At 34.2% G+C, this 509995-nt stretch overlaps 103 protein-coding genes, 8 long non-coding RNA genes, 2 other non-coding genes and 5 pseudogenes across 162 annotated transcripts in view; 51 read left to right on the top strand and 67 right to left on the bottom strand.

Moving 5' to 3' along the window:
- Positions 1 to 15067: 15067 nt before the first annotated feature.
- LOC106429294 (ethylene-responsive transcription factor 13-like) lies at positions 15068 to 16103 on the bottom strand. The gene has a single exon (XM_013870040.3). The coding sequence runs from the start codon at positions 15927 to 15929 to the stop codon at positions 15231 to 15233; it is 699 nt and encodes a 232-aa protein (XP_013725494.2). The 5' UTR covers positions 15930 to 16103; the 3' UTR covers positions 15068 to 15230.
- Positions 16104 to 18170: 2067 nt separating this feature from the next.
- On the bottom strand, positions 18171 to 21642 carry LOC106429201 (serine/threonine-protein kinase D6PKL1). Of its 2 annotated transcripts, none has more exons than XM_013869941.3 (3): positions 21392 to 21642; positions 19973 to 21032; positions 18171 to 19258 (listed from the first exon to the last, which is right to left on the bottom strand). In XM_013869941.3, exons 2-3 carry the CDS (start codon positions 21004 to 21006, stop codon positions 18358 to 18360), a joined length of 1935 nt encoding a protein of 644 aa, XP_013725395.2. In that variant the 5' UTR covers positions 21007 to 21032; positions 21392 to 21642; the 3' UTR covers positions 18171 to 18357. The 2 variants fall into 2 exon arrangements, with proteins under 2 accessions (XP_013725395.2, XP_013725394.2); XM_013869940.3 differs by having other exon boundaries at positions 21396 to 21641.
- A 16152-nt stretch (positions 21643 to 37794) lies between these two features.
- On the top strand, positions 37795 to 42932 carry LOC106391886 (annotated as a pseudogene).
- Positions 39198 to 40688, bottom strand: LOC106391887 (flavanone 3-dioxygenase 3-like). The gene is made up of 3 exons (XM_013832618.3): positions 40437 to 40688; positions 39920 to 40167; positions 39198 to 39768 (listed from the first exon to the last, which is right to left on the bottom strand). Exons 1-3 carry the CDS (start codon positions 40686 to 40688, stop codon positions 39198 to 39200), a joined length of 1071 nt encoding a protein of 356 aa, XP_013688072.2.
- A 211-nt stretch (positions 42933 to 43143) lies between the features above and the next one.
- Positions 43144 to 45809, bottom strand: LOC106391795 (ELMO domain-containing protein A). 3 transcript variants are annotated; one of them, XM_048778799.1, is made up of 11 exons: positions 45557 to 45809; positions 45320 to 45454; positions 45180 to 45181; positions 44986 to 45095; positions 44800 to 44868; positions 44525 to 44640; positions 44383 to 44437; positions 44125 to 44245; positions 43956 to 44003; positions 43765 to 43859; positions 43144 to 43636 (listed from the first exon to the last, which is right to left on the bottom strand). In XM_048778799.1, exons 2-11 carry the CDS (start codon positions 45397 to 45399, stop codon positions 43535 to 43537), a joined length of 798 nt encoding a protein of 265 aa, XP_048634756.1. In that variant the 5' UTR covers positions 45400 to 45454; positions 45557 to 45809; the 3' UTR covers positions 43144 to 43534. The 3 variants fall into 3 exon arrangements, with proteins under 3 accessions (XP_048634756.1, XP_013687955.2, XP_013687956.2); XM_013832501.3 differs by lacking the exon at positions 45180 to 45181 and having other exon boundaries at positions 45315 to 45454; XM_013832502.3 differs by lacking the exon at positions 45180 to 45181 and having other exon boundaries at positions 45315 to 45454; positions 45529 to 45808.
- A 3397-nt stretch (positions 45810 to 49206) lies between these two features.
- LOC106394180 (F-box protein At5g65850-like) lies at positions 49207 to 49668 on the bottom strand. Its single transcript, XM_013834773.2, has one exon. The coding sequence runs from the start codon at positions 49666 to 49668 to the stop codon at positions 49207 to 49209; it is 462 nt and encodes a 153-aa protein (XP_013690227.2).
- A 4165-nt stretch (positions 49669 to 53833) lies between these two features.
- Positions 53834 to 55656, top strand: LOC106391796 (probable WRKY transcription factor 12). Its single transcript, XM_013832504.3, has 4 exons — positions 53834 to 54163; positions 54280 to 54368; positions 54656 to 54817; positions 55312 to 55656. The coding sequence occupies exons 1-4, from the start codon at positions 53930 to 53932 to the stop codon at positions 55472 to 55474; spliced, it is 648 nt and encodes a 215-aa protein (XP_013687958.1). The 5' UTR covers positions 53834 to 53929; the 3' UTR covers positions 55475 to 55656.
- A 3120-nt stretch (positions 55657 to 58776) lies between these two features.
- On the top strand, positions 58777 to 60066 carry LOC106394505 (cyclin-U4-1). Its single transcript, XM_013835065.3, has 2 exons — positions 58777 to 59314; positions 59566 to 60066. Exons 1-2 carry the CDS (start codon positions 58974 to 58976, stop codon positions 59828 to 59830), a joined length of 606 nt encoding a protein of 201 aa, XP_013690519.1. The 5' UTR covers positions 58777 to 58973; the 3' UTR covers positions 59831 to 60066.
- Positions 60067 to 61616: 1550 nt separating this feature from the next.
- On the bottom strand, positions 61617 to 62323 carry BNAA04G25820D (FCS-Like Zinc finger 3). The gene is made up of 2 exons (XM_013869950.3): positions 62073 to 62323; positions 61617 to 61977 (listed from the first exon to the last, which is right to left on the bottom strand). Exons 1-2 carry the CDS (start codon positions 62180 to 62182, stop codon positions 61803 to 61805), a joined length of 285 nt encoding a protein of 94 aa, XP_013725404.1. The 5' UTR covers positions 62183 to 62323; the 3' UTR covers positions 61617 to 61802.
- Positions 62324 to 65769: 3446 nt separating this feature from the next.
- On the top strand, positions 65770 to 66911 carry LOC106394504 (10 kDa chaperonin 2, chloroplastic-like). The gene is made up of 6 exons (XM_013835064.3): positions 65770 to 66015; positions 66100 to 66158; positions 66226 to 66276; positions 66386 to 66502; positions 66607 to 66636; positions 66728 to 66911. The coding sequence occupies exons 1-6, from the start codon at positions 65922 to 65924 to the stop codon at positions 66794 to 66796; spliced, it is 420 nt and encodes a 139-aa protein (XP_013690518.1). The 5' UTR covers positions 65770 to 65921; the 3' UTR covers positions 66797 to 66911.
- Positions 66912 to 67230: 319 nt separating this feature from the next.
- On the top strand, positions 67231 to 69574 carry LOC106429302 (ras-related protein RABH1b). Its single transcript, XM_048778798.1, has 6 exons — positions 67231 to 67508; positions 68318 to 68388; positions 68465 to 68553; positions 68709 to 68820; positions 68894 to 68984; positions 69152 to 69574. Exons 1-6 carry the CDS (start codon positions 67392 to 67394, stop codon positions 69296 to 69298), a joined length of 627 nt encoding a protein of 208 aa, XP_048634755.1. The 5' UTR covers positions 67231 to 67391; the 3' UTR covers positions 69299 to 69574.
- A 1231-nt stretch (positions 69575 to 70805) lies between these two features.
- LOC125608378 lies at positions 70806 to 72809 on the bottom strand. The gene has a single exon (XM_048778797.1). It carries the CDS (start codon positions 71660 to 71662, stop codon positions 70919 to 70921), a length of 744 nt encoding a protein of 247 aa, XP_048634754.1. The 5' UTR covers positions 71663 to 72809; the 3' UTR covers positions 70806 to 70918.
- Positions 72810 to 73307: 498 nt separating this feature from the next.
- On the top strand, positions 73308 to 77192 carry LOC106429300 (phragmoplastin DRP1D). Its single transcript, XM_013870047.3, has 15 exons — positions 73308 to 73690; positions 73783 to 73846; positions 74103 to 74210; positions 74299 to 74400; positions 74501 to 74551; positions 74637 to 74698; positions 74819 to 74909; positions 74987 to 75051; positions 75144 to 75338; positions 75429 to 75548; positions 75626 to 75696; positions 75801 to 76026; positions 76249 to 76299; positions 76368 to 76748; positions 76836 to 77192. The coding sequence occupies exons 1-15, from the start codon at positions 73550 to 73552 to the stop codon at positions 76962 to 76964; spliced, it is 1857 nt and encodes a 618-aa protein (XP_013725501.2). The 5' UTR covers positions 73308 to 73549; the 3' UTR covers positions 76965 to 77192.
- A 3527-nt stretch (positions 77193 to 80719) lies between these two features.
- On the top strand, positions 80720 to 81782 carry LOC106429275 (RING-H2 finger protein ATL57-like). Its single transcript, XM_013870018.2, has one exon. The coding sequence runs from the start codon at positions 81234 to 81236 to the stop codon at positions 81642 to 81644; it is 411 nt and encodes a 136-aa protein (XP_013725472.1). The 5' UTR covers positions 80720 to 81233; the 3' UTR covers positions 81645 to 81782.
- Positions 81783 to 85152: 3370 nt separating this feature from the next.
- LOC106429305 (ribose-phosphate pyrophosphokinase 5, chloroplastic) lies at positions 85153 to 87771 on the bottom strand. Of its 2 annotated transcripts, none has more exons than XM_013870052.3 (9): positions 87519 to 87771; positions 87270 to 87443; positions 86840 to 87088; positions 86313 to 86456; positions 86066 to 86233; positions 85923 to 85992; positions 85755 to 85836; positions 85507 to 85666; positions 85153 to 85418 (listed from the first exon to the last, which is right to left on the bottom strand). In XM_013870052.3, exons 1-9 carry the CDS (start codon positions 87624 to 87626, stop codon positions 85380 to 85382), a joined length of 1194 nt encoding a protein of 397 aa, XP_013725506.1. In that variant the 5' UTR covers positions 87627 to 87771; the 3' UTR covers positions 85153 to 85379. The 2 variants fall into 2 exon arrangements, with proteins under 2 accessions (XP_013725506.1, XP_013725507.1); XM_013870053.3 differs by having other exon boundaries at positions 87270 to 87440; positions 87519 to 87695.
- A 722-nt stretch (positions 87772 to 88493) lies between these two features.
- On the bottom strand, positions 88494 to 90827 carry LOC106429304 (protoheme IX farnesyltransferase, mitochondrial). Its single transcript, XM_013870050.3, has 7 exons — positions 90343 to 90827; positions 90130 to 90262; positions 89835 to 89972; positions 89613 to 89746; positions 89405 to 89530; positions 89172 to 89275; positions 88494 to 89104 (listed from the first exon to the last, which is right to left on the bottom strand). The coding sequence occupies exons 1-7, from the start codon at positions 90639 to 90641 to the stop codon at positions 88764 to 88766; spliced, it is 1275 nt and encodes a 424-aa protein (XP_013725504.2). The 5' UTR covers positions 90642 to 90827; the 3' UTR covers positions 88494 to 88763.
- Positions 90828 to 91578: 751 nt separating this feature from the next.
- On the bottom strand, positions 91579 to 93991 carry LOC106429210 (protein BCCIP homolog). The gene is made up of 7 exons (XM_013869953.3): positions 93801 to 93991; positions 93510 to 93666; positions 93352 to 93428; positions 92253 to 92753; positions 92091 to 92183; positions 91958 to 92014; positions 91579 to 91867 (listed from the first exon to the last, which is right to left on the bottom strand). The coding sequence occupies exons 2-7, from the start codon at positions 93664 to 93666 to the stop codon at positions 91775 to 91777; spliced, it is 978 nt and encodes a 325-aa protein (XP_013725407.1). The 5' UTR covers positions 93801 to 93991; the 3' UTR covers positions 91579 to 91774.
- Positions 93992 to 94787: 796 nt separating this feature from the next.
- LOC106429220 (beta-glucosidase 27) lies at positions 94788 to 98439 on the bottom strand. Of its 3 annotated transcripts, none has more exons than XM_013869966.3 (15): positions 98405 to 98439; positions 98169 to 98260; positions 97938 to 98028; positions 97466 to 97535; positions 97307 to 97362; positions 97141 to 97216; positions 96945 to 97022; positions 96763 to 96850; positions 96434 to 96689; positions 96163 to 96278; positions 95880 to 96097; positions 95650 to 95684; positions 95463 to 95565; positions 95268 to 95376; positions 94788 to 95178 (listed from the first exon to the last, which is right to left on the bottom strand). In XM_013869966.3, exons 2-15 carry the CDS (start codon positions 98174 to 98176, stop codon positions 94950 to 94952), a joined length of 1533 nt encoding a protein of 510 aa, XP_013725420.1. In that variant the 5' UTR covers positions 98177 to 98260; positions 98405 to 98439; the 3' UTR covers positions 94788 to 94949. The 3 variants fall into 3 exon arrangements, with proteins under 3 accessions (XP_013725420.1, XP_022574279.1, XP_048634750.1); XM_022718558.2 differs by lacking the exon at positions 98405 to 98439 and adding an exon at positions 98371 to 98389; XM_048778793.1 differs by lacking the exon at positions 98405 to 98439 and having other exon boundaries at positions 98169 to 98397.
- Positions 98440 to 101113: 2674 nt separating this feature from the next.
- LOC125608376 (beta-glucosidase 32-like) lies at positions 101114 to 111663 on the bottom strand. The gene is made up of 13 exons (XM_048778792.1): positions 110087 to 111663; positions 109877 to 109946; positions 109643 to 109698; positions 109358 to 109433; positions 109170 to 109247; positions 108983 to 109070; positions 108627 to 108882; positions 108423 to 108541; positions 108111 to 108328; positions 107952 to 107989; positions 107749 to 107851; positions 107535 to 107643; positions 101114 to 107432 (listed from the first exon to the last, which is right to left on the bottom strand). Exons 1-13 carry the CDS (start codon positions 110234 to 110236, stop codon positions 107192 to 107194), a joined length of 1602 nt encoding a protein of 533 aa, XP_048634749.1. The 5' UTR covers positions 110237 to 111663; the 3' UTR covers positions 101114 to 107191.
- A 1012-nt stretch (positions 111664 to 112675) lies between these two features.
- On the bottom strand, positions 112676 to 114589 carry LOC106429227 (beta-glucosidase 28-like). The gene is made up of 7 exons (XM_048778246.1): positions 114506 to 114589; positions 114318 to 114433; positions 114008 to 114225; positions 113539 to 113558; positions 113341 to 113443; positions 113137 to 113245; positions 112676 to 113018 (listed from the first exon to the last, which is right to left on the bottom strand). The coding sequence occupies exons 1-7, from the start codon at positions 114587 to 114589 to the stop codon at positions 112676 to 112678; spliced, it is 993 nt and encodes a 330-aa protein (XP_048634203.1).
- A 1209-nt stretch (positions 114590 to 115798) lies between these two features.
- On the bottom strand, positions 115799 to 119376 carry LOC106429289 (beta-glucosidase 15). Its single transcript, XM_048778794.1, has 12 exons — positions 119116 to 119376; positions 118966 to 119035; positions 118654 to 118712; positions 118475 to 118550; positions 118307 to 118384; positions 117589 to 117676; positions 117181 to 117436; positions 116681 to 117014; positions 116563 to 116594; positions 116357 to 116459; positions 116164 to 116260; positions 115799 to 116081 (listed from the first exon to the last, which is right to left on the bottom strand). The coding sequence occupies exons 1-12, from the start codon at positions 119263 to 119265 to the stop codon at positions 115901 to 115903; spliced, it is 1524 nt and encodes a 507-aa protein (XP_048634751.1). The 5' UTR covers positions 119266 to 119376; the 3' UTR covers positions 115799 to 115900.
- Positions 119377 to 120066: 690 nt separating this feature from the next.
- Positions 120067 to 123688, bottom strand: LOC125608377 (annotated as a pseudogene).
- On the bottom strand, positions 120067 to 125665 carry LOC106429258. Its single transcript, XM_048778795.1, has one exon. It carries the CDS (start codon positions 125514 to 125516, stop codon positions 124293 to 124295), a length of 1224 nt encoding a protein of 407 aa, XP_048634752.1. The 5' UTR covers positions 125517 to 125665; the 3' UTR covers positions 120067 to 124292.
- Positions 125666 to 125944: 279 nt separating this feature from the next.
- LOC106429267 lies at positions 125945 to 127074 on the top strand. The gene has a single exon (XM_013870009.3). The coding sequence runs from the start codon at positions 126167 to 126169 to the stop codon at positions 126932 to 126934; it is 768 nt and encodes a 255-aa protein (XP_013725463.1). The 5' UTR covers positions 125945 to 126166; the 3' UTR covers positions 126935 to 127074.
- Positions 127075 to 127632: 558 nt separating this feature from the next.
- On the top strand, positions 127633 to 128776 carry BNAA04G25690D. The gene has a single exon (XM_013870012.3). The coding sequence runs from the start codon at positions 127842 to 127844 to the stop codon at positions 128583 to 128585; it is 744 nt and encodes a 247-aa protein (XP_013725466.1). The 5' UTR covers positions 127633 to 127841; the 3' UTR covers positions 128586 to 128776.
- A 19-nt stretch (positions 128777 to 128795) lies between these two features.
- LOC106429260 lies at positions 128796 to 131309 on the top strand. The gene has a single exon (XM_013870001.3). The coding sequence runs from the start codon at positions 129604 to 129606 to the stop codon at positions 130336 to 130338; it is 735 nt and encodes a 244-aa protein (XP_013725455.2). The 5' UTR covers positions 128796 to 129603; the 3' UTR covers positions 130339 to 131309.
- Positions 131310 to 133267: 1958 nt separating this feature from the next.
- Positions 133268 to 134109, top strand: BNAA04G25670D. Its single transcript, XM_013870032.3, has 2 exons — positions 133268 to 133411; positions 133552 to 134109. The coding sequence occupies exons 1-2, from the start codon at positions 133352 to 133354 to the stop codon at positions 133888 to 133890; spliced, it is 399 nt and encodes a 132-aa protein (XP_013725486.1). The 5' UTR covers positions 133268 to 133351; the 3' UTR covers positions 133891 to 134109.
- Positions 134031 to 138563, bottom strand: LOC106429286 (citrate synthase 4, mitochondrial-like). Its single transcript, XM_022718556.2, has 20 exons — positions 138451 to 138563; positions 138138 to 138207; positions 137980 to 138042; positions 137566 to 137607; positions 137354 to 137419; positions 137194 to 137259; positions 136960 to 137073; positions 136798 to 136861; positions 136620 to 136702; positions 136455 to 136504; positions 136298 to 136375; positions 136024 to 136152; positions 135853 to 135895; positions 135660 to 135746; positions 135391 to 135492; positions 135002 to 135109; positions 134865 to 134915; positions 134617 to 134690; positions 134492 to 134543; positions 134031 to 134389 (listed from the first exon to the last, which is right to left on the bottom strand). Exons 2-20 carry the CDS (start codon positions 138186 to 138188, stop codon positions 134285 to 134287), a joined length of 1428 nt encoding a protein of 475 aa, XP_022574277.2. The 5' UTR covers positions 138189 to 138207; positions 138451 to 138563; the 3' UTR covers positions 134031 to 134284.
- Positions 138564 to 139701: 1138 nt separating this feature from the next.
- Positions 139702 to 141875, bottom strand: LOC106429230 (VQ motif-containing protein 18-like). Its single transcript, XM_013869973.3, has one exon. The coding sequence runs from the start codon at positions 140889 to 140891 to the stop codon at positions 140334 to 140336; it is 558 nt and encodes a 185-aa protein (XP_013725427.1). The 5' UTR covers positions 140892 to 141875; the 3' UTR covers positions 139702 to 140333.
- A 5224-nt stretch (positions 141876 to 147099) lies between these two features.
- TRNAS-GCU lies at positions 147100 to 147181 on the top strand. The gene has a single exon. It is a non-coding gene; the product is annotated as a tRNA-Ser (tRNA).
- Positions 147182 to 148397: 1216 nt separating this feature from the next.
- Positions 148398 to 151845, top strand: LOC106429272 (major facilitator superfamily domain-containing protein 12). The gene is made up of 12 exons (XM_013870014.3): positions 148398 to 149100; positions 149179 to 149248; positions 149481 to 149677; positions 149763 to 149838; positions 149938 to 150021; positions 150120 to 150199; positions 150310 to 150436; positions 150523 to 150582; positions 150711 to 150761; positions 151017 to 151175; positions 151262 to 151394; positions 151477 to 151845. The coding sequence occupies exons 1-12, from the start codon at positions 148931 to 148933 to the stop codon at positions 151653 to 151655; spliced, it is 1386 nt and encodes a 461-aa protein (XP_013725468.1). The 5' UTR covers positions 148398 to 148930; the 3' UTR covers positions 151656 to 151845.
- A 155-nt stretch (positions 151846 to 152000) lies between these two features.
- LOC106429215 lies at positions 152001 to 154140 on the bottom strand. Its single transcript, XM_013869961.3, has 2 exons — positions 153857 to 154140; positions 152001 to 153676 (listed from the first exon to the last, which is right to left on the bottom strand). Exons 1-2 carry the CDS (start codon positions 153975 to 153977, stop codon positions 152139 to 152141), a joined length of 1659 nt encoding a protein of 552 aa, XP_013725415.2. The 5' UTR covers positions 153978 to 154140; the 3' UTR covers positions 152001 to 152138.
- Positions 154141 to 157761: 3621 nt separating this feature from the next.
- LOC106429315 lies at positions 157762 to 160056 on the bottom strand. The gene is made up of 7 exons (XM_013870066.3): positions 159742 to 160056; positions 159584 to 159670; positions 159257 to 159505; positions 159014 to 159178; positions 158877 to 158930; positions 158628 to 158774; positions 157762 to 158351 (listed from the first exon to the last, which is right to left on the bottom strand). The coding sequence occupies exons 1-7, from the start codon at positions 159901 to 159903 to the stop codon at positions 157971 to 157973; spliced, it is 1245 nt and encodes a 414-aa protein (XP_013725520.2). The 5' UTR covers positions 159904 to 160056; the 3' UTR covers positions 157762 to 157970.
- A 1985-nt stretch (positions 160057 to 162041) lies between these two features.
- On the bottom strand, positions 162042 to 165730 carry LOC106429257 (protein ENDOSPERM DEFECTIVE 1). The gene is made up of 6 exons (XM_022718918.2): positions 163199 to 165730; positions 162993 to 163112; positions 162770 to 162886; positions 162633 to 162683; positions 162441 to 162548; positions 162042 to 162350 (listed from the first exon to the last, which is right to left on the bottom strand). The coding sequence occupies exons 1-6, from the start codon at positions 163880 to 163882 to the stop codon at positions 162291 to 162293; spliced, it is 1140 nt and encodes a 379-aa protein (XP_022574639.2). The 5' UTR covers positions 163883 to 165730; the 3' UTR covers positions 162042 to 162290.
- A 146-nt stretch (positions 165731 to 165876) lies between these two features.
- On the top strand, positions 165877 to 167256 carry LOC106429273 (B3 domain-containing protein At5g18000). The gene is made up of 4 exons (XM_013870015.3): positions 165877 to 166100; positions 166289 to 166571; positions 166658 to 166809; positions 166903 to 167256. Exons 1-4 carry the CDS (start codon positions 166002 to 166004, stop codon positions 167140 to 167142), a joined length of 774 nt encoding a protein of 257 aa, XP_013725469.1. The 5' UTR covers positions 165877 to 166001; the 3' UTR covers positions 167143 to 167256.
- Positions 167239 to 170321, bottom strand: LOC106429264 (methylenetetrahydrofolate reductase 2). Its single transcript, XM_013870005.3, has 9 exons — positions 169788 to 170321; positions 169145 to 169227; positions 168893 to 169066; positions 168644 to 168817; positions 168474 to 168574; positions 168268 to 168379; positions 168115 to 168195; positions 167869 to 168046; positions 167239 to 167794 (listed from the first exon to the last, which is right to left on the bottom strand). The coding sequence occupies exons 1-9, from the start codon at positions 170248 to 170250 to the stop codon at positions 167373 to 167375; spliced, it is 1788 nt and encodes a 595-aa protein (XP_013725459.1). The 5' UTR covers positions 170251 to 170321; the 3' UTR covers positions 167239 to 167372.
- An 816-nt stretch (positions 170322 to 171137) lies between these two features.
- LOC106429206 (60S ribosomal protein L7-3-like) lies at positions 171138 to 172817 on the top strand. 2 transcript variants are annotated; one of them, XM_013869949.3, is made up of 5 exons: positions 171138 to 171288; positions 171543 to 171722; positions 171797 to 171894; positions 171979 to 172036; positions 172287 to 172817. In XM_013869949.3, the coding sequence occupies exons 2-5, from the start codon at positions 171549 to 171551 to the stop codon at positions 172683 to 172685; spliced, it is 729 nt and encodes a 242-aa protein (XP_013725403.2). In that variant the 5' UTR covers positions 171138 to 171288; positions 171543 to 171548; the 3' UTR covers positions 172686 to 172817. The 2 variants fall into 2 exon arrangements, with proteins under 2 accessions (XP_013725403.2, XP_048634746.1); XM_048778789.1 differs by having other exon boundaries at positions 171274 to 171371.
- A 201-nt stretch (positions 172818 to 173018) lies between these two features.
- Positions 173019 to 176831, top strand: LOC106429261 (MLO-like protein 15). The gene is made up of 14 exons (XM_013870002.3): positions 173019 to 173909; positions 173999 to 174056; positions 174203 to 174420; positions 174577 to 174693; positions 174802 to 174862; positions 175023 to 175117; positions 175224 to 175298; positions 175394 to 175482; positions 175553 to 175602; positions 175699 to 175739; positions 175825 to 176034; positions 176112 to 176179; positions 176257 to 176317; positions 176407 to 176831. The coding sequence occupies exons 1-14, from the start codon at positions 173793 to 173795 to the stop codon at positions 176653 to 176655; spliced, it is 1509 nt and encodes a 502-aa protein (XP_013725456.2). The 5' UTR covers positions 173019 to 173792; the 3' UTR covers positions 176656 to 176831.
- A 1187-nt stretch (positions 176832 to 178018) lies between these two features.
- Positions 178019 to 178833, bottom strand: LOC106429244 (ARGOS-like protein). The gene has a single exon (XM_013869984.3). It carries the CDS (start codon positions 178553 to 178555, stop codon positions 178151 to 178153), a length of 405 nt encoding a protein of 134 aa, XP_013725438.2. The 5' UTR covers positions 178556 to 178833; the 3' UTR covers positions 178019 to 178150.
- Positions 178834 to 181966: 3133 nt separating this feature from the next.
- On the bottom strand, positions 181967 to 186333 carry LOC106429233 (annotated as a pseudogene).
- Positions 186334 to 186552: 219 nt separating this feature from the next.
- On the bottom strand, positions 186553 to 188840 carry LOC106429285. 4 transcript variants are annotated; one of them, XM_048778785.1, is made up of 3 exons: positions 188690 to 188840; positions 186838 to 187768; positions 186553 to 186749 (listed from the first exon to the last, which is right to left on the bottom strand). In XM_048778785.1, exons 2-3 carry the CDS (start codon positions 187764 to 187766, stop codon positions 186740 to 186742), a joined length of 939 nt encoding a protein of 312 aa, XP_048634742.1. In that variant the 5' UTR covers positions 187767 to 187768; positions 188690 to 188840; the 3' UTR covers positions 186553 to 186739. The 4 variants fall into 4 exon arrangements, with proteins under 4 accessions (XP_048634742.1, XP_048634744.1, XP_048634745.1 ...); XM_048778787.1 differs by having other exon boundaries at positions 186553 to 186745; positions 186837 to 187768; positions 188690 to 188837; XM_048778788.1 differs by having other exon boundaries at positions 186553 to 186745; positions 186837 to 187768; positions 188616 to 188706.
- Positions 188841 to 188972: 132 nt separating this feature from the next.
- Positions 188973 to 190650, bottom strand: LOC106429213 (6,7-dimethyl-8-ribityllumazine synthase, chloroplastic). The gene is made up of 8 exons (XM_013869958.3): positions 190443 to 190650; positions 190267 to 190373; positions 190086 to 190181; positions 189912 to 190007; positions 189735 to 189813; positions 189485 to 189531; positions 189341 to 189400; positions 188973 to 189208 (listed from the first exon to the last, which is right to left on the bottom strand). Exons 1-8 carry the CDS (start codon positions 190591 to 190593, stop codon positions 189170 to 189172), a joined length of 675 nt encoding a protein of 224 aa, XP_013725412.2. The 5' UTR covers positions 190594 to 190650; the 3' UTR covers positions 188973 to 189169.
- A 492-nt stretch (positions 190651 to 191142) lies between these two features.
- LOC111215184 (4-hydroxy-tetrahydrodipicolinate reductase 1, chloroplastic-like) lies at positions 191143 to 193077 on the top strand. The gene is made up of 8 exons (XM_022718534.2): positions 191143 to 191271; positions 191348 to 191558; positions 191627 to 191864; positions 191927 to 192135; positions 192210 to 192311; positions 192394 to 192503; positions 192584 to 192671; positions 192760 to 193077. Exons 1-8 carry the CDS (start codon positions 191255 to 191257, stop codon positions 192826 to 192828), a joined length of 1044 nt encoding a protein of 347 aa, XP_022574255.2. The 5' UTR covers positions 191143 to 191254; the 3' UTR covers positions 192829 to 193077.
- Positions 193078 to 197213: 4136 nt separating this feature from the next.
- On the top strand, positions 197214 to 199423 carry LOC106429203 (outer envelope pore protein 37, chloroplastic-like). Its single transcript, XM_013869944.3, has 6 exons — positions 197214 to 197716; positions 198114 to 198200; positions 198280 to 198465; positions 198597 to 198691; positions 198808 to 198928; positions 199145 to 199423. Exons 1-6 carry the CDS (start codon positions 197315 to 197317, stop codon positions 199274 to 199276), a joined length of 1023 nt encoding a protein of 340 aa, XP_013725398.2. The 5' UTR covers positions 197214 to 197314; the 3' UTR covers positions 199277 to 199423.
- Positions 199424 to 199560: 137 nt separating this feature from the next.
- LOC106429246 (probable thiol methyltransferase 2) lies at positions 199561 to 201158 on the top strand. The gene is made up of 8 exons (XM_013869986.3): positions 199561 to 199808; positions 199906 to 200036; positions 200115 to 200201; positions 200316 to 200416; positions 200491 to 200590; positions 200664 to 200710; positions 200813 to 200891; positions 200969 to 201158. The coding sequence occupies exons 1-8, from the start codon at positions 199730 to 199732 to the stop codon at positions 201026 to 201028; spliced, it is 684 nt and encodes a 227-aa protein (XP_013725440.2). The 5' UTR covers positions 199561 to 199729; the 3' UTR covers positions 201029 to 201158.
- A 1577-nt stretch (positions 201159 to 202735) lies between these two features.
- Positions 202736 to 205285, top strand: LOC106391815 (probable thiocyanate methyltransferase 2). The gene is made up of 8 exons (XM_013832528.3): positions 202736 to 203009; positions 203317 to 203447; positions 203591 to 203677; positions 203755 to 203855; positions 203930 to 204029; positions 204112 to 204158; positions 204305 to 204383; positions 205087 to 205285. Exons 1-8 carry the CDS (start codon positions 202913 to 202915, stop codon positions 205123 to 205125), a joined length of 681 nt encoding a protein of 226 aa, XP_013687982.2. The 5' UTR covers positions 202736 to 202912; the 3' UTR covers positions 205126 to 205285.
- Positions 205286 to 205703: 418 nt separating this feature from the next.
- LOC106429313 (polygalacturonase-like) lies at positions 205704 to 207177 on the bottom strand. The gene is made up of 4 exons (XM_013870063.3): positions 206731 to 207177; positions 206320 to 206609; positions 206006 to 206234; positions 205704 to 205922 (listed from the first exon to the last, which is right to left on the bottom strand). Exons 1-4 carry the CDS (start codon positions 207175 to 207177, stop codon positions 205704 to 205706), a joined length of 1185 nt encoding a protein of 394 aa, XP_013725517.2.
- Positions 207178 to 209284: 2107 nt separating this feature from the next.
- LOC106429268 (polygalacturonase-like) lies at positions 209285 to 211231 on the bottom strand. The gene is made up of 4 exons (XM_022718916.2): positions 210508 to 211231; positions 210135 to 210424; positions 209796 to 210024; positions 209285 to 209705 (listed from the first exon to the last, which is right to left on the bottom strand). Exons 1-4 carry the CDS (start codon positions 210949 to 210951, stop codon positions 209487 to 209489), a joined length of 1182 nt encoding a protein of 393 aa, XP_022574637.1. The 5' UTR covers positions 210952 to 211231; the 3' UTR covers positions 209285 to 209486.
- Positions 211232 to 220315: 9084 nt separating this feature from the next.
- Positions 220316 to 222383, top strand: LOC106429251 (polygalacturonase-like). Its single transcript, XM_022718553.2, has 4 exons — positions 220316 to 220846; positions 221106 to 221395; positions 221620 to 221848; positions 221944 to 222383. Exons 1-4 carry the CDS (start codon positions 220415 to 220417, stop codon positions 222157 to 222159), a joined length of 1167 nt encoding a protein of 388 aa, XP_022574274.2. The 5' UTR covers positions 220316 to 220414; the 3' UTR covers positions 222160 to 222383.
- Positions 222384 to 222576: 193 nt separating this feature from the next.
- Positions 222577 to 228585, top strand: LOC106429282 (probable polygalacturonase At2g43860). The gene is made up of 4 exons (XM_013870026.3): positions 222577 to 224304; positions 224394 to 224683; positions 224757 to 224982; positions 225067 to 228585. The coding sequence occupies exons 1-4, from the start codon at positions 223837 to 223839 to the stop codon at positions 225313 to 225315; spliced, it is 1233 nt and encodes a 410-aa protein (XP_013725480.2). The 5' UTR covers positions 222577 to 223836; the 3' UTR covers positions 225316 to 228585.
- LOC106394184 (probable polygalacturonase At2g43860) lies at positions 226755 to 228239 on the top strand. Its single transcript, XM_048778245.1, has 4 exons — positions 226755 to 227222; positions 227312 to 227601; positions 227680 to 227905; positions 227991 to 228239. Exons 1-4 carry the CDS (start codon positions 226755 to 226757, stop codon positions 228237 to 228239), a joined length of 1233 nt encoding a protein of 410 aa, XP_048634202.1.
- Positions 228586 to 228745: 160 nt separating the features above from the next.
- Positions 228746 to 230704, bottom strand: LOC106429292 (molybdopterin synthase catalytic subunit-like). Its single transcript, XM_013870038.3, has 2 exons — positions 230588 to 230704; positions 228746 to 229581 (listed from the first exon to the last, which is right to left on the bottom strand). The coding sequence occupies exon 2, from the start codon at positions 229541 to 229543 to the stop codon at positions 228956 to 228958; it is 588 nt and encodes a 195-aa protein (XP_013725492.2). The 5' UTR covers positions 229544 to 229581; positions 230588 to 230704; the 3' UTR covers positions 228746 to 228955.
- On the top strand, positions 230495 to 233466 carry LOC106429290 (cysteine synthase, chloroplastic/chromoplastic-like). The gene is made up of 10 exons (XM_013870037.3): positions 230495 to 231102; positions 231200 to 231309; positions 231396 to 231453; positions 231532 to 231795; positions 231863 to 232000; positions 232083 to 232134; positions 232205 to 232284; positions 232416 to 232475; positions 232568 to 232648; positions 233210 to 233466. Exons 1-10 carry the CDS (start codon positions 230869 to 230871, stop codon positions 233300 to 233302), a joined length of 1170 nt encoding a protein of 389 aa, XP_013725491.2. The 5' UTR covers positions 230495 to 230868; the 3' UTR covers positions 233303 to 233466.
- Positions 233467 to 233646: 180 nt separating this feature from the next.
- LOC106429274 (jacalin-related lectin 24) lies at positions 233647 to 234445 on the top strand. Its single transcript, XM_013870017.3, has 2 exons — positions 233647 to 233921; positions 234017 to 234445. The coding sequence occupies exons 1-2, from the start codon at positions 233727 to 233729 to the stop codon at positions 234326 to 234328; spliced, it is 507 nt and encodes a 168-aa protein (XP_013725471.2). The 5' UTR covers positions 233647 to 233726; the 3' UTR covers positions 234329 to 234445.
- A 2038-nt stretch (positions 234446 to 236483) lies between these two features.
- On the bottom strand, positions 236484 to 237552 carry LOC106429249 (protein FAM136A-like). Its single transcript, XM_048778784.1, has 3 exons — positions 237265 to 237552; positions 236962 to 237099; positions 236484 to 236817 (listed from the first exon to the last, which is right to left on the bottom strand). Exons 1-3 carry the CDS (start codon positions 237388 to 237390, stop codon positions 236635 to 236637), a joined length of 447 nt encoding a protein of 148 aa, XP_048634741.1. The 5' UTR covers positions 237391 to 237552; the 3' UTR covers positions 236484 to 236634.
- A 3158-nt stretch (positions 237553 to 240710) lies between these two features.
- LOC106429276 (probable L-type lectin-domain containing receptor kinase V.3) lies at positions 240711 to 243198 on the bottom strand. Its single transcript, XM_013870019.3, has one exon. It carries the CDS (start codon positions 243005 to 243007, stop codon positions 240992 to 240994), a length of 2016 nt encoding a protein of 671 aa, XP_013725473.2. The 5' UTR covers positions 243008 to 243198; the 3' UTR covers positions 240711 to 240991.
- Positions 243199 to 243385: 187 nt separating this feature from the next.
- Positions 243386 to 246246, bottom strand: LOC106429209 (protein IQ-DOMAIN 14). 2 transcript variants are annotated; one of them, XM_013869951.3, is made up of 5 exons: positions 245975 to 246246; positions 245468 to 245539; positions 245238 to 245331; positions 244453 to 245145; positions 243386 to 244366 (listed from the first exon to the last, which is right to left on the bottom strand). In XM_013869951.3, exons 3-5 carry the CDS (start codon positions 245310 to 245312, stop codon positions 243545 to 243547), a joined length of 1590 nt encoding a protein of 529 aa, XP_013725405.2. In that variant the 5' UTR covers positions 245313 to 245331; positions 245468 to 245539; positions 245975 to 246246; the 3' UTR covers positions 243386 to 243544. The 2 variants fall into 2 exon arrangements, with proteins under 2 accessions (XP_013725405.2, XP_013725406.2); XM_013869952.3 differs by having other exon boundaries at positions 244453 to 245142; positions 245975 to 246242.
- Positions 246247 to 247406: 1160 nt separating this feature from the next.
- Positions 247407 to 248246, top strand: LOC106429235 (AAA-ATPase At5g17760-like). Its single transcript, XM_048778244.1, has 3 exons — positions 247407 to 247527; positions 247612 to 247712; positions 247830 to 248246. The coding sequence occupies exons 1-3, from the start codon at positions 247407 to 247409 to the stop codon at positions 248244 to 248246; spliced, it is 639 nt and encodes a 212-aa protein (XP_048634201.1).
- Positions 248247 to 250315: 2069 nt separating this feature from the next.
- Positions 250316 to 252135, bottom strand: LOC106429279 (AAA-ATPase At5g17740-like). Its single transcript, XM_013870022.3, has 2 exons — positions 250998 to 252135; positions 250316 to 250853 (listed from the first exon to the last, which is right to left on the bottom strand). The coding sequence occupies exons 1-2, from the start codon at positions 251784 to 251786 to the stop codon at positions 250425 to 250427; spliced, it is 1218 nt and encodes a 405-aa protein (XP_013725476.2). The 5' UTR covers positions 251787 to 252135; the 3' UTR covers positions 250316 to 250424.
- A 130-nt stretch (positions 252136 to 252265) lies between these two features.
- Positions 252266 to 255982, bottom strand: LOC106429277 (glucan endo-1,3-beta-glucosidase-like). 3 transcript variants are annotated; one of them, XM_022712419.2, is made up of 3 exons: positions 255162 to 255194; positions 252471 to 252711; positions 252266 to 252385 (listed from the first exon to the last, which is right to left on the bottom strand). In XM_022712419.2, exons 1-3 carry the CDS (start codon positions 255177 to 255179, stop codon positions 252351 to 252353), a joined length of 294 nt encoding a protein of 97 aa, XP_022568140.2. In that variant the 5' UTR covers positions 255180 to 255194; the 3' UTR covers positions 252266 to 252350. The 3 variants fall into 3 exon arrangements, with proteins under 3 accessions (XP_022568140.2, XP_013725475.2, XP_013725474.2); XM_013870021.3 differs by lacking the exon at positions 255162 to 255194 and adding an exon at positions 252808 to 252962; XM_013870020.3 differs by lacking the exons at positions 252266 to 252385; positions 252471 to 252711 and adding exons at positions 254586 to 254729; positions 254814 to 255054 and having other exon boundaries at positions 255162 to 255982.
- A 3674-nt stretch (positions 255983 to 259656) lies between these two features.
- LOC106429299 (signal recognition particle 14 kDa protein) lies at positions 259657 to 261480 on the top strand. Its single transcript, XM_013870045.3, has 5 exons — positions 259657 to 259712; positions 259880 to 259972; positions 260651 to 260744; positions 260848 to 260957; positions 261173 to 261480. The coding sequence occupies exons 2-5, from the start codon at positions 259970 to 259972 to the stop codon at positions 261332 to 261334; spliced, it is 369 nt and encodes a 122-aa protein (XP_013725499.1). The 5' UTR covers positions 259657 to 259712; positions 259880 to 259969; the 3' UTR covers positions 261335 to 261480.
- Positions 259677 to 276559, top strand: LOC106429298 (signal recognition particle 14 kDa protein-like). Of its 3 annotated transcripts, none has more exons than XM_048778782.1 (5): positions 259677 to 259712; positions 259896 to 259972; positions 275442 to 275535; positions 275609 to 275718; positions 275946 to 276559. In XM_048778782.1, exons 2-5 carry the CDS (start codon positions 259970 to 259972, stop codon positions 276108 to 276110), a joined length of 372 nt encoding a protein of 123 aa, XP_048634739.1. In that variant the 5' UTR covers positions 259677 to 259712; positions 259896 to 259969; the 3' UTR covers positions 276111 to 276559. The 3 variants fall into 3 exon arrangements, with proteins under 3 accessions (XP_048634739.1, XP_048634738.1, XP_013725498.1); XM_048778781.1 differs by having other exon boundaries at positions 259684 to 259712; positions 259880 to 259972; XM_013870044.3 differs by lacking the exons at positions 259677 to 259712; positions 259896 to 259972 and adding exons at positions 274842 to 274921; positions 275221 to 275300.
- Positions 261763 to 264972, top strand: LOC125608375. Its single transcript, XM_048778778.1, has 9 exons — positions 261763 to 262269; positions 262364 to 262637; positions 263174 to 263288; positions 263358 to 263482; positions 263571 to 263652; positions 263756 to 263867; positions 263931 to 264094; positions 264162 to 264282; positions 264396 to 264972. The coding sequence occupies exons 1-9, from the start codon at positions 261784 to 261786 to the stop codon at positions 264702 to 264704; spliced, it is 1788 nt and encodes a 595-aa protein (XP_048634735.1). The 5' UTR covers positions 261763 to 261783; the 3' UTR covers positions 264705 to 264972.
- On the bottom strand, positions 273289 to 274660 carry LOC111211382. The gene is made up of 6 exons (XM_048778779.1): positions 274470 to 274660; positions 274323 to 274376; positions 273926 to 274206; positions 273779 to 273845; positions 273618 to 273686; positions 273289 to 273523 (listed from the first exon to the last, which is right to left on the bottom strand). Exons 1-6 carry the CDS (start codon positions 274620 to 274622, stop codon positions 273392 to 273394), a joined length of 756 nt encoding a protein of 251 aa, XP_048634736.1. The 5' UTR covers positions 274623 to 274660; the 3' UTR covers positions 273289 to 273391.
- Positions 276168 to 278214, bottom strand: LOC106429297. Its single transcript, XM_022712423.2, has 4 exons — positions 278096 to 278214; positions 277745 to 278010; positions 276634 to 276888; positions 276168 to 276558 (listed from the first exon to the last, which is right to left on the bottom strand). The coding sequence occupies exons 2-4, from the start codon at positions 277973 to 277975 to the stop codon at positions 276286 to 276288; spliced, it is 759 nt and encodes a 252-aa protein (XP_022568144.2). The 5' UTR covers positions 277976 to 278010; positions 278096 to 278214; the 3' UTR covers positions 276168 to 276285.
- A 528-nt stretch (positions 278215 to 278742) lies between these two features.
- Positions 278743 to 282168, bottom strand: LOC106429296 (F-box/LRR-repeat protein At3g26922-like). Its single transcript, XM_013870042.3, has 5 exons — positions 280890 to 282168; positions 280440 to 280522; positions 279485 to 280328; positions 279268 to 279396; positions 278743 to 279149 (listed from the first exon to the last, which is right to left on the bottom strand). The coding sequence occupies exons 2-5, from the start codon at positions 280493 to 280495 to the stop codon at positions 278847 to 278849; spliced, it is 1332 nt and encodes a 443-aa protein (XP_013725496.2). The 5' UTR covers positions 280496 to 280522; positions 280890 to 282168; the 3' UTR covers positions 278743 to 278846.
- Positions 282169 to 283984: 1816 nt separating this feature from the next.
- LOC106429255 (endochitinase At2g43610-like) lies at positions 283985 to 285413 on the top strand. Its single transcript, XM_013869996.3, has 2 exons — positions 283985 to 284488; positions 284837 to 285413. The coding sequence occupies exons 1-2, from the start codon at positions 284038 to 284040 to the stop codon at positions 285229 to 285231; spliced, it is 846 nt and encodes a 281-aa protein (XP_013725450.2). The 5' UTR covers positions 283985 to 284037; the 3' UTR covers positions 285232 to 285413.
- A 479-nt stretch (positions 285414 to 285892) lies between these two features.
- Positions 285893 to 287456, top strand: LOC106429247 (endochitinase At2g43590). Its single transcript, XM_013869988.3, has 2 exons — positions 285893 to 286433; positions 286904 to 287456. The coding sequence occupies exons 1-2, from the start codon at positions 286055 to 286057 to the stop codon at positions 287305 to 287307; spliced, it is 783 nt and encodes a 260-aa protein (XP_013725442.2). The 5' UTR covers positions 285893 to 286054; the 3' UTR covers positions 287308 to 287456.
- Positions 287457 to 290609: 3153 nt separating this feature from the next.
- Positions 290610 to 295347, bottom strand: LOC106423999 (PR5-like receptor kinase). Of its 2 annotated transcripts, none has more exons than XM_048778775.1 (5): positions 295061 to 295347; positions 294285 to 294978; positions 292173 to 292219; positions 292044 to 292076; positions 290610 to 291946 (listed from the first exon to the last, which is right to left on the bottom strand). In XM_048778775.1, the coding sequence occupies exons 1-5, from the start codon at positions 295134 to 295136 to the stop codon at positions 290778 to 290780; spliced, it is 2019 nt and encodes a 672-aa protein (XP_048634732.1). In that variant the 5' UTR covers positions 295137 to 295347; the 3' UTR covers positions 290610 to 290777. The 2 variants fall into 2 exon arrangements, with proteins under 2 accessions (XP_048634732.1, XP_048634733.1); XM_048778776.1 differs by having other exon boundaries at positions 292173 to 292210; positions 295061 to 295346.
- Positions 295348 to 300784: 5437 nt separating this feature from the next.
- LOC106424086 (peptidyl-prolyl cis-trans isomerase FKBP16-3, chloroplastic-like) lies at positions 300785 to 302652 on the top strand. The gene is made up of 6 exons (XM_013864830.3): positions 300785 to 301026; positions 301352 to 301584; positions 301704 to 301787; positions 301982 to 302031; positions 302131 to 302254; positions 302351 to 302652. Exons 1-6 carry the CDS (start codon positions 300987 to 300989, stop codon positions 302468 to 302470), a joined length of 651 nt encoding a protein of 216 aa, XP_013720284.2. The 5' UTR covers positions 300785 to 300986; the 3' UTR covers positions 302471 to 302652.
- Positions 302653 to 303413: 761 nt separating this feature from the next.
- Positions 303414 to 304159, bottom strand: LOC106423952 (defensin-like protein 197). The gene is made up of 2 exons (XM_013864695.3): positions 303922 to 304159; positions 303414 to 303847 (listed from the first exon to the last, which is right to left on the bottom strand). The coding sequence occupies exons 1-2, from the start codon at positions 304067 to 304069 to the stop codon at positions 303636 to 303638; spliced, it is 360 nt and encodes a 119-aa protein (XP_013720149.2). The 5' UTR covers positions 304070 to 304159; the 3' UTR covers positions 303414 to 303635.
- Positions 304160 to 305357: 1198 nt separating this feature from the next.
- BNAA04G25180D lies at positions 305358 to 305984 on the bottom strand. Its single transcript, XM_013864682.3, has one exon. The coding sequence runs from the start codon at positions 305980 to 305982 to the stop codon at positions 305488 to 305490; it is 495 nt and encodes a 164-aa protein (XP_013720136.1). The 5' UTR covers positions 305983 to 305984; the 3' UTR covers positions 305358 to 305487.
- A 185-nt stretch (positions 305985 to 306169) lies between these two features.
- On the bottom strand, positions 306170 to 306797 carry LOC106423941 (defensin-like protein 2). The gene is made up of 2 exons (XM_013864683.3): positions 306726 to 306797; positions 306170 to 306571 (listed from the first exon to the last, which is right to left on the bottom strand). Exons 1-2 carry the CDS (start codon positions 306790 to 306792, stop codon positions 306336 to 306338), a joined length of 303 nt encoding a protein of 100 aa, XP_013720137.1. The 5' UTR covers positions 306793 to 306797; the 3' UTR covers positions 306170 to 306335.
- An 839-nt stretch (positions 306798 to 307636) lies between these two features.
- On the bottom strand, positions 307637 to 308294 carry LOC106423942 (defensin-like protein 2). Its single transcript, XM_048778774.1, has 2 exons — positions 308212 to 308294; positions 307637 to 308050 (listed from the first exon to the last, which is right to left on the bottom strand). Exons 1-2 carry the CDS (start codon positions 308276 to 308278, stop codon positions 307818 to 307820), a joined length of 300 nt encoding a protein of 99 aa, XP_048634731.1. The 5' UTR covers positions 308279 to 308294; the 3' UTR covers positions 307637 to 307817.
- A 1486-nt stretch (positions 308295 to 309780) lies between these two features.
- Positions 309781 to 310460, bottom strand: LOC106423943 (defensin-like protein 4). Its single transcript, XM_022707595.2, has 2 exons — positions 310329 to 310460; positions 309781 to 310169 (listed from the first exon to the last, which is right to left on the bottom strand). The coding sequence occupies exons 1-2, from the start codon at positions 310387 to 310389 to the stop codon at positions 309943 to 309945; spliced, it is 288 nt and encodes a 95-aa protein (XP_022563316.2). The 5' UTR covers positions 310390 to 310460; the 3' UTR covers positions 309781 to 309942.
- Positions 310461 to 314124: 3664 nt separating this feature from the next.
- Positions 314125 to 315454, bottom strand: LOC125608374. Its single transcript, XR_007339306.1, has 2 exons — positions 314584 to 315454; positions 314125 to 314442 (listed from the first exon to the last, which is right to left on the bottom strand). It is a non-coding gene; the product is annotated as an uncharacterized LOC125608374 (long non-coding RNA).
- Positions 315455 to 317280: 1826 nt separating this feature from the next.
- LOC106424026 (protein NLP8-like) lies at positions 317281 to 321623 on the bottom strand. 3 transcript variants are annotated; one of them, XM_022707508.2, is made up of 7 exons: positions 320513 to 320630; positions 320001 to 320417; positions 319716 to 319754; positions 318639 to 319217; positions 318445 to 318565; positions 318063 to 318353; positions 317281 to 317988 (listed from the first exon to the last, which is right to left on the bottom strand). In XM_022707508.2, the coding sequence occupies exons 2-7, from the start codon at positions 320349 to 320351 to the stop codon at positions 317444 to 317446; spliced, it is 1926 nt and encodes a 641-aa protein (XP_022563229.2). In that variant the 5' UTR covers positions 320352 to 320417; positions 320513 to 320630; the 3' UTR covers positions 317281 to 317443. The 3 variants fall into 3 exon arrangements, with proteins under 3 accessions (XP_022563229.2, XP_048634729.1, XP_013720216.2); XM_048778772.1 differs by having other exon boundaries at positions 319947 to 321623; XM_013864762.3 differs by having other exon boundaries at positions 320001 to 321622.
- Positions 321624 to 325149: 3526 nt separating this feature from the next.
- LOC125608373 lies at positions 325150 to 329061 on the top strand. 3 transcript variants are annotated; one of them, XM_048778771.1, is made up of 12 exons: positions 325150 to 325305; positions 325523 to 325658; positions 325758 to 325856; positions 326095 to 326198; positions 326269 to 326924; positions 327007 to 327129; positions 327206 to 327294; positions 327392 to 327592; positions 327663 to 328148; positions 328217 to 328300; positions 328370 to 328641; positions 328767 to 329061. In XM_048778771.1, exons 2-11 carry the CDS (start codon positions 325533 to 325535, stop codon positions 328514 to 328516), a joined length of 2115 nt encoding a protein of 704 aa, XP_048634728.1. In that variant the 5' UTR covers positions 325150 to 325305; positions 325523 to 325532; the 3' UTR covers positions 328517 to 328641; positions 328767 to 329061. The 3 variants fall into 3 exon arrangements, with proteins under 3 accessions (XP_048634728.1, XP_048634727.1, XP_048634725.1); XM_048778770.1 differs by having other exon boundaries at positions 325523 to 325673; positions 328376 to 328641; XM_048778768.1 differs by having other exon boundaries at positions 325523 to 325673.
- A 37-nt stretch (positions 329062 to 329098) lies between these two features.
- Positions 329099 to 331000, bottom strand: LOC106395614 (probable peroxidase 26). The gene is made up of 4 exons (XM_013836018.3): positions 330688 to 331000; positions 330420 to 330599; positions 330163 to 330322; positions 329099 to 329553 (listed from the first exon to the last, which is right to left on the bottom strand). The coding sequence occupies exons 1-4, from the start codon at positions 330931 to 330933 to the stop codon at positions 329132 to 329134; spliced, it is 1008 nt and encodes a 335-aa protein (XP_013691472.2). The 5' UTR covers positions 330934 to 331000; the 3' UTR covers positions 329099 to 329131.
- A 2361-nt stretch (positions 331001 to 333361) lies between these two features.
- On the top strand, positions 333362 to 334291 carry LOC125608372 (60S ribosomal protein L38-like). Its single transcript, XM_048778767.1, has 3 exons — positions 333362 to 333499; positions 333671 to 333854; positions 334132 to 334291. The coding sequence occupies exons 1-3, from the start codon at positions 333497 to 333499 to the stop codon at positions 334152 to 334154; spliced, it is 210 nt and encodes a 69-aa protein (XP_048634724.1). The 5' UTR covers positions 333362 to 333496; the 3' UTR covers positions 334155 to 334291.
- Positions 334292 to 335632: 1341 nt separating this feature from the next.
- On the top strand, positions 335633 to 338416 carry LOC125608371 (hydroxyacylglutathione hydrolase 1, mitochondrial). The gene is made up of 8 exons (XM_048778766.1): positions 335633 to 335889; positions 336536 to 336718; positions 336794 to 336997; positions 337097 to 337220; positions 337435 to 337535; positions 337772 to 337846; positions 337911 to 338009; positions 338092 to 338416. The coding sequence occupies exons 1-8, from the start codon at positions 335830 to 335832 to the stop codon at positions 338236 to 338238; spliced, it is 993 nt and encodes a 330-aa protein (XP_048634723.1). The 5' UTR covers positions 335633 to 335829; the 3' UTR covers positions 338239 to 338416.
- Positions 338417 to 340529: 2113 nt separating this feature from the next.
- LOC125608370 lies at positions 340530 to 340871 on the top strand (annotated as a pseudogene).
- A 497-nt stretch (positions 340872 to 341368) lies between these two features.
- LOC106394198 (F-box/LRR-repeat protein At2g43260) lies at positions 341369 to 342244 on the top strand. Its single transcript, XM_048778243.1, has 3 exons — positions 341369 to 341501; positions 341872 to 342021; positions 342102 to 342244. The coding sequence occupies exons 1-3, from the start codon at positions 341369 to 341371 to the stop codon at positions 342242 to 342244; spliced, it is 426 nt and encodes a 141-aa protein (XP_048634200.1).
- A 33-nt stretch (positions 342245 to 342277) lies between these two features.
- On the top strand, positions 342278 to 343284 carry LOC125608244. Its single transcript, XM_048778242.1, has 3 exons — positions 342278 to 342571; positions 342708 to 342756; positions 342850 to 343284. Exons 1-3 carry the CDS (start codon positions 342278 to 342280, stop codon positions 343080 to 343082), a joined length of 576 nt encoding a protein of 191 aa, XP_048634199.1. The 3' UTR covers positions 343083 to 343284.
- Positions 343285 to 343688: 404 nt separating this feature from the next.
- Positions 343689 to 345249, top strand: BNAC04G48900D. The gene has a single exon (XM_013836195.3). The coding sequence runs from the start codon at positions 344036 to 344038 to the stop codon at positions 344375 to 344377; it is 342 nt and encodes a 113-aa protein (XP_013691649.2). The 5' UTR covers positions 343689 to 344035; the 3' UTR covers positions 344378 to 345249.
- A 5673-nt stretch (positions 345250 to 350922) lies between these two features.
- Positions 350923 to 351873, bottom strand: LOC106365184. Its single transcript, XM_013804632.3, has 2 exons — positions 351350 to 351873; positions 350923 to 351263 (listed from the first exon to the last, which is right to left on the bottom strand). Exons 1-2 carry the CDS (start codon positions 351789 to 351791, stop codon positions 351184 to 351186), a joined length of 522 nt encoding a protein of 173 aa, XP_013660086.2. The 5' UTR covers positions 351792 to 351873; the 3' UTR covers positions 350923 to 351183.
- An 11378-nt stretch (positions 351874 to 363251) lies between these two features.
- LOC106368700 (inositol transporter 1) lies at positions 363252 to 366208 on the bottom strand. Its single transcript, XM_013808720.3, has 5 exons — positions 365777 to 366208; positions 365565 to 365635; positions 365157 to 365492; positions 364787 to 365080; positions 363252 to 364236 (listed from the first exon to the last, which is right to left on the bottom strand). Exons 1-5 carry the CDS (start codon positions 365922 to 365924, stop codon positions 363559 to 363561), a joined length of 1527 nt encoding a protein of 508 aa, XP_013664174.2. The 5' UTR covers positions 365925 to 366208; the 3' UTR covers positions 363252 to 363558.
- Positions 366209 to 366940: 732 nt separating this feature from the next.
- On the top strand, positions 366941 to 369466 carry LOC106368698. Of its 3 annotated transcripts, none has more exons than XM_013808717.3 (8): positions 366941 to 367201; positions 367421 to 367595; positions 367813 to 367875; positions 367975 to 368041; positions 368122 to 368222; positions 368389 to 368433; positions 368514 to 368993; positions 369083 to 369466. In XM_013808717.3, exons 2-8 carry the CDS (start codon positions 367467 to 367469, stop codon positions 369251 to 369253), a joined length of 1056 nt encoding a protein of 351 aa, XP_013664171.2. In that variant the 5' UTR covers positions 366941 to 367201; positions 367421 to 367466; the 3' UTR covers positions 369254 to 369466. The 3 variants fall into 3 exon arrangements, with proteins under 3 accessions (XP_013664171.2, XP_013664172.2, XP_048634721.1); XM_013808718.3 differs by having other exon boundaries at positions 366950 to 367149; XM_048778764.1 differs by having other exon boundaries at positions 366957 to 367201; positions 367415 to 367595.
- Positions 369467 to 369717: 251 nt separating this feature from the next.
- BNAA04G25010D lies at positions 369718 to 370395 on the bottom strand. Its single transcript, XM_013808719.3, has one exon. The coding sequence runs from the start codon at positions 370201 to 370203 to the stop codon at positions 369814 to 369816; it is 390 nt and encodes a 129-aa protein (XP_013664173.1). The 5' UTR covers positions 370204 to 370395; the 3' UTR covers positions 369718 to 369813.
- A 68-nt stretch (positions 370396 to 370463) lies between these two features.
- On the top strand, positions 370464 to 370535 carry TRNAT-UGU. Its single transcript has one exon. It is a non-coding gene; the product is annotated as a tRNA-Thr (tRNA).
- Positions 370536 to 375137: 4602 nt separating this feature from the next.
- On the top strand, positions 375138 to 376136 carry LOC106368697 (calmodulin-like protein 5). Its single transcript, XM_013808716.3, has one exon. It carries the CDS (start codon positions 375288 to 375290, stop codon positions 375918 to 375920), a length of 633 nt encoding a protein of 210 aa, XP_013664170.2. The 5' UTR covers positions 375138 to 375287; the 3' UTR covers positions 375921 to 376136.
- A 1816-nt stretch (positions 376137 to 377952) lies between these two features.
- On the top strand, positions 377953 to 378529 carry LOC111214696. Its single transcript, XR_002664048.2, has 2 exons — positions 377953 to 378206; positions 378295 to 378529. It is a non-coding gene; the product is annotated as an uncharacterized LOC111214696 (long non-coding RNA).
- Positions 378530 to 378704: 175 nt separating this feature from the next.
- LOC106368696 (protein FAR1-RELATED SEQUENCE 5-like) lies at positions 378705 to 382957 on the bottom strand. Of its 4 annotated transcripts, XM_048778763.1 has the most exons (4): positions 382940 to 382957; positions 379575 to 379621; positions 379122 to 379468; positions 378705 to 379055 (listed from the first exon to the last, which is right to left on the bottom strand). In XM_048778763.1, coding segments are annotated over exons 2-4 (585 nt in total). In that variant the 5' UTR covers positions 379576 to 379621; positions 382940 to 382957; the 3' UTR covers positions 378705 to 378818. The 4 variants fall into 4 exon arrangements, with proteins under 4 accessions (XP_048634720.1, XP_013664169.1, XP_048634719.1 ...); XM_013808715.3 differs by lacking the exon at positions 382940 to 382957 and having other exon boundaries at positions 379575 to 379811; XM_048778762.1 differs by lacking the exon at positions 382940 to 382957 and having other exon boundaries at positions 379122 to 379497; positions 379575 to 379662.
- LOC125608369 lies at positions 381029 to 382840 on the top strand. Its single transcript, XR_007339305.1, has 2 exons — positions 381029 to 382485; positions 382589 to 382840. It is a non-coding gene; the product is annotated as an uncharacterized LOC125608369 (long non-coding RNA).
- Positions 382813 to 387471, bottom strand: LOC106368695 (wax ester synthase/diacylglycerol acyltransferase 3). Of its 4 annotated transcripts, none has more exons than XM_048778760.1 (8): positions 387223 to 387471; positions 386485 to 387072; positions 386056 to 386122; positions 385546 to 385643; positions 385260 to 385469; positions 385046 to 385183; positions 383271 to 383352; positions 382813 to 383192 (listed from the first exon to the last, which is right to left on the bottom strand). In XM_048778760.1, exons 1-8 carry the CDS (start codon positions 387430 to 387432, stop codon positions 382954 to 382956), a joined length of 1632 nt encoding a protein of 543 aa, XP_048634717.1. In that variant the 5' UTR covers positions 387433 to 387471; the 3' UTR covers positions 382813 to 382953. The 4 variants fall into 4 exon arrangements, with proteins under 4 accessions (XP_048634717.1, XP_048634718.1, XP_013664165.1 ...); XM_048778761.1 differs by having other exon boundaries at positions 385546 to 385640; XM_013808711.3 differs by lacking the exons at positions 382813 to 383192; positions 383271 to 383352 and adding an exon at positions 384533 to 384913.
- Positions 387472 to 391203: 3732 nt separating this feature from the next.
- LOC111205544 lies at positions 391204 to 397346 on the top strand. Its single transcript, XR_007339304.1, has 3 exons — positions 391204 to 393343; positions 393429 to 397010; positions 397098 to 397346. It is a non-coding gene; the product is annotated as an uncharacterized LOC111205544 (long non-coding RNA).
- A 759-nt stretch (positions 397347 to 398105) lies between these two features.
- On the top strand, positions 398106 to 400566 carry LOC106391853. The gene is made up of 2 exons (XR_001278626.3): positions 398106 to 400233; positions 400317 to 400566. It is a non-coding gene; the product is annotated as an uncharacterized LOC106391853 (long non-coding RNA).
- Positions 400567 to 401221: 655 nt separating this feature from the next.
- On the bottom strand, positions 401222 to 403649 carry LOC125608368. The gene has a single exon (XM_048778758.1). The coding sequence runs from the start codon at positions 403254 to 403256 to the stop codon at positions 401406 to 401408; it is 1851 nt and encodes a 616-aa protein (XP_048634715.1). The 5' UTR covers positions 403257 to 403649; the 3' UTR covers positions 401222 to 401405.
- A 1220-nt stretch (positions 403650 to 404869) lies between these two features.
- On the top strand, positions 404870 to 408498 carry LOC106388314 (CMP-sialic acid transporter 2). The gene is made up of 14 exons (XM_048778759.1): positions 404870 to 405119; positions 405316 to 405481; positions 405577 to 405693; positions 405946 to 406002; positions 406264 to 406341; positions 406481 to 406585; positions 406700 to 406822; positions 406917 to 406994; positions 407193 to 407262; positions 407355 to 407462; positions 407579 to 407712; positions 407802 to 407881; positions 407983 to 408028; positions 408134 to 408498. Exons 2-14 carry the CDS (start codon positions 405326 to 405328, stop codon positions 408182 to 408184), a joined length of 1203 nt encoding a protein of 400 aa, XP_048634716.1. The 5' UTR covers positions 404870 to 405119; positions 405316 to 405325; the 3' UTR covers positions 408185 to 408498.
- A 439-nt stretch (positions 408499 to 408937) lies between these two features.
- LOC106394899 (PTI1-like tyrosine-protein kinase 3) lies at positions 408938 to 411461 on the bottom strand. Its single transcript, XM_013835444.3, has 7 exons — positions 411195 to 411461; positions 410570 to 410759; positions 410081 to 410458; positions 409746 to 410019; positions 409535 to 409667; positions 409372 to 409458; positions 408938 to 409290 (listed from the first exon to the last, which is right to left on the bottom strand). Exons 1-7 carry the CDS (start codon positions 411228 to 411230, stop codon positions 409156 to 409158), a joined length of 1233 nt encoding a protein of 410 aa, XP_013690898.2. The 5' UTR covers positions 411231 to 411461; the 3' UTR covers positions 408938 to 409155.
- A 225-nt stretch (positions 411462 to 411686) lies between these two features.
- Positions 411687 to 413913, bottom strand: LOC125608367. The gene has a single exon (XM_048778757.1). The coding sequence runs from the start codon at positions 413818 to 413820 to the stop codon at positions 412126 to 412128; it is 1695 nt and encodes a 564-aa protein (XP_048634714.1). The 5' UTR covers positions 413821 to 413913; the 3' UTR covers positions 411687 to 412125.
- Positions 413914 to 414968: 1055 nt separating this feature from the next.
- On the bottom strand, positions 414969 to 417714 carry LOC106391855 (plant UBX domain-containing protein 11). 2 transcript variants are annotated; one of them, XM_013832579.3, is made up of 10 exons: positions 417554 to 417714; positions 417275 to 417362; positions 417154 to 417209; positions 416994 to 417075; positions 416689 to 416754; positions 416535 to 416602; positions 416236 to 416457; positions 415747 to 416176; positions 415432 to 415674; positions 414969 to 415356 (listed from the first exon to the last, which is right to left on the bottom strand). In XM_013832579.3, the coding sequence occupies exons 2-10, from the start codon at positions 417360 to 417362 to the stop codon at positions 415124 to 415126; spliced, it is 1488 nt and encodes a 495-aa protein (XP_013688033.2). In that variant the 5' UTR covers positions 417554 to 417714; the 3' UTR covers positions 414969 to 415123. The 2 variants fall into 2 exon arrangements, with proteins under 2 accessions (XP_013688033.2, XP_013688034.2); XM_013832580.3 differs by having other exon boundaries at positions 417154 to 417206; positions 417554 to 417709.
- Positions 417715 to 418142: 428 nt separating this feature from the next.
- Positions 418143 to 423728, bottom strand: LOC125575122 (clathrin interactor EPSIN 2-like). 2 transcript variants are annotated; one of them, XM_048778755.1, is made up of 14 exons: positions 423500 to 423728; positions 423090 to 423194; positions 422932 to 422983; positions 422613 to 422692; positions 422458 to 422536; positions 422280 to 422363; positions 422021 to 422166; positions 421422 to 421733; positions 421179 to 421220; positions 420976 to 421074; positions 420671 to 420903; positions 420257 to 420483; positions 419046 to 420138; positions 418143 to 418966 (listed from the first exon to the last, which is right to left on the bottom strand). In XM_048778755.1, exons 2-14 carry the CDS (start codon positions 423122 to 423124, stop codon positions 418419 to 418421), a joined length of 3030 nt encoding a protein of 1009 aa, XP_048634712.1. In that variant the 5' UTR covers positions 423125 to 423194; positions 423500 to 423728; the 3' UTR covers positions 418143 to 418418. The 2 variants fall into 2 exon arrangements, with proteins under 2 accessions (XP_048634712.1, XP_048634713.1); XM_048778756.1 differs by having other exon boundaries at positions 423310 to 423542.
- Positions 423729 to 425628: 1900 nt separating this feature from the next.
- Positions 425629 to 429595, bottom strand: LOC106391857 (extensin-2-like). The gene is made up of 2 exons (XM_048778754.1): positions 428175 to 429595; positions 425629 to 427842 (listed from the first exon to the last, which is right to left on the bottom strand). Exons 1-2 carry the CDS (start codon positions 429448 to 429450, stop codon positions 425666 to 425668), a joined length of 3453 nt encoding a protein of 1150 aa, XP_048634711.1. The 5' UTR covers positions 429451 to 429595; the 3' UTR covers positions 425629 to 425665.
- A 14208-nt stretch (positions 429596 to 443803) lies between these two features.
- Positions 443804 to 450024, top strand: LOC106394838 (transcription factor bHLH129). Of its 2 annotated transcripts, none has more exons than XR_007339303.1 (6): positions 443804 to 446317; positions 447832 to 448139; positions 448643 to 448774; positions 448900 to 448960; positions 449063 to 449131; positions 449774 to 449872. XR_007339303.1 is itself a non-coding variant. In XM_013835397.3 (6 exons), exons 1-6 carry the CDS (start codon positions 446023 to 446025, stop codon positions 449825 to 449827), a joined length of 924 nt encoding a protein of 307 aa, XP_013690851.2. In that variant the 5' UTR covers positions 445132 to 446022; the 3' UTR covers positions 449828 to 450024. The 2 variants fall into 2 exon arrangements, 1 of the variants encoding a protein (XP_013690851.2); XM_013835397.3 differs by having other exon boundaries at positions 445132 to 446317; positions 448895 to 448960; positions 449774 to 450024.
- A 5259-nt stretch (positions 450025 to 455283) lies between these two features.
- On the top strand, positions 455284 to 462966 carry LOC106394135. Its single transcript, XM_048778753.1, has 7 exons — positions 455284 to 455659; positions 456025 to 456111; positions 456210 to 456392; positions 460879 to 461046; positions 461148 to 461201; positions 462270 to 462413; positions 462513 to 462966. Exons 1-7 carry the CDS (start codon positions 455591 to 455593, stop codon positions 462954 to 462956), a joined length of 1149 nt encoding a protein of 382 aa, XP_048634710.1. The 5' UTR covers positions 455284 to 455590; the 3' UTR covers positions 462957 to 462966.
- Positions 458220 to 460749, bottom strand: LOC106407218. Of its 8 annotated transcripts, none has more exons than XR_007339302.1 (7): positions 460231 to 460745; positions 459646 to 459790; positions 459208 to 459568; positions 459048 to 459132; positions 458652 to 458957; positions 458500 to 458577; positions 458220 to 458420 (listed from the first exon to the last, which is right to left on the bottom strand). It is a non-coding gene; the product is annotated as an uncharacterized LOC106407218 (long non-coding RNA). The 8 variants fall into 8 exon arrangements; XR_001281677.3 differs by having other exon boundaries at positions 458500 to 458590; positions 458696 to 458957; positions 460231 to 460743; XR_001281675.3 differs by having other exon boundaries at positions 458500 to 458957; positions 460231 to 460749.
- A 216-nt stretch (positions 462967 to 463182) lies between the features above and the next one.
- Positions 463183 to 463848, bottom strand: LOC125608366. Its single transcript, XR_007339299.1, has 2 exons — positions 463632 to 463848; positions 463183 to 463420 (listed from the first exon to the last, which is right to left on the bottom strand). It is a non-coding gene; the product is annotated as an uncharacterized LOC125608366 (long non-coding RNA).
- A 4642-nt stretch (positions 463849 to 468490) lies between these two features.
- Positions 468491 to 469415, bottom strand: LOC106351605. 2 transcript variants are annotated; one of them, XM_048778747.1, is made up of 5 exons: positions 469332 to 469415; positions 469174 to 469249; positions 468992 to 469081; positions 468816 to 468905; positions 468491 to 468713 (listed from the first exon to the last, which is right to left on the bottom strand). In XM_048778747.1, the coding sequence occupies exons 1-5, from the start codon at positions 469362 to 469364 to the stop codon at positions 468706 to 468708; spliced, it is 297 nt and encodes a 98-aa protein (XP_048634704.1). In that variant the 5' UTR covers positions 469365 to 469415; the 3' UTR covers positions 468491 to 468705. The 2 variants fall into 2 exon arrangements, with proteins under 2 accessions (XP_048634704.1, XP_013646840.2); XM_013791386.3 differs by having other exon boundaries at positions 468491 to 468718; positions 469332 to 469414.
- Positions 469416 to 471104: 1689 nt separating this feature from the next.
- Positions 471105 to 472014, bottom strand: LOC125574799. Its single transcript, XM_022718457.2, has 5 exons — positions 471881 to 472014; positions 471738 to 471810; positions 471597 to 471662; positions 471461 to 471513; positions 471105 to 471372 (listed from the first exon to the last, which is right to left on the bottom strand). Exons 1-5 carry the CDS (start codon positions 471911 to 471913, stop codon positions 471292 to 471294), a joined length of 306 nt encoding a protein of 101 aa, XP_022574178.1. The 5' UTR covers positions 471914 to 472014; the 3' UTR covers positions 471105 to 471291.
- Positions 472015 to 472806: 792 nt separating this feature from the next.
- On the bottom strand, positions 472807 to 475900 carry LOC106351616. Of its 6 annotated transcripts, none has more exons than XM_048778748.1 (5): positions 475769 to 475832; positions 473436 to 473502; positions 473296 to 473361; positions 473133 to 473185; positions 472807 to 473061 (listed from the first exon to the last, which is right to left on the bottom strand). In XM_048778748.1, exons 1-5 carry the CDS (start codon positions 475799 to 475801, stop codon positions 472981 to 472983), a joined length of 300 nt encoding a protein of 99 aa, XP_048634705.1. In that variant the 5' UTR covers positions 475802 to 475832; the 3' UTR covers positions 472807 to 472980. The 6 variants fall into 6 exon arrangements, with proteins under 6 accessions (XP_048634705.1, XP_013646857.2, XP_048634709.1 ...); XM_013791403.3 differs by lacking the exon at positions 475769 to 475832 and adding an exon at positions 473596 to 473712; XM_048778749.1 differs by lacking the exons at positions 472807 to 473061; positions 473133 to 473185; positions 473296 to 473361; positions 473436 to 473502 and adding exons at positions 474826 to 475141; positions 475246 to 475334; positions 475431 to 475517; positions 475607 to 475676 and having other exon boundaries at positions 475769 to 475900.
- Positions 475901 to 475970: 70 nt separating this feature from the next.
- LOC125608365 lies at positions 475971 to 476740 on the top strand. The gene is made up of 2 exons (XR_007339298.1): positions 475971 to 476542; positions 476648 to 476740. It is a non-coding gene; the product is annotated as an uncharacterized LOC125608365 (long non-coding RNA).
- A 284-nt stretch (positions 476741 to 477024) lies between these two features.
- LOC106381468 (prolyl 4-hydroxylase 1) lies at positions 477025 to 479730 on the bottom strand. Of its 2 annotated transcripts, XM_013821372.3 has the most exons (12): positions 479436 to 479730; positions 479146 to 479193; positions 478958 to 479014; positions 478738 to 478790; positions 478605 to 478670; positions 478262 to 478336; positions 478080 to 478154; positions 477927 to 477997; positions 477782 to 477833; positions 477545 to 477634; positions 477348 to 477440; positions 477025 to 477258 (listed from the first exon to the last, which is right to left on the bottom strand). In XM_013821372.3, exons 1-12 carry the CDS (start codon positions 479500 to 479502, stop codon positions 477151 to 477153), a joined length of 855 nt encoding a protein of 284 aa, XP_013676826.2. In that variant the 5' UTR covers positions 479503 to 479730; the 3' UTR covers positions 477025 to 477150. The 2 variants fall into 2 exon arrangements, with proteins under 2 accessions (XP_013676826.2, XP_022574177.2); XM_022718456.2 differs by lacking the exons at positions 477025 to 477258; positions 477348 to 477440; positions 477545 to 477634 and having other exon boundaries at positions 477778 to 477838; positions 479436 to 479724.
- A 1479-nt stretch (positions 479731 to 481209) lies between these two features.
- On the top strand, positions 481210 to 483888 carry LOC106381477 (annotated as a pseudogene).
- Positions 483889 to 484224: 336 nt separating this feature from the next.
- Positions 484225 to 485022, bottom strand: LOC106381495 (transcription factor IBH1-like). The gene has a single exon (XM_013821396.3). It carries the CDS (start codon positions 484964 to 484966, stop codon positions 484490 to 484492), a length of 477 nt encoding a protein of 158 aa, XP_013676850.2. The 5' UTR covers positions 484967 to 485022; the 3' UTR covers positions 484225 to 484489.
- A 4870-nt stretch (positions 485023 to 489892) lies between these two features.
- Positions 489893 to 492403, bottom strand: LOC106351635 (probable pectinesterase/pectinesterase inhibitor 16). The gene is made up of 2 exons (XM_013791411.3): positions 491320 to 492403; positions 489893 to 490763 (listed from the first exon to the last, which is right to left on the bottom strand). Exons 1-2 carry the CDS (start codon positions 492197 to 492199, stop codon positions 490093 to 490095), a joined length of 1551 nt encoding a protein of 516 aa, XP_013646865.2. The 5' UTR covers positions 492200 to 492403; the 3' UTR covers positions 489893 to 490092.
- A 7020-nt stretch (positions 492404 to 499423) lies between these two features.
- Positions 499424 to 509995, bottom strand: part of LOC106351654 (polyamine oxidase 2) — a 12593-nt gene continuing 2021 nt past the window's right edge. Inside the window, exons 1-8 of one of the 3 annotated variants that reach the window (XM_022718455.2) lie at positions 503043 to 503522; positions 502480 to 502580; positions 502309 to 502397; positions 502121 to 502234; positions 501940 to 502027; positions 501614 to 501802; positions 501440 to 501537; positions 499424 to 500312 (exon numbers count right to left, since the gene is read on the bottom strand). In XM_022718455.2, coding sequence (XP_022574176.1) covers positions 499574 to 500312; positions 501440 to 501537; positions 501614 to 501802; positions 501940 to 502027; positions 502121 to 502234; positions 502309 to 502397; positions 502480 to 502580; positions 503043 to 503082 — 1458 coding nt within the window. In that variant the 5' untranslated portion in view covers positions 503083 to 503522 and the 3' untranslated portion in view covers positions 499424 to 499573. Of the gene's footprint in view, positions 500313 to 501439; positions 501538 to 501613; positions 501803 to 501939; positions 502028 to 502120; positions 502235 to 502308; positions 502398 to 502479; positions 502596 to 503042; positions 503523 to 509995 lie in introns of those variants that run through there. The other 2 variants (XM_013791426.3, XM_048778745.1) reach the window with 2 other exon arrangements.
- The window catches only part of LOC106351676 (transcription factor PIF4-like), a 5231-nt gene continuing 1180 nt past the window's right edge, over positions 505945 to 509995 (bottom strand). Inside the window, exons 2-7 of one of the 3 annotated variants that reach the window (XM_048778743.1) lie at positions 507908 to 507981; positions 507203 to 507824; positions 507002 to 507082; positions 506753 to 506818; positions 506347 to 506643; positions 505945 to 506219 (exon numbers count right to left, since the gene is read on the bottom strand). In XM_048778743.1, the coding sequence (XP_048634700.1) occupies positions 506130 to 506219; positions 506347 to 506643; positions 506753 to 506818; positions 507002 to 507082; positions 507203 to 507824; positions 507908 to 507972 (1221 nt within the window). In that variant the 5' untranslated portion in view covers positions 507973 to 507981 and the 3' untranslated portion in view covers positions 505945 to 506129. Of the gene's footprint in view, positions 506220 to 506346; positions 506644 to 506752; positions 506819 to 507001; positions 507083 to 507202; positions 507825 to 507906 lie in introns of those variants that run through there. The other 2 variants (XM_048778744.1, XM_048778742.1) reach the window with 2 other exon arrangements.

The raw sequence follows: 509995 nt of genomic DNA, 5'->3' as shown, positions 1-509995 counted from the left end.
TTTTATAGTGGTTAGTCCAATGATTTAGGGATTATTTACAGTTTTGCTAAATTATTGATAAAAATTAGAACGATGTCCATGTACCATGAAAAGTAGTTTATCATACATTAATAAAATTTAATGTGGTTTTAAATTTTAAAACAATTTAAAGATTATAGGCTTCATATATAGAGCATTTACCGAAAACTCACTATTTTCGTAGGGGGGTACACATAGATTTTGAGAAAGATTCAAAAAATTTGAGAATACTGTTTTAATACATATTTGAATCATGTAATAAAATATGATGAAGTTCAAAGAGGTTTGGAACCTTTGTTGTCTCCGTTTCTCTAAGGAATAGCAATTTTATAGTGGTTAGTCCAATGATTTAGGGAGTATTTACAGTTTTGCTAAATTAATTGATAAAAATTAGAACGATGTCCATGTACAATGAAAAGTAGTTTATCATAAATTAATACAAATGTATAATGTGGTTATAAATTTTAAAATGAATTAAAAGATTATAGGCTTCATATATAGGACATTTACCGAAAACTCACTATTTTCGTACGGGGTACATATAGATTTTGAGAAAATTTCAAAAAATTTGACAATACTGTTTTAATGCATAGTTGAATCATGTAATAACATATGATGAAGTTCAAAGAGGTTTGGAACCTTTGTTGTCTCCGTTTCTCTAGGGAATAGCAATTTTATAGTGGTTAGTCCATGATTTAGGGAGTATTTGCAGTTTTGCTAAATTAATTGATAAAAAATTAGAACGATGTCCATGTACAATGAAAAGTAGTTTATCATACATTAATGCAAAGTTATAATGTGGTTTTAAATTTTAAAACAAATTTAAAGATTATAGGCTTCATATATAGAGCATTTACCGAAAACTCACTATTTTCGTAGGGGTAACACATAGATTTTGAGAAAAATTCAAAAAATTTGAGAATACTTTTTAATACATATTTGAATCATGTAATAAAATATGATGAAGTTCAAAGAGTTTGGAACCTTTGTTGTCTCCGTTTCTCTAGGGAATAGCAATTTTATAGTGGTTAGTCCAATGATTTAGGAGTATTTACAGTTTTGCTAAATTAATTGATAAAATTAGAACGATGTCCATGTACAATGAAAGTAGTTTATCATAATTAATACAAATGTATAATGTGGTTATAAATTTTAAAACGAATTAAAGATTATAGGCTTCATATATAGAGCATTTACCGAAAACTCACTATTTTCGTAGGGGGGTACACATAGATTTTGAGAAAAATCAAAAAATTTGACAATACTGTTTTAATGCATAGTTGAATCATGTAATAACATATGATGAAGTTCAAAGAGGTTTGGAACCTTTGTTGTCTCCGTTTCTCTAGGGAATAGCATTTTATAGTGGTTAGTCCAATGATTTAGGGAGTATTTGCAGTTTTGCTAAATTAATTGATAAAAAATTAGAACGATGTCCATGTACAATGAAAAGTAGTTTATCATACATTAATACAAAGTTATAATGTGGTTTTAAATTTAAAACAATTTAAAGATTATAGGCTTCATATATAGAGCATTTACCGAAAACTCACTATTTTCGTAGGGGGGTACACATAGATTTTGAGAAAAATTCAAAAAAATTGAGAATACTGTTTTAATACATATTGAATCATGTAATAAAATATGATGATTCAAAGAGGTTTGGAACCTTTGTTGTCTCCGTTTCTCTAAGGAATAGCAATTTTATAGTGGTTAGTCCAATGATTTAGGGAGTATTTACAGTTTTGCTAAATTAATTGATAAAAAATTAGAACGATGTCCATGTACCATGAAAAGAGTTTATCATACATTAATACAAAGTATAATGTGGTTTTAATTTTAAAACAATTTAAAGATTATAGGCTTCATATATAGAGCATTTACCGAAAACTCACTATTTTCGTAGGGGGTACACATAGATTTTGAGAAAATTCAAAAAATTTGAGAATACTGTTTTAATACATATTTGAATCATGTAATAAAATATGATGAAGTTCAAAGAGGTTTGGAACCTTTGTTGTCTCCGTTTCTCTAAGGAATAGCAATTTTATAGTGGTTAGTCCAATGATTTAGGGAGTATTTACAGTTTTGCTAATTATTAATAAAAAATTAGAACGATGTCCATGTACCATGAAAAGAAGTTTATCATAAATTAACAAATGTATAATGTGGTTATAAATTTTAAAACGAATTAAAAGATTATAGGCTTCATATATAGAGCATTTACCGAAAACTCACTATTTTCGTAGGGGTACACATAGATTTTGAGAAAATTTCAAAAATTTGACAATACTGTTTTAATACATAGTTGAATCATGTAATAACATATGATGAAGTTCAAAGAGGTTTGGAACCTTTGTTGTCTCCGTTTCTCTAGGGAATAGCAATTTTATAGTGGTTAGTCCAATGATTTAGGGAGTATTTGCAGTTTTGCTAAATTAATTGATAAAAATTAGAACGATGTCCATGTACCATGAAAAAGTTTATCATACATTAATACAAAGTTATAATGTGGTTTTAAATTTTAAAACAATTTAAAGATTATAGGCTTCATATATAGAGCATTTACCGAAAACTCACTATTTTCGTAGGGGGTACACATAGATTTTGAGAAAAATTCAAAAATTTGAGAATACTGTTTTAATACATATTTGAATCATGTAATAACATATGATGAAGTTCAAAGAGGTTTGGAACCTTTGTTGTCTCCGTTTCTCTAGGGAATAGCAATTTTATAGTGGTTAGTCCAATGATTTAGGGAGTATTTGCAGTTTTGCTAAATTAATTGATAAAAAATTAGAACGATGTCCATGTACCATGAAAAGAGTTTATCATACATTAATACAAATGTATAATGTGTTTTAAATTTTAAACAAATTTAAAGATTATAGGCTTCATATATAGAGCATTTACCGAAAACTCACTATTTTCGTAGGGGGTACACATAGATTTTGAGAAAAATTCAAAAAATTGAGAATACTGTTTTAATACATATTTGAATCATGTAATAAAATATGATGAAGTTCAAAGAGGTTTGGAACCTTTGTTGTCTCCGTTTCTCTAGGGAATAGCAATTTTATAGTGGTTAGTCCAATGATTTAGGGTATTACAGTTTTGCTAAATTAATTGATAAAAATTAGAACGATGTCCATGTACCAAAAAGAAGTTTATCATAATTAATACAAATGTATAATGTGGTTTAAATTTTAAAACGAATTAAAGATTATAGGCTTCATATATAGAGCATTTACCGAAAACTCACTATTTTCGTAGGGGGGGTACATAGATTTTGAGAAAAAATCAAAAAATTTGACAATACTGTTTTAATACATAGTTGAATCATGTTATAACATATGATGAAGTTCAAAGAGGTTTGGAACCTTTGTTGTCTCCGTTTCTCTAGGGAATAGCAATTTTATAGTGGTTAGTCCAATGATTTAGGGAGTACTTGCAGTTTTGCTAAATTAATGGATAAAAATTAGAACGATGTCCATGTACCATGAAAAGAGTTTATCATACATTAATACAAATGTATAATGTGGTTATAAATTTTAAAACGAATTAAAGATTATAGGCTTCATATATAGCATTTACCGAAAACTCACTATTTTCGTAGGGGGTTACACATAGATTTTGAGAAAAATTCAAAAATTTGACAATACTGTTTTAATACATATTTGAATCATGTAATAACATATGATGAAGTTCAAAGAGGTTTGGAACCTTTGTTGTCTCCGTTTCTCTAGGAATAGCAATTTTATAGTGGTTAGTCAATGATTTAGGGAGTATTTGCAGTTTTGCTAAATTAATTGATAAAAAATTAGAACGATGTCCATGTACCATGAAAAAAGTTTATCATACATTAATACAAAGGTATAATGTGGTTTTAAATTTTAAAACAAATTTAAAGATTATAGGCTTCATATATAGAGCATTTACCGAAAACTCACTATTTTCGTAGGGGGGTACACATAGATTTTGAGAAAAATTCAAAATTTGAGAATACTGTTTTAATACATATTTGAATCATGTAATAACATATGATGAAGTTCAAAGAGGTTTGGAACCTTTGTTGTCTCCGTTTCTCTAGGGAATAGCAATTTTATAGTGGTTAGTCCAATGATTTAGGGAGTATTTGCAGTTTTGCTAAATTAATTGATAAAAAATTAGAACGATGTCCATGTACCATGAAAAGAAGTTTATCATACATTAATACAAATTAAATGTGGTTTAAAATTTTAAAACAAATTAAAGATTATAGGCTTCATATATAGAGCATTTACCGAAAACTCACTATTTTCGTAGGGGGGTACACATAGATTTTGAGAAAATTCAAAAAATTGACAATACTGTTTTAATACATAGTTGAATCATGTAATAACATATGAAGAAGTTCAAAGAGGTTTGGAACCTTTGTTGTCTCCGTTTCTCTAGGGAATAGCAATTTTATAGTGGTTAGTCCAATGATTTAGGGAGTATTTGCAGTTTTGCTAAATTAATTGATAAAAATTAGAACGATGTCCATGTACCATGAAAAGAAGTTTATCATAAATTAATACAAAGGTATAATGTGGTTTTAAATTTTAAAACGAATTAAAAGATTATAGGCTTCATATATAGAGCATTTACCGAAAACACACTATTTTCGTAGGGGGGGTACATAGATTTTGAGAAAAAATCAAAAAATTTGACAATACTGTTTTAATGCATAGTTGAATCATGTAATAACATATGATGAAGTTCAAAGAGGTTTGGAACCTTTGTTGTCTCCGTTTCTCTAGGGAATAGCAATTTATAGTGGTTAGTCCAATGATTTAGGGAGTATTTGCAGTTTTGCTAAATTAATGGATAAAAAATTAGAACGATGTCCATGTACCATGAAAGAAGTTTATCATACATTAATACAAAGTATAATGTGGTTTTAAATTTTAAAACAAATTAAAGATTATAGGCTTCATATATAGAGCATTTACCGAAAACTCACTATTTTCGTAGGGGGTACACATAGATTTTGAGAAAATTCAAAAAATTTGAGAATACTGTTTTAATACATATTTGAATCATGTAATAAAATATGATGAAGTTCAAAGAGGTTTGGAACCTTTGTTGTCTCCGTTTCTCTAAGGAATAGCAATTTTATAGTGGTTAGTCCAATGATTTAGGGAGTATTTACAGTTTTGCTAAATTAATTGATAAAAAATTAGAACGATGTCCATGTACCATGAAAAGTAGTTTATCATAAATTAATACAAATGTATAATGTGGTTATAAATTTTAAAACGAATTAAAAGATTATAGGCTTCATATATAGAGCATTTACCGAAAACTCACTATTTTCGTAGGGGGGTACATATAGATTTTGAGAAAAAATCAAAAAATTTGACAATACTGTTTTAATGCATAGTTGAATCATGTAATAACATATGATGAAGTTCAAAGAGGTTTGGAACCTTTGTTGTCTCCGTTTCTCTAGGGAATAGCAATTTTATAGTGGTTAGTCCAATGATTTAGGGAGTATTTGCAGTTTTGCTAAATTAATGGATAAAAAATTAGAACGATGTCCATGTACCATGAAAAGAAGTTTATCATACATTAATACAAAGGTATAATGTGGTTTAAATTTTAAAACAAATTTAAAGATTATAGGCTTCATATATAGAGCATTTACCGAAAACTCACTATTTTCGTAGGGGGGTACACATAGATTTTGAGAAAAATTCAAAAAATTTGACAATACTGTTTTAATACATAGTTGAATCATGTAATAACATATGATGAAGTTCAAAGAGGTTTGGAACCTTTGTTGTCTCCGTTTCTCTAGGGAATAGCAATTTTATAGTGGTTAGTCCAATGATTTAGGGAGTATTTGCAGTTTTGCTAAATTAATTGATAAAAAATTAGAACGATGTCCATGTACCATGAAAAGAAGTTTATCATACATTAATACAAAGTTATAATGTGGTTTTAAATTTTAAAACAAATTTAAAGATTATAGGCTTCATATATAGAGCATTTACCGAAAACTCACTATTTTCGTAGGGGGTACACATAGATTTTGAGAAAATTCAAAAAATTTGAGAATACTGTTTTAATACATATTTGAATCATGTAATAAAATATGATGAAGTTCAAAGAGGTTTGGAACCTTTGTTGTCTCCGTTTCTCTAGGAATAGCAATTTTATAGTGGTTAGTCCAATGATTTAGGGAGTATTTACAGTTTTGCTAAATTAATTGATAAAAAATTAGAACGATGTCCATGTACCATGAAAAGAAGTTTATCATAAATTAATACAAATGTATAATGTGGTTATAAATTTTAAAACGAATTAAAAGATTATAGGCTTCATATATAGAGCATTTACCGAAAACTCACTATTTTCGTAGGGGGGTACACATAGATTTTGAGAAAAATCAAAAAATTGAGAATACTGTTTTAATACATATTGAATCATGTAATAACATATGATGAAGTTCAAAGAGGTTTGGAACCTTTGTTGTCTCCGTTTCTCTAGGGAATAGCAATTTTATAGTGGTTAGTCCAATGATTTAGGGAGTATTTGCAGTTTTGCTAAATTAATGGATAAAAAATTAGAACGATGTCCATGTACCATGAAAAGAAGTTTATCATACATTAATACAAAGGTATAATGTGGTTTTAAATTTTAAAACAAATTTAAAGATTATAGGCTTCATATATAGAGCATTTACCGAAAACTCACTATTTTCGTAGGGGGTACACATAGATTTTGAGAAAAATTCAAAAAATTTGACAATACTGTTTTAATGCATAGTTGAATCATGTAATAACATATGATGAAGTTCAAAGAGGTTTGGAACCTTTGTTGTCTCCGTTTCTCTAGTTTATTGTGGTTAGTCCAATGATTTAGGGAGTATTTGCAGTTTTGTTAAATTAATGGATAAAAAATTAGAACGATGTCCATGTACCATGAAATGAAGTTTATCATACATTAATACAAAAGTATAATGTGGTTTTAAATTTTTAAAAAAAAATTAAAGATTATAGGCTTCATATATAGAGCATTTACCGAAAACTCACTATTTTCGTAGGGGGGTACACATAGATTTTGAGAAAAATTCAAAAAATTTGACAATACTGTTTTAATGCATAATTGAATCATGTAATAACATATGATGAAGTTCAAAGAGGTTTGGAACCTTTGTTGTCTCCGTTTCTCTAGGGAATAGCAATTTTATAGTGGTTAGTCCAATGATTTAGGGAGTATTTGCAGTTTTGCTAAATTAATGGATAAAAAATTAGAACGATGTCCATGTACCATGAAAAGAAGTTTATCATATTTAATACAAATGTATAATGTGGTTATAAATTTTAAAACGAATTAAAAGATTATAGGCTTCATATATAGAGCATTTACCGAAAACTCACTATTTTCGTAGGGGGTACACATAGATTTTGAAAAAAATTCAAAAAATTTGACAATACTGTTTTAATACATATTGAATCATGTAATAACATATGATGAAGTTCAAAGAGGTTTGGAACCTTTGTTGTCTCCGTTTCTCTAGGGAATAGCAATTTTATAGTGGTTAGTCCAATGATTTAGGGAGTATTTGCAGTTTTGCTAAATTAATGGATAAAAAATTAGAACGATGTCCATGTACCATGAAAAGAATTTATCATACATTAATACAAAGGTATAATGTGGTTTTAAATTTTAAAACAAATTTAAAGATTATAGGCTTCATATATAGAGCATTTACCGAAAACTCACTATTTTCGTAGGGGGGTACACATAGATTTTGAGAAAAATTCAAAAAATTTGACAACACTGTTTTAATACATATTTGAATCATGTAATAATATATGATGAAGTTCAAAGAGGTTTGGAACCTTTGTTGTCTCCGTTTCTCTAGGGAATAGCAATTTTATAGTGGTTAGTCCAATGATTTAGAGAGTATTTGCAGTTTTGCTAAATTAATGGATAAAAAATTAGAACGATGTCCATGTACCATGAAAAGAAGTTTATCATACATTAATACAAAGGTATAATGTGGTTTTAAATTTTAAAACAAATTTAAAGATTATAGGCTTCATATATAGAGCATTTACCGAAAACTCACTATTTTCGTAGGGGTTACACATAGATTTTGAGAAAAATTCAAAAAATTTGACAATACTGTTTTAATGCATAGTTGAATCATGTAATAACATATGATGAAGTTCAAAGAGGTTTGGAACCTTTGTTGTCTCCGTTTCTCTAGTTTATTGTGGTTAGTCCAATGATTTAGGGAGTATTTGCAGTTTTGTTAAATTAATGGATAAAAAATTAGAACGATGTCCATGTACCATGAAATGAAGTTTATCATACATTAATACAAAAGTATAATGTGGTTTTAAATTTTTTAAAAAATTTAAAGATTATAGGCTTCATATATAGAGCATTTACCGAAAACTCACTATTTTCGTAGGGGGGTACACATAGATTTTGAGAAAAATTCAAAAAATTTGACAATACTGTTTTAATACATAGTTGAATCATGTAATAACATATGATGAATTTCAAAGAGGTTTGGAACCTTTGTTGTCTCCGTTTCTCTAGGGAATAGCAATTTTATAGTGGTTAGTCCAATGATTTAGGGAGTATTTGCAGTTTTGCTAAATTAATGGATAAAAAATTAGAACGATGTCCATGTACCATGAAAAGAAGTTTATCATACATTAATACAAAGGTATAATGTGGTTTTAAATTTTAAAACAAATTTAAAGATTATAGGCTTCATATATAGAGCATTTACCGAAAACTCACTATTTTCGTAGGGGGGTACACATAGATTTTGAAAAAAATTCAAAAATTTGACAATACTGTTTTAATGCATAGTTGAATCATGTAATAACATATGATGAAGTTCAAAGAGGTTTGGAACCTTTGTTGTCTCCGTTTCTCTAGGGAATAGCAATTTTATAGTGGTTAGTCCAATGATTTAGGGAGTATTTGCAGTTTTGCTAAATTAATGGATAAAAAATTAGAACGATGTCCATGTACCATAAAAGAAGTTTATCATACATTAATACAAATGTATAATGTGGTTTTAAATTTTAAAACAAATTTAAAGATTATAGGCTTCATATATAGAGCATTTACCGAAAACTCACTATTTTCGTAGGGGGGTACACATAGATTTTGAGAAAAATTCAAAAAATTTGACAATACTGTTTTAATACATATTTGAATCATGTAATAAAATATGATGAAGTTCAAAGAGGTTTGGAACCTTTGTTGTCTCCGTTTCTCTAGGGAATAGCAATTTTATAGTGGTTAGTCCAATGATTTAGGGAGTATTTGCAGTTTTGCTAAATTAATGGATAAAAAATTAGAACGATGTCCATGTACCATGAAAAAAAATTTATCATACATTAATACAAAGGTATAATGTGGTTTTAAATTTTAAAACAAATTTAAAGATTATAGGCTTCATATATAGAGCATTTACCGAAAACTCACTATTTTCGTAGGGGTTAACACATAGATTTTGAGAAAAATTCAAAAAATTTGACAATATTGTTTTAATGCATAGTTGAATTATGTAATAACATATGATAAAGTTCAAAGAGGTTTTGAACCTTTGTTGTCTGTTTCTCTAGGGAATAGCAATTTTATAGTGTTAGTCCAATGATTTAGGAAGTATTTACAGTTTTGCTAAATTAATGGATAAAAAATTAGAACGATGTCCATGTACAATGAAAAGAAGTTTATCATACATTAATACAAAGTTATAATGTTGTTTTAAAGTTTAAAACAAATTTAAAGATTATAGGCTTCATATATAGAACATTTACCGAAAACTCACTATTTTCGTAGGTACACATAGATTTTGAGAAAAAATCAAAAAAATTGACAATACTGTTTTAATACATATATGAATCATTTAATAATATATGATGAAGTTCAAAGAGGTTTGGAACCTTTGTTGTCTCTGTTTCTCTAGGGAATAGCAATTTTATAGTGGTTAGTCCAATGATTTAGAGAGTATTTGCACTTTTGCTAAATTAATGGATAAAAAATTAGAACGATGTCCATGTACCATGAAAAGAAGTTTATCATAAATTAATACAAATGTATAATAGGCTTCATATATAGAGCATTTACCGAAAACTCACTATTTTCATAGGGGGGTACACATAGATTTTGAGAAAAATTCAAAAAATTTGACAATACTGTTTTAATACATATTTTAATCATGTAATAAAATAAGATGAAGTTCAAAGAGGTTTGGAACCTTTGTTGTCTCCGTTTCTCTAAGGAATAGCAATTTTATAGTCGTTAGTCCAATGATTTAGGGAGTATTTGCAGTTTTTCTAAATTAATGGATAAAAAATTAGAACGATGTCCATGTACCATGAAATGAAGTTTATCATACATTAATACAAAAGTATAATGTGGTTTTAAATTTTTTAAAAAATTTAAAGATTATAGGCTTCATATATAGAGCATTTACCGAAAACTCACTATTTTCGTAGGGGGGTACACATAGATTTTGAGAAAAATTCAAAAAATTTGACAATACTGTTTTAATGCATAGTTGAATCATGTAATAACATATGATAAATTTCAAAGAGGTTTGGAACCTTTGTTGTCTCCGTTTCTCTAGGGAATAGCAATTTTATAGTGGTTAGTCCAATGATTTAGGGAGTATTTGCAGTTTTGCTAAATTAATTGATAAAAAAATAGAACGATGTCCACGTACAATGAAAAGTAGTTTATCATACGTTAATACAAAGTTATAATGTGGTTTTAAATTTTAAAAAAAAATTAAAGATTATAGGCTTCATATATAGAGCATTTACCGAAAACTCACTATTTTCGTAGGGGGGTACACATAGATTTTGAGAAAAATTCAAAAAATTTGACAATACTGTTTTAATGCATAGTTGAATCATGTAATAACATATGATAAATTTCAAAGAGGTTTGGAACCTTTGTTGTCTCCGTTTCTCTAGGGAATAGCAATTTTATAGTGGTTAGTCCAATGATTTAGGGAGTATTTGCAGTTTTGCTAAATTAATTGATAAAAATTAGAACGATGTCCATGTACCATGAAAAGAAGTTTATCATAAATTAATACAAAGGTATAATGTGGTTTTAAATTTTAAAACGAATTAAAAGATTATAGGCTTCATATATAGAGCATTTACCGAAAACACATTATTTTCGTAGGGGGGGGTACATATAGATTTTGAGAAAAAATCAAAAAATTTGACAATACTGTTTTAATGCATAGTTGAATCATGTAATAACATATGATGAAGTTCAAAGAGGTTTGGAACCTTTGTTGTCTCCGTTTCTCTAGGGAATATCAATTTTATAGTGGTTAGTCCAATGATATAGGGAGTATTTGTAGTTTTGCTAAATTAATGGATAAAAAATTAGAACGATGTCCATGTACCATGAAAAAATGTTTATCATACATTAATAGAAAGGTATAATGTGGTTTTAAATTTTAAAACAAATTTAAAGATTATAGGCTTCATATATAGAGCATTTACCGAACACTCACTATTTTCGTAGGGGTTACCTCTACAAAAATATTGAGTTTTTCTGTAAATGTTTATATACTTAAGCCTATGTTTTGTAGTGTTGTTTTAAAATTTCTAAATACATTCGACATTTGCATTAATGTATATTAAATTATATTTCATGGTACATGGTATTGTTTTAATTTTTATCAATTAGTTTAGTGAAACTTCATAATATTCTCTAAATTGGTGGACTAGCCACTATAAATCGATATTCTCTAGAGAAACGGAGACAAGAAAGGGTTCAAACTTCTTTGACCTTCATCATATGTTAGTGCATGATGCAGCTATGCATTAAAAGAGTATTTTCATATTTTTGAATATTTCTCAAAATCTATGAGCTATCCCTACGAAAATATTGAGTTTTCGGGTAATGCTCTATTTACTGAAGTCTATGATCTTTAGTGTTGTTTTAAAATTTCTAAACATATTCTGCATTTGTATTAATGTATATTAAACTCTCTTTCATGGTACATGAGAATCGTTTTAATTTTCTATCAATTAATTTAATATAACTTTATAATACTCCCTAAACTGGTGGACTAACATACTCCCTCCGTTTCAAAAAAATCTATATTTTAGAAAACAATTTTTTTTCTCAAAAAGATATATGTTTTACATTTTCAATGCATAAATTAATTGCAAATTATAAACTTCAAAAATATAATGGTATTTATAAAGATTTTATTGGTTAAAAGTTGTAGGGAATAGTTGATAACAGAAAATAATGCATTGATAACTAAAATCTGATATGTTTTGCTTAATAAGTGTGAAAAACCTAAAATATACTTCTTTCTGAAACGCAGGAAATACAATTTAATTTAATATGAATACTTATAAAATAGCTTAAAGAGAGTACTAGAAACTAAACAGAATCAATGATAATATGTCAAATAAAAAAAATGTATCACTGAAGTTGAATTCTAAAACAATTATTTATCATTATACATATTATTAAATAAAAAACTTACAAAATATTCGTGTGGTATTGTATGATGTAAACAATTGTCAAACATAAATCAAATAAAAAATGTATCGCTGAAGTTGAATTCTCTAACAATTATTTATCATTATGCATATTATTAAAGAAAAACTTGCAAATATTCTTGGTATTGGTATGATGTAAACAGAATTGTCAAACATACAGTTTCATACAATGGTGTTGTCAAAAAAAAAAAAGTTTCATACGATACAAAGGTTCATTATGTTACAAGTGTAGTTTAATGTGATACAATTAAATTCGTTATATTGAAACTCTAATAAAAGAAAACAGATAAAATCATAAAATTGTTGGTTTGTATTACTAGAGCTTAACCCGTATGTCTGTGTGGATTTGATTTTTGCTTTTTTTGTTTTATAAATTTTTTAGTGATATTTTTAAACATATAGATTATTTAGATATTTTTAGGTCCCTACAAACTTACCCGGACTGGAAGAATCCAACTCGAATCCGGTCCAAAAATTTATAAGATCCGAACATAGTTTAATTTTAAAAGCCAAAAACGCGATACTCGTAAAACCCAATCTGTATCTGAACGTATAATTGAATGCCCATGTCTAGCTGGTTATGTAAGTAAATAAAAACAATTTTGTTAACCGGTTTGAACTTTTGTCTCTAATGGAACAATTTCGTTTAAGCACGTGAAATTATTATGGTTAATATGTAAAACAAATGACATCAAAATACTATGATAAGTACAATTAATGAAATAGTTTGGAAAAATGAAAGAAAAATGTAAAAGATGTAATAAACCACTTAAATGAAAACAATAAATGAACCGGTTAGAATTAGTTAAAAAAAGAATAAAAATTTGTAAAAACCCATTTAAAATAGAAAAGTATATTATTATGTAATTCAGTGTTAGTAGAATATATTACTAATTAAATCAATATTAAAAATGAGAAATTGTTTGAAATAATTGGATATTATTTTTCAAAAAAAATATTTAATCAAAAATATCATAACATTGTGATTTAGTGTTTAATATTTATAAATAATTTGTTGTCCATAATAAACTTGAATTATATCATTTAAAGGTAAATTTGAAAATGATATCAAAATTGAGTTAAAATTATAATTTCCTTAAAAAAAATATTTGAACCAAATATAAATATGAGTATTCAACTGAAAAGACTAATCTTATATATTAAAACAGAAGTCACAACCTTAATTCATGTGTGATTTTTTTTAAAAATGGACCTAATGGACCTATTCATAGAAATTCATACTATATTTTAATTCAGACTAATAATAAATATAATTTTTAAAATATTTTGATCATAGTATCTTTTGATATCTTTTCATTTTAAATATAAATATATTTAATTTAAAATTCTAACAAATCTGTTTAAAAAGATTTTTAAAAGATCTTCATTTTCGAAATTATATTTAAATATTTTCACTAATTTCGAAATTAGTTTAAAATATTATTATACATTAATATATTCAGTTATATAAAATGAAAAATAAAAAATCTATAATATTTTAGTTATTATATAATCATAATCAATCATATTAAATTAAAATTATTATATTGAGCTAAATATAATAAAATTGTATTAAATTTATATATTTATATATTTTATTTTTGTAATTATAAAATATTATGTTCAAAAATAAAATCTAATATGTTGGTAAGATGGGTTAACATTATCAAACTATATAATACATGTATAAAAATTAACATGTATTTCTTTAAAGTTAATAATATAAAATCTTTGTAACTACTTTAATCATAATATATTTTCATTTTAAATATAATATATATTTATATATTATATTTTAAAAATTCTAATAAATCTGTGTAATATTTAAACAATAACTTAATGTATTTTAAGTTATCGTTTAGAAATGAAAATAAATAAATTATAACCTATTTTGTCTATTTTTATAGTCATGATCATGTTAAAATATAATTATTATACTAAAATAAGTATGATAAAATTATATTCAATTGATAAATTTGTAAATTTTATTTTCATAAATATAAACTATTTATATAAAATATAATATGATGATAGAACGACTTAAAATTAACAAACTATATAATACATGTCTAAAAATTAGCATATCTTACACTTTTATATATATAATAATAAATTATCTAAAATGAATAAGCATAAAAATATTGGTAAAAAGAAATCCAGTTTTGAAATACGGGTCAGAATTTAGCATAAATTAAATACAAAATATTTTTTAAATATATTTTCTCATGAATATATTAATTTGCTTAATAACTAAATGCAAATACAATAAGATAAATATATAATAAGAAGTGGCAAATACATAAGGTTTAAACAACTAATTAATTATAACATGTAAATTATAAAATTATTGTATTTGAAATAGTTATATAAATATTTAAGTATATGATTAATATTAAAAATATATACCACTTATGTTCTAAAACAATAATTTATGTATAGAAAAGTGAAAACAAACACCCGTGCGGTTGCACGGGTCAAAATCTAGTTAGTGTTATTGTAGAATCGAATTAGGGAAAGGTAAGAAAAGGTCCATATTGATTTTCCATCACATTACATAATACATATGATCAAAACCTCTCTTGATCGTATAATCGACCAATAAATCAGTTACACACAAATGAATTTTTACTCAGTGATAATCTTTTATTTAATTAAAATCATTAACAATTATCAAAAATACAAATAAGAAGATTGATCCATCAAATAACTACCATCCGAATATAACTGATCCACCGTGAAGCCCAACTCGGGCACAACGAAGCTAGACTCCCCTTCCTCCACGTGTCCCACACTCTTCTGCTCCGGCGACGAGTAATCCGAAACAGACGGCTCCGGCGAGCGACGGCGAGGCCTGATCCTAACCGGCTCGTACTCGCAACTCCCGATCAAATGCGGAAAGTTCAGCTTCGCTTTCGATCCCTTGAGCTGAAACGCCGCTCGATCGTAAGCCACCGCCGCGTCCTCCGGCGTCTCGTAGGTCCCGAGCCAAACTCTAGCTCCGTTCTTCTTCGGATCCCTTATCTCCGCCGCGAACTTCCCCCACGGCCTCCTCCTCACTCCCCTGTACTGCATTCCCTTCTGCCTCGCCGGGGCTCGCGATCCGCTCGCCGCAGTCGCCGTCGGTTGTTTCACTTCCTCCGCAACCACCGGGGGAGGGACGGCGGGGGTCCAGCCGGAGCTGAAGGCGTCGCGGAGAGTGTTGTAGATCGCCATGTCCTGCGAGTCGTCGACGCTTAACGGCAGATCGCTCCAGCTGTCGTTTAAGATGACGTTGCTGAAGCTCGGGTTCCGGTAGAAAACGGGCGGGTTAACGCCGTTAGTAACGGAATCAGCTGAGCTTGTTAAGTCGCTGTAATCAGAACCTGACATTTGCTGATTTGATGATTTTAGTCTTAATCTCTTAATTAATGGACTTGTGAGTGCTTCTGAATCAGAGAGAGAAGGTTTTAGAGAGTGAAAGCTGCTGAGGAATGAAGTGGAAAGCACACTTGCGGAGAAGATTTATAAAGGTACGGATCTATGAGAGCTTGAGAAGGTCCATGGAAGGTTCTTAGAGTTTTGATACGACGTCGTACCTTTGGGATATAGAGAGAGGTTTAAGCTCTCGGAAGCTTCGTTTTTTCCCCTCGTTGTTTAAAATAGAACGTGACAAAATTTTTAGTTATTGATTTTGTTTTTTTTTTTTTTTTGATAAAGTATTGATTTTGTTTTGACTTTTAGTCTTTGTCTTTTTCAACACTTTTCTTTTCTTTTTGTATTAATAATCATTTTTATAACGATCATCTTGCTCGTGGATTTTTGTTTCTTTGTTTAATACTCGTGTTCATTGATTACTAGGATCCCGAATTGTAACAAAACGATAAACTATAACACATATTCGAAAATGGTAAGAAATTGGTTTTGTGTAAAAGTGTTATTTCTCTTTCTATCATTTATCTTTTTTGGCAAAATTTTATCCTTTATCTTTTTCCTTCTAGAATCGTTCTACTTCTGTAATTATTAAATAAAAACTAAAAATTAAATTCATGAATATCTTGGAATGTAAATGAAACAGTGGTTTGCTTCTTTTTTTTTTTTTTTTTTGGACAACGAAACAGTGGTTTGCTTGAAATGTAAACTAAATAGTAATTTTTAGTCGATCATCTTTTTAACTTGTCAATATCAAATCTTAACCTTTTGAATATTCAACATTACATATTAGAAAAAAAGGTTATGCATATATTAGAAATACTTACAACGCGCAACACAATAGTGGAAGTCAACAAAAGTAATAGAAACTAACTAAGATTCGTTAAAACAAAGACGGGTCTATTCAAGATTTTCTCAGGTATGGAATTTATTTTGTAATTAATTATCTGAAGGAATAAAGCATAAGCTCCCTGGGTTTTAAAATTAATCATTTCCCAGAGAAAAACTATTAAGAACAACACAATTTTCACGTGCAACAAACGTTGTAGAATACTAATATTAATTCTGACATGGAAAGGGGATGTCGTAATCGTAGGTCAAAGACACGGTTTGGCAAGTGTGACTTGTGTTTTACTCACTCTATTCGTTGTACCATCCCTATACAAACAAAAGAAAAGCATTTAAATAACTTCTACTTGAGTATTCTTTAGTGTTTTACCTAATAAAAAACAGTTAAAAACGTTGGTTGGAAGCTGACATGATAGATTCTGTTATCTAAATTATGATTCCAGGATGGGCCAAAGGCCCATCAATTGATACCCCTCAAGAAAAGCCCGTTAAAATTTCTGTTCAATCAAGATCAAGGAGAGTAGAATGGGACCAACGTTTAACGCAACAACTTGGAGTCTTATAGACAATTTGGAGTCTTATGAGTTACGAGGCAAGACAACAGTTCACTCCACATGGCTGCTCGGGACAGGAGAGGGACACACCATAAAAACAAAACAAAACAATCTATTAATATGTGTGGAAATATGTTTAGAATTGAGTCCTTTCGATACAAAACTTGATAAAAAGAACATAGTTGAATAAACTCTGTGACTATTTACGTACTATTTCAGTTTTTGGGATTTAAACTACTATAGCATAATGGATTGTTTTAATGGTTATTGAAGGTTTTTCCACATATTATAGAGCAAACTTTATTGAAGTGGCATCTTACAAAATAAATTTAACCAAAGATTTTAAAATATATATATATATATATATGAATAACTTTTATCTTGTAGACAAAATCGTGACTGAAGTCCGTTGTGATGCGGAAAAGCAATTCAGTTGTTAAAAAACGCAAAATAAAATCATTCTAGTATTAGTGTATTTGCAAATTCTAACTTAGTTTATATGTGGAATTCATCATTAATTTCTGTTAAAATTGCATTTATCAAATCATATTTTTGATGGTTTAGACATATTTTTCAAAAATTTATTTTGTTTTTATATTCTATCAACTTCTCTATTATTATCTGATAGATTCTAATAAAATAAATAAATAAAAAGTATCAGACGAGAAAAAAGATCATTAGTGATTAGTTTTAGATCATAGAATAGCTTTTGCTTTTGGACCACCAAAACATCCATGGCAGTGACATAACAAGCTATTTGGGTCAAAAGAAAAAGGGACTCAGACAAACGCATCAGTAGTAGTACCAAAGGAAATGATTCCAGACTTGGAGCTTTCCATATCCTTACAAAAGTTTTTGGTTTACATGGAAGAAAGATTAAAGGAGGGACCATGTCCACTCTTGATCCATTGAAGCCTTGAGACGTTGTTACATATATAAGAAGACTAAATTGCTAATTAAGTGACCAAACACAAAACAACAAAGCTTCAGAAAAACTCAAAATCTAGAAATTTACCACCAGCTTTTGTATCTCCTCCTGCTCCGGATGCTGCTGATACTGGTGGTGGTCCAATCATTCTCTTGCTGTTACTACCAAACCCAACGGGATCAATCGGTCCATACTTCGGAGGCGGTTCAACCTCCATCTGCCTCGGCACTTCAGGAGGAGTACCACACCTTATCAACGCCCAGTTCACTCCTTCAAAAAACGGATGCTGCTTAATCTCCGTCGCTCCTCTCTTCGTCCCCAACCTATTCTTCGGATCTTTCACCAGCAAAGCCTGAACCAAGTCCCTCCCCGCGTAGCTAGTCGCCGGCGACTCAGGGAACTGCAACTGCTCTCCCACCACATTAAACAGAGTAGCTCTGTTTCCCGATCCTTTAAACGGCGTCTTCCCATAAAGAAGCTCATGAACAAAGATCCCAAAAGTCCACCAGTCAACCGCGCTTCCATGTCCTTCTCCCTTGATGATCTCCGGAGCTAAGTACTCGTGCGTTCCGACAAAGGACATGGACCTCGTGTTAGGCTCGGCCACCAGCTCAGGGAGGGAGCCTGAGTGTGGTCTGAAGACATCCGTCTGAGTTTTACTACGCGTCTTGTTGTTCTTTTTGCTTTTGTTAGAGAAGATGCTCCGCGGTGAGAAGCATGATGTGGTGGGCTCCATCATGCAAGATGGTTGGACGCAGAAGGCGCCGCGTTTGGATGGATCAGAGTCGAATGTTTTGATCAGGGTTGGGGAAACTGCGCATCTCAGGGAGAGGTCGAAGTCTGAAAGCATTATGTGACCGTCGTCTCGGACCAGAACGTTCTCGGGTTTTAAGTCTCTGTAGACAACACCGAGCATGTGGAGATACTCGAGTGCTAGCAACACCTCTGCAGCGTAAAATCTGCCAAAGATACAACAATGTGAAATATATAAGAAAGTGAGATCAGTCTTCACTAGAGTTGGGCTAAATATCCGGTTCTTCGGATCCGAACAGTACTTAACTCAAAAAACTAGTACCGAATCTGAATCGAAAATATAAAATCTGAATCGAAAATATAAAATACCCGAACAGATCCGAAATTTTAATATCCGAAGAACCCGAACCGAATGCAATCCGAACAATATATCCAAAAATATCGAACCACAGTTATGAAATTAAATATATTACCTATTTTAGATTTAAAATCTATAAAATACATTAAAACATCTAAAAAATGATTCAAATGTAGCCACAAGTAATTATATAAAAAATAGCCAAAAGTAGAAATATCCAAAATACATACCTCTTTTCAATCCAAATATTAAAATCGAACCAAGTTTCATGTTAATTTTAGGTATTTAATCTTACATTATTCAACTTAATATGTTGTATATTATTTTAATTTTTAGATTTTGAGAATTAAAGGTATATTTTAATTTTTGAAAATTTTACCTAATTTAGATGGGTATCGAACCGAATCGGCAAGGATCCAAACCAAACCCAAACTTAAATTTTTAAATATTCAAACGAGGCTTAAAATCTCTATTTCTGAAAACCCGAAATCCGAATAAACCCGAACCAAGCCCAAACGCCCAGAATGAAACTAAGCTTTTGAGAACACTGAAACCAACATACCTCGCAGCATACTCAGAGAAATGCTTCCCAGGCTGACGCTGCCTCAAAGCATGCAGATCACCACCAGGACAGTACTCCATCACCAAACACGAGAACCTATCCGTCTCGAAATGAGCATACAACGTCGGCAAAAACGGATGATCCAACAGCTGCAGAATCTCCCTCTCGGTTTGAGCCCTACTCAGCTTCTTCCTATCCTCAAGAGAAGCTTTATCCATCACTTTAACCGCAAAAACACACCGAGTCCCGCTCAACTCCGCTAGATACACGCTCCCTATGTCCCCGCACCCTAACCGCCTCAGCAGCTTGAAGTGACTCATCCCTAGAACCCCGTCTCGTGCCCGTACAGCCGTTATTGCATTCCACCTCGGATCATTCCCTTTGTGCGGCTTGTTGAGACTTCCCGTGAAGCTGCTCCAGCTGCTCTCTTCACTGAGCCCGCTACTGTCGCTTGCACTCGTCTTGGCGCTTTCGAACATGTAGCTCTTGTCCATGCTGAACACTACATCGCTCCTCTGAGTAGAGGAAGAGCTGTTGGCGATGCTCATGGCTCTGGCGCTGCTGTTGTGTGGACTAGAATCCCAAACGCATTCCTTGTCTGAGTGATCTGTGTTCTGCGACGCACGAGGCATAGAGAATGGAGACGGTGACGTGGCAGTTGTGATGAGATCCATGTCGTCTGGCTCTGGAGGGTGGCTAACGCCACGGAAGGAGCTGGAACCAGGTTCCTCAGACATATCATCATCAGCAGCAGCAACGATCTCTTCAATCTCCAGGAGAGGATAGTTTGTTGACCTTACCACAGGCTCAAACTCTTGAAAGTCGTTATGGTTACCACCAAACTCTTCTCTGTGCACGTTGAGTACTAAGCCGAGTTCTCTCCCTAGTGTTGTTGTAGTTGGATTGATCGGTCTTCCTCCTGTGTTGTTGTACTCAAAATGCATAGAAGCATCTCTACTTTCAAAGTTTGGGTGTTGTCTTCTTGAGAAAGGACCTTTACTAGGAAGTCTCTTAAGCTCAGAAACTCTTTCCATATCCAGCGTTCATGCGATTTTTATACCTTTAAAAAAGACCAAAAATGTTAACTAAATTAATCTTTGAGATCTATCAACATAAACATTAGAAAGATACAAAAAAAATCTCTACTAGGACTATGTTCTGAATATTGTCAGAGAAATATATATAACTAAGCGCACACACACAAGTAACACGTGATCTAGTAACAACCCTCAGGACTAGTTCTGTTTCAAGACAAAGAAGTAAGGACACAAAAGTGAACACGTGATCTGGTAATAACAAAGAAGTGAACACGAGTGTGTTTGTGTATGTGTTTCGATCTGTAATTTTCAGAAACCTTGTGACGAGAATCTAAATTAAAAAAAGAAAGTAAGAGTGGTGAAGAGATTTTAGAATCGTTACCAACCGGAAACAAGACACGAAGATCGCCGAGAATCGTGAGATCGAGTACAATGCAGCCGTAGCCGGGAGAGATTTATCACCGGGAAATTGATTTGAAGCAGAGAGAGAGAGAGAATGAAAGAAGAAGAAAGCCACCTCAAGCTCGAGAATTGAGGGGTCGGAAGCTGTTAAAGTCTCTTGCTTTATTATGTGTGGGCGCTATCTATCTTAGCTAGCTAGCTTGCTGCTGCTACTGACGACGGTAACGGAGAAATATTAATTTTTTTTTAATTAAAGAAAAAGAAAAGGAGAGTGAGAGCGGGGCCCAGTCATTAAAGTGGGACCGACATGTGTTCCTTCTTCAACCTACAATTTGGTTTTAGACGTTTCTTTTGTTCTGGTTTTTTTGATCAGAGTGTTTTTCTATGGTTTAAATCACAAGTCTATATGTTAATTATTGGGATTTTCAGCTAATATCACTTGTTTTTCTTCACTAATATTTTGAATAAAACAGTTTTAAATACATTAGAGAATCTTGATCATTACTAGTTTACTACAATGAAACATATATTTAGTACTTGTTCAGAGGTATATAGTATACACAAATTTTACTTTCTCAGACGTATGAAACAATTCCTTTTGTTGTGTAATAAAATAAAGAAGGAAAATTGAATAGTGCAGAAAAAAAGAATCCTTGTGGACAAATCTGCTAGGTTTTAGTTCTCAACAAAAAATTTGGTAAGTTCCTTTTCCTTATTCAACCTACAATTTGGTTGGAGACGTTTATTTTGTTATGGTTTGATCAGGAGTTTTGTTTTTTTTGGTGAGAGATTCCCTTTTTACTATGGTTAACTCTAGATATAATTATAACTCTAGGTTTTTCCAACTATAATCACTTGGTTTAGTTTCACTAATCTGGGAAGAAAACACTTTTTATACATACAAAATATTGATCATTACTACAATCAAACATATAGTGGGAGTTTGTTCGAACAAAGGGTAATATAGCATTTGTGAATAGTACAAACACACATTTTACTTTGTGAGAGGTATGAAACTATTCCTTATGTTGTGTAATAAAAATATAGAAAAAAAATTCAATAGTGAAAGAAAGAGGCAAAGCATCAAACCCTTGTGGATTTGGTGAAAACGCTTTATTGACCCACCATCGCATTATGATTGCCTTTTTCTTATTTTTCTCACCATTTCCCATCACTTTCCCCTTTTCTTTTTTCTTTTCTTTTCTGCCCTATGTAAAATATTTGTCTTTATTTGAATCTTTTTACGAACATTTGTTCATAGAATTTTGAATGGTGACCTAGAAGAACAATCCAAGAGAAAAAAATGGAGTAAGTGCAACACAGAATGTGATCAACAAATATAGTTATTAACTCTAGAGTAATGAGACAGTTTTCTTTTTTTGAACTAAGAGTGATGAGATAGTTATGATAAGTAAACATGGAAGCTATAACTTTTAGAATTAGTGAGAATTAAAGTTGGAAATTTCGCATGAGATAAATAATATTGAAATCCAAACTAAAATTTAATAAAAAGATTTCATTAATCATATCTCTTCAAGTCCATTAAATTGTAGCTGAATCTACTATCTTAGTGCAGGTGGTGGCCATATTAGTAGTGTGTTGTTTATAATAATGGAACAGTTGTTGAGTTTCAATAGACATATTTGAAAGCAATGATTAGTGGACATTGTTTTGTGAGTTAAACAAAAAGAATAGTATAGTATTACTGTCTTAATCTCAGCAAATAATAATAGTATATAGTTAATTTTTTAAACACCTCGACGCTCTAATCATGTCTGCAAAGTAATAAAAGCTGCGACGATAACTATATAACAAATCGCAAAAATAATTAACACTGCTAATAACGTATTAATTGTTTTTTATTATATCATATAATCTGGAAAGCTTAGAGAAAGAACAAAAGTTATAACCAAACAGAGATAGTTGTCGGCTAGAGACGTCAGAGACGAAACTAACCTTCAAAGTGAGACGTTGAAAGGCTATTAGAAGTGTAAGACAATGTTTTGTCGGAGGGTAAAATCGATAATACGAATCAGATAGGTTGCGCGTGGATTGAGGAGATCTATGTCTGGTTCAGTTCTATCTTTACCTCTCTAACCAAACGCTCCAAAACACATGCCGTGTCGCGTCCTTTTATTTACTTTTTTTTTTTTTGTAATCGTTAGGACAAATTTCAATGTCCTTCGAATATGTAATAGGATCAAATGTTGTATTTCTGTCTGGAAATCGTGTATCTGAAACTGTTCATATAGTAAAAGTTTCACATGAGTTTATTCGAAATGTGATTAATTATTTGCATAGTTGGGACTTTAAAGAAAAAAGATAGCTGTTGTGAAATTTCGTTCTAACACACCAGTTTAAAAATCATCTATCATTGGCATAACTGATAACTCTATATTAACTCCATTTTATATGAGTAATATTCATTTTATACAAATCGACAGATTAGTTAGCAAAGGAAGAAGCAGCAGAATGAACTAATACATTCGAGTACTTAGTTATGTTAAGTTTGAGATATAAAATATGTGTTTTCCTAAAGACTCATCAATCTTATATACATCTTTTTATAGGTTTCTTGAGCTGATACAATGTGAATATGTTGTTGAAGGTTCTATAAAAAACATGTACGTTAGCTAACTTTCAAGTAAACAAAAAAAAAGTCACACTTGTATGAAATTTAGTGATCGATCTTAGAAACTTTTAGTCTTCAACCATTCCCCAAGAGTCTTTGGTAATGATGTTTTCTTCTAGTTAGTTATGTGAAATTAATGGGTGTGAATGTGTGGTACTATGTTATCTTTATAGGTGGGGCTTGAATCTGAGCCTTCTCGTTTCTTGTAAAGCACTTAGAAGAAAAGAAAGAGGGTTTGAAACTTTGAACTCAAAAGAATAGACTTATCGAAACCATACAAAAGGGGAAAAAACAACACGTTTCTTAAACTGTGGACTCTTCTGATTCCATTCTCATCACGTTGTGTGCTTTATTCTTTACTCACACATCATTATTTCTCATATTCATTTAAGTTGAACAAGCCTAAATAACCTGATGGGTCATTGGTCTAATTGGAATAAGCTTACAAATTGCAAACTTTACCCATTTGTGCAAGCGCAGACATTTTGTCCTGAACTAGTTACACGTAAAAGTAAAATGATTTTAACTAATTAGATCTAAACTACTCAAAAAATATTATCAGATCAGCTAGTTTCACTACGATTTGATATGGGTTCAAGGGTCTAAACTCTGTGCAACAAAGACGGCATCCACAGAGGTTTGATCGAGTATTTTCATTTTATGTACCGGTCTGAGCATTTTCCCGACGAGCTATGTCTTTCTCTATTTCGTTGCTATGTTAACTACGTTTTTTTGAGCTAGAATCTCTTTTTGCATAGACATTGCCTACGCATATGTCATAACAATTTGCAAATATATTTTAAAAGTGAATCTAATGCCAAAAATAAATACAATGTATTGAATCTTATACGCACTGATAATTAAAAAAAATGTACAAGATGGAAGTTGTAATTGAGACGGCAAAAATCAATTCCAATCTAACAATGTTGACAAGAATTCGAGATGGAGGAAGCTTAGCTTCCACATGAAACGGCATGGGTCCTCTACCAGCTTACAACACTAAGAGTAGAGTTTTACATAATTATGTCTATGGTTTTGAACTTTTGAATAGAAGCTGAGATGTTATTGATAATTTAGACATAGCTTCCAATTTGTCCATCATCGTCTCTGTGTCTTGAGTTGGTAAGCCGTGTCTCAGAGAGATTGTCACGGTATTTAAACACATGGCAGTGATTAGGATGTATTCTACCAATTCTTTCTCTTCTTCTTTTCCAGTGTAGTCTATCAACTCAAACTTCTCCAGACTCGAATACAAACATTCGGGATAGTAATGATGGCTCATTGTGCTCCATAAAGCAGAGGCAATAGGGGGTTGATCTCTGAGAAGCAACAATACTACGCTTGTAACAATATATATATTTACATTAAAAACATTTATCCTCTACCATTCATAGCTAAGTCCGACTTCGTATTCAAACTATATTTTATCAAATTAAGAAAATTCTAAATTTGCCATTTAAAAAAAAAACTTAGGGTAGCTTTTTGGTTAACTAAGGTCAGGTGAAGAGATGAATGATTTATCTATTATAACTACTAGTCGAATAGAATTCTCTCTCGGGCCCGAAAATCGAGAAGCCGACAAACATCATCTCTCTCGACGCCGGTGAGGCCTCTGGCCGCCGGCGTCGGGCCCTAAACTCTATCTCCTGCTACTCATCGTCTTCAGATCGCTCACCACCATGTTCTAATCGTTTCCGCCGCTCGTGGCTTCGTTTCAGAGTCTGGGGCTCCGGATCCGTGACCTTCTTGGGGTCTCCCTGCTTCTCCATCATGCCGGTCAGCTTCAGTCACCCCCAAACCTTTAGATCTACGCCTCGACAGTGTCGTCGGCCGTTTCCACCTTCTCTACCACATCTAGTGCCCGGTCGCGGTAATCTATACCCTTGTGTATGTGGGGTTCCACTGTTTTCCAAGGATTCAGTACCGATATCGTGCTACCTGATAAGGTCGAGCCACTCCCGAACTTCTCCCACCAGATCCAGCTTGACAAACGCAGAAGTTGACGGTCCTCTCCGGGATTCCGAGGAGATCCACTGTGCCGCTCTTCCTCTCTGTTTGTTTGTAGGACCCATCTTCTCCGGTGGTCCAAGCTCGCCGCTTGCTGAAGCGCACCATCCCTGGCTAGACGGCCGCGTATCCATCGCCGCCGGAGTTTCCATCCCTGACGTCTGTATCCACTCGTTCCCGTCTCTCAATCAATCGTCTTGGGTTGGGCCAAGGGTGATCACTAATTGGGCCTGGACTGCTAATCTCCCTTATTGTTATAGCCCACAAACCAGTTACACAGAACCAGGAAATACGGTACTGCTTTTGAAGGTACCGACTGTACTGATTTTATTGAAAAATGTGGTTTTGGTATTGACTTGTTTGATAAGGATTTCCGGTGGGTTCACGGGGGCCCTACTTTTGCGTATAATAGCATATTATCTTGTTAAGAAGAGTTTATCGGTGGATTCACCGAGACCGTTTCCATTTCACTCTTGCTCGTCTTTTGAAGAGAGGACTTTTCCACCATACCTTCTTCCCATGGAAGAAGATGTTTTCTTGGCTTCGCTGCCGAGCTTCGGCTTCAGCTTTATCACCGGTTTGTTATCTTGCGTAGCGGTCTGTACGGGGCCAGAAGATGCAACCGAGATTACCATGTGTTGTCTCGCAGGTGAGGGTTGGCCCTCAACGTCACATTATGTGACTAAGTTTCAGCTGTCCGGCTCTGTCGGGTATGCCCCATCGACGCATCCAAGCTTTGTCTTGAATTCGCTGTCATCTTCCTTTGAAGATTTATCTTTCTTAATTTGGTCTGTTATTGTATTTTATGCTTTTTATCAAAGAGGATGGATAATTCCCTCTAGTATTTGTATTCAAGAAAGTTGATGAATGAAAGTTAGTTGTGTTTCAAAAAAAAAAAAAAAAAAAAGGTCAGGTGAAGAGGGTATACGTACATAATCAACTGTGAGAAACTTGAGTTTCGGAGTATTTTGAAGCAAAGGAACAAGTGAATCCATCCAGTCAGAGTCACACGGAAGTATCTTACACTTTGTAAGCCGAGAGAATTTGATGGTGCTACAATACATGATCTGCGATGGTGAATAAAACAGCATAATTAATATGTAGATGCAACATATATATATATGTTGATAACCAAGGAACGAAAAAGAGAGAGACAGTTACCATTTGATCGGTGTTCAAACAAAGCTCAAGAGACAAGACTGAGGAAAGAGATTGTAACATTCCGAGTTGTGATATATAGAAAGGCTTAAGAGAATTGATTTGGCAACCTATGTCACCAAAATTGACTTACTTTTTCCGGAACACATCCTGAAAGAACTCCAGAGTTAAGCGTGCTTGGGCTGGAGTAGTGGAAGGATGGGTGACCTATCGGGAAGTGATTCGCGATAGCGTGCGAGCGAGGCCAAAGCATGGAAAAAGGTCGGGTGGTGATTGCAGGGTCAGTAAACAATGATTTCGAGCCTTTGGAAAATTAACGGACCGACCGTCAGACGGGATGGGGCCCACGGGCCGAGAGAGCGGGCGTGGGTGGCCCATTAGCCGTGGGCGGGTCGGGGCGTTACAAATGGTATCAGAGCTGGTTAGCCATCTCAGTTCTGACCTGAGAGGCGTCGTGAGACCTGTCGTGGGCCGCAACGAGGACGTTGCGTTCTTTGAGAGGGGGTAAATTGTAACATCCCGAGTTGTGATATATAGAAAGGCTTAAGAGAATTGATTTGGCTACCTATGTCACCAAAGTTGACTTACCTTTTCCGGAACACATCATGAAAGAACTCCAGAGTTAAGCGTGCTTGGGCTGGAGTAGTGGAAGGATGGATGACCTATCGGGAAGTGATTTGCGATAGCGTGCGAGTGAGACCAAAGCATGGGAAAAGGTCGGGTGGTGATTGCAGGGTCAGTAAACAATGATTTCGAGCCTTTGGAAAATTAACGGACCGACCGTCAGACGGTATGGGGCCCACGGGCCGAAAGAACGGGCGTGGGTGGTCCATTAGCCGTGGGCGGGTCGGGGCGTTACAGAGATGTTACGAAGTTGATAATATTAGGGAAATAGTCATCACTCATCAACATTGATACGTGCAGCCTCGAGACAAGGCATATTCTCTATAGACCAAGAGTCTCCTGAATAGTCAGTGATGTCAAAGCTTTTTAGTGCTGCAGTATTCAGAACCGTATATAAGCAAGTCTTCGGGTAAAGTATCATGTCGTCACAAACCTTCTCTTCAACTCTCCCACTACTAATTGTTGACATCTTCACGAGCTGGGCAAAAAAAATACCCTAAGAGAATGACTTGGTTTATTCATTATTTTTCCCCTCTGTTAATTTATTTCAAATTGTATTTATGTTTTCGGAGTATTTCGAAATACCATTCTGTTGAGGAATATAAAAATCAGAGTATTTTCTTAATTATATGGAAATACCATTCGTTTGAAAACACAAAGCCCAAGAGGAATATATAAAAGCTACAGTATCATGGATAAAGATGGCTATGTAATTTGGTTTGTAATTGTATAGTGGAAAATTCTCAATTCAGTGGTTTGATTGAGTTTTTAACTTTTTATTAATAATCCTACATCATGAATTCAGGTTTTAAGTTTTGGATAAAGCAATTTATAAACAATTATTCAGATTAGTGAAGAAAAAGATATATAGATATTAACATTATTAAGATTAATAAAAAATATGTACGAGTGAATATATTGTAAGATACTAAACATGTGTGTTCATCTTCTTGTTTCTTGCCGGTAAAGGGAAGATGTTTTGGTTGCCGAAGTCTAATTGGTGATAACCCTAAATGTAACCTAGATGCTTCTTTAACAAGTAACCATGAAAATTGTGGCGTTTTTGGCTGTTACGAGATGACCGAGAAACTGTTTTATGGACAGTGTTGTCGGGTTTTTGAATATGAACGATGTCAAACATAAAGGCTGGTCCAATACACAACCTCCTACGACTCCGTAAGAGTCCCACAAGATAGTTAGATAGATTTATGTAAAAATGGATCAAAAAAAAATCATCTTAAGCCAAACAATTTTGATCCAAATATATTATTCTGATCCAAATGAAATACTCCGACTCTACTGAGTCCATTAGAATTTATACAGAGATTCGTTTTTGCTTTTAAATTTTGGGCCCAGTCCGCAGAGTTTAATTTTTCTAATCCGAACAGAATATATATATATATATATAAGGTCATGACACTCATAAGTTATAATAGCTGGCTATTTCGTATACATGTATGAAACCAGCACAAGGTATTTGTGTTTATATATAAATCTTTGAGAATTTGCAACCTTAAAAGAATTTTAAAAGTGGTGGTGAAAGCTCAAAAATAGAAGAAGCGGTGGATGCATGGCGCAACTAGATTAATAATATTAATATGTGCTAACGAGAGACTTCTGGTCGTAGCTTATGACTTAAAAAGTATAAACTACTATTTAAATATGCATATTTGCACCGCTCGTCTAATATTATCACAGTACTGTATATGCTAAAATTCACGACAAAAATATTTTTTTTTAAGTTATTGAGAATTTTGCTGTTTTAATTATTGGTCATTTAAATCAGGGTTCAAATCATTCCAACTTTCACATATTTTGAAGATTTAGTATAGAATTCGCCATGAATTTCCAGTTATATATAAAAGAAATTGTCTTTGCGCTTAGTAGTTTTAGTCAAAAGATAGTATTTTGGAACTTTGATCCTGAGTGTACTTTTTTGGAAGAATTCAAGTCTTTATACTATGATTTCAGTGATTTTGGCTATTATACAATGTTTTTAGTGGCAGAAAGCATAGATTTCTATGTATTTCAGAGACTTAAGCTGGAATCGGCGTTAAATTCTTTCGATTACAAAAAAAATGGCGTTAAATTCTTTGATCGTACTCTTCTCTGTCCGTCAATCGGAAAAAGTGCGATATCAACTTGACTTTTTTATCAGGTAAAGTAAATATTTCCATATAATATTGACATGGACAATGGTTTTCTCAAAACTGCCATGAGTCTTCCTGTTTTGGAAATATTCCCAAACAAAGCAAAATAAATAGAATCTATATGGTGTCAAAGACATTAAATACTTACTTTTTGCATCCTTGAGTTCTGTCTACAAAACGACAAAAAAGTTGCTGTCAGTTACGTCTCCCCTCTGAACCGTCTTGATAGTTTCTTTGTATGCATTGACAATATAATATGCGACGTAAACTAATATCTACTCTTCTTCACGTAACTAGTTCAGCCGTAAAGTTCAAAAAAGTAATAATAACTAGTTGAGCCGTTTCTGTGTTAAAAGAAAACTAGTTCAGCCGTTAGGATGAGTCTTAATACTAAACTGAATTCTAAATGTTTTGGTTCATAAACTGATACAAACTCCAAATATTTATACACATACAGTATTCCGAAATAGATAAACGATTGAAAAATTTCCGATGATATTTTCCAATCAAATTCTTTATTCGAGTTTATTCATTTATAAAATAAATGAATAAAAGCGAAAGTTGCAAAATTTCTTGTCCAGTTTCGTGTGTAGAAACCATGTAATATACCATGCAAGTATCCAATTAAATAATTACAAATGGTCAAGTGGCCTGTAATATATAAAACATATGCAAAAAGCCCTTTTGTCAAAAAAAATAAAATATAAACCATATGCAAATGGAATAAATATCTTTAAATATTTTGTTTGACCTTCATTCTAAAAAGTATCAGCTCTACTGGTTGGATGACGCATATAAGTGCCAAGCCGCATTCATGATTTATATTTGTATATATGATGTTAATTATATAATATGAGCAGATTTCGGACAACTTGTGTACTTTACACCGTTGAAACAGATATAGATTCATGCACGCCTGCTGTTTTCCTTACGCTTATATATCTTGTTAAGTAATGATCAGGACTCTATATATATTTTTGCATGTCGGTACGTACTTAGACATTGCTCATGCTCAGATGCATATATACATTCAAGTCCGAGCTGGAGATTTCGCATGTTCGCTTCAACAAACTTCATTCCTTTTTAAGTTTCTTTCTCTTTTACTTTTATACGATCTTTTGTCTTACGTACGTCTATATGATTTTCTGTTCTATCCATGATTTTTATGGAATAATTTTTGTTTTTTAAGACGGAGTGTAAATTAAAATGCAAGGATTTTATGATGGGTTTTAAACCTTTTTCATAATTTAGAACTTGAGATTGTAATTTTCTCTTTTCCTCATCATCCTGCATGTTTTAGTTTATCAATCGGCTAATATTTTTATAGTATACGCCGGAAAACTGATTGTGAGGATGAAATTTAACATGCATGCAGCTAATTTTTTGTTTGGAAGTTTTTGTTACTACACGTTGAGTGAGTTAATAAAGTTGCATTTTCATGCAATTTACATATTTGATAGACCAAGTGATCAGAGCTTATTGAGAATAAGGTAAGCCAACATTATGTATAAATCTTCTATGCTATTTATATTTTGTTTATCACATTTTATCATTGATCTTCTTTTAGTTAAATAGAAAGAGAGATCTAAATTATGTTTGAACTTCTATGCTATTTATATTTCATCTTCTGTTTTGCCTTGTTTTTGGCAAAACTTTATTTTTCTCACTGAAAAATGGTATTGGCATTTGCAGTTTAAGTCATGACCTTTTTGCGAAGTTTATTTCTTATTTATATATTATATGGATTTCATGGAAGCTAGTATTAACTTCTTTTGAAAACATCAAGCTTCACATTTTTGAGGAGAAATGTTACATTTTGTATATATTTTGCTGTAATTAATAGAATTCGTTTTCAACGAAAATCTGTACATGTGTTGATTTTCTTCATCATTGAGAAATTATAAATTCTACCTATGAATAATGAAGAATGCAATCTATGCATCACAGCCATTAATATATATTTTACCGGAATACCCAGTTAATACAGTAGTGTTTGTTTAATTTAATGAGTACAATACTATTCTTATATACTAACATTTATAAATTAAATGTATACAAGCATTCAGTAAAGTATATATAATTAGTTATATCGTTTGATTATCTCCACGTAAATAGACAAGTTTAAGAGAATTATTCAATTGTATATGTAATACATAACTATTTTCAAATTGTATTTTCATGCTTAATTAGTAAAAACTGTTATGTGTACTTGAATTTTTAAATGAAGTTAAAAATATTCCAAATAATTTTATAACTATTTTCAAATTGTATTTTTTATGCTTAGTAAAAACTGTTACGTGTACTTGAATTTTAAATGAAGTTAAAAATATTCAAAATAATTTTACATGTACTCGAATTTAGGGAGAAAATGTGAGTATATATATGAGTTTGAGAAAAAAATATAAAACCAGGAGTCTTATGTTGATTGTAACAAATTTCATATTAATTTTAATGTCTATAAAATTCAGATTGATATTTGATATGAAAGTTATAAAGTGTAACTCTTAAACATTCTTCATCATTTCATCTGTAATTCATATTCATAATAGGCTTTTGTGAATTTTTGCCATATTTTTACGACTTTTAAGTACCTAAGCTGTTACTTTTGAGATATATTTATTTATTGATTCTGTGTAAAAGTTTTAGATATTTTGAATTATTTGCCTATTGGTATTTTATGAAATTTGTTAATACATTTTAATTTTTACAATAACACAAAGTCGACGCGTATCAATACATCACATTTGTGAACGTCTTTGTGAACGGACAAAAGAATAGTAAAAGATGCACTACTACCCAGACCCAGCCTCAAAAAACCTTACATGTTAATCCTACCCCGCCCTCTACTAACCCTGAAACAAAAAATGGCACAGTCCCAGCTCCGAAACAAACCTTAGTAGAAAAGCTTCGTGCCTCTGCTGACATGTCTCTGAAGCGGCTCGCTCCCGCAACTCTAGCTCCCTCTGGTCGGCCTCGTGTGGTCATCCCCGACTCTGTTTTCAAAAAAGGAGCAGAGATTCATCAAGACTTCATCATATGTTACTTCAATGGAAAGTCTCCTCCATTTAATCAAATACAAAGTGTATTTAATTATATGTGGGGAAAAGGCAAGCGGCTTGAAATACACAATAACCCATTGAATCGTAATGTTATAGTGAGGATTCAGAGTGCTTACCTTAGGCAGAAGATTCTGGAGAAAAATATATGGTATGTAGGTGATTCAATGTTCCACACTGCTCAGTGGAATTCAAACCACTCAATGTCCACGCCCCCACTAAAAGCAATTCAAATCTGGGCTCACCTAACAGGCGTGCCTCTGGATCTTCGGTATGATGAAGGGCTGAGCTTAGTTGCTGGATTGGTTGGTGAACCAAAGGAGACTGATGAGTTCACGAAAAATATGGTCAGTTTAACAGTGTCTCATGTGAAAGTTGAAGTTGATTTAACTTTACCTCTGCCGCCTGTTGTTGAATTCGAAAGGGAGAGTGGAGAAGTGGTGGAAGTGCAAGTCCATTATCCTTGGGTGCCTCCAACATGTTCGCATTGTCATGAACTTGGTCACATCCTGCGTAACTGCCTCACCTATACTCCTCCTGTCTCAGAAAAAGAAAAAGAAAAAGGGAAAGAGAAAGCCTCAACCTCAAAACACAATGAAACCCCTAAGCCATATAAAACCACTAAAAATACCAATCCTCCACCCTCTGACTTCACTCCCTCTAAGGCCTCTAGGAATAATCAGAAACGATACCAAGCTGTCTCAAAGACTCCTTCTGAGAAAACTCAAATCACTGTTCCTGTCCCCCAAGAACCTCCAGAAATTGTCCCTTCTTTACCATCTTCATCCCTATTTCAACAATCACCTTCTCCTCCCCCTGATCCCTCAAATTCTCATGCTGCCTCAAACATTTTTTCCTCTCCTGATCCTACCCCTAGACCATCATTAAAGCGTTCCCGCTCCTCACCCATTCTTTCCCCTCCCGAGTCTGCCTCAGCCAACCCGTTCTCTGAGCTCCAAACTCTTACCTTCTCTGGCCTTCCCCCTCTAACCTTAACTTTCCCAACCCCTTTTCCTGTTGCCACTGACCTTAGCTCCCAAAAAACCTTACCCTCTTTTGATTCTAGAGGACCTCTTCTCCCTGAGGATCCTCCCCCTAATCCTTCCCTATGAGTGTTAAACTCTTTTTTTGGAACGTCCGTGGCCTAAATGACCCGGATAAGCACACCCCTTTTGTAGATTGGTTAAATGTTCAAAAGCCCCTTTTTGGTGCCCTGCTAGAAACTCATATTAAAGAACCATCCCTTAGTCCTATTCTTGCTAAGATTTGCCCTCGTTGGAAGTTCTTATCGAACCATCTCTCTGATCCTGATGGTCGTATTGTCCTAATCTGGAAAGATCCTCTCATTGTTCAACCCTTATCCCAGTCTAGACAGCACCTAACCTGTGTGATAACTATCCCCAATCTCCCACCGTTATACTATACTGCTGTCTACGCCTCCAATCTAAGTGAAGAAAGAGCAGACCTTTGGAATGAACTTCTCCAAAATCAGTCCACTTATGATCTGGAAAGCAGAAACTGGGTTGTAGGAGGAGATCTGAATCAGATTCTCTTCCCTGTTGAACACTCCCACCCGGCTGTTGATTTTACAGACAATCTCATGTATCAAGCTCAAGACTGCTTCCTTCAAGCTGGTCTATTCGATCTTCGCTATCTAGGGCCTTGTCACACCTGGACAAACAATCAGCCTGATAGCCCTATAGCGAAGAAACTTGATCGTCTCCTAGTAAACAACAACACCCTTTCTGCTTATCCTCATGCTGTAGCTTCGTTCCTTCCCCAAGACTTCTCGGACCACACCCCATGCCTTCTAAATCTCGCCCTATCCCTCCCTAAAACCGGTACCTACCCATACAAATTCCAAAATTACCTTACCAAACACCCGGGGTTCGCTCAGTTGATCAAAGACGCATGGATTCATGCTGGAAGCGTGTGTCAAACGATCTCTCAGTTGTGTTGGAAGCTGAAACAAATAAAGAGTGAATTAAAGACAATAAACAGAGAGAACTACTCAAAAATTCAAGAGAGAGTCACTGAAACTCACAGTTTACTACAACTTGTGCAGGTACAGGCATTGCAAGACCCGAGCTCCACAAACTTCCAAGCGGAGAGAGACCTACACCAAAAATGGAACTTCCTAAGAGAGATTGAAGAGCTCTATTTTAGACAGAAATCGAGAATAAATTGGCTGAGGGAGGGAGATCTAAATACCACTTACTTTCACAGGATTTGTCTGGTCCGGTCAAGTTACAATGCAATCAGAGCTTTCCTCACAAGCTCAGGAGTATGGATTACTGATCCTGTGGAAATGAGTGATCATGCAGTATCCCACTTTCGCTCTGTGTTAGGCCCAGTCTACTTGCCTCCAGTCATAGCCTCCTCTCCGGAATGGTTTGGAAACTTGCTCAATCATGCGGTTACCCCTGAGCAGTGCACCCAAATGATGATGATCCCAACTCCTGCAGAGATAAAAAAGATGATGTTCAGACTCAATGCAAATAAGGCGCCAGGGCCAGATGGTTTAACCTCGGGGTTCTTTAAGGCAGCGTGGGACTCTGTTGGTGTTGATGTAGTAAATGCAGTTACTCACTTCTTTAACTCGGGATTCCTGCCTTTTTCAGCAAATGCTACAATCCTCTCCATGGTCCCCAAGTTTCCTGGAGCGTCACAAGTAACAGAGTTCAGACCTATCTCTTGTTTAAATACTATCTACAAGGTTATCTCACGGCTGATGGTGAAAAGATTAAAGCCTATGCTACCCAGTCTCATCCTGCCATGTCAAACCGCATTTGTTGAAGGGAGACTGCTCCTGGAGAACACTATCCTAGCTAGTGAGCTCATCAACGGCTATCACAAGAACAAAGGCGCAAAAAAGATTACCATCAAAGTCGACATTGCAAAGGCGTTTGATACTCTTTCCTGGGACTTCCTCTTCTCATGTCTTCAGGGCTTGGGCGTTCCGCAGAAGTTTCTGCACTGGCTTAGTTCCTGCATCTGCACAACAAATTTTATGGTGGGTTACAATGGAACGGTTAATGGCTATTTCAAAGGATCGAGGGGTTTAAGGCAAGGAGATCCCTTATCCCCTTACCTTTTTGTCATTGCCATGAACTGTTTATCTCATATGCTCAATGCGGTTGCTTCCCAATCAAAACTCAAGTATCACTCAAACTGTAAAAAAATCAAACTCACGCACCTGTCTTTTGCTGATGATCTTCTGATCTTCATAGAGGGTAACATAGAATCAGTTCAGTGTGTACTCCAAGTCTTGAAAGAATTTGAGTCTCGATCGGGATTGGCTGTAAGTATGCAAAAGACAAGCTTTTATGCATCAGGTTTATCTGAAGATGAAATAAATAGGATACAAGCATCAACGGGTATGGCTTGTGGGAACTTGCCTTTCAGATATCTTGGCGTGCCAATGAATTCGAGAAAGCTGTCCTTGGCAAGTAGTGAGCCTCTACTGCATCAGATAAAAGCTCGGTTCTCCTCCTGGTCAACAAAAACTTTATCATTTGCGGGAAGATTATTGCTCATCAAAACTGTTATATCAGGAATTACCAATTTTTGGTGCTCCTCTTTCGTTCTTCCTAAAGCTTGTGTGGCAAAAATCAACTCGATGTGCAGTATCTTCTTATGGAGGGGGAACTTAGATGCGCAGAACACTGCAAGGGTCGCTTGGGCCACAGTAACCAAACCGAAGGAGGAAGGTGGATTAGGTGTGAAGGATCTCCTGTTATGGAACAAAGCGTGCTGCCTGCGCTTGGTTTGGCTTCTCTTCTTCAGACCAGAATCGGTGTGGGTCTCCTGGTTCAAGGAAGTTATTCTTAAAGGATCAGTGTCAAACTACTGGACTACAAATCCCTCTCAGAGTTTCTCTTGGCTGACAAATAAACTATTGAAACTTAGAGATGTTGCTTACCCTCTTATCAAGTTGCACATTCGCAATGGTCAAAGCTGTAGGTTCTGGATTGATAATTGGAGTCCTTTTGGAAAGCTTCAGGACTACCTGGTAGGTGGGAGATCACGGCTTGGGATCCCAAACAGTGCGACTTTGGCCTCACTACATCGCAATGGAGCCTGGCTTCTTCCTGCCGCGAGAACAGAGCACCAACTTCAAGTCCTCTCCTTCATCACTACAATTCAGTTCACAGGTGAAGAGGATGACTATGAGTGGCATATCTTGGGGAGGCTTTCCAACAAATATAGTACTGGGGATGTTTATAGTCACCTGCGAGGAAATGGTGAGGCTGAAGAGTGGACCAAAGCAATCTGGACCTCACGGAGCATTCCAAGGCAGAGCTTTCATGGATGGTTGGTGGCGCTCAATAGGCTCCCGACGCGAGATAGGCTAAATAGCTGGGGCTTACAGGTTCCTTCTCTTTGCCTTCTCTGTAATAACTGTGATGAATCCAGGGATCATCTTTATTGGGACTGCCCATTCTCTTTTGCACTATGGACTCTAGTAGCTAATAGATGCCGAACTACTCCGCTGCGAAGTTGGGTCTCCTCGCTACATCAGATGTCGACCCTACCTCCTCCGTCAACTGCTCGATCTCTAACTCTCCTTGGATGGCAAGCTACACTATACTGGATTTGGAACGAGCGAAATAAACGGTTGCATCAATCTCAATTTCGATCGGTGGATTCTCTGTTCTCCATCATTGATCACCAATTGAGGAACAAAATCAATAGCTTCAGAGAGAACAACCCTAGACGCTCCTCAGCGATGTTACAACTATGGTTTCGTTGATCTATCACATGCTCCACATCGTCTCTCCTCCCACCATTGATCGTCTCTCTGCATGTCTCTCTGTTCTTCTACCCGACAAATCTGTCGGCTCACCATCTCCATCTTACTAAAGGGCTCAATCTTTTGGGCTTCCTACTGGGCAAATATCTAAGGTTAATGGGTTCTAAAATATGAGTTTATATTGGGCTGTTGGGCTACTTCTACTAGAGCATTAGTGCTTTTGTAAAACGTTTTTATTTTTTCTGCAATTTTAATATGAAGCCAGTTACAAAAGATGCATGACATTTGCGATATACATATCGAGGTACATGACAATGCTAACATCAAAATCTGTATATTAAGAAAATTTCGCGTTGACAAAAAGAAATCCTGTACGAATATCTCTTATTGAAACTCATGATTTCCGTCGACGATATATATATAAATATTTTCACAGTATCCTGTTTGACAATGACGTTGTAAATTCTACCTTCCATACAATATTGTAAATTAAAATTTTGGTCAATGTAATTTAAGTTTTTTCGACAAAATGAATTTACGGTTACGATACGACTGCTATTTCGTCTAAAATTTACAAATGGTTAAAAATTAATATAGTAATGGTAAATAAATATAAAAAGACAAAGTGATTAGATAATATTGAAAAATAGAAAAACAAACGGTACAAGAGAGAAAAACCACAGAAATCGCCGTCGGAATCGAGAGGCGGAGACCGTAGTTAGATAGCTCAAACTCGCAACGTTAATTAGTTGCTCTGCTTTGGCATGAATCCATCTTTGTAGATTTCATGTAAGTATCGATCTCGTGCGATCTGCTTTTCTCCTATATACTGAGAATTTCGATATATTTTTTTGTTGAAAATTGCTCATATAACAACTTGATTCCTGTGTTATCCCAAATACTTTGAAATTTGATAGAAAAGTTGAGTTAATTGAATAAGTGTTTGTCATGTTTCGTAGAAGCCTCTGCGTACATGACATGAATCAAAAATTTGAAAACCTTTGATCCTAATCTTGGCTCAACTTTTATGGACTGCTTGTGCTTCTGACCGTATATAGCAGCAAGAAATAGAGATACTCTTACCACATATATATGTATTTTCAGATCATTAGAAAGTAATTGATCATTTAAGTTTCAGTATTTTCCAAAACATTAGCTTCATTTTCTTTTAGAGGAGAAGAAATATTTGATTATGACATTGATTATGATTTCTTATGTGATACAATAAACAACGGATCATATGTTTACGTGCATAAAAATGTACTTGGTATGTTAATTATGTGATAATTTGGAGATACAACAGGGATGCACCTTAAGGACTACAAGATTCATGTGAACTAAGCTTGATTCAAAAGATGAGCAATGAACATTTCCTTCTTGAATTCTGCTGTTTGGTGCCATCATCTTCAGGAGTTGCTCTTCTTAAGTGTATCAATAAATCTTTGCTGTACACAGTCATTGCTTGAGATGTAGTCAAGAAAATCGTTGAAACTAAACTCCCCATAGGCTGGTGCATTGTTTCCAACGAGCTCAGGTGCTGGACTTATCCTCTTGTGCAGAGGTAGACTATGAAGACTTGCAAATGATAGCCGCTTGTAGTCTTTGTTCACTGTTACACGATGGATCACACTCTTGTATATGCCATTGCTCATCACTTCTACTTGATCTCCCAGCTGAACTATCAAAGCTCCTTCAATATACGGCACACTGATCCAGTTTTTGTTGGAGTCCATTATCTGGAGTCCCTGGCTACTTTGAAGTAAGATGGTCAGCGAGCCGAAGTCCGAGTGTGGTGGCATTCCCAAGGTGATTTCAGGTTCAGGACATGCTGGATAACAGTTCACTGCCATGACTTGTGAGCCTTCTTCAGTTTGTTCTTGTAAGTAATCTTTCTCTAGTCCTAGGCTTTCTGAGATAGCTTCTATTAATTGCTTATGTAGCACATGCGTTGCCTCTGCATACTTGCCTACCTTATCCCTAGAAAAAAGTACAATCAGTTTTCACTTAGATTTTTTTTATCTCATATCGGCTGATCCGGTCTATTTTTTACAATTCTTTCCAAAACGCTATGTTTTTCATATATATTGAGATAATGATGTTGGAGTTATATAGATAAGTTTCTACTTACTTGTAGCATGGAGGATTTGATGGCCACATATCGATCCACTTTGATAGAGGATAAGAGTAATGTTTAATGAAATCTCTCCAGTAATGAACTCTGTCTGTTGAATGGTTGAGGCTTGTGCCATATCTTACTGGCTTATGAACATCTGCAGACACTAGAAGCATCTTCTCTTCCACAGGTAAGTCAAAGAATTGTGTTGCTGCATCTAAGGCATCTCTAACCACTGATGGTGGTATCCCATGGTTTATAACCTGTAGAGAAATAAAAGTTAGGGCTTATATCTTTTTTGTGTAAGAATAAGTAAGAAAAACATGCATGCATGCAATTGGTTTTCTCATTTAAGACTTAGATTGAAGATTTTGTCTTTTCTTTTCTATCTTTCATGATTAAGAACTTTGTTCCTTATGACATACATGCAAGAAGACAACAACCGTCTTTCTAAGTCATATAACGTGTAAGAACATCAAACTTGCTGAATTTGTGATAACGCATATATAACTTATTTACATGTAACAATTACCTGAAAGAAACCAAATTCCTTGCAGGCCATGTTGATCTCTTGGATAACGCTGGACCTAAGCAAAGGTTCGTGTAAAAGAGAGAGATCAATGATAGGAAGTGTTATCTCTCTGGTCCCTAAGCTTGAACCAAGAGCTGGCCTTTGCGATGGCGGAAGAACGTAACGGCCAGGCACTTGAGGGGCACCTGAATTGGTAAGTGTCATTGCACTTTCAAAAGAATCATCAAGCAAACTCTTCATTGTTTCCTCCATGTTCAGTTTTCTTAGAGTAAAAAAAATGTTATTACTCTTGACTTACTAAAGAGTATGCAACATGCATAGCGTATATTTATACATGTATTTTATACGGTTAACATCTTCTAGAAGATAATTTTATTTAATTTTCCACTGAAAGTAACATTTTATTCTTTTCTTTTTCCTCATTTGCTTACGATTTTGGAAACCCACCTGCTGCTTCTCTCATCATTTTTACATTAAATGAAGTGAGAGATGTCCAATGCTGGATGTCAATTTTAAAGTGAATTGCATGTAGAGATATGTATCTATAATATGACGACTTAGATTGCATCTTTTTGCTTTTTTTAAAAAAAATTGTTTAATACGTATGAGTCATATGGTGGCGTATAGGCACACAATAACCGGTTTTTCTTTGCATGACCAGCTTAACAATTCGTTTTGCATGTGGTATGTCTTCACTGAATTTACCGCCTTTCATAAATGTTTGGGATATTTTGGTTTCTACTATTTTTAAGATATGTGTGTGTGTGTGTGTTGACGTCATTGATGAGGGTGAATATCGGTCGAGATACATGGACCAACACTAAATAAGGATGATGTAGACTACATCATGTAGTATAATATTAGATTGATATATAGGTAACTAAACTAAGGTTTTAGGTACATGCATGCCGAAATGTATCTGTACAAGATCTATGAGTTGGTTTTTCCTCAGGTCGAAGAAAGTAGCTAAAACATACGTAAGTTGAGTTCCTGCTGTAGCGTTGGAGGAGAGAGAGAGAGAGAGAGAGTAGTGACAGCATTCCTCTCATTTGATTCAAAACTCTATTAAGTGCTTACGCAGTTTATTCTTTTAAGTCGGCTAGAAAAGCCTAGTTATGTGCCGTTGAGGGCCGTTCATAATCCAAGTTCTGTGCCATTCATAGGAGTACGTCAATGCATGGTTGTCTCCTAATCATCTTTAGAGCGTAAGGTAAATATAGGTTTTTACTTACACAAAAAATGATTAAAACTTTATGTGGAGTTCTCATGCCATGGCCATGGTAGCATTGATTTTTTTGTGGACTCTCCTGTCACTAAATATGATTGGAAAATTAGAAATTATAACCTTGTACATTATCACATTCATGTCCTTAGTCAATCACAACTTCAATCTAATATAACACATGATAAAAAGATGTGCAAAACACAAAACAGAAGGCATTAGCAATGAAATCTGACCCTAATTAAGAATGTCCTATAGGGACCTTTTACCCATTCCTTGAAGCTTAACTTCTCATTAGTCGTTCGCACGCCACTTTTAATATAAATACTTAAACATATCTCTCGAAGTTCAACCCAAAACATGACAAGGAATGGTTTGTCCAAGATGGCTGCAGCCACTGTTCTTCTAGTGATCATGTCCATCGTCCCAGCTGCGGTCGCTGTGACATACTCGGTCGGAGACTTTAATGGATGGACAAGTGGTGTGGACTACACAGTTTGGCTTACCGGTGACATTCTAGGTATTTTTCTGAGATAACTTACTGCACACGGAAACGCTGACTTATTGAGGTTTGCTAATGCTATCTTTGAATTGATAACGGTTTGAAACAGAGTTCAAGTACGGTCCGGCACACTCGGTGGATATGACCAACAAAGCCGGATGCGATGGCTGTGATAGCTCCGTATCCACCGAGAATCACTCCGACGGAGACACCAAAATCGAACTCAAGACTGTCGGAAGGAACTAAGTATATATTTCATCTGTCCAACACCTGGCCACTGCATCAGTGGCATGAAGCTAGCCGTTACGGTCATCGCCTCCGCCTCCTCTCCAGTCACCCCTCTGCCACCGTCACCTGTTGTTCCTCCTCCGAGTCCCACCCCTACGCCGCCGTCTCCTGTTATACCTCCTCCCACCCCTCCCCCGCCGTCTCCTGAGACCCCAGACTTGCCGCGGTCTGATGGAACACAACAAGCCGATTCAGGGTCAACCACGGGACTAATGAGCTACGTGGTGGCCGGGGCTTTCATGTATGCATAATGGACTAATGGTGCTTTTGCTTTTGCTTGAAACGGAGTCAGTGTGTGAGCCAACTCGTCTCTTTTTCTAAGGATTTTGTACCACTTATCCTCATCATTTATTTAAGCAGTGGAAGTGTGGAACCATCATTATCATCAGTACAGGCCGATCATAAGTTGCAAGTGCACTGCATGTTTTCATCTCTTTACATCTAAATCAATTTGCGTTAAAAATAAATCAATTTGGTCGTTTAACTTCTCTGTTTCCCGGTTATTATAATACAGAATACTCGGCCGTTCGTCGTCTACATGTTTGTTGTGTAGATTAATTGAATTCATTCATAGATTAGGCTAAAAAAGCTAATGAAAAACCTGTTAAATCGTCTCTTAATTAAATAGTAGTAAAATTACCACAAGATAGATTATTTTTTAGCAAACTTCGTTTTAGATAGATAAACACTACATAAAACAATCAAAGCTCATATCTAAGCAACTTTTGATAAACCAACGGGTTAACACACCAAATATATGAAGAAGTTTAGCCCAACTGATTTGATATCCCCCACACACAACATTACCCAATCAAAGATCAATCAACAATCAGTTACTAAAAACCCTCAAACGTTGTTACAAACTCACTTTCCAAACCCACAACCAAATTGAGATTTTATCCCACAACCTCCTTCTCTATCCCCCTCTTCCTTGTTTTAATATAACAACAACAACTCAGTTTTAGAGCTGTTTTTCATATAGCCAACCAACAAACAGTAGAAGAAAAAGATCAAAGAAGAGGCAGCAGCGAGCAACCTTTTGTGTTATTAAAGCGGGAGTGTTGAGGTTAGAAAACTCTTAAAAGGCTATTGAGAGAGGAGGGCGTAGGAAGGCAAGTCTTCAAGATGCATTATGTCTTCCAGCATCAGCTCTCTCTCCAGCTGTCTCCTTGTTGATTTCATCACCGTCTGTGTCATATTCACAACATTCAACAATTACATGACATGACCAAACACAACGTCTCTGTTTTATAACTTTTACACTTTCTGCTACCGATACTAATATAGAATGGGTGGTCAGAGAAGTGGCTACTTACGTTAAACTCCATGTATGAGGCGCGCATTGAAAGCCATTGCTGATCCATTAGCTTGAATGCAATGCAATATAGAAGGTCAAAGGCAGACTCGTTCTCTGCTCAAAGGCAAACGCAACCACCCAAAAATCCAGTTAAAACACCATGTGTGCAATCAAGGCATTTCAATTTGATGAAGTGGAACCGAAACTTACCAGAAAGGAACTTCAGAAAAGTTGCCCCAACAACTGTTCGAGGTTTTACTGTAAATATTTTCAAAGGATATTATTGTTAGTGAACCTCTCTGATTATCTCAAAACGGTACTCACGCAAATAGTGTTTATCCCAATCACGGTAGGTAAGTGGATTATTGTGGCCACATACCTGCTTCAAGGTCAAGCATCTGAATGAGCATGAATGTTAGGTTGATACCAGCAACAGCAAAAGGGTATTCCCATACGGACCTATCCCCAACCTGCTTCCTCAAAAGGTCCTGGAAGGATTTCTGCAGCATATAGACACGCAGCGTTATAAAACTAAGTGAGGAAGCTGTGAAATTAGCCCATCACATGGAGAATATATTATATGTTATGGTACACATTAATACTTATAAATGATATTGTACATGGGAAGTAGTTCTACCTGAAAGTTTCTGGCGAAGTACAGCAAGTTTTCAAGAGATATGAAGCCACCACCCCTGAAAGATGCTGCACCGTAAGTCAAAGAGGATGGAAACAAGAAATGTAAATGTCAACAAAAGTGGCGAGGAAAGTCAGTATTGCACCTAAAATCAGTAGACGGATCTTTGCCCTGCCAACCCATCTCTTTCCACTGCTCAGATATCAATCCATGAAGCTCTTCTTCAGGAAAGGCAAGTTTCCACAGATCCTTCAGAGCTTCCTAAGACCATTTGAAGAAGCAAAAAAAAAAGTAATTAACAGAGCTGTTACATCTGGACTTATGATGCCAGTATGCAATAGGAAACCAAGTGATGGCTCAAGTCCACTGTCTTTAAATGAGAAATTCTAACAGCTTAAGAACCCTCAGGTAAAGCTGTACCTGATGCAGAGGTATTGTACTGTCATAAGCTACATCAATACGGTTCTGCAAACTCTGCAAGCTTTCCTCCTGCAAGTTTCCAACAACAGTGTAGAAGCTATTAGCAACTTGGACACACAAAAACACTTAACAGTATTTCAATATAATGAGCAACAAAAAAACAAAGTGGAGAAAAAATGAGTAAACCTGAGCAGGTGTAAGATCAAAGGTGGAATTAGTATCACTATCTCTTCGCTGAGCACAAACACATGAAAGACCTCGGCCTAACCAAGCTGCTGATCCAGGCACACCCTCAGCTATAAACAAAAACAATAAAACCTCAACAACAGATGAATATACTAGCTGCTCATCTCTTAGCTTACTCTAAATCTCTAATACACATCTAATACTAAGGTTTAATAATGCATTACTACTCTACTAAACTGTATTAGACGAAAAATTAGGCATAACTACTCTCATCCGTAACTACTAAGACGCGTTCATCTCTAAGAAACGCTTTAGTGATCAGATTTTACCAGACGACGAATTGTAAACGCTTCCACGTTCGAGCCCCTGAGAAATACGCCTAACGGCAACGAACGAGCCTTCTCTATCATCCATCTCTCAACGCTCCTTTCGATTCTACCTCGCAATCTCCACCTCTTGTATCATCATCCTGCGAACAATCATCAAAATGCAGAACCAAATCAGCAATAGGATTCGGAAATCTCATAACATGATCAAATATACATAAACGCCACGCGAATCGTTCAATCACCGTCGAGAAGGAGGATTCAAATCAATCGAATCGAAGTTCCGATCAACAATCTCGAAAAACTAGTTATAGAATCCTCAAGGAAACGAGAGAGAGAGAGAGAGAGAGAATCTTGAGCACGAGGAGGAAGCAAGAAAGCGAGTAATGGTTTCAAGATCTATTGAGTGATGAGTTTATCGGCGGTTGAGAGCTAATCGGACGGCGTAATCAAACGGAAGAAAGAGAGAATAAATTTTCGGGGGAGAAATAAAAATAAAAATAAAGGGAGATATTTATAGTAAGCAATGGGCTGGGCTGGGCTGGGGAACAGGTGGCAGTTAGGCTGGAGGGCCCCGCGCGTGTACTCCAGTCGCCATCAGCTTCAAAATCAGGCTCGTCACACGGCTGGCTCGTGGTCACGCCGCATTGGTTAATGCACCCACCCAAAGTCAAACGTCAACGACTTTCTTCTTTTTTATTTAACTAAATTTGTTTTCTTTTTAAATATGCAGTCAGTCTCCAGAAAATTGTATCCCAAGTCTACGGCTACCACTATTCAGTGCCGTGCGAAGAGTTTTATGGACCTAAGACAAATTTTAAAAATAAACTTATTTACAACTATAATAAAAATAATTTTGCAATATGATATATCACTTTCACCAAATACACAAGTTTAACACAGTAAAAGAATAAGTTTATGCTATATTATGTCACAAGTTTAACACTGTAAAAGAATAAGTTTATGCTATATTATGTCATACAAGAAAAAAACACATGAATTCAAAAGGTTAGTTAGTCTACTATGTGGAAATGTTTTTTTTATAAAACAAGTTTAAACTATTAGATTAGAAACTATTTTAAATTTTGGAGCCCTAAAAAGTTTATATTAATCGGAGGCCTAAGGCGAATGCCTTTTTCAATACAGTGTAGGCACGCCTCTGCCACTATTACTTGGTTTAATTTTCTTTTTTTTACTGTAATTGTTGGCAGTTTTCTTTTACCAATTACACAATCTTTGTATAAAGAACTTAACTGGATTTTCGAACTCTGGGTAAAAGAATTATTACATTACACAAGATGAAAGGTGATTGATTGTACACAAAGTTGCTAGAAAAATATTTTCTTGTGTCGTCAACTTAAATAATACATAGTTCTTGTTGAACAAATGTGTTGATGTTGTTGCAACAAATTTCTAATACTGCAAAATTTAATTTAAAATCATGTATACATATTTTTATACAAATCATGTATTTCGGAATTTAAAATCAAAATAGTGAAAATGCCATCACGGCGACAAATGCAAGAGGCGTGCATGGGCCATATGTTTTGATGGATGAAGTTTAATTAAAGTCGACCTTTGTGTAATTACTCTGTTTGTTTTTTTGGTCCACCAGATTTATACATAATCATGAACATGTGACATGTCTACAACTACAAGGAGATCTTTGAAAATCTAAATAACTTCGAGAAGATGTTATAATCAACAAAAAAAGTATTCAGAAGTTATTGATGTTGTGTTCTATATATTTCTAAAGCTTTGTGGTACGTGTAATCTTCATGTAACGCTATCAACTTATCAAGACTGTCCAACACCATCATTTACTCTTCTTCACGACATTCTTTTCTCTATCTACCTAAATAAATATGTGTATTCAATAGGTCTACTTCGGTTGTAAACATATTTTATACACAATAAATATATTTTGATGATACTTTTACAAGTGAGATCCGGCGTCGATCTTAGCAAATATAAAACTAGGTGGAGCGGGACTCAACTGATCAAATCATGTGGAAATCAGAATTTACAAATGTTATTACGAAGTTATGGTTGGTTAAAGATGTTCATAGATCCCAAAGAACATAAAAATATTGTATACCTACAAAAAGCGATATCATATCCTTTCATGCTTGTAAAGGACCAAGAACATAAAAGAAATTCTACACCTTTACTTGAACTCAAAGTAATGGCTGCATGCTTTTCTATGTATGGGCATTATCAAGTTTATATAGAAAAGGGGTGGTAATTATATATATATATATATATATATATATATATATATATATATCACTTACCTTTATAAAGGTTTTTGCCTTCTGGCTTCTATCAGAATCTCATGAAAATATTCGAACATATATTGTTAAATTAACCCTCATGCCTCATCAATGACTTTTAACCATTTTCTCAGTGCCACTGCTGCGGGTTATTAGTTGAGAAATAGTTCACATGTTATTTAGTTCACCTATATATTATTTAAAAAAAAAACTAATTTCAGACCTAAAAGTGGAAATTAAAGACTAAATCTAGTGATATAACATGTGACAGACGAAACTAATAAATGGGTTGTCAACGGAATATACAACTATTATTATTTGTTCCAGTATATTATTTATATTATCGTCACTATATTTTTGAAACAATAAAAAAATATGGAACTGGTAACCTATGGAGAGAACGGGTACAACCGTTGCACCAGTTGGAATATACATCTTCTTCTGATTCTCCAAGCTGGTTTACCTTATAATGATTTGGTCAAGGCTCTTAGTTCGTGGCCTTCATGTATGTTTCATCCGCTGTCGTCAACTGAATATTTTAAGCTCATGTCATGTATTTTCCAGTTTAATGTTTTAATTCTGTAACTTTACTTTTGCTTTACGCAAAAAGAAAAGAAAGAAAGAAAACCTACTTTCCAAAGACCTTTGTCTGGTCACATGCTTCATCTGCCAATGCATCATTCCAAGTTTCCAATATATATTTTTCTTGAAGAAATATCTGAAAACTAAACCATCAATCCGAAAAATTCGTCTTAGTGTTTAGGTTTTCAATGTCTTGAACTCCTCCATTATGCACGTTTAGTTTAATTTTCTTTTTTTTTCACAACCACTATGCACATATGTATATGAATTAGCTTTAACACACAAAAAGTATAAACATCGTTTTAAAAGTGAGACTGGGAAAGTCATTATTAGACCTTTTGAGCTATAAAAATACTATAAGAAAGAAATATATATTTAAAAAACTCCTCGTGGTCCATTAGCTTTGTCGGCTAAGACGTCGATTACCAGTAACCTTTCTAGCCAATCCACTTGAGTTCCAACAAAAGAAAAAGAGAGATAAGATGCTATATATTGATATCTATCAGTTTATCATATCTCCTTCTTGGATCATACTTTGGGCTGAGATATTGAATATTATGAGCTTGCACTTGTAAAATAGCCCACAAAATTATCATCTATGACTCTATATATGTTTCATCGTGTACGTGATGAAATATGAGTCTTGTCACTTGTGCCTTGGACTTGGATGGTATTCAGATGAAGGTATCCATCTTGTAGTCTTTACATCAATGTATAACTCATCACCAACGCACAAGTGACATGAAGAGAAAAGTATCAAAGGCTATAACTTATACTAGTTTGGACCAAGAGCTAGATAACAATAATAAACACCTCCGTTTGGATCAAGCTTCTTAATAACTGAATCATCATCTAAAGCCCTTCCTTCAACTTCTTTATTTTGTACCTTTCTCGATCATCTCTTAACAAGTGTTGACTTATGATACGACACTCGAAGAATGTAGCTCAATATTCTTTTCTACACAAACCAAAACGGCACAAAACGCTAGAGAAAGGCAACACACAAAACGAAAACGATACACTTGCCTCACTTGAAATGCTTAAAGAAGCTTCACATTCTCAACGTAGTTGAGAGTGAGACGGATGTCGACATCTTTATCCTGAAAGGCTTCAATTCCTTGGACTCCAACTTTTGTAATCCTCTTACTCTCGACATTGTAGTATATGACATAGGAATGCACGTCTCGGTTGCACGCGGACAGTACGATCTCATTTGTACCAACCATTCCATCAATACACATGGTCTCTATAACCACATCTTTCCACAAAAGAGGTAACACGTAAACATGCGTGGACCATTCATGTTTTGCAGCGTCTCGTAGAACCCACAGCTCAAAACTTTTACTTCCTCCATAAACACAGCAAAAATCTTCCGACATGAGCAAACCTAATTTGCCATTGTAGTTGACAAGAGTTTGTGATGCTGGCTTTGCTTTACTGGAGATTCCAGAGAACTTCACGCAGCTGAACTTCTCAGTCCTCAAATCAAAACAAACGACCATAGAATACGAGTCAGCCGTGCCTGATACGTTACAGTAGTGGACAAGAAAATTCCAATTTCAAACTCTAAAATAAAATAAAATAAAACAGTGGAGAAAATTGAGTATTAGATCAAAGGTAGAATGCGTGTCACTATCTCTTCACTGAGCACAAACACAGGAAAATACCACGCCCTAACCAAGCTGCTGATCCAAGTCACACACTCAGCTATAAGAAAGCAAACAAACTTCAAGAGATGAATACTAGCCCTGCTCATCTCTTAGCTGTTGCTCACAGATTCAGTGTCACTTTAATATGTGAAAGCAAGCTACTCTCACCATCTCAACTCATATTCTACAAAACTACACACAAACACAAAAGCTGGTTCGTGAAGCTTGAGCACGACGGCGACGAAGACGAAGAGTTTTTCGAAGATACAAGTATTGGTTTCAAAATCTACCGAGTGACGCCTGAAGCTATCGGACGAACGAAAGAAGTAAATATTCCGAATTAATTTCGGGAAAAATAAAAAATGAGTTATTACAGTAAGGGATGGGCTGGGCTGGGCTGGGCTGGGAAACAGATGGACGTGAAATGTCTTTTTGATCAATGTGGGTCATTAAGCCCATATGATCATATTTTGGACCATTTCAGAAACAAAAACCTTTGATTTATGCATTATGGAAACCTTAGTATCCATAACCTACTACTAATCCCACGGTACTATAAAGGTATTATGATATCCACTAATTATATCCCACAGTAAGAGGAACTATCAAAATTATTTAGATTAGATTCCGGAATCCGCAATTGATTCACGTTTGATCCCTTCTTAATCCAATCCCCTAACCAACCAAAAAAAATATTTTGATATTATGTGAGTATCTAAAAGTGGTAATGGAAAAAAAAAAAGTGGTAATGAATGTTTACTTTTTCGTAGTTAATATGACTTAGAATCTAGAAAAAAAATATCGAATAACACATCATAACAATGGGGATTGGGATCAAACTTGTATAGAAAGAGTGGCTGATCGTGTGAATGTATACTTATTGTTGGGTAATAACATATCTAAAGGCCCATCGGAAAGATATGAGTTTTCCATCTCCATTTGAATTTTCAAAGAAGTAGAAAAACAAAGTCTGAAAATGGAGGCCCGGGGTAGACAAAGTGGGCGCCTACAAGAGAGACAAAGAGGGATGACTTGAGAAATCTCACCATCATTAAATTTGGAAAATTCCTTACACGGATTTGATTGAAACGTGTAATCATTGTTGCATGGAATTCATATCCCCTATCATATAATATAAGCTTTAATATTCCCCTCTTTGTCTCTTTACTCAACCTATGACCTTACAATTAATTGATGTCTTTCATCTTTTAGTTTCTCCATTTCATTTGTATTTTGATCCTTCCTTATCTAGTATTTCTATTTGCATATACATACGCGCGATAACTATGTTTCCAGTTTTCATATGAGATTGAGAAAGTGTTGTTATATATAGAAGTTGTAATTTCTTTTTGTGAAAATCCCCTTATTATTAAAAAGGAAGCAAAAACACAGAGTAACCTTAAAATAGTAGTATATTTACAGGCGTGCCATTATGGCGACGTGTCAGACAGATAGAGCTTCTCAGATCCCTTTTGAAAACAGCTACACTCACCCTAGCAATTTACTATTATTGCTATTGGACAGACATTTGATATTCACATCGCTCGAATTCTTAAAATTCTCGAGGCTCTTTTAGGCAATGCTGTATATACTTCATATAACTTTATATGATATAGTTTGATTTAGTAAATTGGAATAATCGCTGACCAATAATCTCCTATCTCCTTTTTATATTAGTTGAACTATGTTACACACATCATCTACTATATCAATTGTGCTTAATCAAACTATGTCTGTTTCACGCTCATCAGTTTCTATGATCATTTCCACGAATTTAAAACACAAAAAGTAATATACGCTTATTAAATTGAATCATAAACAAATATATGAACAGTTTAAGTTGAGATGTTTTTCTCAATTATGATTATAAATATTCTCTTTAAAATTGGAGAAAGCTCTTTTTTTAATATTCAAATGTTATTATGATCATTTGTATTTACAGGTACAAACAAAATGATTTAATTTCAAAATGATTTCCGTAGCCATTTCAAAAATTAGTCAGCGTGTTATTTTTGTGGACACCCTTTATTATGCAACTTGAATTTTTTTTAAAGAAAACTAATTTTTCTTTTTGATTTTAGACAACTATGAAATAAGGCCCAACAAAATTAAATTATTCTATACATCAAAATTCACCAAATATAAACAAACAATTTTAAGAATTAATGTCTATTACATAAAGTCCACTATATTTCATTTCTATAAAATATATGCTTTTAAGTTCTATATAGTTCACTTTATATTATACCAACCATTCAAAATACAGTTTCATAATTTTAATACATCATTTTTATAGATCATTTTAATATCAACCTCACTCCGCGCAGGGCGCGGATCCAATCCTAGTAACTAATTAAAGGCTAGACGATATGTGCATTTTTTGCGGTTAAACTAATATATGAATTAGCTTCTTTTTTAATATATGAATTAGCTGTTGGAACGTAAAACATAATAAGGTTTTAAATAAATGTATTCCTTAGCTTTTGAAACTTAACTTGGCCATCTTGGTGTCGGTAAGAATAAAACCAATGGTATTCTAAATTCTAATGGCTGTTTAAGAAAGTGTTCCTTATTAAGTTACTAGTTAATTACGGAGTATATTGAACCAGTAAAGTAAATATAAAATTTTGATTAATCCACTTTAATCATGTTCTATGATATTGTCATAAAGAAGCTTAAAACTGTTATATTATATGCTTTTTATTAGTCATTGTTGCTTTGTGTTGCTATTGTGGAGGAAGTTGCCCTGCTCTTTTCCTGTGGTGTTTTTGTTATTGTTGTGTGTAGTTATCAACTTCACGATACTATTCAAAAGTATAGCATTTGTATGTTTAATATATGTCATATGTTTTAAATTTTGACTTATAAGATACATAGGTAGACATGATTAAACTAGAAACATTTGGTTGGCTAAATGGATCAATTATTTAATCAACTCAATCTAGTGGGTCGAACTATATAATTATGAGAGAAGATTGTTGTCCGCTCAACAATTAAAGTGTTTTTAACTTTTTATAACCCGATTAATTAACATCTAACGATTAGAACAATGTATATGCATTTTAAAAACAACAGAAGATCTTCTGTTGAAGATAAAGGAGCGACATCATAGTAAGTCAAGAAAGATAAATCAATGGTATTAATTTATAAACAAGTTTATGTTGAACAAAAATAAAACAAGTTTATGAATGTGGATTTGACATGATTCAGGAAGAGGTAACTTTTTTGGGTGTCGTTTCCATCATCAGCTTTAGGAAACATCTTGAGATGGAGGAAGCTTTGATGTACCTCCACCACACTCAATTGCTTCCTCTCTCTCTCTCTCTCTCTCTCTCTCTCTCTCTCTCTCTCTCTCTCTCTCTCTCTCTCTCTCTCTCTCTCTCTCTCTCTCTCTCTCTCTCTCTCTCTCTCTCTCTCTCTCTCTCTCTCTCTCTCTCTCTCTCTCTCTCTCACACATTATTGTCATGCCAAATGAAAATGTCCCAAACTTCTCCATTAAATTAAGATAAATATTACTTCAGCTAATTTCTTAAAATTTTGATTCCTTAGGTTGCTTCAGAATCAGACCAAAGTCCAAACCTTTTTTTGGCCTCATTATGGGCATTAGGTTCAGTTAATGATGCAAGTTACTTGCTTAAATAAATGAAAGTAAAGTCGTTAACTATTTGTCAATTTAAGTTGAAGGATTTAAGATAACATTCCACACATCATTATCAACTTATTGTACAATCGGTGCAGGAAAAAACCAAGATATAAATTCAGATATTAATATATGTTCTAGTAAATATAGCCGAATAAATTTTTGTTTTGTTCGCGATATGATTATAGAACTTATAGACACTTCACATGAAGTTGACTGCTAAAGACACGAACGGTTCAGTTCAAAAAGAAAAATGACAGGAATGCTTCAAATGATTCGTTTAGAGGGTTTTTGACACGTGCGGGGACGTACACACGAAACCCTACCACTCTATATGAAAGCAAGAGAGGATAAACGATCAAAGTAATATTTATATCTAATTATTAATAAAAAGTATAGACAAAATTAGTTTGATACACTATTTAAAAATTGATACACATTAGTCAACAAAAGGGGAGATTGAGATTTAATAAAATGGAAGGAGGAAGAAGAGTAGTGGTCAATAACTACGATCTACAACAAGTGACATCGTCGGCGACGATCCAAGAAAATATGAACTTCCTCGTTCCATTTGAAGAAACCAACGTCTTAACTTTCTTCTCTTCTTCTTCTTCCTCTTCCCTCCCCTCTCCTTCTTTCCCCATTCACAACTCTTCTTCTACTACTAATACTACTCATGCACCTCTAGGGTTTTCGAATAATCTTCAGGTGTAGCTATATATGATCTATCTTTGTATTATGCATAGCATGTGATTATCTTGTTTTTATAGTTTTTAAGTATTGGTTGTATCTTAATCTGAAGGGGTTTAATATGGGTTTTGTAGGTTGGAGGACCCTTGGGATCAAAGGTGGTCAATGATGATCACGAGAATATTGGAGGTGGAATCAACAATGATGTCCATTCTAATTCTTGGTAATTAAACTGATTTAAGTTGAAGATGAATCCACTCCTTTCTTCTTCTTTTGGCATAAACTAATGGCTAATGAAGAAAGTTATTATTGTTACCATAATTTTCCCAATAAATTGATTTTCTTTCTCTCGGGTGTTTTGGATGTGGCCAAAACACTGGAAATGAATGATTTGAGATCTCATAGAGCGAAGATAGACTTATGTACAAATAAGAACCTTATGACATAAGATATATATTAAACCTAAGATATTAAAGTTTCTGATACATTATAGAGTGATTGCATTTGCAGGTGGAGATCCAGTGGAGAGATGAAGAACAAAGTTAAGATAAGGAGGAAACTAAGAGAGCCAAGATTCTGTTTCCAGACAAAAAGCGATGTCGATGTTCTTGACGATGGATACAAATGGCGTAAATACGGTCAGAAAGTCGTGAAGAACAGCCTTCACCCAAGGTAATTCATCTAAGTACACCACCATTTTATGTTTGTTTAATGGACCTTATTATTAGTCTAAGTTAACATACCAATAGTTCTGATGCCATATGTTATATATAATGATTCTCGTATAATCACATTGATTGATGACTGTTGTTTCGTAAAAGCTTAGAATGTATCATAATATTCTCTATTTAGACTGTTGCCAAACGCTAGCTCAAGGACTAGACATGACTGCTTATACATAATGTATACATTTTCTACAAATTAAGATTATTTTTTTTTACGTATTTTGCAATTTTAGTATGTATCGTACGTCCCTCGAGGGCTGTCATCATTAAGAATGCAAACAATATCTTCTGTTTTTGTCTCTTTTATTGTGCAATGTCTACACATTTTCCAACTAAATTCCACATGTTTGTTTCTTGAGTTCTTTTTCTTTTTTTCACATATGGTTTACTGGATCCAACTATTATGTACTAATAAATGGAAAAAAAATTATATATATACAGGAGTTATTACAGATGCACACACAACAACTGTAGGGTGAAGAAGAGAGTGGAGCGACTGTCGGAAGATTGTAGAATGGTGATTACTACTTACGAAGGTCGTCACAACCACATTCCCTCTGATGACTCCACCTCTCCTGACCACGATTGTCTCTCTTCCTTTTAATCTCTCTCCCTGAATATATATAGACAGAATATATATATATATGCACATATAGATGTGTGATATGTTGCACGTGTTTATTATTTGGGTCAAATTGCATGTGTGTGTTTCAAGAATATATCATCAGATGTTTTATATTCTTGACTTTCCGTTTATGATATACATATATACACTCTTAGTGGATATTAGTTATGAGTTTGGTTCATCATGACACTACCAATGCATAGATTGTAGAAGATTTAAATGAGCCAAAGTATATAAAAAGAGTGCATCAGTTTATTAGTTAGTAACAACACTCAAGGCAACGTAGCTACAAACTAGCTCATGGTCAATATATTACACACATATAATGTTAAGTAGGGTTATATTTAGCTAGTTAAGAAATCATCTGTCTTCCTAATGATCAGATGAAGATGTTATAAGTATAGATGATAGACTCATGCAGCGGGAGCGTAATCATATACTACATCATCGTCATCATCACCTTCGTTCATGAAAGATATTGCAACTGCAGTTTGGCCGTTGTAATGGAGAACCAATCAAATTCTATTATTGCAAACATTTCTCTTTTATACACTACTCATTTAAAACTTGTTGAAAAGAAGGCTAAAGAAAGAAAACTTGATTTACTATAAAGTAGAGATTGTTACTTGACTATATTTATAGATGTAAGCTAATAGCAAACGGTGAACTCATTAAAACTGAGTCAGGGCATGTGACTCGCTGCTTATAATGTGTGCCTGACACAAGAGGAGTGTGAAAAACTGAGTAAGCCACCTATTTTTGTGCCCTGACACATCCGTCACTTTTTATATATTTATTGGTCCACCTCTTATTACACAATTTGTTAACACTTATTATTTCATTATGACATAATTTTCTTTCACGGAATAATAAACTTTTTTGAAGTAAAGATCGAGAAACCCCTAAAGAGTTTTACTTTATTTTGGATTTTAGCCAAAATGCATTATAGGGTATTGATTCCCTCTACCAATAGCAACATCATAAGCATCATGCATGGAACCTTGAGGGACAAAAACAAAGATTATGATCTGTCTAGATTTGTTTTGTGTTTTGTCTTCATCTCAAGTGTACATGGTAAATATTTGTTTTTTTTTCTTGACTCAGTTTTACAATATTTACTTTGAAACTGGGCTTTTGATAAGGCAGTGGGATGCTCACAAAAGGGTCCATGTTAGGTCCATTATCCCCTCAAAAGATGACGGTGAAGCGACGAAATAATGAGATGAGCTATAGTAAAAGATTAAGAACATCTCGGATGATTTACTCTATTTTTTACCTTAAATTAGAGTAAGAGTTTGAGTTTGTTCTAATGATAAACAAAAAAAAACAAAGTTGCTCTATATTTGGAGTAACCTATTTTCACTCTATTATAAAGTGAGAAATAGAATACTATTGAAACATTTTTACTCTAAACTTTATTTTAGAACGAAAAAGTGAGTGGGTTTGGATGCCATAACATTGTCTTAAGCTTAGATGAGGTTTTTCTTTTTTTGATCGTGACATGGCACCAAACATTGGTTAAATATTAGATTCTCACAATCTTGGGCAAGCCAACAAGATGTTTTTAGACGTTTTGGTCTTTTAGCCTCCACCCTCTACTAACCACAACCACCGGTTAACTTTTTTTTCTGAATGATTTTAATCATCACGATCTTTTTGAAGATATTTATAGAACAATATCGTATGCAACCTAAAAAAGAAATGGATATATAATAATCTAGGCTGACGGCAAATAAAATGAATTGGTTTCACTGAGAATAAACTTACAGTTTACACACGCATTCAGAAATTTGTATAGGCTACCAACTAATGTGGTCCACCGATCTTCACATAATTCTAAACATTATGCATGGACAAGACTATACCTATACTATACACCAATATATTAAATGTTCTCTGAAGCGCAATATTATGAACTATATATTTTCTCATACTATTAGTATATGAACTAGGAAAAGGAGTTTTTGATGGATGGGGAGGGTCACATGGAGGAGCACATGGAAAGTGGCTACGAAAAAGATACGAGAAGCGAGAGACACGTTACGCAGCTGTTGTTGATCCCCAAAATGCTACGGAAAACTATATACAAATATTATTTCTATTTCTACAATTCATATTATACAACGTATGTATAAAAAGAAATCTTTATTCTTAGTTTTTCTAACGAGACATGCTTTACTCTTTCATCACTCCAATCTCAATCAGTTAACATCTAACCTACCTGTCATGTTTTAATTAATCGTTTCTCTCGTCACTTCAGGTACTAATCAAGTTATACGGTCAGTACTCGCATCATTATAAGATAACCAAGTAGCATAAAATAATGGTCACATAATATACGTCTAAACCATGTGTACACTAATCAAATCTTGTCTGCTTCAGTTTGTAGTTCATGAATGTAGCTAGGAACTATACTATAATGCTATTTGGAAGATAAATTTACTAACGAACTAAAAAATGCATTAGTTTGAACGTAAGCTAGCAATTCAAATGATCAAATCACTCAATGGTCACACATATCGTCCTGTAAAGATCAAATCTTTTCGTTTAACGTTTTCTTTAACGTGAAATTTCTTTTCATTGTTCTTGCTCTTTAACTTTTGGGTCTGCTTTGTCTAAGAACTTTGCCTAAGTGCGTCCAAATTAGCTGTACATCTTGGCATGTTAGATTTAGATCGATCTATAGTTTATTCATATCTACATTTCTCTAGCAATCTTAAATATATATATTGGGCTATAAAGAAGGATTAAATGTTATGTTTACCAGATGGGAATTGATTCGCATTATTAGCAACACATGCACTTCGTAGGATCACTATCGTCATGACTTTCTAGTTTAAATAAATCTCCCCACATGTAATGTAACATGATGAGTATGGGATCCCATCTCCCCCATTACAAAACCGAAATTAAAATTCACATATAATCACACATTTTCCTTATAAACTCACATTTTTAACGTATAATTTTCCCAAAATCACATCAATATTCGTTATTGCGTACATATCAAAAGACACGATAGATTTGATATATCGTGTTTAATGCATTAGTTTAATGTTTCCCTCTTGTTAAAACTTAAGTTTTCAAATTCAATACTAATCATTAATCCAACTTATGAAATAAAAAAGCACCACTTTCCTTTTTATGTTCCATATTCTAATGAGTTGCTTATTTATATATTTTGAAATATTTATGTTTTTTCGGTTCCACCGCCGACGGTGATATAACAAGAATTAATGATTCATAACAAATTCAAAAGAGTCACATTCCTGAAAATTTAAAATTGTTTATATAAACAAGCAAATAGAAAATCAAGAAAATACTTATTAAATAAATAAAAATACAAAAAATACAAAATAACTACCCAATATAACGACCACCTTAATCACACCGTCACACGCCATTAACAACAGAGCAGAGCAGAGCAAAGAAAGTAACTTTCTCTTCCTCTCTCTATCCCAAACACACACATACAAAAATGGCTGAGCTTGAGAGTCCTGGAGTAATGCCAAAGCTAATAGCCTTCTTATCTTCACTGCTAGAACGAGTTGCCGAGTCCAACGATCTGACCCGGCGAGTCACGACTCAGTCGCAGAGTGTTTCCGTGTTCCACGGGCTGAGCCGGCCGACCATTACGATCCAGAGCTACCTCGAGAGGATTTTCAAATACGCCAATTGCAGTCCTTCTTGCTTCGTCGTGGCTTACGTTTATCTCGACCGTTTCACTCAGAGACAGCCTTCTCTTCCTATCAACTCCTTTAACGTTCATCGTCTCCTCATTACCAGTGTCATGGTCTCCGCTAAATTCCTCGATGATCTGTAAGTTTCTACGTTTCATTAATCGAAATCGAGGCCTATGAATCGAGGGTCGAGCTCAGGATTCACTATCACAGCTTAAAATTTCAGTTAATGATCAGCCAATGCTCTGTTTCTGAAATGCTCTGTTTTTATCTGCTCTGTTTTTATCTGCTCTGTTTTTCTCTGTTTGTTCCTCTGAAACATAAAGATCCAATTTTTAAATTGATTTGGTTAGTTATTCACTAAAACTGTAACGTTGGTACCTTAAACAGGTACTACAACAATGCGTATTACGCGAAAGTGGGAGGGATAAGCACGAAAGAGATGAATCTTCTAGAGCTGGATTTCTTATTCGGGTTAGGTTTCGATTTAAACGTGAAGCCAAACACGTTCCACGCTTACTTCTCTTATCTTCAAAAGGAAATGACTCTTGTTCAACCCCTCTCTCTCGTTGTTGTCCCACCAAGATCTGTCATTACCTTCAACGACGAAGAAGCTTCTCACCAGAAACAACAACAGCAGCAACTCGCTGTTTAATTCACACATGATTCCAAAAAAAAAAAAAAAATCCAAATGTTTTTTTTTGGTTCTCTGTTCTTAATCAGTCTGGTCCTTGTTTTTAATGAAATGTGTAGTTGTAGATGATGTAGAGATTAGTCGGCAGGGACTCTTATCTTGTCTTAATCATATCCTGATTAAGAAATTTTTTGATCATTTCTCTCTATATATTATATCATATATGTTTAATGTGGACATGTGATAGTTCATCTTTACAGACTGGCTTGGCAACATAAGTTTAAATGTCACTAGTAACTCTAAAACTCAAATAACCAAAAATATCTATGTTATGATTATTTATGTTTTGTTTTTGTCTGATATTTAGATTTTGCCCATGCTAGATCAGAGACATGGGTTATTATTTTAGTAACAATAGTAACTAGGAGGTACAATGATTGTGATTTGTGAAGAAAATTTGTTGTTTTCTTGTTCTACAGAGGGAACAAAAGAACATGTGCAGAGCAGAGACAGACTGTAATGATAAAGAAATCCACAGTCAATAGACAATTTGAAAGAGGCTTAAGTGACTGTGACTTGTGTAAGGAGTTTATACAAATAATGTATATTAACAAAATAAACCACAAAGTCTTAAAAGTTTATAGGTTTTGACACCAATCTTTTCATAGTTCATACATACAACTCAAGAACACAAAACAAAGAGAGGTGAAAAACAGAGAAGATGGAATTTGAGACTGATTTTTAGAAAGTGGGTGTTGTACTAGTACTTCTAAGAGGAGATATTCTTGTTTTCTTGGAATGAAGAACACACTATATCATGAATAAGTGCATCCATTGCAAATCCATAGGTCAAGGCAAGAGGAGTCAATGAAACCTGTAGCTCAAGGTAGAAAGGGAGTCCTTCTGTGAGCAATGTTATTATTTATTAATTAAACAGAAGTGAAAAAGCTATCGAGTTTAAGAAGATGAAAATGCCATAAGAAATCCAACTTTTTGATCTCATTATAGGTGATAAACCGGCTTAGTTTTATGATAACCACTAACCATAAGGCGTCAGTAAGACACTACGAATATCCATTAAGTGAGACTCTGCCTTTCTTGTACTTTAAGTAATCTAGAAGCAGATTCACACTACTTTGACAAGTTTGATGTGTATAGTAATGGGCTTGGCCCACTAACATTAACCCATATAACTTTAGGCTAATTCAAACTTCTAACAGTGTAGCTAAGTTTCTTTTTAACATGGTAATAGATTCAATTCATGGCAAGAACTAAACAATGGGAAGCCTATGTGCGCTCTTACTATGGGCTCTAAGTGGTCAGAAATTATGACTCGGCCCATCTTTATCATGTTCTACAGTTCTAACCCATCTTTTCATTTTACATTGTCATTGACGCTGCTAAAGAAAATTGAAACTACACATGAGTATATAGATTACAAGTATCTGACGACACAGTTATTTTTGATTATGAACTTTCTTCGGTCTTCCATAAAAGGTGGGAAGTGTCGGTGACATGCGTACATGGGCCCTTTTAAAAGCCCATTTTAGCTGTCATGTTAAAGAACCGCCGGAGCTCTAGCTCTTAGTTACGTCGGAAAATGTATCACCGAAATCGAAGGATCTGTATTCAGAATTTGTATTCTCTTTGTGGATTACTACAAGAATATTAACCGAGTGAAATTATAAGACAAAGAAATTGAATTTAGAACATAGTATGCTCTGTTTCTTGTCGGAATTGGAACATTTCTTGTCGGAATTGGAACATCGAACAAAATTTAAACCCCCAGAGAACAAAAAAAAAAAACTATCAAACACAGCCCAATCTCTCTCTATCTCCCAAACTCCACATTCATTTACATAAAAACCAGATCTACACTTTCTCAGGTTCCGACATCGGAACAAAGATAAGATAGAAACAGAGCAAAACATTGCATATATAGAAAAAAAAACTATCTGCTTTTTGATCTTCTTATGTAATAAAAACACGTCTACTACGCCACCACGAGAGTTCCTGTCCGTACGGTTTTCCCGGCGGCTGATTCTTTTGCTGCTTCGGAAGATTTTTTACGGAGAGATCTAGCGGAGAGTCTCCAGCTTCTCTCCTTGGCTTCATCGGACTCGATCTGTTCTTCTCTACACTCTTTGCTACAAAACGCCTTGTCTCCTCTGTTAAAAAAAAAAATATCAAGAATATCAATAAAGGCAATCACTTTTCAAAATCAGATCCAGGAAATTGATTTTATTATGATCGGATTAAGTACCTGTACATGAAGATGTCGGAGTTGAGACCAATGTGTTTGCGGCAAAGAGAGCAAGATTCGAGAAAGTGCGGCTCTTCACTGCCGAAGAAGCTGTTGTAATGCGACGCCATTGCTAATACCAATGTTTTAAAAGAAGAAAGCTTTTGGAGTTAAGATTCAGCTCAGAGAGGAAGAGGAAGAAGGAGGAGGAAGATGATTGATTTGGTGTGAATATATAAAGCCGAGCTCGGACTTTCTCTGCTTGACTTTAGTGAATCACCTGTGGTGCAGACCAGTATAGTTACTGTGGTCTATATTAAATTTGCACCGTTCGTTCGTTCCTTAGTCCAATCTCGAAAGATCTATACGTTAAAGTTCAGTTTATTTTTATTATCGTCTTTATTATTTTGTCTGCACCAGTTACATTTTTATTTTCTATTTAATTTATACTTACGAATTTTCTAGTAAAAATACTTTATTTTTTTTTATATTCCATGGCACAAAAGTCTACATTATTTTTGTGTAACGTAGAGCAATAGAGAACATATAAAATTAGTTGAATTTTATTTTTTTGCATTACAATAATTTGGGTGGATCTAGTTGGTCGAGGGGAATCAAACAAGTCTTGCGTTTGTGAGATTCGTTGGCCATAACAATAACATGCGTAACGCATGATTGATGGCTTTTCCGTAAATATAAAATTAACATTAAATGATAGTTTTGGTAAAAAAAGAACATTAAATGATACTACTAGTTTCCAAAATTTATATTTTTCTATTAATAATCTTTTTACTAAATATTTTTGTGGTTTTAAACTGGTCCCCGTGTGTAGTTTCTGAGCTCTTGGGATGCATCTCCCCTGGACAATGTTTCATTCCATGGGTGGAAATTTATAGATCGCCTCTCATTTGTTTAAAGCTTTGCTTTGTTATAGTGTGAACACTTGGACAGTAACGTTCTTTTATTACTATAGTATAAGTGAATAAATATATTCATGTATTTTTGAGACAACACATCTTGGTACACGTGCTGGAGCTCCAGGTAAAAAAGTTCGGAATCTTTTGGCTGAAAATCTGTAAAGTCTTGACACAATCGCAGTTCAAATAAAAAGTCAAGAAGTTCTAGAAACATGTACGTTAAATTTAGAGATGAAAGACATGCATAGGCTTTATACTTGTCTTTGTAATAAACGAGCAATAGCGTGACCGACCTTCGTTGAATATAAGTATACCTTTGATAGCGCCACACTCACATTCACATTCCTGTTTATATTGTAGTTAATTTCGTATAAACAATACGTTTAACATATTTAAATTTCATAAAATATCAGTACCGATCGACTTGGGAGTAACTTGTTGTATATGTCTTTTGATTCATATAACAAAATCTTTCCAAATCAAATTCCAAATAACACAGCAGTAGAATTTGACTTTAAAATTCAATATATGGTAGGTAAAGATCACTTGCTTAGTTATATACTATTTTTTATAAAGATCACGTCAAGCACTCAACGTTTCTGAGTAAGCAATGACTCACGATACGAACGGCAAACCAATATAATAAACTTTATAAACAATTTACGAATATATAAACAACCAAAGTGTATTAATACAAACAAAAGAGATACTCGATACGCCTTGGAGTCGGGAGATGGGTCCTCCCACTAGAGTTGGGAAAATATCAAACGAGGAGCTGACTAGACAAACTGTTATTATTATTGGGATCCACCATCACCTCTATTAAGCCCAATAATCAAAACGTCATTCTCTCTCGGACCCATGACACCTGCCCGTGTACCCCGTTTGCCCTACCTTTTTTCTTGTACATACCCACCTGCCCCTGTCACGTGTGGTGAATCTCACTCGTGTGCCAGCAAAGCTGGGTATTTGTGATACGTGTCGGTTTATTAGAGGTATTAAGGTTGCATGGGAATTAAATTCTCTTGTTTTGATTCTACGGTTAGGATTTGATCTGCGAGAACCGTTGGTTGTAGCCGTTGATTTGTTATAGTAGACGATGCCAATCAGATGGTCAAATAGCTTAGCTATATTTGGAGATGTATTAAATTTTGTATTTAAGATATTAGAATGCTCAGTGATTGATTTTTAATTAGTTTGTAGATTATTAATTTTATATAATTTTTAATTTATATTTTAGTTAATAAACTCTACCAAAATCTTTAAAATTAAGTGTTTTGAATTTATCTTAACTAATAAAATCTACAAAAGACTGTATTATTAAAAGTCTCATCAAATATTTTACTTGAAATATTTTTAATAAATAATAAATTTAAATTGTATTTTAAGATTATAAGTCAAAACAGTTATTTAAAATAAAAAAATTATACATTTTAATAAAAACAAATTTTCGGCAAAACAAATTTTAGTAATAAACATTTGAAATTACAAAGTCAATATTCAAAACTTCCGAAAAATAAATTAGTACATAAGCAGGTATATGCACCATATATTATTAATAAAAATCAATTTATATCCCTGATTAAATATATATATTTTCAGATTCCAGATATTGAAAAGGCGGGTAAATAACTATTAATACAGCCAAAAGCAATTGATTTTTTATCACTTGCTATGAGTGACTCCATGCCTCATCAAAGCTTGGAAGAATCCACTTATCCACAGCCCGGGATTGTGGCTAGATGAGCTTATGCATATACATGAGGTTTTCTGTTCGGATGGCATGTCCATGAGAAAGCATCGCTTCATTTCACTATCCCACTTGCAATCGTTGCAGTGCCGAGTTTAGAAGATGCTGAACACTACTTTTTGGTGTCCATAGGTATGTAATATCTTCTCACATTGCGCATACGCAAAGCCAATCAGTCCATGTGCTGATGATCTATATAATCTCCTGCAGTCTCTTGCTATTCGCTCTTCCCACTCTTATATGAGCCGCAGGAATACCCGATCAAGGTTTTGTTGCTGTTGTTGCATTCCATGGTAATGTGGCTTGGCTTTTACTGCTCAATACGGAGAGGAGAAGGTGTTGAAGAGCAACTTTAAGATCGGTTATATTGAGAAGAGCTATCTGATGGGTTTAGTTGTAGTAGAGATAGTGTCTCAGTTCTTGGATCCGTATTTTCTAGGTGATAGATTTGCACTTATGCCTTTAACGTTGATTTCAACATATACCGTGCCGTCGGTAATATTTACTCTTGGATTTGGCAGCTTAGAGGGTCCTCACATGACATGCCTTTAACTCTTTTTTTCTCATCCTGAACTTTTTTTGTTTTGTTTCATATTTGAAGTCTTTCAAGTAGGCCTGACATTTTTTGTGTGAAACTGCAGAGAACCGGGATTTTTGGTTAGTTCGTTTACGAATTTGGTTTGATTCAGTAGATCTTTTTAAAATGTTTTGTTTTGGTTCTGTTCGGCAATTGGTTATTTCGATTTTCTTAAACACAAAATTATAACCAAACTATATCAAAAACTCTAACCGAACTAACTAAATCCCAAACCGGACTAACCAAATTTCAAACTAAAATAATCAAACATATCCAAATTTTCAACAAAAATAAACTAAAATCTAATCGAAATAAAAAAAATTGGTAAAATTTATAAAAACCGAACAACCAAATACTTAACCAATTTTTTTTTTGGTTAATCCAGTAAAATTTATGTTGAATTGAACTGGCCAAAACCAAACTACCCGAACCGGATAAACTTTATTTCTCTGAAAATGGATCTTATTAGCTAGGCCCAAAATGAAAACTTGGAAACAACCAATGAGCTTTTTAAACATTAGCCCAATTCAAAAACATAAGAACCAACGAGAAACCTCTAGCCGAAGTCGCAGAGGAAGAAGATCTGCTTGCTTGTGCAAACAAAAAAAAAAAAACCTTATCTTGCAATGGCTTCTTCAACTTTCGTCTCTCTGCCAAAACCCTTCTTTGCTTTTCCGGTTAAAACCAGTTCCCCTCCCCTAGCTAACCATAAGCTTCTCGGTACTGACACAAATCTGAGAAACTTGTAAAGTTTCAAGCTTTCAGTGTTTTTTTTGTCCGTCTGATGATTTGTTTCTCTTACAGGAAGTCGAAGAGGCTGTCTGAGTGTCAAAGCGATTTCCACTAAATGGGAACCGACAAAGGTACTGTCTTTTTTCCGTTTACTTTTGTCCAAAAGTTTATTCATTTTGTTGATAATGTCAATCGCAGGTTGTTCCTCAAGCAGACAGGGTTCTTGTTCGCCTTGAAGAGCTTGCACAGGTCTGTTAGAACTCTTTTGTGATTCTGATTAATGAGAAGACATTGTAGTTGGTTAGCTCTGTTATCACAATTCGATTGCCAATAATCATTGATTATTTTGTTGATGCAGACAACCTCAGGTGGAGTGTTGTTGCCTAAAGCAGCTGTTAAGTTTGAGAGATACTTAACCGGAGAGGTTGTCTCTGTTGGTTCTGAGGTTGGACAACAAGTTGGCCCTGGAAAGAAGGTTAGGTTCTTTCTTTAACTCTTTCAAGTCATAACCATCATCCATTGTTGGTTAACTAGTGTGAAATGTTAATTCATTTGTTTCACCTTTTGCGTTTTTAACAGGTTCTGTTCTCTGACGTGAGCGCTTATGAGGTTAGTTAGTTATGGTTTGCCTTCTTCACAGTGAAGATTCAACCATAGTTTTTGGAAGTAGTGTAACATCTTTGAATTCATTGTTGTACAGGTCGATTTGGGGACGGGTGCTAGGCATTGCTTTTGTAAAGAGAGCGACTTGTTGGCCCTCGTGGAGTGAAGAGATCTTGTCAGAGATAATATCCCTTCAAGATTTTTACTTGTTTCCTGTAATCTCAGATACTATAATCTTGTTTTGTGACAGTTTTTTCAATTTAATATCATTTTGAAGACAATCATAAGCATTCGAGGCAAATTATAATGAAATTGAAACTATTTAGAGAGTTCAAGAATGCTCCCAAAACAGAACTAAACAAAGAGAGAATTGAACAACCTTGGTAGGAGTCTAGGAGAAGCTTTGAGAGAGGTTTAGCTAGACTTTGGATGATTGTAAACGTATTCAACAGTCTCCAAACTATCAAACGTAGGGGAAGGCACGTTCTTATCACGTGGCAAGCCTATGGGCCCCCTTACTAACGAAGCCCATAACGTTTCGAAATTTTTAACAATCCGAGTCTAATATCTTATAATATTGCAAATTATCCCCAATAAGTTTCTAATTGCACATAAACGACCCCTTCTCTCTTCGAATAAACATTCTCAGCGACGGCATCTCTCTCTCTCTCTCAATCTCCGGCTTATATTGGGAAGTTAACGCCCTCCTCCGCGACGTATCTCAGATCCGTCTCAGGCTAGTTTCGATCTCGAGGTTTTCAATGGCTCCGGTCTCGGCGCTCGCCAAGTATAAGCTGGTGTTTCTGGGAGATCAATCCGTCGGGAAGACGAGTATCATCACTCGATTCATGTACGACAAGTTCGACAACACTTATCAGGTTAATCTGATTTTTTTCCTCCTCCTCCTCCGATCTAGCGTTAGGATCTCGCCGATGCACGACGTTAGCTTAGTTTTGAGATCCGATTCTGTGTGCTCTGATTTGTAGATCGTTGGCAATGTAGCAATCAGTAGTAGTGAGGATCATGTGTGTTATCTCCGTTAGCTTCTAATGGAATTGAACTTAGCTCGCGTTGATCTTGTGATCAGTGCTTATCTAATCGAAGTAGTTCTCAATTGATGAATGATAAAATAAGAAAGTCTCTGATCATTGATTTGTAGATCAGATCATGTGTGATATTGATTTGTAGATCGTTTGTTAATGTATGAGACGTAACAATGAGTAGTAAGGATCATGTTTGTGATTCTCCTTTAGCTTCTCATTGTTCGTGATTGCTCACTGTTGATCGTTTGTTGTTCGTACTGGAGGATATAGTCGCGTAGAAGATCGTAGAATTGCAATGGAATTGAACTGGTTCGCGTTGATCTTGTTATCATTGATTTGTAGATTGGTGTTTATGTATCAATTAGTCGTAAGGATCATGTTTGCGGTTCTCCTTTAGCTTCTCGTTGCTCGTGATTTTGGTGTTGTGATTGCTCACTGTTGATTGTTTGTTGTTCACACTTGAGAATGTAGTTCTTAGTTGATGAATGAAAAAGTATATGATCTTGATTTGTAAAATGTGATCATTACGTTTAAGCACGTAATAGTAAGTATCTTGAAGATCAATATTACTTGATTATTTTCATTATTACCCAAATGATCTCCCCTTTTTCTCAGTAGTTTATGTTGTTTTTTTTTAACTTCAGGCCACAATTGGTATTGATTTTCTGTCAAAGACAATGTACCTTGAAGATCGAACTGTCAGACTGCAGTTGTGGTAAGATCTGTAACATCATTTCAGGTTTCGAATAAACTAGCAGATGATTAACATTGAGAGATGATTCATATGACAGGGATACAGCTGGGCAAGAGAGGTTTAGGAGTCTTATTCCGAGCTATATCAGGGACTCTTCTGTTGCTGTTATTGTCTATGATGTTGCAAGTATGTGGACCTTCTCTGCTTTCTAATCTTTTCAAAATACATGCATACTTTCCCATGTTTTAGATACAGTAATCTTTTGAGTAACTGCGTTTTGATTTCTTCCTTATCTTGATCCATTCAATTTTTTTTTTTTTTTTTTTTGCGTTGACATATAGGCAGGCAATCGTTTCTAAACACTGCTAAGTGGATCGATGAGGTTAGGACAGAGCGTGGTAGTGATGTCATTGTTGTGCTCGTGGGAAATAAAACCGACCTTGTGGACAAAAGGTTAGGACAGAGCGTTTACTGTTTGTTACTGCTGATGGCGCCTTACTAATAATAAAAAGGGTTGTTTTCTCAGGCAAGTGTCAATAGAGGAAGCAGAAGCCAAGGCTCGTGAGCTTAATGTAATGTTCATCGAAACCAGTGCCAAAGCTGGCTTCAACATAAAGGTAACAAAGGATCTTCTCTTTACTTATTTCTGAGTTCTCCTTGGAACACAACAAAGTTGCTGCTCAAAAGTTCTCTAAACACGAACGTTGTTTAGAACCATCTCTACCAACCTGCTAATTAGTAGTAAAAGACTACATATACATCCTTTTCACTTGTATATTGCTAGGCTCTTTTCCGCAAGATAGCAGCAGCTTTGCCCGGAATGGAAACACTTTCTTCAACAAAGCAAGAGGATATGGTTGATGTGAATCTCAAGTCTTCCAATGCCAATGCATCTTCGGCTCAGCAGCAATCAGGAGGATGCTCTTGTTAAAAAAAAAAAGAATTGGCAACAAACATTATAGAGAACAAAAGAACATACTCAGAAAAAGCCCTCGCATGATCTGATCCGCTATTATCTTCTTCTATGTGTAAAATTTTTGCCTTCTTCTTCATCAGATTGTTTTTAAAGAGAGTATCCTTGCTTTAGTTTATTGGTTTGTCCCTAACTCTAAATTGTTGTTGTCTTTTGGAGTTTTAAAGCTATTCAGTACTTTTTTAAATATTGTGATTTATCCGTTCCAAAATTGAATCATATAACTTTGAGCTATCTATACTATTAAATCAGAATCTATCATAGGATTTTCTCTTTATTTTTTCAATTTATTTACAATAACATGCCATAGTTTTTTTATTTTTAAAAAAATAATTTCGCCAACTATATATTTGGCCATTTAGATGTCAGGAATTTGTGATAAGTGATAACCAATCAGTTTTAGAATTCTCTTATACATAGTAACTGAATTTGCATCATTATTAAACTTGATTTAATGCCAATTAATAATGAAGCAAGTTTAATAATGATGCAAATTCAGTTACTATGTATAAGAGAATTAATAATGCTTCATTTACAAAACTATAAAATGGTTTTATAATTATATCAAGAAGATTGAATAAATATTTTGCATTTGATTTATATTGATTCATATATAATAATGTACGGCGAAAGTGATATCTTATCAAAAATATTAAATGTTGCCTAGTTCATCTACAATGGCATGTGTTATGTATATTATGATCACTGATTTCATTGTGTGTAAAATATGGACGTATTTATCATATTTTGTTATTCATTTTAGTTGCTTACACGCTCTTATTTCCTAATAAACTTTTCGGTTGATGACTAAACCGGTTTAATATGATAAAGATTTTGTTATAATTTTAGCAGTAGATAATCAAATGTCATGTTATTGCTTCTTATACATTTAAGTCAACATGACATTAGTACGCAGAATGGAGATTTGTATTTCTTTGTTTCACCTAAAAGGTACGTATTGATTGTAGTTATGATCGAATTGAATATCAATTTTTTTTTACTAACAAATCAACATTGATCATTGATTTGAAAAACCTGCAAAATATACAATATTTGTCAATTCTTACATGAACTAGTCTTAGGTGGAATATTGATTTAGAAATTCAATTGAGTTTAAAGGAATTGGAGTTTCTGTTAAAGTTTTGTGTCATTTAATCATAGATTATATAAATTTTTATCAAAATAAATTGTGCTATTATATTAAGTATTTGTAATCATTCTTCTGAAATCCTCGAAATTCTAGTGTTATTCAATATAGTGATTGCATGATTCCATTAAATATTTGTGTTATTTGATTTTTAGTGGATTGTTTAATGGAAAATTTACTAAAAAATGTAGAAAACCATTCTTTTGCCTTTGTTTAGGATTTGAAGATAAAGAGAAAAACAGAAAAACATTTACCAGTTTATTATACAATGAGAACTTTTTTCATTATAAATAAAAATATATATGCCACTTCTCTATATGCTGCTATAGTAAAGCCACCATATAACTTACGTTGAATATTGTGAGTGACATTTTAGGTAATTTCGTATAGAACGGTCAAATTATAACCAAATAAAGAAAGAAACAAAAAAGTCAACGGCGGTTATCAGCTCTACCTAAATCGGCCAGCTTCTTAGACCGGTTCGCGCTAAAAGACGTCGCCGTTGAAATGTGTTGCTTAACCGGAGATTTTGGATAACCGGTATATCCAAAAGAACAGTTAGGTCTAGCTCTCACTAGCGGACTCAAGCACAAACCCATCGTCGTCGTCGCAGTCTTTCTTCTTCCCGGAGTTCCCGTCGCTGGTGTTCTTCTCGCTCTCCCCGGCGAATCTTCAAAAGATTCCAGCTCGTTCGCTGGAGACATGCCTTTGCAGTAGCTATGCCTAGGTTGATGCTGGTGATGATTTGATTCAGAGGCGATCAAGTCCTCAATGTAACACGTAGTAGTTTTCGACCGTGGGGAGAGGACCTTGGAGAACCATGACCGGTCTGTTCCAAATAAGGTAGAGAACCGAGATAAACCGGTCTGTTTCTTCTTAACCGATCGGTTGGTTTCAAAGACTTTTTCCCATGACGATGATCCTTCACCGCCGTAAGATTCGGAGGCTTCTCCTGCTCCTCCTCCTTGGGCGTTGGAGTTTCTAGCAGCAGCGTAAGGAGAAACAGAGCGAGGGAAAACCAGAGGAGGAGGAGGAGGAGAAGTTCTTGAATGGACATGATGATGATGATGATCGTTGTCTTCAGAGGCGGCGAGAGAGAAGAGGCGTTCACGGAGACAAGAAGCGCAGACGCCGATAGTGCTGCTGGAGTCAACTGTATGTCTCTTACACCTCATCGGAAAATTTTGAAAATATAAAAGACTCTGGCTGTGAGAGAGAGTCTTCGGATTCTGATAATTATAAGAAAACTAAGAACAAGATCCGTTGAGTCCTATGTGTATATATTTTCTTCCGACTCCAAGTTTCACTTTAGAAGAGCAGAGAGAAGATGTACAGAGAAGAAAATCTCCGGAATAAATGGAAATTTCAGATTTGGTTTTAAGAAATGTAAAATACACTTTTATGTTTGCTCAAAAGAAAAAGAGAGAGTAAAATACACTTTTATATAATAAAGGTTTGACACGTTAGCATTTGGTTAGGATAAATTGAACCAATGTCGTTGTAAAGATGACTATACTTATGATTAATTATAATCTCATCCATATTTAATTAACGTCATTATAGTTTTTTTTTTGTATAGTGGGAAGATGAATATTTCATAGTTTTTTTTATGATTCGTATTGCCGTTGACATTCGTTTTCTTATCATTGTCAAAACAAACATCATTTCATCACATATGGGCTTATGTTATGATTAGCTTAGTAGTTTTTACTTAAAAATTCACTAAACGTACTCTTAATTTGACTCATTAAAACCATATTAAATTGGATTAGAGAAAGAGTATTTGGGACGTCGTATTATGAAGAAATGCATAGAAAATTCCATGGAAAACTACCAAATTGAAGTTTCCTTATATTCTGAATAACAACACGTTTTAAATTTGTACAAGTATGGTTTGTTATTAAGTGCCTTGTCTAATTGTGATATTCTTCAGTCTATGTGCGTTGATATTTGAAATATTCAATGATAAAATTATGCCATATACTGTATAAGTATATGAAAGTGAATTCAAAGATACGGTATGAATCAAATCCACATCTACATGGAAACATTAGAAAAGCCTACTTCCCTTTGAACTATTTTTTAAAACAAATCATGAAAATAAATACTTCGTGGTGAATGGTTCTTCAATGTATAATGTATATACATTCAATTAAAAGGAAAGACAAGTATGTGACGGCAACAAAAAAAGATTGGACGCTCGTGGATGGTGGAAGCCGACAAGTGTTAGGTGTTACGAGTCGTCGTCGTCTTGTATAAAACCCACACGCTTGTTAGTCCGTTTCTTCTTGGGTTAGAGTTAGACCACGTGAACGCCCTTCTCTCTTGCTTCTTACTGGGGCCACAGTGGCATTGCAAAATATTTGTATCATCACGCTAGGTGAGAAGTAGATGGGACAAGTGTGACATTAGTTTTATTGAAAATTGAAGATATGGTGTGCCTATGTTGTAATTCTTTTTTTATTTTGTAAACTGCCTATGTTGTAATATTTGCTAGATACGTATCTTGAATAATTTTAATTATAAAAAATATTAGAGAGATGTGTAAAAGGTTTGATATAAACATGTATACTTTATACTTATAAAGAATTAGCAATACTTGGAATTTTAAACAACATATTTTTTTTGAACACAAGGAATTTTCAACAACATAAAACTTGAAACTACTACCAAAATCACGAGTATTTTGTTTGAATAATTGTGAATATAGAATATAAAAATCATATCCAAAGTACTTAATATTAGCCATATATATAATTTGGTAATAGATAACGTAATAATTATGAGATAAGATTTCAGTTACTTTTTTTTTTGAAAAGACAAAAATCATATAACTATATGGCAAAATATCAATTAATTAAGTATTTTGACTCTTTGTAAAACAATAAATAATAGATTTGACTCAATTTTCAAAGTTTAATACTTTTTATTAATTAGATTGGACTGGTTGGTTAATCACATTGTAAACGCCCGCTCTCTATTTCACCACTTGGTCTCTCAAAGTCCATGCTCGTGGCGTAATCTCTCTTCTTCGTATCGGAATCATCGAGATAAAAGTGAAGATGGCGACGATGGAGAGCTTGATCGGTTTGGTTAACAGGATACAAAGAGCATGCACTGCACTCGGCGACTATGGCGGCGGAAACAACGCTCTCTCTTCTCTCTGGGAAGCTCTTCCTTCTGTAGCCGTCGTCGGTGGCCAGGTTCTCATCTCATCGGACATAACTCTCACATGACTTATTAGGCTTTTTATCTTACACCTTGTCTTTAACGTTGTTTTATGTTATGAATGTAGAGTTCTGGAAAGTCTTCTGTCCTCGAGAGCATTGTCGGAAGAGATTTTCTCCCTAGAGGATCTGGTTTGTATTACTTAACCTAAAAACTTTCGATTGATATAGTTAAGACCGGCCTTGGACATAGCTAGGTCAAACATTGATCACTCCTAAAATTTTAAGAACTAATATATATATATAGTGTGTGTGTGTGTGTATATATATATTAATTCTTAAATTGTTTAAAAAAAATTATACTAAATTGTTTATGATCCCAAAATTTTAGGAATAGTCTTTATAGTAAACAAATGGTTAAGAGGTTAAGAGATAACTTGTTCCGCAGGTATTGTTACGAGGAGGCCGTTGGTGTTACAGCTACATAAGACTGAACATGGAACATATGAATACGCTGAGTTTCTACACCTTACCAATAAGAGATTCACCAACTTCTGTATGTAAATGAACGAATGTGTGCTTGTGTTTGGCTATAGCGAATACATCACATGTTGGTTAATATTGAAAACTATGTCATATGGCAGCTTTGGTTCGTAAGGAGATTCAAGATGAGACTGATAGAATCACTGGGAAGAACAAACAGATCTCTCCTGTTCCTATTCACCTCAGTATCTTCTCTCCCAATGGTTGGTTGTTTTGTTGCAGTTCCTATGATGTTCTTGTTTTTCAGACAAGTTTTAAGATCCAGCTAACATCAGTTCTCTTGTTGTGTTCTTTTGAAAACAGTTGTGGATCTTACTCTCATTGACTTACCTGGTTTGACTAAAGTTGCTGTTGGTATGTTTTTTTATCTGGCTCTGCTTATTTTGTTGATGTAGTTACTTGTTAGTTGTTAACATTGTCACTTTTTTTTTGTTTCCAGAAGGACAGCCAGAAACTATAGCTGAAGATATTGAGTCCATGGTTCGCTCATACGTTGCAAAGGTGAGTATTGCTAGTAGTTCTTACACTCTTCTTGTCTTGGTGATTCTGTTAAATTAATATACTCTAGTCACATTTCTTGTAATTTGTTAGTTTTGATTATGTTACTTATTTTTTCAACAGCCTAACTGTCTTATACTAGCAATATCTCCTGCTAACCAAGACATAGCCACATCAGATGCGATAAAACTCGCCAAAGAAGTGGATCCAACAGGTTTGTTTGTTTGTTATGTGTTATGTTTTTCTCTAAAAAAAATGATAATAATTTTCTTAGTTATCTCATTGTTCTAGGTGGTAGAACGTTTGGAGTTTTGACAAAGTTAGACTTGATGGACAAGGGAACTAATGCATTGGATGTAAGTGTCTTCTAACAAGCCTTGATCATTTTTTGTTTTCTTGTGTCTTACATAGTAATTATGATTGACACCATAATGGATATTTTCATAAGGTTATCGAAGGAAGATCATACAGGATGCAATATCCTTGGGCTGGGATAGTGAACCGTTCACAAGCAGATATTAACAAGAATGTTGATATGATGGTCGCTAGAAGGAAAGAGCGAGAATATTTTGAAACTAGTCCTGACTATGGTCACTTAGCTAATAAAATGGGCTCAGAATATCTCGCAAAGATGCTCTCTAAGGTTCTTATTCAATCTAACCCTAATACATAAGAATGAGCTTATGTTATTATGTGTTAGTTATGATGGTCTTTGTGTTTTATTTTCTTCCAGCTCTTAGAATCTGTTATAAGGGCACGTATTCCAAACATCATAGCCTTGATAAACAGAAGCATCGAGGAACTTGAAAGAGAGCTAGACCAATTGGGTAGGCCTATCGCAATTGATGCTGGAGTGAGTACATATATTTCTATGAACATCTTCCCCCTTGCAATAGATAGTTGACAAATGCTAACATGTGTTGCTCTCAGGCTAAACTATACAACATCTTGGGAATGTGTCGTGCATTTGAAAAGATATTCAAAGAACATTTAGATGGCGGGTAACACAACACATCACTATTGAATCTCTTCTTGATTTCACCTGACTTTCTTGTAACGGTGGTTTAACAACTCTTACTAAACTTTGATCAATAATGAATCTTAGGCGTCCTGGAGGTGCACGTATATATGGAATCTTTGACTACCAACTTCCAGGAGCCATTAGAAAGCTTCCTTTTGATCGTCATCTTTCGTTGGAAAGTGTTAAGAGGATTGTCTCACAATCTGATGGCTATCAACCTCATTTGATAGCTCCAGAAATGGGTTATCGTCGTCTCATTGAAGGATCCCTATATCTTTTTAGAGGTCCAGCTGAAGCTTCTGTGAATGCTGTACGTTCCTTCATACCTCTATTTTACCAGTGTATCTAAGGCCGGTCTTGGACATAAGCAATTGAAATATTAGCTTATGGTCTCCAAAATTTTAAAATAGGTTCCTAATTTTTTTTTATATTTAAAATCCGTATTAAATTGTTTATAGTCCCAAAAATCTCAAGACCGGCTCTGGATATATTTATATATATAATAAGACCCTAACGATTATGAGTGTAACAGGTTCATAGTGTCTTAAAAGAGCTTGTCAGAAAATCAATAGCCGAAACTGAGGTGAGTTTGGTTGTTTTCTTTGATAGTAAGTGAAAAATGTTTTTGATTCATGTTGGTAAACAATACAGGAGCTTAAACGGTTTCCTTCACTACAAACTGAGCTAGCTGCTGCAGCAAACTCATCTCTAGAGAAGTTCCGTGAAGAAAGCATGAAGTCGGTTCTTAGGTTAGTCGACATGGAAGCTTCATATCTAACTGTAGATTTCTTTCGTAAGCTTCATGAAATGGACACACAAGGAAGCCAAAACACATCTCTTTCATCACCAACCACAGTAGAACAGAACGGTGAAAGACAGTTCAGAACGATAGCTTCAAATGTAGCTGGTTACATCAAAATGGTGGCAGATACACTTGCTAACACCATTCCTAAGGCCGTTGTTCATTGCCAAGTCAGACAGGCGAAACTCGCCTTGCTCAATTATTTCTACACGCAGATGAGTCAGCGTCAGGTATATATGTACCTTACTCCGGTTAATTCAGTTCGGTTTTGGTTTGGTTCGGTTATAATTTGAGGATTGTATCATGTCTTTTGGCAGGGGAAATACTTGGGGCAGCTGCTAGATGAGAACCCTGCATTGATGGAAAGGAGGCTACAGTGTGCAAAGAGGCTAGAGCTATACAAGAATGCTAGAGATGAGATTGATGCAGCAGTTTGGCTTGGATGAAGCTAAGTGTCTATGTGATAGTGTCGTATAATTAAGGTTTCATATGTTAAAGATAAGATTCATAACCAACTAAGTCTTATGTACCAAAGAAGAAGCAACATGATTCGTTGCCTTGCCTCCAGAGTTATTTAGTACTTGATTATAGTTATAGATTATAAGTTTATAACTATCACCTTTAGTTATAAATTTGGATTGTGGATTTGGTAATACAGAAACTCTTTACTGGAATCCATCTTATCGAGGGAATCTGATTCCTGAGATTTGCTTCAGAAATACACAAGTAGAGCACGGTCTAGACCTGATGATGATACACAACTTGTATTTGCTTGGATGTTATAAATTTGTGAGACTAATGGTCATTGGTCAAAAACCATCCAATAATTTGCTTCTTTTCGGTCAACACTTTTCAAAGTTATATATTTATTAGCTGGGCCCAAATATGAACAGACTTGGTCTGATCGTTCTAGCTAGTCGTATCTCTCTGGTAAGGCTAAATAATTGACGTTTTATGTGATGAGAAAGACTGAAGGAGACATTAGTTTGTTACTTTGTTTTGAAGGTAGTAAGTAGGAAAATAAACTGAGCTGAGCGGGTCTCTAGAGATGAGTTTGCTGCAGCAGCTAGCTCAGTTTGTAATGCAACAAACAATCTCTTCTTTATTAAAACTCGCTTTAACCACGTACTTCTTTATTAAAACTCGCATTGTTACGTAGTTCGTGAAAATAAAATACAACAGATAATGTTCAGTTTAAAATAAATATTTTTGTCTTTACTGACGTTCACATAGACTTGACAACTCAAGCGGAAAATCCTTGATGATGAAGTAGAAGCCATGACGATGAATCAAACAATAATGGAAAAGAGAGATCTAGCTTTGTACACATGGAGCTATTTGGATAACACAATAGAAGCCACCTATAACGAATAACGCAATGCCTTGGAGTCTTTCTGCTATTAAGATTGATAGTTACTGGAGGGATATAGACAAGAATTACCTATATATGATTCTGAGAATGCTCCTGCACAACTGTGTCTTGAAATAAATGGTCACAAACCATCAAATTTCTTATCTATATGCTTCTTTTTGTGGCAAGCACTTGCCTGTTTGTTTAAATTTATAATTAATAGCCGGGCCCAAATTTGAGTAGACTTGGCCTGGTTGTACTTGCTTGAGCTAGTCATATCTCATAACCTATCTCACTGAAAACGTTCTCTGTGCAGAAAAAGACTTTAGTTTGTTACTTTGTTTTGGAGGTAGTAAGTAGTAAGTAGGAAAATAGACTACGTTAAATGTGTTGGTGGGTTTCTTATTTATATTATTTTTGAGGAGGGTTTGTTGCACCAGATTTTTATTATTAAATACTAGAAAACTAGCTTTGTAAATTAATATATTAATTAATCTAAGCTAACCTAAGCTTCACTCGATGAAAAAAAGAAGCTAGGCTTCTCTCTCTCTAGTATAGCCATCATTTACTAAAACATGGATTCAACTATAATATAACCTAATCCCTTATATATTAATTGAGGAACATTTGAAAAGATGTAACCTCAATTTTGTATTAATTAAAAGAGACCCCAATGCATAGGTGACACTCAATTAGGTAGTCAATTACATTCAATTGAAAAATAAGTAGGTCCACATTCGATTTTTATATGTTGTTAGATACATAAGTTGGTCAAACTATATGATATAATGATATGATATGATATTTTCTTTCCTTAAATAAAACCTACGGAATTACCATAAATGACTAATATATATATGACAATTAATGAATTTAATAATAAAGATTTGATAACAATGTATATCTCCTCCATCATTATTAAAATAAATTAAACAATCAAATTAGCTATAAAAATAAAATTTAAATTTTTTCGTATATGTTATATTTTGAATTTTTAAAAACGACAATAAATGACTAAAACTATTAAAATTATTATGTTAAAAATTAATGATCAATGGTTTAACATTTTTATTATAAGAAGATACACATGATTTTAAAACCATATGAGTAAAAAATATCATTTAATAATAAAATATATATATATATATATATATATATTAAACACTATATACCATAAGATTACATAAATATTTTAATATTAAAACTTTCAATGAATTTTCAAGAACATTTATAAATTATAAACTTACTAAAGATTTCAGATTGAAAATTTTGTTATCGATGATTTAAATATTTTGTTATAAAACAATATGAACGATCATAGAACCGTATGATTATAAATTCTTATTTAATAAATAACTATACAAAATATACTATTTCTAGAAAAATAGGTTGGTCCTTCTTAACTTATATTACACTTTTTATTAAACTAACTATCGAATTGATAAATAACGTACCAAAAAATGTTTTGCACTTTCCTTAAATAAAAGCTACGAAATTACCTAATATGATTAACGTATATGTGAAAATTAATTATAACGAATAATAAATATTTGATAACAATTTTTGTATCTTAGTTCATTTTTTAATTTTATATTATTAAAATATATTTAAAAATCACATTAAATATATAATACAAACATTTTTAATTTTTCTTATATGTTATATTTTGAATTTTTAAAACGTCTATAAATTATTAGAAACTTGAAGATCCCCACTCTGAAAATTTTGTGATCAATAGATTATTTTTTTGTCATAATAAGTTACAAATGATCATAAAATTGTATTAATATGAACTTTTATTTAATATTATAAGAAGATACACATTATTTTAAAACCATATGAGTAAAAAATATCATTTAATAATAAAACATATATATTTATATATATATATATATATATAGATTATACTATATACCATAAGATTACATAAATATTTTAATATTAAAACTTTCAATGAATTTTCAAAAACATTTATAAATTATAAACTTATTAAAGATTTCACATTGAAAATTTTGTTATCGATGATTTAAATATTCAGTTATAAAATGATATGAATGATCATAGAACTGTATGATTATAAATTCTCATTTAATAAATGACTATATAAAATATACTATTCTTAGTAAAATAGGTTGGTCCATCTTGACTTACATTATATTTTTTATTAAACTAACTATCGAATTGATAAATAATCTACCAAATTTTTTTTTGCACTTTCCTTAATTAGAAGCTACGAAATTACCTAATATGATTAACGTATATATGAAAATTAATTATTATGAATAATAAATATTTGATAACAATTTTGGTATGTTAGTTCTTTTTTTTTTAATTTTATATTATTGAAAGATATTAAAAAATCACATTAAATATATAATAAAAACATTTATATTTTTTCTTATATGTTATATTTGAATTTTTCAAAACGTCTATATATTATTAGAAATTTGAATATTCCCACTCTGAAAATTTTGTGATCAATAGATTATTTTTTTGTTATAATAAATTACAAATGATCATAAAATATAACGCATATAAATTTTTATTTAATAAATATTCAAACTAAATAATATATATATAAATATATATATATATATATATATATATATATATATATATATATATATATATATATATATATAAACATTAATGATTTAAAGCAACAAGATTGGCTGATCAATTTAGTCGTCCAGTTGAAATCTTTCAAAAGTATGTGAAAGACTAAAGTCAAAGTAAATATGGATTTAGAATAGCAGTTATATTTTACTAACCAAATACCGAAAAAACCAAACCGAACCGAAACTAACCTGATATCCGGATTGAACACCCGTAATCCAAATGAAGCTAAACTATTGTTTCATTTTCCAAAATATAATAAAAATAATAACTTAATCCCGCGCAAGGCGCGGGTCTTATCCTAGTGATATAGTATTTGTTAAGTCAAATTCAATAAGCTAGCATTCCTTCAAAATCGACGAATTTTATAGTACAATTTGGGTTTAAGCATTTTAATGTAATATTTTATTTTTTTTATTTTAAAATCAAATAATTTTATAGCAGATTCAAGTTTCACTCCAACTCTACATTATATTGGTGTGAAAATAGAATAATTAGTAAAAAAATAAAATCATTACTTTAATCCCAATAATTGAAAAAAGCAAAAGTTATAAAGTTGCAAATGCTTCTACGTGCATGAAAAATACACAGCAGATTAGATATTCACCGTTGATTCCATCCTAAGTTTTAAATCGAGACCGTCCATTTTATCAATAACCCCCTTATATATACATCTACACACACAGCTTCGTTTTGTGCTAAAATCTTCATAACATTTTCTTGAGAAAACTTCAAAATTTTCTCAAGAATGTTTGCTGAGTCTGTGATTAGTTTCTCTCAGTTGATCGCAAAAACCGTCATTATCGTCTCCCTCTCCATCTTTTATCTCCGTCTCTTCCTTAGACTCGCTTCCTTCCTCGTGAGCCGCCCTTGGCGCCGTTACCGTACATTCACCGTTCGCCGCTGCCGGAGATGGAGGAAGAAAACGTCGGAACCTTACTGTTCCATTTGTCTCCAAGATGCGGCGGAGGGAGAGAAGATGAGGCGGTTAACGGCGTGCGGCCACTGTTTCCACGCCGAGTGCATCGATCCTTGGCTGGAGAAACGGTCCACGTGTCCTCAGTGCAGAGCTCAGATCCCGCCGGTGCCGCCGGAGTATCCTCTGGTTGCGTTATTTGTCCCTCCCGGCGTGATAGAGTTGTTTACCAAGGAACCTTAGCTCTTTCGTTATCATTATTCTTTATAATTAATTAAAACTTAAACTGAGTTTTAATACAGAAGTACATGATTACGTAATCAGTAACCAATGTAATCTTTGTACTTGTCGCACTCATAAAAGAAAAAAAAGTTTTTCGAATTTGGACCATATATTATCGGTTGGCGACAAAACTAAAATTGCATATGAAAGAAGAATTTAAAGTGCAGAAACAAACAAAAATATACAGTTTCTTATAAGATTTGTTTCCTATTTTCTTGGACTTAGGGTCTGACTGGTTCAAACGCAGCAGTTGCGGTTGCGGCTGCGGGCGTTTGCGGATGCGGGTGGTTGCGGTTTCTAGCGGTTTTAAGAGATTTGTACGACTGGTTCTGCGGTTAGAAATTGGTGCGTTTGCGGGATACTTACGACTGGTTAACTACCAAATACAGCAGCGGTTAAATAATAAATTAACAATATTTACATTTTATATAATTATAAAAATATCAAAAATCATAATATTATAATAAATATGTAAATTATATTTTCAAAGTTATAGTTTTAAATTTTTCAAAATTATAGAAAATATTTTTATTTTAAAATTTTATAATATTAATTAAAATATAATAGATATATTTTAGTATTTTTATAATTCCATTTTAAAAATTTTATTTTTATTTTTATTTTTGTATTTATATGGTTTTAAAAAAAAAAGAAAAAAAAATTATCCTCCCGCAACCGCCCGCAACCGCAAACGCTAGCTGGAACCAGCTTTTGATTTTAAGAGGTTTGGAGCGGTTTGAAGCGATTTGTAGCGGTTTGTATGATTGTTTCGAAACGCTGTCAACCGCTACCAATCGCAAAAGCTGCGTTTGCGGGTGGTAGCGGGAAAACCAATCAAGCTCTTAGTCTAAGTATTTCAAATTCATTAGAATAAAAAACAGCTACTTTGCAAATGTATTAATCAACAACAACTCTTTTGAATTATAGGTCTTTTTGTATGTATAGCTTGAATTATTTCAAATAATAAATACTGAGCTTACTTTTGAGCCTAAATTTTTTATCATAATAACCTAACCTTAACTTTAAGTTGAACTCCTTCCAAATTTGAACTTCAAATATCCAAAATCTTCTAAATATGCTCATACATCACGTTTGAGCACCACCATGCATAAAACAACGGCACATTCAATCACACACTGTGTCACAACGGACACTACAAACACACAGTCAAAAGCTTTCTTTCTCCAAGGTCCATTTCATAAGACCATGTACCTCCTGTGTAACAATTAAACATAAATGTATGTTTCATGTTTCTCCAATCACATCAAAGGCAATTATTTTCCTTCTTTTTATGACAAATTTCTTTCTTGTTTTTTTATATAAAAAATCAACTTTAATTACCTAACACATCATTTCAATTTTAGATAAATTTATTCTTCTTTTTCATACTCAGTTAACACTCGCACATCAAAGTATACAAGTTTCCTTTTTAACAATTTTATAGCTCAGTTTCCTTTATTAGTTTTTATATTATTTTATGTACCATTTTGCAAACTTATAAAGAAACATTTCAAACAACTGCATCTTCAAAACTTCTAAGTTTATATCTTAAAGATATATATATATATATATATACATATTTTACAACACCAGGATTTACTGTAGAACCGCCAAGTGAATGTATACAGCCTGAAATTAGGAATTTAAGCTCCAAATAATGTTATTATGTGGTCCGCGGAGAAGCATCTACATTTATGAAGAAATTAGTTTGATTTGTTATGGGTATCTAAAAACAATTTTTAGTGTATAAATTTACATGTTTCGCTGGATAATAGCAGTATAAGTATACGCGTACACTCTAGATGATATAAGTTTTCAAAATTAGCATCTAACTAATCTAGTTTTACATAATATCAATGCGATATCTATTTAGTATTTGATACCCCAAAATCCACCAAACTTCGTCACCCAATAAAGTTAGAGAAGCAGTGTTAACTAGTGCTCATTAATGTTCTTGTTTACAGGTAAACACCTCTGATAATTTTGTTTTCTTCGCCACTTTACGATTTTCTTACCTACCAATTACCATTATCTAACCCACCATCGAATAAAGTTGGCAAGTCTTCTACAAGTGGCTTTAATCTTTCAAATAGTGGTTTACCGAACAATAAACATTTATATAAGATCAAAGTTGCAATAGTCTAATTAATAATCTCTGTACTTTCGTAACATATATAAATTGGGGAGTTTTTAACTTTCTATATATAGCTATACAGACTGATTATATAAATGCTTTAGTCTTGGATGCATGTTACCTTTTGGCATATAATTCTTAAGTCTTTGACAATTTGCGTTACAATTACTCTAATTTAGTAGTTTGGATTTATGCATTATATAAATGTAGTAGTTTGGACTTACGAATTCTATATAGCTTTATGAGAACCTATCACTCTAATTTCCGTTCAAGTGTCCATTTATCGCACCCTTTAGTCATGGCTAAAGCTGACGTCGCATGTAGTCTGTAGAGCAGGAAGAAACGGTGTCAGTATTACTAGAAAACCTCTTTTTAATGACAAAACTAGGTTTGATTATTATTTTTTTGGTGTATAAATGTATAAAATTTTATTATTAAAATACTGCTTTGAAAAATAAAAACCAATTGCAAAGGAAAAGTCATTTGTTATTATGAAAATGTACACTTAAATGATTCATATTAATGACCCATATTAATTAATCAATTTGGTAAACGACTATTTTCGAATTTCGTTTTAAACATCCACACTCAAAGTCTTAATATTTACACGCACAAAAGAAAGTTGTGAGGCTGAGTCGATTCTTTACCATTCTTGCATCAGACAACCATCCCCAATGGCTCAATGTCTCCCTGATAAATCCAGAAAATATAGTTAAGACTCATCGTCTCCCCTAAGAAAACTAATTTTGAAGCAATGTTTTCTTTTTTTTCCTACTTACAGAGCAATCATCATGAACACGCTGTATGGTCTCCGTAAAAAGAATATTATAATGAATAATTTGGACTTCATGTTTCATGCTTAAGTATTTAAATATTAAATCTATGTATTAAAAGAAAACTTATCCCATTCCATACTTTTGTTGATGTTTTTTGGTTTTTGGGTATAAATCATTTATAACTCATGGTATTTATTTTATCAAAAAAAAAAAAAAAAACTCATGGTATTTAGAAAACAAATATTGAGTACTAAATCAACTTGGTTGTCTTCTTCATTTCCACTCAATTGGATGATGACGTTTTCGACTTTTTGGAGTTTGTAGGTAGATATCTAAAATTTGAAAAAAAAATAGACTTGAATAGATAATTTTATTATCATGATTATCTTGAACACGTGATAGTTTTTCGGAATCTTGGTTGGAACTTTGGTTAGGCGTAGAGTTTGTTATCTTGATTTTCTGCTTAAGTAGGATGATAGTGAACTAGTTTGTATACCTCATTCAATATATTCATGTAACACAAGTGTAGAGATAGCAAAACGCACTCGCGGCTCTCAAATGGGCAAGTGTTACTCTTAATTGATGACTGAGTTAGAGAAAATGTAGATCCATATGACTGGATTTAAAAGTGAGAAAAGGCAAGGAAAATAGAAAATGTGATCTTACAAGTTGGTTCCTCTAATCATTCACACACATGTCTGACATTTACAAGCGCAAAAAAAAGGAAGTTGTTCACTATCAGAAACCCATTCACACACGAGTCTTGAACATTGTTGCATCAGTCAATCAATCAATCCCCAATGTCGAAAATGGCTCAATGTCTCCCTGATACATCCAAATAATTATAGTTTAGGACTCAATGTCTTCCCTAAGAAATCTCATTTTGAAGCAACGTGTGTCTTGTTTTACTTACAGAGCAATCATCATGAACACGCCATATGGTCTCCGCAAGAAGGTTTGCTACTGAGAGAACGGTAAGCTGTGGAAAGTAGTTTTGCTCCGACAGTGGAATCGTGTTGGTTATTATCACCTCTTGAAACAGACCGCTCGATAGTCTACTGATTGCAGGAGGGCTGTTTCCATATACCAAGCATCACTATATAAGCTTCTCTGTCTCTTTATACTTCCAACAACTTGAAAAATATTTTCACATGGGCTAACCTAAAAACGGCATGAGTGGTACATGCGTAGACTTCTCTTGCTCCTTCTTGGTGTAACAGAGCTGCACCTTTGCTTATGGTTCCTAATTTGTTACAACAACACAAGTGTCTAAGCATAATGGATAATGTTTTTGAGATATATACGCAGTTAGAGACTTGCATAACTCACCCGCTGTGTCAATCATGTCATCCACCATTATAGCTACTTTCCCTTTAACGTCCCCAATTAAGTTCATCACCTACATGAAACGGATTGTTACATATCAAAGCCAGCCTCGGTTAAAATGTATTTCCCACTCCGTTCTTCTTTACCTCTGCAACATTGTGCCCATGACGTCTTTTGTCAACTATTGCTAAAGGAGCATCGGATAGCTTCTTGGCAAAAGCGCGAGCCCTTGCGACTCCACCAACATCAGGCGAAACAACCACTAAGTCATCAGAGGATATGCCTTTGCTTGCCAGGTAATCAAGTATCACAGGCTGTTTATAAAATATTGATCGTAAGAAAATCCATTTTCACAAAAAGTAATCAATGCTTTAAGGGAAGAACCTGCTTTACCTGGCCATAAACATGGTCAACAGGAATATCAAAGTAGCCCATAGACTGTCCAGAGTGAAGGTCACAGGCAAGAACACGGTCTGCACCAGACTCTGTTATCAGATTAGCGACAAGCTTGGCAGCAATAGATTCACGTCCCTGAGTCTGCAAGAATATGCACAACAGAAGGTTCATATGAAAAAAACTCTGTTAGCCATCAACTAAAAACTAATTGGAGCCACAAGAATGAGACAATAGACAAACTCAAATCAGCTTCATGCAGAGAACTAAGCTATACCAATTTGATTACTTTTGGAAACAGGCCAGTATGCTTATAAACAAGGATGCAGTGTTTGAAAGAAGATTGATTCCAAGGCAGATTCTCATTAATTTCAATCAAGGACTTGCCTTTCTATCAGGAATGAGACAATAGACAAACTCAAATCAGCTTCATGCAGAGAACTAAGCTAGCAATTTGGTTACTTTCTGAAACAGACCAGTATGCCTATAGATTCCAATAGTTTCAAGATAACAACGAAAGGACTTGCCTTTCTATCAGCTCGAGCATAGCCAAAGTAAGGAATCACAGCAGTGATGGTCTTGGCAGATGCTCTACGGCAAGCGTCAATCATAACGAGCAGTTCCATAAGGTTTTCATTAGCAGGTGGGCACGTAGGCTGCACAAGAAACACATCGCATCCCCTAACACTCTCTTGCAGCTGAACATAGATCTCCCCATCAGCAAACCGCTTAATCTTGATTTTCCCCAGCTCCAGTCCCAAATAGCATGAAATCTCCTGCACAATCGCCAAGATCCATGTAGTTACAACATAACCAGTTTCTTCCTAATCAATTAATAAGCAATTTGAACAAAATCTCCAGCTTCAAGCAACTATCCCAAAGTAGATACCAGTTTCTTGCAATTCAATCAGTTTCTTCCTATTCACAGCGATTCAAGCTCAGATTAAGCAAAGGAACCTGAGCCAAGGAAGGATTAGCAGTGCCGGAGAAGATACGGAGCCGCGTGGTGTTATTCTTAATCGCATCCTCCAACCGCGTCCTCGAGAGAAGAGCGCTCGCGGGAGCGGTGTCGCCTGTAAGCAGATACAGATCGTCGGAGTTCCCGCCGTACGAATCCACCGCCTTACACTTCTACAGAACAAGATTCTCATCAGATGCGAGCGCAAAAGACTGTAGAGAGAGAGAGAGAGAGTGAGAGAGACTTACGAGAGGAAATCGAACGGAAGCAGGACCGCGATGAATCAGAGGAGAAGATCGCCGGAGATCCGCCGCCGGTAAACTAGGTGAAGGTCGCGCGTGGAGAAGAAACGCCATTTTGTGATTCGATTGAGAGATTTTTTTAGGGCTGTCAACAACAGTAAAGAAGAGAGTCTGTTTTATACCCGCGAGATACGAAAAATTGACCCTTTTGTATTGTTTTTAACTAAACCGGTAACTGAATAACTAACCGGTAACGGCAAAAATAACTAACCGTAGCGTTATATATTTAACCAAACACTTCTTAGATATTGAATCTGATATATAAAGTTTGTTATGAGAGAATAATGGGTAAAGTTTTGAACATTCATCTATAGCTGCAGCCAAATGCCTTTCATTCTTCAATTGTTTGTAAGTTGATGCAGCATTTCTTTGAATCATCAAGTGATGGAGATATGTAAATATGCATACGAAATATGAACTAAGCTTGGGACTAGACAAGTCTGTTATTGATTAGAACAAAAAAATTTAAACCGGAGCTTCTAGTTCTAGTGGTAAAAAGCTTACAACTGTGAGTACCGTTACCTGAGTTTGAATTCCGGCTACTGGAGAATTAACATTTCGGCATCGCCAGGGACAGAGGACCGACACGTAGCAACACATGACTAGTCTGGATTACTTCTGTGGGTCAGGATAACTCTGTATAATTAAAAAAAAAAAAAAACAAAAACATTTCCATAATCAACTGTTTCTAGCTTCATGCCATTGGACTTTACAATCTGATGAATGTTCTTCCACATCTAGCAATAAAGAGCTCTGCAGGCCCACGCTCAGGCCCAATACTCAGTATCATAACATTGATTCGGTCGAACCGTGTGGAACATAGACAGCCTCCATGGAAATAGAAAATGTAGCTTAACCTCATCATTTATCCATAGATTTAGACAGATAAAGAGCCCAAGAGCAGTAGCAACAGGGACCACCTATCAAGAATGTACCACCAGCTTTCATTTAAACAATATACCAAATGTTTGAGCAAACACAATAAACTCGATAAAGCATTTGAAGCCTTTGATGTCAATAAACATTGAAACATTCAACTAAAAATAAAATATACTGTGGAGCCAAAATTCATAATCCTCTAGTATGCGTTCTCCCCACGTTCTTATTACCAAAGATGTAACTCAAAAAACAATCTCACAATATTCTTCACTTTGTGATGTGTGTCCTCTCAATAACTCGAGAGCTTTTGCTTTATGGAGAATAGAAGGAAGGAGCCGGGAGGAAAGGAAACGGTGCAGCAGAAGCGTAAGCTACAGGAGCCTGAGCAGCACGTTTCTTTCTTCTCTGAGTTTTTACTTCACTTGATGCAGAGTTTGATAAACCGGCTGCTTCTAGGAGTGGTTGTTTGTCCTCATCATAGACGCGGTGTATAAGCAGACCAGACATGAAAACAGGTAGGAAGAGAAGACTGGCGTGGAACATCTTCCTTGCTTTCTCCATGGTTCCGTGTCTGTAGAATGAAAACGCGGTAGCAGCAATTGCCATTGTGAGAAGCGTTGATTCAAGACAGAACCAGCTTGATGTCAAACCCCCTGTGCTCACAAAAATGGAAGCTTAGTCAACATACAGAGATGAATCCACAAGGAAGAAAGGACTCACAGTCATAGGCAATGAAACCGAGAGGGACCATGTAAAAGCAGTTCCTAAGAGCCACTGCTGCTATTCTCTTCCCTGATGGATCAAACAGCGACAGCATCTTGTAACTGAAACAACAAGGGGCACAATATCAAAACTGAGATTATGCAGCTGAGCTGACCACTTTCAAGAACAACACTATAGGTAAAGGAGACATTCTATCTAGTATAAAACCCATATGGTTCATAATATATCACCCTCCAGCTGCATAATCATCGCGGCAGAGATGTGCAAGGGCCATGAAATGAGGAATCTGCCAAAAATAAAGAGCAGCTGGAAGAATCATCGAATTGTATGAGATCTCGCCAGAAGCTGCAGCCCACCTGAACAAACCCACAAAAACATAAATAAATTTGCAAAAAAAAAAGCAGACATGAACAAAGTGAAACGAAGAGGAAAGGATACCCAAGTAAGGGTGGGATGGCACCAACAACAGCCCCAACCCAAGTATTCACAGGGTGAAGCTGCTTCAACGGAGTGTAAACAAACGCGTAAAGCACAAGATTAGCAGACGCAAGTCCAGCCGCCATCATATTAGTCTGCAATAACCTTGTCGCAGAAGCAAAAAAATTACACTCACAATCTCTATATCCCACATACATAACCCCCAAAGAAACAAGCAGTCACCTTGGTAGCCAACAAACAAGCACCAGACGCGCCAGCTATAGTAGCCCACGCAACAGCATGTGGAACACTCATACGCCCTGAAGGCAACGGCCTTCTCATCGTCCTCTTCATCTTAGCATCATTACTTATCTCAAAAATCTGAAATTTCAAAAAGAAAAAAAAATCAACGATGATGTTTTAATCCGCACCATAACTAAAATCTTTACATATATCTATCCGTTTTTATATAAACGGTTAGAACCAGTGTTACCATTAGTAGCCTAAAGTTGATAGCTTTTTATCTTTTAACTCAAACCTGATTCAAGGAGTTAGCAGAAGCAGCGATCATCATGGTACCAGCACACGTGTAACAAAGCCCCGCTAAGTCAACCGCACCGTTCCCCGTGCCGAGGATGTAGCCAGTGCCAGATGTCGCAACCACGAGCATGCTGCAACGGATCAAAACGAAAGATACCATTTTTATAGAGAATTTCAATCAAAGTTTCAAACTTTTACCATTACCATATACCTGAGCCGAGCTTTGGAGAGCTCCCAGTAGCAGCGACCGTAGTGTTGACCTAACCCCGCCGCAGCCGCGATTCTCGACGTGGCGGCGACGGCGCTTGAGGAGAGGACTCGATTGGGATCGGATCCGGCGCCGGAGATCGCTAGCTTAGCAGTTGGTTCCGATGAGAGCGGAGGCTGGGGGAAGGTGTTGACGGCGCATAGTTCGCGGGACCAAGGGATCAGTCTAGGGTTCGGCGACGAAGAAGAAGAGGACAGAGAGATTCTCGAGGAGAAGCGAGAGACGGCGGATCTTCGCCACATCGTTAGGAGCGAAGGTTTCGGTAGCCCGAATCAGTAGGCGTTTAGAGGGCACGACGACGGATACGTGTTCATCAGATGAGCAAAGATTGATTTGCTTTTCAGATATTTCGAGCCACGGCGGCTCTTCACTTCCACAAAGAGATGGAAATGAAGGAGCTAATTGTAATATTTTACATTGTTTAGGATTATTTGAATATTATCACAGAATCAAAGGGTTTGTTCTATAAATAAATAAATTGTAGTATCAATGGCTGGGCTCTGGTCCAGTTATGGATGGGCTTTGGCCCAGCTTTCAGTTACCACAAAAAGGTAAGAATTAAACTCACATAATCTTCTTTCTAATAATATCTCCAATCCATCAATATAATTTTCTTCAAAACAAAAAACAAATAAATGTAGATTTCATTTCACTCTAAAATAAGATAGCATTATAACATGAGTTCTTATAACATTGGAAATATAAAACTACTATTTTCTCTATACAGACGAATAACATTAGATTCTGTTTCATATTAAATATTATTTTAACTTTTTTTTCTTGTTATAAAAAGAATGTCATTTTAAAATTTCTATGTAACTTTCAACTCAATAATAATTAAAAATGTATTGATTTTTTTAAAAAAATTATTTATCTAAAATACTAATATATTTAATAAAAACTTAAATAAATTTCAATCATTTTTTAATATTTTTAAAAATATATTGATTTAAAAAAAAATTATTTATCTAAAATACTATTGGTTGAATATGTATAATTAATAAAAACTTAAATGCATTTAAATTATTTTCTTAATATGTGTAAAATATCAAAATGACATTTTTTATGAAATGGAAAGAGTAAATAAAACTCATTCTTCTAATTGTTTTTTTAACAAATTATAGAAAGTGAACTGGAGATGGTATAAAACATTAATAGAGAGTTTCACAAGACATAAGATTGCTGGATAATGGAGATGGTATAAAACATTAATGATTCAGACACATGAAACTTAGAGTTCCCAATGACATAAGATTGCTGGATAAAACAACAAAACATTAGAACTATGCTGGAAAAAACCACTATCAAAACTGGCGGTTAATCAATAAACAAACAACCAACTTAAAGATTCCTCAAGAAGATGACCAATGTTCATTCAATCAATGAGAGAATTCAGCATCTGTCTGAACTCAGGAATCCTTTTTGCTTCCACAGCCATCACTAGTCCCATCAGCTGATAATTCTTCATCTGCAACCATTAAAACCAAAATGATTGCATATCTTCAGAAAACATTTGAAAATCAGAAACAATGTGCATAGTCTGAAGAGAGAAACTTACTTCATGAGAAGTCACAAGCTGTGAGCGCATAGGGTACGTGAAAGACCAAGAACTCAACTGCAAAAATACAAAATCATTTCAACAAAAAGTTCATGTAATCTCGAGAAAGGTAACGTGAGAGAGAATACGTTACCTGGAGAAAGAGTTCATCTTCTGGCTTAAGGAATACTGTTTCCTCCTCCTCTTCTTCACCACGACGAGGCTTCCTCTGCTTGGGATTCTTCAGCTATACATCAAACATCACATCAATAGAGATTCAAAAAACAACTCCTTACAGTTACAACACAAAACTCACCTTGTAAATCTTGGTGACAAGCAGATACCACTTGAACCGGAACGAGCCACGAAGCTCCTCGGTAGGCTCGTCTTCCGTAGCCCACGATACTTCATCAAACAACCCATCGTACAGCGGAGGAAGAAGCTGCGGAGGAAGGTTCATCACTCTCTGAGACACCAAGATACCAACATCATGTGCCTTCTTCTCCAACATCACTCCAAGATCTTTAGCTACACTCTTCTCCGAACAGACTTGAAGAAGAAACTCTTTCAACTCTCTAAAGCACTTGTGCTCCTTGTATCTCGCCAAGTTAAGAGCAGAGACGACAGCGAACACAGACTCGTCCTCATCATCTGCTACTTTCACTACGGTTCCTACTGTTGTCTGCTCCAGTACCAGATCAACAAAGCTGCTCAAGTCCCACTCCTTGTCATCTAGATAGTTCTTTAAAAGAATCTTGACTCCGTTGAAGTCTGTTGGCTTAGGATCAAAGAACTCAAAATCTGCTTGTACATCTCCCTTCAAAAATATCAAAAAAATTAAAAATGATAAACAAAGGGGGTTTCAATGATTCCATCTACAAATATCAAAACCACTATTCTAAAAATTACTATAATAATAAATAATTCATTATTTATAAATTACAAAAATTAATATACTGTAGTATAAAAGTCTTATGAATATAGAACAATATGAATATTATTATTATTTGTAAATCATCATATTTAACCTATTATTTTATACTCACTCAGTTCCGAAAAGATCCATGTTTTAAAAAAAAATTGTTTACATTTTCAATCTATTAATTAATGGTAAATTGTAAACTTCAAAAACCATAGTTGTGTTTATTGAAATTTTATTGGTTAAAAATTATGGTGAATAATTAGTTACAAAAAAATAATTTATCGGTATAATAAAAAATTTCATGTTTTCTTAATTTATCTAAAAAATCTAAAGCATATACATCTTATTGAAACGTAGAGATTATAATTTACCATATTGTTATAGTTGGTAAAACGCCTAGGCCTACTAACTAAATAACCCTCGTTCTAGGCTCTAACTAGGCTTAAGCTTAGAGATAAGGATCAAAACAGAGGAGTCTGAATAATCTTATTACCTGAGAGTCTTCTTCATCAGAGGAGTCTGAAAGCTGTTCTTTTTGCTCCTTTTTCGACAAAGTTGGGAGCTTTTGATCTAACAAAACAAGAATGATTCGTTATTACAATGTTTCTGAACAGAAACTTCTCAGTTTTAATGATTACTACTACTACTCACCAAAAGACATCAGCTCTTCAGAACGTGGAGAGTCATCTTCTTGTTGATGACGATGCAGTTTACGCCTTGAAGCTAAAGCAAGTGACCGCATAAACGGTGAAAATGCTAAAGGTTGGTGCTTTATGAACCTTCTTCCTCCTGATGGTCTCCGAGGCATCTATTCAAAGTAACAGCTAACAAACTTTCAGACCAATTCAATTGAGACATATGAAACATAGACACATATAAGAACCTGTCCTGCTCGATGAATTGAGTTCAAGGAAACGAGAGATAGAGAGAGAGAGATCTGACCTGGAAACGCTTGCTGATATAGCAGAGAGAGGAGGATAGGAAGCTAAAAGCACTTCAAGTTTCGACCCTCTGATCAAACACGAACACGACCTAGAAGCTCTCTGTTTGTGAAAAACCCCCAAAACCTTGTTCGACTTCGATGTCTATGAGGAAAGTGTGTGAAGAAACTAACGACGTCGTTTTACTCAAAAGGAAACCCTAGGCTACATAAAAAGGCCCGTTAAAATATTCATTCGTAAGGGCCCATATAGATTAATGGGAACTTACAAGCCCAGTTGTTATTTCTTCATTGGTTATTGTATTATCTAGGCCTCGGAGTTTTTAACGAACTTGAAGTATCGGCCTTAACTAACGGAAAAAACCGAAACCCAATCCGAACTGTTTTACAAAAATATCCGAATAGAACTTATGAAGTTATTACTTTAGACTTTGATTATAATCCAAACCGAAATCCAAATTAGGATCCGAAGATATCCGAAATTAGTTAAATATGTTAATGTTTTTATATATATTAAGGTGATTTAAATATTTTAGAGTATTCAAAATATTTTTGTAGTTTGTTTTATTTGTTATTTTGAATATTTTTAATTAATTTAGATAATTTAACTAATTTTTTAATTAGATTTGTAAATAATTTATATATTCTGAAATTTTTTTGGTCAATTTTCGAGGTTTTTAAAAATATTTTTTTTTACGATTTTAAACATTAGTTAAATCCGATCCGAACCGTATCCGATCAGATAATTAGTAAAAATCAAATGGTACTTATGAGCATAACACCGAAAATCCAAAAATCTGAATCATTCGGACCGAAACTGAACGGACCACCGAAAGCCCATGCCTAGTATTATCTCCATGTCTTAAATCAAGTATTGTTATGTATTTTGAGAAACTATTAAGAAATATACACAATTACTTTAATTAATATTTTTTTGAGAACTTTTGATTAGATAATATGGATAGAGATGCACTTATGTGTGGATAGAATTTTATAAAATTTCTGAAATTTTGTTTTATTTTGAATTTTTGAATATATATTTTTGGACAGGAGAAAAACTCTTCTCCTGGGGTACAAAACTAAAAGAAAACTTAATTATATGTAGTAAGCAAATGACCATATCAACCTTATTACATTACACTTGTTAAACTTCAAAACTCTGATATCTTAACCCTTTTCACTTGTGGTTTCTTGATCTTATCATCATCTTTTTCCTTCAGGAATTCCTTGAACCACATAGCTGACATTTTTGGATAACGCTTAAGCCCATTCTCGTAGTCTACGTAGAACAATCCATACCGTATTTCATATCCACAGTTCCATTCGCAGTTATCCAACAACGACCACGCAAAATATCCATCCACTTGGACTCCATCCTCGCTACAAAACATTTCATATCATCCGTATCAAATTAATATCCGTTGAATAAAAAAACCTTTTCTTTTGTGAAAAATAAAAATTGAGCTTACTATATGGCTTGGTGAACGTTGCTAATATGTTTCTTGTGATAATCAGTCCTCTTCATATCCATCAACTCGTACAGTTTTGGCTTCTTCTCTTCGTATGCATCACAATGTCCTGGTCAAATAGCAATAATAGTTGTGAAAAAATATATATTAATTGGGGAAAATTTGAAGCATATTGGTCGTGTTTTATATTATTACCATTTTCGGTGATTATAAATTTAGGGTTTCCATATTTATTCTTGGCGTAATTCAAAACTTTTCGTAGTCCTTGTGGATACATCAAGTTCCACTCTACCCCACCCTAAAATCGTAAAAACAAAATAAATCAATGGTAGATATAAATTAATGAGCATGTATTAACAATGCAAAGTCATTATAAACTAACCTGTGCACCGATGGCCTTGCCCGCCTTATTTTGTTCTACAAACATAGAAAAGCTTGTGAGTAAAAAAGAACAAAAACCTAAATGATATTGAAAATATCACAATGAATGTTCAAAATTTCGTCAGATTGTAATAACGACATTTTATAAGAGATTAGTGCTTAGGGTTATTAGAATATTTTTTAGTACTGATCGTAATTAACTATGCTAATTTTCTTAAATTGACTACATACTTTTCCATTCAACATGTTGGTCTGATCTCCAGAACGGCTTGTCTGGATCCACTTCATCAACGTTTTTAGCGTAAACAGAGCTGTAATAGTTTATTCCAATAAAGTCAAAAGATCCTTTTAACTTTCTTGATTGGCTTTCGGTAAAAGACGGTAATCTCTTTCCTACTATCTTCTTCATCACTTCAGGATAATCTCCATACACCGTAGGATTCATGTGCCTGTTTATACACTTTCTTTATAAGAAAATGAATTTTGATAATGATTATGAATTACTCGATCATACCATCCAAACATAAACTCCATAGCTCGCTCGGCTGCTTCTACATCTTCGTCACAAGTTACATCATATGGCTCGTACCATAAAGGACAATGCGCCATACCGATCTTACCATCTTTACACTGAACACAAGTATGCATTAGTTAATTGTAATGTTATATATATTAATACATAGCTAAAGTACTAACTTTGTTGTATACTATATGTTGATCAGTAACATTTTGACCGTGTGATTAATGGTTTGGTCCTTATGTTTATCAAGACTAGTGGTTCTTACATTATGGCAATTTCTGAAGGCTTCAACGGCTTCTGCATGAGAAAGAAGAAGATTGTGACTAACGATATAAGCCTCATGACCAGATTTTCCGGCTGTGGCTGCATCATTCATGTATTTTGAGGCACGTCCTGGTGCTTTTCTTCCGGCATCATAGCCACCTACGCTATAGACCCATGGTTCGTTTATCGTCAACCATAGCTTCACTCGGTCTCCAAATTCCTCAAAGCATATGTTAGCAAAATCTCGGAAATCCATTCTGCATAATATAAACATCCATATACATATTATATTTCATAAAAAAAAAACTTTTGTTTAAATGTTTAGCTTACGTAATGTTTTCACTTAGAAAACCGCCATATTCTTCTTCTAGAGCTTGAGGAGTATCCCAATGAAACAAAGTCGCGAGAGGTGTGATTCCTGTTGATGTTTCAAGATGTCAGAAGAGTTGGATTAACTAATTTTATGATTCGACTAATGGTATACGAGTGAAAGATTATATACGTATATATACCATTGGCTAGTAGTTCGTCAATGAGCTCATTGTAGAATCTAATTCCTTCCTTGTTTACTCCCTTGCTTAGTTTGCCATCTTGTAATTTAAAATATGAGAAATGTTTTAGAGATATACATATGTGATGATGTTTTGCACTTATCATTAGAAATTAATGAAGAGATTACAAGCAAATAGTTTTTTTTTTTTCGCTTACGAGGTAATATCCGGACCCAGGAGATGGAGAATCTGAAAGAATCCATGTTGATATCCTTCATTCTTTGAATATCCTCCTGTCATTGCATATAAGTCATGTTTTTTTAATTACATTAGTGTAACACCTAAGTGCATGAAAATGATGGCTACCGAATATGCATACCGACCTTGTAACGATGATAAAAATCGATTGTCTCGTCCGCATTAGAGTGGCAATTTCTTTCTGAAAAAGAAGAAAAACATTTTTCAGATGGTTTTTAATAGACTGATTGAGATTGACGCACCATTTATAAATTTAAGGGATATGGATGATATATATACAAAACCTGGATACTTGCGAGCAAAAGTATCCCATATACTTTCGCCTCGGGAACCTTCTTTCACAGCTCCTTCATACTAATTTCGAAAAGAAAAAAAGAAGTCGAGTCGATCATTGTGGACCATGCACATATTCAGATCATATGTTTCTATATAGGTATGCAAATATTGCATTTTATCCAGAATCATTTTTCAAGTTTTATTTATATTTTTGAATGTATAATTTACATAAATTTACTGGTTTTCTTTGTTAAAAATATATATTTAAAATTTTTACAAAAATATATATGCATATATATATATATATTAAAATTTTAAATTAGTAAAATATTTTATATTTTTATATCCGAATTTATTTATTTGTCCAAGTTTATTTATTTTATTCACTATTGCATGGAGTATATATGTAATTTGAGAGGGTCCTACAAATATTTCGCTGATTGTCAATTTGTCATGGTCGTATCTGTACAGTGTACTTACTTGGTAAGCCGATGAAGCAGTTCCAAACAGGAAACCTTGGGGGAAATCAGCTCGTCCGAATGATTTCTTTTTGTCAAAACTTCTCTTTCCTCTGTTAACGAGTTGTATAAAAACAAACAGTTAGAAAATTGTAAAAGATGCATGCTGATACATGACATGATAACGCAAACACACACACATATATACAAACATTATAATACATATATCTTTTCTCTCAAAGAATTCACTTACTGTGTCATTATTTACAACAGAAGACCTCCCTCAAGAGAATGATTTCACTTAAAGTTGGAACTTCTTAACTCGCAAAAGCCAGACCTTTAAATCTGCGCACACACATACATGCATATATTTTATACCTATATAATATGTGGTGATACCTAGCTAATTTACTAGATTATGGCTTCGTATCTAATAACATGTTAAGCTTACGAACATGGCTCAGAGAATTGTTGAAACAGAAAACATACCAATATTGAAGATTTTTGTCGATGGAATGAATTATGTGATCCGGGCAGCTATTTATACAGAGAATGGAGGTGAAAGAAGAACGAAAATGTTTATTATGCACTGTATTTTATTTCAACGTCAACGTTTACTATGCTTTGTTTGTGACGTTAATGTTTCAGAAGGTTCGTACTAGGAGTAATAAATTCCTTTTTGTAAGGTTCGTACAATCTTGGCCAATCTCTCTTGATTTTTGTAAAATTCCTTTTACTATTCTTCGTTATGTAAACCCAGCAGGGGATTTTTTTTGTTGGTAAAATCCAGTAGAAGATTTTGTAATTGAACTTGAACACACATATAATTTTAGTTAAAAAGAAAACAAGTAAAACGATTTTTTTTTTCTGAGAACAATAAAACGCATTGATGGAAACACGTTTTACACTTTGTAGAGTTACCTCTATGATTTAAACATGTGTTCACGTAATTTATTTGTGTATGTTCCATTTTGTATGTGTTATATTTATACCTATGCCATATAAGTTTTTGATCTATAATTTTAAGATTTACATTATTTTTAACATGATATAGATGATTATGTTCCTGAAAACATTATATATATGATTATATTCCTAAAAACATGATATATATACTATTATTTGCTAAATATTTTTTCGTAACGGAGCTCTAACGTTAAAAATTAGAGTGATTAATATCGTTTATACCTTTAATGAATAAAATATATAAATTAGATAAAAATAAAAAAAAAATTAAATTTTTAGTTGATAAGATAAGTGATTAAAATTAATAATAATAATAAGAACTGTCCAAAATCTAAAATATATATTTTAAGAGAAAACATAATTCTTATATATACTATGTGGCTATTTGAAAAATATCTTTTAATAAAAAGGTTAAAAATTAAAAAAAAAAACAGAAACACATAACTAAATATTAATGAAGTAAAATTCTTAATTTTGTATAACTGAAAACAGAATATTGAGTGATTTTTAAGATTTTATTAATAATAAATATAGTATACAAAGAGATTTTTTTTTAAAGTTATTACATATATTTAATTTTCTGATCGTTGAAATAATCAGCATGTAATAATCAAGATGAGCTATAATGAATATGTTACTTTATATCTATGATTTTGCTTGACGCTAAGTTTCAACGTTCAAATCACTTATCGATCTTACTACAGCTCCATACTTTTAAACTTGCATATCTATGATTATTCACGTATTTAGTGTTTAAACTTCATGTATATTTATTTCATAAGGTTGATAGATCTAACTTTCTAAATTCTAATTAGACTATTATGTTTTCTAAATAGAAAATCCTCACTTCTTTTTCTCAATGAAACCACCACTCCATCTACACATTTAATTTTGAGATATCTCTTATACATTAAAGCAGAAGCATTGTAATAAATGTATTCACACTATAATAGACACGTGGCAACCTCACAATAATTTGATAATAAGTATGCTAACGCGTTCACACTATATTCATAAATGTGTTCACATTATGTATTTTGTGTTTTTTTTTAATATAAAACTCACATACATGGTTCTAATAAAACTCTGGATTTTTTGGTTCGAATAAAAATAGATAACGAATCAAAAGCCAAACTGTATATATATATATATATATATATATATATATATATTATTTTTATTGTTTACGGATAAAGTTGAGCAAAATATTCATAAATTTTGATTCGATTTGTTATCAGTTTTGATTTGAACCAAAAAATCTGGATATTCGTAACTCTACGAAACAAATCAAATACTAATATTTTTAGGAACATATATCTAATTCGATCTGTTATATGCATATATATATATATATATATATATAAAGAATTATATATATATGTGTGTTATATATTATACTTTATATCAGTTTTACAATATTTTTATGAATAAAATTTATTATATTAGGTACTAGAATTTAAAAGTTAAATAATGTTTTATTTTTGTAATAAAATGTTATTATTAAAATTTTCAATTCTTTTTAAAATTTTATTTTATTTATGGATAAATAGGAAATTCTTTAAAATTCTAAAATATTTTGGATATCCGAGTCACTGAATATCTAGGTGGCTAAAGATCGAATCGACACGAATGCTTCCAAATACCTAGATATTCGATATGTGTCTACCCCTATTTACGGATACAATTTTATTTTCTTTATATGAAAAATGACTAATGTCAAGGCCTTTTTATTTTAAATTAATTTTAATTTTATCTTTCATGTACTATTTTCAATAAAAATATCATTTAATAATAATTAACAATATCTTTATATATTTGTCAACTATTTTTATATACTTTTTACATACACATACATGTGCACCTTGATCTGAGCACCTGGTAACTAAGTATTCACCACAACTGAATCATCTAATTTTTTTGAAAGTTGAATTATTTTTTCTTAATGCTTCTTTCACTACTGACCAAATTGTAGTGAAATGATTTGTTTTAATAATTTTCTTTTTTTCTTAAATTATTATCTGTTTAGAAACTATAATATGAAACTATTGGTTCGACATGACGACTATCTAAAATTCATAACATGAAAATAAATAAATAATATTAATTTTTGTTTTTACTGAAAAAAATAAAAAAAATCAAACATTTTAACGAAATAAACTAAAATGAATAATAATTTATAATAATAGTTATATTTTAGAAGATTAAATTAAAAAAAAAACTTAAAACCGAATCAAAATCAAGATTAAACAGATTTAATGTCTTTTTATTAAAAATAACAAAACTCATAATCACATCCCGCTCAAGGCGCGGGTTATTACCTAGTTAATCTTTATAAACTTTGTCTAGAGCCCGTCACAAAACTGGACTTTATAAGCAAATAGAGGGAGGGTTAGACTTTTATATAAAAGAGATACTGCACTAATGTGCCTGTTTGGTCGAACAGAATGGTTGAACCAAACGTTTGCTAAAATGAACATTTGAAGTGACACAGATTAAAATGACCGTTTGGTTGAATTGCATACAAAAGTTCAGTTATTTAAGTGTTAATAAGCAAAGTTGAATGTTTAAGTTAAACAAAAACTTAAGCAATTAGATTTTTTAAAACTAGTCAATTTGTTGACCAAGAAAAAAGTACCGATTTCCCTCTTCTTTATTATAATGTACTCGGTGGAAGGAAGTTTTTCTTTTTCAAACCACATGCTTAGACTAGTCTTGGTCTTTTTTCTTTCTTTTTTTTTATTATAAGAACACGATTTTTTATTTGCAGTATCAAATGATTTATAATAAGATTTACCCGCATAACAAAATATATAATAGGCAGCTTATATATATATATATATAAATACGACGGATTTTTTTTTAAAAAAAATATGACGGATTATTCTGTTACTTGACATGAAAAAACACAAACAAGACTCTACTTAACCCATCATTAAAATCTAGGATAGTTTTCATTAATCTAAAATTCAAATTATTTAAATTAACTCCAAAAAAACTCCAAATTTATTGTAAAAAACTACATTTATGTTGAATTATAAATCAAAAGGCCGGATTTTCTATATATTAAGGCTCTGAATGGTAATTAACTGCCTTGTACCGTACCGCCGTCAATAATATCAAAAATTTCTACATACCTATATTTACTATTTGAATCGCAACGCACTTATCTCCAGTTTTATTTGAACCTAAAACTTTATTTAAAATAGAAGAGTATTAATATTTTATATTATATAAGGAATCTAATATTTAACTAGGATCCAAACTAAACAAAATATTAAGTCTAGCGATAGACTTTTTATTGTGGTTATTATCTCCAGTATTGTTCACGCTGGCGTAGTAAATGAACCAACTCACATTTAACAAATGTTTAGTTTTGTTCGTACGTATCTGTTTATCGGGATGTTTAAAGCTTTGGCCCATTTTGTTCACTAGACTTTGAACCAGCTTTTGATCAAAATTTCCAACGGATACTATATAATAGTCTTACTATAGCAAAATGACTGTTCAATACAAGGGTAATATAACTGATTAGTTAATGTTTTTTTGAGAAATTATTAGTTAATGCTTGCTAATCACAAAGAGTGCAAAATTTTTTTTTAGTAACACCTTTTGGTAATCCAACTTGATTAAACGCTTAGAATTCTAGATAAATATTCGATGACTGATATTTATTCATTATTGATTAACAAAAAGGTCATTTTGAAATTTTTTGTTACATAAATAGTGTTATTTTATAATTCCTATCCATGCTATAATTTTAATATTAATTACCAAATTCATTGATCTAGTAAATAATTTTATTTATCTTAAATAATATTGCTTAGATAGATGTAATAAATAAAAATAAAAATTTATTTTATTTATTTTTTAATCTGTATGAAAAATTGTCAAAATGACTATTATTGTGAAATAGATGGAGTATTTTTCAAATCTTAGATTTTAACCGCTTGCTAATTTTATGAGTTTGATTAATTGTAATGGTTGCATGTTGCTGCGGTCATACATATTTCATACCATAACAGTAACCACTTTGTACGATTTCGTGATGTTTAAGAAGTATCTGATCAGAACTCTTTTTTCCCCTTAAATATATATGGTGCCATGGTAGCAGATAGTAGCTGGTAGTTTGATTCTCAGTCTCTGTTTTTCTTTACTCATTTACTTTTGTATTGAAGAAGAAACCAAACAAATCAATCACTATAAATTTTATCTTAACTTTTTCTTTTTGTAACTTATTTTATCTTAACTTTATTCTGTACACTATTTTAACGTTTGATTACTGTAGATGACTTTCATATTATCGCATCTCTTCATCTTTTTCTTGCGGAGAATATTTTGGGTACTAATACTAGAGTACATTAAAAAAACTACACAAGGATCAACCTAACTAAAAATCAAGAACAGTTCCGGCGACTCTGCCTTCGTCACGGCCAGATTATGGACACTATGGTTCTTGACACCTCCCTTAGAAAAGTTTGTTTTGTTGTGGCCTTGAGTTTCTTAAGATTGTTGTTTATAATGTCATATTTTGTGTTCGTTTTTTAAGTTTCTGAACAAGAATTTTACCAGGATTTGGTTGGTTACCGAAGCAGTATCCCCCGGTGGCATCATTGGGATGCTAAGCAGATCTCCAGAGCATTTCACCTTTTGCACTGTTTGTCTGCTACTAATAAAATCATAAAGTTTTTGTTGAAAAGTAAAATCAAAAGTATTTCACCTTTTTATTTGCTTTTCGGCGGCTACAAACGGCCCAATACCGGTAAAAGAAAGTTATAAATTGAACTGGTGAAACAATCTGCAACAATAGTTTGACTTCCTGGCTGGCTCTTAAATCTTAAATCAGTTTTCTCAAGTTTTAATGTTAAATTAAGAGTTTTCCTGCGCAATAATTTATATATATTAATATTAATTTTTAAAAAAGTTTAAATTTTGAGATTATTGTTTTTATAGTTTAATTTTACTGGTTCAGAAAAATCCATAAATACAATCTTGTTTTTTTATTTGGTTTATTTGTTTCTCTGTTTAGTTTTATTCAAATTTTAATAAAATTAAAATTATACTTTTATTTCTATTATAATGTATTTAATTATTATTTAATTTAATTATTTCTTTATTCTTTAGTCTTAAATATAGAATTTTTTTTATAAATATTTATTTTGTGTTGGTTTTAGTTAAAATACGTTAAATTGGTAAAAAATAATATGCTAATTAATCTAAGGAACCGATGAATTTAAGTTGTTAATGTACATTTACAATTAATTTTGATTATATATATATATGTATGATATATAAGTTGATGTAAAAAATAGTTGTAAATATATTTACTTTTTTATGAATGTGATATGTATTTTATTTTAATGGTAATATATCAATTTATTAGATATTTGAATTTTTTTGCCAAAAATAAAAAAATATATAAAAAGTTTACTTTAATGATGATATAAAATTTACTAGCCATTACCAAATTTTACCAAAAATAGTATTATTTATTAAAAGAATTTACATGTCGTATTTAGGTATGTGCCATGTTATATTTAAATGGATGTCATGTTATCATTTTTTAGTAAGAATGAATATAAAAGTGACACATGTATAAATCACTTTGCAAATAATATCTAAGAAATACTTCACATCAGTTCTTCTATTTTAGCATGACCAAAAACAAATTATTATATAAGGAAAATCGAAAAACACATACTCTAACGCTGTAATTTATCAATATTTCTGAGTCAATATTTATCAATATTTCTGAGTCAATATTTATCAATATTTCGAGTCTCCATGTTTAAAAATTTATCAAATATTAGAGTCACGAGTTTTATTTTATTTTATCTATATTTAGAAAATTAATTTATGTTATTTGCCTAACGTTCTTACCAGCTAGAAAATTAAGATAACTAGATCCATGACTTGGCAACAGCTGTGTGAATGTATGCATAAATTAACTTAACATATCTCTAAGTATTCACGTTGCTTGAGTTTGAATATGAATTTTCTTGGAGCCTTTTTATTTTAATTTTTCTGCGCATGTATTACTTGACTATAGAGGGGGGGAGGGGGACATGCACATGCTGAGATAGATAGAGGTCAAGCAGTCAAAATATAACCGCGCATTCGAAAAGTAAGATTTTATTGAGAGGTGTATTATGTTAAAATAGAGAGGCTTTACTAATTACGGAATCTAAGCAGTACTAATCTTTAGACTATTCTCCTTAGCTTAACAATAGGAAAAAAATGAACACACAAGGACTAGTTATTAAAATTATCATGCTCTCACCAACTTCTTTTTAAACTGACATGTGGTCTTTCAACTACTTTTATTACAGAATTGAATGTTATAAGGGCCCGTGTTATAAATGAGGTCAGGTACCATGACGTAAGCTTTGTAACAAAAACTACTTAAGCTAACGAATTATGAGAATGGGGAAATGTAATTTAACGGTCAATGAACTTTACTGTAAACAAAGTATAAAAACACCACTGATCAAACGTTGATTTTACGTTGCCTATTTCCACCTATCGATGTGGACTGGCAAGTTGGCAACCAGCATAGAGCCATTCAACGTGGAACATGGCTGTGGAAAATAGAAACGAACATCCTTATCATTTAGCTGACACGGAAAAGTATTAGTGTAGTTCTATTGATTTGAATGGTCCTCGTACAGTAATTAAATATTCGTGGAAACTTTGCGTTACACACTGCAAACACCACCTACATATGTACAATTTCATTTGACTCCAGACTTATGAACACAACAACATCATGAATACTAACACTTATTATAATTGACCATGCCTTGACTTGAAGTTTCAATAGCAGGAATAGACTTTTGTAACCATACTTTTCATCACATCATGCTGCTTATTAGTTATTTTGTTTATTTTCTAACAATTAGCTAGGTACATTTTACTCTATGAAGTTTAACCACCATGGTGTGACTATTGAATCGCTTCGAATAATTTACCAGTAAGGGACTTACCTTGATGTTTCAGAGTGTCATGTCTTCACTATGGACTATAATTTTTGAGTCTTAATCGTATTCCTATTAGAGAAAAAGTTTAACCATTTCGTATGTATCAAAGTTAGACATCTTTTTATATACTAGACATTATTTGTCTAAATTTCCAACGTAAAATTTTTTTTTGCACTCACAACACTAATATTATATCTAGTCATGTTCTTCTTTTGATTTCTTCTTTTTACTCTTTCAGACTGTGGAAAAGGAGATAGAAAGAGTGAGTGATCTTGTAATCGGTATATACTTCATAGTGGATACTATAGATCCCTGAACCACCCCAGACGCATCGGTTGCGACCTGGATGAACAAGTTTTGTGTCTCAGATATTTGTGAACCATTGAGTAGTATGGGACATGATTTAAGAACAAATCCTTAACATAAAAACTAAATGAAACTTTTTAACGATAGAAATTTAGCATTTTCTTCTTTATTCAATAAATCAAAACCTAATGCCATCAAATCAATAGATGAAAAAGCTTCAATATCGGTTTGATTTTAGTAAAAATCTAGAAAAAATCTGAACCGGATTATAAGATTAAAATAACCTAATTTTAAGTTACTTTAGAAAAAGCCAAAATACAACATATTTAGTTTTAGTGCTGATTACATTATTTGGGCCACCTACTTCTTCTTATATAGCAGGAAGCTGGAAACCCGCATTTGATCGAAGCCCACACCTGAGATCACATTTAATTGAAGCCCATATTTAAACTAAAAGTTATTGCTTTATTTAAAGGGTGTTTTTCTCATAACAATTTAGTTATTTTATTTGATCTTGTCACTTTTTTTTTATTTCATAGAAATATATTATTTCGTATCTTTTTTTTGTTCCTCTTTGTCTTTGTGTGTTTTAGACTTTTAGTTACTCGTACCAATTTTTTTTATAGTAAAATGTGAGACTTACCGACAATGAAATATATATGAATCTTGTTTGTCTTAATTTTTTTTTTGTAACAGATTGTTTGTCTTAATTTTTTCTCTGAGTATTACTCTTTGTATAAATAAATTAAATATGTTTGTAAATCAAAATCACAACTCTTACTGGTAATATAACCAATGTAGTTGACTAGATCAATCAAACTATCAAATTGAAAGAAAAAGCTTGTGGAACCTATTAAAATACAAGGTCTGTTTTTATTATAATAGTATATATACTTCATGTACAAAGATCAGTATTTACTGTTCTAGGGGTACTGCTGCAAAAATTACAAATGAACCTTGTACAAAACATGATTGCGTGCGTATCAACTATGCATCTATTTTCTATCATTTCCCATAGATAAGGACTCGGTTATATCGTCTGCAGCGCAGACAACCATTTCTTGATACTCTTGTACATGTCCAACGGTGTCGATTGCTCCCTTTTCTCGAGAAACTTTTTGAACCACTTGGCTGAATCTTTGGCATATCTTTTCAGATCATCTGCATAGTCAACGTAGTAAAGGCCAAACCTCATCGTGTATCCGCGTTCCCATTCGAAATTATCCAACAACGACCATGTGGAATAGCCTCTAACATCACACCCGTCCACACTGCATTTTGGGGAAAATATCTTAAATTATTTAGTTACCTTCCACTTAAGATTATTAGTCATGGTCTTATTCGACTTTTTAATAGTTATGTAGTTATCTTACGTGATAGCTTTATGGAGTTCTTGAAGATGTTGCTCGTGGTATTCGATTCTCTTTATGTCCTTTAATAGTTGTTCACGTGGCTTAGTCCCAACATCGTAGTCATCATAACCTGTAATTTACAGAACTCATTGTTAAGCTGAATAAATAAAATTAAAGGAATATTTTCAATTAGGTAATTTGTAAGCTAGCTGAGATTAATTCTTGAAACGCTTACCGTTTTCAGTTATGTAGATGGTTGGATTGTTGTATTTATTTTTAATATGATTTAGAAGCTTTCGTATGCCCTCGGGATATACATAGATAAATCCTAATTCATCCTGAAATTGAAGAAGCAAAGAATAAACTCTCTGTTAAGCTTTGTTATGAACATTGTAATTCAGGCATGCCAATATATTTTTCAGATATTGTTGTTCGTACCGATTCTGAAGAAATGTAATCGCCGCTTCGATTTTTCACTAATAATGAAGGAAAAAAAATAAAGCATTATCAGTTTTGATAAATATTTAGGGTAATTAGTATATTAAAACGCTCCAACTAGAAAAGTACTAAGCCTTTTTGAATGTTCAAGGTTCTTACCTTTGTACTCCACGTGTTGATCCGTCGTGAAACGAAGTCGCGAAGGGTCGCTGCGAACTTGCCGTGTGACATATCGAGCACTGTAGTAGTTTATTCCAATAAAATCAAACGAGTCTTTTATCATTTCAGATTGTTTTTGGGTGAAAGAAGGCAATCTATTTCCAGCGTTCTTTCGAAGTGTTTTTGGATAATCTCCAAAGATTAGAGGATCAAGATGCCTACATAAATCACAAAAGAAACAAAGATAAGCGGATTAATTCTTACACTAACCTATATTAGTTTTTAATGAATCTTGTAAATGAGAACACTTACCAACCAAGATAGTAATCAAGAGCTCGTTCGACTGCTTCTTTATCGGCATCGGAATCAACGTCATAAGGTTCGACCCAAAAAGGTGATAACACTATGCCTATCTTACCATCTTGTGAGATCTGTTTGCAAAAAAAATATATTATCACAACGAATTTTAAGGTTAATATATATGTCACGACCCTTTAGTATATTGAGATAGTATACCTTGTCACAATTTCTAAACTCGTCAACGGCTGCAGCATGAGCTAGAAGAAGATGATGAGAGACTAAATAAGGTTCGATGCTCGAATCACCAGCTACACATAAGCTGTTTACCCATTTTGAGCAACGTCCCATTGCTTTATTACCCTTGTCATAACCCGCAACACTATAAATATATGGCTCGTTAAACGTTATCCACATATCCACTTTGTCACCGAATTCTTGGAAGCACACTCTTGCAAAGTTCCGGAAATCATCACTGTTTTTGCAAACGTCAACAAAAAATAAACGCAAAATTTGATTTATACGTTGTTGATTTTATGGTAAGTAATGGAAGAATATATATATATATAGCGTACATTATTCGTGGGCTTAAGAATCCACCGTACTCATCATCTAGAGCTTGGGGGATATCCCAATGGTAGATAGTTACAAAAGGTTTTATGCCTGTGAATATGATTGAATATGTTATGATCAGAAATAAGAGATTTTTTGGAGTATATTATTTAATATATGTACACACTCGTTTGAGCATATGGTTCTCACCGTTCATGATAATTTCATCAATGAGATTTTTGTAGAATTGAATTCCTTCTTTGTTTATCCCGCCGCTTAGTTTTCCACCTGAATATTCAAATTTTGAAAGATCAACAAATGATATATGTGCATGCACACAAGAATATTATGAAGTTATTAAGCGTAAGTAAAGTCAAAAAGTTTAAAGTAATACTCACTTGGTAATATTCTTGACCAAGAGATGGAAAATCTAAAAGTGTCCATATTCATTTCCTTGATCAACTTAATGTCATCCTGCTCGCACGGTACGTGCATGGTAAATATTAGTTAAACGTAAAAAAGGACATGATGTTCACAAATCAAGGTGTAGGCCAATTTATATGTTCCACCTACTTTTTCAAGAATTCACATAATTAAAACACGTTTTAAATGTTTTTTTTTGTGGCTATAAAGTATAAACATACTAAAATAATAGTTACTCACAAAGAAAAAAAAAATCATACCTTATATCGATGGTAAAAATCAACGGCTATATCTCCATTTTCCATATTCGTCCTTTCTGTAAAATTTTATCGTGTTACTTACTATTTATGAAAGCCAAAATATTTCACAGTTTATCAACGTGTTAATGAAGACATATCTATAATTAGTTCTCTCAAGAGATCCCATAAAAATTGTTAATATTGATTAATTAATAGCACAGTGAAAAAAATAAAGGAGTTAGATTAAATGTAGACCTGGATATGCATGTGTGAAGTTGTCCCAAATGCTCGGTGTCCTCCCTCCTTCTGCGACTGCACCTTCATACTGCATCATATGAACATAAATTTATCATGAAATATTAGTTTCACTTGTTTCTAAAAATTATTAGGCAGTAGAAAAACAAGCTATATTGTTCAACGTCATAAAATTGTTTAAGCAACACAATTACATAAAAACCACCTAACCTGATAAGCTGAAGAACCAACACCAAAACTAAAACCAGGAGGAAAACTGTAACGATCAAGTTGTTTTGTCGAAAATCTAAGGGATCTTCCCTTTGAAATAGCGCATGAGACTAGTAAGAGTGTCACTACAAGTGCAAGCTTAATTGCCATTTTACTTAGCCTAGTAAAGAGACTTATCAAATGAATACTCAGAAAGTAATTGGGGCTTAATGGTATTCTGAGAAATACAAAGCCATGTAGAGAGCTTATATAGAGAGAAAGCTAGGGCATAAATGTGGCGACACAGAGTGGGAAATATTAAACTATGACATTAAATAATCTTTACCGAGTAAACCAGTCCGCTTTCTTTGACTTGTTTATATAAATAAATCACCATGTGACTAAATGATTTTTTTCTATTACCGGCGCTTTAATGTGACTAGATTTTTTACCATTATTAAGTAGGTAGATAGCATACATGGCGCAAGGTGTCAAATAATATGAAAATAATTAATGAAACGAAGATCTTAATTTTCTGGTATTAATGAAACCAAGATTATCATCACATGTTAGTCCTTAACATTTTTTAAAAAAATAATCCTTTTCCTTTCAACAACCACTTTTTTTTTTGTTTAGTCCGGGGTATCGCAGATTTATAGAAAAATCAAGATTAACTTTTAAGGAAAAGTGCAGTATGTGAATGGTATATAAGTAGACTCTAAAGCATGAGTTTATATTCGCGGAGTATCCAGACACATCATAAAATAGTTCTCTATGGTAGAATTCGAACTCGCCATGTAGATGCAAGAAGGAACACGTCTTTATTATTGGATCATATGATGTTCCGGGCTTTCAACGACTATTTTGGTGTCTTCGAAATAATCGTCCGGGTCATATCAAATGAATTGCTCACACCAGAAGAAACCACTGTTATGAAGTTTATTTTCATGTTTTCATGCGGTGATCCGTCCACCGGTTATATACTATTCACAATATACTACGTAAAATGGTAAAATCGGAAATAATAATTTTTTTTTGAATTTACCATAGATTTAAAAAATCATATTTAGTTTGAAAGCAAATTCACTTATCTACAAAATATTATTTTGACGTTTAAAAATCCCATTTTATAGTTTCCAACAAAAAAAATCGTTTAATATATTTTTATACCCGGAAAATTATGTAACCACATATCGTGAAAATTTACCACTTTGCACTTTGCATGTCTTTTGGAGTAACTGCTTCTATGAACCTGCTGTTTAAACTTTAAACTGTACTAATATTAAACGTGGATACATTAGCACTTAGCAGCTTTGATCAGGCCAAATCGCATGCTCATCTATTAATTTATCTTTAATCAATGCGGGGAAACGCTGACAACTTGATTTTCTGACGGATAGAATATCTCATGCGTAATTTTGCTACGATTTTAGGGTAAAGTTTGTTTTGTTTAACAGAAAAAAAATGAATTAATTATCTTTAGTTCACACTTCAATGTCATTACTCAGCCACTGAAAAGGGGAAAATCCTCAGTAGCCAAAAAAAATTTCTTTGACCAAATTTTAGTTTTTGTTCATCGTAAACGACTAATGGCTTCTCTTATTTTTTTGTATCTGGCCTCGGCAGATAGATCCAGTGGTGACAATGGACCGGTGGGGTTAGTTTTTGTCCCATCGTGTAATTAGATTATTTAACTTTTTGTTGTTAAATGTGTAACTGGACAAAATTAAGAGACATGTTATGAAAGTTTTTGCCAGCGCTAGTAATTGAATCTAAAAATCTCTCTCATGCCCGCATCAGCTAATATTAAGATACGTTCCGTCGTCAACAATCAAAACTAATAATGATAATATAGATATTAGGGAAACTAATTAAGAATAATCAACAACACATGGTTTTTCCATTTTTTATTTCTTTTTAATTGTCCCTTACACCAACTTCTTTCAAGTTTTTCTTAGGTGTTGAAAGTGAGACTAATAAATAGCAAATGAAACTTTTTACATAAAGTTCAAAGCATAACTAAAATTTTAGTGTATCAATAATTTAGTGAATTTGCGAATTTATTAGAAATGTTATATACCATATAGAACATATTAAATTTAAATAATATAAAACTGAATAATTTAGAAACTTGTAGTCTAAGGCTATATATATGTATTCTCAAACTGTAACCAAATATAATATCTACATTAAGTTACTCAACTATCATAACCGATGAGAGAAACAGAGAAAATAGGAGAGACTGTTCTCAAACAAAAGAAGTTTATTTAAAACTGAAGCTGTCATGATATTTGTACTCTATTTGTAATGTGTTGACTGGTGAAATCATTTTATAATTAATTTTTGGTTGTGTTATTTAATGATTATAATAAATAAGTTGAGAAACTCTTGTCAGAGTATCTTCCGGTAACGATGCTCTAAAATGCCGACTAAAAAAATACACACAAAAAATGAACTCAACCATTTTTCTTACACCGGCAATTTTCATTGATTACTAAAAAAATCTAATCCATATGCATATCTCATCCATTGAAGAATTTTTACCCGGCCCACGAAACGTATTTCTAGACTCCAAAAGAAGTATAAGAACCCAACAACAAATCCAACCGATTATAAGGAAACTCCAAAGTGCAACGATTCTTCTCTTCTCGATGAATTCGTCATGAGATAGATAATCGAGCGAACGGATGCCTCGAAACCTTTTGCATCATTATCAAGAGTCTCATTATTACGTGACACATCCCATACTTCTTCCTTCTTTATTTCTTCACTCTTTACGTCAAGTCTATTGAGAAATCGTTTAAACCAGTTAACAGAATCTTTGGGATACCGTTCGAGATTGTTGTCGTAATCAACATAGTACAGACCGAATCTAGTATTGTATCCATGCTCCCACTCAAAATTGTCTAGCAAAGACCATGCGTAATATCCTCTGACGTCACATCCATCCTCTCTGTTGTAACAATAAGAAACACATTCAGATCATGTATAAAAGGCCAATTTTTTTGTTTGCATTTTGTTTTGAAACCAATCGGACACGTTTTATAAAACTATATGGACTGAAATTTTACATTATGGCTTTGTAGAGTTGTTGGAGATGGTCCTCGTGATACTTTATCCTAAAAGTGTCATTGAGAATGTCCCCTCGTGACTTTCTACCGTCGTCGTAGTCATTAATTCCTAGAAAAAAAAAATTATTGCAAACAAAAGTTAACAACCTGAAATTTCTTTATTGTTTATTAGAAGGAAAAAAAAATCTAAACAAAAATACTCACCGTTCTCTTTTATGTAGACTGTAGGGTTATTGTATTTATCTTTGATGTAGTTAAGAACTTTTCGTAAACCTTCTGGTACTGAGTGGAGTATGCCTCGATCTTCCTGTGTAACAAAAGATAGAACATTAATATTCTTAGAATCTTAGTTAATATGTAAATTTTTAATTCGCTTTATTAACAGTTTTACAAAGTACGTACCTCTGGTCCTATGTTTGTTACTGTTAATTAACATAGACGTAAATATTAGTTTAGGAATTTTTTTTTTTTTTTTTTTTTTTTGCTAAACTGTAAATATCATATATGAAAATAGATTCTACAAAAAGTATTATCTTGGTTCTGAACCATCTTGGCAAAAAAAGAGAAAAACAAGATGGGTCAACATTTAACTAGAGACTAAGGGCTTATCAAATCCACATTGCCATAAGATCTTTGAATCTCTTATACTCCCTTCTAGCAGAGATAACATTTCTCAGCTCTTTGTCAATGCTCCTGAAGACCGCGGTCGCCGGGAGAGAGATCTTGTTATGGATCAAGTTATTTCGCTGCTTCCACAACTGAAACACCACAGTTTGAGTTGCTAATTTCCTAAGCAGAGTTGCTAGTTTAGGAATTTTTGGTTTCACTAAAAAATATCATCATTGGATATCAAAATAAGCATTCTTACTACCTCTCCATTCTGGCTGTTGATCAGTCTTGAATCGAGGTCGTGCAGGGTCAACGTAAGGAAGAAGAGCAATGTAGCGTCCAGTATAATAGTTTACTCCAATAAAATCCGATGAGTTTTTTAACATTTTGGATTGTTCTGCAGTGAAAGATGGTAATCTATTTCCGAGTTGCTTCTTCAGTATTTCTGGATAATCTCCGTGGATAACTGGATCAAAGTGCCTAAAATACATTTTGAATAAAACAATAAATAAATATCTTATGGTTATAACATTGACTGTTTTGCATTTGATGTAAACTCTATAACAACTTACCAATCTAGTTCAATGGCAAGAGCTCTTTTAACAGCTTCGTTATCTTCAAGAGAAGTAGAGTAAGGCTCAAACCACAACGGTGATAACACTATCCCAATCTGACCGTCTTGTGAAGTCTAAAAAAAGATTCTAAAGATTTCTAAAAAAATATTTATACCCTCCAAAATCTCAAATCCGGCTTGTATTACTTTCAACTTTGCACATGCATGTGCAATCAAAATTTCCAAATAATCCAACTCATAGTACCACAAATAATCATCGCTGAGAACCATGAAATTATCAAAAAAGACATGAAAAAATTATGTTGTAGAGTAAAATCAATCAAGTTATTTTATTCAAAAAACAATCGGGTTCATTGTATACATAACTAAACATGTAAGAGCATCTCCAAAAGATACTCTATAACTTCAAATATGAAGTTTTTTGCACTCTAAAAAGAAACTTCAAAACTTCAAATTTGAAGTTTTGAGGAGTGAAACTCTATATTTGAAGTTTCACTACTCAAAACTTCAAATTTGAAGTTTCATATTTTTATTTGCATTTTGGTCCCTAATCACACATCACTTTTATGATTCATAAACAATTTCTTGTTTTTGTTTTAATCTTTAAAAAATATTTCTCATAAATATTTTAAATTTTGTTTACAGATTTTTAATTTTACACATAAAATTAAATAAACTTTAAAATAAGATTTAAATATTTTAAGCTAGATTTAGACAACAATAATATACAAAAAAAACTTAACAAAAAGATTTTAAAAAATTACATGAATACATAACTATTACACAAATTTAAATATAACAACAACACAAATAGTCAGGTAAGTTTGATCCGGAACCTTCAAATTTTCAAATATTGTTAAATTTTTTGTGTAACTGAAGATGGTTGATGTTGTTGTTTTTGATGTTTTTTTCGTACAATTCTTTTTTGTTCATACCGAATATATTCACGAGTATTAATATCATCGAAAAAATTAGTCTTTTAGCAATCTTTTATGTTTCTCTTTTACTTTCTTGTTATGATCTAATGTATTTACAAGTATCAATATTATTCGATTTCAATATCTTTTAACTCGTAATCTACAAAGTAAAAATGAGGAGAGTCATTTTTACTTCGAAATGCAATAATAGATCATATATGCATTACGAAAATCATGTTATGAAATAATATGCTATTTTGTTTGAAGTTTATAATTAATTAAGTTATTTTTCTTTAAATATTTATATTAAATATAATATTTTATTAATTAATATTGTTGTAATATGTTTATATATGTGCTAGTTATTGCTAGTTATTTACAAAAATTTTATGAATTCAAATTAGTTATGACAAATTTAAGGACCATATTATAAAATATAAATAGTTTTGAAATTGAGTTTGAATTTTTGCTTTTGGAGAAGAACACATTTAAACTTCAAATATAGAATTTTGAAAACTTCAAAATAGAGTTTATTTTTGGAGATGCTCTAAACCCGTTGCTGTGTCCAAAAAAAAACATTGCTCATTATTTCCAACTGAGAAAAATGATAATAACTCTCTCAAAGTAACATCGACATTAATAAAGCGGAATACTATAGTTTCCATCAATTGCTTTTCTTTGGATTCAACAACTCTTTAAACCACTTAGCCGATTTCTTGGGGTATCTCTTACATCCATCTTTGAAATCCACATAAACCAACCCGAACCGGACGGTGTATCCCATTGCCCATTCGAAGTTGTCCAACAAAGACCACGCAAAAAATCCCTTGACGTTGGCTCCCACCCTATAATATCATTTAACAAAAGCATTTGCCAACACCGTTACATAAATGTATATGTTTGTTAACATAGCATAAAAATACTTACGAGATTGCGTCTTGAACCATCTCGAGATGTCGAGCGTAGTAATCGATTCTATCGCCGTCTTTGAGGAATATTTTGTCCGTACTAAATTCATCTCTCCCTACAATAAATATATCATCCAGAAACTAGAACTCATTGTCGAATATTCATAAATGTATATATCAATCAAAAGAAAGCTCATGGCCTTGTGAATTACCGTTTTCGGTTATGTACATGACCGGGTCTTTGAACTTGTATTTTGCATAGAGGACAAGATCACGAATACCCTTTGGATATATCAAAAGCCAATCTGATGCAGCCTATAAAAATAAAATAAAAACACATATATAAGGTTTTAGTCTCTTACCGTGTAGTTTTAACCTAAAAATTGCAAGATTTTAGAAGATTAATCTAGACAAGTACCTTTGGACCAATGGGAACACCTTCTCTTTCACCTAATAACATTTTTTTGTCACGCATAAATATTCGATTAATTTGTTTTAAAATGGTAAAAAAGATGTTGGATGAAGCAAAAACGAACCTGTGACACTGGCACAAGGATCAGAGAACATTGTAACCTGTTCGGTGGAGCAGGGGACATCCTTTGCGTAAGTGGAAGAGTAATAATTGATGCCAATGAAATCATATGAGCCCTTAAGCATCTTAGATTGTTTCGCAGTGAAAGTAGGCAACCGACCGCCTTTTACGTTGTTGACCATGTCGATAGGGTATTTACCGGTCACGAGTGGCTCCATGAAGTAGTCAAATGTGAAAGCCATGGCTCGTGCCGCAGCTAACCTATCTTCCGCAGATTCTGTATAGGGCAAGTTCCAACCCGCGTTCAAAGCGATACCAACTTGACCCTTTTGAGATGCCTGTTGAACAACATTCAAGAGCAAGTTTGTTAAGATCCGCAGATGAATAAACTTTAGATTCAGTGATTCATAGTAAGGTTTATTTGTAGCCTAAGATTGCTATAAACATGATCAATTTCAGTAACTTTACTCGCAAGAAACAGAGTAGAATCTTGTTTTTTCTCACCTTGTATTTTTTCCTGTAGACCTCGACGGCGGCTCCGTGAGCAAGAATGAGGTTGTGGCCGACGATATAAGGCTCGGTGGCTCCATCTCCAGCGGTGCAATTAGGGTTTGTGAATTTGGAGCATCTACCTGGAGCCATTACACCTGCAACATAACCTTGTTGCACCACTGTCAATGGCTCGTTCAATGTCATCCAGTGCTTCACTCTATCTCCAAAATTCTTAAAGCAAATATCCGCATAATCTCGGAAATCGTTTCTGTTTCATCCACCAAAAAAAACAAAAAAGTCAATAAAGTCGGATAGTTTTGATAGTAGTATATTTGAATGTTAATTGTAATGGCTAGTTGAACTAGTCAATTTTGTTTCTATTACTAATGCTAAATAAAACTGAAGGTTTTGAGGACTTACACAATCTCTGAGCCACGGAATCCACCGTAAGCATCTTCAAGACCTTGTGGTGTGTCCCAATGGAACATGGTGGCAAAAGGTTTAATTCCTATAGACAGTAAGATAATATTTGCATTAGTTTCTGCTTGTATTGCGTTTATAACTAAATGGGACATCTAAAAAAACTAAAAAGGATACTTATATTTGAAGGGTGGAAGATGTTATTACTTATTAGTCGCTATCTCACTAGATTGTTTTTAAAAGTCAAAAGATTTATGACTTATGAGTCTATGACTTATTCAGTGGGCAACATGTAATGTTTCATTTAACACTTTACCAAAAAGACATGTAACGTTTCCAAATGTTTACGTGAAAACGTGAACGCCACACATAACTTGTTTGGAAGGCAGCCAAAATTGAAAGGGTGCCACGCATTAAATGATTGTTTTTGAACTTTGAAGATTTAATTTTAAGAGAAAAATGCATTATCACAAGAAGCCATTAGATGAAATATATATGTAAAGTATAATACTTGGATTTTCTTCGAAGTAATAGAATTTCACATATACATAAGTCTAAGTTTGAAAAAATTGTTTACTAACATTGTTTGCTAACATTGTTTACTATAAATAAGTCCAAGTTTGAAAAACATTGTTTACTATAAAATCTCAACTTAAAATAATGTGAAACCCAGAGCGTTACTTTAGCTTATTTGTCGAATTGTATGTTGTCTTTTTACCTTTGGACAAAAGCTCATTGATCAAGTTGTTGTAATAGTCAATACCAGCTTGGTTTATTCCTCCTTTTAGATTCCCACCTAAGTAAGAAACAACACGTCAACATTATTGACACTTAAAATTAATCAAATCCCATGTGAACCCCTTCAAAGAGAAGAAGAAGAACTTACGAGGCAATATTCTCGACCACGAGATTGAGAATCTGTAAGCATTGAAGCCAATCTGATGCAATAAAGCCACATCTTCCTGTAATCCAATGTTTTAGTGTATGATATAATCAAAGATTGTGGCTGGTTTTGAGGCCAATGAAAAGTCAGAACAGACAATTTAATTACAGAAAGATAATTACCTTGTAAAGATGGTAAGAGTTATCTGCAACAGACCCATTGCTACCATCCTTTATCTTTTCTGGAGAATAATAAATAAAAACATTATTTGAGTTTATCAACTATACTATACTCCCATTGAAGAATCAAAAGCAGAGTAGTTGAAACAAATTTTGTTTTTCAAGAATAATTCATTTTGGTATTCAATCTCAGAGTGGTCAATCAATCTTTTAATAAGAGCAGATTCACACATATATGTAAACTTTTATTTTTTGGATCAACTACACATATAACTATTCTTTAGATCCTAAGTGAGATTTAGATCAAAACAAAACCTGGGTATTTTTCAGAGAAGGTATCCCAGATACTTGGTCCTCTACCATCTTCATGAGCACCTCCTTCAACCTGAGAGTGTTAAACAAAACCCATAAACCTTTAATTCAAGAAATAAATCATGGTAATTAGAAGAACCAAAAAATAAATACCTGGTAAGCAGATGTTGCAGACCCAAAAATGAAATCTTCTGGAAAATCACTTCTTCTTAATTTAGGCGTTGAAGAATTGTTCAGGGCAAGAACTCCATTGAAGGCCAAGACAATGAGCACTATTAGTAAAGAAAAATATTTTCCTCTCATTCTAACTTTTCTTTTGATTGTTAATTTTCCTTTGAGGAGATGAATGAGTGGGACTTTTTATATACGGAAGCGAATTGTTTAGCACAGATGAGAGAGAGAGAGAGAAATTTGTTTTCTTTTATGGCATCAAGTTAGTAAATAAAATTTCAACTAACCCTATCTAGTTATCTTTCAAATAAGGAAAATAAGCAAAACATTAGTTGAAAAAAAACTTACTCCATCCGTTTCATTTTGAAAAAAATCTTGTTTCTTCCGTTTCATTGTAACTCTTGTTTTAGACTGGTACACATAAATTAACAAAATATTTAGTTTTGTATATTTTGTAAATAAAAATATCATTGTATATAGACAGAACTATATTTTAATCAATATAAAGTTAAACCGAAGATTAAAATTAATAAATTTTGTCTTGAAAATTTAAAAACAATATTTAGTAACAAAATTTTTTTTTACAATGACGCTTAATATGAAACAAAAGAATATTTATTTGCATTTTTTTATTTAACCGGCATTGATTATCTAAAATTTTACTTATAGTTGAGTCATTTTATAAAAAAAAAATATAAAAAGCAATGCACCATCTTGCACGTTTTTCAGACAATTACGGGAAGTGCTAATTTCTAAAGGGAACGTGAAGACGTGTAAGAACTGATGGGACGTCTTTTTTTTTTTGTGCAACCAATGTTTTTCATTCATATCTTAACTGATTACATGGATAAAAGCAACGTCAAACAAGTGATGTGCAGTCTTTTTAGGGAAATCAAAAGCAAAGCAATGTAAAGATAGAGACACAAACTTAAACAAGTTTGATAAGATGTCCAAATTGGTTTCAAAGGTGCCACCCGCGAGTAACCATATGAAGAAATTACTGCGTTCTTTGAATCTTTCAGACTTGAAAATAGTCACCGTATGTCGTGACGTTGAGTGCTCCAAAACCTCGGGTCTCATTGGAATGAGTCTCGTTGTATCTTTCGGTCCCAAACGAACCATTACACAAGATAACAAGCGGTAAGGAAAGCAACAATATTCATTGGCTTTGGAGCCAAGAGAAGAGTACCTCTCATGGAGAGGAGTTTTGATGGTAAGATTCTCTCCTAACAGTAGGAGGACATGTGGAAAAGATCTCTCATGGTCCTTAGCATGAGGAAATTTGATTAGTCTTTTTAGTAAAGAAAAGACTAAAGGACTGCAGTCTTCAAGCTTTGAAAAGCTCCACTTTTGAAACAATCTTGCAACAATCTTTTCACTTGTTAGAGCTGATGGTGTATAAGGACTTCGGCTTGAACTTTGTGGGTTAATACCAGTGATTGCACCAAAGAGATAATGAAGTAATTCTAATCCCAAATTGCAAAGCTCGGTTGCTGGTCTCTTCATCTCTAATTCCATAATTGTTCTTGACCAAGAAGAGCACGAGACTGATGGATCTATGGGATGTAATAGTTGTTGGGCGCATATGGCACTGACGGGAAGACACGGCTGTGTTAAATTCGACAAGGAGGAACAGACAGCCTTTATAATAGTATCATGAGATAAGAACTTGACGAGATTTGATGAGCAACTGAGAGTTGAGTTCAAGCAGAAACTTCGGATTCCAACATTACCGTGTCGGATCCAGAGAGTATTCACGGAACCCACGTAGATCCGTTGGTCATCAAATCCTAACAAGCTGGGCATGAGAGAGCAAATACCAGGAGGTGTATGTCTGAAAGACGTTTGCGGTGAGAAGATGTTGGTCGGTATATCTTCTAGCAGGGGTTTCCTCACCGGACTGAAAGGGACTTGATGCTCTGAGCTATAGATCTTAACAGATCTGTCGAGCGGTAAAAGAAGAACATCAGAATGGAGTTCTCGCTCGCACCAAGTCCAGTCAGAATAGATCTTCCCTGAAGGGAGAAGGGTCATCGCCCGAGGAGACAACGAAGGTGACGTTAGTCGCAGATTCTTCAGATCCGGCCATCGGATATTACAGGAAGAGCGAAATGGAGGAAGTAAAGCGCAGGTCTCATGAAACGGATCTGATGTCAGTACAGTCATGAGAGATGGAGGAGGGTTACATGTGAGAGCCAGGAGCCAAAGGACATGGAAACGGCACCGACTCCATCTCTTGCAGCTAGCGACGGCGGAAAAGGTTAAGAAGCCCAACAACATAAGAAACTCGTGAACAATCCAGGTGAAACGATGAACTGCGGAGGAGAGACGGCGGCTGGGCGAGGCAACGATGAACTGACGAAGAAGAACGGGAGCGGGAGATATGTCTGGAGGGTCTGGAGGGTCTGGTGGTTCCAGAGGTTCAAACGGAGAGAGAGAACCAATCAAAGGAAACTTACACGGTGGAGGATCGGGAGGGGGTCTGAAACGCGCCGGGGGAGGAGCTATGCCCATCGAAGTCATGGAGGATGAGAGGAGCAACTTCAGGGAGAGGAAGGTTGATCGACGATGCTGAAGCGTTGAAGATCCATGGAGGCGGCTCACCTCGGGAAGCGGGCCTGGGAGGTTTTGAATTTCAGATCCGACGTTTTCTTGTGGATATCGATTACTTTTTTTTTTAAATTAACTCACTGATGGGACGTCTATTTTCGGTTTCTTGTGCTAAAACTAGAAGCTTGTATAACGGCTATTTATTTCAAATCTTGTTAGATAAAGACATTATATACTTTTAATCTTTATTATGTAAAGACTACAGAGTATTATTAATCACAGGTTGGTGTGGTCTGGAACGCGTTGGGAATAGTCTGTCGGTCAAAAAACGACTACTCTAAAATCTGTTCCGATATAGTATTTGATTAATTAATGAGTTTCTTAATTAATTAAGACTTTCTCTGATTTCCTTGTGATGAAACAAGTCCATGTTTTGGTTTAGGGGGTCTTTTTAGTTGTGTAATTTATAGTTTTTTCGCGACTTCTTAAAGAAGTTATTTAAATTAATGACAAGAAAATAAATGATTTGAATCTAAACTTTTTTTTTCTGTAAACAAAAAATGATAGTAGAAAAAATTAAAAACTCATATAAGAGTCATATAAAAACAGAAAGATTAGTAGTACACAAACAGAAAGATTAGTAGCACAAAAACAGAAAAGACTATGGTAAAGATAGCTGATTATTCAAAATTATTGTTTTATCCATCGATTTATCAATTTTGATGATTTGTTTCTAAATATGTCAAGTTCTGAAAAAATAACATAGCCATAGCATGCTGGGCCAACAAACTGAAGCGGCCTAAATATGATCTAAAGGCCGAAACTAAAGTTAAAAAAAAAGATTAATATCTCGCAAATAGGCTTTTATGTATCAAGTTGGATCGATCTTTTTTAGCCTGCGGGTATTAGGCCTTTTTTTTTTTGATCAAAACATTAACAAATACTATGTTGCTCAGACCGAACTCATCGCCTTGAGCTAAAGCTTGCAGTCCTATCCTAAAATGCTCCACTGTTTCAGACCCCGGAATAAAAGGAACCGCCCGGTTTGTAATCTTTTGACGAAAGCTTTCAACTCTTTAACACTCTTTTAGCATATTAGTGATGGGCCTAACTCACACCCAAAAGCTACCTCAAGAGTGGAGGTTTACCCATACACTTATATATTGCCCAAGGACCATCATCCCACACGATGTGGGACTCTAATAGCCTCTCTCGAGATGTGGATGGGAAACGGTCCAATCGGAAACAGCCCAAGTCCAACATCTCGGACATACCACAGCAAGATGGACCATTTGTACAGGCTACATAAGTAGGAAACTGTTTATATGAGAAATCATCTGCTGGGCTTTTACCATGGGCTCTGATACCATATTAGTGATGGGCCTAACTCACACCCAAAAGCTAGCTCAAAAGTGGAGGTTTACCCATACACTTATATATTGCCCAAGGACCATCATCCCACACGATGTGGGACTCTAATATAGCATTACTACTACTCTCACTATCATCTCCATTACCGTATACGGGAATCACCTCAGTGTCAGTCACTTTTCCATCGCAAACCGGACATTCTTTAACGTTCAGATAAATAAGAGGCAGCTGATAGAAACATTCCCAGCAGAACAAGTGACCACATCAAGTCAAAACCGGATCTTGAGCATTCTCTAAACATATGTTACAGTCAAAGTAATCACCAGGAACAGTAGAGTTTGTTCTCTCCATGTTCAATGCCTTTGCTATTAAGTAAGTCTTGTTGTCACGGTTTTCGACGTTTCTCTCTCTAGAACTCTCGTGTATAATTAATTCCTGCGGTAGAGTCTCTAGGCACCGAGGCTCGTGGTGGTGCTGGTGTTGTTGTTTCTCGTTGTCTGATTCTTGAAACTATTGCTTCGAGCTGTCTTATGCGTTCTTCGATCAGCGAGTGAGTAGTCTCGAGCTCGTTTGAAGATGGGTCTTGATTTAAATCAAGTTCCGTTGTCTCTACTTGAACACTGGTACATATCATCAATTTTCATTTTGATTGTTTTTTTTCGGCTAAATTTTATTCAATAAAGATTATGAAAGTTTCATTGTTGTCCACATTTCCTTTGAGAATCTACATATTTGATCAATTTTCTGTAATTTTAAGTCCATAGTTTTCCAAAACTTGCTTCTTTATATGTCTTAATGTAAGTAAAATAATGATGTAGAAAGCGCAAAATAAAATATTACATATTTACCAAACATTGTAATAACTAACAAAAAATCTTCATTGGGTTTGTATAGCAATTATTGTCCTAAGACTTCCATTGCTTTATGCATAATCTGATAGCAAACTGTATTTCATTCACTACTAATAAATATCACATAGGCTGCTATATTGAGAAACATGTCTTCAATCGACAATATGGATAATGCTAGCAGGAAAAGATTAAACAATTTTGTTTGTTATCTGAAGTGTTCAAGTACACTACCATTTTTTGACATCAAGTGTTCAAATACATTACTGTAAGTCTTGTGTTACAAAAAACATTACTATAATAAGTCCCTGAAACATGGCAATCAGACAGAACACTGAGTAATTTTGTAACAAACGCAAAAAGACAAAATCCAAAGATAAATCTGCATACTCATAAAAAACCAAGTCCGGAGAACAACGTTGAAAGCAAGGAAGGATCAAATCCAGCAAACACTGAAGGGTCAACAGATGGGAAAACAGACGGGTCAAACCCTAGATAACCAAACGATGAAGAAGAACCGGATCCACCTCCCAGTCCAAATGGTTGGCCAACAAATGAGAAACCCGACGGGTCAAACCCTAGATAACCGGAAGACGAAGAAGAACCGGATCCACCTCCCAGTCCAAATGGTTGGTTAACAGATTGGAAAACCGATGGGTCAAACCCTAGATAACCAAAAGATGAAGAAGAACCGGATCCACCTCCCAGTCCAAATGGTTGGCCAACAGATGAGAAAACCGACGGGTCAAACCCTATACCGGAAGATGAAGAAGAACCGGATCCACCTCCCAGTCCAAATGGTCCGAGCAAATCAAGAAGCTGAGAAACTTGGCTTGGGCTTTGTGGCGTATTGGTTACAAGATTATTAATCATCTCATTAATCATAGGTCTAATGATAGGACTCATTGTTGGAGTCCCCAACGGATAAGGATTATTAAAAACTGGACTAGGAACATTAACAAACGGCGTCGTGGCGATAGAGTGCGGTTGCATCGGCCGGTTTGGACCATGTTGGACCATATTTGTTGGACTAGGTAGTTTCTTTCTAGCACACAACAAATGAGCATCGAATCCACCACACTCTTTACAGCTATAGAGCCACGAGTTAGAGCCGAGTCCTTGGCACACACTGCAGCGGAAGCTAGCGGCCGCAGCTGATCTTGATCCGGATCCGGACCCGCCCGGAGACGGCATGGAAAACGTTAAATAAAGTTGGTGGTGAGGGTGAGATTGGTGCGTGACACGAGAAGGCATGTTGGCACAAACCGTGTGAAGATCTATACCGCAGTCTCCACAGTGGTAAGCGAATCCGTCACCGTTTTTGCCGCATGCGTCACAGCGGAATGTCCCTTCTTGGTATTTTGGAGAGGAGATGAGAGACAGGAGATGGTTTTTGTCGAAAGGGTGTCTGATCTTTTGAGGTAATTCGGAACATTTTAGGTGGATGTGGAAGTTGCATGGCTTACATGTGTATGAAGGAAGATTGAGAAGCTTTAACTTGCAAACCACGCAAGAAGAAGAAGAAGAGTTGGCTTGAGGATTGAGAGATGAGTTGAACAATGGATGTGGATGGCTGAAATGTCGAATTGAGTCTTCTGGTTTTGGCCTTCCCATTGTTTTTGCTGCACAACTTGTTCAGAGAGGGTATTAAAATGTTATTATAGTTTGGTATGAACACAAATCAATGGCTTGGGGACTTGTTGGAACATTTTGTTTTGTGATACGCAATTTTTCTACCGTGTGATGTTGATTCTAAGCTTTCAGTCGACGACTTTAAAGTCAACGGTTAGATTGTTTGATCAAGTCGTTACCCACTTGGATTATAGTGAAACTTCAACTATTGAGAAACTCTAGTGCTTTGTCACAACTTCTTAACAATCACCCAAGTTGGAGATTTCAAATCATAATTAAATGATGTTAGTAGTAATATCATTATATTCATGTTAATTTGTATTAGTTATCACACAAAAATATAAGAACTAATTATTATATCAAATAAAACAATTATTATATTTACATTGAAAAGGGCTACGTAATAATTTTTATATGATAGTGGGAGTATTTAGTTAATTGTTAAGCGGTCTAAATTATGCAATTCTAATGTCAACTTTCTTCTTGTATATTAAAATCACAACTAGGTGAATACGAATAATAAAAAACTCAGAATTATTTAGCCCAAAATAGAAATCGCAAGCCCTCTACATACATTGCTATTTATAGTTGTTAAACGTTTCTTCCACGTAAAAATACCAAATCCAGGCACAATGACTTCAAAGAAACCGGTTAACCGACCCTCGGTGAGGCACCCGAGTCACAACCATCCGCTACGCCTCTTCAAATCCCAAGAAGAAGATGAGATCATCTGCTCTGGATGCGAGCTTGACCTAATCGGACAAGCCTTCAAATGTACAAAGAAAGACTGCGATTACTTCTTGCACAAGTCATGTTTCGACCTACCTCGTGAAACCAAACACAAGTCTCACTCAGACCACCCTTTGACCCTGCTTCATTCCCCACCGTATGGTCACTCTTACACGTGCGACGCATGCGGCCAATATGGATCCGGATTCACTTACAACTGTTCAGAGTGCCAGTACGATGTACATGTTGGATGTGCCTTTATCCCCGAAACTGTGAAGCGCGAAGATCACGACCACCCCCTCACTTTAGTCTACAACACACCATGCAAAGGTCGCGAGGACGGTGCAATGTTCATATGTGATGTTTGTGAAGAAGATATGTCGGAGAATCTTTGGGTTTATTACTGCAAAGAATGTGATTATGGGACACATGTGCATTCTTGCGCGGTTTATGAAGATCATCAGCCAAAGAAAGGAGGAGGAGGAGGAGAAGAAGGAAGAGGAGGAGGAGGAGGAGGAGGAGAATCGAGCTCTGCCGCTGCAAGGATGAAGTCGTTGATGAAAGCTCAAGATGAGATGGCGGCGTTGCAGCTCGAGGCACGTATTAGGAAGAACACTAATGATGCTATACTTGAGTTATGGGATGAACCAAAGCGGAGATATTATTGGTGATCGAAACTATGAATGATCTATTTGATGCATTGATGAAGATTGTAATTGTTTTTTTTTTTTTTTGGGAATTTCGTTTGTTCGTGTGACTTACTGCAACAATTATTTTCAATGAAACTTTGTTATGCAAAATAAAAAGAAAAAGTAATAAATAAATGCATGATAAAATTCTGATCCACTTGGGTTATTTGAAATTTTAAAATGTTTGCTTTTAAAAGGCAAGTAGTATATGCTATCTTTGTTATGTATTCACTAATAATAATAACGAATGTTTCAATTCATCAGCAATAGCATTAGTTGTATTGATAAATCGTTAAATAGACATATTCGAGTAACATGCGTTGGTCTTGCAGGTTACATGCATCTCAAGTCTCAAATAAGATTTAGGGTTTAAAGCTTATGATTTTCACTAGAAATTACTATATAGTGACTCATGTTGATGTTTTTTTATCGCAATTTCTAATTTCTTTTTTCCGAAGTCATAGTCACTTATATTCAGATGACTTGGAAGATGATAGACATTAGAGACCAAGCCTAGTTAGTTAACATCACATCTTTATCTATGTCAACTCTTATATTGTATACATTTCCAACTTGATAATTCAATATCTAGAATCTGTAATTACAATTGGCTATCAATTATATAAGCACAAGATGACTAGTCCTGTAATGGATGCGTTCTAAATGAATAGTTCCACCTCTTGACTTTTGACACCCAAATGAGAATTACTCTTATGTAACATATACAGATGGTATAATAATGATAAACTAAGACATGGTTAATAAGAATACCAATCTCATAATTATAGAAATCAAAGTCCACTTCAATATTTGGTATTTATAATACTTCCAAAGAGATTCTCCCACAAGCCACAAAACAACCAAAACCTTAGACACATATCAAGAACATATGGGTTCAGGAAAAACTAGGGCTAATCCGACTAACCGTCCAACGGTGAGACACCCTAGTCACGATCATCCTTTACGGGTCTTCAAATCCCAAGAAGGAGATGAGATCATTTGCTCTGGATGCGAGCTCGAACTAATTGGGCAAGCTTACAAGTGTACAAAGTCAGAGTGCAATTACTTCTTGCACAAGTCATGTTTCGACCTTCCAGGTGAAACCCTTCACAAGTCTCACCCTAATCACCCTTTGACTCTGGTCCATTCTCCACCGTACGATCAGTCCATCTTCTCGTGCGATGCGTGCGGTGAGCATGGATCTGGTTTCACATACCATTGCTCTAAGTGCCAGTACGATGTTCATGTTGGATGTGCGTTTGTCCCTGTGACCGTGCAGCGTGAAGACCACGAACACCCTCTCACGCTACTTTACAACACGCCATGCAAAGGTCGCGAGGATGGTGTGACGTTCATATGTGATGTTTGTGAAGAAGATATGCAAGAGCATCTATGGGTGTATTATTGCAAAGAATGTGACTATGGGACACATGTACGTTCATGCGCCACATATGAAGATACTGCTCCAAAGAAAGGAGAAGAAAAAGGAGAAACAAGCTCGGCGGCATCAGAGGTGAAGTCGGAAATGGATGCTAAAATGGAGATGGCGATGATGCAGGTCCAGTTAGATGCTATTGATGCAGCAGGTAGTTACGTCGGTTCATGGGAACCAAGGAGGAAATATTATTGGTGAATTGATTATTGAGTGTTTAATTGCTCTCTTTTGTGAATTTTGGTTAGGAAGAAAAAGTGTATCAAACTCTGATTTCGTTCTTTCTTTGTATGTTTGTGACTTTCTTTCAATGTGGCTTGTTTGTAAGATTTTATCTTTTTTTTTTTGTTATTAAGATTTAAAAAAACTGTGAGCTGTATGATTATATATTTGCCAATCAAATATCTTTGATCATTATAGTTCGTAATTTTATGTTTATACAATGTAAACAATCCAGAATATGGATACTAGAAACGTTTGCACAATCTTCAAATGATTACTTGCTCTATTAAATATTATATGATGTTATATTTTTGTTTTTGGATTTTTGTTTGGTCAGTTGGTAAATTCTATCTACTTGCAAGTACAAAGACTAACACCCACCAACATCATATGAATCTGAACACCTTTGAAAACATTTCTTCCCTAAACTTATCAAATTTGTTAAGCACGAAAGTAAGTAAAAAAATTCAACTGCTTTCTCAAAAAAAAATCAACTGTTGGAACTATACAGTATACACAATCAATGAGTCGCTAATTAACCTCAGCGTAGTTAATTGACCTCACATATCTAATTAACTATGTCAACTCACATATTGTCTACATCTGCCGCTTGATAAATCAATATTTCAGAATCTTTAACTACAAATGGCTATTTAATCAAATTATAAAAGAACAATAAAACTAATAATCCCGTGATGGATGGGTTCAAAGAGAATAGTTCCACCTCTTGACTTTGAATTCCCAGTGAGAACTAATCTTATATACATATATAGAAATCGTATATAAATCATATTAGCGCGTAGTGACATTTTTTCCCAATATAGTTAATATATATGCTACAACTTGGTTAATAGTCAAACCAAAACGCATCACTACTCCCATCCTGAAGAAGACTCACAATCACAAGTCATCTTACTATCTTCACTATAAATGCTTTGAAACCCCTTAGCTTAATAAGAATCACAAAAACAAACAAAATAAAATCATTTTACCTACAATGGCTTCAAGAAAACCATCGGTGAGGCACCCTAGCCACAACCATCCATTGCGCGGTCACAAAGCCCTAGCTGAAGAAGAGACCATCTGCTCCGGCTGCGACCTAGACCTAATAGGTGCAGCTTTCAAATGCACAAAGTCAGAATGTGATTACTTCTTGCACAAGTCATGTGTCGATCTTCCACGTGAGACACGCCACAAGTCTCACCCTGATCACCCTCTGACCCTGCTTTATTCGCCACCGTACGAGTCCTCAACTTACGAGTGCAGCGCGTGCAGTGAGTATGGATCAGGGTTCGTTTACAACTGCTCTATCTGCCAGTTTGATTTACATGTCGGGTGCATATCTATGCCTGAGTCCGTGGAGCGTGAAGGACATGAGCATCCGCTAACGTTGCTTTACTGTTCTCCTTACACGAACGGTTTGATCGTCAAGTGTGACGTATGTCAAGAGACGGTTCCGGATCATCTATGGTCTTATTACTGCAAGGAATGTGACTACGGCACGCATTTACATTCTTGTGAAGTAGAAGAAGTGGTGGAGCCAAAGAGAGGAGGAGGAAAGGCGAGTACAAGTGGTAATAAAGGAGGAGGAAGAGGCTCGGCTGCTTCGGAGTTAGCTGCAATGCTTGAAGCTCAAAGGGAGATGGATAGGATGCAGATTGAGTTGCATATGGAGATGCAGAGAGCTAAGATTGCGAAGAAAGCGAGAAAAGCTTGTCTCAAGTTGATATAAAAATATGATAAAGTTGAAAACGTTTATGTTTCTCTCGAGCTTTCTTGGATTCTTGGAGCTCTGAAACTATATGATTGTTGTTTTTCTTGTGTTTTGGTTCTTGTTTTTCATTGATTTGTTTTATTTGCTAATTTCATGTTATTTTCTTTTGAATAATTATTAATAATCTGAAATAAAAAGATCTTTAACTAAAGCCGTTTGGTTTTATTTATTCTAATCATTATAGGTCACCATCTAAATTTTTTTATAAAATGAAAATGTTTGAAGAAAAGTAATTAGTCAAAACTTAATATTATAATATGCAAGTAAATAGGATATTCCAAGGGGTTGATTAGATGGCATTGACCTTCACAAACTAACTACATTCCCTCTGTATAATCTAAAACCAATTATAAGAAAAAAGGTTTTGTCTCATTTTCAAACAAATAAAAAATCCTCTAATTTGTCTTTTATACAGTTTATTAAATGACATCATAAATACGAGAAGAAAAAAACCACCGAGTCAAAACCCACGTCAGCGATCTAACGTAATGAAAGAATTACACTGAGAGACAGTTTTAAGTTTTTTATAACACAATAAGTCACTTTCAACTACCAGAACACTTTTTTCTAACTTTCTTTCTTTTTCGTTACGTTTGCTAGTTGAAACCAAAATAAGCTGTAACTACTAGGTCCCACTTCTTCTTCTTTTCCTTGTTTTCTCTTTGCTCAAATTTTTTTTTTACAGATCAAAAAGACATTGAATTTGCAGAACGAGTTATTACAATGAAAAGAACTGATCTTTAGTAACAAAATATAGACAATTCCTCTCATGATTTCAAACAAGAATTTCTTTTATGATGAACAATCGTTCATGAAAATAGAACAAAAAGAGAATCAAGATCATTTTTGGAGTGGTAAAAAACCTTTTGGTTTCTTCTCCAACGAACAATTGTCGTTTCTTCTCTAACGGAAACTCCATTGTCGGCGACCTCAAACCCTAAGCTTCATTCCGACTTAGCTCTACCGCTATCCACGTCAAGTTCAAATCGTCTCCTCCTCGCCGTGGTCGTCATGCTCGGGACCAGAGTTGTGGACGTTGGAATCATTGTCACTTTAGTCGCAGATCGAAGAGAAAGCTTCATTGAAGCAACAATGGTCAAATTTTGATTATTTTCACATGTGATCCTCCAAATCTTGTTTATTCTCAAATTTGGCTCAAAATTCTATTATGTTCACGAATATTTCCTGAAACTTTTAATTGTGCAATCCAGACCAAGCAAATATTCTGATTTTGCAACATTGGTACATGCCGTTTTGTTTCATTTTGTTTATGCCTCAGATGTTCCTGATTGGAAAATAAATCCTTTGGATTTGGTCCCATAATTTATATGTGAATGTGAATCAATGTACATGTGGATAATAAAAAAATTGTGTACGTGGTTTAGTGTACACATTAAATGGCTTCAAAAGTTATAGTTTCATTTCTTTTGTGCATTTTGTAAAACCTTAGTAATATGTTTGTGATATTTTTACAGGTGATTACTTGTCTTTTGCCTGAAAATATACATGCTGCATCATTACATGAGAGGTCTATGAATCAATGTATTGTTGTATAAGTTAATTTGCGTACATGTGAATCAATGTACACATGGATAATAAAAAACATTGCATACATGTGAATCAATGTACATGTGGATAATAGAAAATGTGTACGTGGTATAGTGTACACATCAAATGGCTTCAAAAGTTATAGTTTCATTTTTTTGTGCATTTTGTAAAACCTTAGTAATATGTTTGTGCTATTTTTACAAGTGATTAGTGATTACTTGTCTTTTGCGTTAATATGCGTAAATATTTTAGAAAATACTTCTTTCGGAAATGGAGAGAATATTTTGCAATTTAGCTAAAATAAACATTTTGTACAGTGTGTACATGTGAATCATTGCACAAGTTACATGGTGTACATATGAACGATCACCATGTGGATAGTGAAATGTTGTGTACATAATGACATATACATATGATTACATACATATATCGTTACAACTGCGTACACAATAAATGAATAATACCCCATGGAAAAACATTGGTGTGCTTATTTGCATATAACAAAGGTTAAAATGCACATTAATAAATTTGGGATAAAATCAAATGTCATTTCTGCAAATTTGAAAGTCTAAAGTCAAAAATGAAAAAAAAAATCTTGAAGGACCAAACGTGCAAAAACTATAAACTTGACCATTGTTGTTCTGAAGCTTTCATTCTGTGACGGAGAGGAAGACCCACAAGGATTCCAGACAGACACGACCGGAGATCTGAGCATGGTGGAGGTGATTCTTCGATGACTAAATGAGGCAGCATAGTGGTGATTCGCTGTAGGAGCTTGCCGTTACTCGAGCAATAACAGAGGATGTGGTCGTTTTTGATTTACAGCCACTTCACACATGAGAGCTGGAGCAATGACAGAGGATGTGGCCGTTTGGTGTTCGTAGTACAGATCTGGCCCTAATTTAGCGGCTAGTGAGGAAGACGTAGACGGTGGTCGGAGAAGTTCAAACGTTACACTTTGTTGCCGAAGAAGATGATGGATTAAATAAAAAGAAATGCAACAAAACGTTTTTATCCTCAGTTTCTTCGTCCACTTTTGCCATTAAAACCATTGTTTTCGTATCTTTCTTCAAGTTTCGTTGCCATTAAAGAGAAAAAGAAAATAAGACCAAATCTGTGGGACCCATTTTGTTATAAGAATAAGTTTAGTTAGCTTGTAGTTAGGAAAAACTACCTTAGTAGCAATAACTGTCTTAAAGTGTAATAAAAACTCATAAACTGTCTTATAGTGTAAATCACTCCGTAATCGCGCGGGTTCACGCCTGCCCCGTTCCGTGATCCGTCCGTCTGTTTTAACGTTTGTGTAAAGCTTCCGAATGAATCAGAGTCTCTCGGTAATTCGATTATAAAGATAAAAACGGGAGAGAGAGAGAGAGAGAGAGAGAGAGAGAGAGAGAGAGAGAGAGCTTTGATCTATCTATCTATGGCAGATGGAAAACCAGACGAGCAGCTCTTCCAGCTTCTTTCAGGTCTTCTCCAACAGGTTCCGATCCCAAATTCATTATAATCTGATCAAACTCTAGGGAGGGACCACGATCTCAAAATCGAAATCGTCTTAGATTGAATATCTTTTGATTTTCGATTGTGTTGGTTTAGATTTGGTTTTCTTCGTCGTATTAACAGGTTGAATCGTTGACGAACACAGAGGAAGTGGAATTGCGTTCAAAGATCGAAGCTCTGGGCTTAGAAGTCACCAAAGTGCCATCAAAGTCGTCTCAGCCTCTCACTGAGGTGGAGATTGCTAATGAGTTGGATAAGTTATCAGCCAAGATTGACGATGTTGATGAGATGATCTCGTCGGCTCTTGCTTCTGATCCGCAAGTTCAGTCTCTTCTTAGCGGTACTGCTGATGTTTGGTTGCCTGTGATCACTGCCAACTCCGAAGAGAGACTCAACTTCACTGCTTCCATCGATGATGTTGAGGATATTACTACCGATAAGGACAAGAAGAGCAGCTCGTAATCTTTCTTGCAGAGCATGTTTGTTATTGTTAAAACTCAGTGTTGTTCTGTCTTTTTTGGCCTTTACTTTTTTCAGTTCAATGTGTCATCTCTCAGATATTTGATGATAGAGGTTTATTCAGATTGAATACATACATCGAATAAAAAAAGTTGTAATGCATTATTGACATTTGATGATTGTGGATTATGCAGATTGAATACAACAAATGTTTATTTATTATCGTGAGTTTTCCGGAATGCAAATTTGCACACTGCAAGTGTTTTTCTCAGGGGTAAGAAAATAAAATCTCGGGATGAACAATTTCTACATGAACAAACAATGTATCTTTCTTCTGTCAATAGAAAGGCTATTCAGTGTGGAAGACAATGGAGCACCAAGAGAGTGAGTGGTGGTTTCAAGCAGATGAAGCTTTTGCTTTCTTACAGAAGGCGTCAAGCCAGTCCATTGTAACACTCTTTGGCCTCTCTAGTGCCAGACCAAGAGCTCTGTCCCATATTAGCTGTAGCCAAACCACAAATAACATAATTAGCTAATTATCAGAGTTCTATTTTACATTGGTTTGGAGTAACAAATGTGTAATCTGTATATATATGTATATTACCTGAGAGCATATTCCAAGACTCCTTGAGACACCGAAGAGCACGGTGTAGTACCTATAAAAACGCACAATGTTTTATTCAACGTAACAGGCTCAACGATAAGTTACGCGGGAAGTCTAATTCTTACCTTGCTTCGGTTAGACCATAGTGGTTGAGTAACACTCCACTGTGAGCATCAACATTTGGCCATGGGTTCTTCACCTGTAACAAGCAAAAGCCATCACATGATTCAGTATGAGACGTATCCATTGAAACATAAATCACCAATAATTCAATGATTGAATTATTGGTGATTTATGTTTCATACTTTATGTGAAATATCCATTACATGAATTGATGATCCCCTTGGTAACGAGAAAATATTAGACATATTACCTTTCCGAGTTCGGTGAGAACAGGAGGCACAACTTCATATAGCTTTGAGACCTATAGAAACGAAGGTCTTGTTAGCCACTGCAGAGTTATATAATTATGTAAGAGCGCAAAAGAAAAAAAGAAGAAAATAAAAGTACCAGCTGGAAAAGAGGGTCATCAGGTAAATGCTTCAAGGCAAATTCTCTTTGGCATACATATCTTGGATCGGTTTTGCGAAGAACACCATGTCCATATCCGGGAACAACCTGTAAACCAATCAAGCTTTGTCAACTAATTATTTGGTAAACAGTAAGAAATCCTTGTAACATAAACATATACATTATTTAACTCAGATAAGAAAAACTCAAATTAGTTAAAACTGGATCCCACACTTTTCTGACACTATAATTGGCATCAGCTATAAGAATGACATACAACTACTAAGACAAGACATTCACTCAATTTCTCATGTCCTTTTGGAGTAGATTTAATCAGCAATTCAGTATTAGCCTGGCAGTGACAAAGTAGATGAATGTTATGTTTTTACCTTGCCACTGTTTAATGTTTTCCAGACATATTCTTTCAACTGGTCTTTCGATATGTTTTCTCCACATTCCTCAACAACTGATTTGATCCAAAGCAAAACTTCCTGTTGCAACAAGACAAAAGAAAAACATCAAGATTCTGTTCTTCTACCTTATAATCGTACCATAAAACTATCACAAACTTCCTATATAATATACAAGAGGCAACTCATGAATCTCTACCATAGATTGAACAGTACAATATTTGTTGAGGATATAGACAAAGAGATACCTGATTAGCCAAACCATGGAGTGGTCCAGCCAAACCGTTTAATGCAGCTGCAAATGAGAGATACGGATCTGAAAGTGCACTACCGACCTAAATACAGAAACGAACCATCAGAAATGTCAATCCTAAGCAAAAGATCTCAATTCTAGAACTGCATGTGGAACATTCGACATTGATAAACTATGAGCATACGCACCAGGTGACCAGTGTGAGCACTAACGTTTCCACCTTCATGATCACTAAAACCAGAAACAAGAAGAAAATAGAAATTATCATGCTAATAATTGTAAGTCTTTGAAAAATAACATCAAAAATGATAAGAAAATCAAGTTAAAAGACATAATTGGACGAAGAAATTAGAACAGACCTGTGGATAGTGATGTAAAGCCTCATGAGCTCTTTCATTTTATCATCATCAAATCCCAACATGTGGGAAAAATTTGCACCATAATCCAAAGATTTATCTGAGGGAACGGAATCGCCATTCTTATACATCCTGCAATGATTTAGAACAGAGGTAAATACGAAGCAAAAACAGCTGATGACAATTCTTTTCTATAAAGGGTACACAATCAGTCCCAAAATCCAGACGCTGAAAGATACATGAAAAGAGAGAACAAAAAGGACAAGTCTTCGCTAACCTCCGATAAACATATGCAGCTACTACAGGAACACGAGCAATCAGGTTGAGGCAATCCTCGTATGTTGGCTCCCAGAACCTGGACGGAAAGATCTTTGTGATGATGCATGTTGAATTTAAATGATGTCAAGAACTACACCAGAAACTCTAAAACGTACTTTGACTTGTGAATTCCATTCTCATATGCCTTTTGGAACTCACTTTGCACCTGGATATCAGGTAAGGAAAGTTATCATTAGCAAAAAAAAAAAAGAAAAAACAGTAAGCTCTAACACATTACAACAAGAACAAGCAAACAACAATTGGAGTTTGGAGATCCACACCTGGAGAGCCATAACACCGCTAGCAAATTGAGTCATTGGATGAGCCGTAGAAGGCAGGGCATCGATGGCATTGTACACATAATCTGCATAAAAATTGAACAGAGATCAGGAAATGAGTAGAAGTGTAACACGAAAACCACACAAAAAATAAACAGACTTGTCTTTTTTTTTTGCAAACCTGGCACAGCAGCACGGTTTGCCAAGTCTTGTGATAGTGCTTTAACTTGCTCTTTACTAGGTACCTATGCGAAAAATGGGTAAAGAAGGATATTATATTGAGGCAAACTAATCGTGTGTACATGTCCCTAACCAACTTATAAAAATGTACAAAAAGGCGCACCTTTCCAGTTAAAAGAAGCCACAAAAGACCCTCGGGTAACGGCTCTCCTCCAGACTGAGCAGCAGGCAATACTTTCTGGCACTCAGGAATTGACAAGCCCCTAAAGCGTATTCCCTAAAATAATGATAAAATAATTGTAACAAGAGCCTTTGAAAGGGAAGGAAGAGAACTTGATGTATTCTATACTAGGATCTAACCAAACAATTGTAAAGATATACAAAACGTTATCAGTACCTCTTCCGGGTCAAGCAATGAGGTTTCCCAGAGCAATCCAGTCATCCCTCTCATCCCACCAATTACCTTCATTTAGAAGGAAATTGAAATGACTCATTCAAGGGGTAACTTCTATGGAAAAAAAAAACAAACAACCACGTAATTCATCATGTTATTTTACCATATCAACAGTGATGTTTCCCAGTTGGACCTTCCCATGTTCTGACTTCAGTTTCTTCAAACGGTCCTGAAATTGGAAAAAATTTCTATGAGGAAAGAGGAAGCTAGAAAATCAAAAGAGGTAGCATAAATCCATATTATACAAAATTAAGTGTAAAAAATGTGTCAGCATAACAAAAATCCATTTCATGTAAACGGGGTAAAAAGCTAAACCTGTTGTTCCGGAATCAACTCTTGCAGCTGGGACTTGAGGTCCTGCATTGACATCATTTAAAACAAAAATGAGCAAAGACTCCACAAGCAGCATGCCGAAAAAATAATCTCAGTAAAAACAAGAACACATAATCATTATTACTAAGCATTTTCGATCTTAGTTGTTTTTTTTTAATTATACAGGCGTATTCTGGCTCCACAGAAGCGGTCCAGACTAATCAGTGTTACCACGTGTCGGTCGCGATGCCAAAATGTTAATTTCCCAGTGGTGGCCGGGACTCGAACCTGGTGGCTTCACCGTATTGGGTTCAAGTTAATTACCACCAGACTACAAGTCCTGGTTTTTTTTTATGTAAGTTTGAGACAAAAAAAAATGTATACACTAGAAGATCACATTGCAATCAAAATAACTACCATATCGGTAGAGCTCTGCATCTGAATCCATCTAACGGAATTGCTGAGCGAAGATTGTTGCCCCTAATCACATATAGATCCAATCACCAGTTGGTTAGCATGATCAAACCAAACGAAAAACAAACCTCAAAATCTCAGTGTGATGTAAAGAAACTCACAACGCGAGACCTCAGCCTAGCTAAGGCCGTTACGCTGCGGAAAAACACCATTCTCTCCAATACTCAAAACCTGTAACAGTATCCAAATATTTAATTTCGAAAACAACCTCGATCCGTGTGAGCTCAAGCAATCAACAACACTAACCGAATCAGGAATCTATAAACAACCGAATAAGTTTATCGCCTTAATCTAAAATTCAGAGATTCGATCATCGAAGCCAATTCTGAGATTCCAGATGAAAAAATCAAGGACTAGTTGTTCTCCTAGAATCACGGAAGAGTAAGAATCGCTAGGAATGAGCGAAGAACATACCAGAGATTCGGGAGGAGCGTGACGGCGAATCGAGAAGAAGGAGATTGTTGAGGACACACTTGTGATGCGCAAAATGATCTTTTCATATAAACGGCGAGAAAATGCCATTTGGATTATATTTAAAATTCCTATTTTGACCTTAGGAAACGTTGAGAAGGCAAACCAAACTAAACCGGGGCAAGGGATCTTGCATTTAACCGGAATCAAACGGGTAGACAGGTCAGCTTGTGACTTTTGGGTGGCGTTTTTGCGTTTTACCTTTTGGGAAATTATTTTGGTTATATCATATTTATTTGAAGCAGCTAAGTAGGAACGAACGTTTCTGTACCTACAAAAGCCAGGTTTGAAGTTGTCTCTTTCTTTTATCCAAGCTTGTTCAACCAAACATGATCATCAGACTCATTTTGAACAAATGGATTCTTGAACCTGTGTAAAGTCATCTTTATCTGGCCCTTCACCCTTGGGATACTAACATTGTGTTGTGGTCACGATCTTCTAGTTCTCATCTAACGTCAGTAACAAATATGTAAGGATCTAAAGAAGACAACCCAATTGTTTGAACGTTTACCGTCTATTAAAAGTTTAAAACGTCCCAGCTATTTATAATTTCCATTTTTTGTTTTTGACAATTATCTCAAATAATCCTTTTTAAAATTTTGTCACAAAAATAGCACTCAGGGGCGGATGTAGAGAAATATTTTGTTGGGGGCATAGCTAAAATTACTTATAGATTTAGGGATAAATTTGCTATAAACACAGGGGCATAACTAAAATTACTCATGTTTTACACAGGATTTTGAAAAAGTACTGGGGGCAGTTGCCCCCTTGTTACATAACGTGGCTCCGCCACTGATAGCACTCAAGAAATAAAATGACCAAATAGCTTCATTTTATTTTGAAAATTTTAATATTTATTTTTTGTTTTTTAAATTTGAAACTCTATCTCCAAAACACCACCTTTTACTCTAAACCCTAAGTATAGATTAGTTAATTATAGGGTAAAAATATATTTTTATCTTTTAATAAAATTTATTTTGGTCATTTTTTCATTGATTATTTTTGTGACAAAAACTTTAAAAAGGTTATTCTAAGGAATTTATCTTTTTTTGGGACAAATTTCCATATGGTTAAGATGATGAATATATACGTGTTTTCTATATTTTTATATTACAAGTTTTTTTTGGTTTAACGGTTAAATGTTTTTTTGAACTATAACCGGTTAAATATGTTGCCAAAATTCCATGTACCGAATATTGACCTATTGTTTTGGTATAACAAAGAGGATGAAACAAACTGTAACAGTTGGTGTTGAATTTCAAATTTCTATAAAAAAATTGAATTAGTAAAAACTATTTTTAGCCAAGAAGACGAAATATTGTGCTGAAATGTATGTATGTGTAAATGTAAGTTAAATTCCTCACATTTTAAAGTATGTTTGAGTAAGTTAACCATTGATATGTAACACATTCGATTATCTATAACAACGAAACACTAGCTAGTCATTCTCTGTTCTAACCATACAAACTTTTGTCCAACAATACAACAGATAATCAAGCACACACACCAAGAATTATTACACATCCAATAGTAGCACATCAATGAAGTTACATATCAAAATAACTTGGGGTTTTTTACCCACGACGATTAGATACAGTCACTTCTCCGAGAAGGACTGCACATAAATTAAACTCTCCATTACAACCCTCAACCTTGGCAAAGTCAGTCTACCAAAAGTTTCAGTTTCTCATCATACCCATCAAAATGAAAATCCCAAAAACATGACAATTTTCGCTTGCTTTCATTCCCCAAACGATTAGATCTCATCAACCAATGTGATTGAAGGATCAGAGAAACCCTAGCTAGAAGATAAAACCTTTGGTTACTTATGAAATATTGTGACCCTTTGTATCGAAGCAGTTGCTGGTGTTGTTGTTGCTGAAGGTGAACCCTTCAACTTGTGAAGAAGAAGGAGAAGATCTCATAGGAAACGAAGAGAAGTAATCTTCTCCAACATCTTGGATCAAACCTTCTAGGTCAAAGTAAGTGTTTGTGTTCCTAGTATTCTGATCACCGGATCCCCATTCTTCTTTTACCTCATGGTTTCCACCGTTTGCTAATAAACCGGTGAAACTAGTACGCCTGTTAACCGGCTGATGATCTCCGCAAACCGGTTCTTGAGACGTGGGAATTCTCGGTCTGGCACTCCTTTTACCGGTTTTGACCTCTACGGCTGCTGGTTTTCCGGTTAGACTTTGTACGAGTGAACGGAAGTTTTTGACGTCGGTCTTGATGACCTCCGGTGCGAATATATGGATGATGCGAATCTTGGGCTTGATCTTGGATATTACTTGTGAATTCTTGTTCATGGAAACCCTAGAACTCGAACCTTTATTAAAATTACCTTGATGATATTGAGTAACCTCCATTGATTCTCTCACCATAAAACTAGAAACACAGACGAGAAAAGTTATAAACGAATGAGAAAAGATCAGATGTGTTTTCTTTTGTGAAATGTGCTGTTTGAACAAAAATAATTGGCAAGTCGTGGAATAATACTGCGGCGGTTGGTTATATATATTTATGTAGAATTTTCAAGTATAGGGTTGTTGGTTAGTCAAAAAACATTTTATTAATAACAAACTTGAATATCAAAATGGTAAATAATGTGTTGGACGAAACACCTATGGACCTGCCCTCCATGACACACACCAACTTGATTTAAATAAAGTCTAAGTGTATTATATGAGAACATTTTTAGTTTTATTTTACGAGGAATTTGTTATCAACCAACCAACTGACGAGAAATCTAAACTATACTATTATAAAATACTATACATATCATTTAAGTACATATGCATAGAGGTAGCATGAACCATATCTTTGGTCACAATTTAATTTGATTTTTGTTTCAAAAAAAACAAAACTAATTTGAATTTTTTGGAGCGTGAAAAGGTGTTATTGTCGGCATGTAGTTATGAAAACTAATTAATTATGATGCTGTTTCAGTTTTTATACTATGTATGTATATCAGACTTATCGGTATATGTATATTTCTCTTTACAAGTGTTATTACTGTCTAATTGCCACTGCTAATTAATTGGTATGCTATATGGCGTTTCTGCATCTTTAAATGATTCATATATTATGTTGGCTAATGACATCGTATTTAGAATTTAATTTTGTTATAAATTATAACAATATTCAAATATTCAAATCTTATGCAGTTTTAATACTGATTTCTATAATTTGTGGGGTCAAAATCTGACTCAGGAAACTGTCACTTGAAAACCGACATAGTTATAATCCTACTTTTAGTTAATTTGCTTCGATTTCATGATGTAATAATAATTTTTTTTGGTAAAATTGATGATGTAATAACAAAAACCATTAAACCATACTACAAGGTAATAAAAGTGAAAGTTCCAGTGCTAGATTCAGATTACTAGTCTTAATATCATCTTATTTAGGTTGAAATCCGACTTGATTAACCAAAAATAGTTTACCTTAACCAATCAAACTAATCTACCACACTTAAATAGTTTATAAATATCTTATTGGTTCACATCTCTATGTATTTAGACACTTACATATATATAAACTCCTTAGACATATACATATATAAATATATTCGTGAGCTCATTCATCTACACATGTCTGAGGTGTCGACGCATATATATATATGTCATGGTGTTTAAAAAACCCTAAGGAAACATGTCTTCCCGTTGTTTTTTGTTTCTAGTAAACTGGTTATTTAAAATTTTGCACTGAAAAGCTGACATTTTTACAAAAGGAAAAATAATATACAAACCTTTTAAAAAGTTTCAAGCACCTAAAATAGTAGTTGACTTTTGTTTTGCCAAAGGAGCAAACAAGAGCGACAGGGTGGATTTAACCTCCGTTGACTTGACGTAAGTTGTGTTTTATTTTTATTTCAGAAACCCAATTTAGATCATATATATGGATATTCGGAGTCCGGACTGAAATGCAGATTATATATCGAGATGTCTTCCGAAAATATTTTACTTTCAAGTCGTTACAAATACATGACTTGTAGGGATGGACTTATGTCACCACAATTCACAAACAAAGGCTAAAGCAAGTGTTGCATATTTATCAATATGCGCTATTATTTCTACAAAATCACATACAGACTAAACCAAAAAATCTCTTAAGTCTATGAGTTTACAACCTTTCTTTATATCTCTGGCCAAAGTGTAAAAATTCAGCTTTTACTCATGCGAAATACCTTCTTTTTTTTTTAAACAAAACAAACGAAATATCATTATATTATGTGATTTTGACCATGTTTTGTTAATTCTTGTAAGCAATACATTTGGTTGTAATTTATAAGGAGAGGTCATAATTAATTTTTAATATTTAACTTAAACATAAATCAATTTTATAAGTCAAAGCTTATTTATTGTCATCTATAAATATGAAAGTGTGTTTGATATTAGCGTGTTTGGTTATATAAATCTTAGAGATTCGATATTTTGCTAAATAGCTGTATTTTCAATTATTATAAATCTAGGGGGAGCAAAATCTTTGTAGTCATTATTTTTAATGCTCTTACGCGGACTGGAGGACTCGTTCTACTTACTAGAGTTTGGCCCGCCCTACGGGCGGATTATTGACTGAAAGAATATATTATATCAAAAATTTATTGAACATTTCAAAATGTTTAATTTAGTAAAATTGTAAATAATCTTTAAACTTTAATGCCAAAAATTACAATTATACGACACTCAAATTTTTATTATTACAATTATACATTTCTACATATCATCTATTTTGATAACTCTAATATTTTGGTTGAAATAGTGTTTGTTATATCTTCATCATGCTTTTTTCGTCAATGTTTTAAATATATTTTTTTTTGTTGAAAACTTGAAATGCTGAAATAACCACACATTGTAAATTAATTCTTTGTTACTTTAAGAGAATTAACGTTCTTGGTTGTTTGTAGAGCATATGCTGGTGTGAGAAGTCGTCTGTTGAAAGCATAATAGAAAGTCTTATAGAAACCGATGATTCAGGTCAGAGAAATTGTTGTGCGTCTTTATATTGTTTGTCTTTTCTTCTTTAAACCATAAACAAAAGGATTGGTTTCACAATGATTGATTTAGTTACTTCAGTTTGTAGTGATATGCTTTACTATGATATATAATCATATTTTTATTTCCTGAATCTCTAGTTATTTATTTTTAAAACTATATTATTGCTTTTTTAAAGAAAAAACTTGTTATTGTATAGCTATGTATTTTTACTACAATTTTTTAGTTATTGATTTATATTTTAAGAGTAATTTAAAAGTGAATAAATATTATCATATGTTTGACTTAGTTTCGCTTCCGATTTTTATTAATTTGATTACAATTTTGACCAAAATACCTATTACTACAGAGACAGTTTCTCTCACAGAGAAGAAAATAGACATGTCTTTAGGTGTGTTGATGTCTTTTTGTAAACTCATACAAAGATGCGTACTTGTTTATTGCTCATGAACCTTCATATGTTCTTGTGAGCATAGATACTATTACCAAGATGTCAAAGAGCAATACCAATGTCAATAAAGTCAAGAAACATAGATCATCTGTAAGTAACGTGATAAGGTTTCTCATAGCTTTTCATGTTTAACTTATCCTTTGTAATGAATTTTAATGTCTCTTTATTGACCATTAGCATGTGCTTATTGCTTTGATGCAGAATAAGAAGGAGAGCATTAGTGCTGCTGCGGAAAAAAAAAACGCGGTGAAGGGAAGCGTTACATTGACTCAAGGACTGACAATCTGACATTAGACATGTTGGTGTTGTTGTTGTGTTCTCTTCTCGGTCAATTTATTGTTGGCCTAGCTGCTTTGTCCTATCATTTTTGAGATTTTTGTTTTTCTTTGCAGTTTAGTTTTGAGGTATATCATAATTTGAGGGTGTTTTTGCTAAGCGAAGGTCTAGTTACCTGTAACAATAGCCAAGGAAACCAGTTTCTTGTAACAACAACAGTTGCTCGGAAAGTTCTATCCTATTTTAAGTTGAGCTCTGGAGATTTTTCCTTCAGTATTAATCCATGCATTCCTGAAGTGTTGCTTTGTCTATTAAGATCTATTGGTGCAATGTTTCTTCTGATGCCCATGCAAACCTTTTCCACTTATTCGACCATTTATCATTTGCACAGGTCTGATGACACAGTCCAACTTGAAGAGACTGTAGTTTAGAAAGAAACAATGCCACTGGGATGAAATTTTGAGTCATGCTGGCTAGAATAAGGAACATACCCAAATGCGCTTGGAAACTGATCTAGTATGGGCAGTTTGATGAAAGCAATTATAACTTTTTTGCATTTCTGCAACAAAAAGATTTGGAGATTGCTTTTTTTCTTGATATGCAAATACAAAGTAGCAGCAGCAAATGGAGAAGAAGAGCTGAAGCAAGCAAAGATGAAGACATGAAGGAAGAGAGAATGAGACTACACTGCTGCTTAACAGAAAAACAAATAGTGACGCAGTGCAGGGATTATGGTTGTTCTCAAATGGTTTTGAAGAAGTATTCCATAAGAAACATGCCTTGGTGACTCGTGTTTGTTGCTTTTTGTCGCAAACGCTTCCTAACTTGCCGGGCTCGCTTCCCTGAAATATATGTATTGTTAAAGTCCATGTATTAGTTTCTGATCTCTGGACATGGACCCCAATGTCAAAACTCTCCTTAATGTACTTATTCCTAGCTTTTCCTCTCTCTGCATTAGTTCGTCCTAGTTCATTACATACACAACACAACCCAAAGATTCCAATCAAAAACTCCGAGATTTTTGCAATGATCAGATCTAATTACAGAGGAGATCGATTGACTTTTTTTTACCTGTGATCCTCCAGGGCTGTTGAAGACACCGAAGAAATGAGCAGTTGATTGAGGATTGAAACGACCATGTATTAACGAATTAGTTGGAGACTGAAGGATTCTGGGTATATCGGAGACATCATCTTCCACTGATCGATGTCACACCCTTCAAAGGCACACTCTTGAAGTCAAACAGACTCCTGTTCTCTGTTTGCTGATCATATTCTTCTCAAACGTCGTTCTCTCGTCTGAGCCGTTAATCTCTTATCCGGTAGCGATATCAGCGACTATCTCTGATGATGATGATTAAGTTGGGTGAATTGATCCGAGAGAACAAAACTTTTATATATTGAGCTACATGAGACCCAGAAACAGAACACGAAGTCTACGGAAACGAATCGAAGCTGTGGGAATCTTTAGTTGAGTATTGGATGTAGCAGTAGCCTTTACCCAACATGATTCCCATGATCCCTGCGAATTCCATATGGGTTTCTGGGAAAGCAAAGCAACCGCCGGAGATACTTCTTCCATTGATGAAATCTTAACTCTTGATAGATTTGTGAAGCTCTGAGATTTTTAATCTCTGGGATAGTTGATCCTTTAATGGACAAAAGTGAAAGTGCGAGACAAAAATATGTGGGGAATGGGATGACTCGTTGTTGGTGTATATATACACCTTGTGAAAGTGGTGTAGAAGCTAGGAAAGTTGAATCGAAGATCAAGTAGTGGGAAAATTTTGTTGAATGCCGTAATAAATAGCTCCTGAAAGTGGAGCCGGAGCGGTACGACGGTGGTCTCAGCCGGAGCCATCCCTCTTACGATTCTCGTTAGGTTTTTTGATTCTGGATGTATTTAGGTTTAGACATACCACTATATATATAGGAAGAGGATCAAGGAGAGGTGGAACAAAACATCCAAGATGAGTATAAAGATTGTCATTGATTGAGCAGAAAAAGGAGATTGGAGAAGACGGAGTGGAAAAGTCAGGATTACGAAACACGATTTGTCGACATAGGTTTGGTGGGCCAAATTATAATTTTAACAGTCCACGATGATGTGTCAAAATAAAGTGTTCTGATTGGTTAATTTTTCAAGGTGACGTGGATGCGTTTAGAAGGCTTGATATGCTGCTTTTAGTATTGTTAGATATGCCAACTTTTGAATGCAAAATGTATGTGAATGGGGGCATGAACTAGAAACCATATCATTCGTCGATTTAAATAACTAGAGAGAGTGGAGTTCATTAATTTAGGTTTCACTCAATAAACATGTCCAGTGTAATTTGTAAATACGAGTTTGTTTATATAAGAAATTAACTATTCATTAAGAAATTTTGTATTCTCACATTATTTATTGGTTCTCTACTAATATGTGTATTTGGGCCACTTTAGCTAATTGAAGAAAGTCCTGTAACGTTTTAATTTTCATGCAATTTAAATTGAAAAACTCATTATAAAGAGAAAAAAATATTATTAAGAAATTAATATGTGAAAAAACATTTCAAAACTGTGTAAATGCATATAGATTTGGAAATGTATATTACATCAAGGTGATATGGTCAAAATCACAGAATATAATGGCATCCACTAGCCGCAACCTGCAGTAGCTCCAGTTAGTTGTCTCCTCCGTCGCTAGTATTGACTGTGAAGAGGACATCGAAGAAGTGGTGGTTGAGAAGTAGTTTTTAAATCAGAATTTTCTCTAGTTTCTTATAAATTATTCTCAGACTATGGATTATCATTTGAGAGCCTTTGTAAATCTGCAAAAGAAGCTATTTTAGTTTTAACATTAAAGTATAATTTCAGTGTCTAACAAAACGTCGCTTTGGCCGAGTGGTTAAGGCGTGTGCCTGCTAAGTACATGGGGTTTCCCCGCGAGAGTTCGAATCTCTCAGGCGACGAAATATTTTTCAAAAATATCGAATTTTAATTTTTCACCAAAATCTTGAAGAAGAAAAAGCCCATCCAAAACGAAAATAGTAAATGGCCATTGGATCGGCCCCTGAACCCCAGCATGTCTCCAACCGCAAGAACCGACGATGGTAACAACCATGGTCGGACAATCTCTTTTGCCAGGTACGAGTTACGCTCAAAGGTTACGTAAACGATGGCTAACATTCGAACTCATTCAGTTCAAAAAAAAAACATTCGAACTCATTGCCCATTTCTTCGTAGTGTTGTAATATTATCATTAGCTTCGTATAAAAATGATATATATAAATAATATAATAGCAAAACATGCTTTTAATACATAACATTTGAGTTTATCACAATTTTATAATTTAGTGAATATAATTTTCTTTTATTTATAAAATCTGACATCATCTAACTAGTTGAGTACTTATAGAGTGAAAAAGCAACATTACTCTATATTTCATTCTATTATAAAAATAACTCAATTATAGAGTGAACCATTAAAACAAATTCAAATTTATAATAGAGTTACTCTATTTTAAAGTGAAATATAGAGTAAAGTTTTGTGTACAATTGGAGATGCTCTTAGATTTCTATTTAAGAAATTATGGATAATGACAGATCACAACAAAAATACAATAAAGAAAACAAAAAATCATAATCACAAATAAACCATGAAAAGGAAAGATTAATTGTTCAAAGTTCATCAAAAATATTTGGAAAACGACATATAAACATAGAAAAAAAATTATTAGTCTAAAGAGATTGTCAAAATATCTAATTATGTGTTCTTTAATCATAAATATTGCTTAAATTTTAAGAATTTGTTTATTGATCATTTTCATATATATTTTATATAATTTAAAAAAACTAAAAAGAATCTAAAAATATTATAGCATAAGTACTTACTATAAGAAATTTTTTTGGGAAGAAGTACAAAAATACATCCATGCAGGCTCCCATGTTAGGTTTGACCGTTTGAATTTCATAATATCGCAGAAAATAATAATGCTCCTTAGGAAAAGTATTCTATTCTTTCCTTGTACTTGACGATGTGCTATGTGTAGTGTAATGTTTTGAAAATAAGGGCTTGAAAACAAAAAGAGAAGAAGATGCATAATGTTTTCATGTGAATTTTTATGTTCACGACGATTCTAAATAACAGTACAATCGTATTCTCGTCAATATGAACATTAACTGCGTACCAGGAAGGAAGCAGACATGCATTTACGAATCATATAGCTGATATCAAATACGATTTAATCACACGAATTTTGTTAAATAACCTTTTCAGAAGCTAGTAATGAATAATGAGAAACGTTGATGACAAGTTTCTTTTGTATGATGCAAAATACGAGACGAGTTACGTTTCAGTCTCGTATAGTTTTTGGTTATATTGCCAACTAAATTGTAGATAATTTGGCTACCGAATATAACATAAACATTAGGCAAACTAGGAAGTACGATAAAAAGAAAAAACTAGGAAGTACGAGGAACAGTGAATAACTAATTTATGTCGAAAAACCTGTAATAAGAACAAATGATGACAGCATGATTTCGCAGACTATTTAATTTTATCTCCCCTGTTTCTCCACGATCGTTTAAATTTTCTATTTAATAGTAGTAATATTATTTTTACTAAATGCTGTATATTTTTGCTTATATATATATTCTTCTTCTTCCGTCGTTAATATTCAATTAAATAGTGGAGCAAGAAGAACATAAACGATTGGTTGATGGCGTCATTGGTTATTGTTGGAGAGAGTGAAGAGGTATCATTCACAAAACCACTTGGAAGGTTGTCTGTGTTTTACTATGGAGTTGGGCATATGCTCAATGACATTACTGCTTCTTGTTGGTTCACTTACCTTCTCCTGTTCTTGACTCAGATTGGTCTCTCCCCAAGGTTTGTAAGTCAACTCTTCACATAAAATCCATTCCTACTAGTGAGATCATCAAATGTAGTTTTTTGTTTGTTCTGTAGGGATGCTGCCATCGTCATGCTCTCTGGTCAAGTTGCTGATGGTTTTGCTACTGTCTTCGTTGGTGAATCGGTAACTTCTTTATAAGCTTGAATCTTTTGAGTAACACAAACTTTGGGTTTAGTTTCTTTGTTGTGAGAGTTTGTTTTGGTTTCAATAACCATCTCTTTATTGGTAATTGCTATAATGTGTTCAAGCAACTCTTTTCGGACATTTAGGTTCTCTTAGTAATCATGTCATTTTACGGCTATGTTGGTTTCAGTTAATGTAAATATTGTCACATCACTGTCTTCTTAACATGCAGATTGATAGATTTGGGCATTTCAAAATCTGGCACGCCGCAGGGTCCCTATTAGTGGCTATCTCATTTTCATCGGTTTTTGGCGGGTGTTTGCCTTGTACTATCCTCCATAGTAACTCTTTAACGCTAGAAACATTATCGTACAGCATGTTTGCAGCTATCTTCAATATAGGATGGGCAGCTACTCAGGTTTCCCACATGTAAAACACTCTTCTCTTTTCTTCATTTTATCTTCTCTTTAGGTTAACATCAGTAAGTATTCATTTTCATATCTTTACTCTTTAGGGCTATGGTCAATTACATTACACTGAACTCAACAAGCAGAGTAGCACTAACAAGCTCTCGTAATGCGTTTAGCATGGTCAGCTCTTTCCCCTATAGTCTTATTATGGCTCTTATATATATTATTATTATTTATTTTTTTTAGTTCTTGACTTTTCCTTGGACTGTGTGTTTTCAGGTTGCTAATTTAGCCTTATACGCGATTGCTTTAGTTGTATTTGGTGTCAGCAAGGCTGATACAAAAGAAAACACTGAATCACAGGTTTGTGTTTTTTATAGCCTTATACGCGATTGTTTTTATATACGCCAGAGTTAATGCCTGTAGATATGATTCTAATTAGCCTGTCTTTAAGTCTATAGTATCGTTGGATTGCTTATTCATGCATTACCGTTGGCTGCTGCTTTGTGGTCGTATTTCTTATGGGGACAAAAGAACCACGGTAATGCAAACATTTCTCTAAAATGCTTAAATCAACTTTAACCAAAGTTTCATGCATGGTTAGATGATATTATTATTGAAAATGAGTTGGTCTTCTTTTTATGTTCAAAGGCTGCGTATAACTCTAAGGGAAACTAACCGAGCAAGAATACCATGGGCCTATTGGTTCCGTAAAATTCTATATTATCAAGTCGCTATGGTTTATCTCCTCACACGACTAGTCTTGAATGTTTCCCAGGTTAGTTTATGTATCGTTTCTCACTTTCTTGCTTCTCTTCTATCTATATTAATACTCACATTCCTGGATTACATTTATATCCACAGGCATATCTTGCATTCTTTGTTATTGATGACTTGCAAATGGCTCAATCCGCTAAAGCTCTGGTAAGTGAAAGAAGTATCTCTGTTGATCATCGAACTTTTTTTTTAATAATAGTTATCATTAATTCTTCCTCAAAAGAGGCAATCGGAAAGTACAGAGATCCTGTCTGAACCAATGTTTTCATTTTCAGATTCCTGCAATAATCTATATCTGCAGCTTCGTTGTGTCGGTTATGCTTCAGGTATACAAGAAGTTCAAACCTTATTCGTCTTCCCCATCTCTAAAAACAAGTGTTCTAAAAATGGATTTAGCTGGAAAAGTGGACAAAAACAATTTTTCTAAAACGATTTAAAAAAAAGGCTTAGGCGTTCAAAAAATCGATTTAGACACCTACATAATCAATAATCGCATATAAAACGTTTAACTACCGCTTAGCGATTTCTTAAACATTGTTAAAACCTTTATGTAATGTAACTATATATTCCCATTAATGTAGGAGATTCCTTGGAATGGGAAACGCCTAAAGGCCTATTATTGTGCTGGTGGTATCATTTGGATGTTCTGCGGTGTATCTGTCCTCTTTTTGCCAAGAAGCATTAACTCTTTCATGTATGCGATCTCTGTCTTAATCGGCATAGCAAATGCATTGATTCTGGTAAGACATTCCTCTACTATATCTGATGTCTTTATGTGATGTAAGGAAACTCTAACATATCTTTTGACTAATCTTAATCTTTACAGGTGACTGCAATTAGTATGCAGAGTGTGTTGGTTGGTTCAGAACTAGGTGGATGTGCTTTCGTTTGTGGGTCTTTAAGTTTCTTAGATAAAATGTCATGTGGCATTGCTTTATATGTTCTTCAGTCACACAAAAGTAAGTTTTCTTCTTAGGTACTAATATTATCTCAACTCGGATAAAATTGTTGATGGACGTGTGATTTGGATATATTGTGCAGACGGGACTTCACCCGAAGATGTCGTAACCAGCACACATAGTTTTGACTTTTCGGTGACAAGATATGGATTAGGACTTGTCCCAGCTGTATGCTCTTTTATTGGAGTCGTTGTCACGTATTTTATGGAACTTGATGGCACAATACTAAAGCCTCTTTGCCAACCGTTGCTACTAGAATAAACAGAAAGGAATCAAATCTGTAACATTTCTGGTGACGTAGCACGAGATAATTAAAATAATAAACTCTGTTTCAGTTATAGTCTTTTTATAAATCCTTGTTGTTTTCTTCATAGTTAGTCAGCTTATGGATTTGGATTGAGTCGTATGACTTAAGGAGAAGATCGTCTGGGTTATGTCAGCGATTTCTCAGATTCAAATCCAAGAGTAATCGCTGCTTCATTATAATCAAATAGTACTATTCAATATTATTTTGAGTTTAGTTCTTTGTTTCCGAGAAGTTTGTATAAATTTTATCACATCCTTGTATGTTATACAACTGATGAAACAGAGCTCGAGAAATCAGTGTGTAACATAAAACAAATAGATAAATCAAATAGAGTGTTAGCATAACCTTTTTACATAGAACATACAAAGAATGTGATATACAGTATATTACAAAGAATCAAACCAAACAACTTCCATGAAAACTAAATAATAAAATCATCATTTTTCATCACCAGCCCAGTTTCCCTTGAGTTTAGGCCCAGTAGGCCCATCTTCACCATACACTTCATCAGGAATCTTCTTCGCAAAGTTGTCAAAAGCCTTCTTCAAAGCTCCAGGCAACAGCCTCGCCACCCTCTTAACATCATCATCAACGCTATAATCAATCTTAGGTCCCCACTTCCTGTAATAATTCAGCCACGGCGGCTCCACCACTCCTCCGCCTTCATACTCCGCCGCAACCACCTCGTACCCTAACCCCGTATCAACCACCTTCTTACTCTTCGCCGTATCGTTCCTTATCCCAACATCACCGTCTCCTTGCAACACAAGTCCAGGTTTAGCATACATTGCGTGTCCGTGAAGCGACGCGTACGCCACAGGCTTGTTGCTTCCTCCTCCTTGGAACTCTAGGTCACAAGCGTCGAGCCAAACTCCTCCGCTGTGCTGAGACAAGAACACTCTCCATAGCTCTCCGGTGAAGTTGCTTATACGTAACGTCACGTGTTCCCAATCACCAATGTGTTCGCCGATCCTCCCTAACGGTAGGTTGATGAACTTGACTTTAGCACGTGCGGGACCATTGAAAGGGTAGAATAGCCAGATGGCTATGTCGGTGAACGTTGCTCCGAGCATTGGTTTGATGTGGAGATACGCTTTCGTGTTCCGCAAGTCACCTTTCTTAACTCTCTCTTTGGCCTTCTTGTCTCTAGGCAGGTCTAGCCAGTATGAACCGTCGTTAGATCCGCCTTGTGGAAGGTTTGCTCCGTTGGATTCGATAGGGTTAGGGTTTGATTCTTGACCTTGCTTGTAAAGCAAGGCACCGTTGCTGAAGTACCAGTTGACAGAAGAAGGTAGGTATTCTTCGTCTGGGTGGAGATGGATCAATGGAGAATACGTGTTGAACAAGACACCGATTTGGGACCCGTTTGGCATGGTGGAGAAGTTTAGTTTCGTGTTCTTCAAGCAAGCTAAAGATGGAGGAGATGAGTTTTGAGGTTGCCATGTGAATGTTCCGACACAGACTCCTGTAGCTTGTGTCCCTCTAATGTTCGGTCTTAGGTTTGAGACGTTGACTCCGTTTGTTCCCCATATCCATGTGTCAGCTTCACACTGTTCGGTTAAGTCTGACCTAACACAACGTAGTTTGTCTAGAGGAGGCTTTTGAGAGGTGGTTGTGACTAATAAACCAACGGCTTGGTATCCATCAGGCGGCACGGGCTGCCAGATGTATCCAGGTCCGTCTTGTTTGGTCTTGAGTGACTCGGTGTTTGCTACGAGGGTGTAATCTAGAGGCGATTTCAAGGTGTCGCTTGAGAGATCCCTAGCTGTGAGTACCCATCCAAATAGTTGATGGTTGTTTGGTTGAGCGTAGTAACCGAGGATGGAGAAACCGGAAGGGACCGATGATGGTTCAAAGAAGGTTGCTCCGAGGTTGTCTGGTCCACCTTCATAAGTGGACCAGACCTTGTTGAATGTCGAAACTTGGCTAACCTCAAGACCTCCCAAGTCAATGGTTTGTTTCGCAAACCCGTTACCTGAAGATTCAAGTCAAATAAAAATCATCAAACCAATAAATGTTAAGTTTTACGAATTTTCAACTTAAAACCAACTGGCTGGACTGATCCAAGTCTTTTATATTATTCATGTTTCCTCGAAACTCTGTAGAAGTTTTATATTCTCACAAGAGATGGACAAGAACCATATATAGTACAAACCTTGAGGCAAAGTAGGCAGTGGTGAGGGAAACTTGAAAGGAGTTTCCACGGGAAGTGCTTTGAGAATCTTCTCTGATACAGCTTCGGGAGAAGGATCCGTGATTGAAAGACAGTTTCCCATTTTGAGATGGGGAGATTGATTTGAAATGGTCTAACAGTAGAAACTTGAAGTCATGGGTTGTATATATTTTTAGTATCTTGATGTTTTTAAAAACTCGTCAAGAATATACTATAAAATAAGCAAGAGAAGTTAAATGCCAAAGAGAATAAGTGTAAAGCATATTCTTCATTGTTAATGAGAAATAACGCAAACGTAAACGTAGAAGTCAATGCTTATCGATCTAACTGAAATTGTCGTGCAAGGTTTTATTCAAAATATACATGTTTATTATATCCTTCTCTTTTCTTTTTTTTTCTGCAGTTTACATATCGTGCAAGGGAATACTTGAAATTTTGATGACAAGGGACAACGACTTGTTACAGTTTATCCAAAAGCAAAAGAAACCTGGTACTTGTTAAAAATATATAAAACTAATATGATTTTAATATATATACTTAATTTCCAATACAAAATCATTTGTAAGATGTTTGTAGTTAGGAATCGGTCTCCGAAACGGTCTTCAATAACCTACACATCTTTAGAACTCTATTAAGTGTACCATACAAATTCAATCATGGAAAAAGATGCCACGAACATTTTCAGAGTAGAAATGTCATTACATGTATATAGAATTTTATACAAAAATATAGGTACATGAATCATATAAAATATATGTAACGATATCTTTTTTTTTATGTAACGATATTTTATGTTAACATTGTTGGAAGATCCATCTAGTAGAATATTAAAGGAAAATTTTCAAAAAAAAACTTTGTTTGCTTACAAAATCATAAACCCAAATCCACGAAAAAGCGAACTCCATAAAACTGAAAGCATCATGACCTTTGTTACCGCCAGTTCGTCCAATGCATCAAATGATATTCAGAAATCTATTTTTAAAAAAATTGGTGGAAAATGTTAAGAGAAATCTATAAAATTGAAGTTCCGAACAAATATAAATGTTGCTAGCCCAAACACTATCATGTACAAAAACCTTACGACCAGATCAAACATGCATATTCTTATCATATTCTTTTTTGACATTCAAACATATTATTATTCAAATTACAGACTTTTGACCTAAAAAAGCTTTTACATACACATAATATCAAGGATCTAACTACCTTGACTGAATTTTTCTTTTCATGTCATGACTATCACATGTTCTTATTTTAAATTACACATGCGACATACTTAAGCTTTGACACACACACACACACACATATCCAGATATCAAGGGCACTTAGCGTTTCGACCAGGACCACCATAGAAGAAATGAGTCCCCCGGCCCCAATAAGAACTTCCACTTTGTCCTTCTTTAACGCTGTAGCAGTTATCATTATCAGTAGTAGGATGAAGATTTTCTGCTTCTCTCAGAGTATTGGCTCCATCAACTGTCATAACTTTCCTGAAATAGCTCGCTTTCTTATACCACTCTCCTGCGAAGTGCCCACTTCCCATAGTGGTGGTTGTGTGTCTCCCGCCGGTCATTTCGTTTGCGATTCCACCGCCCCAATAAACTTCCTCAGCTTTATCTTTCAGAGAAGTAAACAACGAGCCAGGCCAGTACCCAACAAGCTCCTCACCGACCCTTAGCCACCAGTTTCCACAGTCCTAAGTTATAGACAATCCATTTTGGGTTTAGTTTAGATGCAGATATATGCTTAGATCCCATATTGCAAATTTAAAAACTTATATATATATATATATATATATTTAATATTTTTCCAAAAAAAATACAATCTTAATGATAAGATATTTTCTGATTTGTTTTTTTTCAAAATTTAGGTGAGATTCTTTCTAAAATTATGAACATATCTAATAAATTGTTATCATAATTAATTTGACAACATAAACATTTATTAAGATCAGAAAATATAACATATCTAATAGGAGGTCCAACTTAAATCCACCTAGAAAAGTCATAATGTTTCTGTTTTAACAAAAGAGATGATCATCATTTATTCTTCTTTTTGACAGAAAACTTGTTCTAATAAAAATTAAATTATTAGAATGATTCTATTTTTACATATGACATCGAATTAATAACTGTGTTAGAAGATATTTTGTTTCTAAATAAGCACAAAAGAGAGACCGGAAATGAAGTCAAACCTTGCCCGCATTACCAGATACTAAATTCGCTCCAAAAGAAATTAAGCGATAGTGTCAGTCACAAGACAAACGGCAACATATTAGTGACAACTACATTATGAACCAATATATTTTTGGATGAGTATTAGTAACAACTAAATTATGAAACAATACATTTATTTATTACACTACACTAATGAAGTTTGACCAATCCTACTATATAAAAGGAGCTATTTTAAAGGCTTCTAAAGTGTGCCACATATGCAAAAAATTCCTAGCCAATCAATCTAACAGCTCATCTCAAACTGGGCTGATATCCATGTCAATTACGAAGCCCAAACAATTTATTTAAATCCCAGTCAATACTGAAGTCAGCCCAATATCCATTTACGGTATATGATACCAAGAAACTAAGAAGCTCATTCTATTTTATGAAATTACATGCTTTTGTTTAGTCTTTCGCCACACCGGAGGCGTGTTGAATCACAAAGCTTCTCACGCATCCCATTATTATACTATTTCAATTGAGGTTCTTAGTGTTGTTCTAACTTATATTTAAAAATAAATTTTATTAAATGTTATAGATTTTACTATTATCTTAATAAAATTTAATATAGATTTGATATATATTATATCAAATTATATAAAACTAATAAAAATGATATAAAATTGTATAATTATCAAACATTTGGCCTAAACAATATTTTTAAAATTTTGTAGAAATATAAGAAACTAAATATCATACGATTAGATATTAGATGTTTAAAAATTGCATATTTTTAAAAGCTTTAGTAATACAAATTGTATAATTATATAAAAATAATAATATTACTAAATCTGGAATGGTATATATGAATATATATTTATTTTATAGATGATGCATAAGATATTACCAACATTAAATAAAATTATCCGTCTCATGTTTATTTTTTTAATTGTAGAGATGACATGTAGCAAAATGCCCAAAATGACCCTAATACTCTAGATATATAAAAAATATAAAAAATTTGAAATATAATACAATAATTATTTGTAGATAACTGGTACGTTTAACTTTGTGGGACAAGGAGACGTCTAATTTCAGGGAGTAAAATCGCATATCTACCAGGAAAAACTAAATCGTAATCATCACAAGTATCATTCTACGGTTACATGAAGGTAATAAACTAAACATAAAGTTTATGTCAAACTAAATTTTTACAAATATTTCACTTTTTCAGGGAAACTATCACTCACAACCACACCTGGATCGTGCTTCTACTTTGACAACGATATTGATATCATACAACGCTTCCAAAAGAGGAATAAATTTCTATCCTAAGCCTCATAGCAAACGACACCAGTCAACTTTTTTAAAATTTACGTTACAGCTTTCTACGTCAATTAAATAGGCACACTCAAATACTATTTTTTCTTACGAATATTAAATTCATCAACATAATTTATTATTCAAACTTACTTTAGTTTATAAAAAAAAGTGATCACCGCTTCCAACGTCTTCGCATTATAAAAGAAACAAAACTTAACTTACACTTTCAGAAACTTTAAAACTTCCAATTTTAATTAAACTGTTCTTTAATTAAACATGTAATCCGCGCGAAGCGCGGACACGGGCTCTAGTAATTATAATGGAAGATCCAAAAGTCCCATCTCTATGTTTTGTTATACGTAGACAAAGCAATTATAACACAGGTCACCTGAAAACAAAGACGAGTAACTAATGTGATTATATATATATTCCAGTATACACATGGGACCATGTTCTTTAAAGACATTTATATTCTCTTCACTCCATAGAAACAAAGACACACTCATTGCAAACTAAAACCAATATACTTAAGAATGCGTATATAATATATGTTTTATACAATTGATAATTAAATCTGGAGTGATCCTGCTATGCAAGTGTAAGTAGGCAGATCTTTAAGGGCAATTAGAGTTTCTACCAGGACCACCATAATAGAAGTGACTTCCCCAAGAACCTCCATCACCACTCTTCACATTGTAACAGTTTTCTTGATCAGTAAAGACTTGAAGATTCTCAGGGTTCCTCAGTTCGTTCGACCCATCGACTACTTGAACGTTCTTGAAGTAACTAGCTTTGCCCCAACCTTCCTCTGCAAACCGACCACTTCCCATCTGAGTGGTGGTGTGTTTTCCTTCCTCAGACTGTGAGTTCACCACTTCACCTCCCCATTCGATCATCGATGCACTTTCTGATAAGTAAGAGAAGAGTGAAGCTGGCCAGTATCCTATTATGTACTTCTCTCCAAATTGTAGCCACCAATGTCCTTCTTTTGGATCCTGAGAAAAACCAAACCGAAGCTAAACCAAAACCGGTTGGTAGAAATAGTTTTATGCTAAACAAACTGAATAAACCGACAACATCACTAAAACCATATTTTTCATTAGCCTACATATTTTTATTGACATCATTAGGCTACATATAGAAATAAATTTAGCTGTACAATGTATATTTTTATATTAGTTTTAACTAAGTTATTTTATTCTTGTTTGTAGGGAGCTAACTAAAAGCATCTAAGCTTTCAAAGTTTTAAAGGTTTCTTGCTGTTGGTTTACCTTCCAGATAAGTATGGTAATGTCATACTGAGAGTTCCCATAGCCAGAGAGAGGTGAGATTGAACCACCCATTGCAATCTCCCTGTTGACTTGAACAAACCCTGAGCACAGAAGGTTATAGCAGCCAGTGCCTTGGTATGCATCACTCTGTTTTTTTTTTCACAAGAGAAACCAAAATAATGATACTTAGATAAACTAAAACACAGACAAGAATATTAAAAAAAAAAACCGAAATATGTAGAAACTTACAGTCCAATAAGTGAAGAGCCTGGTGCGAGTATCACCATACAACTGTGGACTGACCTGAAAACACACACACAAATCTCTGAGTTAGAAACAGTCTTTCTCTATTAACAAGAAGTCCTTTTCAAGAAGATAAGATTCACCTGCCAGCCAGCTTCAATACTATTAAGATCAGAGTTAAAGTTTCCACCCAAAACCCAAATCTGAGCCAAGCTAAACTCATTAGGCATCTCCACATCCGGATTCCATACATTAATCTTCGCTTTCGCCCCGTAGAAAACCCCATCTTCGACATACATTATCGCGTGCTACATCAAATCCAAAGAGATAAGAAACCTTGTTAATAAACACACAACAACAAAAACATGACAATGAAAAATTATTACCTGATGACCATTTTGTGTGAGGACACTAGCTGGCTCATAAGATTTAGGCTTAGGAATACTCTTCTGGCTCTTCATACCGAACTTCTCGACGGAACTCGCTCGGTAAAGATCTTGCTTCCTCGTTCTTCTGATGGGAACTGTGTCCTCAGGGCATTTCCCATTCACATGCCAAAGCTGAGTGATATCATTACACTTGGACGAAACTTTACTCTCACTAAAGACACTCTCTGGGTTGAAACTTGGTCTCATCTATAAACAAAGCCCATTAACAATGTCAGAACAGAGTCTGTTCGAACTGAAAGAAGAAAAACAGAACAGTTTCTAAACCTGGACGGTGTGGTTAATGAGCAGAGGATGAGCTAAAGCTGGTTGGTCGGTGATTGGGACACAGTCAATCACATCTCCATCTGGGCTCTGTTTGAAACCATAAATTATTGTGAAATTTGTTGAAACTTTATCTAATAATCTCTGTGAAATTTTTTAACCTTTATGGATTTGAGAGGTGGCTTGTTGAGTCGTTTCAAGTGTTTATGGATTTGGAGATCGGAGAACCTATTTTCGCCGGAGATGACTGAAGGAGTGAGGATAGCCGCCACCGTCATTACCAGAGCAAGCAAGAAGCTGACCCTTTTGAAATTAACGGCCATGGTTAAAGAAAGAAAGAAACACAGAAAGAGAAAGTCTTTTTGGAGAGATAGAGAAGATGAGAGGTTCTTCTGGGAAGTTAATAACTCTTTTGTGCTAAACCTTTCATTAAAGGACCGTACGTTTTTTCTTTTAAAACAGACACAAGTGAAAAAACTTGGATTCTTTTGCGTAAGATTGGTTACTGTCTTTTCATCTGTTTTAAATTTTTATTTTTTCTTGTCAGGATCTTTTTTTCTGGAATAGTTCGAAGGTTTTATTTTTATTTTATATCAAAAGTATAATTTTTTTAATTTTTTTAATTTTACTGTCAGCTTTTTAGAGAAATGAAATTTTGCTGGATTGGAACATTCCCACTGTTCTGACGCCTTAACGTTTTGTTTTCGGGATTTTCAAAATTCATCTGGAGAAATGTATTAATCTCTTCTGGTTTAGGCTCACTCATACCTAGCTAAAATGATGATAAAAATGACATAATATGTTAATCATGAGAAGGGTCAAATGCAAATGTTTACATCTTCCTTTTAGTTTTTCATTGCCTAATGATGCATATTAAGATTAACACAGATCAATTTCTTGTAATAGCATAATTATTCAATTTTAAGAAAATAGATGTCTTATAATTTATTCATTTACATTTTTTTAATATAATTTCTCATTACATAAATATTTTGCATTATTTATCATAGAGCCAGTCCAGTCGAGTGTTGTTCATAAACAAGCCGGTTATCATAAATGCACACTTTGCAGTACTGATTTAAACCTTAAACATACAGTATTGATAAAAAAACAAAACAACATGTGTAGATAGTAATATTTAAATTACTGAGTCAACTATTTGAGCATTGCTCCACTACCTTATCATCACTATTTAAAAAGTATTTATTTATGATTGGGTGGGAGTGAGAGCACCCACAATGTGAAAAACAGTGTAAAATTCAAAAAATAAAGCCATGAATTGTCGGTTAAGAACTTAAGATAATTAGAAGGAAAAATGACGACAATACATGGTCTCAAATCTCAATCAACTCCACACCTTTCCTTTTCCATTCTGTTACATCTCCATTTTCCCATTTTGTATTTCTTTCTTTAAAGCCTACGTATGTCCTATGCCATTAATTTCTTATTGGCCAAATCTTCACATTTTTCTATTTCGATTGTGAATTCGTACAATTCTTCTTTTTATAAAAATTTCATCAAATTTTTTTTTTGTCTTGAAATATGAAGATTTTATTTTCATTGCCACGATATATTTCTGAAAATTATGTGCAAATTGCATCTCTCTGCCGTATTAAAACCGTTTGTTATTATTAGCTAGAACCAATAAAAAAATGTTAGTTGATTGTTCAAGGATTCTGTCTCCACTGTAGAAAAGTATTTTCTCCATTTTCCAAATGAAATCCAGTTAATTTTTGTAGGGGGAAATAGGTGGTAAATAGATGCTATATTCAAACTTTCATCATTTAATATCAAGATATTCAGGAACGCTGACATCAGACACGTTATTATAACGTTCGTGATATGAAAAAAAAAAAAAACAAAATTGGTACATGCAGACACAAATTAAACATTTTTGTAACACAACATCTGCTTTATTTTATTTTTTGTACATAACATCTGCTAGCTTTATTGCTTACTATAGCTAGACATAACCATAAAAAAAGTACAATGGGTCAATTATAAAGTCTAACAACTGGGTCTATAATCATGTCTCTAAGTCATTTCCAAATTATAACATACCAACGACCTTAATGAAAACAGCTACAAACATAGGTCAAGTTCAGTTAGTTAGTTTAATTAATATAATATCTTGACTACAACCTTTTTCTTACTTGAAAGGATTGAAAAAAAGAACCGAAATATTCAATATTCAATATTCAAAAAGACAAAGAAAGAGTTGGCTTCATCTCGTGGTTTCTTTAAAAGTGCCAAAGTAGAATTTTGGAGTGTTATGCTCAACTACATGTCACGGGTATGGGATTGACTCATTATCACATTTCAACGCCCTACTAATTATTATTACACACCACCAGTGGGCAGTGGTCCACTGGAGTCACCACTTAAAATGGACTATTTTATGGGCCTAAAGATTATAAGGCCTTACATTTCCAAAGATCAAATGTTTTCATGCTTATAAATCTGATGCTCTCAAACGTATCCTGGAATCAGAAACATATAACACATCTGTTTTCTCTGACATATAATTTTACATTTCAAAATACAAAAACCTTGTTGTGTTGGAACAACATTTGCTATCATCAGCGTTGTTCTAATTAGCTACAGCGTCAGTTTCATCAGCTTTCTTCAATACAGTGACTTTACCAAAACCTTTTATTATACTATTTTGTGTGATACATTTATTATGCAAGGGGAGCTTCAAATTCATTTATTATACACATTGCTTGTGGTGCTGCTGTATAAGCTGACTTCTAAGATAGCAATCTTCAACCTGCAGAAAAATTAAGACATTTCAGATTTCAACAACTGAAAGGAAACAAATGATTATATCAAATTATATGTTTAGAGGTTCGGTTCATACATGTGACGAATGTGTCTTAAGCAGTGCAACTCCACAGTCTTCCACTGATACTTTTTCTCTGCTGCTTACTCTCGCTAGTTCCGACAACAAACTCTCAATCTCTTGTGTCTGCAAAGTGCATCAAAGAAGTTGTTACATATATATTCATGTTCATGTCTGGCGTGAAGCCAACAATGATAGCATTTTGCCAACCTTAGGGAGAAACTGTTCTATACTTTGCACGATGCCTTCCATCGTCTCAACCTGATATTGAGAATCAAAATTGTTTAATGCAAAAGATATAATAAAGGGAACAATGTTAAATCTAAGTTCATCCGAACAGTATAAACCTTGATATCGACATCTAGAGGGAGCCGCAATGAAGCATTCAATAAAGCTTCGGATGTTTCCGATAGTGAAGCTGAGTATTCTTCTTCAAATGTTGTCCATTGTTCCAATAAAGGCATCTGCATTAGAGTAATAAAGAGGTTAGTCCACCAAATACTACTAATTACACGTTTTTTCTCAATCGCTTTTTTTATTGTCTAAATGAGATAATCAAATCTGATTTACTTGAGGCTCCACAATCTCCTTAAGAGCTTTTACTCTCACTAATCCTTGGAGCTCTATGCGTTTCTTATGTACACAATGAGAGAGCTCTGACATTTTCAAACCAAGTGAATAAAACATTCTCTGCAAGAAAGTTATAATTCACCATTGAAGTTAGAGACTATTGCTAGTTCGTTCAGAATGTTAATGTTAGAGTCATACATACATACCTCAGCCTCTGCTTTATGAGCTTGTTTTATGACGTCAGCATTTGCGTTTGCGAATCTCCATTGCAAGTAGCGGTTGTGTAGCAGTTTCAAAGAGTGTGCATCCGCTTGTTGTCCTAAAACTCTCTTCTGTCTCTTTATATCTCCTTGAGACTTCAAGTTGGGTGCCACGGGAGGCAATGACAAGCCAACGCCGTTTTTAACCAACAACGAAGCCCGAAACGACGACGTATCATCATCGTTGAGTTTCTCTTCTTCTTCACCGTCCGTGGAGACGGATAATCTGAGAAGCCTAGCGGCGGCTGATGACGTAAGCAAACGCTGCTGGTTCGATCGAGACCTAGACGGAGGCGGCAGCAACGTTAGAATGTGTCCGTTCTCCTCTCTCAACGGCTTGGATCGGTTCCGCCGCTGGTTGTTTTTTCCTCCGTCGAGAGGAAACGGCGAGTCTAGGCCACGCGCGGCCGTCTCCGGAGGGCGGTTCTCGTCGCCTTCCGGTAATTTTAACTGCCTTCTCGGCTTCTGAGTTGAAACGGATCGCTGATGATGTCCGGAAGATGAAGCAACCGGAGACATGAATCTGGAGCTCACTTCTCTCACTCTAGGACGCCGCGTAGAAGGCGGAGGAACCGGAACCGGGACCGGCGCAGTTATCGCCGGTGTTGATTGGCCGGTTCTCGTCTCCATTTCAGTTGGATCGATGAGAAATTGGATCAAAGGGATTGACTCAGAGGAGGAAGAAAGGTGGGAGAAGAGGAGTAGCCGTTGAGTAATGCTTGAAAAGTACAACGGTTCTTCTCTTCTTGTCTGAACGGTTTTAATTAGTTTAACGAATTAACGGGAATTTAAAATTAATTCGATAACTCGGGATTAATTTTGGCGGGCCTTGGGCCCAATTAGGAGCGTCGAGTTTAATTATATGTGTTCTTATAACGTGAGAGGTTAATTAATTTGGGGTGGGGCCATTTTACAATTAACCTTATTTAACTTTAGAGTTTGTTTTTGTTTTTGTTTTTGTTTGTGTATTATCCTTCTGTGTCTCTACTCTCATGATTTTAACTCCAAAAGTTACGGCTAGATATCAACCAAAATCTCACATTGGAAGTTAAACGAAAGAATGTCTAATATATAAAAAGATGTGTAATTATAAGGGAAAATTGCCAAAAGAGAATAAAAAAACCAGGTTGTTGTCCCTTTGGTATAAAACTAGTTTTGTCCATTTTTTTCTCCTTTTTACCCTTTGTATTTCTGAAAACTAATGAAATAAATAATTTTGAGAATCAAAAAAATTATTAAAAATATAAACAATTAATAAAACATCCATATACACAAGCTGGTAATTTTGTTTTGTTCAAAAACTTGGTAAATAAGATTTTTAAGATACGTTCTACTAAAAGTAGAATGCGTCTTCAACATAAAATAGTATAGTAGAAAACAATTTCTAAAATAAACACGTTCATCTACTTCTTTTAGAACGTCCATTTTACTATTTACTAAATTTCTAAAAAAGAGGAATGTGCATTCTACTAATCGTAAATGTATCCACTTTCCTTCCGAATGCATCTTCTACGTTTATAAAGTATTCTAAATTTTAGGGAATGTGTTTTCTACAATGTACTCTTACGTCTACTCAAAGTAGAAAATGTATTCAAAATTTTTATCATTCTTCTAAACTTTTAGAAGTCGCCTTCTACGGATAAGAATACCTGATTTTTTGCGAAAATTAATGAAATTTCAGTTAAGGAAATATTATAAAAATCTCCTAAAAATATTCTAACTTCCTAAAACGTGTTATGGTCGATTTTACTTGAAAAAATTAAAGAAAAAAATGATTATCCCTTCTCTTCTTCATCAATCTATGGTTTTCCCATAGTTTTTCTTTTGATTCTTCTCACAAACTCTTGTTCTCTATGATGCATATCTATACCGTTTTTTTTTTTCGATTGCCTTTCAATTTTTTTTTTCATTTTTTCCATTAACTTCTATTTTAAATTCAAATTAACTTTTAAATTGTGTTTAATTAGATTAAATATAGGGATAGTTTTGGGATTATGAGAAAAATTATACTATTGAGACAACTTCATGTTGGTTTTATACCAAGGGGACAACAACCTTGTTTTTTTGTTCTCTTTTAGCAATTTTCCCTAATTATAATTAGTAAAATATCTTTTGGAAAGAAAACAAAAAATAAATCTATGCGGGTTTGCCTAAAGCTCAACATATTTTAAAATCGACAGTAAAATAGTTGTTTTGATTATTTTTTTTAACAGTAAAAAAGTTTGTCTAGACTAGATTCTATGTAGCTTAGTTGGTTTTTGTTTTTGTTTTTGTTTTGTTTTCTAACCATAGTTGGTTTTTGTTGTTGTCATTCTTATTGTTCTACTTGATAATTGAACCCTTTTTACAAGGGTTTTTTTCTTATTCTCAAATACTGTATTTTCTTTGAACATGATCCTAATCAATTTTGTTGGTTGTAAAGGTTAGTAATGCAATGTGGTGTTCTTCTTATAATTACTGTAAGTAAGGTATTGAAATTAAATTGTGAAACCAAAAGAAGAAACTATAGAGCCTTTCATCTTTTTGTAACAGAGCGAGACTCAGTTACTAAAATAAGCAAAAATACTTTATCCTTTTGCGTGTATACAGAGTCTTAATAATTGTTTTCCACTTTCCTACAGAAAAAATAAGAAAGGTCATTTAGGGCTCTCTTGAAGGGTTTTCACCCCCATAGAAACAGAGCACTAGAGAGAGGTTGTGAGACTGAAACAGTCAAGGAGGAGAAGAGGAGTTGAGTTGTCTTCCTGAGATGGCTAGAAACATAGCATTTGGTAGGATTCAAGAAGACATGAACAAGACAAGCTTCTTCAAGATTCTTGCAGATGAAGATCTTTCCTCTGAATCCATGGTACTCATCTTCTTAACCTTTTCATCTCCTCTTAACAGTTTTTTTCCTTGTCTGAAATGTTCAAAGGTGGGATCTTTGATCTTCCATGTTTGATGTGTCTAATTAAAACATATATTTTGTTACATAGCCTTAACTGCCATGTTTTTTTTTATATATCTTCATTTTGTGTGTGTATGTGTGTTCCAAAGAGGTTGATTCCAAACGAGTTCTGGAGAAGTAGTGAATGCAAGAATCTCCCACCTAAGGTGACCTTAAAGGTGGCTTGGGGAAGTTCTTGGCCAGTGAATCTCTCAACATTCATGGGATGTTACCTTATGGAGAGAAAGGGGTGGGACAAGTTTCTAAACGACAATCACTTAGGAGACAACGAGTTTCTGACCTTCACTAACGAAGGAAACAATTGCATAACCGTTGACATCTTCCAGAAGAATTGTGTAGAGATTCTCAAGCCACTAAACACTTCTTCTTCCAGTAAGCTCTTGAGTAGTTTTTTATTTTATTTTGTGGATATTTGTTTTTTTTTATTAATCCACTGTGATTTTTTGATGGCTATGAAGATGTCAAGAATGAAGAGATGAGCTGTGTTGATCCTGTAATAGCTGAATCTAAGAAGCAGAAAGTGGATAGTAATGTCTATGGAGCTTCTTCATCTTCTTCCTCTGCTGCAACATTCAGTCTCACCATCAAGAAATCACATCTCACACTGTTGGTAAGATTAAACCAATACACAAGTACCCATTTGAGGTTTTTTACTAATGATATTATGTTACTTGGAATGATTGTTTTTATTTTATTTGATAAGTCCATACCGGTAACTTTTGCAAAGGAGCACATGCCAAAGGTGAGGACTAAGTTTGTCATACATGATCCCAAGGGTAAGCCATGGGAGGTGGTCTACGTTCCCAGTAATGGATCAAAGTTGTTTTCCAGCGGATGGAGGTTTCTAGCAAATGGCTACGGTTTAGCCGTTGGAGATGTGTGCACTTTCAGACTCGTTAGACCCAAAGAGATGGTTCTTGAAGTCTTACATGCCTCTCCATGAAGGAGTGTTTGATTAATAGCTCATAAGTTTAGACTAGTTGAAGCTTTTGTTTCATGCAACTTAGTGCTATAGTTTTGGATCTTTATGATTAAATGAAACTGATGCTTTTTTTTTTATCAATGACTTTATTAGCAAATCAATATGATAATGAAACCAAATATTGTAGAGAAATTACAAAGCAAAACTTGAAAGAAGTAAGAAACAGAATAGCATTGTTAATGAGTTTTTACTCAAAGATCAGAAAAGACTTTGAATATGTTACCATTGATGTAGTCATTCTCTACCAAACTTACCAAATAGTAGCTGTTCTTGACATCCTCAAGCAAGTTTCTGGAAGGGTCAGCTTCTTCAGGGTACAAGTTAGCCCAGTTTCTTGACCAAGTCTCAAACGCTTCATCTTTCCAGACATTGAAGCTAGAAGGGTCAACAATGGTTGGTTGAATAATCTCCTTAGCTGGAAAAACACCCCAAGTAACAGCATTCACATCAGATTGTGAAGTGTTTGACACCCAAGTTTCACCTTTGTTCATAGCTATGTAAGTTATAGATGGCAAAGCTTTGCATATCTCAACAAGTGCATCTAACTTGTCCTTTGAGCAGAAGAACTCTAGGTAAGCCTTTTGGTATACATATCCACCAGGACCACCCCATCCTGAAAATCATACAAAGCATTTGATAAGGAGAAGCTTAGAGTCAATATCTCACTAGTTATGATAAGAAACTTACCAACGGTTGAAGAATCAGATCTCTCAGCGTTGACTGATGGTTGGCTATTGATGGTCAAGAAGCCTTTGGAGTTTACTTTCACCAGCTGCTCGTTTATGATCTTTGTCTCTGGCTGGAGTCCATCCAGTTCAGACCATGGACTGCTCTTTAAGTTTCCAAGGCAAAGCTCCTTGAATTTCTGTTAACGTGTTTCACAAGATTATTGCGAGTGTCTGCGTTTCTTCAAGTGAAAGTCAAGATTATTACCTCATGAATATCTTCGACGCTTTTTAATGGGACAACCCATTCTTGTTGAAGCTTCTTGTCACGTGCTCGTGGACGTGAGAACTAACAACAATAAAATCATTTAGTTCAGCAGAGACGCATACAAGAACATGTGACATGTAACAATGTTAGTACCTGATGATCAGTGAGTGCACCATATGAGGCACTGCGTGAATCACCCCACCGGCCTTGTGGGAAGTTTTCCCAGGCCTTGGTTCTTGAAATGTAACTCTTTGGACGGTTTGCCCTTAAAAAGATTAAGAATAAATATTCTATGTGGATTAAGTCCTGTAGCTACTACCTAGGCATAATCAGAACATGAGAAAGTAAGTGTGGTTTACCAGAAAATAGGACGCACATCTTCCTTAATACGGAAAACATTAGCAGGACGTCTCCACGGTAAAGAACGAGAGATTTTGGACTCTTCAATCATACCAAGATTCTGCAACATCATCATAATGATGGTTAGGATACTTTTAACGTAAATTTCAGTAGTACAATGAGGACCAACCATCAATATTGAAAGAGCTGATTTCTCCATGTTCAATGTGTAGAGATGAAGAGACTTTATCCCATGAGCCAAGATCTTTTTACACATCTCTGTACCAAGGTGGATACCATAGGCTTTCACAGCTTCTTCATTATCCTGGATAGGCTCCAGTGCAGCCATGACCTCAGCTGGTATCTACATTAATATCACCAGCTTCATAGTTAAGTCATTTGCATGACTTAGTGTTATACTAAGAGATGAAAAACATACCTTGGTCTTGCAAAAACCAATCATACGCAAGAACCCTTTGTAGTTATTAATAGGCATGATTCCAGGAACAATGGGACATTTGATTCCGATTTGCCGACAGTCATTCACAAATTTGAGTAACATATCAGTGTCAAAGAAAAGCTGAGTAACGATTAGATCAGCTCCAGCATCAACCTGTTCCAAGAAAACGATCCATATTCAAATACACAATGCAAGAGCCTTTACAAAATAAATGATGAAACAAAACAAGACCTTCTTCTTAAGGTACTCAAGATCACTCTGGTAAGCTTCCTTTGAAGCTAGGCCATTTTCACCAATGACATCAGGATGAGCCTCTGTATATCAAAAGAGATCATGATTACACTGATCATTTTGAGATAAATAATTTTTTTTTTGGCATCAAATAATTTTAAGGTTAATCTTAATAAGTAAAAAATTCGGTAATTTGGATTCATGCAAATTATAGATAACAGTTATAATAATGATAATTTTTAGTAGTTAATAATAATAAATTTTAAATTTTAAATAATTTATATAAAATAAAAATGTGTTTCAGAAAGATATATGTTTTACATTTTCTATGTAAATTCTAATAGTTAATAAAAATGTGTTTCAAAAAGATATATGTTTTAAATTTTCTATGTAGATTCCATTAGTTAATAATGATAAATTGTAACTTTCAAAAAAAAGTATACATATTCAAATATTATTGGTTTAAACTTATGAAAATAGCTAAACACAAAATGATGTATTTATGATGTGTTTTAAAATATTTGTGAAACACAAAAAGATACAAAATTTTGAAATAGAAAAATAGTTTTTTAAAATGTAGAGACTAAAACTAATGTTTTATCAGGTTGTGTCTAAAACAGATAGTGAACAAGAGAGAGAGTACCAGGGTAACCAGCAACAGCGATACCAAAGTAATCACCATACTTGCTCCTAATATGATTCACAAGATCCAAAGCGCAACCAAACCCTCCTTCAACCTGAACAAACTTGTTCTCACCATGAGGAGGATCACCTCTAAGCGCAAGAACGTTCTGAATCCCATTAGATCTTATCGTCTCAAGCGCATGATCGATCTTCTCCACCGGCATGTTAGTGCACGTGAGATGCATCATACTCTCGACGCAGACAACGTTCTGCATCCTCGAGACAATGTCGAGCGTGAGATCTGCCGTAGATCCACCAGCCCCCCACGTGATGTCGCAGAAGGCAGGACCGTAAGCGACGAGACGATCCATACGTTCGAAGAGATTGTCCACTCCATCCTCCGTCCTCGGTGGGAAGAACTCGAAGGAGAACGTTGTTTTACCTTCATCGGTCCATGACTTGATCTTATCTATCACCTTCATCTTCTCCGGTTACAAAGTGAAGTTGTTACGGGTTATTGTAATAACTGCTTTATAGTAATAGAACATCCCAAGAAGTTCGGTGATTACAACGACTACGTCCACTTCCATTAAAAACTTTTTTCATTTTTATGATAATTATACTCTCCATCCTGTAAAGATCCACATTATAATATAAAAATTTGTTTCTAAAAGATACATTTTTTACATTTTCAATGTATTATTTAATAAAAAATTGTAAATTTCAAAAAAATTAGTGGTGTTTATTAGATAAAAATTATAAAAAATTGTTATTCACAAAAAAACAATGCATTTACAATCAAGTTTTAATGTGTTTTCTTAATATGTGTGAAAAGTCTAAAATATGTAAATTTTTGAAACGGAGGAAGTAATATTTAATTGGGAATATACATTAGTTTGCTATTATCGAAAAAGACGAAAAACTGTACCCTAACAATAATCACAAATTTTCAAATTTCTTGGATCCTAGGCTTTCTTGTTAAGAGAAAAAAAAGCTTTCTTGTTTACTACTGTTTTCATTTGAAATGAATTTATTTCATACTCAAACAAATTTCACCTGAGATTTTATTTTAAACATTTTTCCCTGTCATTTATAGAGTTGGTAGATAGATAGATACTACTAGAATATAAAAAATGTTAAGCGGTAGGTCCTAATTATATAAGTTTATTTACAAGCCAAAAAGTAACAATTGTACAAATGCTAAGTTATGTATTTTTACAAATGAAACAATACGAAGACACCACAACATTCACCAAAAAGAAATAGTATTACAAAATTGTTAGTTAATCACTCAATTCTTTAATGTGATCGTAATTTGAAACTTTTCAACTGCTATTCATTGTTGATGATCATCCAGCCCGGCATTTAATCCCACGAAGCCCAATAAAATAAGATAAACAGGGCTCCTGATAAATGGCCCATTAAAATAAGGTTACGAATTAAAAACCCTAAACCCATTTTTTCTTCTTCTTCCTCTCTGCGCCGTGCCCCCATCTCTCAGATAGTACCTTCCTCTCAAAGTAAGCTTCTCCGATCTTCCTCGTATACTCTCATCTCGTAACATAAGTGTTGTCTTGTGTCTAGTGATAGCTCCGTTTCCTAGGTTTATATACATTTGAGATAGATAAGATTCTAGTGTAGACATTTCACTTATTAGATTAGTGGATGAAACCTAAACCTAGTTACTGAATCAATGTCACGTAATGAAACCCTAGTTTGGTCTCATGTCATTACATAGATGTTTCTTCTCATTGTCATTGCTCTCTGTGTGTAGGAAGAAATGGCGGAATCTAAGGTGGTGGTTCCAGAGTCCGTCTTGAAAAAGATCAAGAGGGAAGAGGAGTGGGCATTGGCGAAGAAACAAGAAGCTGAAGCTGCTAAGAAGAAGAGCGTTGAGACAAGGAAGCTTATCTTCAAGAGAGCTGAGCAATACGCCAAAGAATACGCTGAGAAGGTTAAATAAATAAACACACTTTTGTGTTGTCTCCTTTCCACTACTTTTGTCTGAATGGCTGTTCGGTTGTTTAGGATAATGAGTTGATCAGGTTGAAGCGTGAGGCTAAGTTGAAAGGAGGGTTCTATGTTGACCCTGAAGCTAAACTGCTCTTTATCATTCGTATCCGTGGGTATGTTGGTTTTTTCTTACTGAAGTAGGTTCCAGTTCCAGACAGTTTATGTTGTGTCTTTACATTAATGTTTGTCTTTTCCAGAATCAACGCTATTGACCCAAAAACCAAGAAGATTCTGCAGCTCCTGCGTTTAAGACAAGTAAGTCTTGAAGTCGCCTAAGTTCATGTATATGATTGTTCTAGTAGTTTTTGGTTTTTAGATTTTTAGATTTTAAGGTTTTTGTTTTTGTTTTTGATTTTTGGTTTTACTATATTTTTTTTGTTTTTCAAAAAATAACTACTATAATTACTTTAAAATAAAACAACAAAAATAGCAATAAGATATTTATAAGTTCTCATACATCATATGGAATATGTCTATTAACTTGTGTGTATACACATTTGTGCAGATCTTCAATGGTGTGTTCCTCAAGGTGAACAAGGCAACAATCAACATGTTGCGTCGCGTCGAGCCTTACGTGACTTACGGGTACCCAAACTTGAAGACTGTTAAGGAACTGATCTACAAGAGAGGATATGGAAAGCTGAACCATCAGAGGATAGCACTCACAGACAACTCGATAGTGAGTCAAGGTCTAGGAAAGCACAACATCATCTGCGTGGAGGATCTGATCCACGAGATCATGACCGTTGGACCTCACTTCAAAGAGGCCAACAACTTCCTGTGGCCGTTCCAGCTTAAGGCACCACTCGGTGGACTTAAGAAGAAGAGGAACCACTACGTTGAAGGTGGTGATGCTGGAAACAGGGAGAACTTCATCAACGAGCTTGTCAGGAGGATGAACTGATTGATGATCATAGCTTTCCTCTTTTATCTCTCTCCATTTCATAGATTTTTGGATTAAAGTTTTTTTTTTTTTTTTTGTGTGCTTGTATCAGAGACCGTGTTATGATTATTTTCTTAATAGTGTTCTTCTCAAGAAATCTCCGGTTTGAACCGGTTCTCTTATAGTTCCAATGGAATGTTCATGTATAAAACCAAACCAATTAACATTGAATCAAATATTAAACCCAAAAAAAAAATGAATTGGATTTGGTAATACTGAACCAAAAAAAAATGGTATGAAATTGATAATATAAACTGAATGGATGTTATTTAAAAAAACCACTAAGAAATTACAATATATTTTTAATATTTAAATAAAATAGAGCAACTATTATATTTAAAAATTTATAATACTGTTTAATAATTCAACTATAATTTGTGGTTTTTTGTATAAACCCGCACAAACCAAACACTGTTAGTGTATAAACTGAAACAAATCAAATTAAATATGGAATCTACTTTTTATAAATCCGGATCAAACAGCTCTAGAAATGAGTTAATTTCGTAATTTCATTCAATATCCCGACAGGGATATCGTTGACTTGTCTATTATAAAAGTTGGTCGGTAGCTAATGTGTTTAATTGTGTCAGATTGTCCAAATTTTGTTATTTAATTAACCGGTAATCTGGTAAACTGATTATGTGGTAGGATTGATTAGTCAATGGGACGTCTAATTAAATCCATTTGACGTTTGATTCTATATATCAATTATTCTTTTGAAATTGGGGGTTAAGAGGGGTCAGACGGACCTCTCTCAGTTAACTCTTGGCATCTCTGTAACATTAGTATTTATCATATTTACATATATGAAAAATTAGTATGTATGATATTAACTGCCATGATATGTATATTCCCATTAGAAAAATTCAAACATACAAATCCAATGTATTATTCAGTGTATGAATACCTGACTACCTGTACAGAATGTGAAACCCTGTTTTAAATAAGAAGACACGTTCCAAGGGAATATGATTGAAAACCGTAATTTATTGATGGTCAACAAACTAAAAATATATAAACCACCAAACAATAGATCAAGAATGAATATCAAGAATCACCGGAGCAAGAATGGCAGGAGGAGGAACGTCCTTAGAGTACACACCAACATGGGTGGTGGCTCTCGTCTGCTCCGTGATTGTCTCCATCTCTTTCGCCGTCGAGCGTGGCCTCCACCGTGCCGGAAAGGTTATATATTTTTGTTTATATAGTACATACAGTATTTATAGGTAGTAGCTTCTTATATACGTTGTTGACTATATACATTTGGAATACAGCACTTTGATAAGAACAATCAGAAGCAGCTTTCCGGGGCCTTACAGAAAGTCAAAGAAGGTTATTTCATGCTCTTGTAGTCTAGTAATTTAGATGATTTAACGGATTATTTCCTTTTTTTTGTCTGAATCTCAACCACTAATTTTATCAACCAAGAATCGATTATAATATATATTGTTACATTATTTGATCATTGTTGGAAACAGAACTTATGCTGCTAGGGTTCATATCGTTACTGCTATCAGTAAGCCAGTCTAGAATAGCAAAGATTTGCATATCAAAGGAGTTAAGTGAAAAGCTTCTCCCTTGTAAGAAACCAAAAGAAGACAAGTCCCTCAATGACAACTCTCATTTCCAGCTCAGCTTCACCGGCCGACATCTCCTTGCCGGAGACTCCGGCGCAGGCGACTACTGCTCCCAAAAGGTATATAACCTTTTTGATTATTTTTAAGGTCAACCCCAACAATAATCTCGTCTTACACGTTTTAAGACGTGCATACAATTAAGTAATTAACATGTATTGTGAACTAGATGACATACTCATTTTTAATTAACTTTCGTGATAATGTTTTTAATTCAGGGAAAGGCTCCATTAATGTCAATATCAGCTCTGCATGAGCTTCATATATTCATCTTCGTGTTAGCTATTGCTCACATTATTTTCTGCCTCTTGACCATTCTTTTTGGTACCATGAAGGTATTAACTTAATCATTCTTAAACCGTAAAGCCATATAAATTATATGAGGGGGTAACAAGTTTCTTATTATACATTTCAAATGATCATAACATGACATTAATGCATAGATAATGCAATGGCGAAAATGGGAGGATAAAGTTTTGGAAAAAGACTACAACGCAGACGAAGGTACAGTAATATGCAAAGTAATTAACCCCATGCAAAGTAGAAGCATAATGAAAGTCTTATATCAGTAGTTGGAAAAATAATTAACTATTATAAAAAGGTATATATATAGGATTAATCTTTTAACGTCAAGTCATTAACCCCATGCAATCTATATGTACAGTGATCCAGAAGAAATATACAGCGGTTCGAGAACACGACTTCATCAGGGGACGGTTTCTCGGAGTTGGAAAAGCTGATGCTTGCTTTGGATGGGTGGTGAGTATTTTTCTTTTGGCCTTCTAATAAAGTTATCTTGACTCGCAAGACATCTTTGTATGTACTACATGCATGTTTTTGAGTTCTTTGAGTCTGTTCTTTGTAGCATTCCTTTATGAAGCAGTTTCTTGCATCAGTCAATGAATCAGATTACATCACAATGAGGCTAGGGTTCGTCACGGTAGATATCTCGAGCTTTCTTTATTTTACAAATTTGAGTTTCACTCTACAAGAATCTCTAGTGACAACTTTATATTCTTCTTGGTTTATATATAGACTCATTGCAAGACCAATCCAAAGTTCAATTTCCACAAGTATCTCATACGTGCCCTAAATTCAGATTTCAAGAAAGTTGTTGGTATCAGGTAATCTAAAAAACCAACCGTATACAAATTGTGTTACTCATTCTATGCTAATGTATATATCAAATTGCAGTTGGTACCTTTGGGTGTTTGTGGTTCTCTTCTTGCTTCTAAACATTGCTGGTAAGCTGCTAATATCTTTTAACTTGCGATCCAAGTCACTTTCCTACTCTCTTTTCTCCCCTTGGTTAATGATCATAAACTCCATCTTTCTTGTAGCATGGCATGTTTACTTCTGGCTAGCTTTTCTTCCTTTGATTGTAATTCCCTAAACCACTCCATGTATATCATTCAAATCCATCTTGAGATTGGTCGGTTTAGGCTAATTTTTTTCTGTCTCCTCAGCTTTTGCTTGCTGTGGGGATGAAGCTGGAGCATATCATCACAGATTTGGCTCATGAAGTTGCAGAGAAACATATTGCTGTAGAGGGAGACTTGGTTGTGAGACCATCAGATGATTTATTCTGGTTTAAAAGTCCCCGGCTAGTTCTCTTCTTGATCCATTTCATTCTCTTCCAAAACTCATTCGAGTTAGCATTCATCTTCTTTATCTTTGTAAGTACTCTTATCATAATGGATCTAAAAGAAGATACATGCCTCTCTAAAAGACTCCTACATGTAATAAACAACAGGCTCAATATGGTTTTGATTCTTGCATCATGGGACAAGTCAAGTTCATAATTCCAAGACTTGTCATTGGGTAATATAGCCAAAGCTTCTTACATCTCCGTTGAAAGTTTCTTAATCATGTTTTGACTCTGTGTTTTCTCTGTTTAGGGTATTGGTTCAGCTTCTCTGTAGTTACAGTACCTTACCACTCTATGCCCTAGTTGCTCAGGTACAAATTCTGATACAAACTGGATAGAGACATAAACTCAAAACCATAACACAATTCTTATTCTTGTCTGGTCTTCTTTTGGTGACAAGATGGGAAGTTCGTTCAAAGGCGCAATATTCACTGATCAGGCGCAGCAACAGATTGCTGGATGGGCAAAGTCAGCAAAGATGGCTAAAAAGAAAGGCTCGACTCACGCAGGTTCCAGTCATGGTGGCAGTCCAAACCCTATAGCCACTCCTTCACCGAAGTCTATACAGTTGCAGTCGCTTCTAGTAAAAGGCTCCTCTCAACAAAGTCACCTCTCTGAGAAGAAACCTGAGATTGTTGAGGAAAAATAACTCTTTACACAGTTATACATCCTAAACAAAAGAGCTTTTCCATTAGATTCTGTTTTCAGACCAAAAAAAAAACACTTCATTGGCTTTGTGTAATATACAAAACTGATTTTAACGTTGTTGTAAGAATATTACTTTTAAGTCTTTGCCTGTTTGATTGAATACAAAGATTTTCTTTTGTCAAGAAGATCACACTGCAGCTGGAGAAAGAAGTGGTGGTTCCTTCAACGGAGTAGAGTTTCTCCTCAAATCAGATTTTCTTGAGGATCCCTTAGCTACTTACTCAGCTGCGGACACCATTGCGAACTCAGAAGACGAGTCTGTTCCTTTAGAATTGAAAACGTTTCTCCAAGAACATTGGTCAGAGGCAGCATTCAAGCAAGGAGTGAAGGAGAGCAGAGATAACTTCTTGAACTTCATGAGGGTGTTGAAGATTGGAGAGTCTGGTATACGTTTAAAGGATCTCCCAGCTCCTTTGAGGGTTGCTGTTGCTTACATGCCGCTGTACAGAGAGTGTGTGAAGGCAGGTGGGAGGTTGCTTTCGCAGAAGCTAAGGGGACAGCTCGTGGAAGCAGTGAAGCAGCTTCAAGGGTTTGATGTGGAGACAGAAGGAGTATACAAAAGCCATCATCAGCTCATGGCAGTGTTGGAGCATCACCTTCCTATTTTTTTGGTCAAAGGTTCTTCACACTGAGCAACAATGGGATCCAGCATCCTAGTTATTGGGGTTAAATTTAACCTTAGGATAGTTGAAAAGAATAAGATCTGATCACTACAATTTTGGATCCGGATTCAGGTCTATGAGAATGTCTCTTTCTCTATCTCCTAAGTCCTAACCCATGGGAGATGATAACTTTATATTAAAATTTCAACTACAAGATATAGTCTTACTTCTGCCTCTGACTTTAGTTGCACATTTATCTAGAACCCAATAGCCAAACCAAAATTGTTGAAACAGAGTCAAATTTCAAAAATAACCACATAGATCCTTTATGCGTGGAATCTAAGTGAAAACTGAATGGATGTCCAAAAGTGTAAAAATACAAATTATATATCAGTTTCTAAACATACTAAACATAATATTTATAAACTGAAATATCCAAAAATCCGAATAATTTTTTACCTAAAATATTTAAAATTATCTGAAGAATTACCCGAAAAACAAGATTCGAAAAAATTGGTTTTTCGAATTGTTTTTAGATATTAGGCGGTTCCCAATTTTACTACGCAAAACGAACCGAAATTTGTAATTAGCTACCAAAAAAAAACCAAAATGCCCGAATCGAAAGCCCATGTACATAGAATGAAATCTGAACCTCTTTTCCCTTGGATTTTCAAATGCTCCAATCCCATATTGAGACCATTATAGATAAAGTCATGAAAGTTTATAGTACTACAAGTTTTACAAATGAAATAGTTATACAAAATCTCTTACCCTGAAACCTTTATGTAATAACAAATTAACAATAGATAAAACAAAAAACTCATTCTCCTTGTATTACATATAAGTTCTTGTTACATGTTTGGCATTAGAAGAAGAAGAGGAAGAAGAAGAAGGCATTAAAGCAAGAACCATAAGCAGAACCATTATCCCAATAGGAATGAGAAGCAGCATGAAAGGAGGAGGAGGCAACGGTGGAAGAATCAAGGGAAGGATCAAGAGCGATGCTGTGAGACCAACAAGAACAACCATTGACTCCAAACTGAAGTAACTCGCTGAGATTAGCCTCCTCGGACTGTTCTGAGACGACAATGTCCGAAAATATTCTTGCTTACTCATCATAGGAGCTTGAGCTGGTCGGCGAATATCTCTTCTCATGTCCATGATCTTGTTGTTGCTGCTTGAAGAGCGTTCTTGAATGTTTACGATGTCGTTTTGTAGACCAGAGATTTCGCGAATCATCTAAAAAAGGTGTAGTTCTTTTCTTGAGGGTTGGTTCTGTGCATAAACTACTTCAAGGAGAAGAAGATACAACGTTAGAAATGGAGATCTTGGTTTGAGCTTTTCTTTCTTTGTAAGGAGAATACAGAGGAAGAAAGAAAGTGGGTGTGGTTTTGGTATAAAAAGGTATGAGATGAAGAAGACAAGTAGCAAATAAATAAATTAATCTTTTTTTGGGATTGGACTGTGGAATCAGGAAAGAGAGGAAGGTTCATTGAATTTACAGATCTTTTTTTTTCAAAAACATAACAATAATATTTTAAAAAGGATTTAATTTTTGACTATTTTTTTTTTCTCTATTGGGGGTGACAAGTTGCTGGTTCTGGAAGGCCTGCCTGCAAATTGAGAATACTTTTGCTTATCTCTCTCTCTTCACAATCACATTTGGTTCTTCTCCCCTAGACACTTTATCTCTCTTCCTTAGAGTTGAAGCTGACGTAGACTGGAATATTTGGGGTAAGTCTCTCTTTCAAGTGGAGGTTTTTAAGTTTCTTTTTGAGAATATTCAATGGTGCTTTTATGTTGTCATGTTGTTTTTGTTTATCCAAAAAAACAGTCGTATTTTTTCCCTTTATGAGTTGTAGGCTTTATTAGTCTCCTATTATTTAAAGTAAATCAATTTATCGTTGGTGATATGAAAACAAATACAAATATTAAAATTTAACTACTAGATGTTTTTTTCTTTTAAAAATAAGCTAGTTCCTTCTTTTGCTGCAGAAATTTTGGAATGCGATTGCGTTATGGCCTGATTATTGACAATTTGACAACAAAATTAGCCACTAAAAATGCTAGAAACAAATAATTAAAGAATGATAGAACTCTTATTTCTTTAAAACTAATCACTTAATCTGTGTTATATATATTAAGCTTGTTTTCCATTGTTTATCACAATGATATCATTATTATTCAGGGTTGTCATCTATTGAAACTATGTATAGCACTAGAGATGAATTCAAGAGATCATAACAATAATGATTACAAGATTGAAAATAGTAAAATTATCAAGTTATTTTCCACAAATACATTCACATAAAAATTATTAGAAATCATAGTTATATTTTCCACCTAATAATAATGTTGTGTATGTTTATCGACCAATTAGGACCCATGATGTTATTCTTCTCTACGGCATTTCATGTGGTGGATATATCATATTATCTCATGTTTCCTAGTGGGACAATTGGTCCAATATTTATTTTCTTTGGGTTTAAGTATTTTTGATTAGTCGTTAAAAATATTATCTTATTGCAAAAATATTAAATTCAAATTTAAAGCAGTAAAAACTAATACACAAATTTGTGTAGAACCAATAATTATATTTTGAGGATTATAGATAATTTAATAGAGATTTAATAAATATAATTTTTAAAATTGTATGAATTTATGTTTATTTAAATTATTTATCAAATTTGGGGGTGCATGGTAAATCAATGTTTCACTTGCATATTAAACTGATGATGAGACTTATGTATTTGGTTGCGTGATTAATGAGGGACATGATATTTTAAGTAAGCAGCTCCTTGTTTGGCCTGTCTGGTATTTAACCAATTGACAGGTTACCTATGCATTACTAACTTCAAATACAATGAATCACATATATAACATCAACTACGTCAAATATATTAGAACAGAAAAATGTGTGTATCGACCACTAACTAAATGACATCATTATTCTAATTTAACTATACAAATTATTACCACAAGACCTTATCTCAAATCATTATTAATAAAAGCAAAACTTAACCATTTTCTCAAAAAAAAAAAAAACTTAACCACGCTAAAAAGATTAGCATGCAGACATAAAATCTTATGACAGAAATGGCTGTTAGAGTTACATGTTAATCGTGATATCTTTCCAACAATTAAAGATATTCATTTTGTCTTGCGGATATGAACTTGATCCGATCGTTAGGATCAATGTCACACATTCCTATATAAATATGAAAATGTGTACGTATAGACGTTATGCTTATGGAAGTATATTTTATATAAAATGCATTTTCTGTGGTAGAGGACAGTGCTATCTGACGATTTAAATCGATCACATCTGTTTACATGCAGTTGTATAATATTTTTAGCTTGTACTGGAAATATATTCATGAATAACTATTACTGTAAAAGAAAGATCAAATCCGTATCGAATTTCATCAACTTTTTTGTAGACAGTTAACGTGTCGAAGATTACAAAAATAACAAATATTCGGTAGGAGTTTCAAGATCATCAGTCTCATTGTCAGTAGATACAACATACATTTGTATATAATATAATGCAGTTCACATGTATATAAAAACCATAGTCATGTACAAGAGATCGCAATCTCTTATCCAGATCAAAGAAGATTTTTATTCGTAGGCAAAACCAAGAAAGATATATATAACTTTTTTTGTAAGGTGAACAAGAAGACAGTAGAATTTCTTACGAAAACAATTTGTAGATTCTGTTATTATTATATTCGGTTTCAAGAAATTCAAAATAAAAAAATGGTTGAAAGGGAAAGCTATAGAAATGGCAACCCATGCATGATTGCCTTGAACATCGCAAACCCTTCCATTAGATTGCTTGTCTAGTGGCAGTGGACCTGCTGCAACAATATTCAACATATATAATTACTTTATAGAATTATTATGTACTTGAATAATGTATAGGCATTATTATCTCAATAACGAGTTTATATGATATGCCCACAGTTTCATCACATACTTGAGACTATTATTCTCCATTAAGACTATAGGCATTATTCTGTTTTCTGCTTTAATAATTTTGGTGGTATTACGTAGGGATATATTGAAAATAATATAGTTGCATAAGGCTAATTAATAGTAAACTGTTGATAAACAATAAAATCGAATGATTTCAAAAGGTATATAACGTGGATGAAATTGCACATGTCGTTGTCACGTGGCTCGTTCCGATCGGTTCAATGCATATCTCAACAACTTGTCTTATTAATATTCCTCGTACAACTCTGCAATCTCTTTCTTCTACGTTATACATCTCCAGTTTCTCTTTTCTCATAGTATATAAAGTATAAAGTTAAAAGAAATGGTATATAGTATACAACATTGTAAAGATAAATTATGTTTTTATTCTTTTTTGCCAAAGTGGTTCTGCTTCTTAGATTTTCAAATTGTAAATCTGACTCTTTCATTTTAATGAATATGTACATTCTTAGCAAAAAAGAAAAGATAAATTATGTTAATTTTCTTATAAAGCTATGTAGTGAAACATAAACTAATATCAGATCCATATAACACTCAACATTTTTTTGTTATTTAAATCGTTGCAACAGTCGATTGATTTCAGATAGAGGAATTTGTAGTTTTAGAGATCCAATGAATTTTCTATGTTAAATTACTTATTTGAACTACTATTAAGTATTTTATAAATATAAGTATATTGTTGTAGAATAATATGATAATATTTCTTTACAGAAATATTCAATACTAATTGTGTCTTACAAATGTCTCTAATCAAAATTTAAAAATTTCGTAAGTATCAATACTATTATGGTTTATTAGTACTACACCGTGGATCTTCAATCGTCTGATCAGCATAATTAGTATATTCAATCATATGCAAAATTAATCTAGGAACTAATTGATAAACTAATTCTTTTACAGTGTAGCTAAAGCTTTTTATTTTCTTCTGGATACAGATAAGAATACATACTATATGGGGACACATGCTTTTGTCGATTTTTCTATTCAGCTTTGCAATGAAGTCTGAGCAAAGATATGACCAGACTGAAAAGGAAATTAAAGGATGATAACATGGAAAAAATTAAAAACAAAATTCATGCATCTGCTAGTGAGGTTATTTGGATTCATTGCATGTATGTTGATGATTCGTTTTCCTTTCACCTCCCTTGACATAAAAGTTAAGAGTGAAAAAAAATTAATCATAACATAATTTTCTACTCCATGTCATTTTCAATATTTAATATCAATCAACTACTACCCATATTTTCTTATGATTCATTGAGATGTTGATTATTACTTGAATAATGTAAAGTTAAACACAGTAACAACGAGTTTTGGGAAACTAACAACGATTAGCATACTAGATGTGAAATACAACCACTTCATTGAGAGATCGGGGATGACTATTTGTTTTGATTGTGAGATCACCTTTCGAAGAAAACAGCATATAATTGATGTTATATTTGAAAATGAACAATTAATTGCTTCTAGCTTTTCCTTAAAACATATTTTACTTACTTCAGCCATTATAAAAATGTCTCGAATTGTCAACCCTTTATTTTTTTGTATACCACCAGGGGCGGACGTACGTTGATGGGTACGGGGTCACGTGCCCCCGACTGATTATATAAATTTTGTGTTTAATGTTCGTGCTCTTTGGTCAAATATCTCAGTTGTTTAAGTTTGCCCTGTTTCTAGCTTGTGTGAAAGGTTCGATTTTCCTCGCCAGAAGCTTTTAATATAACATTTTATTTCCTGCCATATTAGTTTCTTGCGGTCCCATTAAATGAAACGTAATCTATTCTCTCTGTGTTTAATTTGTTTTGCATGATTTTTTTCCTTCTTGCTCTTTGAAACTATTTCATACTTTTATTCAATTATTTTTATACTAGAGTCGATAGAGAATAAATTTTTAAAACAACCTAAGTATTTTTTCATGAACAAAAAGATGATTCACAAAAAATAAAAAAGAATTATACTTTAAAATAAATATTTAATTACTATTTGGCTAATATATAATACTCCATCCGTTTCACAAAGATATATTTTCTAGTGTTTTCACACATATTAAGAAAACATATTAAATCACTATATTAAATGTATCGTTTTCTGTAATTTTCAAGTTTCAATAACTTTTAACCAATAGTAATTCAATAAAGTCAATTAATTTTACTGAAGTTTACAATTTTTTTTATAGAAAACATAAAACTTCTATTTTTGTGAAACAAATTTTTTTTCTAAAATATCTATTTTAGTGAAACGGAAATAATATTATCTAAAACGTTAATATTAAAAAATATAATATATTTATAATATTGTGCCCCCAATTAAAAGAATTTCTAGATCCGTCACTGTATACCACTACATTTTTCTTGTGTGGATACATGCTAAAACGTGAAAACTAGTAAATAAAGCATTAGTAAAATAAATAACTTAAAGGAATAGTAGAAATAAAAATAAAAATGAAATGATGAATAAATATGGAGTAGGACCCGAGATGGCAAGCACGGTGGCTACTCTGTTGTGTGTTTACAATCTCATACTCCTCAAATTCTGTGTGCTTCTCTCCCTTCACTACTGCCCCTTCTAAAATCTAATACCATTCTTGTTTTATTTGTGACATCACCTTTCAAAGAAAAAAAATAGCATATCATTCCTGCTATATTTGAAAATGAACAATTATCTGCTTCTAATTTTTCCTTCAAGAAATTTTACTAACTTCAGTCATTATAAAATTTCTAGAATTAACGACCCTTTTTTATACCACTACATTTTTCTTGTGTGTCTATATGCCAAAAATGTAAAAACCAAAATAAAACAGTTCGTAGAAAAATAAAAAAAAGGATAAATATACATAAGATAAGAATGAAGATGAAATTATGAATAAATATGGAGGAGTAGGACCCGAGACTGCAAGCTTGGCTGCTTTCTTGAGTTTTAGAAGAGCCATCTTGTTTTATACCACAAAGGCCATCTAAACAACTTTCATGTAATTATTTTACCAAAAATATCTATGTAATATTACTTATGTATACCCACCAAAAGAAAACCTACTAAAAGTATGTATTACACAAGTAGTCAGCTTGCAGTAAAGCAATATGTAGTCAAATGTGTAGTGTTTTTATTTATACCAACTACTAATCTCTTAACCTAATAATATTATAACATTCAAGCTATAAGATTTTGAAGTGATAATATCATTTCATTAGTTCATTCTAACATAAATTATTTTTTCCCAAGTCTGAAATATTTTAAAGTAATACAAGTCAAAGAAGACATATGTTCTGAATGTTTTTATCGTGGGGATTGATTTAGTGCATTGTTCCAACCTTTACCTTTTGACTCCTCTTTTCTTTTTTTTTTTTTGTCAAACACCTTCTGACTCCTCTAATCTCCATTTTTAATTATTATTTCTTTTGTCTTTGATCCCTTTCCTCGATTCAACCTCCTACTGCTACAGTCTCTTACTTCACAGAAGCGTATAATAAATAAACAACTTCTAAAGTTCGGCGCAGCCGATTAGCACAACAGCAACTCTTTAATACGTTAAAACGCGTTTATTAAAAACGTGGTGCACGTTCAAAACGTTTTATTTCAATTCAAAGAACAAAAAGACAAGTAGCAACGTTCCAACCATCTTCATCACATCACATCACATCATCTTGGCTTCTCTAGCCGCCAATCTCTTCTTCTTCTTCTTGACACTAGCTGACTTGTAACCACCTTTGCACGGTTTCCCCCACGGAGTAACCGACGTCCTTCCTCTGCTTCCACTACTTTTGCTTTTCCCTTCACCACCACCGTGTGGATGATCACAAGGATTCTTCGCCAGGCCTCACACTTTTGGTCTTATCCCCAGCCACCTACTCTCTCCTGCTTTCCTCAGCTTCTTCTTCACTCCGTGAGACGGGTTTGAGACTTCACCAATCGTAGCACGGCAACTGGAGTTGATCCACCTTGTGTCCCCTGATGGAAGCTTTATCAAACACTTCCCTGAAGATGGCTCCTTAAGGATCTTGGCGTTTGTTCCTGCAGCTCGGACTAGCTTCGCGCCTTGTTTTGGATTCATCTCGATGTTGTTGATGATTGTTCCTATGCGGCATCATACCTAGTGGCATGGAACTTCCTATCATTGAGTTCATGTCCATGTGGAGCATCTTTTCTTTCATCTCTGCCACCAATGTTTTGTTCTGCGCATCAGCAAAACCTTCAAAAATACCAACAAACATTAGAGGCCTAGAAGTGACTTGTCACAAAGAAGTGCACCTAAAAAAAGACTATGGATTATAACACAAAAGCTAGATGAAAACTCAGGACTAATATATACCAACAATATATGAAAATGAAGGATCTCCTTAACCAAAAATAATAAAAGAGCCTGATCCAAGAATTTGATATATAACCTTGCATCATATGATAACCACCAAAGAAATGGAACAGAAGACAAGAAACTCCCTGACATAATCATTTTCTCAACATTAGTAATAAGAAACATATAGTTAGAAACTACAGATCACATACTCAGGATCAAGAGCCTTTTAATATAATTCCATGCGTCTGTATTTGTTGTCAAGAGTTATAACTAGTACCTGTGGAGAAACTGCGAAATGCTGGACGAACAACACTGTTGAATAAAGAATAAGAAGACGAAGCTCGAGCTCTGCATAGCGCCACAATGGCCGACATTGGAGTGATCTACTCAAAACAGTGAAAAATGTAAGGTTTTTGCGATCTCTAGCCCTGATCGAATAAGAGGAAGTGAGGAACTAAAAAGGGTTCGGTTTCTTAAACCATGAGGGAAGCCTATCAATTTACAAAAATCGGTTCAGACCGTCCGTGATTCAGAAATACAATCCGGTTTTTGTAATTATGGTTAATTTTCTTGTATTATAGAAACTGAATCATTTGAGATTTGAAAACATCATTTTAGCTGAGGTCATGGGGACACTGTTAATACATCTAGGCTTGCCAAATTTGGTTAATTAGTCCAGTTTCAATAAATTGATTCTCGGCTAGTTTGGTACAAAATTTTGCCGAATTGAACCAAATAAGTTTTTTTGTTTGATTCAGTTTGGTAATCGATTAGTTCAAATTTTTAAAGCAAAAATGTTTTGATGTTTGGTTAGGTTGTAGTTTAATTTAATTAGGCCGACAGAAAAAATTAGTTAGAAATTCGGAGAAGTTCAAATTAAATCCGGTTAGTTCAATTATTTTGGTTAGTTTGATTCAAATCGGGTATGATTTTTGGCTAGAAAACATAATTAACCGGACCCACACTGATATAGAGAAGTCCAATAAAAAAGACATCACTACTCATAAGTCTGATCCAACAGTCATCAAAAGCACAGCACACACCAAACAAGTCCTCAGTTTTTAACTTAAAACATTATTCTTAAAGATGGGAGTCTCAGTACTCAACACACTCACTCTCTTGAGCTCTTTCCCTTACTCCTGAAAAAGAAAACAAACATAGTTCCATGAGCCAAAACAATCATTCAAACAATGCTCAATCTTACAAGTAAAAAGAAGAACATACACCAACCTCATCATCATCATCATCATCTTCCTTCTTCAAACGAGTCTCACCACCTTCCTTAATAATAGGCAACTTCATAGCACCAAACGGCGTATCAACATCCACATTCCCTTTAATAGTATACCCCGTCCCTTTCCCACGTATCATATCCCAAAGCGCAGACCCAAAGTCCTTGGGCCTAAACGTCATCGGCACATTAACCAACCCGCTCCCATTCTTATCAAGCTTAATAGAATCCGATATCTCCGCTTTCCCAATACTCACGTCGCACAGCCACACCTCGCAGTCAAGATCATTAAGCCCCAAGTCAAAGTCATTCATGTTCTCAAGCCTCACGTGCAAAATCGCCACGGTCTCTTCCATACCAAACTTCTGGAACTTAATCTTCTCCACGTCGACATTAGGCTTCTTGGGGATAGGGATCTCGCCGCGCTTCTCCAAGGGAAGCGTCAGCCTCCCTAGGACAGGCACGTCGACGATGAGGTCGACTTTGATCCTGTAAGGTATGATCATTCCCGGGTTGATGTCGTTGTAAGTGCTCTTGATGTCGTCGTAGATCAAGGTCAAGGGTATCTTCACGGTCTCTTCCCCGTGGGCCTTGATGGTTCCTGCGTCGGGGATGAGGCCGGAGACGAGCTTTCGCCCGTCGCTCTCGACGATGTAGTCGATGTCGATGAGAGGGATGGGGACGGGGTTGGGGTTCTTGACGAGGACGTCGACGACGATGTCGGCTCTCTCGAGGTTGATCTTGGGGATGTGGATGGCGGAGACGTCGGCGGTTGGTTTGCCGAAGCCGATGGTTCCTTCGATCTTTTCGCCGATGTCGTGGATGAAGTCTTTGACCTTGTCGAGGAAGCCTCCTTTGCCTTCTTCTTTTTCTTCCTCCTCCTTGTGGCCTCTGTCGACTATCTCCACTTTGTTCTCGGATGTTGACATAGCTGAGAAGCAGGAATGGGACATCATTACAACAACAAACAAAAAAAAACGTCAAACCAAACAGCTTTCACCAGTTATTAAAGTCTATACTACTACATGCATCACATGACATGATCTGAGAATTTGGGACATTTTTTTAAAGAATTTTTATAAAAGTTTTTTTTATAATTTGTGTGCCTACGTCTATATAAGACTATACTACATCCATGACATGACATGATCTGAGAATTTGGGACATTTTTTTTAAAGAATTTTTATAAAACCTTTTTCCATAATTTGTGTGCCTACGTGTATATAAAAAAAATTACATGTCCAAAATTTTAGAGATCAAGATCAGTATTTCATTGGGCTTGACCAAAATCCGGTCCTGGCGACATCATATTTCATTCACACAAGTCAGATAAGACCAAGAACAAGCAGGACCAGATTTGGTTCAAACCTAACGAGCTACTGGCTTTGATCTCTTAATTTTTTTTACATAGGTTTAGGTCCCTAAATTATGAAAATAATTTTTTTTTTACAAAAGTATATTTATGATCTCAAATTTTGAGATTAGGACACAGTCAAAACATATAGAAATGAGAAAGGAAAAGACTATCTACCAAAAGAACTCGCAACACAGTAGATCTCATCAACTAGATGATAAAAGTAAAACCATGACAACGTTCTATAATCCTGTAGCCTCGAACACAAGAACATACATTGCATGTGTGAAGTACATCAATAATGGATCAGATCACGTGAACCAAGAAAACACGATCTAACGATCATGGCGTTAGATCAAGCAAAAGGTCAAAACAGATCGGTAAGAATAAAGTCAGAGTCAGTAAAACTTGATCGAAGCATCACCTTCTTCTAGATCAGATACAGATAAGGATCAACGCAAGAACAGATAACGATCAGAAGTGGATTTGAATATTTACCTAGAGAGAGTTGGATGAATGTGAGTCACAGAGAGACAAGAGAGTTGGTTTTGAAGAGTCACAGAATGATTGGAGTTTGTGTAATAAGGCTCATCCGTTGAACTATATCAACTAATAAATGTTGACGCGTCGTTCGCCTTGCCGACAAAACTACGTGTAAAGTCACTATTGGGCCATTGGCTTTTCTAAAGTCTATTCAATTGCATTTAGACACCTAGATTTCAAGATATTATCGCAATGAGAATCATATTTTCGATTGGTGCTGAGTAACCCACTCGTCCCCTAAAATCCAGATGAACTATTTATTATTACACACGATTCAAAAACAAGACACGAAGCTTACAAAAACAAAAAAAAAAACGCGTTTAAATATTTTTCACTGAGGTAAAAAGAAAACATTTTGACAAATCTTTTCAGGTACAGTGTCGGAGATTGGATTGGATTGTAACCAACAAGTTCATCCATGGAACGAGTAGCTCGCTATTTCAGGTGGTGCTCAAACAAGGACGCCATCTCGAGCTGCAGAATAAAAAGGAGAGAACATTCAAGGACTTTGCATAAGATACAAGAACTCAAATGGTTGATAACATTATCAGAAACTTCTACATCTTGTTCTAAGAGTAAAGGATTGATGATAGTGATGATACTTACCGCCGTCAAAGCAGTTTCAGCTCCCTTGTTTCCAGCTTTGCCACCGGATCGATTCAGAGCCTGTAGTTTCAGATAGTTATTTATTTTATCCATTATGATGAATCAGCTACATATCATCAATTTTTGGCATTAACAAGAGCTAACCTGGTCCATGTCCTCGCATGTCAGTACACCAAATATGCATGGAACACCTGCACATTGGGAATCAAAAGTGTTACATCTACTACTGCAAAGCTAAACTTAATGTAAGAGAGACGACATCAACAGTGACTAAAACTAATTGATGGTGTGAGAATAATTGGAATAGTAGAACTAGATCTTTCTGTGTTTTTAAACAGTGATTACTACGTGTGTTTAAAAAATGCATATCACGCAAAAGATGATTGAGACAAACCTGAATTGATGCCAGCAGAGAGTACTCCAGATGCAGCAGAGTTGGCAACAGCATCATAATGAGTAGTATCTCCTCTTATCTAACACGCAACAAAGGACTCAAAGACTAAATCAAAAACCCAACTCTAAACATGTGTCAGCAACATAAAGCAAAGTACTTTCAGAGCAAGAATAATACCACAGCACCGATACACAAAACGGCATTGAATTTTCCTGACTTCCCAAGGTTTTGCGCAACAACACCTATCTCAAAGCTGCCAGGAACCCATATAACCTGATTGAAAAAGACTTTCACTAGCTTAAGCTTCATAAAGATGCAAAGCTCCAATCTTTATCAATTACGATTAGATACCTCGATGTCTTCTTCTCTAACAGAGTACTTCTTGAAAGTCTCAATAGCTCCTTCCAATAGCAACTTCGTCACAACCTCATTGAACCGAGCAACAACCTTGACAGACAAAAAACGAATCTATCATTAGAACTCAACAAATCATCAAAAGGTGAAGACTTTAACGAAAGGAAAGGGAGCTTACAATAGCGAATCTAAGACCTTCTCCTCTGATAAGCGACCCAGTGACGTGGCGAACAGCAGACGTCTGTAAGCGTAGCTCCTTCTCTACAGCGAGTGGTGACGCGAAACCTAACACAAAGATCTCAACATCTCATCATCCACGAGGTTGCGAATAAAGTGTTGAGCTTTAATTCATACCAGATGCGGATGAGGAGAAGGATAAGCTATTATTGGATTTGATTACGGAAGAGACACCGTGAGGGTAACAGGCGGAATACGGTTGACGCGAAGGGAGATGATGACGTGTCAGAGTTAGGCGGAGGGATGGCGGCGAAGCTAACGACTTCATTTTTCGTTCCTCTGAGATGTGTGAGTGCTTGGAAGGATTGTTCTTATCGTTGGTTTAGCTATTTAATTAATTCCGGTTTAGTAATGCATCCAATGGTTTGGTTTAGAGATTCCGGTTTGATGCGAAGGGGATAAATTTTACTTGGTTCATTTATTTTCTTGAATTGAACTATCCTCGGTTTAGCTATTTGATAAATTCCGGTTTAATAGTGAATCCAATAGTTAAGAGAATTCCGGTTTGATAAGAAGGGGATGATGATAAACTATCCTCGGTTCATTTATTTTCTTGAATTGAACTATCCTCGGTTTAGCTATTTGATAAATTCCGGTTTAATAGTGAATCCAATAGTTAAGAGAATTCCGGTTTGATGATAAGGGATAAACTATCATTGGTTTAGCTATTTAATAAAATTCCGGTTTATTTACTGAATCCATTTGGTTTAGAGATTTCTTTTGATGAGAAACTTATCGTCGGTTTAGACAAAATCAAATGATTTGGTTTAGAGATTTCCGGTTTGATGAGAAAGGGACAAAACTAAGCCCTAAAGTCTTCACTCTCTCGCCGGTCGGAATATTCAGACAAAAGTGAAAGACTTTTAACCTTTTTTTTGTCTGCCGCAAAAAAAGAACAAAACTTTAGTCTTTTGGGAGAACAATAGGATATGGCTACGACTAACTGGTAACCATTTCGACTCTTTTGATCTTTAACTCTTTAAAAATGAATCTATTGAAATAAAACTTTGTATTGATCACAGGCTAATGTCGTCTCCGACTCCAAGTGTGTTCCTTCATCCCTCAGGGAGCCCTCGTCTCGCGTTTGCTTCTAGAAAGAACCAAACTTTAGTTAAACCCCGTGTTAGCTTTCTTACCAATGTCAAACGTCGTCTTCCGGTGGTTTTATCCATGACGGCGACGGAGGAGGGAGCCGTGAAGTCTGTTTTGCCTGGAAATGGCATATCCATCATGGTAGCTTTACATTAACTGTCTTATGGTTTTGGTTATTGTTAATATACATTATCTCTTAACACTTACAGGTGAATGGATGCACTGGCAAAATGGGGAAAGCTGTAATCAAAGCAGCTGACTCTGCAGGAGTCAACATAGTTCCCACTTCCTTTGGATCTGCTTCCGAGGCCGGGCAGACCGTTGAGGTCTGTGGGAAAGAGATCACCGTGCACGGTCCCACAGAGAGACAAGAGGTTCTTTCCTCAGTGTTTGAGAAGCATCCTGAGCTCATTGTTGTCGACTACACTATTCCCACTGCAGTCAATGGTTAACCTCTCTCTCATTCTTGAAAAAAAAACTGGTTCTGATTGAGTGATGTAATGTTTTAGATAACGCGGAGCTGTATAGCAAAGTGGGTGTTCCTTTTGTAATGGGAACAACTGGTGGAGACAGGGGGAAACTGTATGAGGCTGTTGAAAAGGCAAGGATCTATGCTGTGATCTCCCCACAGATGGGTAAACAGGTTGTTGCGTTTCTTGCGGCTATGGAGATAATGGCTGAGCAGTTTCCAGGAGCCTTTTCTGGTTACTCCTTGGAGGTATACATTTTTTTTATATTGATTCTTCTTGCTACGTTTAATTTAACAGCCAATGTGTATATGTATGTGTGTAGGTGATGGAGTCTCATCAAGCTAGTAAGTTGGATGCGTCTGGGACAGCAAAGGCTGTTATCTCTTGCTTCCAGGACTTGGGAGTGTCTTACGACATGGATCAGGTTCATTGCTTGTAACAACTTTGATCTCTCAATATGAGTTTTCTTTGTATACAACTTATTTTTTTTGTGTGTGTGTGGTTAGATACAATTGATTAGGGATCCTAAGGAGCAAGTTGAGATGGTTGGGGTTCCGGAAGAGCATGTCTCTGGCCATGCTTTTCATCTCTATCACTTAACATCACCTGATGAAACGTAAAGACATTATTATATAACTTTGTGTCTCTAATTGTGAAAGTGTGTATGTTCCTTAACTAGCTCACTTTTCTTTGTAGTGTCTCCTTTGAGTTCCAGCATAATGTCTGTGGCAGATCGATATACGCTGAGGGTACTGTGGATGCGGTGCTTTTCCTTGCCAAAAAGGTTCTATAGATACTCAGCTATCTTATTAGTCTCCCACGTTTGTCTAAAATATGCTTATTGTTGTTTCAACACTTTTTGTGAAATGTAGATTCGGTTGAAAGCAGACCAGAGAATCTACAACATGATTGATGTTTTGAGAGAGGGAAACATGCGTTGAGCTTCCAAGTTTTGTCCACATGGTGGTTTTAGAAGAGCTGAGATAGATTTACCAAGTCATCAGCTGTGAAGTTAGATGTATGGTTACCACTTGTTCTTCTTTCTTTCAGACCAGCTTTTGAAACTACTAGGCGTTGTTTTCAATTACATAACTGGTGCTCTGTAGCTCTTTTGGTCTATTTAAGAACTTTCCGTTGTATTGTTCATGTTAACCTCTTTACCATCAAGGGCTACTCTCCTTTTTGAATCATTGAACCTTTTCTTAGTGCTTAAACTAGGATTGAATCGGACATCAAACTCTAAAGACAAGTGTTTCTTAAGAACAACAATAGAGATTACAAGATTGCAGTATTAGATTAATCTCTCTGTCTAGCTCTTTCTTATAACACAAAACCATATTAACTTTAACCACGACCTCTATTTATAACACAATCACATTTTAACTTTCTTATTCCCTATTGTCTTTGTAAAAGACATTAACTGACGACTAAACGAAGAAATGGAAATAACTAAACTTTCTTCTTTGTGCAGAAGTTGGGAGCTGGACATGGAGTTGGACCTTACAGAAAATTGGGCCGAAGTTAGTTGGGCCATCTACAATCAAGGAATTTAACGACAATCTACAACATTTTTTTGTTCAACCATGAAAGTGTTTCAAAGTTTTTTACAGTGAATAAAAAACAATAAATTATCTTGGTTCACTAAAGGCAAAATAAAAATATTTATCTTTTTACAACGTTAGTATTTTACTGGGTTGTGTGCAACGGGTAGATTTTGCTTTCGAAGTTTTTACAGTGAATAAAAAACAATAAATTATCTTGGTTCACTAAAAACAAAACAAAATAAAAATATTTATCTTTTTACAACTTGTTAGTATTTTATTGGGTTGTGTGAGGCAACGGGTAGATTTTGGTTTCAAATTTTTTACAGTGAATAAAAAACAATAAATCATCTTGGAAAGCAAAATAAAAATATTTATCTTTTTACAACGTTAGTATTTTTATTGGCCTGTGTGAGGCAACGGGTAGATTTTGCTATTTTCATTTACTTTTTTTTTGTTTATTTGTTATCGCACGCTCAGCTACTCTCTATAAATAGTTTGGTGTTACAGAAGGAAATAGTCCAACAACAACAAAACAACAACTAGAGAAAACGTTAGAGAGAGAGAGCTAAAGAAACTACTTGTCCCATAATCTCTCATTTGTGAGTGAGAGATCTTCTAGTTAATGGCTTTTCCTTGTTCTTGTTCTGTTCTTGTTCTGTATGGGGCTTTCATTCTTCTTATTCTTGGGTTCGTCGATTCCGGTTTGCCTCTCGGGGGAGTTTCAAATCTTGTTTTCGGTGGTTTTGGGTGTGGTGATGTTTCACTGCTTGTTTCCAGCTTCATCCGAGTTCCATGTTGCTGCTCTTTGCTGTTGATCAAGGTGGTCCGGTCTCCGTTTGGGGTCTGGTTTCGGTCTTGTTGTGTGAGGTGGTGATGGTGGATTCAGTCTCAGGTACTCGTGCCTGTCTCCTCGTATGGTCTGCTCTGCTCTGCTTTGCGACGAGGTGAGCCCGTCAATGTCTGATTCTTTCTTTCTTTTTTGAACTACTGTCTGATTCTTTCTATTATTGTCAAAAAAACGTGCTGATAAAATGTCATGCCATGTTGTAGGTTGCCAATATTGGATCACTCATCACTGTCAGCGCCGTCGTTTGTTTTCTCCATCCGAAACTAATTTGAACGGTATGATCTTCTTTAATAATCATAAACTTTCAAACCTTTTTTTTTCACAATAATTTTTTTTTGTAAAAAGAAAACTTTCAAAAAATTTAGGTGGAAAATTCTGCATTACTTTACTGATAATGAAAACTTAATGTACAATTTGTGGAAAAACAAATTAAACGTTACATCCGGTCTTAATTGATAGTTAGCGATTGTATATATTATTATAGGGAGCCCACCGTCGATGTCTGATTCTTTCCTTTTTTTGAACTACTGTCTGATTCTTTCTATTATTGTCAAAAAACGTGATGATAAAATGTCTGCCTTGTTGTAGGTTGCCAATATTGGATCACTGATAAAATTGGATTCCATCGATTTCGTCTCGTCAAGTCATTGACGTCGTCACTCATCATTGTCAGGGCCGTCGTTTGTTTTTCTCCATCCGAAACTGATTTGCACGGTATGATCTTCTTTACTAATCATAATTAACTGTCAAAACATTTTTTCACAACAGTTTTTTTTATAAATAGAAAACTTTCAAAAAATTTAGGTGGAAAATTATGTATTACTTGACTGATAATGAAAACTTAATGTATAATTTGTGAAAAAACAAATTAAACGTAATTGATAGTTAGAGATTGTATATATTTTTATTGTCTCTACATTTTTGATCATTTAGTTCTCCTAATCAATCTCGTAATAAAGTAATTTTCCACCTCTCGTATTTTCAAGTTTTATTTTTGAGGACAAAATCTATATTACTTGGTTGATAATGAAAATTTATGTGTAGTTTGTGAAAACAAATTAAGCGTTACATCCGGTCATTTGAGATTCCGTCTCGTTTGTGAAAACAAACTAAACGAATGATGGTTAGCGATTGTATATGTTTTTTTGGTTGACACTTATGATCACTGAGTTTTTCATTATCAATCTCGTAATAAAACGTTTTCCCTCTCGTGTTTTCCTAAAAATCAATGTTTTTTTTTTTGCTTTCATGTTTTCTGCCTAAATTTTTTTGTAACTCTCATTCTAGACAAACGTGTTTCAAGAACTGAATGTGCGGTGAATAAATAGCAGAATGCAGAGCTCTGTTTTAGTGTCATTATTGTGGATGTTGTACTCTAGTTAGTCTCAAAATCTCTCTTTTGTTCGACCGTTTGAGTGTATGCCTGAGTCAGGACACATTCTCTTTATCATTTGTCTTTGTGGATCCAATCTTGTATGCTTCATTTAGTGCTTCTTTCTTCCTCTGATTCATCTTGTGTCTCTGGTTGAATCAACCACACAAAACAGAATAACTCAGTGCAGAATAATTCAAGCTTCGTTATTCCTTCACTTCACTTTCATCTGCAAGGAATAATCTTAGCATGCACAAAGCTGCGTATATAGCACATGCTACAAGTCAAAATATAAAGTAATAACGAATTCTTCTGAACATTTAACTCATTTAGAAATGTAGCCAAAGCAAGCAGAGCCAAACTCCATTAAAATATATATGAAAGATAGGATAAAATTTTGTTGAGAGATAGAGTAAAAGTGTTGAAGAATGCATTTTTGGAAGGTTGTGTTACCATGAAGAAATGTACTAACAACGATTAGTCTTTGTAAAATGAATCAATGAGAGTCGCTGGCCTAATCCAGTCGAGTATCTCCTCATGTCAATAGACTCACTCAATCCAATTGCAAAGCTACCTCTAAGTTCTAACGGAATGCAACAACTTCTATTTATACTCACATCTATTTATACTCAGCTCAAGTCGAACTTTCATTAATCAATCATCAAGCTTTATTCGTCCAAGCTCAGCTTCATTTAGCTGGATTCTTCTTGTTCTCTCTTTTTCCTCCTCACATAGCAATGGTCAGGCTTATCACTCTTCTCCGGCCGCTTCGTTATTCCATGATCCGGACGGTAATAACGAAATTTCTAGAGTTGTCTTGAGTGGCTGTTGTTGTTTGCTACCTGAGTGCTAATGAGACATTCAGACGTTGATTGTTCTTCCAATGACTATTTGCTGTATGAACAAAAAGGTAAGTCTCATTAGCACTCAGATAGCAAATGGTCAGGCTTATCACCCTTCCAATGACTATTTGTTGTATGAACAAAAAGGTATATCTTGACGTTGATGTTGGCTTGTACTAGAAAACGTTTCAAGTTGAGAAATAAATAATTATAAATTTAATATGCATTATGTTGACTTATAATGTTATATATTTTACATAATAATATATGTTCAAATATATAACATTTAATGGGATTTGGTATTATACAATAAAATTAAAAATAATATAGATACAATTCTATCGGAGAACCAAAATATAATAAGCTGTTTAATTATACATCTCGCATTGATTTGAATTTTTTTTTATAATTTAGCATTAACATAAAGTAATTATATTTTGTATTAGTTAAAATTGTTATAATATTTTTATAACAAAAAATAAGTTGACATGGTGATAACTGTTTTTATTCTTAATAGAATAAAATAATCCGCAAGAACTGCAACCATACAAATATTAAACATAACTCGCTATTTACATTGTTAAAAAAAAAAAAAAACTCGCTATTTACATGAATGGGTTTCACTTTCATGTTGATTTTAAAAAATTGCAGCCTTTTTTTAAATAAATTTAAATCGTAAAAATTCTGATATTTAAAAAAAAAAAGAAAAACTACAAGAGAAACAAGAACCGTCTGTTATTCATACTCTCTCTGTCTCTATCTCTAGTACTTGAATCTCGTGTTACGACTTTAGCGATAGATTCTCCCCCAAAACCCCTTTCAATGGCGGATCAATCTCCTCAAAGCCCCACCCTTTCCACTTCCCCACCTCCTCATCCACCTACCCTTCAATCAACAACCTCGGAACCACCGCCTCCACCGACACGCCCCTCCCTCTTCCCCTTCCTCACCTCTCTGAACAGACCAAAGCTCCGCGTGACGTCTGAATTCGACAGCGACAGTCTCCTCTTCCTGAACAAAGTCTCTTGCAAGCTTTTCGACAACCTCGCCAAGCTCAAGCTGTCGTTTCAGAACAACTCACAGCGCGAGGTCACTCAGCCTCAGCTCTCTCTCACCTCCAAGTACCTCTCTGTTCTCTATGATGTCGAGGAGAAGAACACTTTCATCAAGAGCACTGTTGATGTTTCCCCTAGGCTTCAGCTCCGTGCTCTTCATAACGTCAATGTAATAAAAGATTGAATCTTTTCTCTGTTTCTTGCCTATTATCGAATTGAGAGTAGAGAAGGAATAAAAAACAATACTTTTTGAGCTAAATTGGTTATGGAACAGAACATGTTCTGTTTTTTTAGAATGTTTCATTGTTTTTAATAAAGATTGAATCTTTTCTCTGTTTCTTGCCTAATGTCAGTGTAAAGATTGAATCTTTTATCTGTTTCTTTGCTCATTATCATTGGTTTTTGTCGAATTGAGAGTAGATAAGGAATAAAAAACAATACTTTGGTTATGGAACAGAACATGTTCTGTTTTTAAGAATGTTTCATTGTTTCTGAGTGCTGTTTTGTACAGCTTAGGATTAGGATTGTAGAGTTGTTAAGTTCAGTTCTTGATTGTGTTGTCGTAGGCACAACAAGGAGAGGTTGCTATGGAGGCGAATCTGGCTGAGCCTGGCTACTCTCTGGAGCTTTCATCACCTGTTCCTATTGGTTACGTGAGTCCCATCTCTTCCATTTGGTGTGTGTGCATTATAGATGCTTTGTGTAATGCTTGATGGTTTTGTCTTCTTGCAGCCAAGAGCGACTCTTAAGTTCCCATTAGGTGAAGTTTCGATACAAGAGAGAGAAGAAGAGGAGGAAGAGGAGGCGAAGAATAAGAGAATGTTATCTATTAATGGGATCCTCAAACGTCAAGTTATGGATGGTGTTTGTTCCGCTTTGTACACAGATGAAGAGTTGAGGCTAAAATATGCTTATAAGGTTTAGACTTTTACAAAATTTTGTTCTTTGCTTTATGTTTTAGTATGCAAATGACTTGTAGAATATCCATCCTTACTTCACTATCTTTTGGATGTGACAACAAAGCTTTACTTGTTTTTTGTTTCATACAGGATGAAGCATTGTCTTTCATCCCAACAATCTCCCTTCCTTCCAACGCTGCTTCATTTGCATTCAAGCGCAGGTTTAGCCCTTCAGATAAGTTGAGGTTAGTGGCCTCTCTGTCTCTACTCCTTTCTCTTTTTGTATCATCTGCTTAATTAGTTGTGCATTGACTATGTGGAAGTATACAAGTATCATGATGATGACTTGCTATGCATGCAGCTACTGGTACAAGTTTGATTCAAACATGTGGAGTGCTGTGTACAAACGCACGTATGGTAAAGACTACAAGTTCAAAGCTGGTTATGACTCTGAAGTACGCCTTGGCTGGGCATCTCTCTGGGTAAAACCACCAAACTTACCGTTTTCTTTTCTATCCTCTATTATCTGTGAAACTCCTTTTCACTCATCTCCAAACCGAGTCATAGTATTAGCATTCTAATTAATGTGACATAGCATCTGATGAGTCTGTGGTTACTTTACAATAGGGGTAATAGTATAGCTAAAGACACTACCCTTTGCTCTTGTGATAAGCCTTTGAGTTTGGTTATTGGAACAGGTGGGGGATGAAGCTGGGAAAGTGAAAACGACCCCAAGAAAGATGAAAGTGCAGTTCATGCTTCAAGTTCCACAAGATGACATCAAAACCTCAGTCTTGATGTTCCGAGTCAAGAAAAGATGGGACATTTGAATGAAAAAAGAAAAATCTAGAATCACAGTGTCTCATTTACACTTTTGCATACTCTCTCTGTAATACTGTTGTGAAACCACTGTAACAAAGATTAGTATAAACCTTCTTTTAGAAAGTTAGACAATAATACCAAAATATTTACAATCATAAATTTTCAGAATACAAATATTAGTATTTTTATATATATGACAAATAATCCACACAGATACGTGTGTCAAAATCTAGTTAGGTAATAAAAAACAATTAAGAAGATGATTGTTATATTAATCACTTGTTAAAAATAAGCTTTTCAACAAGATCAACGGAATGAAACAAACACTCCAGCTGAGGTAGAAGTGTTACTTTCGTAACCGTACAGCAAACCTCTATCTGAACAAGAAGCTTCACTTCCATATCCACGTCATTATCTTTAACTAGCTTAACACGCCGGTTCCTTGGTCTGCGTGTCGTCGAATGGGAAACTCCGGTAAAGCTCCGGCGGTGGAATCTCCGAGTGATATCTTCCAACGGTTGGTGAGAGAGGATTCTTCCGGTAACAAACCATAACTTTCTCTAATCTATAATAATCGATCTTTTTTCTTTCCTGAAGCGATCTTGGTCGTTGTTGATTGTGTATTGGTGTTTTTAAGGTGGTTGGGAGAAGACTTGGAAAGCAGGAGCAACCCCATGGGACTTAGGTAGACCAACTCCGATCATTAAGCATCTCGCTGAGACTGGTTCGTTGCCTAAAGGCAGAGCTCTTGTTCCTGGTTGTGGAACCGTATGTTCTTGTACTTTTGTCTCTTTGCTTCTTGAATAATCTTCCTTGTTGCAATGAAACATGTTTTGTCTTATGTAGGGTTATGATGTGGTGGCAATGGCATGTCCTGATCGTTATGTGGTTGGACTAGATATATCAAGAACTGTGGTTGAGCAATCATCAAAGGTTGTGACAGTTTTCTTGATTTTTGAGTCAAGATTCTTGTCTTTACACCTTTTATTAGCATTTTGTGTTGCATTTAACAGGGTCTAACACATTTTGTTTTAATCTCAAATGTAGAGATTTTCCTCACTGCCTAATGCAAAATACTTCTCTTTCTTGTGTGAAGACTTCTTCACTTGGGAGCCAGATGAAAAATTCGATCTCATTTTCGACTATACGTATGTCTTTGTATAATCTTATTCAATACAATATAGACCATTGCTTATATAACATTATGTGACCATTCTTGCAGCTTCTTCTGTGCATTTGAAGCTAGCGTGAGACCTCTATGGGCACAGCGTATAGAAAAGCTTCTGAAACCTAGTGGAGAGCTTATAACATTGATGTTTCCTGTAAGAATCATAGCATCTCTATTCTCTTATATGTTTCTGATGAGACCTGAAAAATATTGATGTCTTTTGGCAGATGGATGAGCGTTCTGGAGGTCCACCTTACAAAGTTTCTGTGTCTGAGTAATGTGTTTGTTCTCCCTGTTATCTCTTTTACTAACCAGCAGCAACATCACTGACACGTTGTGGCGAAATCTTCATTCTGTGATCTTTAAAATGTTGCAGTTACGAGAAGGTTCTGATTCCACTGGGGTTTGAGGCTATCTCCATTGTGGATAACGAACTTGCGATAAGACCACGCAAGGTAAAAATATCAACATGAAACTTTTTAATAAGCGTTAAGATGATTAGATAATGTTGACCTTTGGAATCCTTGTTCAGGGAGTAGAGAAGATTGGAAGATGGAAGAAGAGATCTCCAACGTTACGCTCCACCTTGTGAATGTGATGATTTGAAGCTTTAATTATAAGCTTTTAATCTGGATGGTTTGTGATTTTTTTTCACTGGTAAACTAAACGTGTATTTGTACACACAATATTTGAATATATAATGTATTGTAATATTCAAAACATTTTTCCCCTTCTTAGTTTAGTAATAAGTATGAAAATTCAGTTTGGGTTGTGCTTGTCATATGTATCCAGCAGGTTGAAAAGGTTTTGTTGAGTTTGTCCATGCTTCATGGCTGCTTCGGTGCATTGTTTATAGATACTTTGTTACCTGATGTTTTGTATAGATATGTTTTGGTTACTTTGTTCATATGATATGCTATTTTATCGAATTATGTTATACAGTTAGATGATCATGTTGATGGACCTCCTTGCCAAGTACTAGTCTAAACATAATTAATCTTTATCTTCTCCTTAATTTTTCATGATTCTGAAACTCCCTTTATGTCTCTCTTTGGTTAAAAGATAATCAAACTTATTTATATGTTTTTTGTAGCTGTGAGGAGCTTTTCATTCCCTTAGGATTTGAATTTTGAAGCAGTCTCTATTCTTGGTAACGAACTTGCTTGCAGATACAACGCAAGGTAGAAAAAACAATCCAACTTCATCACTTAATTAAACTCATTGTGAAACAAGAAAGATTAAAAAAGATTTTAACGTTTGATATTAAATTTCAGGGAACTGAAAAAGCTGGTAGATGGAACGAGAAGGCAGTGTCCCATGCATCATGTTTCACGTTGATGAGACTGGCACACCTAAAAGACAATGAGACGTGTAACACATTCACACTTCAAACTTTTTGTCGGTTGTGTTTTAAACAATCGATGTCGTGTTCACTTCGACTAAGTGTGTGTACTAAAATGCTTGATAATTCACTGTGGGTGGAAATTAGGTTGTACATTGTCTTTATCTTATTGCTCATATTGGATTTTGTGGTCCGCTTATCTTTGTGACTTTGGAAAAAGTGTCCAGCGATGATTCTGGAGCCACGAATGTTCACTTGTGAATAATAGAGTGGAACTAGGGCCACTGATTCCACTTGCTCGCACGGCTGGATAGTGGATAAGAATGTGTCGTTCACCACAAGGTCCTTCGAAATTGATCATAACGTTTTATGCATGATATTCATGAATGTGTATTTCGTTATGTATCTAGGATATTTTAACCAAATAATTTGGTCTTTTTATGAAATGGATAACGAGATTGTTAGGATATTTAGTCAAATTCTTACAATTAAAAATGTATTTAAGTATATCAATTTCTCATATTAAAACTCGAGATATGCAGAAATGCTAATAATTGTTTTTTCATTTTTTTTTGGATAAATTGTTTTTTTTTTCATTTTTCCTAATCAAAACACCAATCGTAAACAATTACACCAGTATTACACCATATTCGAAATTGCTAATAATGTTTAAAACTCGGTGAGTAAATGCTGGAAAACAAATCTGCAATCATTTATAAACCCCAGATACATTAACTTAAATATTTATAAAAGTAAGTAAAAAAAATAGAAACAACAGATTTATAGTTAAATGAAGAAGATTATAATTAAGCTATTTTCTTACCTTTAATTAATGATGATGAGTTTTGGCCGAGAAAAAATCCAAAATATATGGTTATAAAAAACTAAAATATCTACGTGCTCCATTGAGAACACACATAAAATGGGCAAAATCATTGAGGGTGAAAGGACAATAATTAATGGCTATATACAAAAGTTAAATTTTCAATTATTGGTTTCTTATTTTTACATTTATTAATATAATATCATGGCCACTGTAGGGTATATAAATTACATCACATCTGCTTGAAGTTCCACACCTTCAATATCCACACAAAAAAAAAAGAATTGCTAGAGCTTGCGAGAAACCTTAAAATGGCTGAGGAACAACAAAACTCAGCTCACATCAATGGTGAAAACATCATCCCTCCAGAAGATGTTGCTAAGTTCCTGCCCAAAACTGTTGAAGAAGGTGATTCGTTCCTCCCTCAATATTACTTATAAAATTTTTTTTGATCAATATTACTTATACAATTGTAACAGAGTTTTAGGTCTTTGTTCTCTAGTAATATGAGAAAAATCATTACGGATTTGTGACAAATGAGTCACACTAATCAATATCATATGCTTTTTGATTGGATCTATATGGTTTCTTTTTTTTTCGCGCTATATGGTTTCCTTATCCATAGCCACAAAATGGATGGAACTATTTTGGATTTCGTTAGGTAGAGAAAAAAAATAGTAATACTAATGTGAATACTATTAAATAAAATAAAAAGGTGGATGGGAAAAATGTTGGGAAGATGGGGTAACACCATGGGACCAAGGAAGAGCCACACCTCTTGTTGTCCATCTTGTTGAATCTTCTTCTCTTCCTCTTGGTCGTGCTCTTGTCCCCGGCTGTGGCGGAGTTAGTCTTCTTCTTACTCTTCATATATTTTTTCCGGCTCGGTTTAGAGAACAAATATACTGACCAAACTAAGATCCAAGCTAGTTTGAATTGTGCATAAGGTAATTATCTATTATTTTTGTTAAAAATCATGAATGGAGCAGGGTCACGATGTGGTTGCGATGGCAAGCCCCGAACGTTACGTTGTTGGTTTGGATATTTCTGAAAGTGCCCTCGAGAAAGCTGCTGAGGTTAATCATATTCTCACTATGTTACTTTCATCGTCAATTACTGAATTTTTTATTAATTACCTTTGGATTACATATAGACTTACGGCTCCTCACCGAAGGCCAAGTACTTTACGTTCGTGAAGGAAGACTTCTTCACATGGCGTCCTAACGAATTATTCGATATCATTTTCGATTATGTGTGAGTTAGTTAACTATTTTAACATAATCTTTGAAATCAGAAAGAAAAAAAGAAACCAATATTCCAAGTAACAGGGTCTTCTGTGCCATTGAGCCGGAGACGAGACCTGCATGGGCCAAAGCCATGTATGAACTCTTAAAACCCGATGGCGAACTCATTACTCTCATGTATCCGGTAATTATTTGATATTTTGTGTAATTATTCCATTTTTAATCAATCATATATTAAAAAAAATCTTGCACTTTTTGTTTATTAGATTACCGATCATGATGGTGGACCGCCATACAAAGTAGCTTTCTCTACGTACGTAAATAGCCTCTTAATTTTCGTTATGTACATAGCTATTCTAATATTTATGACATGAAAATCTGTAGTTACAGTAACAATTACAAGTAGATTAAGTAATCAATACTAAACTGTTAATTTTGCTTGTGTTTCTTGTGGTTTAGCTACGAAGATGTTTTGGTTCCGGTAGGATTCAAGGCAGTGTCCATTGAAGAGAATCCATACTCCATTGCCACTCGTAAGGTATATACACTGACCACATTTTGCGGCACATATAGTTTAAGCTCGCATTAGTTAAGCCGTATGGAATGGAACAGATTGAACTTATCAAAACCGCATCACATTGTTACACTAATCATTCTTCGTATGCTTCATGCGCCCCGGTTCATACACATAAATGTATATACTTATATATACTAGAGTCTAAGTTGGAACTATATGACTTTGTGTAAATACATATCCCAATACCATTATACTATATATATAAGAAATTAGTACATGGACTACAGTATAGGCCATATTGAACAGAACAATGTCATTTATAGATCTACTTACAATTCCAAACATATATCAAATTTTGAATAACTTAGGAGTTACTATTGTAAGTTTTAATATTAGATGTACCTTCTAACAATATAACTAGTTATCACCAAATTTTAATAATTTGTTAACATTATATTTTCTTACCCTTTTGTAACCAAACTAACATAACTAATACTCTTCTTGTATTATATTAGAAATGGTGTTTTCAAGAAAGCGAAATTAGTCAGATTTTACTATTTATATTCGTAAAATCATTTTAACATTTTTTACAAATTATAGATTAATTGTTCGATTTTTTATCTGGTTAATTACATAATCAGAATTGTAGTTGCAATTTAAATACACGTAACTGATTGTTCATTACTTCATTGGATTGGTATATGTATTTTGAAAAAATGAACAGGGTAAAGAGAAGCTTGCTAGGTGGAAGAAGATCAACTGATCCAAGAAAGATCTCTCTTACTCTTTACTAAGAGTCTTATATGCACATTCTACCAATGTATTAAGTATGAAATGAATATTCTACAAATTTGCCGATTATTAATAATAAACTTGATGTTTGTGATAATATAATTCAATTAAGAGAGACTAATTTTAGTTAATTACAAAATTTAAATTTGAAAAAAACTGAGAATAGAGAAAATGGCGTGTATTACAAAGAAATCTCTGATTACTTGCCGAACACTCTGCTCTATCTCTACTCCTCTTACATTTTCTTGATCTCCTTCTCCCCTTCCTCTATTTTCTCAATCTTTCCTCCATGGAAGCCAACGCCAACCACTATGAGGAACAGAGCTCCGACCACGCTCATGTGGGTTCAAATACTAACTTTGATCTATAATTTTCATTCATTTTTAACATTTCATATTAGTACTTTAATTTGTACCAAAAAAGTACAAATTACACTTTCACAATATACATACATACTTAGACGTAATACAGAACAACTCAGATCACGGACGCAACATAATACTCTTGCGCCTACGACGGTTGTTGTTGTGGCCCTTTGAATTCATAAAATCAAAGACAACCTTGTGGCATTACCACACCAGCCTTGACTCCTTTAATATTCTTACACGTCGAAGTAGCCGACCGTCCGTTGAACGTTAGTTTAATGTCATGCAATCTAATTGCTTGGCACGGGTTACTGCGACTGCAATCAAACGTTAAAGCTTGTTGTGTTCGAGATGTCCCTTGAATGTTTCTATACACGACCTGACTAATCTTCACACCAGAACCCTAAGAAAATATAATCAAACAAAACCAATCAGGTTAATTTGATATAAATATTCCATTGTATCCTTAGCGGTTAATAGCTTTACCTGTTTAGGACAGCCTTGATGATTCGGACAATAATTCTGATCAACAATGATTGGATTCTGAACGTTTTTCATGACCAGATTCTGAAACAAAATGTTTCTCACAAAACCTGTGCTTTGTCTAGCCCATGTCTTGATCCGAACACCATTATCCGAACCCGAAAAAACAGAGTTTATCAACGTTATGTTCTGTACCCCAGCTTCATTAGCATCTCTCCCTAGACTCCCAATACTGCGACAAAGTAATATCATAAAAATCAGTATATAACTTCAAAATATTTGAATCTTGCTCTCCAAGCTATCTTCAATTGTCATACCTGATTCCATGGCCTGGACCGCAGTTGAGTTTAGACATGTAGAGGTTACGAGTTCCCGGACCGATAGAGATACAGTCATCTCCTGTTTGAAACGTGCTATCGGTTACGGTCACACCAGTAGACGCTTGGACGTGGAGGCCATCTGTGTTGGGACTTTGGTCTGGAGCCACTAGCTTCACTTTCCGGACAACTACATTGTTGCAGCTGTTTATCACTAAATGTGTTACTTGGCTGTTTATTGACGTTAGGCCGCTCACTACGACGTCGTTTGCCCAGTTAAACGTCATCGACTGCAGCAACATCATCGCCACCATATTTTATAATTTTTCGTAGAGATAGCATAAAACATTTAAAAAGTTTTTTTTTACTATTTAAAAAGGAAAAAAAAGTTAGTTAAAACAGTTATCTTACTCTGGCTCCACCAGGACAACTCTTTCCGGATTTTCGACAAGCCCAAAAAGATGCACCTCTAGCATCTAAAGTTCCTCCATTGATCGAGATCCGGTTAACTTCAACGAATAAGATCCAATAACCGGAATTACCTAAACCACGGTAGTCTGAAGGAGCTACAATCGTTCCATCGATCAGAAACGTGATTCTACTGCGACATGGACCACGAAACTCCACCGGTTTTAACAAGAAGCTCCCTCTAGGGACCGTTACTGTGACACTTGCAGCTGAGCGGCAAGCAGCTTTCCACGCGCTGAGAAAGGCTTTTGTTAAATCGGTTCGACCGTCCGGTTTAGCACCGAAGTTGACGACATTGTAGTTGGAAGCAGCCATTGACGTACCCATCAGCAAGAAGCTTGAGAAGAACATCAGCAAAGCAGCCACAAGCTTGTTATTAGTATGATCCATTGATTGTTTCTTACAAAGAGAGAAAAATAAATCTTTGTAGATATTTAGATTTGAAAGTATTTCTGTGTTTTTTGTTTGTTTGTTTAAGTTAAGTGTGAGGATGAAGGAAAATTATACGGCTACGAAGGTTATTTATATGTAATTGTACATACAGTTGTATAGTTAAATATTTGTATTTGGATACATTGACTTTATTTTAATTATATAATAATGCTAATGATTGCTTGATCATATGCATATATGAAATCCAAATGAATGAAATGTACGGTTCGCATAATCGCATGTTATGATAAGCAGTTGTGAGTTCCTTAAGCAAGTAACGTTGATCTTTAAACAAGAAAGCATGTGATCCATGTTCACTTGCATAATTTATATAAATAATTTAATTGGAAAATGTGATGTAGTGTTAAGTCATTGATCATGGCAAAAGAAACAAATACAAATCATGCAAGTGTTCGTAGACTTTTCTAGTGTTCTTCGGCTAAGGGTATTTAATACAGTATAAGATTTATCTACAATTAAAAACGAATATGAGAACCACTGGATCAGGTTTCATGTATAGCATAAGTTATGGCATGTGACATGTGGACTGTGGAGATGTTTATATATTCAATCACAGCCGTAGAAGAAGAAAGGCCTCCGTATCGTACGGTCATGACTCGCCGCATTAGTCAAGAAAAAGAAGGGTTACTAAAAGTCAACCAATGTTAACTTACCACGTCACAAGAAACAGGTAACATGGGATATGTAATGTAATAATATAAATATACGGTCATTTGGGAAATTAACATAGAATTAGAATTATTATCACATGGGCTTACGTGAAGGTATGAATGGATGGTGGACCGTACCGTTTATCAATATCGGTTATCGTCTCAAGTCTTTGAAAGGCTTTCTTCTGCAACTGACCGTATAATATAGTCTATTTTGTTTTTATTTGGATATACGAACACGTTGGCTTGAGACCGAAGGTACGTATCCGTAATGTTAAAAAGTCTTACAGAAAACAAGGGGGCGGATTCATATAGATATATAAGTAGTTTCGGTATTGGGCAATCAAACTGATTGCTTTACGTATATCTCCGTTCACACCAAATAAATGAAATTTGAAAGTTATAAAACATGTTTTCACTACAATCCAGTCTTTTAACTCAGTCCATGTGTAGTGATGGCTTCCACTACAATCCAGTTTCATTAGATACTAAAAACATCATCATGTCGCAATAAATACTATAACATATATACTATATGCATATGATATAAATGATTTTTGAAGTGAATGAAAGATGATAATCATTCAAAAAGAATTGTTTCTCAATTTTTTTTTTTTTGAGAAACATAAACCCATCAAATTTTTGTCAAGTGTTGAACACAATATCTCATCAGAACATATAAAAAAAATCTCATCAGAACTTTGGAGGAGTTTTTTAATGAAAAGAGGACATCATTTAGTAATAAGTTCAAAGGATTGGAACCAATGGGAATGCTCTTACATGCGGCTATATCACCAAGTGAGAGTGTAAGTGAATACAAAGCGCACGCTGAAGTTTCCGTGCGGAGAAAATGAAGCATAAAGAATTTATTATGTTATGTCATGTGACATGTGGTCATCGCATGGAGGAGATCCAATCTTAGTCGTCTACACGAATTTTGCGTTACTAAAGTCAACGTAAGAACCTCAAATAAATCGTCAGCCAATGATTTATAACAACTCCACATGATATGGAAGAGAGTATATCAAATATGTTCCCTTCTTTTTCTTTTCTTTTTTTTTAACACAAATATGTTACCTTCTTCTTTTCTTTTATGCCATGGTTCTATATGCTCTTACAGGCTGAACATCGGTTAATTATATGTACTGTTTTCTCCAAGAGAGTTATTGAAATCTAGATCTGCCTTCATAAATGTTCTTGTAATGCCAGTATTTTAATCATATAAATATATTTTTAAATCATTTTGATCTGTCTGGTTGGACGCCAAATAATAAATTTGATTTATGTTTGAAAATTGTTTATTATATATATATATTATAAATAAATGGCCATTTGTACAACCAGCTTCATATATGAAATTTCATGCAAAAACAGAATTGGTACAACCACATTGATAAAGAGAACAACCGAATAGATCACTGCTATTCTTCATTTCAATTCACACCAAAGAATTCAACACATTTTAATTCAGATGAATCTGAGGTTAAGAAACATCAGACAAATCAAACAAACATCACCTTATAAGATATCTACACCCATCAATTAATCTTGGGGTTTATATATAGAATCCCAATTGTCAAATCTTGGAATCCTGACTCAGAGACAGTTCCTTGGAATCACTACTCCAGATCTTCGTCCATGGACATTCCTGCAATAAGAAGCTGATGATCTTCTCATGTAAGTAAGTCTAATGTCTTGTAGCCTTATTCCTGTGCAATGATTGCTTCTACTACAATCCAGCTTCATAGCTATTGGTGTTGTTGATGTTCCTTTTATGTTTGCAAACGTCACTCCACTTATCTTCACACCAGAGCTCTATTTGGTTAAATCATAAAAATGTCCATTAGAAATAATTCAAAACTATGTAAGAGATCTGAGTTACACCAAATCAATTAGGTTATTCACCTGACGAGGGCAGCCTCTTCCATTAGGACAATAGTTTTGATCTATTATCACTGGATTATCGACATTCCTCATAATCAAATTACGAAATACCACATTCCTCACAAACCCTCTGCTCGGTCTAGCCCACGTTTTTATCCTTACTCCATTTTGTGTCTTGGTGAAAACAGAGCTCGTGACGGTTACATTCTGCACGCCTTCCTCATTAACGTAATCCCCAAGACTCCCAATGCTGAATCAGATTTACAAGCAACCCTTAAGTTAATTTTCTTTTTTTGTTTTACAAACAAGTTAATTAGTTCATTAATAATATTTAAGTCGATTATTGTTTATTTTAGTTACCTGATTCCATGTCCAGGTCCACAGTTCACGCGTTCGATCCATATGTTCCTAGATCCTTGGCTAAGAGCAATGCAATCATCACCGGTCGCAATGGTTCCACCACTAATGGTGACTCCAGAAGAAGACTGGACGTGGATACCATCGGTGTTAGGGCTTCCACTTGGAGCCCTAATCCTTATGTTTTGAATACGAACATTAGAAGAATGATGAACCGTGACGTGCATATTCTGGCTATTCAATGACGTTAGGCCACTTAGTCGTACATTGTTGCACCAGCTAAACGACATAGACTGCGGAAGAAACCATATCGATCATTATATATACCAAAATAGCTAGTAAGTAAAGAATCAATCAGGTTTTGATATAAACATACCCTTGCACCTTGAGGACAATGACCACCATTCTTTCTACAAGACCAATAACCAGCCCCTCTAGCATCAATGGTTCCACCAGAAACCGAGATCCGGTTTACCTTAGCGAATAGGATCCAGTAACCAGAATTGCCTATACTCCAGTAATTCGACGGAGCCACGAGCGTTCCATCGATTTTGAAAGTAATATGGCTTTTGCAAGGACCCCAAAAGACTAGGTTTCTAACCAAGTATGTTCCACGTGGAATGTAGACCATAGCTCGAGCCCTAGAGCGGCAGGCTAATGACCAAGCCGTCAAAAATGGCTTGGTTGAATCAGTTCGTCCATCACCTCTAGCTCCGTATCTTTGTACGTTAAACGAAGGCATTGCGTTGGACGAGTTAATAAGAAAGAAAACAATGGAAAATAGTATGATGACTAAAGGAAAAGAGATATTTTTGGCCATCTTAGATTTTTCTTTTCCTAGTTTTTGATGGCTTTGTATGATTGTAATGATTTTGAAGAAATAATGGAGAGTTATATATATACACTATACAGGGAGAACATATTTTTTTGTTATAGATCGGAGGATTGGTGTATTAATGACTAATCACGTCAAACGCGGTGCATTAAAATAAACGTGACCTAAGTTTTACTTGATTCCAAGTTATTTAATCATTATGTACTTATGGATTCTTTGTGTACACATTGTTATTGTACGAATAATAGTCTGCAAGATAATATTGTCACTTTAAGTTATCAATATGCATATGTATATGAATGCTAATGCATGTTTAGTGAGTTTCTTTTTCAAATTAACTCATTTTTTTCAAAAAAAGAAATTCTTAACATTTAAAGTCTGATATTTAAAGTTATACTGTTTAGTTTTGAAATAGTTTGGAAATACATACGAAGGCTTCACGATACGTTAATGTAGAAGTGTTGTTTTTATTCGGTAATAAACAAGAACATTAATCAAGTTGAGAAGAAACCTATAATCAAAAGCTATCTGTGACAGTTGGAATTTATTGTAGTGTCACATGGAGAAAATTCTGCAGGATAATTGGGCGGGAATATATGCAATTCATGGCTCATGCAAAATTTGTTTAGTTTGAATCGGTAATATAGTCCATGGGAAACAATATTAATCCCTCAGTAGCTGAATCTGTTATTTAATAATAATTTTTTTTATTGCTGGTTAGTCTTGAATGAGATATTCATGAGCCTTGAGAGTTAGCACAACAAAATGCCTATACTTTTGTGGTGTCACGTTCTAGATCTGGACACAATGAACTTCTCATTTTTTATGCATTGCTTCAGATTACTTGTTTATTCGCCCGGATAACAACATTTGCTTAAGTGATGATGTTCACTGTACTAGATCTAGAACGAAGGTCTTGTTTACTTTCCCAAGCCAACTTGTTTCGGAGTCCAGAAACATACTACTTGTAAAATGATATAATATGGTTAGATGCGTGTGTGTTGATTTCTTTCCTAAGGATATTATATAGTCTTATGTTTTTGTCAGACGTATAATCCCCTCAGGCCCGGTCCGGAGCCTAGGCAAAAGAACCGACCACTTAGGATATCATGATTTTAAGTAATAATTTTAGCTGCAAAGAGAACACTAAATTTTTTTTTTACATGAGTAATAAGGACATAAAATTTGAAATGCGCATAGGGGATTAAGACTAAATTGAAAATGTTGGACATGCGCTGAATCCCCTATGTGAATTAATATAGCAATTCCTTCTAAACCGGTAAAATCCATATCTAGACTAATGGCGAGCTAGAAGCCTAGAACGAAAGGTTAATGATACTGACTAGGCGTAAATTGTTTATCAAAATCAGTCTCCAACAACACGTAGATGTTTGGTCAATTACTAATTTTTGGGTCTATGCTAACTTTTATAAGTATGTATACAGAGGTGTGCCAATGGTATAAGTTTTGAGACATTAGCCTCAGGCCCCACTTGTTTTAAGCAATATAGGGGCCCCATATTTGTAGTCATTAGCAAAATGATAATGTAATTAGTGTTTTACTGGAAAAGAAAACATATGTTTTCTTCTAAATAATTCAAACCTTTTCTTCTGGTTTCACTTATTGTCATGGACACAAGCTTTTTTTTTTGTCCGTTGAATTTTTTTTGTCAGTTTAAAAGTTAGATATATATTTTTTCCCCATCAAAAATATTATATTTCCACTGGTACTTTCTATAATTTTTTTTTTATAAAATAACTTCAAAATCTAAAATAACAAAATATCAACTTTTATTTAGATTTTGTATTAAAAATTATTGTTAGACTAGTATTAGAATTTGTATTATTATCTATAATAAAAAATTGGACAATTTTGCCTTAGGCCCCTAATACTCTAGGCACGGCACTGTATGTATATCCACAATGGTGCTACTGTGTACAAATGCGTGACAATCAAAGAGAAGCATGAACACAGCATGATGTCCTTACCAATAAATGCAGCAAAGCATATATGCAGACGTAATAAATGTGTTACGTGAACTTAAGCATAGCATATTTTTGAGATCTTGCAATGCATGTGATCAGCACTAGACACCATTATTATAGCATACACAAATAATATTTGAAATTTATATTGTTTGAATGCCTAAGAGATTTTGAATCTCTATGCCGGTACATTTTTCTTAAACGAGATACAAACTTTTTTTTGTTCTAGATACAAACCATATAATTTAACTTCCTTTAGAACAAAACTCTTCCAGCGGAAATTTGAATGACTTTCAAAATCTGGATTATGTAATCCGATATTACATAAATTTTAGGAGCATCATTCTTCTTGGTGTAAGGAAAGATGGACTCACATTCAAAATTGGATCCTTGAACATGAACATGCCAGTTAGTATTGATACGGCGCAACATGATCCTTCCATTGACATTGTTAATTAAGTAACTACTGATAAGTATATACTCTACAATTTAGTTAATTAAATCTCGTCTCGTCTCATCTCATCTTATATTACTGTTTCTCTCCATTGGCACGCCAATTGAAAGTGCATGAACTTGAAAAATATGAGTAATCAAATGTCTGAGTTAAGAGAACATTCAAGTATAAGGAAACAATTATTTAATATAGGGGAAATTTGAAAAACATTTCGGTGTGATCATTGGCCCAATATCTCCTCCGTATTATTTTCCACTTGTCACGTTCCGTAAACATGTTGATCTACTCCACCCATCTACATTATATTTCTACGGACTACAATATCCAATCATCCAAATATTGTTTTCCCATATGGGTTCCCTGATGTTTATAATTTATTGTCTGTCTTTTTTAACCTTTCAACAACTTTTTCAGTTTAATTTAATTTTAGATCTTATACAGTTACTCGGAGTTTGACGATGAATGTAACATGTGGATGCTTTGTGGAGAGTGTGAACACAAGATCACACATAATGCAGAATAGTATGATATTTTTTTACCTTAGCACAAACTTTTTTTTGTTCATTTGCTATATATATGTGACATAGGTACACGGTAAGCAGCATATTTTCATTAATGAACTTTGACTAGTAATTTACCCAGTTTATTTTTGACAAAAAAAAATTGTCACTAGAGCATTTCCAATGTAAAACTCTATTTTTTTCTTTTAAAATAGAATAAAAATAAAAATTGAATAAAATTGTTCTAACCCTACTCCATTTATCACTCCATAATAGAGTGATGAACAAATAAAAAATAGATTACTCTATTTATGTAGTAAATTTTATTATAGAGTAGATATAAAGTTGGGTTGTAAAATTTTTTACTCCATATTCACTTTTACTCTCTTTTATAGGAATAAATAGAGTAGAGATGGAGATGCCCTTAAAGCCAATCGCTTACTAAAATACATAGCCACATGCGTTGATCTTGTGTATATTGCATAGGCTGATAGGCACCAGGCAGCATAGCCAACGTGAATCATGTCCATTTAATGTTAGTTTCCTCGTTTTTTCAACCATTAAACTTTTGTCTTAATAAGTCACAAATTTGAATCCACAATATTGTTAAAGATCAATGCGCAAGAGGCTTAACTCACTTGGCTGCTACCTTGACGTAACAGTAAAAGTATAAACAAGAGAACCATAGCCGTTGTTTTTGATGGATTAATTATTCAGTTATTAGTTGTTCAAAAAAAAATAGTACTATTCATTTATTAATCCTTTTCTTTAAATAGGAAAGGAAAAAAAAAACATAAATTATGATCTCAGATCCCTACAACAAAGAGAAAATCAAATACATGGAAAATGGTTTCTCTTTTTTCAATGTGTCACCTAGTCTTCCCTTATTAACAAAACATATACTCCATCCATTTTATTATAAATATCATTTAAGATTTTTGTACATGAATTAAAAATAATAATTAAATGTGTTCTCTTACCTCTATTTAATACATGATTGTGTTTAATTTTATTGATTATTGAGCTAAGAGTAAAAGTAAAAACTGAAAAATATATATTTAATATTTACCATAAAAATGTAAAAGAACACTTATAATAAAATAAAATTTAAAAACTAAAATGACAATTAATATGAAAAATATAATAAACTCATTGTTTGGACTTTGGACTTCGGACTTCGGAGTCAGGCTAGTCAGCAGTACTCAATCCAAGAACTTCTTGTTTGGTTAGATAGACAAACATATAATAAACGAATTCTTCTATCACATGGAATTCAACTCTTCCTTTCCTCCACGGACTATGACGGGTCAGATTACACAAAATACTTTTTTTACTAAAGTTTTACAAACGAATTTTTGACACAAAAATACTTACAACGATATACTCTTAAAGTCTTAATAGAATAATCACAAAAATACTTACAACGATATACTTTTAAAGTCTTAATAGAATAATCACATTGTGCAGACAATATTAAGTACGGGAACTTTAGATAATTGGGCGTAATTAGACAAACACTAAGCATAAACCATTTCACGAAAAATACCATTTTCCCAAAGGTCTAAAATGAATTTGTGATATATTGATTCTATCCACACTACGTGATCTGCGCTAATACAACTTTTTGAAAGTTAGATTTGATAAAGTAAACAAAAGTAGATTAATTTTGCGGCATTGATCACGTTGGAGGTGTAGCCAAAAGTGCATAGACTTTGCGTGTTCTTTTCATAAATTAACTAACTCCCCGCAATTCCACGTACATTGTTTCATGTATCTCTCCAATGAAAATATATTGACCATTGCAGTTTCACTTTTCAACATTTTATTCTACTTCTCCTGCTTTTGCATTCACATCCTATTTTGGTGTAAAGAAAATTGAGGAATACGTTTTGTCCTTTACGTAGTTCTTTGACAAAAACGGCATACATAGTTTTTTTCAGAATAAATAAAAAGATGGAGTTTTTTTAATCTAATCTCTTACAATTGCAAACAAATGAACTAAGAAGATTTATATAAAAGTTTATCATGTTAACAACAATTTTTATTTTTATAAATTCAGGACTAAACTCGAATCAGTCCTTGAAATCTGTAAAATCCGAAGCTAAAATTAAATGTTTTGCCAAAGTGCTATTCAATTATGATATTTGTTTTTTTGTCAGTTTTAGCTCAGCATTGCTCTAATTTTCTCACACCTATAGCAAAACTTTCTTAAAAATATTTTATGAGCTTAGTATTCAACTTACATGTGATGCGTTTTAAATGAATAATAACAATCATGCAAAACAAATTCCACCTAATTTTTTAGGGGTTTTTGCCAAAACTAACCCACAACTTGATTTTAATTCCAAACCTATACCCAAACTTGAATCAAATGCAAAACTAACCTAAAAGCCTAGTGAAATTACAGCTCAGCCCCTTGTGACCAAACAAAAAAACAGAAGCCATTTTTACGAATATAGCCCCAGTAAATCGTCTGAGTCGTCTGAGATGTTGGAAGTCGTCTGGACGACTGAAGTGTAAGTCGTCTGGACGACTGAAGTGTAAGTCGTCTGGTACCAGTTTATTTTAAAAATAATTTATAAATCTTGTAAAAAAATATTTTGATGCGTAAAAAATAAAAATCAAGTAATTATAAACAGTTTTAACTGATATAAATTAAGATATGATAAAATTGATTTGTTTTGAAGATATATGAGTGGAAGTAGTGAATCATGAAATACTTTGGTTTAGGAGTTTGGCAAACATATGTTGTAGTATTGTATGTATTGTTAGGGTTAGATTTTGGAAAACTAAAATGTTTTTTTCAAAAATTAGTTTTCACCTATATGTGTTTATTTCTGTGTATAGTAAACACTTTTCAAGTTTGATTTGGTTTTATGAAGTGTTTAATTAGATAATTAAGTTTAGGGGTTATATTTAGGGTGTGGACGACTTATATTTCAGTCGTCTGTTAAATAATTTACCCGGACGACGTATATTTCAGTCGTCCAGACGACTTACTTGTAAGTCGTCTGGAAAGTCTTCTATTTTAGTTTCCCGCTAAAAATATTTAATTTCCCGCTAAAAATATTAAACTCTTCTGGACGACTTACATGTAAGTCGTCTGTTTTAATTTCTTCACCAGACGACTGAAATGTAAGTCGTCCAGGAAGTCGTCTGAGTCAAAAATATTTAATCTAATTGGATTTTTTGTCTCCCTATATAAAGAAAAATTTACACATTCTCTCTCCTCCTCTCAAATGGCTGCAACAAAAATGTAATGTTCATCATTCTAAAACTCTCCAACCTCTCTCTAATCTCTTTGACTTGAAAACACCAAACTTTATATGAATTTTTCAGTTTTGTCTCATGTATTTCTTACTAATCTATCTCTTTTGCAGGTTTTTAATCAAATGGTACTCATCTTCCACTAATTTAGAGGTAGATCTATTAATTTTAGATATGTATTTTTGTGTGTTCTATAAATGTAGATTTATCTAATCTTCCACTCATTTTCTCTATTTTTAAGTCATTTGAACGTTTTTGAATATGCAGGTTTTTCAGATCTGGATTTGATGTGCAGGTTTTTCAGATCTGGAAGACTTCTGGGACGACTTACCTGTTAGTCGTCTGGAAGTCGTCTGGAAGTCATCTGGAAGTCTTCTGACAAAGTCGTCTGGACTTCCAGGAAGTCGTCTGGACTTCCTGGAAGTCGTCTGGACTTCCAGGAAGTCGTCTGGACTTCCAGGAAGTCGTCTGGACTTCCAGGAAGTCGTCTGGATTTTTCTGAGCGTTTTGGTAAGTTCTTATGTCTGATTTTTCTTCATTTGGTAACTTCTTGTTGTATAAAGTTCTTACTTTTTTCCCAAACTAAAACTCTCCAAACCCACTCTAATCTCTTTGACTTGAAAACACCAAACTTTATATGAATTTTTCAATTTTGTCTCATGTCTTTGTTACTAATCTATTTTTTTTTTGCAGGTTTTTAATTATTTGGTACTCATCTTCCACTAATTTAAAGGTAGATCTATTATTTTTAGATATGTATTTTTGTGTGTTCTGTAAAGGTAGATTTATATAATCTTCCACTCATTTTTTTCTGTTTTTAAGCCATTTGAACGTTTTTGAATATGCAGGTTTTTCAGATCTGGATTTAATATGCAGGTTTTTCAGATCTGGAAAACTTCTGGGACGACTTACTTGTTAGTCGTCTGGAAGTCATCTGGAAGTCGTCTGGAAGTCGTCTGGACTTCCTAAAAGTCGTCTGGACTTCCTGTAAAGTCGTCTGGACTTCCTGTAAAGTCGTCTGGAAGTCGTCTGAACTTCCTAAAAGTCTTCTGGCAAAGTCGTCTGAACTTCCTGGAAGTCGTCTGGACTTCTTAGAAGTCGTCTGAACTTCTTAAAAGTTGTCTGGTCTTGTCTACTCAAGTGGAATCCAAGCTTGTCTTTGTAGATGAATGATCTATAATAGTTTTGTTTGTGATCTGTTTTATGAATTGCATGTATACTCTTTTAGTTGTGAATTTTTTGTAAAATCAGTAATAATGTTTTCCAAGATGTATTAAATGTGCTAACAATGTGTTTACACATTTACAAATCAATGAAATAATAGACTTCAGTAGCCTTTTTCTTATCTTTGGATCTCTCATATGCAATAATAAACTCCAATGGCCTTTTTCTCATCTTAATAAACAAGAATGTTGGTAAGAGATGGAAACAAACAATAGTAACTAGTCAAAACATATCATATTTTTTATAATTTTGCATTGAAAAACTTAGTCAAATTTAGTAAAACTAAGGGAGAGAACATATTTTGTAAATATGAGTTTTACATATCTTGAAGTTACTTATCACTCTTAAAAATACAAGTTATTCAAAAACTAACGTAGAAGACTTAAAAACTAGTGGAGAAGACGCGGACGACTTCAATCTAAGTTGTCTAGACGACTAAACTATATGTCGTCTGGTCAACGCAGAGGTTATTTTTGCAATTGACTTTGAAATCTGTTATTTCGGACGACTGAAAGTTAAGTCGTCTACTATTGTTTGGTTAAAAAAAAAACTCCAAAAAAGCTAGACGACTTACATTTCAGTCGTCAGAGGTTAGTTTTGCATTTGACTGGATTATTTCAGAAGTTTGACTTTTTGGACGACTTACGTTTCAGTCGTCTAGTGAAAATTAAAATAATAATATTTTTTTAAAAGTAGACGACTTAAAGTTAAGTCGTCATAGGTTAGTTTTGCAATTGAAAAAAAAAACTTCAAGATTTAATTATATACAGACGACTTATAATTCAGTCGTCCACGAGACGACTGAAATGTAAGTCGTCCAGGATTTACGAGGTTTGACCAGAATCTCGGAAAAAAATCCTGGACGACTTACAATTAAGTCGTCTGGTGGACGACTGAATTATAAGTCGTCTGTGTATAATTAAATCTTGAAGTTTTTTTTTTCAATTGCAAAACTAACCTATGACTACTTAATTGTAAGTCGTTTACTTTAAAAAAAATATTATTATTTTAATTTTCGCCAGACGACTGAAATGTAAGTCGTCTGGGGAAGTCAAACTTCTGAAATTATCCAGTCAAATACAAAACTAACCTATGACGACTGAAATGTAAGTCGTCTAGGTTCTTTGGAATTTTTTTTGAAACCAAACAATAGTAGACGACTTAACTTTCAGTCGTCTCAGGTTACAGATTTCAAAGTCAATTGCAAAAATAACCTCTGCGTTGACCAGACGACTTCCAGGTAAGTCGTCTACAGCCAGACGACTGAAAGGTAAGTCGTCTACAGCCAGACGACTTCCCAAGTAAGTCGTCTGACGAACAGATCTGGAAAAAAACTCGATGTCATACCTTAAATTAGTGAGATAAGTTCCTTAGCATACATAAGGCTTCTCCAAGCACACAGAATCACAAACGGAAGTCACCCACCCATAATCGTTAGCTTCTATGACTCTATGAACCATGAAAATTTTAGAATCAAAATCTTGAGTTTTTTTAGCTCATTGTGGAGAGAAAGTGAGAGATATGTTGTGTTTAGGTCACAAGAATGGAAAAAGAAGAAGGGTAAATCGATTTTAGGAGCATTAAGAGCTTCAAATTGGTTGTTCATGGTGGTTGTGGTATTGATGACAATGGCAATCTTGTAATTACTTGAAGATGATGAGGGTGAGAGAGTAAAAATGTCATTTTCGAAAAAAAAAAAAAAAAAAAAAATGGATGGCATTTTCGTAAATTATATGAACTTGTGGGGTGAATAGGGCAAAACCAATTTTCAAAAAAAAAGGAGGTTAGTTTTGTGTTTGACTTTAAGTTATAGGTCAATTTTGCAAAAATCCCATTTTTTATACATGCCAAAACCAATATAGAAAAAAACAAAACACTCTTCATATACAAGACAAGCACTATAAATACATTCCATAACCGTTAAAGCTTCCAACACCACCACCACCACCACTACAGCACTACTCCACTCTCTCTCCCTCTTTAATTATCTCTGAACAAGTGTAAGTTAGCGACATACAATGGCTTCACTTCTTTTCCTCTTCGTCTTCTTCTTCTCCATCTCCTCTTGCTTTGCTCATTCCTACAACGTCTTGTCCTTTGGAGCAAAACCGGACGGAAAAACAGACGCAACCAAAGAGTTTATGGCGGTTTGGGAAACGGCTTGTGCCTCGTCTCGTCCCGTGACCATTGTGGTTCCTAAAGGCCGGTTCTTGTTAAGGAGCCTTAATTTCGACGGTTCCAAGTGCAAGCCCAAGCCCATCACGTTCCGTATCGACGGTACATTGGTGGCTCCGGCTGATTATAGAGTTATCGGTAATGAAGATTACTGGATTCTTTTCCAGCATCTTGACGGAGTCACCGTCTACGGCTACGGCGGAGTTCTTGACGCTCAAGGAACTTCTCTATGGGGTTGTAAAACATCCGGCAAGAATTGTCCTAGAGGAGCCACGGTACGTAACGTGCTAGAGATTTGACCAATTAACCTTCAATTCAGTTAATTAAACATTCGATAAATTCATTTCAAAATAAGAATTATATAACTAATGACACACTTTTCTGAATTATGAAGTTTTGACGATTTATTAAAAACATTTCAACCATTCCTAATTCACATGGACCAAGTGAGGAACCATAACACCATGCATAGATAGATCAATATCATCTTTAATGTAATTTAATAAATGAGACGGTGTTTATCATGAGAATCAGACCATAGGGTTTCAGAGCTCAAGAAACATTGTGGTCTACGGGCTGACGTCACTCAACAGCCAGATGTTCCACGTCGTCATCAACGGTTGTCACAACGTAAAGCTTCAAGGAGTCAAAGTATTAGCCGCAGGAAACAGCCCCAACACAGACGGTATCCACGTTCAGTCTTCCTCCACCGTCTCTATCTTCAGTACCAAAATTTCCACCGGCGACGATTGTGTCTCCATCGGTCCCGGAACCAACGGTCTATGGATCGAAAATGTAGCATGTGGTCCCGGTCACGGCATAAGGTATATGTACATTTATTATGGATTCTTCTCAATGAATTACAAAACTGGCATATGGTGAAAATTTATAACTCATGTCAGTATCACGTATAAACATAATATTTCGAATAAATGAATATAAAATACTATTAATAATTATATTTCTATTGATATGCTTTTATATATCAGTAGATCTGATAAAAGAAAAATTAAAATTTTGACAATATTTTGGATGGGATATTGCATAGCATTGGGAGCCTGGGAAAAGATGCAGTGGAGTCAGGTGTACAGAACGTGACTGTCAAAACGGTGACGTTTACGGGGACGCAAAACGGAGCGAGGATCAAATCATGGGCCAGGCCCAGTAGTGGATTCGCTAGGAACATCCGCTTCCAACATTGTGTAATGAACAACGTAGACAACCCCATAATTATTGACCAAAACTACTGTCCTCGTAGCGAAAATTGCCCTCGCCAGGTACTATACCTAATTTGATTAAGTAATACAGATACATAATGGTACTTACTAGTGAAGTTTATTCATATAATTTTATTTAAAAAAAAAAACATCAGGTTTCGGGTATCAAAATCAGCGATGTGTTGTTCGTTGATATACATGGAACATCGGCAACTGAAGTTGGAGTGAGACTTAATTGTAGTCCTAAGAAACCGTGTACCGGAATTCGACTTAAGGATGTGAAATTAAAGTACCGTAATAAACCGGCTGCGTCGGCTTGTGTTCATGCCGGAGGGATAGAAGCTGGATTGTTTCAGCCAAACTGCCTATGACAAAAATGAATATATGTCTCTCTTTTTTAATTATTCTTACATAAAATTAAAAAGTATTGTAAATTGAGATGCATGAGCCTGTGGCTGTTGACGGTCCACTAGGCCGAGAGCCTGGCCTTGCTTTGTAGGGATATGGTTCATAGCAAGCATTGATGATTTCATATGTGTTGCGTAAGTTATGTTATTTGTTAGATTTAATATTATTTTTACTTACCTATTTGGGATTTTTTTTTTTAACTTTCTTGATTATATGGCTTTTACAGTTGTGATTTGTTCTTGGAGAAAATATATTAAAAGACAAGTCTCATCAGTGTTTAAAAAAAAAGTGTTTCAAAAAAAGACAAGTCTCATCAATTTCGTGCAATTTTCTTCTGTTTGTATAACAAAGGTCTGCTAATTGTTTCGGTTGTCACTTGCATTATTTTGGTACCTCATTTTATTCTTCAATGTAAAGAAGATGTTTAACAGTTTTTAAGTCACTATCATTCCACTCTTTACAAAATAAAAATTTATAGATTATTTTGTTCACAAAATTTATTTTAGGTCTCAAATAAATTAAAAACATTTTGATCTTGCTGACTGACCAAAAATACAAAAAAATAATTAGGCCTTTGTTATTTTTTAAAGAAAAACGATCGATACAACTTGTATAAAGAAATCAAGAAACTAAATCTTACGTTATGAAGGGTGAATTTAACGCAAGCAATGCTAAGGACATCCCTGGTTTAATGCATGTTTCCTGTATTTCACGACTCTATATTTATTCATTACCTATTGTAAAATGTTTTGAAGGTGCATTGTCACATTTTTATATTCTTTATCGATTGGTGAATCCTCTTTGGTCTAATTAACAACCAACCCGTTTTGAAATCTATCCAAAACGTTGACTGATCATTAATCTACTGATCTTGCAATTTATAACATGGTTTCTACTAATTATCTTTAGTTCTGCTTACTAATATTTTAAGTTAGTTATATTTCGAATTGAATTCAAATGACTAATGATTTTCTGTTATTCACCACTCACCAGGGAGTCCAGGATTTAATTTAGTGATCCGAAAATCAAAGAATTTGAACATGCATGTGAGATATGTATACATAATGAAACTTTATTAACTCACCATTCACTAATAGTCAACTTTATATAATAAATAATAACAAAAATACATACAAGGTATAAAGTACAATCATATATAAGATACACCATTGCTAAAAAAAAATATAAGATACACCAAATATTCTTCATTTATTCAACCTTTAATCAATCTAAAAAGAGAAAGAGATACCAAATCTATAGTACCCTTAATTATACTAACTATATTCAATAAACCCCAAATCATTAATGCCCATAAATCTTTGTCAAATTTGACTAGTATAGTTTCCTGCACAGTTACGGTTACCGGTAATGCTTTACATGGAAATTTATATCGTGATCATTAGTATTTTCTTAAACTAAATCAATCATATTCATATTACAGAATCTGGGTACAAGTTGACGAAATTAAATATTAATAAAATAAAATATAAACTTCCATATACAATCATAATTGATTTTGCCTCAAATTAAACCTTTACCTTACTAACATAACATTCCTATAAATTCCCCTCTCACACACCTTCTTCTCCGATATCAATTCATCCTCAATAGACTAACATTCTCTGAAAAAAACACAAAAAATGATTCACAAAACATCAGGTCTTCTTCTTCTTCCTCTGACTCTCATCTTTCTTGATTTCATCCTAATCTCATCATTAGCCAACCCGACCCCAATCACATCCCTCAATGTCTTAACCTACGGAGCTAAACCAGATGGCTCAAAAGACTCAACCAAAGCCTTCTTAGCCGCGTGGGAAGCCGCATGTGCCTCTCCGAATCCCACAACTATTATTGTACCAAAAGGACGGTTCTTGGTCGGAAACCTTGTATTCCAAGGCAACAAATGTACGAATGCTCCAATATCTTTTCGTATAGCCGGCTCAATTATTGCACCGGAAGATTTTAGAGTTATCGCAAGCTCACTACAATGGATCATGTTCGATGGAGTCACTAACGTTTCAATCTACGGTGGTGTACTTGACGCACAAGGCTCTAGTTTGTGGAAATGCAAGAACAGTGGTGGCAAAAAATGCCCTACTGGCGCTAAGGTTCGCTTGACCCACAAGTAACTATAAACTTCCCTGATATACATGCAGTTTATATATTAACTTTACTTGTTTGTGAACTGTTTTTGCAGACTTTGTTATTTACTGATTCGAATAACATCAGTATCTACGGTTTAACGTCGATCAATAGCCAGAAGTTCCATATAGTTATCGACCAGAGCAATAACGTTAAGATTGACGGCGTTAAAGTTTCTGCTGATGCGGATAGCCCTAACACCGATGGGATTCACATCGAGAACTCTCACTCAGTGAATATCACTAACTCAAGAATTGGAACCGGGGACGATTGCATCTCCATCGGTCCAGGATCCACTCATGTTTCTATACAAGGCATTCAATGCGGTCCAGGCCATGGCATCAGGTAACAAAAATATTCGTTTCTTGCCATACAAGTTACTTAATATCTTAACCTGTTTGTGGATCCTCCAAAACAGTATCGGGAGTCTTGGGAGATCAGAGGACGAGCAAGGAGTGGAGAACGTGATGGTGAGTAACGTGGATTTCATGTCAACGGATAACGGAGTTAGGATCAAGACATGGGGAAAAGATAGCAAGAGTTTCGTACGAAACATTGTTTTCCAACATATTAAAATGAAGATGGTCAAGAACCCGATTATCATAAACCAACACTATTGTCTTGACAAACCTTGCCCTAAAAAGGTATAGAAAATAATTAACCGTATCTTATATTACCTTTAATTATTTATATATATTGAGTCATTTCATTTGTATACTTTATTTCAGGAATCTGGAGTTGAAATATCAAATGTGAGATATGAAGATATACAAGGGACATCGAATACGGAAGTGGCGGTTATGTTGGATTGTAGTAAGGATAAACCATGTACCGATATTGTAATGGGTAATGTGAATCTCGTCTTGCAAATGGTTAATGGGTCGGCTCAGGCTTCTTGCAACAATGCAAATGGATTAGCTAATGATGTCGTTGTCCCGTTCACTCCTTGTCTAAAGAGAGACTTGCTTTTGACATGATATATTGAAGGATCACCGAATCGATGTCGTCCCGATTGCTCCTTGACTAAAGATTAGTTTATGAAGCTAAATCAGTGAACGACGCTTTATTGTTTGCTAGTTGTTTTTTTTTTCCTTTGGTTTCTATGTTGCTACTTATTTTGATCTTTAAAAATTTTTGTACTCGAACTTATGGTATGAACTTTTAAAGTAATGATTAAAGTTTTGGCTCAGATCATTATATTTCAGTAACGTAAGGATAAACTTTGCTAACATAAGCAAAATGTTAACTGCACTTTCTAAAATTATAAAAGGTTTCAAATGATAGTAGTTTTCTTTATGAGTTTTAGCTATGATTTTTCTTTGGGGTTATGTAATAGACGATTAGATACTAGTCATCGACCCAAAAATGTAATAGATGAACTAACTTTTTATATAAAATTTCACATATGAATACATAAAGAAATCAAGAAACAAAATCTTACGTAGTGAATTGCGACTTTAACGCAAGCAAAGCTACGGACATCCTTGGTTTCATGCATGTTTCCTGTACTTCACAACTCTATATTTATTCATTACCTTCTGGCTTCTGTAAAATGTTGTGAATGTGCATTGCTACATTTCTATATTCTCTACCGATGGGAGAATCCTCTTTGGTCTAATTAACAATCAACCTGTTTCGAAATCTATTCAAAACGTTGACTGATCATTAATCCACTGATCTTGTAATTTATAACATGTTTTCTACTAATCATCAATTAATTCCGCTTACTTGTATGTTATTTATCTTTGTCAATTCAAATGACTTGTGATTTTCTGTTATTCAGCAGGGAGTTTAGGGTTTACTTTATCAAAGAATTTGAACAAGCATGTGAGATATGTATACATGATGAAACTTTTATTAAATCACTATTCACTAATAGTCATTAGTTCATATTTAAAAATAAATAATAACAAAAATACATACAGGGAAAACGTACAATCATAATTCATAAGATCTACCAAATATTTTTCATTTACTCAATCTTTAATCAATCTAAAAAGAGAAAGACTACTAAATCTATAGAACCTAATCAGTTTCAACCAAATATTCACCAATTAATTATACTAACTATTCAATAAACCCCAAATCATTCATAAATCTTTGTCTAATTGGACTAGTATAATTTCGTGCACAGTTACGGTTACCGGTAATGCTGTTTTACATGGAAATTTATCTCGTGAATAGTATTTTCTTGAACTAAATCAATAATATCCATATTGCAGAATCTGGGTACAAGTTGACGAAATTATATATTAATAAAATAAAATATAAACTTCCATATACAATCATAATCTATTTTGCCTCAAATTAAACCTTTACGTTACTAAACTAACATATAAATTCCCCTCTCACATACCTTCTTCTCAATATCATCCATCCTCAATAGACTAACCTTCTCTGAAAAAAAAACACAAAAATGATTCACAAAACATCATGTCTTCTTCTTCTTCCTCTGACTCTCATCTTTCTTGATTTCATCCTAATCTCATCATTAGCCAAACCGACCCCAATCACATCCCTCAATGTCTTAACCTACGGAGCTAAACCAGATGGCTTAAAAGACTCAACCAAAGCCTTCTTAGCCGCATGGCAAGTCGCATGTGCCTCTCCTAATCCCACAACTATTATTGTACCAAAAGGACGGTTCTTGGTCAGAAACCTTGTATTCCAAGGCAACAAATGTACGAATGCTCCAATATCTTTTCGTATAGCCGGTTCAATTATTGCACCGGAGGATTTTAGAGTTATCGCAAGCTCACTACAATGGATCATGTTCGATGGAGTCACTAACGTTTCAATCTACGGTGGTGTACTTGACGCACAAGGCTCTAGTTTGTGGAAATGCAAGAACAGTGGTGGCAAAAAATGCCCTACTGGCGCTAAGGTTCGCTTGACCCACAAGTAACTATAAACTTCCCTGATATACATGCAGTTTATATATTAACTTTACTTGTTTGTGAACTGTTTTTGCAGACTTTGTTATTTACTGATTCGAATAACATCAGTATCTACGGTTTAACGTCGATCAATAGCCAGAAGTTCCATATAGTTATCGACCAGAGCAATAACGTTAAGATTGACGGCGTTAAAGTTTATGCTGATGCGGATAGCCCTAACACCGATGGGATTCACATCGGGAAGTCTCACTCAGTGAATATCACTAACTCAAGAATTGGAACCGGGGACGATTGCATCTCCATCGGTCCAGGATCCACTCATGTTTCTATACAAGGCATTCAATGCGGTCCAGGCCATGGCATCAGGTAACACAAAAATTCATTTCTTGCCATACAAGTTACTTAATATCTCGACTTAATTTGGTTTGTGGATCCTCAACATAGTATTGGAAGTCTTGGAAGATCAGAGGACGAGCAAGGAGTGGAGAACGTGCTGGTGAGTAACGTGGATTTCACGTCAACGGATAACGGAGTAAGGATCAAGACATGGGGAAAATATAGCAAGAGTTTTGTTAGAAACATTGTTTTCCAACATATTAAAATGAAGATGGTCAAGAACCCTATCATCATTAACCAACACTATTGTCTTGACAAACCTTGCCCTAAAAAGGTAATAATTAAATTAAATAACCGTATCTTATTACCCCTAATTATTTATATATATTGAGTCAATTAATTTGTAAATTTTATTACAGGAATCTGGAGTTGAAATATCAAATGTGAGATATGAAGATATACAAGGGACATCGAATACGGAAGTGGCGGTTATGTTGGATTGCAGTAGGGAGAAACCATGTACCGATATTGTAATGCGCAATGTGAATCTCGTCTTGCAAAGGATTAATGGATCGGCTCAGGCTTCTTGCAATAATGCAAATGGATTAGCTAATGATGTCGTTGTCCCGTTCACTCCTTGTCTGAAGAGAGACATGCTTTTGATATGATATATGGAAGGATCACCGAATAGATGTTGTCCCGACTGCCCATTGACTGAAGATGAGTTTATGAAGCTGAATCAGTGAACGACGTCGTATTGTTTGCTAGTTGTTTTTTTCCTTTGATTTCTAGGTTGGTGCTTAAGTAGAACCTCAATAAATTAATAATCGATAAATTAATAATTTCTATAAATGAATAAATTTCACCAGTCTTAACTTAGACCGATTCAAAATTAGACATAAATTTATAAAATAATAAGATAATCATATTTTATATAATTATATAGTCCCATTAAAATTATAAATTAACAATTTATATGTATACATATTTTATATAAATAAGAACCTATTATTATATTGTTTGTTTTATATTCACAATGGAATTATCTTTATATTATATTCACACTTAATATTTTAAACTTTATGCAATATATATTATATATATACACCAAATAATATAATAAAATTAATACAAATGTCAAATTTCAAAAAATAACAATTAATTCTATACAGTAAAATCAAATAATTTTCTTATTTTAAAATACATATATCTTAAAATAAAAAATCTAAATAAGAATTTTTTTATAAATTAATATCTCTATAATTTAATAAATTTTCAAAGTTCCGACATTATTAATTTATAGAGGTTTTACTGTATTTTCAAGAATCTGGTGTAACCACCGGTCGGTCCGGTTTTAAAAACACTAGAGAAAGCAAAACAAACATCACTCTTTGTTATCTCCTGCTATGTCTGTATGATCTTCATCTTCCTGTACTCTAACTTTACTTCCACAGCAACTTCTCTTATGTTCTCCAGCCACATGTTTCTTCACTAAACTGCCTCTTGTTTCTGCAAGCTCCAACCTCTTCTCCAGAAACTCAGCATTCTCCTTCCAAACCTCTCCATTAGCATACACCTCTTTCTTCCATATCGGAACCGAAGCCTTCAGCTCATCAATCAAGAACTTGCAAGCATCTAAACCGTCCCCACGGTGAACAGACGAGACCGCCACGAACACGCTGGTTTCTCCAACAGGAACTGCCCCCAGACGGTGGGCGACAGCGATCTTATGGATGTCCCAGTTTGATCTAGCGGATGCGCAGATGGAGCTGAGGTATCTTGTTGCCATTGGTACGTATGCTTCGTACCTCAGCTCCATAACTGTTTTCCCCTCGAATGTGTCCCTTGTGGTGCCTGAGAATGTTGCTATGGCGCCGGCTTGTGGGGCGGTCACGTAGTCAATGTACTTGGCTATGTCTACTTTGTGACCTTCCTCCAAGATTTCTATAAGGTTATTCTCCTCTGAAGACATCTTTTAGTTCTTATGAGAGAGTACAAGCGAACTCTAAACTGTAGAGCCAATCAACAAACACCATTACTTATCAAAGAAAGCTAATTATCAGACAATTAGTCAAAGATCTAATGGAACAGAACAATCACAGAACCAGTGGCGGAGCCAGAAAGTTTTTGTATCGGGGTCAAATTTTTTTATCTCCAAATACATAATTTATAACCACGGAAAAACTATAAATATACTATATGATCATTCATATCTTAAAACTTGTTTACCATAATTATTTACTACAATTTAAAATAATTTTGATAAAACAAATCATAAAAGTTTTAGAAATTCATTATTGATGCGATATTGTAATATTATTTTTTGATGATTTTCATTGACTGATATTTTTTTGCCGATTCAGAAACTGATCCATTAGTTAACTGATAAATTTACATAATCATTGAATCATAATCATTTTTAGTTTGCTAAAATAAAGAAGAGAGTGTATAACAAAAAAAATAGAAAACTTATTTAAAAATTATTCGATCAAAAAAAATTATCTAAAAATTGTTTGGAAAACATGAGAGTTCTTCCTCTTTGCGTTGTCCAGAAAAGAAGTACAAATCCTTTTTTTTCAAATTCGCTCATTATTGGACCTAATACAATTTGGGAGTTATTGAAATATGTAACTAACACTTATTATAAAAACGTGTTTATTGAAATCTAAGCTAAAATTAATATAAATCAAATGTTTAACAAATAAAATAAACATATTATTTATATAATTTTAAATTATCTTCAATCTTTAATGTTTTGTGATTATATTTGTGAAATTATATTTTTAGTGGGGTCAAATTTTCATTTTTAATGGGGTCAATACAAATTTTCTTAAATAAAAAAATTATTTTTTAAAAAAGTAGTGGGGTCAGCTGACCCCACACCTCCTTCATTGCCTCCGCCCCTGCACAGAACACACAGAGATATCTTAATACAATGAAAGTTTTGATACTTTTCTCTCTTTAACAGCTACACAGACAACAAAACATCGCAAAGAACCAAAGATTAGAACTTGACCTTTCGGGGTTTGGTAAGGACAGATGATAATGAAGAAGAAGAGCATGTGCTCCACAATCACCTCTCTTTTTGGACTAATAGGCTGGTGAGAGAGAATTTGATTAAGACAAAACACAAACGTTTATTGTCAAAGTCTCTTCTTTTTTTTTTTAACCAAAAGCGACGTCGTTTTCGGAGCTACAGTGAAGCGTCTCTTCAAAGGAGAGAGAAGCATCTCTCTTTACTTATCTTTGTGGATACAATTTTGGGAAAGTGAGTGAGAGACGAAAGATCATCAAACCATGGCTGCTGCTACATCTTCTTCCTCTGCTTTCCTCCTTAACCCGTTGACTTCTCGCCACCGTCCTTTCAACTACTCTCCACAGCTAGCTTCTCTCTCCTTATCCTCTAGAAAGGCGGCTGCTTTCACGCTTAATAGCCAGCGCCAGAGGTGTGAGGATGTTGTGTGCAAGGCTGTGTCTGCGAAGGTAGAAGCTGGAGTTGAAAGTCTCAACATCGCCGAGAATGCCGCTCAGGTTGATAAAGTTTATTACTTTGTGGGAAGACAGTAACTAAATTGAGCATAAAGTCTCTGACTTTGACTTGTTTTGTCTAATCTTTGTTTTGCCTCAGCTTATTGGGAAAACTCCAATGGTGTACTTGAACAATATAGTCAAGGGCTGTGTTGCAAGTGTTGCTGCTAAGCTTGAGATCATGGAGCCTTGTTGCAGTGTCAAAGATAGGTTTGTTATGTAACCAGTTTTGATTTATTGGTTGGTAGGTACGTTCACATGTTTATTTTAAGCTTATGCTGTTTTGGTGGTTTCAGGATTGGGTTTAGTATGATCACTGATGCTGAGGAAAAAGGACTTATTACACCTGGAAAGGTATTGTGAAAAAAAGCTCATCATTCTTTGGTGTTATAAGTCCTCTTATTTGATTTAATATATATTTTTTTTTGCTAGAGTGTTCTTGTGGAATCTACAAGTGGAAACACAGGGATTGGTCTTGCTTTTATAGCTGCTTCAAAAGGATATAAGCTTATCTTGACAATGCCTGCGTCCATGAGTTTGGAGAGAAGGGTTCTTCTGAGGGCGTTTGGAGCTGAGCTTGTGTTGACTGAGCCTGCAAAAGGCATGACCGGAGCTATTCAGAAGGCTGAAGAGATTTTGAAGAACACTCCCAACTCCTACATGCTCCAACAGTTTGATAACCCAGCCAATCCCAAGGTCTGTGGTTCCTGTTCTTTAATCTTGCAAGTATTTGTTAGTGTTTTTGAATGTGGTGAATATGCAGATTCATTACGAGACTACTGGTCCTGAGATTTGGGAAGATACAAGAGGCAAGGTGGATATACTGGTTGCTGGAATTGGAACTGGTGGAACCATTACTGGTGTTGGTCGGTTCATTAAAGAAAGAAAGCCTGAACTCAAGGTACCTAGCAAAGGATGTGGATGTTAAAAACTATATAGTATGAAAACTTATGTTTAATTTAGTTGATGTTTATGTGTATTAGGTTATTGGTGTTGAACCCACAGAAAGTGCAATACTTGCTGGAGGAAAACCAGGTAAGGAAGGCATTTGAACATTTTGCTTACTTGAAGCTGTGATTGATTTGTCTTGTGTTTTGGAGTGCAGGACCTCACAAAATTCAAGGGATTGGAGCTGGGTTTATTCCTAAGAATCTGGATCAGTCTGTTGTAGATGAATACATATCGGTAATGATCTGTTTATTTATGTTGGTTCTCTAAAACAAGACATGTGCTATTTTCTTGTTAGTTTTTTATCTTTTACTGAGCTGTGGTCTTGAGATTCAAATATTTACATGTTTTCCTTGCTTTCTTATCAGATATCTAGTGATGAAGCTATTGAAACTGCAAAGCAACTAGCTCTACAAGAAGGCTTGTTGGTTAGTCTTTTTTCTATTCATAATATCTCTGAGTGATAACAGCTTTTGAATGCATACGAGAAACCCTCTAATGACTAGTGAACTATTTTCAGGTTGGTATATCATCAGGAGCAGCTGCTGCAGCTGCAATCCAGGTCGCAAAGAGACCTGAAAATGCCGGGAAACTCATAGCTGTAAGTCCTCAATGCTTCCATCTTTGCTCTTTATCTTCTTTTCTTGATGGAAGTAGGTGATAAGAATTGATTTGTTAAGTCTTTTCATCAGAAGGATTCGATTCCCTGTTTGGCATATCGCATCTCCCTCACCTAACCCTTGTCCTGTATCTGTGACCGACCACTAGTTATATAGATTTATTGAGTTATTATCTATTTACAACACAGCAGCAGATAGAAATCATGAAGGAACCTTAGCCTAGTCTTACTGCACTTGAGCTTTGTTTTCTTTCTCAAGGAGTTGATTTACTTTACACGTCTAGTCACTTAAGGCCTTTAGATACCTACTCTTTGTGTTGGCTTCATCTCTTTGCCTCACTAACCCTTTGATCAGAAAGGGCCTCACTGAACCCTAGCCATTTGACCAGAAAGGAAAAAAGAGAGATCATGGAGCTTAGATGTCTATAGTATTATCCCAAAGTGGGGAACCAAGTGAAATTTTTAGCTATTCTTGAGTGAAAAGAGTGAGGAACAGATTTTGATTGAACTTTGATGTGTGAGTTGATGAATCTTTGTTGCCAGGTTGTGTTTCCGAGCTTTGGGGAACGTTACCTCTCGACAATGCTTTTCCAGTCGATCCGAGAAGAGTGCGAGAAAATGCAGCCTGAGATCTGAATTTCCTAATGTAATTTCTTGACCTACAAGGAACCTCTTCTTTGTATTTCTTTCTTGTTTTCTCCCTCTCACTATGTCAAACTGTATATTTGCATTTTACAATGTGCAACGCAATTGGTGTTTATTTAATAAAATAAATGCAATAAGGCGTAATTATTCCTTAAGTCATAGAATTATCAATTTAAAATAAAATGACTAGTTATAATAATGACTTTCCTTTTCTACGAATACTTACATGTTTAGAGCCAAAACACATAAGGAATAGGAGAAAAAATAATCATAATGTAGATAAGATTAGGAACACGAAATCTCAAGGTGTAATTATAAATAGACATGCTCGATGTCAAAAAAAAAAATATAGACATGTTCATACGAATAGTTCATCATCCGATAAACAAAGACAATATAATAATTAGCCAGAGAGATGATTAGGGCAGGACTAGTGGGAAAGAAAGTTCCATCTTACGACTCTCGATGGGACGAGAAGGGACACACCATGATCTCTCATATATTCGTTTCTTACAGCGAATTCATTACATGTGTTCAGTTTGGCTACTTGAAGGATGGAGCCCTAGTCTTGTCTGAAACGTTTGGTTTCTCTGAAGGAAGCTTTCGAACTGTAAGTTTTTGTATCCGTTAAAAAAAAAAATCCTTTTTTTACTTTTCCTTTGGTCTCTAATGAAGTTTTTTTATTTTCTTTTTGAACACATGCAGGTGAAACTGAATCAAGATGAATATATAACTGGATTGAGTGGCGTAGTGGAAAAGATGGGAGGAATAATAAATTTGACGTTCCACACTAACCGTGGGAAGCACGGGCCTATTGGACGTTCAAGCGATGGTTGTGGTAGAAGCTGTTCCACGATAGAGATTGATCCGGCAATAAGTGATAGAAGTGAGTTTAGTGGTTTCTTTGGGACTTACAATAGTCACTACTTGTCAGCGATTGGTATTTACGTGAGTCCCACTCCAATGACCGGAACGGTGGTTAAACGTGAAAACAATAAACCAAGCAACGCTCAATAGTTAGCCTTTTCGATTTTGTTGTTTAGTTCACTCTTAGTTTTACTGGAGGGAAGTCGTCTTAATGTTGTCTTTTTAATTCTTAACTCTCAGCTAATTAAAAGGGTTTTATTTTTTTTATCTTTTGTGTTGTTTTTGACCCATATGCATATGATATAAAGCGAAATATGATATGACATATTAGTATATTACTCAAGATGTTAAAAGCATTTTTCAAAAATCGTTTTGGTTATGAATGATTTGCCTAGGCCTAGCAGACGCATAAACGCTCACTAGACCAATTTTTAGAACAAGGTGTACTGCATGGTTACTGAGCTAGCAAGCAGATTCACTCGTAAAACCCCAATAATCCAGATCATGACATGGCTATTAGTTAGATTTCTACTTGACTCTTTTATATGATTCCCTTAATAGAGTTTTCTTGTTTCACAAACTCTCTTTATGGATTTTTTTTTTTTTACATAAACAGAAGAGTCTCTCGAGGGTTAATTCTTGAATTTACTTAGACCTTTTTCTTTGCTTGCTCCCCACAAATCTTCTAAAGAATCGGCGTATTGGCTTGTTTGCAAACAACCTCGCAGAAAAAAGGAAAATTAAAAATACTTTCGAATATATGTAATCAAAAGTAAAGAGGAAGGTACGAATAAAAGGCGAAAAAAAAATACATTACAATAAATTAAAAAGTTGAACAAGAAGAGATTAGGAAATGACTTAGATTACATTTTTGGTTTAGATCTTAAATTTAGTAAACTTACTCTTCTGAAGTTTTTTATACATTTTTTTTTATTTGGGGTCAACTCGTCTTAGTACCGATAGGAGTTGGGACGAGATGGGAAAAAACATGATCTCTAATATATATGTTACTTTCGACGACTATGGCATACAATCTCTCCAGTTTATATATTTTCATGAAGGAGCTCATGTCGAGTCTCAAAAGCACGGTTACTCCGGTGGTCAACACATCAAAAGAGTAAGTTTTAGTAGGATCTTGTTAACAATACGCAGATTTTTTTTTGTATTCTGACGAAGTTAAAGCAACTTATATACAGGTGAGACTGGAACACGATGAATATGTGACAGCGTTGAGTGGAGTCCATTATCAACATAGAATCACGTCTTTGACATTTCACACCAACAAGAGGAAGCATGGACCGTTTTGTAAGAAATTTGAGCATCTTAAAGACTGCAAGAGAGAAATTGATGTGGGGGTACGTGATCGTAGTGAGTTTGGTGGTTTATTTGGGTCTTTCGCCGAGAAAAAATATGGCTATATCTTAGATCAATCGGCATGTATGTCTCTCACAATAGAAGCAGCACTGACGCAGTCCCTAGAACCAGGTTTGGAGCTACCTATGATCACCAGCTCATTCCTTTGGAACCACTGGATCATACAACCACGAGACTTCATTACCAAACCCCGAAGATTGTCGACGGTTTTCCTGTCAAGCCTAGCCGAAGTTGTAAGTCCAAACTCAAAGACCGTACACTCTCCAAGATTAATAAAGCTATTCAGTTCCTTATTAACCTTTGATTAATATTTTTAGTTTGCTTTCATGCTAAGACGTTTGGTACTGTTGAGTTTTTGTTCCTGTGCTTTGAACTACAAGCTACGTACTTTAATGGATGAGTTTTTCATCTTTTTCATTTTTTTAAATAAAAATCAGTTTTCAGTTAACCTAATTGTTTTGGCTGAATGATTGTTCACTACGGCATCTGCTTATAACCATGCACCTTGACTTGCTTCTTTAAAACCTCTTAGACTTATGCATGGAATTGTAAAATGATATTCTCGCAAAAGCAAAGAGTAAGTGACCCATCCTTAGCTCATGCATGACTTGAGGTTTCTTCAATGTAATTTCAGACTTTTGCTATGCTTGATTCTCATGAGACACCACGTAAGTTTTTGTTCCTGTGCTTTGAACTACAAGCTACGTACTTGATCGCAATGAATTTGATGGCTTCTTTGGATATTATGATATGCTTATCGTTTGATCTCAATTAATTTCTATGCGAGATACATCTTACGTGGTGTGAATAGGATTAAATATGAGGAGTAATGAGATTTTTTTAGTACTCTAGTTTAACCTGGACTCATTTGTCTCAACAATAATCTCATTTCTTTGCTAGATATGAATCTTATGATGTATTGTGCTTCAAGAGTTTAATAAGAGCTGAAATAAAAAGAATCTGAAGAAGTTGATATTGCATTTTGGCCGAGTTGAGTTCAAAAATATTAACAATAGATAAAAATAATAGAATTAGAAAGTCTTTCTTGGTCACGATAAAAATAATAGAATCTGCAGAGCTCCTCAGTCTGATACAGACAAAGCTTTCTTCATCTTTGACACGAGACTAGGCAGCGTCTTCACAGCATCGTCAACGGTTTGGTTCACGCACTGCTCCAAACCAACTACAGCTTCATTCCTCGTCCTCTGGAGCTTCGCAGCCTCAAACTTATCTTGACAAGCCACAAGTGATCTATTCAACCTCTCCTACATTCATCAGTTAAAAAAAAAAACATTCATCAGTTAAAGTTGAATCAGTTAAGTGATCAAACTAAGTGATTATCAACAATAGACAAACAACCAACAATATCTTCACTGAAAGTTTCAGACTTCAATCTCTAAGAGACTCACTTGGAAGGCAGACATCTCATTATCAAAATGATTCTGCGCATTTGTAATAGGAACACTGCAAGTCTCTGCGCATTGGCTAATCTCAGCGTGTGTTCTTGTCCTATCAAAGCACTCGTACGCACATTTGAAGTAAGCTTTCTGCACCAATCCCAAAAAAACATACTCTTTACATAATCTCAGAACTAACAAAATATACACAAAGAAGCTAACTTTAACCGTTTAGCAACTACAGGGGAGAAAAACAGAGTAAAAGGGTATGTGAAAACTAACTTGGTTCCGACAAAGAGAGAGTTAAAAAGTAACCTGAAGGGTGAAGTTGATGTGGTCTTGTAATGGAGAGAGAAGAGACTGCGAGACAGAACTGACTTGGTTGACTTTGTTTCTGATTCTCTCTCTCACCTTCTTCTCCTCCTCCTCTATTGGATCCATTCTCTGTTTCTTTCCAAAGATGTGGAGAAAGAGGAAAAAAGTTCGAATCTTTACTCCTCCCCCAAGTTCATTGTTGGTATAGTCTGTAGCCTCCACCGCCTCCCAATGGCTGTATCTAACTTGTTGGGCCAAAGGCTTTGAATTTGGGCCTGGAGAGTCGTTAAAGAAGACCGGTTTAGGTGGTGGTTGCAAGACCGGTTCGATTCCAACATTATTACCGTTAGGAGAAAACGCACGCGTTTTGTGGCGATCGAGACCCGACTCAAACCTTTAAGAGAAATATAGCCGTTACGAAAGTCGCTAGCTTCTCTATAAATATTACAACACACCAACTCAAAAACACTTTAAATCAGACAACAAACCAAACCAAACTCAAAAACACTATCTATAATCAGACAACAAACCTTCTTTCTTCTCCGATTACATCCATGTCCGAAGAAGACCGCTAATGTCAAAATACAAACCTCCTTCCACTCTCTCTCTCTCTCTCTCTCTCTCTCTCTCTCTCTCTCTGTTGTAATCTCTTCACCGCCGGAAATAGTGAAGAATGGTTTCAGAGGAAGAACCAGCCGGTGGCACAGAGACCAAACCGGTTTCGAAATCGATCAGAGCCCAATCACTCGTTTCCTGAAGAAAGGCTCAAAGACTTGGTGGTGGAGCTCCCGGTTTACATGGCCGCCGTCCTCCACGCTGCTGAAGAAGTAAAAGTCTCTATATTCAGATCTGATTTTTGTTTAGCGAAAATCATTGTCTGATTTCTAAGATCTGTGATTCAGGTGTTAAGAGCTTGTTGCCAGAGACAACAAGAGGTCGACGATCATTCCCAGGCATCTTCTTCTTTTGCCGATTAGGAACTATGAAAGTTTTACCAAATCTCTTCGTTTTTTCCTTTTTTTTTATAGATTTTTTTAGAGTAATTTTGTATATATATTTTTATCATATTATATATATATATATATAGATAGAGAGAGATAGAGAGAGAGCAGAGAGAGAGAGAGGAGAGGGAGAGAGAGAGAGAGAGAGAGCGGGGAGAGAGAGGGAGAGAGAGAGAGGGGAGAGAGAGAGAGAGCGGGGAGAGAGGGAGCGGGGAGAGAGGAGCGGGGGGAGAGAGAGAGAGAGGGGAGAGAGAGAGAGGGGAGAGAGGGAGCGGGGAGAGGGAGAGAGAGGAGAGAGGGGAGAGGGGGAGAGGGAGAGGGGAGAGAGGGAGAGGGGAGAGAGGGAGGGGCGGAGGGGAGAGGGAGGGGGGGACGGGGAGAGAGAGAGGGAGGAGAGAGAGCAGGGGAGAGAGAGAGCGGGGGAGAGAGAGCGGGGAGAGAGAGAGCGGGGAGAGAGAGAGGGGGAGGAGAGAGAGCGAGGGGAGGGAGAGAGAGGGAGAGAGAGAGGAGGAGAGAGAGGAGAGGAGAGGGGAGAGGGGGAGAGAGAGCGGGAGAGAGAGAGGGGAGAGAGAGAGGAGAGAGAGAGAGAGGGAGGAGGGAGAGAGAGAGAGGAGAGAGAGAGAGAGAGCGGGAGAGAGAGGGAGAGAGAGAGCGGGGAGAGAGAGAGAGGGAGAGAGGGGAGAGAGAGAGGGAGAGAGGGCGGGGAGAGAGAGAGAGGGGGAGAGAGAGAGAGAGGGGAGAGAGAGAGAGAGGGGAGAGAGAGAGGGAGGGGAGAGAGGGGAGAGGAGGAGAGAGGGAGAGGGGGAGGAGAGAGAGGGGAGAGAGAGAGAGGGGAGAGAGAGAGAGAGGGGAGAGAGAGAGAGCGGGGAGAGAGAGCAGAGAGGGAGAGAGAGCGGAGAGAGAGAGAGAGAGAGCGGGGAGAGAGAGCAGAGAGAGAGGGGAGGAGGAGCGGGAGAGAGAGAGAGGGGGGGGGAGGAGAGGGGCGGGGAGAGAGAGGGCGCATAGAGAGAGAGAGAGAGAGCGGGAGAGAACGGAGAGAGAGGGAGGGGAGGGAGAGGGAGGAGAGGGAGTGGGAGAAAGAGAGCGCGGAGAGAGAGAGAGCGCGGAGAGATTGAGCGGGAGTGAGAGATTGAGCGGGAGAGATATAGAGAGCGGGAGAGAGGAGAGGGAGTGGGAGAAAGAGGGCGCATAGAGAGAGAGAGCACGGAGAGATTGAGCGGGAGAGATATAGAAAGCGGGAGAGAGAGAGGGAGGGGAGGAAGTCGGAAGCAAGGTGCTTCCGACCTTCATAAATATATATTAGTTTCGGTCATCAATGTACAAATTATTCTTTAGTTTAGGTTTATAAATTTTGGTGTTTGTATTTCAATAATCCGGGTTCACATTTTTTAAAGTGGGCTTGACATTTTTCATATTTTTTAAAGTGGGACTCACTTGATGCTGACGTGTCGTCTTCAGGAGAGAGTCATATATATTAATTGAGAATCATCCCCTATATATTAATTGAGAATCATTTTAAAAGTTGTAATCTTAGGTTTATACTAATTTAAAAGAGACACTACTGTATCATTTAATTAGGATGTCACTTAAGAATCAATTGAAAATCTAATTAATAGAAAACATTGTATTAACCAAAAATATAAAAAGCGTGTATTTTTTCCTAAATAAAACTACGGAATTACCTAATATAATTAACATATATATAGCAATTAATGACTATGAATAATAAAAATTTGATAACAATTTTTGCATCTTTTTTTCACTTTTGTTTAATTAAAAATTAAACAATCACATTAACCATATAATTAAAAAAATTAGATTATTTCTTATATGTTATATTTTGATTTTTAAATGACTTTAAATTACAATAATGAGGAAATCTTATATGTTATATTTTAAAAATTTTAAAATGACTTTAAATTACAAAAATGAAGAAAATTTATATGTTATATTTTTTATATGTTAGATTTTGTCTTATATGCTATATTTTGAATTTTTAAAACGATTTTAAATTACAAAAATGTAAATTTTCTGTAAGCATACGAGTACAAACATTAAAATGACATGTATCAATTTGATAGTTGATCTGAAACCTTTCAAAACCATATGAAAAAGAAATGTCAAAATAATTCAACTGTTGAAACAATAATGTTCATTTTTTTCAAAAATATGTTCGGTGGAAAAAAATAAACTTTTTGTGTCATAATTTGTTTAATGTCCAATCCGATTAACCCATGATATATTAATTATAGTTTAATTCCACAATTTTTAATAAAAATTGATCCGGTCTATCGAAAAGAAATTATATAATAACAATAAAAAATATTGTATATATATAAATAAAATGATCAAATATATAAAAAAAAATTATCGATAATATATACAAATAAAATCATCATGCGTCTTATCCTAATTATAATATAGATTTGTTAGAACTTAGAATCATTGTTGGTGATTTTTTTTTTCAAATCCAAATTTACAATACCATTACGACCTATTGTATACGTTTGATACTATCTTTTTATGCTTTAAGAAACCTAAACCTTTCTAAGCCTTTCAAAAAAAAATTCACATATCCCAAACCCATATTAGATGCATACAAGTTTGTCTTTCAACATGAGACTAAACACACAAACACATAAACCAAATGATGCATTCAAACAACAACAAAAACAATTGTAGAAGCAAACACCGTCACATGTTATTAAACCCTCACCAACCACTTTTTACCGTCCGACAGAAGTCAACGGTTCCGTGACCGTCAAGTTACCTCCAGACTCCATTGTCACCTCCACATCAAGCACCTTTCCATACATCTCATACCATCTCCCCAACTTCTCAGTCCTAACAACATCAAGCAAATTATCCGGAAGCTCAGAAACTCCCTCCAAGATCTTAACCACAGTAGCCATATCCGGCCTAACCTCTTCAGCCTGATGCGAACACAACACTCCCAGCTTCAAAACAACCTCAAGCTGCCCCTTGTCATACTCTCGTCTGATTCTTTCACTAGCCGCCTCAATGATATCACCTTTCTCCCAGCGGTTAATCGCCCAATCAGCAAGAACAATCTCTTCAGGCTCAGCTCGCGGCTCAAAGAGCTTCCTACCGCAAGAAACTTCAAGCATAAAAACACCAAAGGCGTAAACATCTGTTCCCGTGGTTGGTCTCCCCGTTCTCATGAGCTCTGGTGCCATGTAACCAAACGTTCCGGCTACTCTAGAGGTCTGAGCTTCGTGTCCTTGATCATATAGCTTAGCCAGTCCAAAATCTCCAAGACTTGCATTCATCTTGTCGTCTATTAGTACATTAGCTGGCTTGATGTCTCTATGAACCACAACTTGCATCCACTCGTGGTGGAGATAGGCTAGTGCAGATGCAACATCTTTGATGATCTTGAAACGTTGACTCCAAGAAAGCTCTTCTTGATCTGATGATCCTCCGTGGAGGTACCTGTCAAGACTACCATTGGGCATAAAGTCATAAACCAAGTAGAGCTCTTCATTGTACCTGCAGTAACCAAGAAGCCTGACTAGATTCGGGTGTCTAAGACGACCAATGGTAGCTATCTCAGCTAAGAACTCACGCATCCCTTGGCTCGAGCCGTGAGAAACACGTTTCACAGCAATCTTTGCGTTGGAACCTGGAAGTGTTCCTTTAAAGACCTGACCAAAGCCTCCTTTCCCTAGAAGCTGTTTGAAACCGTTTGTGGCTTTGAAAAGCTCTTTGTAAGCAAACCTATGAGGTCCACATTCGATCTCCCATTCCTCTAAAACCTCCATAACCTTCATATGTCTCTTATAGAAGAAGAAACTCAAACCTGTAGCAACAAGCGCAGCAAAGAGAGCCAAGGCCAAGCTTGTCCCCAAAACTATCAGAGCTACCTTAGTTTTTGTTATGGGATATGATGGAAACTTTGGTATCCCTAAGTCAAGATTTGGAACAGTGATGTATCCATTGATAAACCAAACCCACATGTAATGCATCGCTCCAACCGAGCCGGTAGAGGCTGAGAAGCCTGCATACATTTTCTCCGAAAAGTACGGTGAGAGATCTTGTTTCAGAGAAAGAAGTGGCTTCTTTGGATAATAACCTTCCTCTGGTGATGATAAAGTGACATTGATCTGTGCATCCTTGTGGCTATACAAGATAGTGAGTCTAAGTAGGTTTCCACTGATCAAAGAGAGGCTTCTGAAATGCCCCTCTTGATCATAATAACCAGCAGGAGCAGATAGAACAGACCTCATGCCGTTTATGTTGATACCGACATGGTTGTCATCAATGTCACCAAACTCATCATCTTTGTTTATGTCAAGCTCAACAGCGAAGATATGATTAGACATGTTCCCATTGTTTGCTTTGGTGAAGATTCCAAGGTACTGATCAGCAGATGCGTTTGTGATCCCTCTTGAGGGAGAGATCACAAAGGCCATACCGTGAGAGCCTTTGCGCTTATGCTCAGGGACGATAGCGAAGAAGAAGGTGACGGAGAAAGATGTCATGGTACCATTGGAGTTCTTGAACTGGAGTATCTCGTCGTGGAAGGCTTGGCCATATGTGTGCTTCTTGGTGCTCGTCAACGTTCTGAAACCTTTGACGAATCCGGCTGATCCTTGCATAATCAGCTTGCCATGGGTGTGTTCAGTGCAACAGAACAGAACAAGGATCAAGAACACGACATGTGATAGGATTTTACTAGACATGATCATTGATTGGATTGAATAGTTAGTTTCTGTAATCATTCATGTCCCGGAGAGCTTGATGAAAGACAACTAAGCCACACAAAAAAACACATGAACTAGTCAAAGACCTGGAGAGACTAAAAATAGAGAGTTAGATGGCTACATGTTGCAAAGTCAATGCCTGCAACCAATTAATTAAAGCATGTTTGTATCTTTAAGAAGCAACATGAAAAGTAAACTAGTGACTTCCCTCAAAGAAAACATAAGAACTAGTCAATGCCTGAAAGGCTGAAACCAATTAATTTAAGCAAGGCTGTATCTTTAAGAAGAAACATGAAAAGTAAACTAGTTGCTTTGCACAAGAATCATATGAACTAGTCAAAGATCTGCAAAGACAAAACCGACAGCTATGTTTTTAATTTTTTTTTCTTTGTTATATGCCTTCAAAAGTTCTACTTCAAACCAAATCCTCTTGTCATTGTTTTTCCTTTTCATTATATTACATTGGCACATTCATAATCAACACTCAAAAATCAACACCACCAACAATTGAAGAAAATGTAACATAAAAAAAAAACATGTTCCATCAAAAACAAATCACACATATCTGTTAAACGGTTTACTAGACATCGAGACAGTAGAATCAACGCTCAAATTCCCTACTGATTTAACCGTCTTGCGCTTCTCAAGAACCACCACACCTCCAGGTGAAGAAGAACCAGGACCTCCTTTGTTGCTCATGAGCAACGATCCTTTGTTCCATCTAAACACATCTTGACCTCGTTGCGCTTGTGGATACGACACTCTCCTCTTCTCGCTGCTCACCGATGATGGTGTTCCCATCACTCTCTCTTTCGGGTTGCTGTTTGGTCTAACTTTGGCCTTGGCAGAGAGCGTTGGAGCCATGTAGCTTGGGAATGGTGGGCAGCTTGTGAGGCTGTCATCATCCTTGAAAGGAGAACCACCTCTTAGTCTTCCTCTTGAATATCTTGGGCTTAGTCTTATTGGTGTTAGCATGTAATGGCTCGGTGCAGGACTAGCGAGAGGGAGCTGTTGATCTCCCCAGTTCCACCATAGAGGGAGCCCAACGTCATGAGCAGACTTGGGTGTTACCTTGTGAGAGTATGCATAGGCCATGGACCGTTCTCTCTTGATGATTGCATCTGCTTTCCTCTGTGATCTCGCGTCCCTTTCTTCTTTTGTCAGCACACTGTCGTCCCAGTGATCATTAACAGCATCTTTCTCAACTTGTGTTTGGTTTTCCGACGTTCTTATGCGGTGTGACTGGATTTTGGACTGAACACGGACCAGTTTCTGCATGTACTTCATTGCGTTTACTGTCTGACGCTTCACGCTGTATCCTTTCACGATCCCTTGAAGCCTGACTAGACCTTTGAGTGCTCTGAAACTCCTCCTTGCCTGTTTCATCCGAATCAACAACTCTCTTGTTTTGGATATGGAGGCTAGTGTAACTTTAAAACAGAAACTAGAATGTGTATACGTACCGTGTAACCTCTGAAAGCTGCTTGTATCTTTGTTGCAGAAGCATGTTGGACAAACAGAGTTGGCTCTGGTCTAGAAACAATCTCCTCTCGCAGTTCTGCCCTTGGAGAGAGAGGCTTAGGCGTAGTGGTTCTTGGAGTATCCAAGGTTAATGGTTCTGCTCTTGGAGGAGGCTTTGGTGAAGGTGGTCTTGGAGTATCCAACCTTGGTGGGTCTGCTCTTGGAGAAGCCTCTCTTGCGGAAGGAGGCTTTGGTGAAGTTGGTCTTGGAGAAGGAGGCTTTATAGAGACTGTTTGTGGGTAGACAACTCTTGGTGAAGTTGGTTTTGGAGAAAGAACTCCAGGCTTCAGAGGACTACTTGAAGAGGCTGGTGATGGCTTTGATTCATCAGGGGGATTCTGTGAAAGCGATCTTGAAGAATCCAATCTTGGAAGGTCATTATCTCTAGGAGGAGGAGACTGTGGAGAAGCAGGCCTCAGAGGAGGTGGAGGAGAGGCTGAGGGTGGATTTGATTGATCAGGAGGAGTAGGAGGCCTGAAAACAAGATTATGATCTCTCTCAGCTTCTGCCAAAATCTTTTCAATACTACTAGGCTCTCTGAAGATGGGAAGAAATGAACTGCTCTCTCCACGCCTTAGCTTCCCAAAGCCTTTCTTCTTACTCTTTTCTTTCCCACTCTTTCTCTCTGCTTCCTGCTACCAAAAAAGCCACAGTAATCCCATTATCAAGCACAGTAAAAAACTCTTTAAATCCAACATTTTTGTAGAAGAAACAAAATCCAGCTTACATTGCCTAGCTTCTCTTTGGACTGTGGAGTAAACACACTTTTGATTGCAGAAAACAAACTTCCTTTCTTCCCCATTTCTCCAACATTCCCTTACCTGTCACAATAAAAACATAACTCTAACCTTCTTTCTAACACCTCAAAGGGAGAAACCTTTATGCTAATCTTAAAGATCTATGCATACAATTGTGTACTTGATTAAAACTGAAATTTTCTTTAGAAGCGTTTCTTACAGAGATTGATGGCTAGGACGTTGCACGAAGCTGCAAGTTAGCATGATTGCTCCCCACAACAAAAAGCCTTACCTGCATGATTTAAATGAATCAGCAGTTACATAAGATCAAAGAACACAATACAAAAACTGCCTAAGAGAGATATGTTACAAGTTGTTGAGCTTCCATGAAAAAGGAAGTTTTAACTTTTATGACAAATCTTAGGCCAACTATATATCTTCCCTTCAAATTAGGTGAACTACAAAAATTTGCTTGTTTGATGCAGAAGACAGAGACAGAGACAGTTTTGTAAGTGTAAAAGCTCTTGAAATTTAATATGCTGATATTACAAAATTGAAAGTTGAAAACTTTGCTTAGAGAATTGTATTAGTGAAACACAGGAAGACAACAACAACAAAAAACAAGAACAGACAGATCTTTTGAAACAATCTAGAACACTAGAAAGTGAAAAATGAATATTAAATCAAAGAGAACACAAATAATTCACAAGCAACAAGAACTACATACCTTGGTTCTGAGAATTTTGGTAGCTTTGCCTTCTCTAGAGAGAGAGGCCACATAAGCAGCCAGAGAAGAAAGACTCTGGTCTGGTGATTTTCCTCTGTTTCCTCTCAGCTCTCACATACAAAGTTTTGTAGAGACTATTTAATTGTATTTTTATAATGGCCTTTTAAAGAAAAGTATTAGTCTTCTAATCTTTTCTTTGGGTTTATGAGTAAAATTACTTTGAAAAATTGTTGAAAAGTCTGCAACTTTGGATCTGGGACTAGTTGGTAAGGGATGATTTCAAACTTTTGCTTTTCTATTTTCTCTTACCTTTTGTTTTTTTTTGTTTCTTTTAATTAGATCGATTATCATCATGAAAATAGAGGAACAGTTGGTCACTTTATCACTCAACCTTGGCCCACCATTTTTTTTACCTCATTGTAACCACAAACTCAAAAACTCTTCACTAGTATACCAAACGGTAACACATAATAGTATGGTGGATTTGTATTAGACTAGTAGATTTTTATTGGATCATTTGATAGTCTATGCCAGCTAAAAAAAACTTGGTAGTGTTTTATATGGAGAATAGTCTTTTCCTAGAAATAAACTAAACGAATATTCGATAATAAATTATTTATTTTAAAAAAATTTATACATGTTTATATACATTTCTAAATAAATAATAAATAACAGTTTAAATGAACAAATCTATGATGTTTTATCAAAAAAAACTTAGTTGTATGTGCTTATACTCTTGGCAACCTTGTTGAACTTAAATTAATTCCAACTTGATTCATTGAATAGATCATGGATAACCTGAAAAAATATAGAGAAAATGACTTTGTATTCAATAGAACATCTAGTAATTGATGAATCAGATAATAAAATAGCTAGTGTCTTTGTATTCAATTGATTGCAAGAGTATATTCAATTTTTTTCTGTTCATTCTAGAAATAATAGATGCAAGTTTTAAAAAACTGCACAATTTTTAAACAGATGTTAATTAATAATTTTGCATAGTTATATTTCATATGTTCACAGCTTTGGCTTATGCTAGTTTCGTAACTCTTATTTTCCATTTTTTCAGTTCCTAAAAGTTCTCTATGGAAGATATATACACTTGCAAAATCTTTGTGAGATTGTCGATAACCATTGAACTCTCTGTTCTTTTCCTTCCTCATTCCTGATGTGTTCAATGGAATAAGATTTGAGTTTAAATGCATCAAGCTGGGTACTGCTGATCCATACAAAATATTAGTCAATGAGTTCATAGAGATCACATGTGAGGAGAAACATAGAGAAGTGCTGATAAATCACTATCTTCCACATATTTCAAGCACAGCAGCTCTTCTAAAAGCCAAGAGCAAGTCTGTTGATCTACACACACTCATCCAACAACAAATGGGAAAAAGCTCATCTTGTCCACCCATCAACCTTTGAGACCCTTGCTATGGACTCTAAGAGAAAGAAGATCTTCATAAATGATCTCAACAAGTTCATAAACAGGAAGGACTTCTACAAGAGAGTGGGTAGAGCATGGAAGAGATGCTACATACTCTATGGGCCACCTGGTACATGAAAGACTAGTTTAGTTGCTGCCATTGCCAACTATTTGGGTTTTGATTTGTATGATCTTCAACTTGGAGTTATGAAAGATGATTCTGGATTGAGAAGGCTCATTTCCTCTGTTGGTAATCGATCAATCCTTCTTGTTGAAGATATCGACAGCCATTCAATTGATCTGGGATCTTCTAAGGTAACTTCTGTTTTTGTCTTTCTTTCTCTGTGTTATTGTCCTTTCTTAGAACTTTCTAAGAAGGTAACTTCCCCTTTTCTTTTATGTGTGTTTTGTTTTTCCTAATATGATAAATAGGATGGTCTTGCTACGGGGAACGAGAAGAAAGAAGGAGGTCTGTCTTTGGCTATGATTTTGAACTCTCTGGATGGGGTTTGGACTTCCTGTGGTGAAGAGAGGATTATCATCTACACCACAAACCACATGGACGACATTGATGCACGCCTTATAAGGCCTGGCAGGATTGACACGAAAGTTTACATGGGATACTGCGGCTATGATGCTTTCAAGACACTTTCTGAAAATTACTTGGAGATACATGATCATGCCCTCTTCTCTTACATACAGAGTAAGCTAACTGAAGTGCAAATCACTCCAGCCAGGGTAGCAGAGGTCTTCACAAGAAACTATGATGTTGACTCAGCCCTTACAGATTTGGTGAAGCTGCTAGATGAGGGAGAAAATGAGGGAGAAGATGAGGAGGCTTCTATTTGATCTTGAGCAGAATTAAAAAGATGAAACTTTGTTGACTTCTTTTCTGTGTGGGAAACTTTCTTTTGTTACACGCCTACTTGTATTTCAATTCACATTTCATTGTTTTGCTAAAAACAGACAAAGGCTTTTGATATACACCTACTTTTCGGCAATGAATACAGTTGCTTGTGACCAGTCAAAGCGATGAGTCAAAGCAATGAACAATCTGGCCACACAGACGGGGTGAATATCTGTTTCTATTCACATATGGGAATGGAACAAGAGAAGAATCAACTAGAAGTATCAGAGAAAGTCATGAGTTTTTCAAGTTTAAAGAAGTGAAAACCTTGGCTTTATGAATAACTTTAACAGCAACTTCTTCTTGACCCTTCAGGCTGCCTTTTTTACCCTTGGCCGAGCAAGTGTCCTCGACCCACCTCGCCGTCCATCTCATACTCCTTGTCTTCAGGAATAGAGACCTCGTTGGGAGCCTAAAGAGGGCTCTGTTTTTATTTTTCTGTTGAAGTGCGAGTTGACAAGTTACAGAGAAGGCGAACAAGACTAAGGAATTTTGATTCACAACACAAATAAAAAGCTTCGAGGGATCGGATCAGATGTCATTTGGGAACAAAGGTGACATAAGGGTCGCTTTGAAACTATTAGCATTCAAATATAGACTTCTATTCACCATGTACTTATACACATTTACATATATATAGTGTATTATATCAAAGTCTAGTTTCTTTTGGACTTACACCAATCACATCTGTTAATTAGATTCTTCTACGTCGACAACTATTCTCACATATCTCAAAACCCTAGTAGTACTCACACCAACAACTCAAAGAAAATAATGAAGAAATAGCATCAAAAATATTCATTCTTTATAATTAAATATTTATATCATCTTTTTCTTCTTCTTGAAAAAGAAAAGAAAAAAAGAACACACAAAACATACTTTACAACACTTTGCTTACACTCCCACGACTTACAACTAAAACCATAGAACATTATCAAATAGACAATGGAAAGGCTTTGCTAATTATAAGCAAGTTAAATATGATCGTACCCTATATGTGAGCCAATTAAAGACTTTTTAATTCATGTACTCTCATGATCTCACACCATTATGATGTAACCCAGCGCACGGCGACGTTTTGACCGACCGCTCTCCTCCACCACCACCAGAAGAAGTGAAGAACTACGTTCCATCAAAGACTTGCTTGACCGCTCGAGCAGCAACTTAAGAGCGTTATGTAAAAAAAAATGCTTTGAAGAGACTTAAGAATCTCCATGATGTCAAGCAAGAGATCTAACCTGTCGTCACAACATAAGATGCTTTGAAGATTATATGACCGTCCTTTGAATAGTCTCCGTAGTAGTCAGTCTCTGGGGGTAGAAGGGTTTGGTCGGAGTCGGAGATCTCTAGGGTTTGTTGTTTCTTACTACTTACAAGTTTGAATATTCAAAATCAATATACGTAGATACATTCAAAAATCAATGATCCTCGATTTTTGTAGAGTTAAATATAATGTCAACTAAAAAAAAAAGCCTCAACTGAAACTAAGAATTATAACAAGATATCATGAAAAGATAGTATTCGTGAGTTAATAACACCAAATTGAATGGACATGAGAAAATTGCTAACGATGTACGTAGTATTTGGGTTGGAGAAGCTGTAAAACCCTAAAAGCCATTTCAAAATCTTCTTTTACAATCGATATACGCACGTATATATATGTATTAAGATCCGTAGGTGAAGATATATATAAGTCATAGAAAAGAGTATTAGCTTGAATTAAAATTTATACTAGCTTGGAATTACAAGAGAGCACGTTACCGAGCTTGTTAAGATGAGAATTGGCTTTTAGGTATTACAAGAGAGCAATACTGTATTTCGTTCCTCAAAGCAGCAATACTGTATATAGTCATTGAGTTTTTTTGGTATTAAAATTGGCAAAGATCTTCAACGACAACACCTCTATACTTTCTTTTTCCAATACAAAAAAAAAACTAAAAAATTGGAATTATTAGATGACCGAGTTATGGGCAGTAAGGATGACCAGCACCCGCGAATCACAAGCTTCTAATGAACTAAAAGAATAATCAACACATAAAATTTGGTTACTTGCAAATTAATTTTTAAAAATAGATGTTGTGGAAGATTAGCAAGACTAGCTTCAAGTTTATATGACTGGCTCATAAGTCTCTTAAACATGCCAAATGTTTTTCCTCATCTTCATCATCATCAATCTTATCTGATGTTAAACTCTCCAAAGTCGTCACCAGACCTTCGAGTACCACATCAACATCTTCGCTCTCCATTAGCTCCACCGTGACTTGAGCTGGTGTGATAACTTGTCCATCAATCAAACGTTTGATGTCTCGATAGAGACGGTGTGGCTCATCATTGTCGACATGAGAGAGGCCCAAGTAGTTAGACGCCAACACTTTGAAGCCCTCAAAACAGCAATGTCCCATGTAAATTTCCATACTCATACGACTTAGCAATGTTGGGTCAATCATATCCTTGTTTTTCGTCGTGAATATTACGATGCGTGCTTCTCCCCATGGTGTCCCTAGTGTTAGGCTACTCAACAGTTTCGATAATACCAACACCGTCGATCCCTATCGACCACACCAGAAAACAAAAAGAAAAATACACCAAACAGTTTGAACATATGTATAATAATCAAAGCTTGGGATTTCCAAGTATAATAAAAAGACATATAAATGTAATGCATAAAAATAAAATAAAAATAATAGGCAAACCTCATCTATATCCTCTACGAGGAGAATAGAGTTGTTCATGACTCCTGAAAGCAGTTTTCTTGGATTGAAGTAGCATTCCACCGCTCTCGAGAGCTGTAGGTCGTAGACATCGAAGTTAAGGTACTTAGCCATAGCAACCACGAGGCTCGTCTTCCCTGTCCCCGGTGGACCATACAGCAAGTAACTTCTCGTCCAAGGTCTCCCAGCTCTATCGTAGAGATCTTTCCTTTGGACGAACATATCAAGATCGTGGATGAGGCCACGCTTGAGCTCTTCCTTCATAGCAATTGTTTCAAAGGTCGAATGGTGCTCGAGGGGCTTGGTTTCCCAAGTGTCAAAGGAGTGAGAATATATGTGCACCTCCGGAATTGTCGTCATCTCCTTTGCCGTGCTCTCTACGTAAGGTAGGTAAGAGTTGTAGACCAAGTCTTTGTGTCTTTTGTCAAATTTCAGCTCGAATGATTCCCTTCCGATACTTTTATTATTATAGAAAATTCTCCAGCTGAGCTCGATCCCTTGGTAGCTATCGGCTAATGTGAGTTCGCCGACATGGTAATTGACCGGGTGAATGCCGAGCTTATTGAAAACATAAGCGTGTGTGGAGGAATAGAGGATGTTTTCCCTCACAAACTTGTATGAGTGTTCGATGACAAGCGTGGTGACGTAATGATCATGTTTTGTATCAGTCAGTGAAGGAGATCCGGAAACATACCGGAGATAAGAGATGATCAGGTATTGAATCGGACGAGTTATTGCCTGAAACATTGATTTGATCAATTTGATCATCATGATATATAAACAGCCGCTGCAACGAAAGTCGATGCAAAACAAGGGAGATCTCTAAACAGATTAGGGCACATAGTCTCAGGGTTTAGTCTTTTTTTTATATATATAGAGAGAGAACAAACGAAAAAGTTGGCTTCACTCGGATTCGAACCAGACAACTTACTTTTTCATATATTTAAATTTTTAAAAGAAAATAATCTAAAAAATTGGGTGAACATTTAACTAGATAATCTTTTTGCTTGCTTGAAGGCAAACAATTTTTTTCCCTTTAAATGCAAATGTATGAAGACAGATTAAACATCAAAAATTAAAATGCAATGATTTGCTAAGTAATGAAGCAGAGTGAAATGCAAAGTAGAAGAGTACCAGTCAGTTTATTACTAACTGGCTCATCAGTTTTTGTAAAGGATAAAGTAATTATTGTTCTTACAATGATAGAAAACTAAAATATTGTAGCAGATGATAAATCGAACCATTCAAACTTAGATATCAAAACATGAAACTCCATAACTAGAGTTCTTTGTTATTCATTTTATTTTTGTAACCAATACAAAGCTTTGCATCCTCTTACTTACGATATTGATACTTGCAACAACCATAGCCTGAAATAAAAGAAAAATAATAATAAGATATTGATACAAGATTGACAGAGAAGAGTTGCATAATTTTTTTAAGAGGCTAACTCACTAGGATCAATGACTGTAATGAGACCAGAGCCTTCGAAGTAGCAATCCCTTTGGTGTCTTCCTTGAGCTTGATAATAAAGATTCATGGCGACAGAAGCATGATTAAGCGGAGTATTAGGATCATAACATGAACCTCCTTCCATTATAATCCGACAATCGATTTTAGAACATGCAAAATCTATGTTCTTTTGTAATCTTTCATTATCCATAACATGGTTCGCTATACACCAATGTCCCTGGCTCTGCAACAAAGAGCAAGTTCAAATGGAAAAAAATATATACAAAACTGGTTTTTATTTACATTTTTAATTTGTTTTGGAGTAATCTTAAACATGTACCTGTGAGTTTACTCTCGTGAAATTTTCCGAAGAAAAGTATAAAGAGATGATCAAACAAATACTTATGTGTGCTTTAGGCATATTTGATTTTGCTTGACGTCTGAGAACTCTTCTACAGCTCTGCTTTGCCATTTACATTTAGATTTAAGTTCCTTATATATGTATGAGACGTTTACCTCAAGAAAAACACATTTAAGTATTATAAATTTAAAGTAATTACAAAAGGTAAACATAAGCTCTTTTCAAAACTTTACAAAAGTAACTGTCATTTTTTTCAGCAACACATGTCGTCCTAATCTTGGAGATATAAACTAAAGTCTGTGCAATCACGTTTTTCAGTTTGCTTATATTAAGTCTTTCTGAAAAATTCAAATATCAAATTTAAGACTTCTATATTTTATGATAATAGCTATAAATATTTTAAGATAATATTTAGAAACTGTATGAAACCGAAACAATTAATTAAGTATTTATGTCTATATGATTATATAGACTTTTATATATAGCTATCATTTGTTAAGAAAAAACTAGAGCTCTTACTTATTTGCCAGATTTCACAAAAGTTTATTTGTTATTATTAACTTTTAACAACCAACATGGTTGTTCAAAAAAAAAAAACCAATACAAATTGTCGTATCATCTTAGATTTTGTTACACATCTAAACTCATAATAATTACAATTTACCTTTTCAATCTAAAAGAAAAGAATATCTGTAATTGGGGCGAACATTTAGAGTAGATACTCTTTAGCTTGCCTGAAGGATAAACAACTTTTCTTCTTCTTGAGATGCAAATGTATGAAGACAGATTAAACATCAAAAATTACAAAACAATGATTTGCTCAACTAATATAAAAAAACAGAGTGTAATGCAGAGTAGAAGAATATCCAGTAAGAGATGACATATGAAGAAGAGGCTAATTCTTGATTCGGATGCTCCGGCTTATGTTGAGATTGATACCTGAACCTTCTCCTCCATATGAACCGGCTTCCTGATTTCTCTTGAGATAACCAGTTTGAATTATATATGTTCAGGTTGGTTTATCTTAGAACTTATTAACCAAAACAGAAAATGTTTTTGCTTAAAAACTCTTTTGATCAAAATGAGAACACAAAACAAAATTGCTACAAACATTAGAAGAACTCTCTTCAATCTTCGTAACTCTTATTTACCATTTGAATTACTACTCAAATGAGTACAAACTCTTCTCCACCATGGACAACTATACTAAGAACTTGAATAATGGTTTTACTAATTTAAACGCACTATATTATAACTTTGGAGTTCAAATTGATAAAAATAAATATATAAACTCAACTACTCAAGCCAGAATAAATGTTTAATCTAAGTGACAAGACAAGTCTTCTTCCCACATTCCTTTCCCATTATAATTCGTCTACGTATGCTGCCACCTTGGCTCGTGTGTGAGATATATAGATTAGATTTTACCGCATTAACACATAATTAACCCTACCTATGTCATTACATTAAATTCATATGTGGATTGTATCATAAACTTATAAAAATCGATCACTAACCCGAATCGATAAAGCAGTAATTAAAGCACACAAAGTGCCATGAATCATCATTTCGAGAAGACAAGTTAAAAGTAATATCTCATATCAGAAGTAAATCATAAAGAATATGTACCAATCAGTTTATTACTAATTCGTTTTAAGGTAAAAGCTATAAAGGTTAACAGTTTTTTTGTAAATGGATAAAGTATTAATTTGTTGTTATGACGATGATAGTAGAATCATAGAAACTCAAATATGGTAGAATATGATAAATCGAGCCACTCAAACTTTAGATAGCAAACATGAAATTACATAAATAGAGCTATCTGTTATTCATTTTATTTTTGTAACCAATACAAAGCTTTGCATGTTTTTACTTATACTGATATTTGCAACTCCCATGGCCTGAAAATAAGAGAGAATACAATAAGATATTGATTCAAGATTGACAAAGAGGAGTTACATAACAGTGTAGAGAGGCAAACTCACTAGGATCAATGACGGTAATGAGACCAGAGCCATCGAATTGGCAGTTCCAATAGTGTCTTCCTTGAGCTTGATAATAAAGATTCATGGCGACAGAAGCGTGATTAAGAGGAGTATTAGGATCATAACATGAACCTCCTTCCAAAATAATTCCACAATCTATTTGTGAACATGCAAAATTTATGTTCTTTAATAATGTTTCATTATCCGTAAGAGCGTTCGCTATACACCAAGATCCTTGGCTCTGCAACAAAGAGAAATTCAGATGGAAAAAACAAATATATATATATATATATAAACGGACTTTTTTAACATTTTGAAATTTGTTTTAGAGCAATCTTAAACAGGTACCTGTGAGTTTACTCTCATGAAATTTTGCAAGGAGAGACATAAAAAGATGACGAAACAAAGACTTATGTGTACTTTAGGCATATTTGATCTTGCTTGACGTTTGAAAACTCTTCTGAAGCTCTTGTTTGCCATATACACTTACATTTAAGCTCTCTTATATATGCAAACAGAGACGTTCAGCCAAAAATAACTTTTAAGTAATATATCGGTAAATGGTAAATATAAATGAAACTAGTGAACTAAAAAAGAATGGAATGTGGAGAAAATAGATTATATTTCATTCTATTTATTCATGATCAAATTGTAATGAAATGATTTACTTTGAATTTTGTTTACTTCTTTTGTGGAATTTCATTCCTTTTATTACAAATGGTAAAAATAATTAATATGGAATGATTTTTCAATGTAATATTTTTTCTGTAATGATATGGAATGATATGTAATAAAATGGAATACTCTTTCCATTTTTTTTCATTTTAACTGGTGAGTAATTTAAGAAATACGAAGGACTGAAGCACTCACCAAGATTTTATTCCAAAAAATATATTCCAGTTGCACTTTGATATGATTTCATTCCAAATATTGATAATCTAGTTGAAGACATTAATTTAAAGTAATAACAAAATATAAACAAAAGTAACTGTTATTATTTTCAGTAACATGTGTCGTCCTAATCTTGGAGATATAAACTAAGTGCTGCAATCACGTTCTTCAGTTTGCTTATATTAAGCCTTTCTGTAAAATACAAATACCAAATTTAAGACCTATATTTTTATGCTAATAGCTATAAATATTTTAAGATAATATTTAGATACTTTATGAAACCAAAATAACTAAGTAATTATGATTATTATTGTATATAGCGATCATTTGTCAAGGATATCGAGATTGCTTATTTACTTGTCTGATTTCACATAAAAAAAGTTTATTTGTTATTATTAATTTTTAACAGCACAAAATGTGGTAACAATCTAAACTCATGATATCTTAAATTATTTATTAGATTAAATGCATAATAAAGTTTTAATAGTAGATTTTTTTTTTCAATCTAATTAATCATATATTTGAAAATCTAAAAAGAAAAAATCTCTAAAATTGGATGAACATTTTAGCTAGCTACTCTTTAGCTTGCTTGAAAGGTAACGAGTTTTACAAAGCAATGAACCAGAGTGAAATGCAAGGTAGAAGATCCAATAAAAGATACAAAACAAAGAAGAGAAAGAAGAACAAGATGACACAGGAAGAAGATGCTAATTTTTTATTCGGATTCTGTGGCTTATGTTGGGATTGATACCTGAAACTTCTCCTCCATATGAACCAGAAGGTTTCCTGATTTCTCTAACTTGTCCTCCACGTCTCTTGACTTTGTCCATGTACTTGTTCTGCAACCAAAAAACATCTGAGCTGAGGCAAATAAACTAACAATGGACAAACTAACAATCCAAGTGAGTTTACTTTACCCTGTAGTTCTTTCTCGGGTTCTTTTTGTCCTTGTTGCGATGTCGAGTCAATCCTCTGTTACTCAAAATCTAGGTTTTGGTGGAGATCAAAAAAGAAGGTTTAGAGACGGGTGCAGGGTAACAAGAAGATCTTGTTGTATGTAACTTTGGAAACATTCTAACCTCATTTGAAATCAGTCGTTTCCATCCACGGTTTCTGGTAATAACAAGGTCGATGATGGTTCCCTGAAACGACACAATCATGTCAATGAGATGGACACAATACATGTGACGGTCTGCACAGGGTCAGAGTCATTTTATAATCATACCTTGAATAGAATTTGCTTTGGCAGCTCGTTTAGCTTCTCTGATCTGTCTCACTTGTTTGTAAACCTCATCTTCTGAGCCTTCTGATTTGCCATCACTATCAACCATCCCATCATCTAGCTTCCTGGTTACATCCGGGATTAAAAATTATTAATATACATCACACTCTTCAGAAAGGGGCAAAGGATATCATAATTGGGTTGGTAGACCAAACCGGTTCAATTGATTACCAATACTTGACCTGCTTTCAACGTTTTAATTGGGTTGGTGAACCAAACCGGTTCAATTGATTACTGATACTTGACCTTCTTGCAATTGATTTTCCGGTTTAATTTTGATTTTTCACTTAACATGTGTTTTAGTTGTAGAAAGTATTTCAAAAGCATTCAGGTTTATGTATATCTGGTTTAGCTTTTCAAATCCAGTAAAATACATAGACCTATAACATCCATCTTTTAATGAACTTTTTGAGCTGTTTATATATAAAGGATACTTTTATGGAAAGTATAAGGTTATTTCATTTATTTTTAAATAAATAATAAATAACTTTTTAAATGAACAAAATCTATGATGTTTTATCCAAAAAAAACTTACTTGTATGTGCTTATACTCTTCGCAACCTTGTTGAACTTAAATTAATTCCAACTTGATTCCATTGAATAGATTGTATTCAATAGAACATCTAGTAATTGATGAATCAGATAATAGAATAGCCAGTGTCTTTGTATTCAATTGATTTCAAGAGTACATTCAATTGTTTTTGTTCATTCTGGAAATAATAGATGCAAGCTTTAAAAACCTGCACAATTTTTAAACCGAAGTTAATTAATAATTAGGATGGCGCTCCTGCAGAGAAGAAAGGAGGCTTGTCTTTGGAAGGAATACTAAATAGCGTAGATGGCATTTGGTCTTCCTATGGAGCAAAGAGGGTCATAATCTTCACTCTAACCACATTGAAAAGATCGCTCCATCTCATATCAGGCCAGGCGTTATAGATTTGCACATCCTCATGGGATATTTGGCTTTGAAGGTTTTAAAACACTGGCCGAAAATTACTTGGAGGTAAATGAGCATGCTCTATTCCCATAGATAGAAATTAAACTAATTGAAGGAGTCAAAATCACTCCAGCACAAGTGGCAGAGGTGTTGACCTTGAACCATGAAACTTTGTTTGGATTATGCTCCTTTCTTTTGTGCTTTGGCTTTGTCAATGGTTTTAGTATATGTTTCAGTGGTTTGCCAAAGTTTGTATAACTTTCTTTGTTATGAATACATGTGTGACTTTGGCTTTCTTTTATTGTAGTCACATGATATTTTGAACTGAGTTTGTCATTTATTTATAATCGTTTCAGATGTTGTAAATTAATGAATACTTATTTTCCATTCTACATTTTATGGTTACAAAAATTAATATTACAAATTTTATGTTTTGTATACGTAGCTAGGCTGATATATTGTACTAGTGTAGTGTTGTTTCAAATTACTAAGATAATATATTGAGTAAATCATAAAGAATATGTACCTGCAGTCAATTGATTACTAATTGATTTTTGATGTAAATACTATAAAGCTTAGCAGTTTTTGTAAATGAATAAACTATTTATTTATTGTTATGACAATGATAGAAAGTCAAATATTGTAGCATATGATAAATTGAACCATTCAAACTTTAGATATCAAACATGAAAAGTTTTCTGTTATTCATTTTATTTTGTAACCAATACAAAGTTTTGCGTACTTTTACTTACGATACTGAAATTTGCAACACCCATAGCCTGAAAATAAGAGAAAAATACCATAAGATATTGATTGAAGATTAACAGAGAAGAGTTACATAATTTATTAGAGAAGCTAACTCACTAGGATCAATAATGGTAATGAGACCAGAGCCATCGAAATAGCAATCCCTTAGGTGTCTTCCTTGAGCTTGATAATAAAGATTCATGGCGACCGAAGCGTGATTAAGAGGAGTATTAGGATCATAACATGAACCTCCTTCCAAAATAATTCCACAATCGATTTTAGAACATGCAAAGTCTATGTTCTTTATTAATTTATCATTATCCGTAATAGAGTTAGCTATACACCAATCTCCATGGCTCTGCAAAAGAGAGCAAGTTCAAAGAGAGCAAGTTCAAATGAAAAAGTTATATACGAGTCTGAATTCTCTTTACATTTCAAAATTTGTTTTGGAGTCATCGTTAAACACGTACCTGCGAGTTTACACTCATGAAAATTTCAAACGAAACACATAAAAAGATGATGAAACAAAGACTTATATGTGCTTTAGGCATATTTGATTTTTCTTGACTTCTGAAAACTCTTCTACAACTCTGCTTTGCTATTTACAGTTAGATTTAAGTTCTCCTATATATATATGTACAGAGAGACGTTCACCCAAATGTTTTTTAATGGAATTAGTAGACTAAAAAGGAATGTAATATAAAAAAAATGAATAGATTTCATTCTATTTACTTATTGATCAAATTCGGAATGAAATTATTTCTTTTAAATTTTATTTAATTATTTTGGAGTTGATTAAACAAGCAATCTGTTCAATTCTTTACACTAGTTGTGTTTAAGAAGGCCCATTAGTTTGCATAAAAGGCCCTTAAACAAGCAATCTGTTCAATTCTTTACACTTGTTGTGTTTAAGAAGGCCCATTAGTTTGCATAAAAGGCCCATTAGTGTAGATATAAAGCCCTAATTTACGGCAGCTACCGAATAAATTTCCTCCGGCCGGTGGGGTGTTCGAGAGCAGATCATCAGCTTCTCTAGTCTCCGGTAAGTTAATTTTTTTTAATTCTTATATCTCGTAGGTTTTTTTTTTTGTAATTTGATCATTTTAATTAGCTTCGAATCGATCAGAATCTAAACGGTTATGAGCAATTTTGTTTAAATTGTGCTTTTAATATTTCAAATTGATTAAGTGCAAAGTCAATTTTGATCAGATCTCACTTTCTGGTAGAGGAGAAGAAGAAGAAGAAGTTTTTTTTCAGTGCTTGAGGAGGATCTGCCATATCCATCAGAGGTTTTCAACAATGGTAAATTTTGATCCTTAGCTATATGAATACTCTATATAAGCTGAAGTATTGTAAACAGTATGTGTGTGTGTGATGCGCTCTTAGCTCTTGGTGTTAAGACTGTTTTCGAGTGTTTGGTGTTTTACTTAAGATTTTATTTTAATCGAACCTTTTTTGCTGGGATTTGAATTCAGCATTGGCACTAGACTATGGGATTCAATGAAAAAAAATAAATTATTTTAATCGAACCTTTTTTGCTGGGATTTGAATTCAGCATTGGCACTACTATAGGATTCAATGATTGATTCACTGAAAAAAAAACATTTTAATGGAACCTTTTTAGCTGGGATTTGATTCAGCATTGACACTAGACTATAGGATTCAATGATTGTTTCACTGAAAAAAAAAAACTATTTTTATGGAACCTTGTTTGCTGGGATTTGGTTCAGCATTGACACTAGACTATAGGATTCAATGAAAAAAAAACCATTTTAATGGAACCTTGTTTGCTGGGATTTGATTCAGCATTGACACTAGACTATAGGATTCAATGATTGTTTCACTGAAAAAAAAAACTACTTTTATGGAACCTTGTTTGCTGGGATTTGATTCAGCAATTGACGCTAGACTATAGGATTCAATGATTGATGGAGGGAAAAGAACCTTTTTTTTCATAGGAATCTTGTTTGTTCTTCTCAGGTTTTACTACAGTTGGATCCGTTTCTTAATGAACTCACGAGCATGTTCGAGAAAAGCAAAGAGAAGGGTTCCGTGTGGGTTACTTTGAAAAGATGTAAGCTTTGGCTGTTTTAGTCTTTTTTTACTTGACAGACTAATTTCATATGGACCTTCTTCCTTCACTTATATATGATTTATATTGTTACTTGTGGTGTCAGCATCTTTGAAGTCGAAGCTGCAGAAGAGGAAACTGAGCGCGGCTGGAGAATCCATAGAGTACAGATGCCTTATTCGAGCTACTGATGCTAAGAAAACGATCTCTACTTCGGTATGTGTTCTTCTCATTGATCTCAATAATTTATTTTAGAATCATTAGTAGACCATAGTCAAAAGATTGTTTGTACTTTCACTTGAGAATGGTTAACAATAACACATAACATTCTTTCTTAGCCCTCTGCTCATACTTCCTAAGTTGTTATAAATTAATAATGGTCTTTAAGTTTACAGTGAAGCTAACTTGTTGCAATGCTTTCGTGTTTTAAGGTTGGGGCTAAGGATCATTTGAGATTTCAAGCATCTTATGCTACCATTCTTAAAGCTCACATGACTGCTTTGAAGAAGAGGGAGAGGAAAGACAGGAAAAAACCAACAGAGGCAGAAAAGAAAGAAAGCACTTCAACCTCTACTAAACCCAAGAAACTTTGATCTTCTCTTTTTTTCTTTTGTATTCTCATTTGATTTGCAATTATTGCTTATAAATTGAATTTTTGAAAGATATTGACATTCAAGAACAGAATCATTTATTAAAAAAAGCCTTAAGACAAACCTAAAAAAGGAAGCCTTAATTGTGATTATGAATCTCTTCAAGTAACAAAAGCGAAACTGACAAGGGTGTTTAATCGAACTGTTGTTCATGAATTTTAAAAGGATACAAAATAACATGTATAACATACTGAAAATAAATTATAAAACATTATGAATATACAAACTAAATATATATTATCATATTTATTGAAACGTTGATACTTTATTCAAAATAATATATATCACAATACTAAAAGCCCGATTTCCTCAAAATCTAGGGTGCCACGTCAGGATATATATTCGACCAATAGGAACATTTCCTTTCGGGTCTGTGTTTCTGTTTTATTTGGATGGGTTTGTTCGGTTTTTGGTCTGGGTTAATGGGCTTCGCCAGGTTTGTGTTATGGCCTGTTCTTCAGCTTAAACCTAGGTCTACGGAGGCGCGTTCTGGAGTCTCTCCTTCTCTTCACCATTTCTCTTCGTCTTCTCCTCTGTGTTTTCATCATCCGATTCCTCGCGATCGGTTTCTCTCAATCAATTTCGCCTTCAATTCTTCTTTATGGTTTCTTTTCATCTTCCCCCTTTCCTCCTCCTTTATATATTGTTTCTTCACCCGTCTACAAATCAAAACCCTAGAAACTCTATCAATGGCGATGAAACCACATGGGAAGTCGATTATGTCATCCGATTCCGACGAAAAAAGCGTATTCTTCAAAGATCTCTCGCTGGGTCCCAACGAAGCTCAGTTGAAGTTTCGGCTCATCCATTTCTGGGAGGCTTGGAATCCGGTAAAGAAGACGCTTATTGGCATGGAGATGCTACTCATCGACGAACAGGTTATAGTAATTAAGCATTATTTTTCATTTCGAAAGGAGTTTGTGCTTATCGTTCTTCACTTACGCTGGGTTTCTCTTATGTCGTTATTCGCAGGGAACTGTTATTCAAGGATTTATTTCCCCAGGGCGTATTGAAAAATATCTGCCTGATATGAAGCGAGGCTCTGTTTACAAACTCAACAACTTCTACGGATCCAGAAACAAATCGGTGTTTCGGGTTGCTGATCATACCGTTACAGTGTCGTTCTCATGGAACTCGGAGTTGAAGGTTCTTCTAAACTGTCCCACTCATTTTGATGCGGACAGTTTCCGGTTCCATTCATATGAAGAGTTTCAAGCGAACTGCGACCTCAAAGGAGACCTCTACGGTAAGCTCTATGATTCCCAACGTTATTTTTAGTTTAGTTGCTTGATAATTGGTTGAATCAATGTTTTGTTTTAACATCCGTAAAGAAATATATGCTTTAAAAAGATAGAATTATAAATACATGTTGTTTCATACGTAAAAACTTGGATTTTAGTTTAGTTGCTTGATAATAGGTTGAATCAATGTTTTGTTTTAGCATCCGTAAAGAAACATATGCTTTAAAAAATAGAATTGTAAATACATGTTGTTTCATACGTAAAAACTTGGATTTTAGTTTAGTTGCTTGATAATTGGTTGAATCAATGTTTTGTTTTAGCATCCGTAAAGAAATATATGCTTTAAAAAATAGAATTGTGAATACATGTTGTTTCATACGTAAAAACTTGGATTATTAGGATTGCTTAGATTCTTTTAAACTTAAAGTTTATAACATTTGTTAGACAGAAAAAGTTGACAATATATATATATATTTTTTGGCTGTGATTCATTAAATTGATGAATTTTAATATAGATGTAACTATTGTGATGTTTGCCTAGATGTTGTTGGCCACATGAAGTTGGTTAACGGTCAGAGTATCGTTGAGGCACCGGTTCTTGATGAAGTGGAGATAGCAAAAGCAAGGCGTGTTCTTATTCATGTCCAATCACATGAGTACGTGTACATTATTTTCTGAAAACTACTTCTCCTTACTCCTATTACTTACGTAGTATCGTTTTTCAGTGGACCGGTCATGAAGCTATACCTTTGGGATCAGGCTGCAAGAGACTTCTGCAAAAAGTTCAATTCGTACGAGGGCACACCCACTGTGTTACTGGTCACGACCGTCAACACGAAGACTCTCGGAGGTTCTGATTTTTATCTATGATATAGGTTTCTTACATTTATATATCAGCATTTTGTGTTCTTTAGTTGGGTTTTTTCATGTGACAACAGGTACTCTGGCCTTGACCTCAATGTCATCTTCGCGTGTGTTTATGGACTATGAAGTCCAACCTACAATAGACTACTTCAGTTGGTAAGCGTTTATGTGTTTTGCTTTTACTCTTTTTTCTGAATGAAGTGCTCGCGTTACCTCACTGCGTTGACTGACTAACTCAAATTTTTTTACTCTATCTCAGGTTGGGCTCTAATCCCGCAATTGCTGAGCAGGTTAATGCAGAGGTAGTCACCAAACGTGAGACAATGACTATAGGGGAAATATTCTCCTACATCGAGCAAGAATCCGCAAAGGTAAACTCAATCTATAAAACTTCAATCACTAAGAGAAATTTATATTCTTATGCATATACGCAGGATGCCTTCTTTGAGTGCACGGCTACGATCGATGACGTCGTGCATGGTTGTTCTTGGTATTACATTGCTTGCAGTGGGTGCCATTCTAAGGTTATCAACGGTCCAACTTCGTTGATCTGTACAAGCAAGAAGTGTGGAAAGGTTAATGCATCTGGTGTTCCACAGTAAGAACTCTAACCTGAACTTCAATTAAGTTTTTATTGGAGTTACGTTCTCATTCTTTCATGGCAGGTACCTGTCAAAGATATCCGTTTATGACAACAGTGATCAAGCTGTCTTTGTGCTTCTTGGTGATGCTGGTCGTGAGCTGACTGGGAAGCCAGCATCAGAGTTAGTCAGAAGCTATTTTGAGGTAACTTTTTATAAGTATATAAGCTCTGAAACGTTTTGGGCAGATGTTGTTTTCTTTTCATCATGCTAATCTCTTAAACGTATAAGCCTGACCCTGTTTTGATTGAATGTCAGGCTAATGGCAACGAAGGAGTTAACCTTGAGGCGCCAGTTCCGGAAGCTCTAATCAGCACCATAGGTCAGAAGCACAAGTTTTGTGTCAAAGTCACAGAGCATAACTTTTCAGGTAAGACCCGATCTCTTACCGTGACCAAGATCCTCCCACTAGACCCTCAGCCAACCACAGTGTCTTCGGAAGATAACCATACTGCTGCCACGTCTGAGGAAACATCTGAAAACCGTGTGGATTCAGCAGATGGGAGTAAGAGAACCTGTGATAGTTCTGAGCTGGAGAGAGTTAAACGCCCTAAATGTGGGAACTAGGGTTCTCGCGACAGTTCTCAGAGATTGCAGCATCTATTCAGTTTACGTGTTTGTCTCTTTACAATTGCATGCATGGTTTTTTCATTATGTCTTTGGATTATGAGAGTTTTTTCCTAGACAATGGTTTCTCTCATTTTGATTTTTCAGCGTTTTTAATTTTTCAATGATTAGATTGCATGCATGATATTTGTCAAATATCATAGTGTTTAAATAATCTGGATCAACATGTTATTTTTTCTTAACCTAATTTGATTGACTTAAATCCAAAGAATAGTGTGAATATATTCCCATATCGCAAATCCATAAGGTTTATGACAAACCCAAATGGTCCATAAATACATTAGGATTTACTTACCAAAATGAGAAAATAACGTTAATGTCAAACACAATTACTAAATGCGTTTTCCTTTACTAACGTAAAAAAATATTCTCATATCTCAATCAGTTTAATATCTTTCCTAAACCATACTCCTAAAAAAAAAAAAAAACGCTTTCTACTCCAATCTCCATATTCGATAATCAAAACGCTCTGTAACATATTTCTTCCCCTTCTCGGTTCTTCCTTGGGTGATTTTACAGTAGGCTACAAATTTCGCCAAACGACTCTGTAAGTGTAAACTTTTTTTACAAATAAACGGTATACGAGTATTAATCCACCCCTATTGTTAACAATATATTTGCTTCTCAGGATAAAGTTACACACAAAATGGAGAACGTGCCTCGAAGACCCCATTTGGAAACTGCAGGTTCAAAAATACAAACTTTTGCATACAGTATTCTATTTACCAAATGGATTTGAGAATAGTTCATATAGCTTTAATCCAGTGTATATACCTGTAATCCGATTTAAAACAGAAGACATACAAAATAATCAAATTTCAATCTTTATATTCCTTTATATCGCAAATTGTTTTTATATTAATATGGAGATAACAGGTATTTAAAGTTTTATATTCTTTTACAACACGAATTGTTTTTTATTAAATAATAACCATTTCAATATTTATTTTAAAAGGACAGCTAATAACTCTGTCCCCTCGCAAGAGCTTCACATGTCTCTGACTATACTAAACTAAATATACTAATACAAAAAAATATATATATTTATAATCTTATTTTTTTAAGCATATATTTGTTCCAGCTATATAAAAACTAATATATGAGTTGAGAAAATTACAGATATTACTCATAGTATATTTTAAAATTACTATTTTAATTTACAACTTTTAATGCTGTATTTTAAAAAAAACTTTGGGAAAAAAAGATAAAAATAAAAACATTTCGCATTTGTCATAAAATCATAAAAAAAAGTTCCCTCTTTTTGTTGTTATTTTTAAATTTTTTCTTATAAAAGTTTTTATTATTTTCTTTAATATTTATATATTTTTTATATTCCAAATTCTATAAATTTTGTAAATATATATTGAGTATTAATGTCATTTAACTATTAAATGAAACATTTGGTAATTTTCGTCTTTATGTTATAAGTTAGTGACCAAAACTTAAAAATGGTCTGTTTATAAGAATAACCCAATTCAAGATGTGATAAAAATTTATAATATAATTATGATTGACATATTATACATTTGTCAATCATATTGTAGTATAATTACATGTAGCCTATAAAATTTAGAAGTGAGTTATAGATGGGGTCCAACTGGTTTCCACAAATCTGTTAAAGCTTGGTAAGGTAGTAATCAATTATTAAAAAACACATAAATCCAATTCGTGGGCTTATTTGTTTCTATAGAAATCACTGTATTTTACTATCATTTTATTAACGACATATAACAGAACTTGGAATTCTCAAATATTACTATTTTTTTATAAGATTTAGTATTAATAGGAAAAGAACATGTATATGGTTTGATAAACATAAGATTATTCTTTTTCAAATAATAAAGTGGTAAAAATTTTTAAAAAAACTCTCCATATAGTAAATGAACTAAAACTATTATTTTCTGTATTATTAATGTCTTATATTTTATACAAACTCACCTGTTTTTTTGTTATTTTTATTTTAAGCATATAATATAAGCTGGAGTTCACATATACTATTATTCCATCTTAATAAGAGTTATTGTTAATAAGGGGAAAAACATGTGAATGAATGTCTTCTTCTTTTTATGAATGATATTTCGCGAGGCTAATAATTTTCAAACTTATACATATATAATCAATTAAGAAATCATTAGAATAAATAATTTATCATATTTAATTTTGGGTTTATCTATTTATATAATATTTAAATACAAATACAATAAAGTTAATTTAATTTAATGAATACATTTAATACACTACTTCTTTTACGTAATGTATAATTTCTAACTGTTTATAAAGGTCCTATTTTATAAAGTTTATACTTAAAAATCTTGAACATCGATACAATTAGAAATTCTGTAGCAACTATAATATAATATGGACTTCTCCTTATTTGTATGAACGATAAGTGTTCTCCCATAACTTTAAAAAAAATAGTATATAGATATATTATAAACACCTTCCTAATTTTTTTCCATCCAGGAACTTCTACCGGAATCACACATAAAAGAAAAAGAGGACGCCCACCCGGATCACGTAACAAACCCAAAGGTGTGTCATTACTCTGAAGATATATTATTTTATTCTCTACGAGAATACTATTTTAAATTATGAATTTATTTTGTAGTCAATCAGATATGCAATCCACCGACGTTCAAACCAAAATACTATGATTGTAAGTTTAAATAGATAATTATAATATATTTTCAAAAGAATCTATTGATAAACTAATTTATTTATCTAATTTACAGGTGGCTGTGATAAATGTGACACCTATGGTATAAAATCAATCCAGTCTAAAAACATTATTATCCCACAATGTTTAATGCATATATTGTCTTAAATGGATCGCTTTTAATTTATCCAGTGAGACAAAAAAACGCCCGAGGGATGAGAAAAGCCATCTTGCTATCCAAACGAACGTCATCCCTGCCACAAGGTAACAATCCCTGTCAACTTTAAATAATTAAGAAACTATAACAAAAACTTATACGTCTCATCTGCATATGTTATACGCATAGGTCTACATGCTCCACAAGGATCTCATGGCTTACACCCAACAAGAACTGCAAAGAAAGGTGCATATATTCAACTCATATTTTAAACCAATGTCAAGAATGAGCACGATAAATTAAAACCTCATATCAATAAATGTTAAGTGCATAAAATTTATATCTCTTTATAATATATTAAACGCTTCTAACTATAAAAATACTAACCGCAATGTCTTAACAATTTAAAACACCTTTAACCACAGATAAAGGCTCCACATCTAAATCCGAAGACAACCCCATCGTAGAATGCACAAAATGTGGTGCATTAATGTGGACTTCAGAGAGTACTGGTAAAGACTTCAGAACAGGTGAACTAACCTTCACTATTTGCTGTAACCATGGCCAAATAAAGCTTCCACCGATCAATCAACCCCCACCCATGTTAGAAGAACTTCTTCAGCATAGGTGGTTTCGAGATACCATCCGAGTCTATAATTCGGTACTGGCTTTCACCTCCATTGGAATGAAGATGGATTATACGGTAGTTAATTCTCCCGGACCCTACACTATACGGATCCAAGGTCAAACCCACCATAGAATTGGCTCGCTAATACCGAGACAAGGCCGTCCCCCCGAATATCTCCAGCTTTATATATTTGATACGGGCAACGAAGTCAGAAACCGTTTAAACGCGATGGGCCAAACCCCAACAGAAGGTAATCTTGATGAGGCAACCTTAGCGCGCCTCATCGAGATGCTTGATGAGAATAACTGTTTAGCCAAGCTTTTCCGACGAGCACGTGACTACTACGAAGGCAGCGGGCAAGAGTTTAATATAAGGTTGCTCTCAGATAAAGGGAAAGGTAAAGAATACGATCTCCCGAGTACGAGTGAGGTCGCAGGCCTTATCGTAGGGGATATGTCATCAACAATTGGAGTACGAGATATAGTGGTTCAATTCCAATCTGACACTTTGCAGCAGATCCGTGACGACCACCCTCTATACATGAGCCTCCAATATCCTCTTCTCTTTCCACATGGTGAGTATGGATTTCACCCCGAAATCTCATTACATCTAGAGACAGGCACCTCGAAAACAAGGCAATTCTTGACGATACGCCAGTACTACGCTGCTCAGATACAGACACGTCTTAACCAAGGGATGACATTGGTTAAAGGGGGTCGTCTCCTCCATCAATATGTTGTGGACGTTTATACGGCAATCGAAGAAGATCGGCTCAGGTGGGCCAGAAATAATCAAGATGTTTTGCGAGCCGAGCTCTACAGTAATGTACTCGATGCTGTTAGCAAGGGTGACACTGATGCTAAAATTATTGGACAAAGGTTCATACTGCCGCCAAGTTTCACCGGCGGGCCTCGATACTTAGTTGAGAAATACCATGATGCGATGGCTATCTGCAGAGAATATGGGAACCCGGATTTGTTTATCACAATGACGGCCAATCCTAACTGGAAAGAGATTAAAGAACATCTTGAGATATACGGTGGAGACTCCCCTAATGATAGACCAGACATTGAATGTCGTGTCTTTAAGATGAAGTTAGACCAGCTACTGAAGGATTTCAAAAAAGGAACTTTCTTCAAGCCATACACTGCAGCTCTCCACAGAATAGAGTTTCAAAAAAGAGGCCTCCCCCATGCACATATATTATTGTGGTTTGGAAAATCATCCAGAACAACAAGTTCGGAGGAGGTAGATGAGATTATTTCAGCCGAGCTCCCAAACAAAGAAGAAGACCCAGAAGCTTATAATTTAGTGACAAAACACATGATCCATGGTCCATGTGGTGTCATTAATCCGAAGTCACCGTGTATGGAAAATAATGTGTGCACAAAGAAGTATCCTCGGCCTTATAATGACAGTACTTCGATTGACAAATCAGGGTACGTGTTATATCGTCGCCGCCGAAATGAAAATGAGTCTGTGGTTAAAAGTGGGGCAACCCTGAACAACACGTTTGTTGTACCTCATAACGTTAATCTCCTAAAGCAGTACGAGGCTCATATCAATGTGGAATGGTGTAACCGTACAAGCGCAGTGAAGTACTTATTCAAGTACATAACCAAGGGTGTTGACAGAGCATCCGCAGTTATTGAAAAAGGAAATACGGCAACTACCTCTGACACAGTTGCTTCTGCAGAACCAAAGGAAAAAGTGATTAAACAACGGAATGAGATCCAAGAATACATCGAAGCCCGGTATTTGTCAGCTTGTGAGTCCATGTGGCGGACTTTCGCATTTCACATACATAAAAGAAAGCCGTCCGTTGAGAAACTTATCATTCACTTAGAAGGCGAGCATAACATCACCATTAAAGAAACTGATAACCTCGGCCGCGTAATCCGCAAACCAGGTATTGAGAAGACAATGTTTACTGAATGGATGGTGTTATGCAGAAGGTCAGCATTTGCACGGACATTAACTTATGTGCAAATTCCAGAATATTTCGTCTGGAACAACAATTCCAAAGTCTGGTCTGAACGTAAGAAAGGAAAAACCATTGGGCGAATTGTGGCTGTCCATCCATCAGCAGGTGATCGATACTATCTGAGGATCCTCATCAATAAGATTAAAGGTCCTAGAAGTTATGACGAGCTGAAAACTTTCAACGACGTGAAATACCCTGACTTCAAATCGGTTTGCCACGCACGAGGCTATTTGGACGATGATGTTGAATGGCTCGAGAGTATGTCAGAAGGTGCTAGAACAGCCACCCCATACCAACTCCGCGATATGTTTGTCACATTTCTAACCACTTGCTTCGTTGCAAGCCCCAAAGGACTATGGGAGCACTCATGGAAATCGATGAGCGAGGACATACTTCACAAGAGGCAAAGGATCTTAGGCCACACAAATCTGGAGCTGGACGATGAGACCCTTGAGCAGTACACGTTAATCGAAGTGGAAAAGTTGATGCGCATGCAAGATCGTTCTTTAAACGATATTAAAGAGATGCCTAAGATCAAACCTGTTTTGCTAAAAGAATTGGGGAACAGTTTGTGGAACCAAGAAATGGATTATGATGTTGCCGAAGAAACGCTCAGGCATGACAATCAGTACAACTTGCTTAACGCCGAGCAGCGTGCGATTTACGAATCAGTCTTAGACTCTGTTGACAAAAAGGATGGAAAACTATTCTTTGTACATGGCGCAGGAGGCACGGGAAAAACATTCCTCTATCAAACCATCATATCCAGACTTCGCTCGAGGAAACAAATCGTTCTCCCGGTAGCTTCTTCAGGAATAGCCGCATTGCTACTACCAAACGGAAGAACAGCTCATTCACGCTTTAATATTCCTTTGAAGCTCGACGAAGATAAGCTTTGCAACATCAAACCAGGTACTATGCTCGCTGAACTCATCGAGAAAACGGACCTCATCATCTGGGATGAGGCACCTATGACGCACAAACATGCCTTCGAAGCACTTGACAAAACATTGAAGGACATAATGTCTATGAAAAGCCCACACGCAAAGGATCAAACTTTTGGCGGAAAAACGGTTTTGTTAGGTGGTGATTTTAGACAAATCCTTCCGGTTGTTCCACAAGGGAGTAGAGCTGATACTGTCTTAGCTTCGATAAGTCATTCATATCTATGGAATTTCTGCCACAAGTTCCCTTTGAAGACAAATATGCGAGTCAACCAGGACGAAAAAGAGTTCTCCGATTGGCTTCTCAAAGTAGGCGAGGGTCGTCTGGAATCAGAACAAGAAGATGAGAACGATGGCTACCATGACCAAATGGTAAATATCGATCCAACATTCCTCCAAGAGACTAAAGATGAATCACTAAAACAGGTTGTCGATGCAGCGTATGGTGATACCAACCAAATAGAGGCCTCCCAAAGTACCTACACCGACAAAGCTATCCTAACACCCCGGAATGATACAGTCGATGAGATCAATGCGTATACAATCTCCAAAACCGAGGGAGAGTAAAAAGACTACTACAGTTATGATAGCTTTGAGGTTTCGGAAACTCAATCTAACCAAAATGATACACTATACGCCATTGAGTATCTCAACTCGATGGAGTTTCCAGGATTGCCTTCCCATAAACTCACTCTCAAAGTTGGGGCCCCGATTATGCTTCTGCGAAACATAAACCAAACAAAAGGATTATGTAATGGTACCCGTATGATCCTAACCCACATAGGCGAAAGAGTGCTTAAGGCAGATATAATTACTGGTTCCCACATTGGAAATGAAGTTTTGATCCCAAGAGTAGTCCTCTTGCATGGGGATACACAGCTACCGTTCACTTTACGTCGACGCCAGTTCCCTATCAGATTGTGTTATGCAATGACAATCAACAAAAGCCAGGGCCAAAGCTTAAAAGAGGTTATCCTATACCTTCCTAGACCTGTCTTCTCACATGGTCAACTGTACGTGGCCCTATCACGTGTAACAAGCAAAGCAGGACTACAAATCATCAAAGGCGAAGACTCACACAAACAAAAAGTGAAGAACATAGTCTACAAAGAAATCTTCAACCGCCTTCACCCACATGAGAGTAAGTAAAACTCAAAACTCAGAATCTAATGGAAGATATCGAAGTGGTTATTTATCTAATAATTCATATCTATGTACTATGCAGCACTCGAGGTACCACCAAAAATGAATCAGAACTAAAACTCCTTCCGTGATGAAGGTTACCTCACTACTTACAAGTACGTCTCCATACTCTACTATCTAATTAATTGATAACTAATACTAATCTATATTCACTGATATATTTAAAAATAAATTTCAGGCTCCACAACACGGAAACTCCTTCCCTTCCACCACCTCCTTCGTCAAAATTCCACTGTTCTATTTACGTTTCTTCCTTCTATGTTTTAAGACATTAACATCTGCTCTTAATAATGATAAAAACAATTTTGCTTCTACAAATAATTTATAACAAACTTAAATTTTAAAGTGATTAAAGTTATTTATTTGTTTACAACTTTTAAAGCATTATATTATTCAAACAAACTGATGTGTTAATTAATTTTTGCGAACAATATAACATACACTGTTTAATTTAAAATAATGTGTTGCAAATCAATTCATACAAAATAACCCGGGCGTAGCCCGGGACCGCCTCTAGTACAACTAATAGGGAAAAAAAACTTATTACTATCTTAATTATTTAAACAAAAAATAAAAATGCATACACATGTTATAATACATAGTATTCAACTATTACCAGCATAATTTATATTTAACTATCTTCATTAATGTTTGATAAATTAAAACAGCTTAAATTTAATTAAATAAAAGATAAAAATGCATGTTTACGTCAAGACATGGATATTCGGGTACCCGCTGTTGTTCGGTAAAGTTTTTAAGATTTCGGTTCTTTTTTTATAACATCTCATATGTCCCATTTAAATAAAATTGTAAGTATGGATCAGATTTGGATATAACACATCGGATTCAGATTTTTAATCGTAGATTTTACATTTCCAATCGAATAATCATATATTTGAAAATTTAAAAAGAAAAAATCTATGAAATTGGATGAACACTTTAACTTGCTTGAAAGGTAAACGAATTTTACAAGCAATGAATCAGAGTGAAACGCAAAGTAGAGTATCCAATAAAAGATTCAAAGAAGAGGAACAAGATGGCACAGGGAGAAGAGGCTAATACTTGATTCGGATGCTGTGGCTTATGTTGGAATTGATACCTAAGGCTTCTCCTCCATATGGACCAGAAGGTTTCCTGATTTCTCTGACTTGACCTCCACGTCTCTTGACTTTGTCAGTGTACTTGTCCTGCAAACAAAACAAACCAAGGTCCCAAAACATGTCAGCTGAGGCAAATAAACTAACAATGGACAAACTAACAATCCAAGTGAGTTTACTTTACCCTGTAGTTCTTTCTGGGGTTCTTTTTGTCCTTGTTGCGATGTCGAGTCAATCCTCTGTTACTCAAAATCTAGGTTTTGGTGGAGATAATAAAAAAAAAAAGGAAAGTTTAGAGATGAAACAGAAGATGTTGTTGTATGTGTGTTTGGGGAACATTCTAACCTCTTTTGAAATCAAACGTTTTCCTTGCACACTTTCTGGTAATAATAACAAGTTGGATGATGGTTCCCTGAAACAGCATTGCACACATCATATGTAACGGTCTCTGCCAAAGGTTAAAAAAGTAGTGCATAACATAATCAATCACACCTTGAATAGATCTCTGCTTTGGCAGCTCGTTTAGCTTCTTTTTTCTGCTTCACTTGTTTGTAAAACTCATCTTCTGATTCAAATACCTCAGTTTCATTCCTACCATCTTCCTCTGACTTCACACCATCCCCAGCCAAAACTTTGAGCTCAATCTTTCTACGTTTCTGGCGTTTTTGAGCTTTATCAGACTTGGAAACAGTAGAACCAAAAACTCCATTGCTTCTTAACTTTCCTTGTAGAGCAGCTCGGAGTTTCAACATTTCCTCACTAACTTGATCATTCTGCTACAAAGAAAAGCATGTGATTATTAGTTCAACTTAAACAGAACAGCAACGGTGAATACAAATAATAAGGAACTGTGGCAGTAAGCAAGAACTTGGATGAATTTTTTTTTCACCTGGTGCTTGCGTTTCTCTCCTTTTTTCCTGGTCGATTTATTGATTTTAACTGGCTGTATAAACAGAGAGGATACAAAGGAAGTGTCGTCAAACAACTCCTAAGAGAATAACTCAAAGTGACAGCATAAGTAAGATGCAACTTATACCTCGACTGTGTCTTTGACAACATTTTGCACTGTTCCATCAGCAATACTTGTCGCTAGAGACTCTGGTTGAAGCTCGATCTCGTGTTCGTCGATTTCTTTGCGTGACTTCGTGCTTACGCTACCTCTCTTCTGAAACCCCACTTTACTCCCCATCGTTGTTATGTTTTCCTCTGTGATGCTTCTGAGGTTGTATAAATTAGGGTTTTCTATTCATCAGCTACGAAGAAAGCTGAGTTAGAGAGAGCGCGCGCAGCGTTTAAACCTCTTTGCTAGGGTTTTTAGAACTTGTTGTGGCTAAGAAGGCCCATTAGTCTGCTTAAAAGGCCCATTAGTCTGGATATAAAGGCCCACAAGTCCTTTCACACAAGTTTTATATTTATTTATATAGATATTCTTCTCTTTCTCCGACCGGTGGGTGTTCGAAAGCAGACCATCAGCTTCTCTAATCTCCGGTTCGTGAATTTTTGATTCTTACATCTTTTAATCTGATTTGAAAATAATTGAATTCTACCATCTCCTGCGTGTTGTAGATTTGTTCAGAATCTTTGATGATCTTAGGGTTTTTACGTCTTACCGTCTTATTAGCTTCGGATTCGATCAGGATCTGAATTTTTATGAGCAATTTGGTTCACTGTGATGTTATTGGATTATATTGATATATAGGCAAAGTCAACTTTGCATCAGATCTCTAACTGTTGCCCTTTGTTTGCATTGTGGTTATGTTTTTTTATTTTTTTTGGCTTCTCCTCAGTGATCCAAAACAGAAGAAGAAGTTTCTTTTTCAGTGCTTGAGGATCTGCAACAAGTATCCAGCTGAGATTTTCAACAATGGTAATTTTTCGATCCCATAGCTATATGAAGAATTGTAAACAGTGTGTCTGTGTGTGTTGCGCTCTTAGCTACTGGAAATGATCAATGTTTGATGAAGGAACAAAACTTTTTTTATATCTTCTTGTTTGTTGTTTTTTTCAGGTTTTACTACAGTTGGATCCGTTTCTGAATGAACTCACGAGCATGTTCGAGAAAAGCAAAGAGAAAGGTTCTGTGTGGGTCACTTTGAAAAGATGTAAGCTTGACAATCTCATCTGGACCTTCTTTCCAAAAAAATCTCATGTATATATTACTTGTTGTGTTAGCAGCATCTTTGAAGTCTAAGCTGCAGAAGAGGAAACTGAGCGCTGCTGGAGAATCCATAGAGTACAGATGCCTTATTCGAGCTACTGATGCTAAGAAAACTATTTCTACTTCGGTATGTTCTACTCGTTGATCTCAAGATTACATTCTACAACCATGGTTTTTTCCCAGCTATATGCATGAGTAGACCATCATATCCATTAGTCAAATGATTGTTGAATGGATAACTATAACAGATAGCATTCTTTCTTATCCCTTCTGCTCATTCTACTGGTTTACTATGGACTAAGGTCTTTAAAGTTTACACTGAAGCTTACTTATTGCAATGCTTTCTTTTTTAAGGTTGGTGCCAAGGATCACCAGAGATTTCAAGCATCATATGCCACCATTCTTAAAGCTCACATGACTGCTTTGAAGAAGAGGGAGAGGAAAGACCGGAAGAAATCCACAGAAGCAGACAAGAAAGAAAGCACTTCTTCAACCACTACTAAACCCAAGAAACTTTGATCTTCTCTTTTTTTTTTCTTTTGTATTCTCATTTGATTTGCAGTTGTTGCTTATAAATTGAATTTTGAAAAGATATTAATCATTTATTGAAAAGCCTGAAGACAAACCTAAAAAGGAAACCTTAATTGTGATTATGAATCTCTTCAAGTAACAAAAGCGACACTGACAAGGGTGTTTAATCGAACTGTTGTTCATCAGTCTTTGAGTCGACATAAGCCTTGAGGACTTGCTTGTACTTGTCGGGACTGTCGTACCAGGTAGGCGTGTTGATGATCGCCTTCTCTAGCCAGTACTCGTCATACTCTCTCGGCTTCGACATGGTCTCCATGAATCTATTCCAACCATCCAAGGCTCGTGTCAACCGAACAGTCTTAGGCTTTCCCGTAAGAAACCTAAAGTAATCTCTCGCAAGCTTCATCAACTCCTCCCCATTGATAATGTAAGTGTACTGCCAAAAACATAACACTCGATCAACGCATGATTACTTGTATATTGCTAAGTTTGAAGGTTGTGTTGTTTTTACCAAAAAGATGAAGCCTAAGGTGGCTAAAACCACTTGTAGAGTCTCCTCAGCAATCCCAGCGAAACCACCGTCTTCTCCTCCTCCTCCTGGCCCTTCAGGACGCTCTCCACCGTTACCACCACCGCCTCCTCCACGAGGAGGAGCATTGCCGCCACTTTCAGTATCATAAAAGTCTTTCTTTTGAATCTGGTCCCTCAGCATATCTTCAACTGATTTCTTCCCCATAGCTTTCTCTATTGCTTTCCATGGTGATATCTAATGAAAAACAATCATTACAAACTGAAAAACATGAAAACAGAACAGCAAAGATCTGCCACTAATAGAAATCACTGTACAGCTACAAAGTAAACTCCAAAATCATTCAAAACAGAGAAGAGCAGAACTAGTTACAAAGTAAAATCATTCAGACAGAGAAGAGCAGAACTAGTTACAAAGTAAACTCTTTCAGACAGAGAAGAGCAGAACAAGTTACAAAGTAATATCATTGAAACAGAGAAGAGCAGAACTAGTTACAAAGTAAGATCATTCAGAGAGAGAAGAATATAACTAGTTAAAAGTAAAATGATTCAGACAGAGAAGAACAGAACTAGTTACTAAGTAAAATGATTCAGACAGAGAAGAACATAACTAATTACAAAGTTTAAAATCACTCAGAGAGAGAAGAACAGAACTAGTTGCAAAGTAAGATCATTCAGACAGAGAAGAACAGAACTAATTACAAAGTAAAATCATTCTGAAAGAGAAGAACATAACTAGTTACAAAGCAAAATCATTCAGACAGAGAAGAACATAACTAATTACAAAACAAAATCATTCTGAAAGAGAAGAACGTAACTAATTACAAAACAAAATCATTCAGACAGAGAAGAACATAACCAATTACCAAGTAAAATCATTCAGACAGAGAAGCACATAACTAATTACGAAGTAAAATCATTCAAACAGAGAAGAGCAGAACTAATTAAAGTAAAAACAATTCAGACAGAGACGAACATAACTAATTACAAAGTTTAAAATCACTCAGAGAGAGAAGAACAGAACTAGTTGCAAAGTAAAATCATTCAAACACACAAAAGAACATAACTTTCAAAGTGAGGAAAAAGCATCAGACCTCGTCACCACCACCACCATTGGACTTATCTTTCCCACCAAACAAGCAAACAGCAGAACTCTGCTTCCCTTTCCCACTACGCCGGTGACTTAACAGAGGCGAAAACAGAGTAGACACTGAAGCAGTTGCTCTAATAGGTCCACTGGTGGAGACACCATTAGCTGCTCGACGTATCCTCGTCACAGGAGAGTGGTAGGACGGTCGAAAACAATTAGCTTGAGTAAAGCTCATCTCTTTCCCCAATTCTTCTTCTCTTACTGCATTAACTGCAAGATTCAAAATTGACCCTAATGGGCATCATCAGAAGCTCGATAGAAACGCGAATACCGACTGAGAAACGATGATTTTTACCTTGTAGAAAGCCTTAACGGGGACGAGAATTCGAGAGAAAAGGGAAACACAATCGCCGGAGAAGATGGAGGAGCTGTGAAGAGCGAACGGTGAAGTGATCCCTATGTTTTTATCTATCTCCAAAGAGGCATTTTACGGTGTCGTTTAACTTGGGTTGGTGGACCGAACCGGTTCAATTGATTTTGTCTGATGTTTTCGGTTTATTATGAGTTCGGTTTAATTTTGATTTTACACTAACATGTGCATTGAATTTAGAAAGTTTCGAAAGCATTTAGTTTTGTGTCTATTCATATTTTAAACCTTTTGAGTTGATTTATATATCAAGGATATTTTTATAGGAAGTTTTCATTTTTTTTTTTTGACGACTATTTCATTTTTTTCTAATAAACAATAAATGACATTTTTAAATGAACAAATCGATGAAGTTTTATCGAATAAAACTCTGTATGAATTAATAAAATGTGGGGTTGATAGAATCTGCACTGAGAACTGATGTGCATGGATTTTAAAATACGATTTGAGGTAGTCACAAATACCATACTAAATTTTCTTAGAGTTGATTCTTCTCTTAACGAAACTGTTTTCTTGTAAAAGATAGCTAGTTACAAGAATCAAGAACCTGATGATATAAATTTGAGAATGTGATGTTAGAGAAGATATTTATATTTGTGTGATTGACCAATAATAATAATTGATTCATGGAAGATAGACGAGATCTAGATATTACAAAATGACATGAAACAGCCAATAATCAAAAGCGACAATGGGAGAGAGAATCAGAATCACTCAAAAACTTGCATTCAAACTTGCAATCATCTGGACACCATCCTTCGAAGTCATGCCGCACCTTAAGTTTTTCTTCCTCGGTAATATTAAAGTGCTCGCTGGACATGAGCAAAGTAAAATTTTCCAAACGCCTTGCATTCGATAGGATGTATTTGGCCGCCTCTTCCCCGTATATCCTTTCAATGACGTACCAATTTAATGTCTTAAGACGGATCAAATATTCATGAACATGGTTTGGTGGCGTCCATGGAATTTCCATATGATAGTCCTGAAACCAACAAGTCAACAACAATGTATATTATACGATATATTAATTAGATCATCAAACCCTTAAAAAGAGCTGCTGCTAATTTATTATATGAAAGATGAACTGTTGCAATGCTTACGCTGTTGATATCAAGAACTTGTAAATTAGGACAGTTGTCAAGCATGAGCATTAGAAAATTCCAGGACTTTAGTTCCAATGTAAACAGCTGCAAATACTCCAGCTGATTGAAGATGAAACCAGCAGGAACCTTAAATTATGAATTAGGCAGTATTAGTAATAAATCCATAAACAATAACAACAACAAACTCAATTTATTACGAAAAAAAAAAACATAACTCCATGTGTGTACTCAAGGAAAGACGTTTGACTGAAGAGAGTGATTCTCCCAGAATCACTTCCTTGATAAAAAGTTTAGCCTCCACCAGCTCAGGTGCATTCTCAATCATACAAGATCCAGACTCAATTGACGCTGTGATCTTCAATGTTTTCAAAGAAGGCGAATTTATCACGTACTTAGAGCAAGTACCCTCACCAACCTCATCGTCTATGGCTAGGTCCTGTAAAGTTGGCACCGCAATGGTGAAAGTCTCCACATCATCATGACCATATCGAGAAACCATCAAATCTTCAAGACTATCACATCCAGCTAAAAGGTCCATAACAGCGTCATCGAAGACCACATCTTCAAGGTGCAGAGTTCTAAGAGACTTCAGACAACACGGAGAAGGGACCTCTAGAGTAATGGATTCCTCGCTGCCACGAAGTTTCAAGGTTTCTAGAGTCTCACATTCATCCAAACTAAGGAATATATCGAGCTCTTGCCTTAAGAGTTTGATCACCAACTCACGCACATGGAGTCCACATGCAATTTTAACTAACTTATTAAGATCTATATGATGATCGATATAACCTTGGCTAAATGAAACGTCGAGATGCAAACTCTGTAGATACGGAGCCTGGAGTGAAAGCATAGTCATGCGTGCACTATCTTCAAATCCCTGAAGATCATTGGGCCTTTCGCAAATGAACTTGAGCCTGGGCACCATCTTCCAGAGAGACCGCCACTGTTTAGACAAAACAGAGGTGGCTACGACGTCTTTTGTTGTTGGAAGTGAAGACAAGATCTTCACAAGCAAATCATCTGGCAACTGACTGATTCTGTCCAAACTTGGACCAGATCTGTTATAAAAGACAAAAACAAAAAGAGGTAAATACGATTTGGAGCTGACAAACACTGTGTAGCGTGGTTCGGTTCATAGAATAAATTAATTACAGAATCAAGCTTACTACCTTGTAGCAGGAGAGTAGCAGGATGGTCGGGAACAATTAGCTTTCGTGAAACTCATCTCTCTTTCGATTCTTGTCGTTAAGCACTAAAGAAGATTTTTATTACAATGATTGAAATGATTTGAAATGAAAACAAATAAAGAGTTTAAATAGAAATAAAACTCGGGGAAATACAATATCCTTGCATGGACAGCAGGTGTAAAAATACTACAACATTTTATTTTATTTTTTTATTTTTATTTATTTTTGAAAAATGATACTTTTATTACCACTTTTCCAGTTGTGTCAGAAGGTACAGAGTTAACTTGTAGCAGAAAGCAAAACTAAACAAATACTCTAAACTAGATGCATGTCGTAGAAATAAAACTAGGGGAAATACAATATCCTTGCATGAACAGCAAGTGTAAAAATTGTGGTAGAAGATTTATATTTAAAAAAAGGGTAGAAGAAAACCTGGTGAAAGGGTCGAATTCGTTGACGAGATTGTGGATGCCGCCGTCACGTCGAAGTCGTGAGAGACCGGAGAAGAAGAAGAAGAAGCTGAGATCGAAAGAAGCAAAACCCCTGTGGAAAACAACGTCGTATAAGCGAAACTCATCTCTTTTCCCAATGCTTTCTTCTCTTAGAACGAGAATTCGAGAGAAAAGGGAAACAATCGCCGGAGCAGTGAAAGAGCTAACGAGGCAGTTCAATTGTTTTTACGGTGTCGTTTAAATTGAGTTGGTGGACCAAACCGGTTCAATTGATTTTATCGATGTTTTCGGTTTAGTTTAAGTTCGGTTCAATTTTGATTCTACACTAAACATGTGCTTTAAATTTAGAAAGTTCCGAAAGAATTTGGTTTTATGTCTAGTCATATTTTTAACCTTTTGAATTGATTTATATATATTAAGGATACTTTTAAGTTTTATGGAAAGTAAAAAGTTATTTCATTTATTTTTAAATAAAAAATAAATCACATTTTACATGAACATATCTATGAAGTTTTATTTAAAAAAAACTGTGTATGAATAAAATGTGGGATTGATAAAATCTACACTGAGAAATGATGTGCCTGGATTTAAAAAATAAAATAAAAAATTGGAGGTGGTCACAAATACCTTACTAAAATTTCTAGAGAGTTGATTCTTCTCTAAGAGCACCTCCAACTCATTGCTATTTTCACCTCTATAATAGCATTTAAAGGTGAAATTGCTCTAACCCACTTCTATTTCTTCCTCTATAATAGAGATTTTTATTTTTTCCTCTATTTATAGAGGAAGAAATAGCATTCCTCTATTTTTTACTCTATATTTTAGAGATTGCTATTTTAGGGGAATACATTGGAGCATATCTCACTTCTATTATAGAGTTCCCCTATTTTAGAGGTGAAAATAGCAAAATACATTAGAAATGGTCTAAGACAACTATTTTCACATTAATTTTTTACTTTTTAGTCTTATTGCCGAAATTAATTAATTAGCATATGTTAAAGCAGACTCTTAGTTTTATACTCACATTTTGCTGCAGACACATATGTCTAACTTATTTGGGTTTTACATATGCAAATAAGTTAGACTAGTACTATAGGGTTTGCCACTGGCCCACCCCACCCCCACGATATGAGAGGTTAATAACTACGTGCAATAAGTTGTTTTGAATCGATATTTGAAATCACATTATCTAACTCCATGAAACCCATTGGTTAATTTGAAAGAAGATCCCAATTAGCTAGTCTTCTTACCCTTTTCTGGAAAAAAGGAAAACTACCTAGTATTCTTCCTCTTGTTTTAACCATCATTTTCAATAAATGTAAACAAATAATCTGTTGAATAATGAACTTAAAATAAAATAAAAACGGGTACCATTGATCTCGAGGTCAAATCCGAATTTGAGTATATGATTTGGGTAACGTGAAATCATCGTAAATATTACACTTTCAGTTTAAAAATTACGAATCGAAAGACTGGAACTTATTTTCTTAGAAAAAGCACATGAATGTCTAAAAGAAATAGTAATAAGTTCTTACATCTTGACCAGACAAAAGAAAAGAGAGTTTATTCATGTGAGCATGTGACATGCTTGAGTTGACTTTCAATGGATAGGGCCAAGTCAACGCATTCCAAGGATCCTTAATTAGCGCTAAGTAAACCTCTTTATTGTCGTGACTCGCGAAGTAAACCCCTTGATATTCATATATTATAAGCTGATTTAGAATGTTAACTACCATCACGTAAGAGCATTAACATTATCATTTACTTGTACGTGCTTATATTAATCTAATGATGTATTCGCCTCTAATATGCATATAGATTTCTATTATTATGAGGATTTAAGTACCTTAAACTTAAATTAATCGTGTTATACAGGTTTGAAAAACAATCGTATCACATACCTTGATTTTATACGTACACCGCAAGTAAGCATTATATATACTCGTCTAATAACAATCTATCGTGTATTCTTTTTTTTTTTTGAGCAACATCTATCGTGTATTGATGTTATAAAAATAATTTAACCATGTTGAATTGAACGTTCTCCACGCAACCAATCAGAAATATATGGTTCGATGTTTTGAAATTCTCCAGAAAAGAATGGTTTTCTATTTCATAGCGGTTAAATTGTAACTATTTTATAAATATTTGGCGAATTCGTAAAGTTAAGTTGACCAGCATGCGTACCTTAACAAATCTTTTACTCCAATGGCTTTGATCTACTCGCCGAAGAAGAAAAAGTCTTTTACACAAAACTATATATTTTCGGATAACATCGTATGTATTAAAGAGGACTAATATATAGTAAGTTTTAAACACTTAAATAAATATACCACGACATGAACCCAACATGGTTGATGTTCTTAACTTAGTCATTTTCATCACCCTCCATTGTTTCTTTTAACTATGATTTTATTACCATAAACAATTCCATATTAGACCAAAAAAGCAATTCCATATGTACAGTTTTTTGTTTGTAATATTTACTAGAAAAAGTTCGTATACGGAGGTCTCAAGCGATCGTAGAACCTGCAGGAACATATTACAAACACATGCATACATTATGTAATAATAACATCTTGAAGCAACCTTTTATATATAAATTTTGTTTTTATGTTAATCATGTATGATGTAAAATTTATAGTACTTTTCATCTGAATTATATGACAAAAGAAACTTAGACTTCAGTTTTAGTCAAATTGGATCGAGGCTTTTGAACTAATCAGTTTAACTGTATATACGAATGCACACATTTACAACTTTCTTTGTTCCTGGTTAGACATATCAAGATATAAAATTATTTTTCAATAGTATAGGATGTCAGTTTATTTAAACCGACCCAATCCCATACTTATTTATTTATTTATTTATTTTAAAAAGATTATCCTCAGTTTCGTCTCCTAGTCTAATTCAGCTAAACGTTATTACCAAGTCCATATTCAAATGATCATAGTATTTGAATCACAACTACAAGAAAAAGGAATGGGTCATGACTTATTTATAAAACATATTATACTTGACCAAACATAATTCGATATCACCAAATTTACACTATAAATACATCCCAAACCCTCCTCATTTCTCTACACAACTCACCCTTCAAAACACTCCATCAAAAAATATAAAAAATGGCGTCCCAAAAAATGCTCCTGAAAAACGCTCTCATCGTTCTCCTCTTCACATTGACCATCTTAGCAGAAACCGCGTTTTCGCAAAACTGCGGTAAAACTGGATGTAAAGGCAACATGTGCTGCAGCAGGTGGGGATATTGTGGCACTACAAACGCCTACTGCGGCACGGGATGCCAGAATGGACCTTGCAAATCAAAACCTAAACCTACTCCTACTCCCAGCGGTAGCGGCGGTCTAAACGCTGGTCCACGTGGTACCATAGCAAGCGTTGTCACACCAGCGTTCTTTAACAGCATCATGAGCAAAGTTGGAAATGGTTGCCCAGCCAAAGGCTTCTACACTCGCCAGGCGTTCATTGCGGCCGCTCAATCGTTTCCAGCCTACAAAGGAACTGTCGCTAAGCGTGAGATTGCAGCCATGTTGGCTCAGTTCTCTCATGAATCTGGAAGTATGTTTCAACGTTTACTCTTATCATTTTTTCATCAGAAAATATTATATAGATAGTTTATAGTTATGCTTTTTTGGTCTTATATAATTTATAGTTATAGTTATAGAGATTAGTTTTTAAATAAAAAATTCCAGGCAAATATATGCAAACACCTTAGGTTATATTAGAGACTAATCTCGAGAGTTGAAGAAATTTACATACACAGGAATCATCCTCATAAATATAAGGCTGCTAGTTTTATTGCAAAACATACTCCATATATAATTTTTTTGGTAACATTATATTTATTAATTGGGGCATCCATTTCATGTTTTGAAATAAAAATGTCTTTCTTCGGGTTATGTAAAGGTTTTTGCTACAAAGAAGAAATAGCTAGAGGAAGGTACTGCTCACCGAGCAAAACGTATCCATGTCAACCGGGCAAGAACTACTACGGTCGTGGTCCCATCCAAATCACATGGAATTACAACTATGGTGCAGCCGGAAAGTTCCTTGGACTTCCTCTCTTGAAGGATCCAGATATGGTGGCTCGTAGCCCAACCGTGGCTTTCAAGTGTGCCATGTGGTTCTGGAACTTGAATGTGCGTCCGGTTTTGAGCAGAGGTTTCGGAGCCACAACGAGGAGGATCAACGGTGGTGAATGCGACGGTGGGCGTCCAGCCGCAGTGCAGAGCAGGGTTAACCATTACTTGGATTTCTGCAAGAAGCTTGGGGTCACTCCTGGAACCAACCTCAAGTGTTGATCTACTCAATGTGGTTTTTAAGTGTGTGTGTGTGTGTGTTTTAAAGATTTCATGTGTCGAATAATAAAGAAAATAAGAGACTACTGGTCATACACTATATGATGTGTCTTAAGGTAACTAATATTGTGTTGTTTGTACAAGTCATTATCCAATAAACATATTTCCTTTTTACACATAAAACACTTTTCTGACTACAATAGAACACTTATGATACGATTATATTTTATACATAATATGGTTCGATTGAAATTATCTTGAAGTTATAAAATAAAAATATTGTATTCCGAAATATTATCCAAAAATATATAGTAGGCAGAACCCCAAAAGAATAAGAAAATGCTGGATTTGAACCACGAAGGTAAATTTTTGAGGTTAACTAATTCGAAACGATATGATGTTGACCACGGTCCAGGCGGCGAGATGGTGGTGGTGTTGTGGACGCAACAACTATGGACCTGTGGTAGTCTATTAAGCATTACGTTAATATATAAAAACTCAGGAATGCCTGAATCAAATTCTTTGTAAGAAATGTTTGTGTATATAAACTAATGAGTGGATAATTTTTGTAAAATAAAAATGTAAAATTTTTGTTTGTTCGATTTATTCAGGAAATCCTAGTAATATGTATATAGTATTCAGTAATGATACAAAAATGAGAATATTTACCATATGTATCTTGTTCGAGGAAAAAATGAAAATTGCCAAACCATTGAATAATCTTCGAGGCTGAAGAGTCAAATTAAATGACCAAACAAGAAGAAACCACCACACAGCTTCCACTATAAACGATCTCAAGCTCTTCCTATTCTTCTCATCCACAAACATGGCTCTCACAAAAATCTCATCAGTTTTTCTCATCTGCCTCTTCGGTTTTTACTCCCAAACTGCCAAGTCGCAGTTCTGCGGCTGCTCTCCAATCCTATGCTGCAGTCAACATGGTTATTGTGATATCACCGACCAGCACTGTGGTTCCGGTTGCCAATCAGGTCCTTGCAGAACAAGTAGAGAACCTGTTGAGAAGATTGTGACTCAAAAATTCTTTGACGGAATTATTAACCAATCCCGTAATGGCTGTGCCGGAAAAAGATTCTACACTCGTGAATCTTTTCTTAGCGCCGCTAATACTACCTTAAACTTCAATAGCATTGTTACCCGGCTCGAGATCGCTGCCATGTTTGCTCATTTTACTCACGAGACCGAACGTGCGTAAGAACTATTCCTTCTTTTTTTTTTGTCAGCAAGAACTATTATTCCCTTCAATAGGTTCTTTTTCTCTTTCTTATTTTTTGTTTGTTCGGATATACTTTAATTAAAGTATTGTAATATGTTTTCTCTACCTTTAAGAAAAAATATAGAAAATACTAATTACATTTTTTTATTTAGAGATAAAAATAATTTTTTTAATCAAAATTTATCTTCATAATATTCTTTCTATTTCTAAGAAAAAAATAGTCTTAGTTGGGGATGAAAGCTGCTAGGCATAGAATTCAATAAATTTACAATAATTAAATCATTGAAATATCTCGTGACAAAAAAAATCATTGAAATATCTAAAGATTTAGACTCCTATATATTACTTCATATACAAAAACAAACACACACACACACATATATGAAATATTGATCTCAGTTGGTACCAATTAATTAGCTTGATATGTCTCTCCACCTTTAGATTTCTGCTACATAGAGGAGGTAAATGGGACGTCACGGGACTACTGCGACGAGAACAACATGCAATACCCATGTGTACCGGGAAAAGGCTACTACGGTCGTGGTCCTATCCAACTATCATCGAACTTTATGTACGGAGAGTGTGGCGATACTCTCAAACTCCCCCTCCTGAGCCAGCCTGAACTAGTAGGTAGCAACTCAACTGTATCTTTCAGGACGGGTTTGTGGTTTTGGATGAAGAGCCTAAGGCCGGTACTGAAGGAAGGATTTGGAGCCACCATTAGAGCCATCAATGGTAAGGAATGTGACGGTGGGAACTCGGGTGCCGTTAGTGCAAGGACGGGAAACTATAGAGACTATTGTAGACAGCTGGGTGTGGACCCAGGAGCCAACATCAATTGCTAGAAATGTCAACAAAGACTTTTCTTCACGGATCCATAACTTTCTAGGCTATTTTGTCATTATTTAATAAATAAAAATGGTAATTTACATAAGGGACGGTTTAATTTTTAGTTTGCTAGAGCATCTCTTTTCATTTGAATATTGTATTTGTGGAAATTTCAAAAAAAAAAACAGTTATACTAATATAATAATATAAAAATATTTCAAAACTTGTGATATATATGCGCATAAATATGAGACGTCACTTGTGAATAATTTCCATATATTTCTATGATATCAATTTTATTGAAATTTCAGTGAATAAAAATACTATATTTTTCAATCACACTTACTATTATGTCAGCTGACCGATTCACATTAACCATTATTCTGTTTGATTTTTCAATCACACTTACTATTATGCCTCTTCCAATTCAGATCCTTAGTCCCTCTCATCAATATGACGTCTCGTTAATATTATGTGTATTTATGTGATATATATATATCATTTCAAGTCTGCATTTAAAAGATCACCTGTTATTAATTAGCATATAATATTTTCGGGTGTTATCCCCACAGGAATTATCAATGGTGAATACTGAATACTAACAAACTATGTATAGATATGCTTCGGCGCATGGCGAATATTTATAGAAAAAAATGAAATTAAATATATACTAGATTTTGACCCGCGTTTTCAAAGATTTTTTTTTTTTTTCAATTGACAAATATTTAGTAAATATCATATTTTCATATATTTGTGTTTTATTTTATAAAAGACTTAATTTTTTTATCTTTATTTATCGTATTTCATCTTAAATGACTATTTATGTTTAAAAAATTAAACTTTATTTTTTAATGAATTAAATTGGTATAACTCTGATAAATTAATTTTATTATATGGTTAATATTTTAATAAAAAATTATATACTTTTAATAAATATTTATACTTTTCAATGAAATAATTCAATTTTTTTATGAATGCTTAAATTATATTAAGAAAAGAAAAAATAATAATAATTAAGAATAGTTGAAAAAAAATTATTTGAACTTGGACGTAATGATCCAAAGGAAAAAAAATGTGAAAATTGTATCTGATTTTTTAATCGGCTCAAATGGCCCAAGAGAAATCTGATGTGGGCTGGATCCAAAGAAAATGACCCAATATAAATATATTATTAATATTACTTGATTGCCCTTAATAAAACATGCAATGTTAATAAAGAAAAGGGCATGCTAAGGTAAAAAGGACAATAGAATCCTGATTTATAGATTTTAATTCATTATGTTTATTAGTTATTATATAAAAATGTACAATACATAGATTAAACCTGTATACATATAGAACGATTTGGGTTGTGAATTATATGTTCAACATTCTGTGAAAAACTCAAAGAATGCTGCAATTAACATAGTTATGCACATTACACATCCTTTCTTCAATGGGTTGTATCATCTCAGCGAACTATACAAACAAAAAGAGTGAATTATGGAGAAATAAGACTGGACAAAACCTAAAAATTTCAGCTCTATAATCACAGTACACAATATATAAGACGGTCAAAGAGTTTCCTTTTGCCTTGAGATCACAAGAACACATTTTTGCAACTCATGATAAGAACTCTAAGGCCACTGGATTTAGACTGCAATCTCACATAAGTAGTGGATTGAACTCTTAAGGTCTTTGAGACCTTGAAACTTTCAAGCTCATCAACAATGCATAACAGTTTCAGCTTTAAACACACAGAAACATTCAGTACAAAGATAATACCTCAAAATATAATCAAGTTTAGCCATAACAGAGACTTCAATCTCATATATGCTGATGTCCATCATGCAATCGAAATCAAAGGTACCACCCAAAAAACAACAACACCAAACAAATCCTCCGTAGAAATCTTCAAAGCTCCCACTCCTCGCACGTCCTCTTCCCCATGACCTCGTGTCCCTGGCTCACTCCACTTCTTCTTCGTCATCTCGTCCTTCGTTGCCGCAAGAGCTCTTAGGACTCCATCTCGCTCGTCTCGTTATCCTCACTACCTCACAGTCTCATCCCCGCTCCACCTTTGGTCTCTTCATCATCCTTGGAAACATGCACAAAATCATAATAACGGCGATGTGTTTTGTTTTTAGGGTTTACATGTGATGGTGACAAAGCTTTGAAGCGTGAATATAGATTTTGTTTTATAAATATGTACAAAGGTTATGTTACATTAGTAGAATTTTCCTAGAGAATAAATTTTTAGTATAAGGTTTGTCCAAAATCTCTCTAAAACTGTCACATAAACAATAACATGACTAGGTTAAGACCCGCGCCTTGCGCGGAATGAACATTATATACATAATTTTTTTTATATATTATATGTTTATAACATCTTATAAAATAATAAATATATATTAAATAATTAAAATGACGGTAACTATTACTTATATAATTAAATTGGTGAGAACATATAAATAAATTTGATTAATCCAAAAAATATTTTTTCTATTTGATATGGTATATAATTAAATTTAAATGATAGTAACTTATATACAATATATTTTAATATTAATATTTATTAAATGTTAAATTTTGCTCATATATTTTATATCAATTGTATGTGTTATAGCAAAAAAATTAAATTACGGATAACAAATTTTCACTGTGAGATTAATAGTTTAAGTGATTTATAATATTTTTTAAAATTAAGTTGTCTATATTTTTCAAATTTTTTATCAAAAAAAAAATTGTTCACAGTACATTTCAAAATTAAGATATTTATATATTTTTTATATGGTCATATAATTTAATTTAAAATGATATATATATATATATATATTACTTTTAATACTTATTAAATGAGACTTTAACTTATATGATTTTTTAATTATTTGTATCAAGTCATAACAAAAATTTTAAACCATGGATCACAAAATTTGAATGTGAAATTTTTAACAATTTTAGTAATTTATAATCGTTTTTAAAAATTCAAAATATAACATAGAAAGAAAAATTTTAATTTTTATTATATGGTTACTATGATTTTTTTAATTTATTTTCATAGTTTAAAATTAAAAAATTATAATATAATACACCCTTATTTTTATTAAATTTTTATTATTCAAAATCATTAATTGTCATATATATACTTTACCCACATTAGGAAATTTCGTAATTTTATTGAAGGAAATAATGAAGCACATTAATAATGTATTTATGGTTAGTTTAATAAAAAGTTTATTATATATTTAGATGGACCAACCTATTTCTCTAAGCATTCTAAGAATCATTGTAGTGATGACACATGGCTACAAAACAATGTTGTAATGTTTCTCAAATAATATATAGGGGATGTTAGGTATTTTGACACCCCAGCAAGTTTTATTATGTAATTAACACAAAGTTGAGGTTACATTTTTTTTTAAGATCTTCAAATAATATATAGAGGATTCTAACTTGAACATTAACAAACCGGAAAGAAGATTCCATGATCCTACTTGCAGGCCTTGGTTTAGGAAGATCTTAAGCTATGTTCTTCTGTAATATCTTGAACTGCTTCTTCGGAATAAAGTGAAGTATCTTGACTCGGTTTCGAGAAGCCTGAAGTGTCCTCAACCTCACCAGCACTTCCTTGAACTATTATTGCAGGTATAGATAAAAGAGGCTTAGGTGGAATCCTTAGAGCCTCTGGACTTCCTTCTAACATTTCAACGACTTTGCTCATTGATGGACGATCAAATGGATTTGTCTGAATACACCACAAACCCACCAATACCATTTTCCTTACTAATATCTCATCATCTTCTTCAGTTATTTGTTCTTCGAAAAAACTCATGATTTCTCCCTTCTCAACATCTTTATAAATCCAATCGGGGAAGTACATCGACTTATTGTTGGATCCAGATTTTTGAGCCTTTTCTTTGTCCCTTGCTCCAATCATTTCAAGAACCACCATTCCGTAACTATACACGTCCGACTTGTGAGAAACTCCTCCAAAATTCTTGGAAAACACTTCTGGTGCAATGTACCCTGCCGTGCCTCTCGTGTCTAGCATTGACATGATGCTTTCATTGTTTTTGCACAGCTTAGCAAGACCGAAGTCCGAAATCTTGGGGCAAGATTGTCCATCCATGAGTATGTTCTGCGGCTTTATATCAAAATGTACTATCCTCGTTACACAACGGTTGTGCAAGTACTCTAGGCCACGTGACACACCTACCGCAATGTTGTACAACGTTTTCCATTCCATTTTCTCCGACATCTTCTCGGAGATGAACTTGTCTAGGGATCCATTTGGCATGAACTCATATATTATAGCTTTTTTGCTCCCTTCATAGCAGAACCCTAGCAGAGAAACAATATTAACATGAGAGGTTCTACTCATGCTAGCTACTTCGTTGATGAAATCTTCCCCGTTCTCGTTTGACTCTTTCAAGATCTTCACTGCGACATCTCGGCTGCTATCGGGTAACTTTCCTTTATAGACAGTTCCAAATCCCCCTCTCCCAAGAACATCCGCAAATGATTTTGTCATCTTCTTGACTTGTACATAACTAAATCGTTTTAACATTACAACAGCTTCGATGTTCTTCCCATCCCAATCACTCTTTCTCCTATCATTTGCTTTCACCTTTATCACAATCGCAATAATGATGATCATAGCAAAAACTGATGAACCTCCTACAAGAGAATAAGCCTCGAAAGTTAGGTACTTCATAAATTAGTAAGTAAAAAATTGGTGAGTAATGTCACACGGTTGAGGCTAATTAAAGTGTACCAATTATGAGTATTAACTTCAATAAAGATTTTCCTGCAAAAATTACCAAATAAAGATTTCAATTAATTAACAGAAAATGTATATACAAACTTTTCAATGAGCCATAAGTCGAATAATGAATAAACTTACCTTTTTCTCCTGCTCCAGTTTTCTTGGTGGATGGGATCCTGTTATTGCTTCCGCAACAAGTAACTTGCATCAATATACATATAAGTACCAACCCATTTGTTTTAGTGCAAGAATCTATTAACCCATTATAGATTTCATATATAGATTAGTAACTATGTATACATGTATCCAGTAAACATGAATGTTTCCTTTTTCTTGGGGTCAACATTATGCGTTCTACCAAACTTGACTTACTTTTAGTACAACTATTTTTAATGATTAGGAGGTTCTGGAACCGCATGGCAATACCCAAACCATTTTAAATTCACTTTCCTTTACAGAGGAAATTTCTCTAAAAGGGACTTGATCATATGACTCATTATAGCTTAATAGATAATCTAAGAGTTTTATCAACTAAACTAGGTGTTTTGCCCGCACATGCAAGCATAATCTTTTTACGAATACTTATTAGTTTATGTTTTATTAAGTCAAAAAGCAGATAAATAATTATTTTTCTTTTCAAAACGATTAATCAAAAAATAAAATTATTTTTATTAAAAATATATGCTTGCTGCTGTATTAAATTTTATAAACCTCTACATATGATAAATATTTTAGAAAATATATTTATAATTTTTTTGTTTGATTAGTATTTAATTATATTTTTTTCATATCCTAATTTTAATAGAAAATATTATTTCAAAACAACAACACAATTTAAGACCATTCCAACGTTCCTTTTCTCCATGCATAAACTATATAGAATAATTATCTTGTTTATAAAATATAATATTTTTAATAAAAATTTCAATTTTAATTATTTATATTTTATTTATTAAGGATATTCTCGAATTTAACCGCTAACACAATTTATAATAATTATCTTGTTTTTAAAATAAAATATTATTAATTCAAAATTCAAAACAACTATATTGCCTTAACCTAAGACCATCTCCAATGTGTATTCCTCTATTTTTACTTCTAAAATAGAGGAACTCTATAATAAAGATGAGTTTTACTCCAATGTATTTCTTTAAAATAAAGATCTATACATATTGAGTAAAATATAGAGAAATGCTATTTTTTCCTATATAAATAGAGAAAAAAAAATAGCAATGTTTATTTTAGAGGCAGAAATAGAGATGAGTTGAAGTGATTTTGCCTCTAAATGTTATTATAGAGATAGAAATAGAGGTGGGTTAGAGATGTTCTAACATATACAATAAAACCTCTATAAATTACTCTATAAATTAATAAATTTTACCGGTCTCAACTTGAATTGGTTCATAATTTGACACAAATCGATAAAGTAATAAGATAATATCTTTTGAAAAAATTCTATGTAAATAGATTGTCCCATTAATACTATAGATTAATAATTTATATGTATATATTTTATATAAGTAAGAATCTATTATTATATTATTTTTTTATACTCACAATGGAATTATTTTTATATTTTCTTAACACTTAATATATTTTTGATGAGATTTAGTAATATTATATGTAAAATCACATTTAAGTTCTATGCAATATATATTATATACACCATATAATATAATATAATTAATATAAATTTAAAAATTTAAAAATAATAATTAATGTCTATACAATAAAATAAAATATTTTTATTATATCTTAAAATAAGAAATTTAAAAAAAGGAAACTTTCGCATGTTTTTATTAAATAATAATTTACAGTAACAAACTAAAATATTTAAAAATAAAACAGATAAGTTTAGAAATATATCAAAAAAGGAAAATTACTAACTAAAAATGATTAAAGCATAATAAGTTAAATTACTAACTAAAAAGTTTATAATATAATAAATAAATATTGACAAATAAAAAAAACCTAAAATATGGAGAAGTTGACTTATAAGCCAAATCACTTCGTAAATAATAGTATAGATAGATAGATTAACTCTAAGTTGGTTACAACTATTAATAAACTACACATGCATAGTGCATTTAAGTGATAAAGTTCACCTAAAATTATCTTTAGAACGACTGTCAGCGTTTTATATAGCCTTACACACTAAGATATAATACTGTAAACCATAATGATGAGAGTGATGGATATAAATATAAATTCTTTAAAAATTGAAAAAGAGACGAGGGGATGTGAATTTACGTGGTTCTGTTGGGTCCAGGGCAAAACTGGATGACAAAGTTGGAGGAGTACGGACATGTGAACGTGCTGCTATTATTGTCATAGGCGTAGCTATAAGCGCCTGGGCACGTACGGTTAAAAGTCTCCGAGTAAATCGTCCGCTTGCATTCTTGCGGTGGTATGCCAACTTCCTGGTAATGTCCGACACAACAAAGCTCCCTCGTCTGGTTTTTCTGACACGATGTCCTGCATGCGTATGGATCGTTGGATCTTATGTCGGGGATCCACAACTCCGTCGGACACGTCTTTTTAATGTCAATATCGCATCCTATGCTTTTGCACAATCCGTTCTCCGGTGTTACAAGCACAGGGACGTTGTAACCATTGATGACGCTGACGTCGTAATAGTCATTACCACCGTCAGAAGCTAGGTTAAACTCGGCTAAAGTTGCGGGAGGCACGCCCTCTTTGGAGCACTCTATATTGCCGGAGTCGCAGTCTCCGGTGATACATGAGAAATACCCTGTTGATGAGTCTCTGGAACAAAGCGTTCTACCCCATAAATAACCTATCCATGACGACGTTGTATTGATGGTACGTTTTTCTCCCTTTTCAAGAATGAAACCGGTTGTGTCGACCGAGCCCTGGTAGTTGTAGGTCGCAGGCCATATAGTGTAGTCACATTTGTTTTCTATCGTAAAGCTCCTCGACGTCACTAGAAAATGCAAATAATAAAAGGATTATAGCAGATAGTGATTAATATTAAACCAGATCTCACTAACTTGTATATAACCTACCCGAGACGGATAAATGTGAAGCAAGGAAGAGAAGCAACGCAATTCTCAGTGCCATCAAGTTAAAGATGAAGAACATGAAATAAAAACTTTATTTAATTATAAACTAACTACTTTATACATGGTACTAACTAGAAACTTCCGAGGGAGAAAATTATAACTTGCCAAGGAAGAAGTAAAATGAGAATTTTGTTCTTCTTTTGATCTTTGTTTTGGTAGGTGCACATCAAATCAAGCTTCAGGCCCTGACCCGGTCCTGTAACCTAGTAATGCGCATGTACCAGCTCAATGCCGGTAGGAAGAGGAAACTAGCTAGAATACGAATGGGACATAAACTCATAATCAGTGGCAAATATAGTTTGACAATTGAAACAAAAGGACAAAACGAAACAAAAACACGGCATTTTCTTTGACTTGAAAATAATCATGCACAATTATTAGCGAATCATGCACAAATCATCTTTCAAAGAGATTTATCTCTATTGTTGAAATTTTCTCTGTTATCTATCATAAAACAAAATTAGAAATGAGAAAGAATAAGAGATAAAGGCAAGCTTGTGAAGCTCTTTTAGTTTCTTGTATAAATCTATTCATTATATATTAACCATTGTGAACTTATTAGCAACAGCCAACAATATATATATATATATGTATGTATTCAAATCTAAGTGCATGAAGCCATGAACATTTTATTGTTGGAAAAAGAATGTTAATTTAACAGGTCGAGATTGAGAAATGATTTAACTAATTTATGTACAGGCCTCTTTATGTAAGATATAACAATTATTCCAGTTTGGAAATTTATCTACGTAACATAACAAACAGGACACCAAAATGTCTTCGTGGCTTACATACTTGTTTTACACAAAACATACCGGGTGTTTTTCTGCACCATGTGCAGTATGAAATTTTTTAAATTTAACTTATATTTTAAAATAAATTTTATTAAATATTATAGATTTTTCTATTTTCTTACTAATATTTAATATTTGATATATATTAAATCAATTTGTATAAAACAAATAAAAATAATATAAAATTATATAATTATCAAAAATTTAGCCTAAACAATATTCACAAAATTTGTAAATAGATAAGAAACTAATGATCTTACGATTAGATATTTAATTTTTTTGAAAATTGTAGAAATTTTTGAAAGCTTTAGTAATACAAATTGTATAATTATACAAAATAATAATATTTCAAAATTTGAAATATTATATATTAATATATTTATTTTATAGATGATGTATGAGCTATTACCATATTTTTAAAAAAGTTTACCAAAAAGAAATATCAATATTAAATGTAATATATTTAATTATTACCATATTATAATAAATTTGCCAAAAATATAAATTAACATTAAATGAAATTATCTATGTCATATTTTTCCGGAAGCCATGTCATCAATTTCAGTAGACATGTCATATTTATTTTGTGAAATTGATTGTAGAGAGTAGATGTGGCAAAATCACTTCGCAAATATAGTCTAGAGGATACTTTACGGGTCCATCTAGGCATGGGCATTTTACCCGGATCCGAAGACCCTATCCGGAACCAACCTGAAAATATAGGTTCGGGTCCGGGTCCATGCTAAATACCTGTTGGATCCTTTTTTTATAGATCCGCGGGTCTCGGTTCGGATCCCGGTCCTACCCGAAACTTATTATATATATTAGGTATATTTGGGTAATTTGGTATTTTTTGATATTTCAGATATTTTTTAAAATTTTCGGGTCTGGTTTTCGGGTATAATTTCAGATTTCGGGTAAAATTTTAGATTTTCAAAAAATATAATTCGGTTATCCGGATAAAATTTTGGATATCTTTTGGATTTTCGGGTCTGATTTTTGGTAAATTGTCTAGCCATTTTGTTGGATTTTCAGTAATTATGGAGTTTTCGGGTATTTTATGAGTTTTTGGGTCCAATTCGGGTATTTCGAGTATTTCGAGTTTTAAATACCCGAATCGATCCGCACCCAAAATATACCCGAAAATTATAAGTATTTTACGGGCAATAAAATTATAGACCCGAACCGGTCTGGACTCGACAAACCCCGATCCGAAATCGACCCGAGAACCTGGATGTTTTTCTTTTCTTATAAAAGTCTAATTTATAAAAGTATGGGCAACAATGTTTTCCATCAGTATGTTTTGCTTTTCTTATAAAAGTCTAATTTTTGGGCAACAAAGGTCTATCTTTTTGTCAACAAAAGACTAATCATTATTGGTAACTAGATTCGTTTTCCGCGCTACGCGCGGATTACATGATTCAAATTTGTTAATTTACAAATTTTTTCCACTACATTTACAATATTATTAATTGTTTATAAAACATTTTAAAATACAATAATTTTATAGTTCATTTGCAATAATTTATTTTATTTGTTTTAAATTTTTAGTGAAAGCATATTTTAAATCATGTGATACAATATTCTAAATTGAAAAATTTTACTGGTGAAAGATCAATTTTTTTTAAAAAGTATTATATTATATTAAATTAAATCACAGATTAATACAAAACTATACATGTCTTTAGTTGTAATTACAAAAGAGAAATTCCCTAGGATAGACCTAAATTTTTTTTTATCACAAATATAGACCTCAAATATCAAAATGACCAAAAAGTTTTATTAAGGGGTGTATTTTTGAGTTTATGATCTAAAATTTAGGGTTTATGATTTAGGGTTTAGAGTTAAGGGGGGGGGGGGGGTTTTGGAGGTATGATTTCAAATTTTAAAAACTAAAAAATATTAAAATTTTCAAAATAAAAAAGATCTATTTGAAAGAATTGCCCATAACAAAATTAGTTAGATATTTTAAAATTTTGTTTTAGTTAAAATGAAATATAAATTTAATTTTAAAATAAATACGACATTAACTAAATATTTAAAAGTTTTGTTTAAAAGAAAAATAAAATATAAATTTATTTTAAATAAATTTGAAATTACTTAAATATTCAAAATGTTTATTTTAATGAAAAAATGAAATATATATGTTTTAATGAAAAAAAGATATGAAAGTATTTTATTCAGATAGAATTTCAGAGTAAATATAGTAAAGCATGTGTATAGTAAATCATTATTAAGCACAGTTGCTTCCTGCCTTGTGCACCCAACTTTGAACTGGTACAAACACAGATCATGACAAGTTAGTTAATTAACTATAAATATCCAAACTTTATATTACATGCTTCTGCTGCCAGAATTATCAATCTAGAAAAAGAAAAGATTCCTGAAGTCAAGATCACATCCAACATGAGTTTGCAATAAAGATAGCAATATCGTTGCGTTAACATCCCATAAAGAGTCAGCAACTGGAGTTACGTTTTCAGTGTATTATATGACCAATCCCAGATGTATATAATATACTAATGATCAAGCATGCATTCTCCAAATTTTTTGAAAAGGAAGTGGCATAAAATAATTTGAAAAGGAAGATATGTATACTTTGTTATATGAAATCACCAGTTACACTTACTTATTTGGTTTTTCAAAAAGTAGTCAGAGTTTCCCATCTTTATCATGCACTATTATTGGCATATTTTGCCTCGTGCTATTGAACTCAAGAATGTTCAAGACTTTGTACAACCTGCAACAAAAAGCCATTTCAGGACTCGAGTTAAAGATTAGATTAAATTTTGATGGCATACATCAAAAAAAAGATGGATAATTTTGTCAATTTGGTTGATGTGTTGAACTCTAGATCTGGCCTCGTTGACATAGCTGGTTCTGCCAATTCGAGATGTAATATTCCGCACAAAATAACATTGAAAACTTGACCCTTCTGTTTGAAGAAATATATAGGAAATTCACTTTTGATTGATCAAAGTTCTGAGCTGAGAAACCTTGAAACTGGGAAAGGGAAGCTTCACATCAAACAAAGGATTTCCCTCGATCAGCTTCTGCAACTCAGTATACATTATATTCCTGGCTGATTTTGTATCACCATATTATAACAATTTCTCGTTTTTCTTGTCGAGATATCAAACACACACACACACACACACTCTCTCTCTTAAACACCAAAGTGTATGCTTTCCAGAAAATTCAGTTATATAAAGTGAACAGAAAATTTACCTAAAATTCTCTAGAGTCAGAAGCTGAGTGATCTCTTTGTAAAGTTAGTTGAAAGCCGCAAAAACATTCAGGTCTGTGGCTAATATTTGAGCAGATTTGCTTTGTCATTTCTGCAAAAAATCATACAAACACTATTAATCAAGAAAGAGCATAGACAAACCATACATTCGAGCAATATTTTTTTTAAAAAAACAAATCATTACCAATCTGGAGCTTCAATATACTTATGCTTCCTAATCTCAAAGGAATTTTTCATAACAGTATCAATTATCATGACTAAATTTAAAAGCTTAATTTCGTCGATGTATAATATCGAATCAAATCAGATCAGATTTAGAACATTAAACTTAACATAAGCTTACCAAGAATTTATGAAGAGATTCAATACGAAAGTTCTCGAACGAAAAAACATCTTTCATCTTCTGCTACGTCGTTCTTCGGCAGTGGCGATTCAGTTGCAGGGATCTAAATGGCCGATTTAGACAGAAATTTGCGTACTCTGATCATAATACAAACTCTAACTCTTCTTCAACACGCCTCGACTGGGTTTCGTGCAGTTGAGTTGGAGTTTGTCCAGCCATAGCTGCGGTAGGTATTTTCATATAGCTTTGGAGAATACTTGAACTTCGTAAGTGGCCAAAGGGTTATATAGATGGAGATGGGGAAGTTGAAGAGAGTCGTCAGGTTGGGGTTTTTTATCTGATTAAGGTGTTAATGGCTCTGAACAGTGGAGAAAGTGTATCTATCTAGCCAGAATTTTGAAAGATGGTGGTATGAATTATTTAATGGTGTATTGTGATTTGCCTTAACTATTTTAAGCGTATAAAAATTGTGGAAGTTAGGGTTAACGAAGAGGGAGGAATATGATATGCTATTGGCTGGAATGATACATTGAATTGGTGTGAAGGTTTTGTGAGGCACAACAATTTGTCATTAAGAAACTCATAATGACATGACTAAATGATTGGTTCTAAATATTTTATCATATGTGGCATGCTTAAGAAGGCTTGAAATTAGTTGCTTTTATATAGTGGGATTTCTCAAGATTCAGCGTAAAATTATATTAATCTTCAGTTTTTAAAAATAAACATAAAATATAATCGTATTTTGTTGATGGGTCTTCTAAGAATTTGAAAAATTCACAATATAAGAATAAGAAATCACAGAAGAGAAAGTATCATACTAGTGTACTAATGTCATTGTAATAATGCAACGAACGATTTCCATTTAATTTATGCATAAGGTCGAGCGTGAATTGATGTATATGATCATTGATTAACATTATATAGTATAGTCTTTGATGATTGATTATAGATAGCTTTTGAAAATCTTTGTTTATCTTTTACAGCATAGATGTCGAAGGATCATACTAAAAGCATCTTCCTCATGGAGCAGGAGCATAATGTCATATTGTTTATGTCAATTAAGGATCCGTTTAATTAAGTTGACAATTTGATTTTATCAGTTACACCTAATTGATATATATTGATTACATCTAATCGATATATAATTGAAACTATCGATATTGATATAATTCCAAGAAACACATGTATGCTTTTCTAATAGAAGCGTCAGATGAATGAAGAATATGAAACGACGCCGTTTTATTTTACAGAAAATGGACTATATCCCATTTTGTGAAAACGAACTACGTGCCGTTTTAACTTTCTGATAATCCACTCTATGACGTTTCTGTTTCCTATATCCTCAACGAACAAAACAAAGAGGATTACGAGCCAAATCAGCAAAGACCAAACAAAACCAGAGATTTCGTTATCCACTTAGCTTCTTCTGCCACATTGCCAAATCCTCAAATCTTCTCTCGAGAGAGCTAAACCAAAAAGAAAATGGCAGCTTCCTCTTCTCCATCTCTCCTTCTACCACTAGGTAAGATCCTCTGTTTTCATGAGTTGTTCTTCTCCAAGTCGAGATTTTTATTCCTCTGTTTTTAATCTACTTTGAGTTCTGAGTTTCTCAGTTCCTTAGATTCTTATGCTAAGTCCCTGATCTCATTGAAAGATCTCACCTTTCTTTGTTTAGAAGATTGTTCCTCTGTTTTTATATACTCTGTTTTTATCTTCTGCTAAGTCCCTGATCTCACCTTTCTTGGTTTAGACTAAACCGGTTTCATCCATGGCTTGAACAAATGCAATTGTAATGTTTACTTGTGTGTTGGGTTTTGAGAATCTGAGGTTCTTGTTATGCATTTTAGGTTCAGCATCTAGGAATGGTCCAACCATGAAGACTCCAAGATGCATATCTACAAGAGCCATCACAGCTTCAGAAACAAGAAACAAAAGCTGTAGCCGTAGAGACGCAATGCTATTGGTTCTCGGCGTGTCAGGACTCTCAATGAGCTACTTGCCTGCGGCTTATGCAGCTGGTTTGCCTCCAGAGGATAAACCGAGGCTTTGTGAAGCAGAATGCGAGAAAGAGCTTGAAAATGTATGGTGAGATCACAACACAAAACCCACCTTTTGGACTTTCAATAGAATCTTTTTGAGTTCATGACATTGTTGATTGACTCTGCCTTTGGATTCTTTGCTGGTTTTGATTGAATAAAGGTTCCAATGGTAACTACAGAGTCAGGGCTTCAGTATAAAGATATCAAAGTTGGTAAAGGCCCTAGTCCCCCTGTTGGTTATCAGGTAAAGAACTGAATCAATCTTGATGAAACCTTGTTACCAGGACCGGTTCTGAGATTTTGGAGGCTATAGACAATTTAATAAGAGTATATAAATTTTATCTAAAAATTTTGGAGGTCATAGGCCAATGATTCACAGGCCTGTGCTCAGGACCGGTCCTGCTTGTTGCTGAGATAAAACGATTTAAAATGTTGCAGGTTGCTGCTAACTATGTAGCTATGGTTCCTTCAGGGCAGATTTTTGACAGGTGATCTTTCTCAATCCATACAAAACCTAACAACTACGTCTTCTTTGCTGAATGAATCTACTAGTATCATCAAAATGGTCACATTCACTCAACTTGCAGTTCTTTGGAGAAAGGTCTACCGTATCTGTTCCGAGTTGGGTCTGGCCAGGTGATCAAGGGACTTGATGAAGGACTCTTGACTATGAAAGCTGGTGGTAAACGCAGACTTTACATTCCAGGGCCTGTAAGTTCCTTTCTCATCAAGATTTATAGTAATCATTGCTATGGACTTTATTGGTAACCAAGCTTCTAATTTCTGTTTTATTTTGATTCTGTGAAGTTGGCGTTTCCAAAGGGTTTAGTCTCAGCTCCGGGGAGGCCAAGAGTTGCACCGAACAGTCCAGTTGTATTTGATGTGAGCTTAGAGTACATACCAGGGCTCGAGTCAGATGAAGAGTGAAACTCTTTATTAAAGTTCAGATTAAAATATGAAATACATACACATGCTTTTATGTGATGGTGTCTCATTTTTATTTTTATTTGTTGTAAAAAAGCCTAAGCGTTTCAGTTCCTTCACCATTTGACCCCCAAACTTTCTATTTGTTTTCTATAGTTGAAGAAAGATGATGTTTGATAACACAAGACTACAAGAGTCTCTTTCAGAGTTTAAAATGAATGTTCTAAATTCCATGAGATATCTGAGTTATAGATTTTTTTTTGAGGGAGTGAATGTTTTAACATGTGACTATCACAAGAGTTTATTCAAACATTATCCACATGCAAATCTCATTCGTAGTCTCTCATCCACTACTTGTTGTGTTATATCTCCTTATCTTGAAAGTTTGGTCCAGCCAAAATTCTAAAACGCCTCCAAGTCCTGGAATTGTATGGGACTAAAAGGAAGCTCATAATTTGCTTTATATTCTCTTGGTTGTTTTGCAAATTATTCTTTCTATATTCTTGTTATCCAGTGTAAATAGTCATCATAAAGTTTTAGTATTTAGAAATGAACCTAACTAATTAAAAGTTAATCTGCAATACACCATTTCGAAATTCTATGATATCTCATTCTACTTCTGAATCAAACTAAGAGTAAACTCTACATTTCGATTTAATCTGCATTACACCATTTCAAAATCCTATGATATCTCATTCTACTTCATTTCAGTGAAGAATATTAACTTCCCAAATCTTTTGTTGTTGAACAGGATTACCATCAAGATATTGTCATTTATCAATATAATCCAGAGAAGATAATAGGCTTGAGGATGATTTATAGATGTTATAGTATAGTGTGCCAAAAATCCAAGCAGGACTGCATATTCGTTTGTATTTTGGCAAAATTAATGGAGAACACTGGATCAAATTAAATCAAATTCGTTTTTAATACGAGTTCGGAATCATTGGATCATAAATTAGCATATACATGTATGCTTTTATTAAGGGGATAATAATACTTATACGTCTACGGACATTATGACATGAATCACATACAACCATAAACGTATATCAAAGTATAAAACGCTTAGGGGGGAGGGGTCTTTTGTTTGCAATAGCGGGTTGGGCGGTTGCGTTCAGCGTTTTAAACAATAATAATAAGCGGTGTATTACTTCTTGAAATATATCTAATCGTCTTTGCAGTAGTCGCAGAAACACTTGATAGGTTTGCTTTTGTGTTTCTTCACGCATTTACCGCCTTTAGCACCTTTGAAACTCCTGCAGTTTTGACGACACAACGTGGGGAAGAACTTAGGGTTACAGAACGTGGGACCTACGTCCCCGCCGTATTCCTCCAGGCATTTGAACTTCTCGTCGGCTCCTATCTTCTCCGGCGACTCTGCATGTTAATTATAATAAAATTTATATGAATTGTGACTTGTGAGAGTGGTAGTTTCGTAATAATGTACTTACCACCAAGAACGGCGAGGAAGAAGATGAACAACGCTATGAAAATGTAAACAGACTTCATTTTGCTTTGTTTACTGTTTATTGTGGTGTGGAGGTGTATCTGCCAGTGATGTTTTATAGTGACATGCAAATGATTGGACCTCTTTTTCATACAGATTTTTCTAATAATATAACTGTGTTAAATAAAATATCTAGAGACACGAACGGTCCATCCATATTATGACGTATCAGAAAAAAAGAGAATGAGATGTGTACTATCATGATTGCCTTTATAGGTACAGACATTTTTCACGTGATTATTTTAAGCTCCACTATCTTTATATTTCAAACTCGTGAGTTTGCCCATTACTTTAATTTTGTATGCACCATCGATTATGTATAACAATTTATTTTGATTATTTTAGTTCAATATTTTGGATGTTAATTAATGGTACTTTTTCGTTTTAAGAGATGTTAATTGTACTTTGAAGCATGATACCTTAGCGATTCATATATTTTAAATCATATGTTAGGTTATTTTATAAGTTCAGTAGTTTAAAAGGAATAAAAAACTAACAACCGACCGAAAAGAATAGATATGCGTTTTACCAAAAAAAAAAGAAAAGAATAGATATGCACCACTCTATAGCAAATTCAATATTAAATTATTAGAACCATTCAAATTTCAACCATGATAGAGCCAGACACATTGCTACTTGAAAACCAAAACATTTTCTTTTGAACTTCATGAACCTCTTTGAAGCCGAGATAGAGGAGAGTAAGCAACAGTCAAACCAAGACTCCTAACTAAATGAAGAATGAAAGTCTTTTAGTTTGGCCAAAACAAAAAAAGAGAGTTCTTGTTATGGAGACGAGAAGAAAATCTGGTTGTGAAAGAGAGAAATGAAACAAATTGCTTGGTGGTGAGTCGGTGACTGGTGAACGGTGATGCCTCAGGCGATTTAAATACAACAAATGGTGGACAGGTGAAGTTTAAGAACAGGAACAAACACAGAGGAAGATATTGGTTAACTTAGATCAATATATATTTAATACTTTGAACATCAATACTTAGCTATTCAAAATTTTAAAATCATATATTGAGATTCTTTCTAAGTTGAGTACTTCAAAATGAATAATAAATTAACAACCGACCAAAAAAAAAAGAAATTATGACAATCATACAAATCCAATGTCTAAAATATCAAAAAGGTGATAGAGTTTAGCCAAACCCATTCTTCTTGTAACCCAAATCCATATAAAAAGTTCTGCAACATATGAGCAGCCAACATATGTTTAAAACGTATTTTAAGTTAATACCATTTTCCCGACAAAAAAAAAGGTAGTTTGCCTAATGTCTTTTATTAAGTTTGGGGAGTTAAATGTATGAATCTGCTGAGAAAGATGATTGCTAAGAACTTAGGGTACCGATATATACAAGATTTAAGGGAAGATTTAAAGACAACAATCACATAGTTCATTACCAAACTCATTTCAGTTGTCAGAGCCAGTTTACTGAGAAAATATCCGTACATTTCTTGAAACAGAACCACATGTGAAGAACAAAACATAACACTACTAATGTTTTTTTTAGTCAGAGAGGCTAAGAAAAACCGAAGTTGCAACTCCAACTGCGTACACACCAATCGCCGCTCCGATAAGGTTCTGTCCTGACCGAGTCACCGCGCCGATCCCAGCTATTCCGGCGATTCCTAACGGAATCCTACTCGCTACCGCTTTCCTCGCGTTTCCCAGGACGGTTTCCGTGAAAACCTCGATGGCCCATTCCTTGAACTCCTCCGGCCCGAGAATATCCACCGCCGTGACTCGGGAGGCGATGACTCGGAGGGCTGAGTCGACTTGGGACTGACTCGGAGGAGAAGGGACCCACCTGATGATTAGAGGGAAAGATGACAGGTTCCGGTGGATGTGGGCGGCGGCGGAGAGGAGTTGGTAGGGGCGAACGCCGGCGAAAGCATGCTGAGCGAGAGATAGAGACTCCTCGTATGCTGAGTCACAAGCCGAGTGGAACTCGGGCGAGTTGGATAGAGTCGTCTTGACTCGCTTTGAACCGGATATTCCCATCTCTCTCTCTATCCTCTATTTTCGTGAGTTACGTGATGTGATTAAACCTAGAGTTTACTCTCTGTTGCTCACACGTCACTATTGATGTTCATCCACAGCCGTTGGATGAAACTGTAAATTAATCTGACGGTAGTCACACGCATTAACATATGTACAACTTACTTACAAGTGGATGGATGCTACAGAGTAGATAAGAGAGTTATTTTATTCGGCACTAACCATGATGCCAACAAACATTTGAGCCTTAAGATACTTCAGGTTTTTTCATTTCACTTTTATTAATTACTAGTACATTATTACTCGGACATTTCCACGTTGATTGTTACACAAACCATGACACATGCAAAGATTATTCAAATACCACTTAGAATCTGATCAAAAGGTGGTTTGTAATTGTCGTTGCAGAAGTCGCATAAGCACTTAACTTTATTGCCCTCCGAAACGCATATTCCACCTTTAGATCCCTTGTTCTCACGGCATCTTGTATAGCAAAACGGTGGATATATCAAAGGCGCACAAAAGGCGAAACCCACATCACCACCGTATTCTACCAAGCACTCGGTATCTTGAGCTTCTATCTCCGGCACTTCTGCTCATTATATATATACAGAGAATACTTGAGAATATAGAAATCACATTTATAATGAAACTATCACGTAGAGATACTTTCTGGATCATTTTTATTATACAATCACACAACTTTTAACTGATACATGTCAATAAATACGGAGATAGTTATTTACCAAAGATAACCAAAAAGAGGATGAAAAATACGGCGACTGAAGAAACTAATTTCGTTGCCATGGTCATCTTCTCTTTCTATCTTTCACTTTGGAGTTAAAGTATGTGTAAATGTTCTATGATATTTATCTTGTTATAAAGAGGCCATGCAGCTGTAATAATTGATAAGAAGAGTAACAACTTTTGGAGTTTTCCATAGTCCTAATTAAAAAACGTGACAATTGTTTTTCTTTTAATGTCTCAGTGTTTTCTTGAAAGAAAAATGTTACTTTTAGTCCCAGCCCAGTGTTGTTAAAAGCCCAATACATGCTAGATAGGGCACACAAAAAATCTGAATCCAAAAAACCAAATCCGAAACCGAATCCGAACCAAAATTGATTAAATATTCAAACGGGTTCAAAATTTTGGTACCTACAAAACTAAAACCGAATTCGACTCGAACCAAAATATTTTGGGTACCTAAATGTACCGAAATATATTATATAATTTTTAGATTTACTGTATATTAGAAACATCCAAAATATATAAGATGCCTTTAATTTATCTAAAATAGTTAAAATATACTCAGAACGCTAAAACTACTTGAAATATTTATTGATTCTCTATCCAAATATCTGAACCAAATCAATTTATATGTTAAATTTATGTATTTTGACATATGTTAGTTAGATTTATATGTAATATTTTATTTTATTTATAGATTTTGAGAATTTTAAAATATATAATAAATTTTAAAAATTTTAAAATAACTAAATGGGTTATCCGAACCTACAAAAATCTAAACATGAATAAAATTTAGAAATACCCAAATAGAGCTGAAATCTCACGTGGATGCTAATGAATTTCTTAAAAGTTTAAAACCAAGTATATATTTTTCACCTAGGATTCTTTTGGCTTATGCAAAGTTGTGAAGTATGAAAATCGATAACTATTTTATTCGCTTCTAACCATGCACGAGACAAACCACATAATATGATCAAGCGATGATAGCCTTGGATACTTCCGGCTTTTTTTATTTATTTCACATATTCATTACGACAACTACATTATTACTTGGACCATCGTCGCCTTTCTTTTTACACATGCAGGATTGATCAAATACCAGTACTTAGAATCTGATCATAAGCTTTGTCGCTGCAGAAGTCGCATAAGCACTTAACATTAAACTCATCTCCCCAACGGCATTCTCCACCTTTAGCTCCCTTGTCCTCACGGCATCGTCTAAAACAAAACGTCGGACGTATCAAAGGCGCACAATAACTGAAGCCAACCTCACCACCGTATTCTTTCAAGCACTCTCTATCCTGCGCTTCGGTCTCAGGCATTTCTGCTCATTATATATATACATGGAATGCATGAGAGTATATAAATCACATATATAACGAAACTTGCAGCGATTACCGAAAGAAATACTCTGGATCATCTTATGAATCACACATATTTTAACGAATATATGTGAATAAATACGGAGTTAATTGGTTAATTTACCAAAGATAACCAAAAAGAAAATGAAAAATACGGCGAATGAAGAAATTGGCTTTGTTGTCATGGCCATCTTCTCTCTATATATCTCTTACTCTCTTTGTTTCACTTTGGAGTCAACGTAGGTGTAAATGAACTCGTACTATGTATGTTATTTATCTTTATCATTGGCGACGTTGGGGAAACAAATTATTTTGAAAGACTCATGTAGCTGTCAAGACACAACTACATTGTTCACACGTCAGTGACATGTAAATTCTGACCGTTAATTAAACATAAATTAAACGAACGACAGTCAGATATCTACACGTCGATGCAAAGTGAAAGATTCTTAAACAAGTAGATATTTTCTTTGCCTCTGATTTTTTTTTTGGCTTTTGCAAAGTTGTGAAGTATATATGTAAGTTAGTATTAATTTATTTCTTTGCCTCAGATATCTACACGTCGACAGGTCAGTCAGTACCAACCTTACAAGTTACAATATGATCAAACCATGTGAGCCTTGGATACTTCCGGCTTTTTGTTTTGTTTCACACATTCATTACTACATTATTAGTTGAACCATATTCACCTTTATTATTCTGCAAACCATGACACATGCAGGATTATTCAAATACCACTTCGAGTCTGATCATTATAGGTACGTCGCTGCAGAAGTCGCATAAGCACTCAGCACTAAAGACATCTCCCCAAAGGCATTTTCCACCTTTAGCTCCCTTGTCCTGACGGCATCTCATATAGCAAACCGATGGAAATATTAGAGGCGCATAGAAATGGAAGCCAACATCATCACCAGACTCATCAACACTGTATATTCTTTCCGGCACTCGCTATTATGATATATAGATAACGTTTGAGAAAATAGAAATCACATTTATAATGAAATTTACAAGATCACGGTGAGAAATACCTTCTGAGTCATTTTAATTGTGAATCATAAAACTTTCAACAAAGATATGTGAATAAATACAGAGTTAATTATGATTCACAATTATTTTTGAACAAATATATGTGAATAAATATGGAGTTAGTTAATTACCAAAGGTAGCCAAAAAGAGAATGAATAACACGACGAATGAAAAAACTGGCTTCGTTGCCATGGCCAATCTTTCTCTCTCTACTACTCTCTTTGTTTTTTTTTGTCAATCTCTCTTTGTTTTACTTTGGAGTTAACGTATGTGTAAACGAACTCGTACTATGTTTATTTATCTCTATCGTTGGGGCAATAAATTATTGTTGAAGAATCATTTAGCTGTCATCAGTACTATAAATATTGTTGCAGGATTCAACCGACACTTAGTAAACTGATCACAAAGTTTGTTGCTGCACAAAGTTTGTTGCTGCAGAAGTCGCATACGCACTTTCTAGAGATGGAAAAATCTATTTAAATCTCTTGTTAACACGTCACAGTTACATTCGATTTCTGACGGTTGATTACCCATAAATTAGTCGACCGACAATCAAGCACAGTCATATATCTTCACCAAGCACAGTCATATATCTTCACGTGGATGCTAAATGCAGGATTTTAGATTTCATTTGCTCGGGTTCTTTGGCTTATGCAAAGTTGTGAAATATGAAAGTTGATACTTATTTTAGTCACCTCTACCACGATACAAACCATACAATATTTTAGATGCTTCCGGCGTTTTTATTTTTCATACTCATTACTACATTATACTTGGACCATTTTCACCATTTTTATTTCAGAAGCCATCATCACACATGCAGGATTGATCAAATGCCACTTAGAATCTGACCAGATTCGTGCCTGCAAAAGTCGCATAGGCACTTTACATTAATGCCATGTTCCCAAGTGCATTTTCCACCTAGAGCTCCCTTGTCCGCACGGCATTTTCTGACACAACGCGTCGGATATATCTTCGGCGCACAGAAACTGAAGCCAACATCACCACCGTATTCTTTCAGACACTCGCTATCCTGCGCTTCTGTCTCCGGCATTTCTGCTCATTTTATATATATATATAGAATATTTGAGAAAATAGTTTTCACATATATAATGAAACTTACTGGATCGCCGAGAGAAATACTTTCTGGATTAGCTATGAATCACACAAATAAAAACAAAATATATGTGAATAAATACGGAGTTAGTTAATTACCAAAGATAACCAAAAAGAGGAAGAAAAATGCAGCTAAGGAAGAAATCGACTTCGTTGCCATGTCCAAATTCTCTCTATATCTCTCCTCTCTACTTTCTTTTTCACTTTGGAGTTAACGTCTGTAAATGAACTCGTACACTAAGCTATTTATCTTAGTCGTTGGGGGTGATAAATTATCATTTTAAGAGTTAGCTGTCATCAGTAATATAAATATATTTCCTTCAAAAAAGTAATATAAATATATTTCTAAAAGACCTTACTAGGCCTGGAGCATTCAGGTATCACCGTATCGGTTCATCGGTTCAGTTCGATAAGGATATTTCAGGTATCAGTTCGGTTTGATTTGGATATTTTAGGTATCAAGTAGTTCGGGTAAAAGGGTAGAGAATCCATTTACTACTTAGCCTATTTTTGGTTTGGGTAATTTTGATTTTGGTTCAGTTTGGATAGTAAAACTAGGAACCATAAAATATCTGAAAAAATTAGATTCTCATTTGGTTTCGATTCTGGTTCGGTTATTTCGGATGGTTAAGATAATTCGGGTTAAATAGGATGATTCTTATAAAAATCTCAGATGTTTTGGATTTTTTTAAATAAAAATATCCAGATACTTTCGGATAGTTTAATACTTTATAACTTAGATTTTTTTTCAAATATTTTTGATACTTTTAATAAATTATTTAATTTTAAATATATATTTAGTTATGTTTTACTTTTATTTTATGTATGTATAATCAATATTTTTATATATTCGGTTATCCGTTCGGTTCATTGATCCGGTGGTTTCTGTTATTTCGGATATGGAAATGTTGCAGATGTATTCTAAAATTTTGAGGAATCGGAAATACACAAGTAACATTGACTGGAAAGGTGATTCTCAGTTTATATAAAACGCTTATCATACACAGTTTCCTGACTCCAATATGCCAAAATTGCCTTTCTCCCTCGCGCCTTTTTTTACAAGCAAACAGACATATGGAGAAATAAACAACATTCTTTCACACAGGAAAACATAACTGAGCGGTAGAAGTTATAAACCTGTTCCTAGGTAACCGTTGCTACCAGCAGAACTACCTATACGCGCAGGCAAATCACGAACAAGAATAGGTATAAAACTGAACTTACACTGGCGAAGATGATTACACTGGAGATGAGTACTGACTTACACTGGTGAAAAATAGGTACATCTTGTTGTGCTGGTATCAACTGTTATAAACCTGTTCATCACGCTAGAAAGTACGGTTTGAATGCTGCGGTCGCTATAAAACTGAGGAGTACTTACAGAGCCGGTCTTAGATGTATCAGATGCTTCAAGGATAGGTATAGCAATGGAGCCACGGACTTCGTTGTCTATTGCGTGCTTCACACGCAGATACTCATCCTTCTTGTAATACATCAAGTTTGATGTCCATTCACGTACTCCAGAGGTAAAGACTCTCCCAGGGAAACCCGGATAAGAACATTGATTTGGTTTGGAAGCAAAGGTGAATTTCCTTGAGACCTCACGGTACTGAGAGAGCCTCGGGTCAAGCAGATAGGCTTGGTCACATGTGCTGAGCATGTACTGGTCTCCTGTCTTGATAGGAGTCCAAACTTGAGCTAGAGCACCCTCTCCTGAACCTGAGAACAGCATAAACAAGCTTAATGCCTTTATCATCTTCTCGTCTAATGAGTGGCTCAAAGACCTGGGGATAGTACAGGTCAGTACACTGCGTCGTTTACCACTTAGCTCATTGATATCTAATGAGTGATGAGGACTCCAAGAGCTCATTTCTTGACCATAGTAAGAGCTTGACCAAGTAGACTCCCTCGGCGCAGCTGCATGAGATGAAGTGATAGTAACTCCAAAGGGCGTAGGGGGAGAGGTTGATAGACCATATTGGGCGACCAAGGTATCAGTCGAAGAAGGGCTGTCACACCACGTGGGGAAAGAGTCGAAGGGGGAAGAGGAGTTAAGCATGTCATCAGAAATGAAACTCCAAACACCATAACCAAAGGTTAAACCATCCATATGTTCTTGATAACCAATGGTTAAACTCCATCTAGACAAAATTTTAACAATCTTATTGATGGTCTAATGCGTTTACAAAACCAGAATTTTCATCATTATCTATGGAATACTTTTAATTAATTGGGTGAGTGAGTCTCTCTACTTGTGTTTTGTTTATGATCGTCGATTGACAGTAAATTAATCGAGTAGTCAATCACAGTCAGATATCTACACCTGGATGCTGAATTAAAGATTTTAAACACAAGTAGATATTTTCTTTTCATCGGGTTCTTGTGACTTATGCAAAGTTGTGAAGAAGTTAAATAATTATTATATTCGCATATAACACGATTGACGATACCAACCATATAATGTGATCAAACCATGACTTAAGGTACTTCCTGCTCTTTTGTTAACATATTCATTGTTACTTGGGCGATTTTCATTTCTTATTATCATACAAAGCATGACACATGCAGTATTAATCATAATGGCTTGGACCACCTACACATGCAGGATTGTCGCTGCAGAAGTCGCATAAACACTTATAGTTATTGACGCCCTCTCCCGAATAGCAAATTCCACCTTTAGCTTTGTTTTTTAAACGACATTTCCAATAACAAACCTGAATTTCCTGACCGAAACAGGAATCCGAGGTAAATCCACCGACGTATTGTTTCAAGCACGGCTCCGCTTCTATCTCTGGAACTTCTGCTCATTATATATTGTATTAGATAAACACATGAGAAAATATAAATCAACATGAGAAATACTTTCTGGATCATTTTAATTATATGAAACACAATTTCTCTTAACAAATATATGTAAATGCATATGGAGTTAATTAATTACCAAAGATGACCAAGAAGAGTATGATAAGTACTGCGAAGAAAGAAAGTGACTTCATAGCCATGGCCAACTTTTCTGTTTATTTTCTCCTCTCAACTCTCTATTTACTTTTGAGTTAAGGTGTGTGTTAATCACAACGTGTACCATGCTATTTATCTTTAAATCTCTGGTTTTTAAGGGTGTCACATCACCTGAATTATTATCATCCAATCATTTAGCTATATAAAAGAAAATAAATCTATGGTTTTATAGAGGTGCCACATCACCTGAAAGATTCTCATCCAATTATTTAGCCACGTCATTACGGATGTTAAGCTGATGAATCTTGAACCATCCAAATCCACCAAAATTGTCAACCCATTTTCAGAGGTTTCTTGTTTTTGTGGCCCACCCCTAATTCTAATACTATTCTCACCGGGACAGATCGAGACTAAATATTTGTATGGGGCACAAATAAATGATGTAACAAAAAGTGAAAATAATCATAAATAAAATTACATATATGCAAATTTTATTTAGAAAAATTAAAATTATTTTAAATTCTAAATCTTTAAAATAATAAATAAAAACAATTTTTATTAATGTGTAGATTTCTTTAATATACAATGATTTTTAACCAACATACATAATAAGAAAATAGCTTCATATAAAATATGATTCAAAAACATTTCATAAATCAGATCCAAATTATATAATTAACTTGATTTACTAAAAATATTAATTTATTTGATTCTCAAATAACATATTGACAAAAATAAGAGATAAATACATGTGTATTGAACATCTAAAATGTAACAAGTAGATCGAGTAGTCAATCGCAGTCAGATATCTACACCTAGATGCTAAATTAAAGATTTTAAACACAAGTAGATATTTTCTTTGCATCGGGTTCTCATGGCTTATGCAAAGTTGTGAAGAAGTTAAATAACACGATACCAACCATATAATGTTGATTCCGGCTCTTTTTCACATATTTATTATTAATTGGACGACTTTCATTTTTATTATCATACAAACCATGACACATGCAGGATTATTCAAATACCACCTAGATCTGACAGAAGTACTCGCTGCAGAAGTTGCATAAGCACTTAAAGCTTTCGGTACGCTGTTCGTCTTCTCCCTCTCCTGCCACATAGCAAATCCCAGCTTTAGCTCCGTTGTTTTCACGGCATTTTGTATGACAAAGCTGAATTTCCAGAACGGAACAGTTGCTTAAGGGAATTTCACCAACGTATTCTCTCACGCACAGCTGAGCTTCTATCTCCGGCACCTCTGCTCAGTATATATTATATTAGATAAATACACGAGAAAATAGAAATCAACTAGCGAAATACTTTCTGGATCATTTTATTTATACTAAACACAATTTTTCGTAGCAAATATATGTGAAAATATATGGAGATAGTTAATTACCAAATATGACCAAAAAGAGTATGAAAAATACGGCGAAGAAAGAAAGTGACTTCGTATCCATGGCTAATTTCTCTGTTTATATTTCTTCTCTCAATTCTCTGTTTTACTTTTGGGTTAAGGTATGTGTTAATCTACTTGTACTATGCTATCTATCTTCAAATATCTGATTTTAGGGGTGTCACATCACCTGAATTATTCTCATCCAATCATTTAACTATATAAAAGAAAGTAAATCTCTGGTTTTATGTAGATGCCACATCACCTGAAAGATTCTAAGTCTAATATTTAGCCACGTTATCGCGTATATTAAGCTGATGGACCTTGAACCATCCGGACCCATCAAAAAAGCCAACCCATTTCCAAAAGTTTCTGGGTTTTTTGGCCCACCCCTAATTCTAATATTATCTAATATCACTTAATCACCTTGAATTATCTCATAGCTGAATTTGTTTGTCTCTCTAACTCCTCCGGCGTAATGCTTCTGATGGAGTTTCAATGCTCTTCAATAAACCATCAAATCATGAGGTCCTGTAACTCTTCACATCCCTCATCTCACAAATATATGCCTCTACAAGAAACCATAAATCATTCTGATGAAACACATCTCATCTCTCTACATTCCCTCTTCAGCTATATATATACCGCAATCAACAATCTCTTGCTCAGATCCTTAAATTCATTCTTAACACTATGGCACATCAAACGGACAAGTGACACCTTCTATTTCCCTTGCAGAGGGTTTTCTCCTTTTGCTTTTTGTTAAGTTCTTGAAAAGAGACTAAAAAGGTGATTACATACTAATTTGGAAAAGAAACATCTAAATTTTATTCTCTGATATATACAAAGTTATTACTCTCTCTCTCTCTCTCTCTCTCTCTCTCTCTCTCTCTCTCTCTCTCTCTCTCTCTCTCTCTCTCTCTCTCTCTCTCTCTCTCTCTCTCTCTCTCTCTCTCTCTCTCTCTCTCTCTCTCTCTCTCTCTCTCTCTCTCTCTCTCTCTCTCTCTAATAAAACACTAGATTAAGATTCGTGTTTTGCTCAAAATGTATACAATTCTTTTTGCATATTATTATTTATTTTGTGTTTTTAAGTATTATGAAATAATAAATATATTAAATAATTGAGAAGAGAATAACTAATATGTATATAGTCAAATTCGAGTGAGTACATAAATCAAAATAATATCTCTTGTTTATTTATAATAATATTTTGGTAAATAAATTAAAGCAGTTATTTTATTTATTTATATGACATATAATTTAAATTTAAATGATATTAACATAGATATATAATATATTTTAATATGAATATTCATTAATCTGCTTCCTACTTTATTAACATTTGTATATTTACTATAACAAAAAATTTAAACATTGAACACAAAATTTTCATTGTGAAATATTTAATAGTTTTAGAAATTTATAATCGTTTTTAAAAATTCAATGCAGATTTCAAATTCAAAATATTAAGGACTCAATACTTTTTCAGTGCCACATATTTATGTATTTGTATATGGTGTATAGTTTATTTTAAACGATATTGAAATATATACATACATTTTTAATCTGAATATCTATTAAATGAGACTTCATTTGCATATGATTTTATGATCATTTGTATGTTGTTATAACAAAAAAAGAGTTAAACCATTGATCAAAAGAATTTTAGTGTGAGACTTTTAACAGTTTTAGTAATTTATAGTCATTTAAAAAAATAAATCTAAATACAACATATAAAAAATCTAAATTATTTATTATATGATTAATGTGATTGTTCATTTTTTGGGGGGAATTTAATGATACCATTATTCATCTTTACCACCACTAAATGAATATTTTCAAAAATACTTTCTTTATTAAGTAGCAAAAAAACTCATATACCTTTGTTTTCTATATATATATATAATAATTATTATTTAAAGAAATAAAATAATAATAAATAAAAAAATATTTTTTTATGTTTTCGAATTATACCTTTTCAAATTCAAACTTTTTATAATTTTTTTCGAACCTTGTTTTTCAAAATTTCTTTTTGAAAATCAAAAACTAAGTTTGAAACTATTTTTAAAATACTTTTTTTAAATTCATTTATATATTTATTAGAATCTTAAATTTCATATTCCAAAAATTCTACCCGATCCTTCAACTCTAAACCCCAAGTCTAGATTAGTTAACCCTAGGTGTAAAAATATTTGTACCCTTCCTTAAAAGTGAGGATACAAGTGTTTAGTGTAAACATGAAAAATGATACTACGAATGTGGTATTTGTGGCAATTTTCTTATTTTTTTAATAATATAAAGTTAAACAAAAAGAGGAAGGATACAATAATTGTTATCAAATCTTTATTATTCAAAATCATTAATGTATATGTTAATCGTATTAGGTAATTTCGTAACTTTTATTTAAACAAAAAATAGAGAATATTTTCACTACTAATAATTTGATTGTTAGTTTAGTAAAAAAATATAATACATGTTTAAAGGGACAAACTTATTACTACTTCAAATGTTGCAGTTTTTATCAATTAATATATAAAGGATATTAAATGCATAATTTTGTGATGGTTTATTTTCATAATTTTAAACCAATAAGAATTACCAATTCAATTAATTTTCTTGAAATTTTAGTGTTTTATATTTCTTTTTTGAAACAATTTTTTTCAAAAACAGGTATGTTTTTGGAACCGATGGAATATCATATACAATATCAATATCATGATCCACACTAATACCAAAATTACATTTCCCACTCATGCCTTTTTCTACAAGCAAATTAATGTACCGAGAACTAAACAACATTCTTTCGTTGACAAAAAAACAACAACATTCTTTCACAGGAGAAGACATAACTGAGCAGTAGGTGTTATAAACCTGCTCCTAGGTAACCACTGCTACCAGCAGAACTACCTATACGAGCAGCTGGCAAATCACGAACAAGAAACTTCACCGTCTGTTTTTTCATACCAACTAACATCTCCAAACACTCTTGGAGATCAGAATCTGTAACCAGCATCACCCATTCCTCTTCATCGTCAAAATACTTGAGCTGAAACAACCCTTCTTGCAGTCTAAAGCGTTTCCCAACTTCTTTGTAGAGCTGCAGACACCCAACAGATGGATCGAACTTGAAACGTGTTGTGTCTTCTCTGTAAGTGGCCTTTACAGTGAGCGTTGCTGATCCACTCTCGCTGCTATTGCTTTTGTGTGCTCTCCTTTGGTTCCTATCGTCCATAGAAGGAGATGAGCTTCTAAGCATAACTGCTCCTGAGCCATGTGATGAATCTGACATGGACCGGTTAGGCTCAATAATATTGCCACTTGCAATTTCCTGAGAGCTGCCATTGAAGCCAGACTGTTCAGCCTTCAAAGCACATGGCTGATCACTAGCATTAACCTCCATGAATGATCCTGCACAAACAGAAAATGGCTTAAGATTGTAGTCTTATCCACCTAAGGTTTATGGTTATAGAGATGATTCTTACCGTTTGTGATGATATCATCCTCTAACTTAATTGTATTGTTGACTGATTCAGGTTTCAAGAGCTCACATGAGGCATCCTCAGCCATAACATGTGCATTGTTACCATTGGAAGAGCAAACTGCAACAAACTCTCCCGTTGCTGAGTCAAACCTCAGTCCTCCTTCAATACCATGGACAGAGTCAAGCACAGTCTGTATTTTCCTTAGCGATCTATTCACTTTGTTGATCTTACGAGATGGCCACCTCATGATCCCATGTTGTCTGCATATCCGTTTCAGTGTAGTGGGACAAACTGCAAGATTAGATCCAAAGTCAAGACCGTTAGAAAGTTCTATTTGGTAATGAAAAACTCATCCATGCATGAGATTATTTGAAAATCTCACCACCAATGCTTCTTGCAGCATCCTTAAGACTCCCAGAGAAATGTTGTTGGAGAACTCTTAAGCTCACATTCCTCTCTGTGGCGCCTTTCGTCCTCTCTGCTGTTCTAGCTTTGCTCATATCCTATGAACAAAAAAAAAATCAATTTCAATCTAGTCACATCTACAGAATAAATAAATTGCACACATCAACATACCTGCTCACAAGTGCCTTGAGAGCCTGTACTATCTTTATCAGATGACTTATCAGAAAATATGCTTGTGGTAGAGTTAGTTTCCCCCACAACATCTGAAACAGTTCTCAGAGTTCGACAAACTCTCTGCAAAGTACCTTCAAGGCTGTCTAATAAAAGTTGCTGTTCCAAGCTTCCTTTCAAACTTAAAGGCAAGAAAAGTTCAAGTATGTAATCATCTTCACCAGTGTAAGTGCTCCTCAGTTTTATAGCAACAGCAGCATTGAGACCATACTTTCTAGCGTGATGGACAAGAGGGTATTCACTGATGTCATACGCCTTCACATCAGAAGAAAAGGACGGTTGGTTGGATACAAAAGCTTTGCCAACGATACCTTCCTTTTCTCTTAGAGGATGATCCACACATGCGTGGACAAAGCCTTCCATCTCCATATCATTCACATAACAAGCTGTCTCCTCAACGCAAAGAACACCTGAGTTTGGGATCCAGGTTAGAGCTAGAGGCAACTTGTGTGCATGACATAGTGCTCGCAGAACATCTTGTATTTCAGCTAAGGCGTCTCTTTGATTACTTGAAAGGTACTGTAAAGCAGAATACCATTAGACTGAGGCATAGAACAACGAGAAATAGTGGGTTGTACATAGCTAGGGCTGAGATTTTGAACCGAAACAAATCCGCCTAACCAACATCGAACCAAAAATTCCGGTTAGTTTGGTTAGGAGTTCGGTTCGATTCAGTAGATTTATTTCAAAAAAGTTTGATTTTCGGTTCGGTTTGGCAATCGGTTACTTCGGCTTTTTTTCAGAAAAAAATTATAACCAAACAATACAAAAAAATCCAAACCGAACTAACCAAATTTAAACTGAACTAGCAGAAATTAACCGAACTTATCTTCCAAAATTAATAAAATCATACCAAAATATAACCGAAATCAAAAATTTGGTAGGATTTTCAAAAATCGAACGTTATTTAGGATCAATATGGTAAGAGTTATGTTGAACCGAACTAACCGAAAACCGAATTAACCAAACCCCTGCAGACCTATACACAGCTAAGCTTTTGTTTGGTTCAGATGTTACCTGAGGACGAGGGACCACTGATGTCCTTAAGTCTACAGCCTGAAGAAAAGAAAAAGAAAGTATACGATAAGTTTTCGACATATTTAGTACAAAACAAGGAATCAGTAACTGCATTGTGTAACCTTTCAACCACAACAAACTGTCTTCAGGCTGCCCTTGGGAAGCTTTGGCAGAGGGGACTCAGGCTGTTCTTAAGCCAACAAAGATTCTCAGACCCTAAATCAAGTTTGCATAAGCCAATAGAATTAAAAGCGAGGAGGAGAGATAGAGAGAAAGAGAATCCACCTGGAGAGCACGGCAAACAGAGTCCATCTCCACATCAAAACTGAGCTTCTCATCGAATGTGACAAGCTCCATGACAGCACAACAAGATGTCCCCGTTGCTTCAAGGATAGGTATGGCAATGGAGCCACGGACTTCATTATCTATTGCGTGCTTCACACGCAGATACTCATCCTTCTTGTAGTACATCACGTTTGGTGTCCACTCGCGCACTCCAGAGATGAAGACTCTCCCAGGGAGACCCGGATAAGAAGATTGATTTGGTTTGGAAGCAAAAGTGAATTTCCTTGAGACCTCACGGTACTGAGAGAGCCTCGGGTCAAGCAGATAGGCTCGACCACATGTGCTGAGCATGTTCTGGTCTCCTGTCTTGACAGGAGTCCAGACTTGTGCTAAAACGCCGTCTCCTGAACCTGAGAACTGCATAAACAAGCTTAGTGCCTTTAGCATCTTCTCGTCTAACGAGTGGCTCAAAGACCTGGGGATAGTACAGTTCAGTACACTGCGTCGTTTACCACTTAGCTCATCGATATCGAATGAGTGATGATGACTCCGAGAACTCATTTCTTGACCATACTGGGAGAACAACATGTCAGTGTCAAAAGGGACATTGCACCATGTGGGGAAAGAATTGAAATTCATAAGCTCAGAGGTGGGAGAGGAGTTGAGCATGTCATCAGAGATGAAACTCCAAACACCAGAACCAATGGTTAAACCATCCATATGCTCTTGATAGCCAAACCCATTTTCTCTGGAAGCAAAAGGGTGTTGTTCCATCTCGTTGATGATTAACAAGTATTGATTTTGATTCAAACAGACAGGATCTTTGATTACAAAAAGAGATGCTTGAAAGTTGAAACCTCCACCAGTATCCTACAACAAAGAAGACGACACAAAATCAAATTAACTAATTGACTTCGAAGAAGACAAAACTCACCGCAGGAAAATAAAGACAAAAGAGTTAAAACAAGAAGTCCAGTCTCACAGAATTGTAAAAGTTCAAAACTTTAATAGTAAAGAGACCAAAGTTGAGAGTTTGAGACAGAACATAGACAATTCAAAAACAGAGACGACAACTACATGCGGCGATAAAAAACAGAGCAAAGACAAAGAAGGGAGTAAAGTTCAGAGTTACAGACAGACCTTAAGACAATACAAAAACAGAGACGACAACTACACGAATGGTGTTCCCAGAGAGAAAACAGAGTAAAGTTTAAAAAGTTGAGCTTTATGCTAAAAGTAGAAAGTTCGGTTTGATTCTATAGAAGATAAAGAGGCGTACACACTTGAGTTCTCTTGGGAAGAAGCTACGTGAGCAGAGTGAAATGAGGCAGATTCTATTAATCTTTAAAGTCGTAAGCTTTGCAAGGAAGGAGAGAAAGTCTACTCAGACACGGAATCTAATCGGTTTTTCTCTCTCTGAGCTTTTGTGCTTGCGTATGCAGTTTTTGATTAAAGGATGATGATGTTTTTATAGGAATCATTGAGAGGGTATCAATGCGGTTTCGGGTTTTTTTCGGTTATAATATTCTCGGTTTCCAATTAATTCTGATACCTTCGTTAGTTAGTTTGGTTAATTTGATTTGGTTGTTTAAGATAATTCATTTTTTTGGGAAACAAACTAACCAAAAACCGAACTTAAAATACTTAAATATTTTCAAAAACTTCCAAAGTAAACGAAATTTAAGATAAAAAAAAATGAACCAAAAATCAATTTTTTTGGTTCAGTTTGGTTTAGCTGATTCAGTTATATTCAAATCCGAAAGTTTTTTTTTTTAACAACGTTCAAATCCAAAAGGTTAAGTATCATATCATATGTTAAGTGTATTTTCTGGTTGATATTTGGGACGAGACTCAAGTAATCTCTAAAAAAATTAATACAAATAAGTATTTTAATTTTGGGTGAAACCATATAGACAGTAATTTAGTTTACGCAGAAACCAAATCAAAATCGACGGATTTACGCATTACTCCAAATTTTGTTTTTACTACTAAGCTAATACCGTTTAGTTATATTAGTGTTACTGTATGTTTCACAAAACAAATTTTACTATTGATTAATAAATATATATAACAAATATGGAATCACAAAATTGCAGCAACAACTTATAAAAACAATCACATCTAAAATGTAAAAACTATCACAAAATATTCGCATTTCAAATGTATTTCACTACTATATCTTATAAAGACGAAAAAACTATTAAAATGTCAAAAGCTATGACGTATTAGCCCTTATGATTAGAGATGAATATATTAATTTATTACCAATCTTTTTAGCAATGACAAATGTGTCACATATATTCACATCCAATCTAATGTGGAAAGCTATTGATGAACACATTACCCACTTATTAATCCCTAACTAAGAATAAATTATCATTTTCTTAATCTTAATTTGGTTTTAAGAGATCAGCATGTAACCCTCTTTATATGATTTGTTTGACCTTAAACCATTATTGCATATTAATATATGTTTCTTGAGCATTTTTATATTATTATGCTGACGTCCCGAATGACTATTTCTCCTCTTACATATTATATTCTCCGTATATTATAAAGATGACGAAAGCTTCTTATTATGCGGAGAATCATGGCCGTCCCGGTTAGATTCTTTAAGCGTGGATTCAACAATATACCGCTATGTTTATATCTTGCGCGACGACTTTGCCTGCCTCCCTATTTGCTATATTTGATATTTAAGTTCTTTTCGATCCGTGTTCAAAAAAGGTTATTTCCAATCTTTTAATTATGTATATATGACGTAAGAGAAAAATATATTATATAAGATGACAAAAGAAATTATAGAACTGCACTAGACGACCAGAAACTCTCGAATTAACACACGAATCTAATAGGTAACTTAACTCTAGTGATGAGTATATTTAATCCACTAGGCATAAGGCATTCACAAAGGATTGATTAAATTTTCTTTTTGTTTTTATCAACCAAACACAAAAGTTCTTAGGTCGTAAGGGAGAAGAGTTCAAATGTTACTGTGTTTTTGTAAGTAAAGTCAAAGCTGTGAATTGGTCGCTTTTTATGATAAAAATATTAAGTTTTTGTGCTTGCGTATGCAACAAAATGTTTTGATTAAGGATGATATATTTTTTTATAATATCATCATATGTTAGTGTTTTTTTTGTGTTGATATCCGGATATTTGAGACGAGACCCAAAAAATAGATATCAATGATATCTGGATTTTCTAAATAAAACTTAACAGTACAGGTTAGAAAAAAAAAACATGATGCATGTCGTTTGGCCAGACCAAGGAAACAACAATTTAATTCATAGAAAAAAATCGAATCTATAACTAGCGGATTTACATTCACGCAGTGCTCCAAATTTTCTTTTTATCACCAAGCTAACACTGCTTAGTTATTTACTTATATATATATATATATATATATATGTTTCAGAAATGTAAAAAGATACTATGATGTTTTAGCCAATATGATTAGAGATTATTAATCTAATTAATTTATTGTTAAAAAAAGAATATATTAATTTATTACCAATCTTTTTAGCTATGGCAAATCGAGGTGTCATATATACTCACACCCAATCAAATGTGGAAGCTATTGATGAACACGTTACCCACTTATTAATCCCTAACTAAGAATAAATTATCATTTTCTTAATCTTATTTGGTTTTAGTGATCAACAAAAGGTGCAAGTATTGAGCCCTCTTTATATGATTTGCTTGGCCTTGAACCATTATTGCATGTTAATATGTGTGTCTTAAGCATATTTTATTCTTCTTATGCTGATGTGAAGAATGACTTTTACAGCCTCTCCTCTTACATATATTATTCTCCGTATATTGTAAAGATGACGAAAGATTGATATTATGCGGAGAACCATGACCTTTCCGGTTAGATTCTTCTTTCGAGATGCGAATTTGTGTTTCAAGATTCTTTAAGCGTGGAATCTTCAACGATATACAGCTATGGCTATATATTGCACGACTTTGCCTGTCTCCCTATTTGCTGTATTTGATATTTTATGTTCTTTTCAATATCAGAAGTATATATGACGATGACGTGATGCTAAAATATCTGTAACTTTATTTCCAGCAGCCTATTTCTAAGTTATTATATAAGATTTTTGGTGCAAAGTTATTAATATAAGATGACAAAAGAAAAACTATAGAACTACACTAGATGACTAGATACATCTCGAATACACGAATCTAAATACGTAATCAGTGATTAACATATTTAATCCACTAGGCATTCATAAAGTAAGTTTTAGATTAAACAACTTTAATTTCAACAAGTAGCTTAATATATTAAATGTTCTTTTGTTTTGGCCAACCAAACTATAAAGTTCTTATAGATCGTAAAGAAGAAGAGTTCAAATGTTACTGTGTTTTGCAAGTAACGTTAAAGCTGTGAGCTGGTCGCTTTCTATAATCAAAATATCAGATGGATGAACCAACCTTTCCTCTGTCTAGAAATTACTATTTACTGATAACATAACGTTATTGTACTTTGAAGCTTCATTACGTTATTGTAACTTTGAAGCTTCATTAGTTTTAAGTGATTAGGTCTAAACTCTAAACAGTTAAACTCGAATATAATATGGTATTTTGGAGTTTTAATTTTAGTACTCTTTTGAGTAAATACGATTTGGGCATTTCGGATCCTTGTTGGGTTTCTATGATCTTTTAAGTATTGGGCCTTCGATAGTTTACATACATTCCATCCGACATGTTTTGTGGGTTTTGTTTAGGAGACTTGATTGGGTCTAAACTCTAATTAAGTGATTAGGTCTAACTGTTTAGAGTTTAGACCTAATCACTTAATTAGAGTTTAGACCCAATCAAGTCTCCTAAACAAAACCCACAAAACATGTCGGATGGAATGTATGTAAACTATCGAAGGCCCAATACTTAAAAGATCATAGAAACCCAACAAGGATCCGAAATGCCCAAATCGTATTTACTCAAAAGAGTACTAAAATTAAAACTCCAAAATACCATATTATATTCGTCTAATATTGTAATCACAATCTAATCACATTAAACACACAAGATCTGATTCATCGTAAACATGGACATTATTAATGTTAAGCTAATTGCATGAAAGGCTATATAAGGCAATAACAACACTTTGGTTTATTCTTTAGATCATTGTTTATTTAATTTATCGCATTTTAGTAATAAAGCCTAAATAAAAGGAAGAACAAATAAATAAATAAAAAATTAAGAGAGACGAGAAGAGAAAAAAAGGAACAAACTTTACGTGGCCCATGAAAAAATGGAGATCGGAGAAGATCATCCTCCATGACCATTGACCCTTCAGGTTCTCCTCTCATCTCATCTCTCTCTCTGCATCAAACATATTCGTCTGAGCATGAAATGTATGTAAAGTCTCAGTTTTTAGATTGTTAACGAAAGAGGCAATTCAATCGTATTTGAAAGTTTGTTAATTTCGATAAATCTGGATTCCTGAAAATGAGAGATCAGTGAGTTGTATTGAATGATAGATTATGTGATCTGATTGGTTTTGGGGATTGCAGAGGAGTTGTGATGTGTTCTGGTGGAGAGGGGAACAGGCAATGGAGCTGTGGGAAAGCAGGAGTGGTGAGTTTGCAGAAAGTTGGATCTTTGGTTCGAGATTTGAGCGAGCCTTGTCTTTCTCAATCACACATTCAGGTTGTTATTATCACTGTAAGCTCTTATTCTCTTTTTAATCATAATCTTCTTTTTAACAATGTATGTACAATCACATGGAGGCTTTGTAATGGTGCACAGATCGGCAAAATGCTTAAGCCGGAGAAGTGGCAAGCGTCTTTTGATAGTGAAGGAAGAGTTTCTGGTTTCCAAAAGGCCCTCAAGTTAATCATTCTAGGGGTATGCCATTTGATTGTTCTTTCGATACACTGATCAGTGTTCTAAAAATTCGGTTTAGGTGGCAAATCAGACCTAAACGAAACGATTTAACTTGAACAATTTCTTAAAATATTGGTCCAGGCGTTCAAAAAATCGGTCTAAACTCCTGTATAATCAATAATAAGATGGAAAACGCCGTGCCGCCTAGCGATTTTTTGAACATTGACTGCTCTGATGTTTGATGATGTTTCATTATTAGGGAATCGATCCGTCTATTAGAGCTGAGGTTTGGGAGTTTCTACTTGGCTGTTATTCGCTGAGCAGCACCTCTGAGCACCGTGACCAACTCAGGGCTGCCAGAAGGTAAGACTGCTTAGTGTTGTATCACCGCTTAGAGTGTGAGAGATTAAGTGTTATTTGGATGTTCATGTAGGAAACGGTACAATGACTTGCTCAAGCAATGTCAGACGATGCATTCAAGCGTGGGAACTGGTTCACTCGCCTATGTTGTGGGGTCTAAAGTCATGGATATGCGGAAATCTTATAGAGATGAGGCTGTAAAGGTTGCTACTACAGATGAAAACACAGAAGAAGCTTGTGCAGATGATAATAATGATAATGCTAATGCAGAGAGTCATCACAGTGATTGGAGTAATAATAATGGTGGTGCTGATACATCTAATGTACACAGAAGGGGGAGTTCTAGCGAGTCTGTTGATTTAGCAAGCGGAAGAGAGAGTCCAGAGAGCGTAGTGTACAACACTTCTTCCTTTGTATCTGCTTCTAGTCCGTATGGCTTTCCTTCCCCTGACGGTTACTTTGACTTCCCCTCGCTGCCGGTTACAGATTTGTTTGGGAGGAATAGTTTAGATCAGATAGAGGTTTCTACTCCAGACAAGGATGCTTCTTTGCACAGGGAGTTAGTTAGAGAACAACAAAGGTCCACTTCAGAGATAGAAGAGTTGCATCCGGATTCTGTTGGTGGCTTGAGAATATCTGATGTGGCATCAGTAAAGGAGTCTCCCTCTCGTGTTGGGAATGTTACAGAAGAAGGAGTGTCTGAATGGCTTTGGACGTTGCATCGCATAGGTAGAGAACTTGCAGAGATTTTCTTCCTTTTTTTTCTGTCCCAGCTTGCATCTTTTGATAGTTAACTTTCTCGATTCCTCAGTTGTTGATGTGGTAAGGACGGATGGCCACCTTGAGTTCTACGAGGATCCAGGCAATCTAGGGAGAATGTCTGATATACTTGCGGTTTATGCTTGGGTTGATCCTGCAACTGGTTATTGCCAAGGTATGTTAAATTGAAACATGAGAAAGTTACATTGGTTTAGGATACTAACTCTATGCTTGCAACTCTCTGTTGATAGGAATGAGTGATTTAGTATCTCCTTTCGTGGTTCTTTTTGAAGATAACGCTGATGCCTTTTGGTGCTTTGAAATGCTCATAAGAAGAACGGTATATCCAATGCTTAACACTTCATATGTTTTTTTTTTTGTTTCTGGCTTTTATTTGAACTGTGGATTATGATTTTGCTATATGACTATATGTGCAGCGGGCGAATTTCCAAATGGAGGGACCAACAGGAGTGATGGATCAGTTGCAATCACTGTGGCACATACTGCAACTCACAGATAAAGATATATTCTCTCACTTGACGCGTATTGGTGCTGAGAGTCTTCACTTTGCTTTCCGTATGCTTTTAGTTCTGTTCCGGCGAGAGTTGTCTTTCAATGAAGCTCTCAGAATGTGGGAGGTTTGTAGTTCTTCTCTTCAGTCTTTGTATCCTTAATGACATTGTCCTAATCATGCAACTTTGGATGCAGATGATGTGGGCAGCTGATTATGACGAATCCGTTGCTGAAACTCTGGAGAATGATTGCTTGGAGCCTCTGGTGATTCATCTTCCAAGTAAATCCAAATCTGAGGTGAGTGAAGAAACTATATACGATAGTATAAAGAGGGAGCCAGCAACTTCAAAGAGCGGGCCAATTTCAAAGAGCAGCGGTTTGTTGTCCATGAGCGGTTTGCTGCCGAAGAGTGGTCCGTTGCCAAAGACCACTGGTCCACTCTCTGAGGAGAGTGGGATGAAGTCATCCTCATCATCATCATCATCCGCATACCACTTCTGTGGTTTGACAAGAAGTCTTTGGTCAAGGAACGATAGAACAACAACAACACATGCTCCTTGTGTAGTCTCTTCCATCAGGAAAGGGGATGATGCTCTTCCTGTCTTTTGTGTGGCGGCGATTTTGATTATGAATCGGCATAAGATCATGAAAGAAACTCGCTCCATTGATGACATGATACAGGTTAGAAAGTTTATTTCATCAGTTGAGATGCATCTATGTATATACTGATTCAGAAGATATTTTTGCAGATTTTCAACGATAAGGTTCTTGTGTTTAGCGTGAGGAGATGCATACGCACAGCCATTAAACTTCGTAGGAGATACATGTACAAGGTTAGTTATGCTTAACTAAGTAACTTTATGGTTCTGGATGATTCTATTTAACTGTTCAGCGTTTGTTAGAGTCAGGTAATCAAGACCAAGAGCCACACTAACCAGGTTCAGATCGAGCATCAAACCCATATGGAGAGCAAGAAGCTGGAAGAGACTCAAAGCCAGAGGCAAACACAAAGTTTACATCATAGTTCTGCCACTCAGAATGGTGACTAGTCAGATTCTACTTACTATAGTATAATAAAGATTAAACAAAGGGGAGAAGAAGCTTACACAAGCAGGTCATCTTTGGTAGCGAGTTTCAAAGAAGGGGTTTCTGTTTGAAGATTAGTGCTTTGGAGGTAACCCATTTTCCATTTTCATCTTGAGAACATGTTCATGCATCATGAAATCTTGGATCATGTTTGCAAACAATCTTACAGAAGCTATTACTAAATTTTAATCTTTGTTGTTTATGCAATAAAAGGTAGCAGGAAGGAACTAGCAAGAGACTGAGAGAGAAGCTTGTGACATTGAATCACTTGGTATTAGACAAACTGAGAGTCTTAAGACTCATAACCAAAGAGGTTAGACAAATAAAAATCTTATTTTGCAAGAACAGTTTTGATTGCAAAACCTTTATACTTAATGTGAATATCAGAAAATTTTATACTTCTTAGAAAGTCGCACAACAAGAATCATATCTCCTTTCAGCTATATAGAGAATCACAATGTAATAAATAACAACAAAAATCTATATCAGAAACATAAACTTTTCAATCTTTTCTTTCATGTTTTTACCTGTTTATACTATTCTTCTTGCAATCACAAAGATCATAGAGGGATTTGTGTTTAGTTTCTGCGCCTGCAATCTCTTCGTATCTCGCCTTCGTTTTTAGTCAACACATTTATAGACCCCATCTTGCTCATGGAAAGAGCAAATGATTTCCGAAAATCCTCAAAACTCGCTGAGAACTCCTCAGAGATTTGCTTGGTGTCCTCGTTGTAAAGCAGCTGTTGATCTACTTCGAGAACAGATTTGTTTGCTAGAACCCTGGTGTAGAATGAGCTTGTGAAGCTGTGGTTTGAGCCTGAGTCCGGGTTTAGGTACACTAGCGGATCGGTCTGGCCTTTCTTGGTTCTTGGTGGACATTTATTTGCCATCTCAGAGAGGAAAGTCTTGTTCATAGTGGGGCTTGGTTTACCTGTCTTGTTGAAGTTATAGAGACGGTCAACGATGTAGCTGCAATGTGTTCTCCCCATTGAATGTGATCCTGGTTTATGAGGTTCAATTCAGTTAAACCGGTTCAAACTTAACCAAAACTATAGTAAAAACTCTATAATTAATATTTAATAACTTAATAAAAAGTTGAGTTAAATCGATCAATATTCAAAATCGATAAAATAATAAAATAATATTGTTTAGAAAATTTTGTCTTATTAAAATCATAAATCAATAATTTATATATACATATAAGTACAGACAAAAAATTATATTTATTAATTTTCTATTAACAATGTAATTATATCTATATTTATTAACACTTCAATATATTTCTTCAATATATTTTGATAATATTTAATAAAATTATACCTACAACCACATTTAAATTATATGTAACATATTTTGTGCACAATAAATAATATAATAAAAGTAATATGAAAGTCGACTTTCTAAAATTCATATATATGGCAAAATATAATATTCTTTATTTTATAAAAATGTATATTTTCTTTTTGTAAATTAATAACTCTAAAAATTAATAAAATATCATAACAATATTAAATTATAGAGTTTTTACTGTACCTTAAACAAACTGATTTGTTCTCCTTTATGTACAAACAAACCTTAATTCAATTTGAAACGCAAAGCAACTACTGACCTAGAAGTGTAGCCATGTCAAGAACATTCAAGCCTCTGGATTTGAAGTAAGCCATAGATGCATCCCATGAGATGGACGGTGATGGTAAGTCGACGGTTTGCTTATCAGACGTCAAGCCATCTCTTCTTCCTGTGAACACAGGATAAGATGGTGCACCTGCCTGTAGGAAACCATTTCCCCATACATGTCAGCTAGTCAGTATCCATATGTATATAGATAGAGGTAGAAAGAGAGATTGAAATGGAAGAAGATGTAACCAAATGAACAGCGTCTCGAGCTGCGAGGTTAAGAATGTCAGCACAAGAGACAACACCAGGACATCTTTGTTCCAACACTTTCTTGATTTTGTCTATGATCACGAACGCTCCAAGTCCTCTGTTTTGCGGCGCATTTCTCTCTGAGTTTGGACCTTCTAGAAGAACCGATGCATCGCATCCCTATCATTATATAGTGTCACACATACACACATTAACATATAATGTTTAAACGGTAAAATAAGATAAGTTCAAAGAAAAAAAAACGTACGGTGACAAAGCAATCTGAGTAGAGGAGACGAAGGAGCTTCGGAGCAATGGTTGTATCATTCTTGTAAAGAATCTCAACTTGGTGCCTCACAAAGTTCTCAGCATTCTCGCAAGTGTTATAAACTTTGTAAAAATGCCACGTCAGTTTCTGCATGGACGGCCCCATCACGGCCGCCTCAGCCGTTCCAGGGAAGAGGCTGAGGGTTCCAATCGCCACCACCGCGAGGAAGATCTTCTTCATAACCATATCTCTCTCGGTGAAGCTGTTGAGTGGTATGGAGAAGACAAATAGATGTGATGTTGAGTACTAGTGAGGGGCTTATATATACTAGGGAGTTTGATATATAGATTGCGAAGGTGCCATCTCTGACTAGGATTGAGACAACTTTATTTACTAAATAATATATAAAAATTAATTAAGCAACAAGCTTTGCAAGCATAATAATCGGATCTTTGTTGAGTTTGTGTTAAGTACCGTGCAAGGTAAGTTGCCAGCCCGTAATGTCGTGTACCCATTTAATTTCTGTGCCGACGTTTTGAATATTTGTGGAGAAATAATTTGCATGAAATACTTATGATAAAAAAATGAATTTTTCACATAAAGATAGTCTACGTTTTGATATCTATATATGTACCAAAACATCTCTTTCTATGATATTTATACATATGCGCAAAAATAACAAATGGTATGCCAAAATTACTTAGGATACTAAAAGGCCGGGAAATTATCAGATCGGTTGGGTTAAAACTTTGATTGAGGGTTTAAGAGTTGATGGTTTGTGTATGAAGATTTTATGTGACATGCATGTAAGAAGCAAAGGTCAAAAGAGAAAATAAGAAGACCCTAACACGACTGGAGTTTTGGATTTTTAAAATATGTACTCTTTCTTTTTCTTTTGAAACTTACTCCTATTTTTTTTTTTTTTTTTGAACTGAACTTACTCCTATTTCTTTAAAACTACATAAAATAGTATGTGTGATACCTTAAAATATTAATCAAGTGTGTGTATACTACACATGTATAAATTTTACGTTATGGTCATCAGATAGTGAAGCAACGTGTTATCATGTGATCTTAACTCGGATTGTGCGCGTTGTTTGATTTCCCATGCAGAAATATGAGATCCCATTTCTCGTGTGTTCTTATTTATTATGTAGAATACTGTTTCAAACATGTATATATGATCTTAAAGAAAGGAATATATAAGTGGTGACTAAAAAAAAACAAGGACTGATCATGTTGTCATGTCGATAGGAAATAGCTAGCTTAATGACGATAAAAATGGTGATACATAGATCAAATAAAGAGTATCCGTTTGTCATGTGACCAGACATTAGCCAAATACTTTTCGTTTGAAACTTGACCCCTTTTCTTGTAATTCTGCTATCACAGTACGGTCTGTTTGTCAATGTTCTGTGAAATAAAAACGATTATGATGAAAACTATTCTGATTCAGAGTCATGATATGTAGTATAGTCATCTATAGTTATGGTTTTTCTTTTTACAATCCATTTGTGAATGGACACAATCAATTCATATTTGTTTTCGTTTTTGCAAAAAAAAAAAGAGAAAAAGTGAACATATTTAATGTAATCATTTTACACTCGAACGTGAAAGATATACAATAATACAATACATAATGTTTGTTTCCTTTAAATCTATGTACGCAACACACAATTTGAATTTTTTTTATATGGACTTTACGACCTTTTTCTTATACATATGACTTACACTTTTTTTTGTCAAACCCATATGACTTACACTATCACCGAAAGTTCATTATGAAACGGGGAAACAATAGTGGAACATAATTGTCAAACTTAATTGTACATACATATGCTTTCATCCAAATTAAGTTAATATACTTTTCTTTTATTTATACATAGTGGACTTTTTTTTAAAAAAATATAAATTTTATTTTAATTTAACCTTTCGCAGAGTATCACTTAACATTTTTGATTTTCTTTTGCAGTTCATTGGATTTCTTGAGCATTATTATACTTCATGGCCTTGAAGCATTGGACCACATCTGAACAATTGTTTTTGTATCTGTGTTATTTTTGAGATTTTTTTTAATGTAGTATTTCATATTTCCTTCAAATGGAGTATACTTCATGGCCTTGAAGCATTGGACCACATCTGAACAATTTTTTTTGTATCTGTGTTATTTTTGAGATCTTTTTTAATGTAGTATTTCATATCCTTCAAATGGAGTATCTCCAAAATAGAGTTAAGTGTAATTTACTTCAACAATACTCCATTTTGAAGTAAATAATAGAATAATGACTACTAGATTTTTTTTAGAAATTCTATTTTTTATTCTTGAGTAGGTTTTGTTACCAAAAAAAAAAATCTTAAGTAGGTTTTATAAACAACTTTATAAATTTAGAATGAAAAATGGAATAAGTCCTTAGATACTCTTACTTTAGTAAATGTTAACGTTTCTTCCTGTGGAAAGTTCAACATTTTATTTAGTAAAATAATAATCCTAAATCCTAATGAATTTTTGTAGTTAATCTTGTTTCTCTCCCAAACAGAAACATATGAGACTAGTCTACAAGTAAAATATTGGGTATGAAAATAGTAAAAACGAAGATGAAAGAGTAAAAATTGGTCAAAATTTGGTAAATATAAGAAACTTTAGGATATATAATTGGGCTTAAGCCCAATTAAAAACAGAGAGGTACATGGGCTAGAGGGTAGATCTGGTATTTTATTATATAAGAGTCTAGGGTTCTTGAAATGAGTTCCTTTTAGTCTTTACATCGACGGTGTTCTTGCGGCTTAGCTTTAAACAGCAGATTCTACCATGGTACGTTTCATGTTTTAATGTCTCTGTAGCTTGAAATGTTGGTTCTTGTTTCATTTTAGCTCAGTTAATCGCTTGTTGCTTTGATTAGGATCTAGTAAAACTTGTAGGTTACAGAGAACTTTGATATACTAAAACGTTGTTTTGATGATTATGGTTGTTAAATGTGTGTAGCCTAAGCAAATTCACGAGATTAAGGACTTCCTTCTGACAGCAAGGAGGAAAGATGCTCGATCCGTGAAGATCAAGAGAAGCAAAGACATTGTTAAGTTCAAGGTCAGATGCTCGAAGTACCTCTACACTCTCTGCGTCTTTGACCAAGAGAAAGCCGACAAGCTTAAGCAGTCTCTTCCTCCAGGTTCGTTTATAATCTTTAAACCCTATCGTTCTAGACTACTCGAACTGTGTCACACTTTGAATCATCTGTTACACTACACAAACTTGTCGTACTTTGAATCATTTGTTACACCTAAGTCTAGCTATAGCTTATAACATCTGTTTGGTCTCATACATAGTAATCTAGTAAAATTGAATTACGATGCGTGAGTGGTCAAACAGCTTTTGCTTGCTGTTATGAAGACATCTTGATTTTTATATAGACACGTTTTACATGTTTTGTTGTTGCACGTTTTCAGGTTTGAGTGTGCAAGACCTTTGAAGATGAAGAAGCCTTTGGTGATTGATGAATCTTTGTGCAATTCTATATTTTTCCTCCACTAAGTTTTGTGTCGTTCAGTTATGCCTAGACTTTTTGTGGATTGGTTCAGTTTTTAATACCAGACTAGATTTTGATTATGTTCTCGCTCTGGATTCAAATTTTAAGTTACATAGTCTCTTGTTTAATCATCAAAATCAACATAAACATATTTGCAATATTATTATTCCTTGGAAGTGTTAAATGGGCTGTAGAACAATCTATCAATCAGGCCCAGGCTTCTTTGGATACTTGTTGGCCTTTTGGGCTAGTTTTTTTACCCAGAACAAGCCAGTTATGTTTAATCAAGAAATTCAGAACAATCAAGTTTGTAACTACATTGTACTGATTCCATTAGACCAATCAGATTTAATGGCTTGGTTGAAGGTATGATTTGAAATTGAACCTTATGAGTTGTCAAACAAAATGTATTAAATGTAAAGCCACTTGGTCAATTATATATTAGAAAAATGGGTATGAACGATTCAAATCATGTCCTACGTAAGTGGCTCATTTTCAACAAGATAGACACAAAATCTTACTTGATTTTTTTTCCTTATAAAAGTGATTACTTTGTGTTGTTAATATGGTCTAAATAACAAATAAAAGATTATTCATTTTTAATCTTAAATTGTCTCGTCTCACATTTTTCCTCAAATAGTTGAATGATATGTTTTCCATTAATTAGTTTAGAGGGAATATCGTTGCTGGAAATGTATATGACAACAAAGAACAGAAGATACCGGACATTAGGCCTACCGGACATAAAACAGAATGAAAAAAAAATATACATGCCAAAATCTTGATATTCATACTAATTAGTTTAGAAAGAATATCGTTGCTGGAAATGTATATGACAACAACGAACAAAAGATACCAGACTTTACAAAATGAAAAAAATATAACATACCAAAATCTAGATATTATCTACTTTATGATAACCAATATTTTATAATAAGATAATGCTGCCAACTACTTTCTTAAATTATGACATTTTATAATCGACAGTATATAGTTATATACATATCTAAGATTGAAAAAGTCAGCTAGTTGATAAGAATTTTACCAACAAAAACGAAACTACTTCCATAAAAGTAAAACACTACCACATCCACATGTAAGAAGTAAGAACCCAATAGTATATACATGTGCTAGTAATACCATTCAACCTTCTACCAAAAAAAATAGTAAAACACCATTCAAGGAAACCAGCAAATTATAATATAAAGATTGACCAAATAAAATCTTGTTTTCTTTCTATTTCAGACGTCCATCCAAAATGAAATGTTTATTTTTTTTCCTGCCTTACAAAAGGGAATCTAATCTAGCATAGTAAAACAAAAACAAATTAAATGAGGAAATCGTTACAAAGTAAAAATAATTATAACCAGATATTAATGGAATTAGTATGTGAGAGCATTTATTGTGAGGGGATTTAAGTAGTTGAGCTATTAATTACATAAAAATTAAGACTTAATAAAAGCTGTCTCTACCTCTGACGTCTTTCCTGTCGAAGTCGCAGACTCGTCCTCTTCACAGCTCAGCTCACGCAAGATTATTGCTTCTTCTTTGAAGAAGGGATCACCGATTCATCTCCCTCTCTCTTGTTTCTATCTGAGGAATCTATCAGAGAGAGAGGATGCCGATGATCTCCAAAGCTTCATCTACCTCCAATTCATCGATTCCTTCATGTTCTAAGGTTCATATCTCTCTCTCTCTCTCTCTGTCTCCCTCTCTTTGATTCTGTCAAAAAGATCCGTTTTTTGATGATGGGTTTGTACCAAATTTCATAAAGATCCTCACTTTACTGATCTTATTGATGATCTGAAGCTAGTACTAGGCTTCGTTTTAACAAAAGGATCAGTCTTTATAGCTGAAATAGTCATCTACTAGGTGGAAAGGATCAATCTTTAAGCTTCTGTGTTCTGTTTCTCTGACAATGTGTTTGTCTTTTTAGCAGTTCTATTGTTGTGTATCAGATTGTATAATTGTTGAACAATAGTCATCTACTATCATGTCTAGGTTGAAAGAATCAGTCTTTAAAGCTTCTATGTTCTGTTTTTTTTTGGCAAATGTGTTTGGTCTTTTATTAATTTTTGGCAGTTCTATTGTTTTGTCAGTTCTATTGTTTTATTATCAGATTATATTAATTTTGTTGATTGTATTCATGAACAATAGTCATCTACTATTATATATCTAGGTTGAAAGGATCAATCTTTAAAGCTTCTATGTTCTGTTTTTTAATTTGCTTTGACAAATGTGTTTGGTCTTTTTCTTTTGGAAGTTCTATTTTTTTTTTGGTTATCAGATTATATTAATTTTTTTTTGTTGTATCTATGGAATAGATTGGAGGTCAGCTTTGTGTGTGGCCTAGTTGGAGACATCTCTGCCTCAGGAAAAGCTTATTATACGGTGTTATGTGGTTATTCTCCATGCCCCTCAAAACCCTCCGTGGAGCTAGAAAAACACTTAAGATCACACACTTCTGTAGCATCTCCAACATGCCCTCTTCGTTAAAAATCGAACTGGTTAGTGTACTTTTGCCTTGTCATCATCACTTATGACGTTTCAATCTCTTAATTTTTGTTGGTGGTGTTTTTCAGGTGGCGTGTAGTAAGGACAACTACGCGTATCTTTTGCACGATGAAGACACAGGCACTGTTGGAGTCGTTGATCCTTCTGAGGCTGCTCCTGTTATAGAGGCGTTGAGTAGGAAGAATTGGAACTTGACTTACATTTTGAATACTCATCATCATGATGACCATGTAGGGGGTAATGCTGAACTGAAAGCAAAGTATGGCGCAAAGGTAATGGAGATACTTATCTTCTACTTTGCTAGTTAGATGTATTGTGGCTATTTGTTTGGTTGTTCTTTTCTTGTAATGAACTGTTATGTTTCCCAACAGGTGATTGGCTCAGCTCTGGATAAGGATAGGATTCCTGGGATTGACATACATCTGAATGATGGTGATAAGTGGATGTTTGCTGGACATGAGGTTCGAGTACTTAGCACTCCTGGCAACACACAAGGTTTGTAGCTGCCATATACTTACCTCTACAGCAATAAACTATGAACTGTTCTTAGTAACTTATTTGCCATTCTCAATACTTCACTGTGTAACTACTCTCCTTACTTTTTGTCCTTGTAGTGTCGTAAAACTTTTTACTTTTTTTTTGCCTTATTTAACTGTTCTTTATTCTTTTTTTTTTTTGCCTTATTTAACTGTTCTTTATTCTCAAGCAGGCCATATCAGCTTCTACTTCCCAGGGTCAGCCACAATATTCACAGGAGACTTGTTATATAGCTTATCATGTGGTACCATCTCAGAAGGTACCCCTGAACAGGTAACATTAGTTGAATTTGAGTCCTAAAACCTAATCAGTAAAATTGATTTCAACCTTTGTATATACTTGCACTGTTATGGTTAGTTTCTTGTCACAGAGTTATTTGTAAAACTTAAAGAGTTAAATGTTATGGTGTTAAAGAGAATGATTAGAGTGGTCTAGTAGGCTAATTTCGTCATAATTAGACAGTAATATTCTCTTCTTTTTTTTTTTTTTTTTTTTTTGATATGTCTCAGATGCTTTCATCACTACAAAAGATCGTCTCATTACCAGATGATACAAATATATATTGTGGTCGAGAAAACACAGCAGTAAGTTTTTTCACTTTCTTCTACTCTCTGCGATATGGTGAAGTAAACTATTTACATGATACAGGGCAATCTCAAGTTTGCATTATCGGTAGAACCAAAGAATGAAACTCTTCAGTCTTATGCAACCCGAGTTGCTCATCTTCGAAGCCAGGGACTCCCATCGGTAATACAATCTTACTCTTTGCTCTTTTCTCCTCTCTCTCTAAACCTCTTTCTAGATTTCATTTGTGGTTTGTTGTCTGCAGATTCCAACGACTGTGAAGGTGGAGAAAGAGTGTAACCCATTCCTCAGAACATCAAGCAAAGACATACGCAAATCTTTAAGCATTCCAGAGTCAGCAACTGAAGCGGAAGCACTGCGTCGTATACAGAGAGCAAGAGATCGTTTCTAGAACTTGGTATCTTATCTTATTGTATAGTCGGAAGTCATCAGCAGCTGCAAAGATCAATGTATTCTTACATGTTTTTGGGGCTTTTCAGTTATTATTTGAGTTTGTATTGAAAACAGAAAAAAAGAAAATCTACAGTATTTAGTTGGGATCCAGTTTATAAAATTATGAATTTTCGCCATATATGTATCCATTATTACCCTTCCTAACAACCTTCAACAATTTACTTAAACAGATCTTCAGGGAGTGCTTAACCAGGTGGTGAGCATGGTGTAAATAACAAATCAGGTTAACTATCTTGGTGTAATAACAAATCAAGAGCATAGCTATCATGGTTCTTAAAGGGTTGGTGCTTATCATGGTGTAAATAACAAATAAGAGACTTGCCTCAGATCTTCAGCTAACTATCACGTTGTAATCTATGCACTACAGCACTAATCAATCTTCCTAGTCGGTTCGATAGCTTTAGGAGGAATCTATGCATGAGTCAAAAGATGATTAACAAGCAGTTATTTATTCATAGTGACTCGACAATAATTATCTTTCACTTTATTTAAATCAAATTTTAAAAATTTCTAAAACAGTGCAGTAAAGATAAAACTTAAAACATAATTTTCATATAAAAATATTACAGATCATCATAACATTATTTAAAAACATGTATTGAAAAATAGCCAAGTGCATGAGAGAAAAAAGTTTACATATGTAAAGAAATAGAAGTATGGAAGATGGGTTATATATAAGAAAAAGAAACATTATGTTATAATCTTTATAATCATATATATATTTGGTTTGTTAAAAATGGAATATACTTCGCTCTTTCTTTTCTTAGCAGTTTCATTTGTACTCACCTTTTATTAATTGTTTTGTTTTTGTTTTTATTTTTCTTTCTCATATGTAGCAAAAAGCTATGAGATATGTAACTATGATTTTCGGTGTGGACGTTTACCACATATCTCTATAGCCTTAACGTGTCATTAGTTTTTATTTAATATTCTACAATTCTATACATGTTTTCTTTTTTTTTTTATGGAAGAATTGAGAAATCTTTTTGATATGCACAGCTGCTTATTCATATTTATTTCAAACTCTCTTCACGAAGACGCTTTGTCTACCATGTCCAAGTTTCTACTGTTCAATTGGATTTTACGTTCATTATACAAGAACATGGATAATATCTTGGTTAAGGTATTTAAAACTTTACTTTAGATGGATGTTTTTTTATTGTGACTTGTTTGTTACCTCTTTATTTGATAGAATAGTCAATTTTGTTTTCAATTGATCTCCAATAGTTTCTAGATTTTAGATATTTTTAACTTAAAAATAAAGTATTTTTAAAATAGAGTAAAGTTATCTTCAACGATTCTTATATATCTTACTCCAAAATAAAATTTAAATATATTTTATTTCTATGTTATATTATTAATACTTTTTATTTATGAAATTATGATTTGATTTCATATATTTTATTTTCACAAAATTTGGGCATATTTTTTAGCGGAACAAAGAATTTTGCAAAAACAATGTGGTCAACAACATGATCGAGAAACTCTTTCTCCATCTATCTCATTTGATTAATATTTTATTGACTTTGGTGAATCTTGAAACAATTTACCGGAATAATAAGTCATTACTATTTATAGTTTTAATTTTATGTTAAATTGCTCATATTCAGTTTTAGTATTTGGTTTTTTTTGGCTAATCTTATAAATTATATATGCTTGATGAAACCATAAAATTATAAATAAATAAATTATATGTGTATATACTAAAAAGAAATAAAGATCCTTCTTAATGAAACCTCAGTTCTTTATTATTATTTTTGACTGAATTTTTGTATTAAAATTAAGGTAGCAAGAAGGCCATTTTACAGCCCATTCTAGTTTTTTAAAAACCCATTACAAAAAACAACACAAGTTGAACAAAATAGTAATGAAACCATAAGTGGGTAGAGGCCCTAGTGATGATCCGTGAGTATACTTTGAGCCCAATAGAAGCCTGCGTTAATGAAAATGATGATCGTTGAATCGCAGTCTTTTCGATGTCTGTAAGGAAGGAGTGATATGCTACGTGATGTCACATAATTATAGTACATATGAGATTCTATATTAGATTATTAGGTACAACACAGTCAATAACCACTATCGAACGCAATTTCATAATGGTTCAACCGAAATCTCACCCAACTCTAAGTGAAATACATATATATACATACTAACTTATAATGCCATGATATCTATAAAAACGTAAAACACACTAAATCGATTTTCTTAACTTGCTTTATATATATTGTTATGTCTGAACAAAAGTACATGTACGCTTATGTAACGCTGCCTCATCATGACCAGAGCGAATGGTACTCGCAGAAATGTTACAGGGACGGAAGACGAGTGGTGTTGGCAAGCTACGACTTGAACGGACCAGAGAGCTTCAGTTTCAAAGAGAAGCTTAGGAAGTCGGCTAAAGGAATGAATGAGGCGGCTGAGCAGTGGGTTTCAGAAGTACGGAGAGGTACGACCAAAAGAGGTTTTGCGATTAGAGTTGTAAGACAAAACTTGGCTTCTATTCTTTCTTCCTTCGTAGTGTCCAAAGTATTACGGTCTTGTTTAGGCCATAGAGGTGATTTCGTGAAGTAATTAGTCAAACACTAAAGCAGTTATCTACACAGGTGAATATTTAATTTCATATATATATATACACACATAGTTGTGTGTGTTTCCAGGGAGAGTTTCGTGTGAATACTTTAATATCCCTCATTGAGATTCATGCTTGGAAACTTTGTCAGAGTGATTTAAGGTTTGGATGGTCTTGCAACTTATTTTATGTATGTTTATATGTAATTTAAATCATTTACGGAGTTGGAAATTTGTTACTAAAATTTGGTGCTACACTGATTTTACCAGTTACTGATGATGCTCAAAAAATTTACGTACGTGAATATTTGTATACAAGAATTAGCCACAAAATGAAGAAAACTAATGTCTATTTTTTTATCAAGTCGGAGCTTAATATATAAATGGCATTTTCAAGAAAATGTTTTGAAAAAATGCAAAAATATGAAAAGTTTATCGAGTTCTTTTTTATTAATTTTCTGACATTACTAATGTATAGATATCACGCGACAAGACCGTCGATGAGTTGCGACGGTTTGGTCTGCACCCCCGAAGAAGAGTGTGTAAACGTTTTGAACCCCTCGACGGGACAACTCCAGCGGTTTCATTCCCCTCCCCTCGTGAGCCGCCGCACTAACTCCACGTTTACGAACGGTACGTAATCTTCTATTATGTCATGTTCAAAAGCATAACTGGTCTTGAGATTTATGTATATCGAAACAATTACTGTATATGAATATTGTTTAGGGCATCATGATTTTATACGATAATTTTAGTTGTACGTAACTTTTTTAGTTTTTACAAAAGTTTATAAGACAAATTTTTATTTGAGCTTATGGCATTATGAAAATTTTAAAATGTCAGACAGGCACAATGTTTTAAATAGTTTGAAAGAGTAGATGAACTATATATGTAACACTTAAAATTTGGAAGTCAACGCTAATGTTTCATCTGGAGTTCTAGAGTTTAAATTTTATATACATTTTTATCTACTTGATGGTTACATTATAATTTAAAATTTCAGGAACATGGACGACTTATTTCCCCGGGTATTATGCGATGGGATTCGGTAGAGAAAAGATCAAAGGTCACTACAAAGTAGTGAGGATATCCGGTGATCCTAACTATAGCGACACTCTTGATGTCAGCACTTTGGAAACCACGTCGTTACAAGGTTGATGTGACGTAAATCAGCTTGTGTCAAAGGAACAATCTACTGGTTACGAATTAAGAGTCATGGTGTCAAGGATTCAGTATACTCGATACTAGCCTTGGATCTCCACACGGAAAAGTTCCATTACGTTAAACATCCGCATCTTCCCAAAGGCATCGTGCTTGAAGCACAGATTGTCAACGTTGGTGATCGTCTAGTCATAGCCATGTCCGAAAGGGATTAATCTTTTGGTGGATTGGAGCTAGGGATATGGACTATGGATGCTTCTCAAGAAGAAACATGGAGCAATACTCACTCCATAAGTTTAGGTATCAAGCCATACGTGGAGTCTAGGTCATTTACGCCCTTGAGTGTATCTAACCAAGGGAATGTTGTCTTCTATGACGACAAAAAGAGGTTGTTTAAATATTATCAAGACACAGACCAACTCCGTCCCTTCTCTTCAGACATTTGTGCTATATGTCCTTACCTCGAGAGTTTGGTCCCACTTAAGCTTCAACAAGTCGAGTTCAGCACTAGAGTCACATGCATCCGCATCCGCAGACCAAAGGTATTTTGAAAAAAAAACTTATATTTTGAAACAAGAAAATATCTTTAAAGCAACTTATATATTATGAAAATATGTTTTAGAGCTTGTCAAGTGCATCTCTTAGTTATTTAAAATATTTTATTCGTCTTATTCGTAGGATGAGATTCAATCAAGAAGAGCTGGCGAGTTTCTCCGTAAGGGAATATGTGAGAGAATCTTTCATATGTTTTTAACTACATCATGAACATTTACGTATGGCTTTTGATCATGCGGTTTGTTATTTGTATGTAACATAACAGATGTAGGCGCTTCATTATGGAAGAACAAGTGGATTGCTATGTATTTGATCATGTGTTGCTTCGGCACTCGTGGTGCTGTGTTTCGTGCAGCTATGCTACTACTTGTCTGTTTGATATCTCGTTCTGGTTATTTACTATACATCATCGTGGTATGTTCTCATCTATTGATTGTTGAAACTATATATAAAGAGCATTTGATGAGTATTTGGGATCATTTATCTATGTTTGTTTGAACATTTACAGTTTATAGTTCTGTTGAGGATCTATGCTATCATTATATGTGGGGTAACTTCTTTTCTCTCAACAATCTTGTGAGTTCTTTAATTTCATTGTCCTCTGCTTTGTAACTTTGATACTCCATATCATATGGTATCTCCTTCTTTTGCAGGTTATAATGTGTTCTCTTCTCATATTGAACAGAAGCGAAGCATTACTATATGTTATTCGGTGCCTTTCTAAGTTGATAGAGTTCGATTTTGCTTAAAAGCTAACAGTGTTTGTTGGAAGCTTACATTTCATTTTGTTAACTTTCTCTTGTTTATTATTTATAGATCTTACTTTCTGTGAAATATTTGTGTTCTCATCACAATAACAATTCGTTTCCTATCCATGGACGTTCTCTCTTTAAAAATAAAATAAAGAACCTTCTTGACGAAACATCAGTTCTTTATGCTTCAGTTTATTAAATCTCTATTAAAAAATTCATAACGAAGCAAATAACATACAAGTAAGTCACCATCATCGTATTATACAACAAACCTACATTAATCATGGATAAAAAAAAGATGGTGGAGCTGGGTGACAATTTCTCCTCAAAATTATTCCAAACCCAAAAATATATAAACATTTAATAATTTTCTTGTCGTCAACAATTAGGTAAAGTTTAATCATCAACCAGTACAATCATTTATATATCTTTATGATTGATTTATTAATCAATTTTTCATTTGTTACTATTTGACAAAGTACACATGTAGGCTCATGATATGATACATGATGTCACATAACTATAGTAAATTCTATATTAGGTACAACATAGTCAACAACCACTATCGAATGCAATTTCATATTGGTTCAACCGCAATCTCACCCAACTCTACGTCTAGTACATATATATACATGCTAACATATAGTACTAGGACACAACTTAAAACACACTAAGTCGATTTTTACTTTACATATAATTATGTCGGAACAAACGTACATGTACGCCTACGTAACGCTGCCTCATCATGACCAGAGCGAATGGTACTCACAGAAATGTTACAGGGACGGAAGACGGGTGGTGTTGGCAAGCTATGACTTGAAGGGACCAGGGAGATTCAGTTTCAAAGAGAAGCTTAGGAAGTCGGCTAAAGGAATGAACGAGGCGGCTGAGCAGTGGGTTTCAGAAGTACGGAGAGGTACGACCAAAAGACGTTTTGCGATCAGAGTTTTAAGGACAAAACTTGGCTTCTATTCTTTCTTCCTTCGTAGTGTCGGATGTATTACGTCTTGTTTAGGCCATAGAGATGTTTTCGTGAAGTAATTAAACAAACCCTAAAGCATTTATCTACACAGGTAAGTATTTAATTTCATATATATACACAGTGTGTGTTTTCAAAGGAGAGTTTCGTGTGTATACTTCAGTATTTAACTTGGAAACTTTGTGAGTGATTTACGGTTTGGATGGTCTTGCAACTTATTGTATGTATGTATATATGTAATCAAAACCATTTATGGAGTTGAGAATTATAGCTAAATTTTTGTGCTACACTGATTTTACTAGTTAATTGTGTCCAATAGAATTAAACATTTTTAGAACTATTATAGCTAAATTTTTTGTACTACACTGATTTCTGTTATCAACAAAAGTCAAACAAGAATGATAAATTTAGTCTCAGTGCAGTCGACATCACTACGTCCACTTTTATACAATGTTAATTTTGCCTCAAAACAAAATTGATTCACACCTAAGTTCACGGCGTCAGTCATATCTCTTCTTCTGTTGTTTTCAATAACCTGCGAAAGTCTATCTCTTCCGATCACGTCGAAAGTCTAACCACACAATGATTTTGTAACGATGTACTTCAATTACTAATCCGTTACTAATAATTATATGTTTCTTTAATTCTCATTTTCACACTAATTTTCCAAATATTACCATAGATTATGCAAATGATTTCATTGAACATAAATATACAACTTCTCTCAACTCACACGCAAAAAATAAAATTACTTAAGTAGAAAGTGTAGATAAATAAATTTTCAAAAAATGTTCACCATATTTGTATCCAGACAAAGAATAAAATGAAAACAAAATCAAACAAAATTACCAATGAAATCTAACAAGAACAATTGTGTGTTTACGCATAACAAACCATATGATCATCTAAAATAATGAAATCAACCAATTGGAAGCAGAAGGTTTAAGAAATTGCAGAAAACAACTTGGAAATACATGTGATACATCTTTTACAAAATAAAATAAAATACATGTGATACATGAAATGATAGGAAATCACGAGAGCGAATTATGAAGTAGCTGGATAATAGGTGACAGGTGATGATGATCACTTTGGGAGGATAATAGGAAAAGAGAACAAAATATTGGTGCAACAGAATACGATAAAGGAAAAATAGAAAATGGGTTCAAACTAAAAAGGGTCCAAACAAACAATTGTAATACACCACAAATATGATTTAACTTTATCCAAAGAGGAAAAAAACTCATTGTACACCATTAGAATATAAAACAAATGTTTTTCAAAATAAAAGATATCAAACTAAAAGAAGGGCAAAATGATTGAAAAAGAGATAGGTAATATATTGAGCACACACATACAAATCAAAAGAATCGTACAAAAACTGATAACACCGAATTAAAATGCCAATGAAAACCAAAAATCAACTAAACCCAAAAAACTACAAACAAAGCCTGCGGGGTAATAATGAGAAGGAACCTCCGTAATCAGTTACATAATAAGCAACCATAGAGGTAGGGATGAGCAAGATAATGGAACATGTACCATAAGGTTACAACTAAGCAGCCGAACAAAAGTACAGTATAGTGTAGAGTCTAGAAACTAAATCAGTAACAGCCAGATATACATCTAAATATGTTTTGGAGTTTACAAAACATTATGATTAAACACACACAAGATAATTGGTTTTAAATGGGCACATCCTCTCTTTTTCCCATTACAAAGGGGAATCACCTCAATTCCCATAGATTATAAAACAAAAAAAAAATGGAGAAGTGGAGAACGCCTCTTACAAACGAGGAAGACCAACAACAAGAGCACACAGAAAAGCACAAGAAAAAAAGCGAACAAGTTCTCTTATTGAGAAAATATAACAATAACATAACGAAACGAGAACCAATACCAACAGACTACCTCCGGTTAATTTTGATGTGTCTACTTGTTTTTTTTTCATCCACCACTTGTGTGTCGTCGTCCTTAATCCCTCGATAGTGAATGAACTCATCAAAATGTAACCAACTATAAGGACAACTATATGCAGTGTTTTTAAAACCGAACCGATCTGATGGTTAGACCGGTTCAACCATGAACTGGTTACATAATCGGATTGGATCTAATCATGAACCGTTCACATAACCGGATTAGATCTCATATTTATTAAATCGATAAAAACTATTAAAACTATTAAAAATCTATAAACTATCTGTATAAACATAAAACTAGTGTATATTTATATTGTCTTATGTTTTAAATTTGTTTTTAATTTAATTATATATCATATTTAGTAACATTACTTTTAAAATTTTAAAATAAAAGTATATTAAACTAGATTATTTGATCCGATCGAACTATATTGAACCATGACCCAAAAAATTATTCGGTTCAGTTTTTGGTACAGTTTTAAAAACGCTAGTTTAGTGCTTCGATAGGGTAGGATAATCGTTTCTAATGAGCTGCTAATTGTTCTTTACTTACCTAAGTATAGTATCTGGGGCCCAAATAGTGCTTATATTGGGCTGGGTAAACATCCAAAAGTCCGTATTTTATGATTTTCTTTGAATGCTAGGGTTTTTGCATCTTGCCCCTGTCTTATATATAAAAACCTTTCTCTATCTCCCACTTCTGTCAACTTAAGCTAGTTTTGTTTTTTTTTGCTTGTTAGATCTATGCGTTTGTGTATATGTTTTATTTGAATGGTGTGAAAGAAAGATGGGCTCCATTTTTAAACGAGTCAACAGCAGACGTCACTTTAATGGCGACCTGACTGCCGCTTGGAGCCTAAATAAAATTTCTAGAGGAAGACCCATGAAAACTATTTTTGCCATGTTTTCATGATTCAATACTCTTGGATACATTTATATTACAATATTGTTGAGTTTTGTTTGGTTGGGGATGAATGTGTTTTGGATGGCATTAAGTCATACACGGGTGCTTGTTGCTTTTTTAATAAGAAACAGCAGATCTACCCTTTGCATGGTGCCTATATCATATAAGCTTCTCATCACGATTGGAGGCAGTCTTTGATCTGATGTCTTCTCATGGCTTCCTCTAAATTTAAATCAGCTACAAGCCTTCTTTGTTTATTTTAAGATTTAGGACTGAAGACATGTTTTGGATTTATTTCGTATTCCGGTTCAAATTCTCAAGCTATGAAGGTCTTGAACTATCATGATTAATCAAGTATTGTTAACAATATCAACCATAAGGGACACCAACATTTGGGATACGAACATTTTTTCTATCATGAGGGTTTATGCACAATCACTTGAATCAGAAACATAATGCAGAGAACAAACGGCCTTTGTCGATGCTTGTTATAAGTGTACGATCTTGATCATGACTTATAGTGAGGGCGGGGCTTGATCCTATGCTTGTGAGACATTTGAATGGGGCCTCCACTTTTGTGAGCCCCCTTTAAAAAAATATATTTTAAAATAGAAAAATGATAAAAAAAAACAGATTTTAAAATTATAATTATATAAAAATATTTATAATGGACTAAAATTTTCTTTTTAAATTTTAAGTAAACAAAAAATATTTTATCTTAAAAATAATTTTAACTTATTTATATTTCAAAAAAATATCTTTAAAAAATTTTGTTTTGGATAGGGCCCCAAAATTTCAGGTCTGCTTATAGTGATTGAAATAGAACAAAAGCTTTCCCTTGGTACAGACATCTTAGTGTAATCTCACAAGGTGTTTAAGCAAGCGTTGAACTTCGATTCACTCTTTTAGATTTCTTCTTCCATGTCAGAGGTTGCTGTTGATCCTGTTTCAGTGGTTGTCTCAGTCAAAGGATCCATTATATGCTGTGAGGCAGCAATCTACCAAATCTGAGCTCGGTACGAGTTCATCTGCGCAACCAAACAAGACAGTTGATCAAACATACCACTCTGTTTTACACTGCACCAACTGGTTCAGAAATACATGAATAACTAATACCATGACGGTCTAATTGTCAATCCCACCGCTGAATATTTAGTCTAAAGTTTCCCGTACATCTATACAAAATTTCAGTCAGATCACCACCTGAATGAACCTTACACGTTCTCTTGAATTTGCTGTAACAGAGTAGTATCTCTGTTTCTTCAAATTTGGATGATTCCGGACCAACTTTGAAGGTGATTTGCTAATTAGTTATAACTCCTATTTGTCATCTGATTGATCGTATGAGTTTTCTGCAATGTGATCTTTCCATAGATAAATTTATTTGGATCCAATTCCATTTGATCTGACCGGAAAACCCCTCCAAATTAGCCTACATACAAACTGATATTTCTGAGTTTAAATTGCAGATTTTACAGAGGTTTCTTGTCCAATAAGGTAAGTCAACAGAATGCTTATCCGAAGGAAATAGGGTTCGGACTTACTTTTGTTAGAATCCTGGGTAGATGGTGGTTAAGTGTATACCTCAGGATTACCAAACCAACTCCTCCTAAAGTGTCGGAAAGCCTTCAAAGTTGTCTCTTCCCCTTTGTTGTACTTCCCTTATTCTTCTTGTTCTCCTAGGGGATGATAGGATCTCATCCAACAAGCAAGTTTATGATATGCTAAGACTTAGACCCATCAGTTTTCTCCTCTAGACACATTGAACAACACGTCAATTATACCAAGAAACATGACCAGATATGTATCAGAACATAACAGAGATAAGACAAAATGGTGGACCTGAGTACGTGACATTGTATCTTCCCTCCGTTGGACGCTGGGTTCCAAGTTTTTGCAATCATGTTCCTATAGATATACATAGTTGAATGTTATGGAGTTGTTTAAGACAATGAGTAGAGTGCTTAGTATGCTAATTTCATCATGATTACACTGAAGGAAACTTGTTGTGCTAAGTTATACTCCCTTTTTTTTTACTATGTATCAGATGCTTTTTTGACTATGTATCAGATGCCTCATTTTGACTAGGAGGAGGCCCTTACTAGTATACTAAAATAGATTAAAAATTGATCTTCAATAGTTTACTCTATATTTTATTCTATAAATAATATTCTCTTTCTATTTATATGACCAATACTTTTTATTTATAAAATCTACGATTTAATCTCATAGATTTTGTTTTTCACAAAATCAGTGCATATTTTCAAGTAGAACAAACAAGAATTTTACAAAAAAAAAGATGTAGTCAACAACATGACCAAGAAGCTCTTTCTCCATCTATCATTTGGACAATATTTTTAATGATTCTGGTAAATATGAAAGCAATTTACTGGAATATTAAGTCACTACTACCTATGGTTTTAATTTTTATGTTTTGTTCGTTATTTTCAACTTTGCCTTTAGCTAATCTTATAAAATCATGTATATTTCAAGTGTTTTATTTTTTAATCAATTTTTTTACTTCAAATTTGATTAATAAATTAAATGTCATATCTCTTTTGGTGAATATCAACATAGATTTGATCCTCGTAGTACCTTTAATTTTTCGTTGCAAATTGCTAGTTGTTCCTCAAACAATATTTTAATATCTTGGTGAATATGGAAGTAATTTAACGGAACATTAAGTCACTACTATATCTGGTTTAAATTTTATGTTATGTTGCTTATTTTTAACTTAAATACTTGTTATCTTTGGCTAATCTTATAACATTATATATGCTTCAGTTGTTCTAGTTTTATTCAATTTTTTACTTCATATTTGATTAATAAATTATATGTCATGTCTCTTTTGGTGAATTTCAAAATAGATTTGATCCTATTAGTATCTCTTGTTTCTTTGTTGGCAATTGCTAGTTGTTTCTCTGACAATATTTTAACGATCTCGGTAAATATGAAAGAAATTGAATAGAATATTAAGTCACTACCATCCTTAGTTTTAATTTTATGTTATGTTCCTTATTTTCAATATTAATACATGTTTTCTTTGGCTAATCTTATAAAATTATATATATTTCAAGTGTTTTAATTTTTATCAATATTTTTACTTCAAATTTGATTAATAAATTATATGTCATATTTTTCTTTGGGATGGTTACTATTTAAGAAAACCGAAATGAGATAAATAAAACGACATCGTTTGGGATGGTTACTATTTAAGGCCCACGACAGGAGGCTCAATATAACCTGAATGTGATGTGAATTGGAGTTAAAAATGCAAAATATTTATTTCTCTTATAATCTCACTCCACCCCCCCCCTCTCTCTGGAGCAATACAACAAACCAAACATAGCTTGAAAGTTACAGAGACTATATAATGTGTTATGTGAAATGTATACATATATCTGTAATTAGAACTTGGAATGGAACTATTGCCAAACTCTTTGGGGGCAGTTAGGTTGTAATAACTCTCTCCAACCTCTTGTGTGAACCTTAGAACTTGTACAATAGAAGCAACATAATCTTGTGAAATTTGTACACTTTTTTAATTAAATGCCAAGAGACAACAATATATTTTTCTCTGGAAATGTTTGTGGAGAAAACAATGAATGTAATGTGGACCGATTTGGTGCAGGACAAGAGACCAGAAGCATTGAACATGTCCAAGTTCGAGAATGAGAGCCACTTTTCACTCTGATTCTATACATGTATGCTTGTTAATTTGATTCTATCAGAGTAACAATATGAATCATTTTTCTTGTAAACAGGGGTGTTCTTGGTACTAATCTTTCATTAAAAGAATATTTTTATTTATTTGATCTTTTATTAATGCATTACAACAAATTTTCCTAGCAAAATCTTCCCTAGGTCATTAAGCATTGAGCATTACATAACTCATACAACAAATGTGTGTTTACAAGCAGGTCAGTCTCAAAAAGCTGAAACATAACAGCATATAAAGAGATATCACTCCTGCATCAGTTGTCTTGTTCATCCTCTTCTTTGATCCATCAAGCTTTGATTGATTCAAGTCCAAATCTTCATTTTCTCAAGTGCATAATCTCACAGTGCATGCCACAGCTTGTGCCCAGAACTTCAACCTTGCTTTGACATCATCAGGATTATCCCCTATTTTCAACGCATTTTATATAATCAAAAAATCTGAAAATGCAACAAAAAATGTTATACTAAAACATTTCAAAAATAGGGCTTACCAGGACTAGAGATCTTCCAGCTAGCTATAGGACTAACGTGAGACTCAAGCATCATCGGCGTTTTCTTCTCAGGGGAATGATCTTGATCCATAAACTTCTGACTCATCGAGTAACAAAGCTCAAGAGCTGGTAAAGTATTACAAAGCTCAGGAATCTCCTCGTAGTTAAACCCAAAGCCTAGATCTACACAGCCTTTAAGCTCCTCGAGATCATCGTCCGTTAAACTCTTGGTCCTCTTCAAATCATCTACAACGTAACCTTCAAGCAACACATTGCTCTTCTTCTTCTCTAGCTTCTTGGTCTTTTTCATCGACTCACCACCAAACCCATTGTCTATCTCTTCCTCGGATACACTGTACGAGCTGGTGCTCGAGACGTCTGAGTCTGAATCAACGTCTGCCTCGTATGAGGAACAGCGAGAGAGAAAGTCTGAGTCGCACATTGTGATTGTGAAACTCTGTTTTTATTCGCTGGAGAGAGAGAGAGAAGAGAGAAAGTGAAGATAGGAAGAGGGTGAAGAGGTGCTTATAAAGCTATCAACGTGAGACGATTATTTATTGTCTCTTTCGTAATCATCATGTTGTTACTAATCCATGTATGTGATTATTACATGATGATGATCATCATCGTTATTACCATGAACGTGTAAGCCGAAGTTGGGCCGGAAAACTGGGGCCTACCATGTGCGTGTTAGAATCTAGATCAACGAATAGTCATCTCAGAGCACCTTTTGGCCAATTATTCCCACCGTTTTTCAAGCAGTAAAAATATAATAAAAGACTTTTCAGATATGTGATGTCATTTGATCTCTGTATACTATTTGCTATGGTCTAATGTCTATAATATTAGTTAATTAGTTACAGAACTATATGTCTCTAATATTACTTTAAATTCTGAATATATGGTAATTTAAAACTTTTTTTACATTGTTTGAATAGAATCTTAGGTGTGATTGTATATTATTGTTACTTCTTCATCAATCAAATTGTAGTTTAGAAGTTAGGTTTACCTTGCATGTGGAAACTACGTACCATCACACATCATTGGAAAACCTAATTGGTATGACTTGAAACCGACAAATTGATTTTTACAATTCTTGAAGTATTAATTCTTCTAGTTAGGTTTTTAGACGCTAGCGGTTCTCCCAACTTCATATCACATAACGTTTCCATATAAACCAGAAAAAATAGTGATAGACTGATAGCAGACTTGACCTAACTATTATTAAGACTTACATTTTGTAGTTCTTGCAACATTTTTGAGTATATATATATATATATATATATATGTATGTATGCGAAGTTTCAATTTATTGAGTATGATCTTTGTATTAGCTAGAGTTGTCTTCATGTCACAGTTCAGGTTTAATCAAGGAAAAAAGGAAACATATACGTAGGTTATGGCCTTATGGGTCCATACTAAAAGAAAAATGAGTGTGTGGAAAAGGAAGATTGAGTGTTAAAAAGTCCATAGTCCATAGTTGCATGTAGAATCAAACTGCAAAAGGATCACTACAAGAAAACGTATCTTTACCGAGGAAGTTTAACGAGGAAAAATAATCCTCGTAAAAAAACGTTGATTTTGCGAGGAAAGTACGTTGAGAAAGAAAAGCATCGTTATTTCGTCGTAAGTTAACGACAAAAAATATTCGTCGTAAAGACGATGTAAATTGACGTGGCTTTTACGAGGAAATAGTTTTTCCTCGTAAAATCCACGTAAATTTCGCGAGTGCTTTACGACGAAATATTTTACGTGTACTTAACGAGGAAATTTTGAATCCACCAACTTGGTAGGTGGCTCACGTTTTTTTTTTGGCCATACAATTAATTTTCGTCGTAATTTCATAGTAAAATTACAACTACCAGATTCGAAATTTTCTATAAATATGGATGTTGGAACATCATTTTAAACACACCAACAACAAAAAACGTGAAAGAAAAAAAAATGGCTGGCTCTGGGACTATTTACGAGTTGCGGAATTGGATGTATATGCATAGAGATGCTAACGGGAGAGTGACGAAAGAATACCTTGCGGGGCTGGAGACATTTATGCACCAAGCAGATTCAACACCGCTCGCCCAAGAAAGTGGTAAGATGTTCTGTCCTTGTCGGAAATGCAACAATTCGAAATTGGCAAACCGTGAAAATGTTTGGAAGCATTTAATAAATAGAGGTTTCACGCCAAATTACTATATATGGTTTCAACATGGGGAAGGTTATAATTATGATCAGAATGAAGCTAGTAGTAGTAATAGCAATTTTCAGGAAGAACCGGTTAATCATAATTTGCATAATGAACATAGTTACCATCAGGAGGAGATGGTAGATTATGATAGGGTTCATGATATGGTAGCTGATGCATTCGTAGCTCATGATGAAGATGAAGAACCTAATATAGATGCAAAAAAGTTTTACGGAATGTTAAACGCGGCGAATCAACCACTTTACAGTGGTTGTAGAGAAGGTCTCTCTAAATTGTCGTTGGCTGCTAGAATGATGAATATTAAAACTGATCACAATCTACCTGAAAGTTGCATGAACGAATGGGCGGACTTGTTTAAAGAGTATTTGCCGGAAGACAATGTGTCTGCTGATTCTTATTATGAGATTCAGAAATTAGTTTATAGTCTTGGGTTGCCTTCGGAGATGATAGATGTCTGCATCGACAACTGCATGATCTATTGGGGAGATGATGAGAAGCTAGAAGTATGTCGATTCTGCAAGAAGCCACGATTCAAGCCGCAAGGACGGGGACGTAATAGGGTACCGTACCAAAGGATGTGGTACCTACCAATTACAGACAGATTGAAAAGATTGTATCAATCAGAGCAGACTGCTGCAAAGATGAGATGGCATGCCGAGCATACTCAGACGGATGGTGAGATGACTCATCCATCAGATGCAAGAGCCTGGAAACATTTCAACAAAGTACATCCGGATTTTGCTAGCAATAGCCGGAATGTGTATCTCGGATTATGCACAGATGGATTTAGTCCGTTCGGAATGTCAGGGAGACAATATTCATTGTGGCCAGTCTTTCTTACGCCATACAACCTGCCACCGGAGATGTGCATGCAACGGGAGTTGCTATTCTTGACGATATTGATACCTGGTCCGAACCATCCAAAAAGGTCCCTGGATGTTTTCCTACAACCACTGATAAAAGAGTTGAAGGATTTGTGGTCAACAGGGGTGAGGACGTATGACTGTTCAACGAAGACGAATTTTACGATGCGAGCTATGCTTTTGTGGACCATAAGTGACTTTCCTGCATATGGGATGTTGTCTGGATGGACTACACATGGGAGATTAGCTTGTCCATATTGTAATGGAACGACAGATGCGTTTCAACTGAAGAATGGTAGGAAGACAAGTTGGTTTGATTGTCATCGTCGATTTCTTCCCATTGGCCATCCTTACCGAAGAAACAAGAATTTGTTTAGGCACAAAAGGGTTGTGAGAGACACTTCTCCACCATATCTAACTGGAGAACAAATTGAAGCACAAATCGACTACTACGGAGCTAACGAAACAGTTCGTTGGGGTGGTAATTGGCATGTCCCTCGTAATATGCCTGATTCTTACGGTGTTCATCACAACTGGCACAAGAAGAGTATATTTTGGGAGTTGCCATATTGGAAGGATCTTCTTCTGCGCCACAACCTCGATGTGATGCATATAGAGAAGAATTTCTTTGAGAACATCATGAATACAATATTGAATGTCCCAAGGAAGACAAAAGACAACATAAAATCGAGGTTGGACTTGCCGGATATTTGCTCAAGAAGCGAGTTACATATTAAAAGCAATGGACAAGTTCCTGTTCCGATATTCAGACTGTCTTCAGAAAAAAAGTCGGTGTTGTTCAACTGGGTGGCATCAGAAGTGAAGTTCCCCGATGGGTATGTTTCAAATCTCTCTAGATGTGTTGAAAAGGGTCAAAAGTTCTCTGGGATGAAGAGTCATGATTGTCATGTCTTTATGCAACGACTACTGCCCTTTGCATTTGCGGAGCTACTTCCAACAAACGTACATGAAGCACTTGCAGGTTCGTAGTGTTTTATATCACAATAATTTTATAACGGTCTAGTTTGCAAAATAATATACGACTAACAATGTGTTTAATTGTTTTTGGAATATAAAAGGCATTGGAGCATTTTTCAGGGATCTGAGCACACGCACTCTTAAAGAAGAAGTTGTAGAACAGCTTCAGGAGAACATTCCCATCTTATTGTGCAACTTGGAGAAGATATTTCCTCCTGGATTTTTTGACGTCATGGAGCATCTAGCTGTCCACCTCCCATATGAAGCATTGCTTCGTGGACCTGTACATTACGGATGGATGTATCAGTATGAGCGAGCCATGAAATATTTGAAGGGAAAAGCAAAGAACCTCGCCAAAGTTGAAGGTTCTATAATTGCTGGAAGTTTGACGGAAGAAGTTTCTCACTTCACATCGTACTACTTTGCGTCAAAAGTACGTACCCGTAGAAGAGCTCCAAGAAGATATGATGATGGTGGAGTTGCGCCAACATATGCAGTTGCTGGTGTTCCAGACATCTTTAGCCAGATTGGACGGCTACATGAGTTCCAAATATCTTCTTCTCTTCTTTTTTTTTCCAAATTTTCTAAATTGGTGAAAAGCGGGACTTGCTACTTCCTCATAGTATAAAAACTAGAAAAAAAGAAAAAAAGAAAGATACTGGAATTATATGTGGCGAGACTTAAGTCTCACCCACATAAATTCTAATATCTTCTTTTCTTCTTTTTTTTTTCAAATATTTCTAATTTGAAAAGTATTTTGGTGAGGAGTGTGATTTGAGATAGGGTGTGTTTTGTGAGTTTGTGTGTGTGGTTTGAGAAGGAAAGTTGTGGGTATTTATAGAAAATAAAGGCTCGCTAATTCCTCGTAACTGGTTAACTCGTTAATTCCACGTAACCCTTTTCGTCGTAAAAACGTCGTTAACGAAAACGCGGGCCTTTGTATTTCGTCGCTATTTCGTCGTAACTGAAAACGCGGGCCTCTGTAATTCCTCGTAAGTTTACGAGGAATTTACGAGGACAAGTAATCTTATATATATCCCGAGCGAGCTCGCTCCGTCTTTCCTCTCTACTTCCTCTCCACTTCCTCCCTAATTCGTAGCAATGGTAAGTCTCTCTAATTCCTCTCTAGTTTGATTAGTTTAGGATAGATTAGGTGGTTAGTATAGGGAATTTAGATAGGTTTACGGATCTTATGTTATTTAGTGTTGATTAGGTGGATAATGTTGGGAAGTATATGTTCACGAAAATTTAAAAAATTAAATTTTTTTCTCAGGTTCGAAAAGGTAGACTTACTGCCCATTACAGAGAGATGTTTGGTGAGCCGGGTAGTCGTTTAGACCCGTCGTCTTCTTCAGCTCCCGGTTCTTCGGGTCAGGAGACTGTCCCCGAGACTCAGTACACTCAGAGAGTCATTGGATCTCCTTCTTCTAGTGCACCATCGGTTCTTCACGTGCCTCCCCAGATGCCTCCTCCTCCTCCTGTGCCTCCTACGATGCCGGCACCTCCGATGCCCGCGGGCGAGATTCATCCCGATTTGATGGTGCCTCCGAGTGCTCCTTACTCGCAGTACACCGTAGAGGACATTCTCCGTCTGCCAGGCAGAGAAGGTTTACCAGTCATCGACCCCGACCGACCGGACGGAACTTTATGGTATGTTTCATTATTTTTTTATTCTTTTTAAATTCTTTTATAACTTTAAAAAATAATTTATATTTTAAATTTGTATTTTTCAGGTGGGGGATTGACGGATGTCTTGCATCGGACGTAACCGATACGATAAAAGGGTACTTCTCCATGGCACATCCGAACTGGAAAATGACGCCCCACTACGTCAGAAAGACGTGGTTCAAAATTTACGCTGTAAGTTCTATTAATTAAATATATATCTTTAAATTTTTTTATTATTTATATATATATTTTTTTCTAAAAAACTAATTATAAATTATTTTTTCCAACAGCAAAAATATAATTGGGCCTTGGGGATCACTGAGAGGGTGAGAAAGAAGTTTGAAGCGAAGGCGAAAGTTCGCTTGTTGGACACGGTCTCCAACTGGAAGGGTGACTGGATCGTGAAGGGGTATGAGCGTGGCAAACCCGCTGAGCTCACCACGGATGTCTGGGATGGCCTCATCCGATATTGGCGTCTTCCTGATTCCATTAGAATCGCCCAGTCTTGCTCTAACTCCCGTAACACAGTCGATGAGCACGGGAACGGGCCGATGCTTCACACTACGGGCCAAAAACCCCACGCCGGTGTCCGTTTGGAAATGGTAATTAAAAATTTAATTATATTAAATTTTTAGTATATTTTTATATATATTCTAATTAACAACTTTCTTAAATGTTTTTTTAGGCCAAAGAGACGGGAGAATTCCCGTCTCTTATGCAACTTTACGAGAGGACCCACAAGAACAAGGCGGGCCGATTTATAGATGGCAAGTCCGAGCAAATCTACAACGATTTGGCTGCTCGGGTTGAAGAACGCCAGACCCAGCTGACCCAACAGTCCACCGATGGATTACCCGTCACCTTATCCACACCTGAAGTGGATAAGCTTTACGAGGAGGTAAATTTTCTAAAATTTTAATTTTTTTAAATATTCATTTAATTTAACTTTAAATTTTTACTAACAAAATTTATTTTTTGTTTTTAAGGTTGTCCCTAAAAAAAAGGGACGGACGTTGGGGATTGGTTCCGTCAACGATGTTCCGAGAGCGACATCGTCTTATGTTCAGCGACGGGATGAGGAAGTCTCTCAGCTGCGTAGGGAGTCCGAAGAGCTGCGTAGAGAGTCTACTCAGCTGCGTATAGAGTCTACTCAGCTCCGATCTCGTATGGGTGGACTCGAGGGCTTCTTGGACGTTGTAGCGGCCACAAATCCGGAATGGGCGACTTTGTTGAGGACCATGCGACAACAAAATCCTATCCCAGGCCAGTCACCGACCGACGACTCACATGCCGAGGCGGATGTTCAGGCGAGGAGTGATGAATTCTACGAGGCGATTAATTAACGACCACCCTTAGTTCTTTTTAATTTCGGTTATTGTATTATGAATTCAAAACTTATTTCTATATAAAATATTTTGGTTTTGATTTTTTTAGAATTTTAATTTTATTAATAATTTAAATTATATTTATAATTATATTTATAATTATAATTTTTTATATTTCTATAAAATAATGAAACGAAGTAAATTCGTAGCTAATTTTGCGGCTTCTTTACGTGGAAGCTTAACGTGGTTTTTACGAGGAAACATTTACATGGAAATAACGTGGAAATCTATCAAGGTTTTTACGTTTTCTTTACGTGGAAAGCTCTCAAGGTATTTACGTTAATTTTACGAGTATTTATTTACGTGGGTTTTACGAGGAAAGCTTTTCGTGGTATTTACGAGGAAACTTAGCGACGTCCTTACGTGGAATCTTTACGTGGTCTTTACGACGAAATATCCTCCTTCGCTTTTACGACGAAATTATTTCCTCGCTAACTTACGACGAATTAGCGAGGATATATGCGTTACGACAAACGTATAACGACGAAACGCGTTTCCTCGCTAATTCGTCGTAACACTGCTTTTACGACGAAGTAACGAGGAAAACTGCCCTCGTAAAACTTGTGTTTTCTTGTAGTGGATGCTTGTGTATATATTATATTACATGTGTTAGTCACAAATTCATATCTAACTCCTCGCGGCCGCAACAAGAAGTCGTTGCTCCAAACTTGTTAGGTTGCTTCAATTATTACTGAAATACATTTGTACTCAACAACTATAAAACATAGAAATAAGGAAAAAAAACTAATTTATTAGAGATCTATGGAGACTAAGCTGTTAGATAATTTAATTATTGCCAATCTAATTATAAACAAATCACTTTCGGCCTGCCAGAAGTCACTGGCCTCGAGATGCGCCACATCAGTTTTACATTACCTTACGACTTAAAAACAATTTTTAATACGACAAGTAACTTTAGATTCCACCATAACATTTTGTTTTTATCTTATTTTGTAGATATTGGCAAGCAAAACTAAAGTGTGATTTATCTTCTTTGGAATGATCGACAAATGTTTATGAGATGGCAAATCAATGGGATTACTATTACGGTCGCTTACCAAATCGAGACAAAATCTTTTGCACCCGCGTCCCGCGCTAATTGATGTATCATGTATATATATAAGTAAGATAAATTATTTTTTTTGTTGTAATATATTTATATAGCCACCTATCTAATTATTTAAATTGTAGAATATAGTTAAGTTTGAATGATATGAATATAAAAATCCATAAATCGACTACATCATACTAGGTATTAATTGGTTAACCAATCTCAAAAGATTTTCCTGAAAACTCCTTGCTGTGAACAGCTAAAAACAGAATAAACAATCATAAAGAAGAAAAAGTGTAGAAGCCAAAACAAGATTGCTTCTCGAAATTTCTAATGGGAAAATAAAATATGAAATAAAATGATCGTGGTCCAGCTTTTGATGAGCTAATTGGCTTCATTGACAAACTAACATGACTTTGATCTATGGTGCATCGGCGTCAAATGGATACAAACGTGTCATTGCTAATATAAGATGTCATGATGAATCATGGTGGCATGGTATATGCATCATACCATCATTTTCCTTCAAGGGAAGTGGGTATATACATAGTCAATATAAAAGAAAGAGACATGGGTTGGTTTCATGTATTATTGTACATATAGAACGAAAGGCTTCAAATGATTGTGGTAGTTATGGGGCTGCAAACAATGTTAACATAAATGCGATTATTGCATACTGAATAAACGATGTTTGTTTGAAATTTTGAATTGATAGAAAATATTTATTCGTTTAAATTGTAATTTCATATAATAACAAGTGTGAAATTGTTGAGATTAATAGATTATATTTATATTGTTATACATACATAATTATGTTCCAAAATCGTGTATCATCACTAATGTGGTTGGTAATACACAATTGTTCTGGACGGTATAACATGTCTTAGACTTTTGTTTTCAAATAGTTGACTATATATATTGGACCAATCGACTTAATCAACGTCTAAGTGTAAATTAAGCAATACTAATGTCTATACATTCGTTTTGAAATGCTCTCATTTTTATTTATTTAATAATGTTTGTTTATACAAAACTTGTGCACGTAATTCATAACAATTAGTAACCGGTAACTTTCATAAACACACACATATGATATATATAAATCTGATAACCATCAAGTAAGCTTGTTTGTATTAACAAACCATCAAATTAATGTAAAAAAGAACACAAATTAATTATTATTTAGTTTATAGAAGTTTTTATTCAATAACAAAACAATGAACAAACGCATGTGGAAATGTAAGGGATTACACATGTGAACGAGAGAAGAAGACAAAAGGCAGGGAAATTGCCACGGGTATAGTTTACCATAATAAATTAGGGTTTAAAGGTTTTAGAGGGGTCATCCCCTATATATTAATTGAAAAGCATTTGAAAAAATGTAACCTCAATTTTGTATTAATTAAAAAAGACCCCTTGCTTATGTGGCACATCTAAATACCTTCTAAATCTATTTTCTAAGAATTCTAGAGCACCTAATATAAACTATAGTTTAATCTAAAGTTGTCCCATTTTTCCATAAGTATATAACACTATAGAACATTAGATTAACCTAAAATATAAGAAGTATATATTCTTTCCTTAAATAAAAGCTACGGAATTACCTAATATGATTTACATATATAAGGCAATAAATGATTATGATTAATAAAGATTTGATAACAATTTTGCATCTTTCTTCTTTTTTGTTTAATTTTATATTATTTAAAAATTAAACAATCACAGTAACCATATAATAAAAATAAATAGATTTTCTCTTATATGTTATATTTTGAATTTTTTAAAATGATTTTAAATTACAAAAATGAGAAAACTTTATATGTTATATATATTTTTTTAAACGGTTTTAAAGTACAAAAATGAGGACACCTTATATGTTATATTTTTCTTATATGTTATATTTTGAATTTTTTAAAATGACTTTAAATTGCAAAAATGTAAGTTTTCCTAAAGTATACGATTAAAAACATTAAAATGACATGTATCAATTCGATGGTTGGTCTGAAAGCTTTCAAAACCATATGGAAGATAAAAGTCAAAATAGTTCAACTGTGGAAACAATACTGTTCACTTTTTTCAAGAATATGTTCCATGGAAAAAATAAGGTTTTTGTGTCATAATTTGTTTAATGTCCACTAGAGAACATTATACTAACCTAAAATATAAGAAGTGTGTATTCTTTCCTTAAATAAAAGCTACGAAATTACCTAATATGATTTACATATATATGACAATTAATGATTATGAATAATAAAGATTTGATAACAATTTTTGCATCCTTCTTCACTTTTGTTTTATTTTATATTATTAAAAAACAATCACATTAACCATATAATAAAAAAACAGATTTTTTCTTATATATTATATTTTTGATTTTTTAAAATGACTTTAAATTACAAAAATGAAGAAACCTTATATGTTATATATATATTTTTTAAACAACTTTTAAAATACGAAAAATGATGACACCTTATATGTTATATTTTTCTTATATGTTAGACTTTTTCTTATATGTTATATTTTGAATTTTTTAAAACAACTTTAAATTATAAAAATGTAAGTTTTTCTTAAGTATACGATTAAAAACATAAAAATGACATGTATCAATTTGATGGTTGATATGAAATCTTTCAAAACCATATGGAAGATAAAAGTCAAAATAATTCAACTGTGAAAACAATACTGTTCATTTTTTTTCAAGAATGTGTTCGATGAAAAAAATAAGGTTTTTATGTCATAATTTGTTTAATGTCCAATCCGATCAACCCATGATAAATTAATTATAGTTTTGTTCCATAATTTTTAATAAAAATTGATTCGATAATAAATTATATAATAACAACAAAAAATATTGTATATGTATAAATAAAATAATCAAATATATAAATTATCGATAATATATACAAATAAACTTACCTTGCGTAAGGCGCAGGTCTTATCCTAGTTAAAGATATAAAAGACAAAAAAGAGACCCAACAACTCAAGTGTTTCTTTTTCTGCTTCTTCGGCTCAACAAATCAGCACCACATTTCACACTAGTCTTCACGACATTCATGTTCTCGTTGGTCCTTCATTTCCATCACTATCATTTATCCATTTACCACAAGCCTACTATTCTTTTATCATTTTAAAGTTTACTTTTATACATCACGAGATTAGTACTAAAATTATAACTATATACTAGTTTTTTAAAGATTTTTATAACTATATATCATTTTGTTTCAACAGAAATTAAAAGAAACTAGTTGAGGAAAAAATGAAACAATGGCTAACATAACATCAAAAAACTTATTAATATTTTCTGTAATCAGAAAACTTTAGACCAAACCTCAAACTTATTTATGAGAACATATATTCACAGCCAATGCGACGGAAGAAATGAGTACTATCCCATATATTCACAGCCAATGCGACGGAAGAAATGAGTACTATCCCACTTTTATCGAGAAACTTTGACAGCAGAAGTATCATGGAACCCATTGGAGGCTAGAATGCTAATAAGTAATAACCATATCTAAAAGAGGATATCCTATTTCAGATAAGTACCAAAAACATAAAAAATGATTTACCAAAAACACAAACATGCATTGTATGGTGACACATAACACAACACAACACAAAAGGATACACTATAATATCCAATCATACATCTTGGTGGCCCTTTTATGTCTCTTGGGTTATTGCCATGTCCAAGTACAATAAATGTTTCTGTTTCATCACCCTTTACTATCCTCTAATCAATTAATGCTGTGCCTAAAAGACAATATATCTTTATTTAACAGAAAAAAAGAAGATAGATACTAACACAGTCGACAAGTCTTATGTTTGCGAATCAACCATTCATCTATTCAATGCTCTTGTCGAGAGTCTATGCTTTGATCATAGACACATGCATCATAGAAAGATTTGCAAACAAGACTGGAATCCAAAGTCCCTAATCGTATTTATTATCAACAAACACAGTTCCTAACACATCTTGGTTTACTCTGTGATATACCACCAAGCTAAACCGGAACCAAATCTTGGTTTGCTCTGTGATACAACATATGAGCATGAGCCACTCAAGATCCTTGCTCTAGCAACCCATCCATGTCATTGCTCTCGCTGCTACTCCCCCAACCACTGTTCTTTCCCCACGCCCTGTCTTTCCAAATCTGTTCAACTTCAGAAAACGTTAGCCCCTGAGTCTCAGGCACAAACACAATCACAAACACAGCAGCCAGAACCGCGATCCCCGCCAAAATCAAGAACGTCACTCCAGTACCAGCAGCTTCAGCTACCGACAAGAACGTTTGCGCCACAATCAAATTACTGATCCAGTTAACCGTTGCAGACATCCCTCCGCATATACCTCGGTACTGTTGCGGATATATCTCCGAGTTCACCGTCCACGGAACCGGTCCCATTCCCGGTGCAAAGAAAGCAATGTAGAGAGCTAAACCAAGCACAGCGAGCCAACCGTAGAGCCCTCCATCAGATGATGATGCGTCAGACTGTTTGAAGAAGGAGACAGAGAGGATAATGAGAGAGATAATGACACCGCATAGACTCGAGAGAGCAAGCTTCTTCCGTCCACAGTGGTCGATGAAGTAGATCCCCACGACAGTACCAGCAGCGTTCATGGCAGCAACGATGAGAGAGAGTAAGAGAGCGAGCTGGTTTGAGTGAAAGCCAGCCATTTGCACTATCGTAGGGCTATAGTACATGACGGTATTGATCCCAGTGAATTGCTGAAACGCCTGCAAATACAGGTTTTATCTTTCATCAAATCTTGAGTCCTATTACAAGACTGAAAAACCAGACAGACATATAAGTAATATATCGGTGTTTTTACTAGTTTCTAACCAATGTTTTGAGTATTTTATGAGTCAAAGTAGGCATGCTGGTTCAGGTAGTTTGAGTAGTTCGGTTCGACCAAAATCTTGACAAACTGAACCGGGAAAAAGTTTGATTCGGTTCTCGGAGGTATCCGGGCAGTTTGGTTTTTAAAAGAATTACCAAAACTAACCGAAGTTTTTGGTTTTAATTATATTTCGGTTAAAAGTTTGGTTAAAGTTGGTTAAGTTTGGGAAATTCTGATAATTTGGTTCAAAATTTTGGTTAATTCGGTTTGAAATTTTGTTAACAAAATTTTCTTTTTGAAAAAACAAACTAACCGATTACCAAACCAAACCAAAAAACCGAAGTTTTTTTTTTTATAAACCTGCCGAATCGAACTGAACTGAACTCCTAACCGAATTATTGGTTCGGTTCGGTTCAAAACATAAGGAGGACTTTCCAATAAGTTACCTGAAGTCCTGCTCCGGCAAAGAACGCGAGTCTCATCTCTTTGGATCTAAAGACTTCCAAGTAGCTAACAGTGTGTTTCCTTTGCTTCTCTTCCTCTTCAGCCGCGGAAAGATGATCAATCTCGTCCTCCAACCTAGAGATGTCATACATTCTCGTCAGCACTTGGATCGCTTCCTCTTTACGGTTCTTCATGAACAGCCACCGAGGAGACTCTGGCATGAACATCATCAGTACAAACTGAACAACAGCGGGAACACCTGAGACACCAAGCATCCATCTCCACGTTCCTGGAACCTGCCAACAAACAATAAATCTCATCAGTTCACAACCTACCAAGAAACGAAAGAAACTGTCTATGTTAACTACTAACCTGTGTGAAAGCGGAGTTAATAAGGTATGAAAGAAACTGTCCACCAGTGATCATCAACACATTGGTGCTCACAAGTCCACCTCTCACTTCGGACGGAGACGCTTCCGCTATATAAACGGGCGCAGTCACAGAAGCAACACCAACTCCTAAACCAACCAAGAAACGACCAGCGATCAAAACATACGGATCAGGCGCAGCAGCCATAACGATTGCTCCAGCTGCAAAGACGACATCAGCAAACATGGTGGCTTTTTTACGTCCGTAATAGTCATTGATCCAACCTCCTGCTGCCGCACCGAGTATAGCACCAACTAAAGCCATACTTACAATAGTTTCCTAAAAAAAAAAAAATCATTCTTAAAGAAAGTTACCACAGCTTGGAACAGATTAAACAATAAAGCAACATACCTGTAAGAAACTACTCTGCTTAACAACATCGAAGTCATCCTTAATGTACAAAAGGGCACCAGAGATTACACCTGTACAAAAGAGCAATTCTTAAATCAGACAGAACCAAGTTTTTCAACTGAAATTACGAAACTTTCACAAATGGGTCAGTGGAGAATTCAAATCTAAGGCATAAAAACATTTTATTTCACGGTCGGGAATAAGAGAGAGACCTGTGTCGTAGCCGAAGAGGAGACCACCTATGCCGGCAGTAACAGTCAAACCGAGGATGTAAGAGTTCCCAAAATAAGACATTCTTCTCTCAGGGTACATATCCAAGTACCCTGAGCTCCCAGGCGCCGACGGGATCGTCAATGTCATCTTTAACTCTCAATCTGAGAATTTCGCCGGAAGTTCAACAAGAAAGATGAATAAAGATTTCAAATTTAACGGATTGTGGTGGAAACTCCGAGACTCGAGGAGGATAAGATCGGAGGATCTGGATTGAGAAGACGCCGAGGTGAAATGTGACGGCACAAATCAAGCCGTGAGAAAAGAAAAGAAAAGACGTCAGAAACGTGAAAAGATAGGAGACAGAGGAGAGGGATCATTTGGATTTACACGGCGAAGACTACAGAGACAATAATAGTTTTTCTATTTTTTTGGAAAAATAGAGCAAGAATGTTTTATCCTTTTGAATTAATTTATCAGTTTCGGACATAATTGTCCTAGTAATAATGAAAATAATTATTAAAAATTATATAGAGTTCAGAAAAATCTGAAATACAACCATGAGAATTTTTTTATATGTTTTGATATAAGAAACTAAATTCCAAATAAAATTGGGAAAATAGGCGAAGACTACAAGACAATAATAGTTCTTCTATTTATTTATTTTTGGGGAAAATTGGGAAAATAGGCTAAGAATGTTTTACCCTTGTATTCTTTTGCATTGATTTATCAGTTTTGGACATAATTGTTCTCATAATAATGAAAATAATTATTAAAAGTTATATAGAGTTCAGAAAAATCTGAAAAATCAATACAACCATGAGAATATTTTATATGTTTTGATAAAAAAAAAACTAAGTTCCAAAAAAAATTGAATATGTTGATCTAGATTTGGTATATATTATAATTCTTGTTATAAAGATAAAATAGACATTATAAATTGTTTTAATTTATTTATATTATTAAAATAAATTAAGCAATACATTAAATATATAATAAACATTTATATTTTTCGCATATCTTATATTTTTTAAAATTAAATTAATATAAGTGTTAATATCACTAATCAGACCCCAAAAAAAAGGAAAGTGGTCAGTTCCTAAATTAGCAAAGAAAAAAAGGACTAAAAATATAAAATAGTTCGGACAGATACACAAAAGCGGACCAGACGGTCTGAACAGAAGCTTCGATTTGTTGGCCAAACTCCCTCTTTCCTTTCTAGTTTTTTTTTTAAAAATAAAAGAAAAAGTTGTTTACTTTAAACGTGTGAGCGATCTCTTCGCTCTGAAATTTCAACCCTTGTTGCTGTTCATCCCCTAGATTTTCGCCGTCGTGTTAGACAAGTATCTCTCATCTTTCTTCCGTCTGAAATCGAGTTACGTCTCCTCAACTTCTCCACTTATCGCTTTGTCTTAATCCTTTCCTCTGTAAGTAATCTTCATTGTCTGTTTCTTGATAAGTAATCGGTTGTTTTAGAAATGAAATTGAAATAAAGTTTCTTACTTTATGTTGAAGTTTCATTTGGATTCATGAAAGATTGGATTTTTATTTGAAGGGTTTTGGGGGTTTTAAAGGTTATAGAATTAAAGATGTTCAGAGTGGCAATTCATTTTACTAAAGATTGGATCTTTATTCGATGACTTTAGATTGTTACCATCGGAGATTATTGTTGACAAGTCACAAAGCTGAAGAATGCGAGCGCCAGCTTTGTTTGCGCAATGCTTGCCTGGCTTGCTACCTCAGGATCGTGGCGGTGTCTCTGCACTGTCTGAAAAGGATTTGCAGCTTCCAACACCAGCTGTTGAGATCATACCTTCTAAGGTTGTTGTTTGCTCTTTGTCACTACCATTATAGTAACTTTCTGATAAAAGAAGAAGTAGTTTCTTATGACAAATTAGATGTAATTTACCATTTAATCTTCATAAAAATCTGAGAGAAATAAATATTTTTTTTTCTTTCCATTTTATGTATGGAGTAGACTTGTTATATATATATACCTTGCAACTCTAATTATTTCTTTGTTTCTTTTGTTTTGTAGACATCATCTCATAACAGGTATTCAGGGGAGAATCTAGATGTTCTTGGTTTACCAGTTTTTAAGGTACTACTAATTCAATTTTAAAGACAATTAAAAAACCAGTAGTAATGAAAGAAAAGAAATTAACTTATCAATTCACTTGGCTTTTCAAACCTCTTGTAGGGGAAAGTAAGTGTTGCTGATATCATAGGGATCTCTGGTTCAGAAACTGCTCCTTCTAAATACGAAGGTGTGTGCTTCAAATCCACTTGCATCTGATGCTTTAATGTACCATAATAAACTGTATTTATCTACAAAACTATTGTGTAGGTTCTCTGAAAAGTTGGGATAGTTCCATTGTTCTAGTTGATGTCCTTAAAAACGAGATCCGTGATGGACAGCTTAGCTTCAGAGGCAAAAGAGTCCTTGAGGTACTTCCTCCTCACACTGAACAGTCCCCTAGCTTAACACTTATCTACTTCAGTATCCTGCAATGAGCCTAAGACATTCTTCATTACAAAGCTTGTGACATTAAGTTCTTATTATAGATGTTCTGACTTAACACTTTTGTCCCCCTTTGTATGACGACTTGAGCAGCTAGGTTGCAACTATGGAGTCCCAGGGATATTTGCCTGCTTGAAAGTAAGCAACCCTACACTGGAACATAGCTGTTACTGACTTACTGTCACAAGTCTCATAATCTAATCTCGTTTTGCTTATAGGGTGCTTCCTCAGTCCACTTTCAAGACCTCAGTGCAGAAACAATAAGATGCACAACCATCCCAAACGTTCTCGCAAACCTCGACCAAGCTCGTGACAGGCAAAGCCGCCAACCGGAAAGCCCGCTCACACCGTCAAGACAAGCCGTCTCTGCGTCTGTCCGTTTCTACGCAGGAGAATGGGAAGAGCTCCCGGCCGTTTTATCAATCATAAGAACCGATGTCTTCGAACCAGCTGCGATGAGCTTGAGTTTCTCAGAGGAAGATTTCAACGACGGATGCAGCAGCCAAGACGGGAGCGTTACAGGACAACAACAGCAAGACTTCTTCTCGAGGCGGTCGAGGAAGCTCTCGGGGAGCAGAGCGTGGGAGAGAGCTAACGGGAGTGATCAAGGAGGAGAGTGTGGGTATGATGTTATATTAATGACTGAGATTCCTTACTCGGTTACTTCTCTCAAGAAACTGTATTCTCTCATCAAGAAGGTTGGTTTCTTGATCCTTCTCTCTTTAGTTCTTGACTTGGTGGTTGTTTGTTTACTTGTTATAGTGATGGTTGTTGTTTCTTTAAACAGTGCCTGAGACCGCCTTACGGTGTGGTGTATTTGGCGGCAAAGAAGCAGTATGTGGGATTCAGCAACGGAGCGAGACATCTGAGAAACTTGGTGGATGAGGAAACTATCTTAGGAGCTCATTTTATTAAAGAAACTACAGACAGAGACGTTTGGAAGTTCTTCCTCAAGTAAGTCTAGAAGGAACACAAACTCATGCATCAGTTTGAAAAGAATTCATATACAAAAACACTTTTCTTATTGTATAATGTAATGCAATATCATTTAAGGTTCAACATGCCTTTGTTTATATCATCTTGATGTTCCTTCATTTTTTTAAAAGAAGTAAACAATCTTACTCTTCTTCTTTTGGTAAATATATTTGGTTTAGCTTAGTTGCCAAAGTAATGGATGAAAATGTATTTTACACATATTTTAATTAATGGCAAGTAAGCATAGTGCTTATTACATAACATGTGGTCTTATGGATGATCAGTGAAAAGCTACAACATCTGATCTAACAATGCATGTAAGTTTTCCTATATATTGTCAATTGACATTGCAATGTAGCAGAGATGATCTAGTAACCATGAGACAGTCATAAGTTACTACTATACCATCAAAACAATTTTAGACAGTATACGCAGAACAAAAATGTATAGAAGCCAGAATAAAAAGGTATTAAATCAAATTGTTATAAGTTCTTGCAAAAAAAATCTCTCATTCGTACAAGAAACTGTAATAATTTGTAAACTTTAATCTCTAGGAACGACATCGTTTAACTGATCAGTACCATCGACTCTGATTCCACTGCGACGGACGGAGTCAAACAACGGCAAAACCCTTTTACGGTGGTGAACAGGTCTTGAGATCTCCTCCTCCGCGTCGATGGAGACGGCGTCGACGCCGAGCTCTCTGAGACGCAGACCGAGCTTCTCGCCGACGCGAGAGGCCGTCTTGGAGTCCCAGAAGCTGTTGGAGCGAGGGAAGCGGTAGAGATTGGCGCGGCTCTGGGCGAGGAACTCTTGCTCGGAGGAGGAAGCCATGGCTATGATGGTGGAGGTTCCTGGTTGAGTCACCTGCGCCGTGATCTTGCGGCAGGATAGGACTAGCTGGAGGAGATGGTGACGGTGGGTCCCGTTCATTGATTGGTTTCTCGATTTGATTTGAGTTCTAAAGATCTCTACTTGGTGCTCACGGAGGAGGATGAAGGAGATCAAAAGATTAGATTTTTACTTCCTTTCCAAGCTCGCTTTCAGTCGCCAATTAAAAAAAAAAAAAATCATGTTTTTATGTCTTAACTGAATTGGGTTCGGATTCGGAGCATAGAGTTTGGTCGGAAAGATTCGTCATCGTACTTCTCTTCTGATGATAAAATAATTTAAATAGAAATGTAAAAACAAAAGCCCGTATAGCTCAGTGGTAGAGCGTCAGTCTTGTAAACTGAAGGTCCGTAGTTCGATCCTGCGTGTGGGCACTTTTTTACCACTTTTAGATGTTTTTGACTTTAGAGATCAGGCAGTAATTTTAACAATTTTCTAGTTGAAATTTTCAACATGAAAATTGTTTTATCAAGTTCGTTAATATTATTATTCATAAATGGATGGATATATGAGTATAAGAAAACATACATTATTCCATATTGGCAACAATAACAAAAAGAAAACCATAAACATATATAACATGGTTATGGTCGATACTAATGGGGGTGAAGTCAACTTAGCACAAGAGCATGCATATGCTTTTATCTTTTCCAAAATGTGTGTGCATTGTCCTGTAAGGCTGTAACCCCGATGTTAATATATATTACTTATTGTTTGTAGGTAATTAAGGAATCCCAATTTTTTCTATCCACCCGTTGATTGCGTAATACACAGAATATGCCAAATTCATGTGCGACTGAGAGTCTTTGACGTAGAAATATTGTATTGGATACTTGTTGTAGAGTTTAGAACTTTGGATCAACTTAGAAACAAAGCCTAACACTGAATGACGAAAAGAAGAAATATAATGTAGTTGATATCTACCAGAAAACACACACAAATTAACCTGGTGTCGAATGTTACGTGTGATGATAACCAAAGTGGATCACGAGTGGAGTGACCACTCCACTACCGAGAATCATTGCAATTTGCATCTAAGAACGAAAGTAAAGGAGGAAAAGTTAAATACAATAGTAAGTATTTGTCAAATAAAAAGGGGAAAAAGCTTTAGGATTCATATTTTCCTAAACACATGAATGAAGTGAAATATAATAAGAAAATACAGCAGATGATGACAACTATAGGTATGAATTATGAGTGGAGCTGGCTTTAGTTGAGCTGGATGACAACCATGTAGTAGTCCATGAGACTTCTCACAAAGTCAAGTGTCCTTGGATCCCGGCCAGTTACACGACACCCCGTGAGAATCTATGATAACTTTTAATTATAAACCAGTTTAGTTAATCTTTATTCTATACTCCCTTCCTGAAAGTAGAATTTTGTAGATTTATTTTTTGTTTCAAAATAAAATATTTTCTAAAATTGTAAGTTACTTTTAGTAGTTAATGTTAAAAAGTTATATACTTTAAAAAACATTAATTGAAAATATTTGAATTGGTTGCATACTATTAGTTGATATTAATTTCTTGTTTGGACAAGCTCTACTACTTAAAAAAAAAACTATTTTTGTTGTTGTTGCTAAAAAAAACTATAATTCTTATTTTCTTGTTCACAGTTTCAGAAAAATTGCAAGGTTAGTATTGGCCATGCAAGTTGCTACTTGCTAGAGTTCTAGTTTGATACTATTAACTAATTTTGATGGAAATCTCATAAAACTTCGTTTACTAAACATTTCTATATGCTAGTATTTTTTATAACAATACCCATGACTAGACTAGTTCTTCTTGGGTTTACTTTCCAACGACTACTTACTTACTCCTTTCTTACCAAACTCTCGCAGCTCTTTTTACTAAAATGTTACTATTAATTCCTAGTAATAAATGGTTGTTGAGCAAGTAGGTCCACGTAGAAGAAGTGAACCAATGGAATGGCGACAACCTTCGAGACATGAGGAGATCCAACGGTCATAACCTAACTTTGGCGTCATTCTTGGCGCGTTTTTTGGTTCCTCAATGTCTTCTTTGGATTCTCAGACCCGTTAAGTTTTCATCATTAAAAAGCTTTCAAACACTTGTTTGTTGTTTTGCTGATTCTAGAAATATTACATAAATTGTTGATGTAGCGAATAGCGACTAAAACCTTTGTTTGTCTTGACTATTTACATCACTCGAGGGAGGCATCAAGACCACTTGAACAAAAAATATAAGAAGTGGTGGTGTAAAGTCTACTCTGCAATGAAGACCGGCACATTTATCACATAAAAGAAGTTAAAATAACCAAACAAATGGGGACAGGAACCAAACATCAACCATTATAACAACGCGGTTTTGGACATTACTTCCTTTATAATTTAACACAAAAGCGATGTATATGTTTAACTACACCTCTATCTTCTTCACGCGTTTTCTGCACCTTCTTTACTTTTTTTTTAATATAAGATCGAGTGACCTTTTTTACTATATCAAACATCTTTTCATTAAAATATATATTAACATTTGCTTAATATAAGAAAAAAAAAACATTCGCTTAATATGGTACATACACTTAATAGATTCGGTATATCACGGCTTTTTCTACTTTTAAACCTTTGTTTTGAGGAGATATATATCAGTTATTTTATTAAAATAGATTAAATTTCATCAAAAAAGATAGAGAACACAAAACTATAGTTATTTCATTTAATTTAGTTTTCATGTCAAAAGTTTAAATAAATTATTTATCAATGGTTTATCAAATCTTCACATTTCTTTGCAATAATTTTTTTTAATTTTCCAAAGAAATAGTAATGTCCAATGTATTGTAAATAATTAAGTAGATGATATGATTTTTCAGGTCAAATTGTATACATTAACATTAATCTGAATCAAAGACTACGAATCTCTAACGTTTTTATAATGATTCCAGAAGTTTTGGATCTTAAATTCACAATTTCAAAAAAAATAAAATTGATTTCTTAAAATTCTAATTTAAGTTAACATTTCTTAATAAATAGAAAAAAAACTAATCCATTACATTAAACCTAGGCTTTAAAACATTTTGATAAGTCTCTAGAGTTTCAAACATTTTGTTCTAAATATGTTTGAGAAGTCATGCTTAGACTAATCTCTCATTCCCTTTGTTTGATTTACTAGTCGTTTAACTCGTGTTCTTTTCCACTTTAAATCGTTCCCATTTCTGTTTACTTTCTTCAAACCAAAAAGAAAGTTGAAATTAGTATACAAAAAAAGAAGTTAAAATTGAAGAACGTTAAAGAGTAACGTATATGTTGATTTTTTTTGAACATTCGTATATGTTGATTAAAAATAGCTTCAACGGTCATTTTTTTTTTTTTCCCAAATTGAAATTCATTCATACGATAGATTAATACAAAAGCTGGCAGATAAAAATATCTCCAGAGCCAAGAGCCCAAAGAACAGGCAGCTAGAACCCACACCGGGGTAACTTTCGAACACATCTTTAACTAGGCAAAAGAAATACCACACACTACGACTCAATAAACTAGAACAACTAAACCAAAGCAAATGACAAATCAGTGCAAACAATCTCCTAAGAAGCAGATAACAATAATCTGGATAAATCGATGCTGCCCTCAGCACGCCATACGAACCATCCACTTGTAGAACCCAAAGACACCGTAGTGCCTTCTCAACCCGGATCTATCGCTGCTGCCTATGGCCCGCCAAACGATACCATCCCCTCTCGTAACTAAGAACCAAGACTTCACAACCCGACCAGAAAGATCGTTTCACGATCCACACAACTCTCGGATACGGTATGAACCACTCTCTGACGTCCATTTTGCACCTAGATAGAAGTCCACCAAAACCTCCACACAACCAAGCTTCGTCGCTCAAAACCCATAACCATGATAAACACTAGCACACGTAAGCGACGAAAGATCAATGTAGCCACTACAACTGGAAGATAATTTTGCAACTGAATGAGTCAAAGCACAACCCGCTGAAACAACACTGCCCTTTTGCACCATAATGAGAACAACCCATCCCAAACACATTACCGAGTAGATAAAATGTGGACCTTGACACCTCAAACGGACAGGATAAACGAATTCCCAGCTTCAAAGGTGTGGAGCACAAACCACCGGTGAACCAAAAGATTCCACTCCGACGATGGGATGTATGGCTCCACCACGCACCTGCAACAAAGTTCACTTTGACTACTCCATCCTCGTGAAACCTTCCGGCGTGTTGCCTCCGAGAACCGTAGAAGCAAACCTCTTTTCCACCGGCCACTAATCCTCTCCTCCAATGATCTCACCGCCGCAGGGGAAGCTAGATCGATGGTGGAGGAGGCGTCTGTCAATGTCACGCGCCGTTGTCGAGAAGCTATCATCAAAGATCTTAAAAACGAAAAATCAGATCTGACGAAGCTTTAGCCCTAAAAGCCGACTCCCCTAGCGATAGCCCCACCGTAAGTCTCGCCACTACTCCAAAGAACACCAGGATCTGTCACCGTCGCTCACCGAATCGAGCTCAGGTTAAAGAACCCAATAACTCAGAGCAGCCTGCATATCAACTCCATGGAAGCATGAAAGCATGAGAAGCAAAGGAAAAAGGAGAAAAGAGAATGGAGGGGTGCCTCCGACACCGGCAAACACCGGGCCGGAGCTAGAGGATTTAGGTCTTCGGCGTCTTCACGCGAGGAGAGAGCGACGCTGTTTTTCTTAGGTTCCAGTTTCTTTGAATCACTTTCCTTCTCTTTCTTTATTCTTTTGGATGAGCTTCAACGGTCATATAATAGTGAAAAATAATAATAAAAATTTCTCGAAACTATAATATTTAGAGAAATTGCACCCCATACCTTAAACTTTTACCCTAATTAATCAAGTACCCTAACTCCCCCAATGTTATGCCTTCCTCCACAGACACATAGTTGTCACATCCTTGGTATTTTCAATCTTTTCAGTATATTGAGCTAATTTGCTCTAATATTTAATTCTCTGAAAAGATATTATTTAATTACAATAAATAAAATTTTCTTTCTCTCTCCCTCTATAAAACAACAACAATTACCAAGTTATTTCTCTACCACACAAGCTCTGTTTCTAAGCTCTCCTCTCTGTTTTCATCACATTTCGAATAAAGAAGAGTTTGATTTCAACAGTTATGGTGAGAATCTTCCTTCTCTACAATCTCTTAAACTCTTTTCTCCTCTCTTTAGTACCAAAGAAGCTTCGAACTCTCTTCACTCTTTCCTGGTTCGACAAAACTCCCCACAAGAACTCATCCATGTCACTCTCTCCATCACCGTCCTCTGCTCCATCCATAAAAACAGATCCCACCGAGCTAAAACGTGTTTTCCAGACCTTCGACAAGAACGGAGACGGTCGTATCACCAAAACCGAGCTCAACGACTCGCTAGAGAATCTTGGAATCTACATACCAGACCAAGAACTCACTCAGATGATCCACAACATCGACGCCAACGGCGATGGATGCGTGGACATAGACGAGTTCGAGTCCCTGTACAGCTCCATCGTCGACGAGCATCGCAAGGATGGAGAAACAGAGGAAGAGGACATGAAAGACGCGTTTAACGTGTTTGACCAGGACGGTGACGGGTTTATCACCGTGGAGGAGTTGAAGTCTGTGATGGGTTCCTTGGGACTCAAGCAAGGTAAGACATTAGAAGGTTGCAAGAAGATGATCATGCAAGTGGATGGTGATGGTGATGGTAGAGTTAATTACAAAGAGTTTCTTCAGATGATGAAAGGTGGTGGTTTTAGCTGCAGTAACTGATCTTTATTTAGGATTTAACATATAAGAGTGTGTGTTTTTATTTGTTTAATTTGTTTGTTTTCTTTTTATGTGTAAATAATTTTTTTTTGATGATGCATCAAGTGTGTAATTTTTTTTCCTTTTTAGGATTCTCTAAGGTCATGTAAGATTCTCCTTCTCATTTCATTTGGTTTAGTTTTCTTTGTGTAACATTTCTTATCAAACAATTATTAGTAATTGGTCTAACTAACATATAAAAAATATTTTAAAAATGAAAAGTCACCACACATATATATGCACCTATTTAGTATCCAGCAACATGAGACTTATAATATACTCTTCACGCTCAGGATTAGACATCTAAAACGTGAAGTTAGTGAAAAATCTTTAGATTCTAATACCATATTAGTAATGAATGTAGCTCACATCTGAAAATTATGTGAAAAGTGAAAGATTACCGCACTTTTATATTTACTCAAATCTAAAATTTAGTTTAAAAATGAAAAATTGCCACACTTATATATTACATCTACTTCAACATCAATTTTCGATATGACATATTACACCCTTGACGTTCAGGAATAGACATCTAAAACGTGAAGTTAGTGAAAGCTTTTAGAGCTCTAAATATCATATTAGTAATGAATCTAATCCATATCCAAAAATTATTCAAAAACGAAAGAGTACCACACTTATGTATTACTTTCATTCAACATCAATTCTCGATTTGATGTGGGACTTACCATAATAGTATAAATCCATATGTAGTAGACCAGGGAACTGCATACCCAGCTAAATCATGTCCAGAGACCTGATTTGTATGTGAACATTCATGTATTTTTTTTGGGTCTAGATGTTAAGAACAGAACATTCATGTTTTCTTCTTATCTATATATGGTTACATAGTTTCTCACATTACATTCCATAAAACTAAGATTCAACAACAAATAGATTACATTGAGATCCGGGAAAATCGGTAAAGAACGCTCAACAGATTTAAAGAAAGAATATACAAACGAGTGCATTAAGAATCATCAATCCATGACCTGCTTACTACAAAACAATGATAATCAGTGCACTAACACGCTCATTTCGGGTCATGTTGGGCTTTCATATCTGAACTAGCCCAAAATAATACAACTTTCTTATGACAAAAAAATATTTAATTAATCTTACATGATTTATCGAAAATATTATGTAGAACAATTTTTAAGGAAATATCAACAAATATTATTAAAATTTCACATATTAAGAAAAAAAAAATAACTTTTATGAGTCTATAAGTCCACATCCACTAGATCTATAATCCATATTTACATCTACACTCGGCATTATTTTGCTTTTCCAAACAATCATACAAAAATAGTCAAATTCAGCAAAAAGAAAAAGTTCAATCACCTTCCAGCATGGGGACGTAGCCAATGATATCGCTTCATAATTCAGACATCAAATCTCACTATAGCAAAGACACATACACGTTTTTAATAGGGAAGAAGATTGCCATCAAAATGAATAACAGAGAAAAAGCGATTCGAGATGTCAAGAGAAACCTGAAGGAGACATGATGATGAGAACTGTTTGTTCAAGGACAAAAGAAGAAGGTTTAGGAAAAGCAATGAAGCAAACGAAGAATCCTAAATGCGTTTATTCTGTCTGTATTTAACTTTGCTCAATCGACAAAACACATTGTGTTTAAACTCTCACGCCCTCCTAGACATAATAGACACATGTTTCTTTAGTTTTGTGGATCCTCGGTTCGGAATATGGGTAATCGTGATTTTCTAAACACATATTTAGAGGCAATTAAAATGAAATCAGTTTGGTTGTGGAATTAATCAGAAAAAATACTTGGAGGGAGGGGGGGGGGGGGGGGGGGGGGGGGGGGGGGGGGTGGGGGGTGATTGATTTGTGTATTAGTCTAGGTGATGGGGTTGAATGTGAGATTACGTAGTGAAGAGGATATAAAAAAGTCAGCCCATTGGATAACTCTCACTTAATGTTTAAACAATTTTGATGGAAATAAAAGGATAGAGTATATTCTGTATGGAAATAAAAGAAAATAGTATATTTTATTTGACTAAGAAAATACTTCCAAAAATGTATGTTTGTGTTATTATATATAATAATCAGAATGTGTTAAGAAATATCATAAAATAAAGTTTAGGGAATATTTTAATCATAATCCAAAAATAAAGAGACAAAAAATGGCTATCACAATAAAGACTTTAGTCACGTTTGTTTTTACTATACTCTTCATAGTATATTCTGTTCATTGTGATACTGCGGTTACCACTGATGATGCTCCGTGTAATAATTTGTATTTTTACTCTAATTCTAATTATTTCTGAGTAATTAATATACATATTTATTTAATGATCTTTATTCATATAAATAGTTTATGGAGGAATGAAGATCGACGACGTCTGCTTCAACTTCGATAAACCATGTGAAAAAGCCGGCGGTGTGTTAAAAGCTTGCGATGACTTTTGTACGGAACATTATTTGGTTGGCGGATATTGTAACGGTCAAGGAAAATGTTGTTGTATACATCAACATCAAGTATGAAATCATCTTATCAGAGTGAAACTAAAACAATAAATAAATTTATCAGATTGAAACTAGTATTAGTATATGTTAATTATTTCCAAAAAATTACATTAAACATATATCTGAAATAATGTATTGTTTTAAATTTTAATTATTTTCAAATATTTTCCTCTCATACACATGGCTATAAAACCATTCTTCCAGCAATAGAGAGCTCACACCATTGCAATGACCATAAACAAAAACCAAAGACAAATATTTTTAAGAAATGGTAATATTACATTAAACATATATAGTTACACAGTTTCTCACATTACATTCCATAAACTAAGATTCAATAACATCTAGATTACATCTAGAATATACAAAGCATCACACATTTAAAGCTGGCTTATAAATAGCATCTTGTTTACTACGCAACAGCTCGAACTCTATTTCTTCAAACTCCTTCAAATTCTCAACCACACTCTCAACTCTCTTCGACATCCGATTACTATATTCCTCAACGATCTTCGCAAACGCATCTAGCTGCTCCTTATACGCTGCGCATAACCGCTTCTTGTTCCTCAGCTCTATCGTCAACTCTTGAATCCTCTTGTCCTTCTCATCCTACACACATTTTGTGCTTAACAACACACAAAAGTACATAACTACTTTAACTGAACTCAAACTCACCAAACTCTGACGCGCCTGTCGTGGTTCTACGACAAGCGGATGGTTATGTTCTTTAACGAACTTGGTTACGACCCATTTACCAGACCGGTCGTACTTGACATGAACCATGGCCTTACAACCTTCTCTCGTGCTCTGTCTTGGTTTCCTGACAGAACCAGACTTGCCACGAACACTAACACATCGACCTTCTTTATTACAGCCGAATCTCCGGGCAAGGATTCTTCCGTCTCTCTCGGATCTCCGACAAGACATCACACGCATCACGAACCCTAAACTTCTAGAGTAATCGTCGTAGAACATCTTGGCCGCTTCCTCGGATTCAAACTCAGTGCCTTCACGAGGCTCCACTGCCATCGAATCAATCGTTACTGTAAAGCTGAATTGGTCGAGAAAATTGAAACCCAGAGAGGGAAAGCAATCGAATTGATGAAAGCTGAGAATTTTTTTGCTTACTGGATTTTGACGATCAGAAAGGATCTTCGGCGAGAGAGAGAGGTGACCTAAATTGATATTTTAGAAATTGAGTGGGGCTTGTTTTGAATAACAGAAAATAAATTAATTAGGGGCTGAAGAGAAAGAAACAAATATTTGAGGGGTGAAAGGAAAACAAAACAAATCTCAAACGAGTTAGTGCTGCATATGGATCAAAAATTTATAATGTTAAATCATTTGAATTCTTAGTTATTCAGGTAGGTTCAGTAAAAAAAATTCACCCAAAAATTTAGCAAATTAATACTCTACTGTATCATACATGTTTTTGGGGAAATTATTTTTAGAAATACATTTATTTATATCTTCAATACATTTTTTAGACAATAATGATAAATCGTATTTAAAAAAAAAATTGTATTTATTAAAATTTTAATAGTTTAAAATGATGAAAACACATTATCACAAAATAATATATTTATAATCCAAATTTAAGATATTTTTAATTTTTATTGTCTTATTTTTAAAAAAATATAGTAAATCATTTTGAAACATATGGAATAGTTATTACACAATTTTCAATATGTCTCTTAAGCTTTGTACATATTTTAAAAGCTTTAAAAAGGGATTACTCTATCTAAATCATGTGTTAATCTAAAAATACATCAGTGATACAAAAGAGCGGGGCATGGGTGGTCCATTGCCCATGGACGGTCAAAGTGTTATAATTTTTTATACGGAGATCAAATGAAATATTATATTCTTATTCTTTGACTAAGAAAACACTCCACCTTTTTAAAATGTATGTTTGTGCTATTATATAGTGTATATATATATATATAATCAGATATATTATGCAAAAAAAAATCATAAGAATTTAAAGAGAAAATTTAAGAAGTTTCAGAATATGTAGATCTTAAAGATGGATAATGAAAACTGTAATCACATTTGTTTTGACTATTCTATTCATTGTATCTTCTGTCCATTTTTATATTACATCTACCGCTAATAGCCTAATACTCTTGATATCAGTATAATTACATATCCCACTTTTTAACGATAGAAACAATTTTTTCCTTTTTGGTTAATTAGTATATATATTGATTTAAATATTTTTTATTAATATAAATAGGTTTTGGAATAAATTTGGCCAATATGCTTCAACCTCTCAGGGCTGTATGAATAGTTGCTAAATACAAATATCTTTGTAAAAGATAAGTATGCGAAAATTACTAAACTATTATAAGTTACACATTAAAATTATTGTGATCAATCTGATAAAGTTTATTTATTTCATAAAAACTATTGATCACAATAATTTTCTTGTGAAATTTTTAATATTTAGTAATTTTTAACCGTTAAAATTCAAAATATACATATACAAAACTAATTTTATTATATAATTAATGTAATTATTTAATTTATTTAATAATATAAATTAAAAAATTGATAAAAAATTTACAAATTGTTATCAAATATTTATTACTTAATATCATTAATTGTCATATTTATTGAAAATCACATTAAATGATTATATATATGACTTTTATTTAAGTAAAGATGAAGTAGATTTTTTTTGAACATTTAATTAATGAGTGGTCCACTTTATTATATATATATATATATTGTGACAATTAAGAACATTATATCACACATATGCATTGTATTTAATGTTACAACTCAAAAGATGTTTCTCAATCTATATACTATTAAAGTAGAATCTCAACTAGGATTCTGCAATTAATTTTGAAATAATTTATGGTTAACAACTTTGATTTCTTTTTTTAGTTATTAAGAAAATAAAATGACCATCTAAACTACTTACCTTCGCCTACTAATAGTCTAATACGTACCTAATATTTATATCAAATATACCAACAAATCTGGACCATACAATTAATGTACCATCCACCTGAAAAAAGGATTAATATTATAAATGTTCTTATCTCTATTGATTTTCGTTAGTTACTATTTCTATTAGTTATAAAACTCTGACGGCCATTAATATCTTTTTGACAAATGTGGAATCATATACCAAATGCTTAGATTTTATTATTTGGCCATGATTTAACTTACATAACAATAATAACAAAGGAAATAATGTAAAATGGAACTCAATAATATTACCATATGATTATAACAGCTTCCATTTTATTTTATTTTTAAATCATAGAAACAACTGTAAATTAAATGATCAATATATGTTATTTGAATAAAATAAAAATACGTCATGTGATTCTGAAATGTAAGAAAATTGTAACAAACTTTTTTTAAACACCATAAACTTATTTGAACATATTAAATTTATATAAAGCTTAAAATCCACAATTACCTAACATAAACGTCAAAAAAAATTTAAAATAATTTTGGAAATTTTATTTAAAATACTTTAAATGAGTCTAAACGGGTATAAATGAGTTAATAAAATAATTACATGACTAACTAGACAATTTTAAATTAAATGGATATAAAGAGTAATAAGCTTAAACGGGTCTACACATTTTAACATTATTAACACAACATTAGATTTTCACAACATAATGAGTGTTAAAATATAGTTACTAATATATAAGAGATGACTAATGAGTGTTACACTCTTTGACACATAAGCATTGTAATTAATGTTATAACTTAAAAGATGATTCTCAATTAATATATAAGAGATTATTTGTATTTTCTGTTGATTAAATAAAATTTTGAAAATAAAAATAAATAGTATTTTTATATTTGATTAATTAAATACTTCTCAAAATGTATGTTTGTTTTTATATATATAATCAGAATGTGTGAAGACAAATCATAAAAAGTTAAAAAGAATATTTGAAACACAATCCAAATATTTAGAGATCAAAAATGGCTATCACAAAAAAAACTTTAATCACATTTGTTTTTACCATCATTTTTATCGTATCTTCTGTTCATTGTCTTACTACAGGTAGCGCTGTTACTCCGGATAATGGTTTATATTTAAACTCAATGTTGAAAATTTTGATTAATTAATATACATTTTGATTTAATTATTTGAATTCCTATAATAGGTTATGGAGAAATTAAGTCAGAGATTTGCATCAGCTCCATGTCACCGTGTACTTGGGTAGTGCGACGATATTCCACTCCGGACGCACTATGTAACCAAATGTGTATGAGAGGTAAAAACAAGCCCGGACATTGTGTTAATAGAAAATGTTGTTGTATTTTTTAAGTACATGTCTAAGATGAAATCATCTTAGCATATGTTTTTAAATATCTATAACAGAAGATCTAGAACAAAATAAACAATATTTACCAGATTGAAAGTTTGTTTAAAGTTGGGTAATATTCATTTTAAATGTAGAAAATTAAAACTATATGGCAAAAAGAATCATAACATTTTGAAATTAGTATGTTACCAGACCGGTCGTACTTAACATGAATCACATAGCCTTACAAGTCCTCCTCTCGTGCTCTGTCTTGGTTTCCTGACAGAACCAGACTTGCCACGGACACTAACACATCGACCTTCTTTATTACAACCGAATCTCCGGGCAAGGATTCTGCCATCTCTCTCGGATCTCCGACAAGACATTACACGCATCACAAACCCTAAACTTCTAGAGTAATCGTCGTAGAACATCTTGGCCGCATCCTCGGATTCAAATTCCACTGCCATCAATTCAGAGAGATCGTTACTGTAAAGCTGAATTGGTCGAGAAAATTAAAATCCAGAATTTTTTTGCTTACTGAGAATTTTGACGATCAGAAAGGATCTTCGGCGAAGAGAGAAAGAGGTGGCATAAATTGATATTTTAGAAATTGACTGGGGCTTGTTTTGAATAACAGAAAATGAATTAATTAGGGCTAAAGAGAGAGAAACAAATATTTGAGGGGTGAAAGAAAAAAAAACAAATCTCAAACGAGTGCTGCATATAGATTTATGATGATTGTTAGAATTTATAGAATCTAGTGTTATTGGTTTACACATTCTCACATTCTCATTAAAATCTAGTGTTATTGGTTTCATGATTTAGTAATTCTATACACAATCTTTTGTTATTCAAAAAGTCTAGATTTTAATGATTCTTTAAATCTATTAAATTTGGTGTTATTGGGAGTTGTATTCTTCACCATTTAACTCATAACACAAGATTTTGAGAATACTACTTATATACCTTAGATTCTTAGAATCATTATATCAATGTATTTTCATAGAATTTCACAATATACAAAACTCTCTACAACTCTTTCCAAATTTAACAAATCTCTCAATTTTTAAAATCAACAAACTCTATATTAATCTTACTTCCACTAACACCCCCTTAATCATTTGAATTCTTAGTTATTCAGGTAGGTTCAGTAAAAAAAAATATCCAAAAATTTAGCAAATTAATACTCTACTGTATCATACATGTTTTTGGGGAAATTATTTTTAGAAATACATTTATTTATATATTCCATACATTTTATTAGATAGTAATGATAAACTGTAATTTTTAAAAAATAATTGTATTTATTAAATTTTAATAGTTTAAAATGATGAAAACACATTATCACAAAATAATATATTTATAATCCAAATTTAAAATATTTTTAATTTTTTATTGTGTTATTTTTTTAAATATAGTAAATCATTTTGAAACATATGGAATAGTCATTACACAATTTCCAATATGTGTCTTAAGCTTAGTACTTATTTAAAAAGCTTTAAAAATGGATTAGTCTATCTTAACCATGTGTTGGGTTTGCAGATTAACTTTCTAGATGGAATCAAATTTTATAATCACAATTTTTTTCTTACATCACTATTTGATCTTCCGTCTAGGTCTTAATATTAGAATTTCACTAATTGTATTTACAACATTCTTTTTGAAGTTCTCTCGGCAGTTCTTGGATTTTTTTCATCCTTATCAAAATGGTTTCATACTTTCGGCTCACTATATAATACATCTGCCACAATTGCCACTGTTTAAATGTGTTTATCTTGTTACATACTTATCAAGTTTTTATTTGATAGCGTTTCAAAACATTAATTAATAAATCACTTTGGAATATTTCGAAGTGTACAAAAAGAAATTAAGAATATGAAGAGAATCATAATAACATTTTAGTTTCCTCTTTTCAAACATAAAACTTCACTTTTACAGTTGACAGATAGACTCAAATACATCAGTGATACTTATCTCAAGCTTTTTCTTTCAAAAAAAAGATACTTATCTCAAGCTTTTCTTTTATGAGATCCTAAATTTCTCTAAAGCAGTAGATTTGATGATGTTGAGAGATTCTACCAAATCATCACATAGTCGGTGAGGATCTGGAATCACAGTTGCATCGACCGCTAAACTGATAGTAAGCTTGTTTACATAACTTACAAAATGGATATTGAGAACCTTGTCCAATAAAAAAAAACAAACACATAAACATCTATTAACTATATAGTTTCATCAAAAGTTTCTTATAGTTTATGTAACAACAAAGTGATATAAAAGTAGGGCATGATTATATAGTATAGCTATACTTACTTGAGATCCTGTTAATGCACTTGCTGCGAGGTAAGATATTGGTTGGTCAAATATACTTATTTCTTCATCTGGACCCATCATATTTGAATATGTCAATGTTGTATGATCGAATAACCTCTTTGAAATAGCTTGTACTACCTGTTATATATGTATCTTATAATCAAACAATTATTTATATATGAGTAAAATAGTTATACAATCATATATACTTCACCTTTTCTCCAAAAAACTTCATATTGAGTTTGATGACTCCGTAAAAGTTAAATGCTTCTAAAGAAAGTTTTTTCTTATCCATAGTAGCTTTGGCTTGTCGGACATATTCTAACGGATCATCTTCTGATCTTATCCACAGAGGAAATATAACGAGACCTACAAAGTTTCCCCATGTACACTTTGCACCTTTCGTCATCACATTGTCCAGATCCTACATTTGTATAGTCTTACATTTTAGTTAGTTGTATAATAATATTCCTTTCTAACTTATACTAATGTTTTTTCACCTGGATTTTTGTATATGGTCTTAAGTTTACAGCTACAGTACCACGAAGATGAATTCTGTCTAAGACTTTTTTCTTCTCGGTCGTAGTATCTTCATCTGCTAAAGATATCAAATATCATATCTACCTTCAGACCACACGCACACGCACGCAGAATATAATCAAAAAACTTTTTAGTAGCCAAATATAATGTTTTCAGTATTCATTTTTTTTCTCTCTAAATCAATATATTTTCTTTTAAAATAGCGAATAAATTTTAAAATATTGAAATTTTGGCTCAAAAAACTGAGAGTTTCAAATATCTGAAATTAATAAATATTTATGATAAACATTGACATGAAGTGTTTTTAATATCAAAGAACTATTTAAACTGTATTTATCAATGATTGGTTAAAATGCTATAATTAATTCTCAAAAGAAAAACAGAAAAATGGGACTACTGTTACATATGGTAATAATATTATTAGAAAAAGTAAATTTGATTTAAAGAAAAGAGGAAGAACTAAAGTTTACCATATTTTCTACTCAAATATCTTGAGAGACCTGCTTGTGTCATTCCAAGAAGAACATCATTTACCTTCTACAAAAAAGCATGAATTTTACATTTGTTATTGTAACAAAAATGAAACTAACAATAGATGTTTAATACTCCCTCTGTTTTTTTATTGTAAGTAGTTTAAGTAAAATTTGTTTGTTTCAAAATATAAGTAGTTTTCATAATTTTAAGTAACTTTTATTTTATTGGGTATAGTGTGACCAATCAAATAATATATATACTTATTTATGATTAGTTTAACTACACCTAATTTATATATCAAATGCTATTTTTGGAGAAATTAATATCTTTCTTAATAATTGTGCATTCACCTAAAACTACCTACATAAAAAAACAGAGGGAGTATTAAGAAAATGACAAGAAGTACTATGAAGTATATAGTGTACCATTTGCATTATGTTCTTCACCAACTTGACATCATCAAAGTTTATTATCCGATGGATAACTTTCTTAGGTTGAATTCCATCCATGAATTCACTCGAAAGATCACTTTTGGTGTCTCGTAGGAAACATAATGTAAGCACAAATTTAAACACTTCAACAAAATTGATGAAGATGAATCTTATCATATACCAAAATCCGCTACCAATAAACCACCAACCCTTATCATTAGATTTTTGATGTTTTTTTGTTGTAGCAGCAATAGTAGGAAGTGCGTTGGGGTCTGATGTTTTTCGCGAACAAGCGAGTAAAAGTGACATAAGAGACATTCCATCCCCCAAAGAATGATGAAATTTTACTATACCCACAGATTCTGCATTTGAAGTCTTTAGGTTTAACACGTGAAACTCCCATGGTGGTATGGACATGTCCATTGAAGTATTGGCTATGGTAGAACAATAATCTTCTATGAAATCCTCAGGATTTTCTAGGTTGACATGATCTAGATCTGGAACAATTACATGACTTTCTACTTGAATTCTGACGGGAACCCAAACTGGTTCTCCTTTCTTTTTATTTTTACTATCCATGTCCTGAAATGGAATAATATAAGATCAAAGAACATGACATACGATATTTTCATTTTTTTAGTTTATATCTATAATCACATCGTTAGTAAATGAAAATTCCATTTTTACCTATTGTCTATAACAAGATGTATGTAGGTATATATATATGATTACCAGTTTACAAGAGAAGCGAGGGAGCTTAATCAATGACTCCTTGATGCCTGCAACAACTGAGGATATGTTGCATCTAGTTTTCAACCCTAGTGTTACCACAATGACGGCACATAGTTCAGGTGAACTGAGTAGCCGGGAAACTGGACTAAGTGGTTCCTCGGTTCCTCTTTCCTCCTCCTCCTCACTCGCCATGTATTTTCCTTTCTTCATACTAATTCTTTCATTCTTTGGTTGTAACCTTGTCTATATATAGCCACACTTCACTTTAATATCACTATTTCTTTTAAAATTTTATTTCTTTTTATTAAATAGGGTTGGTTGGCACAACACATTGGTAAACATTTTAAAATATGAGAATATTCATACATCATCATTAAAGTAAATATATTCAAATAATATAATAATAGAAATATTAAAATATTTTAATAATTTTGAAATATTATAATTATAAATTTTTTATTTACTAAAAAGCTATTCAAAATTTTATGCAATTTGTTTAAAAATTATAGATTTTTAATCCCAAAGTCATTAGTTTCCTTTTTGTATTTATAAATTTTGTAAATACTATTTAATTGGAAAATTGCCACAAATACCACATTCCTAGTACCATTTTTCATGTTTACACTAACCACTTTTATCCTCACTTTCCCCATTTTTAATGGGTAAAATACAATTATACTCTTAGGGCTAACTAATCTAGACTTAGGGTTTAGAGTTGAGGGATGAGGTAGGGTTTTTGGAATGTGAAATTTATGATTCTAATAAATATATAAATACTTAAAAAAATATATAAAAAATTTTAAAAAATAGTTTCAAACATAATTTTCGTTTTTAAAAAAGAAATTTGAAAAAAATAAAAAATTTCAAAAAACAAAAATTCAAAAAAAAATTTTATAAAAAAGTTCGAATTTGAAAAATTATAATTCGAAAACATAAATTTTATTTTTTTATTTTTTTATTTTTATTTATTTAAATAATGATTTATTATATATATAAATAACAAGGGCAGAAGAGTCTTTTGCCACTTAATGAAGAATGTATTTTTGAAAATGTCTCATTAGTGGTGGTAAAAAAGAAAAGTGGTACCATGAAAGTGGTAAACATGTAATTTTCCCAATTTAATTTCACTTTTTGATAAAAAATTTATCAATTTTTTTTTGTATTATGTAATTGATCACAGACGTTAAACACCATTAATATATATATATATATATGTGAAAATATATATCCGCACAACCGTGCAGGTGGAAATCTAGTATTATTTAAAATAGCAAGAGTATCATTTATTTGCAACAACTTTTAAAAACATCAAATAAACAGAAACTGATGAAGTATTCTCCTCTTTTTGCTCATTCAGCATGAGTAAGTAAGTCATCAATAACAAAGTATTTATAACTCATGAGAAATATGCAACAATTTCAAGAGATTGATTATGATATTAATGGTTCACTGGTCCCAAATCGATAGAGGCACCAAACTGTTTAAATAATAACGAAGTATTTATGGTACATTTCACATCAACCACACAAAATTGAACCTTCATAAATTTTGGTCCACAGTCAATTATTTAAAATACGAAAATGTGTCCACAATAAGTGTCTGAACTAAAAGTTATTAGAACATCATTATTAGTAGTGAGTTTCTTTAACTGAGTACCTATGCAAGTATCAATATTTAAGGAAAAAATATTTATGTAATTAAAATTTAAAATTTTTAAAAGAATTTATCAATGAAAGACTGACACTTAGTTCTGTAATCTCTTAAGAAGAAACTATAGTCTGAGCGTTAAAGGGGGTTCAAGAATCTGTTTTTTTTTATCGATTTATTATGCGCCTTTGCATTTAACATTGGGTAGAAATGTGAGAATGAGCTCAAGTAGCCTTCGTAGGTCATGCGAAGGGGGCCAGTCCAAGATCGTACTATTCGTGTTTCAAAATACGGTTAACCAACATGTTAACTAATCGATTACGATAAATTGGATTGGATTGGATTTTGCAGTTTTTTCTTCTGATGTTGAAACCGTTTTTCTGTATCCGTGGGCAATGAGTTTCGATGTACGCTTCTTGGCCACGCCCCCTGCTTATAGATACGAAATACTTGAGATAAATTATCATATCTCGTGGTAACAAAAATATATTGTTCTGAGGTATATTTGTCTTTTCTAGGCGTGGGAAAAAAACCTGAAACTAAACAACCGAACCGAAACTAAACCAAAATAGTCACATCGACCACACAAAATCGAGCCTTCATAAATTTTGGTCCATAGTCAATATAAGATATTTTAGATAAGACATGTTTATTAAGAAAATTACTTTTTATCTAAAAAGTATTATTAAAATTATAAATTAAAACCATTCAACCAATTACAAAATACAACTAGTAAATTTAATTGGTTACATATATTTTGATAAAGTTAAAACTACATAAAATATGAAAACATCTTATATATTGGAACATAAATTTTCTTCTAAACATCTTACATTTCTTTCTTCATTGCATATTTGTTTTATAGATATCACAAGAAGGAATTTAATCATATTTGTTTTGATTACTTTCTTCATTGCATATTCTGTCTATTGTTATACTATAGCTACCGCTAAGGGCATTTCCATATATATTCTATAATTTACTCTAGAAATGGAGTGAGAAATAAAATATGAATAAAAAATAAAAAAACATTCTATTTATGGAATCATCTTTTATTTGCTGTTCATACTTTATTTCTCACTTTATTTTTGGAGTAAACAGATGAATATACTTTTAATACTGCTGATATCGGTATATTTTCATATCCCATATGATGGGAACATTGTTTTCCTTTTTGATTAATATATATATATATGATTATTTATTTATTTAGTAATTTTTATTCATATAAATAGGTTTTGAAATAAAGCGGCTAATATGCTTCAACCTCTCAGAGCTGTGTAAAGATGCAGGGTTAGTAGGTTGTCGTGAGTTTTGTAGGAAATGGGGTTATTATTTTGGACTGTGTGCTAAATTTAAAGGTTGTTGTGAAAAAGATAAGTATGCGCTGAGTTCAGTATACTGATATTTGATCGAAATAGTATTAATATTTTTTATGAAATAAATAAACTTTATCAGGTTGTTTTAGTTTTAGTACTATTTATTTTTTAAATGAAGAAATTTTAAATTAGATCCAAATACAAGATAGTAATATTAAAATCTTATTATATAAAACTTGGTTCTTCAAAATTGTTAATTAACATGATCGCGACACATGTCAATTATATATTTAAGATTGTGACATGTGTTAATCTATCTCATAATTGCTAATTAACATGATCACGATACATGTAAATTATATATTTAAGATTGTGACATGTGTTAATTTATCTCATAATTAAAAATATATATTAAGATATTAAGAAAAATGAATTTTATTGAAAAATAGTTATAAATATTGTTTAATAGTAATTTTCCCTTTTTAAAATCCTAGTAAAAAAATAATTTCAAAAGATTAAATATTGTGACATGTGTTTGTATGTATAAGACGGAATATATAAATATTACTGATAAACATGATAGTAGCAATTATTTAATTAGCAAGAAAATTGTTAAAATATTAATGATATTGAAAAAACGAATATTGAAAATGGCAACTTTTAAAAAAACTAATATTAACAAAGTCAATATGAGTCTGTTGTTTTACGTTGATGACAAAAAAAAATATTAAATGAAAATAATTATTTTATAGAAATTCTATTTTTCTAAATCCTAGACAAAATATAATTGTAAAAGATTATATAATATTAATTCCCTTTTCTAATATGCTAAAAAACTGTAAAAGAATATTTGATAGTTTTTTTTATTTTTTATAAAAAAATCCAAGACAAAAGAATTTTTTATCATATTTTTAAGTCCTAACCAAAAGAGAATTGTAAACATTTATTTGATAATATTTTTAAGAGAGTATTTGATGATGAACATGATACTAAAAATTATTTAATTAACAAAAAGTGTAAAATTAGTATTAATTCGAATTCTAAAAATAGTAATTTTAAAATTATATATTAATAACAAAAAATAATTATTTGATAGCAATTTTGTTTCTGAAATTCTAAATAGAAGATAATCGTAATAGGTTACATGACAACAATTTTTCTTTTCTAAAATCTTTTAAAAAATGTAAAATAGTATCATTTTTTTTTTAAATAAAAAAGAGATTTATAAAATAGAATGTTTTCATTTTTAAAAAAATCCTAGCAAAATAAAACTTTGAAAACTTATTTAATAAAATATTAAATTAGTACAAACAAATATAATGTTGTCATTGACTCCATTGGTGTATTTGACTTTTATTTCTTTTTAATTTTCATTCAATTTCTTATTTCATGTTGTGATCAATTTAACGTTTAGGTATAATATTTTCTCTAATCCTATGTACAAAGTTTACAACAATTCATCTATACACCATGATCATAAAATACAAATATTAACTTGAACTTATATGTGAAAACGAGATTTAATTATAAATTAAATCTCAAAAACATATGCAAAAAACAATCATAAAACTATAATAAAATGATTTATTATTTTATGATTTTGATTAAATTAAAACATCAAACAAAATCCATTGCAACGCAATGAGCTCATATCTTGTATAAAATAAACAAGATATAAGAAGTGATTCCATAATGCTTTCATGTGCTATATGCATTACATTTAGAAAAATGTGCTATATTTGCACTGTTTTATTGTGAAAGCTTAACTTACAAAATGGATGTTGAGTACTTTGTTCAAAAAGAAACAGAAACAAAAACATAAACATCTATTTGTTACGAGATTTATATAAAAAAAAAGATTTCATGTACTTATGCATTGATATAAAAGTAAGATATGACGATATAGTTATACTTGAGATCTTGTTAATGCACTTACACCTAGATAAGATCTTATTAATGCACAGAGTTTTGGGATATGAGATTATTCTAATGAGAACGCAATGGAAATGCTCTAGTGTCTCTTGTAATTTTTGTTGTTGTTCGGTCTAACTGTCTAAGTCTTCACATTAAAATTAGTTAATTATTTTGATATTTTTTTCGCAGTTCTTTGGTCAATTCTTGAATTGCTTATGTTTACAAAATTGTTTTGTTCAAAGTTCAAACCTAAACATTAGGTAATATTTAACAAAAAATATATATTTTCGTATATTTATGGACTCAATGTAATAAATATTTGATATCTATTAAATGAGATTTTTACTCATATAATTTGATGATTATTTGTATCTTCTTGTAACAAAAAATTTAAACTATTGATCACAATAATTTTAATGTGGAGCCTTTAATATTTTAGTAATTTATAATCATTAAAATTTAAAATACACATATACAAAAAAACTAATTTTATTATATAATTAATATAATTGTTTAATTTATTTAATAATATAAATTAAAAAATTGATTGAAGATATACAAATTGTTAACAAATCATTCTTTTTATCATTAATTCTCATATTTATTGAAAATCACATTAGATAGTTATGTGACTTTTATTTAAGAAAAGATGAAGTAGATTTTCTTGTAACATTTGAGTAATGAGTAGTCCACTTTATTCTATATTATGACAGTTAAGAGCATCAGTTGAAAAGAATTATAATGTTAACATATACACATTGTAATCAATTTTACAACTTAAAAGATGATTCTCAATTAATATATAAAAGATAATTAAGAATGTTCCACTTTACTATATATTTTGCAGTTGAGAACATCAGATTGAAAAAAAATTGTAATGTTGACAAATAAGCATTGTAATCAATGTTATAACTTAAAAGATAATTCTCAATTAATATATAAGAGATTTTCTGTATTTGTTGTTGACTAAATATACTTTTAAAACTAAAAGAATTTTTTTTTGTTATATTTGACAAAGAAAATACTTATTTGTATGTTTGTGTTCTTATATGTAATCAGAATGTGTGAAGAAAAATCATAAGAAGCAAAAGAGAATAACTGAAAAACAATCCAAAAATTTAGAGATAAAATAAAAATGGCTACTACAAGGAAGACTTTAATCACATTGGTTTTTACTATCCTTTTTCTCGAATCTTCTTTTCATTGTCGTTCTATAGCTAGCGCTCTTACTCCAGATAATGGTTTATATTTAAACCCCAATTTTGAATATTTTAATTAATATCTATATATATATATTGATTTAATGCTTTGTATTCATATAAATAGGTTATGGAGAAATTAAGTCAGAGATTTGCTTCACCGTCTTGTCACCGTGTAATTGGCGACATCCCGATGGGGAAGCAATGTGCAATGACTATTGTAGGAGAGATAAAAACAAATCCGGACATTGTAATGCTCATTCTCAATGTTGTTGTGTTTTTTAAGTACGTGTCCAAGATGAAATCATCTTATCATAAGTTTTTAAATATCTATAACAGAAGATCTAGAATAAAATAAACAATATTTACCAGATTGAAGTTAGTTTGCTTAAACTTGAGTAATATTTATTGTAAATGAAGAAAATTAAAACTATATGAGAATCATAAGATTTTGAGTACATTGTAAATACAAAGATATTCAATCTTTCCTAATGAAACCAACACTTTATGTTTTTTGTCACCATCAAGAGATTATATATATGCTTAAACCTAACCAGTGTAGTCCAACAAGAAACATGCATCCACAAAAGAGAGAACATGTAAATATATACATACAGTAGCTAAAAGAAAATATTTTAATGAAAGTCAAAACTCTGTTCTTCATTGAAGTCTGAACTTCTTCAGCTTTTGCCTAAGAGCCTCGATTGCATTCTGTATCCTGTTGCTTTCTCTACTCCTCACTTCCAGAGACGCCTCACGCAAGTTTTGAATCCCTCGACCTAATTTTGCAATGGAAGGAGCTGAAGGAAGAGACACAGCAGCACATTCTATCCCATCTCCATAGAGAAGCAGTACTGCACAAGTTGAAAGACTGGCTCCAAACGTTGCCAATGGCAAGGCACCGATTGGTTTTGCTCTTCTTTACCTCATTATCTCATAGAGTGCAGGCTGTGCAGCTCTCATGGCAGAGAAGCTAGTATTCTCAGCTGAAGCTATAATACTATGCGTCACTGCTCTGATCTTCTAAGCTGACAAAGAAGCTTTCACCAAAGAAGTTGATTTTTCTCCAGAGCTAGCAAAACAGGAGCAAGAGCTGGTCTTGAAATTTTGGGACCCTATTTGAAAAATATATATATATATATAAAATATTATAACATTTTTTTTTAATCAAACTTGGCTTTCATTCCCATTATAGAAAAATCAAAGAAGAATTTTAGTAACCAAAAAATAATATTTTCCTTATATTAGTAGTTTATTATAAAATTTATTCATATATAAATTATATAACCTAAAATCTGCTTGATATATTATTATTATTCTTATAAACTGTTTTTTTTGGAGAAATTCTTATAAACTGTTTTTACTTTGATTTATTATATATTTAACACTTATAACTATAATTACCTATATACATATATAATGATTTTTAAAAAATTAGGGGCCCCACAAAATGGGAGCCCCATTCAAATGTTTCACTTTCCTTCCCTCGGCCCCGGCTCTGACAGGAGCCATCACTTTTGAGGGATACGCCACTTTGGTAATGCATATGCCATTGCGTTGTGGGTATGTGTCAAGAAGAGGTTCAGTGAAGCTGGGACTTTGAAAGTTATAATCTTGAAGAAAGGAGAAGCAGAGATGGCCTTGGACAGTGATGAAGCACCAACCGCTACTACTAGTTTATTAGATAACAGACGTTTTAACTTTGAGTCATTACTGCTCTCTTCGTTATCAAAATCCTGTACCATATGCTCAGACAAATCTTTGACTTCTTGAGGAACACAAGTCTTCCAGTGCTTCCTAAGACCTGCGTGGTTACTTGCATCTACCACTGCTACTATGCTCTTAAAACTTTTAGCCTGGCTACGAAGAAGATCTGCCCTAACTGCATATGATTTGTCCTAAGAAGAGAGCTCTGAAACATCTATTTGTTAGTTTTATAAAAGATTGCATATACTTTTTCTATAACAATACATTGGTATAAAAGGACATGACTATATATACCTCTATATTTAGGAGAAATTGCTTAAAATACCAATAGTTGAATACTATTTTTCAAAAATACACTCTATTATTTTTAAAGGTTTAGTATTTAGTGGTGGGATTGTGTATTAATGTTTTATAAATTATTTTTTAACTTTTATTAATGATTTAGAGGAGTTACTTTAGTTTTTTCTTCACAAATTTAATGTATTTATGAAAATAATTATCATTTAAGTCAAATTTGAAAATAGTATCAAATTTTTGGTAAAACTGAAATTTTTCCAAATTTGAGATATTGTTGACACCTTACACCTAGATAAGATCTTATTAATCCACTTAGAGTTTTGTGGCATGAGATTATTTTAATGAGAACATAGTGGAAATGCTCTACTGTCTCTTGTATTTTTTTGTTGTTGTTTGGTATAACCGTTTAAATCTTCACAATAAAATTTTAATTATCTATTATAATATTTTTGGCAGTCCTTTAGTCAATTCTTGGACTGTGCTTATGTTTACCAAATTGGTATCTGATGCAGATAGATGTTAATTTGGCTATACTCCAAATATCATAATTATCTAGTTTATTATTTGTTTTGGTATTGATATTAATTAGTTAGAATTATTTTAATTATTTTTAATAGTTTATAGGTTATTTGGTTTTCACATAAACAGGCTTAGAGTTGTATTAAGTTTATGATTTGATTAACAAAAGTTAAAAAAATTTCTTTATTCCTTGTTTTCGGCTAAAACATTGGTGTTCTCAACGAAGTTAAGAAGACATTGATCTTAGGTATTCTTAGACTAAATAAGATCATTGTGTTATTGTAGCTTCTGCTACATCAGTATCACATAACTGTTCAAAGTTCAAATCTAATAAGCAATAACCTGCGCTCGGGCGGAATGAGATATTTTAAATATTAATAAAAATCTAGATCTTTTTGTATATTTATGGACTAAAGATAAGAAATATCTAATATCTATTAAGTGAGATTTTCTATTTATATATGTTATGATTATTTATGTTTTTCAAAATTTTAATATATTGTTAAAAAATTAATGTGGAATTTTTAATATTTTCAGTAATTTATAATCGTTTTAAAAATTCAAAAAAAACCCCAATTTTTAATTAAATAATCATTGTTTTTTTAATAATATAAATTAAACAAAATGACAGAGAATATACAAATTGTTATCAAATCTTTATTATTTAGCAGCATTAATTGTCATCACCATAGCTTTATTTAAAAGAATAAGGAAGTATATTTTTTGAATATTTAATTAATAAATGGTTCACTTTATTATATTCAATAACAGTTTTGTAATATTCTAGTAACTTAAGTATTTTTAATATGAACTGTGAAAATAATTGTAATGTTGACATATAAGCATTGGAATTAATGTTACAACTTAAAAGATGATTTTCAAATAATATATAAGAGATTTTCTGTATTTTCTGTTTGACCATATATATTTATGAAAAAAAGAGAGTTTTTCTTTTCATATTTGACTAAGAAAATACTTCTTAAACTGTATGTCTGTGTTCTTATATATAATCAGAATGTGTGAAGAAAAATCGTAAGAAGTTAAAGAGAATATCTTAAACACAATCCAAAAATTTAGAGATAAAAAATGACTATCACAATGAAAACTTTAATCACATTTGTTTTTACTATTCTTTTCCTAGGACTTTCTGTTCATTGTCGTACTATAACGAGCGCTGTTACTCCTGGTAATGGTTTATATTTGTACCTCAATTTTGAATATTTTGATTAATTAATATACATATTGATTTAATGATTTATATTCATATAAATAGGTTATGGAGAATTAAATACGGACATTTGCTTCACCGTCTTGTCACCGTGTAATTGGCGATATCCCCATGGGGAAGAAATGTGCGACGGCGGTTGTAGGAGAGATCACAAAAGGTCCGGATATTGTGATACTCATGGAAGATGTTGTTGTGTTTTTTAAGTATGTGTCCAAGATGAAGTCATCTTATCATATGTTTTAAAAATTATATAACAGAAGATCTAGAATAAAATAAAAATATTTACCAGATTGATATTAGTTTGCTTAAATTTGAGTAATATCTCCTATATATTAAAAGAGAAACATTAGAACATTTGAGGTAGCCATGTGTCATCGCCACAATGAATTTTAGAATTCTTAGAAAAATATATTGGTCCATCTAAATATATAATAAGTTTTTTATTAAACTAACCATAAATTCATTATTAATGACTTTCATTCTTTCCTTAAATACAAGCTACAGAATTTCTTAATGTATCTAAAGTATATATATGAAAATTAATGATTTTGAATAATAAAAAAATTAAAAAATTAGTTTATTCTCTACCATATTTATTTAATTTTAAATTAATAAAATAAATTAAACAACTACATTAACCATATGATAAAATTTAGATTTTTCTGTATATGTTATATTTTTATTTTTTTAAACGACCATAAATTACTAAAACTGTTAAAAATCTCACATTTAAATTTTTTGTGATTCGTGGTTTAAATTTTTTGTTATGATAAGATACAAATGATTACAAATCATATAAGTAAGAAGTCTCACTTAATAAATATTAAGCATAAAAGATATATATATATATATATATGTTTTGTTTAAATTAACATATAAAATATATACCATATAAAATACAAAAAAAATTAATTTCAAAATTTTATTTAAATAAAAAATGTTTTTGTAAAAGCTTTGAAAAAATATTGACAACTTAGTATTTAAATTTTAAACTTAGCTTTAATTTTTTTTAAAAAATTATAAATTACTAAAACTATTAATCCCACAATGAAAAAATTGTTATCAATGATTTAAAGTTTTTTTTTATAAAAATACACAAACTATCAAAAAAATTATATGAGTAGAAAGCATCATTTTATATACATCAATATTAAGAATACACTATATATATATATGTTAATGTCATTTCAATTTAAATATATACCATATAAATAGAAAAAGTGGCTAATATGCTTCAACCTCTCAGAGCTGTGTGAAGATGCAAGGATTGTAGGTTGCGCTGAGTTTTGTAGGAAGTGGGGTTATTATTTTGGACTGTGTGCTAAATACAAATGTTGTTGTGAAAGATAAGTATGAGTCACAGATGAAATCATCTACTCAGTGTATTGATATTTGTTCGAAAATGTATTAATATTTTTTATAAAATAAATAAACTTTATCAGATTCTTTTAATTTTAGTAATATTTACCATTTAAGCGAAGAAAATTGAAATTATATCAAAATACAACATAGTAATATGAAAATATAAAATAAACAAGATATAAGAAGTGAGTACATAATTCTTTCATGTGCTATACGCATTACATTTAGTAAAATGTGTTATATTTCAATACTAGAAACGAAAATCATTGAAAAAACAATTATGAAAATTAATAGTTATTACACTATCTAATTCATATATTGGGGTTTTCCATTTTGATGTTCAGTCTATGTCCTCACTCATATTATAATTTCACTGTTTTATTGTGAAAGCTTGTTTACGTAGCTTACAAAATGGATACTGAGTACCTTGTTAGACAAGAAATAGAAAGAAAAACATAAACATCTATTTGTTAGTTTCATAAAATATTTATAAGAAAAATAAAAGATTTCATGTACTTTTCTATAACAATACATTGATATAAAAGTAAGATATGACGATATAGCTATACTTGAGATCTTGTTAATGCACTTACACCTAGATAAGATCTTATTAATGCACTTAGAGTTTTGTGGTATGAGATTATTCTAATGAGAACACAGTGGAAATGCTCTAGTGTCTCTTGTAATTTTGTTGTTGTTTGGTCTAACCGTATAAGTCTTCACATTCAAATTTAATTGTTTTTTTTAATATTTTTTTTCACAGTTCTTTAGTCAATTCTTGAATTATTTATGTTTACAAAATTGGTTTGTTCAAAGTTCAAACATAAACATTAGGTAATATTTATAAAAAATAGATTTTTTTTGTATATTTATGGACTCAGTGTAATAAATATCTTATATCTATTAAATGAGATTTTTACTCGTATAATTTTATGATTATTTGTAACAAAAATTTTAAACTATTGAGCACAACAATTTTAATGTGGAGCTTTTAATATTTTAGTAATTTATAATCGTCAAAATTAAAAATACACATATACAAAAAAGCTAATTTTATTATCTAATTAATATAATTGTTTAATTGATTTAATAATATAATTAAACAAAATTGTTGGAAGATATGCAAATTGTTAACAAACAATTCTTATTTAATATAATTAATTCTCATATTTGTTGAAATCACATTAGATAATTATGTAACTTTTATTTAAGAAAAGATGAAGTAGATTTTTTTTTAACATTTGATTAATGAGTATTCCACTTTATTATATATTATGACAGCTAAGAGCATTAGATTGAAAATAATTATAGTGTTGACACATACACATTAAAAGGTGATTCTCAATTAATATATACGAGATGATTAATGAATGTTCCACTTTATTATATATTATGACAGTTAAGAACATCAAATTGTAAAGAGTTATAATGTTCACAGATAAGCATTGTAATCAATGTTACAACTTAAAATAAGATTCTCAATTAATATATAAGATATTATTTGTATTTTCTGTTGATTAAATGTATTCATGAAAATAAAAGAAAAGAGTTTTTTTTTATTTGACTAAGAAAATACTTCTTAAAATGTATGTTTGTGTTCTTATATATAGTTAGAATGTGTGAAGAAAAACAATAAGAAGTTAAAGAGAATATTTAAAACACAATCCCAAAATTTAGAGATAAAAAATGGCTATTACAAGGAAGACTATAATCACATTTGTTTTTACTATCCTTTTCTTCGGATCTTCTGTTCTTTGTCGTACTCCAGATAGTGCCGTTACTCCAGCTAGCGTAGCTAGCGCTGTTACTCCGGATAATGGTTTATACTTGTACCTCAATTTAGAATATTTTGATTAATTAATATATATATATTGATTTAATGATTTATATTCATATAAATAGGTTATGGAGAATTAAATACAGACATTTGCTTCACCGTCATGTCACCGTGTAATTGGCGATATCCACATGGAGAAGCAATGTGCAATGACTATTGTAAGAGAAATAAAACTTATTCTGGACATTGTGATGCTCATGGAAGATGTTGTTGTGTAATATAAGTATGTGTCCAAGATAAAATCATCTTATCATATGTTTTTAATATCTGTAATAGAAGATCTAGAATCAAATAAACAATATTACCAGATTGAAATGAGTTTGCTTAAATTTGAGTAATATTTATTTTAAACGAATCAAACTAAAACTATACGGCAAAAAGGATCACAAGATTTTGAGTACATTGTAAATACAAAAATGTCCAATATCTCCTAATTAGATCAACATTTATTTTTTGTCACCATCAAGAGATTATATATACAGTAAAACCTCTATAAATTAATAATGTTGGGACTTTGAAATTTTATTAATTTATAGAGATATTAATTTACAAAAGTTTCTTTATTTAAGTTTTTTTATTTTAAGATATATTTATTCTAATATAAGAAAAATATTTGATTTTAGTGTATACTCATTAATTGTATTTTTTTTTGAAATTTGATATTTATATTAATTTTATTATTATATTATTTGATGTATATAATATATATTACATAAAATTTAAATGTGGTTTAAGATATAATATTACTAAATCTCATCAGAAATATATGAAGTGTTGAAAAAATATAAAAATAATTTCATTGTAAATATCAAACAAATAATATAATAATATGTTTTACTTGTATAAAATATGTATACATATAAATTATTAATTTATAATTTTAATGGGATTATATATTTACATAAAATTCTTTAAAAAAATATTATCTTATTATTTTATCGATTTGTGTCAAATTTTAAACCACTCTAAATTGAGACCAATGAAATTTATTAATTTATAGATATTATTAATTTATAGTTGTTTTACTATATGTTCAAACCAAACCAGTGTAGTCCAACAAGAAACATGCATCTACAAAAGAGAGAACATGTAAATATATACATAATAACAATAGCTAAAAGAAAATATTTTAATGAAAGTCAAAACTCGGTTCTTCATTGAAGTCTGAACTTCTTCAGCTTTTGCCTAAGAGCCTCGATTGCATTCTGTATCCTGTTGCTTTCTCTGCTCCTCACTTCCAGAGACGCCTCACGCAAGTTTTGAATCCCTCGACCCAATTTCGCAATGGAAGGAGCTGAAGGAAGAGACACAGCTGCACATTCTATCCCATCTCCATAGAGAAGCAGTCCTGCACAAGTTGAAAGACTGGCTCCAAACGTTGCCAATGGCAAGGCACCGATAGGTTTTGCTCTTCTTTTCCTCATTATCTCATAGAACGCAGCTCTCATGGCAGAGAAGCTCGTCTTCTCAGCTGAAGCTATAATACTATGCGTCACCGCTCTGATCTTCTCAGCTGATAAAGAAGCTTTCGCCAAAGAAGTTGACTTGGCTCCGGAGCTAGCAAAGCCAGGAGCCATCACTTTCGAAGGATAAGCCACTTTAGTAAACGCATAGGTCATTGCCTTGTGGGTATGTGTCAAGAAGAGGTTCAACGAAGCTGGGACTTTGAAAGTCATAATCTTGAATAACGGAGAAGCAGATATAGCCTTGGAGAGTGATGAAGCTCCCCAAATAGCAGTAGCTCCTGCACCAACCGCCACCACCGGTTTATCAGATAACAACCGTTTCAGCTTTGAGTCATTACCACTCTCGTCGTCGCTATCAAAGTCCTGTACCATATGCTCAGACAAATCTTTAACCTCTTGAGGAACACAAGTCCTCCAATGCTGCCTAAGACCCGCGAGGTTACTCGCGTCCACTACCGCTACTATGTTCTTAAACCTCTTAGCCTGGCTGCGGAGAAGATCCGCCATCAGCGCGTAAGACTTCTCCTCGGAAGAGAGATCTTCAAACCGAGCTTCGGCTCGGTTCTTGATCGGTAACCGACCAGCATTGTTCAGAGCGATTCTCAGACCTTCGACGGCTATCTGGAAGAGGTAAACTTCGGAAAGAACATCTGTATCCATGGATTCGCCTCTGTCTACATCGGATAACATCTTTCTCGCACTGGCTAAAGCCTTCCTAATAGATGGCAGATCATTAAATATGTCGCGGAGATCCACAAGTAGAGAGTAAATAGATTCAGCAAACGGTGGAACCTCACTAGAAACTCCATTGGCAACACAACTTAATGGAGGGGTAAGCTCTTTACTTAGCTGAGTGATATGAGAAGATAAGAGCTTCAGCATCTGTGACTGAACATCGTTAGTTATCAGAAACCTTCTAGAACCTGACAACACACCAGAAGGGGAGCTTTGTGGTATGATACTATTGGCTAAACCTTGCACCTTCCCTAATGTATCAGTCTCTTCATAGGAGCCTTCAATAGCAGCGATGTTAACAAAGGGAGACTCAAGAACCATGAACGAACAACCAACCTCGGAAGCAGCTCTCTTAGCAGCCAACACGTGTCCGTTAAAGCTCGTCCCGAAGATCTCCCTCAGAACCAAGATCCCAGCAACGCTTTCATACTTCTCTTTGTTAACCTTATCAACAAAACACTGCTTGAGGACTCTAAACGCTGAGGTGGGGATGGAGTCGCTCACGCTCTCCTCGACCTGAGCTTCTCCGAGAGCTGATTTGTTCACCTGAGCTACGACGGCGTCGGGGCGGAGCTCGCGGATGAGAGACTCAGCGTCGGTGGCGGAGGTTTGAGAGAGGTTTTGTGCGGAGAGGATGTAGATGGTTGAGTCGTGTTCAGGGACTCTGATGGCGAAGATGAAGTTCTTTGTGGTAGAGGGGAGTGAGAGTCTCTGAACAAGCTCCTTTGATTCCTTTAAGTCATTGCTGAATAGTGAGAAGGGCCATAAGGTTCTCAGAGTATTGATAAAATCAAATGCCACCATTGTTGGATTCGTCTACAAAGATTGAGACTTTTACACAAACCCACCAAGGAAACGAGATGAATTTGTTCGAATTCAATCGAACCGGTGGTTTATTGGATCATGGAGGCGGTTTCGTAAAACCCTACTCAGATCGAATTGGGGGAAAAAAAAGAAGCTTTCTCCAGAAATTAACGATCGAATCGAAACAACACTCGGGTGGATCGATTAAGACAGCGAAACGACGAAATTGAGAATCAGAGCAGACACGAGGAGCAGCTGATGTCGGAGAAAGTACCTGGTTTGTGTTTTAAAAGCTCTTGTCTCTGTCGCGCGACTCGCGTTCTTCTTCTTCTTCTCTGCTCTGTAAGGCTTTAATGAATTTGACTGACGGATTCTAAACTCATTCGCTACACAAAGCTAATTAATTTTATTTCTTTTGCTTATTCGGAAAAAAATTCGATTACGGTTTATTCAATTATTCGGTCTGGTTAAGTTCGGTTGTGATGGTTTTCTGAATTTAGTCGGTTTTGAGAGTTAAAAGTTTGTGTTAAACTGATAATCAATGAAATTAAATTATACACAGCATTTTTACGAATCAAATTTGGATTTTAAATCTAATGAAGTGTGAAATGTGACTAACATTGTAACGCTCTGGAGAATCTTCATTTACAATTTTATGAAAAAGAACTAAATTAACAATTGTAAGCATCATTTGTAAAGTGTGAAGAGTGTGGATTCATTGGTGGCGTATTTTGCTTTGAATTGTGTCTACAAGGAAGCTGTGCATGCAAATTGTGTGCATCTTGAATTTAGGGGAAAATATATAGATGATACCGTAAATGTCACGTCATATACATTTATTTGTTAGGTAATTTCTCCTTCATCAGAAAAGAATAATAAACTTAATTTCATTCTCATGTTAATTAAACTATTAAATAATGGTCAAGACATGTGTTTTTCCCGAACTATTATAAGCTTGATTTTTCATTTTTTTTTTCTTGCTCCAAAACTAAGCTTGATTAGATCCTAATTTTGTTTTCTTGGCCATCAGCCAACGAACTGGAGCATAATCTCTGAATCAAAACTTATGTATACAAGCCATTGCAGCAAATTATGAAGCTCTCGGTTCATAAAATGAATGCATTAACCTTCAAGTCCTTAATTAAATAATAACTTTATCATTAGGTATCTCCTACCTACAACAACAACAAGATCAATTATTAAGCTCTCAGTTCATAAAATGAATGCGTTAATTAACCTTCTACTTCTTAATTAAATAAGACCTGTAATTAGATATTTTCTACAACAACAAAATCAATTAGTGTTCGTGTTTACGTTAAATTAAAAAAAAAAAAACTTAATTGACGAACCACTATTAAATAATAAAATATTAAAAAATTTCTAACAAGTCCAAGCGAAAGAAACATTTGACCAAAAAAGCCAAAACTTGGATACAATAGTTACGATAACCGATTCAAACCCTCCATCACCCGCGTGACACGTCACCTTAACTAAACCTTCACCACCACTCCTACTCAAATCTTATTGGTCCGTCACAATCACCAACCGTCACCGTAGAAAGAAACAGCCAATGTCTGTTCTGTTTTTTTTTTTGGGTTCCTCCAAAGAAACGCAATAAAACGTGCGAGAGAATAAGAACGCACTTCCAATCAATCAACCGACGGATTCACCTTCTCCCTCTCTCTCTGTATATTCTTCGCATCTTCTCAAGAAGCTCGAGCTTGAGGAGAGAGAGAGAGAGAGAGCTTTAGATTCTTGAGTGTCTGTAAAATTAGATCTCATTGAGATAGAGAGAGTATCCAATTCTACAAGGTTTTGGGCTTGTGAATGCACTGGTTGAGCTGATCTTACAGGTCCATTAAGGTTAGTTTGATCGATCTGGTCTCTGTTTTCTTCACCGGAGCTGATAAAAATGTGACCTTTACAATGTGGCCATGCTTGATTCTGCTCCCAAGTTTACATTTTTATCTTATGGGTTTTGAGATCTATCACGGCTACTGAGATCTGATGGCTCTCGTGACTTGTCATTTTGAATGCTTATGTTGTTTTCATTGTGCAGCGTCAGGCTGATGAAGAACGGGATGGCTGAGTGTAGCGTGTGTCGTTCAAGGAGTATCAAAGCTATAGCGAGGGCTTATGACAACCGCAAGATTAGAGTTTCCTCTAAGCAACGAGCTCTCAATGTCTTTTTGGTGGTCGGTGACTGCATGCTTGTTGGTCTACAGGTAATGTGTTATCTTTCAGTGTTACATCTCTGATTAGTGATTCTTCATTTCATTAAAAAGGTTTTTTTTTTTTTTTTTTGGTTATGCGGTTACAGCCTGTGTTAGTGTACATGTCTAAAGTGGATGGAAAGTTCAACTTCAGTCCTATTAGCGTCAACTTCTTGACGGAGATCGCAAAGGTTATGTTTGCGTTTGTCATGCTTCTGATTCAGGTAACGTTTCTGTATTGACTTCAGCTCTTTTGAAATATCGTTTCTATTTTTTTGGCTCATTTTAAATTCATTTCTTGTATCTAGAACTAGCTGCTGCTAGATCTTTCTTCTCCACTAGAACGGGTTTTTTTTTTTGAATTGAATGTTAAATTTTTTTTTTTTTTTTAAAACATCCTTTTTACATCAAGTGTACCTTTTCTTAACTGTGTAAAAAATTTAACAGTTACTTAAGTGTTTGTGGTAATATTGTAGGCCAGGCACCAAAAAGTTGGAGAGAAGCCTCTACTATCTTTTTCCACCTTTGTCCAGGTACCTCTTCGTTGTTAATTAACAGATTGCTATCTACTGCAAAAGATCCTGTGCTAGGATTGTGGTTTGGCATAGTCTCAGATTTAAAGTTAGTTTCTTGGGCTCTCAGTGTTTCATGAGCTTTGTGTATGTTATAATACATCTGGTTGTCAAAACATTATAGTTTGAAATGTTGATATTATGTGTTAATATTTTTTTTTTTTTTTTTTTTTTTACTATTTTACAGTGCAAGTTGCAATAACAGTAGCCCTTATTTTGCAGGCAGCTAGGAACAATGTGCTTCTCGCTGTTCCAGCAGGGTTGTATGCCATTAATAACTATCTTAAGTTCACAATGCAGGTACGCGCTGCTTCTTGTTTGCTTTCTTGTGATAGATATTTGAGCCTGTTGTATTATCTAAACCTTCTCGGCTACTATTAGATTCTGTCTTTCTTATATTTTAATTTTCACACAGCAATTTACTTTTCTGATGTGACAGCTATATTTCAATCCTGCTACTGTGAAGATGCTCAGCAATCTAAAGGTTCTGGTAATTGCTGTACTACTGAAAATGATTATGAAGCGACGGTTCTCCATCATACAGGTCAGGTTCAATAATTTTTGGTGTGATTTTTATGGTATCAGACATTATTACTTACATTTCTTTTTGATTTTCCGTACCTCATGGAATTGAGTTTGTTTTGGCTTTCTGTTGTAGTGGGAAGCACTTGCTCTGTTGCTGATCGGGATTAGTGTAAATCAGCTGCGTTCTCTTCCTGAAGGTGCTACTACTATGGCTGTTCCAGTTGCTATGGGTGCATACATCTGTACCTTTATCTTTGTAAGCTACACTTTTTTTGTACTTATATTTGCTTTTCTTGAAAATTTAGTATGTAAGTGATTTCCTCCATTCACACAATCTTTGCATCTTGTAGGTTACTGTCCCATCCTTTGCATCTGTCTACAACGAGTATGCTCTAAAAAGCCAGTATGACACAAGCATTTATCTCCAGGTTAGCTAAGCGTTGCCACATAGCTTATTTTTCCATATAGCATCAGAGAATTCTAGTAACATTGGAAGGCTTGTGGTGAAACTATATATTATATTGTGTCATTAACTGTGAGAGACATCACTGGAAAGGTCATGACCATCACAGCTTGTGTATGTATATGTTGTGTTCTGAATGTAAAACATTAACTTTGTGGTGCAGAACTTATTCCTCTATGGTTATGGTGCAATATTCAACTTCCTTGGAATACTAGCAACTGTTATATATAAAGGTATGGGTCTTATAAGTAACACGGCAGAGAAAAATATGATAAATGTTGAAACCCTGTTAGACGCATTGCTAACAGTTTGCCACTGTCAACAGGTCCTGGCAGTTTTGACATCTTACAAGGACATTCTAGAGCTACCATGTTTCTGATACTGAACAACGCAGCACAAGGGATTCTATCCTCTTTTTTCTTCAAATATGCAGGTAAAAAAAACACCAATTTATGTAAAATTCATTTCATATATATATACATGAGTAGAAGCCTTGCTGTAAGATTGTTTTGATGGATATTTATCTAAGTTGTCTTTGTATGGTCTCAGATACAATATTGAAGAAATATTCATCAACGGTTGCCACAATATTTACTGGCATAGCATCTGCAGCACTCTTTGGACATGTGTTAACAATGAATTTTCTTTTGGGGATTTCAATAGTTTTCATTTCAATGCATCAGGTAAAATCCCATACAAACCTCTCCCGGGTGCATCAGTTAACTTATTTCATCCATCTCTTAATGTTTAATTTGACTCATACTTCATGCAGTTCTTTTCACCCCTTGCAAAAGTGAAAGACGAGCAACAAAACGGGAACCTAGAAATAGTTAATGCAAAGGATGGTCATAGGTGTGTTGTTGTTCAATGATGGATCATTATTCTTTCTCTGAGTCATAGGTATGCATATCTGCACTGTTTAACTTCTTTTCTTCCTTTGTTATCTCCTCCAGGGCCAAAGACTCATTCATCAACATGGCAGCAGGAGCAAATGAAGAGGTGAACAACACATACACACACATTCCCATCTTAAGTGAAGACTAGTTCTTGTAATTTTCTGACTTGAGCTGAACATATTTTGTCTTTCTTTGTCTGTTTATGCAGACTACTCACCGTGTTGAATCAGATGACAGAGAGCCGCTTCTTCCAAGATAAACAAAACTCTCTCACCGTAAAGAGTAAAAAACACCTCCTCTCCAACCAGTGCCGGTCTTGAGTTGTGGAAGACCAGAAGCGAAAGAGAAAAAAAGGGCTGCTTTTCGCATGTTCAATTAAAAGAGCTTGAATATATCAAAAAAAAAATTCAGTGTCAATAAAATTTTCATTTTCAGTCCACTAGCTTCTTCACTATAATTAATCTGTTCCTCTACAAATTTATCAGGTGTAGAAAAGGTTTAAATTTTTTACATACTTTAACATGGAACCAACCATTGAATTTGTTAGTGCTCTTTTCCTCTTCTTTTCTCTTATTTTTGGTGCATCTCATTTTTTTTTTTAATTCTCTTTGAAAACATTGAACTACAAAAAGGTGTTGTAAATGAATATATTGTTTGTAAAAGTAAGATACCACGAATGAAAAATAACACTTACATATGATTACATTTGGTTTTTATTGATTTAGTGCTTGTTGATTTAGTAATGTCTTTTATGTAGCTCTATGTAGTTAACTCAGATAGCTAGTTAATATATGTTGTCATCTATATTTAAGATAATACTAATAGTGGAACATGTGGATGAGGATATAATTCAAAAAGAGGTTAACCATAACCGTTGAAGCAGAACCAGATAACATAACTATATACATTATCTCATAGCTTTTTCTCTTCAATAACTTGACCATGACACATTATGTTTAAAGTAATTAATCAAAAAAAAATATTTGTTATAAGTGTGTACATTCGGATTATATTCCATGAATGAGAGGCTTATAATAGTAAAACAACAAACAATTTTTAGGTGATTATCCATCAAAAACGTTTAACACAACAAATCCATGTTCCTCTACTCACCATTTCTTCCTTAATAACTTCCATTTACATAACCATTTGTAAATAGAAAAATGAGAAACAAAAGAAACCTTGAAGCCATGAATGAATCCAATATGCAAGAACCACAAAGAAGAATAATCAAGTGTGAGGGTTAGGAGGAGGAGCAGCTGCTCCTGAAGACCTCAAGAGTGGTTGAAGAGCTTTTACTACAATGCTCATGTTTGGCCTAAACTCTGATTCATATTGCACACACAAAGCTGCAACTGCTGCAAGCTGTGGTTTACCATCAAACAAACAAATCTTAATTAGCTTCAAGTAATGTTCAAATGAATATGAAGTTTCTAGGTTTTATACCTTTGCAACTGCTTTAGGAGGGTACTCCCCTTTGAGTTTTGGATCAACACATTGCTTCACTTTGTCTTCACTCAACCTTGGAGTAGCCTAAAGAAAACATAGCCAAGAAGAGTCTTGGTTAATTCAAGAAAGTAACAGAACATATTCATATTAAGTTACTAACCCAAGTGACAAGACTTTGTTGACCACGAGGCATTGTATGATCAACCGGTTTTCTCCCGGTTAGGAGCTCCAAAAGCACAACTCCAAAACTGTAAACATCACTCTTCTGTGTCAGCTGTCCTGTCATTGCGTATCTGCCAACCACCAAAGCATATAGAGTCACAATCTTTTACACTTTCTAAAGAATCAAGAACGTTCTGAGCTTATCTTACTCTGGTGCATGATAACCAAACGTCCCCAAAACTCTAGTGGAATGGAGACGAGCAGCCATATCAGGAGCTTGGTTTGACAGATTGTAATCAGCAATCTTGGCTTTGAAGTCTTCAAATAGAAGCACATTGCTAGAACGAATATCTCTGTGTATAACAGCAGGTTGAACTTTCTCGTGTAAGTACTCTAATCCTTTAGCTGCATCAACTGCAACTCTGACTCGTTGCATCCACTCAAGTGTTGGACCAGGTTGTGCTCCTTGAACTCCCTTTCTTCCTGTTTAACATCAAACATATCAATCTCCACACATTGATGTCTGATCACAAAAATCTCATACCGTGTAAGATGTCGTGTAATGATCCCATTGTTGCAAACTCATAAGCAAGGACACGAACATTGCCTTCAACACAATAACCAAGAAGCTGAACAAAGTTGTCATTATTCAACCTTGAAACCTTGGAGACCTGAGTCAAGAACTCAACGTTTGTCTCTGGTTCAGATGCATTATCAAGCTTTTTCACAGCCATGGCCTTGCCATCATTAAACTTTGCGTAGTACACTCTTCCATAGGATCCCTCCCCAATCAAAGCCTTAGATCCAAAGTTCTCAGTCTTTTCTTTGAGCTCAGCCAATGACATTGTAGGCACATCAATAGGAGGAGGCTCCTTCAACACGGCAGGCTTCATAGGAGGTGGTGGTTTCTTATCATTGCGTCCTACACAAGCAATGACATCAACAAAAGGTACTTAGCTTGTGTAACAAGAAAGTAATCAAACCTAAAATACAGATTAAAATCTCTCAGAGAATGTAAAGAAAAGATCGATACCGTAGTCGTAGTGGCGAGTAGGAGGTGTTCTGGATCGGTTATGTTCAACTCTAGGGTGGTTAGATTCTTGTACATGACAAGAACAGCACAACCACCTACGCATCTTCCCTTTCTTGCCTATATCAAGATCGTCTACAGATCTCGGTTTATCTAACCGAACAAAGCGGCTGCTCGGTGAACGATCCTTTGCCTGCAAGTTACATCAACAACACCACTCAATGAGCTGCTCTAGATTAATGCTAAAGGAAAATAGAGGAAGGGCAAAGTCTAACGAAACATTGGCTTTTACCTCAACTTTTTAACAGTTAATATACATAGATTGTATGATCTCCAAATTGTATTAAAAATATTATTAAAATTTGCTTAAAACTCTTATAGTTTCCAAAATCTCCAACGGTTCTCTTTCATCAAATCAACAACATTTGTCTCTAACATCATCATCAATGATGAAGAGACAACCTAGGTTTGATTATGCAACAATAGGCCATGACTTGCCCACCAAGATACTTTTTAACAACTTCGTAAATCGTAAAAGATGAATACAATGCGCATTGTTAAAACTATTTACGTGATCGTACAATTTGAAAACACAATGTAGATATATGTAATGATGAAAAATGTTTACCACTTGACCACCACGACGATGAAAATCACGATCCATGACGCAAAAAAGCAAACAGAAACAAAGGATCAACGAGCAATAAACCAGAGAGGACGAATCAAAATGAGAGGCTACAGGGACAAAGGGAGACGAGCTGTGATCAAGGAACAAAACACAAAAGATAAAAAGGAAGAGAGAAGAGAAAGAAACAGCAACAGCTAAGAAAAGAAAGAAAGCGTAAAAAAGAAGCGACAGAGAGGCATTTGATCAAGAATAGAACTAACATCCCATTTTTGGCCAATTATAATATTGTTTTTAAGCAATATGTCTCTCTCTCTCTCTCTCTCTCTCTCTCTCTCTCTCTCTCTCTCTCTCTCTCTCTCTCTCTCTCTCTCTCTCTCTCTCTCTCTCTCTCTCTCTCTCTCTCTCTCTCTCTCTCTCTCTCTCTCTCTCTCTCTCTCTCTCTCTCTCTCTCTCTCTCTCTTTATTTATTCTTCTGATTTGGGCAGAGATAGACGTGGGAGAAATGATTTTCTTGGCGTGAAAAAGCCATGGAGAAAGACAGAAGAGCAACGTGTGGCTAATGAACTAAAGGTGGCAACAACAATAGAATATTACATTTTCTTTTATTTTTTTCAAAGGGAATGTTTCAAACTTCTTTTAATGAATATAGAGCTGTTGAATCTTGATCCTTAAAACATGATATAACTAATATCTATATGGTTCTGACCCTTGACTTCTGATATGTATGTAGAGTCTTATAAAATGATAATTATAAATAGAATTTTGGCTGAGTTTATAATCAAAAGGAACACAATATATGGTTGGAGCCATTGTTGGAACATGATTTGACACAACACATACAACTATAAAAAATTGTAAAAAACAACAACATGAACACACAACACAACTCAACGAGATTTAGCAAACGTATTTAATTACCTCCTCATGCTTCCTAAGAAAATACTAGTCTCGTCCAATAGTTAATGACACATTTTAATGAGCAATGGTGACCCTCAAAACTGTTGCTAGAAAGGCTATAAACCATAGGGAACCGACAACGAGATCCACAAGTTGAGCACAATGGCCTAGAATTGGTACCATTGAGAACCGCTTCTATCTTCATCCCATCTTCCATGATTAAGAATCCTGGCTTTATGTTCAACGAATCTCCAATCACACAATCAACATGGCACACGACCCCACACTCACAACATGTGTAGAACCATTTTTCAGGATTGGTTTCAGCTTCACACACCGTACACCAATATTTACCAACCACCTTCTCACCACGGGACAGGGCTAAAGAATGGTCATCACACCTGTGCTTTGTCACTACTGGTAGAGTAGCGCATATGAAATCCAATTTATACTCACAATCAACGCAACTCAGCACATAAGTGTTAGTCTTGTCGCAAGCCACACAAGTACCATGGTCTAATGTGGTAAGAAATAATGCGTGTGGATGAAGTTTAGGGTTCTTAAACCAAGAGAGAGATGCACAATGCACATCTAATACTATTTTCTCACCATCCTCGTACCTAAACCCACTAACCACTCGACCACAAGCATCACACTTGTGTAACTCACCGCGGTTCTCCTTACCTGGGTGAAGAGTAAGCATACGTGTTGAAAGCCCATGTCGTTTCCTAAGAGGAAGATTAGCACATTTTTGGTGAAGTAAGAAGTCACATTCCATGCATTTGTAATGCTTCTCAGAAGAAACTGGACGGGCGCAAGCTTCACAATGTATGCCTTCACCACCATCAATAAGTAATAAGTTGTGTTCTTCATGTGAGAAATGATTAATCACCCCTTCTTGGATCACTTTGAATGGCAGAGTGTCTACGTCTTTCTCAGGCACTCCTTCGAGTTCTATCCCATCCCATACATCTTTTCTTGTTGCACATAAGGAGTGAACAGAAAAATCTTGACATTTGTTGCATGAATAAGCTCCGTACCTCCATGTGATATCATGACGACATACTTCACATACCCTATCCTTTGGACTTAGAGGGTATGCATGAGATATGCGATGATCATGACGGTTGATGTTTATGACGTGTGGTAGATCAATACAATCATAATGAAACATGAGAGAACACGGAAGACATACATAAGGGTTTCTCTCACCATGCGTACCACAAGCGTTACATGTGAATGATACATCCCTCCCCATGAGGGTGAGTCCATGGTCGTGGCACTTTGGATGATCCACTGTGACGGGTGGCGGGTTCTTTGCGCAGTTGATGTCTACGCTGAAATCGCATAGCTTACAGTGGTAGATAAAGTTGGAGAGTTTCTGTTGGCAGAGGCTGCATTTCTTATTAGCGTAGTTAGGTGGCCCTTGGAGGCAGAGCTCAAGGGGATGGCTGGAGTGGCAGGGGTGGTTAATACTCTCTGGTGAGCTCGGAACGCAAGAGGGATGCCATTTCCTTTTGGATACAGAGCATTCATATAACGGGTTCCAAGCAACAAGGTTTCCAGTAGACTTATGACACTCCTCGCATCCATCAGAAATTAAACCAACTTTGTAACATAAAGGATGGTCATGCCAAAAGAGATTCACATACTTATTTACAGGGGCCATTTGTTGACACGGTGATGAACTAGCTAAGAAGACGAAAATGAAAATGGTTTCACATGACATATAAAAGGATTAAAGATCAATAAGGGTCAAGGTCTCCGTAACTTAAATAAATGGAAAAATAAAAAATCTATTTGAGTAGTCTTTTTCTTAAACTCAAGTTGATCATTTTTAGTTATACAATGTTGACCAAACTGGTTTAGAAATTTCTTAAGGCTCAATGAAATTGAATCCGCGTGTTTGGAGAATTTGCACTCTTGACTCTTATATAGTCATTCACTAGAATATTAATATTATTGAACTGTGACGATATAATTATACAAATTTTATGAAATATGATGGAAGACCACTACCATGCAAAACTGCTTAATCTTTTCTCAAGGCTCAATGAAATTTTCTATTCCACCAGATAAAAGGGGACTCAGCTGTTTATTAAATAGCAAAGAAGGCAAGACTAATCTTGCACCAGATTAATAAAATGAATTATCATTAATGTGAACATAAAAAACAAATTATCAAGTTGATCACATATATACATTTTTGGTGATGTCAAATACATGAATACACAATTTTGGTCCAAGATGACTGACCATAAGTTTTTAAAGGCCAGGTTGTAATTTATTTTATATGATTAGAATCTAAATTAACCAAAATGACAATAATAAAATCTACTCTATATTCTATATATTTCTTTTAGGCTTTGAGTTTAACTATGAGTAACTGATAAAACAGAAACATAAGGAAACATTTTGTAGCTGGTCAACCTTATAAGAGAGTAAAGTATAAGAAGAGTTCAGTAACTCAGAACTGCTTAGTCTTTCCTTAAGGCTCAATGAAATTTTCTATCCACCAGATAAAAGGGGACTCTTAAGTGTTTATCAAATGTCAAAGGGGTTTTCAGAGTGCGTAAGAATCTTTCCCCAGATTATTAAAATGAATTATCATTGATGGGGTTCATCTATAAACATACAAAAAAATTATCAAGTTGATCACATATATACATTTATGGTGATGTCAAATGCAGGATTATACAAATCTAGGTCCAAGATGACAATATTTCTTTAAGGTAGGGGTTGTAATTTATTTTTAGAACCGAAATTAACCAAAAAGACTATAATAAAAATCTAAAATAGGGCTTAATTTGGCTTATATTTTCTATATTTCTCTTGAATTGATTTTCATTTTCATTATCTGAAACTTTTCTTTTAGGCTTTGAGTTTAACTATGAGTAGTAGATAAAACAGAAACATAAGGAAACATTTTGTAGCTGGTCAACCATACAAGAGAGTAAAGTATAAGAAGAGTTCAGTAACTCAGAACTGTTTCTGTTGCACTAGATCCAAACAGAGCTCAAGCTGTCTCATTTTCATCGCCTATCATTACTGTCTCCACCACCGCTTTCACCGCCATACTGTGTAGAGTTCCCATTCCAAAACGCGTTTCCATCACCAAACGGAGCGTCTTCTTCATCGTGTCTCAGCGTATGGATGTTACTTCCAATCCTAGATGTGGTTGGTCTCCTATTCCTAACGTTTCCCCTACCTTCTGACCCCCCTTGCGCCAGAGTGTTTCTCACCTCTGCATTGGACGCAACCGGCACTAGAGACAGAAAAAAAAAAGAGTTAAAGCACTTACATGACACTCTGATGCATTAGAAAGGGTTTATGAGCTCACTGTACTCCATGCTGCCTCGAGGTTCTGGAGCAGAGCTTGATGCACCGCCAAAATATGAAAATGGGTTTGCATAAGAGAGTACTCTTCTAAGATAACCAAAGTAACCGCCACTGTTAGTGTCTATGTTGTTGTTAGGCTCAGAGTAAGATGGTCCTCTTTGATATACGGTTGCTCTTTTCCTCGGAACTACTATAAGTGCTTGTCTACCGAGCAAACCCAACTCGGACAGAGACTTATCAAGATCTGCACAGATAGAATGTTCTTTACAAAAAAAAATGTCTAAATCTGTTGGATGCATTGGAGATTTTGACGTACCTTGGTCACTATAAACCTTACGAGGGTAAGGAACAGCAAGATCATAAGCACCTAGTTCGGTTGTTGTTTGATTGCTGTTCACATAGTCCTTGACCATTCTCAATGCACTTGTTACAGAGAACTTCTCTTGAAGGTTAGCACCATCAGGTAAACGAATGTTTAAGTGAACATCAGATGGTGGTTTCCAACTTTCTCCATCCTCTCCTCCTTCATCCTTAGCCTTTACAATCTCTTTTGTAGCTACCGGTTTTGGTAAATTAATAATATCCCTTTCAGCTTTGCTTACCACGGTTTCTTGTTTCCTTTTTCTATCTGTAGAAGATTTGGATGTACTACTATCATCTGGTCTTGGTGCTGCAGGACGAACGGGTTCCTTTTCTGCCTGAACAGAAGATGCTGGTTGATTACTGGTTTCAGCAGATTGTTTGACCTGTCAAAGAACACCATGTAAGACAACATCAAAGGCTAAAGTAATGTGGAGATACAAACCTTAATTGCAGCTGTGCCATCATTCTTTTCTTTGGTTGATTCAGATGTCACCGTTGATTTTCTCTCTGAGGGTTGAACACTTGTTCCAGTTGATTGAGATGCAGCCATTGTATCTGAAGTACTGCCTTCTTCAGAAGGTAAGACAACATTAGAAGGGCTAGAAGTAGGTTGCTCTGAGTTTTGTGATGCAAGTGCTGCTGAAAAGATACTTGCAGTTGTTTCCTGAAAATGATAAAATGTCCAACCCATTAAACAACATGATAAACTCATAAATGAAAAAGTGAAAGAGAAGCAGCTACCTGGATATGAAGTCCCAGCCACGCCTTCTCTAAACTGGATGCGAGATCTTCAGCAGCAATAAACCCCTCTGAAAAATAAAAGGAAAGAAAACAAAACTTTGAGCATGTTTGCTTGTCTATATACTCTTGACTAAAAATACATATGATCTTTTACCATTCTTCCAAACTTGTGTACCACTGAATCCAATGGCAGCTATACAAGGAACAGATGAATATGGGTCTAGAAACTGATGTAAGGATACATATAAAATCAACAAGAAAAAAAAAAGAAATTGCATTACACACACACACAAAGGTATAGTTGGATAAACCAGCTAGAGTAATAGACTAATAGATAGCACATGAAAATATTATTGTTAAATCTATAGTCCTAGACTCTAGTTAGGTCCATTCTTCATCTACTCTACCACAAGAGCTAGAAAAGAGTTGTCTCATAAAAAAGAAAGAAAGAAAGGATACATATAGCAGAGAAATTTGTGGCGTCAACACTTGCAGCTTCGAGATGCAACAAAACACAATACTTGGACAGAGACTCTGCCACCTGTAATAGTAGCAAACACACGACAATAATGTTAGGAATGAAACAATGACCTTTGATTGCAAATGTGGAGAAACCTACGGATGCATCAGTCCACGTCAGCTTGTTCAACTTATCCGACTCCTCTTCATCCTCTCCTTAAGCAAATTCAATTTGTCAGTATAAAAGATGGAAGCTTTAAGATTGAAATCACAAACTTTACCAGAGATGTAGACAACAAAAAGCTTCTTCTGTGTTTTAGCTTCGAGTATGGCTTCCATAACAGAGCCCTTGAATGTGAGAGCTTCCATCTAAACCAATCAAAGATTCCTTTTTTTTTTTTTTTTGAACAAACCAATCAAAGATTCCAAATTTCGAAAAAGGGTTGATCAATTAACAAGATTCAATTGAATCAAACAACTTCAATGTGAGAGAAAACAGAGCATCCTAATAAGCAGGCGATCAAGCAGAAACCTTAAGAACCCTAAATTAAGCACCTTACCTTTGATCGGATCAAACCCAGAAGAAGCTTATCAGATTTGAAGGAGAAACTTCGCAGCAGCTTTTAGCAAGACGAAGAAGAATCAAAGAGAGGAGTCTAACGTGAGATCGAACGTCGTTAAGACTCTCCACTCGGCAAGTCGACTAAACGTCACCGTTAAGTTAACGTCGTTAAGCGTTTTAGTTTTTTTTATATTTTCCTGGGTGTCCATTAGTTCTTCAAAATATCCAAAAACGCCACTTAAGTTTTATATTTGTCCAATTTAGACCCAAACCAACAAATTTTCAAGAATAAAAGAAAATTGTAGTATTGTTCCATTATCTAACCACTCTCTTCGTATGGATACATTGTGCCATTTCACCTCATTTGATTGGTTATATACCCTTTACTTTGATCAAAACGGTCCCTAATTATAACAGCTCCTTATAATGTCACATCTATTTCAGAGCCTGAGGTTTTGTAGCTTTAAGAGGCGTGAACCTCAAGTAATTAATGGACGAAGCAGCAAATGAAGTTGGAGGGAAACTTCTGTTAGACTTTAACGACACTGGAAGTGATAGAATCCAAGTCCTTTTGGAATGAAAGGAAGTGAAGAAAAGTAAAATATTTTTATTTGTTCCGTGAAGGGAAAATGTTTTTACACATTCAATACGTGAAACCCAAAAATAAAACAAAATAGAGAAGAAAATGTGTATATATCAATTTATAATACGCATATAACAAAAAGGACAGACCGGAGGGAGGTCCGCCACTCTCACCAGTACAAATTTCACAACAAGCAGAGAGAGAGAAGAACAGAGTTAGAGTGTCCTCTGTTCTTGATTTTACAAGTGGAGAGTCTAGTGTGTAGTGGTTTGGCTTCATCTTACCTGTATCCACCACCATATTGTTGTTGTTGAGGATTGTAACCGCCTTGACCCATCATCGGATTATAGTTGTTGTTGTTGTTGCCTGGCATGTTCTGACCAGGTACCATCCCTTGGTGTTGTGGTTGCATCTGATAGCCTTGGCCATATCCACCTCCCATGTTCATGCCTGGTCCCATTCCCATACCCATGGGTTGGTTTTGGTTCATGTTCATGCCTGGTCCCATTCCCATACCACCCATCGGTTGGTTTTGGTTCATGCCTGGTCCCATTCCCATACCGCCCATGGGTTGGTTTTGGTTCATACCTCCATAACCACCAACGTTTATTCCCCCACCCATGGGCATGCCAGAAGCTACCATTGGATTTGGTGGAGGTCTCATAGAATTTGCACCAGCACGACCTAAGCCAGTTCCTGAGCCCATAGCTTTACCCATGTTGATAGTCGATGTTGGTGCTGGTGCGTTTGTCGGTTTCTCTAGCCGCTTCTCTCTTCTGTTGATCGCCTCAAAGTCAACTCCTATGTCTGCCAAAGGATTTGTTTTAGCTGCACATAAGTAGCAAACAAAAACTGATGTTAGAAAGTTATCCAAACTGGGTTTATTGTTTTTTTTTTTCTCACTTACGTCCAGAGATGTTAAAGTTAACAAGCCCCCTGCTCAACGTGTCTGCCCAGACAGATGATTTTGGCTCAAACTTTTTCTGAGGCTGGGGAACAATCTCAATAGCTCCTGTTAAAGGTGTGAGATCTTGATGAGAGGACGATGACGTCAAGGAGCCTGTTGGTCCACCTTGTGAAAACATGTCTCCCATGAAATTGTGGTTCCCTTGCATATTAACAGGCACGGATTGAGTTCTTTGTAGACCATGGGAAGGCGGCATTCCATGACCCTGGTGTCCCATGAACTGACCAGCTGGTCCACTGGGGTTAGAGTAAGGAGTCTGTGAGCTCGATGAAGTGGCAGCAACTGGTCGTGGATGGAAGCTTTCGCTTGTAGGGTGCGAAGTTACTGCTCCAGGATTGTAACTGGCTGAGCCAGGCTGGTGCATGAAGCCTCCACTGTTATACGGCGTGGCTCCACCCATATTTTGTGAATGAGGAGGAACCATGTTATATTGTTGCCCAAATGGAGTTTGTCCATGCATGTTTGGAGCTGAAGATACTGGCTGAGGATGATATCCCTCGTACATGTTGTTTCCACTGGGAGGAAACTGAGATGTTGCTACTGAGGCACCCGGTTGTTGCGGAAGTGAAGCTGGAGGACCAGCTTGCCCAAATGGAGTTTGTCCAGGCATGTTTGGAGCTGAGGATACCGGCTGAGGATGATATCCCTCGTGCATGTTGTTTCCGCTCGGAGGAAACTGAGATGTTGGTCCTGAGGCACCCGGTTGTTGTGGGAGTGAAGGTGGAGGACCAGATGGTGGGAGAATGCCAGCTAGAATATCAATATCACTTTGAGATGTGTCAAACTGATCTTGGGGAAAATCTTGTGGGTTTGATGGAGGTTGCACATTCTGAACAGCAGGTTCAGGATTGGCAACAGCGGAAAATGAGTCCCCAAAGCCAAAGTTTTGAGCACTATCAGTATGTGAGGCCTCCGAGGTGAAGGCTGGTGGTGTTGCTTGGAAAGGAGCTCCAAAGCTCTGCTGTGGGTTTGAGTCGGTGTCCGTTGAAGTGAAGGCTTTGAAAGGAGAGTCACCAAATGGGTCATCAAATGTCTGTACAATGTAAAGAGAATTTTTAATAATCAAAATTGTACAAATAAAAAAGGCATCCTCTTAAGAAACAGTCAAAATCTCCGAGTACAACTAGCTGCTTAACCGCTGTATCAAATACCTGAGTTGATGGCTGAGATGTAGAAAACGATGGAGCATTTGGTTGTCCATTGGTTTCAACAGACGTAGAATCAGCCGGGACAATGGCCAATGCATTTGATGAAAATACGTCTGCAAGGGAGCCAAGTAAGTCCATCTCAACACTGTTTGAGGTGGGAGGAGCAGATGTAGAAGCAACTGCTGGAGGAGCTGAAACACCGTCTGCAGATGCATATGCTGGAGGGCCAGCTGGAAAAGAAACAAAACACATGACTTACACTCGGAACACGGAGAGAGTTTTATGGATAACAATATAATAAACAAACGAAAAATGAGAATTAATCTTTATGGAGTAGAGAAGTTTGAAAGGCAAAGAAAAATTTGGAGATGTAACAAACTAGGAGCTAAAGAAATGTACACTATGAGACCTCTGTACCTGAAAATGCACCGCGTGGATCAAATTCATCAAAGGCCTCAAATTTCTGAGGAGAAGATTCATTAGCAAAAGCAGCAGAATTATTGTTTGTGTTGCTTCCAGCAGGAGGGGAAGCAGCCCCTGGAGCAGCAACTTGTGGGGGAGGAGGAGAAGCAGCTCCTGGAGAAGCAGTTTGTGGGGGAGGAGGAGAAGCAACTCCTGGAGCAGCAACTTGTGGGGTCTCCCCACCATCCCTGGCACAAAATGATTCATCAGAACCAATAAAACCAAGGTAGCTCTGAATCTGCATTGTAGAGAATTATCACCTTTCACTATATACAGGGCTCTTTGAGTCACTGACAGCTTCTTCATAACTAGGTGGAGCACCAATATTTTGTTCAGAAAACTTCCTCTGGAGCTGCCCTCTGTCATATGTCCCGAAGAAAGATGATATGAGTTGACATAAGTCTACAAAACTTAATACAATAAGAAAAAAGCTCAAACTTCAGCAAAAGACATCATAAATTACCTCCCATCCTGAGAATTGTCATCAGCTCTAGCACCACTACCCCTACACAATAAAGAGGAATGTTTCAATGTATAAGTAGAACTAAGCTAAGAAGATGCTCGAAACATACTTTTTGACATCAAGTACTGCTAGGCTACTATTTACAACAAATATGTCATCCAGTGGTATTGATTAAATCTCAAAATTGTTCCCTTCTTTTTAAGATCAAGTCTAGAGGCAAGTTGAAACTCCAAATCAACATACCTTGATGAATGGCCATCATCCTCAAACGTTCGTTCCCTATCTGAACTCCTACCTCGCGAACCAGTTTGGAAGTTATCAACACTTCTGCTCCTTCCTCTGTAATCATCTTCCCTATTTCCATCTCTCCCATACCGGTCTTCAGAGTCTCTGGAATGACGATCTCCATCACGGCTATTTCTATCATCATCCCTGTAACCATATTCTCTCTCTCTTCCATAACTACTTCGCTCTTCATCCCGGGATCCGTAATCATATTTGTCACCATATCCTCCTGAAGGCTTATACATCCCACCTGGTGCTGAGGTGCGATACCTGTCGTAAAATTAATGTCAGATTGATGTTCAGCTCATGAAGCAGTTTTAAAATGAACCCAAAGATCTGTAACTTTTTATCTCTGAGAATTGAATAACTTTCAAAAGTCAGGAGCTAATCCTTTTAAATATCACCACTACAAATTGATAGACTACTATGAGGCATAATAACAGTTGCAAGGCCACTAGAAACATGAAATTCAATAAGTGCCAAGCGAGGCTAACACATAGAGGAAACTACAGCAAATGAGCAATTCAGGAAAAGAAGATAATTACAAGCAAACTTACTTATCTCTGTTAGCAGAAGCCTTCTCTCTGACCTCAGCTATTCTTTCTTTGTCATTAACCAACGCCACCAGACTCTGTGATTTCTTCCTAACATTGCTTCCTTGATCTCTACCACCGGAATCAATATACTGAAAATCGGATAATGTCTGCCACATGGAAAATGGACATAGCGTAAGATAGTCAACCGCTGAGATATAGCATGGAAGGATTCTATTGATGCTGAATACTTCAAAAGCAGTGTACTCAGAGTGGTCATTACCGAAATTTGATATGCACGCTCTCGAATCTCGTCTATAACACGTTCTGACCCATGGCCTACCATGTACTCCAACACTGTCAAAGCCTGAAAAGGACAGAAGAGGTAAAGCAGAAGGAAAGTGTATCATTCACTGCTACAAAAATATAAACAGGGAATAAGTCACCAAATATATTGGTACCTTATAGACATGCCGCCAGTTCTTTCCAGTGTCGCTAAGTCGTTTCCAAAGGACCCCCATGATCAGCTGGTATTCATGGCTGCAAGAGAAGTAACATTCTTGTGTGATGTCATAACTACAGCTAAATACAGCAGTTGAAAGGTGGTTGTATTTACTAATTTCTGGAAGCTTGCGCAAGATCAGCAAGAAGTGATCCGTGAGGACCCCATGGCTCATTGCTAGTAGCATCTAGAACCTGAATAGGAAGAAGAAGAAGAGGTGAGAAACAACATGAAACTATGTTGGACTTCTCGCTTCAAATTCCATAACCAGATGAGGAATGCAACATAGATAAGCGTAACTAATCAAAATGTCTAGTTTTAGGAAGAAAAGTAACGAAATTGATCAACTCAAACAGCTCCTGAATCTCAGTTTGATCAGAATTTCAATGTGAGAAGAAAAACAGAGAAGAAGCTACAAAGAGTATCCTTTTACCTTCTGTTCTATTCCAGGCACTTTAAGCACTTTCTTGTTGACCTCTCTCTTGCTAAAAAAAACAAAACAATCAAACATGGTTAATAGTAAAAAATAAACAAACCATTGTAAATATTCATTCAGGTCCAGTTCCAGTTCCAGGGGATTATAGTTCTTACAGGTCTCTAACAGTTTGACCAAATACTTTCTTCATCTTGGTATGTGTCCCAGCAGGAATAAGTAGCTCTTAAACAAATGCAAAAACTTCACCTTTTTGCTGTCAACTGTATCAAACAAGTCATAAAATTGAAACCAACCACCAGCAAAAAAAAAAGATGACGTGGCAATGAAGAGAAACACAAAGAGAAGAAGATGAATTCAATAATAACAAACACAAACCGTAAGAGAGCAAATATCAATGGAGGAATAAGCCTTGATCAATTGTTTCTTCGTTCAGATTCAACTTTGAACATTATCATCAGACTCTCAATCACAATTCGATCAAGCTCGAAAATTCAAAACACACACAGATCTGATGAAACCGATACGGAAACATTGAATCTAATCTCCCAAAACAGCTGGATCGTACCTGCGAGAAATGAGAAGAAGAAGACGAAGCGGCGATAGCAGATCGTGATCCTTCTGCGTTTCAGCTCTCAATCAATCAATCTTCTCTCTAAAATTGCGGGTCTAGAGAGAGAGAGAGAGAGGAGAACGAACACACAGCAGCCAGCCAGCCAGAAGAGAACATTCAATTACTAATAAAAAATTAATTAATTAATAAAAAAGAATAAAAAGGTGGAAATAAAAATGATAAGACAGCGCGATTAACTCGCAGAATATTAAGGAGGACTCCTAATCAGTAATCACTCTCTATTTAACATCACACCTGTTTCTTCTTCATTTTCCTTTTTCTTTTTTTTTTTAATTTGTAGGCTAACACAATTATTACTTTGTTGTCACCACGTTTTATACCTGAATCTCAAGTGGAATACAGTATTTTATTCAAATTTACAATTTGGAAATCTATATACAGTATATGCTTATTTTCATTTTCGTTAATATAGTACAAAGATATTTAAATACTCCCTCCATTCCCGAAAATAAGATTTTCTAGAGTTTTTTCTTATTTCATAAAAATTGATTTTCTATATTTTTAAAGTATTTTATATACTTTTAAAAAATATTTATTATAAATATTTGAATTGATTAAATTTTATTGGCAGATAGTTATTGGAAAGTCTATTAAAAATAAATTTTAAATTAAATTATATATATATTTATTTATTATATTCTTAATAAACATGAAAAGTCAAAAAAATACTCTCTCTGTTTTGATATGTAAATAGTTTTAGGAAAAAATATTTATTTCACAATGTAAGATGTTTACATAATCCAAAGCACATTTTACATTTATTACATAACATGTTATGTGACCAATCAAATAATTTATATTTTTATTATTATTGGTTGAATTTATATATTAAATACTATTTTATTAAAAATAAAAGTTTTCTTAATATTCATATTTTTAACTAAAACTACTTACAAATAAAAACAGAGGGAGTATTAATTTTAGAAAAGGAAGGAGGGAGTATTTAATTACTGTTGAAAGCAAGGAAAAATTTAGGGTTTTATAGCTTCATTTATATTTACTTTGATTAATAGGGATAAATGATTAGAGAATCATCAATGTATCATATTCCCACCCACCAACCCACAAAAAAAAGTGACGGTGACAAAACCCGTGGACAAATACGTTTAGTAATGGGCCTCAGCTCAGCTATTACTTATCTAAAGCCCAATTTACAACCACTTCACGTGTATGTTAGTCCCTTTTCTTTTGTCACAAGTATTCTAGTTCCTGTTTTTTTTAAATGTGTTTTTGGTTTAACAAAGTATACAAACTATATTCGATTAAGTTTTTTTAATCAAATTATCAATTCATTTCAATTTTTAGATTCGTAATTTTCTATCAAAATTTGTTTTAATTTGATTTTTTTTCATCGGTGTTTTTCACAAATGTATAGTTCAACAGTCAATGTCGCGCGAGAAAAACAAACAGGTGGAAATTAGTTGAACGAAAGTGATTATCTGACTAACTCCACAACATAATTAACTAATAAGCCTATCAGATCGCAAAGATGTTGTCATGTTCTTATTTTCACTTTCCAGCGTTTGAAGCAACGATATATGTCGTGACCAACTCATCACCAGAATGTCTTTCAAACTTTAATGTTTCAAAAATATAAAAATAACGTTAAAACAACGAACAATCTTAAGAAACACGAAACTGGACATTTTTTTTATTTGCTAACACCTCACTCATTACATTAATGTAAAAAAATATTTAGAAAATGTATGCACAACAAATAAATAACGATAACACAAGGTTACAAAGAAGAGTACTATGATACGATCTAAAAGGGTCTTGGAAACAATCCGACTTGATGAAGACGCGAAGATGATAATGCAGAAGTGGAAGATGAGCGACACTGAAGAAGAGGAAGTGATGTGGATCATTGTTGGAGATGTATTGTTCATGGTTTCCACGAGACGATCCTTATTTGGTTCACTTCTTCTCATCTTTGACTTTGACCCTTCCTTTATTTCATTTTTAAAAAGAAAACCTGTGTAGATAATAAACTGAGATTTTAGTGGAAAGTTTTATCGAAATGGATATGGAGCATATTGAAAGTATTGGAGGGTTGGAACTTACTTGAATAATGTGGAAATTTTGTTGAGTTTGACGAGCCTAGTAATGGGTAGGAGGTGGGGGAGAAGCGTAGATGTAGACTGGAGGTGGGGGAGATTTTACTGGTGGTGGTGGAGAGTTGTAATGGTACGGTGGTGGTGGGGATTTCACTGGAGGAAGTGGTGAATGGTAGTAGTAAGGTGGTGGGGGAGATTTGACTGGAGGGGGTGGAGAGTTGTAATGGTACGGTGGTGGTGGGGATTTCACCGGAGGAGGTGGTGAATGGTAGTAGTATGGTGGTGGTGGAGATTTGACTGGAGGGGGTGGTGAGTGATAATAGTATGGTGGAGGAGGAGACTTCACAGGTGGGGGTGGTGAGTGGTAGTAGTAAGGTGGTGGAGGTGATTTCACTGGTGGGGGAGGTGAGTGATAGTAGTATGGTGGTGGTGGAGATTTCACCGGAGGAGGTGGGGAGTGGTAGTAGTATGGTGGTGGTGGAGATTTCACCGGAGGAGGTGGTGAGTGGTAGTAGTAAGGTGGAGGAGGAGATTTCACCGGTGGAGGTGGGGAGTGGTAGTAGTATGGTGGTGGTGGAGATTTCACTGGTGGAGGTGGTGAGTGGTAGTAGTATGGTGGTGGTGGAGATTTCACCGGAGGAGGTGGGGAGTGGTAGTAGTATGGTGGTGGTGGAGATTTCACCGGAGGAGGTGGGGAGTGGTAGTAGTAAGGTGGAGGAGGAGATTTCACCGGAGGAGGTGGTGAGTGGTAGTAGTATGGTGGTGGTGGAGATTTCACCGGAGGAGGTGGTGAGTGGTAGTAGTATGGTGGTGGTGGAGATTTCACCGGAGGAGGTGGTGAGTGGTAGTAGTATGGTGGTGGTGGAGATTTCACCGGAGGAGGTGGGGAGTGATAGTAGTAAGGTGGAGGAGGAGACTTCACCGGAGGAGGTGGGGAGTGGTAGTAGTAAGGAGGGGGTGGCGACTTCACGGGAGGAGGTGGGGAGTGGTAGTAGTAAGGAGGGGGAGGAGATTTCACCGGAGGAGGTGGAGAGTGGTAGTAGTAAGGTGGGGGTGGAGACTTCACTGGAGGAGGTGGGGAGTGGTAGTAGTAAGGAGGGGGTGGAGACTTCACCGGAGGAGGTGGAGAGTGGTAGTAGTAAGGTGGAGGAGGAGACTTCACCGGAGGAGGTGGAGAATGGTAATAGTAAGGAGGAGGAGGAGATTTCACCGGAGGAGGTGGTGAATGATAGTAGTATGGTGGTGGAGGAGACTTGACCGGAGGTGGTGGAGAATGGTAGTAGTATGGAGGTGGTGGGGATTTGACGGGTGGTGGTGGTGAGTGATAATAATATGGAGGTGGAGGAGATTTTGCTGGTGGTGGAGGAGAGTGGTAGTAGTATGGTGTAGGAGTGTGCGTTGGAGGGGGTGGTGATTTGTGAACATACGTTGGAGTGGGAGGAGGCGGTGACTTGTAGACATAGGTCGGAGTAGGAGGAGGTGGTGATTTGTAAACATAGGTTGGAGTTGGTGGTGGTGGAGATTTGTAAACATATGTTGGGGTTGGAGGTGGTGGTGACTTGTATACATAAGTAGGAGTTGGTGGAGGTGGTGACTTGTAGACATAAGTAGGGGTTGGTGGTGGTGGAGATTTATAGACATAAGTCGGGGTTGGTGGCGGTGGTGATTTGTAAACATAGGTCGGGGTTGGCGGTGGTGGTGACTTGTAAACATATGTCGGAGTTGGCGGTGGTGGTGATTTGTAGACGTAAGTCGGAGTTGGTGGAGGTGGTGATTTGTAGACATAAGTTGGAGTTGGTGGTGGTGGAGACTTGTAGACATAGGTTGGAGCCGGTGGTGGTGGTGACTTGTAGTAGTAAACCGGAGACGGTGGTGGTGGAGATTTGTAATAGTATGGAGGATGGTAAGGAGCCGGTTTGTGGCATTCACCATAAGGTTTCTTCGGTGCATAAGCAAAGGACTTAGCATAAAGCACAACCTCGTACTTTGTCTTTGATTTCACATGGAGTTTTGCACCTTTGTTACCCATATGGTAACTTGTAGGAATGTTACATGGCGATCCCTTAGGAGGAGCATGAAGCTTGGCCGTGCAGACTTCGCCACCGTATTTACGGTAGTTGTATCCTTTAACGGTGATTGCGTATTTACCGTTGATTTTGGTCTTTCCGTATGCCTTCACTGTCTTGTCACCGGCCTTGCAAGTCACTTCCACAACAGCACCTATATGACAAAAACAAATTATTAAAATTTAAAAATATCATTTGATGTCCTTTTAGTTGGTATATCTACAAAATCGATTTTGCTTGTTCGATCTCTTTGGATTGTTTGTCAATAACAGATTCTTGTCTTTTTCTTGACTTAATCTCGTTTTCTTTTCTCCACTAATAAAAATAAAATCTAGATCACATGCAACTACTAGTACTTTACAATACATATATGCTAGTTAATTATTTAAGTCCTATAAGCATCAAGATAAAATTATGTAAATTAGTTAAGGAATTTGCTAAGATTAGAATTTATTATTGAACACGTGGGGGAGACTTATAAGTTACCTTTGAGATGCTTCTTATCGTGGGACTTTTTAGGGTATGTCCAGTCATAACATCTGTAACAGTACACCTTACCAACAACTTTGAAGACAAGTGGATGTGTGTGTGGGTGAGGATGAGGGTATGACACCGGAGGTGGTGGTGATGAATAGTAGTATGGTGGAGAGTACGACTTTGGTGGTGGTGGTGGAGATGAGTAGTAATATGGTGGAGGGTAAGATTTTGGTGGTGGTGGAGATGAGTAATAGTAAGGTGGAGGTGGTGATTTCACCGGAGGAGGCGGTGAATGGTAGTAGTATGGAGGTGGAGGAGATTTGACCGGTGGTGGTGGAGAGTGATAATAGTATGGCGGCGGTGGAGATTTAACTGGGGGAGGAGGAGAGTGGTAGTAGTACGGTGGTGGTGGAGATTTGACTGGAGGAGGAGGAGAGTGGTAGTAGTACGGTGGTGGTGGAGACTTGACCGGAGGAGGAGGAGAGTGGTAGTAGTAAGGTGGAGGTGGAGACTTAACCGGAGGAGGAGGAGAGTGATAGTAGTACGGTGGTGGAGGAGACTTCACCGGAGGGGGTGGAGAGTGATAGTAGTACGGTGGTGGAGGAGACTTCACCGGAGGAGGTGGAGAATGGTAGTAGTATGGTGGTGGTGGAGATTTCACTGGAGGAGGTGGTGAGTGATAGTAGTATGGTGGTGGAGGAGATTTCACGGGAGGAGGTGGAGAATGATAGTAATAAGGAGGAGGAGGAGATTTCACCGGAGGCGGAGGAGAGTGATAATAATACGGTGGTGGTGGAGATTTCACCGGGGGAGGTGGAGAGTGGTAGTAATACGGTGGTGGAGGAGACTTAACCGGAGGAGGAGGAGAGTGGTAGACATAAGGAGGGGGAGGAGACTTCACGGGTGGTGGTGGAGAGTGGTAGTAATACGGTGGTGGAGGAGACTTAACCGGAGGAGGAGGAGAGTGGTATACATATGGAGGGGGAGGAGACTTCACGGGTGGTGGTGGAGAGTGGTAGTAATAAGGTGGTGGAGGAGACTTAACAGGAGGAGGAGGAGATTTATACTCATACGGTGGTGGAGGGGACTTAACTGGAGGGGGAGGAGATTTGTATTCATAAGGAGGTGGAGGAGACGCAACCGGAGGCGGTGGAGATTTATACTCATACGGTGGTGGAGGAGAGCTATAAATGTAAGGTTCAGTAGCGATTGCCGAGCCAACAAGTAACGCCAAAATGGCTACTACCCATTGACCCCTGGCATGACTCCATGCTGGAGTCGCCATTGTTTTCACCGGATATTTTAACCGGCTACTAAGGCTTTTCTCCAAATTATTAGTGGAAGAAAAAAATGGAGAAAGTGTGTAATGTTTGAAGAAGATGAGGAAGAAGTGATTGAATGTGTTTCTGCATGGAAGAGAGTTGTTTTATAGCGGAGAAACGTAGTCATTTGTGGTGGCCTTTGTTCATAAGGGACCGATTCAATATTTACGTCTCTTTTTCTATTGTTTTGTTATTTTAATTTCGCTATTAGCTGGCAATTATTGGTTTTGTAACTTCTATAATTTAAATATAAAATATCATGAAATTTCCACTGTGTTAGAAAACTAATCTTCAACCACCCGATTGAAATAATCCAAAATTCTGATTGATAATTATTAATCATTCTTTAGAATAAATGATACTATTTGATGCCGTTAAGCTATGTTAATCACAATGACATCTACCACAATCACTTTCGATAATATTATTAATTTTCTACCGACATTCTGTAAATGTTAAAACTTATGTAAAATTTGAAGCTTTAAAGTATCTAAGCAGGAAAAAATGATTACACGAAAAATAGAACTAAACATTGAACTTGTTGGTGCGTGGAACTTATGGGTGACGAGAGGACCACAAATTTTCCCTTAATGCATATTACAATATGGTGCCAGAACGTTACTACATGTTTCAAAGTCATGCAAATGGAAGTAAAACATATATAGAACGGTAAATAAAACGTTATAACAAGCAAAGAAAGTAAAGAAAATGGTGATCATGAGTAAAGTCAAATGTCCTAAAATGGCTGACACAAGAACCCTTCGCCATCAATAGGTAGAGACAGCTGTTTATGAAGATGAAAGCGAGTTACGATACCAAGTTCAAATTAAACTAAACTACAATAGACCAAGTTAAACAACGACTTTGATTTGTGACATAAAGAAATGTGATATAATACATGCAAGGTCGCGTGGTGTGACTCGGTGTAAAATACCACGTCGACTCGGTTCACACTTCTGGACTGTAATTATAGAGTGCATGTGAAATCTCTATTATGAGAAGTATAGCATGTGGGATTAAAATCAGTGGCATTGCTGCTTTTTTTCTTGGTCGTACGATTGGCCTGCTAATATGAGGCTAAAATGGTATAAATAATAACTTTTTTTGGACAACAATATAAATAATAACTTAACACAATAATGTTAACCTTTTGAACTTTAAGAAAAAATAATTAAACCTTTTTTTCCAGCGACTTTGTAATATACTCTCTCCACTTTCTTAAAATACGTATTTAAAACATGTTACAAAAAATATTTTTTTATATTTTAATGTATTTTTTATCAATAATTAATTTTAAACTCAAAAAATTGTATTTATTAAATTTTATTGGTTTAAAACTATGAGAAGTAGATAATCACAAAATATGTATTTACTACTAATATTTAATATATTTTATTAATATGTGTGAACATCCTAAAATATGTATTATTTTGAGACTGAGCAAATATTAAATTACAATTAGATAAATGGCATTGGCGCATTGCAACTAAATTATATATAACAATTCGAAACTAAATCAAATTATTCTGTTAGTTAAGGATTAGGTTCAGAACCTTCTCTACTGTAATTTAATAATGGCTGCTGACCACATGCATGTAAACCTTATCTGGCTAAAATTACGGGTTTTCACTTTTCACAAGATCTGAAGATTATATGGTTTCAGTTTTGGAACTCCCCCCATTAAAAAGTATATTACAGTAAAATATTATTTTGTCGAAATAACACACAAACATGCAGATTACTGCTATATGTTCAAGACAACAAAAGACAGAAGTAAGAATGAGCAAAAAAGCGGGGAATAATTACGAATTGCTATAATAAATGTAGGTCGAAAATATTAAATCGTGCAAAGAAACAATAATTTATGTCGTGAAAAAGTATAATAATTTATGTTTCCCAAAGAAGAGGCAAAAGTTTTGTACTTATTTTTGATACGTGTATTTTTCTAACCTCCTTAGATTTTAGGCTGCCCATCAGTTATCGATATACTATTTTGTAACCAAAAGGCTATAGACTGGTCAATTAGTAAGAGCTAATGTGGTTATTTGGGATAATGCTTGTATATAAAATACGCATATAGGTGATTCAAATCATATTATACAATTTTTGGGACAATATTATATTTTTTCGATTTATACATTTGACCATATCCGGGATATATTAGTGTTTTATTTGGTGGACAAGAACAAGTTACGTTGTTCATTTTATTAGTTGCAAAAGTTTGATATACTAGGATTTTAACTATATCAATTCTTCTCCAATAAGATAAATTGTGATACACCAAGGATTTCCATAATTTAGGTGATGACTGGTTTGACTGTGGATGTAGAATGTTAGTCGTACAAATTTAGATATAAGTAAATTGGTTGTAGCGGTAAAGTTATTACTGTAGATTATTTTTGCAGAGACTTTTGTTGTAGTTAAATTTGTTGTACCTGTAAGCTATAGGCTGCAAGTATTTTAAAATAAAATATGTGAAATATGTGATGTATATATAAAATAATTATTATTTTATCACTTAAAATAATTTATATTAATATTTTAAAAATTATCAAACTATATTGTTATTTAAAATGTGATATGTAAATAATGTTTATATTATTTAAAATATTTCAATAATTTAAAAGCACCCAAAATTAGAGTAAAATATTTATAGATGTTTTTTTAATGTGATTATCTTATTTATTTGATATTATAGATTATTTTTTAATTTTACAGTTTCTACAGCCTATAAATGAAAGATATATGTTTTTTTAACTAAAATACATAAGAAAAATGTTTGCTTTATTTTTTTTACTGTAGCTTTAAAAATAAAGCTAAAGCATGATTGATAAAAATTAATAGAAATTTGATGCAGGCTTTAACTTTGAAAAGTAAAGCTAAAGCATGATTGGTAAAGTTTAGTGATTTAAAAAAAAATAAAGTTAAAGTAGATAGATAAAACCCAACCGATCACCCCGTAGTCCAGAACAAAGAATAAGCAAGGTGAGACCCCAAAGGAACTAGTCTATTGGGTTTCGGGTCCGTCGGATATTTCGGGTTATCAAAAAAAAAGTATAATTTTAACATTTTTGTGAGAAAATAAATAAATATGTATATGTATTTTGAATATCTGGTAAAAAGTTTCATTAGTAATAGAGTCGTCGTTGGTAAGTTTAGCGTCACATCAGAGAAATTAGTGTTGGAAATTTGATACCATGATAATATTATTAATTATCATTTAACTTATATGTTTGCTTTATAACTTTATTCGCCAGTTTATTACCCTATGCTGTAGGATTGCTCCTTGAAAGATAATATTAATGTACGTTTTAGTATTAATATTGAGAATTACTTTTTACTACCCTGTAGTTATAGAAGACGGGCTGCCCTATAATAGCAATTAGGACCAGTTAGCACTTTAAATTGTTATATGATTCCCTATTCATTTGTCAATGGCGTGCCAAGAAAGAACTCTACCAAGATTGTTTTCAAATTATTATTTTTGATTTGGTAACGTTTATCTAGAATTTTCTTGCAACAACCCTATTTTGTTTATTTCATTTGAATTAGCAATCCTTACTCAAAGTTATGTCTGTCGTAATTATAGTGTAATATATTTTATGGAACTCAAATGTGATACCATAATCGATTAATTGTGAGAATGTTGGGTGGCAGTTGCCTTAGATTGAAACGTTTAATAAATGTTTTCTTAACGTATCAATATAAAATAAAGTTTATTTTGGACTACATTGATTTATGATTATTTGACGCTAAAATAAACAAAGATGGTAAAATTTATTGGCACTCCTCATGATTTAATAGAAAAGTATATTAAATTAATTATTCTTCCCGATTACATGTTTCATTAATCTGGTTTACCAGTTGAATAAAAAAACAAACTAAATTTCGAAGGTAGAAGATTTTAAACACGGCATAACACCTTTTGAAGTTATGATTTTACTCTGGTAATTAAATAAAATGTCAGCTCAGAGTCTATACTTAATATTTAATAACTTAATATGGTACTAGCTAATATTTACTACTTTAAGTGTTCAGAATTTTGATTATTTTTCTTTGTTGATAACATTGTCTATATTTACAATGCAGATAACAGAGACTGACACAAGTATAGGGATCATGTGCAGGCAAGAGAAGTACTATGTGAGAGACAGATTAGATTTATAATCTTAAAGCAATCGTCGTCTTGATATGTTTTCTTTGAGAATTTTATCAACATGTATATAAGTACGTCGTTTGATTACTTGTGAAATTTAAGAAAGGGCCAAACTTACGAATATAGCTTTTGCACACACCCATAACCATGCTATGCGTGATGATTTTTTTACATTTTTGGAAAAGTTTTCACATTTATTTAACCTAAAAACATGTTTTCAAACACTCCTTAAAAACATGTTTTTTAGGTTAACTTTTTCCTATGCCACACCAAATTTACCTGTTTTTGTTCACATTTTCATCTTACTAATAATATCAGAGCTATTTTTTTTTTTACCAAATAGTACGGTCGAATTGTTAAATAGTTTCTAATCGATTGAACCAATCATGCTTAAATAAAATATGCAATTTGACAATTAAATATTAGTCATTTGTAAATCAACTCGAAGGAGTCTACCTGGTTATCATATTACAATTGGCTTCTTTATATGTACTAATACTATTTTCATTTTATAACTTAACACAATATTTAATTTAGACCACGATTTTGTTAAGTGTTTTTTTTATCGTTACATGTAATTTATCAAATTTAATTCACTTATTAGTTTTTAAGGAATAAAACGATTATACAAGTCGCTATATAACAAAGAAGGATTCCGTACTTACTGGCTATATTCATTTTAAAGTATTATAGCGACTTCGATATTCAAAATTTATTCGCTTATCATATTTTCTTTTATCATTTATAGTACCATTTTATTGTAATGAACTATCTTTTACTAATCAATAAATTTCACATTACCAAAAAAAATGGAAATATAGAAAATTATTTTTTCACGACAGAAACATGAAATACTTCTATAACAAAAATATGAATACAATATTATGCTTGCTTCAAAACGAAACTACAATCAGAACCCTACAAGACAAAAGAATTGTTAAATAAAATAAAACTAAGTAAACACCACATGTTACGTATATTCCTCTGTCGTTAATATGGGTTTCAGTTTAATAAAGTTTAAACTATCTTATTCATATGTCAAATAGTGTCTCGTGTACTTTTCCAAAGCAATGATTAGATTTATTTTTTATTTTAAACGAATTATACTAGTCGCAAAATAACTCATTAGAGCATATTGAAGCTTAATAGGCTCGAAACGTCTTATATGCTACAGTATTATGAAAGTTATTTTCAAGTAGTTTATGGTCTCTTAAGATAAACCTTTATAAGAGCTCAAATACAGTATATACTAGCTGGCTTTGTTGAAATTTGGAACCAGTGCACTATATACATTCTTACATACCTACATATATTCACATAATTTGTAAATAATTTTTTTCCTAAAAGCATATCTGGCTGTACGAATTCTGAAACGTTTTATCGTTTATGTATTCTTTACGAATAAACTGATATTTGGTCCACTAACTAATCAAAATTAAAAGATGTAAAAACCCTTAATCGAGATTAGATAGCATATAATTATGAAATAGGAAACTGTAAAAGTTTTCATATGATATAAAATATGAAGTTGCCTAGTGACTCTTCATCAACAGCTGACAATATCAAATTTTCGTAATTAAAAGTTAATTGTCAATGTTTATTGCTATAACTTAGGTTTTGACAAACGTTTTAGTAAATAGTTATTGACATATTCATCTGCGACTTTGATCCCAAACTATACGCGTGGACGTACACGTAATGATGTCCAATCCAGCACATCAATTATTCGACTATGGATATGCCAAGAGAGTAGCTAATCAAAACAAATGATACTTACGTACTTAACAGTAGTTATTCAACTAACAAGATACTTTGACTTGTAAAAGTTTTACAGTAAAACGGAACTCATACGATTCGGTTATCCGAAGAGATTAACAAAGACAATAAAAGTATATCTTATAAGTTGGATAATTTTCACCGACACTTTCTGAAGTTAAATAACATAAATCAACATCAAAAGTCGACCAATGTTTACATTATATACATGCATGGACGGATTAACTGCCAACAATACATATATATATATTGGTTTATCTTAGTCACATATATATAAGTGTAAACAGTGGTGGATCTAGAAAATATTTTGAGTGGAGATATTACAAAAATTTATTAATAATGTTTTTGTTTGATATTTTACATGTATTTATATCTTTCAATAAAGATACCATTTAGAAAAAAAAAGAAACTAAATAATACAGTTAAAATAATTTACTATATCTAACATAAAAAAAGAATAAACCTACTAATAAAAAACAAATTTTAATTGAATGAGAAAAACAAATGAACAAAAAATCCAAAGGAAGAGAACGTGAGGTGGAGGTTCCCTCAACTCTGCGTCGCTGGATCGTGCTCCGAAAGGTGAAGGCGACTTTTATCTTGCCTCGTCGGCTTTTGTCTCTTCTGTCTGTTTAATCTTTAGATTAGTTTTAGGATTTTCATGTTTTTTTCTTGCGTTGACGATTGAGATCCATGGATGACTTCTCGTTGGTGAAAGAGAGAGGTGTCCGTATCAAGATGGTGATGTTCCGTGCGCCGGTTAGGTTTCTCTTGTGTGTGCTCGAACGGTGGCGGTGATGATCTCGCTCCGGCGATTGATCTCTCCGGTAAAGATGACACAAGAGTAAATTATGGTTACGGTGAAGAGTGTGTGGAGGTCATGGGCTCAGGTTTGTCACGGTGAGGCATGCTTCTGTAGTGGCCGGTGAGACGCGTCCGTGCTCCGACGTAGGTTCTCCCGGGAGTGGCGACGTTGCGGGTTCGTACCTTGAGGTAGGGCGAATCGCGAGTCGGTGATGTTTGGGTTGGATGGGTAACGGGCTTGGGCTCTAAGCGGTTTGGTTTTTTCTCGACTTTGTGTTTGGACCTTTAGGTGTTTGTAAAATATTATGGGCTTCGGCCTTTCTTCTAATAAAATTCAGTTGGGAAAAAAAAAGAACGTGAGGTGAAAAAAAGAAATATTACACATGGAAAAAAAGGAAAATCAGAAAAATCAAAAAAGAAAAAAATAGAAAAAACAGTATACAAAAAGGCCAAGTGGGGATTCGAACCGGGCGAGTAGGCTTTAGCCAACTTAGCTGCAAGATATCTGTAAATTCTAAAGGAAATAGACTCACTTCGAACTTTTAGTGGGGGCAACTACACCCATTCTGGGCTAAGGTAAGCCAACATATATTGACATTAGTAATCGGTTATCACAGCATAGTTATTAAGGTTTGTGAGTGACAGACTGGGTATTTTTTGGCACTGTTAAGCTTCAGTTTTTTAGGGTTTATACTATTGTTTTTACTTGTAAAGGAAGATGCTGAATAAGCCCACAAAATACGTTCATCTATTAAGTTCACACATTAATAGTCTAATGAACCACGCAAAATACGTTATATACTATATTATCCTTGCTATGAAAAATAGAAAAGAATGACCACATAAATGAGAAAAGTCTTCACTCTTCCCCTATTCACCACTTTAAAAAAGTAATTTAACAAATAAAATGGTATTTTTGAACAAAGTTGCAACATATATGTCTCGACAATTAATAAAAAAACAAAATGTTGGAATTATTGTGCTCAAACAGCAGAGTGAAGACATATACACTTTAATACTCACTTCCACGTTGCCTAATTGTAGCGTCACATGGCCGCATTACGGTCAATTCATTCTTAAGGCCACCACCGTCTCAACCGGGTAACTTCTTTTGGCTGACTTGACTTTTGTTTCCAAAATCGCGAAGCAATCAGCAGCCATCAGTTATCATTTTTTCATGCGAGTTCCAAGTATCATGTGCTCATTTGTATTAGTTACATTTATAGCCCAATAATCAGATTAGTCCTAAATCCTACAGATTATGAAAGAATCAGCTTGTAAGGGTCTTTAGTATGAGTCACTCCAAAAATCGATTAATTATATGAGATAATTATACTGACCTGTAGGATTTGAATTGTAGTCTCATCCTAACACAAGAATGAGACTAATCACTTTCCAAAATCACTTTAACAGTAGGTCGGACCCACGGCGGCGTAATGCAGACAGCAGCCTCTAACAACTAACTTAGCCTTCCTCATATGTCTCATCTTTGGTCGCTATTTACTTTATTTTATTTCATGTTTTCTAGCGAAACATAGATATATAATAGAGTTTTTTACACTGCAGGTCAGTTTTCAAGTTTTATTTACATTCTAAGACAGTTTCTGCTAGTGGGGTAGTTTTTTGTAACTAAAAACCAAACCATTACAATTAAAGTCATTCATCTAACTAAAATGGTCCTACCATCTTATTAAGTTGATTATTATTTTTATTTGAAACGAACAAACAAAAAATTAAAATTAAAAACTTCTTCTTCACATTTCATTTTTTCGGTATCTCAATCCATGGTGGATGCATCATATCATCTATGCTGCAGTTCTTCTTCGCCGTACTTTTTGGCCCTCCTCCGTCACCATCGATGAACTTCAGCCAAGCTCGAGCAGAAGCCGTAGCGGTTTGTCTTTTCCTTCGTCGCCGCGAAATCATCAGAACATCTTCCTCCTCGACGTCGTTCTCTGCAATTCATCTCCGTTGTACTCCGACAATAGCTTGACGCCCAGAACAAGTCCGACGAGATCTCCAACGGAACCGCACATCTCTGAAGCCCGACGAGAACTTCGACAGACCAGCACATCTCTGCAGCCAAGCCTCGTCTCAAAGCTCTACTCGGCGTCGTCCTCCGTTTCATTTTTGCTTCTGCCGTCGTTCCGTCTCATCCACATCTCTGAAGCCGAGGAGTTCTGTCCAAATTTCGTTTTTGCAACTTAGATCCTTGTACTTTTGTATTCTTCTTAATTTGGCACAAAATCTTTAAATGTGTAGATTTCTCCTCAATTTCAGCCCAAACTTTTAGATTGTACAAACCAGCCCCCACAATACGTAAATATGTAGGAAAATGTAATAAACACCTAGATACACACATAATCGAGGTAAATGAACAAAAATGTTATTAAGAACCATTAAAATCATAAAATACCACCATGCTCCTAAATAATGTGACATGATTTTAATGTTTTTTTTTTGCAAAATATTTGTAACTACAAATCACGTAGACACAAATTTTTGATTAGTAAATTTAACGCTTAAAATAATTTGATAATCATGATAATCAAAATTTACTATTGGTCATGTATGTGAACATGTGTACATAAAGATTACATATATACATGTGTACATGTGTACAAAAAAATTATATATATACATGTGTATATATTTACGAGTGTACATGAGTACATTATTAAAGCGATGTACAAGTAGATACGATCTTAAGATAAAAAAAATTGTTTGATTTACCTAGATACATACTTGCATAATTGTTTATAACTATTAGTGTACATGTGTATATTAAAATTGAAGGTGTCAATGTGTACAACATATATGGTAGTGTACATGTGTACAATACTTGGAAATTGGGTAGAATACAACGTTAAGATATTATTAAAGCCATGTACAATACAAGTAGAATACAACGTTAAGATACATTTTTTTGTTTGATTTACATGGATACATACTGCATAATTGTTTATAACTATTAGTGTACATGTGTACATTTTTTTTTGGTCAACTTATGTACATGTGTGCACTACATGTATACGCACTTGGAAATTAGATAGATTGCATTCAAAGATGTAGTGGCAGTAAACTATGAAATTTCTTAATTATCATTATATAAAGCATTACGAAATTGATTTTCAAGTTGATCGTGAAGAGGAATATAATTTAGTAACAAAAAAAACTTTGTTGACATATAATTTAATAACATGATTATAATAGTTTATAGCATCTTAATTAAGTTCATTTATGTAATTTTAAGATGCATTTAGAGATTTTTAGTGCATATACGTCTTTATTTGCACAATCTAAAAGTCTGAGAAAATATTGAAGAAAAATCTGCACATTTTAAAACTTAGTGACCAAATTATAAAAAAGAGAAATTTAAGGACTAAAAATGCAATATTTAAAATTTGGCCATTGTTGATGAGCTTCAATTTAGAGCATAACGAAAGAGAACGATATATTAAACTTAGATTTGGTTTGACGAGGATCACGGAAGAGAAGCATAAATCGGTGAGACTGCCAAGATAGTGGAGGATCTAAAATGAAATCAAGTTGATGTAATCGAGGGTTTGACGGACGCGGATGAGCTGCGGTGTAGTCGACAGAAACACCGTGGGGGATGAAGGCGCGATGGAGTTGTTGTGGTTTAGGAGAGACTCGCAAACGACGACCAACCATAGATTTATGTTGCTTCAAGCTTGAGATTCACAATATATATGAGTTTATTGTATTTTCTGCAACTATGGTGAGATGAATAAATAATATTTTAATATTTAGTTAGACTTTAGTTAGATTTCAATTATTTTGTGAGTTGGAAGATGTAAAAGCGTGTATTGGGGGAAGCAAAAGTGTGTGAGGAGTATAAACTGACTTAAAGTGTTATTAAAAAGTGAAAACTGTCTTGTGGTGTAATATTTTCTATATAATATATATATAACATAAATTATTGAATCATGATATAGAAGGTGGCATTATTAATTAATCGTAAACTAAGCTGCTACATCTTGGAATGTGCTCCTAGTAAGATGCTCTTATGGGTAGGTATCGATTCAATGAATATTCTTTGCAATAAAAAGAAGTACTGTATACGCAAATTAAGGTCAGTTAAGTGACAAGTTTTTAAAGATTAACCAGTTGATGTTGTTAGATTGTCATAAATTTCTACGAATAAAATCCTTCACTAATCAGGAAAATAGCAAACAATCTACTCTATTAAAAGAATTCTATTTTTTATCTACCATACACAAATCTATGTTACATAGACTATTAATTAGAAATTTAACAAAATATCATAAAATTACTCATATATGATATTTTCTTAACAAAAACAATATACATCTAAACAATAACATTTCTAAAAAAAACATAAATATATTATCATTAAGTAATTATCATTTGACTGTTTATCATATTTAATATAGACCATATTTTATATATTTCAGTAACTGATTTTAAAATTAAATAGTATAGCCCAAATCTTTTTAAATTATCAAATTAAATTTTTATATAAAACAAAATAAATAATATTTTATTGGTTGTAACATTTTATGTTGATATTTTTGTAAAAATAAAAACATTAAACTGAAATACAATATATTAAATAAAATAATATTTTAAAATATAACAAAAATAATTTAATTTATTCACATAAAAACAATAAAAATTTCTAAATAAAGAAGCTAATAATTTTTTTATTAATTCATATAAAACTAATGTTCAAAATTAAACTATTAATATTGATGTTGCATTTTAAATAAATAAACAAAAATACTTCATTAATATATGATATGTACAATATCATCAAACAAATTTCAACAAATATAAATTTTTAAAATAGAAATTATATACATAAAATTGATATTAGATATATATCTTTATAACATATTTTATATTTTAAATATTAATTTAAAAATATAAATATATCTGCACAGATCTACGGATTAATATCTTGTTCATTAAATTAAATGAGATAACCACATAGGAGAATCCAAAGTAAAACACGAAAGCGCCATGACGTTATTCACGATGTATGGTTATGTGCAAATTATTACTGTGATTTTAAAATGTTTATCTTTAGACGTGTTTAACTTATATTATGATCTCAAGTAGTTATACGTATATTTTGTTCAAAATGTACGTATACGTATAACACGAATTCATAGATAAAACGTATTAAGAATTAATGGCGCACATGATGAGGTTGACTATTATGTATTTTTGTGAATCATGTAATTTTTTATTTTATTTTATCGTCGTCACAAAAGGACGAAGAGATTAGCGATGATAAGATATTTATAAGCAGTTACAAGCAAATTAAAGAAAATAATCCCGTTGATAGTTTTTTTTTTTTTTTTAATCTACTCTTTCTCATTATATAACTTTTCCAAAATATTTTTACATCACAAAAAAACGTAATGAAAGGTAAAGAAAGAGCATAAGAAGAAAAAATGATGATTTAAAATGATAGAAAAAACATAAGAGAAGATGCCCTCAATGATTTTAGAGAAAAAGAGCTATGGCTGGAAGTATTGGAACCAAATGATAGTTGAATCAACGTAATGAATTTTTAAAGTAAGCGCCTACAAAGAGAGTATTTATTGTGTTACGTGTGCAACTATTTTACATATAATCAATACGTCCAAGTCCTTGATTTTTTTTCCAACATGATTTGCACTTGTTCCATTTGATTTGAATTAATCTAATAAATATTTAAATAAAATGGGTCCAAATATCTGTAAATTTAAGAAAAATATCACTCATCTGCTTACGAGTCTCGTGTTACTTGAAAGCTTACCCTTCAACTAATACGAGAAAATAAATTGATAAAAAGTAGGAGAATGACAGATTAACAGAGCTTAATTAGGTTTTTAATATCCAATTAACAAAACGATATAGCATCTTACAGTTGTCAGAAAGTTGAGGAAAACGTGAACTACCAAAAATAAATTAATCCAGATTCGTTTGACATCGTAACCTGACATTCTCACTTTTACTATTTGATTTTTTTTTATCAAATTACTATTTGAATTCATTATTGACTATTTTGACTACATATATAGCTTCAATTGCTCCAGTCATACCACAATGTTCACATATCACATTCATACTAATTTTCGTATCAACTACCAAAATCTAAAATTTAAGAGAATCAGTTAAAAGATATCAGTTAAGTAGTAGTATAGGCATGAGCGGATATCCGAAAAAATCTCACTATTTGTGATCCGATTCGTCTTATACAAATGTTTAAGTTTTTGATCTGCTTCGATTCGTAAGATTTTAAGTATTCGTAAATTTAAATATTTGTGACTATTTCAATTACTCGCGGATTATCCGCTCCGTTTCGTAAATGATTAGAATAAAAATTAATAATTATTACATAATAAAAAGTCCAAAATAATATAAAATAATAATATAAAAATACAAAATAAAAATATTTTTTACTTTTAAAAAATTTAATAACTAAAAACTTAATTTAATAAAAAATTTATAAATTTTACATAAAATATAATAATTATATAATTTGTATATATAATTTTTTAAATATATGTACGGATCAGATATCTGTTCCTAAACTTTTAGTATTTGTGATTTGTTTCATTTCTTACAAATATTGCATATCAGTATTTGTTTTGATTCGTAGAGTTACAAATATCCAGATTTTCTGGTTCGGATCGAAACGAATAACGAATCGAATCAAAATTTACTGATATTTTGTCTAATCCTAGTATCAGTATGTATACAGTTTAGGCGATATGTCCTCCTTCATGGCTATGCACAAAAAGGCGTGAAAAAGAGCTTAGAAACGCCCTTTATTATAAAGCTAAAGTTAAACTTCTAGTACAACGCTATAGAAGCTTTATTCTCAGCTAAATCTCATTTACATGCGATTCTTTATCAATTAGTGCTTCGTACCTTTATACTATTTTTTTCTTACACAACTATTTTAGTTATAAAACAATCAGAGACGGCTTAAGTAGAAGGAGTTCCATGTGCGCCCGGTGGGATTTATTTAATTTTAACGGCCGATCGACTAATTTGTGGTCTGATGGTTTTAGGCTCACACCATCCTTACACAAGGTCAAAGGTTCAAGGCTTGATCACAACACTTTATTTTTGTTGTTAATAAACTCTTAACTGGTCCCCAAAACAATATTTTGTTTTCATCCCTTTTTATATCTAGACTCGCTTTGAGAGAACAATATATTAAATATATATTTTCTAAGTAAATAACCTATCAGATAGTTTTTTTAAGAAAATAAGTGAAAAGTAAATTCAAAAACACTTTTTGTATTTTTTTATATAGATTTTAGTTTCTTCCCACATTTAATACAGTGAGTTTAAATGTTTGAAAGATAAATTAAACAATTTTTTACATGTTTAAAAAAAAATTGTTCTGAAATGAATATTGTCAATTTTGTAATAGTTAAAAAGATATATGGTGAGACTTGATGTTAATTTGCTAGAGATATCATGGTAGACCAAAAGCCTAAAGATTAAATCTAAAGATATGTAATATGTAACTTTGTGAGGTAAACATTATAAAATCCTTAAAATATATTAACTTAGTTGATAAATTTACCATCGGAAAATGTCATGGTGAAGCCAAGGACATGACATGAGATTTGGTAGTGATCATTGGTATAATGATATCACATGTTTAGTCATCACAAACTTTTTCAATAACGGTATAAATACGAAAATTGCTCAGAACATAACCACATTTGGAATTTCATACTTAGAATTATCTAGTCGTCATGGAGTTGAAAGTGATTTGATCAAATAACCAATGACATCTCTTAATGGATACAAACACACCCATATATGTAGCTAAATATATGATTAGGTTAACCAACTTATATAAGAAATTAATATTAGTTAGCAAAAAAAACTTATATAAGAATATATAAGTTTATCTAAAATATTCAACACGGTTGGATCGGCTAGGTTGACATGCTCTTTGCGTCGGTAGTTACTTGACTGTGTTTTACCGTACCGTAACTAACTGTACCATCGGCGATAACATTTACATATAAACAAACTAGTTTTATTTATAACAGGCTAAACCAAAATAATTAACCTGGTCTAAAATAAAATTCCAAAACAGACAAAATAAAACCGAAAAGTATTTTAATTGAAATATAATTCGTTTATTTACTTTTGCAGATGAATTTTGGTAAATTGGTCATTTCCAAAGAAAACGAAACCAAAAAGAATTCTTAAGTTTATCAAGATTTATTAATCTGAATAAAGCTAATGAAAAGATAGAACTAAAACAGAAGCAAACTTCAATCCAAAGTTACCACTTCGATATGTTTGTATCTTTATTCCAAAAATATAAACAAAATGGAAGCAAACCTAAATCCAAAAGCTGTCATATTTTCTTTGCAGGTTTCACCAAAAAAGAAGTATCAGAAAATTGGACAACATGACCAACTAACTATGTGTCTATATATAGAATTGGTATATTTTCTTGTTTATAAGCAAAAGAGACACATGCTTAACTATATGGACGTGTGGTGTCTATGACACGAGGTCTAGAGTTACATTTTTGTGTCTTATTGTGCATCGAACTTATACGAAAAAATAAACTAAATTTTAATATTTCACCGTTCTAATCAACGAAATTAAAATTTAAAATTCTCAACTAACCTATTAAAAATGCGCATTGGTGACACAAATTTTCAAATTAATTAACCTTAAAAAAATTCACCGTACTTAATTCAAAACTAGTTGTTACAAATGCCATCAAAATTAATATTGATAATACTTAATAAACACATATGTTAAATATATTTGAACATGAAATGAGAATGTATATTTTATCTGAATCAACCAACTCTGTAGACCTAATAGCATCAAACCCAAGAAGAATCGGTCTATCATTCTCCCTAATGATTTGGACTGATCCGGCCCGTTTAAATACGATAATGTTTGATATTGTATAGTAGTAACAATCTTGGGCTTCGTGTTGTTCGTTTTAAACTTTTTCGAGTAACCCAATAGTTGCGTATGTGAACCGAAGATAATTTATGCTCAACTATCATGATCGACTATGAAATTTTAAATTCATAAAAAAAATATTTCGAAATTAAAAAAAAAAATCATCATATCCCACGATCTCATTAGTTTATTTTGTTTTTGATACCATCAAGAACATTAATCTTTTAAAGAAATTACTCTAGATAAAGTTAAATCTTCTTCATTACCATGTACCAAATATATTAAAAAGCTAAAAATCTCTAACCGAATCTTCCAAATTTCATCATATATTCATATCCCACGATCTCATTAGTTTATTTTGTTTTTCATACCATCAAGAACATTAATCTTTATAGAAATTACTCTATATAAAGTTAAATCTTCTTCATTACCATGTACCAAATATATTAAAAAGGCTAAAATCTCCAACCAACCATTTTCCACAACTTCCACAAATGAAAAATATGAAAAACTTTGATTAACTAAAATTTAAAGAGCGTCAAAAATCTCCAACTGTCAACCACGTGAGGTGCACATGCGTTGACGACCGTGAGTAGAAGACTCTCTTCGTCAAGCGGACAAGCACTTACAGCACATGCACACACACAAGCCTCCTTTCTAATTTGGTCCCCTTTCACTAATTTAATTCATTTCAACTTTACAATCCCTAACTACATTTAGTAACTCTCTTACATTATTTTATCAACCAATGAACTAGTCATAACCTCTCTTTCTCTTTCTTTCTTAAAGACTCTCCTCAAGATTTTCCCCTAACTATCATATTAACTTTTATAGGGTTTATCTTTTCAGGCAAAAACAAATTATGTACCGTCGTTCCTCCTCCAAGTCAACCGCTCCAGACGGCGGCGACGCCGAAAACAATCCATATGATGAAACTTCAGGTGGTTTCTCCTCCCTCGGTTCTCAAACTCACCATAATCTTCCACCTCCGCCGCGCCAGCAGCACAATCCCAACGTCGTTGGGTTCGGTCATCACTTGTCAGGCGAACCATCTACCATCGGACATTCCGGCGCTTCTTCCTCTTCCTCTTCTTTGTTCCGACACAGAAGCTCTCCGGCTGGATTCTATGACCAACTTCTTCCCACTGAACCCAACGGTAACTTTTGCGTTTCTTACATTTTCCACCACAATTTTTTGATGTATAGTCGACGGTATGCAAATTAAAATACACTCTTACAGATAGGCATACCATACGATTATAATTAGTATTATTTGGTTAAGTTAATCAATGTTTTGAATTTTATCTTGTTTCATTGAGAATATTTATAATCATATTTAAAATTTTATACTAAATTGTCATTTTTATTTACCTGTACCAATTAGAATCGGTAAAATATCAATTTTAACTAAATTGATCATTAATTATATTTAGTATTGCAGCAAATGTTTCAAAATATGTGAAAATTATGAAACGTACGATTTAAATAAACTTTATTGCATTTGATTAAACGAGATGATAACTAAATTGGTCTAACACGTAATTGTGACTTCCTGGAATCCAAACCATGTAACATTGCATTGATTGCGATTTGCGATGACTTTAATTTGTCTATTTGTTTCCCTCCACATATAAAAGGGATGCGGCTTTTGTTTTTCTAATTAATTAACAATTATAATTAATAACAACTTAACTGAAAATCGAAATCACAATAGCTACCAAATATCTACCTGTAGATTTTGTTTTGTTTGGTTTTGATATGGTTAATCAATCTATTGATTTTATAAACCTCTCTTTCATTTATGTTTGGAGAAACCATGGTTGATATGGTTTGCATACATATACTGAAACTACATGTTTACAAACATACGTATAAATACATTTACATGCTAAGATCAAATAATACATTTACATCCATGAACATGTATTTTCAGGAGAGACAAGTTGTATAATTTAATTATGTAACTTAATGCAAATAGCGTGTATTATAATTTATAAAACATGCACTTGCCAAAAGTATATGTTAAAAAACGAATCATTGGAAAAGTATAGTCCACTTGGCAATATTTAATCCATCCCACTTGCTCTTTCTCTTCTGACAAAGCAGCCATAAGGCCCACCTTGCTGACATGGCTTCAGCGTAATCACTAATTTGATTTTGGGATACACCTACTTGTTATTATAAGAAATGGATTTATTTTATTTTTATTTTATAAGAATAATAAATGATAGATTTACTACTATATTGTTCGTTACAACTTACAAGTAATAATTTACAGAATTTATTTGCGCAATTTGATCTTCTGTTCATTGCATCCGTTCGGTTTATTTTGCACTGTAATACATGTGCGAGCCCCAAAAAAGTTTACCCCTCTTGCATTATTATATAGGATAAATGATAATAATAGTTTAGAATTCGAATAGTGAATATTTCTAAGATTCTTTTCATGAATCTTTATTCTCTGTCAAATTGGCGATAAATAAAATCTAAGTAGAGACAAAGGAAGGGGTCCTCGAATCTCGAACTCGGCCCATTCTCTTCTATTTTGTATACATATATACGTTTTAAAAATCATACTGGTTATTAAAATACTAAGATAGTTACAAGTTTAATAACCCTACATAGCATTACATCCCTTTCGATTTAAATTTGTTAATGGAAGAGGGAACAGGTTTTTCCCTAGGGCAGCCAAACGGAGGATACGGCGGAGGAAGAGGAGAAGAGCGAGGGCTATCTAGGTTGAAGTCGGAGCAGAGATTCTCAGGCGGGAGTAGTAGTAATTATCAAGAACATAACTCTCTACCTAGAATCTCGGAGGTACACGCGGCTGCGGCGGCTATAAACAGTGCCACGTCGACGAGTATGAGTTTTGGAAATGATAGTAACATTTGGGACAGGTCGTCTTCTCAAATCAGTTTCACCATTGATGAACCTGGAAAACGGTCCAAGACCACCGACTTTTTCACCTTAGAAACTCAGGTATTTCTATATTTTTGTGGTTGTTATATATATGTACTTGTGTTGTATGAATCTTGAATACTTTAATTGTCTATGCAATAAAGTGTCATAATTCTTCGAATCTCTAATTAGGTAAAAGAGGGGAAATTGCATATGTCCAAAGTTGTGTGATTTGTACTTTTTATTATTGTTTGTCTAAGTTTGGAGAACGTTTATGATTGATCTGTGTATGATTTACAAGTTGTATGTTAATAAATGATATTATACTGTGCTGAGTGGTTTTGTGTAATATATCTGATATGTAGTCTATAAATCGGATTTAAGTTCCATAAAGTTAATTAGCAAAGGGGATTTCAAGTTGAAATAAATGCCAATGAAAATGTATGTCACAAGTTCATGTATGTTGAGTGGTGTTGTCTAATACATATACATACTTTAGAGAAGGTACTAGTAGTGATTTATTAAATTTTCAAAAATGTTTATAAAGCTTTAAACTGATGTTTGGTATGGTTCTGATTCTTTAGTTTAGCATGCCACAAACGTCTCTGGAAATGGCAAGAATGGAGAGTCTGATGAACATCCCAGAGGGTTCGGTGCCCTGTAGGGTTAGGGCCAAGCGTGGATGTGCGACTCACCCGCGTAGTATAGCTGAAAGGGTTAGTTGTATTCTATTGATTTGATATTTGATGTTATTACATAAGTAATGATATTTTCATACAAGAGAATTATATGTGAAACCCAAAGAAAGCAAGAGTATGATCAAGTTTTCTGTATAGGATAGAAGAACGAGAATAAGCGGGAAGCTGAAGAAGCTACAAGAACTGGTGCCTAATATAGACAATGTGAGAGATAGGAATTATAATTTCTATGTAATTTAGGTCTAATTAAGGAGATTATATATTACACATATACCTAAAAGTAATGTTCTGACTTTTTTTTTGAAGCAAACGAGCTATGCAGAAATGTTGGATTTGGCTGCTGAGCATATCAAAGGTCTTCAACACCAAGTAGAGGTGCGTCTTTCTATACACTCGATATATGACATTGTCTCAAACTGAAGTAAAGATTATCATATTAATTAATCCTTATAATGTATATGCATGTTGACAGAATGCTGCTTTTAATCATCTCAACCATATTTTGGTGTGTTGAAAAAACAATTATGGTAACATATATAGCAGCTATATTACAATTGATCAAATCATGAATCAACCTTTACTCAGGGGCTTAAAATATTTTCAACACAGCAAAATTTACATAACAACTGTAAATTTCGCGGTAATTAGTTTATGTTTTAATAAATGTTCTCATACATATCTTATCTATGCCCTATGTACGTTAAGAATCATAAATAGTCGCTCTATGTATACAATGATCACATAGAAACAGATAATTATATATATATCATCATACAAATGGTTATATAGGCAGTGCATGTTTGAGGTTAACCTTAGATTGTGTGGTGCAATGTAAATTCACATGTTATGGTCTTATTGAAGTAGTATATGAAAGAAATGCTCGAGTTGGACTTCTGTCCATAAAAGCCATACAATTGGAACATGAGATTTCAAAACATTTGCTTAGTATTTTTTTTTTTGCCAAATACGTTTTCTTAGTTAATGCTTTTATTTTCGTTGATTGTTTATCATGTGCAGTCACTAGAAAAGGGGATGGAGGGATGCACTTGTGGGGCGTGCAAGAAGCGATGATGAAAGAATGATATGTTTCTAAAGATGATCGAAGAAAGTATAGAAGAAAAAGAGACGAAGGAATCAATTCAAAGACAACAAACACAATAAAAAAGATTTTGATTATATAACTTAAGCATACTCATTATAAATTCATAACCGGTTGCAAGTTGAGTTCTTATCTCTCTCGAATCTCAATATATTATTTTATAAGCCAATCAGGAGTACAATTGTCTAACACATCAATAATAGAGAAATTAAGACGAGGCAAATTCTGCCAACACTAGAACAAATTGGCTGGCCTGCCAAGCTTTAAAGTAGAAGGAAGGTTGAAGAAAGATTCTGTAGTTTTATACCTAGATAAAATACTTGTAAACAGATCGTCATCATTAAAGATAAAGATGAGAAGCTGGTGGAGAGTGCTATCGAACATATAGAATCACTATCCGAACGTATTTCAGAGTCTGGATAATTTTGTTAACTCTCGTATGTTTAGCTTTCAGGCCATCACAAGCATGAAATACAACTTGAAGGCATTCCAGGTAATGAATGCTTCGGTCTTGCCTTGTTGAACTTTGTATCCAGACTCTGTAAGGGGAGACACTGATGGCCTAGCTAGTCTCATGGTTCTTGGTGTATATATTTTTATCTTTTGTATGTCTCTAACTTGTTCTTCTTGTGTTATATACATCATAAATGATTCAAGGTGGCTACTTGAGATAGAGGCTTGAATTGAAGGAAAATTAAAATAGATATTTACATATAGATTATTGACAAATTTTAAATATTATATATAATTTTAAATAATCTTTCACAGTTGAAAAACAAATTCTCAAGTATCTTAATGTTTCAAATCTATTCAAATTTCAATTTTCTTTATATTTATTTGAACAATAAATAATTATTTTAGATTTTTAATCATCTTTTTCATAACCATTATATTAAATTATTCAAAATACTTGAAAATAATTATTATAAAAATCTTATCAAAACACCTATAACCTAAAGAAAAGTCGATATCTTCAAAATACACCTAAATTCCCATCAAATCTAAAAACTTATAAAATTTTCTAAACCTCTAATCCAATAAGTATTCTTCTTGCAATAAAAATGCATATAGATTTCGTGAATTCTCTTTTCTTTTTATATTTACATTTTTTTTTCTCCCGATAACTATAAGTACATCCACGTGTACTTGTCCCGCAGTCGACCTCCTTGACGTGTGGGTCGAGTCATCGTTTCACCGGTCTAGTGTTTGGACCGCCGGCCCGTGTAATGGTTTCGTTTGTAGTTTTTTGCTTGTGGGCCTTGGTCATTCGTTTATGTATTTGGGCTTTTGGCTGTGTACTCTGGGCTTGGCCCATTCTATTTATTAAAAATCAACCAGTTGGAAAAAAAAAAACTATAAGTACATCTTCCTTTTTTTTTTGTAACACTAAGTACATCTTCCTAAATCCTAAAGCCCACTAACCGAATTATTTCTTGCGTCCATGGGATCATCCTCAAGCACGGTAATCTTCTTCTCCTTAATTATGGCCTTCTTCTTACTTCCTCCGCTCCTGTTTCTTGTACAGATCTGAAGTAACTTTTGTTTGCTATATGTTCGAACTTAACTTTTTGTGTATTATGATTTGACTTTCAACAACAGCCACCAAGACCTTCTGTTGACAATCTCGTATACAATTGTCAAAGATTAGATATGTAAGTATAACACACCTTTAGTTACTATTGAAAGTTTTCCGTTTACCACTATTGTTATCCTCCAGAGAGGAGTTCTTCAAAGAAGTTGGCCAAGTTCTTAATGTTTTTTTTTACTAAATTGTAAATATCATATAAATGAAAAAAAAATTTTACACAAGTAAGATTTTAAGTTTGACACATCTTGACAAAAAGAAAGAACAAACAAGATGGATCAACAACATCCAATTCAATGGACACCATAAGCACTTATCCTAACCATAGAACCATAAATGAGCTGAAAAGCTTGTTCGATCTCCTAGAGGAAATAATATTCCGCATCTTCCTGTGGATGGCTCTGAAGACATTAGTAGCTGGCAGAGAAACATTGTTGTGGATCATATTATTTCTCTCTTTCCAAAGGTGAAAAACTACAGCTTGAAAAGCCAACTTCCTAAGCAGAAGATTCCTCCTTAGGACAAGGAGGAACCTTGTAGAACACGATGGCCGTTTCTGTGAATTTGCCTATGTTGAGTTTGCTTCGATCCAAGAAGCAGACAAGGTTAGACTACTTTTTTTTTGCTATTCCTCTGAAAGTTTAGAATTTCATACGAATAAATTTGCAATACCAAAAATAACATTATTTAATATCATAATTTCAAAAAGTTAAATTTATTTTAGTATTATTTTTAAATGTAAAACAATTTAAAAGTAGTATTGAAAACACACAACTTCTATTACTGTGAAACTAATAAAATCTAAAAAAAAACTTTTGAGGGAGTATATGAGTTTATGAAACCACATTTCATTTGACAAGTAAAGATTTCTGATTAAATTGTTTTCTACTTTTAAGGCGATGGCCTTTAACGGTTGATCTTTGCTAGGTCGTGAGATTCGTCTTCAACTCCACAAAGCAGGCACACTTTGATGTTTTTTTCCAGTGTCTATGTTAGGATATTATATGTTGATAATCTCGTATGACTTTCAGCAATATCCATCACAAACCCCTCGTCTTGTTCGCGCTCCATCATAAATAATATATGTTGATAATCTCGTATACTATTGTAAAAGATCAAATTGGAAGTATAACACACCTTTTGTTATTATTTTTTTGTAAGTTTTCCATTGATCTTACTATTTAATTATCCTCTCCAGCGAGGACTTCTTCAAAGAAGCTGGCCAAGTTGTTAATGTTACAATGATTATGGGACGCGATGGCCAGACTGGCCAGTTCGATGAATTTGCCTACGTTGAGTTTTCTTCGATTGAAGAAGCAGACAAGGTTAGTTTCCTATATGAATTTTGATGAAAGCACATTTCATTTTACAATGTAAACTATAGTTTGCTGATTACATCTTTTTCTACTTTTTAAAAAAGGCCAAGTCCTTTCACGGCAGATATTTGCTCGGTCGTGAGGTTCATACCTGACTCCACTAAGCAGGTAAATAAATGTCTTTGTGGTTTCTTTGTTTAACGATACTCTTGTCTTGTTTGATACCTGATATTAACTCCTTTTTTCCTGTAGTGGCTCTCATGGTTACTTTTCAAACGGAGAATCAATCAAGAATAATTCATTAAAAAAAAAAAAAAGAATAATTCATTAAGTGTTTTTCTTTTTCTTTCTATCTTCTTCTTGACTTATAAGTTCCAACTATTTGTTCTTTTTAGAATAATTTTATTGGGGATTTTTTTTTAAATCTAAGGGACAACATACACTTATCTGGAAAGCAAATTAATTTTAGGATACCCAAAAAGTTGATTGGGATCTACTATAGAAACAACACTAAAGTAGATCTTATAAAAGTTGATTAATAAGAAGCTAAGCTGTTCAGAAGCTGATGCTGGTTATTGTTGTTCATAGTCGAGATCCGGAGATCGGACGATCTCGCTCTTCTGGTCGTTTCTTTCAACGTTATTACCTATCAAAGGTCAAAGTTTTGGATTGCAAAACGGTTAGTTTAATATAGATTTGTTAAACCGTTAGAGTAACCAATAACCAAACCAAATTGGTCAAATTTACTTGACTTAACCGGATCCAATTGGTAGTAGTAAATGGCATTATGTTTTGTCACTAAACTTGCGAGACGATAAAATATTATACCATTTGATCTAATATTATGATGTGTTGTGATTCGTCATCTGAGCTAGTATTTAACAGAGATGCAAAATGATTGTCGACATTATGGTCCGATTGTTTGAGACTTGTATTTTGCTGTCAAGGTTTTTTAGTTTGAAATTTATAGTTTTACTGTTAAAATGTTGAATGTGGCTTTAGAAATACTAAAAATTACAGAATTGTAGTTTTAAGAAAAACAAACGACCTAAAATGGCAATCTTTGGGGGTGGATGCAGTAGTGGATGTTGGAGGAACATTCACATCATTAGTGTAGACAAAGATGAACATAACGTAGATGTAGTAGTGGATGTAATAGCAAAGATGAACATAATTGAGAGTGAAGTAGTTGAGGAGAAATGTGCAATCTTTGTTGTTATTGTTGTTTTGAGCTATGGCTATCGCGTAGTCTCTTTACAAGACCCACAACTATCTGAGACAACTCTTCCTCTTCTTTCCTACCTTTTTCCCATTTGTCCTTTAATTTACACTCTAGATTTATATTCTTCAAAAGAATATATATCTTCTCTATTAAAAGAGTTGTAATTACTTTTTATGAAAAAAAATTCTTCACAAATTGAATCTTATCACTGGGGAAGTTATATATTTCATAGGAATTATATTTTACATTAAAATAAAGCATATTTAAGCATTTTGTCTTGTTTGACGAAGTTAGCTCCTCTTGTATATCAATTCTAAATTATTTGGGTTTATTAGATATCTTTAGTTTATCAGTTATACCATGGACCAAATTAAATTTAGGACCTATTGTTAAAAAATGTCTATACAGTGAGAGTGAACCGAGTTTGAAATCTTCTAAATAATATTTGTTTAATCTAACTTTCTTTTGATAAGTATCTAGTTAATGTAGACATGTTTAATCGTATCGTAGACGAACTTAAATGTAAATATTTCTGCAAACAAAAAAGAATTACTTTACGTGGAGTAAACTAACTTGTGATTTTATGTGACTAATTATTTTCTAGTGGAGCCTATGTAGATGTTGAATTTTCTAACGTCTACAAAACATATAAGTATTGAAATATCATGAAATCGTATGTGGTTTATGGAGTGGATCAAGTTGAAGTTTTAGATTATTGTCTTTTACACTTTAGTTCATGTTGTAGACCAAATAGGGTATTTCTTAGTAGACAAGGCTTTTTTTTTTGTTAAAACATGGTTATTAATTATATGTATTGTTAAAACATGGTTATTAATTATATGTAACGTAAAACACACAAAAAGTTAAAGAAAGAAATGTGAGGAAAAGATAATCTAAACACGAGTAAGCTATTCCCAAAACATTTTGTTTCCAAGGGAACGAGAGAGTTATCTATTTTAGTACTTTACAATAAAAAAAGGAATAAGCCAGAGCAAATCAAGTGTGAAATTAAACAAGAACATTTTTATGAAGTTCGAAATCAAGCAATAAGGATAAATCGACATAAATGATGAGTCATGTATCCAGTTACTTTCTTCTTTTTTTGGTCATATATCATTGTCATTATATAGTGTGATGTTTGTAAGTTGCTCACATGGTTTTTAGAGTTTGCGGATGGAGCCGGTGTGCCTTCCACAGGTGCACGTGCCGCCATTGGTCATGCACTGGCTACGCCCCTGGCCTTCCATGAATATTACTTTTTAACTTTAGCCTAATTCATTGGATCCATTGTTTTCTAAACATTTGAAAAGAACTGATCTTTTGAAAAGAACGGATGTACATGGCCCATGTATAAATTCTCTACTTGAACGTCACACGGTTACCACTTACCAGAAACAGAAACCATTCTTGTTTGGTCGTTATAATGAACACATGCCTTCTTTGCATGGGATTCTTCTTTCGTCGACTCAAAAAAAAAACTCTTTAAAAACAGAAGAGAGCGAGAGTAATCAAAACATAAGAGACAATAGTTCACGCGAGATATCGAGAGAGAGAAAACGCTGACTTCCAGAGATCGCCTGTGAGAAAAGAAGATAGAGAGCGTGATTCTACAATGGATTTCCCGCAGATTCTTCGTTTCATCCTTGTTCTAGCCATCATCAAAGTTGCAGTTACTATTAAGGTTTCTACTTTACTTATATGGTTTTTGTTGCTGATCCAGTTCACTATTCTAAAAGTTTTGTCCTAAACTTCTTTGAAAAACAAAAAACAACCGAGTTTTAATGTTATATCAACTATTAAACTAGTAGAAATTAATTATCCGCTATTAAACTAGGATTATTTGTCCGTCATCATCGTATGTGCATGTGTTTCCAACCAAAAAAAAATACTCAAGAAATGAAAAATTGCAGCGTCAATTTTTTAAAATCTTTTTTCCTTTACCCCGTTTGAACACCGCATCCACATGTCCATATATCATACACTTAATTTTTGAACTAAAGTAATTATACTAATCTTTTATGTATTTGTGAAATTTATCTTCAACAGACTTCGGATGGAGATGATGTCGAATGTATGGATAAAATAAAGCAGCCAGCATTTGAAAGCACTTTACTAAAAAATCATAAAATTCAGGTTCGCTTGATTTTTTACATTTTTAATTTTGTACTTCCATGTTAATGTTATTTAAAATAAAATAATAATATTTTTGGCTTTTGAGAAAAAAAAAACAGGAATGGCCGTCCGAAATTCCTCCTCGGACAGTCGAAGCAGACAAGAAAAGCAAACTGGAAACTTGGGAAGCTCAAGTTAGTACTGTCAACTGTCCGGAAGGAACCGTACCAGTACGGAACTACAGTGTCAGTAAGACTGACCGGACAGGGCCTGATTTCACCAGTTACAATCGTGGACATGAGGTATATTATAAAACTATTCTAGATAGTTAGATTGATTAATATGCGCAACCGATTTTTCAGGTACTCTTGGTTCTTGGTTTTCTAAAATTATTCAGTTATTTATTATTTTTGATATGCCTTAAATTTTCTTTTAATTAGAAAGCAAGTCAAACGCTGTTGAAATTAAAACTACGTACACTGAATTTTGTGTGTTTATTAGCTTTTTAATTTTGACATTGTCTTCAAGCAACCATCTAATTACGTATTACTAGTGATATTCCGGCGCTACGCGCCGGGTTCATATATTTTATTTTCTAATTAGTTCAAAATTGCTTTTATTCTTATCCATTTAATAATGGTTAGTGACAATAGTGTATTACTTTTTTTTTTGAAATTGTTTAGGTCAAAGAAGAATATTAAAAATAATTTTCACAGATTATTGAATAAAAAAAAATAAATAACTGATAGTTGCATCAAAGTAAATATAGTTTAAATATAGTTGAACTTAAAACATATAAATGCATTATCATGTTTGAATGAAGATAATAAATTTGTTCATTTCATTAAAGTAGTAACAATCCGACAATCTGCACATGCTTTCTCAATGTCTTGGATGTGTCAATCTATTAGGGGCTTCATTGTACATATTGGTTAAATACTTTGTTTTGGTTATGTTTTTTGCATGGGACGTTTTCAGATTAGGTACCCCTTAACAGTAGCAGGTGATACATTTGTTCGTAAATCATATATTAATTTTAGTATTAAAAATATTCATAATAAAATAGAAATGATTTTATGTTCTTTCATTGTTTGTTCTACTTTAATATTTTCTACTTTGATATTTTGTTCCAGCGTTGGGTCGTTTTCAATTTTTTTTTTGAAACTTGACGTTTTCAATTTTTAATAGTCATGAATAATCTAAAAATCTGAGTGTGGTCATTGGCCAAGTCATTGTATCAGTCCTTTACTTTACTGTATCAAAGACATTTTTATTGCCAAAATGCTCAAGCTTACTTTTCTGAAATATGGCCATCTTCTCTCTTCTGTTTCTTTTGTGTATTTTGACTCTTTTTTTCCTTTATTTTATATGAAAGCTATTTATAGAAATACATAAAACCTAAATTGTTAGATTGTCAGAGTTATACAACTTGTGTCACATATTGCTTCCTTTAAACAAAATTTTTCTTATATACTATAGCTTCTTTAATTTTGTAAATAATTATAATTCATATTACTGATTTTAAGATGTCCAAATTTCAGACTCCAAAAAGTCTAAATTAACAAAAAAATTCTATTTTTTTAACAAAGATAAAATATTCATATTCACGCTTTTATAGTGCTCTTGCCTGATAATCACGGTGAACATGATAATCACGGTGAACAGAGATTGACGGATCTCATTTGTTCTTTCCTTCACCCTAATTCGCCAACCTCAAGAGTGAAGACCCAGCTCGCTGATTTCTTTGATTTTGCTGGCTTTTCTTCTAAAGGGAAACAACCATCATTCAATCTAGAATGCTCACTATATGGAACTCCTACAATGATAAATAAGTATAGATAGTCAGACAAATTAATCTTGATGATGATTGAAGCTATGTGCATCATATAATATATCATTGCCGCTCATAGAGAATGTAGGGAATGTGTATTACAAAATTAATAGAGTATTTCTTTTTCATTGGACGTGTAAAAATTATTTTTAACGTTTTTTTATATTATATTTGCTCTATTAATTTTGTAATAATTTTCCATTGAACACCCAAAAAAAAACTGCAAGGCAAAAGAATTCACCTGTAGGTCTAAATGCCAAATTGCTCCATAATATTCTAACATTCAAGTTTTCATCGACATAAAAATTTTATTGAAACAGAAATAAGATCATGAGAGATTGACATAAAAGTTGTATAATAATTCTTGAACAAAGCATTGTGGTTTCAGAGAATACTTCAACTCTCAATGCTGACATAGGCAGAATATGAAGACATGTGGCTTTCACTATGTACAAAGATTCTTGGTTTATCTGTAGAGCTCTAGATTTGTTCGCATTAGCTACATCGCACAGATATGGACATAAACTTTTAGAACCCAGGAATATAATGGTATTAACTATAAGGAGAATGATCCCGACCTCTGTTTTCTACACCATCATATGTGTTGGTTGCTGCAACAGAGATTCCAGTTTCTATTCCCCAGCAATCTACGGAGGCTGTGGCAAGCGTCTGGAATATGAATTTTGATGTTTAAATGTGGATACTTAAAAATACTCTGTTATTTTGTGACCAGCAGTGCAAATATGTCTGATGTTTAGAGTAGTTGAACTGTACTTTGGTGGTGCCCTATAGGAAGCCTAGGGGGACCCTGTTCAACCTTTTTTTTGAACCTGCATTTAGTCACCAATATTTTGAATGTCAGGGTGTGTTTCCAGTTTTACAAATCTAAAAGAAACATTACGTAATAGATGCTACACTGAGTTTAATGATATCTGAAAACAGTGACATAATCCACAATAAACTTGTTGGAAACCACCATTTCTTTTATGTGCTTGGATCTCTTGGTGAGCTGCTCGAGCAGTCTTTCCCAAAGGCTCTACAATATTACAGTTTGAAGTTGGTGAAGGTCTGATTTTAACCAATCAACTGTGCGTCAGCATGGTGATACAAAGTAGTGAAAGTAAACCTTTAGTGGCTCTCGTAGCTGTGCAGGGTTGTGGCCTTAAAAACTCCTCATTAACCATGACCACCTTTCGATGTTTTTCCAGCCACTGCATTGGGATAAATAATCTCAGTGTGTATAGTTGTTTATTAATTTTCTCCTTCTCATAAAATCAACGTAGTACCTGGTTGTTCATTGACTATTTGCGACCAAGCAGTGGAGTTCGTAAGGAAGATGCTTTGAACGCTTGTTATCACTCTGTCGGAGCTGGAGCTTGGTTTCTAGCCGGTGGAGGTGACTTTTTCTTGACCATTGCATGAAGTTGCTTCGTGAATGTTGTAGCTGTTAGCTTAAGTGTTTTCACTGATATAGAACAACATTAAGTTGTACATCTGACGAAACGGCTTACGCATTGAGCATATTGATCTGCGGCGGCTTTAAAGGAGTCACTAAGCTGTAAAAGCATAGCGTTAATCTCATCGGGAGTAGAGAGTGTCTTTGATACACAGAACTTAAAAACCGTTGCTGTCAACATACTCATGCATCTGTAAGCAAAAAAAAAAAACACATTATATATCAATTAACCAAAATGGTTCCATAAGATGAGTGGTTCATATCTCACATGACCCTGGGGAATAAGTTTGCAGCAGCTTCCACAAATCAGTAACTTGGAGCTCTTTCATCAGCCGTGAAAAGATGTGTTCCCTCAGTGTTTCTAAATCTTGCCTTGCTTTCTCCAAAATGATCACTTGTTGTCTCTACCGAATCTGCCAAAAAAAAAATTATAACCCAAATACAGAGCATATGTGTTTTAAGTCACTGAAAATGAAAACCAAATCAGAAGTTTGATTTACCAGTGAACCTGATCGATCACTTTTGAACTGTTCATAGTGGTATCACGATTTGTTTTCACCACTTTCTCTTGTTAGACATTATATATATATATTTTTTTTTTTGGTCAAAACTCTTGTTAGACATTATTTGTAGAGAAAATATTTGAGATAACGCATTGTCAGCCGAAGAATCAAAGCTTTGATTTTGAAAGATCTTTCCTTTAGTCTTCTACACATAAAGCTCAGCCTATATGAATCAATCCCTAGACGCAAGGTTCAATATTTCTAACAGCAAACTAAAAGACCTAAAAATTGAGTTTTTAACGGGAAGTAACGAAAAACACTTAAGAAGTTGTTTAGTAAGGATTCAGTACTCATCATCCCAGCTTCTTCAACGCCTTTCTTCACATTCCGAGCTTCCCAAAAAGGGAGCAGCCGTGTGACAATTGTCGCCATTACAACGATTCAATGCAGAGAGCGATAGTTGGGAAGCCGTCATGGTTTGGATAGTTTTTTGGCCGTTTGTGGAGAGGAGAGTCACAACGCTTCTTTGAGATAATGAGTGTGAGGAAGCTGACAGAGGTGGTGATGAGGAATAAATGAAACGCGGGAGGAGTGGAATAATCAAGGAAAAACTCGGAGTAAAGAACAGATTAATGGATGGTTGAGACGTTACGAAGATCGAACGCAGCTTTAAGTCTCTGTGAAATTTCGTAGGGGGGTCGTCTTGAGAGGAAGAAGGAAGGTCGCAGGCGTGAAAGGAAAAATGAAGAAGAAACCTAATCGTGTGGGCTTGTAACAGATGTTCAAAGGAATGGGCTAAAGGATTGAGCTTAATATGAAAATGTAATAAAAGTCCAGTTCGAATAAGTGGCATTAAAGAACCAGATTGCACAAAAATCACAAATAGCTTGGTATGGCGACACGTGTCACGAAAAGCCCCACCCTATGTGGTGACGTGGACGCATGAGGTGAGAGAAAACCCTCCTTTATTGTTATAGATATGTGGTGTGGAATGATAGTATGCGATCATAAGTCAGAAAAGCCCACCAGAACTATACGGAGCAAAAGCCACGATTAACGTATGGGATCCGGCGATAGAGGGAAAGGAGATGTCTATATCTCAGATTTGGATTAGCTCGGGAAAATATAAGACTAATGACCTTAACACCCTAGAGGTTGGCTGGCAGGTTGGTTTAAATTTTTGATTGTGGATGTTTCCATAATTTTCATCAAATATATACGTACTATTATTAATAAACTAACATGGTTGCATTATTCAAATATTTAGGTTCTTCCGACGTTGTATGGCGATAACAAACCGAGGCTATTTATTTTTTGGACAGTAAGTTTCTTTATCAGTTTTATCGCATTTTATGTTATAGAACATTATTAATATTATTTAATATTTTGGTAATACAATAACTGTATTACTTTGAGCAAAGAGTACTGTGACAAATAACAATTAAAGGAGTAATATTATAAGTTTATTGTGGATATTATACTATTTTTAGTTTCTATACTATACAAAAATATTATGCAATATATAAAAAACAATACTAGAGGACAATAAAGTGGATACAAATATCGTGAAATATGTTTTCAAAATTACATTAATTAATAAGATCTCTTAATTTAAGTTATAATATACAAAATAAAATCTCTTGATTTAATTTTAAATATATATATATATATTTAAATATTTAAATTACATTTACAAAATTCGATTATATTTAATTTATTTACAGTACATTTTTCAAAAGTTAAGCAACAAATCAATATATTAAAATAAATGTAATTGGTTTTTTAAATTGATTATTACTCTCTCCTTGGCGTATTTTTACGTTGTGAGTTGGAAAATTACTACAAGAATATCTATATATATACAAATATTAAAAGAAACTTTTAAAACATATGGAGTTAACAAAACTTAAATAAAAAGAATAATAAGATTTTCAAAATTAACACATACTTACAGACCCGGCCCTGAACAGAAATCAGAACAAAGGCTTAAGGCCTTGTAAAATTCTATTCCAGCCCGTGATATTTTGATTTCCATATTTTTGAAGGCCGAAAAATAATTAGGCTTCTGGACCTTCAACTCTCAGGGCTAACTCTACATACTTTTCAAATTAGTATCTTATGACCCAAATTGCAAACAAAATTTGAATCTTCTACAAAATTTAAATCACATTTTAATGTTTAATCATTATTATATATTTGATTTAAAAATATTTACACTAAATAGAAAAAAAAACACAAAAAAAAACAGTTGTTAATCTTTAACTGAGTTTTAAAGCATCCATACTACTGGTTTTGCTTGTATTAATGCATTAATTAAAACCATCTAGAATAACACGAACTTGAATTAGTTTATTATGTTTGTTGGTAACAATAATGTAGCATTTTACAGAGTGATTCGTATAAGAACGGATGCTATAACCTAAGATGCTCTGGTTTTATACAAACTAGTAGCAGTATTGTCCTTGGTGGAGCTATTTCTCCCACTTCTTCTTTCGGAGGTAGTCAATACGAGATTACCATACTTGTATGGAAGGTCCGTTTCTTTTTCCCACTGCTTTACATATATATATGTTTCTTATTAAAATTCTATATGTTTCAATTCCTAAACATTTATATGTATTCGTTTTGATAGGATCGTATATATGGGAATTGGTGGCTGAGCTTGGGACCCAGTAACTTATTGGTAGGTTACTGGCCGAAAGAACTTTTCACAACCTTAGCTGATTACGCAACCATCGCGGAATGGGGCGGTGAAATCTTAAACTTGCAAAATTTCAGCCGCCATACAAAGACTCAAATGGGGTCTGGCCACTTCCCCAAAGAAGGATTCGGCAAAAGCAGCTATTTCCGCAACCTCAAGTTCATAGATAACAACAATAGTCTGCAGCCGATCCAAAATATCAAGAAAATAGTAACAAACCCTGAATCCTACAACGTCAAGACTGAATATACAGATGAATGGAAGAGCCATTTCTTTTATGGAGGGCCTGGGTTTAGATCTACGCAGTCTCGAGCCGTTCCTTTGGCATTCAGTTCATGTTTTGTCATCTATTGCTTAGCACTTTTTATGGTTTAGTTGTTTCATGTTTTTAGTTGTTAATTTTCTACATATGTCAACTGTATTTGAGACTGCATTTTGTTGACGTTGAAAGGTTTGTGATTTCGATGTCAACATTGAAAGGTAAGTTAACAATCTGTCAAATTAATAATAGGAATATGCAGTTTAATTCTGAACTTTTGTTGTTGTCTATATATTGACGTCGAAATAAATAATTAAGTTATGAAGCCATAATATATATATATATATAGAATAATTTTGTTTTATTTCATTCAACATTACACTTCATAACTGAAGCCTCAGACAATTTTCAAAGACCTGATATTAAATCCCTTTGTTGGTGCAACAGCATTTCTGAGATTTTTTATCACAATATCCTGTAGAGAACCCATCCACCATACAGTCATGGGCACATTCGAAAAGCTCGTACTTTCCAGGCACACATGGAACATCGCAAACATCACCATTTGCTGAGTTAATCACTACACAAATACAATCCAAGTCAAGATTACAATTATCTATAGACCATACAAGATTATTTGAAAGTCATATTCCTTTAAGTAAACATGTATACTACATGCATATAAATGGCCACTGCCGATTCATTAAATAAAAAAATCGACAATTTCTTTCAGAATAATCAACGAAAACTGAAAATAACTAAAAATAATATTTTGTTGGTAAGTATAATACCCGAGGCGGCCAAAGTGTTGTAGCTAGACAGCGAGGTTACCAATGTTATTACAAAAAAGAAAGTGATAGAGGGTTTTCTGATATCCATTATATGTTTTAAGTTTTATTACTATGGACTTTGTTTTAACTTTTAACATCTACTCTATTTATACACTCTTTGCCAAGAAAAGTCTCAGTTTAATATCCCTCTATTATTTTTATTTTGACCAGAGTTAAATCTTCCATATCTTCCTTAAGGAAAAATATTTCAGAGTTAATTGAATTTAATGCAAGATCTGAATGGAGAAGTCAATATTGTTGGATTCTTTACCAAAAAAATTAATGTTAGAAAAGTTAAAATCACAGTGATGGAGTATATTATTACAAATATATAAATAAAAATTGATTTTTTTTGCTCAATATATATATATATATATATATATATATATATATATCTTTACTTTTCTTAAATCACTCTACTTTCCACTAAATATTTAAATACTCTTTTATTTTTTTGCGCAAAAGTTAAATTTCTATGAATTTTTCAAAGAAAGTGCTTTACTTTCTTATTTTGTAAATGTATATCTTTTTTTTTCTCAACACATGTATATCTATTTAACAATTGTAATTAGTAATTACACAGAGATTTGATTATTGCATGTTATTGTTTGTATCATTGAATTCAGCTTAGACTAAAAAACCTTTACAAAAATATATGGATAAAATGTAAACAATGCAAAAGACAACAAATCTAAGCAGAGCCAGCCCTTGGACCAAGCCAATGAAACACATGCTTCCGGCCAATTTATTTAAGAAACTATTCCGGCCACAAAATTTTGAAAAGACTGTAGTAGTCTAGTGGTATTAACTCTAGAAATTAGATTTTGTTTTACCAATCTGGGTTCAACTCTCCTATACAACATATTTTTTCTCTATTTTATTAAGAAAGCGGCCACATTTTTTTGTGTGCTTCTTGTCTTATTAAACCTAATAGATTCTTAGAGCAAGTTCAATGGTTAGAACCTATTATGGATTCTAATAAATAATTTAATAGTTAATTTTGTGATTTGAGAAGTTTAGAACTTTTCTTAGAGTAATTAATTTTTTTTGGGTCCAATGGAAGAACCTCTTTGAGGTTTTTAAATTTTTTTTAATAGAAGTTGAATGATTGGATTTTGTTTTTGAATGATTGAATTTAATAACATAAAAAAGCATACATAAAAAGTTTAAATAAAAATGATATCATCGTAGGAGAAAATGGGGTGATCTAGATTGGAGGAGGAAAGAGAGAGACATAAATGGAAGGTCGAATAAGAACGTGACACGTAAAGTTCTTAACACCTCTAAAAATCCTAAAATAGACACCGGTTCTTGCTCCTTTATCATTTTTTTATTTATTTTTTTCTTGTTTTTCTTTAGAATATGCCTTACGAGACACCGATGGAGGTGGTCTTATGATGGCAAGGAGGAAGGGTCGGCCCTGGGCTAAAACCCGTAAATATGGGCTTTAGACGCCAGAATTTAAAAACAATGTAGGGGTGCCAAAACAGTGAGAGGTCTCATAGTGTAGTGGTTCATGAACTCTTCTTCTCGCCCATCAAGCGACAGGTTCGAAACCTACTTTCCTTTCCCCTTAAATCTTGCCTTTTATAATTATGATAGTAAATGCAACAAGATCAAGATATATTTTTTTGGGTGAACGATCTATTTCCCCACGAAAACTATCGTATAGCATCAGATCTCCATCAAACTATGACTTCGTGTTAAAACTCCATGAATTTAAAGTTTTCAACTTATTTATCTCTGAATTATGAGTTGTAAATTGATTTCTCCCCAAATCTATAGTTCGGAATTTAATTGTCCATAGATCATGATTTTAATCAGTTTACTATTAACCCACCACTTTTAAACTAATTAAACCCAAGAAAACCTTATTTTTAATTTTATTATTTTTTAAAACTGATTCATCAAAAAATTGAATTAAAATTGCCAAAAAAATTATTTGTCTAATAAAAAATTATGGGAATCACTTTTGTTTTGTGTGTGAATCAGTTTTTTTTTTTAATAAAAAATTAGTTTGAGATTTTCATTAGTTTAACTGGTCGGTTAACCGATTAAAACCATGGTCTATGGACAATTAAGTTTCAAGCTATCGGTTTGGGGAGAAATCAATTTACAACTTATAATTTGGAGATAAATAAATTTACAACTTTAAGTTCATGGAGTTTTAGCACGAGGTCATAGTTTAGTGGGGATCTGATGTTATACGATAGTTCTCGTGGGAAAATAGATCGTTCACCCCATTTTTTCTAAGAGAATCTTAAGTTTTAATTATACAGACATTAAATAATTATAAAACAAATATGAAATAAAACATAATTATTTATTGTATTCAATGTTTTAGTTTTCATTATTTTAGCCGTTTTCTGTAATGTTTGTTTTCTCCATTGTTGACTGTGTTGTTAGAATTGTTCCATTTCCCAATCTTCCATGTAAATTTTATTTTCTCTATTTTCTTGATGACTAACAATCTTTTTAAAAATTCTTGAAATTTAAACAAGCACTATGAAATTAAAATAATCAACATTGAAAATTCAATGTTTGAAGAATGTTGCAAAAGAAAATTATAAAAATGATTAATATGTAAAAAAAAATAAAAAAAAATTGATGATTGTTATGAAATACATATATAGCTTATCACACATTACTAACAATTCCATTTTAAGTTGTTATTTTTGGAAAGTAAAGTTCATAAAGAAGTATATGTTCGACTATATTTCATGACTAATTAAATATAGTGTCGATAATATCAATAGAAACTAAGGGCAACATTATTGGTGGTTCCGTTTTTTTATCCTTAAAATCTTTTTTTTTTCAGTTTTCTAGTTTTAAAAAAATAAAAATAAACTAATAGCGGACCGCCACGTGTTGTGGAGTCCGCAAACATTGCTAAGAACTCAGTGCAAACAATTTTTTTTATATAAAGACATTATGGCACAACCATTGAAAAAATATAATGGAGCCCACGCTTAAGAACTCTCCCCCCACCACTAATAATGTTGGCTTAAGTAGCTTAAAACAATGATTATTTAATGTTGATGACCAATTTTACATTTATAAGATTCATGACTTTTTTTAAAATAAACTAACTTTTCTAATAATTTACATTATTCTAGTAATATATTTAAAATACATGAAATAAAAATTAAGGGGCATCATTTTTCAAATGCAATTTAGACTCCATTTATGTCAGGACCGACACTGCAAGGTCAAAGCTCAGATATGAGGTACCGCTGGTCAAAAACGCTTTCGTGCCGTCACTTCTACATATCACGGTGACTCCATAGGAGCACTCATGGTCTACGGGCTCACTCGCAGGCTCGCAGCTCCACCTTCGAGAACGTCCGTCGAGCCAGCGATGAGCTTATTGTTTTCTGTTTTAAGTAGTTTGACAGTAGTGGATGAATCTTGATGCAGCTCACTCCATCACAACAGTAGCAAATATGCTCATTGGGAATAAAAGTGACCTCGAGAGCATAAGAGCGGTGAGCAATGAGGGAGGCAGAAGCCTTCGGAGGCTGAAGGTTTGTTTTTCCATGGAGACATCTGCACTGGACTCGACCAATGAAAAGACAGCTTTCGAGATGGTTATTCGCGACATCTATAGCAGCATGAGTCGAAAGCAACTCAACTTTGACTCTTACAAAGAGGAAAGTACAAAGATCTTTTTTTCAATTTGTGGGAACTGTAGGAGCCAGAAAATGAAATTAAAATACTATCAAATATATAAATGATTGTAAGGAAATAGATGAATAAAAGGGGGGGGGGGGGGGGGGGGGGGCAATAGTATCTGTACTCATTTCTCTTGAGGAATTGGTTGGTTTGAACTTATAGAAAGGCAATTACATTAGAATTTTTTTTTTTGGTTTCTCAACTGAAGCTAAAGCAAAATAGAATTTTTTTTTTTTTTTTTTTTGTGTTTCTTTGTTACAAATACAGAAGATATGTAAACAAATTGTTAATAGAAACTTCGGTCAACGTATAAGTTATGTTTTCATTACTACTGTTCTGTACTTGAAACTCTTTGTAAACTTTGTGAATAGTTTTGATATTTCAAAATTTAAGTATGATCGTCTCATTCAATCACACATAGAACAAGTACAAAATTTAACTTATCAGTAGAGTAATATGTCATTTTTATTACCTTTCCTATACCGCAAAGTTACATAAGTTTATTTTCTTCTAGACTAATTATTATCTCGTTTTTGTTTCATTACATACATCGTTATGAAAACGGTTTAGTCACGCAAGTGTTGCATTACTTTAATATCCTGATTTAAATGAATTAAAGATCAAAATGTATATTTTAACTGATATATATGCATTTAGATGCACTAACTAATTTAATAAATATGCATAATAATCATCACACAGGGTGAAGCCGAGAAATCAAATTGTCTTTAGAGTAAGTTATAACGATAAAACTGCAGAAGCAATGACCCTAAGTTAATACTTTGATTCATATAAACCTGACGTATTACCTGATTTGCCGTTGTGTTTATAACAAAGGATTTGCCCTTCATTAATGACATTGTGGTAAATTCATTTTGGACCTTACATTCATTCATTTATAGTTATTGTAAAGTAAATAAATCTCGATCAGATGACTTGAGTAGGGATTCGTGGGCAATTAGAACATTGATAAAGAAAGAAAAATCTGAAAATCTGTCTTTCTTTCTTTTTCAAAACTGTATTGATTCCAATTCGCACATGGGAAGATATTTGATTTAGTAGATATGTGACCAAAACAAACTGTAGGAGAGAGGGAGAGAGGGAGAGAGGGAGAGAGGACTGTCCGGTTACAGAGGGTATGGAGTAAAAGTTGAATACACATGATAGATATAACAAGGCAGCCACCCCGGTTCAAGTGGGAAACAAAGATACGTAAAGAAGTCTGAGAGGCCAATGTTTATAAACGCCAAAAAAAAAAAAAAAAAAAAAAAAACAAGTACATCACAACCATAGATAATTAAGTTCACTGGCATTGCAAATAGATAGATACATTTCATTACATTTCTAGGAGAATGGACGGAGGCTACGGCTCTGCTCTGAATGCACGAAATAAGAGAAAAAGCACAGAGATAGGAGTTAGTTTCAATCTGAACTTCAAAAGCCAAAAATAAAAAAGAGGGGAAAGATTCATACCCTTTTCCTGATGATAACGTTCAAACTCTCTCAAATATTCTTCGTGCAACTCAATAGACTTTAGCTTGGATTTCATTAAGGCCGAGATTTCTGAGATATATGTAAAAAAGCAAAACACGAATGAACATGTTGTCTTTTTCTCTTAACTAGGGAAAACAAAATTCAACTTTTATTACCCAAACCAAATTTAAACACATATCCACCAATAAACCAGGGGGCAAGACGATTAACAGACTCCCAGACTGGGGTGATGACCGATCTCTTTCCTGAAAGACCAATCGCAGATATCAAAATACAAATAGACTTCTCGAGATTTTGATTTATCTTTCATCACGGGGAAAGAGAAGAAGTGGCTAACCTTTGTCATCGATAGGATTGGGAGCGGAGGAGGAGGAGGAGGATGAGAAAGTACGCCCTTGACGAACGCGGTAAGCCTTGTGAACATAAAATTGGTCAAAAATCAGATGATAGATCGCTCACAAAACACAACATCGCAATCTGATTCTCGAGATTTACCTTCGCGACCAAAGATCTCAGGTTCGGCCCCATGGTCGGCAGTTTAGGTTTCCACTTTTCTTCTTGCCCAAGGTTTCGTTACTCTTGCCTTTTAAATATATGTTCATTTACTTCTATGGGCCCTGGCCCAATTCAACACAATTTACAAATGATCTCTCGCGGATCAAATTTTTATAATTTTCTTTAAAAAAATTGTATACTTTTTTTTTTGTAAATTTTAGTAATAAAATTGTATAATTTAAAAATATATAAATTATTAAATGATATTTTGAAATTTGTAATGCCATTTTTTAATACATTTATTTTAATAATGATTTATGAGTTATTACCATATTCTAAAAAAAAATTTCAAATATATAAATCGACATTAGATGTAATACTGAAAAGAGTTTCTCAAATGGGAAATCTTAACAGAAGAATGTCAAGTTATTACCATATTTTTAAAAGTTTACCAAAAATATAAATTAACATTAAATGTAATTGTCAATGTCATATAAACTATATTATCTAAAATGAATAAAAGTAAAAAATATTACTAAAATAAAATTAAAGTTTACCTGATTTATAAACCTAAGTTGCCAATTAAACTAAGGAGAAACAAAACAAAACTCTTAAGAGAATTGTGTTCAAAATCTTATTATAAATGAACAACAATTAAAAACATTTGCTACTAGCACGCATTTTATTTGTAACATGTGCACACTGTAATACACAAACTAGGCTGCATCGTCACACAACATTTGATAGAACTTCTGGCGAATGCGTGGAAAAACTCAAAAACCATCGCATGTAGCCTTTTTGAATAATTGGAATTTGGACTAGTGTAGATATTCTTTATTAATAGACCAAGTGATCAATCATTTGTCAGACATACTGCAAGATTCCATGATATTTTCAATTATGCATACTAGAATAAGATGCAACGTGGTGGGATTGCAAGGATTCTTTAGGACTATTACAACAATTTGTGGCAGTTTCCAAATAATCTGCAGCTGAGTTTGAGGCATTTTCTGTCTTTTACAGAAACTGAGTTGTTGGGGGCTAGATTCTGGTCCTATGGTTGAGGATAGTGGCGAAGTGATATACTGTTTGGAGTCAAGATTTGCAGTCGCAGACAGAGGCAAAAGAAAAAATTCGGAGAGAATCAGTAACTTGGGGCTCAAAAACAACTTGGGACACCGCACCACAATGTTAGGGACTGTTGGAAGCACAGAAGCGTTGCAGATTTTCATGTGTCTTCTGTCATACATATTATTGGTGAAGAGCACGAGGAGAGGCCTTATTGGAACTTGATGTTTTGGAAACAAGATGCAAAACCTGAAGAGGATATGAAGTACAAAACATGTACTGAGCAGATTCTTGAAGATCATATTACAGTTGGATACAAGCTTATTTGTCTACAGCAGTCCCATACCACGCTTGTTACAGTTGGATACACTCGGTTTTCATAACAGTGAGTTCTTTGGATCAGGGTTTTAATGCATGCCTCTTCGCTTGTTGCTCATATCTCATTTGCATGGCTTGATTGGCCTTCCATGAATGCTTCTTTTTACTTCTTTCAAGCGTGCTCCTTAATCATGTCGTGCAAGATAGTCCTCTATTCCTTCTCTAAGCAGAAATCAAAAGAAAACTCTTTCTGAAGGTGTTGATTTCCCAAAATCTTTTAGTAGGCTTGGACAAGCAGGCAAGTCAAGGTGAAGGTACTACCAGGAATCAAGCAGCTTCTCCTAGATAACTTGCGGGTTGCAACTGATTGCCTAAGGTTCTTCATGTGAGATGCAATTGGAAACATTCTTTCATCTTCAGGGGTGTGATGGATTTTCCCTTTGGTGAAAGGACTCGGCATGTTACATACTATGGTGTTGAAAAGGAAATAACGAATAGGGGGAATACGTGGAGCGTTAGTGTTTCACTACATTTTAGTGGTCACATTATTGTAACTAAAACATATTTGAAATTATTAGGATTTGGACACAGAGTCCACCCAACTAGGCGGCAGCTTTCCCCTCTTCTCCAAGAATTCCGCAGCATCCTTGTTATACTGAAAACACAAAGATTACCATGAGGATTATTAAAACAATATATTGCCAATTCAACTGCATTACCATGATGATGTTTTGTTAGCTTACCTCTTTCACCATTTCATCAAATTTGGAAGCACTATCTCCCGTAAAGTAAGAAGCTTGATACAAAAAAAAAAACACAAGAAACAAAGCGTGATTATTAATCTAATTCGAGGTGTAAGTAAAGAGTATAGAATCTTACCTACAACGAACCCCGTTAACGTTGCAAAACCTCGAGGTAAGAGCCACTCGTAAATAGAAATTCCCCCTACAATCAGAAGAAAGCAAAGACCTTAGTTAGATCTTCCCTCCAAATACAACACCCAATTCATCAGGGGGTAACCTTTGTCATCGATAGGATTGGGAGCGGAGGAGGAGGAGGATGAGAAAGTACGCCCTTGACGAACGCGGTAAGCCTGTGAACATAAATTTGGTCAAAAATCAGATGATAAAACACAACATCGCAATCTGATTCTCGAGATTTACCTTCGCGACCAAAGATCTCAGGTTCGGCCTCATGGTCGGCAATTTAGGTTTCCACTTATCTTCTTACGCAAGGTTTCGTTACTCTCGCCTTTTAAATATGTTAATGTAGTTCTATGGGCCCTGGCCCAAAGCAACACAATTTACAAATGCTGTTGCATCTATATCTTATTTTTTTAAGAAGATTTGAAAATAAAATTATTAAGGTAATGAATGGTATTGTCATCAGTGTGAAGTTTGTAAGTTCATCACATATATGGTTTTTAGAGTTTGCTGATGAAGCTGGTGTGCCTTCCATGCATGAATATAATATACTTTTTAACTGGAGCCTAGCCTTTCATTACATTCCATTAATTTCTAAACTTTGGAAAAGAACAAATGTATATAATATAGTTCATGTATAAATTCTCAGTTTATTGATGTCAAAAAAAAAAACTGAGCTTAAAAGTTAGCTTCCCTTTCAAAATCTTGTTAGAATGAGCATGATGAAAAATGTTCCATATAAGGCCTAACATGCTTTGAATATGTTCCTCTAGAAATATGATAACATGTTGTATGGAAGTAACAGATTATTCTAACTCATCGCCACTATGTTTACCTCAGTGAACAAAACACTAATATAAGGGGCGTGTACATTATTAATGCATGCCTCTTCGCTTGTTACAGTTGGATACACTCTGTCTTCATAACAGTGAGGTATGTGGATCACGTTTTTAATGCATGCCCTTTCGCTTGTTGCTCATCTCTCTGATTTGGAATCAGAGCAACCGATCTTGTCTTCTTATTAAAACAGGTCAAATTTTCACTAAGCGTGTTCTGATTTGGAATCAGAGCAACCGATCTTGTCTTCTTATTTTAATTCACCGTTTTATGGATTATATGTGATAATTGCAAGTAACTTCATGTATGCATGCGTGAGAGAAAAAAAATCAGGAATAAATAGACTCCATTACATGAAATGAGGGAGACAGAAGTATAAACCACAGAAGAGAAAACAAATCCATGGAAACGATGATGAGCATAAGCAGATACTCTCCTACATGAACCAGACAAATTAGGGAGACAAACTATATAAAGGCCGGCTTTGTTTGAACTTGAGCTAATTAGGATTTGTACATAGCGTCCAAAGAACCAGGTGGCAGCTTTCCCCTCTTCTCCAAGAAGTCCACAGCATCCTTGTCAATCTAAAACCACAAGATGATCAAAAACACCATTCAACAATATAAATTGCGATGATGGAGTTTTGTTAGTTTACCGCTTTCAGCTCTTCATCAAATTTGGAAACAGAGTCGCCCGTAATGCAAGAAGCTTGATACCAAAAAAAAAAAAAAAAAAAAAAAGCTTGATTATTAATCTAATTCAAAGCGTAAGTAAAGAGTATATAATCTCTCTCTCTCTCTCACGCAAACGCTTCTTACCTACGCCGAACCCGATGAACGATACCAGACCTCGACTGAAGAGGTACTCGTAAATAGAAATATCGCCTACAATCATAAAGCTAAAAACTTAGGTCTTCCCTCCAAATACAACACCCAATTCATGAGAGAAAGTGGGTAACCTTTGTAGTTGATAGGATTGGTAGTGGAGGAGGAAGAGAAAGTACGGCCTTGACGAACGCGGTAAGCCTGTGAACATAACGTTGGTCGAAAATCAGATAGATCGCGCACAAACAAAGAAAAAAACAGAACATCGCAAGCGGTTTGATTCTCGAGATCTACCTTCGCGACCAAAGATCTCAAGTTCGCCCTCATGGTCGGCAATTAAGGTTTCGACAATTGTTCGATACTCTTGCCGTTTAAATATGTTTATTTAGTTCTATGGGCCCTGGCTCTGGCCCAAATAAGAGTTCATACAACCCGTCTATATATTATCCAAACAAGACGTAGCCCAAATTAATCATTTTCTTGCTGTTCGTGGTAACATCTCTTTGTACCAGTTTTATTTTAAGAAGTTGGTTGGTTTAGGGTATGACTGGTTTTCCCGCTACCACCCGCAAACGCAGCTTTTGCGGTTGGTAGCGGTTGCTGGTGTTTTGCAACAATCGCTCAAACCGCTCTAAACCGCTCCAAATCGTTCCAACTCGCTCTGAACCTCATAAATTCAAAAGCTGGTTCCAGCTAGCGTTTGCGGTTGCGGGCGTTTGCGAGACGATAAAAAAAATTATTTTTTTTCCAAAACAATATAAATACAAAAATAAAAAAATTCAATAAAAAAATTAAATTGAAATTAAAAAAATGCTAAAATATATCAATTAAATTTTAATTAATATTATAAAACTTTAAAATAAAAATATTTTCTATATTTTTAAAAAATTTAAACTATAACTTTCTAAATATAAATTTTATATTTATTATAATATTATTATTTTTGATATTTTTATAATTGTATAAAATATAAATATTGTTAATTTATTATTTAACTGCTGCTGCATTTGGTAATTAACCAGTCATAAGTATCCCGCAAACGCACCAATTTCTAACCGCAGAACCAGTCGTATAAATCTCTTAAAACCGCTAGAAACCGCAACCACCCGCATCCGCAAACTCTCGCAACCGCAACCGCAACCGCTGCGTTTAAACCAGTCAGGCCCTTAATAACTTACAGAAAGAGAGATGCATTCTTTTATAACAACAATGATAAATTAATTACATAGCTATAAAACAAGTTAATTTGTATTTTATCTTTGTTACATTTTCTTAATAATCAGAAACATGAATGTGGAGCAAGAATTACCAAATGTCAATGACCAACTTTATCCACTTTGGTTTAGACCAACAGTAAAACGCATACTGTGTAAACTAATTTAACAAGAAGCTAAAGGGTAATTGCGTGTGTTGGTAATAAACACGAGATACAAAGAAAGAAAATTCCTTAGGAAAATGAAGCGAACGAAAATTCTTTAGTAGAATTCCTGAGAGATATGTGTAAAAATTGCATGCGAAAACAAGCATAACAATAAGCATGACTTATTCGAGATAGCTTTCTTCTCCATTCAAACAATGGAGTAAAAGTTCAAAACACATGATAACAAAGCCACCACGGTCAAGTGGGGAAACAAAGATACGATGGATAGGGGAAAATCATTAACACCAAGAAACGTTGAGAAGTCCGAGGCCAATTGATATAAACGCCAACCGAACAAGTATAAATCCGACATTACAACCATAGATAATTCAGTTCACAGCATTGCAACATACACAACAAACGTATTAGACCCGAACATGTCATTCCTCGGATAATCCACGCAGGCTACGGTTCTGCCTTCTGAATGCACGAGATAATAAGAAAAGCACACATATAGGAGTTAGTTTTTAAACTTCAAAAGCCAAACTAAAAAGAGCAGAGAGAGAGAGGGGAAATATTCATACCCTTTCCTCATGATAACGTTTTAACTCACGTCTATATTCTTCCCACAACTTATCCGACTTTCGCTTGGATTTGTATAAGGCCGACGCTTCTGAGAAATATGTAAGCAAAACACAGATGAACATGTTGTCTTTTTCTCTTATCTCTATCACTAGGAAAATACCGAAATAAATTCAATTTTTATTACCCCAACCAAATTTAAACACATATCCAGCGGTAAACCAGGCGAGCATATTACTTAAATTATTGACTGTGTTGATGACCGATCTTTTTCCTGGAAGAACAATTGCAGATATTAAAATAAAAATAGAGGCTCGAGATTTTGATATATTTCATCAGGGGGAAAAGAGGAAAGTGGCTAACCTTTGTTGTCGATAGGATTGGTAGTGGAGGAAGAGGAAGAGAAAGTACGGCCTTGACGAACACGGTAAGCCTGTGAACATAACGTTGGTCGAAAATCAGATAGATCGCGCACAAACAAAGACAAAACAGAACATCGCAAGCGGTTTGATTCTCGAGATCTACCTTCGCGACCAAAGATCTTAGGTTCGCCCTCATGGTCGGCAATTAAGGTTTCGACGATTGTTCTTATCCTTCGATACTCTTGCCGTTTAAATATGTTTATTTAGTTCTATGGGCCGCCCAAATCAACTCAATTTCAGAAATGATGTTGCATAGATATAATTTTATATTTTAATATTGTAGAAATAGAAAGAATACGATATTTTAATATTATATGTATATATATATATATACTTATTTATTTATTTTTGCTGAAAAAAGAATATAATATTAAAATATCATATTCTTTCTATTTCTAAAACGAAACACACCAACTTTGATATGTGTTATATGTGTTGGAGGGAAAAACGGACAATTCTTATTACAACAATGTTTTGTAGTTCCGATCTAATCATACACTCATCACATGTGCTAAAATTTATTGACAGAAATTATATGAGTTGACTATCTATTAATACCAATGTTAAAAACTACGCTAGGCGGTAGTCGAAACTAAAAGATCGGAGACTATTTTCAGTTTTTAGGATACTTTCTGTAATAGATACTATTATTTTGAACAGTTACCATTAATTTCAGCTAACGGTGGAGAGAGGGCTTCGAACGACATCAAAGAAGGCAGACGCGGAGGCGGATCTGGAAGTGGACGAAATCGCAACGGAAGAAGTAGCGGATGGAAGAGACACAATCACCACCATAGTCATGGGAGAGAAGAGCTGCTTCAAGAGGAGGATGGAGGACCGATGGAGCTGGGGTTGAAGAGATTCAGCGCACCTAAGGGTAACTCTCATATCTTTTCGCTAACAAATTCAAATGATGGCAAGGAATCTCCTCAGCAAGTAATAATAACACTTCTTGCATTTTGTAATGGATTTCTTTTAGCAGCTTCATGGAATCCTCCGTCCCTTTAAATTGATCGTGTAAAGCACAGTGACTTTATAATCTCTGACTTTTGATATACTCTTTTTGAACCTTGAATTTTATCATCTATTATTTACATACATATTCCCCCTCATATGTATTTTGTAGATCATATCAGAGATTTTGTAGGGCATATCCAACCCTTCTCAGCACTAGGTTTAGGACTTCATATATTAGTTTCTTAAATAGTTTTCTAATATAAGTTTTGTATCTATTTTTAAGGTTTGCTTTCTTCATACACAGACACGTAGGTAAGCCTATCAGTGTATATGTGACAATGGAATAGTAACCAAAGATTTGTTGCTGTTGGGTGACAAGTGATTACACCTCCAAATCCAATATGTATGTAAATGATAGATTATAAAATTCAAGGGTCAAAAAAGAGGTATATCAAAAATCTTAGATTCTATGACATTTTCAATATAAAGTCACTGTGGTTCCTTTAGTTTATAAAGTTTTCAAGTCCCTCAAGAAGTAGCTTTTTGTCTCATCCATTTAGTAGCTGACCATTTCTCTCCAGACAGAACTTCACATCCTCCATGTATGCTCTTTGGATCTGACTGTCCATCAAGCCCCTGAATAACACAAGATACAAGGCAATATGAAACACAAAGCAGCCCACATGATTCATGCCTGTGTCAATAAAGAGACTGAAGAAACAAACCATGCTCCAGAAGAGAACTGCGTCTCCTTTGGTGGGTTTCACAGAAATGCCTTTCATGATTTTGCCTCCACATGTGCATTCACCATCACCAGCCTGCATTTGAAAAGAGATAAAAAGATATACAAATTGGTTTCATAACAGAGAAGAAACAAATGTGTTATAAAGAGAACCTACACAAGAGGAAGAAGAAGCTATACCAAAGGGAAATAAGTTTCTCCTCCTTCAACATCATCTGTTAAGTACATTAGCATTGTTGCTACCCGCTGACCACCGCGTTTGAGATTGAACTATGTGGAAAGCATAAGACAAAGATATGATGTACACACAAGGTAACTTACTCAAGAAACTAACTGTTATAAGACGATAAAGAAGAAGAAGAAGAAGATCAGAACCATGAGCAAGATATAAAAAATGAAATATAACCAGAGACTTACAGTGTCAGAAAAGTAATCGTGATGTGGTCTGTAAAACTGGTTCGGTTCATATCTGCACTGCAGCAGATTTTGAGTTCATAAAATCAAGAAAAACAGATTCATTTGCTTTGACTTAAGTGTAGTGAGGTTGAACTTTTTCACGCACCTTAGGACTTGAATGAGTTCTCCATTTTCTGCTGGTACTTGAGAAAAGACTGAGATTCTCTTTTCAATTGCCTGATAGCAAAAGGAAAAGAAATATAATTTATCAAATTGAAATGACATAACTTATGAAAACATTAGAGAGCCAATGACCTACCTGAATAATTGGATAACTTCTTTCTACGTGAGTTAGAAACATTCCAGAGCTTGTCCTCACGTCACTTTTAACTCCCTAAGCAAGATGAAAGTAATAAGAGAATGATATAAGATTTTGAATGCTTATCTAGAGTATAGTGGAACAGTGGAATCTCTAGAGTGTGAATATGAATTTCGCAGTACCTTTCCGGTTTTAACATCGACGACAGTGGAAACCTGAAGGCGAGGCCTGGCGATAGCTTTGAGGTGTTCACATTCCTGAAGATATACAAATCAGGAGAACAATAAGAAACTTGTTTAAAAGGCAGAACAAAATGATAAAAGCCGTTTTTGCTAACTCTTATGGTAATGCAATTAGAACAATGATAATAAAAAGGTTCCATCTAAGGCCTAACATACTTTGAATATGTTCCTCTAGAAATATGATAACATGTTGTATAGAAGTAACAGATCATTCTAACTCATTGCCACCAAGTTTAACTCAATGAACTAAACACTAATATATATAAGGGGCGGTGTAGATTACCTCTGAGCTGAGGAAGTTATGAAGCACAATAATTCGAGGGGACCAACTAACTACTTCAGGCTTGACCTGCACTAAACCAAATCAACATTAAGAACAGACCTTGAATTTACAGAATGGATATGATAAGACTTACATAGCCAAGCCGCAAAGCTTCTGCGTCTTTGTCATTTGCCCACCGGGAAACATCTGAAAATATATGAGTTATCGCTATAATTTCCATATAATCCTTAAATTAATCTTTCCAAGAATAGTCTTGTCCTAAAGCTAAGATTATGATAGTCAGAATGTTATGTATTGTGTTAACCTATATGCACCCAAGCATCGTTTGGGGCTAGAAAATGAATTATACGAACCTCGGAGATGTCGGGAGCTCTGTCCCCGAAGCCCTCTTAAGGATGGTAATCCATTTCCTGAAACAAGAAGCAACTGAGAAAATCAAAGGACACCACAACAACAAGCAACATAACATCACAAAGAATCAAAAGACATTCAAAACTACAAAATAAAACATATTCTAAAAAAGGAAGAAAGAGGTAGTTACCGTACGAATCTTCCAGTCTGTTGATAAAGGCCAATTGTAATAAGGCACCTGCAGATTCCAGGGGAAAACAAAAAAAAACAAGAAACACAAACTACATGAGTTACCAAAAGTGCCGTTTCAGTTCCTCATAAAAAGTCAATGTCATAGTCGTCTCCGAATTTAAAAAAAAAAAAACAGAACAGATTTAAAGCTAGAGTCACGGTGATGAAAAATAAAGCTATATAAGATCGAGAGGTGACATCAAATGATAGCTTTATAGCATCTGCTATAAATATAGAGAGAGAGAGTACCTATGATCATTCCGACAGTGACAAATGTCAATAGACCGAACACGATCTTCATGGCAGGAGCTGCCATATGTTTCCTATGTTTTTTTTTTCGTTCTCCGACCAAAAGGAGCAGATTAGTAACAGTCTTTCGGAGAGGAGGTTTGAGATTTGGGGGTGTGAGAAAACGTCAGAGGAGTTTCTTTGAATGGATCTGTGCTCCTTTATCATTTGAAAAAAAAACAGAACCTTCCTTTCTTTCTTTATTTATTTTTTCTTTAATAAATAGCTCAAATTAGTTGAAGAAACGATTAGCTCAATTTCAGAGACCCAAAAATATATGTCAGAATTATAAAGATTTTAAAGATTAAAATATAATGTAAAAAATTTTCTTTATTCTTTAAACAAAAAGATGTTTTAGTGTCGTCTTAGAGTATTTAAAATTATATATATATATATATATTTTTTTTTTTTATAGAAAATTATAATTAATTAGTTTATATTAAAAAATATAAAAAAAATTAATTATATTGATTTTCCTATCGAGAAATATAGTAATTGTTGACTTGAGTCAATGTTAGCTTAATTAATTCGAGAAATATAAAACGAATCTATCGCATTTTGTAATTTTGTTATGAATTAAATAACTATTACAATTACCAACTGAATAACTATTAGAATTAACATTAATCCAAAATTTGTCGACCGTCCATTAATCTATAAAAAGATTAATCTAGCAGCAACTCTTCCATCTCTCTCTCACACTCCCGTCGGTTGCTTCATGTCGTCGTTTGATCCGCCGAGCCACCGATGACTGAAGAATATTGTGCACGTAAATTTAAACACAATAATACAATGTCTGTTTTATATTTGTAAAATACTATATCCAAAAAAACTGGGTAAAACATCTCTATTGTACATTATAATTGAAGAAATCTGAAGAGTGATTAAACATGCTTTTGATTATTGTGGTTCAAACAAATTAGCTTAAAAGAATTACCAAAGAGAAGTTCAAACAAAAGAGATAAAAGAGATCAGGTATATATCGGTCAAAAACAAATTTGAAGAGAGACCATGATGCTATGAGTTTGAAACTCCAAAATATGAAAGATCGTACTAATTAAACATGTTCACATTGATAGAACGTATAAATAACGCTAAGGCTTATAAAACTCGCAAACTTTTAAATAAGTGGACACAAACAAAAGGTTTGAAAGAGGTTTCCACATACATGCAAATATACATATGTAGAAGCTCATTGTCTATTTGTCTGTGTTGAGAAACCGAAACCGCGTAAAAAGAAAAGGTGAGCCAATCTTCTTTATTTCTTAAAAGGTTTTTTCATTACACAGATTAGATCTTTATAAAAAACAAAAACAGAGGCACACATGTGTAAAAAAAACTTTGATTTGAATAAATTTAACATTTTTCCAAAAAAAAAAAAAACTATTAGCTCAAAAAAACCAAAAATATATTTAATTATAAAGATTTTAAAAGATTAAAATATATTTTAAAATTTTTCTTTATTCTTAAACAAAAACATGTTTTAGAGTCATCTTAGAGTATTTAAAATTATACATTTTTAATAGAAATTTATAATAAAATATAGAGTTAAAAGTAATTAATTAATTTATATTAAAATATAAGTGATATTAAAATTGATTTTCCTATCGAAACATGTAGTAATTGTTACTCGAGTGAGTCAATGTTAGCTTAATTAATTCGAGATATATAAAACGAATATATCCGCATTTTGTAACTTTATTATGAATTAAATAACTATTATAATTCCACTTTCATGATTCTCTTCACACTCTCTTCACACTCTCTTACTCCTCCTCGAACCTTCCATCTACAGGTGAAGGTCTTAAACTGGATCAATGACGTTAAAGGTTCCTACTTTACCGGCTTCGGAGCTTCCTTACCTTCTAAAGCTCGTCAAAGCCGTAGACTTCACGCTTCTCTTGTAGATCCTCCGGACTCATGTTACATTCTCTCTTCAAGGGTCAGTCTCTCTCTTCTTAAAGTCTATGACTTTGCACAGATTATTGAATGTTTGTTTTTCCAGTTAGATGGACGCATTGCATTGTCCTTCCGTGGGAACTGTGAGAAGGCCAAACACGCTGAAGCAGCTGGCGCTTCTGCTCTGTTAGTTATTAATGTCGACAGACAAAGAAGGTTTGTTTTTTTAACTTTTTTCAAAATGGGTTTGTGTAAAGATAGAATCTTTGTGTTGTCACTGTTGTCTGATTTAATTTTTTTTTTTTTGTTAGATCTTGATGAGCTGGTGTGTGTGGAGAAAGACACGTCTTTGAATGTGACCATACCTGTGTTAATGATCTCTAAGTCAAGCGGGTATGCTCTCTACAAGTCTATGCTAGAAAACAAGAGTGGTGAGTGTGTGTAGTTCGTTAAATAGGCTTTATTGAGTTGTTGTTTGTTGTTGATCTTCTAAAAAAACGTTTATTTTTTTTGTAGTTGAGCTTCTGTTGTATGCACCAACTCGTCCTGCTGTGGACTTCGCAGCAGGGTTGTTGCTGCTCATGGCTGTTGGAACCGTTGTCGTTGGATCTCTGTGGTCTGAGCTCACAGATCCTGACCAAGCTAATGAATCTTACAGCATATCATCAAAGGTTAACCATCTTGTTTGGTATTCACCATTGGTATGGTAGCTATACTAAATGAGAGGCTAGGAAGATTGATTTAGAACTTCATTTTTGTTCTCCAGGAGAAGGAGATCCTTTATATAAGTGTCACAGGTGCTGTGTTCTTTATAGTAACAGCCTCCGTTTTTCTGCTGCTGCTTTTCTACTTCATGTCATCATGGTTAGTATTGGTGCTCATCATCTTCTTCTGCATTGTTGGCATGCAAGTAACATTCTTGTGGTTTTGAGCTAGACTAGTGTAGAGTATTTGAGATTGAATGTATGTTTGTTTTCAGGATATGCATAAGATCATTATGGCAGTTTTATTGAGGTATTCTCAATTCTTCCTACATGTTAAACTTCTTAGGATCTCTTAATTAATTGGATATTATGTTGTGATCCGCCTGCAGAAAGTGGAGACATCTTGGTCGGAAAACTGTGAAGCTCCCTTTGATTGGGACAGTGTCATGGATGTCGGTTCTGGTGATTATTATCTGTCTGGCGTTTACTGTATTCTGGTTTGTGAAACGACACACATATTATTCATGGGTTGGACAAGACATATTGGTAAGTGCTCTGTCAATGTTTCAGTTCCTTTGGTTTGCACTATGTGTAAGTATTCATCAGTCAAATTGTTTGACAGGGGATCTGTTTGATGATCACATCCTTGCAAGTGGTTCGATTACCTAACATCAAGGTAGCTTAAGTCTTGACTTTAACTTGTTATGTAGTGATTTGTGATTAAATGCTGAGAGTTCTTATGTACTCTCAGGTTGCTACTGTGCTTCTCTGCTGCGCCTTTGTATATGACATTTTTTGGGTGTTCATATCACCGTTGATATTCCACGAGAGTGTTATGATTGTGGTGAGTTTCTAAATCGCAAACCATGTCAAATTTAGCTGGTTGAGATCCTTACTTTTTAGATCACTTCTTTTGTAGGTTGCTCAAGGGGACAGGAGCAGCGGGGAGTCTATGCCAATGTTTCTCAGGATTCCTCGGTTTTTCGATCCTTGGGGGTGGCTATCACATGATTGGTTTTGGGGACATTTGCTTCTCTGGTATGCTCATTTGCTTTGCTTTCAGGTATACCACTTCTCAGAGCTTCAAATAACACACTTAGAACCCTTCAAGTCTCAAGATGTTGTTCAATTCTGTATGAGTTTGATGCTTGCTCTTCTCTTTGGTTTTAGATATGACAAGTTCAAGAAGAGGGTAGTGTCAAGTGGGTACTTTCTTTGCTTGACTATTGGTTATGGTGTAGGTAAGTTCACTCTTCAAACATAGCTGAAGCATTAGTTTCTTTTTAGACAAGTAATATATATTGATTTCTTGTTCAAGACGGCTTCTTACTTTCTGTTGTGTAGGTCTGTTACTGACATGTCTAGGTCTGTATCTAATGGACGGACATGGCCAGCCTGCGCTACTCTACATCGTTCCCTGCACACTTGGTAAAATACCGGAAGCTTGAGTTTCTCTTCTACCATCTGTTCCTGTCCGTTAACAAAACCTGATGTGTTGTTTCTCTCTAGGTTTGGCTGTCGTTATGGGGTTGGTAAGAGGAGAGCTTAAAGAGCTATGGAACTACGGTATAGAAGCAACAGAGTCTTACACGCCAGAGGATCCTCTGCCTGTGGCATAAGACTCATGACATGTTGTACCGAGTCCATATAATATAAGCTTCTCTTAAATTTAGATGCATGACCAGTTCTCATTAATGTGGAATTGACCGGTCTATGTACATGCACGTGTGGTCCATTATTGATAAAGTAGGCCAATCGTATGAAACATATGTATGACCAACTTCATAATAGTATAATATATGACATGTGTGGATAATCCAGTTCCCACATAAAGTTGCGATCGCTTAATTAGAAAGAAAACAAAATCGGAGTTACGTAGTTTAGTAGTCTTTTCGTTAATTATGTGATTGTGTTGTAATTTGATTTTAATACGGCATGAATACTGTAGTCTGTGCGTTAAAAAAAAGGGGTATAATATTAGTTCTCTAACATTAACAATCATGTGTATAGTATAAGCTATACAAATTATAACGTAGATTTTATGATAGTTATAAATTTATAATGAAACTATAGTTTATAATCCAGCCATAGAAACATCATTCTCATAAAGAAAAAGAAAGTAGTGAATATATAATTTCAACTGCAAGTTCCCAAACCCTAATGTTTATAATTTTTTTTTATATACAAAAGCAATACCAACTTAAACAGCCATAGAATGATAAATATAAAATCCCCTATTAACAAAATTCAAAAAAAAAATCTTTTGTAGCTTATTGACTAGTACATATCCACACATTTCATGTATTGATATACCCTATCTTACACGTATGTGGTGATCACCCCATTCCAATACTATGTGTATCGTATATCGTTATATGCATCATTGATGATGATTATGATTATTGATGATGATCATTTCGGAGACAAGCCATCAACAAGACACTGCATGACCTTGACCTGCATACTAAGGCACTTGATGTAATGAGCCGTCTCTTCCATCAGTTTTGAAGTCTCCATACCTCCGCCTCCCGGAACAAGATTCCTCAGCCTCTCCGCCGCTACATCCTCTATTGGATCTCCCCGGTTACTTCTTCTCCTCATGAGCCACGTCACCCTCCTCTTCCTCCTTAGGAATCTTACGTTCTTGTTGTTTCTTTTAGCGGCTTGGTGTAAGAGGCTTCTACTCCACAGCCGGTTAGTTCCCCCGGCTGCTCTGGCCATGGACACGTACGCTGCCTTCTTGATCTTCTTCACACGATCGCTTGTTTTATTGTCAGGAGAACTGAAAGAGTTTTGTGTTCTGAGGTTTGAGAGGGTTTGGAGGAAGTGGAGGGCAAAGACGTCCTTTTCAGGGACGTCTGTGTATATGGGGTTGTATGCAGAGGCCATTGTTTGGGTTCTTTGAGAAAAGAAAGAACTTGAGTTGAGAACCTTTTATAAAACTTTTTTGAGAATGGCACAATATTAGGGTTAATAAATAGTGGAGAGAGAGAGAGAGAGAGAGAGAGAGAGAGAGAGAGAGAGAGAGAGAGAGAGGGGAGAGAGAGAGAGGAAAAAAAATACTATTTAGTCTTCCTTATATAATTATATTTAACATTTCTTTTACAATTATGGTTTTTTATATCACAAGACACACCTATCAAATTCACTATAAAGTTCAACCATATGTAAAGTTTTTAGAGATGTTTATTATTTCATGTTCTAAATATGACAAAAATTGTAAAGAAAACCATATATGAAGAGATGAAGAGAATTGGATGTGCTATTAGCTTTGATAGATTGAATTTAGGAGTTTTATAAATGACTCGTCAAAAGTATTGCATGAAAATATGAAAATGTGAAGTTTAAGTAATTAAGTGGTAGTTCTCTAATTATCTTGTACTGTTAGATGTCTTTTATTTTCATTTAACTTCCTTGTATATATTCATAATCTTTTATTACTTTTCCAAAAGAGAAACCATTTTGAGCTTACAAGATAATTAGATGTGTTAAATCATTTTAAGTTAAGAGTTTAAAACTGAAGTAATAAAATTTACATAGCAAAATATGTATTTCGATAAGTATAATATATGTAGGATTAAAGTCTTTCAGAAATAAATTAAATGGGCATTTTACTGGAAAACGATGTTTTGGTTTCAAGGAAAAAGAGTGATGCCAATAGATTAACAGAACTTGGCTATATTTTACCAGTTTGAAATACATAGCATAAATGTTAGTATTTCAACTTTTTTTAAAAAAAAACGGATGATGTTTACGTAGACGCAAAATAATTTAAACCCTTTTGGCTCGTAGCTTTGTAGAATCGGAAAAGGAGCAATTAGGAGCAGGCATCAGGTTATGGAACAAAATTCCACCCTCATTTTTATGTTTCTTTGTTTGTTTTGATAAAATGTTAACTTTAGCGACGAATGCGTATGGATTAATTAACGTGAACAGCTAATAGAGACGATTATGATAAATATTAGGTAAGCTATATATATCTTATCTAATATGTATTCATTCATGTAAACATTAATTAATGATGATACTTATGCAATTATTCTGGGAACCATCTAAGCTCTTTTTCTTTTTAGTAAAAGCCTAAGCGCATTTTTATTGCAAAAGAATTAACAGCAAAACCCAACAAAAGAAAATCCATTAGTTGAGTTATATCACTTGCCCGATCTCTTATTAACAAAATTCAGCACAATCCAGCGCTCTTAAAACAACCGATAAAAGATTTTTATTCGATCCCGAGTTTGAACGATGCGAAGTAACACAGTTGAAAACAAAACAACGTAACTATGATTTACTGGGAGAGTGTCGACTGTCGAAAGACGTAATAGCCGCTCGCATCAACAAAGATAAAACGTGACAAAAGGTGATCAAAGATATAAAAATATTCACCATGCAAGATCAGCGATACAAGTATATAAATACATCTCCACCTTTTTTTTTAGTATTTGAGATGATTTAATTGGTTTGACCAAAAGATGACACCAGCATTATATTATATGTACACTATATAATAAACAAGTTTTAGAAAAGAACACAAACAAAAGAAATGAAAAAATAGGAGAGTAGAGACTTGAGGAATACAATTTGTGTTTGGTTAAGGCTATAATTTAGCATTAGTCCCATCTCTTTTGTGTTAATCACTCTCCCCCTACCGCTTTTCCGCGGGACGTATTTTACACGCCATTAATTATTTTGTTTTATCATTAATTATCATATATCCCTCTTTAAAATTTGACTCCAAAATTAATTAATTCCCTTAATCAGTCTCAAGGTTTTATCACAAGGTTTCAAATTATACATCTATATCATAGAAGAAATATTTGAAAACTTATCAGGTGACTAAAGTATCTGGAAATCATAATTTGCGGACACAAAAAATGATATTAGGAGTTTTAAACTAAATGAATAATAAGATATAAATTAAATAATAGAGATTAACTAAAGAAGGAGGTTAAGAAGTGGTAGAGTGGGGCCACTAATGGGCCAACCACCACATGAAGGCACATGGCTTTGGCCATTACCCACCCCCACATTCCTTTCTCTCTTATTTTTAACTTTTAATTTCTGCTTTAGTTACTTGATTAGTATTAGCTGCGCGCCTACACCAATCTTTTTTATTCGACTCTCCGCTTCATTTTTCTGTAACTAATAGTTAGTCGTTCGAGATAACTTTAAAAATATTCAGCTAAAAATGTAAAACAATCAGAAAAGAACAACTGGTATTGGCCCAGTAAATAATAGAGGAAGACAACTGTGAAACTGGAAAAAGAATTACACATCGTTATTCACGTTTGAAACCAGAAACGTGTGAAAAAAATACGTCATCACTCATCAGTGAGGCCCAGTGGCGGACGCAGGTAGTAACGTACGGGGGCACGTGCCCCATCTAATTTTTATTTTTCCTCCAATAATTAATACCAACTAGACATACTGAAAAAATGTGATGTGCCCCCATCTAATTATGATGCTGCGTCCTCCTTTTATGGTCAGTTGTTTTATTATTACGTTTGTAAAAAAGAAGACGGCTGATTAAGCTTGACGTTACAACTATCGGCGAATCTGCTCGTAATTGCTGATGTGGCTACGCTGTTGCTTTTTCCGGTGGATAACATGAAGGGTCCAGCGCCCCAACGGAAGGGATGTTAAATCCGTTGTGGCCAAGACTCGAACCCGGGTGGCGGACAGTACAGCTGTACCTCCTTTACCACCAAGCTACGAACGCTTGGTTTTCAGTATTTGTTTTAATTTCATGAAACGGGCCAAACCAACGAAACCATGACTAGTGTGCACGTAATTTTAAACACAAATACAATGTCTGTTTTATATTTTTAAAATATTATATCCAACAAATGGGTAAAACATCTCTAGTGTACATTATAATTGAAGAAATCTGAAAAGTGATTAAACATGTTTATGATTTTGCTTAAAAGAATGACCAAACAAAAGTTCAAACAAAAGAGATAAAAGATCAGGTATCGGTGAAAAACAAAATTTGAAGAGAGACAGATGAGTTTGAAACTCCAAAATATGAAAGATCGTACTAATTAAACATGTAGAATGTATAAATAACGCTAAGGCTTATAAAACTCGCAAAATTTTAAATAAGCGGACAGAAACAAATGGTTTGAAAGAGGTTTGCACGTGGGATAAATTTAGTGTCCAGTGTTCGCATACATACAAATATACATATGTACAGAAGCTCAATGTTTGATTCTTGTTTGATTGTCTCTGTTGAGAAACCGGAACCGTGTAAAAAGAAAAGGTGGGCCAATCTTGCCTATTGTTAGAGAGGCAAGATTTTAATACTCCAAGTCCAAACGAAGACCACTTCCTAATTAACTCTTTTATTTTCATTTAAACTTTTTAATTAATTATTGTTAATCACTATTCTTCAATTATGGTTAGTTGGTATAAGGCTCTCACACAAAATAAAACTCTATATTATATTTTTCCATCATTTAGAAGTTTCAACGAGTGCTTACATATCCGAAAGTTGATGTATGGTGTTAAAATGTAGATTACTAGTATCCAATTCAGAGTGGCTAAATTGTAAAAGAAATTCTATAATATACAACTCTTAGTCCATTTTAAACTTTTCATCTTGCATGTCCACAAAGACCAAAACATGCGAATTAAATTAACTACTCATGTTATATTGAGCTAACTTCTTTCATTTTAGTTCAACATAAATACTTGTTTATAACATGTGGGCTATGATATTCAAACTAATCCCCATCATGTACATAATTTCGATATTTTTTGGGCGGATACGTAGCATCTTTGAATAGTTTAGAATTTGGACTGATATACGGTGACATTAAATTAGCTATTAATAGACCAACCATTTGATCAGAATTATTCAGTTTCAAAAATAGTTAACCAATAAAAATCACAATTAATTCGTTCGTTCTACTAATAGAGACTGTTGTGAGTAAACATTAGCAAGTAGCAACAAGCCAGATAAGCTTCTTTGATATTGGGTAATGGAACCATTTGCGAGGCTGTGGTAATCAAACTGTCAATGATATGACAATGAACATTTAACATAGTTCAATAACCAAGGTACCAAAATTTCTCCATATGACCTCTTACTCTAGGGAAAAAAGCAATATAAAAGTAAACTGACATAAAAAAATTTAACTGATTTATGTTTAATAAAACTAAGTTGCCAGATTAAACTAAGGAGAAACAAAACAAAACTCTTAAGATAATTATGTTCATAAATCTATATTGTAAATGAAAAACAATTAAGTACTCATAGCTTAGAAAAAATTGCTAACTACAAGCACACATTTTATTTGTAGCATGTGCACACTTGTAATACACAAGCTAGGCTGCATCATACAACATTTTGATCAAAAAAAATTCTGGCGTATGCATGAAGAAAAACTCAAAATCATCGCATGTAGTCTTTTTGAATGAATTTGGACTAGTGTACACATTCTATATTAATAGACCAACCATTTGACAAATATTATTAAGAAAAGGAACAAAATAAGTTGGCCAAAATAGCATAATCCAAGATTAGTGAGTGTGTTATAAGTCTTAAGTACGGGTTTACAGAAGTCTTTTATCATCGTTTGTTTGCAGTCTACATACATATTACTGGATGGGCTTAGGCCTTATCAATGGCCTATAGTTTTCAGTCCAATACAGTTCATTAACAACAATACCCTTCAACTTATTACACATTGTTAAACTCTTATCTCTTGCTAACAAGATGTATGTCCAGTTATTCGCAATCACTAACTAAACAGAAAACCTAAAACGACTATCTATGATACAAAAAATATATATAAATTTTAAAATAAACACACATTAGTAGTAAAAATCCTGTAACATATACAGATTTTATTCGGCATCTTTTTTAACTTACATTTGATAAACAAATAATAGAAAGGGAATATTTTGCACACAGTATTACACACAACTTCACAAGTCATAATTCAGTTATGATGACTATAACACAGTTAAGATAATTGTCACATACGAGCTTAATTGTAAATTTGTAATTAAGCTCACTTCACAAGGCCAGAGTCGAAACTAACGCCCGTTGACGGCAACCACATCGTCCCGCCAATGAAATTAGCCACAGTAAATCCTTCCGCTTCCTTCACCGTTAAAGATGAATGATACCCGGCCCATTTAACCCGACCCGAAACCGATGATCCAGGACCCGAGTTACCAAACTCCCCGTAAAAAAGAGTTTTGAGACCGAAACCACCCGACCAAGGAGACCAACCCGACGGGTGAATCGACCCGTCGAGGAAAGACTGCATCACCACCGTTCTTGAATACTCTTTCCACGGCCGGCCAAGGTAAGTCGTCGACTGCGCCGTGATCTTGCAGTTCTGTATAGAGATTCCGGTGTTCTGACCCGGGTTGCTCCGCCCTTGCGCCGTCACGAAGTTTGTCTGACCCGATAAGGGCTTACGGGCGACGATGTTGCAGGACTGGAACACTGCGGCGGAGTTTCCGAATATGTAGTCGACGGTTCCGGTGATGTCTGTGTCTCGGTAGAATTGTCGCTTGGAGTGCGTGTAGAGTGAGTCTTGGTATCCTTCGATGGAGCATCGGTACACGACGGATTTGTCTGCTCCGACACGGAGGGCCACCGCTTGCTCTGAGCTGGGTCCGGCACTGTTCACGATTGTTATGTCGCGCGCTATAAACCCATCTCCCATAGCAGCTTCCAAATTTTTTAAAAGACATAACCAAACTAAATTAGTTAACCGGTCTGAATCTGATTAAGCTGTACCAACAAAATCGTTAAGAAAATAAACCGTACAAAAATTGATCAAAACTCAATTTTCTTAAATTTGTTTATAACTTTATTAAAAGGAAAAAAACATACACTTATTTCATTTGATTTATATATTTTCTAAACCTAAAAAAATCTTAACATAAAAATTCATACTTATAGTTATCTTTTTATTTGGGGCAATTATAATAGTTCCTTAAATTCAAAATCACTACACATATTTAACGATAGATATATGTTTTACACATATTTAAAATACATTAAATTTGTATTATAATACTGCATTTTCTATAATTGTCAGTTTTTAATAAAACTAAACTAATAACAGGTTTTATAACCTTTTAAAAAAATTTAATGTAATCTTAAGAATATTAATAAATTAATAGAAATCATAAAAGATTATGTATAAACATTTTTTGCTATAAAATATTTATTTTTTTGGAATGGAAAGTGTTTTTTATATAATCATTGAATAATATCTTACCGACGGTGGCAGTCTTGTAAGTAGTGTAGCCGTCTCTGTTACTTCTGCTACCTACTATGACCGTTCTGCCCTTCCCATCACCAACTAACATAACGTTCTTCTGCTTCGTCGGGATGTTAATGTTCTCCTTATAGGTCCCAGCTTTCAAGTGAATCACGGTCCTTCCCCCACTACTCGCTAATGAAGTAGCCAACAACGCTTCTCCTACGGTTTTGTGGGTTCCGCTTCCGTCTGCAGCCACCACGGCATCAATCTTCAGTTCCTCCACCGGAGCTTCTAGAAGCCTCCGGTCCTCCGACGAAGTAACAAACCTCGGAAAATGCTCATGCTCCGACAAGAGCCTCTGGGGTTTAGACTTCACGGATACGAACAACTCAAGTGCGTTAGTAAGTAAACCTGATAGGTTTCTTGCGACAAAATCCATCGCAACTCCGTGTTTGTAAGAGTTAGATTTTTCTTGGAGGCTCTGCTCACAAGTGTCTTGGTTCGTGAGTGTTGCGCTTAGCCATGTGTGAACATCTTCTTCGTCATCACTTGAAGTGATGCGAGACAACATTTCAAGTGTGTCGTCGAGTAGCTCAAGGCAGTCGTGGATGGGATCGACTATGTGGAGTTCTGCTGTTCGATGAGAAAGAGTTAGGTTGAAGGCAAGAGAACGAGCCCGGAGGGCATGGTTCATACTCTCTTGGATAGATGCGAGGAACCCTTGTTTGGTTCTTGATGATGAGCTTTGATGTCTCGTGAATCTTGAGAAGTGGGAGTAGGAATTGGAGTTGGTTACCGCTGATGTGGTTTGAATTTGGTATAAAAAGTTTATGATGAGTAAAGTCATTAGTGTTTTGGTAATCCTATGATTTGATATTGCTGATGATGAAGCCATTTTAGGTTTAATGATTTGTGAGCTGTTGTAGTAGTAGCTTAATGATACATGTGTGTATATATACTAACATTGGAGTGTTCACATTTTGTTGTTATTTTGTTTCTTATTACTACACGACTCTTATGTTTCGAGCAATATGATATACCACAATGAATAATGATCACGAAACCTTGTAATTTATTTCATAAATAACATAATGCATCCATATTAATTGACCTTTATTTTTATTTTTTTTGAGCAAGGATTAATTAACTTTATTTCGTAATAAAACAGTACCTAATCTAGTCTTCTTCCATATGATAATTAGTGACTCAAAAGTTTTGTGATATTTCAGAACATTTGATGTTTTACCAAGCTTAATCTTATTGATCTATTGTAACCGTAATTAGTGAACTAAATGCTCTTCAGCATAAGCAATACATAAATTTTCGATTTATTTATTTATTGGTTACCATATTTTATGTGACAAAAATTAAGACATACTATATATATATATGTATGCAACCAAGTAAACATTTTTTTCAAAAATTATGATTAATTACAGTGGTATGCCACATATAGATGAAGTTAGTTCTTTAAACATAAACCTTAAGAGTGAAGCAACGAAGGGTAAGAGCTTTAAATTTGCCAGACTGTGCGTAGTATTCACAAAGATTTCCTGCTTTTTAACATATCAATATATTAGTATATTCTTTTTTTCAAAAAAAAAAGAATTAGTATATTCTAGGTATGTAGGATATATGCAAGTGTAACATTTAAGTGAAATTCATTCATTTATGTTTTGTTTAACAATCGTTTTTATTGGGCAGCAGAAAGTGTAACCTTCGAAAGCAAACCGCGTATAACTAGTTCGTAACTGATTACAAACAATTCATCACGAGAGATGAAGTATAGATTATTTTTATTTTTTTTGAGAAAGAGACATGAAGTATATAGGTTGAGACGGTATCAATAGAGTAAATATTTATTCTGAAAATAAATTTACTCTAAATTCAGCTAAATCTTTTCCTATCAGGTGAAATGAAGTTTTTTACCTTTTTAACCATTTACTGCGCAGATAGAAAAAAACACTCTAAAATTTACTGACATTTACTGGAAAAATACATTTACTTATAATTCTCTTATTCTCTCTCTTTTTACCATCTGTTTTGTTTTTCGCTGGCTTTCACTTTTTATTTACTTCACTTTTTACTTACTTTTACCAATCACAACCATAGATGTTGTTATGAAATAACTATTTAATACGGTTTTTATTTATGTCTATGCATGATAAATTTATAAGTATATAACTAAAAAATCCAGTGATACTCATACAAACATGTATCGACAAAAAAACTAGCAAGAAATTTGAGATGCTTTGCGACAAAAAATATACAATGCCAAAATAAAAATCGAACTTATTTTTGATATACTTGCTTTTAAACTTCATATATAATATTTTTTCGTGTGTGTTAACTGTTGAACAATATTTTTCGTTGTTATTTTTTGGGGGCAAATGTCTCATTTTTAATTATTAGGAGAAAATAATAAATTGTCTGATTTTGGTTTGTGCATGGATAATGTCATAATGATAATGCCAAACCTAAATTGACAGAAAATAGTGGGTTCCATCTTATGTAATCATCAAAGAAGATTCAACGACGCGACGTCACCACTCACCCACTTGTCAGTTTCGGGAACAAAGCTAACACTTCTGTTCTCAAGAATTCTAAGGAAACTTATATGGTATTAAAAGGTTATACAAAAAAGAATGCAAGTAGAAACTATTTTACACCTTTTTTCTTTTAAAAAAGGAAAAAATGGCGGTCAGATCAATTACTCATACATCTTATACTTGTGTAATAAAAAAATTTCATGCAATTTTACTGTATTACATTTTTGAATTATTTTTCGATTGTTGTTTTCAGCAGTCAATAATCATATTAGTTTAAATTAAGTTTTTTTAAACACAGTTTAAATTAAGGGTATATAGCACAGGTTATTTGAATTTGAGAACGCAAATGAAAGAAACTATATTATTGCAAATTTAACATTCGTACCAAAGAACTATACTATTGCATGTCATATAACTTATTTGTTTGTGCAACTGCATGCATGTGTTATAACTTATAAACCCCTTCTTTTTTTTTGTAACTTCACTTATAAACCTTTTTTCTGTGTAAAACTTACGAAAAGTTAAGCCAGCTAACTAGTTCAATGGGGCTTGTCTAATAAAGTTAATTTTATTTATGCTTAGTTTTATAGTTTTTGGGTTGTTGTAGATTACAATTTCTTAAAATAACCCAGGCTATTACAATATATAATTGAGGATATTTGAAACCAACTACAATACTTAGTTCACGGTTCAATCATCTACAGAACTCTAGTTTTTCTGCGACAGTAATGTAGTTGGGTTTTTTTTGGGGTCAAAAGTAATGTAGTTCGTTATGTATTAAATAAATGAAGGTGAACCTGCTGAAATAGGAATTAGAATTAAGACTAATAATAGTTTGAAATATCAAGTGGTGGGTGTTTGTGACAGCAAATAAAAATTAAAGAATTTGTATATTCTCTGCTATTTATTTGCTAAATGTCATGAAAATTACATGACGATAAGTTTCAAGACTTCAAGTACTATATATATGAGCAATATATGGTAAACAGAACTAAAATAATATGAGAAGTATGTACATATGTTCTCTTTATGAATGTGTTGGTCACTCTTTGTTTCATCCTAAAAGTTTTTTCCCTAAACATTTCATCCTAAGGTTGGTTAATTCTTTAAAGAAAAAATTTCATAAAGTACTCCAACTAAATTTTGTTAAGCGTTTTAATATCCAAATTTTTTTCGCTACCCACTTTAATATTCCAACTAATTATTTTTCCTATTTTAATACACACACTTTTAAAATGATGTTCATTTTAATACACATACTGTTTTTATTTAATTCAAAAATATTCATAAGTTTCAAATAATTTTCTTTTAAAACCTCTAAAATTCACAAAATATGAAAATTCTAGTTTTATTTTAAGTCTTAGAAATAAATGTAACTAAATTGTGGATAATCTTAAATTTTGTAATAGAAATTTTATTTTTAAATATCAAATTTGGTTTCTTTTTGGGAATAGAAAACAAATTTATTTATTTTTCTATCAAAATTAAGTTTTTATAAATTTAAAATAGTTTTCATTATTTAGTTAATTTCTTCCCTATAACTTAAACTAAAAGTGGGAATTTAGAATTTTTTTTTAGATTTCGAAGATTTTTTAATATTCGTTTGAAACTTATTAATATTTTTTGATTAAAATAAAAATAGTTTGGGTATTAAAATTTTATATGTTAAACTGGGCAAAATAATTAGTTGAAGTACTAAAGTGGATAGCGGAAAAATGAATCTTAAAAAGCTTAAGAAAAATTTAGTTGAAGTATTTTTATGGAATTTTCTTTCTTTAAATCAGGTACATTCGTATACAATTTTTCGGGCAACGCGTTGACTTATTTTTTTCTGCCCCGATAGTTCTATACTAATTAACTACAATGAACATTATCGTATTTGTTCTACATGAATCGTACCTTGTATTCCACTATGTTTTTTTTTGAAAAAAATAATATTCCACTATGTTTACATCATGTATTCTACTCTTGCTATTTAGTAAATCATTAATCAACCGTAAATGATGGATAAGGATGACACTAAACTCATGAAGTAAAAAAAAAAAAAAAAAAAAAAAAAAAAAAAAAAAAAAACTCATGAAGTATATATCTCCGAGCTTGCTAATGACTTCAGACGTCGTCTGTCTATATATCATCTATAACTGGTAAGTATACTGTCTTGTCTAATAAATGCATGCATAACTAATTCACGCAATAATGTGCTTATATATAATACTACAAATTAATTCAACTAATTTATATTTTAAAGAACAAATACATAATTTAGTTCGGATTTTGTCCTATATATTATGTGTATAAATAGCTATATATCTACTTTATTAAATATAGTATATAAGGAGTATCTGATAGATATAAATATTATAAGTTTATAGATGATTTGATGATTGACTATACGTAAGAACTAACTTTTGATAGTTTTGAAACGGGACAAATCAATAGGGACCTTACGATAAGCTCAAGTGTTTCTCAATGCCAAATGAGAGCGAAAAGGATAGACTATCAGTGATTTGATTAATTAACATATGTGTTTTATGTAGATTTAGTTGATTAATTTTCTATGAATAACAAAATTCCAGCTTACAGTTTAAAAGCTGCCGATAATAATGTGAAAGTATAAACGACAATTTTCTAATATATTTTAAGTAGAAAAAGAAGATTTAAAGCTTGCAAATTATTTGGATGCTAGAGCTGGTCCTTGCACCTTTGTAACAATAACTATTCCATGGATGTGGGGAACTCTAGCTAGCTACATCTTCTCAATTTTTTCTCTACTAAATTGAGATTATTGCAGTCAAATAAAATGCTTCAACGTTCCAAAGTTGGAATTTCTTTCGAGAGCAAAATTTTTGTTAACTAGTCAACAAAATATAAGGAAAAATTAGAACTTTGGTTAAGAGTTTGAAGTTGATTGATTTGAATCGTTTACACAGAAACAAGAAAATGAAGGTCGTCTTAGAACTGTGAATGCTACCTAACGCTTTTGTTCTGTATCATTTAACAGGACATGCAAAAGACTTTAATATTCTCTTCTCATTTACATAATTTATAGAAAAATCCAATAGAAAGCTACTAATTATTATTGGCAAAAGGTGATGAGAAGAAGATAATTCTATAATTGGTGGAAAATGCAAATGGGTTTGTGGTACGACTATGAGTCAATGTTATGTATTATGTGTTGCGTACTTGTATGTGTGTGTGAGGTCATCTTTTTTTTTACAAGTCAATCCAATTATGAACAAATGTGTATTTTCAGTAAAAAAATTGTGTAATTTATATTATTATTTTTGTTTCTTTTGGTATGACAGTTGCCACGGACTAACTTTCATACAGTACTGTTCTGAGCTACGATGAATTGAAAAGCTTTTGATGATCGTTGACGAAAACTTTTCAAGGACTCAAACTTAAATTATTGAGTATTTGGTATTTAGAAACTTTTGGTCCATTTTCACCATGATTGACTTTCATGTGGATGGGCGTTTAGCTTCATCACATTCTTATTAACATTTCTACCTGTTCCCCTTAATTCTTGTAAATCGTTAGGAGTTTATGAAAATACTAAGTCCTTTTTAAACACATATAATTCTCTATCTACATCAAAATTATAAACTAAAATCTCCAAAATTAAATATAAACGAGAGACTTTAACAAATTTTTCAAGTTTTTCATAGGCTCGTAAATTAATATATAAGAAAATTATAATACATAACTCCAATAATGATGTTGTAGTCATGCATGATGAGATGGAGAACCTGATCATCCACCTGGGGCATCTGAACTTCAAGTTTGGGCCTTACGTCAACAGAAATAGATAGTTAGATTAGGACACAGAGCCACACAGCCCATTAACTATTTATTCGAAGCTCAAGATATGGGCCCAATCGCTTATCAGATTGTGAATTGTGATCAGGGTATTGAACGGGTGTGTCACTGCTTCGGCTCCTTCCTGGTTTCGTCACAGACTCTTTTCTATAGCTTCAGTTGCTATCCAGGGACCATGACGTTAATGATCCGTCATCGCAACGACAGACCTATGAAGCATCAAGTCCTGACATTAGGAGGAACTGAGAAACCGGCATGGAGAATGACTGAATGTGGCGTAACAAGAGTTGTAATCCAAGGAATGGGAGCGTTTGGGAGTGGAGGGAGATATTATGTTCACACATATCTGAATCATGTGGAGGATGTGAAGCTTATGGAATTATAAGGGGATGATCTTGGGATCTTGATAAAAAAAAAGCTTTTGTGGCAAATATGGCAGATCTCGACCTATTCTGGCTTAGTATGATCTGTGTTATCTGATTTGTAGATCCTCTTTAATGTTTTTGGTACGTAAAAATCTGCATAATGATCGTGTACCATCTTCTCCTTTAGCCTCTTTCTCGTACGTTTGTATGTTTTGGCTTTGTGATCGCTCACTTGTGGTTGCTTTACATACTCGAGGATTCAGAAAGATCGTAGAAGAAAGTCAAGAAACAGTAATGGAATCTGGACTAGTTTATCAAAAGGTCTGCGTCGTGCGAAATGACAAATATACCGTACTGAAATGCTGAGAAGAAACTGGAGAGGATGAACTAAACTCTGTTCTACTCTTATCTTCTTTTCTCCATTTCGTAATTTATGAAATTTATCAATGTACCCCTCAACATACTCATTATTGCAATTCACAGCGCTTCTATTTCACATTTGTAACATTGGACCCTAAAAGTTCTGTTCTACATTTTCTTCCTCATAAGTGGTTTTTCTGAGTTTTTTCTTTTTTGAAAGAAGTTATTCTGAGTTACAGGCTATAGTTTTGCTTTGATAGCATTGTGTTTAGGTCAAGGTAGTAAAACATTTTGAGTTCAGTGGTTTGATTAAATATCTCTTAATATTAAATATATTATGAAATAGAAGTTTCAAATTTTATCAAAAATGATTGACAATCATATAAATTAATAGAAAATGTTTAATATAAAATCTGGTTTTTGTCTTACTATGAGTTATAACTTACAGGCCATTGTTTTTTCTTTGATTGCATTGTGTATTTCTTTTGTGAAAATAGTGAAAACTATCTGATTAAATGTTTACTAATCTTCAATCTTAGAAAAATGGTATATGGATGGAAAGAAATGGGCGGAGGCATGGAGAGAAGCCTTCAACTTCAGCAATTCTGATCAGAACCATAGATAGGAATACAAGAAATAGATTTCTTTCTGTACAAAGAGCATGGGATGCTCGCTTGGAGAGGGGTCTTAGATACTGGTTTTCCACAAGACCAGTAGAAGAGTAGATCATAAATGTTCCAATTTTCATTCCTTCATATGAAGCGTAAATGTAAACAAAGTGGTTTTTTTTGTTTGAATAAAATTTAACATTCAAAAAAAAAATCTTAGAAAAAAATTGATTTGTTAACAATTATACAAATTAAAAGAAAATATATTTACATGAAAATTTATAACATAGTGTAAAAAACTAGTGTACTAAATTCCACAGAAAAAGAGAGAAATGAGTTATAGGCTATAGCGGAAGTAAGAAAAGTTAATACTTAAATCCTCAAAGGTGATTGTCATATATAAATAGGGATATAAATATATCACAAGGCATAATGTTCACATTCAAAAGTTTTAATGATCCAACACTATAATAGTTATTGTTTTCCCAACAAGACAAGCCAAATCACTTACAGGTTCTTTATAGCACAACAGATTGCATAGACTGGTTTGATAAAAGATGAATGAGTTTTAGAGACGAGATATAAGAAGAGGAACAGAAGCAGGTCCTTCTTCACCCATCACAGGCTGAAACAGATCCAACTCACCATACCTCTCCAACACACGCATCCTACAATCCTCACCAGCCATCAAACCAGTTGAATACGCCCCATGAACCGACCCCGGGAAACTCGAGCTCGTCGCTTCACCAGCAAAGAATAAATTATCCACCGGAACCCTTAGCCTCTCATACAAATCATGAGGCTTCCCCACGATATCATAGCTATAAGATCCCAACGAGTTCACATCAGACCCCCACCTCGATACTAGATACTGCACCGGAGGGAGAGCATCAGGAAGTATCCTCTGGAGCTGCAAGACGGCGAAATTCGCAGCTGCTTCATCAGACATCTTCTCGATGTCTTTGGCGAGCTGACCGGCCGGCATGTAGACAAGAACTGGATGTCCTGTGGCCTTGTGGAGGTTTAGAAAATAGCTGCAGCCGTAGGAGGTTTCTGCGACTACTCCGAGAAACTCTACTTTTGGCCAGAAGACTTTTTCGAAGTGGAGTATGATCTTGTTTTCGATTCCTACTCCGAGGTCGTTGATGGCTTCTTGTTTCCACTCTGGTAGCTTTGGTTCGAATGTTATGGTTCCGGATTTTAAGACACCGAGAGGAACAGCGATTACTGCAGCGTCTGCAACAAATGTTTCACCGTTTTCTGTCGTTACCTTCACTCCATTGTACCGTCTTACAATCTTAGTAACCCTGAGAAGCAAAAGAACCATAGGTTATGGCTACAACAACCTTAAAGAAAAAGGCAAATCTCCTAAAAGACATAAAAATAATTTTATGAACAAAATAGCCCGCAAAAAAGAAATAACCAAATAAGTTTTATTAAAAAACAAAAGATTAAGATACTATTATTGAATTATACATTTATAATAATTTTCTATTTTAAATCATAAACTAGATTTTGACCCGCGCTTTAAAAGCGCGGGATTTGTTCCTTTTAATTTTTTTTATAAATATTTGTTAGTTATAAGATTAAATAATTTTTACATAACATAATCTAATCTTATTTACAAATTGTGTTGTTTGTACATTCATATGTGTTAGGCCTAAATACATAATATAAGAAGTTGCATATTTATACTCATAGAAATTAGTTTTTAAGAGTTTAATAATATAAATTTTATTATGTAGTAACTTTTACATAATTTATTTGTTATTAAAAAAATTATTATATTTTTTTTTAAAATCCCTAAATCTAATACGCAATCCTTAATCATATAAAAACTGGTATCAAATTGAGATTATGGAATAGCTGACGTGAGTAATCGACCAACATATTAACAGCCATTGGGTAATTTTTTTTGTGTGTGTTATGGTTTGTCAATAAAGCGTTTGGTGAGACCAGTAAAAATAGGGTATTCAGTTTTAGGAAAACACATGCATCATATTTAATCGTAACTTTCTAGATATTGTATTTCAAAATATAGTTAGTATTGTTATTTTCTATATATAGTGGATACTAAAGTATCTTTAAAATATTTGATTAATCATAAAATAAATCTGATTGGTTGTATTTATTGTTGCAGAAATTTATTAAAAATAATAAAAAATGACAGTGGCATTGAAATGTAAATAATTTGAAAAACTAAGGACAAAATCCTAGTAGGGATTTTGCTTTAATAGTATAGATTCTAGACTCTAAACCATAGCTCTCAACCCCATCCCAAAAACTAAATCCTAATTTTAGATCAATTAACCCTATGTGTGTCTTTTTTACTCTTTCATTTTTTTTATCTGGAAACTATATTTGTGATATAAACTTTTTATGATTATTTTAAAGTAAAACATGCTAAAAACACTTGGAAAGCGCAAAGCTTTACCTATGGCCTAGTCGAATATCAATCCCTTTGGACAAAGTATTGATGACAGGGCGATACCCTCTAACCATAAGACCATGTCCACCAGGAAGCAACTCCTCCTGCACATGTTTAGGGATGTTAAAGAGACAATCAAGACATGGTATTTTAGCTGCAAAAGGAAGAATGTAAAGAAACCTGGTCCCAACACTTTGCGGAGATGGTGTCAGCATCGGCAGCAAACCATCCTTCCATGCGGCACAAGTACCACTGAAGTACATTGTGTGCAAGCCCCTCTAACCTCAACTCTGGTTTCCTTGAAAACACAATTGAGAAAGCCTTAGATATTGACATATCCGCCTCTTGCTCATCCCTGACTTTATTGATCTGGATTTGGTAAGGAAGAATCTAGTTAAGACTGAGTGTAGAACAAAGACTCACAAGCATCATAATATGATGTAATAAAAGAATAAAGGTTGATAAAAAAAAAAGAACAAAAGCAAATGAATGTGAGGGACAAATACCTCTTCCAAAATCTGCTCAAAAGTTATGCCAACCTCTGTTACCAACTCTTGAGGAACTTGTTTGCCATCCATATCAAACAAAGCATAGCTGCCGAAACAAAGAATTGCACAGAATAAAAATTATATTAAAAAAAATGTAGGATTAAGATTAGGTATATCCGAATTGTTGTACAATACACACCTCTCAAGATCATGATCATACAAGACCGAATTGTCACCACTAGTACGATACAAGGGCAGTCCCAGCCTCCCAATTACTGGTGCCAGAGGATTCTCTTTGCACACTCCGTGTAGCCTGGAACAAGAATGCTACAGCTTTAGCAAAGGTAACCAAGAACTCAAAAACATCAAAAAGATCAAAAAGATTACCATGATGCACCAAGATCAACAGGAAAACCGAATGAGTAATCAGTGTGAACTCTTCCACCAATCCTATCACGGGACTCTAGTACCACAACCTAAAAAAAACATGAGAAAGTGATGATCATCATCCTAAACGAATCCAAGTTGCAATATACAGTTTCCAGGGGATATACAGACCTGAAAGGAAGCATCTTGAAGAGTACGAGCAGCAGAGATTCCACCAAAACCACCTCCAATAACTATCACAGAAGGCGACCTTGTCTTCATCCTCCCACCAGCTGAAAAGCAATTAGCTGTGATAATATTTATGAAACAAGGACGAATCAACGATCATTCAAGTCCAATAAATTAACGATTTATAACCAAAAAAAAAAACGTGTGACAATTCTAGCTACGGTAACACCTACACATCGTCAAAAGATGACTAGACAATAAAAACAAACAACGAGCCCACACACAACATATCTTGTGGCAATCAGCAAATACAGCCAAAACACGAAGACACCACAAAGGGAATCAAATCACCGACGGAGAAATCAACACGAGGGCAAAACTAATAACCGAGAAAATTTAAAAACTCTCTTTTTTATTACAGAACCCACACTTTTATTACAGAAGCCAAACTTTTTTTTTATTTATTACAGAAGCCAAACTTTTGTTACAGAAGTCATCTAGATTCCTCGTATATTCAGACACGCAAAAAAAAAAAATGATCGACAAAGGTGAAAATAATACAATACCTCTGCGGATTTGACGATCAGAGTTTTTCCTCGACTCCATGATTTTTTTTCAATTGATCAAACGATTAGAATTACGATTACTATTATTATTATTATTGTTACTATTAGAAGGAAGCTGAGGAGAAAAATGAAGGATGAAGATAAGAAGACAAGTCGTAAAGTGGCTCGATATCGATGATGAAAAGATCAGGCTTCCAAACAAATTCATGCGATTTCTCTCTTTCTTCACAATTCTCTCCCTCCTGATTCTGTTTTTTTAATTTATTTTTTCACTCTGCCTGCTCAAACCGATCAGTATGAACGTAGATCGGTGATGATCGGAGAAATCTGATGCGTAATTCAAGCGAAACAATCGGGAGAGAATATCAAAATCGCAGAGATGAGAAAAGAGAGAGAAAGTTTCAAGGAGAACAAAAAAAAAGAACAGAGGCTGCTAGAGAGAGAAAAGGAGACAGGTTTAATTTGGCTTTCGAGTTCCTGAAGTCGAGAAAAGTAGGTTGGGTTGCTTTATAATGGTCACTTATCAATTTTTTTAATATTTATCAGTTAAAATTTAATAATTATCAAAAAGATGAAGTGATATTAAGTAAAATTTATCAGTTAAAATTTTGCTCCTTAGTTTACTGATTGATTATCCATGAATTGTGAATCTATATAACGACAATATGTAATGTTATTGATTAAAAAGTAATATAGTTATATAAAATTATACAATTTTAGAAAAAATAATTTGTCAGTTTGAAGTAGTTAATTGCCAATTAGTGGTATTATAATTAGTCTACTTACATAAAAACTATAAAGTGAGAATAATAAGTTATTGACACTAGTATATGATATGTTATCGTTTTGAATATTTTAAAAAGGTTATTATAGTTAAATATTATGGTCATTTTAATGAGTTGTTTGATAAAAATATTAATAATACGTTATTTAGTATTAACTATAATATATACATTTTCTATACAAATTTGGTTACCACGGTTCAACTTGCGAGATATGGGTTTTGAGGATGTGATGGTTTTGGATGATAGCGCCTTGTTTCATTAGACTAGATATAAACTTATGCTAGGTATGTTGGAAAAAAAAATTAATCAACGCATTACGCATGCAATGTAATGAAGATGTTGAATTAAGGTGGCTTATTTAGAATCAAAGCTAAAAAGAGTTCTAATATATACACCGACCAATATTGTTTTTTTACAGCCGTTAACTTTTAAAAGTTATGAAGTTGAAATTCTTTTTTGCGTATCTCATTTTGGCACGTTTGATAAGTTACTCAGCTTATTGATCAAAGTGGTCCAGAAGGGCTGACGTGTAGTGAAACAATACGTTCGAATCAAAAGTGAGAAAACGTCAGCTTTTTTGTTTGAATCGTACAAATAATAAACATTTAATTTCTACTGTTAAAATATATAAATCCGAAGAGAAAAATATACAAAGGAAATTGTCTTAGACGCTTCTAAATGATTTAATACGATGTTGGTAGTTATGATTCTGGTTAGAATTGAAGACAAACATTTACAATAATCCTGCCACGTTGAATGTTTTGACCTCCGTTTAAAATTTCAAACATCATAATACAAAATATATCAAAACAGTTGCTATATCCTTTAGTATGTGATTTTCTATCGAACGTCATTGAATATGAAATAGAGAATATACCTATAAATTAGTGTGTGATACTAATTACTACTAATATATACACCGGACGGAGCCACATTGATTTTTTTTTTAAATGAAAGTCATACAAACGGACATATGAAAAGTTAATTTCATTGTGTATCTAATTTTACGCTTATTATGACTCTTAACACAAAACACAAATGCATGGTACAGTTGAGGTTTCTAGAAGCTGTCAATGGATACATGTTTGTAGTCAATTCCAACTGGTACAACAAAGGGGTAAATAAGTCACGGGCATAGTGTGCAAAGCCATCGTTATACAAACATTCAATCCTCTCCAAATCGTATAACTCACATGTGCGCCATGATAAACTCATATTTGTAAAGCATACCATTTTCTTTATTCCATTCCCATATACTCCTGAACAGTGTCTTTTTCTTCCTAGAACAAAAAGTCAATAGGTCACAGTAAAATTAACTTAAAGACGGTCTTGGACAACTCCTGGTTATGTAGATGTGTTGGAAGATTTAAGTATTGATTATTTCGAAACTAAAATCCAAACCCGCAGGTTGTTCTTATGATTACATACATATAGAAGTTCAGTTTGTACACTTTGTGGGAAAAGGAGTTAAAGCAATCGGTGAACATATCAAACAATGTGATTTATTCAGCTAACATTTTTTCAAATAAACAATGCACAAGAAAATATCTAAGATATTTTACTCAATTATTGCTAAAATGGATTCTTACCAGTGGAGCACATGACTAAAATCCTAAAATGTCGATGTTTGATAAATGACAGATGACATTCATTGGAAACTGCTCCTTCACATGTGAGACTTGCCTTTTCCATCCCTATAATTAAACATTCGGCAAAAAGAAAATAAAAGCATATCTTACGAACAATATGACGTCATACAACATTAACAAGTTATCAAACTCCGACCAGATCTCTATCTCTATGTACTTCTAAGAAGAGCTTGTGTTTGATTATGTTTGATCATAAAGCATAGCTTGTGTTTGATTGATTAATAATCATAAGTATGCATTTGATAGTGGAATCCTAGCTAGATATAATTTCTTTGAGCTTTTTTCTAACATCAGATATAGTTTCTTTGATCAAAAACGAAATGTATGTTATGATGGTATAGCCACTTATCAAGAAAACAATTCTACGGGTATGATACGAGGTAGTGGAAAATATTTTCAACTACTTAGACAAATCCACAGTTACGATTTTATCTTTTGATTTTATCAGATAATAAACCCATACCAAAAGATACCAAACATGTATTTTACTTTTAAAGGTTCTACAGAATTACAAAAAGCTCATGTCATTTTGATAAAAATTACACGTTACATAAACTCGCATATACAGAAAATAACGTTTTAATCATGTTCATAAGGTTATCTAAATAAATAAACCAAAAAGAAAAGAAAAGTGCAACGTCAGTTTTGTAGCTCTAACGAGAACCGTCGGTTGTCTTCGTCGGCGCAGACGGTTGTTGACTTTGCTGTCCCGCCTGAGAACCAAATCTCAGCATCGCCATCGGCTGCGTATAATATCAAACCACAACGTGTCAAATCATCATAAGTCGTTTAGCAGTTAGCACTAAAGCAGACGACGTCGTTGATGCTCAATAACACTCAAGTAAATAGTCTACGTCGTATGAGCCTTACCTGAGACGCAGCCTGCATCTGTGGGAATACGCCAATGTATCTATCAAACCGATTGGAGAAAACTTGGTTTTGTACCGGGTTTTGACAAACTATACCGGGATTGTTCATAACCGGAAATCGAGGCAGCTGTACCGGGCTCTGCATCTGGCGGATGAACGGCTGAGGTTGTACGTCAGGGAGCATCATCGGAGCTGTCGCAGCAGCAGCCATTCCATTCCCCATCCACATAACTTGAAGTTGTAACTTAAGTGACTTCATGTAGTCTATGGCTTCGTCCAAAATGGATGCTTTATCGGTCTGCAAAAAAAAAAAAAATTAATAGCAAGTTTTTCAATTTAATCAATCAATCTCCGTATCATATTAAAAAAACTTACTTTAGTGCTAATGTTCAAAAAAAAAAACTTACTTTAGTGCAGTGAGGTATTAGTTCTTGCAAAGCCTTCATTCTCTCATTGATCCTATCTCTTCTCCTCTATTTTAATTAACACATAACAGTTTTATATTTCTTCTCTTTGTCCAAATATACAATCTACTAACATTAATTACTATATATATATCATACATAATTTTGATCAAAAAAATATATATATCATACATAATTATATATAGCTTTTTTTGACAAAAGTAATTATATTTAGACGAACCGATGAAGTACCCTTTCGGAGAGATTATGAACTTCAGCTGCTCGACTCCTGCGCGTTGATCCTGATGGTTGGTTCGATTTGTTACCTATTACCTGTAAAACGTTTCAAGAAATATGAGCAATGTAAACCAAATAAAACATAAAAAAAATATGAGCAATGTACGGAAACACGTTTCAAGAACTTAACATTATGAGCTAAAAAATAAAACATACATCTGACTGAGACACATATCCATCAGTGTCTATTATATGTTTTCTCTTACGGTCTGTTGTAATGCTTTGTACGCCAGCCATTTCTTTGATGTTCTTGCCAAAGCTGCAACCAGAGGAGCCACCTGATGATGAACCTGCGTTATGGTAAAGCCTTTCATTGACAGTTTTGCTCCGATCATGACGCATTGAGACATCAAGATTGTTATGAGATTGGCTGCTTCCGCAATGGCTCGGTCCAACGGTCACCACCGAGTATTGTTCCTTTCCTAGTTCTTTGACACTTGATGATGAATTCGTTAACCTAAACTTAGGAGGAGGCATGGCCTGATCTGGAGGGTCAGGACCGGCCTCGTGCTTAACCGTCTCTGGGGCTGGTCTCTCCAGGGGATTACCGGTTGAGAAGAAATGAGATGAGAAGCCGTCGGTTATGAATTGGTCTTCATATGGAGGGTATTGTAGCCAAGAGACGGTTTCTTGATCGTCAAGAAATGTTTGGGATCTTAGGGTTTCTTGATGATGATCATGTTTCACAGTTTGGGCTTGGGTTTGCTCTCTGTTAGTTTGGCTCTGTAGAACCACTTGCCCATCTCGCCATAACAACTCTACTAGTTCATCTTGTGGCCTACAAATATATACACTCAGGATACTATTATATAGATTTTTCAAAAAGATGCAAAATGAATAGTTAGATTAAACATAATATACCTTAAAGGTCTCCTATTGTTGGACAAATTGTAATTCTCCTCAAAATTCCAACCTTGATGTTCCATGTCAGATCTCTGAGAGAATTATTTTATCAACCTCAAATAAGATGCATAAATGAACAGAGATAATCTGATTTCAAAAAGGTGAACAGAGCTAATCATGACTTATGATTAAGAGATACAGAGAAGCATAAAGTAGGGTTTTATAATATCAACTCCAGTAGTTTATAACACTAATCATTATCTTAGAAATAATTAAGATTATAAAAACAGGAACATGTGCTCATTCTCCTGTTACACATTTTTAATATATTCCAACAATATAGGAAGGATCAAAGAAATAGTTTTTTTTTTTTTTTTTTTTTGAAAAAGGGCTTTCATATTAAAAAAAACGATAAATGTTACAAGATAAGACATGAGTCTTATAGTTTGATAAAGTTTGCATGAAAAGATTGAATCTCAACCAATGAAACAACCAAAGTTGAGACTAGAATAACCAACACCGTAATGAAAGGCAATAACTAGTGATAAGAACCACGACCGCGGCGGCCACGCTTCCCTCTCCCTCGAACCGTCTTCCATTCCATGTCTTGGTATTTGCTAGGGGGTTTTGTTTCCCTCCCACCTCTTGTCAAGCTGAGCGAGCTAGAAGGCTCAGTCCCATCTTCATCCACTCCCACATCTCTTGACCCTTTGAACTGAGCAGGGCTCTCAAATGCAAAGGGTGTATGTGTTGTGGCTTGAGGACCAACGACTAAAGTTTCACTAACCTCAGTGTTGGTAACGGTTGATGGAGATGACTCCATAATAGATGCTGCAGTGGGAGTAGGTTGTGAATCTACTAAAGTGGGTAAAGTGGGGATAAAGTTTGGCGAGGCAGTCGGGTTCTCCTGTTGAAGGGTAGGAGTAGCTTCTAGTTCAGATAAGAGACCTTCAATCTCTATGGTATGTTTCTCAGGCTCATGGGCACCATCATCTTTAGTTTGAAGAGAAGTTTTTCCACTAACATGTAGATCATTTTTCTGGATAGTTGGTACAGAGTATTCAACATTATCCTTTTGCTGCATAACAGTATCAATATCCACAATAGGAACATCAGAGCTAGTGTCTTGCGAGGTTGATGCGGAGATAGAAACCTGAGCAGTGGAAGAAGGTAAGAGACACCTCTTTGCTTTGTGTCCTAGATTACCACACCTTTCACACATAGATGGAATCCATGTGTATTCAACATTAACAAGGAAGATGTTACCTTGCTTATCATCAAGGGCAATAAGCTTTGGAAAGTCTCTGTCCAGCTCCATCTCAACTAAAACCTTTGCCTCGCCCATACTAGTAGGATCAAGTCGAGGTTTGTGAGTAAGAATCGGTTCTCCAAGTCCGGAAGCGACATGACTTATTCCTAATCTTGAGTAGCAACAATCCGGAATGTTCTTCAAATTGGCCCAAACCGGAAGCGTGGAGATTTCAGGAATTTTGAAGGAGCCTTCTGGGGTCCATGGCAGTACAAAAAGTAAGCAATCATCTATGTGCCACACTCCACGCTGAATAACCCATTGCCGAGTAGGTTGGTGTGGGATATGGAACATGAAAGATGAATCACCAAGCTTCTTACAACTGATCTTACAACTTCTTCCCCAGATTCTATTCACCACAGCATGTACTAAACCACCTGGCGGTAGAGCACATTTATGGAACTTACCAATGATATACTCATCCTTATTCTCTGGACCTAGCTTAAGGACTTTCGAAGGAATAGATACCTCAGGTGTGCCATCTAGGCGGTAAGTTGGTGTGGCAGCCCGGTAGAGATTTCGCGATTGAGGGCTTAATCTTGCAGCCCATGGGAAGCGGAGTCTCCCATCCGCTTTTAGTTCCGGCGGTGGTAGCTTTTCAATCGGAGGCTGGAGAGTACGGGATGGATACTTTCCCTTAGGTTGCTTGTTTAAGATCTCGTCATTCAAAGTCGGCCAGAGAGTGGCTAATTGATTCCCGACAAATGCAGGATCATAGTCTCGAGGAGTACTAGGGTCGGGAGGAGTGGCCGGAGGTTTGAAAAAAAGAGGTTTAGCCCATGATCCCAAAGAAGGGA

Source organism: Brassica napus, chromosome A4 (genome assembly GCF_020379485.1).
Source record: "Brassica napus cultivar Da-Ae chromosome A4, Da-Ae, whole genome shotgun sequence".
In the NCBI taxonomy this organism is placed as follows: Eukaryota; Viridiplantae; Streptophyta; class Magnoliopsida; order Brassicales; family Brassicaceae; genus Brassica; species Brassica napus.
This window is presented reverse-complemented; position numbering and strand designations above follow the sequence as displayed.

Bases quoted from the DNA above. Each gene is read 5' to 3' on its own strand.
- LOC106429294 (XM_013870040.3), bottom strand. From the start codon at position 15,929: ATGTCAGGTTCTGATTACAGCGACTTAACAAGCTCAGCTGATTCCGTT.
- LOC106429201 (XM_013869941.3), bottom strand. From the start codon at position 21,006: ATGGAAAGAGTTTCTGAGCTTAAGAGACTTCCTAGTAAAGGTCCTTTC. The intron at 19,259-19,972 runs GTATGTTGGTTT...TATCTTTGGCAG, and splicing joins TTCTCTGAGTATGCTGCGAG to ATTTTACGCTGCAGAGGTGT.
- LOC106391887 (XM_013832618.3), bottom strand. From the start codon at position 40,688: ATGGAGGAAACAATGAAGAGTTTGCTTGATGATTCTTTTGAAAGTGCA. The intron at 40,168-40,436 runs GTAATTGTTACA...ATTTCTCTACAG, and splicing joins AGGAATTTGGTTTCTTTCAG to GTTATAAACCATGGGATACC. The intron at 39,769-39,919 runs GTAAGTAGAAAC...ACTTTTTTCTAG, and splicing joins TCAAATCCTCCATGCTACAA to GGATAAGGTAGGCAAGTATG.
- LOC106391795 (XM_013832501.3), bottom strand. From the start codon at position 45,399: ATGGATGATAGAGAAGGCTCGTTCGTTGCCGTTAGGCGTATTTCTCAG. The intron at 45,096-45,314 runs GTAAAATCTGAT...TTTTGTTTATAG, and splicing joins CGTTTACAATTCGTCGTCTG to CTGAGGGTGTGCCTGGATCA. The intron at 44,004-44,124 runs GTATGTGGCCAC...AAATATTTACAG, and splicing joins GATGCTTGACCTTGAAGCAG to TAAAACCTCGAACAGTTGTT.
- LOC106394180 (XM_013834773.2), bottom strand. From the start codon at position 49,668: ATGGTCGTTTGTTTTGATTTGAGGACTGAGAAGTTCAGCTGCGTGAAG.
- LOC106391796 (XM_013832504.3), top strand. From the start codon at position 53,930: ATGGAAGGAGGAAGAAGAGTAGTGGTCAATAACTACGATCTACAACAA. The intron at 54,369-54,655 runs GTAATTAAACTG...TTGCATTTGCAG, and splicing joins GATGTCCATTCTAATTCTTG to GTGGAGATCCAGTGGAGAGA. The intron at 54,818-55,311 runs GTAATTCATCTA...ATATATATACAG, and splicing joins AAGAACAGCCTTCACCCAAG to GAGTTATTACAGATGCACAC.
- LOC106394505 (XM_013835065.3), top strand. From the start codon at position 58,974: ATGGCTGAGCTTGAGAGTCCTGGAGTAATGCCAAAGCTAATAGCCTTC. The intron at 59,315-59,565 runs GTAAGTTTCTAC...TACCTTAAACAG, and splicing joins GCTAAATTCCTCGATGATCT to GTACTACAACAATGCGTATT.
- BNAA04G25820D (XM_013869950.3), bottom strand. From the start codon at position 62,182: ATGGCGTCGCATTACAACAGCTTCTTCGGCAGTGAAGAGCCGCACTTT. The intron at 61,978-62,072 runs GTACTTAATCCG...TTTTTTTAACAG, and splicing joins TCCGACATCTTCATGTACAG to AGGAGACAAGGCGTTTTGTA.
- LOC106394504 (XM_013835064.3), top strand. From the start codon at position 65,922: ATGGCTTCTTCAACTTTCGTCTCTCTGCCAAAACCCTTCTTTGCTTTT. The intron at 66,016-66,099 runs GTACTGACACAA...TTTCTCTTACAG, and splicing joins AGCTAACCATAAGCTTCTCG to GAAGTCGAAGAGGCTGTCTG. The intron at 66,503-66,606 runs GTTAGGTTCTTT...CGTTTTTAACAG, and splicing joins AAGTTGGCCCTGGAAAGAAG to GTTCTGTTCTCTGACGTGAG.
- LOC106429302 (XM_048778798.1), top strand. From the start codon at position 67,392: ATGGCTCCGGTCTCGGCGCTCGCCAAGTATAAGCTGGTGTTTCTGGGA. The intron at 67,509-68,317 runs GTTAATCTGATT...TTTTAACTTCAG, and splicing joins AGTTCGACAACACTTATCAG to GCCACAATTGGTATTGATTT. The intron at 68,985-69,151 runs GTAACAAAGGAT...GTATATTGCTAG, and splicing joins AAGCTGGCTTCAACATAAAG to GCTCTTTTCCGCAAGATAGC.
- LOC125608378 (XM_048778797.1), bottom strand. From the start codon at position 71,662: ATGAGGTGTAAGAGACATACAGTTGACTCCAGCAGCACTATCGGCGTC.
- LOC106429300 (XM_013870047.3), top strand. From the start codon at position 73,550: ATGGCGACGATGGAGAGCTTGATCGGTTTGGTTAACAGGATACAAAGA. The intron at 73,847-74,102 runs GTTTGTATTACT...CTTGTTCCGCAG, and splicing joins TTTTCTCCCTAGAGGATCTG to GTATTGTTACGAGGAGGCCG. The intron at 75,697-75,800 runs GTAACACAACAC...AATGAATCTTAG, and splicing joins AAAGAACATTTAGATGGCGG to GCGTCCTGGAGGTGCACGTA.
- LOC106429275 (XM_013870018.2), top strand. From the start codon at position 81,234: ATGTTTGCTGAGTCTGTGATTAGTTTCTCTCAGTTGATCGCAAAAACC.
- LOC106429305 (XM_013870052.3), bottom strand. From the start codon at position 87,626: ATGGCGTTTCTTCTCCACGCGCGACCTTCACCTAGTTTACCGGCGGCG. The intron at 87,089-87,269 runs GTTCCTTTGCTT...GCGATTGTGCAG, and splicing joins CTAATCCTTCCTTGGCTCAG to GAGATTTCATGCTATTTGGG. The intron at 86,457-86,839 runs GCAAGTCCTTTC...ATATTCTTGCAG, and splicing joins ATGCTCGAGCTGATAGAAAG to ACTCAGGGACGTGAATCTAT.
- LOC106429304 (XM_013870050.3), bottom strand. From the start codon at position 90,641: ATGTGGCGAAGATCCGCCGTCTCTCGCTTCTCCTCGAGAATCTCTCTG. The intron at 89,276-89,404 runs GTGATATATTAT...TTGTTGTTTCAG, and splicing joins GATGATTATGCAGCTGGAGG to TTACAAGATGCTGTCGCTGT. The intron at 89,105-89,171 runs GTGAGTCCTTTC...TTGTGAGCACAG, and splicing joins CGGTTTCATTGCCTATGACT to GGGGTTTGACATCAAGCTGG.
- LOC106429210 (XM_013869953.3), bottom strand. From the start codon at position 93,666: ATGCCTCGGAGACCATCAGGAGGAAGAAGGTTCATAAAGCACCAACCT. The intron at 93,429-93,509 runs GTGAGTAGTAGT...TTGTTTTGTTAG, and splicing joins TGAAGAGCTGATGTCTTTTG to ATCAAAAGCTCCCAACTTTG. The intron at 92,015-92,090 runs GTAACGTATTCT...GTATTTTTGCAG, and splicing joins AAGATGAACTCTTTCTCCAG to TTGAGTTCTTGGTCTTTCAC.
- LOC106429220 (XM_013869966.3), bottom strand. The intron at 97,536-97,937 runs GTAAGTACACTG...TTTCGAAATTAG, and splicing joins CTGCTTCATCGGCTTACCAA to TATGAAGGAGCTGTGAAAGA. The intron at 95,179-95,267 runs GTAAGCTCAATT...AATGTTTTGTAG, and splicing joins AACGTTCACCAAGCCATATA to CGAGGATGGAGTCCAAGTGG.
- LOC125608376 (XM_048778792.1), bottom strand. From the start codon at position 110,236: ATGGCAATTAAGCTTGCACTTGTAGTGACACTCTTACTAGTCTCATGC. The intron at 108,883-108,982 runs GTACGCTATATA...TTGCAAAAACAG, and splicing joins TTCTTAAGCCCACGAATAAT to TGATGATTTCCGGAACTTTG. The intron at 107,852-107,951 runs GTACGAACAACA...CTTCAATTTCAG, and splicing joins ATTACATTTCTTCAGAATCG to GATGAATTAGGATTTATCTA.
- LOC106429227 (XM_048778246.1), bottom strand. From the start codon at position 114,589: ATGGTTCTCAGCGATGATTATTTGTGGTACTATGAGTTGGATTATTTG. The intron at 113,559-114,007 runs GTAGTAAGAATG...GTTAATTAACAG, and splicing joins TCAACAGCCAGAATGGAGAG to TAACAAACATAGGACCAGAG. The intron at 113,019-113,136 runs GTAAAATTTCAG...TTGTTACAACAG, and splicing joins CAACTCTACAAAGCCATAAT to AGAGGATGGATGTGACGTCA.
- LOC106429289 (XM_048778794.1), bottom strand. From the start codon at position 119,265: ATGAGAGGAAAATATTTTTCTTTACTAATAGTGCTCATTGTCTTGGCC. The intron at 118,551-118,653 runs GTAATTATCTTT...ATTGGATTACAG, and splicing joins ACTCTTACCATCTTTACAAG to GAAGATGTGGCTTTATTGCA. The intron at 116,595-116,680 runs GTTCGTTTTTGC...AAATGTTATTAG, and splicing joins TCCTTGTGCCAGTGTCACAG to GTGAAAGAGAAGGTGTTCCC.
- LOC106429258 (XM_048778795.1), bottom strand. From the start codon at position 125,516: ATGGGAAGGCCAAAACCAGAAGACTCAATTCGACATTTCAGCCATCCA.
- LOC106429267 (XM_013870009.3), top strand. From the start codon at position 126,167: ATGACTTCAAAGAAACCGGTTAACCGACCCTCGGTGAGGCACCCGAGT.
- BNAA04G25690D (XM_013870012.3), top strand. From the start codon at position 127,842: ATGGGTTCAGGAAAAACTAGGGCTAATCCGACTAACCGTCCAACGGTG.
- LOC106429260 (XM_013870001.3), top strand. From the start codon at position 129,604: ATGGCTTCAAGAAAACCATCGGTGAGGCACCCTAGCCACAACCATCCA.
- BNAA04G25670D (XM_013870032.3), top strand. From the start codon at position 133,352: ATGGCAGATGGAAAACCAGACGAGCAGCTCTTCCAGCTTCTTTCAGGT. The intron at 133,412-133,551 runs GTTCCGATCCCA...TCGTATTAACAG, and splicing joins TTTCAGGTCTTCTCCAACAG to GTTGAATCGTTGACGAACAC.
- LOC106429286 (XM_022718556.2), bottom strand. From the start codon at position 138,188: ATGGTGTTTTTCCGCAGCGTAACGGCCTTAGCTAGGCTGAGGTCTCGC. The intron at 138,043-138,137 runs GTGAGTTTCTTT...ATATGTGATTAG, and splicing joins CTAGGCTGAGGTCTCGCGTT to GGGCAACAATCTTCGCTCAG. The intron at 134,916-135,001 runs GTACTTTTATTT...TCGTTTCTATAG, and splicing joins ATGACCCTCTTTTCCAGCTG to GTCTCAAAGCTATATGAAGT.
- LOC106429230 (XM_013869973.3), bottom strand. From the start codon at position 140,891: ATGGTGAGAGAATCAATGGAGGTTACTCAATATCATCAAGGTAATTTT.
- LOC106429272 (XM_013870014.3), top strand. From the start codon at position 148,931: ATGGCGTCATTGGTTATTGTTGGAGAGAGTGAAGAGGTATCATTCACA. The intron at 149,101-149,178 runs GTTTGTAAGTCA...TTTGTTCTGTAG, and splicing joins CAGATTGGTCTCTCCCCAAG to GGATGCTGCCATCGTCATGC. The intron at 151,395-151,476 runs GTAAGTTTTCTT...TATATTGTGCAG, and splicing joins TGTTCTTCAGTCACACAAAA to ACGGGACTTCACCCGAAGAT.
- LOC106429215 (XM_013869961.3), bottom strand. From the start codon at position 153,977: ATGGGAAACTGTCTTTCAATCACGGATCCTTCTCCCGAAGCTGTATCA. The intron at 153,677-153,856 runs GTTTGTACTATA...TTGAATCTTCAG, and splicing joins ACTGCCTACTTTGCCTCAAG to GTAACGGGTTTGCGAAACAA.
- LOC106429315 (XM_013870066.3), bottom strand. From the start codon at position 159,903: ATGGCCGTTAATTTCAAAAGGGTCAGCTTCTTGCTTGCTCTGGTAATG. The intron at 159,506-159,583 runs GTTTAGAAACTG...CTTTGTTTATAG, and splicing joins TCATTAACCACACCGTCCAG to ATGAGACCAAGTTTCAACCC. The intron at 159,179-159,256 runs GTAATAATTTTT...GATTTGATGTAG, and splicing joins TCACACAAAATGGTCATCAG to CACGCGATAATGTATGTCGA.
- LOC106429257 (XM_022718918.2), bottom strand. From the start codon at position 163,882: ATGGAGACGAGAACCGGCCAATCAACACCGGCGATAACTGCGCCGGTC. The intron at 162,684-162,769 runs GTTTATACTGTT...TCTCAATATCAG, and splicing joins CTCTAGATGTCGATATCAAG to GTTGAGACGATGGAAGGCAT. The intron at 162,351-162,440 runs GTATGAACCGAA...ATTTTTCTGCAG, and splicing joins TTAAGACACATTCGTCACAT to GTTGAAGATTGCTATCTTAG.
- LOC106429273 (XM_013870015.3), top strand. From the start codon at position 166,002: ATGGCTAGAAACATAGCATTTGGTAGGATTCAAGAAGACATGAACAAG. The intron at 166,101-166,288 runs GTACTCATCTTC...TGTGTTCCAAAG, and splicing joins ATCTTTCCTCTGAATCCATG to AGGTTGATTCCAAACGAGTT. The intron at 166,810-166,902 runs GTAAGATTAAAC...TTATTTGATAAG, and splicing joins AATCACATCTCACACTGTTG to TCCATACCGGTAACTTTTGC.
- LOC106429264 (XM_013870005.3), bottom strand. From the start codon at position 170,250: ATGAAGGTGATAGATAAGATCAAGTCATGGACCGATGAAGGTAAAACA. The intron at 169,067-169,144 runs GTCTTGTTTTGT...TTCTTGGAACAG, and splicing joins TTGAGTACCTTAAGAAGAAG to GTTGATGCTGGAGCTGATCT. The intron at 168,380-168,473 runs GTAAACCACACT...AATCTTTTTAAG, and splicing joins GATGTGCGTCCTATTTTCTG to GGCAAACCGTCCAAAGAGTT.
- LOC106429206 (XM_013869949.3), top strand. From the start codon at position 171,549: ATGGCGGAATCTAAGGTGGTGGTTCCAGAGTCCGTCTTGAAAAAGATC. The intron at 171,895-171,978 runs GTATGTTGGTTT...TGTCTTTTCCAG, and splicing joins TTTATCATTCGTATCCGTGG to AATCAACGCTATTGACCCAA. The intron at 172,037-172,286 runs GTAAGTCTTGAA...ACATTTGTGCAG, and splicing joins AGCTCCTGCGTTTAAGACAA to ATCTTCAATGGTGTGTTCCT.
- LOC106429261 (XM_013870002.3), top strand. From the start codon at position 173,793: ATGGCAGGAGGAGGAACGTCCTTAGAGTACACACCAACATGGGTGGTG. The intron at 175,299-175,393 runs GTAGATATCTCG...GTTTATATATAG, and splicing joins TGAGGCTAGGGTTCGTCACG to ACTCATTGCAAGACCAATCC. The intron at 175,483-175,552 runs GTAATCTAAAAA...ATCAAATTGCAG, and splicing joins AAGAAAGTTGTTGGTATCAG to TTGGTACCTTTGGGTGTTTG.
- LOC106429244 (XM_013869984.3), bottom strand. From the start codon at position 178,555: ATGATTCGCGAAATCTCTGGTCTACAAAACGACATCGTAAACATTCAA.
- LOC106429285 (XM_048778785.1), bottom strand. From the start codon at position 187,766: ATGTCAACATCCGAGAACAAAGTGGAGATAGTCGACAGAGGCCACAAG.
- LOC106429213 (XM_013869958.3), bottom strand. From the start codon at position 190,593: ATGAAGTCGTTAGCTTCGCCGCCATCCCTCCGCCTAACTCTGACACGT. The intron at 189,814-189,911 runs GTATTATTCTTG...GTTGCGTGTTAG, and splicing joins TTTTGTGTATCGGTGCTGTG to ATAAGAGGAGATACTACTCA. The intron at 189,209-189,340 runs GTAAGTATCATC...TTTATTCTGCAG, and splicing joins CTGAAACTGCTTTGACGGCG to CTCGAGATGGCGTCCTTGTT.
- LOC111215184 (XM_022718534.2), top strand. The intron at 191,559-191,626 runs GTAGCTTTACAT...TAACACTTACAG, and splicing joins GAAATGGCATATCCATCATG to GTGAATGGATGCACTGGCAA. The intron at 191,865-191,926 runs GTTAACCTCTCT...GTAATGTTTTAG, and splicing joins TATTCCCACTGCAGTCAATG to ATAACGCGGAGCTGTATAGC.
- LOC106429203 (XM_013869944.3), top strand. From the start codon at position 197,315: ATGGCGGATCAATCTCCTCAAAGCCCCACCCTTTCCACTTCCCCACCT. The intron at 197,717-198,113 runs GTAATAAAAGAT...GTGTTGTCGTAG, and splicing joins GTGCTCTTCATAACGTCAAT to GCACAACAAGGAGAGGTTGC. The intron at 198,201-198,279 runs GTGAGTCCCATC...GTCTTCTTGCAG, and splicing joins CACCTGTTCCTATTGGTTAC to CCAAGAGCGACTCTTAAGTT.
- LOC106429246 (XM_013869986.3), top strand. From the start codon at position 199,730: ATGGGAAACTCCGGTAAAGCTCCGGCGGTGGAATCTCCGAGTGATATC. The intron at 200,037-200,114 runs GTATGTTCTTGT...TGTCTTATGTAG, and splicing joins TTGTTCCTGGTTGTGGAACC to GGTTATGATGTGGTGGCAAT. The intron at 200,417-200,490 runs GTATGTCTTTGT...CCATTCTTGCAG, and splicing joins GATCTCATTTTCGACTATAC to CTTCTTCTGTGCATTTGAAG.
- LOC106391815 (XM_013832528.3), top strand. From the start codon at position 202,913: ATGGCTGAGGAACAACAAAACTCAGCTCACATCAATGGTGAAAACATC. The intron at 203,678-203,754 runs GTTAATCATATT...GATTACATATAG, and splicing joins CCCTCGAGAAAGCTGCTGAG to ACTTACGGCTCCTCACCGAA. The intron at 204,159-204,304 runs GTACGTAAATAG...CTTGTGGTTTAG, and splicing joins TACAAAGTAGCTTTCTCTAC to CTACGAAGATGTTTTGGTTC.
- LOC106429313 (XM_013870063.3), bottom strand. From the start codon at position 207,177: ATGGATCATACTAATAACAAGCTTGTGGCTGCTTTGCTGATGTTCTTC. The intron at 206,610-206,730 runs GTAAGATAACTG...ATGTTGCTGCAG, and splicing joins GTTGTCCTGGTGGAGCCAGA to TCGATGACGTTTAACTGGGC. The intron at 206,235-206,319 runs GTATGACAATTG...ACTTTGTCGCAG, and splicing joins GGTCCAGGCCATGGAATCAG to TATTGGGAGTCTAGGGAGAG.
- LOC106429268 (XM_022718916.2), bottom strand. From the start codon at position 210,951: ATGGCCAAAAATATCTCTTTTCCTTTAGTCATCATACTATTTTCCATT. The intron at 210,425-210,507 runs GTATGTTTATAT...TTTCTTCCGCAG, and splicing joins ATTGTCCTCAAGGTGCAAGG to TCTATGTCGTTTAGCTGGTG. The intron at 210,025-210,134 runs GTAACTAAAATA...AATCTGATTCAG, and splicing joins GGACCTGGACATGGAATCAG to CATTGGGAGTCTTGGGGATT.
- LOC106429251 (XM_022718553.2), top strand. From the start codon at position 220,415: ATGGCTTCACTTCTTTTCCTCTTCGTCTTCTTCTTCTCCATCTCCTCT. The intron at 220,847-221,105 runs GTACGTAACGTG...CATGAGAATCAG, and splicing joins ATTGTCCTAGAGGAGCCACG to ACCATAGGGTTTCAGAGCTC. The intron at 221,849-221,943 runs GTACTATACCTA...AAAAAACATCAG, and splicing joins GCGAAAATTGCCCTCGCCAG to GTTTCGGGTATCAAAATCAG.
- LOC106429282 (XM_013870026.3), top strand. From the start codon at position 223,837: ATGATTCACAAAACATCAGGTCTTCTTCTTCTTCCTCTGACTCTCATC. The intron at 224,305-224,393 runs GTTCGCTTGACC...CTGTTTTTGCAG, and splicing joins AATGCCCTACTGGCGCTAAG to ACTTTGTTATTTACTGATTC. The intron at 224,684-224,756 runs GTAACAAAAATA...CCTCCAAAACAG, and splicing joins GGTCCAGGCCATGGCATCAG to TATCGGGAGTCTTGGGAGAT.
- LOC106394184 (XM_048778245.1), top strand. From the start codon at position 226,755: ATGATTCACAAAACATCATGTCTTCTTCTTCTTCCTCTGACTCTCATC. The intron at 227,602-227,679 runs GTAACACAAAAA...TCCTCAACATAG, and splicing joins GGTCCAGGCCATGGCATCAG to TATTGGAAGTCTTGGAAGAT. The intron at 227,906-227,990 runs GTAATAATTAAA...ATTTTATTACAG, and splicing joins ACAAACCTTGCCCTAAAAAG to GAATCTGGAGTTGAAATATC.
- LOC106429292 (XM_013870038.3), bottom strand. From the start codon at position 229,543: ATGTCTTCAGAGGAGAATAACCTTATAGAAATCTTGGAGGAAGGTCAC.
- LOC106429290 (XM_013870037.3), top strand. From the start codon at position 230,869: ATGGCTGCTGCTACATCTTCTTCCTCTGCTTTCCTCCTTAACCCGTTG. The intron at 232,135-232,204 runs GTAAGGAAGGCA...TTTGGAGTGCAG, and splicing joins ACTTGCTGGAGGAAAACCAG to GACCTCACAAAATTCAAGGG. The intron at 232,476-232,567 runs GTTAGTCTTTTT...AACTATTTTCAG, and splicing joins CTCTACAAGAAGGCTTGTTG to GTTGGTATATCATCAGGAGC.
- LOC106429274 (XM_013870017.3), top strand. From the start codon at position 233,727: ATGATTAGGGCAGGACTAGTGGGAAAGAAAGTTCCATCTTACGACTCT. The intron at 233,922-234,016 runs GTAAGTTTTTGT...GAACACATGCAG, and splicing joins CTGAAGGAAGCTTTCGAACT to GTGAAACTGAATCAAGATGA.
- LOC106429249 (XM_048778784.1), bottom strand. From the start codon at position 237,390: ATGGATCCAATAGAGGAGGAGGAGAAGAAGGTGAGAGAGAGAATCAGA. The intron at 237,100-237,264 runs GTTACTTTTTAA...GGATTGGTGCAG, and splicing joins ACATCAACTTCACCCTTCAG to AAAGCTTACTTCAAATGTGC. The intron at 236,818-236,961 runs GTGAGTCTCTTA...TGATGAATGTAG, and splicing joins ATGAGATGTCTGCCTTCCAA to GAGAGGTTGAATAGATCACT.
- LOC106429276 (XM_013870019.3), bottom strand. From the start codon at position 243,007: ATGATTACAGAAACTAACTATTCAATCCAATCAATGATCATGTCTAGT.
- LOC106429209 (XM_013869951.3), bottom strand. From the start codon at position 245,312: ATGGGGAAGAAAGGAAGTTTGTTTTCTGCAATCAAAAGTGTGTTTACT. The intron at 245,146-245,237 runs GTAAGCTGGATT...CTTTTTTGGTAG, and splicing joins CCAAAGAGAAGCTAGGCAAT to CAGGAAGCAGAGAGAAAGAG. The intron at 244,367-244,452 runs GTACGTATACAC...CGGATGAAACAG, and splicing joins CAGCTTTCAGAGGTTACACG to GCAAGGAGGAGTTTCAGAGC.
- LOC106429235 (XM_048778244.1), top strand. From the start codon at position 247,407: ATGGACTCTAAGAGAAAGAAGATCTTCATAAATGATCTCAACAAGTTC. The intron at 247,528-247,611 runs GTACATGAAAGA...GAGTTATGAAAG, and splicing joins CATACTCTATGGGCCACCTG to ATGATTCTGGATTGAGAAGG. The intron at 247,713-247,829 runs GTAACTTCTGTT...TATGATAAATAG, and splicing joins TTGATCTGGGATCTTCTAAG to GATGGTCTTGCTACGGGGAA.
- LOC106429279 (XM_013870022.3), bottom strand. From the start codon at position 251,786: ATGATGATCAAATTGATCAAATCAATGTTTCAGGCAATAACTCGTCCG. The intron at 250,854-250,997 runs GTTTGCCTATTA...TGTGGTCGATAG, and splicing joins TCGTAGAGGATATAGATGAG to GGATCGACGGTGTTGGTATT.
- LOC106429277 (XM_013870021.3), bottom strand. From the start codon at position 252,939: ATGGCAAAGCAGAGCTGTAGAAGAGTTCTCAGACGTCAAGCAAAATCA. The intron at 252,712-252,807 runs GTACATGTTTAA...TCTTTGTTGCAG, and splicing joins TCACGAGAGTAAACTCACAG to AGCCAGGGACATTGGTGTAT. The intron at 252,386-252,470 runs GTGAGTTAGCCT...CTTTTATTTCAG, and splicing joins CATTACAGTCATTGATCCTA to GCTATGGTTGTTGCAAGTAT.
- LOC106429298 (XM_048778782.1), top strand. The intron at 275,536-275,608 runs GTAAGCTTGACA...TTGTGTTAGCAG, and splicing joins GTGGGTCACTTTGAAAAGAT to CATCTTTGAAGTCTAAGCTG. The intron at 275,719-275,945 runs GTATGTTCTACT...TTCTTTTTTAAG, and splicing joins AGAAAACTATTTCTACTTCG to GTTGGTGCCAAGGATCACCA.
- LOC106429299 (XM_013870045.3), top strand. The intron at 260,745-260,847 runs GTAAGCTTTGGC...TTGTGGTGTCAG, and splicing joins GTGGGTTACTTTGAAAAGAT to CATCTTTGAAGTCGAAGCTG. The intron at 260,958-261,172 runs GTATGTGTTCTT...TCGTGTTTTAAG, and splicing joins AGAAAACGATCTCTACTTCG to GTTGGGGCTAAGGATCATTT.
- LOC125608375 (XM_048778778.1), top strand. From the start codon at position 261,784: ATGGGTTTGTTCGGTTTTTGGTCTGGGTTAATGGGCTTCGCCAGGTTT. The intron at 263,289-263,357 runs GTACGTGTACAT...ATCGTTTTTCAG, and splicing joins ATTCATGTCCAATCACATGA to TGGACCGGTCATGAAGCTAT. The intron at 263,868-263,930 runs GTAAACTCAATC...GCATATACGCAG, and splicing joins TCGAGCAAGAATCCGCAAAG to GATGCCTTCTTTGAGTGCAC.
- LOC111211382 (XM_048778779.1), bottom strand. From the start codon at position 274,622: ATGGGGAGTAAAGTGGGGTTTCAGAAGAGAGGTAGCGTAAGCACGAAG. The intron at 274,207-274,322 runs GTGAAAAAAAAA...TCTTTGTAGCAG, and splicing joins GAGAGAAACGCAAGCACCAG to AATGATCAAGTTAGTGAGGA. The intron at 273,687-273,778 runs GTTAGAATGTTC...ACCAAAACCTAG, and splicing joins AACGTTTGATTTCAAAAGAG to ATTTTGAGTAACAGAGGATT.
- LOC106429297 (XM_022712423.2), bottom strand. From the start codon at position 277,975: ATGAGCTTTACTCAAGCTAATTGTTTTCGACCGTCCTACCACTCTCCT. The intron at 276,889-277,744 runs GTCTGATGCTTT...GTTTTTCATTAG, and splicing joins ATGGTGGTGGTGGTGACGAG to ATATCACCATGGAAAGCAAT. The intron at 276,559-276,633 runs GTAAAAACAACA...TGTTTTTGGCAG, and splicing joins CCTTAGGCTTCATCTTTTTG to TACACTTACATTATCAATGG.
- LOC106429296 (XM_013870042.3), bottom strand. From the start codon at position 280,495: ATGAGTTTCACGAAAGCTAATTGTTCCCGACCATCCTGCTACTCTCCT. The intron at 280,329-280,439 runs GTAGTAAGCTTG...CTTTTATAACAG, and splicing joins TGCTACTCTCCTGCTACAAG to ATCTGGTCCAAGTTTGGACA. The intron at 279,397-279,484 runs TTATGTTTTTTT...TCATAATTTAAG, and splicing joins CCTTGAGTACACACATGGAG to GTTCCTGCTGGTTTCATCTT.
- LOC106429255 (XM_013869996.3), top strand. From the start codon at position 284,038: ATGGCGTCCCAAAAAATGCTCCTGAAAAACGCTCTCATCGTTCTCCTC. The intron at 284,489-284,836 runs GTATGTTTCAAC...GGTTATGTAAAG, and splicing joins GTTCTCTCATGAATCTGGAA to GTTTTTGCTACAAAGAAGAA.
- LOC106429247 (XM_013869988.3), top strand. From the start codon at position 286,055: ATGGCTCTCACAAAAATCTCATCAGTTTTTCTCATCTGCCTCTTCGGT. The intron at 286,434-286,903 runs GTGCGTAAGAAC...CTCCACCTTTAG, and splicing joins TTTTACTCACGAGACCGAAC to ATTTCTGCTACATAGAGGAG.
- LOC106423999 (XM_048778775.1), bottom strand. From the start codon at position 295,136: ATGTTCTTCATCTTTAACTTGATGGCACTGAGAATTGCGTTGCTTCTC. The intron at 294,979-295,060 runs GTAGGTTATATA...TGCATTTTCTAG, and splicing joins TTCACATTTATCCGTCTCGG to TGACGTCGAGGAGCTTTACG. The intron at 292,077-292,172 runs GTAAGTTTATTC...TAATTTTTGCAG, and splicing joins AACTGGAGCAGGAGAAAAAG to GAAAATCTTTATTGAAGTTA.
- LOC106424086 (XM_013864830.3), top strand. From the start codon at position 300,987: ATGGCAGCTTCCTCTTCTCCATCTCTCCTTCTACCACTAG. The intron at 301,027-301,351 runs GTAAGATCCTCT...TATGCATTTTAG, and splicing joins ATCTCTCCTTCTACCACTAG to GTTCAGCATCTAGGAATGGT. The intron at 301,788-301,981 runs GTAAAGAACTGA...AAAATGTTGCAG, and splicing joins GTCCCCCTGTTGGTTATCAG to GTTGCTGCTAACTATGTAGC.
- LOC106423952 (XM_013864695.3), bottom strand. From the start codon at position 304,069: ATGAAAAAGAGGTCCAATCATTTGCATGTCACTATAAAACATCACTGG. The intron at 303,848-303,921 runs GTAAGTACATTA...ATTAACATGCAG, and splicing joins CTTCCTCGCCGTTCTTGGTG to AGTCGCCGGAGAAGATAGGA.
- BNAA04G25180D (XM_013864682.3), bottom strand. From the start codon at position 305,982: ATGGGAATATCCGGTTCAAAGCGAGTCAAGACGACTCTATCCAACTCG.
- LOC106423941 (XM_013864683.3), bottom strand. From the start codon at position 306,792: ATGACCATGGCAACGAAATTAGTTTCTTCAGTCGCCGTATTTTTCATC. The intron at 306,572-306,725 runs GTAAATAACTAT...TATAATGAGCAG, and splicing joins CCTCTTTTTGGTTATCTTTG to AAGTGCCGGAGATAGAAGCT.
- LOC106423942 (XM_048778774.1), bottom strand. From the start codon at position 308,278: ATGGCCATGACAACAAAGCCAATTTCTTCATTCGCCGTATTTTTCATT. The intron at 308,051-308,211 runs GTAAATTAACCA...TATAATGAGCAG, and splicing joins TTTCTTTTTGGTTATCTTTG to AAATGCCTGAGACCGAAGCG.
- LOC106423943 (XM_022707595.2), bottom strand. From the start codon at position 310,389: ATGGCAACGAAGTCGATTTCTTCCTTAGCTGCATTTTTCTTCCTCTTT. The intron at 310,170-310,328 runs GTAATTAACTAA...TAAAATGAGCAG, and splicing joins CCTCTTTTTGGTTATCTTTG to AAATGCCGGAGACAGAAGCG.
- LOC106424026 (XM_048778772.1), bottom strand. From the start codon at position 320,774: ATGGAACAACACCCTTTTGCTTCCAGAGAAAATGGGTTTGGCTATCAA. The intron at 319,755-319,946 runs GCAAACTTGATT...TCTTTTCTTCAG, and splicing joins TTTTAATTCTATTGGCTTAT to GCTGTAGACTTAAGGACATC. The intron at 318,566-318,638 runs GTATGTTGATGT...TTTTGTTCATAG, and splicing joins CTCAAGGCACTTGTGAGCAG to GATATGAGCAAAGCTAGAAC.
- LOC125608373 (XM_048778768.1), top strand. From the start codon at position 325,533: ATGTGTTCTGGTGGAGAGGGGAACAGGCAATGGAGCTGTGGGAAAGCA. The intron at 326,199-326,268 runs GTAAGACTGCTT...ATGTTCATGTAG, and splicing joins CAACTCAGGGCTGCCAGAAG to GAAACGGTACAATGACTTGC. The intron at 328,301-328,369 runs GTTAGTTATGCT...AGCGTTTGTTAG, and splicing joins GTAGGAGATACATGTACAAG to AGTCAGGTAATCAAGACCAA.
- LOC106395614 (XM_013836018.3), bottom strand. From the start codon at position 330,933: ATGGTTATGAAGAAGATCTTCCTCGCGGTGGTGGCGATTGGAACCCTC. The intron at 330,323-330,419 runs GTTACATCTTCT...GGTTTCCTACAG, and splicing joins CTCGAGACGCTGTTCATTTG to GCAGGTGCACCATCTTATCC. The intron at 329,554-330,162 runs GTCAGTAGTTGC...CTCATAAACCAG, and splicing joins TGACATGGCTACACTTCTAG to GATCACATTCAATGGGGAGA.
- LOC125608372 (XM_048778767.1), top strand. The intron at 333,855-334,131 runs GTTCGTTTATAA...GCACGTTTTCAG, and splicing joins TAAGCAGTCTCTTCCTCCAG to GTTTGAGTGTGCAAGACCTT.
- LOC125608371 (XM_048778766.1), top strand. From the start codon at position 335,830: ATGCCGATGATCTCCAAAGCTTCATCTACCTCCAATTCATCGATTCCT. The intron at 337,536-337,771 runs GTAACATTAGTT...GATATGTCTCAG, and splicing joins CAGAAGGTACCCCTGAACAG to ATGCTTTCATCACTACAAAA. The intron at 338,010-338,091 runs GTAATACAATCT...TGTTGTCTGCAG, and splicing joins GAAGCCAGGGACTCCCATCG to ATTCCAACGACTGTGAAGGT.
- LOC106394198 (XM_048778243.1), top strand. From the start codon at position 341,369: ATGAGTTGCGACGGTTTGGTCTGCACCCCCGAAGAAGAGTGTGTAAAC. The intron at 341,502-341,871 runs GTACGTAATCTT...TTAAAATTTCAG, and splicing joins TAACTCCACGTTTACGAACG to GAACATGGACGACTTATTTC. The intron at 342,022-342,101 runs GTTGATGTGACG...TCAAGGATTCAG, and splicing joins GGAAACCACGTCGTTACAAG to TATACTCGATACTAGCCTTG.
- LOC125608244 (XM_048778242.1), top strand. From the start codon at position 342,278: ATGGATGCTTCTCAAGAAGAAACATGGAGCAATACTCACTCCATAAGT. The intron at 342,572-342,707 runs GTATTTTGAAAA...TCTTATTCGTAG, and splicing joins TCCGCATCCGCAGACCAAAG to GATGAGATTCAATCAAGAAG. The intron at 342,757-342,849 runs GTGAGAGAATCT...GTAACATAACAG, and splicing joins GTTTCTCCGTAAGGGAATAT to ATGTAGGCGCTTCATTATGG.
- BNAC04G48900D (XM_013836195.3), top strand. From the start codon at position 344,036: ATGTCGGAACAAACGTACATGTACGCCTACGTAACGCTGCCTCATCAT.
- LOC106365184 (XM_013804632.3), bottom strand. From the start codon at position 351,791: ATGTGCGACTCAGACTTTCTCTCTCGCTGTTCCTCATACGAGGCAGAC. The intron at 351,264-351,349 runs GTAAGCCCTATT...CGTTGAAAATAG, and splicing joins CTGGAAGATCTCTAGTCCTG to GGGATAATCCTGATGATGTC.
- LOC106368700 (XM_013808720.3), bottom strand. From the start codon at position 365,924: ATGACATTGACGATCCCGTCGGCGCCTGGGAGCTCAGGGTACTTGGAT. The intron at 365,493-365,564 runs GTATGTTGCTTT...TTTTTTTTTTAG, and splicing joins AGCAGAGTAGTTTCTTACAG to GAAACTATTGTAAGTATGGC. The intron at 365,081-365,156 runs GTTAGTAGTTAA...GTTTGTTGGCAG, and splicing joins TTAACTCCGCTTTCACACAG to GTTCCAGGAACGTGGAGATG.
- LOC106368698 (XM_013808717.3), top strand. From the start codon at position 367,467: ATGCGAGCGCCAGCTTTGTTTGCGCAATGCTTGCCTGGCTTGCTACCT. The intron at 367,596-367,812 runs GTTGTTGTTTGC...TTTGTTTTGTAG, and splicing joins TTGAGATCATACCTTCTAAG to ACATCATCTCATAACAGGTA. The intron at 367,876-367,974 runs GTACTACTAATT...AACCTCTTGTAG, and splicing joins TTGGTTTACCAGTTTTTAAG to GGGAAAGTAAGTGTTGCTGA.
- BNAA04G25010D (XM_013808719.3), bottom strand. From the start codon at position 370,203: ATGAACGGGACCCACCGTCACCATCTCCTCCAGCTAGTCCTATCCTGC.
- LOC106368697 (XM_013808716.3), top strand. From the start codon at position 375,288: ATGGTGAGAATCTTCCTTCTCTACAATCTCTTAAACTCTTTTCTCCTC.
- LOC106368696 (XM_022716804.2), bottom strand. From the start codon at position 379,475: ATGGCAGTGGAGCCTCGTGAAGGCACTGAGTTTGAATCCGAGGAAGCG. The intron at 379,056-379,121 runs GTGAGTTTGAGT...AAATGTGTGTAG, and splicing joins GACAGGCGCGTCAGAGTTTG to GATGAGAAGGACAAGAGGAT.
- LOC106368695 (XM_048778760.1), bottom strand. From the start codon at position 387,432: ATGAAGAAAGGAAAATACATGGCGAGTGAGGAGGAGGAGGAAAGAGGA. The intron at 386,123-386,484 runs GTACACTATATA...GCTTTTTTGTAG, and splicing joins TGAAGAACATAATGCAAATG to AAGGTAAATGATGTTCTTCT. The intron at 383,353-385,045 runs GTAAGTATAGCT...ATTCAAAACAAG, and splicing joins GTGCATTAACAGGATCTCAA to CCCCAGTCAATTTCTAAAAT.
- LOC125608368 (XM_048778758.1), bottom strand. From the start codon at position 403,256: ATGGTGGCATTTGATTTTATCAATACTCTGAGAACCTTATGGCCCTTC.
- LOC106388314 (XM_048778759.1), top strand. From the start codon at position 405,326: ATGAAGAACGGGATGGCTGAGTGTAGCGTGTGTCGTTCAAGGAGTATC. The intron at 405,482-405,576 runs GTAATGTGTTAT...ATGCGGTTACAG, and splicing joins GCATGCTTGTTGGTCTACAG to CCTGTGTTAGTGTACATGTC. The intron at 407,713-407,801 runs GTAAAATCCCAT...TACTTCATGCAG, and splicing joins TTTTCATTTCAATGCATCAG to TTCTTTTCACCCCTTGCAAA.
- LOC106394899 (XM_013835444.3), bottom strand. From the start codon at position 411,230: ATGGATCGTGATTTTCATCGTCGTGGTGGTCAAGTG. The intron at 410,459-410,569 runs GTATCGATCTTT...TTGCTTGTGTAG, and splicing joins TACTCGCCACTACGACTACG to GACGCAATGATAAGAAACCA. The intron at 410,020-410,080 runs GTATGAGATTTT...GATGTTAAACAG, and splicing joins ATTACACGACATCTTACACG to GAAGAAAGGGAGTTCAAGGA.
- LOC125608367 (XM_048778757.1), bottom strand. From the start codon at position 413,820: ATGTCATGTGAAACCATTTTCATTTTCGTCTTCTTAGCTAGTTCATCA.
- LOC106391855 (XM_013832579.3), bottom strand. From the start codon at position 417,362: ATGGAAGCTCTCACATTCAAGGGCTCTGTTATGGAAGCCATACTCGAA. The intron at 416,458-416,534 runs GTAGCTGCTTCT...TATCATTTTCAG, and splicing joins GGCTGGGACTTCATATCCAG to GAAACAACTGCAAGTATCTT. The intron at 415,675-415,746 runs GTACGTCAAAAT...CTATCTGTGCAG, and splicing joins TAAGGTTTATAGTGACCAAG to ATCTTGATAAGTCTCTGTCC.
- LOC125575122 (XM_048778755.1), bottom strand. From the start codon at position 423,124: ATGAAGAAAGTATTTGGTCAAACTGTTAGAGACCT. The intron at 420,484-420,670 runs GTACAGAGGTCT...TTTCTTTTCCAG, and splicing joins TCCACGCGGTGCATTTTCAG to CTGGCCCTCCAGCATATGCA. The intron at 418,967-419,045 runs GTAAGTGAGAAA...ACTTATGTGCAG, and splicing joins TAACTTTAACATCTCTGGAC to CTAAAACAAATCCTTTGGCA.
- LOC106391857 (XM_048778754.1), bottom strand. From the start codon at position 429,450: ATGGCGACTCCAGCATGGAGTCATGCCAGGGGTCAATGGGTAGTAGCC. The intron at 427,843-428,174 runs GTAACTTATAAG...TTTGTCATATAG, and splicing joins CGATAAGAAGCATCTCAAAG to GTGCTGTTGTGGAAGTGACT.
- LOC106394838 (XM_013835397.3), top strand. From the start codon at position 446,023: ATGTACCGTCGTTCCTCCTCCAAGTCAACCGCTCCAGACGGCGGCGAC. The intron at 446,318-447,831 runs GTAACTTTTGCG...AAGAGGGAACAG, and splicing joins TCTTCCCACTGAACCCAACG to GTTTTTCCCTAGGGCAGCCA. The intron at 449,132-449,773 runs GTGCGTCTTTCT...TATCATGTGCAG, and splicing joins GTCTTCAACACCAAGTAGAG to TCACTAGAAAAGGGGATGGA.
- LOC106394135 (XM_048778753.1), top strand. From the start codon at position 455,591: ATGGATTTCCCGCAGATTCTTCGTTTCATCCTTGTTCTAGCCATCATC. The intron at 456,112-456,209 runs GTTCGCTTGATT...AAAAAAAAACAG, and splicing joins TAAAAAATCATAAAATTCAG to GAATGGCCGTCCGAAATTCC. The intron at 461,047-461,147 runs GTTGGTTTAAAT...TCAAATATTTAG, and splicing joins CCCTAGAGGTTGGCTGGCAG to GTTCTTCCGACGTTGTATGG.
- LOC106351605 (XM_013791386.3), bottom strand. From the start codon at position 469,364: ATGGGGCCGAACCTGAGATCTTTGGTCGCGAAG. The intron at 469,250-469,331 runs GTAAATCTCGAG...TATGTTCACAAG, and splicing joins TGAGATCTTTGGTCGCGAAG to GCTTACCGCGTTCGTCAAGG. The intron at 469,082-469,173 runs GTTAGCCACTTC...TTGGTCTTTCAG, and splicing joins CAATCCTATCGATGACAAAG to GAAAGAGATCGGTCATCACC.
- LOC125574799 (XM_022718457.2), bottom strand. From the start codon at position 471,913: ATGAGGCCGAACCTGAGATCTTTGGTCGCGAAG. The intron at 471,811-471,880 runs GTAAATCTCGAG...TTATGTTCACAG, and splicing joins TGAGATCTTTGGTCGCGAAG to GCTTACCGCGTTCGTCAAGG. The intron at 471,373-471,460 runs GTAAGCTAACAA...TTGTGTTTTCAG, and splicing joins TTGATGAAATGGTGAAAGAG to TATAACAAGGATGCTGCGGA.
- LOC106351616 (XM_048778748.1), bottom strand. From the start codon at position 475,801: ATGAGGGCGAACCTAAGATCTTTGGTCGCGAAG. The intron at 473,503-475,768 runs GTAGATCTCGAG...TTATGTTCACAG, and splicing joins TAAGATCTTTGGTCGCGAAG to GCTTACCGCGTTCGTCAAGG. The intron at 473,062-473,132 runs GTAAACTAACAA...TTGTGGTTTTAG, and splicing joins TTGATGAAGAGCTGAAAGCG to ATTGACAAGGATGCTGTGGA.
- LOC106381468 (XM_013821372.3), bottom strand. From the start codon at position 479,502: ATGGCAGCTCCTGCCATGAAGATCGTGTTCGGTCTATTGACATTTGTC. The intron at 479,194-479,435 runs GTACTCTCTCTC...TGGAATCTGCAG, and splicing joins CACTGTCGGAATGATCATAG to GTGCCTTATTACAATTGGCC. The intron at 478,155-478,261 runs GTACTGCGAAAT...CATCTTGCTTAG, and splicing joins TCGATGTTAAAACCGGAAAG to GGAGTTAAAAGTGACGTGAG.
- LOC106381495 (XM_013821396.3), bottom strand. From the start codon at position 484,966: ATGGCCTCTGCATACAACCCCATATACACAGACGTCCCTGAAAAGGAC.
- LOC106351635 (XM_013791411.3), bottom strand. From the start codon at position 492,199: ATGGCTTCATCATCAGCAATATCAAATCATAGGATTACCAAAACACTA. The intron at 490,764-491,319 runs GTAAGATATTAT...AAAATTTGGAAG, and splicing joins TTACAAGACTGCCACCGTCG to CTGCTATGGGAGATGGGTTT.